This window comes from Triturus cristatus, chromosome 12, assembly GCF_964204655.1.
Source record: "Triturus cristatus chromosome 12, aTriCri1.1, whole genome shotgun sequence".
Taxonomy (NCBI): domain Eukaryota; kingdom Metazoa; phylum Chordata; class Amphibia; order Caudata; family Salamandridae; genus Triturus; species Triturus cristatus.
In genome coordinates, this window is record NC_140595.1 from 497,321,576 (window position 1) to 497,898,291 (window position 576,716).

Genomic DNA, 576,716 nt, shown 5'->3' on the forward strand with positions numbered 1-576,716 from the left:
CAGAGAATGGACATGACTCGATAACTGCGGATAGCGGACCCTCTGGACATCGGGATTTCGAAAAACCTGGTGGGCTTCTGTATACCTCGGATCTTGCTCTCTCAGCTAGGCTCTGGTCGGGATACTTCGCACTTCTCACCGCCTCGTCTGGGTTGATCGCAGCCTCAGTCGCCCCCGCTTGACCGGAGGGAGCTTACAGGAAATCCTGCTGGTACGCGTTTATGGTCCGTCCAGCTGTGGCAGGAGACCGGGCCTGCAACGCACCGCCGGCGCGTGAGATGAGAAAGTGTCCCTGTTCGGGCGCCATTATGTGGTAAATATTCTTTTTACCGAAACTGAATTTCATACGGAATCTTTAAAAATAAAGTAAAATAGCTCAGAATAACAAGAGGCAGAATCCGTGGTATAAGAGGTTTCTAAATGGGCTTTATTCCATCCAAAATGGCCGACTCGAGTCGCGGCCTTCAGGTTCCGTCACCACGAGGGTTCAGGAAGTGAAGTACAATACTTTATTGACAAGAAGTAACTTTTATAGGTCATACATTTACAATGAAACAAGTGCAAAAAGGCGTAACAATTGATAAGATAAATTAACATAGTGATACGTAATTGAAACTAGGCGTAATAAGGAGCAAAAAGAAACATGATTGGCTCTCATTATCTTACATAGGTGGATCTATACGATAATACTTAACATGGATGCGTGCGCAGCAGCATGACGTGTGATTGACGTGCAACTAGGGGGTGAAGGGGACTTGACATTTAGCTCTACATGTGGAGACGAGAAGTCTAGGGGGTCATGTCAACCTAATCCCAAATCATATCTAACATCCTATGTTTAGAGAACTATGTTATCCACAAGGAAGGACTCTCGGACAGAATCTATTCTATACTAACTGTATGTGCGTGTACAAGCGTCTAAGTGTCTATATGAGAAGCGAGGGGCAGAAAACTTTCCATGGCAACAGGGCTATGAATCACTTGCAGGAGGACGGAAAGGCTGAGTCCTTTGCTTGTGAGCTAAAGGAAATGTTTACCTAAATCACTAGACAGGAATGCATCGGCTGAAGAGCAAAATAGATAATTCGAAGGTGAAATACAGCTTCTTGGCAGGCAGGCGAAAACTGGCCGAGGCAGGCACCGTTAGCTGCACAGGGAGTAGGACAAAGTTCATGGATACAGATGCGAGCTCAAGCTGAAAACTGTCAGAGACAGAGAGCAGGGAAAGGCTTTGAGGAAAGAATCGGGCCTACTTGCCTGAACTGTAAAAATGGAGTACCTTAGCCATATAAAGTCGGTGGCTTTTCATACTTAGGAATTGAATATCCAGCCCATTGATGGCGGATCTGACAGAGAACATGTCGACGGTAGACACACATATGTTTGCGTCTTGGAAACTGGAACTGGAGGGAACACACATGTACTTGTGACATGCACATAGAATCGTTGGGGTCCAAGATAGGGGACATAACTGATCAGGAAAATCCACATTTCCACAGAACCATTGAGTCGGGGAGAAACCATATAGATTTTCCCTTCGTCATCCATCCTTGATCCGTTTGGATCCCTCCTAATTCAGTCCATCTCTTTATTTCTTCTGGTGTAGCATGTGTCTGTATATCAATTACATCAAGGGCGGGATCCTTAACTGTCATGCAGTGTGTTGGTGTCGGAACTATTGTCTTTGTCGTGTCAGTTGGATGAATCTGATTCTGAGCAGTCTGTTTAGCTGTTCTGTCAGCTAGGTCGTTACCTTGAGAAATAACGTCAGTCACTTTTGTATGGGCTTTACACTTCATAATCGATATTGCAGTCGGCAGATGTATTGCATCTAACAGAGCTTGAATAAGGGGGCCGTGCTGGATGTGGGCACCGTGAGAAGTTAAATAACCTCTCTCTCGCCAAAGCACGCCGAAGTCATGGACGACTCCGAATGCATAACGTAAATCTGTGTATATGTTGACTTTCTTATTTTTGGCTTGAATACAGGCGTGTGTCAGAGCGATGAGCTCTGCTGCTTGAGCTGACAAGGTATCGATACAATTTGTTTCAATAACTTCAGTGTCTGTTGTGACTGCATAAGCGGCCACTAACTCTCCTGTACTTGTTCTCATGCATGAACCATCTACATATAATGTCAGGTCTGGATCTGATAATGGAATATCTGTCAAGTCTTGTCTGGGTTTCGTCGTAATAGTGATAACTTCAATACAATCATGTGCCAATGGGTCTGTTCCACTTAATGGCAAAAGTGTGGCAGGATTTAATGTACTACAACGTCTGATTTCTATGTGTGGCTGGAACAATGTCAATTCATAACCCGTCAGTCTTGCTATAGTCAAGTGTTGTGTTTGAGTCCGGTTCAAGAGAACCTCTACTGCATGTGGCACTTGTACTGTCAATTGATGTCCTAACACTATGGCATCGCTTTGTCTGATTGCTAAAGCTGTTGCTGCGACTGATTTCAGGCACGCAGGAAGAGCCTGAGCTACGGGATCTAATGTACTAGAAAAATAAGCACATGGCTTGTGTGATCCTGCTTGTTCCTGCGTGAGTACTGACAAAGCAGTACCTTCACGTTCTGTAACAAAAAGTGTAAAACGTTTGCTGTAACATGGTGTTGCTAAAACAGGTGCTTGGCATAAAGCTTTCTTTAAGCTTTCAAAAGCTTGCATATGTTCCTGAGTCCAAGGGAGGACAGTCGATGTCGCTGCCTCCTGTGTTGTCAACTGAATGAGTGGTTTCGCTAGAAATGCATATTGAGGGATCCACTGCCTGCAGTACGAAGTGAGGCCTATGAATGCCCGTACCTCCTTTTGTGTCTTGGGTGGCGGCATGTTAACAATTAACTGGATACGGTCGGGTGTAAGCTGTCTTCCCCCCTTGGACAGCAAGTGCCCAAGGTACACAACTTGCTGGACACAGAATTGCAGCTTTGAAGGGGACACTTTGTGCCCCTTGTCGGCTAAGAAATGTAAAACCGTCAGTGATGCTTTTTCACATTCAGGTTCGCTTCGGGCGGTGATCAGCAGATCATCGACATATTGAAGCAGGGCAGTGTTAGCTGGCATGTGGATACTGTCAAGTTCTCTTTTCAGTGCTTGGCTATAGATACTGGGGCTTTCTGTGAATCCTTGAGGTGCGCGTGTGAATTTAAAACTTCGTCCATTTAAACTGAATCCGAACAAATATTGGCTTTCCGGATCGATTGGGACGCTAAAGAAAGCGTTCTTGAGATCAATTACAATAAAGAACGTTGCTTCTGAATCTATGGCTGTTAGCAATGAAGAGATATCTGGGACCACGGGGTATTGTGGTACAATGCATTTATTTAATTCTCGCAGATCAATAACTAATCTATATACTGGGGGTGCTTTTGGATCAGTTCGTTTAAGAATCGGAATTATCGGGGAATTACATACATTGGAGTCGGTTTCCACAACCACTCCTTTTGTTCGTGAGTAATTCTATCAGTATATCAGGTAGAGGACCAGGATCGGAGTATTGGCTTCTATATAATATAAGGAGGTGTTGTATCATGTATATACCAGCTAAACGTTGTTCGTCTGGGGTAAGGTTCAAAAACGTGTGTGCTAGCGCATCATCACTGTATTTTTCAGAACTGTCAGCCCATTGTACTGCTGACCTGGCTAATTCTTGTTCATCCATGGAATCGAGCATATGATACCCCCTTCGGTCTCGGAGTAATTTATCAGCAGCCTGGAATAAGTGTTCAGGGGACTTCGTATTTAGCATAGGGGCTTGAAAATGTCTGTTGTCTGGACGTATCGGACGTATCGGATCATTAAAGTATCTGGTATTATTACAAGGTCTTCCCCTACCTACATAAGCTATCGTTTCTAATGGTCCTGTGGGCATTTCTGATTCTTCCTCCTCCTCTCCCTCTGATTCAGTTTTGTCTGCCTCCAATCTGGCTTTATGTATTCGTTCTACTTCTTTGCGTATTTTTCGGCACATAACTACTATACATGTCTGTTTATCATGTTTTCCCTCTGATATATTCTGACCCCATCTGGTAAGTACTTGTATTTCATCCTGATCTACCTCGGACCTATCTCTGTCTCTGATCAAGCAGTTTATGAAGAAACGTAACAGTTGTCTCTGTATATCCGCTTTCTGGTATTCCATGGCTTCGTCAATACTTTCAGGGCCTTGCCCTGTTTGGACAAAGCGATATATATTGTCTAAATGTTTAATCATTCCTGGTAGCGTCGTTAAATATAGTGAAGCTCGTCGTATACGTAGTGATGATAGCAGCATTCTATCATTTTTACCGGGCACTGGATCTGTCAAGAATTCCTGTCATACGAGGGGAGGAAAACGGTAACCAGCGAAAACGGACTACATCTCCCAGGATGCTTAGCGGTTGAGAGGTTATGTAAACAGGAGAGCTGTTACATAACTCAAGGAAAACACGCCCTATAAAGGGAGGAACCGGGAGGTACAAGGCTGTCGGATATTGTGTTTACACCGACGTACCTGCTTCGTGAAGAGCAGTGTTCCGGAGTGGTGCTCCAGTAAGGCAAGAACGGAGGTAGGTCGAGTCGTTACTCCCTGGGCCGTGTCTTGCCCCATCGTCACCTGTGAAGGACCCGGAAGCTCTACCGGTCAACCATTGAGCTTCGCTTTTTGACTCGGCTGAGTCCAAGCGCAGTAGCGCTTTTGCTGGTTGGAGTCGTAACTCCCAGCCCGACCAGAGACACAGGGACTGCCAGCTGTAACGCACACCAGGAGGTGTTTGCCGCGTTACAGACTCGGAAGTCCACAGGATCGATCGAGCGGCTGCTCTCGGTTCAGTCTTCTTGCTTGTGATTGGGGTATCGGTGACGCATCACCAGGAGGTGACTCCGCGTCCCGGTGCAGTCTGAGGAAGAGGTTGAGCGGCTGCTCCCTTCAGGTAGAGACCCCGGCTGGGTGTTTCCCTGACTCCTCGATTCTCCCCAACACTCTTCGTGCCCCTCACAGCCTACCGATTGGCATTGTCGGCCATTTCATTTCTGCCCTCTGTTGGCATACGCCGGGATCGGCGTATATGCAGAGGACGGTTAGGACCATCCGTGCTGTGGGCTGGTAACGTACTTAGCCTGGAGGATTCCAGTGACTATAACTTTTGTTTGTTCTTTGTATTTTATTTGCCTTCATTAAAAGAACTAACCCTTCACAAGTGGTTGCGTCCTCATTGTCGTGTCTGTTAAACGATCCTGAGACGTTCAGGGCGTTACAAAATATCCGACCTTAATAACACTAACTGTCTCCCGGTCGATAACAGACATGGCAACACTTGATGATGTGCTGGCTGCTTTAGCGGCCATGCAAGTTGAAGTGGCTGCCTCTAGGCAAGAAACAGCCGATGTAAAAGCCAGACTGGATGCTATCCAATTGGACCCGCTCACGCCCAGCACCTCCCTCACGAACCAGACCCCTGCGGTAGTAGTGGAAATGCCGGTAGCCATCCCCTTGGCAACACCAGAGAGGTACAGTGGGGATCCTAACACAGTGCAGGTATTCCTCACACAAGTGGCGCTACATTTATCGTGCAAACCAAAGGCGTTCCCCACGAGTCAGGCTCGTGTGGCTTTCCTTATATCCTATTTGGCTGGAAACGCGGCACAATGGGCCGTACCTCTGGTGAGCAGGGACGACCCCCTCTTATGTGATTGGGGTGCTTTTCGCGAGGAATTCCTGAAGGTATTCGACAGAAGGGCTGACTCGTACACGGCGGACCGTGAAATGCTTGAGTTGAGACAGGGATCCAACGACCTGGTGCAGTATCTCAACGCGTTCCGAAGGCTGGTTGCGGAAACCAAGTGGCCTGTTGCTAAACAGACGGCGCTCTTCCATCAAGGGCTGTGCGATGAGCTCAAGGACGCCGTGGCTCATATTGACCCTCAACCCAAGACATGTGAGGGCCTTATCAACCTGGTATTACGGCTGGAACATAGGCTAAGTGAAAGAAAGGGGGATCATGGGAGAAAAGGAAAATCCCTTCCATCCTATGTGACGGTGGGAAGTCCTGAAACTTCCACCGCATCCAAGGGAGAATCCATGGACATCAGCGCGATACGAGCGAGCCTCACAGCCACGGAGAAAGAGGCACGCCGTAAACAAGGATTGTGCCTATATTGTGGCAAAAAAGGCCACTACGTACGTGAATGCCCTGCCAAACCGAAGACGTCACGTTATCGGGCCAACCGGTCGGTAACAGCCGTGGTGGACATACCGGCGGAAAACTAGAGGACTCCAAGACCAGAGAAGGGGCGTCTCGGAGTCACTCATCCATCCCTTCACTTTCCAACTCGGTCACTAAGGGACAACGACACCTGTTTATCACGGTGCACGTGGGAGTGCATGACCAGTGGATACCCGTTGTGGCCATGGTGGATTCAGGGGCCACTGGCATGTTTATGGACCACAACGAGGCATGCAGGCTAGGGCTAGTGCTTCTTCCCAAAGCAGTACCCGAAGACGTCTATGCGGTAGACGGAAGGCGATTGGTGACGGGGCCCATCGGACAGCACACGGGGGTCCTTCCGATGAGATATGGGAGGAACCATTTGGAACAAATCGATTTTAACATCATCCGAGCGCCCCAATATGGCGTCATATTGGGATTGCCGTGGCTACAGAAACACAACCCCTTTGTGGATTGGCCAACACATCGCATCGAAATGACGTCACCGTATTGCATCCTGCATTGTGGAATAAGAACGGAATCCCTTGACGCAGATGAGAGCGGGAGTCAGACGGTGGCTACAGTGGCAGAAAAAGATGTGGCTCTCCCCCAGGCTTATCACAGTTTTGAGGATGTATTTGATGAGGTGAAGGCGGAAGTGCTACCACCACATAGACAGTTTGACTGCCAGATCGACCTGGTGCCAGGGGCCAGCGTTCCCAGCGGCAGGCTGTATGCCCTGACGGAGCCTGAAAACGTGCATCTCCGGGGGTACCTGGATAAACTCCTCAAGCTAGGATTCATCCGCCCGTCCAAGTCTCCGGCCGCCTCGCCACTCTTCTTCATCCCGAAGGCTAATGGGGAGCTGAGAGCCTGTGTGGACTTTAGGGCATTGAATGCGATAACCATAAAAAATCGGTACCCCTTGCCTCTCATCAGTGTACTTCTGGAACAGGTCAAGAAAGCTCGTATCTACACCAAGTTAGATTTGAGAGGGGCATACCATCTGGTGCGCATGAGGGACGGAGACGAGTGGAAGACCGCCTTTAAGACCAGGTTCGGCCTTTTTGAGTACCTCGTCATGCCGTTCGGTCTGTGCAACGCCCCGGCAGCCTTTCAGTACTTTTTGAATGAGGTATTCAGAGAGGAGTTGGATATCTACGTGGTCGTATATATCGACGACATCCTCATCTATTCGTCCAGTGTGGAGGAGCACGTACACCACGTCAAAGCTGTGCTCCAAAAGCTGAGGGAAAACATGCTGTTTTGTAAACTCAGCAAGTGTGACTTCCACGTCACATCCGTGGAATTCCTCGGAGTGATGCTGAGTCCAGAGGGACAGGAGATGGCAGAACGAAAGATCAAGGTGGTGAAAGAATGGCCGGTGCCCCAAAGCGTGAAGGACGTCCAAAGTTTCATTGGCTTCGCCAACTTTTACAGGCGGTTTATAGATGGATTTTCAGGAGTGGTGGCCCCAATCACACAGCTGCTGAGGAAGTCCAAGGAGTTTGTCTGGTCCCCTGAAGCGAACAAAGCCTTTGAGGCCCTGAAAAGCGCCTTTGGTAAGGCGCCGGTGTTGGCTCACCCCGATCCGGATCTCCCCTACGTGGTGGAAGCGGACGCGTCGGATGTGGCGCTGGGGGCTATCTTGTCCCAACGCAACCACGACACAGGGGTGCTTCATCCCGTTGCGTACATGTCCCGCAAACTCAACGACGCCGAACGCAACTACCATATTGCGGAGAAGGAGCTTCTCGCAATCAAGGACGCCTTCACCGAATGGAGGCATTGGTTGATGGGGGCAAGACATGTGGTATCGGTGTACACGGACCATCGGAACCTACAGTTCATGACGGCCACTAGACACCTTTCTCCCAGGCAGCTGCGGTGGATGATCTTCTTTGCGGGGTTCAACTTCCGCATCACATATCGGCCGGGGACGGAAAACCGGAAGGCGGACGCCCTGTCCCGTCAATCTGCAGTTAAGGAACCATTGCCTGCAACCGAGCGTTCCATCATTTCCCCGAGGATGGTATTGGGGGTTATCCAACCGGATACTTTCCTGAGGGGAATAAAGAGAGGTATCAGGTCATTCGCATGGCGGAGGTGGCTCCTCAGTCACAGAGAATGGCAGCTGAAGGACGGGATACCCCTGAAGGGCAGGTGCCTATTGATACCCACGCCTAGGCTAAGGAAACAAGCATTCATCTGGTGCCATGACTCTCCATGCGCAGGTCATTTGGGCTTTGAAAAAACGGTGGCTAGCATGGGACGGCATTTCTGGTGGCCAACCATGAGAGTGGATGTCAGGAGGTGGGGACAGGAGTGTCCTACGTGTGCTACCATGAAGGCCGACCATGGCCGAACCCAAGGGCTCTTACATCCACTTCCGACCCCGGATAGACCATGGGATAGCATATCACTGGACTTCGTGGTGGGCCTACCGGTAGACCAGGGGATGACGGCAATACTGGTGGTGGTGGATTACTTGACGAAAATGGGGCACTTCATCCCCTGCAAGAGAGTCCCTACGGCCGGGGAATTGGCGTCACTACTCCTAAAGAATGTGGTACGACTGCATGGATTACCTGGGGTGATCGTGTCGGACCGGGGGTCGCAGTTTACTGCGCAATTCTGGAAGACTTGGTGCACTGCGCTGCATGTTAAGACCGCCCTGTCCACCAGCTACCACCCTCAAACGGACGGCCAAACCGAGCGCCTGAACCAAACGCTCAAACAGTATCTGCGATGTTTTGTGGACCAGGGCAGGGAAGAATGGGTCGACTTGCTATGGGTTGCAGAGATAGCCTATAACAACGCCACTCACAGCTCCACACAGTCATCTCCGTTCTATAGCAACTATGGCCAACATCCCAGGTTCTTGCCATTTCTACATCCGTTCAGAGAGGACAGGATTCCCGCCACAGCGGACAGGGTGGCACACATAAAAGACACGTTGATGCGCTCAAGGGCTGTCCTAATAGAGGCCAAGAGAAGATACAAGGCTGCGGCAGATAGGAAGAGAAGGCCCGGGCCACTGTACCGCACTGGAGACTACGTCTGGATATCCACAAGAAACATGAGGTTTCGAAAGAACAGTGTGTTCCATCCCAAGTACATGGGCCCCTATCGCATTACCAAGTGTATGGGTCCCGTGAACGTGAAGGTGTGCTTGCCCCAGTCATTGCGGATACACCCTGTCTTTCATGTATCATTGCTCAAACCAGCACCCTCCAAGCCGTCTGGGACACCTAGGCCGGTATGCGTGGAGTCGGAGGTGGAGTATGAAGTGTCGGGCATACGGGCGTCCAAATGGCGCAGGGGGAAGCTGTGGTACCTGGTTGCGTGGAAAGGCTATGGCCCGGAGGAGCATTCATGGGAACCGGCTGAAGGGGTTCATGCTCCGCGCTTGGTCTCCTTGTTCCATCGGCGTTTTCCTGCCAGCGCTGGACCCGTGGGGAGCCGCTGAGAGGGAGGATGTACTGTCAAGAATTCCTGTCATACGAGGGGAGGAAAACGGTAACCAGCGAAAACGGACTACATCTCCCAGGATGCTTAGCGGTTGAGAGGTTATGTAAACAGGAGAGCTGTTACATAACTCAAGGAAAACACGCCCTATAAAGGGAGGAACCGGGAGGTACAAGGCTGTCGGATATTGTGTTTACACCGACGTACCTGCTTTGTGAAGAGCAGTGTTCCGGAGTGGTGCTCCAGTAAGGCAAGAACGGAGGTAGGTCGAGTCGTTACTCCCTGGGCCGTGTCTTGCCCCATCGTCACCTGTGAAGGACCCGGAAGCTCTACCGGTCAACCATTGAGCTTCGCTTTTTGACTCGGCTGAGTCCAAGCGCAGTAGCGCTTTTGCTGGTTGGAGTCGTAACTCCCAGCCCGACCAGAGACACAGGGACTGCCAGCTGTAACGCACACCAGGAGGTGTTTGCCGCGTTACAGACTCGGAAGTCCACAGGATCGATCGAGCGGCTGCTCTCGGTTCAGTCTTCTTGCTTGTGATTGGGGTATCGGTGACGCATCACCAGGAGGTGACTCCGCGTCCCGGTGCAGTCTGAGGAAGAGGTTGAGCGGCTGCTCCCTTCAGGTAGAGACCCCGGCTGGGTGTTTCCCTGACTCCTCGATTCTCCCCAACACTCTTCGTGCCCCTCACAGCCTACCGATTGGCATTGTCGGCCATTTCATTTCTGCCCTCTGTTGGAATACGCCGGGATCGGCGTATATGCAGAGGACGGTTAGGACCATCCGTGCTGTGGGCTGGTAACGTACTTAGCCTGGAGGATTCCAGTGACTATAACTTTTGTTTGTTCTTTGTATTTTATTTGCCTTCATTAAAAGAACTAACCCTTCACAAGTGGTTGCGTCCTCATTGTCGTGTCTGTTAAACGATCCTGAGACGTTCAGGGCGTTACAGGATCATATCTACAATCTATAAGATGTTCTTTAAACGTGTCGGACGTTGCTATTTGGGGTGTACGTTGGTTTGCTAAATCTCTAAGAGACGATTTACTTCGTGACGGTGGCGTAGCAAAAACTGCTGTCGCACCTTCTGAGGTGCTAGGCACGAAAGGATTTGTGGGATGTAAGGTAGAAACTGTGGATGCAGGAAAAGCGGTGGAAACAGATGAACCTGTTGGATTATGCGGAGGAGTTTGTTGTTGCGGATGTGGGGGCAGATGATCTCGGTGTTGAGCACCATCGACAGGTGTTGTGTGTGGTGGATCATTAACATATTCGGGAGCTACATCGTCTAAATAGGAGGAAAGGAAAATATCTTTTGCGGTCTTGGGATGTGCTTTAGTCGGGAGTAATGGGGGTGGCAAATCTTTCGGTACTTCCGGGGTGGCCTTGGGTAAACCCTCGGCCAGAAGAGGATACATACCATTCATAAAAGTGTTTCGTTGTCTGTCTACTTGTTCTGATTTTACTCGAATACCTTCCTCAATTAATACGTTTTCTCGGGCTTTATTTGAGTTCTCCCTACTTTTCTCTTCCTGTCTGAGCGCTTTCTCTGTGCGCCTATGCGATTCTTTACGCCATAGTTCAATGGCATCTTTCTGTGACTGTCTGGCTTTCTTTTTCCATAATTCTTCTTCTACTCTCATGATGCAATCTGCATCCCATGTCCCAGCTGCGGGCCACCTCTGACTTTCTGCTAGATCCTTGGTGTAGTCCACCCATAAGTCAAGATATAATACGGCATCTAGGCCATGTTTATGATACATAAAGTACCCTGGAGTGTCCCTAGGTGGAATGGGAACAGCTTCTTCGAGTACTCCTTTTCTAGTTTTGATCTGTCTTAATTTTGAAAAGAACGGCATCTTTAAACCTTGCTACTTGGTTCTTACTCGAACTGGACTTGAACACAATTAATACGATAAACACAATAATGAACACTCATTCATACCACAATTTTTAAACCTATTAAAACATTTAACATTTAACATTTAACGAACAATGATAATTAGAAGAAAACTAGTTACTGACATAATACTAATACTAGATAATACTGAATTATATACATGAACATACTGGATATACTGCTAAACAGTACAGATACACTGCTAAAACAGTGCAGACCGGATCTGTGTACCCAAACCCGTCAGGACCGGCACAAATTAATGTGCACGTCTAAATGCCTCCCCGGCAACGGTACTCACCGGGTAGCGCGGAACGGAAGGCCTCGGAACTGAACTGAACTGGACCGGACTGGACTCGACTCGACTCGGAACTTCGGAACCTGGTGGGCCTCTGTATACCTCGGATCTTACTCTCTCAGCTAGGCTCTGGTCGGGATACTTCGCACTTCTCACCGCCTCGTCTGGGTGTTGATCGCAGCCTCAGTCACCCCCGCTTGGCCGGAGGGAGATACAGGAAATCCTGCGGGTACGCGTTTTTGTCCGTTCAGCTGTGGCAGGGGACCGGGCCTGCAACGCACCTCCGGCGCGTGAGATGAGAAAGTGTCCCTGTTCGGGCGCCAATTTATGTGGTAAATATTTAAATTACCTGTACTATTTTTTATGCGGTAAAGTCTAGTAAGAATAACTCAGTCAAAATAAGAGGCAGAATCCGTGGTATTAGAGGTTCTGAAAAGGACTTTATTCCTTACAAAGGAATTATGGTTCGAACCAGGCAGTCATATTCCATCACCACGAAGGTTCAGGAAGGGATCAGCAATACATTATTGACAAGTAACAATATATATATGAGAAGCATTGCATTAAGACAGATGCAGGAGGCGTAACAGCTGATAATGCAGATAAGAATACACATACGTAATGAAAATAGGCGTAAATACAGGCGTATACAAGAAACGTCATTTAAAAGGATGTCACAAGTGGGTGGATCCATAAGAGAATCCTGCAGTGTCAGCAGAAATATTTGGCAAAGATGCGCGCGCAGCCGCATGACGTGTGATTGACGTGCAACTAGAGGGTGAAGGGGAATTGACATTTAGCTCTACATGTGGAGACAGAAATCTGGGGTGTCAGGACAACCTAGTCCTAAATCGTATCTAGTATCTTGTGTTTAAGGAACTATATTATCTGGAAGGAAAGGTCTTCTCGGACAGATCCTATTCTATACTGACTGTTAGTGCGTGTACAGGCGTCTATGTGTCTACATGAGATGCGAGGGGGCAGGAATCTTCCCTGGTAACAAGGGCTATGAATTACTTGCATAAAGACAGCGAGGCCGGCCCCTTTGCTTGGTAGCTAGAAGGATGTTTACCTGAACTACTAGACAGGAATGCATCGGATGAGGAGCGGAGCAGATGACTTGAAGGCTGAATACAGTTTTTGGCAGGCAACAGGCCGCGTCAGGCACCGTTAGCCGCGCAGGGAGTAGGACAGAGTTCATGGATACAGATGCAGGTCCAGGCTGGAGCATTCAGAGGCAGAAGCAGGAAAAGGCTCGATGGCAGAATTCAGGGCCTACCTTGCCAGAGCTGTAAAACGTAAAAAGTGTACCATATAAAGTCGGTGGCCAATCATACTTAGGAACGGAATATCTGGCCCATTCATGGCGGATATGAAAGAGTACATATTAACGTTGGACACGATTGTATTTGCGTCTTCATAGCTTGAAGTGGAGGGAACATACATGTACTTGTAGCATGTACATGGAGCCGTTGGGGTCTAAGATAGGGGACACAATTGACCATAAAAATTCATATTTCCTCATTCCCTCCTTGTCCCCTACGGACCCTCATGAAATATCCATCTTCATCAATCCATCAATCTGTTCATATAGCATCATTTGTTCTTCTTTCTTCTTCCGGGATCTTGAATGAAAATTTGAAGGCGGGATACACGATGTGGCACACAGACCACAAATCGCTGGCCCACATTGTAGACACAAGCAGCAACTGAATAGTATGAGAAAACCAATACCTAGGAAGGATAGGATCCTCCATCCCCAGGCTGACAACATGCTCCAGAGCCAACCGGACCAAGTCCAGGTGCCTGGGTTCTGATGTATCTGGCTTACGATTTTATGAAGTCGAGTTATGGCTTTATATACTGACGGCGCGTTTTCTGGTATGAAAACACAGCAACTTGATCCGATGATCCTACAAGCTCCGCCCCTATCGGCCAGAATGACGTCAAGGACAAGACGATTTTGAAGAACAACAATCCGCATCGCAGACTGCTCCTCTGTTAAGTTGCCTAAGGCGGAAGTAGTTTCATTCACTACTGCTTCAAGGGTTCTAGTTAATCTACGTATTAACTTACTATTAGTGACTGTACCTATGTAGGGAAAGAAACCTTTATTGAAATCTGTGTATTGCTCCCATGCTGTTTCGGTGTAGTCGACAATCGGGAGATCTCTCTGTTGTCTATTGTGTACTAAATGGGTGTTCCTATGATAATCAGGCGGGGCTAGGAAAACAGGTGGCAGAAGGAATGCAATGTAACAGGTACCATCCCAATCTAGGGGTAGAAGTATGTATGCGGTGTGACCACAGATGAAGTAGGAGTGACGAGAAGCTCTAAATGTAGACTTGCCTTTATCCCTGAATTCTATTACAGTGATACATTTACTATGGCCCATGTGTATTGAACCATTCTTTCTTACACATAATTCGCCTCTAACTGGAAATACTGACATAGCGGGCAAGATTGGTGTAGCTTCGGATTCAACATTCAGGATCATGAGGTTAAGTGTAAAGTTACCTAATCCATATACTTCATTTTCTAGATCAGTCCCTGTTCTTTTGGGAAGTCCCTCCTTGTTAGGGTAGCAGACTTTAAGTAAAACTAGGTTCAGGTTTCCCCATACCCAGTTGTCTTGATAAACTACTGAATTTGAATCTAGGGAATTAATCAAACTAAACCATGCTCCACAGGAGCCATTGTGTGTGAATGGATACGGAAAGAGAGGCAGAACTCCTTTGTATTTCTGATAGGGAGGGAGTCGGCCACATATCCAACAATTTGTAGCATTGCTGGTCTGATGGGAATGATGTAACATACTAATGAATGTGTTGTTGCGCAGCGCAAGTCTATAGGACAACTCATGCGGGGGTAATACGCTAAAAGAATGTTCGGCAGTAGCATTGAAAGCACGCTTGGAAATTGGGTAATACATGTGTAATAATATACTGGCAATGATAATCAGAAGACTTAGAAAAAACATAATTAACAATGTCACTATGCAGTGACCACGAAGTGATTTACAATACGCCTGTTTCTTAAGCTGTTTCTGTCTCTTTCTCTCTCTATTTCGGTCTAGAGGATACATGTCAGAGACAAATTCAACCGATTCACCTTGGAGAGGACTTAAACAATCGAATTGTCTGACTTGCTAGACCTTAGTTTCAGTTTATAGTTCTCCTTTCCAGTCTTTTCAACCAGGGGGAGTTTTGAGTCAGTCTGTGAGGGAATGTAGGGCTGAAAATTCAAGTCGGATGATAGTCCATGAAACTTTTTGATATGGCTCGAGTGCAACCACCCTTTACGTCCCTCAATCTTCACAGCTGTCCTTGTGGTCAATAAGACGAGTTTAGGTGACTGCCAGCGTGGCTCCAGCGGGTTCCTTCTGTCGAAGTTCCTCACCAGTACCAGGTCACCTGGAACCACTTCATGGGGCTTCACCTCAGTGTTATCGGGAAAAGCTGCAGCTACCTGTGAACGACAAGATTGTAGTGCAGACATCAAGGAAGCCAGGTAATCTGTCAGCATATTACAATCAACATCAGTTATTTTACGGGGTATAGGCGTCCCCCACATATTTGGTGGTCTACCGAAGATCACCTCATACGGGGATAGCCCTGTTCGAGAGTGTGCTACCATTCTCATGTAAAAGAGCGCAACTGGTAGAGCTACTATCCAGTCGACACCTTTTTCTCTACATACTTTGGACAGTCTAATTTTCAAAGTTTGATTATGCCGCTCCACGAGACCTGCTGCCTCGGGATGTCGAACACAGTGGAATTTCCATTGATAGCCTAACAAAAGTGAAACATGTTTCATTAGCTCGGATGAAAACGGTTGGCCATTATCTGAGTACACGATACGGGGCAAACCATACCGTGGGAAGAATTCTCGAACTAACTGTTTGGCAGTAGTCGGGGCAGTGTAATCTGAGACGGGATACGCCTCTGTCCACCGGGAAAGAGCGCATACAACTACGAGGACATATTTGAATCCTCGACATCGTTCCATCTGGATATAATCCATCTGGAGGACTTCAAAAGGGTGATCGGGGGGTTGAAATCCACCCTGCTCTACAGGTACGCCTTTTCCTGGATTGAACTGACAACAAATCATACAGGTACGTACTTTCTGTTTAGCTGCTGCTCGCAAGTGTTTATTGAACCAAATGTGTTGAATACTGTCTAGCATAGCTTTCTCTCCTAGGTGCGCTGGACTATGTATTGTGTTAATGATGACTTGAACCATTGAGTCGGGGAGAAACCATATAGATTTTCCCTTCGTCATCCATCCTTGATCCGTTTGGATCCCTCCTAATTCAGTCCATCTCTTTATTTCTTCTGGTGTAGCATGTGTCTGTATATCAATTACATCAAGGGCGGGATCCTTAACTGTCATGCAGTGTGTTGGTGTCGGAACTATTGTCTTTGTCGTGTCAGTTGGATGAATCTGATTCTGAGCAGTCTGTTTAGCTGTTCTGTCAGCTAGGTCGTTACCTTGAGAAATAACGTCAGTCACTTTTGTATGGGCTTTACACTTCATAATCGATATTGCAGTCGGCAGATGTATTGCATCTAACAGAGCTTGAATAAGGGGGCCGTGTTGGATGTGGGCACCGTGAGAAGTTAAATAACCTCTCTCTCGCCAAAGCATGCCGAAGTCATGGACGACTCCGAATGCATAACGTAAATCTGTGTATATGTTGACTTTCTTATTTTTGGCTTGAATACAGGCGTGTGTCAGAGCGATGAGCTCTGCTGCTTGAGCTGACAAGGTATCGATACAATTTGTTTCAATAACTTCAGTGTCTGTTGTGACTGCATAAGCGGCCACTAACTCTCCTGTACTTGTTCTCATGCATGAACCATCTACATATAATGTCAGGTCTGGATCTGATAATGGAATATCTGTCAAGTCTTGTCTGGGTTTCGTCGTAATAGTGATAACTTCAATACAATCATGTGCCAATGGGTCTGTTCCACTTAATGGCAAAAGTGTGGCAGGATTTAATGTACTACAACGTCTGATTTCTATGTGTGGCTGGAACAATGTCAATTCATAACCCGTCAGTCTTGCTATAGTCAAGTGTTGTGTTTGAGTCCGGTTCAAGAGAACCTCTACTGCATGTGGCACTTGTACTGTCAATTGATGTCCTAACACTATGGCATCGCTTTGTCTGATTGCTAAAGCTGTTGCTGCGACTGATTTCAGGCACGCAGGAAGAGCCTGAGCTACGGGATCTAATGTACTAGAAAAATAAGCACATGGCTTGTGTGATCCTGCTTGTTCCTGCGTGAGTACTGACAAAGCAGTACCTTCACGTTCTGTAACAAAAAGTGTAAAACGTTTGCTGTAACATGGTGTTGCTAAAACAGGTGCTTGGCATAAAGCTTTCTTTAAGCTTTCAAAAGCTTGCATATGTTCCTGAGTCCAAGGGAGGACAGTCGATGTCGCTGCCTCCTGTGTTGTCAACTGAATGAGTGGTTTCGCTAGAAATGCATATTGAGGGATCCACTGCCTGCAGTACGAAGTGAGGCCTATGAATGCCCGTACCTCCTTTTGTGTCTTGGGTGGCGGCATGTTAACAATTAACTGGATACGGTCGGGTGTAAGCTGTCTTCCCCCCTTGGACAGCAAGTGCCCAAGGTACACAACTTGCTGGACACAGAATTGCAGCTTTGAAGGGGACACTTTGTGCCCCTTGTCGGCTAAGAAATGTAAAACCGTCAGTGATGCTTTTTCACATTCAGGTTCGCTTCGGGCGGTGATCAGCAGATCATCGACATATTGAAGCAGGGCAGTGTTAGCTGGCATGTGGATACTGTCAAGTTCTCTTTTCAGTGCTTGGCTATAGATACTGGGGCTTTCTGTGAATCCTTGAGGTGCGCGTGTGAATTTAAAACTTCGTCCATTTAAACTGAATCCGAACAAATATTGGCTTTCCGGATCGATTGGGACGCTAAAGAAAGCGTTCTTGAGATCAATTACAATAAAGAACGTTGCTTCTGAATCTATGGCTGTTAGCAATGAAGAGATATCTGGGACCACGGGGTATTGTGGTACAATGCATTTATTTAATTCTCGCAGATCAATAACTAATCTATATACTGGGGGTGCTTTTGGATCAGTTCGTTTAAGAATCGGAATTATCGGGGAATTACATACATTGGAGTCGGTTTCCACAACCACTCCTTTTGTTCGTGAGTAATTCTATCAGTATATCAGGTAGAGGACCAGGATCGGAGTATTGGCTTCTATATAATATAAGGAGGTGTTGTATCATGTATATACCAGCTAAACGTTGTTCGTCTGGGGTAAGGTTCAAAAACGTGTGTGCTAGCGCATCATCACTGTATTTTTCAGAACTGTCAGCCCATTGTACTGCTGACCTGGCTAATTCTTGTTCATCCATGGAATCGAGCATATGATACCCCCTTCGGTCTCGGAGTAATTTATCAGCAGCCTGGAATAAGTGTTCAGGGGACTTCGTATTTAGCATAGGGGCTTGAAAATGTCTGTTGTCTGGACGTATCGGACGTATCGGATCATTAAAGTATCTGGTATTATTACAAGGTCTTCCCCTACCTACATAAGCTATCGTTTCTAATGGTCCTGTGGGCATTTCTGATTCTTCCTCCTCCTCTCCCTCTGATTCAGTTTTGTCTGCCTCCAATCTGGCTTTATGTATTCGTTCTACTTCTTTGCGTATTTTTCGGCACATAACTACTATACATGTCTGTTTATCATGTTTTCCCTCTGATATATTCTGACCCCATCTGGTAAGTACTTGTATTTCATCCTGATCTACCTCGGACCTATCTCTGTCTCTGATCAAGCAGTTTATGAAGAAACGTAACAGTTGTCTCTGTATATCCGCTTTCTGGTATTCCATGGCTTCGTCAATACTTTCAGGGCCTTGCCCTGTTTGGACAAAGCGATATATATTGTCTAAATGTTTAATCATTCCTGGTAGCGTCGTTAAATATAGTGAAGCTCGTCGTATACGTAGTGATGATAGCAGCATTCTATCATTTTTACCGGGCACTGGATCATATCTACAATCTATAAGATGTTCTTTAAACGTGTCGGACGTTGCTATTTGGGGTGTACGTTGGTTTGCTAAATCTCTAAGAGACGATTTACTTCGTGACGGTGGCGTAGCAAAAACTGCTGTCGCACCTTCTGAGGTGCTAGGCACGAAAGGATTTGTGGGATGTAAGGTAGAAACTGTGGATGCAGGAAAAGCGGTGGAAACAGATGAACCTGTTGGATTATGCGGAGGAGTTTGTTGTTGCGGATGTGGGGGCAGATGATCTCGGTGTTGAGCACCATCGACAGGTGTCGTGTGTGGTGGATCATTAACATATTCGGGAGCTACATCGTCTAAATAGGAGGAAAGGAAAATATCTTTTGCGGTCTTGGGATGTGCTTTAGTCGGGAGTAATGGGGGTGGCAAATCTTTCGGTACTTCCGGGGTGGCCTTGGGTAAACCCTCGGCCAGAAGAGGATACATACCATTCATAAAAGTGTTTCGTTGTCTGTCTACTTGTTCTGATTTTACTCGAATACCTTCCTCAATTAATACGTTTTCTCGGGCTTTATTTGAGTTCTCCCTACTTTTCTCTTCCTGTCTGAGCGCTTTCTCTGTGCGCCTATGCGATTCTTTACGCCATAGTTCAATGGCATCTTTCTGTGACTGTCTGGCTTTCTTTTTCCATAATTCTTCTTCTACTCTCATGATGCAATCTGCATCCCATGTCCCAGCTGCGGGCCACCTCTGACTTTCTGCTAGATCCTTGGTGTAGTCCACCCATAAGTCAAGATATAATACGGCATCTAGGCCATGTTTATGATACATAAAGTACCCTGGAGTGTCCCTAGGTGGAATGGGAACAGCTTCTTCGAGTACTCCTTTTCTAGTTTTGATCTGTCTTAATTTTGAAAAGAACGGCATCTTTAAACCTTGCTACTTGGTTCTTACTCGAACTGGACTTGAACACAATTAATACGATAAACACAATAATGAACACTCATTCATACCACAATTTTTAAACCTATTAAAACATTTAACATTTAACATTTAACGAACAATGATAATTAGAAGAAAACTAGTTACTGACATAATACTAATACTAGATAATACTGAATTATATACATGAACATACTGGATATACTGCTAAACAGTACAGATACACTGCTAAAACAGTGCAGACCGGATCTGTGTACCCAAACCCGTCAGGACCGGCACAAATTAATGTGCACGTCTAAATGCCTCCCCAGCAACGGTACTCACCGGGTAGCGCGGAACGGAAGGCCTCGGAACTGAACTGAACTGGACCGGACTGGACTCGACTCGACTCAGAACTTCGGAACCTGGTGGGCCTCTGTATACCTCGGATCTTACTCTCTCAGCTAGGCTCTGGTCGGGATACTTCGCACTTCTCACCGCCTCGTCTGGGTGTTGATCGCAGCCTCAGTCACCCCCGCTTGGCCGGAGGGAGATACAGGAAATCCTGCGGGTACGCGTTTTTGTCCGTTCAGCTGTGGCAGGGGACCGGGCCTGCAACGCACCTCCGGCGCGTGAGATGAGAAAGTGTCCCTGTTCGGGCGCCAATTTATGTGGTAAATATTTAAATTACCTGTACTATTTTTTATGCGGTAAAGTCTAGTAAGAATAACTCAGTCAAAATAAGAGGCAGAATCCGTGGTATTAGAGGTTCTGAAAAGGACTTTATTCCTTACAAAGGAATTATGGTTCGAACCAGGCAGTCATATTCCATCACCACGAAGGTTCAGGAAGGGATCAGCAATACATTATTGACAAGTAACAATATATATATGAGAAGCATTGCATTAAGACAGATGCAGGAGGCGTAACAGCTGATAATACAGATAAGAATACACATACGTAATGAAAATAGGCGTAAATACAGGCGTATACTAGAAACGTCATTTAAAATGATGTCACAAGTGGGTGGATCCATAAGAGAATCCTGCAGTGTCAGCAGAAATATTTGGCAAAGATGCGCGCGCAGCCGCATGACGTGTGATTGACGTGCAACTAGAGGGTGAAGGGGAATTGACATTTAGCTCTACATGTGGAGACAGAAGTCTGGGGTGTCAGGACAACCTAGTCCTAAATCGTATCTAGTATCTTGTGTTTAAGGAACTATATTATCTGGAAGGAAAGGTCTTCTCGGACAGATCCTATTCTATACTGACTGTTAGTGCGTGTACAGGCGTCTATGTGTCTACATGAGATGCGAGGGGGCAGGAATCTTCCCTGGTAACAAGGGCTATGAATTACTTGCATAAAGACAGCGAGGCCGGCCCCTTTGCTTGGTAGCTAGAAGGATGTTTACCTGAACTACTAGACAGGAATGCATCGGATGAGGAGCGGAGCAGATGACTTGAAGGCTGAATACAGTTTTTGTCAGGCAACAGGCCGCGTCAGGCACCGTTAGCCGCGCAGGGAGTAGGACAGAGTTCATGGATACAGATGCAGGTCCAGGCTGGAGCATTCAGAGGCAGAAGCAGGAAAAGGCTCGATGGCCGAATTCAGGGCCTACCTTGCCAGAGCTGTAAAACGTAAAAAGTGTACCATATAAAGTCGGTGGCCAATCATACTTAGGAACGGAATATCTGGCCCATTCATGGCGGATATGAAAGAGTACATATTAACGTTGGACACGATTGTATTTGCGTCTTCATAGCTTGAAGTGGAGGGAACATACATGTACTTGTAGCATGTACATGGAGCCGTTGGGGTCTAAGATAGGGGACACAATTGACCATAAAAATTCATATTTCCTCACTCCCATAGGTTAACATTGAGGATTCCTTGTTACAACTATTAAGCCATAATTCCCAATTGGAAGGTGGTAGGGCTGTCATGTTTAGTACCTATGGAATTGTAATGCTAAATCCTCTTTATTGGTAAAGTCGAATTCATCATCACAATTTTGAAAATGCGACTTTTAGAAAGACTGAATATTTCTGCTCTTACCCCTGTGTGCCTGCAGCCTGTCTCCAACGCATGTCTGGGGTGGGTGACAGCTGGGCTATGTGCATTCCTTCTAGACAACCACACACAAAGTGAGCTTAGGTGTGACTTGATGGGCATGCCACATCCTGATAGTCCATCCTGGGCAGCGTGGGAGGGAGGAGCTAGCTACAACCTCACACTTACAACTGAATAGGCTGTGTCCTGTCCCCACACAAATGACTGCTTACCCCCCTGTAGTGAGGGCAGGAAGGGAGGACCTATGTGCACTTCAAAGCCCTTCTTTGAAGTCTCCTCCATTTCAAAGGCACCACTGGAAATAAGAACTAGATTTCTGACCCTACCACTTCAGTACACTTTTGGACCTGTGGAAACTCTGCCAGGAGGAAGGGCTGCTGTGCTGCTGAAGGACTTCTACTCTTCTGTACTGCTGCTCTGGAAGATCTGCTTTCTTGCTGTGCTGACCTGCTGCCCTCCTTGCCTGGGTGAGAAGGACTGGACCCCATCACTTGAACCCAGAACCAGTATGACTCCAAGGGTTTGCTGGCTTGCCTCCTGATTGAAGTCTCAGGGACATACAAAACTTCCAACTAACCTGCCACAGAACCTGAACACTGCCCTGCCAAGTGGTGCCAACCCGGTCCTAGAGTCTTGGAAGTGGGTTTGAAGTGCTGCTCCAGCAGAAGCCATGCACTGCAGTTGACGCATAGGAGTCTGAACCTCCACATCTCCTCCACGGAGGACTCATTGCTGCCGTTGTGAGGATCACCTCTGATGCATTGCCGACTGCATGGTGCATTAACTCCATTCTCAATGCATCATCACCACTGCGTGGCTCGGAACCGATGCCTTGCCTCACTTGGTGGATCGACAGTGACACATTACCTCGCCTACACCCCGCATCTCGTGTTCAATAACAAAACATCGCTTCGTCTGCACTCCAGATCTAATCTTGGATGACGACGACATGGTCCCAATATCGCTTCTGTGGCCCCCATCTTGGAAATGGTGTGGGTGCTCCTGTTGAGCTCGGGACACTCACCCACAAAACATAACATGCCCAGCTCCCTCTGGCAGCAGGGATGGGTGCTGTCTGGGGAGCTGGCAGGGCTGAGGAGGCCATGAGCTTCCCCCTCAGTCCCCAACATTTGCTAATGAGGTGGGTGCCCTGAGAGGGACTGGTGCACCCATCCACAAAAACAACATAGCTGGCTCCCACCGGCACTCAAGTTGGGTGCTGGCTGGGGAGACAGCACAGATGTGGTGGCCTTTGGCCTTCCCACATGGCCCCAAATATTTGCTAATGTTGTGGGTGCCCCAGGTGGGACTGGGGAACCCATATTAAACAAATAACAACATTTTCTTGTGACCTTGCTGCTTCAGTATAGAATCTGCGAGGCCCCTCATTTAAAAGTCATGGCTCCCTCTCAGCAGCACCACATAATGCCCTGCAAAGGCTTTGATTAAAATTCTCTAGTTCTTGTGGTATCCCTTGGAGGGGGTGGGGAACCACTAATGATTACTAAAAGTGCTGTAAGGGACTGCAAGGATCACAGCAGCACCCAGAAATATTTGGAAAAAACACCATAAGTCTCCTAGATCATTGAATGCAGGACCACAGGAGACCTACCATCATTTTTAAAGCACTCTTAGCTGAAGTTGTGTGCTCGTCAGCTGGAGTGTGGGGTAGGGTGACCAGATGTCCCGGATTTCCCCGGACAGTCCCGGTTTTCAAAGGACTATCTCAGTGACCAAACGCTTTCCTTAATTTTAAACACATCTCCCGGTTTTCGGAACAAAGGTCAGTTCATCCTGAAATGAGAACTGAAAAGTATGTTCTTAAGTAAATTGTTTCTTTCTTCCAGGCAGCACAAGAGAAGTTCAGCTGCAAGCATGATGCAGCAGGTAGGGAGATAGTGGGGATGGAGGGCCGAGATGCTCAGGGTAGAGGTCGCACCATAGCTAATCTTATATATGTTTAGCTTGTAAATGTGTGGCATGTATACATACACAAAAATTCACTATTGATCGATCTATTTGTGTGCACGTGTGCGTGCGTCAAAATGTGTGTTTTTACAAGGTTACTCAATATCAGGACAGGCCAGACATAAAAGTAAGGTTAAAGCCTTTAGTCTGGTCTGGTCTGTCCCAGTTTTTCCTTCTCAAAATCTGGTCACCCTAGTGTGGGAATCCGTTGTGGTCCCTGAGCTCTGTAATGGCAGCCGCAGCATGAAGAAAATTATTGTGGGTGCCAATACAGGACACATGGATTCAGATTGTTCTGACCCGTGGGAGTCTCATGGACCCAACCAATTAGCATGTGTGTTTTGACGTTTCTTTGCTCGGGCCTCCAGCGGGAGTGAATCAGCAACAGATATTTATACATTTTGAACATTATTGTATCTATAACGGCTGCCATTAATTTCACGAACTCACAAAAAAGCATGCTTCCTGAGTAAAGCTCTAGCATTCTGCCAAATTTGGTTTAAGTCTGCTCAGTCATTTTTCCTGTATTGCTGTCACATATCATATGAAAATGCATGGGAAAAAGGGTTTTCGGACCCCCCCTTCTTCTCAGCCCCCGCTCAGCTGAGATTAATTCAAGCATTCCATTCATCACTTTTTTGTATACTTTAGTATGTCACGATGAGTATGCACATACATGGGTACTGTGCACACTATGACACTGGAATCAAGCTATACCTGGCTGATGAGCTCTGATAAAAGTGGTCATGGTTTACTTGTGTTCCGAATCAGGGAGGACCTGACCTGGCAGTTCAGGCTGGACTGTTCATGTTGGTGCAGGGTCAAGACTGATTTGTGTATGGCTCGGTCCAAACAGAGCTGTCATGGTATGCAAAATAATGATGGACTGGGATGCTGCCACGAGTTACCAGTGAGCTCATATTAATTCAAGAATTCCATCCATTACTTTCTTGTATACTTTTGTATATTGCATGTATACACACATTCAAACACACTCACATATTATACACACACACATGCATAAAGCAGAGTTTTAATATTTTGTACATACTATTGTATTGTGAGTATAGTGATCATGCAGGTAAGAGCCAACTCTTGGCTAATATTCTGATTCTGAGAAGACTGTTAGTGGATCTTATGTTTGCGGGAGGCAAATTCTGTAATTTGGCTGCTTGAGGAGAGAATCACCCATGTTTTTTTCATGAAGGCTGGAATTTTTAGTTGGGGTGCTATTCTAGAGTGTAGGCTCCTTTGTTGTATGGATTTGGTGTTTTTCTTCCAGATGAAAAGTTGTTCTTTGCCATGCATTGCTTTGTGGATAATGCAAAGCATCTTGAAAATGGATCTTCTGGCAATTGTTAACCAGTGTAGGGCCCTCAAGAGAGTAGAGATGTGTGCTTGTGGCTTTACATGTAGGAGTAGTGTAGCAGCAGTAATTTTGTACATATTAATAATTTTATGACTGCACGCCTGATGGTTGCCATGTGGAAAAGCTTATTTTCACAGTAGGACTAAGAGTTTGATTTAACTCTTGGCTGATGGGTTACTCCATCAGAATGGTGACAGATATCCTGTCCGCCGAAATAGAATATAACTGGATTTATATTTCGGTGGACGGGATATATGTCATTGTTGTAATGGAGTAACCCCTCTGCCAAGATCTACATCAGGCACTAAGTTGTTTATGGTGACAATCAATTGGTAAAGGCTATAGACAAGATTTTTTGTGTTGGTTTTCACTATTCACAAATACTAGGAGTATAAGATTTGCAATATTAGGAGGGGTTGTAAACTATTTTACCAACTGTAATTTTTTATATATGTGCAATTTTTTGACTATGGGGCAGATTTATAATCTGGTGGGCAGAGGTAAGTCCGTCGGGGCGACTAAGCAAATTACTCTGTCACCCTTCAAATTTAGAAATGACCGCCAATTCGGCTGTCATTTCTGAAGCATTGGCAGGAGCTGCCATCACAGCGGTTCCTGTAACTGCTTTGTTAAGTTGACACACTGCTCTCTCAGCTTGACTGATCCGTTCATCAAACGTATAATTTTTTTAAAATAAAAAAACAATTTACCACTTGCTATGGGAGTTACCTTCCATGTCGAGGGGGACATTAGACATTTTTTATTGGCCCTTACTGCCAGGGTTTTCTTGGTGGTAATGGGCAGTGAAAACTGCCCTGTATGTTTGCCCTTCTAAATTAGGTGAGTGGACATAGAGGTCAACCACTGACATTCCTTACTCAGTTCAGCCATCGGTGGGGTGTCACCATAGTGCAGACGGAGCAGTCTCCTGCATTGGTGACACCAAAGGTTCACCTGCATACAAATCAGGGGGGTGGACCCTTATGTTGGTGGTAAGGATACTCTGTCACTATTGCGATGGAGTATTCTTACCGTCAACATATGTATCAGATCCTATATGCCTATGGCTGCCTTGGAGGAAAGCTTATGCTGAATAGAGTAGGCCTGAAATGCTTATGGTGAGAAGCCAAAGATAAAATATATAGGCCACATTGGTTTACTGTGAAAGGTTATGGGAGATGCCAAAGATTTGATATCTTTATTACAAAAGCTCATTATAAAGGCCGTAAAAAGCAATAGACCTTAAGGGGTGCACTGCTATTTCACTATATTAAAGCCTCTAAAGTTGTTTACTTTCAAGACGTCAAACACAATGCTTTCAAATGTGTCGAACATGTTGGAACTTTAAAACAATACACAATGAAAAGTAAATTCCTAGGCAAAATAATAAACAACATTCCTCATAATGACTATACTAAAAATAGAGACAATGTAATGACCAAACTATATAAAATGCAAAGTTTAATGATAAATATTCAAAGTTGTGATAATCTTTTCTCTCTGAAAACCCTTATCAAACTGCTTTCTAAAAACAAGGAGGGTGGACAGGGTGGGGATAGTGGCACCCGGATGCTTGCTGCACCCACACAGGACATATCTACCGGCCCTAACACAGCAAACACTGTAAATTTGTCGGCTGTGGTTAATGAACCTCCTACTCAGGTTACGGATATTTTAGGTGATAATAGTCAATTGGGCCTAGCACAATCGAGTGTGCCGAAGCCTCTTATTGTGCCGGTAGAGAAGCCTATCCGGGCTGAGCTACCGGGTAGGAAGGGACCTTCTAAATATAAGGAAACCTCGAATGGGATTGCTAAGGGCACTGGACCTGACCAAGCTTACTCGTCCAGAATTTGCACTAACCCCCCCAGAGAAACCCATTCAGAGGAATCTCTCCCAAAAGCATCTCCTACTTTTCCACCGGTAAATTTGCCCCCCGAGTGCCACCCGTATGTTGCCATACTCACCAACGTACCCATTTTGAGAGAAGATCAATATGAATCCTATCAGGCTTTAAAAAATAAAACCATGCACTGGTTAACGTCTAATAGACCTCTTCCTAGAGGTTTAGATGGGTTGATCCTAGGAGTGAGAAGGGTAGGGTGGGTAAGTTATGGTCGTAAGCACCTAGAAGGAGATTGTGTGGTGGTTAACTTTAAAGATACTAGGGTTGCCCAAACTATTTGCAATCCAGAGTACGCAATTGGGGGGGCAAACATTAGTGTAGTAGACTTCACCTATTTTTACCCTAGGACCGCAGTAAATCACAATGGTGTACGTTTTGGTGGGGGTTGGAGCAATGATCCTATTCATCCCGTGAATCCTGCTATCCCTCATTTATTTCAACCGGCATTTTGGCCCGGGTATTATGGGGGGTCATCGGGACATTGAACCAACACGTGCCATGGGGTGGTCTGTAAGGATCATTGCCCAGGTGCTGCTCCTGCGCCCAATGTGCCGAATAAAAGAATTGTCTCTTCTCCCTCTCAGTTGGATGAAGCCACCAATTTACCACAGGATTTTATCTGTAGAGAGTCGGTTGTGGCGGATCCAGATATCAAGATTCTTTGCTGGAACGTCGCGGGTCTTTCAAGGAAGCTGGGACTCCCGGACTGGAATGGGCTTGTGGAGGGCTACTCCATTTGCATTTTCCAGGAAACATGGTGTAGGGAGCCCTGTCACAAGGTAGGTTATTCGACTTACTTTGTCCCTGCTGTCCCGTCAGTTTCAGGGAAGGGACGCCCTTCGGGAGGTCTCCTCATATGGGTTGATATTGCTCTTGACTGTCAGGTGGTTCAGCATCCTACCAATTCTCCCGACCTCCTCAACATTACTATAGAGCAGAGGTCTTCAAACTTTTGGATGCCGAGACCCCCCTGTCAACATTTTGAGGCGTAAGGACCCCCTCCTGACAAAAATGTCTAAACCTGTTGACTAAATTGCGTGGGATGAAAATGTAAATGAGGTTATGTGATGCCGCGTATTTTGGGATAGCATTGCTTCATTATTTTGATATTTGTTACACACAGTAACGCTGAGGAAAGATTTCACCCAATCAGTACCCATTTATAACCAAAATACAGCAATTATCATCAGAAAGATTTCAAGTCATCCTTTGTGAAGGGCCTTCCACTCTGCAGCAATACGTGCTGCCACATTAGAAGCTCACCTGGCCCTGACCGGAAGAAGCAGGGGTCCCTTAAAACCCTGGCGGTTTTGTGTAGAGTTAAGCCGTTTACCCATGCAGCTTTCCTCTCACCCCCTCCCTTCCATCCCTCTCTTCTCTCCTAACCCCGGATCCCTCTCTCACTTTGCAGGTCATTTTCTTTCACCCCTTTTTACAACTTCTGAACTCTCCCCATTCAACCTCTCACTTCACCTTTAATCACCTCTTGCCATTCTGTCCTTTCACTGCCCTCATCTCTAACAGTCTCTCACATTTATCTCATGGCCTCTCTGGCCCGGTCACCTCCCGTGCCCCTCAGCACTTCTCATTCACCTCGTCTCTTCATTCAAATTTTTGTCTATTTGTATCTTACACCTCTCCAGTCCCCCATTCCTCTTTCACATCTCCCCTTTGTTCTAACAGAAGCCCTCACCTTTGGATCACACTCACTTCTTGCGTGTCCACACTTCTCTTCGGCAATTCACATTTCTCCTCATCCCTGACCTCTTCAATCAAATTCTCTCACTCCCTTGCTGTCCTCTCTCATTTTGGGTGCGGATGCAAGTTCAGAATGGGATGAATGAATGTATGATTACTGATGGGCTTGTTTGAGTGAGTTGCATATTGAGTAGTGAGGGGGACAGGTGAGTGAAGTGTCACATGAGTGCAGGATGAGTAGTGTACTCGTGTGACTGCAGGTTGAGGTATAGTGTGAGCAGGACAAGTGCATTTTGAGTGCAGAGTGATCACTGTGAGTGCAAGGTGAGCGGGTGAATGGTGCAAGTGCATGGTGATCAGTGTGAGTGCATTGTGATCACTGTGAGTGCAAGGTGAGCGTGACAATAAAGGGCGAGAATGAGGAATGAGTTGTCTGAATGCAGGGTGCATTCCCAGACCCATGAAGTAACTCAGCATGTTATTGACGGGGCGTAGACTTTAAGATCTAAGTTAAACTATTGCGGCATTAATCGGGGATCGAGGGTGAAGGAAATGAATAATGTGCTGATCCTGCAACAAACTTCCAGTCCTATGGTTAGGGTTACCAGCAGATTATTTTGATGGCCCAGTCGGTACAAAAAAAAGCAGTCACCTAAAGCGGTATTTTCAGCGCTTATCTGTGCATACTTCCCAGGGCCGGCTTTAGTGCTGGTGGTGCCCTGTGCGACAATGTTTGTTGGTGCCTCCCCAATGACCACCCCCACCACGGATTCTCTCACTAGCACCCTTCAACAGTGACCAAGTCTCCATAACCCCACACTCTCAGATGCATTGAATTAGTTATATAGTGCCACTCATACCAGTGTAGGGTGTCCGAGCATTTTGCATCACACACACATTACACAGAGACAATCAATCATAAGTGTGTAAATCAGTGTATAGGAAATGTTACATAAGCCAAAGGACTAAAAGTATAGGAGTCACATGTCATCCATACTGGTAGGCAGTATAGTTCAAGAGTGCTTGGTGTGAAGAAGCACAAACTCAGAGTCGAAAAAGAAACAGCATAGTTGGGAGTTTCCTTTAATAATAAGAATTGATTTCTAGCCAAATTAACCCTTTTTGCAACATTAATCAATGGTCTAATAAGGTATTCTTTGTAGTGTGCATGCTGTTCTAGGATGAAAGTTAATAGCTCACTATTCTATATTAGTACTTTAAGTTATAAATTGCAAGTAACAAAAGGATGTCTCTTTTGAAAGCAGTAACCTGCTGATCTCTTCACATCATACGCACTCTGTAATCTACTTGGTACACGTTCTTTGCAGCAGGCATATTAACCCTCTGCACTAACTTCACCTAAGTCAAAACCTCAACTAAACAAAATGCTGATCTCGCTCCAGGAAGATAATTAATCACAGGAGTTATCTTGACATTTATGTGAGGCCTGGTAATTGTGGCAGGTGCTTCAAAAGCACAATAAACTTTCACACACGGCGCCCCCAGGAAGCCAACTTTGTATTCCTTTCCATGAAATGCATTCTCACACTACAGCAGTGAATGTAAAATCCAAATGTAAGGAATAGGCACAGTGGGGACCCAGGGGGTACTGGAACCAGCAAAAAAACCTAAGCCTCTGTAACCAGTTTACAAAGGCATGTTAAAATGCAAATGGTCTTTAAAGACCTGTGAAAAAACACGGGGTGCCGGAGATAGGAATCCAGACACTGCCCAGCTGAGCCCCCAGCAGCTCAAGTTTCACTGCAGCAGCCCGGGCTGAGACACAGGACGGGGGGAAGTGTGGGGGGGGGGCTGAAGCCCTTGGGCCTGGGCAGAAGTGTGACTGGGAAGGCGCGACCCCCTTTGCATCACTCCACGGCCCCCCTGGGGGTCGCGCCCCACAGTTTGAAGACCCCTGCTATAGAGGGTGCACGGGGTGGCCTCTTCTTGGACATTTTTAACGTCTATGCCAGAGGCACGAAGGGTGGTATACTATCGGCCACAATATCCTTACTAGAAGGTCTGCTTAGGCAGCGCCCCAATAAATCTCGCATCTTGGTGGCAGGAGATCTGAATTGCACGTTTGAGCCCCTGGGACTGGACGATATATTGGGAAGTGGTGAGGAGGACTCCAGGAGGGGTATTCCTGCCCTTGCGCTGCCTCCCATCAAGAGGTGGACCCAAGTGGCGGTACAGATCAACTCACTTAACATGGAATTTGATCTTAGGGCTGTCAATGGGAGGTCCAAGTCTGACCTAGTGGGTGCCCATACTTATAATAGGCCAAATCATACGTCCAGAATTGATTACATTCTTCTTGACGCTAGTCTATGGAGCACTCTGAAGGATATGGAGATCATACCTACCATTGAGAGTGACCATAATCTCCTCTCACTCACCCTTTTTTCCCAGTGGTTAACTGCTAAGGGGGGATTATCATCCTATACAGCACCTATTTCCCACGAAGTTCTCCCATCTAATTGTGGTAGACGGCTGAAGTGGGCAAAGCTTATTATGTCCGAAGAGAAAGTGGCGGATATAGGGGCACTCCTGGCTGCAGCACTGTGCAAGTCGGAGTCGCTGACCCGATCGCCCGAGGAGACTACGCAGATTTTCTGCGACTTAACTAGGGCATTGAGTAACCTATTTATTCTCCCTAGCATGGCCTCCCGTGTTAACAACAGGAAGTTGCTGCCGAAATCGCAGGGTTGGTTTACAAAAAAATGCAGAGTCAAGAAAAAAGCGCTGGTAGGGGCTGTTAAATCTAAATCCCAGGTAGTTATCAGGCTTGCAAGGAAAGATTACTCCCAGACTTTAAAGGCAGCAAAAAGAGAGGGGGAGGAGAAGTTCTGGGCGGACCTCCTGGCTGCAAGCCTGGAAAGGAATGCAAGGGGAATTTGGAGTTTGGTAAGATCTAGGGATAGGCCTATTGACAATTTGCTGACATGTAATATCCCAGCCCAGAATTGGTTTAGCCACTTCCTGTCCCTTTATACCCCTGTCGAGGGGGTTCTTAATGACTCCTTTACCCTGATGGTTGAGGCAGTGGACACTGAGGCGTATCCCTTTGCCGACAGAGAAGTGGAGCTCGTAATCAAGTCCCTGGTCCCCCTAAAAGCTGCTGGGCCTGATGGGTTACCCGGTGATTTGTTACGTGCTAATCCTAAGCAATGGGGGAAGTTGGTTTCCACCCTATTGAATGCAATTATGGCGGGAGCATCTGTACCGGAATCTTGGAAAGGGGCGGAGGTTGTCCCGATATTCAAGAAGGGATGCCGGGACAATCCCGCCAACTACAGGCCCATAAGCCTTATTGATTCATCCCAAAAGGTGGTAGGGAAGGTGATTCTGGGGAGAATCCTCCAATGGGTAGATGACAATAAGATTTTATCTGATTTCCAGGCTGGTTTTCGCTCTGGAACCGGGACTATCGAGCAAGTCTTCAGACTGGCCCTCTTGTATTGGAAGGTGGTGGTGCTGGGCAAGGGCAGTCTCTATTTGGCCTTTATTGACCTCAAGACTGCCTTTGACCTGGTACCTAGGGAGGAACTGTGGAGGGTCTTGCAGGGTTTGGGGGTGCCGTCCTATATCCTATCCCTTCTGATAAAACTACATACAGACAATTATGCACAGGTGCGGTGGGGTAAGAATGGGGAGAAAACAGATAGAATTCCAGTAAGTAGGGGTGTCCGCCAGGGATGTGTGTTAGCTCCCACCCTATTCTCTCTTTATGTGAATGGGGTGGTTGAGTATTTGCTACAAGAACCTGCTGATGCACCGTCCCTGGCGGGCACTCGGATCCCTACACTGCTTTTTGCAGATGATACCGTCCTTATTGCAAAGTCCCCCCAGGGCCTCCAAAAACTTCTCAAACGCTTCCAGGAGTTTTGTTCCCTTAGGGGATTGGTGATCAATGTCGATAAGACCAAATATTTGACCATGAATCCACCTGGGAAACTGGGGCGCCCTCCCGTGTTGAACTCTGCTTACCTGGAGAGGGTATCAGAGTTTGATTACCTGGGAATCCGCCTTAGTGACTCTATGTGTTGGACTCTGCACATCAACAAGATGCTCCTTAACCACAAAAGAGTGGGTGGTGCTTTGCTCAGGGAACATCGTACTTCCACAAAACAATTTATTGCCCCAATTGTGGAGATTTATAAAGCTAGAGGGGTTAGTGCTGCATTATATGGGGCAGAGTTGTGGGGCATAGGCAATCTTGACATGCTTGCAAAATCAGAGAGCAAATTTTTGAAAGATCTGATGGCTCTCCCTTCGAGTACACACACAGTTCCAGTTTTGTTGGACTTAGGATGTAGATCAATTGCGGACCAAGCTCGACTACGTCCCTTGCTCTTGTGGGCCCGCTTGTGGAGGGTCCCTGAACTAGCCTCCTATGCGGAGGGACTGTCCGAGGTGATGTCTATGGGGGGCTGGTGTAAGATTAAATGGTTGAGGGACGTTAAACATCCTTTGGGGGAGTTGGGCCTAGGTGAAGCTTGGGTTACTCGATCTGCCCTTCCCAAAGCCACTCTAAAGAAATTGTATTGGGATTGGGTTTCGTTTAAACTTACTGTTGATCCACGCCAATGTAAGTCAACTGTAGCCTTTTTGAGGATTAAAGACGTGGTAGCTTACGAACCATATCTCAATATGATTTCTGTTCCTTTTGATAGGGCCTTATATTTTAAATTCAGAGTAGGGATCCTACCTGTAGGTGATTTGATATCTCGGTGGAAATTGTCCCCCCGGCCCTCCCCCTTTTGAGCCCTCTGCTCCACGCGGGTCGAGACTGTGGCACATATTCTTTTTGAATGCCCTGACTATTGCTCTCCCAGGAGGTATTGGCTCAGACCACTTTGTAGACAGTTGGGAACTCGCAATCACACAGTCGCCCTGCGTATTTTACTGTCCGACACATCCACTTTGGTGGTTTGTGCTGTGTCTAAATTTTTAAAGTGGTCCTGGTTGATTCGTGCAAAAAGGCTTTCTGTATCAATTTAATTCTGATCTTAACTGTACTAATTGTATTTGTTAAGTATTGTTTTTATTGTCTTGTTGGAAAAGTGTTTTTTTTCTGCTGTTTTTCTTAACTGTTGAATTGCTTTTAAGATATTTTATGTATCGAAATAAAGCCTATCAATCAATCAAAGTTGTGATCATATCATTACACTCACTAAGTTAAAAATACAATATAAAAACACAATACTGTGGCAAATGAACAATGAGTCTTCGACGATGCATTGTTTATTTGCCACAGTATTGTGTTTTCATATTGTATTTTTAACTTAGTAAGATTATGTGTATAGCATAGGTTTAAACCAATTATGATTGTGTTAATAAATTTGTGTTTTTAGTTGATTAATGTAATGATATGACCACAACTTTGAATATTTATCATTACATTTTGCATTTTTTATAGTTTGGTCGTTACATTGTCTCTATTTTTAGTATAGTCAATATGAGGAATGTTGTTTATTATATTGCCTAGGAATGTACTTTTAATTGTGTATTACCCTGTCCTAGGAAGTATATTCTTAATCTAACAGGGGGTCCTTGTTTCTCACAGGAACTTTAAAACAATGACACACTATGCACAAACATTTCAAGACAGAGCGTCACTGCTATGTTTAATTTTTTTACTTTCTCTCCATTGCAAGCTCATAGTTGATGTTTATGCTGTGCCGTTTTTCACAATTCTACTTTTATTCTTTTAATATATCTAGCATATGCTTGTTGTGTTTGTGTGTGTTTTATTGTGGAAGGGTGAGTGGGAGATTGGAAGAATGAGTCAGTGGGTGAATGAATGGGTGCATGATTTCAAGGATAAGTGAGAGGGCATGCCTGATGAGTTAATGAGTTCCTAAACTCACCAGTGACTGAAGAGGCACTTTCACTTGTATTTCAGACCTATTAGCATTGACAATGATTGTTCTTTTTTGGTAGACAAAGGAGAAAGTGTAAAGGAAGTCTCCTTTACATTTTTTTTCTCTGCAAATTTTTTGTAAGGACTGCCCACTGTGACCACTTGCATGTTTGATAAATGCCAGTGAAATGAGCCTTACCTGCCTCCTCAGGCTCTAAAAAGAAATAAAAAAATGTGTCTTTGGCTCTGACTGCCCTCGTAAAACTGAATGTGTCACTGCAGCTATGCATGAGGAACCTTGATTCCTGCCTGTGACCCAGTCCCATTAGTCAAGGAAGCAGAAACATGACAAGAGAACTGACCATTACTCAAAGACACTTCCCTTCCCAACATGGAGGCTTGTACAGCCAATACAGAGCTGCAGAGTACCTCAGTTAGACATGAAAGTCATAAACTAGAAACAAAAAGAGGAGAAGGCTCAACCTCCTTACGCTTAGCTCAATCACATACATGTCTGGGATAGGCCATCCTTCTGCATCTTGCCTGAATACCAGGTCCCATGGCACAGTGCTGAACGTGATCTTGGGCTCTGTGCTAAATATCTGAGCTACTCTGCAGTGGTGGAGTGGTTCCATATTCCTGCTCTCTGTTGGGTCATCTGTGTCAGCACAGAAAGTGGGACATTAAGGGTAGGCATAGATTTACCTGCCTTACAGAAACCGGTGACCAAATAGCCTTCCTCCTAATGAAGACAGAAAAAACAGGAGGAGCCTGGGTTTGCAATTGCAGTATACTGTATTTTAGCCCAAAGTTCTTGTCTCAGAGATTTGATTCACCTCATAAGCAAGGACTAGGATGACGAAGAAGGTCACTTAGGTAATAGGTTTCTTCATTTACAGAAAATTGACTCCTCGAATTGATCACATCTTGATGCAAGAGAAAGACAGCACCCTCTTGGTCTCAATTACCATGTACATGATGCATCGTGTGCAGCTTTTAAATTCATTAGATAACTTTCTTCGTTGTTAACCCTCTTACGAATCAGTCTGCACAGATGTTAGCTTGGCATTATTAGCTGACAGCAGTGAAAATATCTTTTCTGTTTATAGCCATATTTTAAAATTTAAAACAGACAGGGAGGCAGATGGCTTTCTGTCAGCAAAAATCAGTAAAAACAGAAAACTTGGAGCCTTATCCATAATCCGCAAAGTTGGTCAGACTGCCCACTGGCCCAACTAAGCAGAGTGAAACCAAGCAGAGTTTGGGAAGGGCCCTCTGAATATTAAACAACACTCTAATGTGAGCTGTTAAAATCGAGCGGAAACATGAATTATGGAGGGCCATCTGATAGCAGCTGATTATTTACAATGGGTAAATATTTCATGCGTCCATTTTCTAAAATAGATGTTGTTCTTCTGCTAATTGAAGATGCCTCCAGGACCTCCTTTGTCTGGGCTCAATGCGCCTCACTTCAAACAGATCCCCTCACCAGCCAAGAGGCTTCTGGGAAAGAACCGCGCGAGGCAAAGGCCTCAAGTCTGCAGCGAACAATGGCCGCCACAGTCTTGTCATAACAGCTACAGTAGATTAATGCGGAAGATTTGAGGCTTTTCAGCAAAGCCCGAAGAGATCCATGTTTCGCCCCGGAAGGGGCAGAAGGGAGGGGGCGCCTTTTGTAATGAGAATTTGTTCTCCGTTACAGCTCCATTCTGAAGTTAAATATTAGCTATGCCCATGACACCACACAAAAGAGCGCCTCGCGCAGCAGCGTTATGGCTCCCCAGGCTTGCATTTCTTATTGTTTCACAAACCCTCTGGGTGCCAGCTGTCAGGGGTATTTTGGCTGTATTATGATCCCTAGGCCAGCATATGAATCGCTGATTAGATTTGCCTTTTGAATGAGTTGATTACCGTGAATAACAGGGCGAAGAGGCTGTCAGCGTTTTGACTTTAACTATAACTGTTACAATTAATTACGAGTTTAATTAACATGCATGTCTGGCAGCTCTGAATGTAATACTTTGCGGCGAACAGATGACCCCGCAGCTGTAACGTAAAGTGTGATACATACCGCGGATATACTGGTGCTTATTAATAAATTTCCTCTTTTGTTTCAAGTCGTTAATTATCCAAATTAGCAAGCACTACATAATCAACTTAAACTGTATAATTTATAATAATTGATTTCACTTTGACTGACCACCGGTCAGCTCACCAAATGCCCCGAGAAGAAAAATAGCCCTATTAGGAAAAGTTTAACCCTAAACATAGCTAATGAATCCTATTACGCTAAGGTCATATTTGAAGCTTTTGTTAATTGTCAGAACAATTTCAATTGATTGGAGTTAAATTAAATCAATGCTATGTTTAGAAAAAAACAATATTTCTAATGGATGAGGCCAGGCTGACCCCAAATAAACATATTTGTCAACCGATTTCGGTGAATGAGAAGGCTAACAGCTGAACTCATAATTCACAATTGTCTATAATATGGGAAATGTCACTATCCAGGCAATTAATTATGTCATTGTAAAGACCGGCTGCGTGCCACTTGCAATGGCATGCAGTTTCGAAATACAGAAAAAAAAAAGAAAATGCAGCGCAGAATGCACATTTTAGGTATATATCTTTACAACCCAGACAATGATGTAAAAGTGTGTCCTTTTCTTAGAAGATACATTTAGGGGCTCATTATGATGTCGGGTGGACCTACTCAGTCCTGGAACCGACTGACATCCGTTTGGAGGTCCCGACCGTCTCATTAGGATGCGACCGAACACTGTTCGGTCTCATTCCTATATTTCACTATGGGAGCATGCATTAATACTGTAAACCGGCCGTAATGCATACTCCCATAGTGAAATGGAAGGTGTGGTTCATCCCTGCACCCCGTGGCAGGCACCAAAAGGTGCAGGTATCAACAGGGCCTCCAACTGTAGGCTGTGCCCAACCAGAGGCCGTGCACCAAAGGGGGCCCTGCTAGGGGCCTCCAAACATGCTTTCTGACATGGTTTCCATGTTGGAGGCCCAGCATGGAAACCACGTCAGAAACCATGATCGTAATCTCAAGGGCGGAAAGACCTACCCTTGAGATTACTTGCCAGTTTATGACTGGCGGACAGGCTCTCCGAGCCTGTCAGAAGCCAGTCAGAATGACCGGCCAATTTCCTTTCCTACCGCCTCCAACATAATGAGGCGGTGGGAAAGAACAGGGAGTGGCCCATTACTATGCGGCCCTAAAGGCTCTGACCTCCTTTACAGGCCGTATTGTAATCAGCCCCTTAGTGTCATGTCTTTCTTGGGATTTGCTTTGAATTTGCTTCACACTTAGGAACCGCAGGTGGGTGAAGCAATGATGTAGCACAAAATGTTGCCCACCCCTGCAAAATGTGATGAAGGGCCCCTGAGTCTCCCCGTATGTCACAGATAGTCATTAGCCTTGTGGTAATTGGGGGCCCCAGATGTATGTATGTATGTGGTATTTCTCTGTGTAAACCCAGTCAGAAGGCAGCAGTTCACTGCACAGGGTCAAAGACGAGCTTAATGTCAATGAGTAAGAGTAGAGGAAGCTGAGTTGTGGATGGTTATTGCATTGTGAAGTAGTGCTCTTTAAAGGGGAAAGTATTCCACTCTTTCCTAAATTGTAGCACAGTTGACATGATCCTGATGGATATGGGGTTGTTGTTCCAGATCCTGGGTGCATAGGTGGAAAAGGCCTGTTGTCATGTTTTTCCTTTTTTACACTTCTTAGTCTACAGTATTGATGGAGCAGGGATTTCACGAGAATAAAACCTGCTCAGATTGAACCTCTCAATGTGTTAAATACTAATCAAAAGACGTGTTAAACTAATAAAACAAGACTAAAGGGGAAAGATGAAAACTGCACAAGCGCGTGCTGGGAGTGTTAGAGTAGGCCGCAAATGTACTCGACTATTGTAGAAAATAAGCCAAAACTCGAGAGTTTATTTTCACTAACAGAAAATACACGTTGAGCGTTAAGCATTCAAAGTGCGTTTGATAGTAGAGTTTTATAAAGTGATAATTAATGCATGTATTTGTCTTTCCTAGAAGCATAGTCTGCTGCCCTGCAGAAAAAGGTCGAGAAACATTTTAGAGTCAACACGAGATATTAGAAATGTAGAAGGGGAGAAAGTGAACACCGTGATGTGTCCTTTGCGGAAAACGACCTTTACAATGTGGTCAAAACACCGCAATACATTTACTTCGCTGTCATTACAACGCAAGTCGTTACAATGACTTGGCTGGATGGCGCTCTAGACTAAGGAATAGTGTGATTTACTATTCCAACACCTTCCCTACTGTTATGTAGGCTGGAGTTGGAATAGTAAATCATACTATTCCTAAGTCCAGCGCCCTCCAGCGCAAGTCGTTGTAATGACTTGCGTTGTAAAAACAGTGATGTAATGTACCGCGATCTAAATGATAGGGTTGTATCATCATACATCTGTCCTTCGCAAGTTCCTGATGATGGCCAAGGCTGTGCAGAGAAGGAAGCAATAAGAAAAAAGAAGTGAAACGTCCTTGCCAAGCGGAGCATGAGGGCATTTGTTATACTAAAAAGTTGCATGAGTGAGATGGAGAAACGTACAAACACGGAAGCCTGATACTAGAGTTTCCTATGCTGGAAGTGATTACAGTGTGTGAAGATTGAACAATAGGACATTATAAAGATAGGCACATTGAGAGTGGTGTGATTGAACACCCCTTGTTTTTGACTAATCACAAAGTGCGAATTTATGTGAGATGACACAGTGAGGGTTGGACTTTTAGTGAATTTGGGGTATAACTAATACTACTAAGGGGTGGGGTTAGGAAATCGCGTTTCTTACTTTGCGAAAGAGGAGAGCTATTTTGCTGTTTCCTAAATTCTATGGGCTGGCTGATGTTCTGCTGATCCTGACTCTTTGACTTTGCTCCTTAACTCTTCTTGAGAAGCCTAACTTACTTTCATGGCCAGAGGGTAGCTTTTCAGATTTCTTAAACATTGTGTATAATATTCTGAATTTGTCAAACTTATTTGCAAATGTCTTATTCTTCTTTCTTTTGTCTTTGCGCCTATCCACTCACTCATTGCACTGACATTTTTGATGTACATTTTTTCTTCATTTCCTAATGTTTCTCTTGTGTGGTGATCTATGATTCAACCTGTGTTGTACTTGATGAGCAGTCAAATTATTTGGATAAAGCATTTTAATTCACAAATGAGTTTGTCATTATTAGTGATATTGATTCAGTGATACAAAAAGTATATTCTATGGTGATTTAGTGATTCTAATATTATTTTGCCAAACCCTGATTAACTTATAAAGATCTCATCGCCATTTGAAAAGGATAATCAATGATGAATCAATTAGTAAGCTTGGTTTAAACTCACCCAGCATGAAAGGGACTGTAGGGTATTGAATTTGGGTCCAGATGATAACATCTGTTAGTTCCTGAAACGCTGGATCAGTATCATGGTGTCCTGGTTCCGGGTTTGCTAGAACCACTGGAGATGGTCAGCTTGACTACAAGATAAGCGGGTGTGCTGGCTGTGATGGTTTTGTACATGATGCAGCTTATTTTGAAAATGGTACTCAACAGCAAGGGGAGCCAATGGAGTTCCAAAGAAAAACAGAAGAGGGTCCCTGAAGAAATGGTATAAGAAGAGGAGAGCAGGGAATACTAGAACAATAACAACAGAGAACCTCTTATTAACATTCAATTATAATTTGGGTAATACCTCCACAGTCAAAAACAACAACATTATCCCACAAGATTGGATTAATAGTTCATCACTTTATTTGTCAAAAAACTTTTTTGTTTTCTTTTCTTTAAAAAAAATATATATATGTACTTATGGTTTTACAAAATATGGTACAGAGTCTAGACAATATATAAAACGAGCCCAAAAAAGGAAAACGACAGACATGGAAAGAATGTCTCGAATGTACATTCTGACAAAACCAAACATTCAGCCTATCATTCATACCTCACCTACAATCATACTACACAACCTGGTTCCATAAAGCTTTTAATGGACGCACACTGACCCTACCAAAGGAATGATTTATGCTCTCAGCAGGGACTCAATGTCCCATCAGGCATCATAAGAACATTGCACTTAGTAAACACCCACTGTGGGTAAATAGAAATAAATAATGCCGGAAATATCATGAGCCTTTGATGTGTTGTCTTGTGTTAGCAGCCCTGAAGAAAAGGAATCATCCTTGAAACGCGTCTGCATTTGAAATGTAAAGCGGAGCGTTGTCACAAGCTGCATCTTAATGCTGGATGGCTGCAGCGATGCTGAGTGCCTGCTCGAAAGCTTTTGGGCCCTTTGTTTTCAAAATTACTATAACGGCTGCCCTGCCGTGGAGCAGGGCACCATCTTGGAACTAAAGAAGCTGATGTGTTGCACCAATCGACGCTGAATCAGCACATCGCTTCATATGCAAAAATTAGCTTGTGCAAAACTCCGTAACCTACCAAGGTATTGATAAAGCTTTTAATGGACACACATTGACCTTACCAAAGAAATAATTTATGGTCTCAGCAGGGACTCAATGTCCCATCAGGCATCATAAGAACATTGCACTAAGTAAACGCCCACTGTGGGTAAATAGAAATAAATAATTCCGGAAATATCATGAGGCTTTGATGTGTTATCTTGTGTTAGCAGCCCTAACGAAAAGGAATCATCCTTGAAACGCGTCGGCATTTGAAATGTAAAGCAGAGCGTTGTCACAAGCTGCATCTTAATGCTGGATGGCCGGAGCGATGCTGAGTGCCTGCTCGAAAGCTTTCGGGCCCTTTGTTTTCATATATATATATACATATATATATATACAGAGTGGAAGAAAGAATCCCGACACTGTCAGCTCCACTCCTCTCGGGGTCGGTGCGAGTTCCCGGGTTCGGGTCCCGGTAAATATTGATGAAGATCCCACCGCTATTAGTCCAAAGGAACACTCGCACTCCAAGGTCCGTTGTTTCAAAGAAAGTTTTATTGGCTACGCGTTTCGAGCAGACGCTCTTCTTCACTGGCCACAAAAAGTAAAACAGGAAGATAGACCTATCCCTAAAGAAATGTTTACATGCATGTATGCCATCACGGTGTCTGATGCAGGTATACAAAGAAACCATGATGATGTTACTTCACACTCTTTTGTTTACGCACTTGCGTTTGTAAACTTCAAGGTTTTCCTTTTCACTCTGAGTGTCTTGAAGTCCTTTGTCTATTACATTGCTCGAATACCGAGCAACGCTTGGTCCACTTTCTATGTTTATTCATTTTAAATGGAGGACGAGTGTTTTACTTTTTGTGGCCAGTGAAGAAGAGCGTCTGCTCGAAACGCGTAGCCAATAAAACTTTCTTTGAAACAACGGACCTTGGAGTGCGAGTGTTCCTTTGGACTAATAGCGGTGGGATCTTCATCAATATATATATATACATATATATATATATATATATATATATATATTACCTACTGGCGGTCGCCAGTAGGTAGTTATAGTTAGGACCACGTTTCCATAGGAAATCCGCAACATTCTATTTTGAATAACTTTGGCGCCGGTCGACGAATCCTCGCGAATTTTTCAAAATAGGTGGGGCGCTACGCTCCGCTCCTACCCTGAAAGTCTCGGGGGGATTCGTCAAGCGGGGGCTGAAATAAAAGGGGGGTCCCAAAACGCGTTTTTCCCATGCATTTTTCCATAGGACCTTTAGACAGGGCTACAGCCCGAACGGCTGAACAGAATTACTAGAAATTTGGCAGAGAGGTAGTCCTCAGGTCAAGGAAGTGCCTTTTGTAGGTGTGGTGTAAATCTGTTCAGTAGATTCTGAGAAAATAGCCTTTAAATCAATATATATATCTGAGCCAGCTTACGGTGCGCTTACGGTACGCTTACCGTACGCGTACGGTGGCGTGCGCGAGCGCAATTATGATTGGCTCTTAGATCTTAGTAAACATTCGAATCGGCCGAAACCAGGAAGCGGCGGCCGCCATTTTCTCTCTCGCACTGAGAGTGATGATTAACAAACAAAGCACAAAAACATGTAAAGGGGCTGTTTTGACAGCTCCCACACACATAGCCATGTAGAGGGAGTGTCCCCAAAGATCCCCCAAGGCCAAAAACGGAATTTTTATTTTTTCGCTAATTTCGCCGATTACGCTTACCGTACGCGTACGGTAAAAACAATATATAAAAAAAACAATTATCCACAATAACCCCACCCCGTGTGCAATTGGTGACAATAGGTCACCAATTGTGCATGGCTTATAACATGTGTGAAAAACGAAAATAATAAAAAAAAAAATATTAAAAAAAAAAATTATCCACACTCTCTCCACCCCGTGTGCAAATGGTGCCCGAAGGGCACCATTTGTGCATGGCTTATAACTACTGCGAAAAATTAAAATATTACCTTTCAAAACGAAGTGCATCATATGTCCTCCATGTGCGCACGGTGCGCGAAGCGCATCGTGCGTACATGGCCCATCTAGCGTAACGTGGGCACGCGGTGCGCGTAGCGCACCGCGTGCCCACCGTGCGTGCATGGCACTAACTGTGTAAAGTGGGCGCGCGGTGCGCGAAGCGCACCGTGCGCGCACGGAACGAACTGCGTTAAGTGGACGCGCACGCCACGAATGGCGTAAAGTAACTTAGCATTTAAAAAAACGTACAAATTCACTGAAAAAACCATAGGTTTCACACACGTTATAGTTAGGAATTAGCATTTAAAAAACCTTGCAAATTCACTGAAAAAACCATAGGTTTCACACATGTTATAGTTAGCGGAAATTTTAGTGATAAAAAACCAATGAAATTCCCCCGTTATAGTTAGTGCAGGCAAATATAACTCACGCGACCGCAATCTTCTGCTGATGACATATGTGTCTTTATGAAAAAAAAATATTTGTAATATATGTATAGCTAAAAATGTATGGAAGAAGACATGGGTAAATAAGTGTCTAAATACAGTATTAGCATCAGCGGTCGCGTGAGTTATAGTTGCCTGCACTAACTATAACGGGGGAATTTCATTGGTTTTTTATCACTAAAATTTCCGCTAACTATAACATGTGTGAAACCTATGGTTTTTTCAGTGAATATATATATATATATATATATATATATATATATATATATATATATATTCCCAATATGCACTTAGCATTGCAGAATTTATTGCTGATAAAACATATCTACATTTGTCCAGTATTTATTTGTGTAAACAATTACCCTGAAGGGAAACGTTTCTTTTATACTGGAATTGTATGTAGAGTGTGTGTTTACCACCAACTAAAAATCATTCAGTCTGTTGTTTAGCCCCATGAATCAATTGGGCGGACCTTACTCTTGTGTACACAGTATTTATTGCACTATTGGTCTCGACATGTCATGTGATCAAGACCGGGGAAACCCGGTCGAAACGCGTCATGGTGCTGAGGGAAGGATAAACAACACTGAAGAAACTTTTCCTGTGTGGTCCGTTCCTGCTCGTTTGTTGTATCAAACATGAAGTAGCCAGGATTGTGTTTTTGTTCTGAAATATATATATCTATCTATATCTATATTCACTGAAAAAACCAAAGGTTTCAGGGGCGTTATAGTTAGCTGGACATTTCCTTCGTACAAAACGCTAGAAATTCCCCCATTATAGTTAGTTCAGCTAACTATAACTCGTGCCCCCGCAATGCACTGCTGATGACGTCACATATTACATCACTCATGACATGGTCAGTGACATCACTGATGACATCTGAAATGACATCACTGATGACATCACTGATGACGTCATCCAGTGAGTGTGTGTTTCTGTAAATTTTAAATATGTTTAATATATATATAGGGAAAAACCTATGGAAGAATGAGTGGGTGTATAAGTGTGTGAATGGATAATTTAGTAGGTGTGTGACTACTCTATAAGTGAGTCATTAAACGTATCTTACTGCAGACTAGTGACTAAACTGTGTGAATGTCTGTATCTGTCTGTCTGTTGGTGTATAAGCGGCTGCATTGTTTTGTGAATAGATATATGAGTGTCTCTATGGTTATTGATTGGTTGTCTGAGTATCTGTATGGGTGCCTGAGTGTTTGTGTGGGTGGGGTGTGTGTGTCTCTGTGAATACATGTGTGAGTGGGTGATTCTATGGGTGCATGGTTTTAAGAGTGCATCTGTGATGGACTGTATGGTTGGGTGAGTGTATGTATGGGTGTGTTAGTGATTGAATGTATATCTCAGTGGTACATGTGTGAGTAACTACATAAGTGAAAGGCAGTATATATGTGTGTAAGAGTATATAAGTGGGTATATGTGAGTGTGTGTGATTGTGAGAGTGGCTGTATGGATGAGTGTGTGCTTTTTTCAATGATTGTATAAGAGCGTAAGAATGTGGTACTATTTTTATGAGTAAGTGAACTTGTGTGTTTAAAACTGCATAGGTGAGTAAATGGGAGTGTTATTAAATATTTGCATTACTGACTAGGTGTGAGAGTACCTCTATGGATGATTGGTGGTGTGTAAGTGTCTATGTAGGTGTATAAATGCATATGATAGTCCTGTACTGAGTGACTGTAAGTATGAGTGGACGTCTGAAATTTTGATTGAGTATATCAAAGGGTGTGAGAAGATGCACTAATTTATCACATGGATGACGTCATCAGTGATGTCATCAGTGATGTCATTTCAGATGTCATCAGTGATGTCACTGACCATGTCAGGAGTGATGTAATATGTGACATCATCAGCAGTGCATTGCGGGGGCGCGAGTTATAGTTAGCTGAACTAACTATAACGGGGGAATTTCTAGTATTTTGTACGAGGGAAATGTCCAGCTAACTATAACGCCCCTGAAACCTATGGTTTTTTCAGTGAATATATATATATATATATATATATATTATCTACTGGCGGTCGCCAGTAGATAGTTATAGTTAGGACCCTGTTTCCATAGGAAATCCGCAACATTCTATTTGGAATAACTTTGGCGCCGGTCGATAAATCCTCGCGAAATTTTCAAAATAGGTGGGGCGCTACGCTCCGCTCCTACCCTGAAAGTCTCGGGGGGATTCGTCAAGCGGGGGCTGAGAAAAAAGGGGGGTCCCAAAACGCGTTTTTCCCATGCATTTTTCCATAGGACCTTTAGACACAGCTACAGCCCGAACGGCTGAACAGAGTTACTTGAAATTTGGCAGAGAGGTAGTCCTCAGGTCAAGGAAGTGCCTTTTGTAGGTCTGGTGTAAATCTGTTCAGTAGTTCCTGAGAAAATAGCATTTAAATCAATATATATATGTGGGCGGAGCCTAACCACACATCTCATCCTGAGATCTGATTGGCTGTCAGCACTTCATCCAAGAAGTGTTGGCAGCCATCTTGGGACCAATATACATGATAGCACCTCATTAAAAAGCATTGCAGTTAATAGAAGATTTGAAGACTTTAGTTACATTATAAATCATTTGTTGATGGTACCATACTCATTTTAGGAATTGTGGTATGTTCTAAGGTGATTTCACCATGTGAAAAAGCCTTCTGCTGGGATATCATGATTGAGAGAAAAATATTTTCTCATGCTTTTACCACAGAGGTTTGGAAGGTGATCTATAAGCTAAACTGAGAGCTTATTTTCTGTAAATTCACATTATCTTTCTCAGTCATGTGAGAATGAAGTCTGACATTCTCAGTAAAACATGTACATCCAACAAGGGCAGAGACTGTCAGTTGATTCCTTTGTGTTCTACTGCAGCTTTCCAGAGTGTTCCAAAGAACTACTAGAGCGCTAACCGTCCTACTTATGATAAATGTATGGCACACCTGAAGCCATCTTGCTTGGATTAAAGTGGTAACTCTTAAAACATTTAATTTAAAAAGGAACAAAATGAGGTGGTTCATTTTTCCATAAAAAGTATGATTAGTGCTGCATAAAGAAAAATTAGGGCACATTTTGAGTGACTTCTCAAATCCTGGCATGCAGACTGAAACATGCACTTTCAATACCAGCAGCAGTTTTCCCTGGTGAGCAGTAGCTTTACTACAGTGATCTAATGAGCAAAAAGAGTGCTAACATTCTGATTTTATGGCAAATGTGTGACACATTTGAATGCCTTCTTGATGGAATCAAAGTAAAAAACTGAAAGTATTTCCTACTGAGGAGACTGCAGTAAATGAGGAAATTAGGAAACTTCATAACAAATAAGTCTCCCAAGATGGCCACCAGAGACAAAAGAGCCCAAATGTAGCCCAAATATCACCCAGATGTAGCCCAAGTATAGCCCAATGACAGAATGTCCAAGAATGTTCTTAAAAACAACTAGAGCACTTACTGTCTTCATTATGACAAAAGTATGGCACACCTGAAGCCATCTTGATTGGAATAAACTGGTAACACTTAAAACATTTAATTTAAAAAGGAACACAATGAGGGGGTTCATTTTGCCATAGAAATTATGATTAATGCTGAAGAAAGAAAATGAGGGCACATTTTGAGTAACTTCTCAAATCCTCTTCTATTTCATTAAAAAATTCTGACATGCAGACTGAAACATGCACTTTTAATACCAGGAGCAGACTTCCATGGTGAGCAGTAGTTTTACTACAGTGATCTAATGAGCAACTAGAGTGCTAACATTCAGAATTCATGGCAAATGTGTGACATATCTGAATACCTTCATGATGGAATCAAAGTAAAAAACTGAAAGCATTTCCGACTGAGGAGACTGCAGTACATGAGGAAATTAGGAAACTTCATAACAAATAAATCTCCCAAGATGGCCACCGGAGACAAAAGAGCCCAAATGTAGCCCAAAATCACCCAGATATAGCCCAAATATAGCCCAATGACAGAAGTGTGCAAAACACTTATTATTTTGTGTTTTTGCAGTGTTATATAGTGCAGACTTGTCAGGTATTGGAGTGCTTTACATGAGCATTGGTTACATCACACAAGAACAAATTCATTTTGGTTGTAGACATGGGGAGACTAAGTGATTTGACCAGAATCACAGAATGTCGAGCTGAAGCAGAAACTTCAACCTGGTTCCCCAGTTGCAAAGTCTGCAGTTCTGGAAGTAACACCACATCCTCTACCCTAAGTGCAACATTTAATCAAGTTGTCAACTAGATAAAAAAACATAAAGATAACAAATAATTTAAAAGTGCTTTGTCGCTATTTGAAAACTCAGAAAATATGTCCTTATTTTAGTCTTTTAGAGCACTAACCATAATTTTGATGCCAATAAGACCCTCTCATATATGTAATTTCTAAAGGAATGCTCTAGGTATTACAGTTTTGATTACATCAAGATGATGTCAGGCGCTCCACACTTTTGTAATAAATATAGAATGTTAGCAATCTAGTTGTTCATTAGGATACTGTTGAGAGGCAGAGGCCAGGGGCACGGACTCTGAAAATTGAAGGCAGGTAGGAGGGTGCAAAGGCAACAATTTAACCACACTGAGCAGGCAGGAAGGGCCGTGGAAGCACAACAGACTATGGAGGGCAGTGGAAAGGGGGGCAGGGGCAACAAACCAACAATACAGGACTTGCAAGAGAGGCTGTTGGAGGGAAGATCTATTACGGGTCAAGGAAGCTAGGGGCGGTCCCCAGAGCCCCGGGAGCCACCACAGAACTGAGCAGGAGAGTGAGTCAGGGACAAAAGGGGCACCTTAATTTGAGCCGGGGTGCCTAGGAACGCTTGCTCCAAAAATGAAGAAAACAGACATATGAGACATGGAATTGGAGGCAGAATACAATGGCAGTTTAATGAGAAGATGCAACTTCAAAGAAACCGCAGAATAGAGACCTAAAGTACAAAATACAGAATCCAGATAATCATACAGCTGTCATGATATTCTCTGTATCTCAATTAATGGACTGACAGAGAGAGAGAGAAAACACATCTATAAATGCATCATGAGAAACAAGTTACACCAAGGAAAATGTTACCTAGGGACACTCACATTTACTCTTAGAGCAAGCATTCCTGCAATTACAATACAACATCTTTTAAATGCAAAAGTAAAGAGAACAATGGTTAAACATAACATGACATTTCATATAGGTAAAATAGAATAAGATACTTCAAGCAAAGCCGAGCAAGACATTTTAAGCAAAGGAAGACAAGAGCTCCCAGTTCTTGGGGAAAACCTGCACAGCCTGTTAACCTATATACAGACGGCGAGGTTGTCCGTCGATATCTGTGGGTGCTCCCTTTTTATATCATTTTGTGGGCTCCTTTGCACGCTACATCTACCTACGTATGCTACCCAAAAGCTTCGTCTGCAGATTTTACCAGACATTTCGTCATTTACCCACTTAATGCTGACAATGGACTGGGTGAAAAGGTCAGTCTCTCAGGCCAATCGCTTATCGTAAGTTCCATAGAGCAAGCAGAAAATAATGGGTATTGTACAGGAATTCAATATATTCATGTATAAAATCTCCTCAGTTCTCCTAACTTGACGCTCTGCGGTTGCCACTTCCTTAAAAGTGGGAAACCTGCCCAGGAAGCAAGTACCAGTCCAGGATGCAGCCTACTGTATGTCGACAGCTTCAGGGGGATGTTGAACTTTGATACCGAGCACGGAGCACTCGGGTAGGGTGGGGGCTACTAGTTTGGAGCAGAAGGCCTCGCAGACCTGCCTTCAGACTGCTATACACTAAAATTGCAGAGCTATGGTCAATTTAACAAAGAGGCCTACATATTGAACAGAAGGGCCTACACAGGGGTTTTATGCTGGCTGAGTGGTAAGGATGTCTCAGGATAATTATATAGCAACACAGGACCCGCTGGTCAATTTAATACGGCCTACAAATGCGGCTGGCAGGGCAAGGACAAGGGTCTCATACTTCAGGTGTGGACAGAACAGGCCAGGGGCCCCCTGTGATACAAAATCTACCCTCCTTCAAGGCTGTGGCAATGTAATAGACCATTGTGGGCAGAAGGAAGAGGCAATGGTAGTACAACCATACATGCCAACAGACCCGATTCAGCCAGGAAACGTCCAATGTTTTTAAGCTCAAATGGGCTTTATTTGATCTGTCTCCTGTCTACAATATCCTCTTTTTCAATGTAACTCAAAGGGGAAAATCAATACCCCAGTTTTTTTTCAAAATCTCCCTCTTACCAAGTTCAAAATGTTCGCAAGTATGGTACATTGGATCATGGAAGGAAATGGGATAGGGACATGGACTTGGATAACAGAGGACAGGAGAGACATGGAGAGGTGCACCAAACTGACCCTGCAGGGCAGGCATCAGGGTTTGCAGCAGCACAATACACCACACAGGGCATGCAGGACGGGAGTGCAGCACAACAATCCATAGAAAGCAAGAGGGAGGGGACAGGACCATGAACATGGACAACAGAGAACAGAGGGGCAAGAGGCAATGGTAGCTAGCTGACCATAATGGACAGACAGGAGAGAAGGCTGCAGCACAACAGACCATAAAGGGCAGGAGGGACGGATCAGAGGCATTACAATGGAACAGACAAGCCAGGAGGGAGGGAGTAGGGGTCTGCACATGTAAACAGAGGGCTGGGGGCAAGGGGGCAGGGCAGGAGCAGCAAGATGGCCATGGAGGTCAGGCAGGATGGGCACTAGAAGCAAGACACAACATGAAGAGCAACAGTGAGACTGTGATGGCATACACACAGACCATGGAGGGAAGGTGGGAGGGGGTCAGTGGCAGCTAACTGACCACACAGGGAAGGTGGGAGAGGCCATGGCAGCACAGAAGACCATGCATGGCAAGTGGGAGGGTTAGTGGCAGCACAATGGCTATGATGGGCAAGAAGGAGGGTGCAGGGGCATGCACAAAGGACGATGGAGGATAGAAGGGAGGGTCAGGACCTGTGCACAGACAAGAAAGTTCAGGGGAAGGGGCCTCACAACAGACCACACGGGGCAGGCAGGAGGAGCAGTTGCAGCACAACAGACCAGGGAGGGCAGAAGGGTGTGGCAGTACAATGGACCATGTAGGACAGGAGGAAGAGGATAGAGGCATGGCATGTGGACAGGCAGGGTGGAGGTGGCAGGGACAGGTTACAGTCATCTGACAATGCTAGGCAGGTGGGAGGGGAGTGGCAGCTCAACAGAACACTCAGAGTAGATAGGAGTGGCAGGTCCATGGGACATGGTGGGCAAAAAGGATGGAGCAGGGGCATGCACAAAGACATTGGAGGGCAGGGGGAAGGAGAATAGGGGCAGCAAGCTAAGCACAGAGTTTAAGCAGGAGGTCAATGATGGGGCATAGAATTGGGCAATGGAGGGCAGGAGGAGTGGACTGGTACATCATACTAAATTGAGGGCAGTGGCAGCACATCAGACCATGCATGGCAGGAGGGAGGAGGCTAGTCCATGGATTCACACAACAGAGGATAGGGAGGAGGGGGATGGGGCAGCAAGCTAACTGTTCAGAGAAGGCGGGTATTAGAAACTTTATTGTATTTAAAACATTTTGTCTGTGCAAACTACTTAAAATATGAACAAGTATGCAGCATAATCTCACTTTTATTCAGGAAGAAGAAGACGTTAGTGACTGTGACTCCGGGCTCACTTGGCAAAAACACCCCCTGACCCTCCACCCCCTATCGCAAAATGTAATGCCCGTGAAAAGGGTAGGTGAACACAGTGTTATATAGAACATAGTCCTGAGAGCACGATTAAAAAAGAAAACTAGATATAGTGTATGGTATAAACTATGCACCAAAAAGTGTGATATAAGATGAACCAGGCGTGAAATATAATATGCAATACATTGTGCGCAATGACAGATTCATTGGAGAGCGCGAGATAGCACAGGCACTAGCGTGTGCTATGCGATATGCGCCTTGGAGTGTAATATGCACAGGGCAGTGTTGTGTAACCTAACTAGTCTCTAAAGTTGTAATATAAAATATGTGCTGGGGAGTGTAACGTTGCATATGCACTGTGACAAAGATATGGATCCCAAATTGTAATATGTATGGCATAGCACTGTGCGTTATAACATAGGCATCGAGGAAGGCACGTTAGATGGGGCAATATAACCCGTGCGAAGACAAGTGTGGCATGACATTTTCAGGGGGTGGTGTTACAGTGCACATGGGCTAGAGAGTGTCATAGCATATGCACTAGCTAGTGGAATACAATACAGAGGTGTGTGGCACTCGGCAGGCAATGGTGGGTGTAACACAACATTGGGCTCTGTCAGGAGCGCGCTGTGACTCTCAAGTGATGTTCGTCCCCTTTCCAGAGAGTAAAATAAAAAGTATTACACATCCGGCAGTGGATGTGTGTTTTATTAACTGTGAGGGGGGTTTCTTGCATAGTTTTGGTCGAATTTTTGTCGAATCCCCTTTGAATGGCTTGGTGTGCATGTGTATTAAATGTGCCCGTCAATAGCTACCCATGTTTGTATAAATAAACGACAAGGGTGTCTACCGGGATTAGGCACGGTAGAGCATCAGACATGTCAGAGCTTCACTAGTGGTGTAAATACATTCCACGTGGATTAATTGCATGCATAGTCGCCTTTTAATGAATATCACGCAAATCGTCATGGTGATAGGTACGTACGGTTTGTCCAGCATGTCCTAGGTGTGTCTATAAATATATATTTTTTAAAAATAATAAAAAACAGTGGCCGGCCCTGGGGATTGGGGGCAAAAAAATATAATTAGGAGACAGGCCCTGGGGGATGGGGTCATCAGGGCCAATAAATTAGAATAAGAAGGGGAACCACACAGCCCCCCTTCTTAAAAAAATAAAATAAATAAAAGACTGGCATCGTGCCGGAGGCCATGCCCCCTCCATGCAGCACTCTGCAAACGCGCCCCCAACAGGCATCTCCAGTATGCGCCAGGGAGCTGCGCTGCAGACAGGTGTTCTGAGGCCAAGCCCCTTTTTACACCTCTCTGCAACGCAGCTCTGTGGCGCTTACTGGAGGTACCTAGTGGTCTAGTGTGACCCTAGGGACCCTTAGGATTCAAGGGGACTTAATCTCTCAACTTAGAACAGCCACAGGGCGCGTTTACACAGTGGTGAAGGGAGGGGACGGGGCCTGAGGTGACGTGTGCAAACACGCACCATGGCACGTTTTAAATTGGGGATATAATTTCCCTTCAATACTGAGGGCCCCTGGGGGCTAACTAGCCCACCAAGTGCTTCCAGTAAGCGCCACTGAGCTGCATTGCAGAGAGGTGGTCCAGGCCGTGCCACTTTTTACACCTCTCTGCAACGCAGCTCTGTGGCACTTACTGGAGGTACCTAGTGGGCTAGTTGGACCCTAGGGACCCTCAGGACTCAAATGAACTTAATCTCCCAACTAAAAACGGACACAGGGCGTGTTTACACAATGGTGAAAGGAGGGGACGGGGCCTGAGTTAACGTGTGCAAAAACGCCCTGTGGCCTGTTTTAAGAGGTAGTTTTAATCCCCATGCCCTATTATATACTAGGGGCTTATAGAGGAGGTAAGGCTAATCACAGGGGGACCCCAAAGCATAATGTTCCCTAGTGTATGTAGGTGTTTTCACTGTATTCTAAGTGTCTTTTAACATAGCACTGGCTCTAGGACTGGTTAGTCAGACTCAGTTACCACCAGTATCCGTCTGAAAAAGTTGAGGGTACAGGATGATTTTGCAACAAGGCTTCTTTCTGCTCTTCTTTTTGTTCTTTCTGCACGTTATCCTTCTTCCTGCACTTATCTTCGTATTTGAGGACTTCTGTTGCTTCTTTCTGCACTTCTTTTGTTTCTTTCTGTGCATTTTTTCTTCTTTCTTCACATGTCCTATCTCTGTAGGCATAGTTAGAAATTAGCATTTAAAAAACCTTTGAAATTAACAGAAAAAACCATAGGTTTCAGGCACGTTATAGTTAGGCATTAGCATTTAAAAAACCTCAGAAATTCACTGAAAAAACCATAGGTTTCAGGGGTGTTATAGTTAGCTGGACTTTTCACTTGTACAAAACCATTGAAATTCCCCCGTTATAGTTAGTTCAGCTAACTATAACTCGCGCGCCCGCAATGCACTGCTGATGACGTCACATATTACATCACTCATGACATGGTCAGTGACATCACTCATGACATCACTGATGACATCTCAAATGACATCACTGATGACATCATCCTTGTGATAGAGTGGCAGACCTCCTCTCACCCTAATATAACCTTTGATACACACATTCAAAAATAGAGACTAAAATTTTCAAAACAATGGACATACCAATACCAGTTACAACAACCTCTTCAGTAATTCTAAGATCCACATACACATCCACTCATTCACCAACAGTCCAATACAGTCACTCATACATGTACTCACTCATCATATGTACTCATACACCTATACATCCTGTTACACAATGCCACTCATCCATAGTTACTCACACACATAGTCACTCATGCTAATAAAGAATCAAACATACATTTACTTGCATATACAGTTATACACACACCACCACACTTTCTTCTACGGAAACTTACACATACTTAGTCTTTTAAACAATCACTTATAGAAACACATACTTATTCATACAGGAACTCTTTCAATCTCTCACATATACTCACATATATACACCAATAGTCACATATACTAGTTTAAAACATATGTAGTTACTCATAAAGACACTATTGAGACAGTCATTCACTCACTAACACACCCATACACACACTCATCCACCCATACAGTCCTGCACACATACTGTGTTCAACACATACAAACAGTGAGTCACTCATTCATGCACCTATGCACTACGTAATACCCCCACCGAACCATGCAGACACTCAGACTGATACTCAAAAAACCAACTAATAACCTATATAGACACCCATGTAGCTACTCACCAACCCATGCAGCCACTTATACACAAAGTGAGAGACTGATACAGATATTTACATATTTAAACATTACTCACTAAGCCATGTATTCACTATGATACACTTAATCAGTCAGTTACACAATCAATTTTTCAAAAACAAATCATCCATTTAGACACTTATATACCCATTTATTCTTCCATCGACCTTGAGATATACATATATAAAACATATTTAATTTTCAGAATAACACACATTCACTGGATGATGTCATCAGTGATGTCATCAGTGATGTCATTTGAGATGTCATCAGTGATGTCATGAGTGATGTCACTGACCATGTCATGAGTGATGTAATATGTGACGTCATCAGCAGTGCATTGCGGGCGCGCGAGTTATAGTTAGCTGAACTAACTATAACGGGGGAATTTCAATGGTTTTGTACAAGTGAAAAGTCCAGCTAACTATAACACCCCTGAAACCTATGGTTTTTTCAGTGAATATATATATATATATATATATATATATCAAAATACACCGTCCCTCTGCAGCTTCGCTCCAATATATATATAGATATAGATATAGATATAGATATAGATAGATATATATATATCAGAACAAAAACACAATCCTGGCTACTTCATGTTTGACAACAAACGAGCAGGAACGGACCACACAGGAAAAGTTTCTTCAGTGTTGTTTATCCTTCCCTCAGCACCATGACGCGTTTCGACCGGGTTTCCCCGGTCTTGATCACATGACATGTCGAGACCAATAGTGCAATAAATACTGTGTACACAAGAGTAAGGTCCGCCCAATTGATTCATGGGGCTAAACAACAGACTGAATGATTTTTAGTTGGTGGTAAACACACACTCTACATACAATTCCAGTATAAAAGAAACGTTTCCCTTCAGGGTAATTGTTTACACAAATAAATACTGGACAAATGTAGATATGTTTTATCAGCAATAAATCCTGCAATGCTAAGTGCATATTGGGAATATATATACATATATATATATATATATATATATATATATATATATATATATATATATATATTCACTGAAAAAACCATAGGTTTCACACATGTTATAGTTAGCGGAAATTTTAGTGATAAAAAACCAATGAAATTCCCCGTTATAGTTAGTGCAGGCAACTATAACTCACGCGACCGCAATCCTCTGCTGATGCTAATACTGTATTTAGACACTTATTTACCCATGTCTTCTTCCATACATTTTTAGCTATACATATATTACAAATATTTTTTTTTCATAAAGACACATATGTCATCAGCAGAAGATTGCGGTCGCGTGAGTTATAGTTGCCTGCACTAACTATAACGGGGGAATTTCATTGGTTTTTTATCACTAAAATTTCCGCTAACTATAACATGTGTGAAACCTATGGTTTTTTCAGTGAATTTGCAAGGTTTTTTAAATGCTAATTCCTAACTATAACGTGTGTGAAACCTATGGTTTTTTCAGTGAATTTGTACGGTTTTTTAAATGCTAAGTTACTTTACGCCATTCGTGGCGTGCGCGCCCACTTAACGCAGTTCGTTCCGTGCGCGCACGGTGCGCTTCGCGCACCGTGCGCGCACAGTGAGCACGCGGTGCGCTTCGCGCACCGCGCGCCCACTTTACACAGTTAGTGCCATGCACGCACGGTGGGCACGCGGTGCGCTACGCGCACCGCGTGCCCACGTTACGCTAGATGGGCCATGTACGCACGATGCGCTTCGCGCACCGTGCGCACATGGAGGACATATGATGCACTTCGTTTTGAAAGGTAATATTTTAATTTTTCGCAGTAGTTATAAGCCATTCACAAATGGTGCCCTTCGGGCACCATTTGCACACGGGGTGGAGAGAGTGTGGATAATTTTTTTTTTTAATATTTTTTTTTTTATTATTTTAGTTTTTCACACATGTTATAAGCCATGCACAATTGGTGACCTATTGTCACCAATTGCACACGGGGTGGGGTTATTGTGGATCATTTTTTTTTTTATATATTTTTTTACCGTACGGTAAAAAAATAGTGCATAGTGCAAGGATATCTGTGTCATGTGCTGTTTGTTTGTCTGCAGGAAGACACATCTCACTGCACAAAAACAATGAGAAAATGCATTTTTCTCCTTCAATGTATGCTGAACATTTTAGCATGCATTGAAGATATAAAAATGTTGAGAAATGAAAACAATTCTCCTTTTTGTGCTTTCCTACACCAATTTTAGAATGGTGCAGCATTCACACACATATCGAGATTTATGATTTCGGATAAATCTAGAGATGTGTCTTGTTCTATGAGTATTCAGTGCAATCATACACAACAACACTTATAGAACACCCTTTCAATGCAAAGTGGGGTGTATGATGAGGTTGTATTTATATGGAGTAGAAAAAGTACAGAGAGTGCCTTTTCCTCTCTTTGTAAATATGAAAGAATGTCTTGCGCAATAACGATGTTACAAAAAGTGACATATTTCCGGTTTTAAAATTCCTTGCGAATGATAGAAGGTAAGCATAGAGTTTTGTCTGCAAAGATGTTCAAAGAAGAATGATTGAAATGATTGCGGTCCTTCAATAGGTACAATGGGAAATATTATGAACCCCTCAAATCTCTTTTTTTGCAGGTCACATGATATCTGATTATGGTCAGATTTCAAAACTACATAGGTATCAACAGAGTGTTTTTAGAAACGTGTTTCAACTTTGTAGCTTCTTGCAGACCTCCTCAGTCTGCATATTGAGACTTAGTTAAACTTACCTTCACAGTAATAGGAATAAAAAATGGTATACATTTCTTTCAGATTTTCATTGCAATCTAAATTGATATAAATTGCTTATTTTAAAATTTGGATCTGTGAAAGAAAAGACAAAAAATAATTATAACATGTAATAATACATTTTTTACAACACAGCATAATTTCCACAAAGTAATTTGTTTGCCTTTTTGCTGTTCTCAGAATATATTGAATTTCACTAGAAATAGTGATTTCAATCGTACTCATCACTTAACAGCGGGCAAAAAAAAACAATCAGAAAGATTGTTTAAAAAAAAACAACATGCTATTCTCAGTAAAATACCAGAAAATACAAATCACACATATATGAAATGCTTACGGCTTACAACATTTTATAACTTTAACTTATAAAAACTGTAAATATTGCCGCTTTAAAATATTCAACGAATCAATGACCACCAAAAAGTCCATAATTCAAAAATATACCTTCCCTTGAGGCCAAATGGTATTTTTGCACTCCTTCTTTATGTAAATTGTCCAATGGTAGTCCTATTAAATAATAATAATAAATTCCTCAGAGAATGAATTATCTTCCTAAAACTTTGACTTTAAAAATATTAGGTAGGAATTTTGTAATTCCCTAGGCAAACGTTGTTTAAAAAACAACTGAGAATCATTACAAAGTGTCCAGCCTTTGTCACATTTTAGATAGGCAGTGTAATGTCCAGATGTGGTGGAAGGACCATCATGGAAAATTATAGCAATTGCTACAAAAGTCCTTTCTGATATTGATAGTTGTGCTGCTACAAATTGCTTTATTAAAGTATCCAATTTTCTTCCGTCAGCTGTACAACGTTGCATCATTAAAATTATGTATTTTCCATATTATGTTAAGAATAATGTGGATAACATTTCTGATTTACATTGGCTACAATCCATGTTTTGATTTGCACGTTTAACTAATTTATTGAAAGACACTGATTTACATTCTGGGAATGTTAAATACATAAATCTCTCAGTGTCTACATTGGTGCTACATGTATACATGCAATTTTCACAATGATGTTCCCATTTGTAAGAAAGGCCAAACATATTTTCTATTTCTACACCTTCATTTTCAAAACTAGTAAGCATATACATAAAAAATTCCTGAGCATCTTGTTGGATATTTTGTGAAAATTGTGTAGAACCAGAACACACATCCAAAAGACTACGAACATCTGAAACAGATTGTATTTTACTTGCATCTGTTGTCAACTTTTCATAAACAGAATGCAACAGAGAACAAAATCTTTTTTGCCGATTCTGCATAATTTGTTCTCGCAAACCTTCCAGATAAAAAACAACATTGACCACTACATTAGCATAGCAGTTGACACCTGAACTATTTTCAAACTGATAACCAACAATCTCTTCAACAGTGTCCAATTTCTTTTTACCTGCAATCACAACATTATCTTGTTCTTTTCACTTCTTGACACATTCAGAACAGATAATCTCTAACCTTCTTTTTCAACCAACCACACGCTTTTCAACTACAGGATATAGACCTAAATTTGGAGCATAAACCCTTCTTAACCTATTATACTCTTTTACACAGTTTACATCTGCAGTAGCCTTCGTCTCATCAAAATCAATCAAAAACAAAACAGATAATGTTCTGACTCGCGACAAAGAAACATATGCCATATCCTCTTTAAATACAGTAGATCCAATGTTCACCAATGCACTGTCTACACTTAATCCTTCAGATTTATGAATAGTGCTTGCATATGCCAGAGAAAATGGAAATTGTTTCCTACGGACATATAAATCTTTCACAAGCAAAAAACGAACTGAACAACGACCAATTTCTTTAACTTCATCAATCTGATCAAATGTAATTTTTAAAAATTCAATTCCTTCTTTTTTCTGATAATTCACAACATCCACCACTTTACCCATTGCACCATTAACTAAACCTTTCTCTACATCCAAATTACGCCTTAAAATTACCTGACAGTTTACACACGCATATAGTGTCTTTTCTAAACCAGCAGTTTTAGATATTTTTTTTTCTAAACAATCCAGTTTTGATCTCAACTTTCCCGTCAAAATAATAGTGATTCCTTCATGCTGTATTTTATCGATGGCTTCCATTTTTACAATTTCTTCATTTTCCAGTTTCAATAGTTCTTCGTTGAATATGGAACACTCACGTACACTGCAAATACTACTGCAATCCCAAGTGTACACAGGCGTTTTACCACTTCTCCCTAAAACTTCATCAGCTATCACTTCTTCTGCATTTCTTTCAACCATTTTCTCTTTCTCAATTGGACAACCGTCTCTAACCTCATAACCTCTACCACTGGTGTCAACTGCATACAATAATTTTTCGCTCTGTGAATAACTCTCTTCGTTAAAAAAAGGCTCTGAACTGGAACTGTGTTTCCATTCTCCAAAAAATCATCACACATTTTTTTTTATTAATAACTCTTTTCCTCCTACTTTTGGCCTTCATTACATGGATTGGTTTATCTAGTGATCAAATTCTGTTTAATACTAAAATAAACAGTTTCCTTTTTATTTCAAAAGCCTTTTCCACAATGTTTTCAATATGCTTCTTCTTTTTATAAAATAAAGCTCTCTTTTTATATTTCTTCACATCTTTCAGCAAATTATGCACTACTCTCTTGTAAAATAATATTTGGCTTAATTCCTTATACTGATTTTGCCTTCTTTTACCATACTTTATCTCCTTTGACTGACCAATTGCTTTTTTGCTTTTCCTCTTATTTTGAATTTTTTTCTTAGTTAAAGCATTCTCAGTAATTCCAACATTATGTACATTCTGTTTGGTCCTACAAACATTTTTAGTAAATTGCTTTGTGATCTTACCAGAAGATTTTTTTCCTTTTAGCCACATTATCTTGTACATTCAATACTTGTGGTTGATGTTTCTTCAAGTAATCCTCCTGTCTCTGTTCTTTTCGTCTAGCAGGTCGCGGAGGTGCCGCCAGAGCGTTGCAAGGATAGCTTCGATTCCATGTCCTAGATAGCCAGAACAGACAAGCAGAGTTTACAGCGGAGACCCGACTACCCTCTCTTTAGACTCCAGTCCTCAGGCTCACTTTAAAGTCACTTTAAAGTCACTTTAAAGTTTAAAGTTTTTTTCTCGTTTTTTTTCCTTACTCCCAACACTCACATACCGAGGACGTGCCGCTTGGTAGTTCCGTTCCTGTAGTGAGGCAGTGGAGCAGTTGAGCACTCTCCTTAGGTGGGGGGCCTCTTGAGTCTTTGAGATCGGTGCTTCGGCATCAGGGTGGAGGAGACGGTGGAAGCGGTGGAGCGGCCGTGGAGGAGGGCGGCCCTGGAGCTCCGAAAGGGAAGAGGCGCAGCTGCTAGAATCTCCTTCCGGGGGAAGGGGGTCACGGAGCCAGTGGGCTGGAGGGTCTGCCAGGGAGAAGAGCCGCGAAGGGTGCAAAGGAGACTCTGGACACAGTCATTTACGATTCCGGTGAGTTGGCAGACTTGAGTAAAGGTCAGTTGCAAGAGACACTATTAGGAAGTGAGAGCTCCTGTAGCATTAGCCCTGTGTTAAACGATTTCCAAGGGAAGGCTCCTTCGCTTCTGCCCACAGGCTCACATCCACACCCACGATATCTCTTAAGGAAGATTAAGAGAGAAAGAGGGGGTAAGGGAGGTGAAATAAAATTAATATCAGGAGGTGGAAAAGTGGAGGGAGAGGAGGACAAAAATAAAACGGTGGATACAGGGCATAAGGGTTACTCCCTCCTTAAGGACTTTTTTAAGGCTATACCTCAAACAGTTTTCCTAGCAGAGAGCAGGATGGAGGGAGAGAAGAGAGATAAAGGTGAAAAGGCAACAGAAAAAAAGAAGAAGATCATAGAAAGTGAGATTTCTAATAGCTTGCCTATAGAGGTCAGTGAGTGGAGTGAAAACATCTCCCCTAACAGATACCAAATTCTGGCTGAGGTTCCTGCTGAGGAGGATATTACTATGAACACCCAGAACCCCCTGGTGCCCCAAAATAAATCACAGCAATGATTCATTTCCAAAGTTCAGGTTCAAGACCTAGACGACCTAGGAGCATCAGGAGGGGCTGTGAGAGAGGAGTTGACGCTGAGTGGGATGTTGAAGGCTCTTACAGAGGAGATGAAGTCTAGGTTTGAGACATCAGAGGAAAATCAGAAAGAGATAAGACAAGCTTGTGATAACTTGGAAAAAAAGATTGACGATCTCAGTAGTAGAACGGCCCAGTTGGAGGGGGAAGTAAAGGAGATGAGGGAGCAAGTAGGCTTAAATACAACTGAAATTACGAAGTTGAAGTCCTCTGAGGGAGAGTACTTGGAGAGGGTTGAGAGGTTGGAAAACTTCCAGAGAAGGAATAACATAAAACTTCTAAAGGTCCCGGAAGGCAGAGAGGGGGAGGATATAAAAACCTTTGTAGTGTGAATAATTAAGAAAGAACTACAGCTGGAAGAGTCTGAAGATGAAATAAGTAAAGATATCCAGCGCGTGCATAGAGACCCGTTCAGGTTAAACTCAAATAGGATAAAACCTAGGAAAATTTTGATTAATTTTTTAACATTCTCCCTAAAGGAGAAAATACTTTCTAAAGCATTGAGTTTGAAATCAGTAGAAGTAGAAGGAGAAAAGTATGAATTTCGTTCGGATGTTTCAGCTGCTAACTCAAACAGGCAATGGGAGTTAGGAAAAAAGGATGGATCAGCTGAGAGGCCTGGGAGCGGTGGTTCAGTTAAGATTCCCTGCTTATTTAAAAGTGATGATTAATAATAAAATGCTTATTTTCCATTCTGCCGAAAAAGTAGATGAGTTCTTAAAGGACTCTCAGGCGACTAGAAAATAAAAAAAAATTCTCTTGGTCATGTCAGTAAATAAACATATAAGTCGTAAGGGAAGAATGGGGATGGAAGAGTGATGATATAGCTTTTTTCTCTTTTTCAAGGGTGGAGGTGTTAAACAATGAGAGGGGGAAAAAAAAACTTTTTAGAAAGTCTGCGGTTTAAAAGGGAAGGAGAAAAAAAAAATAGAAAATAGAAAACATAAACATTGTAAACATAGTTGTTCCTCTTTTTTTCTATTTTTTCTTTTCTTTCCCTAAGGGTCTTCCTCTTTTCATTCCCTAAGGGTCTTCTTAGGGCACGGAAAAACACTTTTTTAAATTTGGGTGGTATACGCTCTGGGGGAAAATCCAGATGACCTATTGGTCATTGAGGATGTGGGGTGGGGGTTCTCTATGGGAGGGGAGCACACAGGGTGGGGAGCAGAGGAAAAAAATAAAAAAAATAAGTCCTCTATAACCTCTTTTAATTTCTTCATAGAATTTGGACACTTAATAGCATTAGAAGATGGGTAGTAAGAAAGTTGGCAACATAAAAATATTATCCTGGAATGTAAATGGCCTACGGGTAAGGAGTAGGAGGATGAAAATACTTCAGTACTTGAAAGATTCTCCAGCCCATATTATCATACTTCAGGAAACTCACCTGACCGAGAAAGAGGCAGTGGAATTATTTAAGTCTGTGAAATGGGTGGCACAGTTTGCATGTACAGCACAGACAGCAGTGACTAAAGGGGTGGTGATTCTATTGAAGCATGGGGCTCAAGTTAGTTTAAATTCCTTTACATCAGATAAGGCAGGCAGATGGATAGTTGCTAAAGTTAAGATCTCAGTTAGATTATTCATAATAGCAGGATATTATGGGCCAAACCATAATGATGTGAGACCCTTGCAAGATCTTTGGGAGAGGCTTTTAGACTCATCTGATCCAATTATCCTGGCTGGTGACTTTAATGTAGTGTTGAACAAAACATTAGATAGCTCCATATGCAGCAAAGCACAAACAAACCCTAATATGTTTAGATTAATTAAACAAATTATCGAACATTTAGGGTTGCTTGATATTTGGAGATGGAAAGCGGGTGAGAAAAAGGACTTTACTTTCTTCAACAAAAAATATAGACACCAGTCCAGAATAGATTATTTCTTGGTTGACTATAAGATCAGAGATGAGGTACAGCAGGTTGAGCATATAGGAGCCCATCTGTCAGACCACTCGGCAGTAATGCTTATATTAAAGGTCAAGGAGGTTGTGGTTCAGTCTAGATGGACTCTAGACCGCACAATTTTACTGGAGGAGGAGGTGATACAAACTCTTAAAAAAGAAACAGAAGAGTTTTTTTAGATCGATTTGGGATCAGTGGCCCCTGGTATTGCTTGCGATACTTATAAGGCGTTCCTGAGGGGGAGGCTAGGAGCTCTGGGAGCTGAGAAAAGGAGAAACTACTATAAAGAAGTAACAGCACAGGAAGAAAAGATCCGTTCTTTAGAAAAAGAATTAAGAAACTCTAGCATAGATGAGCAGACGAGGATTAGTATGCTTCAAGAACTACTACAACAGAAGGCTAATATGTCAGTGGTAATACAAGAAAGGGTAAGAAAGAGATGGGAAGCTAGTCAGATGGCACATTTCGAGTATAGTGAAGGGTGTGGGAAACTCCTAGCTTGGAAAGCAAAGAAAGAACTACTGAGAAATAGGGTTGAGGGAATTATTAGTGAACAAACAGGCAAGCTAGTTGAGGACAGCGAAGGGATTGAGCAAGCTTTCCATAATCATTTTAATAGAGTATATCAGGAAGATCTTAAGCCATCTAAAGATACCCTCAGTAAATGGGTAGGATCAGCTATGGGAAATTCCTTGTCAAGGGAAAAAGCGGATCTTCTTAATGGTAAAATAAAAGTCCAGGAAGTGGGAAATAATGGCGCATCTAAAGAAGGGGACGGCCCCAGGGCCAGATGGCATTCCACAAGAGGTTTATAAAATCTTGGCGGAGACCTTAGCTCCCATCCTAACTAAAATGTTTAATTACCTGTACATTGAACATGAGGTCATGCCAGCCTCCTGGAAGGAAGCCACGATAGCCTTGATACTGAAACCTGGAAAATGCTAAAAAAAATGCGACTCATATCGCCCCATCTCCCTACTTAACAGCGACTATAAGATCTACACGAAGATTCTGGCGGATAGATTAAACGGGCTGATGGTGAATTTAACTCATGATGACCAAAAAGGTTTTACCCGGGGGAGGTTTTTGAAAGACCTGACCTTCCCACTGATCGCCACGATTGATCTAGCATCTACTTACAATTTGCCCTTAGCCTTGGTGGCCTTGGATGCTACCAAGGCTTTTGATAGGGTAAATTGGATATATATGAAGGAAGTGACTACATCCCTGAACTTAGGTATACATTTTAGTAACGCTTTGGCTGGTCTCTATCAAGCTCCTCAAGCTCGAATTCTAATTAATGGTTCCTTGTCTCAACCAGTAAAGATCTCAAGAGGTACGAGGCAGGGGTGTCCCCTATCGCCCTTGCTTTTCAACTTACATATAGAGCCTCTGGCTAGGAAGATCAGAGAAGATCCAGAACTTCAGCCTTTTAGATTTGCTGGTTGGGAAAAAAAATTGGGGCTTTATGCTGATGATGTAGTGATCCTCTCTACAAATATAAGGGAAACCTGGCCGCGTTTAATGGCCTTAACAACTGACTTTGGGATGGCCTCAGGTTACGAGGTTAATGAAGAAAAGTCCGAAGTCATGACTTGGAATATAGAGGAGTCACCTGGGAAGGATGGGATTAGATATTTGGGAGTAATGATACCACATGACATTGACAAGATAGCAAAACTTAATTTCGATAAGGTTCAGAAGGAAATTGTTAAACTTTTAAAATCCTGGTCTCACCTCCACTTAACAATTTTCGGAAGAAGCAACTTAATTAAAATGGTAATTCTTCCAAAGCTTACTTTCCTCTTTGACGCAATACCTCTACCTTTTAAAACGCTATGGCTTAAGAAGCTACAAGGTGACTTGGGTTCTTTTATTTGGGCAAGCAAAGGACCAAGAATAGCGTGGAAGAAGTTACGAAGAAGGACTGAGAAAGGAGGAATTGCTTTACCAGATCTCCTCTTCTACTCATGGGCTTTTCTTTTGAAGAATGGCAAGTATCTCTTTAACTCACCTAACCCCTCAACCGCAGGAGGCTTGTGGTATACTATAGCGAACCTAGAATTAGGTGGGAAGGAAGGTTTCATTTTTAAATATGCCGACCCCAAATTCTTTAAAAAGGTCAGGTTGAAAATCTTGAAAGGGTTTGCAGAGACCTGGTACAACGTGAGAAGAACTTTGAAAATTCCCTACTATAGTCTTCTAGTGCCTATCTGGGATAGCCCCGGCTCTCCAGAGTGGACAAAAGATAGCTTGGCTAAACCCCTATTACAGGGAGGTCTTAGACAATGGGACCAGCTAATAAAGGATGGGAGACTTATTTCCTGGGAGAGCTGTAGTCAGATCACAAATTTCAGTCTCTCCAGATTCAAATACATACAAATTCAGAGCTGGTTCTCTGATCCACGAACAAAAATAGGGGAACAGAATGAGTTAGAGTTGCAACTTATGCTGCAACTTCGTCGAAAAAAGGAGGTGGCGATGATCTACTGGTTATTGGTGGATGCTGAAGATGGAGATTTTACGCTTCCAATGGAGCTGTGGGGGAAATACTTGCCGGAATCATCGCTGGAAAAGTACTGGCAAGTATCTATGGCTATGCTATTTAAATCAGTTAAGCCCGCGCACCTGAGAAGAAATCATCTCTTTTCCATCCATAGAGCATACTGGTCACATTTGAAGCTATCAAAGTTTGGGAGAAGAGGAGAAGTTCCTTGTCCAAAATGTGGTAAAACGAAGGCAGATGATGTCCACATGTTTTTAGAATGTGTAAAGTTGCAAACCTATTGGAATGAAGTGACTGTGATGTTATCCCAAATGCTTAAGCTGCAAGTTAAGGTAAGCGTCTTATTTGTTATATTTGGGCAATTGGAGCCCGAAGTAAAATTTACTAAAGATCAGGCGAGACTTACCTTTTACATTGTATTGCTTGCACGAAGAGAAATTTGTAAACTGTGGGTGTCACCTCTCTCCCCAAATATAGATAACCTGCTACATTCTGTTAATTACATAGTCACCTTAGATGAAAAGAGCACTAGAGATGTACATTTTTTGCTCCCTTTTACTGAATGTTGTAATGATTTGAATAATAATAGGTAATTCCTTAATGGTCCTATGATTATGCCTACCAGCCTCGCTAGACATTCGGGTTTATGGTGTATGTGCCTTGGTTCTGCTGGGCGGAAAAAAGAGAAAGAAAAAAGCGGACAAATTGGCACGTTTCCCCTTTCTTTCCTCTTGCACTCTTACATATACCTACCCGTATTGCCAAAGCATAAAGGGGCAGAGGCGTCAGGTGCCCATCGAAATGTGCAAAAGAGGAAGAACGCCGTCTTGTCTTCCTAATAAAGAGGCTTATGAGGACTAAAAAAAAAAAAAAAAAGAAACTATAGCCCTGAAGCACAAGTGTGACAATGGTTAAAACACTACATGCATAGTGCATACTACTCTGAAGCAGTTCATGCCCTAAAGCCCACCTCACTAAAATACTACATGCTAACTGACTGAATGATTACAGTACTATAAGGAGACACACTGGGTGAGTGACAGGGTGTTTGCTAGAAATGTATGAATGCTGACTGGGGAATTGAAGGTGTGAAAGACAAGTGTGTAGAGGACTGCATGCATAGTGGATAGGCATTTGAAGCAGTCCATGTGCTAAGGCCTGGCTCACTGCATAAGTACTTGGGTACTGACTGAATGATTAGAGTACTGCAAGGAGAGTGCCTGGTGAATTTATAAGTGGTTGGCTTTTGGCGCAGTGAATGGATTAGTACTTGGTACTGAATGGGTCACTAGAGGAGTGCAAAGGGAGTGACAGGGTGTTTGCTGGAGTGTATGGATACTGACTAGGGAATTGAAGTTATGAAAGAGAAGTGTATAGGTGGTTACAGGACTGCATGTATAGTGGATAGGGGTTTGAAGCAGTCCATGTGCTAAGGCCTGTGTCGCTGCATGAGTACTTGGATACTGACTGAATGATTAGAGTACAGCAAGGAGAGTGCCTGGGTGAATTTGTAAGTGGTTGGCTTTTGGCGCAGTGAATGGATTAGTACTTGGTACTGAATGGGTCACTAGAGGAGTGAAAAGGGAGTGACAGGATGTTTGCTGGACTGTATGGATACTGACTAGGGAATTGAAGGTGTGAAAGACAAGTGTGTAGGTGGTTAGAGGACTGCATGCATAGTGGATAGGGGTTTGAAGCAGTCCATGTGCTAAGGCCTGGGTCGCTGAATGAGTACTTGGGTATTGACTGAATGATTACAGTACTGCAAGGAGAGTGCATGGGTGAATTTATAAGTGTTTGGGTTTTGGCGCAGTGAATGGATTAGTACATGGTACTGAATGGGTCACCAGAGAAGTGCAAGGGGAGTGGTAGGGTGTTTGCTGGAGTGTGTATATACTGACTGGGGAATTGAAGGTGTGAAAGACAAGTATGTAGGTGGTTAGAGGACTGCATGCATAGTGGATAGGCGTTTGAAGCAGTCCATGTGCTAAGGCCTGGCTCAGTGCATGAATACTTGGGCAGAATAGTACATGGTACTGAATCAGTCACTGGATAAGTGCAAGATGACTGACAAGATGTTTATTGAAATATATAGATACTGACTAGTTAATTAAAGAAGTGAAAGGCAAGTGTGTAGGTGACTAGAAGCCTGTATGCATACTGTATAGGATTTAAAGCAGTCCATGTTGAAAGGCCTGACTCACACCATGAGTTTTTAGACACTGACTGAATGATTAAAGTACTGCAAAGAGAGTGCCTGGGAGAATTTATAAGTGTTTGGGTTTTTGTGCAGTGAATGGATTAGTACATGGTGCTGAATGGGTCACTAGAGGAGTACATGGGGAGTGACAGGGTGTTTGCTTGAAGTGTATGGATACTGACTGTGGAATTAAAGGTATGAAAGAGAACTATGTAGATGGTTAGAGAACTGCATGCATAGTAGATAAGCATTTGAATCAATGCATGTACAAAGGCCTGCTTCACTCCATTACTACTTGAATATTAACTGAATGTTTACAGTATTGCAAGGACAGTTCCTCGGTGAATACATAAGGAATGACTACCTTTTAATTCTACCTAAACTTGAGAACAGGCATTTTTTTTAAGCAGTTATGCATATTTAAAGAAATGAAGTACTCAAATACTTCTCTCACAGTGGTTACAGAAATGCACACAGACTCACAGTGTGATTTTAGACAGCAACCACTATCCCTAGGAGTTTACCAAAACTCATTCACTACTGTGGAAGTGATAAGGGAACTGCACACAATCTACATATTTCAGGACTGCACTTTTGTATCAAAGCCTGACTCATTTAATCAAAGCATAAGCAAAAACTGCCTTCTATAGCTACTAAAACTTGACAACAAGACAGGTTTTAAAACAGTTATCTGTCAGCAAATACACAATATTACCAAATGCTTCTCTCACAGTGGTTTCCAAATGCACACAGACTCACAGTGTGATTCTAGACAAGCAACACTATCCCTAACAGCAGAACAAAACTAATTCACTACTGTGGAAGGGGTAAGGGGACTGCACACAATCTACATATTAAAGTACAGCACATTAGTGTCAAAACATGACTCATTTTATCAATGCAAAAGCAAAGACTGGTTTCTAATGCTACTAAGACTTCACAACATGAAAGGTTTTAAAACAGTTATCTGTCAGCAAATACATGATGCTACCAAATGCTTCTCTCACAGTGACTCCCAAATGCACACAGACTCACTGTGTGATTCTAGACAAACAACACTATCCCTTGCACTATACCAAAACACATTTCTTCATCTAGAAGGAGTACTACATTTTAGTGTAGAAACATAACTCATTTCACAAATTCATAAACAGTCACTGATTTCTAATTGTACCAAAATATAAAAACAGCACAGTTATCTCCTTGCAAACACAAATGCTTATCACAAACAACCGCCTCTCAATTAAATAACTCACCTTTCAAGTAGTTTTGTAGATTAAGAAGTATATCAGTCACACACCAAATTTCCTTATACAGAATCTCTGCACTGTGCACCTGTCAGCAAAACCAAAGAATGGCAAAGTTTCCCTCTCATTTTCCCCACATATACATGTAAACATCAAATCACATTCCTTCCCACATAAATTCAAAACCAAACACACATTTCTATTGGTTAAACATTTGAACCCTTTCCAAATGACATACATTTGAACCCTTCCCCCAATCTGGTCATGGAACACTGTACTGAGCACACAGGTCACAAATTCAGCACACAATGTTGCTAATCAAGATAGCAAGTGTGCTTGACTTTTCAACATATCAGCTTATCATATATAATGTTCCTTACAATCAGTTTTTGTTAACCAATTAGAATCATGCGTTTAAGAAACTGAAATATGCACCCTACCTTTCAGTGTAGAAGGTTGTCAAACAACCAATGATTTCTTGTCTTTTTTCAAAACTGCATCTTAGCCACCATTTTAGAAAAATCTTACTTTCCAAACCGCCATTTCATTCACAGAGACCATCTGAGTGCATCCAGACCTCCTTTCAAGATGCTTAGAGTGTGGATTGTGGGACACAGCTATATTTTCTGGAGCCAAAGGTATGCAGAAAACAAAGGCATTCACAAAGACCTAGGTTTGCCAAATGTAGACATTAAATGGATTGGACAGAGAGGGTTAAAGTGGCACCAATTGATGCCATTGGTGAAATCCTTCATGCATATCCAACACCCTGACCTCATAATAGTGCACTGTGGTGGCAATGACTTAGGCACTTTGACTGGGGTAGGTCTGGAAATGCTTATGAAGGACACTTTGCAGAACTGATTTCACTTTTCCCCAAAACTTCCTTTGTGTATTCTAACATATGCCAAATGCAGAAATGGAACTGGTCCGATCATTTTTGTCCACAATTTGAGAAAGCTAGGAAACATGTGAATAAATCTCTTTCTGCCTTTCTCCGAGACTATAGAATGGGGTCCATTTACAATAACAATCTGCACTTTCATATGCAAGAGATGTATAGGAGAGATGGAGTACACTTTACTGATGAAGGAAACAGAGTCTTCCTCAACAACTTTAGACTCTGTATAGGTACTTACTTATAAGTACCAAAAACTCTCAATGAACACAGCTCTTTTTAGAGCCACTCAAGAGCAAAACACTTAAGCTTGATGTTTATCTCCCAAAAATGTCAATTTTTTTTTCCTTGGATCCGCGCACCCAACGCGTTAGGAACCGCTCACCCAACACGTTAGGAACCGCTCACCCAACGCGAGAGAATCCGTGCACCCAACGCGATAGGATGCGCGCACCCTGCGCGCATTTCGCCGTTTAAAAAAAAAAAGGGGGCCCCAGGGGGTCCTTCTGGGACCCCCTAAGCAGATCTAGAGTATTTCCACTCTGCCCCCTTTATATGTTTTACACACTTATTCCCCTTGCTTCTTCAGCCTCGCTTCTATCGAGGCAAAAAATGGCCACCAACTGTTCCTGGTTTCGAATGTAGACAGACACTCGACAGCCAATTAGCATTCAGCGCATGATCGTCAGGGTGCGCTGTCGGTTCGGGGAGATAGGGTGTGCGGATCCTCCCCGGCCATAGATATCACTAACTTTTTTACCCTAATTATCTCAGGACCTACTGACCAGATTCACACCATTTATGCAAAAGGCACGAGTCTGAATTGAGGACTACCTCTTTGCCAAATTTGGTGTAATTCCGTTCAGCAGTTCGGGCTGTAGCTGCGACAACAGATCCTATGGGAAATTGCATGGGGAAAACACGTTTTGGGACCCCCCTTTTTTCTCGGCACCCGCTTGACGAATCACCACGAAACTTTCTGGGTAGGAGCGGAGATGGCCAAAAGCTTGGAAAATTTTGCGAAGATTCGTCAATCGGTGCCAGACTTATTGGGAATAGAATGTTGCGGATTTCCTATGGAAAATAGCTCCTAATTATAACTATCTACTGGCGACCGCCAGTAGATTATATATATATATATATATATATATATATATATATATATATATATATATATATATATATATATATATATATATATATATATATATATATCTCCAAAAACCAAGTTCCACCTTGCATGGAGACGCCATCACAGTTGGACATATCACCTCATTTATTGTGGGCAGCGAGGAAAACAGGTAGCACCCCACCACAGAAAATCACCAAACATGTTTCGGGCTCCATGCCCTTGCTCACTGGCTGCAACAACAAAGTCCCAGCAGCTGTGTGGACTATAAATCACTAACCCCGCCCAAGTGGGACGTCACTCTGCCAAATTGCATTATGGGGTAAGTAGTCCTTCATTTGCCATAGTGGATGCTGTCAGGGCTTCATGTTAAAATCATTCCCAATCATTTGAAATAAGCAGGCAAGGAGTTGTTTTCTCCGTCTCAGCACCCACTTGGGAAATGTACTTTCATGATTGAAATTCCCTAAGCGTCCACAATGGCTAAAGTAGGACTACCGGTCCCATAAGGCAAACCTTCAGTGAAATCCCAACTGGGCGGGGCCTAAACGAGTATAGTCCACTCAGCTGTCGGGACTTTCTTTCATTGCCAGTGATCAAGTGCAGGGAGCACGAAACGCGTATGGCAGATGCTGGATTGTTTTACTGCTCCTTGCCTGCTGCCTGCAAAATAAAGAAGGTGAACTTTGCATTTGTGTGGCGTCTCTATGCAGGGCAAAATTTGTTGTTGGATTAAAGAGCGGCGCGCCTCGCCGCAGAGATGCCCCACCGCAGATACAGCTGGCCTGCAGCGCTTGAAAATATGGGCGCTTCGAAGAGATGCAAAAATGACTTTTGTGGGAGTTTTGAAATAAGCAGGCAAGAAGTTGTTTTCTCCGTCTCAGCACCCACCTGGGAAATGTACTTTCATGATTGAAATTCCCTAAGCGTCCACAATGGCTAAAGTAGGACTACCGGTCCCATAAGGCAAACCTTCAGTGAAATCCCAACTGGGCGGGGCCTAAACGAGTATAGTCCACTCAGCTGTCGGGACTTTCTTTCATTGCCAGTGATCAAGTGCAGGGAGCACGAAACGCGTATGGCAGATGCTGGATTGTTTTACTGCTCCTTGCCTGCTGCCTGCAAAATAAAGAAGGTGAACTTTGCATTTGTGTGGCGTCTCTATGCAGGGCAAAATTTGTTGTTGGATTAAAGAGCGGCGCGCCTCGCCGCAGAGATGCCCCGCCGCAGATACAGCGGGCCTGCAGCGCTTGAAAATATGGGCGCTTCAAGGAGATGCAAAAATGACTTTTGTGGGAGTTTTGAAATAAGCAGGCAAGGAGTTGTTTTCTCCGTCTCAGCACCCACTTGGGAAATGTACTTTCATGATTGAAATTCCCTAAGCGTCCACAATGGCTAAAGTAGGACTACCGGTCCCATAAGGCAAACCTTCAGTGAAATCCCAACTGGGCGGGGTCTAAACGAGTATAGTCCACTCAGCTGTCGGGACTTTCTTTCATTGCCAGTTATCAAGTGCAGGGAGCACGAAACGCGTATGGCAGATGCTGGATTGTTTTACTGCTCCTTGCCTGCTGCCTGCAAAATAAAGAAGGTGAACTTTGCATTTGTGTGGCGTCTCTATGTAGGGCAAAATTTGTTGTTGGATATATATATAAATCTAAGTCTTTGGGTAGACATGATTTGCTGAAACAGAAGGATATTTCAGCAAGCCAAAAAAGAGAGGAAGAACCCATCCGGTTGATTTTAGGATTCTCACGTCAAGAAAAGCAAATAAGGAATATAGTGAGAAAAAGTTGGCCCATTGTGAAAGATGACCCTATAATTGGAGAGCTATTACCTAATAGTCCCTCAGTCACTTTCAGGAAAACTAATAGTATGGCATGGCTCTAGTCAGAAGCAATCTGGAGATGGGAAGCAAAGGCTCATGGCTGACAATGAGAAAGGGATTCTTTAAGTGTGCATCTTGTAAGGCATGCAAATATGCAATTAATACCAAGACCTATATTACAGCGTTTGGGTCCAAATCATGTGAAATTGGGCATTTCCTTACTTGCAAGACAGAATACGCTGTTTATGTGCTTACATGTAGTTGTAATTTAAGATATGTAGGAAGCACAAAACTGCCAGTACATAAAAGAATCCTGCAGCATATACGAGCTATATGCAACAATGATGAGAACTATCCAGTTGCAAGACACTTTAAGAGTAACCACAATAGTGACGCTAAACATCTGAAATATTATGTCATTGACACTGTTATCCCACAAAAAAGAGGAGGGGATAGGGAATCTAAACTGAGAAGGCTGGAAACAACATATATCCTGCAGTTTGATTCCAAACACCCCATGGGATTGAACAACAGTGAAGATCTTTATACATTTATATAACAGTTGAGCGATACGCAACAATAAATATCTATGTGTTGGAGAGTCTAAATATAATATAATATATAGGATATATAAGGATTTTACTTTTCTTTATTGTTGGATCTTCTGAACAGGGTGTGCAATATTGATCTTCATCGCTGAAAAAGTTTTAGGAAAAGATATTTTAAGGCAAATTTTAGGATGATATTTATATATTTATATATTTATAGTGTTTTAGGATTGATTTTAGAAATTGGTATGGAAAGTATATCTTATACTTCCATCTATTTTTGCACAATTTCTGAATGGGTCTACCTAATATATTTAAATATTTATTTATTGTCATTCTGAGCCTATTTGCACCTTATAAATACTCTTGCGGTTTGCACCTTATTCCAACCCACAATGAGAGCTGATATTATGCTATATTGGGTTTGGAAAGCCTTTGAGATCTGAATTGGTCACCTTCTAACAACCTGTAATTTTATATGTTTATCACATTGGTATAGGGCTATTTGCACTTTAATTATATTTTATCTGGATAAGCACTTTTGTCAAATATCAACTCTGGACATAATGAAATACGAAACTTTTCTTTTTTTGCATTTATGCAAATATTAGGACCTTAGGACATATAGGAAAATATGATTCTTGTATGTCATTGATTTTGTGAGATATGTAAAGAAGGGCAAATTGTAATGTTTACATTTATGTGAATATTGCACTGATTACAGTACCTCTTCGCTACATTGCAAATGTTTCTTTTATTTCCATTAATTGTTGCCACCTGCACTTGCACTTTAAATAGTGCGGTTACCAGCCAATGAGTTGTCATGTGATCAAGGGCGGGATCGCCTGAAACGCATAATGGCGGATATTGGCTAAATAAATAAGCACAAGAATCACTGGGTCTGCGCTCGTTTGTTTCTACCAAAAGAAAGTCAAGGTGAGTTGTTGCGGATATATATATATATATATATATATATTTAATATAAAATCTGCAGACAAAGGCGGAAATATTGTAATCCAAAACCCAACAGATTACAAGAAAGAAGCATACCGCCAGCTTCGAGATCCAGAGAAATATCAGAAACTCAATAATGAACAACATTAAAAAGGATTTGGATAATTGGCATCAACACAAACTGATAAACGATGAGGAATACTCTTTTCTACTAAAAGAAAATCCTACAATTCCGACAATATGTTTCTTACCTAAAATCCATAAAGTACTAATTAATCCACCGGGAAGACCAATAGTGTCGTCATGCGACTCATTGTATGAAAATATTTCATCCTATGTAGATCACTATCTTGCTCCAATCGTTCAAAATCTGACCTCTTACATTCTGGACACAGGGGATTTTCTACGTATACTATCAGATACAGCATGGAATCCATCATACATAATGGCTACAATTGATGTAGTATCTCTCTATACTTCTATAAACCACACAATAGGATTACAGGCTTGTGCATATTTTCTAAAAAAAAAGAAACATCAGTGAACTAGAACATTCAGCAATGTTACTATCTATGATCGAAACCTGTCTGTCAAACAACATTTTCTTTTTCGATCACGAACTATACCATCAACTATGTGGCTGTGCCATGGGGGTTTCCTTCTCCCAAACTATGCTAACATCACTATGGGTTGGTGGGAGAAGGAAATTGCCTGGGGCTTAGAAAACCATCAAACCCTGGACAAAGTTATACTATGGACACGCTACATAGATGATCTCTTTCTCATTTGGAACGGCAAAAAAAAGGAATTTATGGAATACTTCAATAGACTTAATAACAACAACATTGGTCTATCATTCACATGTTCAGTAAGCAAGTACAAAATAGACTTTTTAGATATCCCAGTCTATATTAAGAACTCACAAATACAAACCACACTCCACAGGAAAAATACAGCAACAAATAGCATTTTACATGCGGAAAGTTTCCACCCAAAGCCTCTTTTGAAAAGCATTCCTTTTGGAGAATTTATTAGAATGCGCCGCAATTGTTCCAAAGATAATGAAGCTGAAAAAGAAATAGCAAACTGTACGGAAAGACTCAAAAGAAGGGGATACAGGGAAAGAGATCTGAATGTAAACTTAAGGAAAACTGAAAAATTGACTCGAACAGAAATTCAAGTAAAAAAAACAACAACGTATAAGTCCAAAGAAGAGAAATTATCCCAATTGGAACAAGCAGCTCCAGGACTTATACTAACCTACAGCAAGGAGGCACACAAAATTCGACAGATTACCCAAAAATACTGGCCACTGCTTTTACAAGACAAGGACATTGCAAAAACGATTGGGAATCATCCATCAATTACTTTCAGAAAGGCTCCATCACTTAAGATTCAATAGTAAGAAGCCATTTCCAAACAAGTACCGCCAAAAAGCCAAATTGGCTTGAAAAACAACTAACTGGTTTAAAAAAATGTCAAAGTTGCAAAGCTTGTAAAATAGGAATAAATAAAAATGAAATAAGAGGTCCAGAAGGACGAATCATCATAATTCAACAAAGAATAACAAGCACTACCCAACATGTGGTATGTGTCATCCAGTGCAACTGTGGCCACATGTACATAGGGAGCACAGTGCGCATGCTTAAAAAACGGATATTGGAGCACATTTGTGCGGTTAAAAACCAAGATCTATCATATGCAACAGCCAAACATCTACATGTCAAAATGGGGAATGACGAAACATGAACTTATTGGGCATAGAGACTGTCGAAACAAACGAAAGACTAGGTGATCGAAGAAAGAAATTGAGACAATTAGAATCAAAATATATCATCAGGCTTCGAACCAAGATTCCAAAAGGAGTGAACTTTGATGAGGAATATTATGTGCATCTATAAGAACTGAGTTGAACAACAAGGAAAATACATTGTTTGGATACTGTGAGTTGTTTTTGGAACAATTAGAACAAACTGTAACAGAAAGTTAGTAAAATCAAATGAAATGATGGTGATAATAAGGGTAATAAACCCAATACAATTGGAAAACACTTTCTGGAAAAAGGATGTCAAATGACAATAATGGCTACTGAGCTAAAAATATTATTTTGTTACTCGAAATATCTCAAAAATAAACCCCCCCCCACTTCCCACCTTCTTTTCTCCCTCCCCCTCCTTCCCCCCCTTTTTTTTCCTACCCTCTCCTTCTTCACTTGATTCAGTCAAAAAATGATGATATATAAAAATGTAAAGCATGGGTTACTTCTAAAATCAAATATTTACATGTATTAAGTCTGTCAACAGGGATTTAGCATTGTGTTTTAATTTCACTACAATTCCCAGAAGTCTATGGGAGTTGGGTTCTCAGGAAATGACATAAATACAGAGATGAGAGTAGTGCCCCCTACCGTGAGAAAGGCCGGGTTGGCCGAAACGCGTCGGTGAGACAGACTGGCTTTGTATTCACAATAAAAGATACAGCACAATATTCCAGAGTGCGGCGTCCTTTGTGTTTAAAATTGAATTTGGCCATTGGTTCAGCCCAACGCCTGCACCCGCTGCTGCGTGCTCCGACTGGAACCACATTGATGAAAATAATACAAATCAGAGGATTACTCTGGATGTGCACCTCCCACACCACAAAGAAAACGCCTAAAATGATCAAAGCCACTGGCTAAACATCACAATGGCAATAACCACAAAACTCAATACATCACCGGGCATCTTAGCCCACATCCAGCCGGGGGAGCCTTCACAGCCGGGGACCAGAGCTCCGCCACCATGGTTCACTCCGAGATAGACACATCTGCCCTCACTCTGATTCCAAACTCCCAGCTTCTCAGTCTGCAACCCTCAGCTTTAAACACATTAGAAGATTTGTGAAAGACCTTCTCCCAGCACCAGAGGAATTTTACCAGAACTGGCCAGGTTCCAAGAAAGCATCCCCATGGCTGAAAGGAGCTCTCACTTCCCTTCCTCCATTCTCACATCTTACAGCCTCTATCTTGACGAAGCTCTCACAAGGCCTTCCATAATACATTAAACAAAAACAATCACTAGAAAAACAGAAATACCTTGAATGTGAATAACCCAAACAACTTGCAAGCACCTCTGTGCAAGCAGCAGCAAGGCAGAGTCAGACAGCAAAAAGACATGAGGCCATGTCAAAGCCAATAGTAAGCACCTATAATTCTCATCCACACAACTTACAAGCACCACTGTGCACACAGAAAAGTTTGAAGCAAGGTAAAGTCAGAAAGCAGGATGACATAAGGCCATGTCAAAGCCAATAGTGAGAACTCATAATTCTCATCAATCCACAATACAATACACATTTCTGCACAACTGCTTATAGCATCACATACTTCATCCCTCAATGTACAACACCGCACACATGTGTGCACCACCGCCCAGATCACTGCACTTCGAGACCAAAACGCACATTCCACACCTCTCTCTCCCTCTTACGCCTTCAAATGCACATCCCACATGCTCTGTGAGAAAAAGAGGAGGTACACTAAAATCCAATCTGGGACAGAGTCAGTATCAGTTAAAAACACAATGGGTCCCTATTCATCAAACACAATAGTAAACTTTCAGACATAGTTTATTGAGGGGAATAGTAATTCACACAAATACAATACACAACAATATTAATGAGTCAGAACAACTTAAGGTATCTTTGTATAAAAAACAAGTACAATTTAATCAAAGATCAGTAATGATTTAAGTACATTTTGTATGAAAACATTCATATAAAAAACCATGTAAAATACATCAATACAAAATTACAGCAAAATTCATATTAAAATACATCCATGCAAGAAAACAAAAAAGTCGACGCTGCGTTTCGGTGGATGAATGATCGTACACCTTCTTCAGGACCATTTTCTAAACAACAAAAGTGTTACATTACTGTGCTTGTTTTCATATGTTGCTGACTCAATACATTTAAACATTTTTTTATTTAAAAAAAGTATATTTACATTACTATTTAAACATCCCCTCTCACCTCTAATCGTTACTAATCAGTATCCAATAATAGTTTTTCTTTTAATACTGAGTATACATACCTAAAACAAATTTTAATGCAGCTAGTGTCTTGCTTTACTAGTCTTGCCAAAGGAACCTAATTGCTTTCAATTTTCAGGGATTTATCAATGTCCCACTCTTCACGACCTTGGGGTCAAAAGAAACAGCTAAAATAAGAAATATTCAATGGTGCTTCCAAAAATAACATGTATTTAAAAAAAGGATGAAATTGAATCCTCATCCATTTAACACATACCTTTAATTTAGGTATCAGTTAGTGAGTTGTTCATACATGCCACCGTTGTGTGCTGAATAAAATCTGTATAGGGAATTGAGACATCATTCTTATTGTTTCCTAAAAGACCGTATAATTAATGCGACTTAGGTAGAACCAATTAGTAAGCTCACCACGAAAAAATACCTTTAAGGTTAAAATTTCTGACGGTCACCGTAAGTGGGTCAACACTGTTAATGAGTCAACCTCAGTTTCAATTATGTTGTTTGCCACTATCGAGGCCTAGAACAATCCTAGTTCCATTTATGACTAGTAGAAATGGAAAAAAGGGTAGAAAATGGGAGAGTAAATAAATAATCTTGCTCCACTGTATAATATCTTAAGTGACTGTTTATCATAGAATACTAGTCTTAATTACCTTTTAGATTTGCAGTTATTGACGTGCATCTAAAGTTCTAAGTGTCTTGCCCAATTGTTGGGATGAGCTTGAATGCGGGGATTTTTAAAACCTAATAGGGGGAAAAAGACTTAATATTATTCCCTAATTATATCAGGTTTGCTCAGATTTATTTATATAATTCCATCACTTCTTCACGTCTTAGCCTAAAGGTTTGAGCAAAACGCCCGACTTTTTAATAATGTTGTCAACATATGTCGACATCATCAGAATTACATGTTACATGTAGATTCTGTAATCAATCATTCGATATCGTTCTTTTCTGTCGGTCAGAATGTGTATTGAAGCTATCAGTACCCAGACCTCTTTTATATTACTCGATATGACTCAATGTGAGGTAATTTAAAATAGAGTATATCCATATCGTTGACTTTCTTGTTGTGCGATTCATACCCATTACTTCGCTGGTTGACTCTCAAAAAGATGTTTTACACATCTCTTATTTTTAGTATTAGGTCATTATCAACGCTTCAACCGATAACGTGCGCTGGTCGTATAAACCAGCCAAATGTGTTATAAAACTCGTATCGGGGTTTCTCTGTTACAACAGAACTTTAAATATATTGTCTCGCTATCTTAAAAATTACTGGAGCCTAAGATAACCTCCCGCTTACCTCTTAGTAGAGTGACGGCCTCCTTGCACGTAGGTGAACAACTTCCGGTTCAGGATACTCGAAAATGTGTTGCTGGATCTGTTTGTTTTATACCAATCGCGGCCAGGGATTAGAAGTCACATGACATGCAATTCTTCGGAACCGAAGAAGCGGAGAGATTGTAATAATAATAGAGGCTATTTATGCAAGGTTAATATTGTTATTGCTCTAAATTATCCTCTCTTCCTGATATTTTTGTACAGGACTTAGCACGATTTTCTTCCATGTGAGTTTATCCAATGGCCAGATACAGAGCGGCCATATTAGAGTGGTAATATATAGATACTTTTATCATGTATTAGTTCTAAGTTTAGCTCATTATTCTAATTAAACATTACCTCCTTCATTGTAAATTTATACTTTTCATTAAGTTATGTGAGGACCAAGTATATTTAGTTCTTCATCCAAATACGAACAGACTAAATTATTCGACATCAACTAACGATAATGTACTATCATATACTTCATAGGTGAAACTCTTCATTAGTTTGAATGTGCCATACACTGGTATAACTATAAAGCAGCCATCTTAAAGTAGTAATACATTTCCTGTTGGTCCCGATACATTGACAACGTGTTTTTCATTTGGACAGAGCTCAGGTTGCACTTGGAGATGTTTGGGTTGCCTGATTGGGCCTACATGACCACACAGTGCATGGCAGTCCAGAGTAAATCAATACCTGGACCCTAAAACAGTACCCCAGGTGTCTGGCGGGAAGAGGTTGGGCATGGGGTATGGGAAACCCGTTCTGGAAATTTTCATGGACCGGGAGGAGGCTGAACATGAGGTAGATCCCCCCAGTACCTACAGGGGAAGAGGTAGCTGAACGGGAGCCTTGCCTGAGTTGAACCATTGGCAGCAAGTAGGGGATCGAACCAGGCAAGAGTTCTGCATGGAGCAGAAAGCATGCCATACTCTTGTGGGTCTTAGGCAGCAGGCTGAGGACCAGGCAGCTGGCAAAGAGGCCAGGTCACATTTGATTTACTGGGAGAACGGTCTCCTTTATAGCGAGCCTAAGGTTGCTGAGCCTGGGGTAGCCCATGTGCTGGTGGTACTCCTGCACTTCAGAACCTTCCTACTGGGGTTTTCTCATGATGTGCCTTTGGCACTGTATTTGGGGCAGGGCAAGACTTTTGAAAGCATATTCAGCTCCATAATAATTTTAGGTCTTGGCCTCAGACAGCCCAAGCTGTATGTTGGCAACATCTACTATTTGCAACAGAACATGTATACGTAGAGTGGGCTTTAGGTGATCCTCATGCTCTGTCTGCTTTGTTCTCTATATCAATACCCAGTTCCTGAATTGATGAGTTTCTTCTCTATTCTTGGGTTTGTCCCACCCAGGATCATATCAGTCTCACTGTGCTCTGACTGAATGATGTTAACTTAAACTGCTGATGTCATACTTTGCTCTTTAATGGCTGAGAGGGAATATTTTCTCTCCTTGCTCCACCGTCCCTCTCTGTCTCCCCATCTCACCCACCAGCCAATGAAGGCAGGATCCCCAACCATGTTGTTCTTTTTAACTATTTTCTATTCGCTTTTCGCCTCCCACCACATTATTAGCAGGCAGCCATCCTAAAATAGTTTTTTTGAACATTTCACGATGGGAACCCATACATGTGCACAGATGGATTGCAGGCACATATGAATGAGTTTGTTTTTAGTAAATAAATCCCATTCAAAGGTGGCTGCCATGGATGTGCACATTTCTACAGTGGCCTTCTGTGAATAGCATTTATTAAAACATTACAAATGCATCAGAAAATGACTTCCCTGGATGTTCGTGTTTCTATGGCAGCCATCTTAGAGAGGCATTTGTTAAAACATTACAAATGCATTAAAAAATGGGCGCTATGGATAGGCGCGCATCTGCGGTGGCTACCTTTTACACATTTGGATGTTTTGTGACCCATTGCAAGATAGCGACAGTGGATGTATGCCAATTCTTGTGCCTGTCTAAGCCAAATAAAACATTGCCGAAAGAACTTCAAACGCATCAAACCAATAGGAAATTAGACCAGACGGCAGTACACATACAGGTCTATTCAATTTTACAAAGTGCAAAAGGTAGGAGCGATACTGCCCAGACCCCAGACAGATCAAACAAAGATCCTCACGGGAAGATTGACTCAAACTTAGACCAATGGAACTGGCTTCCCAGCTTATTTAGCAATAAGAGGAGTGATTGACAAAATAAAGATAGGGTGGGTAGCTCCGAATTTGGTGTTGTACATATGTTATCCTGGAATATAGCTGGGGCAAGGCAACTACTTGAGGAGGGCTTCCCACTTAAGGAGTGGGCAAATTGTGACATAATAGCTCTGCAAGAGACATGGTCTCAAGAAGAACTCCCAATAGCAGGCTTTATTCAGTATACAGTAGTAGCAGAGAAATGTAAGCAATATGGCCGTGCAATAGGTGGACTGCCAGTCTATGTATCTACAGCTTTAAAAATTAAAACTGAACAGTTGAAATCTCCTGATCCAAGCATACAACTTTTTAAGATTCTCAGATCAATATCTAGATAATAAAAGAACAATAATATTGATTAACTACTACACACAACCAAAGTTCCGAACTAAAAAGGAAAAAAATGCTCTCCTGAGTAAAGCTATATCAGGTCTACGTTGTGCCGAGCCTACATGGAATTTAATAGTGACATGTGATTTTAATCCTAACTTGATATTCACGCCCGATGAAGACGAATTCTGACAGCAGATAACACGCATTGGTGTGTTCAACAGCAATCTCAAGCTGGGATGTTGACTCGTACGGACCGACTTGGTCAGCAATTAGCATCGGACCTCGAATATCATGGCATGCAAGTGCTCAATGAAAGAACGGATGTAGACCGCCCGCCCCCAAAAAATATTACTGCCCTAGGGCACAAACGATACTTCACTTTACAATTATAACTCTCTCTCTAATGCTATTGTTGGTTAGTTTTTACATAGAGTACACCACATTGAGCCATCATGCGTTTCAACACATCATATTTAACTTTAACGTGGAAAGATTTCAGTCCACTAATATACCAGATGGCCAAATCAATGCAATCAATTTAAAACGCATTAATTAGACAAACAAAACTAACACAGATTGGTTCTCAATAATAAAAGATACCCTGGCTGAATTGGCAAACAAATCTATGAACAAGATTCAAGCCTGGTCTCTTTTCCTAGGCAAATTAAAGACGAAAATGAAAGCACCCCAGGTGAAGGTAAAAAGATATGGCCCAATTAAAGATTTACCAAAGGAGGTGCAAGATCTAAAAAGGGACCTAAAAAGAACACAAAGGAAGTTACAATAAAAAAACACAGAAGGGACAACGTGGGAGATATTTTGACAATTAAGAAAACAATACAAAAGGAGGATATGGGAATTCAAAAAAGGGAAAATGGAGAGCTTTTGGACCAAATAAATTTACCGCATAAGGCATCCAAATTTGAATAATTTCTGGCAGACGATAAATCAACTGACCAGGCACCAAAAACTTTTAATGTCAAGCGTTCAGGAGCAGGAAAGGGCCAATTTTCTTTCACAGAAATTCAAACAGATGTCACCTAGCGCTCAACTGAAACAATCGAAAGCAGACATTTCAAATAAATTACAACCACTGGATATAGGCGAAGGTCAATTACCATCAACGGGTATGATTCAGTCACTAGTGCAAGAATTAGTCCCTGCAATAAACCACTCTTATTATACATCAGAGGATATAACAAATATAATAAATAAATGGAAAAGCAACGGGGCTCCGGGCCAAAATGGCATTCCGCAAGCCATCTATAAATATGCCTCTGAATACTGGAGTACACACTTAAAGTAGCTGTACGCTGACGTAGAGATCAACAATCAAATTCCCGACAGCTGGCAAGGATCGATTATAACCCCCATTTATAAAGGATCTAACCCTTCTAATTATAGACTAATTGCTCTACAGGATGTAGAAGCTAAATATTTTGCCTCATTAATTCTTGAAGATCTGGTCAACTGGTCTGGGGAATGCAATCTGATTCCAAATAATCAAACAGGTTTTAGAAAGGGGATTGGAACTATCTCAAATATTCTATCAATCACTCTGATAGCAGAAAAATGTAAAAGCAAGAAACAGGACCTGCACCTCTGTTTCATAGACCTAAAAGCTGCTTTCGGCAGTGTGGACCGGAAACTGCTGTGGGCAAAATTAAGAGCCTGGGATATACCGGAAAGAATATTGAGGGATTTATTATTATTCTATACAGATACTTGGATTCAAGTGAAACTTGGAGGCGGTGCTAGAATCTCAAGGAAAGTGCATACTACCATCGGCCTGAAACAGGGATGTGTGTTGGCCCAGCATTTGTTCAACTTATACATATCAGACCGATCTGGAAAGCTCGATAGAAACAATTCTCATTCTCCGTCATTAGGCAATTTACAACTTTCGCACCTTGCCTATGCAGACGACATCGTTCTCTTGAGTTTAACGAAGGTTGGCCTGACTAGGCTACTAATTGATCTCTCTGAATTTCTGTCCACAAGCAAGATGGAACTTAATTAATATGAAACAATAACAATGCTCATTACCAACCGACTAGCCCAGCAACATAACATCTGGCTAGAAGGTAAATTGCTGGAGAATGCATCCAGCTACAAGTATTTGGGATACTACATGGATGATAAGTTAACCCTTCGTGACCAGAAACATTACATGACACAGAGAGCGGGGGCCTTAATATTTGCCTTTAGGTCATTGGCAAAGAAGTTGGGGGGGGCCCATCATTAAGGCCGCTCCTGTCGACTATATCTGCCAAAGGACTGCCAACTTTATCGTATGCTAGCGCTGCTATGTATGGAAAGGACTCGGAGATTCTTAATAAATTAATTACAAGTATCTGTGAAAAGGTTTTTCAACTCCCCATGTCAACTCCCCATGTCTGCCTTGCCTGCACAAATGCACCTAGAATTTGGACTAATAAACGAATCACTGGGCAGACTTTATACATATATAAAGGCGTGGTATCAGATTAAACAAAACATAGAGGAAAACAGCCTCAACGAATCACTATGGCTAGAATTGGAAAAGGATAAAAAATCACAGGCCGACCAATTCTTAGCCAATGCTCTGAAGGTAACTTATACTACTAATTCTGGAATAAAAACATGCGTTTTCCAACATTCAAGCTGGCACTAAATAAAGCAGCAAATGTCATTCAGTGGTAAGGGATAAAGGCATTTTTTCCCAACGATCTCATTCGTGGTCAGTGATTAACAACTACAAAACCCTTAAACCGGCGGCCTACCTAGATTCTACGTTCTCTATCCACATCAAAAGACAACTGATGGCATTGCGGTTTGGGAAATTCCCTACGTTGGCTGATGAACTGCACTGGAAGCACGTTGAATCAAAAGAGTGCTGTCTTTGCGGCAGTCAAAATGAAGATTGTATTCACATTATATGTCATTGTAAGAATCTGCAACCAGCGCGTGTCACTTTTTTAAGGAGAGCTTTCTTGGCCAGAGGAATAAGCTTGTGTAGAACTGCTATCATTAGAGGACTGGATCCAACTGACTCCCAAATGAATTGTAAATTGATAAAGTTTTTATGAGCTCATGATCAAGCACTGAAAGCAGTAGCACTTTAACAAAATAATCTTACCAGGCGACGAAAGCTATTTCCATTCGCTAACGTATTAAGGAGGAGACACATCAGGCGGGGATCTCCGATTACTTGAAGTAAACACATTCCCCATCGAATAATATCGCCAGTACAATTTGTTAGACCCGGGACTAGGTGACTGGCGGATGTATCTCTTCAGCCAGAAAGGAAGCAAAAGATAGACAGAAGCCGATAATGTTTACATTTATGCACTGTATAGGTTTTCTTACATGCTTTTGATATGTGTACATACAGATTTATAAGATGTCTTTTATACGCTTTATGATGAGTTTTATTATGCAAAACGGTAACTGTTTTAAATTTGTGATTGAAGGATGTTGTTTCATGTAAATTGTCACGGTTTTTATGAACTATACAATAAACTATTTTACCGCAAAATAGGTTTCACTACCGCGATCTAGGAGCTTTGCAAAAACTTGTTCAGATCTGATCTAGAAACAGCTTTAGCTGTCCTGCCTTCCTCGCGATTTGGTCAGCCCTCTTCCATTGGTCTTTTGAACCGTTATTGATATGTTGCTTCTGACATCCAGAGCATACACCATAAGGCAAAGGGTCAGGCGACTTTAGCTGGGAGGAACAGGATGTTTCTTGAAAACACATCAGCCTGAGAAGAAGTTACCTTAAGTTCCGAGGCTAGTGGAGCAATACCTTAATTTGTCAATGTTTTATTCTTTCCATTCTTTATCTTCTTTTAATTTTTTTAGTCACCCAATATTTTCCTGTCATGGGCATTAAAACTGAAGAAGGTTTGTATACTTGTTATAAAGACATCTGATCAACCAGGAAATACCCGTAATTTTCTATTAAAATGTTATGCCATGGTTAATTCATATTTAAATGTAGTTGTTTTATTCCAAGCATACGCCTGCTACTTTGGGCAGCAGCAAAGTTTTCTTCTATTTCATTTTGTGACATATGTTGCAATACAAAATAATAAGATTAATCATCTTTCAAGTTTGGCAAGGCCTGAGCTATTGGCTTTGACAATGCTTGCTTTACTTTATTTTTAAGCATGTCGGTGCTTTTATTCCCTAAACCTATGTTCCAAATTATTTCAACTATTCACATAACTATAACAAAATAGGACAAGTTTGGCAAGGCGTGAGCTATTGGCTTTGACAATGCTTGCTTTACTTTATTTTTAAGAATGTCGGTGCTTTTATTCCCTAAACCTAAGTTCCAAATTATTTCAACTATTCACATAACTATAACAAAATAGGAAAAAGGACACAAAATGCAGGTATAGAAAAAACTAATCCCTCGCCTCCCAAAAAATGATGCCGAAATTCAGGAAATGATTTCCTGGCAATATCTTTGGAATTTTTTTTCAAAAACATTCGAAGCAAATTCACATTTTGCTACAGATCATTGAACATATTAAATTATATATTAATACATGTTTTATACTATATATTGGAACAATTCAACCGCATCGATAATTTGTTTTCCCTTTCTGATTGGTTGCTATCCACCAAACCTAAACACAAGGAGCAAGATCAGAAAAGGCGTCTTTGCAGTGAGTACAGTAACATCTTAAAACATCATTATCCTGCCTAAGAAATGTATCTCATGCTTTCCTTTTACAAGTGTATTCTCCCCCACTGGGGAAAAATTGCTCTTTTAACCTCTTTTCAAAAAGTAATAACTTTACTCTCAGCCAACCAGTGTGGAACCTGGCTGTGTTCTGAATTATTGTTCTCATATGAAGCATTTCTTAACAAAAAGGAGTCCTTTAATATCCCCATCTCTGTTATTAGATAGACAAATGCATTTGACTTGGAACATAACAGTGCATTGCCTGAATATTGCCAGCGTGAACAGGAGCTGTCAGGTGTTTCCTTGCTCTCCTTGTCGGCGATTGTCATTTATTGTATGTTACACCTTTATCTGTCAAACGCTGCAGAGCTGTATATTGATTTGTGTCTGCCGCAAAGCAAAGGTCACTTTGATCAACATACTACAAAACCCGAAAAAGTAGGCCTGTGACATTTCATTACCTGGAAAAAAGGGCCAGAATAAATAAGAATATGTTTCAGAGCTGGGCACTTCAATATCGCAGCGTGAAGTAACGGTAATTAATAAAAGAGCTGCTCAATAGAGGTTTAACATAAAAAAAACAGAGAGAACTTCCCTCATTGGAGACTCCTTTTGACGTGAATGCTGCCATAGCATTACATCTGTGATCTAAATGGGGAAAACCGCTCATTACAGATTAAATACGTTTGTTGTTTCAAAGGTAGGCTTTAAATATCCCAAAGTCCTGTGAATGATTTTAAGCAAATCAGGATTAAACACTCTGAAAGGACTTAAAACGTCATTCTAGAGTTAATACCCAAACACACTCGCCTTTGTTAGAGCTGCTGCCCCACAAACTGAGACTAGCTGAAAGTGGACCCTTCAATCAGCGTTCTTATAGAGCGCGGCTAATCACCCGTTAGGGTCTCAAGGCGCAGGGTGGGGGGCGGGAGTTCTGCAGTTTAGTCGTAGAGCCATTTCAGTCAAAGAGCCAGGTATTGAGGTCCTGCCTGAATTGAGGCAGTGAGGGTGATTGCCTGAGATGTAGAGGAAGGGAGTTCCAGGTCTTTGCGGCGTGGTAGGAGAAGGGATCTTCCTCTGGCTATGGTCTTGCGGATCCGTGGAATAGTGTCCAGGGCCAGGTAACCAGAGCGGTGGTGTCTGGTCGGAGTGTAGAAGGAGAAGCGGTGGTCGAGGTATGTAGGTTCGATGTTGTGGAGGGCCTATGTTATGGAGGGTATTATGACATGGTGCCCAGAGGTGCCACCTGACCTCATTGTCATAGGTAAGCCCAGGCGGGTAACTATGATCCGCCAGCGTAGTTGGTGTAGTTTTGCCTACCCCATGTTCTGTTGCGAACACGGACCTTGGCCAAACTACGACTCCGGCAAAGCTACGACTGGCGACTTGCGCATGCGCACGCGCAAGACGTACAACGTAGGGGTTATCTAAGAACCAGCGAGGCCCAGGAAGGAGAGCAGCCATGGCGAGGATGAGGCAGCCACGGCAGGTAAGTGCCTTTTTTTATTACTTTATAATTACTTTGGGAGGGCGCGTAGCGGAGCGAAGTTCCACAGAGTTGTTTTTCAACTCCGTGGAACTTTGCGTAGAGGCACTATGCCTGCTCCGCCCACCCTTAGTCATAAGGGTGACTTCCAGTCAGTCCTGTCTTCTGAGCAATACTCTCTGAATTTGGGGACCTATGGTTATTCACTTTTTATATTTATAGATGCAAGTGCCACTGTGGAATAAATTGCAAGATTGGGACAATTCTTCTGGGATCCTGTCTATTTTGAAAACTTTGTATTCCAAATACTGGGTCCAGTTGCGAGTGGATATATGGTAAAGTAAAGATGCATTCTTTTTCCGGATTATTTTTGGCTTGTACTTGCCCAGCCTACCCCCATTCCTCATTGCAATCTGTTCTTTTTCTTCATGAAACAGGAACGGTACATAGAAGTTGTCTGCTATATACTGATCTCCTCCTAAAGTTCTCAGATAAAGAGAATTGACCATTTTTGTGTATGTAAAATGTAATTTAAACCGTTTCTTGCTAGATGCTAGTGTTTTTGTAAGGTCGTTTTATTAATAAAATGTGAAGGGATAGATCTCAAGACTTACTTACTTACTCAAGATTTACTTACGAAGACATATTTTTGATGTTGCTCTTGGTCTGTATCTAATGCTAACTAAAATTGGGAATGCATTTTAGTTGTATGTTGTGGATTCTGATATGTATGGTGAAACTGACAAAGGTGTTAAATTCTAAAGTTTAAGAGCAATTGCTTGAATATAAACTGTTTTAATTGTTCATTGGTATTAAGGTGCCGTACTCCGCACTGCCGTGATGTTTGTGTTGCTTTCTGTTCCATGGGTAGCATGCAATGAGTTCTAGGTTAATGTGTCTTATGTGCTGGACCCACACTTTTTTGTGCAGTAACTCCAGTCACTGGGGCCATTGGACTTACCGGACCACTCATAATGAGGGACGGACACAATGCCTACTGATACTCTAGATATCCATGAGTTATGCCAATGTGTCTTTGCAGTGTATTTCTGAATGTGAAAGCTGTTACTAAGGAAAAGGTCACTTGTGTGCAGGAGAACTTGTTGAGCACACAAGAAGTGTCTGTGAGGTGATTTCGAGAGACTCTTGTGGTTGCTTGTGTTCTACTTTGTTCGAGCAGTCTTGCACAGTGAATTTGTTGTTACATCAGCAACTGATAATGAATTTTATTTCTGTCACCCCTGAAGGATGTATCCACTCTGTCAGCATTTTTGTGATTTCCTACTCAGTTTCTCATCAACTAATGCATTGGGCGTGAAGCTTTCTAGATGGGTAAATGTGATTGTGTTTCAATGCTTGACGAAGTCAAGACCGTGATAAAGGAATAACTAGTCAGGATCAATGAGATCTGTGGAATTTTTGGATAACTTCAAGATAGCTACAATTATATTCTTCCTTGGGTAAATGAGTTTGGGTAGGTGGGTGTGGTACTGTTGCTTTAAAAAAAAGAAAACTTTTTAAAATAAATTAATTTTGCTGAGACTCTTTTATGTTCTTATAAAAACTAGAATTATAGCGCATCAGGGCGCATTGAGCAAGAATAGTAACAGGTTTCAAAGCATTTTTGCAAGGATTTACCCCAGGTTAGTAAGTGAGGCCAACGACTGCAGCACAGTACGTTCTTGTTATAAACCCAGACTAGGAGGTGGACCCCGAAATTAAACTCAATTGAACATCTAGATGGAACCAACTATTGCCTGCCAATGGCCAAAGATCATTTTATGCTTGTGTACACAACACCTTGACTTGTAAATGTGGGTTTCCAGGCGCGCTTAAGGCAAGCCCGTCTGCGCCCGTCTGCGCCCGTCCGCGCCAGGACGACGCCAGATGCTAGAAACTCTGCTGGTGTGTTAGCTGCTAATTTTCCTAGGCTCTACTTTACGTCTTCTGAGACAAGCCCTAACACCCTGTCCTCTTGTTCATGAAGTTGCGAATCTGGAAGGTCTTTTTTCCTGGCCATACTGTCTTTTCTCTTGTACTATTTCTCTGTCGGATAGGGGTCTAACTGTCAATAGTTGTGCAAGGTCCCTTCCTTTCAAACAGGCTTGTTTCTGGAAAGGGTTTCTGGCAAATGTGCGGTCTTTACCTAAACACACAACCGATTTGTTGAGTTCGGCTTCTTTTGATTTTGGCTTTGTTACTGAAACATGGCTTAAATCTAGTTCTATGCCGGATATTGCCCTTGCTCTGCCACACTACTACCGTATCCTTAGATTGGATAGAGTAGGAAAAATGGGGGGAGGGGTTGCAATTATATATAAAGAGGCGACAAAAGTTACAATGATTGATTCCTCCCAAGAAAATACAATGGAAATGTGTATATTTAAAATTGAGGTCACGTCCCAAGAAACCATTAAAGGCGCTCTTGTTTATCGCCCTCCGGGGCCATTAAAAGATTTTAATTTAAAAATAATGGGAAAAATTAGTCCTTATATAATTGCATCAATGCAATTTTTGCTACTTGGAGATTTTAATGTTCATTGTGAGGAAAAGGAAAATCTAGAGGCGTCGAGTTTCTTAGGCCTAAATAAAATTAATTCTGGGCCTACACATTCAGCGGGTCATACAATTGATATTATACTTTCTACATCTCCACATACTGTTGCTGATCCCGCTTATCCATTAATATGGTCAGGTCACTTCATGATTCCATTCAAAATTTTGAGTAAGTCTAGACCTTTATTGATGGAACGTTCTGTGAAAGGTCCGCAAAGACAATGGCATAAGGTCACATTTGAATCCTTCGATAAAATCTATACTCCCCCTATGTTTAGTGAGTGCATGGATAGCTCCACAAAACTTAAGATTTTCAATACATCCTTAAGTGAGGTGATTGACACATTGGCACCCATGTAAAACCACCTTGGTAATACCAGTAAAAAAACGAAAAGTGAAGAATGGTACATGGATGTATTGCGCTGTGAAAAAATCCAGGTGTAAAATCATGGAAAAGTCTTTGCGCAAATCCCAGCTGGAGACTGACAAACTAAGATTTAAATTGTCCCTTGCTAACTATCATAAAAATCTAAAAAAAGCACGTAAAGTCCACTTTATAACCAAACTGGATCAGGCAGGCAATACATCAAAAGACCTTTACAAAATTCTTAAAACCCTTACTCCTCCGACGGCATGTGTACAGGTGAACATCCATTCGCAGGGGCTGTGTGACAATCTAGCTACATATTTTGATGACAAAATCACCTTGATCTATAAACAATTCCCTCAAGAAATGGATCAGGGGCTTTTGGTCAATTCCGATTTAGTACTGAGATTGGACTCAGGAGATGGTCTGAAACGATTCAGATAAATTGACGTTTCACAAGTGGAAGCCATGTTAAAAAAGGCTAAATCTGGTTCGCCTCTGGATATTATGACTGCACATAAGTTTGCTCTTTTAGCCTCTTCTTTGGCTGCTCCTATTGCTGAGATTTTAAACTCATCATTATATGAAGGCAGTGTGCCTTTAGACTGGAAGGCCGCCCAAATAATTCCCATTAAGAAGAAAGATCAGGTGTCCACGGAAGTGCTCTCCAACTACCGTCTCATTTCGCTTCTTCCTTTAATGGGTAAAATGGCAGAGAGCCATGATAACACGCAGTTAACGGAATATTTGTAAATTAATGGCATTCTTGACCCGTCACAGTCCGGATTTAGATCTAACCATTCTACAGAGACAACCCTCATTGGGGTTACGGATTATATTAAAATGGCCTTAGATGAGAATAAAGGAGTGATGCTGGTCCTATTGGACTTAACCGCAGCCTTTGACACGGTCTGTCATCAGAAATTGATACTCCGATTAAGAGAGACCGGTCTACAGGTGCTGGCGCTTAAATGGCTTGCTAGTTTTTTGGACCAGCGTTCGCAAACTGTTAATCTGTGCCCACTCCGCTCACGTACTGTGAAGCTTAGTAAGGGGGTACCCCAGGGCTCGTGTTTGAGCCCGGCTTTATTTAATATCTATGTGGCACCCCTTGCTAAAGTCATTCGAAAGTTTGGCTTTATGCCATTTTCTTATGCAGACGATACCCAATTACTCCTATCCTTTGATAAAGATAGGGAGTCAGTTGATCAGAGTTTTGCGGAAGGCATCACTGCCATAGCAGAATGGATGACGGATCACTTCCTGCAGTTAAATGCGGCCAAAACTGAAATCTTGTTATTTGGTCCTGCACTTACCTCCTGGTTGCCTGCATGGTGGCCGGCGGTGTTAGGCCCCACCCCCTCTCCTACTTTAGTGGCAAAAAATGTAGGAGTCCAGTTGGATGCACGGTTATCAATGAAAGATCAAGTTATGACCACTGTTGGGACCTGTTATCGCACTTTGAGCCTTTTGCGCAGGGTATTCATTTGGCTGTCTCTAACAATACGTAAAACCCTAGTTTAGGCTCTGATAATTGGTCGCCTTGACTATTGTAATGCCTTATTGGCATCTGCAAATGAGGCTCTTCTTAGCAGATTACAGGTTGTTCAAAATGTGGTTGCATGCTTAGTCCTTAATAAACCACCTCGCACCACCTCCAGGCCTCTTCTGAAGTTGCTTCATTGGATTCCTATTCGCCAGAGAATAAAGTTTAAGCTCTGTTGCTTTGATCATAGAGCCGTCTTTGGCAAATGTCCTAGTTATATGGCAGATACGTTTAAGTTGTATCGCCCGAACCGGTATCTTAGGTCAGAAAACAAAGGATTGCTGGTGGTTCCACGTTTTAAGAAAAGTCGAACTGGAGGTAAAAAAGTTGCCTTCCTGGCTTCTAAACACTGGAACTCCCTGCCAGAGGAGCTTCGGAAATGCTCTAGCTTTATGGGCTTCAGAAAACTTCTGAAGACGGAATTATTCAAGATCTGAGCTACGGAAAGCTATGTCAGTCTGCTCTGTTCTTTATGTCACCGCGGAGATACCCCTACGGGGGTGATTCCTGCGCTTTATAAATTTTATACATACATACATACATACATACATCTATACATTCCTTCAAAACTGAGAACCTGCTGTCCAACTATTTTGTGCACTATCTCCTGGACAAGAACAAGGCCCAAGTTAGGAAGCCATGTTTTGTATGAATTTGCATCTATTCATCAAGTATGCGCCAGGGTACTAGTATGGGGGTAAGTAAGGTAGGCAACCCTAGTGCATCAGTGGAGGACTTAGCAACACTTCTTTGGAATGCTTGGACAAATGGACAACTCTAGACTATGAAGTAAATCATGTTGGGCTGATGCAGCATGACATTAAAAATCATAATACACAACATGTTTACACACAGAAGACACAAAAGCTTCCAAGTACACGTTGCACATTTTAGACACAGTGACACATGATACAGAGACAAGTATAGAAGAAGCATCATAAAATTGTGTTTTACAATGTGAGATAAAGAAAACACATTTATAATACAACATTAATACACATACACGAGTTGCGATAATGATTTTCTAATGCATAAATTCTTTATTAACATATATTGATGAAAATTGTGATGCTAAGTGAAGTTGCCTAGTGTTTTTCATGATCTTTGCTGAGAATGCACCAGGTAGAAAAGTCAGTGCAAAAATGTGTAGCAATGAAGCGCAAGCTTGAGGTTTTGTAATATGATATTAGAGACTATGGTTTATCAAAATATTGAAAACAAATTTTGTAGGATGAAAATGAAAAACGTGCATTATATGAATATTGTAAAAATGTTGGTAGTATGGCAGTCCTTAATGTTAGTAATTTCGATGGAATAATATTTTGTGAAATGTTATACATTCTTCATTTTAATTGATTTAATTTAACTATATTTGAAGTAAAGTTAGAGCTCATTTCATTTAAACATGCAATGCTAACTTAAATGCCTTCACAAAATCTTTTTTCTCTAGTGCAAACATATCCCCTGATTTAATACAATGGACCATTATTTACAAGTGAAATGTTACTTATTTGTCCAGTACATGTTTCCCCTGACATTTTTTAATGTTTCTTCATCCTTCACAGTGAAATATTCCAGTGGGAATAGAATCTCAGCTATGCCTATGGACAGACTTCTTTGTATCTTTATTTGATACTAGGCTTGTGAGGACTCACAGTTTCTTCTTTCTCATGACTAGCATGGGAAACCAGCTTGATGTTTCAACCATCTCAGGTGACTTGATGTGAAAATGAACATATGATAAACGTTCGATGGTGGTGTGATGCTACTCCACTGGACATTGCTAAAAACTCTATAAAAGCAGAAACCCTAAAGCGGGGGCAATAGACGCTATTAATGTTTCCTACTTGAGACCCGGATGTTATGCTGATCAATCTTTTACTTTGAACTGTTTGCAAATGCTACAATCAGTAGATGATCGACAGAGACCTTCTTTGCCGAACCATTTCTATTTTTTCAATTCCTATTCTATCTTTAGCTTTAAGCTAATGGACTCACCCCTAATGAACTTTAGGTCTGAATTAGTCCCCTTTTTATGTAGACCCAGAGGAATATGAACTATCTTTCTGCTCCAAAGGGTTGTGGTACTATCTAATTTTGCAAACTGAATCTTATAAATAACCATTCTATAAAGATTAGCCTAAATATTTGATGCTTTAATGCAAGAGTTGATATTGTTGACCGAAGTCCTTAAGAAATTGCTAATTTTAATGAAGTGTGATCCTTTAATACAATAACCAAATTAATCTAAATCTTGTCTGTTTATTATTGAGTCCTGTTGGGTCTTCCATTTAAATCTGCTTTTGTACTGATGTTTTAAATGTATTGTAGGGAGAATCAGCAAGCTCTATCCGAGCATCAGGTTTCACTACTTTTAGTCTGTGTTGCTATTGCAGAGCTTTTGGTTTGCATAATCTTCACTCGACTTAACTTCTTCAGGAGGTTGGGTCCTACAGTTGCTTTTTGTATTTCTACAGTATGGTCTTAAGGGTGGTGTACCTACATTTGATATGTAACTTGTGAGTTGGCTGTCAATTAATGGTCCTCATTTGACAGCTAACATAGAGTTTGATCACCCTAATTTTCCCCCTACCTATCGGCGGATAAAGATTAATCAGAGGGTCATTGCCTCTGAGGTAAAGGATAGGCTTCAGACTGCCTAATCATAAAGGGCTCAGTACGGTAAGAGTAGTAACTAGAGTAAGCATATGAATAAAATTTTATTTACTCACGCTTCATGCTGCAACAAATCTAGTAACAGAGGATGGTTCTGCCTAGTGAAGGGAGATTTTAAGGTACCTAAAAATGTCCTTAGCTAAAGTCCAAAAAGACCTACATTTTTGGTTTGGCAAAGAAAAGGTTTGATGGAGTGCTGATGGAGTATTGCTCTGGATTGAGTCAATGTGTAGCAGCAGCAAAGGAGTGTGAGTATCAATAGGGATGCACATTGATATTGCTTTGCTTAAGATTGTGTTTTTTTTTTAATTGATCTGTTTTTTTTAGTGGAGCTAAGTGCTTAAAGTTCACATTGCTCAGTCAAAAAACATCTCAAAAGAAATTTTCTCTATCGTCCAGAGATTCCTGAAGCCTTGCGTGGGACGTATGGCCTTTCCTGCCTCTAACTCTTGGTGCGAGAAGCTGTTTGGTTTCTTTATAGACAAGATCCAAAAGATCAAGGACAGCTTTGGCCTAGTATCCAAGTGCAGGTGGAACACCCTCTCCAGACTGCCCCGGACCCAGACCTAGCCCGCACTTTCTTGACAGCTTTTACACCCATTCCTCTGTTGAACACATTGGCCATCCTCCAATCCCTTAAATCAGATTCCCCAGATGATCCTTGCTTAGCTAGGCAGTTAGCAGCTGCGGCGGAGGTGGTTAACCCTGAAGTGAATAATATCAATTTATTGCTTCAAACCGCTACGGTCCCACCGGAGTGGAAACAGGCGAAACCACTCTCCCTGCTAGAAAGGCCTTCCTTAAACCCTGCTACACTAGCCAGCTACCGACCTATCTCACTTCTCCCGGCTGTGGCGAAGGTGTGCGAGAAGGCAGTTCACAAACAACTCTACAAGTTTGTTGAGACTTCTGGTGCCCTCCACCTAGTCCAGTCGTGATTCAGGGCCTCATATAGTACCAAGACAGCCCTGGTTGAGATGTCGGAGGCTATTAGAGAATGGCTCGATTCAGGCGGCAGAGCGGCCCTTATTTTACTGGACCTCTCTGCCACCTTCGACACAGTACCACATCGCCAACTCTTGGCCCGTCTCTCCAATATCGGAATATCTGGCTAGGTGTGGGACTGGATTGAATCCTTTCTAGAGAACAGAACACAGCAGGTATGGCTGCCTCCGTTCTCTTCAACATCAAGAAAGGTGACCATGGGAGTGCCCCAAGGTTCAACTTTGAGCCCCTTTCTCTTCAACATATATGTCACGCCGTTAATCTATCTGGGGGAGGAGCTGGGTGCAAAGATCATAGCCTACGGTGATGATACCCAGCTCCTCTTTACGTGGAAGGAAAATGATCTGTCCCCTGATTTAGCCAAAAACTGTCTTGCAGCTGTTTTTAAATGGCTAGCGCGGGCCCAACTCAAATGCAAGGAGGACAAGTCTGAGGTCCTCCTCTATGGGTCCTTCCCTCCGCACTTCAGGGATGACCTTTGGCCAGAGGATTACCCCATGCCTAAGTCAACAGGGAGTCCTGTGAAGAATCTGGGGGTCTGGTTCAGTGAGGGCCTCAGATTCTCACAGCAGATAAAAAAACTGGCCGGAGTGTGCTTCGGCACACTCAAATTACTTAGGAAATTCCTGCCATTGCTGCCTAGATCAGCAAAGTAGATGGTGACCCGCGCTCTCATCTTATCGCGCATAGACTACATCAATGCTTTATACATTGGCCTTCCTGGCTACCAGCTGAAAAAGTTACAGACCATCCAGAATGCGGCAGCAAGAGCGCTGCTGGGCATTTCTGGTAGGTCTAGTACAAAGCAACATCTCCGGGATTTGCATCGGCTCCCGGTGGGACAGTGTGTCCTGTTTAAGTCTCTTACCCTTGCCCATGGTGCCTTATACAAATCCGTGCCCCTCTATCTCAGGAGACGCTTTGCTTTCTATGTACCTCATAGACATCTACGCTCTGCAGGGCAATGCCTCGCCGCTATTCTTCGCTACCGCCTTGTTAGAACAGGGGGCAGCTCCCTTTCATTCAAGACTTCCAAAGCCTGGAATGCCCTACCCTATGAGCTGCGAAACACCGAAGACCTTAGGCTGTTTAAAAAGAAGTTAAAAACCTTGCTCTTTAATTAACATCCAGTCTCGGTACACGCTCTTCTGTCTCCTTCAAGCTGGCTTCCGCTCCGGGACACTCTTGAGTATCCGTGCGCGCTATAAATGTCGTACAACATAACATGGTTAAAGTCAATGTATGAATGTGGCGCTTTTGTGCAAAGTTGAAGTGTATATGGGTCCTTCGTGGCCTAAGATCTCGAGATATTTGCCTATGGGTTGTCTCAGTGTAAAAGACACTGAGTAAGTTGGCTCTTGGTTTGTGCTGTCGTCAACAACACCTTGGTAAGTGTTCTCTTCATGTGTTAATCGTAAACGATTGGTATGGTTGATCTCAGGTGCACAGGGACTAACTATATCAATTAAGGGTGAAATCCTGTTGGTCAAGGTTTCATTGCAGTGAATGAGTGTTACCTTGTGTGTAGGGATATCCTTTAGTGCAGCAGACAGTTTTATTTGTTGCTTGCATTGTATTGTCAGATTTTGTAATGAGAAAAACACGCAGAAGAAATTGTAAAGGAGGGTGAGCTGCTGCAAAGAGCGAGATTGACGTCACAATGTGACGCGCTGTGATAGGTTGGTTGGTGTAAAGCCGCGCTGGGATTGGTTGACTTCATCATAAGAGTTGTGCTATTATTTCTTGAAGTTGCAGAACATGTGGATTGTGGGAGAATAACATGTCATGAATTCATGGAAGTCAATTGTGAATAAAGAATTGATTACAAATGATTTTTTTCCTGTCATTGCAAAAACTAGTAAAGAAAGATGAGATTGCGTTCACCAAAATGAAGGTAGAGGTACCCCCTAAGGGTACACCGGGAAAAAATGTCATGACAGACAAAGGGTTACATCCATGTCTGTGGCTTGAGTTTTGGCACACACCCACTGAGAAGGATGAGGACTTACAATTCCATTGTTATGGGACACTTAATTTGAGGATTTTGGAGAATTTAAGGAAAAAAATGTACAAAATGAAAGAGCCTTTGAGACCAACTGTTCCAGAGGCTTTAAATACCTGGGAGCCTATTGCTCAACAGAAAGATAGAGAATAATACCAATAAAGGTAGCGGAGAACAATGGATCATTACGCAGAAGCTAGATGGGATGCTCAACAGAAAATGTGGAGAGCAGATATAATATACATAACACAATTGTATCTGGTGTTAGAGGCTGAGGAAGGAGTTGGGGACAAGAGAAAGGAGAAAAAGAAGTATTCAGAGATAGACAAATCTGAAACAGATAAAGAGGGAGAAGAGGGTGAGATACATGGTGAACTTTTGAATGATTTCTTACTAAATCACCCACCAGCTTACAACGAGTTACTGAATAGATACCTGATGCAAATGAGTACACCTGAGGGACCTAATGCATCCTTGATGCCTGAAATACCAAAGGAACCAATGTGTATTTCTCCTATGAGTGGGAGGACAGAAATTTCAGCTCCAATAAACCTGATTGATTCAAATACTCCAGATACTTTGACTGTTCCCAGTACTATTGGACCTGATGTGCCCCTTTATAGGTCTGGGCTACAGGTAAATACGATTCATAATTTGGCTGTACCTACTCAAGAAATTGCAGTACATTGAAGTTCTTCAGGTTTGAGAGTGAAATCACTGATTCACATGCCCATTGTTTCAATGTAGGCTATTAATGCTGCTGCTGTAAATATTGTCCCTAATCAGATGCAAGCTGATGTGACACAAATAATGGTTCAGAGGTTTCCATCTTTTCACTGTCCAAGACCAAGTGGACCTCCTGAAATGAGAAACCATGCTTCTGACATGACTGTGCCAATGGGTGTTTCATTTCCAGATTCATCTGTACTAAATGTACAACCTGGAACGAATGTACATTTTGCTAGTGGAAGTTTAAATTTATAGAAAAGTACAAGAGAGCACTCAGGGATTATTTCTCAGGAATGTGATGAATGGTTTAATAGGGATATAATACCTCAAATAAACAGAGTTTTACAATGGTTCCAGTTTCATTTCCAGCTCCAACTATGAATTCAGTTTAATCGCAACCTTCAGTTTCTAATTCAGCCCATATTTCAGATGTGGTTGCAGGTCCAAGTTCAGCTCAAAATTCAGTTCAGGAAAAAAAAGGCTCAAGGATGTGAGCCGATTAAAAGTTGAACTAGAAGAAATGATTCAATGGACACTTAGCCCTGTGAGATTAGAGACTTATGAAGAGGTGGAACTATTCTTTCCCTGTAAAAATGTTACACGATGGGCAAATGTGACTTGTGAGAGATTGTTTGAATTAGCTCAGACATATGGTGTAGATATTTGAAATTCAAAGGGTTTGCAGAGATCTTATAGGTTGAATTTTTACTAACAAAGACATTGAGAACATGAGAGAACCAGGAAGAAAATTGCAGATAAAAGAGGTAATGACATTAAGTGAAAAATGGCATGACAGAGAATAATGGGAAGGCAAATGGTCGAAAAAGAAGGAAACAAAGCTAGGTCAAGTGCAGTCACCACCGGATTGTTATGGTGGAAATAAAGGGGATGTGCAAATGCTCCCTATGAGGGAAGTACCTGGTGGAGGGTATGTTCATGTATCATGGAATAGACAAGATATTCATGATATTTTGTCAATTACAAATGATGTCGCTATATTGAGAGAGAAGCCAGTGGAATGGTACAGACAGGTCGAACGATTTGTGAAAATCTTGAAAGTTTTGTGGATTGATTTAAATACTTTGTTTGAAATTATGGGTTCAGCAGATTTGTGGGCTGAATGTAAGATTGCTATGATTTGGTCAGAGCGAGAACCTCCTAGGTCTCTAGAACAGGTGCACCATCTCCAGAGGTAATGAGGAAATACTGTCAGGTGAGAACTCACCTGAAGACTAAGGTTTCCCCTAAAGAAATTGATTGGATGCAGATTGACAGGATGACCGAAGAGCTGAAAGAGTCAGTGCATGCTTTTTATGAGAGGTTAGTACAGATTTTCAAGCAGTACCGCGGATCACATACTATTGCTGAAAGAGATGTGGGACAATTTGTTTATAAGTTTATCGTAGGTTTGAGACCTGAGATTTCTACAAGGATTCAACAGCAGATACTTTGTTGCCAGAGTAAATAATGTGTTTTGCAAAATATTGCGCAGACGATATTGACCTGAGGCAAAGGAAACTCAAGGAGAAATTAATGATTACACAGACAAAGGCAGTGCAGAAAGGCCAAAATCAGATGTGTTTTGAGAACACAGGACAGGTACAGAGAGGTTAGAATCAGGTTCCAATGATGCGGGGTGTTAATGGTTTTCAACAGCAGAATTTCCCGCTGCAAGGTAGAGGTCGTGGTAATCCTGTGGGACCTACAATGGATATTGAGGCGTCGCTTATGAAAAAAAAGACAAATCCTTGGTAAATGGACAGAAAGCTTGGACATTGGAGATTGTGAGTGTGTCTGTGTTTAAAATGATCAGAAATCAGATGCAGAAAGTGGATTATGCACAGTCTCAAGGGAATAACCTGGGACAGACTCAGCAGATGCAAGGACAGAGAATGCAGAATTGTAACGTAACACAGCAAATGCAGATGCCACAAGCTCCTATGCCACAACAGAATGTTCAGGTGCAACGATACAATGAGAATCAAAATGTTTACCCAAATCAAAATGCAGCACAGCAATATTTGATTGAATTTGATGCAGTGACCAACATTCGATTGCATCATGGTGCCTGAGGGGGGAGTAGTACTGCATGCTTGGCGCCGCCCTAGAGGTAGTCCAGAGTGGATGGGATGGGATGGGAATCCTATCTCATTCCTTGTCGATACTGGTGCTACCCGTTCTACTGTAAGAACAGCAGGAGTCCCAAACCTACCCCTTCGAGAGAAAGTATCCAAGTTATTGGAGTTACGAACAGAAAGATGTCTACCCCAATTTCAGAACCAGTGATTGTAAAAATAGGATCCTTTGAGGGTCGACACCAATTTGTGGTGTGTGACCTTCTTGGATGGGATTTGCTTTGTAAACTGAACTGTTCAATCTTTTGCACACTCAGCGGAATTTAATTCCATATGAATGATGAGGATGTTGTTTTCAAGCTTGCCCAACAAAAATCAAATGTGGGGATGTATCTTCTCCAGACATGTGAGGAATTGCCAGAAGAACTGAGAGACACTGTTCTACCTGAAGTCTGGGACTTTACAGGTAAAGATATCGGACTAATCAAAGGTGTTGCTCCAGTCCGAATCACAATCAAACCAAATGCAGAGCTCCCAAGAATCCCACAATACAATTTGCCTCCATAAACCATTGCTGGAGTTACTCCTGTAATTGACTCAATGATCAAGCATGGGATTCTGAAGGAGATAACGGGAAGTTCATGTAACTCTCCCATTATGGACTTGAGGAAGCTGAAAGGCAAGTATTGCATTGTGCAGGATATGTGCCAGGTGAATTCCAATTTTGTTCCGTGGTACCAAATCCTGCTGGGATTTTATTTCCGACTCCATGTGAGGCCGAATGGTTTTCATTCATTGACTTGGGCAGACTTTCTTCTCGATTCCATTGCATAAAGATAGCCAATTTGTATTCGCTTTGCATTTCAGCAGTCATGTCTTGGCATGGTGCCGAGTCCCACAGGTGTATACGGAAAGCCCTTCAATTTGTTATCAGATACTCAAAAAGAATCTCAAATCTCTGAAAATGCTGAATCATTCAGTGTAAGTGCAGTACATTTATGACCTACTGGTGGCATCAACTATGAGAGAAGCTTGCAGAGTTGATACTACTGCATTGTTAAGTCATTTGGCAAAAAACCAACATCAAGTTTTCCCGACAAATCTACAATTTGCATAACTGAAGTCCTGTACTTAGGACATCACATTGAGAATGAAGCGAGGAAAGTGTTGCAAGAAAGAATCTCTACAATTCTTAAAATGAATCCTCCAGTTACCCAAAAGGAAATCTGCACGTTCTTAGGAATGATGGGCTATTGCAGACAGTGGATTCCAAATTTCTCTTTGACAGCAAGACCTCTTCAGAGGTTGACACACAAAGACATGTTGGATCGTGTACCATGGGATGACGAATGCATGACTGCCTTCACAGAGCTGCGAGTATGCCTTTTCAGGGCACCAGCTTTGGGAATGCCTGATTACAATAAGTACTTTGTGTTATTCTGAAGTGAGACAGAAGGTTGCGCTCTTTCAGTGTTGACACAAATGCAAGGAAGCAACTGTAGGCCTATTGCCTACTTCTCAGCAGCACTTGAACTTGTTGCGACTGCCTTGCTTGGATGTCTGAAAGTGGTTGTGTCTATGAGTGTGAGTCTTGAGCAGTGTGAAAGTATTGTCATGGGTCATCCACTGACAGTGTTTGTGCCCCATTCAGTGGAGATACTGTTCACTTGAATGCAAACAAAGTATCTGACCAATAGTCGTCTGACAAAGTATGAGCAAGTATTGTTGGGTGCAGAGAATGTGACTCTAAAGAGGTGTCAATGATGAATCCAGCTACATTGTTGCCCTTGCCGGCAAATGAGAGAGTAGTGGAAGAAGCCGAACATGATTGCTTGGATGTGATTGAGTTGTGTACCAAGCCCTGACCTGATATCTTTGATGAACCACTGCCTGAATCTGGTCATGTGTTTTTTGTTATGGTTCCTGTTTGAGAGACAGTGTTGTGCTAGCACTATGGTATCAAGGAGTATCTTCTTCCCAAGTTCCAGAGCCATTTCAGAATAACTTTGAGTTACAATTTACACTAATAGTCAGTTTGGCTGTGGAGTCGTACATGACTTTGGGCAATTTTGGTCACAGGATGGGTTCATGACATCCTCTGGTTCGTCCATTAGAAATGGGGAATGTATGAGGAACCTTTTGCAATCCCTACAATTGCCTGCCCAAATTGCTGTTGTGAAATGTGTGGCACATCAACAAGGTGCTGACTATGTCATAGTCAGCAACCATTATGCAGATGAGATGGCAAGATATTGTGTCTTGAATGTGCACACATTTAGTGACGAGATCTTGAAAAACTCATCCAACGGCACAGATTGTACTATGGTGTTGTCAGACTTAGAAACATGGGGAGGTTAGGAAATTACAGAATGAGGTGACAGAAGCAGAATGGCAGGGTTGGGTGCGAGCAGGCTGTACCAAGAGGGATGATGATGTCTGTATTTATGCTGATGGCAGACCGGTATTGCCTGACAGCTTATTGTTACCAATGGCAAGGTGCTGCCATGGTCCTGCGCATGTTGTGAGAGATGCAATAATGCACCCTTTCCAACAGGTGTGGCACAATCCCAGATTTAGAGCAACTGCAGAGACACTATGCCATTGTTGCGTAATATGTCAGCAACAAAACCCACCAAGAACAACACAGGTTGTCATGAGTCACATTGGTAAATCTGCAGGTCCTTTCAACCAGATGCAAATGGACTTCATAGAGATGCCCCTTTGCAATGGTCTAAGATATGTTGTGGTTATTGAGTGCATTTTCTCAAAATGGGTTGAAGCTTATCCTACTCGCAGAAAACTTAGTCTCACGGTGGCAAAATTGCTGTTAAGGGAACTAATTTTTAGATTTGGTTTTGCGGCTTCTCTTGAATCAGACAGCGGAACTCATTTTAAGAATGAGGTCCTAAAAATGCTGAGTGCTGCACTACAGGTTGAGCAGAAGCTTCATTGCAGTTACCGACCGGAGGCTTCTGGTTGGTGGAACAAGATGGCACATTGAAATCTAGATTGGCGACAGTGTGTGCTTCTACATCTCTGAAGTGGCCAAATGCACTGCTGCTTGTGTTGATGAGATTGAGAAGTACTCCAGATAGGAAGACAGGATTGTCGACCCATGAAGTGATCATGGGACTTGTGATGAGGCTGCCAGCTGTTACCGCTAATGCATTAGTCAATATTACAGATGAGCTTATATTGGACTACGGCAAGGGCCTCGCTGACGTGGTATGTTCTGCTTCTCACCAGGTTGGAAAAGCTGCCCTTGTGGTCCAACAGGAGAGTGCCTTGACCTCTGTCTGGGTGATAGGATAATGTTGAAAAAGCATGCACGAAGAACAGCGCTGGAAGGGTCCTTTCCATGTAATCCTAGTCACCAACACTGCTGTTAAATGTGAGTGTCTCCCAAACTGTGTGCATGCAGCACACACTCGCAGAGTCCCAAGTCCCCTGAATGATGCAAAGGACCTGTTGCTGATGTGCCGGTAGTAACAGTGACCGAGGGATCAGGTTAGCCAAGCTGTTGGGAACCAACAGGCTACTGGGACAGCACTCGTTTAGCCTGAGGGGTGTTCTAGAGAGTCAACTGTAGGTACCGAAGGGTCACAGTCGAGAGAGTTGAGTAAAAGAGGTACAAACCCCAATGAAGGGCATAGTGCAGTAAGAATGTGATTCATGCCCAGAGACCATTGCCCTAAAAGAGGTGACATTCTGAAAAGCTGCCTGACCTCAGGACAAATGCCACCAACTATTCCTTGAAGCTGTGAGTCATCAGATCAAAGTGACATATATGAAGAGGAAATAGCTGTGAGCAGATCAAAAAGAGCAAAAGTACCAAGTCAAAGGTACAGCTCTCCTGAATGGACTTATTTGCCTGCTAATGAGTGGGAACGTGAGTTGTACAAGTTTTGTGCTAACAGTACGTGTCCACCTGAACCTCCCTAATGAAAACTGTGTTATTGATTTGAATTTGAACCTGGATGTACCAACTAATGGACTGACAGTTTTTCCTGAATGTATTCATTAACGAAGCTGATATGAGAGTTTCTCCTTATATGAGAAGATTTCTACCTTTGCCATAAAACCTTTTAAGTGCCACGACCTTGCGGAATTGCTCAAACCCCTGCTGCTATTTTTGATTTTTCTTTAGTTAAAAGGTCTGAATCTTGAGTAACCATGTTGTGCGACTCTGGAATTTCTTCCAAATGCAAATATGTATATATTGTGATTCTGTCAAGAACTGTTTTGATATTGATTGGAATGCTTATTTTCTTAAATCTGCCACAATATGTTTCTGTGAAAGGCTTAAAATGTACTATTCCTTCTGGAGCCACTAAAAGAAATGTTTCAGATTCTGATGACAAGAATGACAATTATTTAAACAATAATGCCTTGAAAATAGGTTTTAGTTCAAATGTTTATGCTGTTTTACTCAATGAGTATGTAGATACTATCAGTTACTGAGTGCATAACCTACCATAGCTTACCTTTAACATATGGAATTTCTTGCAGTGTGTTTGCAAGCTTGGTTTACGGTGCTGATCAATTGCTATATTATTACTCCAATCAAAATCAGATCTTTTCTGAAATGTCTGTGCTTAGACATATAAATCTGCATCCTGAAGTTTCAACAATTTAAACTATGGGTTACATATTCAGACTGACTCAATCTTTGGGTATGGCCTATGAACTTAGAAATAACCTGACACGAAAATTAGTGAGAACTGAAAATAATTTTATAGATTTACTAGAAAGTAGACGAAGCCATTGAATGAACAATATTGGTATATTGTCCAAATTGACTCCTTGGAGTTTACTATATTTAACAAAGGAGGGAGTGGAGAGGTAGTGTCCTAACCGAACACCGGGGGTGGATACGTCCTCCCCTTGTAATGTATCATAAACACTAGGATCCACCCTTCAGGGACTCAATAGATGGTTTTTGATTCAAGGGTCAAGTGCATTACCTACAATGGTTGGCAGCACACAGTGTTTCTTAAATACCCCTCACACACCAAATGGGCCCTTGGTGTCATGCTTCATCTTTGGGGTCTTCGTGCCCATCTACGTGACGGTGCGCGCTGCAATCGACGGATATGCGTGAGCACTGATATTGTTCACTATGTGTGGTGTAGGAATGAGTGAGTGGAAGTGTCAGGGGTGAGTGAAAGTGAGTTTAAAAAATACCTAGCTCCTGTGGAGTAGAAAACGTTAATATTCCATGGGGACGGTATTGGTAAAAAAGTGTGGGTCGGAGTTGCATTGTTTCAATGTACAAAGCCTCCTGTGTGTGTTAACATGTTTCGAAGCGTGCTGCTTCGTCTTCAGGACAGGTTAACAGATCCCTTCTGTTCTCACATAGCTCTATTGACAATGTCAAATTTTCTTAAGTGCTATATAAACAGGTAGTGAAAGCTACGTGTTAGAGACACACTTCTCTTAATTTAAAATACGATACCAAAAAGGAATATCCTAAAGGGTAATCTGAAAGAGAAACACAGCATTTTAAAAAGCATCAGGTATGCGATGCATTCCGTGTAAAAAAAAGTGGTGACCTGTAAAGAAGTGATATTTACAGTGCTTATTCATCATCACATGATTAGATGTGATCTATTTACACTGGTGCAGTGCCCTGTAAAAAAAAGGATAACAATTACAAAATGTTACTTGCGGAGTCATTTACGTAAACAATTCAATATTTATATTGTCACATATGTGAACAAATTATTCAGAAATCCGGGAAATTTCCAAAACAAATATTATAATTGTTATATATTTTATAGTTTGAATTTAATCAAAATGTCAATACAAAATCTTAAAACCATGAGAAAGATATAAATACATTCATTTTTTCATGCAGGGCAACAGTTGCACTACTACTACCACCAACAATCACAATTTACAACAAAAAAGGGTGTTTTTGCATCTATAACACCCTTTTTTGTTGTAAATTGTGATTATTGGTGAACAATGAAATCAATGCAAATGATTAATTGGGTGTTATAGATGCAATAACACCCTTTTTTGTTGTAAATTGTGATTGTTGGTGAACAATGAAATCAATGCAAATGATTATTTGATCGCAATGTATGGTTCATTCAAGGTACTATACATACCGAGGATATAACAAAAGGGTGTCTTAACACTACTATTAGCTTTACAACTGAGGTAGTAGCGCAACTGTTGCCGCACATGAAAAAATTAATGTTTTTATTTATTTTTCAGGGTTTTAAGATTTTGTATTGACATTTTGGTTAAATTCAAACTATAAAATATAAAAATGATAACATTTGTTTTGGAAATTTCCCTGATTTATGAATAATTTGTTCCCATGTGTGACAATATAAATATTGAATTGTTTATGTGAATGACTCCTCAAGGAACATTTTGTAATTGTTATTAATGATACCCAGTCCCTTGGGGAAAATTGGGTTGCCCTGTTCTTGAATTAGACTGTAAAAAAAGGAGACATCACAGGACGCACAAACTTCAACAGAAAACACACACTCTACATAGAACTTTCCATGGGTGACTCTGTAGGACTTGAAGAGTCGTTGTAACCAGATTTGGGATGCAAACAAAGGGGAAACAAAGGAATACATACTTGTTGTATGAAAGGTAATGAGCCTTTGAAACGAGGGGGACAAGGTGCCTTTTGCACTCTGTAAATGAGAAAAAGGGTGATTAAATCTATATGATCACAAGTCAATTATAGATGTAAAAAGGGGTGATTGGATCTACCTAGACCGCGAGGGGGCTTCTATTTATACTAGCCCTAATTGGATCGTTTAGCCGCCAAACTGGCAGTCTGATTGCAGCGTCATTACCGGTGTTGACCCAGAAATGGAATGTCAGTACAGGCTGCCGGCTGCGTTGTCTGGTCACTAGCCCGCTAACCTATCTGTAGTGTCTACACTGCCCGATTTGACCCAGATATGGATTACTCGAAGTTCACTTCCGGTCCACCTGCCTCTAGACCGCTAACTATTATGGCTGGCACTTTGCATCACGTGAGGTCCCATGGGTGCCATGCTATACCAAACGAAAAGAGTTGTTGAAAAATTAGAACTTGATGTAGTCTGAGCATAATAACGGAGTATAATAACGCCACCTTGTGTGTGGCAGGCCACCACATGTTGGTGCGGCGTAAGTAATTAACAGACTGCCTGTAGGTGTGGCTCAAAAATCATGGCTTGTTCAGCAGTAGATCGGTTGAAACTCCACCTAAATGTGGCCAAAATAAAATAAAAGAGTGTCATCTCCCTGTGGAGTATAAAACATCTTTTATAGATAGAGCCTATGCCCTAGACTATTGGATAGCCTGGTGGTTGTTGCAGGTTTTTATGGATCTTTGGGATGGTATAGAAGTAGGGTGTCCTAGGTGATTTTTGAATCAATAAGTCTGCCTCCTTTTTAGACACCCAATAGCAGAATACCTACCAGGACAAACTCAGTTACCTTCTTGCATTTAACTACGACTGAAAGTTAGTATTCGACTTGATGTATGGTTGTCTGCTAAAAGACTAAGCCTCCTACCCATTAATACAGCTGTCAATAAGATGTTTTATCCCCCACAGGGAGATGACACTATTTTATTTTATTTTGGCCATATTTAGTTGGAGTTTCAACCGATCTACTGCTGAACAAGCCACTATTTTTGAGCCACACCTACAGGCAGTCTGTTAATCACTCATGCCCCACTAACCTGTGGTGGCCTGCCACAAACAAGGTGGCGTTATTATACTCCTTTATTATGCTCGGATTACATCAAGTTCTAATGTTTCAACAATTCTTTTTTTTGGTATGGCATGGCCCCAACAGGACCTCACGTGACGCAAAGCACCAGCCATAATAGTTAACTATCTAGAGGCACGTGGACCTGAAGTGAACTTCTAGTAATCCATATTCGGGTCAAATCGGGCAGTGTAGATCCTACAGATAGGTTAGTGGGCTAGTGACCAGACACCGCAGCCGGCAGCCCATACGGACATTCAATTTCCGGATCAACACCGGTACCTACGCTGCAATCAGACCGCCAGTTTAGTGGCTAAACGAACCAATTAGGGCTAGTATAAATAGAAGCCCCCTCATGGTCTCAATGTATCTACGGAGCCGCGAGGAGGAGACGTTTGTGCAAGGCAATACCCTGGTGCATGTGAGTATGGCACAGCCGGTGTAGGGAGGTCAGACAATGGACCTACGACTACGTAAATCCAATCACCCCTTTTGACATCTATAATGGACTCATGATCATATAGATTTAATCACCCCTTTTTTCATTTACAGAGTGTAAAAGGCACCTTGTCCCTCTCGTTTCAAAGGCTCATGAATCATTGTCTTTCATACAACAAGTATGTATTCCTTTGTTTCCCCTTTGTTTGCATCCCGAATCTGGTTACAACGACTCTTCAAATCCTACAGAGTCACCCACGGAAAGTTCCATATAGAGTGTGTGTTTTCTGTTAAATGTTTGTGCGTCCTGTATTGGCTCCTGTTTTTTTACAGGGCACTGCACCAGTGTAAATAGATCACATCTAATCCTGTGATGATGAATAAGCACTGTAAATATCACTTCTTTACAGGTCACCACTTTTTTTACACGGAATGCATCGCATACCTGACGCTTTTTAAAATTCTGTGTTTCTCTTTCAGATTACCCTTTAGGATATTCCTTTTTGGTATCATATTTTAAATTAAGACAAGTCTGTCTCTAACACGTAGCATTCACTACCTGTTTATATAGCACTTAAGAAAATGTGACATTGTCAATAGAGCTATGTGAGAACGTAAGGGATCTGTTAACCTGTCTTGAAGAAGAAGCAGCACGCTTCGAAACATGTTGACATAAACAGGAGGCTTTGTAAATTGAAACAATACACCTCCGACCCACACTTTTTTAACAATACCGGCCCCATGGAATATTAAAGTTTTCTACTCCACAGGAGCTAGGTATTTTTTAAACTCACTTTCACTCACCCCTGACCCTTCCACTCACACATTCCTACACCACACATAGGGAACAATATCAGTGCTCCCGAGCATCCGTAGGTCGTAGCACACTGCGTCCCGAAGAGGGGCACGAAGACCCCTATGATGAAGCATGACACCAAGGGCCCTTTTGGTGTGTGAGGGGTATTTAAGAAACACTATGTGCTTCCAACTATTGTAGGTAATGCACATGACCCTTCAATCAAAAACCTTCTATTGAGTCCCTTAAAGGTGGATCCCAGTGTTTATGATACATTACAAGGGGAGGACGTATCCATCCCCGGTGTTCGGTTAGGACACTACCTCTCCACTCCCTCCTTTGTTAAATATAGTGTTGATAGCACCTGGGTGATTAGAGGAGAGCAAGGGTAGTGTCTGGGTTATTGGATGAGTGCCTACGTAGTGCCAGGGTGATTGCATGAGTGCAGGGGTAGTGCCTGGGTGATTGGAGGAGTGCACGGGTAGTGCCTGTGTTATTGCATGAGTGTATAGGTAGTGCCTGGGCAATTGCAGGAGTGCAGAGGTAGTGCCTGGGTGATTTCATGAGTGCAGGGATAGTGCCTTAATGATTTGATGACTGCATGGGTAGTGCTTGGGTGATTGCATTATTGCAGGGTTAGTGGCTGAATGCATGTATGACTGTATGGGCTCTTCTTGAGCGTTGGCATCAGTGCACGGGTACGGCCCGGGTAATTTGAGGAGTGCATGGGTAGTACCTGGGTGATTGGAGGGTGCAAGTGTAGTACCTGGGTTATTGCATGAGTGCATAGGTAGTACGTGGGTGATTGCATGAGTGCAGGGGTAGTGCCTGTGTGATTGGAGCAGTGCATAGGTAGTGCCTGGATAATTGGAATACTGCATGGGTAGTGCTTGGGTAACTGCATGAGTGCAGCAGAAGTGCCTGAGTGCATCTATGAGTGCATGGGTAGTGCCTGAGCGATTGCATGAGTGCATGGGTAGTGCCTGGGTAATTGAAGGAGTGCATAGGTAGTGCCTGTGTGATTTTGTAAGTATATGGGTACTGGCTGGGTGATTGGAGGAGTGCATGCATAGTGCCTCAGTGATTGGAGGAGTGCAAAGGTAGTGCGTGGGTTGTTGGAGGAGTGCATGGGTAATGCCTGGGTGATTGCATGAGTGTAGGGGTAATGTCTGGGTGATTGGAAGAGTGCAAGGGTACTGCCTGAGTGAGTGGAGGAGTGCATGGGTAGTGTCTGGGTTATTGCGTGAGTGCATAGAAAATGCCTTGGCGATTGGTGGAGTGCATGGGTAGTGCCTGGGTGATTGCAGGAGTACATGTGTACTGCTCAAGTGATTGCATGAGTGCAGAGGTAATGCCTGAGTGCATGGATGAGTGCATGGGTAGTGCCTGGGTGATTTCATGAGTGCATGGGTAGTGGCTGGGTGATTGGATGAGTGCAAGCATAGTGCCTGAGTGATTGCATGAGTGCATGGGTTGTGCCTGGGTGATTGGAAGAGTAGAAGGGTAATGCCTGGGTGATTGCATGAGTGCAGGGGTAGTGTCTGGGTGATTGGAGGAGTGCATGGGTAGGGCCTGTGTGCATGGAGGCATGCATGGGTAGTGCCTGGGTGATTAGAGGAACGCACGGGTAGTGCTTGGGTGATTGCATGAGTGCAGGTGTAGTACTTGGATGATTGGAGGACTGCATAGGTACTGCCTGGGTGATTGTATGAGTACAGTGGTAGTGCCTGAGTGATTGAAGGAGTGCATGGGTAATGCCTGGGTGATTACATGAGTGCACGGGTACTGCCTGGGTGATTGCATGAGTGCAGGGGTAGTGCCTGGGTGATTGGAGAAGTGCATAGGTAGTGCCTGTGTGAGTTTATGACTGCATGGATAGTGGCTGGGTGATTGGAGACAGGTGAGACATGTTATGGGTTGCTGCTTTATATTTGACTACACCCAACATCCTAAGTAGTCGCAGATATGTACCGCCTCGTACATTAAGATCTGGCAGTCTAGGTCTGGTCTGCCTACCTAAGATCAAGAGGGCCCGATGGGGTGGCAAGACTTTTTCATTTCAAGCAGCAAAACTGTGGAATTCTCTACCTACAGAGCTACGACTAGGAACAAATAAGACTCTGTTTAGAAAGGCCTTAAAACCTGGCTATTCACTAAATCCTAGACTGGATGTAGCTAATCTCTACCCTTATACAGCGCCAAGACACCGCGGCAAAAGTAAGCTTAATAAATAATTCAGTCAGTCAGTCATAGTGAAATTGCAGTACAATAGTGAGAATTATGACATGATGTACACTGTTGTACTACAGCTTCACCATTCTGTAACTACTCAGGGTGTTGGACCTACCCAAATATAAACCATCAAACCTACACATGAGTCTGTTATAAATCTCACCATATTCCTGAAAGCATGTATGCATGTGCCTGTACCTTTTACTAGTACTACCATATATAAAAGAAACTTACAAATAGAGACATATCTGTGTTTTAAACGTCTAGCATCTTCAAATGCATAACACATATGAGAATATATATTCAAGTAGAGATATACACCAATCACAAGAACATGCAGACCTTAAAACTTGAGAGACTGCACTTCACATTTCAAACAGACACCTACATTTATATGTCGTACTTTAAATGTACCATTTCACACACTTATACAAACTAGCCTTATCACTATTCCGTTTCCTAACATGTCTTAAAACTCACGTTTGTGCTGCAGCTTCACCATTCTGCAACTACTTATGGTAGCAGTGACTCAAGTGTAAGTTTCACCACATTCTTGAAAGCATGCATGTACATGTCTCTACCTTTTCAAATCATCATGATATCTAAAAGAAATATACAAATAGATGTATACCTGTATGTTATATGTCTAGCATCTTCAGATGCATAGCAGACATGAGAATACATGTGCACGTACAGACATACAGCAATCACAAGACTATGCAGACCTTAAACGTAAAACTTGACAGACTGCACTTTACATTTCAAAGAGAGACCTACATTTCTGCTGTGTACTTTAAGTTTACATTTCCCCAGACTCATAGAAAGTAGCCTAATCACTAATCCCTCTGCCAACATATCCTAAAACTCACTTCTGTCCTGCAGCTTCACCATTCTACGAATACTCAGAATGTTGGGCCTAGCCAAATATAAAGCAGCAACGTATCACATATCTCTGCCATAAGTCTCACCATATTCCTAAAGCCATGCATGCTTGAATCTGTACCTATTGCCAAAGGCATAACACATATCAGAATATATGTGCAAGTAGACACATACCTCACTCACAAGACCATAACGGCTTTCAAACTTGATAGACTACACTTAACATTTCAAACACACACCTAAAATTATGCGTCATACTTCAAGTGAAGTTTTACACAGACTCTTATAAAGTACCCTAATCACAAATTCCTCACCAAATATATCTTAAACATCACTTTTCTACCGCTGCTGCTTTACTATTCTACTACTAATCAGGTATTGAGCATAGCTAAGAGCAAAGCTGCAACCCTTCACATATCTCAGTTGTAAGTCTCCCCATATTTCTAAAAGCATGGATGCCTGTCTCTGTACTTTTTCAAAGTGCCATCATATATAAACAAGCATTTGCAATGCAATCGGTCTCGCCTTTGGGACCTTATATGTATTTAGCTTTGCAGCACATTAGCGTGGGTGCTGAAACATCTACTGTTTTTTAACATGGAGGGGAAAGTAAGAACCAAACTGCGTGACACACCAGGTATGGGAACACATGGCGAGAAATATTGCCTTTCAGCGGGAAATGGTATTGTTCAAAGCTCTGTTTTTATTATAAAATAAGGGCCTTCGGTGGTCATATCACAGAAAATACAAGATTTGAAAAAAATATTATTGTCTACAGGTGCTCGTGGAAGACAATTTCCATGGACTGGAATATAGAGAATGCCAAAGTGATTCTGGTATTTTTCTATCAAGAAAGTTAAATAGAGGCAGTTGCTAGAACATTTTTAAAAAAGAAAGATCCACAGAAGAAAGCAGTTCTGGTATTTTACTGACCTCTACTGGTTGTTTTCTACCAAGACAGTTGAATAGAGGCAGTTGAACAAGCAGAAAGCGATTCTGGTATTTTACTGACCTCTACTGGTTGTTTTCTATCAAGACAGTTGAATAGAGGCCGTTGAACAGAAAAAATGTCCCTATGCGGAAGCAGACAAGTCCTAGGGCTGATCTCCAGAGCCCACAAAGTACATACACCTATAAGTATATACTAAAGAGTATACAAGAGGTCTCAAATGCTCGACCTAAAGAAACATACAAATAGATGTATACCTGTATTTTAAAAATCTAGCATCTTCAGATGCATAACACGTACCATAATACATGTGCAAGTAGAGACATACCTCACTCACAACACCATCCACATCTTAAAACTACACAGACTGCACTTCAAATTCCAAACAGACACTGAAAATTATGTGGTATATTTCAAGTGTAGCTTTCCACAGACTCACATAAATTAACCTAATAACTAATCTCTCTGCAAACATGTCTTAAACCTCACTTTTGTGCTGCAGCTTTACCATTCTACAACTACTTAGAGTGTTACACCTAGCCAAATATAAAGCAGAAACCCTTCACATCTCTCAACTGTAAGTCTCACCAAATTCCTGAAAGCATGCATGCATTCATCTGTACCTTTTGTTAGCAGCCTCATATATAAAAAAAATATATAAATAGATGCATACGTGTTTCATACATCTAGCATCTTCAGATACATGACACACATCAGAATATATCTCCCAGTAGAGACTTTCTTCAATCACAATTCAATGCACACCTGAAAAATTCACAGAACACACTTTCCATTTCAGGCAAACACCAAAACTCATGTGGCATTTTTCAACTGTACCTCTCTAGAGACTTATAAAAAGTAGCCTGATCACTAATACCTTATGTAAACATGTTTTAAAACACACTTTTGTGCTAAAACTTCACCATTCTACTAGTACTCACGGTCTTGAGCCTAGCCACATACAAATCAACAACACCTCTTTGTTATATATTATGCAGCTTCAAATGTATAAGACATATGAGAATACATATACAAGTAGAGACATACTTCAATCACAAGTCCATGCACACCTTAAAACTTGACAGAGTGCACATCCAATTTGAAAGGGACACCTAAAATTAAACGGTATACTTCACGTGTACATTTCCACACACTAATACAAACTACCATAATCGCCAATCCTTCTTCCAATATACACATATTACTATACACAATCTATTTCAAACAACATCTAAGTACAATGAAACAAACTACAATACACATCTCTACATTTATTAATATTTTTAAAACATCACAGTTCTTGAATCATTTTGAAAGTTTGAAAATAAAGGTAATACCAAATACACCTCCCAAATATTAAACTCACCTTCCAAATAGTTTTGTAGAATATGAAATATCAGAAACTCATAAAAGATTTTCTGATGCACACAATCAATGTAATGCACCGCTCTCAACAAGGTAAAACCAGTAATGGCAAACATTCCCTCTCTTTCTCCATAGAAATAAATGTAAGTAACAAATCATATTGTTTCCTACATTATTTCAAATTGTAAAACACATTTCTATTGGTTAGACATATTTACCCTTACCAACTAACTTCTAAAAGTGTCCAAACTGGATCTGGAATTTTCTGGTGTTGCGACTCCACCGTGTACCATCGCAATGGAGCCGTGAATCCATACGGGAGTTGAAAAACGCATTACTAATAATCCTAGCATTTATTTTAAGAACACACCACTTCTATATATAGTACTGATTCGTGAAATTTTACTTTAATAACATATCACCTATATATAAATTACAATTCCATATTTTAAAACCACAGTTAGGATTCAACCCTTCCCCCATTCTGCTTAATCCCAGTTTGCATAGTAACAGTTTCTGCAACATTCAACTGAACTGGCAGGTCATACGTTCACCATATTTTCAAGTTCTTCACACAAGGTTACAAATGTAAACATCAGGTGTGGTTGAGTTTTGCAAAATATTACCTTATCCTATCTACTGTACCTTTCAAACATTTTGTAATAACCGATAAGAAACATGATTTTTAAAGGAAGTCACCTGCACCCTATTTTTGAGTGTACAATGTTCATACACAGCCAATCACTTATCTGCTTTTTCAAAAACAGAATATTGTCCACCATTTTAAATACCTCTCATTCTACCAAGTGACTACCTCAGCTACAAACATCTTTTCATTACTTCTAGACATCCCTTCAAGATGCTTCCAGTATGGATTGTTGGGCACAGCTATGTTTTCTGGTGCAAAAGGTATTCTGAACGCAGAGGTGTTGACAAAGACCTAGTTTTGCAAAATGTGGATATTAAATGGATTGCACAGAGAGTTTTAAAGTGGCACCAATTGATGCCTTTGGTTAAAACATTTTTGCATCTACAACCCCCTGACCTCATGATTGTGCATTGTGGTGGCAATGACATAGTCGCATTGATTGTGGTAAGTCTGGAAATGCTAATGAAGGACACCTTTGCACAATTGATGTTGCTTTTGCCTCAAACTGTCTTTGTATACTCTAATATATGCCAAAGACAGGAATGGAAGTGGTCAAATTAATTCTGTCCACAGATTGAGAAAGCTAGAAAGAATGTCAATAAAGCTGTTTCTGCTTACCTCAGAGACCATTGGATGGGCTCCATCTATAACAACAATCTACGTTTTGATATGGATGACGTCCACAGAAGTGATAGAGTACACTTCACAGATCAAGGAAACAGAGTCTTTGTCAACAACCTGAAGCTGTGCATCCGCACTTACATGTAGCTACAAAAAACTCATAATGAAAACAATGGCTCTTTTTAGAGCCACCCTATAACACAATAGTGAATCTATTTTTTTTTACACATACATTTTTAAATTTTTGGTGGATTTGCGCACCCGTCGTGAATCTGCAAAAGCATGAATTCAATGTACTACAACACAATACACTTTTCAGGTTTAACTATTAATTTTAAATTTTATATATTTTTACTAACTCTATCAATTTTAATCTTATCATTAACTTCAATCACACTTCCTCTATAAAACAACTTCACCAAAGCAACACTACCTCCTAAATTATATACTACAAAATTATTTATTTGAGGTGGATCCGCGAATCCAATGCACGTTACATTGGGAGGCCAGGCTGAGAACCGCGTTGGGGTCGTACCTCCAAAATAGAAAGAAAAAAAATGCCCCACTTCCATTATTCTATATTTGCCCCGGGGACCCCATCCCCTGGGGCATTACCTCTTTAAAGAAAAAATTATAATATTATGGAAGGAGGGATGCATGGCCCTCCTTCCCTTGGCCCCTTTTGGCCCCAGGGACCCCATCCTCCAGGACATGGCCATCTATTTTTTAATTATTACTTTTTTTAAATTAAAAGGAGGTGGACCACACGGCCCCCTCCTGTGGCCATTTTTGGCCCCGAAGACCCAATCCCCCCTTGGGCATGGCCTTATGTTGGGGACCAGAGGGGGAGTCCCAATGCCCCTGCGGTCCCTGCTGGCTCCCAGCATCCTGCGGGAGCCGGCATTGCTTTTGGACAAGGGGAGCTGCTAACATGCAGCTTCCCTTGTCGAAAATCAATTTGCTTCGCTTGATGGAAGCGAGAGCATGGTTTCTCCTCTCACTTTCATGAAGCAAAGCACAAGTTAACAATGACAGGGCGGGAGCTGTGCTCCCGCCCTGTCATTGCAAACTGCAAAGTCCCGGGGGTGGGCACCCCGGGACATTGCTGGAGCATGTTCCTTATCCGGCCCAGGGTGGCCACCATCATTGATGGCAAGACTCTATCCCTGCAATCAAATCTCAATGAAGTGCAAATACATCTCCAGCTATGCACATAATTTACATTGGATAGGACTGGCTTGGATGGGACTGGCCAGTTGGGAAGGAGAGTTTAAGCAGTCAAGGTGGTAAAAGAAATAATGCAAAGTAACATGAGAGATCAAGTACAAGGAAATGATGGAAGGGAAGGACGGGTAAGCAGGAAAGAAGGAAGAAATTAATGAGTAAAGGAATTAAATAAAGGAACATTCAGTAAAATCACAGAAAAAATACTATCCACGATTATAGTTACAAAAATGTAAACACTGATTACTACTGATTTTTACCAATTTTGTAAATAGTGGAAAACTCTGAAAACCACCCACCAGAATTCTCATGAACTTTAAACTGAAAGCAGGAAGGCCTAATCATATATTAAAATCTAATTTTAAGAATGACCAACACATCAGCAAACAATCTGCACAGGAATTTATTATATGTCAATTATGCACATGTAAGTTGGACTTGTACTTGATATTGGCTTGACCTAGCCACATGTTTTTGCATATAACTTTGCCTTTCTGGTCAAGCGGCTTTCCTCAGGACGGTGCTGTTCAAGAGCCCTAAGCTTTTCCCTATTTTAGGGTCACTATATTCTATATTGCTGCATACTTTGTGGTTGCTTCACTTCCCTTGTTCACACTCTTTGCAGCATGCCATTCATACACACCATCTGAGAACTATTCTCAGTCACATATCTGTAGGTCACAAAATAGACAGTTAGTTAAGGCTGTAACTTTCTTGTGTCCCAACAAGTAATCCAATAATTTTCAGACGATCTCTTTAATCCAACGGATATTGTGAGGCCTTGTGACACGGCAATTGTTCTTTATCTGTGTTGTTATCAACAGGCACAGATTCTGAACAAATTATTAAGTGTGCTTCTTTTAAGTGCTTCCCAATCCTATTTTCCATGGACAGATGGGTTATAAGAGACTTTTTTAGTATAATCGTTACATCTATATATGTTCAAATGTACACTCATATCAAAAACCTCTTCTTGCAAGTTGTTACTACAATTTATTAGGTAGTTCATTCTCATTGATACATTTTTTAATGGTCCCATGGAGCATTAGGGGTGACCGGACCTTGAAGCCATACACTGAAAATAAAAATTGAGTTACACAAGAACACGTGATAATATATATATATTCTATACCTGCGTAATGTACGAAACGTATGCCTTCAGATTTACACAAAACTCAGTCCCATTACACATATATAAGATCTCAACTTCCAAATACCTTGAAAGTTAAAACCCAGATTAAATTGGTTAATACCTTGAGTGGCTATACTCTATATTTTGGCCCCTCTACTTCCACCTTGTGGTCACCCAGTCTTCTATGTATCACTCATTAAACTTGTTATTAAGTCACAGATGTACCCTCGGACACCAATTCCTCCTCCACCCAGTATATTTTTACAGGGAGAAGAATACAAGCTGGCTGACATCCTGAAGGTTGGTCTGTTGGTCAGATCATGCCAGTTATGGTAGATTTGAAGGGTTACTGCCAGGAGAATAGTAGCAGGTTTCCCTGTAGCATAATTATGTACAGCATTCAATTAATGCTGATAACAATAATAAGCGGGACCACCAGGATCACCTGCATTTGAGGAAAGATGGGTCTTTGACGGAAAGTCTGTTGGTTTTACAGCTCTTACAGGCTGCATATGGCTTTCTCTATCAAACAGAGCTAGATCTTGGCCTGTCTCATGTGAGGCCCAGTCCTTAATGTGTTTACCAAGATATTGAGCCCTTCATGGGCATCTAGTAGCAGATTTGTATCTGGGCCCTGGGGAACTCTGTCCTCATCAGCCATTGCTGTGAGATCAATGGAGGAAGGTACAAGAACATCGTAATGTAAATGTAAATGTAAATGTCAAGGTACTTATAGAGCGCACTGTCACCAGACGGCCACCTTGCGGTGTCGCCTTTGCGGTTTCCTGGCGCTGATACTCATACCGCTGTGGAACCCCTCCTGGCTTTCCTTGTGATGTGTCCACTCCTGGGCACAGCAAGCTATTGCCCAGAGTTGCAGCGTGGGGCCCGTGATTAGAATAGGCACCGAGGCGAGAATAGACAGGTCTGAGGAAATTGAGCCCGAGCCCCACCGAGGCGGGAATCGAACCCTGGTCCTTGGCCAGAACTCTGCTTCAGGGTCTGCCGCTCTAACCATTGAGCCACACTCCTCCATGTGTTGTGGATAGTGACAGTAATAGTGTAGAATGTATAGAAGTGCCTGTGTTAGCTGAAGTGCCGGCAACATCATCCAAAGTACATTTGTTCAGTTACACCACTACTGAATATTGAACATAGAAATATCATGATATAAGAAGAATATCATGGACAATATATCTAGAACCAAAACATCGAAAGGTAAGTGCATAGAGAGAAGTATAGATACACTATTCATATCTTCACATCTACATACCTTGAAGGTATATATATATATATCATCAAGGCAAATATATGAGGAGTTGGGTATAGAAAATCTGTACTTACTTACTTCGATAGTTTGGTTTCTGTCTTTGATATTCAGTGGGCATAGAACACATGGGAGTTGTATGTAAATGTAAATGTATAGGTATTTATATAGCGCCGATCACCACTACGGGTATCTCAGCGCTGTACTCATACCGCTGAAGGAACCCTTCCTGGCTTTCCATGTGAGGTGTCCACTCCTGGGCACCCCCATGGTGAGGCCAGGCATCCCAGCGCTGTTGGGGCCGTTGTGGAGATTAAGCAAGCTATTGCCCAGAGTTGCAGCGTGGGACCCATGATTAGAATAGGCACTGAGGCGAGAATATTTTGTTGTTGTTGTTGTAGTAACTTTATTCGATATATAGAATATCATAAAAGTATAAAACATTATTAAAACAGTATTGAATAAAAAAGCCCATTACAACAACAGTACCCCATATATACAGGTAAAATATTGACATGATTAAAACAACATAATTCATTGCCTGAAAGACGACATGAAGAATAATTTAATAGTAAGAAGTACCAAGAGAGGTAGAATCAGACAGCATCTTTACTTGAAGAAATTAGAAACTAGGGCAGAGGTGTTAAAGATGGAGTTTTACTCGGGAGTTGGTGCTTCTCAAGAAGCCTCTGTCTAATCCTCCAAGCCCTGCCCAAAAATTTGGCAGTTCCGCAGATGATACTGGGCACGGATGTCTCATACGTTAAAATGCGCAAGGCCACCAAGTGCGACCTGCAACCCAGGTTGGCACAGATAGGTTTCAGCCAACTAGACCTAGGATGTTTATAGGCCTGACAAGCAAACAGAAAATGACCAATGGATTCCTTGGTGGAGGCACAGCCTGGGCAGCCTTTTCCAACCTCCGATCCATCTCTCCATCCACCTTGAAACTCGGATAGTGGGAGTGTTCCGTATCTTAATTTAAGATACAATGCCCTATCATATGGGGATTCAATAAAATCCAGAAGAATCTCCAATCTAGGAACAGGTTTTATGGCTAGAAATTTTTCAGTAAGGGGACCTTGCTGCGACCTTAAGGTTGCAGCAGTAATCCAGTCCCAGTAGACTTTTTTCATAATGGGTTTAGGAGGTGGCTGCTGGCTCTCCCAATACTCTCCCAAACCCAACGCATACACCAGATGTTTTAATTTGAATAGCCAAGGGATCTTATAACTGGCTCTGAGGTGTAATATATCATCCAGGGCCGCAGCATACTGACTTAAATCCGGAGATCTTCTGAGCCTGACCCAGTATAGCAAGGGGCGCAGCCTAGCAATATCATTTATGGGATGTATACCAAGGTCACTGGGAAGAGGAACTAATGGGGTGGATTGAGGGAGTGAGAGGATAGCTCTAAAGAAACAGTTCTCCGATTTTGTTAACTCTGCTAAATTTTCAAAACCCCATAGTTCCGCCCATCATTTGTTTGTTGTAATGCTTTTTGCCCTAAGTGGGATGGGTATTCCCAGACGTGGGACCCGTGCTCACTACGCCACTGGAGTCAAGCTATCCTGGCTGATGACGGCTGATAGCCAGAAACCGGTCCTAGGATGCTTGATTCCGGTCCAGGGAAGACATGGCTTGGCAGTTCAGGCTGGACTGTTCCCATGAGGCACAGGGTCAAGACTGATTTGCATATGGCCATGTCTGAACTGGGGTGGTGTAGTGGGCAAAAGAACGATGGATTTAACCCAGATCTCTTGACTGGGGGAGAATGCATGCATTGTCAGCATTCCGTCCATCATTTGTTTGTTGTAATGCCGTATAGGGAGGCAGAAAGTGCCTTCCCCTGGTAGACCATAACCGCTGCAGCTATTGGTCGGCTAAAAGATAATTTCTGGTGTCTAACAATAGCACCTGCGGCCCGTTTATGGAGCAGGAGCATTTTGGAAAGGTGGGGAGCCCAATTCAATTTACTGTTGACCCTCACCCCAAGATAATCAAAAGCAGTTACAAGCTCCAAATGGCAATTGTCCACACTGATGTTATTCCTAAACCTTTTGGAGGGGGACATGGCCATGAGCTTGGTCTTTGATGTGTTAATCTTGAGGCCCCTAGAGATACAAAACTCGGTAAAACGAGAGAGGAGTTTTTGAAGGCCCATAGGGCTCTTGGAGATGAGTAGTGTATCATCAGCAAAAAGCAGAGAGGGTGTTCTTTCCCCGCTCAGGGTTGGGGCATCGACCCCGTCAACCCTCAAAAAGTCTGCCACCCCATTTATAAAGAGGGAGAACAGGGTCGGTGCCAGAACACAACCCTGGCGGACACCTCTCCTTACTGCTCTTCTCCCTGTCAGCTGGCCCTGTTGTCCTCACCTGACCTTTGCAAAATTGCCATCATGAAGACGTCTAAGGAGATCCAGAATAAATGGGGGAATACCTAGATCAGCCAGAACTTGCCACAGCCTGGACCGGGGTACCAAGTCAAAGGCTGTTTTGAGGTCGATAAATGCCAGATAAAGGCTACCCCCATCAATAATAACAGACTTCCAGTATAGTATAGAAAATCTGAAAACCTGGTTGATGGTACCGACACCCTGCCTAAAGCCCGCCTGGAAGTGAGACAGGATGCCGCCCTCATCAATCCAGGCTTTGATCCTGGTTAGGAGGACCCTGCCTACCGCTTTTTGGATCACATCAATTAAGCTAATTGGTCTGTAGTTGGCAGGGTCCTCTCTATCTCCTTTTTTAAAGATGGCCACCACCTCGGCCCCCTTCCAGGAGTCTGGCACTGAATGACCCCTTGCTATGTTATTCAGGGTACGGTGAATAAACACAGCCCATAGTTCTCTGTCGTAAAGCAAGAGGTTGCCAGGAAGACCATCTGGTCCGGCTGCCTTGCCGGGTGCTATCATATTTATGGCTGATTGAATTTCAGTGAGACCGAACTGGTCCCCCTCCCCGGAGGGGAGTACAACCTCAGGCACAAAATCCATAGTCTCTAGAGGGCACTCTTCACCAGGGGAGTATAGGCCAGAAAAATGGTCAAACCACTGCTGCTCGGTTATATGGTTTGGGATTGGGTCTGCCCCTCCTCTTGAGCTGATGTTAATAAGGTCCCAGAACCGAGTGGAGTCTTTTAATCACGCGGCGTGCTTCAAATCCTGCCAATGGGCTTCATCCCATGCACGCTTGGCCTTTTTAATTGAACTATAGTATGATTTCCGGGCATGGGTAATAAAAAGCTGATCCCTTTCTTTAAGAGCCCTAACCAGGTCCTGTCTCTTTTCTCTGCAGTCATTCGTAAACCATACATTTCCTGTAAGCGGTCTAGATGACTTGCGGTCCCCTTTAGTATTAACTTCAAAAAATTTCCCCACCTTAGTAATGGTCTCCATGTAGATCTCGTTTGGAGTCTTCATAGACAAGGAGACTTTGGTGGCTCCGTCCGGATCTAACTCCATTGATTTTATACTGTTTCTCAGAATATTTTGGATCTTACCTAGGTCCAGCTCTCGTTTGGCAACTATGGGCCATTTTAGACGTCTATTACAGTTGGACGGAACAACCTCTCTAGACCAAAGTGGCTTGATACTGGTAGACTCAGTAGATGTAGTGAACAGCTCGCGCTTAAGTTGCATGGTAAGCGGGTTGTGGTCGCTCTCATACCTAGAGATGACTTCCATATCAATGAGACCCGGCCACAACTCGACATCCAGCAGAATGTAATCAATGCGTGATGGGGCTTTAGTTCTAATAAATGTGGGCGCTCCCCTTGTATCTGAACATGTTCTGCCGTTAGTGGCCCTAAGGTTGAATTCCATAGCCAGGGCATTAAGCTGCACAGCTCTTTTAGACCACTTTTTAAGAGGTGCAAGGCTAAGCAGGGGAATACCTCGCCTTGAGTCATCCTCGTCCGTGCCCAGGATGTTGTCGTCGCTGAGAGGTTCAAAGGTGCAATTGAAGTCACCAGCGACCACAACACCCGAATCTGTACGAATGGTTGAAAGTTCAGACTCGAGATTTAATAACGTGAGGCGAGAATATCCGGTCCGCGGAATTTTTATAGCCCGAGACCCTGCCGCGACGGGAATCGAACCCTGGTCCCGGACCAGTGCTCTGCATCGAGGTCTGCCACTCTAACCATTGAGCCACACTTCTCCACTGTTCTCCGGAGTTCTGTGCCACAAGGTAGTCCTGGCAGTGGTGTACAGATTATTTCCAAGGTGACCAGTCAGGGTAAAAGAACTCTCTATTCAAGATATGGGGCTTCCTATTGGAAATTCTATTTAGTCTCACTAGCAAAGAAGATGATTGATACAAGTTCTTCTGTTCAGTTTCTGTGTAATGAAGTCTCAGGTCAGCCCTCTGATTTTATGCCATCTATATCTCTTCAAGAGACCTGGTATCAGCAGTGTGCTGCATATTCCTGTTTCTCAGTCCATGTTTTTATCATCCTCTTTGTTTTTCGGTACGAGCGGTACAGTCTTGGTGCAAACTGGCCCATTCGTGGTCGCCAAGAGACCAAAAGCTTGATTTATGCTTGCTGTGCCACACTAAGGGTCCAGGACCTGAGGGAGACCACTTGGGAGTCGAAGGGCTGGTTGTGAGCCTATTATGTCTCTGAGACTCACATCAAGAATCTAGAAGACTAGCCCTTTGAGTCACTCTAGGGCCCTGGGATCAAGATGAAGTTGCAGGTCCAGTTCTTCTACACCAGGCAAGAGGGCAGCAGGTCAGCACAGCAGGGCAGCAGTCCCTTTAGAGCAGCAGTCCAGCAGAGTGGCATTTCTTGTAGCAGTCTAACAGTCCTTCTTCCTGGCAGAGTATCCACAGGCCCAGAAGTGTACTGAAGAGTTGGTCTCTGAGGTCCAGTATTTATATCCAGCTGTGCCTTTGAAGTGGGGGAGAAGCTTCTAGATGGTTCCCTCCGAAGTCTACAGGAGTAGGAAGGTGGAGCATTATATGGTGATGCTAGTTAGGCTTCACCATGTAGTACTCTCACAATACCCCAAAGATGGTCCTTGGATTTATAATAATAAATAATAATCCTTAGCTCAGTCCTTGTAGAGTGGCAATGAGCAATCAGGCATTACTAGAGTAACATGTGTTAAGCATTTCATAGTACCAACGTGGATGCTTAGTAATTGACACAACTCAAAATAAATTTTATAACAATTTATAAACAGAAAGCAGTGTTTATATATAGTAAGACATCAAAATAAAGTCAATTGGATAAGTATAACTGGAGTTATGGATTTTAGATGCAATATTAAATCTGTGCAAAACAGTACTGCAAAGCTTTATCATTTTGGTCAGTGGTAAAAAGCACTAGTGACAGTTGATCACTTGCAGGTTGAGTTGTGTGGAACCCAAGGAGGGTAAAAGTTATGCTGGTCCCAGAACCAAGCCATGACAGTCAGTTTGATTTAGCCTGGCTTGAGAAGCCCTGGAGCTGAGTTGTCCTGGTTCTCCTTGGTGCTGAAGCGAGAGAGAAACAGGTGCAAAAAGTCTACAATGAAGCAACTGCTGACGTTGGATGAAAGTTTTGCAGAGTTACCTTGAGGCGCTGCATCCAATAAAGGGATGGTTGGCGTACTGGAAACCAACAAGCCTTGGCAACAGTAAGCTCAGCAGAAAGTTATTTCTACATCCTGAGGTCTGGGGTGAAATGGAAGCCACTTGAAACTTGGCGGAGGCCAGTACTACATTTCCCACAATGTACTGGACCATCTACTTTTGGGCGATCCCTCAGAGGGCCCAATGACAAGCGATTCTTTGGTACTGGTACGTTGTGTTTACCTGCAGTGTGCAGGGGACTAGTGTAACAATTCCAGGGAGTCAGGAGTTGTCTTTTTCTCTCAAAAGGTTTCCCCTGTCTGGGGGAACGGAGCTTTGGTCCAGGATGAATCACAGTCATGCAGTTGCAGGAAGGTTACCACAGGTGTAGAGTATCACAACTTTGCTTTGTCACAGACACAGGTCTCCCTTTGTTGCAAGTCAGAACAGAACTTCGGTTCTGGTGTCAGAGGTACTCCTTAAATCCTAGATTTAGGGTGTTAGGGATGTGAGTACAAGTGGCCAATGTGCTACTAGCCCCAGCAGCTACTCCACCCCTGAGGTGACCATGTCCAGGGGTGAATGTCACATTTTCTAACCAAAACCCTTTATTCTACCACTTTAAAAAATGGAAGAAGTTTTCCTCTGCTGTACAGATCAGGTTGCCCACCCTAGAGGTTGCGGCTAGCATTTTGGGTGGGGGGGTACACCTCCTGAATAACTAATGTTCTGACTTGCCCGGGTGCAAATGTTCTTGGGGGCCGGGATAAGGATGTTTCTTCCTATGGTTGCATATCACAGGCAGTAAAGTCTTTGAGTTCACTGCCTTGATGTGACACTTCACTAGCCATCCTGTCAGGAAGGGAGGAGTGACCTCCTTCCCATGCAGGTAATTGTTTCTGACTCATGGGAGAGTTCACACCTTCTGGCGGGAGGTCAGATTCCTGTCTTGGCTGCAACAGTTGCAGGCTGCCAACCTGAGGACAGGAAAGGCTGGGGCAACTTGGTGAGCAACCTCTTTGTAGCCACTTGGGTGCATGCCACATTGTCATCGACATGAGATTTGTGTCAGGGGGGATGAGGCACATTGCTTGATACCAAACATAACATATTTCGGTTGTACCATAATGGAGCTGGTGACCTCGAGTTTGCCCGTATGCCAGCCCATGTTATCCTATGTGCCGCCTATCACTTATAGTAGCCTTTAATAGTAAAGGCCACTATATGGACATACAAGCTTGTACTTACATGTTCACACCATTAATATAATGCTTCCTGCCTCCTGGGCTCGGGAGGCCTTCTTTTGGGGTGACTAGCATATGTTAAAAATAGTGCATTGACTTTGCCACACATGGTGAGGGAAAAGTTGAGTTTGATCAGTTTGCTGTGATCCTGCTGTCCGCAATGGTATACCTGCTGTCAATAGTTTACTTGGGTCACTCAGTGCGGCAGAAACAGTGCTTCAGACCCTGGTGACCCCATTTACACCTGTTCCCTGAGTACCACTGGTACCATATGTTAGAGACTTATGAGGGGGTTAAAGTCCTTGCTAATTAAGGGTGGGCGGAATTTGCGAAATTGTCTTTCTCAAATTATCGCGAAATTGCGCAAAATCTCCGCAAGCATGCGAAACTTTCGCGAAGACGCAGAGATTGCTTTTCCAGCCCGTTTGCGATGTGTTTTTGCGTGCTCGCGGTAAGATATATCTCCAACTTGCCCATGCGGTAGCTAATGGGCGTGGCCATCTTGCTCATGATGCTTATTTCCTGTTCGCGATCGCAATGCGTGTTCGCGATCGCAAACTCTTGCGGGATAGCGCGACCGGCTACCAACAATCAAACATCTTGTGGCGCACTCGAACGGATAGGAAAACTCGTCGGCGCGAGAATGCATTTTTAAAGTGCGAACAAGAAAAAACGTCTGTTTCGCGGCAGGTTGCGAAAGTTTTGACATTTTTGCGCTCTCCGCGGAACACGAAAATGTCAAAATATCGCAAATTCCGCGAGCGAAACGAAATTTACCGCCCAGGCCTATTGCTAATCTGGGTTACAAACTCACATAGATCAGTTTAAGAGAGAGAGAACTGGCACTGGAGTTGGGCAGCAGGCTCTAGTGTACTTTCAGAGTCATAACCATCAGGATTGGAACAAAAAGTGGAGGGAGGGGCGAACATACAAAAAGGGCCCTTTCCTAAACCAGGCACCCTGTCTTCCCTGCCATGGATTTAGACTCACTACAGGGGGATGCAGCCCTTTGTGTGGAGACAGGATACAGCCTGCTCAAGTGTAAGTGGGGTGTATCCAGTTTCTCCCTCCCATCCTGCCAGTGATGGCCCATCCAGGCAAACCGAAGCTCCCTATGGCTATCTAGGAGGAAAACACAAAGCTCAGCTGTCGGTTATACCCAGTCATGTGACCCAGGTAGAGGCTACAGGCTCTAAATGGCTAAGGCAAAAAAATGCCAACTTTCTAAAAGTGACATTTTCAGAAATACAATTGAAAATACGACTTCGCAATAAATCGGTATTTTATACTGTGATTTTAGAGACACCAAAGAAGAACTGACTACCTATACCCATTTGGAAATTACACCTATAAAATGTAATGAGATAATTCTAATGTTAGTCTATGCAAGAAGTAGGCGTTGCAGTAGTAAAAAACAAATTTAAAAGTTTTTCTCTACTAGGACATGTAAAACTTAAAAGTACATGTGCAACTTTTTAAACACACAGCACCCTGCCCTCAAGGCTGTCCAGGGCCTGCACTAGGAGTGCCTTATATGTATTAAAAAGGAAGACTTGCGTTTGGCTCAATGTTTTTCTTGCCAGGTCGACACAGGAGTTTCAATGGCAGCACTGAGACATGTTTAAGGGGCTACTTAAGTGGGAGGCACAATCAGTGCTGTAGTCCCACTGTTAAATTTAAACAAAATAGGGCAACCCTATATTCCCCCAGGAAACTGGGTAATAATTTAAACAGCAAAATGTTCCTCGAGAAATTACTTCTAGTTTGATTCCTGTCTTGTTGGTATACTAATGCAACTTTCTATTTAATATACAAAAATCTATATTTACACAAAAACAATGAATGAGGTAATACTTAGGTATGCCAATCAAAATCTTTTATTTACTTTGCTATTATAATTTCTCTCTTTTTTTTGTTGTTTTTTTTATTGGTGCATGTTTCCAATATAGCAAAATGATAATCTTAAAGTTTACAGGTTTCACAAGAACATGAATATATTATATAATCACAGATTCCCTATTCAAAATGTTGCATGCCTTTAAAACCAATAAACTTTATAGCAGAAATATAGAAAAAGAAAAAAGAAAAAATCTGTATCAATTCAATAATATAATCTCATGTATTTTTTTCTGATTTTTTTATTTCCCTCCCCCCTCCCGCCTCTTGCCACCCCGAAGTTGACCTTCTATCTAAAAGTGATATTGTGTTCATAAATCTTAAATGTTCTGAAGTGTATCTGTGTAAAACAGAGTAAGAGAGGAGAAATTAGAGAAGAAAAAGAAAAGAATATCATGTTCCCCGGTTTCTATCTCAGAAGCCATTTGGTCAGTGGTTCCCAAATTTTTAACCCTTTTGAGTGAGATCGAATCCCCCTTTTCCCATATAATACTTTTTGGAAGTTGTAGTTAGCAACTAGGCGTGTCAGCCATTGACAGTAGACTGGTGGGGTTGAGTCTAACCAGGCTGATGTTAGGGTAAGGCGATATATTGCCATACTTATAAAAATTAGTTGTTCTCCATGCTTCCCTTGGGTCTCTTGATCAACCCCTAGACAGATCAGGGCTGATGAGAGGTTTATATATCTTCTTATAACCTCTTTAAAAAATTTCCTGATATCAGATTTTAGGATATTTAAAGTGGGACAGGATGCCAGCATATGATCCAAATCCGCCTGGGGCAATGCACATCGAGGACATAAAGTCCCCTTTCCAGCTCCCCATTTGGCAAACCTTTTTGGCGTGTAAAAAAGCGAGAAACAGGTTTTATAATACTGCGCCTGGAGTCGTGCTGGTATTAAAATCTTCTGTGCAAGTTCGATGGAATAATGAAATAGCTCTTCTGAAACATCAATTTCTATTTTCCATTTACTAGCCCGATATCCCATATCATCTGTCATCAAGGAGTTAAGTGAGTTATATACCATTCCAATTGACTGATTATTCTGTCTTAGTTTATCAATGATGGAGTTGTTTAAGAATCCTATTGGGCCTCCGCCCCTCTTGTTTAAAAAGTCCCGTATTTGCAAGTACTTAAAAAAATCTTTCCAATCTAGTCCATATTGTGATTTGAGATTTTCAAAGGTAATTATATCAGTGAGATAATAAAAATCTCCAAGCTTGAATAGACCTTTGTCAATCCATCTCCTGATTGTGGGATCTTTAAAAATTCCGGGCAGGTTAGTATTATTGCTAATCGGCGTATAGTAATTCAACCGACCCAACCCCAACATCTTCCGGATTACCTTCAAGGTTTTATATCCAGCAGCCAGTGTCTTATACCGTATTTTTTTGTAGTAAGAATCATTCAGGAATCTCCAGGCCCACCCCCATGCCTGATTACCCATTATTAATTCTATGGGTGTGGGGATATGGCTTGGTAAGTCATCTAATGGTTTATCTGAAAAGAGGGTGTAATTATATAAAAGAGTAGTTGCCCAATAATAAAGTTTGATGTTTGGGAGTGCCAAGCCACCCCTTTCCCTGGGGAGAGAGAGAAACTTGTATGCTCTTCTGGGTTTTCCATAGGACCAAATAAACCGGGAAAACATATCTTCAATCTTTTTAATACATTTGGGATTAAATTCTAATGAAATTGCTCTTATAAGATATAAGATTGTAGGAAAAAAAAGCATTTTGATTATGTTAAATCTTCTGATTATTGAGAGGTGTAAACTGTGTAGTCACCTCAATTCTGATTTTATTTTGTCAGTCATGGGGTCGATATTTGCCTCGACTAGCTTTTCGATATTAGCGGTTATGTCTACCCCCAAGTAAGTGGCATTTCCTACCTGTCTCACATCGTCACCCATATTAACATTTTTACAAATAATCTGCGTTTTGGTTCGATTTAAAGAATGTCCAGCCAGTAGACCGAATCTCATCGCCTCTCGCTCTACCTCTGCCATAGCTTCAATCGGGTTGGATGTTACAAGCGCGATATCATCAGCGTAGGCCAATTCCTTTATTTCACCACCCAGACTGATTATCGGTTTAATCCTCTGATTATGCTCCATCATGCGTAAGAAGGGGTCGATGTATATGGCGATTAAGAGAGGTGAGCTAGGGCATCCCTGACGTGTGCCTTGATTTATCCTAAAGGAATTGGTAAGTATACCATTTATAAATAGTTTCGAAGTTGGCTGAAAATACAGCATCTTAAATGCCTGTATGAAATGTTGCCCCAAGCCTGCCCTCGACAGAGCCTCCCAGAGAAAGGGCCAGGAAACTCTGTCGAAGGCTTTCTCTGCATCAAGTAAGATAAGTGCCATAGGATTTCCAGATATTTCTGCATTATCAAAAAGTGAGATGGTTCTTCTTATATGATCTGTAGTCCCACGTCCAGGAATGAACCCATGTTGTCTTGGGGATACTACCTTGTGAATCACCCCTGCTAATCTGGTCGCTAATATTTTAGAGTAGATTTTACTATCTGCATTTATTAATGTAATTGGCCGGTAAGATGCGGGGTCTAGTGAGGATTTGTTTTTTTTTTTAAGAAGACAATGATTTTTGCTTCAGACCATGATTCTTAAAAACATGTACAAACAGAGGAAAAATTACTTCTCTGATTTCTGTAGCAAATTTTTTATAAAATTCTGGCGGTATGCAGTCTAACCCTGTTGCTTTACCATTGGGAAGGCTATTAATGCATAGCAAAGCGTCTACCCATACTGGGGGTTCTTCAAGTCGTGCCTGATCTTCAGAAGGTAATTGTTCTATTGGAGATTGGTTAAGGTAGATCATAATATTCTCTAAGTGAAAATTAGTGGTCTCTTGATATAAGCTTTGATAGTATTTCAAAAACTCATTACGTATACCTTCTGGATCTGTAATTATGATCTGAGAGGTATCCTTAATTGCCGTAATGGAATTTTTTGTAGCTTTTTGTCTGGCCCTAATTGCAAGGTGGTGTCCTACTTGCTCACTGCACTCATACGCTTCTTTTCTCCAAGCATCTAATCTGTCTGCTACTCTTTTGGCAATAACTTCCATAACTAATGATTTGGCTGAGAGTATTTTCGCCAATGCTTCTGTGGGAACCTCACTGTCTCTATATACGTTAATCAAATTTCCTTCTGCGGCTGCCAATTGTAATTGTAAGGAATCCAATAATTGACGATTCCTCTTATTGAGGGCTAATGAGAAGCTCATTGTTTCTCCCCTTATTGCGGCTTTGAGCGCATCCCAGACCACTTCGATCCTAGCACTGTCCAGGTTCTCCTTAATAAATTTGGGGATCCAATGTTTCATGTATCTACAGTATTCCTCATTATAGAGTAGGGAACGATCAAACGACCAGCTTATCCTGTCTTGACTAACCCTTATTTCCCCTTGTATTTCTAAGGGTTATAATTTCTCTTTTGAATGTACAAAAATGATTGGTCACATCAATAATATACACTCAGAGTTCAAATTATAAACTTAGCACTGCCGATCCACGCTTGATCAAACCAAACTGTTACACAATAAATAAAAAAATTAACTTTGGGGAGAGGACGTTCGAGAGAAAGAAGCATTGACTTTTCGGTCTCTCAAGGCCAAGTAGTCCACAAGACCATCATCAGGACACAGTAATGAACAGCCAAAAAGGACATTACCCTGAATAGTCCAACCATGACCTCATGTTTAGATCAATTATTCCTTCAAATGTAAGGTGACTTATTACAAGTCTCGTCCCCAATAATCGGATTGCATGAAACCACATACAAGGTTTTCATTGTGTCCTGATGATGGTCTTGTGGACTTCTTGGCCTAGCGAGACCGAAACATTGACTCTTCTTCCTCTCTAACAGCATTAAAAGATAAAATCCGTTTATCTGTCCATGTGAATGTTGGATCAATCAGGGAAAGCTATAATTGGACTGTTAATGTATATATTTTGTTAGGAGGACATACAATTCCCCATTGATAATTTTTAGGTCGAGCCTAAACAGCGCTTGCGCTGTCAGGCGATCTGTTGTATGTGCTTTGTGGGGTCTGACTTCTCCTTTGCTTAGGAGTGGCTTTTGTCTGTATCATAAACAAAATGGTAGTTTGCAAATAGCTAACAGTAGCTGCATGTCCTACCTTTTCTCTCAAGTTAACGCCCATGGAGTATTGGCTCGGGAACGAGCAGTAACATGCACGGTGTGGCAGCGCACGTGAAGCCAGCCTTCATGCCCCTTGCCCTGGAAAGGAACGCCGGGCTAGCAGCTTCTGTTTGCTTCAGACCACAACCAGCAGACAACCCTTTCCCGAAATGAGGTCTCTTGTGGGCTCTAAATTGCTTTATGAGCCCTTTATCTTGAATTCCTCTGCAGCCCCCGCTCCCAAGGCATTCTGTGTGAAGCATGTCCCGCCCCCGCCGCACTCGGTTGACGTATTGTCCTCTGGCCTCTCTCAGCAACCCCAGAGGAACGAGGCAGTGCAGCAGCACCGGTTCCTCTCCTTCCAACAGCAGCTGCCTGCTTCTGCACCCAATTCGGGCCACAGTTTAATTCAATTCAATTCAAAGATAGCTTTCTTCGATAACAGGTATCTTAAAAGCAACAACAATCATCAATAAAAGTATGAGTTATCAGATGAGCCATGATTAAAGAAAAATATACAATCCATAAAAGCAACAAGTTCGAATTTCCAGAAGATAATAAGGGCAAACTATTTCAGATAAAAACTATGTACAACAATAAAATTAATTCAATTCTAGCTTGTGTGCATAATAATGTATAAAGTGACAGTGCAAAAAAAGTAAGCAGACCAGTTAGCCACAGAATAATAAAAATATAAAAACATGATAATTCATTTCGAGTGTCACACGTAGGGATTTAAACCTTACTATCCAAGCGCGGCCAAGGTACTTTGCCATGCCACAGGCGAAGAGGGTCCTTGCGTCCGATTTCAGAATGTGCAGAGCAATGCTATGTTCGTGAGTGGCCAATTGGCTACAGATTGGTTTGAGCCATCTTGATCTAGCCTTCTTCTAGCCAGGGCGGGCAAACATGAGATGGCCAAGCTTTCAGTTGGCGCCTTACAGCAGGGGCAGTCCGCTGTTGTCTGATGTGGGGCGCTCCACTTTGCAGTTAGCTCTCGCACTGGGAGTCTGCCTATCCTGAACTGAATATAAAGTGCCCTGTCTCGCGGCATCTGGATAAAATCTAAGTAAGGTTCTAGAAGTATGCACTGCTTGTGGAGATAGAATTCTTCTGTGAGCCTTCCTAACCTCAAATTGCTGAGCTCTTGGGCATCTACCCATGTCCAATATCTATTTTTGAGCTCAGTCTTACTAGGTGGGGTTTGGCTATCCCACAAATCCTTGAGGCCAATCTCAAATAGTGATTTTTTAAGGTTAAGCAGCCAACTGATTCTTTGGTTGCCATCTAAGGCCATTAATTCTGTGAGCACGGAGGTGTAGCTAGCAAGCTCAGGGGTTTGATGCAGGCGGGCCCAAAATAGCAGGGACCTTAGCCTGGCTCTGTCTTTAAAAGAGCGCCTACCCATATCGCTCATCAGGGGTTTTAGTGGTACCTTACTAGGAAGCATCACTAGATCTCTTAAAAAATTTTGTTCGGATCCACTAATCCCATCCACGTTTTCGAAACCCCCATAATTCAGCACCATAAAGGGCTGAACTAACTGCTTTGGCTGCATAGATCGTAAGAGCGGGAGCCACATGTCTGCTCTGCAAGGAGCGATGTTCTCTAGCTAACACTCCTGCCACACGTTTGTGGTTCAAAAGCATTTTGTCGATATGATGCCGCCAGTGCATTTTCTCAGCGAGCCGAATGCCTAGATAATCAAACGTTGTGACTCGCTCTAAACCGGTTCCGTCTAGTGTAAAATTACCTCTATATGGCCTACAGGGGTTAAACACCATAAGCTTAGTTTGGGAGGTGTTAACAATCACCCCCCTAGTCTCACAGAAAATATGAAATCTATCTAAAAGCGTTTGGAGCCCAGCCGGAGTCTTAGACATAAGGAGGGTGTCGTCCGCGAAGAGCAGAGTGGGGACCCTGTGTCCTGCCAGGGGGGGGGGCATCAGATGGAAATTCTTGGAGAAAACTAACCACTCCATTCATATATAAAGAGAACAGGGTGGGTGCCATTACACAACCCTGGCGCACTCCTCTGTTTACAGGGATCCTGTCTGTCTTCTGGTCTTGAGCCCCCCACCTAACTTGGGCATAATTGCCCTCGTGAAGGTGTATCAGCAGATTCAGAACCAGCGGGGTAATCCCCATATCACCTAATAGGTGCCACATTCACTCTCGGAGTACTAGGTCAAAGGCAGTCTTTAGGTCGATAAAGGCCAAATAAAGACTGCCCTTGCCAATTAGAACAACCTTCCAATAAATTAAAAGCAATCTTGGTCCACCGTCCCTGTACAGGCCCTGAAGCCCGCTTGGTACTGGGAGAGAATATTCTTATCGTCCACCCAGTAGTGGATTCTTTCAAGCAACACCCTGCCAACTACTTTCTGCATAGCATCAATCAAACTAATTGGGCGGTAGTTGGCATGGTCATCCCTTGCCCCTTTTTTAAAAATAGGTACCACCTCTGCACATTTCCATGAGTCAGGTACTGCACTGCACTGCGCTTTGCGATAGAATTGATTAAAAGCGTGATATAGTTTGCCCAATTGGAGGGGTCTGCAAGAAAAAGATCTCCCGGACCAGGAGTTTTTGCTGGGACTATTTTCTTTATGGCCGCCTCTACTTCTTCTATATTAAAAGGATCAATGACATCAAAAATGGGACAAGTGCTTAGGCGGTCGACTAGCCCAACTTGGGAAGTTGGATTAGGCCCAGAATAAAGTTTCCCAAAATGATTAAACCAATCCTGATTTGTAATGTGATTAGGAATTAAATCAGGATCTTTATTACCTGACCGCCTAACAACATTCCAAAAAATATTTGGATCCCTGGCCACACTTGCATCCTTTAGATTTTGCCAGTGTGTCTGGACCCACTCACGCTTTGCATGGATGACAGCGGTTTTATAGTCCTTTCTAGTTTTTCTTATTAAGGGGCAATTCCTGCTTTTTATTGCTAAAATCAAAGCCTTTTTCTTCTGTCTACAGTCCCCATTGAACCAAGTTCGGTGATTTTTACACTATACAGCTGGTTTACCAACATGGTTCGTTATAATAAAAAAAGGCCCCAGCTGAGCTATCATACTTTCATATAATTTTGGGACCTTAGACAAACCATCATTTTCACTAAAGGCCTTCCGCAGTTTAAGTGTATTTTCACTGAGTGTGTGTCTGATCTTAACCATTTAGGATTCTTGTGCAGCGACACTTGGCCATTTAAGGTACCTTCTACAATTCGAAGGGACCAATTCTTATGCCTTCATGAGGAATCCTGTGCCCTGAATTGGGGGGAATGTAAGAGCCCAGGAAGTTTCCATAATCATACTTAACGTGTTATGGTCACTCTCAGTAGAAGGAACCACTTCCATATGTATTATGGTTCTCCAAAGTCTGATGTCAACTAGTATATAGTTAATTTGAGAGGGGCAAGACACTCTATTAAATGTGTTGGCCCCTGCAACATCAGAGGGGGTTCTGCCATTCACAGCCCTTAATCCAGCTTCCAAAGTAAGTGCACTGATCTGAATTGCTACCCGTGACCACTTCTTAATAGGGGGTATATTTAACAATGGGACACCCCACTTGGCATCATCTTCATCAACCCCCAACAAATCTTCAGTGACATGACGATATTTGATGCTTTGCCCCCTGGGGTCCCCCGTATATAAACATTAAACAGCTCGAGAGTTTCACCTCCTTTACTACCCTTAATCGAGAGCCACATAATATCCGGGCACACACAATGGTTTTCAGTGATTATACAACCGATATCGATCTTGGCCCAGACAATAAGACCTCCTGAGGGCCGCCCCCTCCTCGTGTGAATGGCAGAGATAAAAAAGCAAATATAACCAGACTTATATAGTGGAACTAGGCTCCATGTTTCTTGGAATATACAAATGTGATGTTCCTCAATTAAATCATTCCATTCGGGTAGAGACATTTTGTTTTGAAGGCCTGCCACGTTCCATGAAAGAATTTTAAGCTCGGAAGGTGGAATGCCATTACACGAAGGGGTTTGGTGGGCCGAGGGGGGGCAGAACAGAAGTTAGAACAGAGGTGTTAATAGATGCTGCAGTCCCATAATCCCACACATTGCAATCTGGATGGCTACTGTGACTACTCGATGTTACCCAAGTTTGAGATGGTTCAATGATGGAACACGATTGAGTAATAATGGGGGCGCTTTGGGTGTTAGTAGTTAGGGTGGATTCTAATCCCTGCCGGGACTGTGAGTCATGATATAGTCAATCAACCGCCTCAAGTGGGGACCCTCTGGGTATGGACGATGGTTTCACATTATCATAAGCCCTTGCTGCAGCAATTCTTGAAAAGTGCCTAATCTGGATGGTGGAGGAATCCAGGGGACAGGACCTATACTCTAAAGCCAGCAGATAATCCACCAAACCAGGGCTGGTCAGGGTAAGTTCAATGCAGTCCATGGATTTACTACTGGACGTGCATCTCCGTGCTCTAATTATATCTTCCCTGATCAGCGAACGGCAGCCCCTAACGTGACGTAACCAATGTATGGTTTTGTTTTTCAAGAATTCGTCATACTCATATCTACTCCTAGGGGCAACTTTAGGGACATTAACCAGAAACACCATCTGTGCCTGCATGGGGGAACAAGTAGGTTGCATAATCAAATGGGCTTGAGCATCAGAACCCCTAAGTGGGTCTGTTAAAATGTTAGGAGGCATATTGTGATTTGCAGTGACTTGAGTATAAAGTTGCTTCTGTTGAATATTACCGGGATAAACTTCAAGGGGGCCTTTCTGCTTGAGATTGGAGACCATAATGGCTTGTTGAGGTGGAGCTGCAGGGGCGTGTAACTGGCCATCCCTTGTAGAATTTCCCGTTTTGGGTAGCTGTTGTGAGCTATGTGGTGGGGGAACTGTTGATAAATACAGTGTGCTGTTAGAAACTAGCATTTTGACAGTACCCACTAGCTCCTCAATCATTATCTTTAGTGACCCAACCTCCTCCTTTAATGAGATAACAGTCTGGAAAAGAGTCTGAGATGGAACAGAACAAGTGGAAGCTATCTCAGTTCGGCTCTTCTGGGAAGTTGCAATGGGTTTTAAAGGTTGCACTTCCACACAAGAGTCAGACTCCCCAGCCAGTACTGCAAATCGATTCGTACTGATAATTAGCGGCTCAAGGGGGCCTGTAATGTCATGTGCGGGAAATAAGGGCAATTGAGGGGGAGTGACAGTCAACGAGTGTGGCTCAAAGTCCAATAATGTAGGCTCTTGACTGCTCCCTACCCCTTTACGTGAAGATTTTTGGATCATTGGGGGGACAATAATTGGGCTCAGAGGGGTAGGGTCCTTTTCATGTGTGGAGTTTGCATCATCAGAGGGGGCTGGTAATTCGACCCCAAGGAGCCACTCGCATTCTGTGATAAGATTATCAATTCTGTTCATAACACAAATGTTAGTGACAGTCATGTTCTTCGCAGTTTTCCTTGCCTTTTTCCCCTTGCCAGCCCCGGTAGCAAGGCCAATTGCCCCCCCTGTACCCTCCATAGTTTTCCTTTTGCCCATTTCAGCCTCAATGGTAACTACTTAGATCAACAGCAAATTCATAGATGGAATTGTTATGCCAGCAATGAGGAATACAAGGGGGTTTAGAGTAACAATTCCCCTATGCTGGGTATAAACAGCTTTTGGACACCCAAAGAAGGCTGATTAACAAACAGATAAAATGGATTATGGAGCCTTGGCTGAACACAGTGCCTTACAAATGTCTGCAGAGGTTCTTCATGAAAGATATGTCCAAAGGGTGAAACGTAGGGGGGTTGGCCCTGCCCTGCCTCTTCCTGGCGATGACGGGCTAGGGCAAGCCCGCCCTTGGCCGGACTTTGCCCGGGTGCCGCCCGCGCACGTCCCGCGCCGCGGTGGGGGAGGTAGCGCTATAAGCGCGATGGCCACACCTCCCTCTCACTGGCGGCACCTGATGTGAAGCAAGGAATGGTGGGACATATAGTCCACAGTGGTTCGGTGCTACGCTACGTGTGGCAAGAAACAATGTGCGAGCGGCGAGGTCCGCTGATGCTCTTGTCCCCCTGCTAGGCTCTGCAGATGTATGGATTGGCCCCAAGCCCCTGGTGACAAGGGCAGCAGCAACAGATGGTCCCGCACCGCAGTGGGGGAGGCAGCGCTATAAGTGCGATGGCCACGCCTCCCTCTCACCGGTGGCACCTGGTGTGAAGCAAAGAACGGTGGGACATGTAGTCCACAGTGGTTCGGTGCAGCGCTATGTGTGGCAAGAAGCGATATGCGAGCGGCGCTGATGCTCTGGTTCCCCTGCTAGGCTCTGCAGATGTATGGATTGGCCCCAAGCCCCGGGTGACAAGGGTAACAGCAACAGATGGTCCCAGTTCACTTCCAGCTCCGTAGAGGGGGCAGGTACCCTCACCTGCTGAGCCCTAGGCGCTCTGCCTTGGTGGGCAGCAATATGGAGCCGGGTGGCAAAATCAGTACCGGCAACAGCCCTCTGATCCTGGTGCAGAAGAGACAGCCCCACCGGCTTGCAGCAAGTAGGTGGCAGTAGGACCCCTGGTGGGGCGCAGATGTCTCCACCAGACAGTGGCAGGGGAGACCTGGTGCTTGTGTGGTTTCTCTGTCACAAGCACATATGATTTCCGTCCTTTGTCTCAGATACAGTGCAGTCTACACTCCCTCAGCTCCCTCCATGCGCTCTCACGTTGTGCTGCAGTTCAAACCAATTGCTGCGGCAGAGGTTAAAATTCGGCAGCCTATGGCTGGTGTGTCTCACAAACCACACATTCAAATCAAACTCACAGCCAGGTGAGAAAAGCACTGTTCAATCACGTTGGCTCAACTCCCCCGTCCGCTGCTGCCTTTCCGAACACCACCCTCCAGGAGGGTCTAAATTTGGCAAAATCTGCTCCAGGTTTGGTCTCGTGAGATACAGAAGACTTCACAGAAAGACATAAGCAGCCGTGTTTTTGAATATTAATGGATATTGTCTTGGCGGGTTTTAATCACATCCATTCTTACGTATTGGAAAAACGCTTTGTATTGTGGCATTGCGCAGCCATACAATAGGCAGTTAACCCACCCTGCTACAGGCAACGTTTGTGGAGGAGTCAATCAATCATAAAGCGTTATTCAATCTTGAATAAAAATGAAGATCATAAAAGAGCAAAGTATTAATAACAGAGCATAAAATTCATCAAATATTACATTAAAATGTCATAAGATTATAAATTCATCTCAATGTTCTAAAATTAATTAAAAAGCTTCCTTTTCTTTGTGCAGGCCCAGACGAAGTTAGCTACTATGGGCCAGATGTATCAAAGGGTTTTGCCCATTCTATGTCTATGAGGAAATGTGTTGATACATATGGCCCTATGTAACTGATAAAAGGATTGCCGAGTTTTTTAAGAAATCTAAGGGCCACTCTACATTGTCTAAAGTTATACTGTCTCAGAAACGGTAATATATATCTCACTTTTTCCTCTTTATAAAGTTCACAGAATAAGATAATATGGAGATCTGATTGTTCTGAGATTCTGTCACATGGACAAACAGACAGGTCATAAAACTTGTATTTTCCCACTGGGTACACCGCCAACAACGGAAACAAATTCATGCGGAATCTCTCTAGTATGAATCTTTGCTTTAGATTCGGTATTTCCGCTAAGTAGTGAAAATCGCTATCTAATCGAGTAGGAAGACTCCGATATATCCTGACTGATGACTTAACTTTATTTATCTCTATGTGCTCATGCCCCAGGTTAGCCCAAAAAAAATCTTTTAGAGCCTTCTTGGATATTTGGAGGCATTTGCTAGCATTTTTGTACAGATCCTCAAGGCCCAGGGTGCTCAGGGTCAACCTTACGTAGTATAACCATCGTACTTTATGCACGTTGTCCAGCCCAAGGTAATCCTTTATGATTCGATGTGTTATGGGAAGTGTATTCTTCCTCCAAATTGAGTGCCATAACGCCAAAGGGGCTAATCTTATGCGATCCCTAATATAAGGGAAATCTAGTTCCGCATGACAGTTAAAATTAAAGCATGATACCGGTAGGGCAATTAGCAGTTTCAGGAATTTATCCTCAGTTATTTGTGACTGCTCGGGGGTTAGAGAGGCCTACATCCCTGCTCCGTAGGTAGTTATGGATACCGTATATGCCTTGTAAATGCTCTTTCTAACTCTTATGGGCTTAGTTCCCAATTTTTTAGCAAATCTGGTAATGGCTGCCATACTCTATCCATTACTAGCATCCTATTTTTATCATAGGAGCCCAATTATGGCCCTTGTCAAACATGACTTCCAAGTAGGGAACATAATCTACTATCTCTAGTTTGCAGGACCCTAAATGAAAGGATGGTGTTTTCCCTGCCCCATTGGAGTTGTTATTAGGATAAATGATTTCGATTCATTAACCCTTAAATCAAGGGAAGTCATGAAAGAAGTATAAGCCATTAACATATGTTGCAACGCCCTACTAGTTCTGGCCACTAGGACAGTATCATCTTTATGTGTAAGCAGAGGCAGAGATAGTGACCCAAATTTTGAGATATCCAAAGACGTACCCGCCAGTGCTGCCTCTACCCCATTTGTATATAATGAAAATAGGAAAGGTACGAGTACACATCCTTGCCTAACCCCTCGTAGGATTTGGAACGAGCAGGTACAAGCCCCGTCCTTGCCGTACCGCACCGAGGCGGTGGTCTGTGAGTAGAGCTGTCTGATGAACGTAAGAATTGGGGGGTCCACCCCCATGACCTCCATTATCTCCCATATCATGCTGTGGTTTCCGCAATCAAATGCGGCTGAGAGATCCATGAAGGCCATGTAGATTGTTTTCCCTTTAGCCCTAGTATACTTTTCAATTATGAGGCTTAAATTCAGAAACTGGTCTGTCGTGCCCTGTGATCGTGTGGGTGATTTCTAGGGGTGTGAGGGAACACAAAACAGAAGGAGTGGGTTAAACGTCTTTATTATACACACAGAGTAGTACTCTCCAGAATTCTCATATGGAAGGTGGCAGGTGAGAGTTCGGCCAGGTCATTTGAAAGATAACAGGAAGGGGTGAAATGTCCTCTCCTTGGGTCTACAGCCGGACTATTGGGGTCTTCTGGTTCTCTTCTTTGCTTCCGCTTTTACTACCGTCGGGTAGGGAAGGGAGAACAAAAGAATTTTAAAAAATGGGGTCAGTGTCTTGGCCTTCTCTCCCTATTAAGGGGCTCATGCTACCGTCACCAAAGGAAGGGTTGTGAAGCAGGGGTAAGTTCGGTGTTGGGATTGTGCAGGCACAACACACCCGTGTACCCTATCCCCCAAAACCTCCCCACCAGAACAATCCCTGCAGAGGTACTCGCCTCAGGCCACGACCCCTTCCCAGGGCCGTGGCTTCAGGACCCGGGGCGTCTTCTCCCTTCTCTGGCCCACCGGGTATGCGCGCTGTACACAATATCCATGTGATGTCCCGCAGTGCTGGTCCCTTCGTGCCTCCTTCGTCTCTCTCCTCGATCTGCTCCGCAAGTGTCTCCCGCTCCTCTCCTCCGCCGATGTTCTCCGCCGCCTCTCTCCGCTCTGCTCTTGACTCCCGCTCCTCTCCTCCCACGTTACTAACAATCGCCGCCTCGTCTCGCTCCGTATTCTCCTCTTGCTCCTCCTCTCTCCCGCTGCCGTCGTGAGCTGTTCCTCCTCTCCCCTTAACCTTTGGGCATTTTCCTTCCGGATATGTCACTGGCTCCGCTCCCCCCGGGCTCGTTCCACCACTAGACCGCCGCTCAGTTCCGGTGCCGTTGGTTTTTGTTCGTCGTGTCTCCACTTCCGGTCCGCCGCGTTCAGGCCCTCACTACATGCCCCTTCCCCATTGGAATCCGTATTGAGCTGGAATCAGTATATTTTTATCGTTAGCCCATTCTTCCAACTGATGTAGTAATAGCCATCCCATTAGTTTTGCAGAGCAATCATTTTTCATAGTTCATGCACTTGTATCTCATCCACTGCAGGGCATCTTGGTACACAGAGTCCTGAATTTATAAAGGGATAAACAGTGCTAAGTGCATTCAAAGGAACTGGGGCTGGCTCACTTAACCACGCATAGAACTATACAACATGAGAGCTCTTCTTTTACATGTTGTAACCGGTGTGGCGTTGGATTGTGAACTTATATAGAGCTTACAACCTCTGACAAAGTGTTGAAGCGCTTTGCAGATGACTAGCACTTTAGTCTGTTTAGCCAGTTCATTTGCAGTGTTAATTGTATAATAGACAACATTATTAGAGTTGGGTTAATGATTAGTTGCAAGCAGTATTACATTTTATGTTATTGTATTTTGAGCTCAGTGGCTGACCCTGGAAAGTAATATTGGCAAAATTTTGTTTTCTGGAAGATGGAATAAAGCTCATTTTTGAAGTGCCTAAAAAGCAGTATAAGAACTGATCGGGATTGCCGGGGGGGCGAGGTCAAACTGTAATTAGCTAGTGGCTTTTCCATCTCCAGGATACTGCATATAAAGTAATGGAAACACCTTTTATAAAAAAATGCAGCTTTGAGACATTGGTTAAGGGCACTTAAAGGGTGCAAAAACATACATCTTCAAGTAACAAACATGTCTATTACAATGCCAATAGCTCTAACTCGGAAAAAATTTGAGCCCTACTGCATTGCAAATGCTTGTTTTATTTATTGTGTAACTGTTTGGTTTCGTCAAGCGGGGATTGGCAGTGATATTGTAAAAAATCATATATCATACTGGATGGAATTCCTCCAGGAAAAGTTTTCTGTTTGCAGTTGCAAAAGTAGCATTAAATGTAGAGGCTCAGGGCACCTGTAGTGCCACTTTACGCGGAACTACCAAGTAAAATATATATGCCAATTAGGCATAAGAAATTGTATCATGCTTTAAGGAGAGAGCACAAGCACTTAGCACTGGTTGTAGTGCTAAAGTGCACAAGGTCCTAAGACCAGCAAAAACGAGATCAGCCCAAAAATGGAGGAGGAAGGCAAAAAGTTGGGGGGGGGGGGGAACCACCATAAGGCTGACAGGTCTGACATGGGTCATATCACTCGCTGCAAATTTGAGCAGCGCAATAATTTTTTTTCATAATCAGTAAATCAGCGTCCACCAGATGCCAGTGATTCTGAGCAGCACTTTTGTGAGCCAGAATCATATTAGACATCCCACGCAACGAACACATCTCTGGTCACCTGAAAGACCTCCACTGGCTACCCGTCAATAAGAGAATCACTTTCCGACTGCTAACCCACGCACACAAATCACTCTACGACATCGGACCAGAATGCCTCAACTCAAGACTGTCCTTCTACACCCCCTCCCGCCAATTACGTTCCTCCAGCCAAGCCCTCGCCACCGTACCTCGCATCAACAAGACCACCATGGGAGGCAGATCCTTCTCTTACCTGGCTGCTAAAACATGGAACTCACTCCCCACTCACCTTCGCCTTACCCAGAACCACCTAGCTTTCAGAAAGCAACTTAAAACGTGGATTTTTGACAAGTAATCCTCCCCCCCCCCCCCCTCCTTAGCGCCTTGAGACCCTCTGGGTATGTAGTGCGCTTTATAAATTCTCTGACTTGACTTGACTTGACTTGAGGTTGGTTGAAAACTGTTGCATAGAGGTGAAAACCAGGCCTCAGCGAATATTTTTATGAATGAATGAAACATCATTTGTAAAATGCACGGCTGCTCCAAGCAGTGTCTCGGTGCTACATAACAGTTTCTCTACACAGTAGACCAATGGGTCGGAGAATATCCTCAGATGCTGAACAAACACCCTTTTAAGTACTTTCTGAAAATAGAGAGATCTGAATTGGCCCGTAGTGCCAGTGGAAGTGATTCCAGGCTTTGGGCCCAAGATACGAAAAGGATCTACCCTCGATTCTAGAGCGGTGGATCTTGGGGATGGTGGCCAAATGGCCAAAAGTTGAACGAAGTGTCCTGGAAGGCAAATAGCTGGAAAACGTCACTATAAGATAGACTGCACCCTTATCATGTAGCGCTTTATGGTCCAGAAACAGTGTCTTCAACTGAATCCTCTTTCTCAAGGGGAGCCAGTGAAGTGATCTCAGATGTGGAGACATGCCGGTCCTAGGGGTAAGACTGAGAATCAATCTGGCGGCTGCATTCTACACCATCTGCAACTTGTGTAAAAGATATTCTGAGAGCCCCAAATACAGGATGTTTCCATAATCCAGTCTGGAGGTGATCAACGAACGACTGAAGCACTGTTTTCCTGGATTCAACCGAGAGCAGAGGCAGACATCTTCTCAATGTGCGCTGGAGACCAAAGTAGGTGCCCACCAGGGTTTGAATTTGTGGTTGCAGGGATACAGCACTATCAATCTTGATCCCCAAGTTCTTTACTGTATTCATTCAAGTAACTGGGGGAGGAACATCTTATGGCCACCATGACCTCCAAATATCTGACGGCTGTGTGCCAAAGAAGACAATCTCATGACTTGTCTGGGTTGCATTTTAGTTCGTTAATTGCTAACCAGTTGAACACATTAGCTAAACAAGTTTTAATGATCTCTCCATCACATTCCGTCCCCTTATTGCAAGAGAAAAGAAGCTGTGTGTCGTCCGCATACGATATCACTTTGGCACCAAGTGATTCAGCCCAAGTGGCCAGAGTTGGAAAACATGTCTGGCCTAAATCCCCGTGATTGGGTTATTTTTTGTAGGATTAGTTTTCTCCTGCTGCTGCTTTTTTCGCTTAATTTTCACACGCAGAAGACTGTTTCGCATAGAAAATGTGAAAATGAATGTGTACCACTTCAGGATAAGCAACATCCTCCTTGTTACTTTAGAATCTGTAATGAAAATACATCAGACTTTCGTAAGCAAGGGCAAACCTCTCACACAATATACACAAAGGCGACCCCCAAGCATACTTACATAATCCACATTTATCTTTCCACGGAATTTACAAGTTATTTTGCAAAATGTTGCAATCTGGTGCAGGCCTAAAACCTCAGACTGCAAACAGCCCACTCCTCCTGGTCGACGCTGTAGCCGATGCATCCATAATGCACTTATAAACACGTTGCGTAGCTGAATCACTTTGCTGTGAAAGAAAAAAAAAACTGGACATTCACCAAGAAGAAGTTTTGCCAGCCCATACAATTCGCCTTTGTTGCTTTGACAATAGATTGACTGGCACATTTGAAATGCAGGCGCATCTTGTATGCCTCTGTTCACCCTTTGAGCTGATGCACATGCACAATGGGAAGCAGCTGGGACAGGCAAACGTTCGAGTTTGTATTTTGAAAGCAGCAAAGAAACTGATCATTGAAGCCAGATCCATTTCCTGCCTCGGGGTAGTCAGCATTTGAAAAATACTATCCATATTTTTAATCAAAGATTCCAGATTTATTAATGTGCAGCTGGTCTTTTGTCCAACTCTCTCCCCTACCCCCTTTGATCACGTGCTGTGGCAGTCACGTTAGCGTTATTGCATGCTGCATATTGCTTGGTGGTAGAATCCAGTGACACCCAAATTTAATATATATCATGCAGACAAACGCACTCTTTATTATAAGAACGTGTGAAGTGTGGGGGAGGGGAGCACGAGAGATTGAATTTCCAGGACACAAGAAGGTACTTTGGTGACAAGTTAATTTCATGCACCTGTGATGTTTCGGCCATCACGAAAAAAACTCGCAATCTATTCCCCGCGGTGGACAGTGCCTGAAACATGTCATTCTTTTGTTGAAAAAAAAAAATGTTTGAGCAAATGTATTTTGATCTTCAGTGAGATTAAACTTTCCCCGCATTCGCACGGTAGCGGAGGCAGGGCTGTTCATTAGTGGGGGATTGGCCATGTCAATTTCCATTGACTGTTGGCTAAAGGGATCACTTTATCATCATTTGTCTGCAGCGGAGACAGATTTTATTCGGCCTTGATTCCTCCTGGGTCATAGCTGTCATAACTTCATTGGTTTTAGAGCATAGGCTCAGGTTTCAGAGTTCCCTTAGGTAATTGTCTAATTGATCTAGTTTGCCTTAATATCTGTAACAAGCAAAATCCAAAGAAAGGCAGGGGCTGAAAAGAGAAAATATTTTTTGTGCAGCTTGAAGCCTTTCTGAATGCGGTACTTTTTTATTAATCAATAGAAAATGATTTTGAATCCTTTTTTAAATTATTACTGTATCATAGCTCAGCTCTTTGTGGTGTAAATCTAAGAAAAATGATTTTGTTTTTCCGATAAAGTCACAACGATACAAATTACAGATGTTTGCAGACAAACCCCTTAAAAATTAGAAAACAAATATCAACTTTCTGTTCTTGACTTTTTTTAAAGTTCAAGTGGTAGATCTGACAGCCTTAGGGTGCTCTTCCCCAAAACTTTGAGCCTGCTTGCCTCCAATTCTGCTGAATTCCTTTTGATAGCCTTTGGACTAGGACTCTGAGCACTTTACCACTACCAACCAGTGCTAAAGTGAATGTGCTTCTGCCCTTAAACATAGTTTTATTGACTTATCCACAATTCGCATACTTGACTTACCTTTCAGTCCCTAGTAGAGTGCACTAAATTTGCTTAGGGCCGGTAAATTAAATGTAATTAGTGGGCCTGCAGCACTGATTATGCCACCCACACAAGCAGCACTTCAAACATGTCTTGGGCCTGCCACTGCAGAGCCTATGTATGCAGTTTACACTGCCATGTCGACTTGGCATTTAAAACCTTTTGCCAAGCCTCAAACTCCTAATTTATTACATATACATCACCCCTAAGGTAGGCCCTAGGAAGCCCATAGGGCAGGGCACTGTGTAATCAAATGGTAGAACATGTAATTTTAAGTTTTGCACATCCTGGTAGTGAAGAACATTCAAATTAGTTTTTCACTACTGTCAGGCCTATCCCTCTCATAGGTTACAATTCCTTATTACACTTATAAGCTGTAATTCCTGATTGAGAAGGAATAGTTCTATCATGTTTCATATCATTGGAATGGTAATGATAAATCTTCTTTACTGGTAAAAATGAATTGATCAATACCCTCCTAAAAATGCAAGTTTTAGAAAGATAGCATTTTTTACTGCTCTTAGCCATATGTGCCTGCAGTCTATCTCCATTACACGTCTGGGGTGGGTGACACCTGGACTTTGTGCATTCCTTCTAGACAGCCACACACAAATGGAGCTTAGGTGTGACTGAGTGGCCATTCACACCCTGATTGGCCACCCTGTCCAGGATGGGAGAGAGGAACTGACATGTACACCTGAATAGGAAGTGTCCTGTACCCACACAAAGGGTTGCATACCCCCCTGTCGTAAGTCTGGAGCCAGAGATGGGAGGGATGACCTCTGTGCACTTCAAAGGCCCTATTTGAAGTCAACTCCACTACAAAGTCACAACTGGGTATAAGTTCTAGGTCTCTGACACCACCAAAGTAGACACTACTGGGCCTGTTAAGGACACTGCCAGGAAGAAGGACTGATGTGCTTCTACAAGGACTGTCACTGCTGATCTGGAAGAACTGCTTTTCTGCTGTACTGCCTACTGTCTGCTACCCTCTGCTCTGATGAGGAAGAACTGGACTAACTTACTTGAACCCAGAATGATCTCCATGGGCATGTTGGCTGGCCTACTGTTTTAAGACTCAGGAATATCAAAGCCTTACCGTCTGGTGTATTGGAAGTTGATCCAGGTATTTGCTCCAATGGAACCAACACATCCTCTGTTGCGTGAATGGACTAGAGGCATTGCTGCTGTTGCAGGAACAGAACCAGCGCATCACACATGGAACCAGTGCAATGCCATTGGAACGGACGCATTGGAACCTCCGCATTGCCGTTGCTGCAGGAGAGACGATAGATACATCCCCTCGACTGTGTGGAGAAGACTGGTGCATCGACTTCAGATGCAACGCATCTTGGAACTGGCGCTTCGTCTTCAGAACCAGTGCATCGCCAATCGTTGAATGGAACAAATAAATGCATTACCTTGACTGGGGGATCAACACAGATGCTTCGATTTGCAGCACCCAGCATCTCGCAGTTACGACCAGGATCAAGGTACTTTTGTTCAGCAGGCCTTGTGTGGCTCCTATATCTAGCCTGCACTCCATCGTGGCCAGCCTGAACTCTTGAATTTGCCCCGTCCAGCAAGACCTGATAACCCTATAGGTGTTTATTGGTTCCAAGCGCTATTTTCACTTTTATTCTTTAAAATTCATATCTCAACTTCTACTCATTTAATTTTTGTTATTTTGGTCTTGATTTGTTTATAAGACCATAATCTATTTTTCAAAATGTGTGTGGAGGCTTTTGTGGTGTTTTCACTGTGTTTCTGTTTTAAGTGTCACGCAAATACTTTACACATTGCCTCCTAAGTTAAGCCTGCTTGCTCTGTACCAACCTACCAGAGGATAAGCAAAGGTTAATTTATAGTGTGTATCTGACTTTCCCTGACTAGGATTGTGGTTTCTGTTTGTATAGGGTGCATACCTCTGCCAACCAAAAATCCAATTTCTAACATTCAAGCAACAGTAGATCTTCAGGAAAGAAGGAAATCTATTGCATCAGTAGATTCACCCAATGAAATAGGGCTAAGTGATACGCATCATTTAGCAGAAATTAAAGTTAGGTGAGAAATGTGTGAAAAGGGGATGAAATGAAAGAGCAGGTACAGAGGGAGATACTGATAAAGAAGCAATACCATGCATGTAGCAACAAAAACACTCAACATAACTGGCAGTCTAAATTACTCCTAAGTCCCCGTCATCATTCTCTAGCCTAAGTTGGATATGGAAACAGAGAGAACTACACATCACCAATGTACAACTCCTGAGACAGAGAAACACTGAAGTGGCACTGCCTTTACTGACTCGCTCTCCTTCTTCGACCTCAAGTAGGCACATCCTGCTGCCGGGTCAGAAAAGATAAATGTTTTTACAATCAATGGGCACCCAAATCCTGGCCGGGTGCTACAGGAAGTTATCACAGCACAAGGAAATCAAATATTTTTAACAACTTGCAAGCCTTGACTCCCATACGGTTAGCATGGCTCTGGTCAGAAAGATGTAGATCTTCACCCAGTTAAACTTTAAATCTCTTGTCATTCACACTTTCAGGTTGAGTCAAGCTCAGCAGTCAGTATGTACCCCATTGTTCTTGTTGGAGAGGTTTTTTGTCAGAATTTGGGACAGTTGTATTCTTTGAACTGGTTTGACTGGGGCCTCCTCAAACAATTCATTTACCAAAAAACGTTGGACCTTTGCTTATAGCGCTTCATTGTTACTGGAGCCTGACATCCCCAAGATGCAATTGACTCTCTGAGGTGTGGCAGGAGCACTGCAGATTTAGGCAAAACTCATGGTCTTTAGAGGATGATCCAGTACCATGGGGTAATGTTTCTGACAAGAGCAGGGGTAAAGCAGCTCAGATAAACAAGAGTATGTTACTGAAGAGGTGTCAGTGGCTTAATCATGGACTGGACCCTCCACAGAGTAGTAACCAAGTGCACCCATTTATACCTTGGCAGTACCTCTGGCTAGGATGCAGATTGGACAAATGACATGAAGGTTCAGCAGTATAAACTACACTTTACCAATGCAATGTTCACAGTTCAGTACTGATGATTCACAGATAACTAAATGAAATTATGTCTGTCCAGCAAGGTACCATCCATTTAACGCCATAGAACACTGTTGATTGACAATCACTTACTGGCACAAAGCAGCAAAATTCAACAATCACTCAATGACATTATGTGCATGCCAAGTAAGATTATATTCAAATGGAAATATCACACCTCACCGTCCATCACTGAATGGCTCATATGGCTATAATGCATTCAAAGGAATAAGGCATGATGCTGTACCCGTCTTGGTTGCATCAGCAGAGAAAGCTTACTGTAGGTAGTGGAAGGGAGACACTCACATTATCTTATGAAGGTAGAGGACTTAACAATCCAACAGTGACAACCTTATGTGCCCTAACACAGTGCTTCATAGAATGCTTGCCTATTTAGCCTAGAGGCCATGTGTAAGAGTTGTCCATTGAAGGGCTACAGACTTCGAAAACATTCTTCTCAATCTGTAATGGCCACTGCAGCTGTGGCATACCCTACATCCTCCCCCAAGGTGACAACTTTGGTTACAGTCTTGTAATCATTCTCACTGAGTGCTCTTAAGGACATTTTCAAATTAAATCCTTTACCACTTTGCAGGGTGTGGTACCATAATATTGACTTACAATATTGACCTGCAACAATATCCACTCTAAGATAATGGCTTGATCAATATTGTCAAAGTAATTGGATGAGGAATTAGAATAGTAATCCTTGACAATATTGCGCAAGTCAATGTTTTGGAGTCTCTATTGTTGCAGGTCAATATTTCTCTGGTTAATAATTTGACATACAATTCCTTGCAGTTTTTACAACCTTTTCAGAAATGTTTAGACTAAAGTAGGTCATAGTGTAGGAGTGTTTAATACTTGCAAGCAAGGAATATGCACCTTGGAATCCACAGCCCACACTAAAGTTGCATATTGCAGGCGCATTTACAATAGTCAGCCCATAAGACATAAAGCTAAGCTTCTACATGCTCTAGAATTTAAACTAAAATCGTAACAGTCAACCAGAAATTGCTGTCCTGTTTGATGCAGGGACTCTATTTTATATCAAGATTCAAAAAATATTTATGGACCGTGTCTTAAATCGTCATGATTGTCTGTTATTGAAAAATATATACAAAAAATCATCTTCTATTACACCTAAACCCTATCATTCATAACATTCTTTTACATCCATATATACACTACCTAACATCACAGAACTACCCTATTTTAGATAGTGTAGTTCAAGTTTGAATTCAGGTGAAACCAGAGCCATTGCATTCAATGCAGCTTCAGTCAACACGTTTCATGGCAAAAAAAACACTTCTTCAGGGCTGACATTCTGGCATAAATTGTTCCCTTATTTGATACTTCCACTGTTTTAACAGACCGCGTCTTGTTCCATATTACAGCTTCCTGAATTCCTTATGAATGACCTTTCTTATCAGGGTTTATATATCCCCTTATTCAATTCAATATCCTCACCTCATGTGATTTTACCCAACTTATTCCTCCAAAATACTGTTTGATGATAGATATAAAAATGGCTACCCACAAGCTCAAATTGGTTGATTTATAACTTATCAGTCAGATGGGTTACTGACTAATAAGGCAGTCGGCAGCACAGAACCACTGGCATCAACTGACCCTAGTGAGATGATATGTTTTTAAAATGTACTGTTATTGTCATAGCAAATAAACACAGCAATCATATTTTAACATTGTCATTTTCATCGCTCCACTTTGCCTTCCTGAATCTTTTACAGATAGTCATTTGCATTTTCGTACATTTTGGAATAGTAATGACCCAGCCAGTCTATACTTTGATTTCCCTCATTAAATTTGTGTAACCAACAAATATGTAGTAATATTGGTACCTTTAACAAACTGGTCTGAACCAAATCAGACCAAAGCCAGGGTTCAAGTCGTTCAACATCAACATGGGATGATCCGGAGAAGATATCGCATCCCAGCCATTTAAAGAATCACAGGAGGCTGAGAGTGCCCAGCCCTCTGTGCTGTCGCCGGCTAGCAGAATACCCCAGCACCCTGGGGCTGGTAGCATCAACGCCCAACATATATGTCCTTTTAAAAGTACATGGGGTCACCCAGGCCAGTTTCGCATCTGTTCTGGGAGTATCCGGTCTGCATTGCTGTTAAAGTTCTCATTGCTGTGAGCAGGGAGCATTAGCCAAGTCAGTAGCTAAACATGTAATTGGTGGTTTACACCCTATGCAGTGTGGCATGTCTGTAATGATACCTAGCTGCTCTCGGCCTGCTTCAGAGGGGTCTATCACCATTGCTCCTTTCATTCTTTCCATCCACTATTGAATCCCAAGTCCTCATCATGTCTTTCCCTCCGCCATTTTTCATGCAGTCGATGTGTAATGTGGTGCTCTCAATCCCTGTCCAGTAAATCAATTCTCTCTCCCAGTTACCTTTTGTCATCATGATTGGCCAATGCACTGTTTTCCAAGTATCAGACCCAAATCGACGAATTTGGTACATATGTTCTCCTTTTTCTAGCCCAAGGCCAACAAACATGTCTTCGTGGCTTAATAATCCAGCCCTCCCGGTCACTTCCTTCAAAACTTTCATACTTCTTCCATAGTAATCTTTCAAGAGCTGACATGAGCATAACGTAAAAAAACTCCTCACATTCTTCACACCATGAGCTGGTGTAGTGGCACTTGTTTAATTGTTTTCAACAACAAAAGGAAAGAAAGTGCTGTAGACATCACAAACACATTGCAGCCATTAATGTTAAGACGCATAAGACACCATATAATATTTACACAGAAGCAATACCTTGTCAGTGTTTCCGGAATCAAAATCACCCCCCCCCCAGCTGAGTGAAAGTGGCCCCACCATGCATCTCACGTTTCATGATATTTGCATGGGAAGACACCTGCCTGTAGGTTGTTTGCTAGGCTGCAGCACACATGTCCATTCAACATGTCCATTCCTTGAGTCCAGGGGGATCGGGTGTGATCCAGTGTCCAGCCACCAGAAGGGCCATTGACACAAAGCGGTGAATGCCTGCACTGTACACCCCCTCCTGCTCCACCCCCAGTACAGCATATTTAGGGTCAGGGATCCGTGGGTATCTCACTATGCCGCCTAGAGTGGTGTATACCATGTTCCAGTAGCAAGCAATCCTCTGCATGTCCATAACATATCAAATAAAGTTGTCAGTGTTTGTAACGCAGGCAGGAAGGGTCTTTCCTCCTACCCATGCACCAGAGTTTGCTGGGGACGTAATATAGGTGGTGGAAATTGTTCAATTGGATCAGTAGTTGTTTGGCTGATAACACTAGGAATCTGGCTGTCACCTTGGCCTCTGCCCCTACATCATTGTCCATGGGCCCAATGTCTATTTGCCAACTCTCTCTCAGATACAACAAGGTATCTGACATGCTTATCACCAGGGATTTATATATACGTGAATTCCTTTCTTTTCAAGTGGTTCCAAACTATTTTGGGCTCAAATGGACAGAATCTGAGAACATCTTGCAATTAATGCTGGTACGGATGAAGTGTGTGTGTAAGTTGCAAACAGTGCAAAAATGGAGAGAGGTGTCATTGATATTCTTCCATCAGGTGGACAAATGATGTAATCCATCCCACACATCCCCCACGCACTCCGCACAGCTCGTGAAGTTCTGAATAACTCTGCTCCGCCTAGCAGAGTTTTTTACTCACTCGCGCTTACCAACGGTAAGTTGCCGAGCACGAGCGAAGAAAATCCAACACTAGACCACTTCCCTGCGAAATTTCTCAACGCGGGCGGTCAAAGATGGCTGCTACTGCTTGCATTGAGAAACATTCAGTTCGCGTTCAGGAAGATGTCACTTGAGTAGAACTTCTACTCGAGTGGCAGAAAGAAGCAGCGCCCTCTTGTACTGTGTGAGATACTGTTTGCGCTGATTTTACAGTGTGGACAAACACACAGCACTAAAAATCAGTGCAAACAGTGCTAGGTAACCCACTCCTCCTCTCGTAGAATTCCGTGTAGCTTGGCGGAGTTTTTTTTTCTTCACGGAGTTCACGTAGCGGGACCTCCGTGGACACTGCCCAGGCTTACTAAAAAGGGATCCACCTCCAATAATCGAAGGGAGAAGCTTATCCCTGGCCATCATGTCCCCATTTAGTTAACATCAAAAGTGGAGCGGTTTTAAGCACCCACAGTCACTTGGATACCCCAGTATGTAAATTGAGTGTCAGAGTTCCCCAGTTATGCACTTGCCGGGAATTAGGGGCATTGGCACATGATCAGGACATATTGTAATTTAGTATGATTAATGCAACGACCAGAGGCATCTCCGTACACCAGGAGCATCTCCATCAGTCGTGTCTCTCTGTCTATCAGGAACAATAGACCAATACCCCATTAGATCGCACTTGCACCCAGGGAGCACGATATATGGTCTTAACATAGTGGAGATACCACGCTCCATATCCAATTTGCATCATGATCTGGAGCATGAAAAGTAGGTGGGCCGAGCCAAAAGCCTTCTCTAAGTCTAGGAGGAGCTGAGTGGCAGCCCTGTTCAGTTCATCTGCACTGGCCATGACCAGCTGGAGTTGCCATATGCAATTTTGGCCGCTGCGGTGTGGCATAAATACATTTTGGTCATAATGAGCAAGGGACCTAATAATACGTGTCAGCACAATGGGCAGTATCTTTGCCAGTATCTTCACTTTTGAGTTAAGCAACGAGATGGGTCTATAAGCAAAGTATTTGTTCATGTCTTTCCCCTGTTTCAAGATAATCACAATCGTGGCATTCCGAGATTTACCAGAAATGGTAAACCTGGGGATGCGCCATAAAGATACCCCTTCCCAGGAGAGACGTAACAAGGAGAAATGTCCTTGCTTTCTAGGATTTTTTGTGTGTTCAGGAAGGTATCCCTTCCTGCACAAAAACAATCCTGCATACAACGCAGGCACCCTTGAACCATGGTGTAACGGTGTATGCATTGGTGCTAGGCTGCTACAAGGACCATGGGGTAAAGGCAAGAATGCACCATATTGCCTTAAATACCATGCATTCTTGCCCGTTCCCTGTCACGCAGCGCAGCAAGGTGACTTGCTGCGCTGCACTGAATGACACGTGTAGACAGGCTCCATAGTGTCTATAAAGTAAATAATATCTTGGATCTAGAGTTTAGCATGTCGTACTTGTGAACATATTAACTGCCACAAGCGCTCTGACTAGTAGCAGGCAGCAGAACATCTTCAATAATGGTTTCTTATGCAGATTATTTGACATTGGCAGTGAGGTTCTTCTTCAGATTCACATTCATTGTAAAGAACATATCATCCCACAGCCCTGATTCTTGGATGCTGTATCAACAAGTATTGATAGATTCTCATTTCACCACAGGCCTGCCAACACTGGTCCTTGTCTAGCAACCCCAAGCTAACTGTAAAAGGGTTCAATACATTCTCAAAACATAACTACGTGTCTTGACTAACCACCATACCTCACCCACCAGCCTAAACCAGCGCTTATCCTGTAGCATAACAAACATGCAATGGAACCAATTCTATATTGAATAATCTTGGATGCAAATATTGTTTTTTAAGTCTCATTGTATAACCACAGTTTTTGATGATGTTTTACGGCACGTGAATGATGAATTTGTCTTGCTTGACAGAAACACCTACTAAACCTTCTTTTGTGACCAAAACAAGTCCACTAACTTGTACAATAGAACAATTTTCTTATTTTATCTTAGTATTCTGCACACCTCTATGCACCCACAAATATCAGAGCAGACAACAACTCCAATGTCAATGTCCCGGATTGTTCAACAAATATTCCCAAATTAGCCCCACTCAGAACTGGCTGCTGGCTTTACATTTTTCTCTGGCAGCAACATGACTTTCAATGTAGGCCCCTTAAATGCCAAGTTAGTATCAACCTAAAAGGAAAAGAGGTAAGGGAACTGCAATAATGATCTCTCCATTTTGCCCGTTCAGGGGTTTCATTTGACTGTGGGAGAAGCACTCCCCTCATTTCATCGTTTAGAGATTCCCTGTAACACTATCTAAATTTAGGAATATCACTTGAACATTTTATTTCGGTTCATCGTAACCATTAAAGTTCATATAAAAACATTGTAAAAGTTATTAAATATACAGCAATTCATTAAAAAAGGCAAAATATGATATTGCATTTCCTAAATCAAAAGGATATCTAAATGCAAGCAGAGAAACCGGATGGAACTCGTACCAGCCAACAAAAACCTCATAAAGGGGTCAGCTATGCTCACTGGGAGTAGCTGGAAAATCTTCAGTACAACTGCTGCTTAGTGCTGTGCGATAAAGCATCAGGGATATTAAACCAGGGGTGCAACTAGACCCGAACTTCGGGGGGTGTGGGAAGCTAACGCTCCCAGCCAAGGCTGGCCCCAGCATTGGTCGCACACGGTACAACAGTTTTTTTTGGCGCCCCCGCCCCTATTTCCTCCTTTTCCATGAATACTCTAATAGCGCTTACTCACACTCAGTTCTGTGATCTGCATGGTACACATTCTTTGTAGCAGGCACATTAACCCTCTGCGCTGTGTGGGTGGCAGGAGTGCCCATGTGAGTGCACGGTGAGCGATGCGACAGTGTGAGAGTAGGGTAGAAGGAGTGACTGTAGGGTGAGTGAGGTGACCATATGAATTTGGGTGCAGATGTGAGTGCAGAGTGGGACGAATGAATGCATGGTTAGTGATGGGCTTGTTTGAGTGAGATTGCAGATTAAAAAGTGAGGGGGAACAGGTAAGTGAAGTGTCACATGAGTGCAGGGTGAATAGTGTAGTCGTGTGACTGCTGGGTGAGGTACAGGGGTGAACAGCGCAAGTGCATTGTGAGTGCAGGATGATCACTGTGAGTACAGGGTGAGCGGGTGAATGGTGTAAGTGCATGGTGATCAGTATGAGTGCATTGTGATTGTTGTGAGTGCAGGGTGAACGTGAAAGTGAAGGGCGAGAATGAGGAGTGAGTAGTCAGAATGCAGGGTGACTTCCCAGACACTTGAAGTAACTCAGCATGTTTATTGACGGTGGCGTTGGGTTTCAGATATAAGTTAAAATATTGCTATTATGCAGGGCTTTAGGTGGAATGGAAAAACTGGGGGGGTCTCTCAAAGGGATGTGGCCGATATATTTAAGGGTGTGGCTTAAAACATTTATGCAACAAATTTGTGCTCAGCATAATGTGCCACCCGACTGGTATTTTGCTGCTTCTGTTATTGCCTCCACATAAGTAACATTACACCTACAACAAGCCAGGACTATTGGCTTTGTCAAAGGTTGTTAGTTTCAAGATAAACTTTGTTGCATATAATATTGAAAATTATTTAGTTCTTGCGCAAGAGGTTGTGGCGTAATGGCTAGAACTGCCAACTTTGGAGCTGAGGAAGCAGATTTGAGTCTCAGAGTCAGCTCAAAATCCTGTGTTTCTGGGCAAATCACTTAATCGTCCGTGCCTCCCAAAAAATAATGAAGATGTCCTTGTTTGTGCTCATGTAAAGCACTTTGAGTTTAGCAATACAGAACTGCAAAAAAATAAAAGTTACATCAAAACAATGACCTGCAGCAGAGTTAAGATTTGATTTCCATTCTGATTGTGAGGGTGAAAATGGAGAGCCCGATAGGGACCCGTCTCAGCGCCTGATTTTGAGAACTGCCGGTGCTGAGCACCAGCAGGACTCGGCCCACTTAAAGCCCTGCTATTATGGCATTAATGAGGGATCAAGGGTGGAGGAAATAAAAAATGTGCTGATCCTGCAAAAAACTTCCAGTCTTATGATTAGGGTTGCCAGCTCATTATTTTGATGTCCCAAACGGTACAAAAATAAACAATCGCCTAAAGCCGTAATTTCAGCACTTATCTGTGCATACTACCAACAGCAAATATAAATAAAAAGCACTTTTAGTTGTGTTCTTGGAATGCCTGAATGATCCATGACTGATATTTAAAGGGAACACAGACAGAAAAGTCACATTACAAATGAATACATCGTTTTTTTTATTTAGAACCCTATTTAGTGTCAATACAAGGTATTTACAGGCTCTTTAAACAACACATGGCTGGAATTTTTCTTTTGGCAACCCTACTTTATATTCCTTTTCATGAAATGGATTCTCACACTGCAGGAGTAAATGTAAAATACATCTGTAAGGAATAGGCAGAGTGGGGGCCCAGGGGGTAATGGAACCAGAAAAAAACTAAGCCTCAGTAACTAGTTTACAAAGGTATGTAAATATGCAAATGGTCTTTAAAGACCTGTGAAAAACTTGTGCGTGCCGTAGATAAGACTCCAGACACTGCCCAGCCGAGCCCACAGCACCTCAAGCTGCAGCAGCCCAGGCTGAGACACACGACGGGGGGGCTGAAGCCCTTTCAGCCCTATGGGCATTGCACGCCTGTATCAAACCGACCTATAATATGTAAGGATAAAGTATAATATCAAGTTAAATAATTATGAAGCATTAAAAATCGCGTATACAGTCATCCTTTTTCTGATGTGTCCTAAACAACATACTAATCAGTGTTAAAACCATAAAAACTACCCGCAGCCCGTTCAGGTAAGAGCGGTAGGGCGATGGGACCGGGTTGGGGTGGGATTCGACAGATGACCATGAGGGAAAACTAAATAAATAATTAATTTTCCCTCGTGGTCATCTGCCGAAATCCCCTCCACCCGGCCCTACAGCTTTTACCTACACGGGCCGCGGATGATAAAAACTATACTAGTTTAAAAAGGCACATCTTTGAAAGTACTGGTTTACCATAGATGAATCGAAGTAGGCAAGCCCTAGATCAACAGCAATGAATTATAGTAAATTCTAGCCTCCAGCTTTAATTGTTCAAGCATTTAGTTCTTATATACCAGGATACTTTCAGAAAGCTTAACACAGGTAGTGCTATTTTACGGCTGGTATCGGTTTGGCAAATTCTGAAAGCCTCCTGGCAGTGCCTGGTTCTTAGATTTAAACATGTTGGCTATATCCATTTTGTATGTGGGATTTTGTATGCAGGGCAGAAGTACAGGACGTGCTGGGCATGTGTCAGTCCTGGACAATGGATTAGACCAAGTGCTCGTAAAACAAGCTAAGGGAGATTGTCCAGCCTTAACTGAATATAGAGCTTTCTTGATCGTGGAGTTTGTAAAAAGCCAAGAAACGCTTAAAAAATGCAGTCTATTTTAGTGTTCAGAAATGAATTGGTAGAGTGACGATGCACCACAGTGGGATGCCTGAACAGTTTGCCAAAAGGACTTTTTTACAAGCAGAATTCCGCTAGCAGTGATTCTGCTGGGGTCAGACCAGAACCTGCACAGACCTAGATTGGATATTGAGCCTTGCATATCTTTTAGCCAGGGAATATTTAAAACCTGGGGCCTACTGGCTAAATCACTTAGGACTGCTCTGAAGTCTGCCGTTTATTTTGTTGACCAAAGTCATAGCCAGTACAGAATGGACTTCAGCCTTGCACAGTCACTTATCTTGAGTAGGTTTAGGTCCAGGCGCAAAGAATAAATGAGAGCGCTGTGGAACTTTAAGTAGCGCTCTTGTGAAAGAATTCCCAGAGGGAAGTAAACCTTCAACTTGGCTGTGGCCCTACTGCTAACCACAAGCACAGACAGCCTCTGCTCTATAGACCTGCAAGGCGGGGGAACTAGAAACATTTTAAAACCCCTGAAAAACGTAATGATAGCACTAGATCTGAATTTCAAGCAGACCTTGCTCTTGGCTAGTTGTTCTCCCCAGCTATCATTCTCTGACAATCTAATGCCAAGATAATCAAACTCTATCAAGGGGTTTGGAATCCACAATAATTCAGAGTGTTTGGCCTCTACGCATTGAAGCTCATGAATTTGGTCTTTGAGGCATTGATTTCAAGGCCGCTTCACTTACAAAACTGGTAGAATTTATCGACCATGTTCTGAAGGCCTCTGGGAGTTTTGGAAATCAGGAAGGTGTCATCAACAAAATGTAACGCTGGAATCTTCTCTCTTGCCAGGGTGGGCGAATTGCTATCTGATTTCAAGGACATCTTTGCACCTATTGATGAAAAGTAGAAACAGGGTGGGTGCCAGCACACACTTTTAGCATACCCCTCTGCTGATGCCTATCTTGCCCGTGATTTCCCATTCCAGGCCGCAACAAACTCTAGCATAGTTATCAGTGTGCAAGCATATGATGATAGATAACAAATCAAACGGTATTTCCAAGGCTGATCAAAATTGCCACAGCATAGATCTGGGGACCAGATCAAATGCGGCACATAGATCCATGAATGCGATGTAGAGGCTGCCCTTGCCCAGCAGGACTACTTTAAACATAAGAAGCTCAAATAGAAAAACGTGGTCGATGGTTCTTACTTTTGGTTGAAAACCACTTGAATTTCAGTTAAGATGGAATTTTCTGAAATCCAGGCCATGAGTTTGTCAAGGACTTGATCGCAAAAGACGTTTTGCAAGTTGTCAATTAAACTATTTGGGTGGTAGTTAAATGCATTATTACGAGATCCACTCTTAAAGATAGGGACTATCTCGGTGCCCCTCCAGGTTTCTGGGATCGGGCGTCCCTGGACAATTGAATTACTTAGAATATTGATATAAGGATTCCAGAGATCAGGGTTATAATGATAAAGCTCTCATGGTATTTTAATCGGGGCCAGTAGCTTTTCCAGCTTTTTATATAATGATTTCTATCATTATCCCTCAATATCATGGACATTTTGGGCACCGATAATGATATGTTTCATTGCAGGGGTCACATTCCTTTGGCTAAGAACACCAAGCAACAGGCTGTTCTTACAGTAACCAGGTGAGTTGATTTCTCGCTCCCCTGTGATATCACTCCCAGTAGACGCAACGCAAAGTCTGCTACCAAACATATCTTTTATTATGCAGACTGTTTAGACAGTCCTGAGGAAGACCCGTTGTGATGGTTAAATAGGAAGACGTACCATTAGGGTCAAAACGTCAACAATATTTATGCCAAAGGTTCCGTATCCTCGACCAACAAGCCGAAAGTACCAACAAATAATACAATAGGCAGTGTCTTTTGAACTGAAGTGGAAAAAGAAAACAAACACCTCATCAAATCATTTGTCGACACATTATGTTTATGTCATTTGTTGTTTTTGTTGTCAGATCTACATTATCACACTATGTCTCTATGTCACTGAGTCACTTGTATGTCACTTTTGTATAACAGCCTTGCTTGAGGCTTTAATTCTCATACTATTGCATATTTTCGGTATACGAATACAAATATACTGAATGACTACAGACCCTTGTGTGTTGTGCCATCATGTATTGCTTGGTAAGATATTTGACAAAAACAGTATTTAAAAAGAAATTTTCTTCCCAACAGAACCCACTGTAGTTTTATAACATTGTATACCCCGGTTCTGAGGGACACAGGGCAACCCCATTATTGTTAATGGTATTGTGGGTGTTCAAAACAGCTTTAGTATCAGCTGGGGAAACATGTAGCGGTGGGTCAGAGTGGTTCGAGTGAGGGGAGGACTGAGGCATAGACAGACACTCTAGATTGCAAAAATACAGTGTTTTAAAGTGGGACTCCCACTCAGTAGGTAGCACATGGGATTCAGGTTTTTGTGTCCCATTTTTCCCCCATGCGTAAGCAGGTGCCATAAAAGTTTAGAGTAGTTGCCCTGGGCTGCCTCACGTAGTTTGCCCATAGAAACTTTGTTCTAGCTGCTTGGCAGCCTGGGTTGCTGCTCTGTACTGGATTCTAGATGTCCTGATAACTCCTGTAAACCAACCTTACAGGACTTGTGAGTTCTAATTTCCTAAGTCGGCAGTTTGCATTGAACGACTTGTTTGATTTTATTTCCGTTTGCCTTGCAGCACCTCTCTGTGGTAAAAAAAAGCCTTGGATTTTTTCAAAGAGTACATTGTGTGTTTCCAAAATGCTGCTAGGCCTGAGTGAGTAGGCTAAAACAAAAATCAAGTACTGTTGAGGTATTAGTCCTGATGGTGTATAGTGCTGCAACGTTGGATTCAAGGGGGGATCACCTAACGTTCCTCCTGTTATTGGTTAGGATTAGATTTTTGCTCCCCTTATCCCATGCTGGTTGTAAGCAATTCATTGTTGGTCTTTTCAGAAGTAAGGTAAATGGGTCATGGTCACTTTCTGATCTGGAGGTTAAAAAGAAATCAGTCAATACAGACCATAAGTGAAGATTAATAAAAAAGAAATCTAGGTGGCTACTGTAGTGTCCCCTCTTGAATGTGGGGTCAAGTCTACCATCAGATGTTGAATGCTCATTGTATCTCCAAATGCCATGGGAGAACGTTACATCGATCACCTGGTAGGCTGTCTTTGTCAGATATCTAACTGGAGGAGGGTCGATCTGCCAGTAAGCATCCTCTTCCCTGCTAATATCATCGGTAAGTGGGGAGGGTTCTAAGCAAACATTGAAGTCACCTCCGATTATGATAGATGTATTTTTCTTAATTGACTTCAAAAGTTGGTATAGAAAGCGCAGAGTGGGGAAATCTCTGTTACTGTTACCAGGTCTGTTGTATATCTTGATCAACCTTACCATTACATTAGGCTAAATTCAAGATCAAGATATCCTGGCATGGGCATGAGATTACCTTGACTGAATCCTGGATAGAGGTTTTGACCTAAGTACACAGCTCTCCCGCAGCCCGCCCCATCAAAGCTGATAACGCCATAACTTGGAAGCATCTAAATTTACAGCGTGAATGCATTAGTGGTCATGCAGGTTTCCTGGAGGAAGCATATGTCATATTTATCAATAAAAGATCTCCAGTCACTGTCAGAAAGTTTACTTTTGAGACCGGCCGCATTCCAGCAGACGATCGTCAGGTTGTCTGAGGTTAGGGGTTCAAAATCAGTGGATTGGCCAGGTTTACTGTGCTGTCCTTGATAAATGCCCATGCTATCTATGAGGGTTTGTGAAAAAGAAAGACTCTCCATGTAAGCTGGCTGAGCATTGCAAGGGATGTTGGTTAGGGTTGCAAGGTCTCTTTGATGGATTGGGGGGTGGATTTCAATATTGGAATGCTTGCTCGAAGGAAGGAGAGGCTCCTGGTTATGCTCCTTCAAACCACAGGGATTGGGAAAATAATTCAAGCACTTCTGCGGGACAGTAGGAGTACCAGGTTTAAGAGTCATTGGTAAGTGCACGGGTAGTCCACTGTGTTAGAACGAGGGGTTTACAAATAGGGAATTGGCCCTTCTCGAGCTCTGAGGATCCGCCAAAGTAGGGGTTACTGCAAGAACAGACTTACATTGAAAGGAGCCTGTTTGCTATCGTAGCTCTAGTCAGTGTGATTTTAATGTAGTCCTGGTTAGAACCTGGGAGAGGATGGCATTCTGTGCGTCTGATGTCATCCCGGATAACCAAGTAACAGTGTCTTACACTCCTGATCCAGTGTGTTACTTTGTTAAAGAGTGTTTCTGTGTTTCAGTTAGTTGTTGAGCTTGAGATAGCTTTGGGACATTCACCATGAAGATCTCACTTTTAGTCATAGCAGCAAAGCGAGTGGTTTGCTTTCAATCAATCAGGGAATTTTAAAGCACGCTACTCACCCGTGGGGGTCTCAAGTCGCTGGGGGGGTGCAGCTCCGGGTTATCGGAAAAGCCAGGTCTTGAGGCTCTTTCTGAAGGTGTGCAGAGTATGGGAGCGTCTGATGTTGACTGGGAGCTCGTTCCAGGACTTGGCAGTGATGTAGGAGAATGCTCTTCCACCTGCTCTGATTCTGCAGATGTGCAGGGTTTCTGCTAGGGCAAGGTCAGCTGAGTGGAGGTTTCTTTAGGGTATGTGGAACAAAAATTCTTTCATTGAGGTATTTGGGTCTGAGGTTGTGGAGTGATTTGTAGGTGTGGGTGAGTAGCTTGAAGGTTACTCTCTTCTCGACAGGGAGCCAGTGGAGGTCTCGCTGGTGTTGGGTCATGTGCTTGTGTCGTGGGGTGCAGAGGACGAGTCTGTCCTTGATGTTCTGAATGGTCTGGAGTCTGTGTAGCAGGGATTTGTTTATTCCAGCATAGAGGGCGCTTCTGTAGTCGAGTCTGCTGGTTATGAGTGCGTGGGTGACTGTCTTTTTGGCTTCGGGTGGAATCCACTTGAAGGTCTTGCAGAGGATGTGGAGGGAGTTGAAGCAGGTAGAGGTAACGGCATTGATTTGGCGAGTCATGGTGAGGGAGGAGTCAAGGATGATGCTGAGGTTCTGGGCATGGTCAGTAGGTGTGAGAGGGTTTCCGAGGGCGGGGGGGGGGGCCCCAGGTGTTGTCCCATGCGGTGGTGGAGGGTCCAAGGATGAGGACCTCAGTCTTCTCCGAGTTGGGCTTTAGGCAGCTGCTGCTCATCCAGGCTGCGACGTCTTTCATTCCCTCCTGGAAGCTGAGTCTGGTGTCTTCTGGGTTCTTCGTGAGGGAGAGGATGAGCTGGGTGTTGTCGGCATAGGATACTATGCTGAGTCCATGCTGCCTGACGATGGAGGCGAGGGGGGCTATGTAGATGTTGAAGAGCGTGGGGCTGAGCGATGATCCTTGGGGTACTCCGCAGGTGATATCTGTGTGTTCGGAGAGGAAGGGTGGAAGTCTTATCTTTTGGGTTTTGCCACAGAGAAAGGAGCGGATCCAGTCAAGGGCAGTTTCCCATATGCCGGCATAGTGGAGTCTGGCTGCGAGAGTACGGTGGGAGATGGTGTCGAAGGCTGCGGAGATGTCTAGCAGGATGAGGGCCGCTGTATGGCCCTGGTCGAGGAGCGTGTGGATGTCATCGGTGGCAGGAAGGAGGGCGGTCTCAGTGCTGTGGTTGCTGCGGAATCTGTACTGCTTTAAGTAAGGTGGAGCTTGGTGAGGATCTGGTTGGTTCACAGTAGGGAATCCTCAAGAGAAAAAATGGTTCAGGGGCACAGTTGTTGACTCAGGGGTTTAGGCACATCACACTGTTTCTAGCTTCTAGCTCTCCTAGGGCTCTTCAGGTGAAGCTTCTAGACATATTGGGTTGGGGATCAGGAATGAAGGCAGACTGAATGAGGGAAGACGGGAGTATATCATGATTTATGTGAGCTCTGGCAGTATGTTCAGAGACATCACTAGTTTGGGTTGTACTTTTCTTGAATAGCGGAGGGTGCAGGAAGAAGGGCTCCATCTTGATCGTGTCTCGGGTGAGGCAAACACCCATTGCATGAGATGTTCATTGCATCACAGAGCATAATAACCATGTGCTTTAGGTCAGTTACTTCCAATTGCAGCTGCTTGATTAGTGGGTCGATAGGGTGGGGAGTTACAGAGCGGCAGAGGGAGCAGGCTTTGCCATATGATCAGTTTGAGTTTGCATGTCTCTGGATGGAAACTTATCGGAAGAGCAAGACAGGCAGGCTATTGCTCCAAGTGGTGCAAATCTAGTACTACATGGAATCTATGGAACTCCTAACAGTGCTGAGTCAGCAGTACTTGGTGGATTGGGAACAGATTGAAAATCAGAATTACAGTTGCCACAGTTAGAGGAGGCTTTGTCCAAGGGAGTAGCTTGCGTGCTCCTTTTCAATTTGAAGAAGTTAGCTAGATTCTGTTGAATGCATGTCTCCTTTGGAACAGGTTTTAATTTATCTCCCATTTGTGGTTCAACTTTTTCTATCAGGTTATCTAAAACGGAGATCATTTAGTTCTTTGCCAGATGTTTAGCTGACCTCTTGTGGCCTCTCCCCTTTTCAGGCTAAGGGCCTGATTTAGATCTTGGCGCACAGGTTACTCCATCGCAACGGTGACAGATATCCCTTCTGCCCAAATATAAATCCCATTATATCCTATGTCGCTTTTCTCTTGCCCATCTCTGAGGGACTCCCCAATCAGAGCAGCACTTAACAAATGTGGGTATTTTTACAAGAAGTCCTCAGTAGAACAAAAACAGACAAAACAGGCGCAGCTGCAAGATCATAGGAAAATAGATGGCATTAAAGTCAAAACTCTTACCGAAACTGATGGAAGAAGGCTGGGGAAGATGTAGAGTTTGGTGATCAGTGGGCCAAGAATGTTGGACCGGACCGGCCTCTTCCGGTTGATGATGGGTGAACACGGGTCCCACTTTTGTCCCGGTCTTTGACTAGGCACATGCCCTGGTGAGTCCCATATTCGCTCTGTGCTGCAAGAGCCATGGCAGGATTTTAAGCGCCTTCCGGTCGTGAATGAAAGCCTGGGTGCCTCCTTGTCGCGATGATGCTGGGCCCTGGAGTCCTGCGGCCCCCTGGTTCTGATATCTGCCAGAATATCACAGCAGCCCCTCGTCCTCTTGAGCCCAGTATCTGAAATAAAAACAGCATGAGTTTTTCTTTTCTCTCCCTTGGCACTGGCTTAATAAGAAATAAATATGACAGTAAAATGTAGAAGTAGTTATCACTATCAAATTATTGAGAATTAGTACGTTATGTTTTCCCCCCAATTGCACATCTATCACCCCCATATTTCCAAATCCAAATCAATTTTGGTTAGTTGTGAATCTAGCACAACAGGATTGAGTACATTTGAATTGGTTAGTTATCCCCCTACTGATGTTCATAGAAACTGGGGAATTACTAGACTCTGCAATGATATCTTGTCGCTAAGGAGAAGTAAGGCGTTAGAGAAATGACCTCTTTATAGAAACAATCACGGGGCTTTGTCAGCGGGTCACTGGGGAGACAACTGAGGAGGTAAGACATCCAAATGCCCTGTGGGGAAAAGTAGAAGGCGCAAATTTAAAATGCCCTCAATCTGGGTCTACAGAAACGTGGGTGTGGGATTGGTGTTTCCTGGAAGGTTATGCCAGCCTGGAGATGATTTCGTTTTTGGGGTTGCTCACACCTGAAGTATTTCCTTAGCCGCGTGGGGTGTGGATGGGCTTGGCTACAGGACCCATCCCTCTGTGCAACTGCATTCCTTCACTCTATATAATGAAGTTTACCCGTTCAATGACTTGGACTGAAGCACTAGCCACATTTGTCTGTAACTCTGTTAACTGCTCTAAAGCTGTTCTAGCTTTAGGAAATGATTAGGTTGAATTCACACAATCTTTATAAGAAGTTTCTTTCTTTCGAGAGAGGTACATTGCATCACACAGTGTTAAACTGTGTAAATGCTAATATCCTTACACAAAGTATTTTGCATTATTAAAAACGTAAAAATAAAAAATAATAAGCTGCGACCTCTTGAAGCCCCAAGTGGTGATGTATTTCTCAATTCTGGTACATCTGGTGCTAGTGTGCACATAAGTCAACCCACCTGAAAGGCAAAGAAAGTCCCACACTAAGTGCTTGGTTTTATTGCGTGGTCTGTCTGGATTTTTTAACTTTCTAAATACAATCTGAGATTGCTCCTTGCTAAATTAAATCTTGGGTGTTATCATCAGGAACTGGGTGTTGTCGCATGAAGGAAACGCAGGATTAGCTCAAGTTCAAAATGCAATTCCATCCCTCCTACATTTTGTCTTCTTCCTTTTCCCTGCTAGGAAGAGCTCCTCGTGACCTCATATTGCTTGGTGTCCTCTTTTGATGTCTTTCTTTTAGTGTCTGGCCAAATGTATTAAATGCCTCGAACGTATCCACCACCTACTCCCTCTCAGGTGAGGACCTACGAGAGAAGCAATAAACAAAGGAAACACAGGGCGACCAGACCCCAAACGTAGTTGCCCATCAATGATTTTTTTTATGACGAATTGCTGCAAACAGGCAACAACCATGGATGGAAAGCGTTGTATAAAGCGGAATTGTCTTTAGAGCAGTTAAATATGGCGGGCTTATTTACAAGCCCCCTGCGCCGCCTGTGCGTCACTTTTCCCCATGTTATAAGTGACGCACCGGTGGCGCAGGGGCATGTAAATAAGCCCCGCCAAGTTTATTCTTAATGCTGCAGAAAATAAAACTTTCGGGAAACAAGAAGACTAGAGCTGCCATTTTATTTTGAAAATAGATTCGAATTTCTCTCATATATTTAACTCGATAAATATGATTACAACTCAAAAGGCAAATCTAGGGGTGGATTGTGGCTACTGAAGTGCACTGTTAGCCTTAGATAAGCAGAATGGAAAAAAGAACTCACCCAGCACAGAGGGCGATGTCAGACCTGGAATTATTATATTCCTATTTTGGAGTCAGAAAAAAACTTATGAGTGCACTTCAGGTGTCTCTGCCTTTCAAGGTTATACTGATAGGAGGGAGACGTATATTCCTCATCTGCATACCAATACACTGCGAATGCAAAAGAGGTGCTCGCCATTGGACGGGGCGGCGATAAGGTCTCCAGGCTGTTGAATTTCTTGTGTTGCACTTGTTTTATCGTATGATTTCTTAAGCTAAGAATGAATATGTAAATTTTCTCGCCACTGACTTGTTTCAAAATAATGGACATTACACTCACACTGCGGCAATCCAGTGTAAAATTGATTAATATTTGTTTTCAAAATGACATGCGATGATGTATGGATCTCTTTACAACTTAAATTAATACCTTAAAGAGATGAATAGCCTCTACAAAGGATGTTAAAGTTCAAACAGGCGCATTTGCATATTTATATTACAAGCAACTGATAATAATTGTCAAAACAGATTGTAATGTGGTTCGTTTTTCATTTTAATCTGGCTGTACGGGAGTGGGCGACCTCATTAACTTACGGCAACCAGTATGGTGCTATCATTCCCAGTTAAAGAGCCCCGCATTGAATTTATGAATTACAGGGACAGCTCAGTGGCAGCCAGTGGCATGTGTTTCTTAAACGATTGGCCATTCATTGCCACAGATGCTTTATGCCAAAAGTAAGATGCGTTTTTGGTTTTGTGAGATTCCCGCCAGCTTCAATATAAATACACCCTAGAATTCGGGTAGCGTTAATAAATAGTAATAATGTAAATTCTAAAAAGGCATGTGTAGTTTTGCCTTTTTATTTTTTACTTACAATGCTATGACTTGTCCAATTGAAGAATCGCTTTATTGTTTATATTCTTGAAGAAATCATTCATAGTGACTGTCAGTTAAGTACTCCACCTTCATGACCCCAGAGGAAGGTCGCTGTGTTAATATGGCTCCTGGGCAGAGCTGTGTGTGCCATGGGTTCCACAGATGTACAATATGCCCAAAAGTTGGAACTAATATTTCCAATATGCAACACCATAGTGTACGTGTTTTTATACTAACATGTTTACATTGAATATCGTTTAATGACGTTTTTAAAGTGTATTTTTTTGTTCATTATTCCTCACTGGGTGGTGGGGTTGATGAAGTTTGTTTTTGCTGTGTTGCTGTGCTGTAGTAGCTGATTTTCTGCGTTGTGCTGTATTGTGTTTTAGTGCTGTATTTAGTGTTGCTAAGTTGCTCTGCAATAGCATGCATTTTCGGGTTGTTTGTTCTCTGTTGCTGTGCTTTGCTCTATTTTGGTGTTGCTATGCTGCATTATAGTGATGCATTTGTGTTGTTGTTTTGTTGTAACTGCTATTATCCACGTTGTGTTGTTGAACCATAATACGTTGTTTATGTAGTTGTGATATGGTATTGTGTTGTGTTATTGGGTTGTGTTATATTTGTTGTTGTGTTGTGACATGTCATAGTAGTGTTGTGTTGTTATTGTTCTGTATTCTATAGTTGTGACTATAGAATACAAACACATATATGTCTGTGTGTGTGTGTGTGTATGCATATACCGCCAATATGTGAAAACAAAAGTGTGTCTTCAAGTGGGACAACAAATATAGTCAACAGTACTGTGATTAATCTATCTGACAGATACATAACTGCAACAGAATTGATTGTATTATGTTATGGCCTTTCATTTTGACCCCGGAGAAATTTGACTTTGTGAAAACTAGTATAGATGTGTTTAAGCTGGTAAAACACTTGAAGCTTAAGAAAGCCTTCCAATTGGGGATGAAACCTAAACAAGAAAAGACCTGGGACTACTAATAAACATATAATGATAAATGATCTAAATGTGGCAGATGTTGACTTGACCACTTTGCATGAGCTCCAACAGGGTGATGTGAGGATGTGGAACTCTAAAGGCGTGGAACAAATGTTGGATGAATTGGACATTGTGCATAATCTGAACATTGGAAGTCGTTTATACCTAAGTCCAAATTCGCTCCTATACTCACGATTGATGTGAAATGGTTAAAATTGAACAGTGTGTGGGACACAATGGCTATGTGAGGTGTCAAGAACAGGCAAATATGTATGAGAGTGATCACATTTTGGTGATTTGGTGTCAGCACCATTTATATTTGTTAGTGCCACAACACACTGCTTTGTTATGTTATGTTATATTATGTTATGCAGTCTTATAGAGCGCACTATCACCCCACGGGTATCTTGGCGCTAGGTTACATTAATTCCATTGTTCACACATGTTACCGTACCAGGTCAGATGTTTCATGAAAGGTGGCTAGGCTCTGTTACACCCTTGGAAAGAGCCAGGTTTTAAGCTTCTTCCTAAAACGTAGTGAGTCTTCTGTTGGTCTGAGATTGGATGGAAGTTCATTCCATAGCCGAGCAGCTAGAGAACTGAATGCTCTTCCTCCGAGTATGGTCTTTCTGATTCTGGGCGTGCTCACCAACTTGGCTGCTGAAGATCGAAGGCTTCTGGTCAGCACATACCAGGTGAATTTACTCTGCAATGGCCAGGACCTAAGTCCATACAAGGCCTTAAAAACAACGCAGAGAGATCTGAACTGTATTCTCTGCATAATTGGCAGCCAATGAAGGTCTTTAAGGGACAGTGAGGCAGATGTGCTTCGCTGTCTCTTTAGCGCTAGCTTCGCAGCTATTATCTGAATTCTTTGAAGCTTCTTTATCAGGGAGTTTGGAGCACCCAGTAACAGAGCGTTGCAATAATCTAACTGGCTCAAGATGACACTTCTCACCACCAGTGCTCTGGCTGAAGTCGGTACCATTGGAATCATTTTCTGCAGTGCTCTGATGAGAGAAAAACAGGTTCCAACTGTTTTATTCACATGGGTATCTAGACTCAGTTTGTCATTAAATATCACCCCTAGATTGCGCACTGTCTTAGAGGGTATTAGTGGCTTATCTGTGGGGATAGGCCAAAACTTGACCGAAAGCAGGGGGAGGGACTTTCTTTGCCATACAGTACAGAATTTCTCTTTGTTCCCCATTAAACTGCGAGCAGTTATCTCTAAGCCAACTTGCAGTTTTTTACATACACTCGTGGAAACTATCGAGCGATACTGATTGATTCCCCTCGAGTGAAAAAATGAGTTGCGTATCATCCGTATAGTTCACCAAGTTAATTTTGTAAGATTTGATCATTGGAATCAATGGACTCATATATATGTTAAATAGGATCGGACTAATAGCAGATCCTTGGGGGACACCGTGCTGGATAGAGCCATATTTAGATAAAAAAGGAGGTAGAGCCACTGCCTGTTGTCTATCCGACAGTTATGACTGAAACCATTTCAGTGCCATGTCCTCTATCCCAATATCCATAAGTCTATTCAGAAGTATTTTGTTATTGAACTTATCGAATGCAGCAGACATATCCAGTTGGACCAGTATAACTGAGTGTCCTTTGTCTGCTCACATTCTGAGTTCATCCAGAACTGTTACTAAGGCAGTCTCTGTTCCATGAACTGGACGAAAGCCAAATTGTGTATCTTCTAGCCTGTGATTAACTTCTAGAAATTGCGAGAGAGTTCTACTAACCAAACGCTCTAAAGCTGTCACCGGGTAGGGCAGAAGAGAGATGGGTCTGTAACTAGTTGGACATAGGGGATCAAGCGTGGTTTTCCTCAACAAGGGTGTCACCATTGCTTTTTTCCAGCATGCCGGTACTACCCCACTACTCAGTGATTGGCAACGGATCTGACGGAGCTGTGGAAATAGCTCTTCCTTAAATTCTCTCAACACCCTGTGTGGGAGAGGATCCATTGGTGACCCAGATGAAATACTCAACGCAAGTCTATTTAAATCTACCTCTGTAGGAATCTCGAAATGATCCAGAGTTGCTGACTTGCCCTTATCTACTCCCTCCTCCTTCTTAATCAGTAGCATCATCTCGGGTGCTCTAATTCCATCATCTGTTTTATCCTCCTTGTTCATTTCCAGACCACTGTTAGTTTTTGCAATCTTCTCCTCAAAGAAGACCGCCAAGCCATCTCATAGGTCTTGGGTCGCAGTGATCTTATTTTTTATGAAGTTTGGTTCAGAGAGGTCACTCACTATTTTAAATATGCTTCTAGAACTATTAGTTGCCTTTAGAAGAGTATTAGCGTAATACTCGGCTTTTGCCTTGGCGATTATATCTTTATAGTTGCTCAGTGCTACCCTCAAGGCTATTTTATCCTCTTCCTCACAAACTTTCCTCCATTTTCTTTCCGCTTGTTTACAGCCTTTCTTTAGCTTTTTTAGCTCCTCATTATACAAGGGGGCCGATGACTTATACGTATTTTTTGTTCTTTCATTGGGATCATATGATCAAGAGTATTGCTTATCTGGTCACAGAATTTCAGATAGTTTTCGTCCACCGACTTATTAGCATCGAAGGAGTCTTTCTGAGTAAATACAGGGGAATTTTTTTTATTCTTAACAATTTATTCCATTCTCTTCCTCGTTGGTAATTTCCCATTGTAGCAGTATTTTTATTCTTTCTGGGGTTTGTTACCAAAAATGTGATGAGAAAATGATCAGTCCAACATAGAGGTAGTATATTTTCCACTTCTGCAACTTTTTTTGGGGAAAAAAATAAATCTAGTATATGGCCTCCCTGGTGATGTTGGTTCGTTGCAGATTTAGGCTCTCACATGATTAAAGAAGATCTTTCAAAGCTGGGCCTAGGTTCCTGTTTGTCCATAGATTACAATCTCCCAGAATAATCATTCTGGAGTGAGTGAGTGACCTTATTATAAAAAATATTGATTAGTGTTTGTTGATGAAGGCTAACTGGGCCAGGGGGTCTATAACATACTATGCCAGTAAGCAAATGCCCTTTAACATCCTTAAGGGAAAACCCCAAAAGTTCAATACCCTCACCTTCATCGACATCTATTGGAGCAAAATTCCATTTATCCTTAAAGATAACTCCTAACCCCCCTCCTCTTCCATTGAGCCGTGGCTTATAAAAAGCTTTGTAGCCTGGTGGACATGCCAGCCCCAGCTCGACATCTGAATCAGGGCGTGTCCATGTTTCTGTCAAAAATACTACATCCAAGTCATACAGCTCTAACAGGAGATATCTCCTGGTGATGTTTCACCAGGGATCTAACATTAATTAGACCACATTTAAGGCTATCTACTTCTCTTTTCTCAGGGACTATTTTCACTTCTCTCAGTGTTATATACTTAGGAGCCGCACGCCCTTGCTCACCTATCGACAGGAGCTGTTCCCTTGTATATCGGTAGTTGGTATTCCCTGTAGTATAGAGTTCCAAACCAGCAGTATGGCTGGCACTGTGCGTGGCCGGTGCGCGGACGGGCGCGGACAGGCGCAGACGGGCTTGCCTTTGGCGCACTCGCGTTTGCATCAATTTAAGTAGGGAGGGTAACCTCCTCTCTTAGAGCAACTAGAGCGCTAACCAAGATGGCGAGTGCTCGGTGACCCGCTCTTACATGCGGCGTACACCTGCTTATCCTGGGCTCAGAATCAAGTGCAAGTACAAGTGGTAATTTTTAAAACAAATTTACGAGTTCTCAAACAGTTTTTTAAAAGTAATTGTACAGTTTCCAAGTGCGATAAAAGCAGGGCTATGTGACTTTTACAGATTCAGAAACAGTTTTAAAACAATTGTGCAGTTTCCAGGACTCAATAAAAACAAAGTCTATACAATAGTAGCGGTGTGTGCGACAGGGTAATACACGGTATCTTTATGTATCTTCATTGTGGAAGGACCTAACACTGAGAGAAATTAAGGAACTGATAACTTTAGTACTATGTGTATAGCTAGTAATGACTGTTTATTTATACATAGGTATTTGTTTGAAGATTCTAAAAGGAGAGGCACGTTATATTTGTCTTGATAAAGGTGGCCATTACTCTGCGAACACCACCAAAATGTATCGACGCTTGGGATAAACTAAATCCCGTGCAACGGCCAGTCATTGTGATAAAAACACTTGGACTGCATACATGCTGGCATTTGAAAGTTTTTTTTCCCGGATTAGTCCACGAACCACTAATAAGTGTACTGTCGTAATTGCTGTCCGTCTCTGTCTCTTCTTTTGTTTTATCTTTCTTTTAGACTATACACTTTTAATTGTTTTTAATACATGGATATAGTGTATGTACTATTTGTAGGATTTATATATGTGATATAATATTTGTTTTTGATACTTGATGATTTTTTGCATCTCCCTCTTGATTAATTGATATGCTGTCTATGTAATACATACAATTGTATAATGATATATGTGTTTTATATAATATGAAGATTTATGAATTCTGCATAATGAACACATTTTTAATGGTTCCAACATTTGTTTCAATAAACTATAGGTGAAATTCCATTATTGGTCAGTGGTTGTCTTGTGGCATTGTAAATATAGATATAAGGGTTTTTTGTAAGATTGACATGAATGGTTTGTGGTATATTTGAGATGATTGGTTGAAGAATTATTTTATTTGGTTACCGAAGGGAATTTATCTTCTTCTTTGACTAAGGAATGCCCTGTCCCTTTGGTACATTGGGCTTCTTTCTCTTTATTGGATTATTGGGAAAAAGACTTCCTTTTTATGGCATTGGATGTGAGATCACTTTACACTAGCATGAAGCATGAAGTTAGGGTTTGTGAACACTTCTTAAGAGCCAGGCCAATCAGTTACTATGCCCATACTCAGATGCCTTTGAAGATGATGAACATATTGTTTGAATAGCAACCTTTTCCTTTCCAATTTTCCAATGAGATACTATACAGGCAAGTTCAAGGTACGTTAATGGGCACCTGCTTCACCCCCAGCTATGCAAATTTGTTGCTGGGCCGGTTGGAGGAGCAGGTGTCCTGTGCTCCTGAGTTTTAGGAAGACATGGAAAAGGTTATGCTATGGGTCAGATCTATTGATGACCTGTTTATAATCTGGCAAAGTAGTGAGGAGGAGTCTGGGCAGTTTGTTGAGTGTCTTAATGTCAACAATGACAATCTATACCTGACATGTAACTTGAGCATAGATAGTATAATCTTTTTGGATGTGAATGTAGAAGTTATTGGCTCCAGTCTAGTGTCCAAATTGCACAGGAAACACATATCTGGCAATAGCTTACTCCATGCCTCTAGCAGTCATCCCAGTCAACTAAAGTAGAGTATCCCCTATGGTGATTTGATTTGAGCCTAACGTAACTGTAGTGATGAGGAGGATTTTCTGAGGGAACAATGCCCTACGATTGAGAGGGTCCAACAACGTGGTTGTCCTGATTGGGTACTCGCAAAAGCTGTACAGTGGGTTAGTACCAAATCCAGAGTTGAAATTCTGTTTGGCCCTAGCAGACATGTTGAATCTGAAGAGGAGGGCTCTCAAAGGTTGATTACCATCTTCAACAGTGAGCCAGCTACTGTTAGCACAGTCTAGACTAAAAATTGGAATTTGCTATAGTGTGACAGATTATAGGTGATTCATTTACTGATAGACCTGCCATTGCTTATCATAGGAGCAGATCACTCAGGGAAACCCTGGTATGGAGTGACATCACCACTATAATGAAGGGGTTTGACAACATGGATTTGGTGGGATTTCACATATGTAGTAGTTGCAAGGTGTGTGCCAATTCTGTTAGCTGTAAATACTATGATGTTCCTTACACTAGAAAGATATAACAGTTTATTACATGTGGCACTAACTATGTAATGTATGTTCTACAATGGCCATGTGGTTTAAAGTGTGTGGGTAGCACTATTCATCCTGTGTACAAGAGAGTGTTGGAGCATATGTGTGCTTTAGCCAATTGTGATAAACATTTTCCAGTGGCAAGGGAATTTGTTGAGATTCTATGGCATTGAGAAAGTGTATATGGGCCCACGTTGTGGGGATAGAAAGCGCAGATAAAGGAAAAAAGAACCTTGTCATATAATTGTTCTGAATACAAAATCCCCCATGACTTGAACTTTGATGAAGAACTATTTGTTCATTTAGACTGAGCATTGAAATTATGGTAATTTGATTATCAGTTGGCTGTACCATTTATCCCCTTTCGGTTCTAGTGTTAGATGGTTTTAAAGATGAGTAACTGTGGTCCTAATATTTATATTGTTCTGTCTCTTCTTTTTATCTTACAGGGAGGATAGGAAGGGACTCTCTGCATCTACCATTGCTGGACGAGGAGAGGCTGCCCGGATGTGGCACCCTACCCTACTCTTCCGTGATTGAGATTTCATGAATGACATTATTATATTTGTTTTTAGGTTGGGCCTAGCGCAGTGCGCATGCACTGCTCTAGGAAAACGGCTTCTTGGAATTGCTCTGGATTTTTCACATACTCATGGGTGTGTTTTCTTTTAAGTTTTTTTCTATTGGTCTTTGCATGCGTCTTTCTAAAAAAGACAGCACGCAATTGGGCAAAGGCGGGTGCATGTCTCACCATTCCCAGAAAATGTTTTCGCCCACCGCCTATGGTTTGCGGTTACGAGCAGGGGCGCCATCTGTTTTTCATTAGCACGTTCGATAACCACTGGTGTGCTTGTTTCCTTTTGAACTGCACCACTGTAGGGCGTCATCTGTTTTTCATTAGCGTGTTTGCGCACCACTCACGTGCTTGTTTCCTTTTGAACTGCACCGCTGTAGTTTTAAAAAACAGAGCAACCCTACGCTGCTTTACATTAACACAAGTACATTTCCACAGCCTTCGGGCGCCATCTGTTTTTCATTAGCACGTTCGCGCACCACTCACATGCTTGTTTCCTTTTGAACTGCACCGCTGTAGTTTTAAAAAACAGAGCAACCCTACACTGTTTTACATTAACACATGTATATTTCCACAGCCTACCTTGAGTCAACATGTATTAACAAATATCACATGTACATGACAGTTTTGGAATTGCACATTCACGATTGTATCAGTTGGCATACTCTAATAGACATGGATCATGGTACCCATTAATTACAATAGATTTTAAATAATCATAGTAAAATCCTTATATATATATATATATATATATATATATATATATATATATATCTATATATATATATATATATCTATATTAATAAACAATTGCCCGAAAGCTTGGAAGGGAACTCGACAGGAAGCCAGCTATCCGACTTTCACTTACTCGCTCCTTTTACCCTTCCGATTAAAGTTCCATTGCCTGATGCGTTTCGATGTTTGGCACATCGTCATCAGAGGCTTCATACCAACAGCACAACAGGCGAGGCTCTCTTTTATTTCTGCATGCAAATTTTAATTGGTTTACATCCCTGAGTGGGCTTCGCACAATGCAAAGTTCGACATGCTGCATGCTGGATAACGTGGTCCCTCTTTGAGCAAAAATCTTCCCTAAGTGGGTGTCTGTTGGCTGTCCTTTTATAAAAAGCATTTTCTTTCCTTAGTAGGATTCGTATGGATAAAAAGAGTCACTTTTCTCCAAGGCTTCCTGCGCCGTATAATGTTGGAATCTGTTCCGACCACAGCCTCTCTTGCACAATAAAGAGATGGTTCACCTTCCCACGGCAGGGCAGCCGTGTAGAAAACATTAATAAACAATTGCCCGAAAGCTTGGAAGGGAACTCGACAGGAAGCCAGCCATCCCTCTTTCACTTACTCGCTCCTTTTACCCTTCCGATTAAAGTTCCATTGCCTGACGCGTTTCGATGTTTGGCACATCGTCATCAGAGGCTTCGTACCAACAGCACAACAGGCAAGGCTCTCCTTTATTTCTGCATGCAAATTTTAATTGGTTAACATCCCTGAGTGAGCTTCGCACAATGCAAAGTTCGACATGCTGCATGCTGGGAAACGGGGTCCCTCTTTGAGCAAAAATCTTCCCTAAGTGGGTGTCTGTTGGTTGTCCTTTTATAAACAGCATTTTCTTTCCTTAGTAGGATTCGTATGGATAAAAAGAGTCACTTTTCTCCAAGGCTTCCTGCGCCGTATAATGTTGGAATCTGTTCCGACCACAGCCTCTCTTGCACAATAAAGAGATGGTTCACCTTCCTACGGCAGGGCAGCCGTGTAGAAAACATTAATAAACAATTGCCCGAAAACTTGGAAGGGAACTCGACAGGAAGCCAGCTCAGATCAGAATGCGTTATCATGTTGAGCAAAAATCTTCTTCATTTAAATGCTCCAATGCATGCCCTGGATGGGACGCTCTGCTGCGACTAGCAGAGCATTATGGGCCTTGTAGTGTCCTTTGTCTCCAGATGGAGCGCCCAATGTTGCTGCTGTGACATTTATAGCCCCCAGCGGGGCCTCGGTGTGCCGGTGGATATGCTAAATCCGTTGCTGCCCCACGAAGGGCCGTGTCCTATGCGCCTTCAATTGCCAAAGCCTCTGAAGAGGAGTGGGGACACTTCGAAACGCGTCAGGCATCCATGGTAAATTGAACTGCTTAAAGTTATCGTTCTGCCGGCGGATTGTATACCATAAATGCTCTTCATGAACATGTTGCCGTTCGAGTGCTCCTTGTACGTTGGGTACTTTGGAGATTGTATATATATATATATATATATATATATATATATATATATATATATATATATATATATATATATATATATATTCTACTGGCGGTCGCCAGTAGATAGTTATAGGTAGGACCGTGTTTCCATAGGAAATCTGAAAATTCTATTTTGAATAACTTTGGCGCCGGTTGACGAATCCTCGCGAATTTATCAAAATAGGTGGGGCGCTCCGCTCCTACCCTGAAAGTCTCGGGGTGATTAGTCAAGCGGGGGCCGAGAAAAAATGGGGGTCCCAAAACGCGTTTTCCCCATGCATTTTTCCATAGGGACCTTTAGTCCAAGGTACAGCCCGAACGGCTGAACAGAATTATTTGAAATTTGGCAAAGAGAAAGTCCTCAGGTCAGGGATGTGCCTTTTGAATATCTGGAGTCAATCTGTTCAGTAGTTCCTGAGAAAATTTCAGTTAAAAGTACATATATATCTAAAGGCGCGCACCGTGCGCGTACGGTAAGCATACCGTACGCGCACGCTGACGTGCGCGAGCGTAATTCTGATTGGTGGTTACATGACAGTAAACATTCCAGTCGGTCGAAATCAGGAAGTGTCGGCCGCCATTTTGTCTCTCGCAGTCTGAGGCAGTGAAAAACAAAGGTGGAGAATGTGAAAAGGGGGCAGGGTGGACAGTTCCTGACCCCCTAGCCTTTGTCTGGGGGTCACTGAAGGACCTCCAAGGATGAATTTTTTTTTTTTTTTTATCGAAAAAGCGCGGGGTGCGCGCACTGTGCGCGCACGGCACGCACACCGCATCGTGGGTGCTCGGTGCGCGAAGTGCACCGAGTGCCCACAGCGCGTGCACGGTACGCGCACGGTGAAGAACCTGAAAAAAAAATATTAATAAATACATAACTTAGCATTTAAAAAACCGTACAAATTCACTTAAAAAACCATAGTTTTCACACACGTTATAGTTAGGAATTAGCATTTAAAAAACCTTGCAAATTCACTTAAAAAACCATAGGTTTCACACATGTTATAGTTAGCTGGACATTTCCCTCGTAAAAAACCAATGAAATTCCCCCGTTATAGTTAGTGCAGGCAACTATAACTCACGCGACCGCAATCCTCTGCTGATGACGTCAGATATTACATCACTGTATTTAGACACCTATTTACCCATGTCTTCTTCCATTAATCTTCAGCTATACATATATTACAAATATTTATTTTTCAGAAAGGCACATATTTAATCAGCAGAGGATTGCGGTCGCGTGAGTTATAGTTGCCTGCACTAACTATAACGGGGGAATTTCATTGGTTTTTTACGAGGGAAATGTCCAGCTAACTATAACATGTGTGAAACCTATGTTTTTTTAAGTGAATATATATATATATAAATACACAACAAATCTTGGTTAAACCCTCACCATCCGCCGCCGAAGAAGAAACAGGTACGAACCACTCTCTGGAATGAATTTCAATGCAGTGCTTCATTGAATTGCATATTCACGGCGACTAGTCAGTCCTGGCAGGTGCCTCACCATGATGCGTTTCGACCGAATAAGTCGGTCTTGATCACATGACGCGCTACTTCGTAAGGTGGATTTAAATAGTGACAAAAAAGAAATCACACCTGTAAATAATTAAGATCATGTTGCGTGGTCACAACAGACATGGACAACAGACTATAACATGCAAATTTACACTATTACAAAGTGCTATTGCAAAAAAATATCTAAAACCCATTATAAATAAAGGAATTTGAATTAAATATTTAAGAACATCATATTATAAAATCTTAAGTCAAGGTATGAGTACATAGTGTACTAGAAAACTATCATGGTTGTATTTCATAAACCTAGACTGATACCTTATATATTAAAGAGAAAAAATGTGCAAATAGCCAATGTAAACAAATACTCTTGTGCAAAAATAGTTTTAGTCCATTCACAGTTCTCACAAACCACATGAACTACTTCATTGTCAGGCATGAAAAAGTGCAAAAAATGTGCTAGTGCAAGTTAAAACTAAAAATGCAGCTAAACATCATCCCGGAGCCCCGGGAGAAATCCTATAATTCTGTAATTAATCCTCATAGCAGCATAAACTCTAGGTAAGTGTCATATATATCCTTATAAAACCATAATCAGAACATGTATAAAAACACATCCATTGATCCATAGTACAATGAGAAAAGAAGACTCTTTGAAAAATATATCTGTTTCAGTAAAATATAACCCTTCTCATGTTAACCCAGTTTAGAATAGATAGAGATACAATAGCTGGTATGTTACTGAAAGCTGTCATGTACTCAGTCTCGTTGACCCCAAATTTACAAGCCCTGCATGAGCTGCATTTAAAAGAACACACCTAGGTGACAACCAAGTGTTGGAAGTAGTGACTTCTGGGCTATTCCTAACTAAAACATCCCTAATGGATGGTGCTCTTTTAAAAGTCAATGCAGGTTGAGATTGTCAAATCTGGGATGGAGTTAGATCAGTTAAAACAATAGGCCAATTTGTATATGTAATCAGTCTAATTTCCTCAGGGGATTTGTGTGTACTTTCATCGATTGCCAGGCTGATGGTATTGCCTAGACAATGATCCAGTGACAGACTATTCGCTTTTATGCGGGCTGAACTCAAATCTTTGTCTTTGTAACCTTGTGCTAGAAATCTGAGTGTAGCTTCATTTTGACAGATTTCTAATTCTTTGTCTGTACTACATATACAGCGAATCCGTAGATATTCCCCATATGGAAAACTACGGATACGATGATGTGGATGGGAACTTTTCGCATGGAGAACTGAGTTCCCTGCCGTATCTTTTCTATGTAGCTTAGTCTGGAGGGATCCCTGCTCAATGTAAATTAAAACATCTACAAATTCTACACTGGTGGTACTTATGGATGCAGTGAAGTTAAGGTTTAGAGTGTTGGTATTGATGGTGTCTATATAATCTATAGCTGCTGATTTTGAACCTTTCCAAATTAAACACACATCATCAATAAACCCCCACCAATACTGGACATGTTGCTCATAAATAGCCTTATGTTGACCTCCCACTAGCCCACATGTAAACATGCATACCTGGGGGAGAAACATGCCCCCATAGCTACTCCCTGCAGTTAATGGTAAACTTGTTTATTGAACAGAAAGAAATTATTGTTAAGGCAGATTTCAATCATCTCAATTATCATTTTGTTGTGTAGTCCCAAGAAATATGAAACTGCGTTGATACCATCACTGTGGCGGATGCTTGTGTATAAAGATGTTATGTCCATAACTATCAATAAATATTCACTGTTCCAAGTAAAATTTTTGAGTTTGTTTAAAAAGTCACCAGTGTCTTTAATAAATAAAGGAAAACTGAGAACAAATTCCTGTAAATAGTAGTCAACAAATTTAGAAATTGGTTCTAAAAGACTCTTTTGCGCTGAAATAATGGGTCTACCTGGAGTCGGAGTAATGTTCTTATGCATCTTTGGAATAAAATATAAAATGGGTGTGGTTGGATGGTCATTCTTTAAAAATAAAAATTCATTTTTACTGATAAGACCTATTCTCTTCCCCTGAAATAATTCCTTATGGACCTTGTCTGTTACCTTTTTGAGGTCCAAAAAAGAAGCCAATTTATAACATTCTGTATTGTTTAGGTGCAACATAGCTTCATCCATGTATACATTTCTAGGCCACAAGACAATGTAACCTCCTTTGTCCGCTTTATTGATAATACAATTTATGTTGTCCTTTAACTTCCGCATGGGATTATGATACTGTGGTTCAAAATTTCTCAAGTATCGATGTCTAGATTTAGTGGACTTATTCAGATTTTTCAAACCTTCCATGACCATGTCATTAAACACATCAATAGCGTCTTTTGGCATGGTTGGCACAAACATTGAAACAGGACAAAATGGACTACTTGCAAGATTGTTTGTTGTAAAACCAGTCTCTTGGAGGATTTCCTGAATAGGCCTGGGATCACTGTCTGTGTTGGTGGCCAAAGAATGCAAAAGATTCAAAGTGTCAGTATCAGATACTGACAAATTAGGACCCGTTGTTTCTAAAGTAGACTCCTCAATTTTACTTTTTGATGAATTTTTCAAATGAAAGAATTTGATTAATTTGAGTTTTCTGATAAATTTGTAAATGTCGACACGAGATTGTGTATAGCTGAAGTTGCTCTCGGGACAGAATGACAAACCGAGAGAAAGTAGTTGATTTTCAGCTGTTGTTAAGATAGTATCTGAAAGATTTATCACTGTATTGTCGCTTTGAACTGTCAGATTTACCATTTCTTTGCTCTTGTTGCTCTGCCTCTGGTGTTTCCTCTGTACCCTGCACCTCTCCCTCCTCTGTTGGGTTTTCCTTCTCCCTGCTTGTGTTGTAGATTACGGGGCCGCAGGGTCTGGCGCCAGTCCTGCCTTAAAAAATTAAATTCTTTCGCCGGAGTGTGTTTAACCAAAGAGGCAGTTGAGTCTCTGCTGTCATCAGACTAACAACTGCTCAATAATGAGCTCACATCAGAAATTGATGCTACAGGGTTTACATCCTTGGCAGTTTGCATGTGTGAAGTCGAAGTATTGTCTACCAATGCTTGTGTGTATATATATATATATATATTCACAGAAAAAAACATAGGTTTCAGGGGTGTTATAGTTAGCTGGCCATTTGACTCGTACAAAACCATAGAAATTCCTCTGTCATCAGTGATGTCATTTGAGATGTCATCAGTGATGTCATCAGTGATGTCACTGACCATGTCATGAATGATGCAATATCATTAGCAGTGCATTGCGGGCGCGCGAGTTATAGTTAGCAGAACTAACTATAACGGAGGAATTTCTATGGTTTTGTACGAGTCAAATGGCCAGCTAACTATAACACCCCTGAAATCTATGTTTTTTTCTGTGAATTTCTAAGGTTTTTTAAATGCTAATTTCTAACTATAACGTCTCTGAAACCTATGGTTTTTTTCAGTGAATTTCAAAGGTTTTTTAAATGCTAATTTTTAAGTGTGATAGTAGTTATACCTATATTTGTACTGATTTTCTATAGTTTTTTAACTGTTTATTTGTAAATATTTTATTCATTCAATAACATTATATATTTTTTGGAAAATTGCAAAACATTTTTTTTTAAAACATTCAAACTGAAATATTGATTAATTTTTTTGTTTTGATTTTTTATTTTAATATATTTATATTATTTTCTTTTTCCAAAAATGTTTTACCAATTTTTTTTCTGAGTCGTGCACTCAAAGCGTACACATCACGGTTGGTGCACGGATTCTAGCCGCCATTTTAGAAAAGTTGTGAAGGATCCGCATACGGTGTGCGACGGCTGCGTGTTTTTCAGTTACATCATATACATTTAATATTACGTGATCTGCGCGATTGGTATGCGACCAATCCGCAACTCACAAGCGCATTACGGTACAAGATGTTTGCGCGGTGGCGGGTCCCGCGTCACGTCATATACATGCTGGGCTCTAGAGCCAGAGAACCATGTCAGCAGAGCTGCTCTAGAGAGAGAGAATCAGGTAAGCAGAGCTGCTCTAGAGCCAGAGAACCATGTCAGCAGAACTGCTTTAGAGCCATAGAACCGGGTCAGCAGAGCTGCTTTAGAGCCAGAGAATCAGGTCAGCAGAGCTGTTGTAGAGCCAGAGAACCAGATCAGCAGAGCTGCTCTGTAGCCTAAGAACTAGGTCAGCAGAGCAGATCTAAAGCCAGAGAACCAGGTCAGCAGACCTGCTGTAGAGCCAGAGAAACCAGGTCAGCAGAGCTGCTTTAGAGGGAGAGAACCAGGTCAGCAGAGCTGCTTTAGAGTCAGAGAACCAGGGCAGCAGAGCTGCTCAAGCTGACACTGACTGACTGTCACTGACTGACTGACACTGACTGATTGACACTGACTGACACTGATTGACTGACACTGACACTGACTGACACTGACAATGACTGACACTGATTGACTGACACTGACTGACTGACTGACTGACTGACTGACACTGATGGACTGACACTGACTGACTGACACTGACTGACACTGACTGACTGACTGACACTGACTGACACTGACTGACTGACACTGACTGACTGACACTGACTGACTGACACTGACTGACACTGATTGACTGACACTGACTGACTGACACTGACTGACTGACTGACTGACACTGACTGACACTGACTGACTGGCTGACACTGACTGACACAGACTGACTACTCTCTACTACTCTACTACTCACTCTCTACTACTCTCTACTACTCACTCTCTACTACTCTCGACTACTCACTCTGTAGTGCTCTCTACTACTCACTCTCTACTACTCTCTCTCTACTACTCACTCTCTACCACTCACTCGCTACTACTCTCTACTACTCACTCTCTACTACTCTCTACCACTCAGTCTCTACTACTCACTCTACTACTCTCTACTACTCTCTACCACTTACTCTCTACTACTCTACTACTCACTCTCTACTACTCCCTACTACTCTCTCTCTACTACTCACTCTCTTCTACTCTACTACTCCCTACTACTCACTCTCTACTACTCACTCTCTACTACTCTCTCTATTCTACTCACTCTCTATTACTCACTCTACTATTCACTCTCTACTACACGCTCTCTACTACTCACTCCCTACTACTCGCTCTCTACTACTCTCCACTACTCACTCTCCACTACTCACTCTACTCTCTACTACTCACTCTCTACTTCTCACTCTCTACTACTCTACTACTCTCTACTACTCTCTCTACCACTCACTCTCTACTACTCTACTACTCTCTCTACTACTCACTCTCTACTACTCTCTACTACTCACTCTACTACTCTCTACTTCTCTCTACCACTCACTCTCTACTACTCTACTACTCACACTATACTACTCTCTCTACTACTCACTCTCTACTACTCACTCTCTACTACTCTCTACTGCTCATTCTCTACTACTCTCTACTACTCACTCTCCACTACTCAATCTCTACTACTCGCTCTCAACTACTCTCTACTACTCACTCTACTACTCACTCTCTACTACTCTACTACTCTCTACTACTCTCTCTAATACACACTCTCTACTACTTGCTCTCTACTATTCGCTCTCTACTAGTCTCTACTACTCACTCTACTACTCACTCTCTACTACTTTCTGCTACTCACTCTACTACTCCACTACTCTCTACTACTCACTCTCTACTACTCACTCTCTACTACTCTCTACTACTCACTCTCTACTACTCACTCTCTACTACTCACTCTCTACTACTCACTCCTTATAACTCTCTACTACTCACTCTCTACTACTCTCTACTACTCACTCTCTACTACTCACTCTCTACTACTCTCTACTACTCTCTCTACTACTCTCTACTACTCACTCTCTACTACTCTCTCTCTCTGCTACTCACTCTCTACTACTCACGCTCTACTACTCAATCTCTACTACTCAATCTCTACTACTCACTCTCTACTACTCTCTACCTACTACTCACTCTACTACTCACTCTCTACTACTCTCTACTACTCACTCTCTACTACTCACTTTCTACTACTCACTCTCTACTACTCTCTACTACTCACTCTCTACTACTCACTCTCTACTACTCACTCTACTACTCTCTACTATTCACTCTCTGCTACTCTCTCTTCTACTCTCTACTACTCACTCTCTACCTCTCTCTACCTCTCTCTCTACTACTCTCTATCTCTCTACACCTCTACCTCTCTACACCTCTACCTCTCTACCGCTCTACCTCTAACTCTACCTCTCTACCTCTACACCTCTACCTCTACACCTCTCTACACGCACACATATGGACATACATATATGCATATATATGCATTTATATATATGTATGTGTATATCTGTATATACATACATATATAAACATATATATTATCTGCATATCTATATAAATACAAATATCAATGCATGCAAACATATACATATACATATATGCATACATATGCATGTTATGTACACGAAAGTTTGAAAAACACTAATGCAAGCAAAGCTAAAAAGCCACCTGATTACAAATAGAATTGCTTTAACTTAAACAAGGGCGAGACCTATTGCATTTTCAATTCTTGTTTACTTTGGATCCATCAAGAAGGCATTCAGATGTGTCACACATTTGCCATACATTCTGAATGTTAGCACTCTAGTTGCTCATTAGATCACTGTAGTAAAGCTACTGCTCACCTGGGAAGTCTGCTGCTGGTACTCAAAGTGCATGTTTCAGTCTGCATGTCAGAATTTTTTAATGAAATAGAAGAGGATTTGAGAAGTCAAAATGTGCCCTAATTTTTATTTCTGCAGCACTAATCATAATTTCTATGGCAAAATGAACCCCCTCATTTTGTTACTTTGCAAATTAAATGTTACCACTTTATTCCAATCAAGATGGCTTCAGGTGTGCCATACTTTTGTCATAAGTAAGACTGTTAGCGCTCTAGTTGTTCTTTAGAACACTCTGGGACATTCTGTCATTGGGCTATACTTGGGCTACATCTGGGTGATAGTTGTGCAACATTTGGGCTTTTTTGTCTCTGGTGGCCATCTTGGGAGACTTATTTGTTATGAAGTTACCTAATTTCCTCATTTACTACAGTCTCCTCAGTAGGAAATACTTTCAGTTTGTTACTTTGATTCCATCAAGAAGGCATTCAGATATGTCACACATTTGCCATACATTTAGAATGTTAGCACTCTAGTTGCTTATCAGATCACTGTAGTAAAGCTACTGCGCACCAGGGAAGTCTGCTGCTGGTATTGAAAGTGCATGTTTCAGTCTGCATGTCAGATTTTTTTATTGAAATAGAAGAGGATTTGAGAAGTCACTCAAAATGTGCCCTTATTTTTCTTTTTTCAGCACTAATCATAATTTCTATGGCAAAATGAACCCCCTCATTGTGTTCCTTTTAAATTAAACTACTCACTCTCTACTACTCAATCGCTACTACTCTCTACTACTCACTCTCTACTACTCACTCTCTACTACTCTCTACTACTCACTCTCTACTACTCTCAGCTACTCACTACCACTCACTCTCTACTACTCTACTACTCTCTCTCTCTACTACTCACTCTCTACTATTCACTCTCTACTACTCACTCTCTACTACTCATTTTCTACTGCTCTCTACTACTCACTCTCCACTACTCACTCTCTACTCACTCTCTACTACTTGCTCTCTACTACTCTCTACTACTCACTCTCTACTACTCTACTACTTTCTACTACTCACTCTCCACTACTCACTCTCTACTACTCTACTACTCTCTACTACTCTCTCTACTACTCACTCTCTACTACTCACTCTACTACTCTCTACCACTCACTCTCTACTACTCTACTACTCACTCTCTACTATGCTCTACTACTCTCTCTCTACTATGCTCTACTACTCTCTCTTCTACTCACTCCCTACTACTTACTCTACTACTCACTCTCTACTACTCACTCTCCACTCTCTACTATTCACTCTCTACTACTCAATCTCTACTACTCGCTCTCTACTACTCACTCGCCACAACTCAATCTCTACTACTCACTCTCTACTACACACTCTCTACTACTTGCTCTCTACTACTCTCAACTACTCACTCTACTACTCACTCTCTACTAATCCCTACTACTCACTCTACTACTCACTCTCTACTACTCTCTACTACTCACTGCCACTCACTCTCTACTACTCTACTACTCACTCTCTACTACTCTCTCTCTACTACTCTCTCTCTACTACTCACTCTCTACTACTCTCTCTCTACTACTCATTTTCTACTGCTCTCTACTACTCACTCTACTACTCACTCTCTACCACTCTCTACTACTCACTGCCACTCACTCTCTACTACTCTACTACTCACTCTCTACTACTCTCTCTACTACTCTCTCTCTACTACTCACTCTCTACTACTCTCTCTCTACTACTCATTTTCTACTACTCTCTACTACTCACTCTCCACTACTCACTCTCTACTACTCACTCTCTACTACTCTCTACTACTCACTCTCTACTACTCACTCTCTACTACTCTACTACTTTCTACTACTCACTCTCTACTACTCACTCTCTACTACTCACTCTCTACTACTCTACTACTCTCTACTACTCTCTCTACTACTCACTCTCTACTACTCACTCTACAACTCTCTCTTACTCTCTATCACTCACTCTCTACTACTCTACTACTCACTCTCTACTACCCTCTACTACTCTCTCTTTTACTCACTCCCTACTACTCACTCTACTACTCACTATCTACAACTCACTCTCCACTCTCTACTATTTACTCTCTACTACTCAATCTCTACTACTCATTCTCTACTACTCACTCGTCACAACTCACTCTCTACTACTCGCTCTGTACTACTCGCTCTCTCCAACTCACTCTCTACTACTCTACTACTCTCTTCTCTGCTACTCACTGTCTACTACTCTACTACTCACTCTCTACTATGCTCTACTACTCTCTGTTCTACTCACTCCCTACTACTTACTCTACTACTCACTCGCTACTACTCACTCTCCACTCTCTACTATTCACTCTCTACTACTCAATCTCTACTACTCGCTCTCTACTACTCACTCGCCACAACTCAATCTCTACTACTCACTCTCTACTACACACTCTCTACTACTTGCTCTCTACTACTCGCTCTCTACTACTCTCAACTACTCACTGTACTACTCACTCTCTACTAATCCCTACTACTCACTCTACTACTCACTCTCTACTACTCTCTACTACTCACTCTCTACCACTCTCTACTACTCACAGCCACTCACTCTCTACTACTCTACTACTCACTCTCTACTACTCTCTCTCTACTACTCTCTCTCTACTACTCACTCTCTACTACTCTCTCTCTACTACTCATTTTCTACTGCTCTCTACTACTCACTCTCCACTACTCACTCTCTACTACTCACTCTCTACTACTCTCTACTACTCACTCTCTACTACTCACTCTCTACTACTCTACTACTTTCTACTACTCACTCTCTACTACTCACTCTCTACTACTCACTCTCTACTACTCTACTACTCTCTACTACTCTCTCTACCACACACTCTCTACTACTCACTCTACAACTCTCTATTACTCTCTATCACTCACTCTCTACTACTCTACTACTCTCTACTACTCACTCTCTACTACTTACTCTACAACTCTCTATTACTCTCTATCACTCACTCTCTACTACTCTACTACTCACTCTCTACTACCCTCTACTACTCTCTCTTTTACTCACTCCCTACTACTCACTCTACTACTCACTATCTACTACTCACTCTCCACTCTCTACTATTCACTTTCTACTACTCAATCTCTACTACTCACTCTCTACTACTCACTCGTCACAACTCACTCTCTACTGCTCGCTCTATACTACTCGCTCTCTACAACTCACTCTCTACTACTCTACTACTCTCTACTACTTTCTCTGCTACTCACTGTCTACTACTCTCTCTACTACTCACTCTCTACTACTCTCTACTACTCACTCTCTAATACACACTCTCTACTACTTGCTCTCTACTACTCTCTACTACTCACTCTACTACTCACTCTCTACTAATCCCTACTACTCACTCTACTACTCACTCTCTACTACTCGCTACTACTCGCTCTCTACTACTCACTCTCTACTACTCCCTAATACTCTCTCTCTCTACTACTCACTCTCTGCTACTCTCTAATACTCACTCTCTACTGCTCTCTACTACTCACTCTCTACTACTCACTCTCTACTACTCTCTACTACTCTCTACTATTCACTTTACTACTCACTCTACTACTCACTCTCTACTAGTCACTCTGTACTACTCTCTACTACTCACTCTCTACTACTCTACTGCTCACTCTACTACTCACTTCTAGTACTCTCTACTACTCACTCTCTACTACTCACTCTCTACTACTCTCTAGTACTCACTCTACTACTCACTCTCTACTACTCTCTACTACTCACACTCTACTACCCACTCTCTACTACTCTCTACTACTCAGTCTCTACTACTCACTCTACTCACTCTACTACTCTCTACAACTCACTCTGCTGATCTCTCTACTACTCTCTACTACTCACTCTCTACTCTCTATTACTCATCCTCTACTCTCTACCTCTCTACCTCTCTCTCTACAACTCTCTACTACTCTCTACCTCTCTACCTCTACACATGTATAAACAAATATATAATCTGCATATCTATATAAATACAAATATAAATGCATGCATACATATACATATACATATATGCATACATATGCATGTTATGTACATGAAAGTTTGAAAAACACTAATAAAAGCAAAAGCTAAAAAGCCACCTAATTACAAACAGAATTGCTTTAGCTTAAACGAGGGCGAGACCTATTGCATTTTCAATGCGTGTTTACTTTGGTTCCATCAAGAAGGCATTCAGATGTGTCACACATTTGCCATAAATTCTGAGTGTTAGCACTCTAGTTGCTCATTAGATCACTGTAGTAAAGCTACTGCTCACCTGGGAAGTCTGCTGCTGGTATTCAAAGTGCATGTTTCAGTCTGCATGTCAGAATTTTTTAATGAAATAGAAGAGGATTTGAGAAGTCAAAATGTGCCCTCATTTTTATTTCTGCAGCACTAATCATAATTTCTATGGCAAAATGAACCCCCTCATTTTGTTCCTTTGCAAATTAAATGTTTTACGTGTTACCACTTTATTCCAATCAAGATGGCTTCAGGTGTGCCATACTTTTGTCATAAGTAAGACTGTTAGCGCTCTAGTTGTTCTTTAGAACACTCTGGGACATTCTGTCATTGGGCTATACTTGGGCTACGTCTGGGTGATATTTGTGCTGCATTTGAGCTCTTTCGTCTCTGGTGGCCATCTTGGGAGACTTATTTGTTATATGAAGTTTCCTAATTTCCTCATTTACTACAGCCTCCTCAGTAGGAAATACTTTCAGTTTTTTACTTTGATTCCATCAAGAAGGCATTCAGATGTGTCACATATTTGCAATAAATTCAGAAAGTTAGCACTCTAGTTGCTTACTAGATCACTGTAGTAAAGCTACTGCTCACCAGGGAAGTCTGCTGCTGGTATTGAAAGTGCATGTTTCAGTCTGCATTTCAGAATTTCTTAATGAAATAAAAGAGAATTTGAGAAGTCACTCAAAATGTGCCCTAATTTTTTATTTCTGTAGCACTAATCATACTTTCTATGGCAAAATGAACCCCCTCATTTTGTTCCTTTTTAAATTAAATGTTTTAAGAGTTACCACTTTATTCCAATCAAGATGGCTTCAGGTGTGCCATACGTTTGTCATAAGTAGGACTGTTAGCTCTCTAGTTGTTCTTTAGAATACTCTGGGAAGCTGCAGTAGAACACAAAGGAATCAACTGACAGTCTCTGCCCTTGTTGGATGTACATGTTTTACTGAGAATGTCAGGCTTCATTCTCACATGACTGAGAAAGATAATGTGAATTTACAGAAAATATGCTCTCAGTTTAGCTTATAGATCACCTTCCAAACTTCTGTGGGAAAAGCATGAGAAAATAGTTTTCTCTCAAACATGATTCATGATATCCCAGCAGAAGGCTTTTTCACATGGTATAATCACCTTAGAACACACCACAATTCCTAAAATTAGTATGATACCATCAACAAATGATTTATAATGTAACTAAAGTCTTAAAACCTTCTATTAACTGCAATGCTTTTTAATGAGGTGCTATCATGTATATTGGTCCCAAGATGGCTGCCAACACTTCTTGGATGAAGTGCTGACAGCCAATCAGATCTCACGATAAGATGTGTGGTTAGGCTCTGCCCAGATATATATGTGATTTTACTTTTGATTTTCTCAGGAACTACTGAACGGATTTACACCATTTAATCAAAAGGCACGAGTCTGAACTGAGGACTACCTCTTTGCCAAATTTTGTTTAATTCCGTTTAGCAGTTCGGGCTGTAGCTGCGGCTAAAGGTCCTATGGGAAATTGCATGGGGAAAACATGTTTTGGGACTCCCCTTTTTTCTCAGCCCCGCTACACGAATCATCCCGAGACTTTCAGGATAGGAGCGGACCAGAGCTGGCCAAAAGTTTTGAAAATTTCGCGAAGATTCGTCAATCGGCACAAAAGTTATTGGGAATAGAATGTTGCGGATTTCCTATGGATAATAGGTCCTAACTATAGCTACCTACTGGCGACCGCCAGTAGGTTATATATATATATATATATATATATATTCCAATTGTACTTTGCCATGCAAATGAGGACACCCACACAACGTATGATTTATCCTTGTTTATTCGGGAGGCAGCAGCGGACTCAGAGAGCATCCCACAGCGTAGTAAAGCGCCTCTTGCCTACGCGTTTCGAGAGCTTGTCCCTTCTTCATGGCATGGCGTTGGTGGGAAGGCAAAGACGTGCACATGATTGAACAGGTGATATAATTGTTCTTAGTCCCGCCTTAGTGGGCGTGTTGGTGCAAGGCACCCTGGTTCGTGTAGTCCTGGGCAATAGTAACAGTCCTTAGTGGGTGCTGCTTTGCTTGATCCCTTTGTAGTTTTTACCCAGTGGGTCGCTGGCGATCCTCTTTTGCTTCCGCTGCTTCAGTGATGCCCCGGTCGAAAAGGCACGTTGTTCCGCAAAATGTGTCGACTTGCAACACTCGGACCTGCGAAGAGCAGCGGGGTTGTCCTCGTGACCCTGGCTGGCCACAACATATTCCAATTGTACTTTGCCATGCAAATGAGGACACCCACACAACGTATGATTTATCCTTGTTTATTCGGGAGGCAGCAGCGGACTCAGAGAGCATCCCACAGCGTAGTAAAGCGCCTCTTGCCTACGCGTTTCGAGAGCTTGTCCCTTCTTCATGGCATGGCGTTGGTGGGAAGGCAAAGACGTGCACATGATTGAACAGGTGATATAATTGTTCTTAGTCCCGCCTTAGTGGGCGTGTTGGTGCAAGGCACCCTGGTTCGTGTAGTCCTGGGCAATAGTAACAGTCCTTAGTGGGTGCTGCTTTGCTTGATCCCTTTGTAGTTTTTACCCAGTGGGTCGCTGGCGATCCTCTTTTGCTTCCGCTGCTTCAGTGATGCCCCGGTCGAAAAGGCACGTTGTTCCGCAAAATGTGTCGACTTGCAACACTCGGACCTGCGAAGAGCAGCGGGGTTGTCCTCGTGACCCTGGCTGGCCACAACATATTCCAATTGTACTTTGCCATGCAAATGAGGACACCCACACAACGTATGATTTATCCTTGTTTATTCGGGAGGCAGCAGCGGACTCAGAGAGCATCCCACAGCGTAGTAAAGCGCCTCTTGCCTACGCGTTTCGAGAGCTTGTCCCTTCTTCATGGCATGGCGTTGGTGGGAAGGCAAAGACGTGCACATGATTGAACAGGTGATATAATTGTTCTTAGTCCCGCCTTAGTGGGCGTGTTGGTGCAAGGCACCCTGGTTCGTGTAGTCCTGGGCAATAGTAACAGTCCTTAGTGGGTGCTGCTTTGCTTGATCCCTTTGTAGTTTTTACCCAGTGGGTCGCTGGCGATCCTCTTTTGCTTCCGCTGCTTCAGTGATGCCCCGGTCGAAAAGGCACGTTGTTCCGCAAAATGTGTCGACTTGCAACACTCGGACCTGCGAAGAGCAGCGGGGTTGTCCTCGTGACCCTGGCTGGCCACAACATATTCCAATTGTACTTTGCCATGCAAATGAGGACACCCACACAACGTATGATTTATCCTTGTTTATTCGGGAGGCAGCAGCGGACTCAGAGAGCATCCCACAGCGTAGTAAAGCGCCTCTTGCCTACGCGTTTCGAGAGCTTGTCCCTTCTTCATGGCATGGCGTTGGTGGGAAGGCAAAGACGTGCACATGATTGAACAGGTGATATAATTGTTCTTAGTCCCGCCTTAGTGGGCGTGTTGGTGCAAGGCACCCTGGTTCGTGTAGTCCTGGGCAATAGTAACAGTCCTTAGTGGGTGCTGCTTTGCTTGATCCCTTTGTAGTTTTTACCCAGTGGGTCGCTGGCGATCCTCTTTTGCTTCCGCTGCTTCAGTGATGCCCCGGTCGAAAAGGCACGTTGTTCCGCAAAATGTGTCGACTTGCAACACTCGGACCTGCGAAGAGCAGCGGGGTTGTCCTCGTGACCCTGGCTGGCCACAACATATTCCAATTGTACTTTGCCATGCAAATGAGGACACCCACACAACGTATGATTTATCCTTGTTTATTCGGGAGGCAGCAGCGGACTCAGAGAGCATCCCACAGCGTAGTAAAGCGCCTCTTGCCTACGCGTTTCGAGAGCTTGTCCCTTCTTCATGGCATGGCGTTGGTGGGAAGGCAAAGACGTGCACATGATTGAACAGGTGATATAATTGTTCTTAGTCCCGCCTTAGTGGGCGTGTTGGTGCAAGGCACCCTGGTTCGTGTAGTCCTGGGCAATAGTAACAGTCCTTAGTGGGTGCTGCTTTGCTTGATCCCTTTGTAGTTTTTACCCAGTGGGTCGCTGGCGATCCTCTTTTGCTTCCGCTGCTTCAGTGATGCCCCGGTCGAAAAGGCACGTTGTTCCGCAAAATGTGTCGACTTGCAACACTCGGACCTGCGAAGAGCAGCGGGGTTGTCCTCGTGACCCTGGCTGGCCACAACATATTCCAATTGTACTTTGCCATGCAAATGAGGACACCCACACAACGTATGATTTATCCTTGTTTATTCGGGAGGCAGCAGCGGACTCAGAGAGCATCCCACAGCGTAGTAAAGCGCCTCTTGCCTACGCGTTTCGAGAGCTTGTCCCTTCTTCATGGCATGGCGTTGGTGGGAAGGCAAAGACGTGCACATGATTGAACAGGTGATATAATTGTTCTTAGTCCCGCCTTAGTGGGTGTGTTGGTGCAAGGCACCCTGGTTCGTGTAGTCCTGGGCAATAGTAACAGTCCTTAGTGGGTGCTGCTTTGCTTGATCCCTTTGTAGTTTTTACCCAGTGGGTCGCTGGCGATCCTCTTTTGCTTCCGCTGCTTCAGTGATGCCCCGGTCGAAAAGGCACGTTGTTCCGCAAAATGTGTCGACTTGCAACACTCGGACCTGCGAAGAGCAGCGGGGTTGTCCTCGTGACCCTGGCTGGCCACAACATATTCCAATTGTACTTTGCCATGCAAATGAGGACACCCACACAACGTATGATTTATCCTTGTTTATTCGGGAGGCAGCAGCGGACTCAGAGAGCATCCCACAGCGTAGTAAAGCGCCTCTTGCCTACGCGTTTCGAGAGCTTGTCCCTTCTTCATGGCATGGCGTTGGTGGGAAGGCAAAGACGTGCACATGATTGAACAGGTGATATAATTGTTCTTAGTCCCGCCTTAGTGGGCGTGTTGGTGCAAGGCACCCTGGTTCGTGTAGTCCTGGGCAATAGTAACAGTCCTTAGTGGGTGCTACTTTGCTTGATCCCTTTGTAGTTTTTACCCAGTGGGTCGCTGGCGATCCTCTTTTGCTTCCGCTGCTTCAGTGATGCCCCGGTCGAAAAGGCACGTTGTTCCGCAAAATGTGTCGACTTGCAACACTCGGACCTGCGAAGAGCAGCGGGGTTGTCCTCGTGACCCTGGCTGGCCACAACATATTCCAATTGTACTTTGCCATGCAAATGAGGACACCCACACAACGTATGATTTGTCCTTGTTTATTCGGGAGGCAGCAGCGGACTCAGAGAGCATCCCACAGCGTAGTAAAGCGCCTCTTGCCTACGCGTTTCGAGAGCTTGTCCCTTCTTCATGGCATGGCGTTGGTGGGAAGGCAAAGACGTGCACATGATTGAACAGGTGATATAATTGTTCTTAGTCCCGCCTTAGTGGGCGTGTTGGTGCAAGGCACCCTGGTTCGTGTAGTCCTGGGCAATAGTAACAGTCCTTAGTGGGTGCTGCTTTGCTTGATCCCTTTGTAGTTTTTACCCAGTGGGTCGCTGGCGATCCTCTTTTGCTTCCGCTGCTTCAGTGATGCCCCGGTCGAAAAGGCACGTTGTTCCGCAAAATGTGTCGACTTGCAACACTCGGACCTGCGAAGAGCAGCGGGGTTGTCCTCGTGACCCTGGCTGGCCACAACATATTCCAATTGTACTTTGCCATGCAAATGAGGACACCCACACAACGTATGATTTATCCTTGTTTATTCGGGAGGCAGCAGCGGACTCAGAGAGCATCCCACAGCGTAGTAAAGCGCCTCTTGCCTACGCGTTTCGAGAGCTTGTCCCTTCTTCATGGCATGGCGTTGGTGGGAAGGCAAAGACGTGCACATGATTGAACAGGTGATATAATTGTTCTTAGTCCCGCCTTAGTGGGCGTGTTGGTGCAAGGCACCCTGGTTCGTGTAGTCCTGGGCAATAGTAACAGTCCTTAGTGGGTGCTGCTTTGCTTGATCCCTTTGTAGTTTTTACCCAGTGGGTCGCTGGCGATCCTCTTTTGCTTCCGCTGCTTCAGTGATGCCCCGGTCGAAAAGGCACATTGTTCCGCAAAATGTGTCGACTTGCAACACTCGGACCTGCGAAGAGCAGCGGGGTTGTCCTCGTGACCCTGGCTGGCCACAACATATTCCAATTGTACTTTGCCATGCAAATGAGGACACCCACACAACGTAAATAATTTAATTACCGGGACTTAATTTGATACAGAACATAATAAGAAATAGCTCAATAAATAAGAGGCAGAATCCGTGGTATTAGAGGTTAAGAAGGGCTTTATTCCAATAAACGATTTCGAAATCGTGGACTCCAGGTTCCATCACCACGGAGGCTCAGGAAGTGAAGGGCATACATTATTGATAATTAATTACTTTTATACAATAGGCATTACAGTGGAGCAAATGCGAGAGGCGTAACAATTGATAGCAAAGATAACATTTCACATGCGTAGCTGAAGGAGGCGTAATTGAGAGTAACAAGGAAACGTCATTGGTTGTGATGTTACATATGGGTGGACCTATGAAATAATTTCGCAATGTCAGCAGAAATACTTTGCAGAGATGCGCGCGCAGCAGCATGACGTGTGATTGACGTGCAGCTAGGGGGTGAAGGGGACTTGACATTTAGCTCTACATGTGGCGACAAATGTCTGGAGGGTCAAGTCAACCTAATCCCAAATCATATCTAACATCCTATGTTTAAAGAACTATGTTATCCAAAAGAGAGGCCTTCTTGGAGTAGAATCTTATTCTATACTGACTATGCTGACTGTTAGTGCGTGTACAAGCGTCTAAGTGTCTACACTAGATGCGAGGGCAGGAATCTTCCATAGTAACAGGGCTATGAATTACTTGCAGAAAGACAGAGAAGCCGGGCCTTTGCTCGGTAGCTGGCAGAATGTTTACTTAAGCTACTAGACAGGAATGCATTGGGCAGGGAGCGGAGCAGATAATTTCCGAAGGTGAAATACAGTTCTTGGCAGGCAGCAAGCTGATGTCAGGCATCGTGAGCCGCGCAGAGGATGAGACAAAGTTCATGGTCACAGATGCAAGCTCGGACTGGAGTTTCAGAGGTAGAGAGCAAGAAAAGCTTGATGACAGAATCAGGGCCTACTCGTCTGAACTGTAAAATGGCATAAGTGAACCATATAAAGGCGGTGGCCTTTCGTACTTAGGAATGGAATATCCGGCCCATTCATGGCGGATCTGAAAGAGGACATGTTAACGGTGGACGCACATGTATTTGCGTCTTCATAACTGGAACTGGAGGGAACATACATGTACTTGTAACATGCACATAGAACCGTTGGGGTCCAAGATAGGGGACATAACTGACCAGAAAAATCCATATTTCCACATTCCCTCCTTGTCCCCTACTTGCCCGTCAAGAGATATCAATCTTCATTAATCCATTGATCTGTTCATATAGCATCATTTGTTCTTCTTTCTTCTTCCGGGATTTTGAACGAAAATTTTGATGTGGAATACACGATGTGGCACACAGACCACAAATCGCTGGTCCACATTGCAGGCATAAGCAGCAACTGAATAGTATGAGAAGGCCAATACCTAGGAAGGATAGAACTCTCCATCCCCAGGCTGATAACGCGCTCCAAAACCAACCGGACCAAGTCCAAGTGCCTGGATTCTGGTGTATCTGGCTCACAATCTTATGAAGGCGCGTTATAGCTTTATATACAGATGGCGAATTTTCTGGTATGAAAATGCAACAGCTTGATCCGATGACCCTACAAGCTCCGCCCCTATCGGCCAGGATGACGTCAAGGACAAGACGATTTTGAAGCACAACAATCCGCATAGCAGACTGCTCTTCTGTTAAATTGCCTAAGGCGGAAATAGTTTCGTTCACTACTGCTTCAAGGGTTCTAGTCAATCTACGTATCAGCTTACTATTAGTAACGGTACCTATATAGGGAAAGAGACCTTTATTGAAATCTGTGTATTTTTCCCATGCTGTTTCAGTATAATCGACTATTGGGAGATCTCTCTGCTGTCTATTGTGTACTAAATGAGGATTTCTATGATAATCAGGAGGAGCTAGAAAAACAGGTGGCAAAAGGAATCCAATGTAGCAGGTACCATCCCAGTCTAGAGGCAAACGTACATATGCCGTCTGACCACATATAAAATAGGAATGGCGGGAAGCTCTAAATGTCGACTTGCCTTGATCACTGAATTCTATTACAGTGGTGCATCTACTATGGCCCATATGTATGGAACCATTCTTTCTCACACATAATTCACCTTTTACTGGAAATACTGACATGGCGGGCAAACTTGGATTAGCTTCGGATTCGACATTCAAGATCAGGAGATTAAGCGTAAAATTACCTAATCCATATACTTCATTTTCTAGATCAGTTCCTGTTCTTTTGGGAAGTCCCTCCTTGTTGGGGTGGCAGACTTTAAGTAAAACTAAGTTCAGATTTCCCCATACCCAGTTGTCTTGATAAACTGCGGAATTTGAATCTAAGGAATTAATTAAGCTAAACCATGCTCCACAGGAGCCGTTGTGTGTGAACGGGTATGGAAAAAGAGGTAGAATTCCTTTATAGTTCTGATAGGGAGGGAGTCGGCCACATATCCAACAATTTGTAGCATTGCTAACCTGATGGGAATGATGTAACATACTAATAAAAGTGTTATTGCGCAGCGCAAATCTGTATGACAATTCATGCGGAGGTAATTCGCTAAAAGAATGTTCAGCAGTAATATTATAAACATGTCTAGAAATAGGATAACATATGTGCAACAATATACTTGCAGTAATTATTAAAAGACTTAGGAAAAACAAAATCAATAACGTCACTGTGCAATGACTACGCAGTGATTTACAGTATGTATGTCGTTTCAACATTTTTCGGGTTCTTTCTCTATTCAGATCTAAGGGATACATGTCAGAGACAAATTCGACCGCTTCACCTTGGAGAGGACTTAAACAATCAAATTTCCTGACTGATTAGATCGGAGTTTTAGTTTATAATGTTCGTGACTACCTGAGTCAACCAAAGGAAGTTTTGAGTCAATGGGTGAAGACACACGAGGTGTAGTTTTTATATCTGATGGTAGTCCATAAAATTTCTTGATATGACTTGAATGTACCCAGCCTTTTCTGCCTTCGATCTTCACGGCTGTCCTTGTGGTGAGTAAGACCAGTTGAGGCGGCTTCCACCTAGGATCCAGCTGAGTCTTTCGATCAAAGTTCCTCACTAAAACGAGATCCCCTGGAATTACGTCATGGGGTTTCACCTCAGTGTTGTCAGGAAAAGCTGCAGCTACCTGTGAACGACAAGATTGTAGTGCAGACATCATTAAGGATAAATCATACGTTGTGTGGGTGTCCTCATTTGCATGGCAAAGTACAATTGGAATATATATATATATATATATATATATATATATATATATATATATATACATATACATATATACACTTAGCCAGCACTCAGGACATGTTTCAGCTTCTCAATAAGCTTTCTCAACTGAAAGGAGCGCCGTGAATTGAGCTTTATATACTGCCACGTGTGCACAATTATAATCTGTGGTAATGTTCGCGCTCTGTTCCCAATTTCAATATTGCGATTCCTTGATAAGTGTCATTATTTATATTTCACAAAATGGGAACAGGCAAAAATTTCAGCACACTATTCCACAGTTATTTAGTTAAAAAAAAACGGCAATCCTTTATATTACTGGCAGTTCTTATCTGCAGTCCGTGCAATTTTAAAAATAAAACCAATGTCCGCTTTCTCCACATTTCACCACTGTAAGTGGGGCCCAGCTCCAAAGCACCCCTTTTCCCTTGGGAGAGTGCAGAGCTCAGGTAAGGATTTCTGCCACGAGAGAAAATTTCATCCGACCCTCTCCGTTGTTGCTGTCTCTTCCTTAGCTGCAGCCACTAACACCTTAATATTGCCAACCTGGCAATATAAAGGTAGCGGTGACACCCTTGTCTGCAACATCTTCGGTTTGGAGTAAACTGGCAAAACCGCAATTGCAGTTTGGTCATGATATATATATATAAATATATATGTAGTTATAGTTAGGACCTAGTTACTATAGGAAAATGGCAACATTCTATTCGTAATAACTTTGGTGCCGATTGATGAATCTTCGTGAAAGTTTCATAACAAATTATTTGTTGAGATCAGCTCCTATGTTGAAAGTTTGGGGGTGATTCGTCAAGGGGGAGCCGAGAAAAAAGGGGGGTCCCAAAACATGTTTTTTATATGTTAATTTCCATAGGAAACTTTAGACAAAGCAACAGGTTGAACGGGTGAACGGAATTACCCCAAATTTGGCAGGGAGAATGGTCTTGGTCTAGAAAGCACACTTTTGTTTATTTGGTGTAAATCCGTTCAGGAGATTTTGAGAAATATCGAAATTTACAGATATATATATTTGGGAATTCTGCCATCTGATTGGCTGAGGCGTTACGAGCACAAGCTTGCTGCTGATTGGCTGCGAGCGCTGCGAGCGTTTGCAACTAGGAAGTGTTGGCCACCATTTTGTGAATCCGTTGAAGCGAGTAAGGGGGAAAAAGGGCAAAAAATTTGGGAAAGAGGAGTGTAGGAGCACTGTAACCTTTCTGGGGTGTTTAGGGTGTGCTATAGAGGGGGTGCAAAGTGAACTAATCATACCTACCGGTGTAAAAGTGCTAGGCTACGAAAATTAAGTGAGGTATTGCCTACAGTGTGATGCTGCTAAGGTGAGGTGGTGCGGGAGTCTGGGATTAGAGTGTGAGTCTATATTGTGTGTCTTATGCTGTGAAGTCATGTGCCGTGGCCGCTGCAGTACAGTTGTGGAAGTAGTGTCAGCATGTGTTTATAACTACTAGGACGAACTACTCACCGGTACTGGTCTGAAAGTTCTGGGGTACGGAAAATATATGAGATAGTGTGTAGAGTCTCATGCTGCTAAGCTGAGCTGCTGCCGGACTCGGGGATGAAAGTGTGAGCCCAAACTGTGTGTCATATGCTGTGAAGTCATGTGCTCTGGCAGCTGTGCCACATCTGTGCAAGTAGTGTCAGCATGTAGTTATAGCTACTTGGAGGAACTTTTGTTTCGAACATTGTAACGTGTGTATGGTGCTTAGGGTTGTTATATAAGGAGTGCGAAGGTAAATTTGTGTGTATGAAATGAATTTGGTATTTGGAAAGTGGAAAGCAGTGACTCCTTCGGGTCTGATGGCACTGGGGGCGTAAGGTGAGGTGCTGCTGGAGTTGGGAATAAAGCTGATGAACTACTGACCCCTATTGTGAATTTTTAACGTGCACGTGTCGTTGAATGCTAGATAAAATGTTGCAAAAGTATATTGTTAGTTTAAAAAAAATGATGAGCTTTTAACCTACAGGTGTCGTAGAAGGTTCCAGAAAGTGTGGTGATAAAATAGATTGAACTTGTGACCTGTATGTGGCGCGGAATAATAAGTAGCTTTTCGTAAGGAAAATTCAAAATTAACCAATGGCGGTAAGTTTTGGAATGTCGTTGAAGGAATGAGGTATTCTGATTTGTTCTTTACATGTATTTATGTGTGGAGCATCAGAGAAATTGTGCCCTTCCTGGTTTAATTCTTGATGAAGTCGGAGCTTTACATGTACTATGTGAGAAAGAGAGAATTGTATGCGTGTGTCATTTGAAATCTGGATAACAACTACAATGGTGAGTTAGAAATGAACAAGGTGTGTTATGTGTTTTATAGTATTGATTAAGTTTTTGAGGTGATGTTTTTAATTTTGAAAGTATTTTTTATTTCAAAGTAATATAGTGTTAATAAAGTGTGGTGTTTCATATTGGTTATGAAATATGCAGAAAATTTGAGCTGTTATTATATAAGTTTTTTATATATGTTTAGGAATTTTTCACAGAGAAGAAGTGTAGTTTGTCATCTTTATGGGACTGTATTGTTTTGAAAATGAGGTACAGCATTAATTTGAGTTTGTAATGTATTTGGGAAGATAAAGAAAATGTTGCATGTTTGCAACTGATACTTTTTGTGGAAATAGTGGGGTGGGGGGTGGTGGTAGGAGACGTATGTGTTAATAACTTAAAAGCGATAAAACGAAATACAGAAATGTTATGTGGGCAGGTTGTGGTCTTATTTTTGACACTGAGAGGTAGGTTTGAATGAAAGTCAGGGTAGGTTGTTGTACAGTGGGGCCGTGTACAGTGTTTTGAGATAACATGGAGAGGAGATGGAGATAGGAAAAGTGATACATTCCTTTTATATGTACGCATAATTTGAATCATGTGGTCCTAAGTTGAGATAAATATGAATATGGTTTCTGGTTTCCATTTGGGTATAGTGAATAGTTTTTGTAGTTTCTGACTAGTGAAAAATAAAATGGTAGATATACTAAAATATATGGTAGTAAACGTATTAATTATTGTCTGTTCATATGGAATAGAAGTAGTTGGGGAGTGCTTCTTTAGAAGAGATGTTTTATAAATGTTTGAGAGATAAAAAAAATGTAAATGTGCAGTATATTTTCTGTATGAGTTTGTTGACATTAGAGAACTACATGTGATTATAAGTGATATTATTTTTCAGGCTGTGTCGCTGTGGTGGAAATATGTAGGTGTTGAAGTGGTTCGTGTTTTACTGATGGTGAGCTTCACTATCCCTTTTGAGACACTCGTCAATTTATTCATTCCATTTAATATCTTTAATATAGATACAGTAAAGGGACTGTATATCAAAAGTTTGGGAATTAGAACTTTGTTTACTCTCCCCATGCCCTGCTATACACTCTACAGAGTGTTTAAACAACTTTCAAAACATATAGATGTCTAGCTAGTAAAGGTGGTGTAGTTCGACTGGGCCCATTTATAAACCGTGCTATGGGATGGTTTATGTTTTACCCACCAATTTGCATGTTTGAATACTTTTAGCTGATAAGTGTTCCGGCAGACTCCTGTTAAAATTAAAGTCGTATATGGGTATAGTGGCGCTACTGGGAATGGTGGGGATTTCTGTTTGATTTCGTACGGTTAAGCAATGGCGGGGGTGGGTGTGGGGGAGGTGGTTATGTTGCTGATTGAAACACAGAATATAGTAACGTGCAGATGTCGAGCTACTAAAGATGATGTAGTACCACTGAGAGCACTTATAAAGTGCCCTATATTTTAGTGGCAAATTTGCATGTTTTAATACGTTTTGCTGATGAGCGTTTCGGGAGACATCTGTTGAAATTAAGCCTCTGTTTGGCTATAGTGGCGCTTCTACGTTTGCTGCGGCTCTTTCTTTTATTGCGTAAAGTTAAGCAAGGGCGGGTGTTGAGGTGGTGTAGTGGTACTGTGACTATTTATAAACCGTCTTATGGTATGGTGTATGTTTGAGTTGCAAAATTGCAGGTTTTAATAGGTTTTGCTGATGAGCGTTCCTGCAGAAACCTTTTGACATTAAGTCTATGTATGGCTATAGTGGCGGTAACAGGAGTGTTGGGGCTTGTTGTTTGATTTCGTAAGGTTAAGCAAGGGATGGGTGGGGGTGGGGGAGGTACGTATGTTGCTGATTATAAGACGGATATTTGTAACGTGGGCATGTGTAGTTACTAAAGGTAATGTAGTTTCACTGGGCCCATTTATAAACAGTGCTATGGGATGGTTTATGTTTTACCCGCCAATTCGCATGTTTGAATAGTTTTGCCTGATAAGTGTTCCGGTAGACACATGTTAAAATTAAGCCTGTGTATGGGTATAGTGGCGCTACTAGGAATGGGGGGTTTCTGTTTGATTTCGTACTGTTAACCAAGGGCTGGGGTGGGTGTGGGGGAGGTAGTTATGTTGCTGTTTGAAATACAGAATACAGTAACGTGGAGATGTGGAGCTACTAAAGGTGATGTAGTACCACTGGGAGCACTTATAAAGCGCCCTATGGCCTGGTATATGTTTTACCCGCAAATTTGCATGTTTTAATACGGTTTGCTGATGAGCTTTTCAGGAGACATCTGTTGAAGTTAAGGCTGTGTATGGCTATAGTGGCGCTTCTACGTTTGCTTGGGCTCTTTCTTTTATTGCGTAAAGTTAAGCAAGGGCGGGTGTTGAGGTGGTGTAGTGGTACTGTGACTGTTTATAAACCGTCTTAAGGTATGGTGTATGTTTGAGTTGCAAAATTGTAAGTTTTAATAGCTTTTGCTGATGAGCGTTCCGCCAGACACCTGTTGACATTAAGTCTATCTATGGCTATAGTGGCGGTAACGGGAGTGCAGGGGCTCGTTGTTTGATTTCGTAAGGTTAAGCATGGGTATGGGTGGTGGTGGGGATGTGTGTATGTTGCTGATTATAAGACGGACATTTGTAACGTGGGTATGTGTAGTTAGTAAAGGTAATGTAGTTTGAGTGGGCCTGTTTATTAACTGTGCTATGGCATTTTTTATGGTTTTCCCGCAAATTTGCATGTTTGAATACTTTTTGTTGATAAGTGTTCCGGCACACACCTGTTAAAATTAAGGATGTGTATGGGTATAGTGGCGCTACTAGGAATGGTGGGGGTTTCTGTTTGATTTCGTACGGTTAAGGAAGGGCGGGGATGGGTGTGAGGAGGTGGGTATGTTTCTGATTAAAACACAGAATTTAGTAACTTGCAGATGTCGAGCTACTAAAGGGGATGTAGTACCACTGGGAGCACTTATAAAGTGCCCTATGCATGGTATATGTTTTACCCACAAATTTGTATTTTTAATACGCTTAGCTCATGAGCATTCCGGTAGACGGTTGTTGAAATTAAGTTCTTCTATTGGTATAGTGTGTTTACTAGGTTTGGTGTGGCTCTTTCTTTAATTTTGTAAAGTTAAGGAAGGATGGGGAAGAGGGTGGTGCAGTGGCAGTGTGCCCATTTATGAATCGCTTTATGGTATGGTATATGTTTTTCTGGCAAATTCCCATGTTTTAATACGTTTTGGTGATGAGTGTTCCAGCAGACAGGTACAGAAATACACAACATTTCTGTGGATAAGACATCTTCGTGCTAATAGACACTCTTGTACTGTGGCAGAAGGCTGATAGCGTTGATGGAAAATTATGAAACTTGGTGCCACTGTAGATTTTAATGGAAGGTTACACTGTTTGTTTGTTACTATGGTGTAGTCAGGGTTCTAAGTGGAAGAAAAAAAAGTGGGGGTGCTCTAAAAAGGGGAGCAAAGCTCTTAAAGGGGTGTGGGCTATGCAAGTTGGGGCGTGGTCTAAATCAAGATAAGTATCATTGTGTGCTTTAGAAAATCCTCTCCAATTATCGTAGGTTTGGAAAAAAACATTGTTTAAAGGATTTCCCTTTCTTCTACAACGTGGGTAACCTAGCGTGATGTCTCCAGTTCTCAGTAGTGAGCAAAATATAATAAGCATGCGTACATCGATGTGCATGCTGTCACAGCAGTGTAATAAAAAATTTAAAAATTGACTATCTTTGAGAGGGCCGAAAATAGAGCCTGGTAGAGAGTCATTTTGAGGCTGCCTGAAAATAAGTGCCGATACCCAGACCCGGCCCAATTAAAGCGCAGTATCCATGCATCCTAAGCACTGCGCCATTCAACCATCTTTTAATTGATGGATATATTCCTACTTATATATATATATATATACATAAATCTGTTCATCCGCTTATCTTAAGCATCTATGAGCGCACTCGCCTAAAGTAAGCACTGTGCCATTCATGCAGTGATACGCCTATATATGCATTGATATATCTGTCCCAGAATCAATCCTAAGCATTTATCAGCCCACTCGTCTATTGTAAGTACTGGTCTTTGCATTCATTCATCCTTCCATCCATCCATACATTGATACATTGATCTATGTATCTATCCATTGATGCATCTGGCCATGCATCCACTCACCCTTTATTCAACTATACGTTCTTATTTCCGTGCATCGTCCTTCCCCGATCTTAAATACGACATATTATACTCATCCAGCTATCCTCTTAAGGCATTGAAAAGGCTTGCAAAAAGCATTGACAGGCAGATTTTTTAATAAAGAATAACAAAGCTTTGAGTTACTCTTTGTGGAGCATACTTCAACACGCTTCTCTGGTGGTGTTTTAAACAAAAGTACATCTAGCGAAAGAAATGTAAAGGAGCTTTTAAGTGTAATACGTTAATTTAGAAACATAAAGTTTTGTCGAGTTGTTTATAGGTACACTGTTTTAAAGTGGCTGTGACTGACAGATACTGAACACCTGTACTTCTTATATTTGAGAATGTATACCAGAGAGATAATTTGAGGTGGTGAGAACCTCCAGTTCTATATTTCCATGTGAAGTACAGTATAGGAATATAAAAGTAATTGGAAAGCTTTTATGTTCATATTAAAGAGGGGGTGTGAGAACTTATTGAGGCAGGCAAAGTGTGTGCTTTCGTAGCACTAAAACAAGACCGTGTGTAAGGCGAGAGCAGGTTCGTGCTGGAGTTGCCTTTTTGTGGTCGTTTGCAGAGGCGCAACCAGAGGGAAATTTCGGGGGAGCCTAATTCTTTCAGCAATAGGCAGAGTGGGCATGTAGGGGTTGTTAAAAGGGGTGAAAAAGAACAGAGTCTCCTTTACAAAAAAATGATGTTTTGAAGACCGGTGAATTACTCAGGTGCGGCTCTGTGTGTGCGCCCGGGAAGCTGTGTCAGAGAGTCCGGGGCAATGGGCGTTGCGCGCATGGTGATCTGTCTGCTAATCACCCCAATATGATGTTGCTGGTGCGTTGCAAAAAGAGAAGGGAAATACTGAGAGAAAATGGCTCTCTTTAAAGGAATTCCGTTCTCCTACAATGCGAGTCACTTGGCATGATGTCTGCACTTCTAAGTAGTGAGCAATGTGCATGCTCTCAAAGTGTCACTGCAGTGCAATAAAGAAAAAAAAACGGATTACGTATTTGAGGTTGGAAAATAGAGCCCTATAAAGACCCGTTTCGAGGCTCCCAAAAATAAAGTGCTGGTGGTCACATCCCCACAGACACCCCCTTCAGTTAAAGCCCTTGGTGCAGTGGTATATTTGCAAAGTTGTTGATAAAATTGTTAGGTAATAATGGAAATGTTTATGTGTACTGTTTGGTTGATAATATCATTCTAAGTACATAGATTGAAATTTTATTTATAAAGTTGTGTGCGGTGGGTTGCAGAGAAAGTGGTGTGGCGGAGAGGTGAAAAGTATGAGGTAGTGCAGTTATATATAAATTGTAAAGGAGTATATAAATAATTAAATAAATACTTGCTGTATGTTCTATGGCACTATTTGTCATCCTAGTGCTCATCTGTCATGCTCCATCACGTTGCAGCACTGGGTCTGGAAGTTGTTAGTGGAAGTTTTGAAATTGTATGGTATTATTTTAACATAGTGAAGAAATGTGAAAAATAATTGAATCTATTTTTTGTTTTTCAGAAAATTATTTTGTTTGGATTGAAATTTGGAAATGCCTCAAAGAAGTGAAAAAAACCGAAAAGATAAGAAAAAAATATATTTGACGAAAAGGAAAGATCTTGAAGTAGAAAAAAATGTGAGTAGTAGAGAAACTGTTTGTTCGAGTAAAACCAAAGACAATTTTTGAAAAAATATTATGAACATTTAATGAGAAAAACATCGCACAAAGCAAAAAGAAGAATTTTTCAAGTAAGGTGAAGCAGAGTTCAATTTCAAATACGAGCAAAAGGAAAGATGATAAAGAAATAGTATCTGGTACTCGGAGACAAAAACAATTTCAAGAAATTCGTCAGAGACTTTTTTGATCTAGAGTGATTCAGAATTTATTGAAAACATGCTGCAAATATAAAAGAAGAATGTTCCAATTCAAAGAGAAGCAGCGTATTGAAAGTATAGTGGATACTGCTTTCAATTTGAAACAGAAGTTGTTCATTTTTATTTTAAAGAGATTGAAAGTATTGAATAAAAAAGTCAAGGTATTGAAAGGCAAAAGCAGAAAAAAAAGACTTGTGAACAGAACCGACTTTTGTAAAATCTTTAGTGGACATTGGAGACACACTTCTAGTACTGAGCCTTTTTTTAATGAGGAAAGTTACTTCCAGGAAAATAGTTTATCATTTGCAGTAGATACTGGAGGTCGTTGCTACGAAGTTCAGGATGGTGTTCCTCTTCCAAAGGAGGAAATGGTTGGTAAAAGTGCAGAAGAGTTAATAGCTGAAGAAGTGCAAGGGAAATGTCCACGAGCTCCTGAGTATAAGTGGAGTTGTAGTAGCATTTTTAGTATTCAACAGGAATCCATTGATAAAATGCGGAATTTGCTACGAGAATATACTCAGAAAAGTATAAAACAGAAGGTTAAGTTGTTACAAGGACTAGATCCATGTAATGTAAGAAAATATACTGAGAAGTATGGGCATTCTCTGGCTTGTCTTTCGAGAAATGTTTGTAAAAGTGTTTTTCATCATTTGAGGATGTTAGCAGTACACCATTCAGAAATGCGGAACTTTGTAAAGAAACTGTATGATGTAAAAAGTCCTGCATTAAGTTTAAGTGAACTGAATGGAAGTCTTTTATATGGTTCTTTATCAGATGTTCAAAAAAAGTGTGATGATATTGAAATGCGATATTTCTGTTCATTAGAGTAGTTCATAGAAAGTGAAAGTTTGACAATTACAGATGTTGGAGGAGATGAGAAAGTGATTAGCACTGATCATTTTGAAGAAGAAATTGGAAAGTTTAATTTACTGTGCTCTGAAATACCAAACTATGTTTGTGTTTTTTGTCGACGTACTCATTATAAAAGTCAAAGTAGGAATGTTGATTTGTATTTGAAAAGTGAAAAGGAGAACAATGGTAAGTGGTAAGAATTTGCAACTTACTTGTTTGTTGAAGGTCAATTTGAGTTAGGTAGTGATCAACGTATATGTAAATATTGTTACAACAAATTAGAAGAGAACAAAATGCATGCTAGAGCAGTGCATAATAAGTCAGGAGCTGGCCAATTTGAATACATATGAGTCGGTTCTAATTCAATCTGCTCATCCTTTTCAAACTATAATTCGGATGGAGCCTAAAACAGGTAAACTGCCACCAACAGACTTGCAAAGAGGGCTGAAAGGAAGAGTGGTATACTTACCTTTGGATTTTAAGAAAAACATTGAAACTATTGCTGGAGAGTAAGAGGAAGATGAGGCAGTAGGTATTTTAGTAAATGGTGTACCCACAAGGAGTCGGAAAATATGGCAAGAATTTGTGGATGTTAATAAAGTTGAAAAGGCTACCTTATATCTTACAGAGAACAATATTTATTACAAAAATGTAAACGTGGATGAACAGGTAATGCGTTTAGAAGATGATTTTGAAATTTCAAGTGATCAAATAGAGAAAGTGGACAAGTCAAGGACTGAAGAGATTTATGAACATTATACAATATGTCCTTTGCATTCAAAAGAAGTGATAGGAAGTAGCATTGAGTTATTTCAAATGAAAAAAGCACAGGGAACTCCAATGAGTGTATTGGAGAAAAGCTTGGAAGCTCGTTGTTTTCCACAGTTGTTTCCTACTGGAGAAGGCGGACGATATGATGACCGACCTGTACGGATTCCAGCTTCAGAATATCGGTCAACAAGATTATATTCTGAAGATCCTAGATTTCGACAGTGCATTCCATACATATTTCACCTTTTGTTTGAAAGTGATCTGTCTTCTCTCTTGTATGCAGTGAATCATATACTTAAAACTGGAGTTCATGAATCACTGCAAAAGTTCAAGAAACAGATGAAAATTTAGAAGCACAGTTAATCAATTTGATGGCATGTCAACGTGGAACAAATGAGTATTGATATCGTCATCATGGAGAACTCCAGTGTATGTTACGGAACTTAGGTACACCAACATGGTTTGTCACACTTAGCTGTGCAGATTATGCATGGGAAGATTTGCTTAAGTTTTTAAGAGAAGCGAATTCTAATATAAAAAATGTTGAAATAAAGACTCCTGGTGAACTGTGTTCATTGGATCCTGTAAATGTGTGCAGATATTTTAATCATAAGTTTCAAGGTATGATGTCTTTTATCTGTAATAAAAAGAATCCACCTCTTGGAGAAGTTACCGATTTCTTTTGGAGAAAGAAGTACCAAGCAAGAGGTGCACCTCATATACATATGCTACTATGGGTCAAGGATGCACCTACATTTGGAACTGATTCTGATGAAACAGTATTGTCTTTCATCGAACAGTATGTGACATGTGAGATTCCAAGAGAAGGAGGAGATAGAAGCTTGAGACAGCAAGTTTTACATTTCCAAAGTCACCGTTGTGGAAAGTACTGCAGGAGAAAATACAAGTCTAAAGGAAGATTTTACACCAAATGTCGGTTTGGTTTTCCCCATCCAGTCATTTGTAAAGGAAGAGTAAATTCTTTTTTTTCTTCTGTGAGGCACACAATAACTCGGAAATCTCAGAAGAATACCTACAACTTAAAAAGAACAGAAGTGTCAAAGTATATCAATGACTACAATCCAGTCATTTTAAAAGTATGGAATGCGAACATGGACATCCAGTATATTGCGGATTACTCAATTGCTGTTGCACGTTATATTACATCGTACATAACAAAATTTGAAAAAACAGAGATGAAACAAATGTGGGAAGAAATTGCACAAGAGAATAGTCTTAGCAAAAATTTTTACAGCTTTAGTTTGAAAATGCTTTCCCACCGAGAAATTGGATCGTATGAATGTTCAGACCACTTGTGTTCTTCAATTTTATATTCAAAGTCACGAGGAATCATTTGGGTAAGTTTAGGTCTTGCCTGCAAATGAAATTGAGTGTTGAAATCATTGGAAGAAATTGAACAATTAGCAGTAAATGAGACAGATAGTACAGACATTCTTATAAAGAATATGTTCGACACATACTATCCGAAAAGGAGTTAACATCTGGAACAGCTATGTCTGTATGAAGAACTTCAATATTATAGCTTCAAAAGAAATGTCAAAGAGAATTTAAAAGAAGGAAAGTTTGCAGTAGTTGGATGTCATGGTTGTTTAGTAAAACATGCAAAGGGTAATCTTATAAACCACAAGAAACTTAGTTGTGAAACTCCAGATAAGCGATAATTTTACTATTTAGCACTTCTGCAGCTGTTTAAACCATGGCGTAGCGAAAGTGAATTACTTGGAGAGGTTGACTGCTGCGAAGATTCTTTTAATGCTTGTAAAGATAGCTGTCAATGTCCAATTTTCCCTACATACTTAAAAATGTTCAATGATGAAGTTGAACAAGAAAAGACTATTATAGCTGAAATAGCTTATGAAATTCTCAAGATAGTCAAAGTAGTGGTCCATGTAGTCAAGATCCTCTTGGACAACCAATGCTGGAAAATGAAGCAGCGATTACTATGCATGAAGTCGAAATTGCAATGCAACAAGCACACAAGGAGAATATAACATTGGAAAAGTTAGAAGAACAAGTAAATGTTGAACAGAAAGAAACATATGTGCAAGTGAGAGAACGGAGACCATGGTTTGTTGCATGAAAAAAAAGAATGTCTGTGTTCATCTTTTAAATCTCTTCTGATGTACATCAGTGGTCAAGCTGGGACAGGTAAAACATTTTAATTAAAGTTTTGACCAGTTATCTTCAAAAAACTACTGGTTCACATTTATGTTGTGTGGTAACAGCTCCAACTGGATTAGCTGCACACAATGTTAAAGGAGTTACTCTGCATAGATTATTGATGTTACCAGTGGAGCATGATAATACATTAGAATATCAGAAGTTGTCTGGAGAAGCTTCTTATGAAGTGTCAAGAGTGCTGAAGAAAATGAAACTTTTGATTATTGATGAGGTGAGCATGGTCTCAAACTTAATGCTTGCTTTTGTACAGTTAAGAATGCAACAGGTATTAAAAACAAATTATGACGTTCTCTTTGCAGGAAAACATTTATTTGTATTTGGAGATCTGCTACAACTGACCCCTGTAAAAGGAGAACCAGTTTTTAAAACTCTTCTACATGAAGAGACAAAGAAATCTCTGGGAAGTATTGGAAATGTGAATCTGTGGTTAAATTTTGAATATAAAGAACTCACTCAGAATATGCGACAAGCAAGAGATAAAGATTATGCAAATATTCTAAAAGATGTAAGAATTGGTGTTCTAAGCAAACATGGTAAAGAAGCTTTTCAAAGTCGTCTACTAAAGAACTTGTTTACAAATGAAAATACACCAGCAGAAGTAATGTACAAGAAAATGAAAGAAAAAAAGTCTATAGTTTGCTTAATGCCTAAGGTGGAAGAGTGTTATACATTTAATAGAGAGTTTATGAAATTGGAAAATCAAGAAATAGTTCACATTGAAGCTATTGATAAAATAGAGCATCAAGGAATAACAATTGTTCTTTCAAAAAAACTAGACTAAATTGGATTCTTTGGAAAAGTCAGTATCAAAAACTGCTGGCTTAGAATTTTTTTTAGATGTATGTTTAAACTGTCGGGTAATTTTGAAGCGTAATCTGAATGTAGAAGAAGGTTTAGTGAATGGAGCAATGGGGAAAGTTGTTGATTTTGTGAAATATCAAAATAGAAATGGAATTGAATTTTTGAAAGTTAAATTTGATCAGATTGCAGAGGTAATACAGATTGCACGTTCTGCCGCATGTTTTTTGCTTGTAAAAGACTTGTATGTTTGTAGAAAACAGTTTCCTTTCTGTTTAGCATATGCAATAACTATTCACAAATCACAAGGTTTAAGTGTAGATAATGCTTTGGTAAATGTTGGGAAAACTGTGTTTAAAGAGGGAATGGTATATGTTGCATTATCTCGAGGTAGAACGTTGTCTGGTTTGTATTTAATTGATTTTGATGAGAACAAGGTTAGTGCTGATATTAATTGTGTAAGAGAATATAAGCGTTTAAGAAGGCTTTATGCTCCCCATTTAGGTGAATATCCTATTTATGAGAAACGTGTTGTGTGTTCAAAACGCAAATATGTTGAAGAGTTAACTATGGTTGAAAAGCAGAAAGAAAATCAACAGAAAAGAAAAGATGTAAAGAAGCAGAAAATAAGTGATGATGTTGTTGGATACCAATTAGAAAATGCTTCTGTTGTCAACTGCTATGGTAATGTCATTCTAAATGTTATATTTTATCTTGAAGATGTTTGTGGGGAAATTATGGAAAGTCAGGAAAAAACTTTATGTTCTGCACCCTCACTTTATTTCAAGAATTGAGAACTGATAGAAGTAAGATTCATTCTGCTTCTGGTATTCGCCAACTGTTGGATACATGTACTGGATCTTTAACGTTCAGTGCTAATATACAGCAAGATGCACAAGAATTTCTGATGGTTATGCTTGGAGTACTAGTAGATGAAGGAATTCAGATTGAGAGTTTATTTGGACTCAGTTACAAATGGGAACACAAATGTGAAGGGTGTTCGTTAACTTCAAGCACTATAGTTGACAGAGAACGATTTTTATATTTAACAATACCTGACTGCAAATCTGTACCATTTTCCAAATTAGTAAAAGAAGCTGATCATGAGATGATGTGTTCTCGTAAATGAAGAATGCTATCTGCATTATGCCTACACAGATATGGAAAATATTTGATTATAACGCTGTCGACCAAATGGAGGAAAAGTGGAAACCAAAATTAAAAATGTTGTTGCTAATCAAGTATCTATTTCTGGAAGAACTTTTGCAACAGTTGCTATTGTTTTCCATGCTGGAAGTACTACTACAAGTGGACATTAAACAGTTTTTTAAAGTGTAATAATGGTTGGAGTCACTGTAATGAGACACACTTGGAAATGAAACCGAGATTGCCTTATGAATTACCCAACTCATACTTAATTTTTCTGAAACAAAGATTTTAGATACACTATTCGGCTTTAATGGGAAGGTGTATAGATCTTTAAGGAATTCATACTGGATGCTTTCAAAGTGAAATCTTTGATACATTATCTGGTGTATTGGGAAAATGTGCAGAGAAACTACATAAGATCTTTAAGGAATTCATTCTGGATGCTTTCAAAGCGAAATTTTTGATACATTATCTGGTGTATTGGAAGAATTGTGCAGAGAAACTACGTAAGATCTTGAAGGAATTCATACTGGATGCTTTCAAAGCAAAAGTTTTGATACATTATCTGCGCGTATTGGGTAAATTTGCAGACAATCTACGAAGTAAAGGTAAGCTTTGAACATTTTAAGCACTATTGGATGTGCTATTTGTGTTGATTTTGTATTATATTTGAGAGAATTAGGGTTTTTTTTTTTTTACAATCTAGTTGATTGTTTTTTTCCCCTGCTGTTTATGATGAAACTACACTGGCATCACTGTGAATTGTGAAGTTATGTAGTAGCTGATGACAGCAAAAAAAGAGAGAAAAATTGTTATCTGAATGGTAAATTGTTTTGTATTATTTAAAAACTCATTGTAATTTGTGAAATGTATTACGTTACATAGTACTTTTGCAGTTTATTTTATATAGTTGAAAAGTTAGAAAAAATAGTATTAATGACAAATACACAATGGTAGTTCGATATTTAAAAAACCTTTGAAATTCATTGAAAAAAACATAGGTTTCAGAGACGTTATACTTGGAAATTAGCATTTAAAAAACCTTCAAAATTCACTGAAAAAACCATAGGTTTTACAGATGTTATAGTTAGGAATTAGCATTTAAAAAACCTTAGAAATTCACTGAAAAAAACATAGGTTTCAGGGACGTTATAGTTAGTTGGACATTTGACTCATATAAAACCAGAGAAATTCACCTGTTATAGTTAGTTGAGCTAACTATAACTCGTGCGCCCGCAATGCACTGCTGATGATGTCACATATTACATCACTCATGACATGGTCACTGACATCACTGATGACATCACTGATGACATCTCAAATGACATCACTGATGACATCCTTAATGACATCATCCAGTGAATGTGTGTTTCTATAAAATGTAAATATGTTTTATATATATATGCCAAGGTGTATTGAAGAATGGATGCATTTACAAGTGCCTAAAGGAATTATTTCGTATGTGTGTGACTGACTTTATAAGTGAGTGATTGAACGTGTCTTACTGAATGCATGGGTTAGAGACACTGTGTAAAAGTCTGTATTAGTGTCGCCATTGGTGTGTAAGCAACTGCATGGGTTGCTGAATACCTACATGAGTGTCATTTTTTATCTTTTTAATGTCTATGTTGTATATAAACGGATTTTTAGGATGCTCCACAATGTACATACTTTTATGATATTTTTATATCGAATAAAGTTATACAACAACAACAACAGTGTGAGAAATTGGGTTTTTAGTTGACTATGGTTTGAGCCCTGGTCAGGCAACAGCCCCAATCCCTTGCTGGGTGAGCCACAAAAAGTCATACATTTAACCTGTGCTTAAGCCTGGGTAGTTTGGCAGAAAAAGCAGTCAGGTCTAAGCCTGAGGCAATGTGTAAAGAATTTATGCAGCACACAAACAGTAATAAAGTGAAGACATAGCACAACAAAAATTCCAAATGAAATTTGAAAAATATAGTGCATTTTAATAAACTTTTTGACACCAAAATGACAAAAGTCCAATCAGTAGAACCGGACTTATTCATTTTTAAAGTTTTTATTAAAAACTAGCATCTAAAAGTTCAAAGCGCTGACCGAAGACATCTAGTCGTGCAAGACCGGGTCAACGTAAAAAAATATGACCGACCATCATGGAGCGTAGTTTGAATACAAGAAGTAAATTGGGCCTTGTCAGCGCTTAACTTCGGACTCAGAAAAAGTTCTTAGAAAAAGTGTCTGGTAAGGTAAAGTTCAGTGGGATAAGGCTGCAGGTGGTGTCTGAGGGGGGAGCGAGATCGTCGGATAGCCTTGGATCTAATCTGTGGTTAAAGATTGCCACGTTCCCACTTAGTCTCTGAAATGAAAGTCAAAAACATCCAGTGAGACGAGGCAGAGGGCCAGAGCCCAAGGCGATTCCACAAGGCTGGATACCCCTTTGGCGAAAGACAGCTGAAAAGGATTTGCTGCTGTTCAGAAGAACGTAGCAGGAGAAGCTGTGAAGTCAATCCGGCCGGCGCGGCACCTCGGGCTGATAGGCAAGCAAGTTGGTCATTCTCCAAATATATGAGGTGATCTCCAGAGGTGTCACCAGATGCCAGGGCTTCAGTTTGCCACCTCAAGCCCTCAAGAGTATGGCACTCTTTCTGTGCCTTACAGAAATCCTCCCTAGTGGGTCCCCCTTCCTCTTGCCATCCATCAGGCTCAGGCAGGTCACCACAGAAGGCAATATCCTCCTCAGTAGGCTCTGGGGCTTCCTCCTACGGGGACCCATCCATCTGTATTGTGGGACATTCAGGGGCTGGTTTCCAATGCCCCTTGCCCTTCCCTTTCTTGGCAGCTATCTAGGCTATTTTTCCAGGCTCCAGACCTTCTTGACTCCCACTTCTGGGCAGCTGTACCTGGTGATCACAGAGTGCCACTCAGACAACCCTAAGATTTCCAGGTGTGACCTAAGCGCCACCTCCTTCTAGGCAGTGTTCTCCAGGTCATTCCCTAACAGACAGTCCATAGGCATAGCAGGCCTAACAGCAACTTCCAGAAGACCTGACATCCCCTCCACTTGAATGGAACTAGAGCCACAGGATCAAGGTTCTCTTGGTTGTCTGCCACCATAACCTGGTGGAATGTATTGACTGCCACCTGCTCTGAAGACACCAGAAGGACTCACAGGGGTCCATCTGGTTCCTGTGTCCCTCGGAGTCTCAACCTTCTGCTAGTTGATGGTGACCCACTGCCTATACTTTCAAGTTTTTGAGGGCACACAGGCTTTCGGCACCATCTCCTTGTCACTTAGAGACACTAGGGTAACCTCACTAGTCTACCTCACATTAACAGGGGCCATCTCCCCCCCAAGTGTTATGCTCTGGCTATTCCCTGTGACTGCCCACCACTGGGGGTGGTGCCCTCTTGGAGGACTTGGCATCTCCCTTGACATGCCTCTACTGGTACCATTCATAGTACTTAGGGACAAACTTTGTAGTTTTCTGACCTATGAAGCCTTTCTTCTGGTGGCTAGATTTGGACTGTGACCCTTGCCATGTGAACTGTTTTGGGGGCCTTGAAAGAACTCTTTGGTTGTATTCTTATCTCCCCCTCTTTCTTCTTTTGGGAACTCTGGCCACCCTTTTCGGAGTCCTCTCCAGACATCTTATTAGACACTCTGGTGCTAACCCAGAGGTCTGCCTCTTCAGCAAGCTTCCTGGGATCAGTAAGCCTGCTATCCACTAGATGTTGGTGCAGCTATGTATAACAACTTTTAAGCATGTGCTCCCTCAGAATTAGGTTGTACAGGCCAGTAAAATCATCCACATTGCTGCAATTTACTCAGTCTTTCAGTGACTTGTTACCATATTCTAGGAAATCCACCCAGGACTGGTGTGGGAGCTTGTGACTGTCCCTGAACCTCTGATGGTACTTTTCAGGGGTCAGCCCAAGCTTAGCAGCTAGTAGTGCTTTCATGGGGCATACCTTGTCTGTGTGTGAGAAGAGTATCCCTCCCCACTATGGTCATGTGTTTCCATAGCCTACCCCCCAGTCAGGGTAAGCTAGAGACACACTAAAAGATAACCTGTTCTCACATCTGGTAGCTTGGCAGACAACAGTCAGGCCTATCTAAAGAGGCAATGTGTAAAGTATTTGTGCAACATACAAACACACAGTAAGACAATGAAAACACCCCAAAAATACTCCACACAGGGTTAAAATATTAATTATATGAATCAAACTGGACCAAAATCCATAAGTAGAACCAGAGTAATGCGCTTTTAAAGATTAAATCAAAATATAGTGGTTAGATTCATAAAGCGCCAACAGGGGTAATTTGGTTGTGCTAGAAGTTCAAGCCGACTGCGATGGAGGGCAGCGTCGACGTCGAGGACCCAAGGCAATGTGTTATTGTCAATCCCGTGGATGCAGGCAATGCGTCAATTCTGGTTCACGCAGTCAGTGAAGCCTCGTTGTTGAACTCCTTTGTGATATAGGCGATGTGTCATTGCAAGCCACCTCAGCCATCGTCATCTAGCCGCACAGTCTGTTGAAGTGATGTCATCGGACAGCAGCTGCATCAGTGTCGAAGGGCACAAACTCGTCGATGCATGGATTCTGCTGGGTCAGTAAAGAAACACGCACTTCCAAGGGCCTGGGACTGGATAGGCACCACTTGGCAAGGCAGGACTCACAGGTGGCAGATCCCAGTTACTGTTGCAGGGTTGGAGGAGGTCTTTGATGGCCCTGAGACTTCAGAACAGGGGGAAAGCCCTTGGAGTCACTCTGGGTTCAAGTGAGATGGGTCCAGTCCATTTTCTCAGCAGGGCAGAGGGTGGCAAGCAGCTGGCAACAGGCAGCACATCAGAGCAGAAAAGCAGTTCTTCCAGAGCAGCAGTCCGGGAGTGTGGTCATGCTTGTAGCAGCACATCAGTTCTTCTTCCTGGCAGAGTTCTTCACAGGTCCAGTAATGTACTGTCTGGGTAGGGTCAGAGACCCAGTACCTATACCCAATTGTGTCTTTGAAGTGGGATGACTTCAAAGAAGGGTCTTTGAAGTGCGCACAGGCCCTTTCTTCCCAGCCCTGGCTCCAGACTATCAGTAGGGGGTAATCAGCCCTTTGTATGGGAAACATGACACTGCATATTCAGGTGTAAGTGTCAGTTTCCCCCTCGCTGCCTGCTCAGGAAGAGCCATCAGAATCCCAATGAATATGTAGATATATCTAACCTTCCTGTATTTGTTGCTGTCTAGAGGAAATGCACAAAGTGTAGCTGTCACCCACCCCAGATGTATACTGGAAACAAGCTTCAGGCACACAGAGCAGTAAGAGCAGAGAAATGCCCACTTTCTGAAAGTAACATTTCGAAAATAGTGATGTTAAATCCAACATTACCAGCACAGAGGATTCAAAAATACCATTCCAAAGATGTAAAGAATGATTCAGTTACTACTTTCTAATCAGATATTACAGCTTAGAAGTTTATTAAGGAATTCCCTATGTTAACCTATGAGAGAAGTAGTCCTCACAGTAGTGAAAAATAAATTTGGGTGTTCGTCATTATCCAAACATGCAATCAACAGTACATGTCCTACCTTTTTCTTAGACAGCACCTTGTCCTATGTGCTGTGTATGGCCTACCTTAGGGGTGACTTATGTGTAATAAGAGGGAGGTTTGAGGCTTGGCAAGTAGTTTTTTAAATGCCAATTCGAACTGTCAGTGAACTGCTAGCACAGGCCCTGCAATGGTAGGCCTGAGACAGGTTTGAACGGCTACCTGTGTGGGTGGCACAATCAGTGCTGCATGTCCACTAGTAGCATTTAGGTTACTTACAAGGAAACTAAATATCTCAATTGTGTATACACCAATGTTACACTGTTGAGGGAGAAGCACATGTACTTTAGCACTGGTCAGCATTGGTAAAGTACTTTGAGTCCTAAGACCAACAAAAAGATTTAGTAAAAAGAGGCGGTTAGCAGGCAATAGGTTTGGGGGAAGGCCACCCTAAAGATGAAAGGTCTAACACCACCACATAGTTAGGCACCAGCTGCTTAGGTATGCAGACTCTCACCTCTCCACCAGACACTGTTGGTATGGTGCCACCATCACTGCTGGGTCCTGAAGGTTGCTTTGTATTTAGCTTCAGGTCGCTCATGTTTTTCTTGTGCTCCAACAGTAGTCTCTTTTCAGCGAAAGCCCTCTCAGCCTTTTCCGTCTCCAGCTTTAACATAGCCAGTTCCAGTCCAGCTTGAGCTTCCTCTCCTCCCTCCTGTATTTCAACTACACTTGTGACAGACCCCTGGAAGATACACTGCTCCCAGCCCCATCTAGTGTATTGTGCTGTCGCTCTGGTGGGCAGTTGAGCTTCCCCTGCAGGCCAGGGTCCCTCTCCTGCTCCTCATCCTCACTTAGGTCCAAGTCCTCCTCATCATCTTCACCATTATCCTCTCCTGGGGTGATTGACACAGCTGCATCTCTTCGAAGGCTCTGAGGGCTATTTTGAGATCCAGTTTGGTAACCCACCTGCCTTCTTTCAGACCCCACTGTTTGCAGAGTTTCAGCAGCACACCTCTGCTGAGGTTATCAAAGTTGCACAGCTCCATAGTCAAGAAAGGTAGGGATAAGAACATTTAGAAAAGGGGAAAAAAGTCAATGGAAAAATTAGGAAGAATTTAATAAGGGGCCACTATGGTGTTTAATTATTTACATGGGATTTTTAGTGTAACACAAATCACTGTATGGTATTGCACAAACACAAATCCTAATCTACACCACTGAACACCTATGTGGGAAACTGGGTTGTTGGGTGACTGAGGTTTGGTCCTGCTGAAGCAACAGACACAATCCCTTGCAGGGTGAACCACAAAAAGACACCAAATTAAGCTATGCTTAACCCTTGGTAGTTTGGCACAAAAAGCACTCAGGCTTAACTTAACTTAAAGGCCGTGTGTACATTTTTTTTGCAGCACCCAAGCAGTAATAAAGTCGAAACACAATAGAAGAAAAATTCCAACCGATTAAAAAAAATTGAGTACATGTTAATAAATTATTTGACACGAAACATCAAAATGACAAAAATGCAATCCGTAGAACCGCTGTAACAAATTTTGAAAGTTTTTTGTAAGAACTAGAGCCTTAAAGAACAAAGGGCCAACCACGGACATCTAGTCACGAAAGAACGGGTCAAAGTCTAAAAATATGGCGAACCGCGAAGGAGTGAAAAAGTTGATAGAGCCTGGTCAGTGTTTATCTTCGGACGTAAAAAGAAATTGTAGAAAAAGTGTCTGAGAAAGTAAAGTTCAGCAGTCTGAGACTGCAGGGGTGTACGAGGAGGAAGCATCATTGTCAGATAGCCTTAGGTTGAAACTGCGGTGATTTCTACATTAGGACTACATTCTGAAGTGGAAGTCAAAACCTCTCACAGGATAAGGCAGAGGGCTGCAGCTGAAAGCTGATGACAGTTCAGTGAGGCCGGATACCGCTTTGGCGAAGAACCGCTGAAAAGGATTTGCTGCAGCGGAGAAGAATGTAGCGGGAGAAGTTAAACCGACCAGCGATGCACCTCAGGCTGATAGGTGAGCAGGTTGGTCCCGGTCTCCTCCTGGTTCTCTGAGCAATTTTGAGCCAGCAACAAATTAAGTCCTCAGTTTTTGATTTTGGCTATTTGGGCACCTTTAGCACCTCTTCCAAGTGTCCAAGACAGGAGAGGCACCACTTAAAGGGTCAAGACAAACTCAGGCTGGGGTACGGTATAAGTTCAAGATGGAGGAAGCCTTTTGTGTCCTTGTTGCTCTGAACAGGAGCTCAACAAACTAGCCCTTGTTAGTCACTCTGGAGGCCCTGCGACAGATGAAGATCCAGTCCTTGTAACCAGGCAGAAGGCAACAGAACAGCAGGACAACAGGGCAACAATCCAGCAGGGCAGAAGTTCTTAAGAGCATCGGTCAAGAAGACTGGCATTCATCACACCAGTCCTTCTTCCTGACAGAGTATCCACAGGACCAGAAGTGTACCTGAGAGTTGGTGTTTGAGGTCCTATTTTATACCCGTGTGCCCTCCTTCTGGAAGGTAAGAGAACCTTCTAAACAGTAGCTTTCAAGCGCATGGAATTTCCTTTCGCTGCTTCCTTTCCTACCAGCTGGCTAAAGTGACAATGTACGGTTGTTAGTCCCTTTGTGTGAAGGCAGAGCACATGTCATTCAGTTGTATGTGGGGCTGTGCTCAGCTCCGCATCCTGCCAGCAGATGGCCCACTCAGGCACACCCCATCACCCTCTATTATGTAACTGACTGGGAGGAATTCACAAAGTCCAACTCTCAGTTACACCTAGTCATGTGACCCAGGCTAGGCTGTAGGCACAAAAGAGCTAAGGACAGAAAAATACCAACTTTATAAAATTGGCATTTTTTAAAGTGTGATCAAAAACCCGACTTTACTTAAGTAGGTATTTTCAGCACAATTCCAAAGACACCAAACACTCCAATTTGGAAATTATAGCTTATAAAATGTAAACGGGAATCCCCAATGTTATCTTATTGGAGGGGTAGGCCTCACGGTAGTGAAAAACAAATTAAGGAGTTTTTCACCACCAGGACATGTGAAACTTAAAAGCACATGTCCAAGCTTTTCATTACACAGCACCCTGTCCTATGGGCTACCTAGGTCCTACCTTAGGGGTGACAAATGTATAAAAGGGGAGTTTAAGGCTTGGAAAATTGGGTTTGAATGCCAAGTTAACATGACAGTTTAAAACTGAATTCAGGATGCAATGACAGATATGGGACATGTTTTAGGTGCTACTTAAGTGAATGACGCAATTAGTGCTGCAGGCCCACTGGTAGCATTTAATTTACAGATTCTAGGTATATGTTATATGGTATACCACTCTACAAGGGATTTATAAGTAAATTAAATATGCCAATTGGGTATTAGCCAATGTAAGTGTGTTTTAGCGGAGGGAGCACAAGCACTTTAGCACTGATAAGCAGTAGTAAAGGGCACAGAGTCCCAAAGCCAACAAAAAAGTGCAGCAAGAAGGAGGAGAAGAGGCTAAAAGTTTTGGTGAAGATCATACAGTTTTGTTGGCTTGTTAACACGGCATTCAGTCAAATGTTTTGAGCATTCTCCCTCCCTAAATAATGACGTGGCTCTTGGGCAATGAATTTTGCATTCTGTCTTATCAATAACTCTTCATGGCCATTTTTAAATGGATAGTGTAACATTTGGGGCATCCATAACATCCTCCTCACTTGACAAATCTGTGGCTATGTGCCATGACCAAACTTAAGTTGACAAGTTTTGGTTTTGAAACTTTTTTTTGCTTATTTATCATATATGCTTAAGTTAGGATAAATTCAATAAAAAAATTTTCGCAATATGCACCAGTTAGTACTGGGGACAATATATTGCCCCGTGTGCAGCTCATACATGTGGCATCAAAGAGTTTGAGTTAGGCTTAGTGTTAGGGACCGGGGGAGGATTTGTAAACCCCACCGGCATTGCCCTTGATGCATTTTTTCCAGAATGTTCTCTTTGACATGAATTAGCATCATAATATGCGAACAGAGCAAAATGTTCAGCTCCAAACATCACTCAGATACCACATACATTCAAGTGCTTTCTTATCTTCAAACGGTTTGTGACTTCTGACCTGTTATTAAAATTGGATCATTATCTCATACACAACTTAATGGAAGTACAAAGAATTTGGAAAATGGATTCCGTGTGAACGCTATATTTGGTTTTATTCCATCCAGCCATTTTATCCCATAGTTCATCCCAAAACTCCATCTGGGAATTAACGTGAAGAAGCGACTTTCTGGAACTGCCCTTCCCATATCGCCCAACCCATGAACAGTCTGCTCAAAACATTTAAGCATTAACTAAAAGGAAAATGTATTAGCGAAAATGCCGCTAATTGAAACATTGCAATATTCCATAAATGGGTTAACATGTTTCTGCCTTTTATGCTAACAAAGTACTGGAATTTTCCAGTACTAGCTCTGTTTATATCTGATCTCATTGTATGGCCTGACAATAACCACAATTTGGATTTAGTGATGCAGCTAAATGACAATTATGCATAGGGAAGAAAAGAAAGATATTGATAAATTGTCCCACCTCACAACGTAGTCACAGTAAATATGTGTACTTTTGAAAATGCTCCTTATCATTGGGTCCTGCAAAGGTTACTGTGCTATTTTGTGTATTTCTATATTACATTAGGAACATGAAATAGAATATAATACACTCCTGGTGTCTATCCTAAAGGCACACAGCATATTTTTTTCTGTAAGAAAGCACAAAATAGGGGAATGCATTTCAATTGTTATTCCAACTCACCCCAGCGACAGGCTCTGGTACCCCTATTATGGTTATCAACAAAAAGAGGGGGGGACCGGGAGCGTAATTAGAAAATAGGTCCAGTACCCATGCTCCCTCAAAGTCACGTATTTAATTTGAGAGGGTATCTGTTCCTAACAAAAACAGGGGGTAGAGAGAGCTGCTATGTGTGCTTGAGGCTTGGTTGGGCCGGGATAAGTGTGGGGAATTTCTCCTTTGGAATTTTGTGCCCTCACACACCCTTTCAGGTGTCCTGCTTCATCATAGGGCGTTGCTCCTCGTGGGGGTGGCGCTGCAGTCCCCCACGGGCCCCGCGAGAGGGCTCTTTATCGGAGTTCTTTTTAGGAGACGCCGCAGTTGTGCATGTGGGTGTGTGGGTCTGTCTATAAGGGATGTGAGTGGTGCGTTAAAATAGCTAGGTAGAAGCCAAGACCTTTATTCGCGGCTCTATCCAGCATAAATTAAAAATGATCCTGGAGGTCCTCAAGAACAAAATATAGTGAGGGCAGATATAAAATTTACTGCGACTCTCAGGATAAGTGAGTGATTGGGGAGTGTAAGTACTAGAAAAATAGGGTCAACATGTTTCGCGCATAGAAGTTGGTCCTTAAGGGATCCGATTGCGCTTCGTCGGGACCAGATAAGACAAGTGAAAAAAGTATATGAAAAGGAAAAAGGTTCCAGTGAAAGTGAGGTACTGTGAACCAATTATACCTTAATAGTAAGGAGAATTGCGTCGTTGCGCTGGTAGGTGCTCCTTCTTATTAGGAAACCTATACCCAACCTATAAAAGTAAAAACAAGGACAAACACACATATAAACAGAAAAGGAAATTGCAACAACTGTCATATTCAGGTGCCAAGAGATGTCGTGATTTCATTGTACAGTTGCACGAAAAGTGTACATAATCTACATGTGCCAGAACGGGGTCCCCCTCGAATAGACTATGAGATTAACTATGTGTATGAAAAGAGGGATTTTGGTTATTCCGGGAGCAGCTTCTCTGAAGACATTGATAGGAAGCAAGGTACTATCAGCCCGGATATCGCAAATGAGCTATTTAAAAGCCACCAAAACCAGATGGCAGAAGGGGGTATTCAGCCTAACCTTCTTGGACATTACATCCAGGCAGGGGGATTAACAGCTGTAAGTCAGGAGATCATACGGACCTGTCTGGCCACAAAGGGCGCAGACGATAATAATCTTAGAGCTGATGGTTTTAGGACATGCAAAACCTCGGGCATCTCCTGTGAGGCGGGGTTTAAGTTTTACTCCCTCACAGAGGGGTAAGAGTCCACTTGTCTTAGTCCCAGCACAGCTGAAACCAGTGCCTCTTTGTCTGAGTCCCGTGAAAATAGTTCTTCCATGGAGCCGGAGACTACGGTTAAACGGCGGAAGCATCAGAAGAAATCAAGGGGAAGGACAGCTGCTTCTGTAAGAGAGATAAAGAGCTCAAAGTAACAGCAGCTCTAAAATGGCACTACTCAGCTACTCGACTGATGTATAATGAAGGGATGGAATGAGAGCCTCTCACCAACTAAAGATACCAACCATACAAACATCAGCAATGATGCCGGGGAACCCTCGCTGAAACTTATCTAGGGCTCGATAAAGGAACATCAAGCGCAGACCCGGGATGGGAGCAGAAGGGCATTGCTGGCGACAAAACAACTACAAGGAGTTTTAAAGAAGTTGCAAACTCCTGCGCTGAGATCTAGGAAAAGCTTAATGCCATCAAGTTGAGAACCACAACAGTCAAAGTTGATGTAGGTATCCTAAAGGAGACACAGTTAACAGACATCATGTTGAAAATAGAGGACTTTGAGAATCATCAAAGAGAAAAAACCTATGATTCTTAGGGATAACAGAAGGGGTCGAAGGCAATGAAATTAGAGCATATATGCTGGATCTCCACAAAAGCGCCTTCCTGAGCTTTCATCCTGGAACTGGGAGACCAGAGTCCAGAGAGTCCATAGATTCCAATTATTAATAAGAACGCAGGGGCGCCTGGATGGAGCAATAGAAATTTGACACAGAACAGTCCTGCTTTATTTTGGGAGCTTTTTACTCAGACAGGTGGTTTTGAGAAGCCCCGCCCTGATTCCTAGAGGTACTATAATGACATGTCGTTTTTTCTGCACCCAGATTTTTTCTACACCACTGTGAAACAAAGGTGGCAATTGTGACAGCTGATCAAGCCATTACAAGAGGCTGAAGCAGAAGCTTTTTTGTTAGCCCCTGCCAGCTTAAAAAACATCATTAAGTGCAAGATCAGAACTTTTACATTGGAGATTCAGGCTCAGGAGTACCTGAATGGGCTTGCTCCAATACAATGAGGAAGCCTCAATAGGGACATGGACTGTGCTTCATGGTCAAATTGGGGTTGGAAGAGGGCACATTTAGCAGAGGAGGGTGATTTGTTCCTCCTTACTGATTAGGTATATGATGATGCTGAGTTTTAGAGGGTGTATGTTCTAGAGCTCTCTAATCTAGGGGGACGGCTAAATTGGATTGCAATGGGGGGCTTATTGCTGATGGTTTTTGTAATGTTTATAAACTGGTTTTTTTTCTCCCTTCTTTTTTTCTTTCTTTTTTGGGGGCAAAGTCACTTTTCTTTTATACCTTCTTTGCTTATGGCCTTCTAGATATATGAGGGGTTTGGACAGGAGTCTGGGGGGAGCCTGCAGTGGTACACACATGGGCCATTACCCAGGCCATGCCTGGCCTTATTGCTTCATGCAGTTGGTGGGGAGTGGGAGGTCGGGGTGTGAGAAAGTGCCTCATTTGACATGATTAGTCCCCACTTTTTGCCTGGACATTGATGTGGTTTTGATTGCAGTGCACATGGTCCCTGCCAACCAGGTTCGCTGTGCCAGTGCTTCTCTCCTAAAAACGATTCCCAAATTGGCCCTTCAGGAGCCCTGTAAGTCCCTAGTAAATGGCACCTGGGTAATAAGGCATTGAGACTTAAGATGGTCCCCTGGTGAACCCTCACCTAGGCCAGGCAGACTACAACTGCGGCATGGTTGGCCCGGTGCAGACAAAACAACAACGTCGACATGGCACACTGCCTGTGTACCATGCCAACTAGCACTGACTAAGGTATAGGTAAGTCACCCCTCTAGCAGGCCTCAGAGCCCTAAGCAGGGTGCACTATACCACAGATGAGGGCATATCTGTATGAGTAGATGTACCCCTAGAATATCTAAGTCCATTCTTAGATATTGTAAGTGCCAGGGAAGCCATAGAGAGTACATGGGCTGGAAACTCAATAAACTCGAGTTCCCAGCACCATAATGGGTTTTCTGAACCCAGGAGTGTTTAGTACCAAACTACTTCTCTCAATAAACACACACTGATACCAGTGTGGGATTTATTGCATCCTGTGTCCAGAAGGCACCTCAGAGGTGCCCCCTGAAAACTTACCAACCCTGGTGTTGTCACAGACTAGCTGTAGGCAGCCGGCCACCACCAGACATGTTTCTGGACCCCTGGGTCGAGCGCCTCTAGTCTCTGAGACCAGAAACAATACAAAGATGCAAACTGTCTTTACCTGGGAATGCCTGCCTATCTGATCAATAGATAACAGATGATACACAAAGCAGCAGCAAGATTATTTCGTATTGTCCCGTTCTGTCACCACTTCTCTCCACACATCAGACAACTTCACTGGCTACCTGCAGCTAAAGGGAGTGAGTTCAAGTCCCTGACTCTAGCCTTTCATGCTTTGCAAGATGGTGCCCCGGGATATCTTAAGCGTAGGTTTGCCTGTATCAACAAACAAACACACTGAGATCTAATTCCCAACACCTGCTCTGTGTACCTTGTTGTGCTAAGTCCTGTATGGGAGGCAGGTCTTTCACAGTGGGAACTGCCAGACTGTGGAACTCCCTGCCTTCCCACATGCGCCTGATCTAGTCCGAACGTGAGTTCAGAAAGAACTTGAAGACTTGGCTCTTCTGCCAGTGCTAGCACCTTGGTTGAACCCCCCTCATCTGCTGTTGACCGCTAAGCACCGGGACACCTCTGCTTAAGGAAGCTGTTTGTGATCTACAAATGCTAATATTATTATTATTATTCCAGGATGGGCACACTGCGCAAGAGGCTTCAAAGACCTGCCACCTTTGTAATGTGACTCCCACCCTCTGCTGCTAGCAGCAGATGGCAGCTCCCTGTTTATACCACCCCTTTGGGGGGGAAAACCATTGGGAAAACTTAGAAGAGTAGGAGGTGTGCCCACCTCTGCTAACTCCACCCCTAAGTTGGGGGAGGTGACCTGAAGCACATCTTTCAGTCCTGCCATCTAAAAGATGGGGAGACCCCTCCAATCAGGGCTAGGTTTATGCCGCCTCCCACAGGAGGGTGGCATAATTGAGGATGTAGTTACCCCAGGTAAGGTGCCCATCGGCCCTACCTGCTACTCTCCTAAAAGTCACCCTAAATTTAGTATTTTGGTGGCTTTCCCAGACCTGGAAACTAGCTCCTGCTGACTAAAGAAGAAAAAGGATGAAGAAGATGCAGTACAGAAGAAGACTGAAGACGCCTACTGACTTGGCACCAGCCCTACCGGCCAGTCTGCAGCCCTCAAAAGTTCTGCAAAGAAACGATGCCTGTCCAGCAGTTGTAAACCTCCACAAACCCTGGGAGGACTGTCTACCTCTGAAGAAGACCAGAACTCCAAAGGACAGTGGCTCTGTCCACAAAGAAAACCACACCAAGGACTGTGGTGCCCTCTGGATCTGCGAGTCCTGCCCACTCAGCACCTGACGCCTCCGGCCCGCATCCAGGTGGACACTGACCCAGAACAGGGTTCCCAGCAATTCTGAGCTCCAGTCCAGCGTTGGCTGGCACCTCATGGACTCCACAAAATTGTGTTGTTCCTTCTCCTTAATTGAGGACTCCACAACTATGCCTGCAGCTTGAATCCAGAGTCTACCCCTGACTGCAAACGGCTCTGGTAAGAAGAATCCAACATCTAAGGACACCCCTGCACCCTATACCCCTGGGCCTTGGTGAGCTGAACCTATGGTGCCCCTATGACCCTCTACATCCCAACTTACCTCTGCTGTTGCTGGTCTCCCTCCTGCAGCCTCCGATGCAACTCCTGCAGCCTGTTTGTCTGAAGAAAGTCTTCCATTGAAAAGCTTTGAGCACCCAACGCTGTATTTGCACCCTGCACACGGCCGCCCCTGCGCCGCTGGTGGTATATGTTTGGTGCTGCTTTGTGGCCCCCACTGTGCTTGCTCTAACCCCCAAAGCTTGGCCCCTGCAACCAATTTACCTACCTGCAAGCAGTGTGGCTTTGAGCACCACAGTCTCTGTTGAAATGCCTTGGGCCAAACTCTGATTTTGACCTCTGCATCCAGCCACCCATGTGCCGCTGCTGGTGCAGTTTTGATACTCACCTAACCCTTGCCGAACTTTGGTCCCGGAGACTTGAACTGTAAGTCGTGAACTTACCAGTATAACCGTATTATTGTTTTCCTCTATAGGATAACATTGAACTGTTTGAAAATTGTACTGCATTGACTTTTGAAAGTCTTAAGTATTCTTCCTACAAAACTTACTTACCCTCTTGCGCAGATCTTGGTCTTAAAATAAAACTTAAACAAAGCTTATGGATCTCCTTTTTGAGTTGTCTGCCAGTTATTGGTCAATGTGATGCGATAAATGTCTTACACTCCTCTGTGTTAGCCCTAAGGCTGCTCATCGACACTACCACTAATAGAGCACTTCGGGTTTACATTGAGGTCTTTACACTTCTGTGAAATCTTTGGTGTAACTACCTAATGGTATACCATATACAGAGCAAAAACCAAAGGAAATGATGGACGGAGTGTTGAACATCGCAAGCACTCACCCCCAGTCAACTGATCTGGGTTTAATCCATCACCGTTCTTTAGCCCACTCTGCCACCCCAGTTCAGACATGGCCATATGCAAATCAGTCTGACCCTGTGCCTCATGGGAACAGTCCAGCCCGAACTGCCAAGCCATGTCTTCCCTGGACCGGAAACAAGCTTCCTAGGACCGGTTTCTGGCATTTTAGCCGTCTTCAGCCAGGCTTGCTTGAATCCAGTTGCAAAGTGAGCAAGGGACTCACGTCTGAGCATACCCTGCCAACTTATGGCAGACATTTGGGGAAGGAGATGGGGGTTTAGATTCAAAGAATGAATGGAGGAAATTGGGGCACACCAGGTGGGAATCTTTAGGGAGATACAATAAATGTGAGATGGTTGGTTTGAATACTTGTCCAATTAAACTAGGCCCACCAGGAATCACTAAAATATGACAGGGGCGGTTCTCAGCAGAGCAGCTTATCGGACTCACTGTCATCATGTTTAACTTACGCATAGCCACAATTAACATTTGTGCCTGAATGATGGGGCTAAAAGAAGGAGCGTAGCAGAGAATTTGAAAACCCTGAAGGCTGATATTTATTGCCTACAGACACACATATTGACAGGGCTTGCGGGAATCTGTTGGGAACTCTACGGCTACATTTAATTATGTGTACTACACAGGATATGAGGACCAGGGGGGTTGCAGTACTTGTTGGAAGCAAGTAATGCATTTTTAGCTATAGCTCCACAGACAAACATAGTAGGTGGGCAATAACAGAATGGCAGTATAAAAACTGGTAGAGCTTGTGCTTTGGCTTACATCTTATGTGCTCTGCGGGGATCTTAATTTCAATATATCTGGTAACACTCCTGGGTGTACAACGGGCATCTGTTCCAGGATTTAACCTCAGGTATTTAGAGCCCTCAAGAGGCTGGAGAGAGAGGTAGGTCTGGTCAATGTCTGGACCAAGCTAAAAGCTTATTACTCGGATCCCCATGGCTCTCTTGCTCTGCTTGATTATTTTTATGTTTTACCAGATTTATTGAAGGGGTACCAAATAGAGCCATTTCCTTGAATTATGCCTGATCATAATACTCTGGCAATTGAAGTCATTCTGGATGGGTTTACAAGCAGTGCTCAGAGCTAGTCCTATGAAAGTGGTCTCCTGTCCAATCCAGCTTACATCAATCATATGAATTAATGGATTCTGGAATTTCTAAGCTTAAATAAAGGAAGCGCCCCTGCTGGGGTGGTCTGAAATTCTTTTAAGGAGTTATGGGAGAAACTCTCAGGTTTAGCCTGAATTGGAGTCAATTACTCTTTAAAGATTTATAGCAACAACTTAGTAAAGCCGAAGCCCATCTTGTTGCGGTGGTTACAGCTGGGACTGACCGCTCACATGCTCAACTTCAGACAGCTATAGCCAAGGCTAGACTCAATGAATATCACAGCCAAAAAGTCAGCAGAAACATTTCTTGCTAGGTGAGAGGAATATTAATAATATAACAAGTGCATGGGCATATCGTTGCAGTACGGACTCTGCAAAAATGTGCCAGCAGGCTATATTAGTGAAATAAAAATTCACCAGAGGGACTTAGTTTTGGGTCCCGATGATATACAGGAAGTCTTTTGGGGGTATTATGGTAAGTTATATCAAGGCCAGACCCCCGCAGGGGAAGAAAACGTAGAGCAATTCTTAAATCTGGTGCTTTCGGGTAATGTCACACAGGAAGACTGAGACTTTCTGGGAGTAGATTTTATACCAGATGAAATACAGACAGCTCTCCAAGGACTCCCCTCTAGGAAAGCGGTGGGGACTGACCAAATGTTTGCAAATCCATTACGTTTATGCACAGGAAAGCTGGGGGCATTGCTGGATTTTCCAGGGCACCAACGTTAGATTTGCTATTAGGAAATGAAGCCTGCACGATAAGTCAGCTGTACCCAAGCCTGGCCCCCAAAATTATAGCTGGTCTGGAGAATCATACCATTACATGGCAGCAGAGACCTGACTCCAGCGATCTCAGTTTCTATGATTCCCTGGAGCTAAACTGTACTTTGCTCTGTTCTTCGGGTATGCTGGCACAACACTAAGAAACAATCTTTGATTTATATTTCACTCCAGCAAAGATTGCCAAAAGTGTCAGGCTTTGAAAACAGATTTGATTAACTTGTTTTGTATATGCCCTCTTGAGATGTATTGAGATCTGATATTTCTAAATTTCTGGGGGAATTTGTCAATATCAATCTTGTTCTGACCCCACAAACTAGTCTTCTGAGGAAACTGAAGGTCATCAAGGAATAGGGTTGGGGACTTTGTGACCATGGCAGTATGCCTCATGCATATCTCTTTAGCTGGGCATGCTCCACATTTCCCCTCCTTTCAGCAATGGGAAGGGCGGTTTCTGACATGTTTTTTACCTGGAGTCTGCACTCTATGAGTGTAAAGAAAGGAAGGTAGGCCAGGCAGAAGGGGAAGAAAATATGGGGGGGCCTTTTAGATTTGGTTCATGCTCGCCGGCTAGCACCAGTTCACTCTATAGGATGATATTTAATAGAGACTAATGTATGCACAATTTGTGAACTTTATTGGTTTTGCACATGCCCGGGTTTAGCACTTTTGGATACGATGAACTGCATACTGGTTTTACTGCATGGGGGTCTGCTTCAACCCTTTGTAGATTTATACATCTGTTTTTCTTTTGGACCGTAGCGATGCATTTGCATGGGGTGTTATGTAGCTCCAGACTATCAAACTATGTATTCGTTATGTGTGTCCTTTTAGTTTTTACATGTATTATGATATGAATTCTGCTTATATGTTTTATGTAATTCTGCTTTGTATTGATGAGACATCAGTCAAAATATGTATTTAGGATTAATTACTGAGTATGATTCAAACCCTGCTGGGTGCACCTTTTTTCACTCCCAGTGCTTCTTCTTTAGTACGGATAAAGCAAAATATTTAAAACCTTAACAAAAAAATTAAAAAATTAAAAAATTTAAAAAGTTATTCCAACTATTCAACTCCTAAATTAAACATTACATTTTATAAGCTTTAAATAGTAACTGTAAGAAATTGATCAATTACTTGTAGAGGATGTGCACCCACCTCAAATAATAATTACAATCCTGGTCAGGGTGAGCCACTAAAATTACTAAATAAACCTGTGTTTAATCTTCTGGTAGTTTGACACAAAGTAGTCAGGCTTAACTTAGAGGTAATGTGTAAAGAATTTATGAAGCACTAACACAGTAATAAAGTGAAAATACAAGAAAAATCCCAAACCAATTTAGAAAAATAGAGTACATTTTAATATATAAAATGACACCACTACAACAAAAAAAGTAAAAATTTTAAAGTTTAAATTAAAAATATGGCCAAAAACCACAAAGCACCAACCACGGTTATCTGTTTGGTCTAGACTGGGGCAAAGTTAAAAATTAAGGCTAACCGCAATGGAATGCAAGTCTGATTCAGGTAGTGGTGGAAAGTTCTGACAATGGTGGGTTGCTGAAGAGGTGGGTCCGGGTGCATTCGTCGTTGAAGGTGGGAAAGCTCCGAGTGGGCGTAATCCGAAGTCTGTGCCCTGAAGTCGTCAACAGGTTGCTGCTCAGCATCGGCCTCATTGAAGCGCTCTTCTTTTGGACTTAGAAACTTACCTTGAGGGCAGTTCTCCTTCATTGGGGCATCTAACAAGCTGACGCCAACCAGCAGTTTGACGTTGACAGCTGCAGCCTAGATTCTGATCCAGGTCTCTGTTGGTTCTCCAACAGAGTTTTGAAAAACAGATACGAAGTCCCACTTCTTGCAGTTTGAGAACAGGCGGGGTACACTCCAATCCCAGCCTAGAGTCCAGGACAAGGGGACACCACTTGGGGGTTAGCACTCACTCCAACAAATGCCAGCAGCGGGGTCTAGGGCAGGTCTAGTTGGTGGTGGTCAGCTGGGCAGGTGCAGGAAAATGCCTCTGGAAACTTGTTTTGTCCCTGAAGCTCACACAACAGGTCAGCCAGTTGACCCTTAGAGTCACGTCTTGGGTCCTGGGTTCAAAGCGGGAGAGAGGATGTGGTCTAACAGCTAGAGCGGTCCACCTCGAAGCTGGGAAACCGGGTTTGAGTCTCGGCAGGGACGCTCAACATCCTGGGATTCTGGGCAAATTACTTAATCTCCCTGTGCCTAAAAAAAATGAATGTGTCTGTAGTGCAACAGGTGCTCATGTAAAGCACTCTGATACCTTCAGGTTGAGTTTGCCCTATATAAAACTCTGATTCTTCACAGCTTCAAGAGTATTCTGGGAAGAGATCTGTAAAGTGCACGTTTATACCCAGTGCCTGCCTGTGGGCTCCTAACCAATGAGGTAAATGTTCCCGGGGTGACCCTACCCATTTTGGGACCCTTTCTGTGTGTTTTACTGTAAACTATCCCACAGTACGTCTCTCTACCAAAACACAATACAGCAGAACCCTTCAACTCTTGATCAGAGCTCCTGGTGCACTTCTCGAAGAGTGGTATGATAATGGCCAAACCCTTCCTTGTGGTCACTTCAAACCAGTTCTGGGGAAGCTCCCTCTCCCACTGGGTTTGATGTCAAGCTGTCTAGAAAGACAAAAGGAGGCAGGCCTAGATATGCGCTACATCTGCCAGTGACAGGGTAGACATCCTTTGAAGCTCAGAAATGGGCTGGACACAGACCTCCAGGCCATCCTGCTCAGGGAGGGAACACACCTCTGCACACCCAAGACTTTTGTCCACTGTCTGGGAGCACCACAGGGGAGCTATTCAACAGTCAGATGACACCAAACACTGGTCGATCGCATTTCTAGCTGTTTGCAACCTGAAATTAAGTTGTTATTGTAAAACCTAGTGTTTTCCTATGAGGGAGTCCTCCTTGCCACAGGGAAAAATAACTTTGAAGGTGTTTTTTATCACCAGGACATGTAAAACATTCAATATACAAGCCCTACTTTTTACATACCATGTACCTTGTCCTATGGGCATTTAGGGCCTACCTTATGTGTGACTTACAAGTATTAGAAAGGAAGGTTTAGGCCTGGAAAAAGGTTTATTTTGCCAGCTGGAAATGGCAGTTTAAACTGCCCATCTAGGCTGCAGGAACAGGCCTGGAGACATGTTTTATAGTGCTACTTTAGTGAGTGGTAAAATGATTGCTACAACACTCGAACAGTATTTAATTTACAGGCCCTGGGCACATGTAGTACCTTATACTAGAGACTTACAACTAAATTAAAAGTGTGACTCAGGTGTATACCACTTTTAACATGTTTAGAGAGGAGAGCACAAGCACTTTTATCCCTGGTTAGCAAGGGTAAAGTGTGAACAGTCCTATGGCAGAACAAAAACTGGTTCAGCAATAGAAGGCAAAGGCCTGGGTGACCCTGTGGAAAGAGAAAATTACCAATAGCAATTATGGTGGTTGTTTACAGGACGTCAGAAATGCTCTTGTCTCTATTCCCCTGCCTCCTTTCATGATGGCGCAATGCGGTTTCTCTAGTGCTGAAGCTGCTGCAGGTCTACTATCGTGAAACTCCTACTGCGGACTCAATGCTGATGAGAATAGTGTTGGAGGGGCCACCTTATTAAGCATCTTTGTTACCATTCCCACTGGCACCCATCCTGTCCAGGACTGCTGTGCAACCATAGCCACTGTGGACAGAAAAATCACAGCACATATCCTCCAGAGGCTGGGGGGAAACGTTCAGTGCCTGGGCACACTAGCTATGGTTTTCAAAGATATTGCCACATGTTGGTGGTCTGTCTTTGGGAAACAATCTTTAGTGAGGGAGGGTATAGTATGCAGTAATGGATGGCTTGCCTGACAGTAGAGATTTTAGACACCAAAGCTGCTCTCACTATAAGCAGAGTATCCTCTTTAGGGAAACATGTATTCCAGGTAGGTGGAATATTTTACAATTGATAGGTCAGCCATGACTGGGTGTAGGAGTCAGTGCCTCTCCAGCCCTTGTCGTACAGTGGAAGGCCTGACAAATCCAAAATAGTCTTTGCACTTGTATAGGAACCGAGTGGGGTGAGGTTTTCCTAAATATCAAACCAAATGATGAATGTTTAACAATATTGCATTCTTTCACTTTGCTCTCTCTTTTTAACACATCTATTAGTTCCTGGACCCGGCAGATACTTAAAATATTTTTTCACTCTTTGTCCCAAGGTTTTTGTGATTGGTTTTTCAGCTGCTAGCATGCTTCAAACATGAGAGACTATTACACGAAGAGGTCAGTGTCCAGCAGAACTTACATCTGTGTTCCATAATAAAGTACGAATTTTGAAAAACTGTCAGTGTATGTATGTTAGGTTTTACATGTGATTTTTCCCCTGCATAGTTGTACAGGATGCACTATACAAAATGTGAATGATTTTCCAAAACCAAGCTAATTCAAGAGCACAAATTCATGTCCATTATTACCTTTGGTCGTAATTAAAAGATGGAACTCTTCAATGTTCCTCAATCAGGAAACATGTGAAAAGGGGGGGGCCCTTGGCCCCCCCGCCCGCATGGCGGTGCGGCGACCCCTCCCCTTGCCCTCTGGACCTCTCGGTGGTGGGGCGTGTCCACTGGGGCGCGCCCTGTCACCGATTGGTTGCCACTTCACCCTTGACCCGGATGGCGTTAATCGACATCCGGGTCGGGGGGGGGAGGGGGGAGGGGGTGATTCGCTGGGAGATAAAGAGGCGGGGAGCGCCCAGGTGACCCCCTTGTTGCCTGGACGCTCCCCCACACCGGACGTGCCCCGCGCTCGGGGCCTCATGAATTCGCTTTTCTTTTCCCTTTTCTTTCCCTTACAGGTTTTTCTACACGGACCCGGGAGCCTTCGTCGACGCAGCGGGTGGAGCGGAGGATCTGTAGTGGGGACGCGGACATCGGAAGTCGCCGGTTACGATCCGAACGTGGTCCAGGGCGTGGAGCTGGGACCGTAGCTGTGCGGGACGGAGGTATCGTCGTGGCAGCGCGAGGGGGCGGCAACAAGTGCCACTGACGGGGTATAGCGCTACCGGCAGAGCGGATTGTCTGCTCGTTCTACTCGGGCCCTGCTAATTCAGGTAGTGAGCTGCCTGGGGGGCGATCCGGTTGGTTTATTACACACAGAGTAGCGCGGGCAATCAGGGGGGTGTTGGGTACGCCGGGAGCAGGTGGGTTTTTTGGAGATAAGATCGCACGCATATATAGGGATGGTGTGAAGCGCCCTGATACCCTAGGATTGAGTGTGTGCTATACTAAAAAGGTTTTAAGAGATTGCTGAGGTAGGGGCAACAGCCAAGGACAGTGGAGGGGAAGTTGAAAGAAAGTTCAAGCTACATACCTTGTCTAACGTGGTGCAGTCCGCTTTCACCAGCTGCTTGTATTTAACACTAGCATGTATTAATGCATTCTCTATTTTAGGCACGTTAACACTGCATTCCTGTATTTCACGTAGCGAGCGGAGTGGTGGACATCAGTGTGGTCGCGGGTGAAACTCCGGCTGAGAGTGCGCCGGATCTTGAACGGTAAGAGGAGAGCGGGGGGCTCGCATTGCATTGCTTCTGGTAGCCGCCGGGTGGGTCTACGTTAGAGTTTACTCACCCCTGACAAACCGGATAAGCCGGGGCGTTGCGGTTACGGTTGCATGGTGCTTACAGCCCCCTGTATATCCTCCATCTGGTGAAGGTAATAAGCGTACTTACGCCTGTGTTGGGGTATTAGTGTAGGGCGGTGCACCCAAGTCATGCCGGGGTCGATGGGTGGTGAAGGGGGGTCCAGGATGGAGGCTATGATGCAGGCCATGATGCAGGAGATGAACAGCATTCATAGGAGATTGAGTAAAGTGGATGAATTGGAGGCCCGCATGAATGAAAGGTTTACTGATCCCCCAGTCCCTTCAGGCAGGCCCGCGTGGCAGCGGAAGGCACCCTTGCCAAGAGGGGATTTTGCTAGCCCGCCAAAGACGTCTAAGGCCAAGAAGCGCAGGTGCAGTGCCCCAGCCCCAGTAGTACCGGTTTCGATTCCACCCGCACCCGCGGTTCCGGTACCCCTTATACCTGAGTCGGTGTTTCCGGCGCCCACGGTACCGGCTCCTGCCATGCCACCGGCGCCACCTCCTGTGGGGCCTGCCTCCCCGCCCGTGGTACCGGTGCCGGGCCTGCCGCCGCTGGTCACTCCGATGCCTAACATCTCAGTGCCACCAGCCATGCCCCCGGGGGCGCCCGTAGTCCCAGCGGATAACCCGGACTCGGTCCCGCCTGAATTGGTATCCCAAATAGCGGCTTTATTGCCTTGGCTACAAAAGGGGGGCGTGTTACCAGCGTCATCAGATCATGCTGCGGAAGCAGCACAGTTGGTAGAAAAGATTAAATCAGCAGCGGCGGCTGATAGAGCTGCGGTTCCCTCCTCTTCTTCACTTACAGGTTCCAGCCCCGCCCAACCGAAGGCAGATGGTGGTCAACCGGCCCGGGCGCAAGAAAATGGTAAGGAGGTGGCCCTGCCTCTCTTGGGTGATCGGTCATTGCCCTCTAGGAGTGAGAATTTGGCACAACATGTGTCCCAGGCAACGAAAGAATTGATCTGGGCGGGAAAATATATTTACATTTTTTCATTGCTACTGGATCACAGGGAAATGGAGTAGGCAAAGACACTAAAGGAGTGGATGTATCCAAGTGAATGGAGGGCACAGTGTGCTAGATTTAGGGTAGAGGAAACTTTGCTCAATTGGGTTAGGGCTTTCGCAGTATTCACGGCCATCATGGCCGAACGGCCTCCTAACGTGCAGGCGCCATTGGCTTGCTACCAGAGTAGGATTGTGGGGTGGAGCGAGCAGTACCCGGGGGATGCCTGGAAGGAGTATGATGTCAATTTCAGGAAAGCTAAGGAATTTGACACATCATTGACATGGGACAAGGTTGACTCTGTGTCATGGCATAGGCAGTTCTCAGGGAGCCCTGCCCCACTGCAGTCCACCAGTGCGGCCAGGGGGTACTCCACCAGACCTCAACACCCCTTTCAGGCGGCCCAGGGGAGCGAGATCCCGGGTAGGAGTGGGGGGGGGGGTTTGAGAGAAAAGGGGTGTGTTGGGATTTTAATAAGCGCACCTGCACGAGGGCCCCTGGCACCTGTAAATTCAGACATGCATGTTCAGTCTGCGGTCACCCCTCCCACCCCGAGTCATCTTGCAGGTCTAAGCAGGGCAACCACAGTCAGAGGGGGAGGGGGAAGCCAGTGTAGTTCAGATATTCTGGATATCCCAACCCCTATAGATGTTCTGGCAATGATCCCTTGGTTGAATAGGTACCCGAATCACACAGCGGCCACTCTACTTCAGGAAGGTTTTTCTCAAGGTTTTAGGATCCCGGCAGGGGGGTACACAGGTAGCGCACATTGCAGGAATCAACTGTCAGTGCAACATAACCCCGCAGTGGTGGCTGCTAAGATTAGCAAGGAACTGTCCCTGGGTAGGATAGCTGGCCCTTTCCAGAAGGTGCCTGTCCCCGATTTTGTGTGTTCTCCACTAGGGGTAGTACCCAAAAAAGAGAAAGGGGAGTTCAGATTGATCCACAACCTGTCGGCACCTAGAGGAGTGTCACTGAATGATGCGATTGATGAGGGGATTTGTAGTGTAAAGTACGCCTCATTTGACCAGGCAGTTGACTTATTGCGGGCGCTGGGGCCAGGGGCATTGATGGCAAAATCAGACATAGAATCTGCCTTCCGCCTCCTCCCAGTCCATCCTCTGGACCACCATCTCTTAGGTTTCACTTTCGATGGCAAGTTCTATATGAATAAATGTATGCCCATGGGCTGTTCCATCTCATGTGCTTACTTTGAGGCGTTTAGCTCATTTTTGGAATGGGTCATGAGAGAGGCGACGGGCCACCGGCAGGTTATGCATTATCTGGACGATTTCCTTTTCTTAGGTGCGGCGGGATCTCAGGAGTGTGCTTGGGCGTTGCAGGAATTTTGTGTGCTCATGCGGGCTTTTGGGGTCCCGCTAGCGCCAGGGAAGACGGTTGGCCCGTCCACCTGTTTGGAATTCCTTGGTATCGAAATTGATTCAGTGGAAGGATGCTTCAGGTTACCCATGGCCAAGGTATCTAGCTTTAGAGCAGCCCTACGTCAATGCCTGCGCAAAGACAAGGTTACATTGCAACAGCTACAGGAGGTGGTGGGGCAATTGAATTTTGCGCTTCGGGTCATCCCAATGGCACGCCCTTTCTCACGCTCTATTGCCCAAGCTATGAAAGGGCTACGGGAGAAACATCACCGCACGAGGTTGTCATCTGAGGTTCGCCAGGATATGCTTATTTGGATGGCATTCCTGGAGGATTTTAATGGCAGGGTAGTGTGGTCAGGTCCTCCCTCCACATCAGCGGAATTGGGCTTATGGACGGACGCTGCTGGGAGTACGGGCTTTGGCGCCATCCTGGGTACCAGGTGGGTCGCCCAGCGGTGGCCAGCAGAGTGGAGGACACGGGGACTGACCACCAATATTGGCTTTCTGGAACTCTTCCCGATATGGGTAGCATTGATGGTCTGGCCGGAACACTTATGCAATCAATCCGTGGTGTTCTGGTCGGATAACATGACGGTTGTGGAATGTATAAACCAGCAGGGGGCACGCTGTCCATTCATACTGCGCTTACTAAAGGAGATTGTGTTGCAATGCTTAAAATGGAATGTGGTTTTCAGAGCCAAGCATGTCCCTGGCATCCTCAACAATGCAGCTGACTCCCTTTCTCGCTTTAAAATGCAGGTTTTCGGGGAACATCTTCCTGCAGCAGATCCCCAGCCGGCGCAATTCCCGGCAGTACTTTGGCAGATTGGTGCCCCAGATTACAGGACCTCGTGGTTGCTAGCTTAGCCCCCAGGACCAAGACAGCTTACGAAGGGGCGTTTTTGTCTTACCGGGCTTTTTTGGGGCAGGAATGGGAGGTTAGGTGGGCCCAGGAGGACAGCTTTGCAGCTTACCTAGAATCGATGCACAGGGAAGGGCGCTCAGTGGCGGCTGCGAGCAGACATAGGGCGGCGGTCTCCTTCTTCGCGCAGGGTAAGGGCATGCGAGATCCCACTAACACCTTTCTGGTGCGCAAGGCCTTGAGGGGTTGGCACCGTTTACAGGGTTACCGGGGCGATAAGAGAAGGCCCATTGGACTGGCACGGCTGACAGCCTTATTGGGGGCGCTGCACAGTGTCTGTAGCTCGCAGTGGGAGGTAATTTTGTTCAAGGCTGCATTTTCCCTGGCCTTCTATGGGGCTTTGAGGGTTGGGGAGTTAGTTGCTGGGTCAAAAGCTGATAGGGTGGGCGGAATACGGTGGGCCAGTGTGGAGATCAGGGAGGACGTTATGAGAATAACAATTCAGAGTTCAAAAACTGATCAGGACTCTCGGGGTCACACCATAGTGCTCCACCGGGCGCGGGCCAACCCTTGCTGCCCGGTTTCTCACGTGGAGGCTTTCTGCAGGCAGCGGGAGGGCACGGCAGGGGACACACTGCTGTGTCACGCCGATGGTACACCATTGACCAGGTACCAGTTTAGGCGAGTCTTGGAGCTAACGGTCAGCCTGGCAGGTTTCGATCCAAGGGAATTCGGCACCCACTCATTTAGGATTGGGGCAGCAACTGAGGCAGTGGCGAGGGGTCTCTCAGTGGAGAATGTGAAGAAACTGGGGAGATGGTCGTCCGAACGTTACAAGAGTTATGTACGAATTGACATGTTGTGACAGGATGGTGCTCACGCCCAGTATGTTTCTGGTTTTTTGCAGTTTCTCAAACCTGTCACGCAGGGGAGGAACTCGCCACCGGGCGCCAATGACCGACATCGGCACAGCACGGAGGACACAAGAAATTGGTGGTTTGGATTGTGGGCCACTCTTATGTTAGGCGTGCTGAACATGTTTTTCTTTCAGGAGATCGTAGGATGAAGGCGGCGCAAAAGGGGTTTGTTATCTCATTCTTCGGGAGAGGGGGTTTATGCCTCAGTCAGTTTAGGAATTTTTTCCAGGGACTCTTAGCTCAGCAGCCCGCCCCCCCGTCAGTGGTGGTACTTCACCTGGGGGAGAATGATTTGGCCAAATTGGGGAGGCGCATGCTTATTGAAGAGATCATTTCCACTGCGGGGTGGGTGGCCAGGACTTGTCCGGGTTCCACAGTAGTTTGGTCGCAACTTATTCCTCGGTGGCAGTGGCGAGGGGGGGACTCGGTCAGGGCGTTGAATCACTCGGTACGGAGGATCAACACACAGTTGGACAAGTTATTTCGAGCCCCCCGGTTGCAGACGATTCCACATGGGTGTATCTGGGGTGAGCAGTTCTACCTGAGGGACGGGGTGCACTTGACTGAGGCAGCGAACGTCTTGTGGTCTAATAATGTCTGGGCTTGGTTGGAGGGTTTTTGCAAGGTAAGCGCGCTCCTGGCTTAGGTTTAGGGAAGGGGGAGGCCAGATCGTCGGTCAACAATGCTGGCCTGTGGCGGTAAGGTCATGACCGGTGAGCAACTATTTTAAGGTCTGAGGGGGCGGGCATCATCCTATGGAGGTTCCCGCCCAGGGGGAGGGGCCATTGGCCCCTCCTAGAACTTCAGGGGCAAGGTAACTGGTGCTTCAAAGGGGCGCGGGTTGGGGAGTCACGCTTTCCTTACGCTGGTAGCCACCCCGCGCGCGCATACTCATGACGTCACCGGATGGCGCAGAGTAAGGGCCCTCCTTTAGTGGGTAAATGAAGTTCACGGCGTGGACCGGGTAATTACCGGGCCCGGCTGCGCATGCGCACATCTGAGGCGCAGCTAGTAGGACCTGACACCGGTTAGCGACCTTGCCATTTGGCCCAGAAATGTTAGTATACAAAAAATGCAGAGGAGGATGTTAGACTCGGTTAGGAAACAATCTGTATTAGAGTCTTTGTTAAGGATAGTCATTCACACTTGTTGACAATAATGTATCTAATGTCCTGCTGATTTTTTGTATAACGGTTTATCATGCAATTATAAAAAGTTTATTGTTTTATAACTTAATAAATACGGCCGGGGGGTCTTGCGACCTCCCGCCTTCCAAAGATACCATGCTTATGTTCTTGTCTCCGGGGTGGTGAGGTCAGAAAAGGGGGGGGGGCGGTAGCCAGTCACTGACCATGTGAAAAGGGGGGGGCCCTTGGCCCCCCCGCCCGCATGGCGGTGCGGCGACCCCTCCCCTTGCCCTCTGGACCTCTCGGTGGTGGGGCGTGTCCACTGGGGCGCACCCTGCCACCGATTGGTTGCCACTTCACCCTTGACCCGGATGGCGTTAATCGACATCCGGGTTGGGGGGGGGGGGTGGGCCGCTGGGAGATAAAGAGGCGGGGAGCGCCCAGGTGACCCCCTTGTTGCCTGGACGCTCCCCCACACCGGACGTGCCCCGCGCTCGGGGCCTCGTGAATTCCCCACCCACCATCCCTGTAGGACGCGGTTGATGCGTTACTGGTCCGATCAGGGTGTAAATTGCTAGGTTGTGGTTAATTTACTTTCTCAGGCACGGTAGACTGGGTATGAAATGTTGGTTTTTTCTGATGAGGTTTTCTTTTAGGACTTTCTCTCCCATTGTAGTGATCAATATTGTATTGCGAAGATATGTTGCTGACTATGCTTTCTCGTAGGCCTTTTTTCTCCCAATGTAGTGAATGGTACTGTATTATGTGTCACTGGTACAATTGTGTCTAGGCCCTTTTTTCCCTTGTAGCCCTACGGTGTTATACATGATGTATGTTTTTGTTTTAGTCAGTGTAGTTGTACTTTAGAATTTTTTCCCATAGGTCGTCGTATTTATTAGGTATGGGGCATGCGGTAAGGTCATGACCGGTGAGCAACTATTTTAAGGTCTGAGGGGGCGGGCGTCATCCTATGGAGGTTCCCGCCCAGGGGGAGGGGCCAACTTCAGGGGCAAGGTAACTGGTGCTTCAAAGGGGCGCGGGTTGGGGAGTCACGCTTTCCTTAGGCTGGTAGCCACCCCGCGCGCGCATACTCATGACGTCACCGGATGGCGCAGAGTAAGGGCCCTCCTTTAGTGGGTAAATGAAGTTCACGGCGTGGACCGGGTAATTACCGGGCCCGGCTGCGAATGCGCACATCTGAGGCGCAGCTAGTAGGACCTGACACCGGTTAGCGACCTGGCCATTTGGCCCAGAAATGTTAGTATACAAAAAATGCAGAGGAGGATGTTAGACTCGGTTAGGAAACAATCTGTATTAGAGTCTTTGTTAAGGATAGTCATTCACACTTGTTGACAATAATGTATCTAATGTCCTGCTGATTTTTTGTATAACGGTTTATCATGCAATTATAAAAAGTTTATTGTTTTATAACTTAATAAATACGGCCGGGGGGTCTTGCGACCTCCCGCCTTCCAAAGATACCATGCTTATGTTCTTGTCTCCGGGGTGGTGAGGTCAGAAAAGGGGGGGGGCGGTAGCCAGTCACTGACCATGTTGCTATTGCCGAATAAATGTTAAAAACGTATTTCCTTGTTCTGAAGAGTGATAGAAAAGTAATCCCACATTCTCAAAGACATGTAGATCTTTTTTAAAAAGCTTCTTCATTGGTTTCAACCATGCAACGTAGAGAAGAAATCCCCAATCTGGGGGTGTTCCCTAAGTGACATACCACCCCATCATAACTGTGTCACTTACCACATTAATCTGTAGTATATACCATGACCAATTTGAGAGACAAATAAGTACAACATTATGTCACTATTAGCGTGTGCCTTATCTGCAATATATCATAGACCTAACATCAGTCACCCTATAAGGTGTATCTAACAAGTGATGAAAACTACTACTTCGCCGTGCATGGTAGACCTTCCATTTCACTCATAGTTACTCGCTTTCTCTGGAGCTGCAATCATTAAATCAATCAAGTCAAGCCAAGTCAAAAATACTTTATTCGATTTAACACAGTAAATCATGAAAGTTCATAAAAGTCATATAATCATCAAATCAATGAAATTAATACAATCATCTTAAAACACTACATCAACTTTCAAAAAGCAGAGTGGAACACCCCTCCTAAAAAAAAACACAGGATACATAAAGGCAAACTTTAGCACTAGATAAAAATGGAAGATATATTAAATTAAACTTGAATTGAATTGAAATGAAACTTGTGCAAAATTAATGGGCAAGAGAAGAAGGCGTATGCACTTATGATGTAAATATGCACATTTATGGGAAATACAAACTATATGTAAAGTGTCCAGTGCTGCAGCCATTTCACAAGTGGAAGTTGGTGACTCCGATGGTCTATGACATCCTACTAGAAGCTGGGGGAGCATGTTCAAATGAAAGGAAGACAGAAGTCATCTGCAGGCATACCTAGTGTCAAATGCAAGTCTATTTTGCGCATTCTTTTTACCATGGCATAATGGGTACAAGAGTTTTCGGACAACATACGTTCGGCCCTTTTTCCATTCACATTAGCAGGAAATGTACACTTGGCCCACAGAACATCTGATTTGGTGATGTGCTCTGGCTCAGAAAATATTTATGATCTACCAAGATCCCACAGAATACTTTTGACATAATGCAACCATGGAAAAAGGTGACTAAAATCCTTTATCATCATCAGTTTTTGTAAAGCATGTGGCTACCCAACAACGGGCTTCCCAGCGTTATTATTCTAGTTGGAGTGAGGGAGTTTAAAAAATAAAAAGATTAAAATAGCTAAAATTAGGGGAATAGATAAGTCTTCAGCTTCTTTCTAAAACTCATGAAGTTGTCATCAATTCTTAGGCAAATGGGCAAGGAGTTTCAAAGCTTAGGTGCAAGATATGTAAAGGATCGGTCTCTAGTTACACAAGAAGCTCAAGATTATTTGACCTAAAGTTCCTATTGGTACATTAAGGGATGGCCAGTTGATGGAGAACATGTGGGCCTGTGTTGTGCTTTGCCTGATGTATGATGCATATTGCCTTAAACTGTACTCTGCAACTTATGGACAGCCTGTGAAGAGTTTTGAGTACCGCACCTGCTGACTGAGTTTTCAGAATACGTAGCAATGTTCGAGTGGCGGAGTTCTGAATGATTTGGAATTTTTTATCACTGACATTGGACTGCCCAGGTAAAGTGAGTTGCCATAATCATGGCAGGAAAGAATCAATCCTTGAACCATGATTCTACGTGACTCCATCAGGAGCCATTTCAGAATCTTTCTCAGGGCTCTCAGGAGGCTAAAACAGCCACCTTCTTAACTTGGGAGGCCCTGGTCAGCTGTTTGTCCAGGATAATCCCTAGGCTCTTTATTTCCGATTTAGGGAATGGACACTCACCTAGGAAAGGGAGCCAGATAATCTGATCCCAAAGATTTAGATCGTTACCTAAAACCAATACCTCTGTTTTCTCTCCATTTAACTTCAGGCAGCTGGCTGTAATCCATCCAGACACCTTTGTTAAGCACCTATTGAGTCTCATGAAGTGCTGTTGATGTCTGATCACAACGTGACATTGTGACTAGATCTTTCTTTTAAATTCCCGGTCATTTTTCAGCCAAACAGAAAACCACAGTAGGATGGGGCAAATATGTATATATTCAGAAATAAATCCTATACCCAGTTTTTCATGCACAATTTCTGCTGGTACACTGTGCGGTATCCTCAGAATCTTCCTGAAGAATGTATTTTCTGCAACTTGAATAGGGTGATAATGATTCTTCCCCCAAATTTCCAAACCAAATGACACTATCGGGCACACTTTGTTTCATAAATATCCAATATGGATATGATACGAGTATGGCCTAGACGCTTGGATAAAGTAGCTATGCTATGGGAAACCCTTTTAAATGACTGGACATGGGCGCTCATCAAATGATCCCAATTCGGTTTATTGTCCAGCCAGATGCCAAGATAACAAAACTTGTTGGTGTAAACATTACAATGTCCATCATTCGTAAAAGTTTTAGTTTTAGCATTTTTTGGGGTTACCACCATAGCATATGACTTTGAATTTTGTTTTTTTTCGGCCCAGATGGTCCATAAATTCACAAAAACCATCTAACATAAGCTGCATTCCATTAGCTGTGCACGCAAGAAGTACTGTATCTGCTGCGTATAATAACACAGGAACTGGCCTATTGCCAACCAATGGGACATCCTTGCATTTAGCCACTAAAAATCTCTCTAGCTGGTTAATATATAGTATAAAAAGCAGAGGGGACTAAAATTTGGCCTTGGCATACTCCTCACCCCAAGTGAAAGTGAATTGCGCATTCTCCATTGGGGCCATATCTTACTGAGGCCTCGAATCCAGCATGCAAATCACGCATAAAAGCTACAAGGGCACCATCCACCCCCATGGCACCCAGTACAGCCCATAATTTCGATCTATCCACTGTATCAAAAGCTCTACTGAGGTCCATAAATGCCAAAAGGATGGACTCTTTCCTGGCTATATTGTACTTGGTGATCAGTAAATAAAGATTCAAATTCTGTGTGATTGTTCCCGACCCGCTCTAAAACCACACTGAATATCTGCCAAGATCTTCCCATTCTGTTATCCGATTCAGCACTACCTGACCCATAATCTTCACTTGAACTTCTGCAAGAGAAGTGGGCCCATAGCAGGTCGGGTCTCCTCGATTGCCTTTTTTAAAGATCGGGACAATTACCAACTTTTGCCAGCACAGGGGTTTTTGACCTCTCACTGCTACATTTAGATGCTGAGTTATTAAATCAATCATTCTATACCAGGTTTCCAAGTCATCCATTAAGCGCTCATCAGCGCTCATTCGCCGAGATTCTGCCCATGCCCACTCCACCATATCTTGTATCCAGGATGCGACCAAAGGAGCATGGTGGTACAGCCAGTGTGTCGCATACCTGAACTCACCGAACACAAGAGCTAATGCCTTAATTTATAGTGAACCTTACAATTTTTAGGTTGAGCATTCGAAACCTCTTGTATATACTTTAGTATATACTTCTATGTGTATGTACTTTGTAGGCTCTGGAGATCAGCCCTAGACTTATCTGCTTCCGCGAGGGACTTTTTTTTCTGTTCAACTGCCTCTATTTAACTGTCTTGATAGAAAATGACCAGCAAAGGTCAGTAAAATACCAGAATTGCTTTCTGCTGAAGGACTTTCTTTGTTTTATTTTTCTGGTAACTGCCTCTATTTAACTTTCTTAATAGAAAACGACCAGCAGAGGTCAGTAAAATACCAGAATCACTTGAGCATTCTCTACATTCCAGTCCATAGAAATAGTCTTCCATGAGCTCCCGTAGACAATAATATTTTTTTCAAATCTTGTATTTTCAGTGTTATGACCACCGAAGGCCCTGATTTTATATTAAAGACAGAGCTTTGGACTATACCATTTCCAGCTGAAAGGCAATATTTCACTCCATGTGTTCCCATACCTGGCGTGTCACGCAGTTTGGTGCTTACTTTCCCTCCATGTTAAAGAACAGTAGATGTTTCAGCACCCAGGCCAATGTGCTGCACAGATAAATACATATAAGGTCCCAAAGACGAGACCTATTGCATTGCAAATGATTGTTTAGACTAGGAAAAACTCCCAACAAACATTGCAGGAAAGATTCCCATAAATCAATGGTTGGCGCCCTTCTGATCCTCTGCACCACCTTCCTAAAATACTCCATGAGCGTCCCCTTGATCATGTCATGTGCAGAGGTCCCTGGTTCCTCCTCGCCACACCCAGGAGTGCAATGTGCAAAACACACTGATGGTCTATGGATGACAGAAGAGATCACGGTGTTGCATGTCAGAACAAACTATGGCTGCAAAATTTCAGAACCTCTCCTGAATGCCCACAGAGGCTGAGAGAAGGGCGTTCTGAGGCGATATACATGTCCCTAGTCGCGATGGTTCCATAATCTGCTGACGACGCGAGAGGCATGTCATGCACTGTTACCTGTCAGTTATTCCTCATACAGGGCATCTGTCATCATTGTTACGGGGAATACAGGAAGCGTTCCCATGACAGCCGGAGAGACATTGACAAAGCCGCAATCAATAGGCGCGCTTGGAGGCCGTGTATTCTGCGTCGTGCATCATAGGATTTGATAATATCAATCATGATTGAGTTAGTTGTAATCCATCTGACTTTCCGCGCGCCGGGGTCAGGAGGGGACGCCACGCTTCACTTCACATCAATTACCACGCGAAGGAGTGGGCTGCCCGGCGATCCCTCGGATGGTTGGCCTCTATAAATGATTATAGAGCTGCAGTGTTGAAGATGGCTCTTGGGCACTGTAGAAATGCATGATTTTCATTGACTGACACTACTAGAAATATTTCATTGAAGGCTGGGGCGCTTACACTCCTATTCAGAGCACTGCAAATAGTGATCATTACATGCAGTAATATACATTTAAAACACAATTTTAGTTTCTCATATTATAAACGATGAATCATGGGAGAGGAGGTGGCCTAACGGCTAGGGCGGTCCACCTCGAGTCTGGGGAACTGGGTTCGACTCTCGGCAACGACGCTGAACATCCTGTGATTCTGGGCAAATCACTAAATCTCCCCCTGCCTAACAAAAATGGATGTGTCCTTGTGTAACGCAACTGGTGCTGTGTAAAGCGCTGTGATACCCGAAAACTTCGGGTCAAGTTCGCTCTATATAAAACTCCATAAAATAAATAAAAAAATAATGATGCACAGGTGTAAAAATGAGTGCATCCCACTTGTTTAAGGAAGAAAATGTGTGTTCTCTTCTGTACTATTCTTGAATATAATGAACCATCTCATAAAGAAAGATGTAATAGCGAATCAGTAGGTACCATAGCAGTGATCTCGGTCCCTGCACATTACTATCACCAGTACTCCTGCCGTGCACACATAGAATTAGCAAAGAGATGAGGATAGAAGGTTTCCAAGGGGAAACATTAAAGGAATCAGATGCATAAACTAAACAAGCACTGGCAGCGACAATAGTTTGCTCTTGAATAGGGAAAAGTTCTTCACATAGATAACATGATGGATGACCTTGCAACTTTGTACATTTTTTTTAAATTACGGAAGCTTCAAACCACAAAGTTGACAAAGATAAACAGAACATTGGAGCTAAAAAGAGAACCTCTGCTGCAATGGGAACCTCTCACGGCAGGGCCGTCCAGACACTTACCTTTTTCCATTTTAATGCTATGCTCCACCTCATGTCCTTACTGCTGTAAGTACCAAGCAGACCTTCCAGAAGTGAAGTAGAGAAGTGACACAGTCGACTGGTAGCTATTGTCTTTTACCTGCCGCCTCTCAGCTGACAGCAGGGGAAGACGCTTGCAGTCCAATGTTCTGCCTATGGTTGGGAGGAAACCCTGTTGCATGGAATGCTGAGTTGGGCCAATGAAACCTTTTTTGACCATGACAAAGGGGCTTCTTTGCCTCTGTGCCCGTGTCTGTAATACGGGGTGGGAGCAGAGGCAAAGGGATTCCGTCATTTGCATGGGGAACGCCTCCATGCAAATGAGGGAACGCCCCCTGCAGATAGCGTGCTTTCGGTATTCCAGAAGGTGCCGCACAAGTGTCTGTGGCCCCTTCTGTAATACTGAAGTTCCCCGAGGGTGCGCAAAGCGGGCGCAAACGCTCGTTGCGCCCACGGGACACTCACTGTGATACTGCCGCATAAGTGCAAAATTCTGCTGGACACAGAAAAGGTACCATATGGGCATTGGAAGTGCAGGATTCCCTTATACATACAGAACAGCTGCTACAGAGGCATCAGGGCTGTAGGCTTCTGTCGTGGACAAAGAGATGGAACCAGTTACCCATAAGCCATGCAAGCCTTCATTCTCACAGAACAATGCACAATAGCAGGGGTGAAAACTTTCTTCCCCGCATAATATGTTTAGCAAAAAAGAAAAAAACCATTTAGCACCACTTTGCAACTCAAAGCAAATGGAGTTTAAACACGCAGCCTTCCTTTGCTAGATGTTTGCCATATGTTTGAACAGAGATTTAGCACTCTTGATGTTTAGGTTGTTTTAACCCCGCTCAGTCCACAGACACGCCATCGAACTCTGGAACCTCATCGACACCACTGCTCCTGACGTTGCCTTCCTCACGGAGACCTGGATGAACGCCTCTTCAGCGCCCGACATCGCCATCGCCATCCCAGAGGGCTACAAGATCACCCGGAGGGACTGCACCGCCAACCAGATTGGAGGAGGCATCGCCATCATCCACAGGGACACCATCCGCATCACGACCTACACCGACGACATCCTGACTACCGCCGAACACCTACATTTCCAGATCCACACCGACCCGAAGACCACCCTCAGAGGCACCCTGATCTACCGACCCCCGGGACCACGCACCCAATTCAGCGAGGACATCGCCGACTTCGTCAGCCCGCATGCCCTCCCCTCCGCTGACTACATCCTCCTGGGGGACCTCAACTTCCACCTGGAGAACAACAATGACCACAACACCACCACCCTGCTCGACAACCTCGCCAACCTCGGACTCAAGCAACTGGTGACCGCCACGACCCACCTCGCCGGACACACACTCGACGCCGTCTTCTCCTCCAGCAAAGACATCGCCTTCAGCCACGCCACAGGACTCCACTGGACAGACCACAGCTGCGTCCACTTCACCTTCAAAAGAACGACGACCCACCACCACCAGCAACAGGTCACCCGCAGAAGCTGGAGCAAGATCACAGCCAACCAGCTCGCCGCTTCCCTGAGCCAGCACCCTCCCGCCAGCTCAGCGACCCCCAGCCAGGCCGCCGACAACCTCACGAAGTGGATCAGCAACTGCGCGGACGAACTCGCCCCACTGAGGACCCCGCCCAGCAGACCCGGCAGCAAGAAGGCCCCATGGTTCACCGACGAACTCCAGAGCTCCAAGAAGAACTGCCGAGCCCTCGAGAAAGCCTGGAGAAGGGAGCCAACACCGGACAACAAGACCACCCTCAAGCTTGCCACCCGGAAGCACCACCAACTGATCCGCGACACCAAGAAAACTGCATTCAAGAACCGGTTGGATAACAACGCACACAACAGCAAGGAACTCTTCAACATCGTGAAAGAGCTCTCCAACCCCAACGCCGGAAACAACGACATCACCCCATCGCAAGAACTCTGCAACTCCCTCGCCTCCTACTTCCACAACAAGATCGCGGACATACACAACAGCTTCAACACCCAACCGACGAACGCCACGTCCAACTCGACCGAACCACCGCCCCCCACCACCACCCTCCGCGCCTGGACCCCGATCTCCACCGAAGAAACCGTCCGCATGATGAACTCCATCCACTCCGGATCTCCGACCGACCCCTGCCCTCACCACGTCTTCAACAAAGCCGACGCCGTCATCGCACCCCACCTGCGGGACATCATCAACACCTCCTTCACCACCGCCACCTTCCCTGAGAGCTGGAAGCATGCCGAACTCAGCGCTCTACTCAAGAAACCAACAGCGGACCCCACCGAACTCAAGAATTACCGCCCCATCTCGCTGCTCCCGTTCCCAGCCAAAGTCATCGAGAAGACCGTCAACAAGCAACTGGCCGCCTTCCTCGAGACGAACGGATCCCTCGACCCCTCACAGTCTGGCTTCCGAGCCAACCACAGCACCGAGACCGCCCTCATCGCTGCCACCGATGACATCCGAACCCTGATGGACAATGGAGAAACAGCGGCCTTCATCCTACTAGACCTCTCCGCGGCCTTCGACACCGTCTGCCACCGCACCCTAGTGCAGCGCCTCAGCAACGTCGGAATCCAGGAGAAGGCACTGGAATGGATCATCTCCTTCCTCGACGGAAGAACACAGAGAGTCCGTCTACCACCGTACAAGTCAGAGGCCACCAAAGTCATCTGCGGCATCCCTCAAGGATCCTCGCTGAGCCCAACCCTCTTCAACATCTACATGAGCCCCCTCGCGGCCATCGCACGCCAACACAACCTCAACATCATCTCCTACGCCGACGATACCCAGCTGATCCTCTCCCTGACCAACGACCCCGCCGCCGCCAGAGCCAACCTTCACGAAGGAATGAAAGAGGTAGCCGAGTGGATGTCGACCAGCCGCCTGAAGCTGAACTCGGACAAGACGGAAGTCCTCATCCTGGGATCCTCGCCCTCCGCCTGGGACGACTCCTGGTGGCCCCCCGCCCTGGGCACCGCACCCAAACCGACAGACCACGCACGCAACCTGGGCTTCATCCTGGACTCCTCCCTCTCCATGACCAAGCAAGTCAACGCCGTCTCCTCGTCATGCTTCAACACCCTGCGCATGCTACGGAAGATCTTCCGGTGGATCCCCACCGAGACCAGGAAGACTGTCACCCAGGCACTCGTCACCAGCCGACTGGACTACGGCAACGCCCTCTACGCCGGAACCACCGCCAAGCTCCAGAAGAGACTCCAACGGATCCAGAACGCCTCAGCCAGACTCATCCTCGACATCCCACGACACAGCCACATCTCCGGACACCTAAGAGACCTGCACTGGCTCCCGGTCAACAAGAGAATCACCTTCCGTCTCCTCACCCACGCACACAAAGCTCTTCACGACCAAGGCCCGAGCTACCTCAACAACCGCATCAACTTCTACGCTCCCAAACGACACCTCCGATCAGCCAGTCACGCCCTCGCCGCCGTCCCCCGCATCCGAAGAACGACAACAGGAGGAAGGTCCTTCTCCTACCAGGCCGCCAAGACCTGGAACTCCCTCCCGACCGACCTGCGCCTGACCCAAGACCACCTCGCCTTCAGGAAGAAGCTCAAGACCTGGCTGTTCGGGTAGTGGCAGCACCCCCCCACCCCCAGCGCCTTGAGACCCTCCGGGTAAGTAGAGCGCTCTATAAATGCCTATGATTGATTGATTGATTGATACATTCCTGTTTGGTAGACCTGACATCCTTGGTGTGCATTCCGCCAAACATTTTGCCTTCACTCCTCCTGTGTTGCTGAATTTGGTTTTTTGGGCTCTAAGACTCTGCGCACTTTGTCATTGCTCACCAGAGCTAAATTGCTTGTGCTCACTCCTGTAAACATGACAACATTGGCTTACACACAATTAGCATATTTAATTTAAAGTAAAGTGGTAAACATATAGCCAGGCTGGTAAATTAAATGCTACTAGCGGCAGCAGTATTTATTGTGCCACCCACTTAATTAGTCCTTGAAAACCTGTCTCAGGCTTGCCTTTGCAGACTTTGTGTGCAGATATAAATTGCCACTTCGACCTGGCAAAATAAATCTTTGCCAGGCCTCAACCTTCCTTTTAATACATATAAGTGACCACTAGGGTAGGCCCTAAACAGCCCATAGGGTAGAGTGTGTTGTATATAAAAAGGTGGGCACATACGTTTATGTTTTACATGTCCTGGTAGTGAAAAACTCTCAAATTAGTTTTTTCAGTATTGCCCGAGGAGCCAGCAGGAATGAAGAGAGGGGGAATTTAAAAAATCAACTGGAAAAGCAGGTGGCAAAGAGGAATTAAATACTGAGGGTGCACTGTGCTTGACTTGAATAAATTACAATGGCAAACACAAAGCCAGGCTTGGTAAATAAGTAAGCCAGAATACCTGGAAGCATTGAACAATTGATTGCAATCACCAAAAAGGAGAGAAAAAAAACAGTTGAGGTCCTGAGGAGAACCCGAAAGAAAGGGGAGGTTTGAAACGCGTTGACCTGATCTAGGGAGTTTGTGCTAAAAAGACAACCAGGATCAGGCAAACCTACAAGGGACACTGGAGGCCTACATAAAGGCTCTGCTGAAACAACCCCCAGTAGTTGCTTTAAATAGGAGTTTCAGCTTTTTATCAAGAGAAAGAGACTAATAATAGAAACTCCAGCAGTTTACAATTAAAAGACTGGTTTATCACTAATTAATCTTATTAATTTTTGTTACATGTATGTTTAGTTTTAAGTATTCACTCTGTAATAATGTTTTTTTCTTCAATTGAGTTAGAAAAGGTCTGTGTATCTTTTTCAGGACTGAAAATACTGTGAATTTCATACAAATGTTGGATGAAGGACATGTTAAGTGTGTTTGTTTAATGTTTCAAAATATCATAATACTTTAAATACTTTAAATAAAAAAACAAGGTCAAGATAATTAAATTACTTGAACTTTCTGAAAACTTGAGTTGATGAAATGATTATCAGCTTGGGTATTTTGTTGACGGTCAATATGTAAGTGACCAAACCCAGCTGATCAAAAGGCCCAACCCCTTTGTGCGTATACTTTTAGAAAGTTGGCATTTTCTTGTCCTAACACTTTGGTGCCTGCAGCCTCTTTTCTGGGTCACATGACTAGGTGTGGTAGGCGTTTGGCCTTTGTGTATTCCTCACAGACAGACACACAATAGAAGGTCTGGTTGTTGGCTGGAACCTGACTTGATGAGAGTGGCGGTGCTGCCACCTGTCACAGTTACATTCCAGTGAGACTGCCTCAACTCACACACAAAAGTCTTCACACTAGCCTTTTGGTCCTGCAGATAGACTGGGACCAGGGCAGAGAGACAGGAAATTCCACACACTTCTGTATGAGGAAGAAGTTTCTTCCACTTCAAAGTGGGCACCAGGCATAAAAAAAAGGACTCTCAGACTCACACTTCGGCACACTCCTGGACCTGTGGATACTACAGAAGAACTTTCCTGTTGCCAGAAGAGTGCCTTGCGGCCTGAGACCTTCCCTGTTGTCTGAGAAGAAAGACTGGACCTCCACCCTGTATACCAGGCTGAAGTGGCTCCAAGAGTCAGCTGATTCACCTCCTATTCTGAGTTACAGAAACACAACAAGCTCCAAAGGCCTTTCTGCAACTGCCCAGCCAAGCTGCTACACTGGACCTGCAACTGGACCTGCCTGAGCCCTGTTGGCCTCTTCTGGAGTGAGTTTTTGATCCCCAAGAGGTACCTTCCAGGTCCTGGACCCTTGGTGTGGCCATCAGTTGTGCTCTTCCCAGATGAAAAGGAGAAACCCTGAGGTTTTGGGGTCCTGGCAACTGCAAATGGGTCATTTCGTGGCAAGATATTGCCAACCATGCCTACTGACGAAGCAAAGCTCTTTGTGCTACTGTGACTGTCAGGGACGAATGGCAACGAGTGATCTGCACTTCGTGCTACAGCATCGACAGCCTGCAGTTACTGCCAACGCAAAACTCCAGCAATGACCGTCCGCAACACCTGACAGGATCTTAGCACTGCTGTTGCAACCGTCCATGACACCGGGCCTTCTCCTCATGCTACAGCAATGACCATACACAACTCACTTCCTGCTCCTCGAGATCTCCTCCATAGCAAACTGGACGCTTCGCTCTGCACTCTAGAAGGTAACTTTTTCAGGAGGACTAACCTGGTCCCTGTTCCTGGCCCATGCTCTATCACAGTCATATTGAACTTTTAACTTTCACCTGGTTGGGCACGAAAAGATAGCCACAAGTGGCTTCTTGTGTTTTTGGTGCTTTTAGGTGCTATACTTATCTTCAAACTCTGAAATTGCATATTTCTGGTTTTACTGATTGGATTTTGTCATTTTGGTGTCAAATGATTTATTACATTTGACTCTATTTTTCTGAATTGGTGTGTAATTTTTCACATGTTTTGTTTTCACTTTATTACTGTTTGAGTGCTGCATACATACTTTATACATTCCTCTAAATTAAGCCTGACTGCTTTTGTCTCAAGCTACCAGAGGGTTAATAACAGATTAATTTAGTGACTGATTGTGGTTCACCATGACAAGGATTGTGGATGTTACTTGCTCACATCCCCCCTCTACTAACAACCCAATTTATCATTCCATTGTAATACTTTTATATGAATTTATGAAAATATGGATTGATTCCAAGAATTAGGATACTTTATTGACTTCCCATAGAATTTATTTGCCTTGTCTTTCATAAAAAATCATTAATAGTTCTCTGGAAGCACCTGCTCCCAGACTCTGACATTTGTATCTCATTAAAGCAACCTATAGAAGTCCATCTGTCACAGTTGTGCAGTGGAGCGATGCTTTTTTGTCCTGGATGTATGAGCAGACACAGATTCCCAGTGGACTTGCTCTAGAGCACCTGAAAAATTCTGGACATTGCAGAAGAGAGACAACTAGAGTCCTTGAGGGTGTGCAGAACGATGTGGAGTAGAAGCTAAACAGTATGATCAAAGAGGAGGTGTTTTGGACATGGTCCTCTCTGCAGGGTCACCACCAAACATTTTGCCGTCACTCCTCCTGTTATCTGAACCACTTTTCTATTGATTTTTAGGACTCAGTGAACTTTACCCCTGCTAAACAGTGCTAAATTGCTTGAGCTCTCTCCATTAAACCTGGCAAAATTGCCTAAAACCCAAATAGCACATTTCATTCTCTTGTACGTCCCTAGTAAATTGGTACTACATGTGCCCAGGGCCTGTAAATTACATGCTACTAGTTGACCAGCAGCACTCATTGTGCTATCCATTATAGTAGCCCCTTCAAACATGTCTCAGGCTTGCCATTGAAGTTAGTGTGGAGTTTTTTAACTGCCATGTCAGCCTGGCAAAATAAACCTTTTGCCAGGCCTAAACATTCTTTTTTAAGACATATAAGCAGCCCCTAGGGTAAGCCCTAAACAGCCCATATGGCATGTGTAGTGCCTTGGAAATAAAATAATGCTGGAACTCTTTTGGTTCTCACTGTACACCGTAGGACTGTGACATAAGCGTTGGAGGGATGAGTTGAAGGCAGGCTTAGAATGTTGAGTTCTGACTTACACACAGTGGAATACAGACGTGTATAACTACTTTCTGTGTGTGGTGTGTTTATTGGCGAGTACCTGGGCTGGTAGGATGCTACAGCAGGATGCATTGTATATAAAATGTTGGACACATGCTTTTACACGGGTCGACATCGATTCCACATACCCGGTCGTTCTTGCCTGACCTTCGATTCCATATTCAAGTGTTCCTTTAATCTGTACCGGACTCTAGTAATTTTATTACAAGGCACCCCATCGTACTGAACCTCTCAGTCCATTCTTCGGATTATTGATGTTTTATTGACGCTTTATTTTCTACTCAAGTCGCCACGTACCAATTAAAGGACCGCTGTGACGAGCGCCGTGACAATTCTGTATATTTAGATTTCTGCAATCATGGAGATCTCATTTATGGCATCATTATAATTGCCCCTATGCATGGACCTACGCCCTTTGGCACACATTGACTAAAGTGTCTTTGCAAGTTTCCATTTATTGTTACCTAGAGCCCATGTATGTTTTTATGTGAAACATAACGCACTGGAAGACTCTGGATTCAATCTGACCCTTCCTTGAAGTACTATAGGATTGTTGCACCCTGACGAAGGAAGCGTGGATCCTTGATCCCACTCCGAAACGCGCGTCGGCGCTTTAGTCTCTTTTTCACTTTTATTTGTATATTTCTTTGAAATGTATTACCATTTGTCTTTATATGTTTAACTATGTTGTGTAGTATGAATGGAGTGAATGGTTGGATTGCTAATATACACAACAGAGACAGTCTTTTTGCTATGTCATTTTGTTTGTTTGTTTCTTACTTGGGCTCGCCTTCTTTGTTTTTTCTCTGATATGTATTTCATTTTGTAAAATTATAAATATATTGAAATGCATTCTAGAATTGATGTTGAAACAGTTAAAAACTAAAAAAATATATTTTTGATAAATAAAATTGAAATATAAATCTACCTCTGTGGGACATTGTTGCTGTTCGTAATGGTGAAAATATTTCCCAAATTATAATTGGTTTTTGAGAAGAGGTTTTCGTAGTTTTTGTGTGATTATTCCCTGCCGTCCTCTTCCCATATTTAATTGACAGGGACCCTCTTTTGTTGTATTTATATAAAATGTTGGACACATGCTTTTAACGTTTACATATTTCCAGACAGGGCACGTGAATTGACTGTGGAGGTATCAGAACTGATTTGGAGTGATCCTCTTTCAAATGTCATTTTATGACTGCAGATCAGACACAGCCTTTGTGCGAAGGGATGGCTCTCACAGTAGTAGCAATAGTGCTGACTCAGGGAGAACTAATCAGCTGACCTTTCCTAAAAAAAGCACCTCATAAAATTTCTGTGGATAGCCTTTGCTCCATACTCCCTCACTTCAGTCCTGGGTCTCCACCCTCCAGTCACAGAGATGCAGTCAATATACTTCCACTCTCTACAGAAGCTATATCTACTCTCCATCACATACCATGCTAAACCAGAGCACTCCAAAATGCATCCTTATGGCCCCACAACTTACACTTTCACCATACACAGATTCTTACTGCCACATATTTGCTACATATCCACCATAGATACATGTACATGGAAAACAGTGCAAAGGTCTTGGACTCACACAGACTACTCTACTGGACACTCAGTGCCTCTTTGCTGGACTTCCAAACACTTATTCTACATATATATTCCCACCACACTTCATCTAGCCCTCTGAGTCCTGCATATCATTCCTCTGATGCTAACACTGCTGGCTTTGGTTCCAAATGCTACCACAACTGGCAATCAGAGCCCGTTGTTACTCAGAATCCCTAGGTGGGCTTCCTGAGCTGATCTGTCTGGAACCTCTCTTATCCCCTCTTCTGAGCATCAGAGCTTCCTTATGACCCCAAACTCCCATTTGCCAATTACTACAAACCTTTAACCCTCTTTGTTAGCCATTAACCATTTTTTCTTTCTTTGGCCAACTGAGTTTCTCAAACTCTTTCTGCCATCCTACACAGACCACACTCATTTTACCCATCCACCTTTAGACTCTTCTGCCAAGTTGCAGTTCCTCTGCCCTAGGGTTCACCCGTAGACTTCTTTACCTGCAAGAGACAGTGTCTGCAATCACTCAGATTGTAACAGTCCTCGCTTTTCATTCACTTTTCGGTCTCTTAAGTTTTAGCAAATACTTACAAATTCTATAGGTGGGCTTCTAGGGGTTGACAACATAAGCATTAAAAAAATCAATTTACAAAATAGATATCCTAATACATGTGGCCTAGACTCACATAGGTGTCCTTCTGCTCCCAGTCTGCGTCTTTCTTTTTCAGGTCCATCTATGCCTTCTGGTGTTGGCCCTCCTCCTGGTCCTGTTTCACATCCTCCACTTCTTGGTTATTTGGTGCTTCTGGTTCCAGTCCTTCCTGACCCTGGTCTTCCTGACCTTTCCCTGTAGTTGCCCTTTGGGAGCCTCCTGGTAGTATTGATTTCACCTCCCTGATCCTGTTGTTCTGGTGGGTTCTTCACCACCTACCTGACTATCCAGATGTTCTTGTTCTTTTAAGTCTAACACTCCTATTCTTCTTGGTTTGGATCATCCTGATTTTTCTTCCAAGGAACCTATCCTTGTGATTCACCTGGTATTGCGTCCACTGGACCTGGCCTTCCTTATTAGGCTTTCTTGGTAACTGGACCTGGTAATTTTGATCCCAGAAGACCGGAGAATGAAGAGAAACATGAGATGTAATCCATACACCTCAGCCACAGCATACCAACTGCCAGTTTAGGAGTGTGCATGTTCCTCGCTCTACATTCTAGAACTTCATGACCACAAGGCTCCACTGTTCTAGTCCCTTCTACAATGTACTGGTATCTTCTGCAGTTCAAGTGACATAGGTGACGGACAGATACCACACTTATCTTTGTGCATACTATTGTACATTTGTATATGCACTTATCCAGATGCTTCAAACATGCTGCATCCTCATCACAAGATGACACCCACCCTACCATTGCCTGTAGTCCCTTTTGCTTCATGTCCAGCTAAATAAAGACATCCTTCACACTGTTTTTCAGGCCGTTGGTAAAATAGCCATATTAGCCACACAATCTCTGGTATTTAGCCTGCAGCTGGATAAACAGTGAAATGCTATCTTCCCTATAGCTCATGGTAGAAGAATCCTATCCTTTCCTTGGACTTAGCAGAGAGGCAGTGCAGAACATTGGGTTTTAACAGTGACATTGAGAGCCATGTTGCTTCATAATATCTGTGACTGAGAGGCAGCTTCCAGGAGCCCCAGCCCTATCTCCTACTAGAACTGCATTCACCTGTGGAACAGACCTATCTCTCCCTTTTGTGCAGGGCAGTCACCCCCATAACCTGCGTGTCATGGCAGTTTCAGGCACATTCACTTTCATCATCATGCTTGCCTTGTGACCTTAGATCCCTGGTCATGGCAAGGAATTGGAGTCAGGCAGGTAGTTCGCAGCCTCTAGTCCGGCCCCTTAACCCCACCTCGACCTGAGAAAAGTATTCTAGGAAACACTACTCCATCATAAGGACTTGGATAGGAAGGAACAGTTCACCACTAGCTCAGATCAGGGTATGAATTATTTTTTTTTTACAACCAAAACTATTTGCTAGAATATTCTCCCACGAAAATGTGTTGTTGTTTTTTTACAGGGAAGTGGTTTTACCACAAAAGCTACATTTGAGGCAGAATGTTTAGAACTTACCTAATATTTATTTTTTCATTTTCATGAAATCTTTTAACAAAAACTAACTATAAGAAAACAAAGGAAAAACCCACACGCCCCAGATGAAGAAAACATTTAGTTTGAAAATGTGTTCTGTAAAATATATTTTGCACTTTTATTTGCCTGCAAATGTTTGTTCCAAAACTTTAACAAACTTCGCTAAAAATGTGCAAAGTTTTGGGAAAAAACCTTCACATTATGTACAGTGCAAAAGAATTGCAGCTTCACACACACCACATGTTCTGCATTCTTTTGCGATGAAGTAATGTGAACCGAGAGGTAATGGTGAGTTCTGTTATGTGGCACTCTCTTTTTTATTAGCGCCCTTCTATCAGAATGGCCTCATCACACCAGTGCTCTACGTATGTCTGTAGCAGAGCCTGCTAGTATGCCATTTACTGAATGATGAGAAAAAATCTGGGTGTAATTAATCTCAATAAGTAGAATTTGACAACTAGAAGGAGTGTGTAAGATGGTTCAAAAGTGGCTCCTTGAATTTACTTTCAATTTGCTGCCAAGACAAGAACCATAGAAAGACAGCATGATAATAGATTTTACAAGTAAGGTTTGTGAAACTTAAATAAAATAGTGACTGTACCATAATGGTGTGGGAAGAGAGGTGTTGGGGGCATCCAGTGGTTAGTGGAATGGAGTGATAACGTCAGCATGCTGGGATATGAGAATCCAGTTTGCATCTGAAATTAAAAGTATGGCACATGAATGTCAGGTTACTGTGAACACACCAAGAGTCTGATCCTTTTTGCAAAGAGGTACAATAATAACTACTTTATGACATAGTGATTAAAACAAGAGTTATTTCTGTAGTTGAATGGTACTCGTCTAACAGGATGTAGAAGGGCTAAGTGGATTCTAGGGCTTTTGAATGTATGGTTGACAGTTTGGGTCTAGAATTCTGATTAGGGGTGGGCATTACTGGTGTAATTCAGTGTAGCGTAATCTCTCGCAATTACCAACAAATACTGCGAGATTATGCATAGTTAGTTGTGAAGAGTAATTCTGCATTTAGCGCTATTTCTTAACACCAAAATGCCCCCTCATGTCCAAAATAGGAACAGGAATGCATTTTGCACGAGGAAATAGTGCTAAATGCAACAGAACATGAATAGAAAGCGCGCTCACTAAATGTGCTCTTAGGGGAGGATTATTCACCCAATTTACCTCCAACATTTTGCGATATTTTCATATTGCAAAATGCCCCCCTTGCATCCAAAATGGGTGAAAGTAGGCATTTTGTAATAAGAAAGAGCTCTAAATGTGCTATTGGTTCAGAATTTTCACCCCAACTTACTCTTGGCATTTAGTGCTATTTTCTTAGCACAAAATGCCACCTTGTGTCCAAAATGGACACTAGGATGCATTTCATGTTAAAAAATAGTACTAAATGTGGCAGAACACAAATAGCGAGCACCAGCGGCTGCTCGCGGTCGCTAAATGTGCTCTTGCAGTAGGACTGTTTTCCCCCAAATTACACTTAATTACACAGGCCGGTGTAATCGCGTTGTTATCGGTAATTCTGTGTCAAAGAATAGCGCTGAAAAAACAAAATTACTCCAATTACACCAGCATAATTGAAATTTCCACCGGGCATAATTCAGATTTTTGTCTGGTGACCAGCAGGTAGCTAAATTTAGATGGCATCTGCTTTACCTTGGAAATGCTATCTGTTTTCCTGATGCCTTCTTGTGATGAAACAGGAGGAACAATTTGGGTAGGAGAAGCATTAGTAGTGGACAGCATGGGAATGGATATGTATTTATGTGAAACCAAAGAAAGTCAGAAAATATTGGTGTACAATAAAATGGCAGGTGGCAGTTTCACTGTCAAGCCAGACCTAAAATCCATGTAGATTAATGACGGTTCCCCTCCCCTCCCATCTGTGATGCTTCCATCCAAAAAAAATCATAAGCTATCTATTATCCAAGACACTTTAATACCATTATATTATCAAATGTGTGCCCCTGAAAGTTAAAGCTCAAGCAGGGAGATAAATAAACAAAATGATCCCAGCCAAGTGGGGGGCAAGCACTCTTTTTTGTGGAATTACACAACATCTTCCCAATCAAAACATGTATTCCTGGCTCCCAACATGTGAGCAGAGTCAAAGCTCCTCTCTAGTGAAGTGATGCTCACATAATTGCGTGGCGACAGCTGTTCTGTCAAGCAGTGGTGTAACAAAAGTTGAAGCCCCCCCTGCAAGGTACACAGAGGGGCTCCCTCTCCGAATTTAATCCGGAGCTATCAGGCCTGAGCACTGTGCTGAGGGGCCCCCTCGCACCATGGGGGTTGGGGGGCCTGTGTTACGCCCCTGCTGTCAAGCCAGACCATAAAAAGGACTCAGTGGTTTTGCCAGAGGATGAATAAATCATTACATGCGAGAATCGTGACTTGTAACTCAGCTTTCCCACCACCTTTACCATTATGCATTCACTTTCGATGGTATCTACAAAAGATATGTCACTGTCTAGCACTCCTTTGCTGCTATGCTTCAAAGATTAAGCATAACAGTGAAGATTCACAAGTCTTTGAAACTCACACTATTGTGTGCAGACACTTAGGGCCTAATTCACAAAGGTAAACTTACACTTATGTGTAAGTTTAATTTTGTCTTGGTATTCACAAACACAGAGTTAATCGTAAGTTTAAATATGCAGAGACTCCGCAGTCGGGCGGAGAACTCCACAAATAATGGCTATATTTATATGCCTCTATTTTTTTATGTATGGAGTTCTGCACCCAACTACAGAGTCTCCGCAGTCAGAAACTTACAGCCTGGGCGGTGAGCTTCGCTCCGTTCATGGAGTTTGCGGAGTTTTCTGCGCAGAGCTCGTGGAGTGCAAAAAACTCCATTTTGCGATGTGCAGCGGAGTTTTTTACCCGCTCGTGAATGGTAAGTTTGCAACTGCGAACGGTAACTTCGCGAATGTGAGCTGCTGCTCGGGTAGAATTTTTACCCGAGCGGCAGGAATACCAGCACAAACTGCAGTTCGCACTGCACTCCGCCACTTGCGGAACTTCGCAGAGTTTTATTGTAACTTCGTGAAGTTCCGCGTAGCAAAACTCAGCGAACTACGCCCAGGCCTGAAACTTACTATTAACTCCGTATTTGTGAATACCAAGACAAACATAAACTTATACAAAAGTGTAAGTTTTCCTTTGCTCTCATGCACAGTAGGTTTGCCCAGTGTGGCACACAGTATATGCAGAGAATAGAATAGAATATCTTACCACACACTGCTCTTACTGGTGAACACAGGTTCGGTGTAGGGTGTGAAGGTGAGCAGAAGGACACTGGCCCTGATGCATCTAAAACATTATCATGGTGGTTTACCACAGTAACTTGGCACCAGCAGCAAACATGTAAATAAAGCCGACTTTAAGCAGACCTACTGGCGTAGTAGTGCTTTAGTACTTGGGTACACTCATTGGAATGGCATAAAAATTGACTACATTGCAAGAAGTAGCTGGGTGCATCACAAAAGGCAGGCAGTTGCACAGAACTTTGTACAAAGCTCCAAGTCAAGGTGTGCAGCTCTCACAGTGACACCTCCTTCAGTTTCATCAGGACCCCCAGCCATATTCCAGGTGGTCCTCCTCTCCTCAGTGCCTGTCTTCCTGTATGGGGTGAGAAATGCTGCTGTTGGCTGGTGATGCCAAGCTCATTCATAGCTGCCAAGTTTCCAGTTTGCTTATGTGTTACATTTCCATGCTTTCAGGGTACGTTCGTGTGACATTTTAGTCCCTTAAGTGTGACACGCTGAGTGACACTGTACCATGGGTAGAACAAAGCGTTTAACTCTTTGTGATGAGAAAACGTATAGAAATTAACTCTTTCATGCAATATAATGGAGTAGAGAATGCCTCAAAACAGATCACATTGTAAAGAATAAAGCTATGACGCCAGGATGGGTTGAGAGTGCCACCCAAGGCACAAGGCTACTTCACAAATATGTCATGGAGTTGTCAAATTCTCTTGTCTCCTCTGTTCCCCAGACGACAAGCCCCTCTCTTTCTCTCATAGAATGAATTATAAACATAGATATAACACTGGTGTAACTTCCGATGGATTAAACACAGTGTAGGCCCTACCCGGATTCGAAGCTGTGGCCATCAGTTTATGACCAACTCTTCACAGCAATGGCCAAATTATGCCCCTTGGTTTACTTGTAATATAACAATGGGCACATGTGGGATCCTCATTTGCTGGGACATCTATGTTCACTTCATTTTTAACAGGAAGAATGTAACCTGTTAGATTAAAATGCACTTATTATGCACGCAAACATGTATGGCGACCATAAAGGTGATTTTCAACAGATAGAGGCATTCCATTAATCTCTACCAGTAATCCATGCGTTTATGCAAAATTCCTTTAACCATAAAACAGAGAATGATGTGTATGGGCCTTTTTTTTACCTAAATGTGGATGCTCAACATACAGTAATAAGAAACAGCCCAGCATGTCATAAAGCCACCAAATGACGATTTGCATTAGTTCGCCTGCCATAATACTAGTCAGGGGCTCTGGTACTGTGCGATTGCAGTTTTTTTTGCATACATTTGGATTTCCTTCATTTGCCACATAATCACTAATATTATTGCAAATACTCTTTGTGACCCCTTCCATTTCTCAAATCCGAGGTCCTGTTGTGATCTAAAGCAAACTTTGTTTATCGATATCGCATGGTCATATCACAAAAAACACACAAACCAGCAAAACTAGGCATTTCACATATCTTTGTGGGTGGCTACAACACAGATTGTGAGCACTCCTCGGTGTTTTGTGTGTTAGCTTTTGTGTAAAGATCATTTTGTCTCGCTAATGACAGAGAAAAAGGATATTTACACAGTATATGAAATGCTTAAATAAGGAAGACCATTTTCATCGCTAAAAGAATGAAGATCTTTTTCTATAGGCCATTAGTCTGTCTGGACCTTTGTAAAGAAAGGTAATTAAAAAATTACTTAGCCGGCACCAACTCATAATAACTGTTGCCTGGGGCAGTATGACACATCAAGCGCTCTAACTGCTGTGAATATCCTACAGAGCCACAGCGCTTCCGGGAGCATACTGAGGATCTAGTAATGCATGACACCAGCACTAAAATACGTTAGCCTCACCCATGATGTATGGGACTTGGAAGGACTGGTCAATGAATTACTGCATAATCTCCTTGTGAGAAATTGAATTTTTGATTGAGGGCGATGAAAAGCCTTCTCAAGCATCCTTGTCGTGGTGAACCACCAAAGTCACTAGATGAACCTGTGCTTAACCCTCTCGTAGCTTGGCACAAAAGCTATCAGGCAATTTGTAACGTATATTTAAGCAGCACCAGCATGCAAACAGTAGTAAAGTGAAAACACAAGAAAAATTCCACACCAATTTAGAAAAAAAAGAGTAAAATGTAATAAATTATTTGACACCACAATGGCAAAAATCCAATTGGTAGAACCGGAGATATGCAATTTCAAAGATTTAAGGGAAGTATAGGACCTAAAAGCAGAAAGCACCACTCGCGGTTATCTTGACCGGGAGAAAGTAATAAGATCAGGCTACCTACAATGGAACATGGGTCAGATACAGGGACCACATTAGTCCATCTGAAAAAGTTGAAAAAGCTACCAAAGTCTGGCTCAAAGTGTGCAGTTCACAGTAGAGGAGGACGCAAGGAGTTGAGGGAGCATCTCGCATGGCCGTCGCAGTAGCACGTAGAGTAAGTCAGACATCGCGGATGGTCGTTGCTGTCGAGGGAAGATACTGTTGGACATCGCAAACGGTTGTTGCTGGAGTTTCGCAGTGGCGGTGAACGTGGGCTTTCGATGCTGTAGTGCGAATTACAGATCTCACTTTTCCGGTTGTGAACGGGCATGTTTGTGGTCGCCAAGAGCCCAAAACCTCAGAATGTATCCTTTGTGTTAAGAGGAGTGCACATTGAGGCCAACCAATCAATCAATCAATCAGGGGTTTATAAAGCACACTACTCACCCGTGAGGGTCTCAAGGTGCTGGGGGGGAAGGGGGGTGCAGCTTTGGATCAGAATCAATCAATCAGGGGTTTATAAAGCACGCTGCTCACCCGTAAGGGTCTCAAGGCGCGGAGGGTGTTCAGTACCTGGAGAGGTGCCACTTGGGGATCACGGGCTTACTTTTGCAGAGGCCAGCAGATCTCAGGCAGGTCCAGTTGCAGGTCCAGGTAGGTACAGTTGCAGCAGGTCAGCTGAGCAGTTGTAGGGAGGCCTCTGGAGTTTATGTTCCTGTAGCTCTGAAAAGGAGGTCAGTCAGCTGACTTTTGGAGTCAATTTCAATAACTTTATTTGTTTGCTTTTTGAACCATAAAAGTGTACAAAAGACAGCACATAGTAATAAGATCCCAGTACTTAACTCAGTTCAGATAGAATACACATACAAATACTAAAATCCGGTTAAACTTTCCAATAGTTACACCTGGTGCCAGCACTAAAATGGGAGAAACTTCTAGACTTCCCCCACATCTGGTTCTATAATTTTCTTCCTCCCTGCCCTGGTCCCAGGATGTTCGGAGTTACAAAAGACTAGTGTGAAGTTCTTTGTGTGTGAGCTGAGGCACCTCCTTTGAAGCGCAAGTGTGGTAAGGGACAGCTTAGCCCCTCACATCAGGTCAGGATTGCCCACCCTGCCAACACCCAGTCCCCCTTTTGTGATAATGTCTGGGAGGAGTACACACAGGCCAACTGTCAATTACACCTAGTCATATGACCCATGATACAGGCTGAAAGCACCAAATAATGAAGTCAAGAAAATGTAAACTTTCTACAAGTGATATTTTAAGAACTGTGACTTAAAATTAGACTTTAACATTAAAGGTATTTTTAGTTATATGGAGTTGTCTTCTAAGGGGCTGATAGCTCAAAATCCTTTGGAATCCGTTTCTTAATTTGTTTTTCATGGGTGTTGCAGATGTTCCCTCCTGTCATCTCATCTTTCCTCCTCCCTTCTAGTACACTTTCCTCTTTCTTTCAATTCCTCTTTTCCCATCTTTCACTTCTTTTCCCTTGCTGATGTATACTATTTACCGAGCAATACAAGCTTATATATGGGCTGAATATATGTAGATGTCCCATCTGTCACATCGTCCTGGGATTTATACTTAATATTAGATACATTTGTAATACCTATTTTGATATTTATCTGATCATTCCTATGTGATCATTTTGACAACTTTTTATCCCAATTCAGATGTTCTCTAATATGTAGTCTCCTTTTTAAAATTCTTAATTATTATATATTTGTTTCTGATTTTTGTGTATTGCTATTGTAATTCAAATGTATTCCCTTTTTTAATTATAATAATATATTTGAACAAAAAAATATTTTTAATTTACAATTCATTAGAGTGTGAACATGGCATTCCTACCTGCTCCCAATCAAAAGTTATCACTTATTAAATGTAATAAAGTAACCCAACGTTATTTTATGGGAGAGGTGGGCCTTGCAGGAGTGAAAAACTAATTAAAGAGTTTTTCACTATCAGGACAATGAGTATAAAAGTTGAAATGATAGATCAGCAGGTCACAAGAATGGAGGTAACAAAATGTCACTGTTTATTCAGTGTCCTATTTCCTACAAAACGTGTAATAAGGTTGAATAAAATATCTACCAGTTTATTTTGTTCTGTGTCTTTGATGCCTATTTGTCTTTCTCTAATTTACTGATAATATGTTGTCATATTCCAGTGATATTTAGATAATTTAATTATAGTCCTATTCCATTGCTCGTTGGCTCCGTCGATGGAATACTTCCTCTGATGACTCTGCACAGTAGGGGCCACCGGAGGAAGGACTTTACACCATCCCCCATATTTATTGTAGAACCAGTCTGTAAAGGACAGTAAAAAATGTAAGAAAGCTACACCCTGGGAGGAAATCTCCCAGCATGAGGGGTCATTAGTTTTTAGTTTTTCAAAAACAAAATTCTGCTTTTCTAACAAGAAGTGTAATCATAGGGGTTAACCTGATACCCTTAATCATGAGACTCTAAACCCTTACCTATGAAATGTATACCCATACCCTTAACTCTATGCCCATAAACCTATTCATTATACCTTAATCTATCATCCTTATCCCCTTTACTCAAGTCCCTTAATTCTACACTCTAAAGCATTAACCCTTCACCCTTAAAACCTTAGCCTCTACACCCCAAATCATCAACACATAATAGTACACCAGATATCCTTATACTGTAAACACTTAAACCCAAACCTTTAACCTTCTATAGCCTTCCTCTCTAACCTAAATTGTTTATCCCTTTAAACCTTTATCCCCATAACCACTAATCCCTTATTTCTTAATCCAATCCCTAAATTCTTAACCCATACCCAAACTGTTACCAGTATACCAATATAGCAGGTATGTCTCACATTTTCCTGACATATATTTTGGGAACAAACATTTTTTTCAAAGCAATTATATTTTAAACTAATAAATGAAATGTGTTATTTTTCAAAGTGTTATCTTCAATATGTTATAGCATGGGTGATAAAATGGCTGGTCACTTCCTATTTCCAATAGCGTACATGCAGCTCAACTTTGGGCAAAGTAAAGTCAGATGGCTTGAAAGGCAGACGGTCAGTAGCTCAAGAGATTCCAGAAGTCAAAGACAAATATTCCAGTGCCATGACCACCGCTTTGACATTATACAGATTTTTTTAAATCTTCTGAAGGTACAACATTGCAATGTAAATTAAAAATTAAGCATTAAAACAGTACTTTCCTATCCTTAGCAGGAAAATAATCTGGTATTAACCCATGCCATCTTTATGAGCCTGAGCAGGAGGACAAGGATGATCACAACGATAAAGAACACTAAATATCATAACCGTGCAAAACGTTTGATATCTGATTTAGTGTCCTGATACATGTGCATCACCAGCATCAGGCCCATGTAGTCCCTGCTTTACACTCCTGTCTCACATGTTAATGTCATGAATTTCCTTCTGTCAAACCTGCACTGCACTTTCTCTCCCTCCTATCTCCCAATGGTGCAAAATGGTCATCTGTTGTCCCTCATCCACAGCAACTGCTGCTATAGTCCTAGGCAAAGCCTTAGATAAGGAGGAAAGGGACCTGCAGAGGGAGATGCGGGAGCTCTCCTAGACTTACTGCACAACCTTGAGGGTGATTGGTTACTAATGGTTAAATAATGGAGTTACATCTTGAAACCTATCAACAAGCTGTGTTTGGAAAAATGGTGAGAATATCTCTGTCTCTGCTGGGCTTTAATAAGTCAGGGAATTCATGTTTTGCACGTGCAATGGGTGGGTACTGGAAATGTAGGATGTATGGGATATGACTTCCAAGTATAAAGTATTGATGTTTTCTTGTCTGAGTTTGGGCATTGCTTTAGTGAAGAGCTGGTGTCTTCCATGACAATCCTGCTTTTCAATTTGAATCTTAAGAAGCACTTAAAAATATCTGATTGTGTAAGTCTCAGATGTCGATCAGGATGGGCTTTAGTTGGAAATGTCAATTTTTGCAGCTTCTGGTTCCTTTTTTTCTTGGTCCCAGTGTCATCTCCTCATGGGGTGTGGAGGTTTGTTGTTATGGTAAGGGAGGTGATGCCGGAGCGCTTTGTAAGCAATATCCATCTTCAGGAGGCTGGGCCAAAATCATTTGTTGTTGTTGTTGACGTGTAGTTCTGAGGAAGCTGTTTACTTTTCATATGCACTGGTGGTGTGATAATTGGTAGGCAGGTGACTGCTCCTACCTATATGTATTGTGGTTGTATCCAAGTGATTGTATGCATAGGTGGTTGCCAGTGGTGGTTTGCCTCTTGTGCCCTAGTTCATATGTGCAGATGCCCTCAGTTTGAAACTTTTTGCATTTTCCCATCATTTGTTTTTTTAATGTTTTTCAACTTTATTTTCTTTTTCTTTTATAAATTCTCCTAAATCAGTGTTATGATCATCAGTTCTTGAGCATGAGTGTACTGTGCATTGTTGCCCTATGTGCAATTCTTGTGAATGAGGTATACCATGTTTCTGTTCTAGTTTGTATTGGGAGTTTGCAAAGAAATAGAAATCTGTCATTCCAAATCAGTGCAGAAGGAATTATCAAATGCAAAAACAACTGTTGATGGACAGAATGCAGAACAATGTCATACATTCACCCCAGTACAGAGATCTGGGCCTAAATCCATCGTTTTTTTGTTCACCATGCCATTCCAGTTTGAACCCAGCCATATGCAAATCAGTCTTGACCCTGTGCCTCATGGGAACAGTCCAGCCCGAACTGCCAAGCCAGGTCCTCCCTGGACTGGAAACAAGCATCCTAGGACCGGTTCTGGGGTTTCACCCTTCTTCAGCCAGGATAGCTTGATTCCAGTGGCATGGAGAGCACGGGACCCACGTCTGGGCATACCCGTCCCGCTCAGGGTGACAAATGCAAAAACAACAGTTGATTGACAGAATGCAGAACAATGTCATACATTCACCCCAGTACAGAGATCTGGGCCTAAATCCATCGTATTTTTTGCTCACCATGCCATTCCAGTTTGAACCCAGCCATATGCAAATCAGTCTTGACCCTGTGCCTCATGGGAACAGTCCAGCCCGAACTGCCAAGCCAGGTCCTCCCTGGACTGGAAACAAGCATCCTAGGACCGGTTTTGGGGTTTCACCCCTCTTCAGCCAGGCAGCTTGATTCCACTGTCATGGGGCGCAAACTGGGGTGGCATGGTGAGCAAAAGAAAGAGGGATTTAACCCAGATCTCTTGACTGGGGGTGAATGTTTTGATTTGTTCTGCATTCCGTCCATCAATTGTGTGTCTTTCGCTTTCTCGCCCTACATGCGCCAGGTATGCCCAAACGTGGGTCCTGGGCTCACTGTGCCACTGGAATCAAGCTATCCTGGCTGAAGAGGGGTGAAACCCCGAAACCGGTCCTAGGATGCTTGTTGTCGGTCCAGGGAGGACCTGGCTTGGCAGTTCGGGCTGGACTGTTCCCATGAGGCACAGGGTCAAGACTGATTTGCATATGGCCAGGTCTAAACTGGGGTGCCATGGTGAGCAAAAGAATGATGGATTTAACCCAGATCTCTTGACTGGGGGTGAATGTTTTGATTTGTGCTGCATTCCGTCCATCAATTGTGTGTCTTTTGCTTTCTCGCCCTACGTGTGCCAGGTATGCCCTGACGTGGGTCCTGGACTCACTGTGCCACTGGAATCAAGCTATCCTGGCTGAAGAGGGGTGAAACCCCGAAACCGGTCCTAGGATGCTTGTTTCCGGTCCAGGGAGGACCTGGCTTGGCAGTTCGGGCTGGACTGTTCCCATGAGGCACAGGGTCAAGACTGATTTGCATATGGCCAGGTCTAAACTGGGGTGGTAGGGTGAGCAAAAGAATGATGGATTTAACCCAGATCTCTTGACTGGGGTGAATGTTTTGATTTGTTCTGCATTCCGTCCATCAATTGTGTGTCTTTTGCGTGAAGGAATTATCAAGGCATGCACAAGTCTAAGAGTAGATATGGTGAATCGAGCAGCAGTAAATATCACTACACCTATTCCTAAACACCAAAACCTCTGAGCCAGGAATCTTTCAAATTAATGTTACACAAACCAATGACTCATAATTAGCTTGGCAGAGTCCAAACTCACAAATTGTCATTAGAAGGGGCCTCATAAGAAAATCCTTCAGGATTGACGCTTGCATCCGCGGCCTGCAGGAACACCAAACACGCTTCCACAAAAACCTGAATCAAAACTAGTTCACTAATCTGTAGCAAACACATCTTGAAGACAAGTAATGGCAAGCAAGAGTCAACAAGATTTAGGATGCAGGTTTACGTATAGGCTAACTCGCAGTCGCACTCGCACAGGCCGACAGATCTTAGCCATTGTGGCAAGGAGAGAGATCCTAATCTTCAAATCAATACAAACATTTCTCAACAATAATCGATGTTAGGTGTGAGTCAGTGATAAGAGTTTGGAATAGTTTAAAGTGTTTTATTAAACCTTGTATGCGCGGTGAATTTTCGTGCTGTGCGGGGATTTAAATAAGTGGGCGAGATTCGGACGGCCGGGAGCAGTCCTCCGCACACGCCCACCATGACGCGTGACGGCTCCCGGCTGTCACACGAATGCAAGGGGTTAAATCTCTTTTCTGAGTTTCTTTATTAGGTAGCTTCATTAAACCATTGACATCAATAGGCTAGTATCAATTTTATAAGCAGAAATCAAAATGCAAGCATGTTCCATAAAGGTAAGAAGTCCCTATTCTAAGAAAATGAGCAAAGGGTCAGAATCAAACTCATAAAGAGCTCTGGGGTGGAAAGGTGAGAGAAAACATTAAGGGCCTCATTTATGAGAAGTGACGCATCGCTGCGTGAAAGCAGTGATGCGTCACTTCTCAGTGCGTCCTCCTTGCAACATGATAGATGCATCATATTTACTGTATGACGTATCATGTCGCAAGGAGTTACAGATACGTCAGTATTTCTGACGTATATGTAGGCGCAAAAGTGACGCATTGCTGGAGTGTGTCACAAAAGTGATGCAACTCCAGCAATATGTCCTTTCACATGGGGCAAGCCCCATGTGGAGGGGCCTGTGTCAGTCTTACGCCTGCTGTGAGGCAGGCGTAAGATATTGACGCATTTGCACCCTAGAAGTGGCGCAGTGAAATTTCGTAGATTTCACTGCGTCACTTCTACGAGGCTTACTTACGTGGGAACGCTCACCCTGCATACATTATACCTCACGCAGGTATAATGTAGCGCAGGTGTTTACAAAGTGACCAATCTGCTTAGATGCATCACTTTGTAAATAGGGCTCAACAGGAAGCATATTTTACGCCGCTGATGCGTCACAAAAAGTGACGCAACGGAAGCGCAAAACTGTCGCAAGGCCTCCTAAATAATGCCCTAAGCTTCTAGTAAGTCTATTCAAAGCAAATAAGAGAAATAAAGGCAACTTCTCATAAAGAGAAATGCATGGAAATCAGAAGCACAGGGTCTGGGGTATTGGGGAATCTCAATCAGCTCTGCGGACCAAAGTCTTTAATAGGTGAGCCAACAGACAAGTCAGATAGGGAAAGGGTCAGTCAGTAGTTTCAGCAGCATCTATTCAGCAGCATCTGATCTACAGCATCTGGTCTAGTCTAGGAACACGCACTCATATAATAGCACAATTTGTACGTTGCAACAGTTCAGTCTTTGCTGTTTTTTCTCTCCTTCAATCAGCTTCCAGGCCCCGCTTGGGAATCAGATCGCATCTCCCAATATCTTCCAGAGGACAATAACTTTGCTTACTTTGTTAACTAACAAGGGGCAGATTAGGATGACTTCCGCCCGTCACTGTATCGGAAAGGGGACCACCTGACATACTGTCGGCGGTCCTGACAGAGGCATTACGATGTGACCACCATTATGGTGGTCGCAATGTCTATCCTTTCCATTACAGCAGGTGCTACTGGCTACAGCAAATACAGCAATGCAAAAAGGGGACACCTGACATATCCATGCAATTCTTGGCAGGCACCATGTGGTGCCTGCCACATGGTGCAGGGACATGTTGTGCATCCCAAAACCCACTGCTTAGGGCCAGGGAGAAAGAGGGGCCTGCTGCAGGACCCAAAGTCCCTTTCCACCTGCCTTTTCATGGTGGGCCCACCATGAAAAGGCAGGCAGAAAGGGACATCATAATTCCTATGGCAGTGCCTGGTAGGCACTGCCACCATTGTAGGGATATGATTTCCCTATGGCGCACCGGCGGCCTCAAGGAGCCCGTCGGATGCGTGGCGGTCGTTCTTTCCGACCGACAACTATCGGCCCGCCATGGTAATTGACAGGCTGATAACATGGTCCCGATGGTGATGGGATCGCCACCGATGGGCTGTCAGTGGCGGTCCCACCATCATCATAATCAGCCCCGAAATGGGTTAAAAAGTATCAAACACTGTTCAGCTCTGCTTCTATGTGGAGCTTTCCCATGTATTGTATAATGGGATATCCTTCAGCTCAAGTAAACTATGCAGAAAAAGGCAACATTGATAAGAAAAACTAAACATTTTGCGTTGACATCACCTGGAAAGGAATTGCATGTTTGTTCAAGAAGTCAATATCGAAAAGAAACTGCTGACTCCCCATGAGAAGTTGTACAGCTTCCAAATAACTAAACTTTATGCAATAGCACACTTCTTCTAATGAAATACATTTGTAGAAAATATGTGAAGGTTATAAAATTGTATATTAAAAGGCGTCTCTAATGATGGTCAAGGGTACATGTTCTGGTTAAATTGTTCTTCGTGATCTTATCTTTAACTAAAGTGCTACGTTAACATTTCCAAGCAGGCAGGCTTCAATATCACGTTTTCAAGCAATTCAGCCTAGGGGGTGTAAGTGTGGCAGCGGTGTATATTTTTCCTTTTCTATGCATTTGGTTTTCTTACATTTTATACGTTTCAGCTTCTGCACATTTTAATAAAGCCTGCGTTAATCAATTTTCCTCTATTATAAGCGTCTCCCAAACCTGCTAGTATGGTGACTCCCCCGAAAGAATTATAACCCTTCTTTGCAGAAAACAAAAGCCAGAAGTAAAGGTTCCCATTAGTAACACTCATCCTTCAAGAGGTCAATCACATAAACACAAAGAAAGATAAGAAAAAACGACCGCAAGGCAACGATTACAAACCGAGGCATGTTCAGTGATGTTTCCCGGCAACACGCGTGTGAAACAAGCAAACGTAATCCTACACCAAATGCAATGGCATGGGGACAAATTTTAGTGATTCCATTCAAAATTCCATTACAGTGGAAGCCTCCCCAATCCCCAGCCTAAAGCTAAACTATACAGAATATAGACAAGCATTGGCATAGCCAATAGGTCTCGCCTTTGGGACCTTATAAGTATTTAGCCATGCAACAGTTGCATAACTAAACACTTATAAGGTTCCAAAAGCGAGACTATTGGCTATGCCAATGCTTGTTTTAACTGTTGCAATCTATTGAAGCCTCACGGAGAACATCAAAGCGGCCGCGAAAGTGATCGCGATCAAACATGAAAGCGGAAATGAAAGTAATAGCGGTAAAGCGAGATGCGCGCGCCCGCGCACATGCACTGTAGGTCTCGGCTGGCCTGGTAGCACTTTTTGGAGCCCTCACAAAATGTCTCGCCAGACCAGCGCATGCGATGGGTCAGGCGAGACCTAAAAAGAGACTTGGCCAACGGACTCAAAGAGCATCCACCTCCCAAGGCAGAAGATATGAAAGTGCATGCTACAAAGAGGCATCAAAGCACCCAGAGCAAGTCATACCGAGGAGGCCTGCAGCACATGTAAACATCAAAGGAACACAAGCACTTGAAACCATAAACTCTTTAATAACTGGGAATGGGGAGTACGATTGCAAGGACATTGCCAACTGTGGGAGTACCACAGCCACAATGCAGGAGATGGACCGCTCACCAGTCAGCAACCCTTCATTGCATGGTGCGACAAGGCTGAAGGTCTGCAAGATAGAAAACATAAGCCAGTGCCCATGAAGCAAATGACCCAACAAGACAATCTAACAATGAAGCAAACCCATAATGGCCACACCAAAATCCAGGAGTGGATCCATTCCTTTTTTTAATTTATTTTCATCCTCATCGTAGCGTCTGCAAATCTCGAACCGCTCTATCTGTGCGCCTCGTGATCCGATGCATTCGCTCTTGTCTCCTCCACTCTAAACCGGCCAAGCGGGTTCTTCACCTCTGTGTAATCATAGGACTCATAATTCTGTCTAGACATTTTCCCTAAGTCCCAATCCATCTGGAGAAGACATCCCATATCCCAGATGCACTTCCTGTTTTACATTCCAGGTCCAATCGCCAAACCCAGGTGGCCACTTTGAGCCATTCTTCAACCTTCGGGGTGATGGATCAATCTACTGCTTACAAATTTCCCTCCATGCGATGATTATCAGATAGAACAAAAGACCGCTCTGCTCCCAACGCAGAAAACTGTGTGATACCGTATCCACTCTCAGCAGAACTAACTGTGAGTCTATGGCTATTGTTGCTCTAAAAATGTCTTTTATGGTAGACTCTATACCACACTAGAATGCTTTTATCCTGGGGCACCGAAAGAAAATGTGATCATCATTGGCTTTTAAAAAACCACACCTTCTGCAGCTGGAGTTGGGTCATGGGGCAAACGTAGCTATTTTTAGTGGCATCCAATACAATCAATTAATAATAAAAAATGGTTTAGCTTTAAATTTACCTGCTTGACAACTGAATATAATAGTTTCAGGGAGTCACACCAGATTTATTGAAAGTTCACTCCTTGAAAGGTGTCTCCCCAAACTGTATGTGATGATTTTAAATTCTTATCGTCTGCTGTGAGAAATTTCCAATACCATACAGCGACCTCCTTTCTTTTAGAACTTATATCCTGGAGAACTCAAACTCCCAGTTCCCTGCCCATCTCATTTCGAGGCCACAGACCAGGAAGACAGTTGCATGTATTTGAACATGGATAGACTGTCTCCAACTTTCACTCTAAGGACATCTCAGGGCAACATCCCTTGTCATCGAGTCTCTCCAGGTGGCAATCCCAACTCGTCTTAGTGGAAGACTCAGCCCATCCTTCATACATTCTGGGGAGTCCCATATTGGTGCAAAGTCAGAATAATATCCTATACTAAGCAATTTTCTCAACCTACACCAGAGACTGAATTCGGTCCTTAAAACCTTCAGTTGCACCTTTTTAAAAAATATAGGTGCACCAAACTTGTACAAAAACTCATCTGCGCTTACCTCCATAAGCATTTCTCCCAATAACATTCCCCGAGTAGTTTTCCCATTAACATCCGAATATTCTTAATAGGAATGCTATATGTTAAGATCTGGGAGAGCCAAACCACCCTTATTAAGCCTACGCCTCAGCTTTTTCCATGCCAATCTGGCCCTCCTAGAGGCCCAAATAAAACTAGCTATTTTCCCCTGGATTTTGTCTATACTTGATCTTGGAAATGTAAGGGGGATACAATTAAAAAGATATGCCAATTTAGGGAGGAGTGACATCTTAATTAAATTAACGTGCCTGTAAATTGTTAAGGGCAAGTTCTTCCACTTGGAAAGCAATTCATCGACCTCCCTGGCAACTCTTTTTAAATTACATAGGGGAATTTCGTCCACCATATTAACAATCTTAATCCGTAAATACTTTATCTCCAAGCTAACCCTCTCACTTCACCCTTCTACAATCCAACATATTATTTCCGTTTTAGAATTATTCACAGAGTACCCTAAAAAGGCTCCAAATTCTGTGACCACCTGCTCCACTCTAGGCACAGTTATATCAGGGTCTGACATGTAGATTAACAAATAGTTGGTTTACAGCGCGATCCTAATACTATAAGTTGATGAGTAGAAAGGGGCAACTTGTCTGTCTGTCTGTTCTTAGCTGTTGTACCAAGGGTTCAATATAGATATCGAACAACAAAGGTGACAAGGGGCAGCACTGCCATGTACCCCTTTGTATGCTAAAGCGCCTTGTTAAAGAACCATTAAAAAAGATCTTGGCCGATGAATTTTCATATAACTTCTGGATGGTGAATGTAAAACCGGGGCCAAATTCCATAGCGCCCAGGACCTCCCACAAATGTGTCCAACATACCCGATCAAAGGCCTTAGCTGAATCTATCCAGACCATGGCCAGGGGAATCGAGCGAGTTGTAGCAAGGTCAATTGTGCCTATCAATTGTTGCGTAAGCTCCTGGATTTGCCACTTTGGGATAAACCCTTTCTGATCAATATGGATCAGCTGGGGGAGCAAGCTTGACCAATCACCCTGGTAAAATACTCATAAAGATTTTATAATCTGCATTCAGCAGGGAAATTGATCAATAAGAATCTGCTTTTCTAGGATCCTTAGTAGGTTTTAAAACCAGGACAATTGTGGCCTCTTTCTATGTTCTGGGATCTGCCCTCTCTGTCAGTATATTGAATTAAAGAAGACCTCCCAAACTTGAATCAATACTTCTATTAAAAGCTTTACACCTCTACCGGCAAAGCATTCAGGATCACGGCCTTACCATTTCCATTCGGGAGTAGACATGCCCTAATCTCTTCCTTAGTGATAGTGACATCCATATATTCTCTACCCTCCGTTGTGAGTCTTGGAATTTGCACTTTTTCCAGCCAGGCTCTAAGCAACTCCTGTTCAGGATAGACCTCCTCTGTGAACAGCTCAGCAAATAGGGATACGAGACAGGCTTGTATTTCCCCTGCCTTATCTGAGACATCGCCCATAAGGTTAATAACGAGTTCCCTGATGTAGTTTCTTGACCTATCTGTGTTGGAGATCTGCCTCTAAACCCCCCAGTCTACCTTCCATTCTTTTGGGATCCAGTCTCTCAGTCTTGTTCTTAAAGTGGGCCAGGTTTTGCAACACCACTCTGATGAGTGCCTTAAAAGCGCCCAAGACTACTTCAGAGGAGGCTGATCCTAAATTATCGAGAAAGAAACCCACACTAGCTTGTTTCAGAGCCTCAGGATCTATGAGAATGGCCCTTTTCAGCACCCACCTTTGGCTTGGCTGGCCGCTACAGCACTTTAAGGATATACTAACCCCAGCATGGTCCAAAATGTGGCCTGGTAAAATACGGACCACTTTTACATTACAACGTAAAGCTTGACAAGTCAGACTGACTTTTGCCACCATGTTGCGAATCAAGCTGGAACAAAAGCACAGGTCATGCATAAATCATCAACTACCAGATCCTTAACATTCAGTCAATAATTAGAGGTTGAAGAAGTTTCAAAGCCTTTATGTATCCTTTAGGAGTTAGTAGCTCAGATATAGAATGTAAAGACATTTTAAACAAAGCCCTACTATTACTGTTGCAATAATATTGCTTTCAGTATGCCATTCTCAGCTGATGAAAACCAAGTTCTAATTGCGCTCAGTCTTTTCCCAAAATTCTCATATAAACGTTGTGTTTCCAATTCACATAATTCCGGTTTTAAACCTGAAATGTTCTTGGCATAATTTTCTATTTCTTTACTCTGGTCCGGTCTGAATGCACAGCAGTGGGTCAATTTTAAGATATGGCAGACTTCTTACTTCTCAGTGAGTAATATGCCTAAAGCAAGGCAGTCCTGCAAAACCATGGCCCTTATAGCAATTAGTTTGGTGTAAATCAAGAGTAAAGCTCCAGAAGTGCTGGTTGCCATTTTGTCAACTACAGTAGCTGATTTCCTGATCGTTTCATCATTTAGGATGACTCCTACTGATGGAATCACTGCTCCAAATATGTCTTCTCCTAAACTGGCTAATTTGCTTGTGCTACATTTCTGTCTGTGTGCTGGTAGTAAGGCTAATGCATTCAAACTTGTAACATGGTATATCTTTGGAATTAGTATGCCTTATAGCAAGTTCCCTCCCAATCGCCAGGTAATAAGAGATAGGCAGTTTGTCCACAAATGTAGTATACCCTTGGAATTGTGTTTTCGTCTCCCTGCAATATTTGCCATGTTCACCTGTCAGTTCAAACGTATGTTCACAACTGCTGGTGTTCTTCTTTTGTAAAAGCAAACCTTCCTCTTGTGGCGGCTGTCTAGTCTGAGTTTAGGATAAACCATTTTCTTTCTAATTGTATTTTCTTCTTTTTTCCATAATTCTCTAAAACATCACCCTTCTGTCTGTAGCTTTTGTCATGTTCATACAACTTTCCTCTAATGCCATAATATAAGCTTTCTCTACAGGTCGCATTAAGCAGGTTAATTTGTTTTTTTTAAGTCTTTACACTATCTACAGGGTTATGCGGGAAGAAATAATACCAATTTGTGTCCATCATTTTTGCTTGCAGGTTTAAATTCCTGCTTTCTGTTAAAGGCACTCTAGATAGTACTAAATCATAATTAGAATAAAAGTATTTGAAACATCCTCGCCTATAAATTGGTGAAAGTGAAATGCTTCAAGAGACTGCATAAGAGAAAGGTAAGTGATAATATGTGACCTCCTCAGAAACAGAAGTCGGTAAGTGTGCTCAAAGATAGCAATCCTTAAAATCCATGGCATTAGCATATTCTTGTACTAATCTAGAAAATACATCAGTAGAGTAATCGTTCTAGTAACTCACAAAGGTTTTAATGAATATACTATTCGTAATAATGTGTACATGTGTATTAGTGACATTTGTGCATGGTGGCTCTGAATCAGGTGTTAGGTAAAACCCTGTTAGTACTATTGGGATTATTATAACTGCTATTACGAAAACCACACCCATGATACATTTACACTTATTTCTAATGCAACACATCATTCTGAGTCAATATTTGAATAGCTCGCTGTAGAGGACTAGTAGATGACCTTCTTGAAAGCTGTTATGTTTTCTTTTTTCTCTTAGTTGCTCAGATCCCTAATAGAGACAAGCATTAACACTATTCCATGTTCTTCTAAAATGCTATCCCTATTCTTCTGTAACTTTCTTCTCGGACCTAGGTTAGTCTTCTGTAAAACAAGTAACTAAAATAACAAACATCTAATAGGCATGATTCATAGTTTTTCTTCGATTTGTGTTAAGTTTGGTTTTATCTTTCAAACTGAGTTTTCTAAATTTTAATGTCTCTGCAATTCAAGGGGATTCTAACCGTTCAGGATTCACTTTGCGCAGATCTTTCAAAGTGGCATTCAATGCTGCATTTACATAGTAAGACATTTCAGGTGTGACCATAAACATTTGCAGCTACATATTGGCCACTCTGATCTACCTCTAAGACTGTGCCAAGTATACAATCTTTCTCTTCTCTCAGGCACCTTCATTGGGAGTTATCAGAAACAAATTCATCAGTCTCGAACAAAATGAATTGTGCTTGGGTATTCTGACTCTCGTTTTGGAATTGTGGCATAGCATTGTGAAACTGGTTTGCATTAAGCTTTGGCATTTCATTTAAACCGAACCTGGGATTCCCCATTTGTGCAAGAGCAGAAAGCAGCATATGGCTTGATTTTTCTTGGGAGTTTGCATCTGTTGCATAGGCATATTTGAAACAGGGGTACCTTTGCGAATTCTGCAATAATTCTCCAGCATTTTCAGTATTAAATCAACGTTCTCATTTCCATTACCCCACCCTATGAGAGGTGTGACAAGCAGTAACCTTTTTTATTGCAGCAATGTCCATTTCAGATCCCATCCTCATGGGAGCACTGCTACCTCTGCCATGTGACATATTCATTCTACCTTGATTTCCTGAAACTCCAGCCTGTGGAACAACAACTCCTTGCATCGTTCCCTGATTTCCTACAAAAGGTGGATTCTGCAAGCCTTTCGGTGCTAACTTAGCCTGAGCCAACATGAATATCTCCTATGTTTTTCTCTGCTTCATATCCAATTCATCACTGCAGTATTTTGCATAACACAGTATTTCATCTAATGACTTAGTTTGCCAACAGATCACACTTTGTGTAATGTGGATACTTTTTTCAGGCTTCAGTCACAATACAAACTGAGAAAGAAAAATCCCCATATCCTTTTTCTCAGGATACTCACATCCACTATTCTGTTGAAACACCTGCAAAAACCTCACATAGTACTCATGGACGGCCTCTTGTGTGGTTCTTTTAATTTTCAACAAATCAGTGCCTTTTGGAGGTATTCTCCCTTTCTAAAAGTATTAATAACTGCTTCATATTTCTCCATTATCACTGGTGATGGTACATTTGTCCCTTTCTCACTAGGTTGCTTTCCTTTTGGCCAATGTACTGCAGTCTTACATTCTGTCAACAAATCAGCTGGTGCCACAATGTCAAAGAACGTATTCAAATCAATTCACAACACCTTTGAAATCTTTATGAACCTCTCCACTTGTGCATGCCACTGCACCTGTTTGTCTCTCAATTTTGGAAAATTGTTTGTAAATGCTGTCAGGTCACCTCTATTCCATGGCACACATGTCTAAGTTTCCCCAGCTATTTCCCTCAAAGGATAGGCTGCTGCCTTGTCCTCATTTAGCTCATCCTGTTTTTCCTCATTTCCTTTTCATGCTTCTTTGCCCACCTAAGTTCTAACTTATCTAAATCCTTGCATATGCATTTGGTCAGTTCTATAAGGTACAATCGTATTTCTGTAATCTTCATGTTTTATATTGCCTGGCCATCCAATTCAAACCTATAGCCACGATGCAGTTTCAGTTTTGGAATATCTAGGGGTAGGTCCTTTTTTGTCTCTAATTCCTTTAGGGGCCCTGTTCCCTCTGTCCTCTTCTCTCTAGCAATCTCTTTAAGCCATGCTGGTAAATATCCATCTTCATTGACATTTAAGTCATTGGAAGCTAATGGAGTAGAAAATACTTGGGTCCCTTCTCCATGTACTAGAGCCTGCACATTTTGTTGGGGTCTCCACAGAACCAACTGTGAATTCTGGGTTGTCTATATATTTGTCACCACTGATGTTAAGACTTCTGGCTTTCTCGCAATCTGGAGTGGTGCACTTGCAGCCACTCGAGGTGCAACAAGACCATTCTCATTTGGAGCTGGTGGCTGTCTTACACCTGGTGGAGCAATTTGTAAAACCTGTAAAGGATGTTCGATTGGAAGTGAACCTGGATCCACTGGAGCAGAAGCTATGGTATGGCTGGCACTAGCACTGAATTCTCCAAGGTCAGAAAAACTAGTAAGTGGTGGTGGTGAAGAGGACAAATCTTTTCTAATATTTAATCTCCCTAATCTGTATCTGACTCATCTCCCTCTTGTCTAGCTGTACCCTTCTTCTTTTTCACACCTCCTGATGTAAGAACTGGAAATAATCTGGTTCCTTCAATAATGCCCTTTCTCAATCTCTGCCTTTCCTCATTCCATCGAGTATTAGAATAACTCTGTATTGCTCTTCCAGTCCTTCTCTGATATTGCTCCTTTTGCTTTTCGCTTTCCCAAGCACTCAAAGCCTTACACTGCATTGGTCGAGGTGGTTGCTTCATCTCATACAATTTTCCCTTCAAATGATCTAGGCTTCTGGTATTAAATGTCCTAGGAAAACTCAAAGCACCCTCATTTTCCGTAATCCTACTCCACAGTAGTGTGAGATGGACTAAGCCACGCCCTATTTACAACACTAAGTTAGCATAACCGAGATCATAGTTAACAAGCAAGCTTGTTGTTTCTGCTGCGCTGCACACGACACTGTTGTTATGTGTTATTCATTTTGTAAAATGCTGACTCGTCTTTGCCTTACAGAATAACAAACGGTTGTTATACATTCTTAACCGTGAAATGTGCCCTTGGTCTGTACATCATGCAAAGAACGCGTCTGGGTCACTAGAAGGTACAGAGTGTTGTGTTTAGATTGATCGTAGACACTTGTTAGACATATCATGCATACAGCTGCCAATGTTTGAAGGACAAACGTCTTTAATATTGCAGAACAGTTTGGTTTTACATTCATTCGAACAAGAAGAGCTGATGCATGCTGTGAGAGCTGATCCTTTGATGTGATTCTACTAAGCTGATCTATACGGTATGGGGTCCCCCCTGTTAGCCTAAGAGACCTTCTAATAGTCTAATAATAATAATGTATTAGATTATAGTGAAAGGAGTGTGGCCGTATACCACTGTCATTAATAGTATGATTGCTCCTTTCATTCTATATGGTATTGTAATAATGCTCATGATTCTGATCTGTATTGTTAGTCTGCTAGTGTTAGCCAAAGTACTGCATCTTAGGACGCGAGGTTTATAAAATAAACTCTTTAAACTTTACCGTGTCTGTATTATTCCGTTGTGGACTAATAAATAAGTACGAACAGGTATTTCAGATTCCCACCACTCCTGAGAAATATCTAAGTCGCTTGTTCTGGTTTGTCTATACATTGGAACCACCTAGCTAGATCTAGGTTAACGAATGAGATACTAAGCTAGTCTGATAAGGGGTTCTGGGTTCTGAGGTCAGTTTTCTGGTACACCACAATTCTCTGAGGTCCTGGTCTCCTGCGCATAGTTCTGTGCAAAAGCAGAATCCCTGCAACAGTAGAAGCCACAAACATGAACTTCAAACATGTTCAGTAGTCATAAGGTATGCAGGAGTACCCTCAGGAAGTGCCTCCTCACCTCTACATACAGGAATAGTGACATCTCCTCTTACCAATTTCTTAAAATCCTTAAACATTTCATGATGGCAAATTAATTTTTTCAAAATTTCGCCTAAACTCAAATGGTTTGATCCTGTTCTGTACACAACAAATTTAGTTCTCCAGTCAAATGACAGCTATTAATTTAATGCAAATTCTCATCAAATCCAAAGGCAGCACTCAAATTGACAATGTAGATTTTCCACAGCCTAGGTGGGCTGCAAATCTGGATTTTATTAAAGACACTGAGGCTAATATTATGCATAAAATCATTTATTGTTACCACTCAGCAGCATGTTAAAAGTTTCTAGAACAGAGAATATAGAACTTTAATCAACATTCCAAACCAACAAAACCCCCCAGCAACCAGCTCTCTCCCTTCTTTAAGGTCTGCGAAATTAAGAATAACTTAACTTTATGAAAAATTAAAGTCTTTGATAAAACAAAAAAGAAGAAAATCTACTTCTTGCTTCGAAAACCTTGATGAAGAAAAGCTGAAAATTCCAAGATGCTCCATTCAGCTTAAGCTTGACCTGTACAAACAAGAAACAGATAACATCAGGGTAGGGAACACAAAGGGTAGGATAATCTTAGACTCTGTGTCGTTAATAAAATACAGATTTTCAGCCCACCTAGGCTGTGGAAAATCGACATTTTATGTCAAGACCCGGAGCCAATATGATGCAAATTTAAAGCATATTGACCAAGCATCTTGTTGCACTATCATTGGGTTTGAAATAAAAACGTCTAAACAAAGAATCAGAAGACCAATCAGCACAACGAAGAATGTCTTGCAGGCTTCCACCCATGACACATGCTTTAGAAGCAGCCGTACCACGAACTGAATGCGCTCCAAACATACTAATATCAATACCAGCTTTCTTCATCAACTCTTCTACCCATATCGCCAAAGTAGGAGAAGACACAGCCTTATAAGGGTGCCTAAAAGAAATTAGTAATTGTTCCAAATCAGGGGGTCTTAAAGACACCATTCTACGTTCATACTCCTTGACACAACGCACAACACAAAGCTTCTCCTTTTCATCCAAGTAGAGATAAAAAATAGTAGTCAAATTTGTTTTTGTTCTTTGTTTAATATGGAAACAAATACCCTCAGGAGCAAAACACCTACTAGAGATTTCTAAAGCATGAACATCGGAGACTCTGCGGAAAGAAAGGAGGCAAAGCAGCATAGTTAACTAAATCCTTCAAACTCAACCCTATATTATCCAGATTCCAGATAAAAAAGAATATGAGAAACATCCCAGAGAGTGGAATACCTAGAACCTGCGGGTTTAGCCAACCTAATGCTCCTCAACAATCTTCGCACCATAATATCTTGACCCACAGTAATTCCGTTCAAAGAGCATGACCAGCTGAAATGGCTGATCTGTATAAATTTATTGATCTGCAAGCTAAATCCTTAGAATACAGATCTGTTACGAAATTCAACACCTGAACTATATCTGCTGATACAGGATCCAGGTCCCTTTCCATACACCAACCATTCCATTTGTTCCAAGCTGATTTGTAGCCCTTCCCAATACCAGGTGCCCAGGATTCTTCAATGAGGTTTGAAGCCTCTGATGAAAGTCCTGGCTTTCTCCATACACCCCTGAAAGTTTCCAAGCCACAAGTTCAAGCTGACCTGATTCAATCAGACAATGTGTCTGCCCTAGAGGTCCTTGTAAGATCCCTTGAAACATAGGAAGAAGAACTGGGTAATCCAGACTCATCTCCAATAACATAGGGTACCAAGCTTGCGAACTCCAAAAGGGGGTGATCACTGTCTCCCTCCATTTGCGAATCATCCCTGTAACTCTGCTGATCATTGCAAAACGAAGGAAAGCATATGGATGGAGACCCCTCCAATCCTGCAGAAAAGCACCTATCCCGGCCGCCTCTGGGTCAGGGTGCCAACTGAAAAACCTCTTCAACTGAGCATTGACTCTGTTCACAAAAAGGTCTACTTGAGAAGGGCCCCACAGAAGATTCAATTTCGAGAAAAACATCCTGTCTAAGGTCCAATCGCTGGAATCGTAAGAATTCCTAGAGTACCAATCTACCACAGAATTTGACTTGCCTAGTATGTGTTCCGCTTGCACACAAATGTTCCTCTCCATGCAGTACTCCCAAAACACTTTCGCTACGTCTGCCAGACCCTTTGAACGAGGTCCACCCAATCTGTTTACATACCTCACAGCAGAAACATTGTCCATACTCAAGACAACAGAGCATCTTGTAGTCTGATGCCCAAAGCACTTGATCGCATAAGAGCCGGCTAACAACTCTAAACAATTTATTTGAAGCTTCTTTTCCTGCTCTGTCCATCTTCTGCCAGTTCTCTGCAATCCGCAGCTTGCTCCCCAGCCTTCTAAACTTGCATCTGCTTCTACAATCAATTGTGCATTAATTCCTGTTTTGCTTCTAGAGAAAGACAAACATTCTCTAAATGTTTTAAACCATTCCTCAAATGAAAAGCCTTTAGTCTCTGCAAGGCCCTGTAGTGCAAAGGCCCCAGAAAAATAGTCTGAATTGTGGATGACAAGAGACCAACAATTCGAGCTAACGATCTTAAAGGAACACAATTCAACTTGAGGATATTCTTTATTTCCTTTCGGATTCTTTTCAATTTCTCTTCTGGCAACTTCAACACTCCTTACTTTGAGTCCACTACAAAACCTAAGAATTGTGTCTGCTGACTGGGAAAAAATTGAGATTTTTTCCCGCTCACCACAAAACCCAGAGACTCGAGTAAGTCTACTGCTAGTTTCGTATGAGAAAGAAGAGTCCTCCTGTCTTGATCCATGATCAGAATGTCGTCCAAATATAGTATCAGACGTACACATCTCTCTCTCAGATACGCAACTACGTGTCTCAGAACCTTCGTGAAGAACCATGGTGCTGACGATAGGCCGAAAGGCAAGCAAACAAACTTCCACATCTGATGTTTCCACACAAACTTCAGAAACCTCTGATGATCATTGCAAATTGGAATTGTCAGATAGGCATCCTTCAAGTGCAAACGTGTCATCCAATCGCCATTCTGCAACACATCCTTAAGCAAATGAATCCCCTCCATTTTGAAATGGTGGTACACCACCCAATCATTCAACTCTTGCAGATTTATCATCAGACGCATACCTTTTTCCTTCTTTTCTACCAAGAAGATGTTGCTCACAAAACCACTGAGATGGTCTCTCTCCTTTACTACTGCACCTTTGTTTATTAATTCTTGCATCTCTACATCTATCAAGCTCATTTGATCCTTTGGGAATACTAGATGATTTGGTAATATCTTTTGAACAGGATAAGCTATAAACTCTAACCGAAACCCCTGTACAATTTCTAATACCCAAGGGTCCCTTGTGATCTGAAACCATACATGATAAAATTGGGTAAGTCTGCCGCCCAACTTGAAGGAGATAACAGAAAGGCCTAGACTTACCAGACTGTCCTCTGAACTGCCTGTCTCCGTGACTATTTCTTCCTCTTGATCTTTGTCTCTGGGGGTAAAATCCACCACTGCAGAACGATTGCTGGCCCTGGAATCCTCTGAAGTCACGTGTAAAGGAACCTCTGCGATGCCTTGTCCTCTGCCGGGAAACCGGTTCCACGTTCTTCCGGCCTACCCAAATACACGATCATTGAAAACTTTCTTTATTTCTCTCTGAGACTTATGAAGTGAGCTAAAAGCCCCAACAAATCTCGAAAGGTACTTTACAAATGCTTCTCCAAAACGGAGACCATTTGCCATTGGCCCTTCTTCCTTAAAGGCTAAATCAACTAGTTTGGGGTCTATCTTTAATAAAATTCCTTTACATCTTTCAATAGAAAGTGCAGTATTAGCGTTACCCAACAAGCAAAATGCTCTTTGTATCTACTGTCGCATTTCCTCCACATCAACATTGCTCTTGCCAACATACGCTCCCTCAGTCATTTCAAAAATCTTAGCCAAAGGACCAACTGTATCCAACAACCTGTCCTGACAGGTCTTTAGGCCTTTATCAATCCCCTCTCTTGGATCGCGCCACCCTTTTGCAATAAAAGCAATGATCTTTGAATCACCAGTACTTTATTCTCAATTGTTGGCCTAGGGCACTACGACCTGAGTCTTACACGTACTTCTTTAGGAATCTCCTTCCTGTTCTAATGTTGGATATAATCAGCCATATGTTCTGAAGGGGTCCATTCAGGTGACAGGGGATGCTTAATCATAGATGGGTTGAACATACTTTGGCCCAGGGGGTCTACCAACAAACCACTTTCTTTATTCACAATGTCTTTCTTATACATTTTCATATTGTATGAGGAGTCATCCTCAGATTCAAAATCAGATGAACAGCTAATCTCCACCTCCGCACTTCTGGAGGATTCATCACAAATACCTTTTATGTTTTTGACCCTTCTTTAACAATTCTTTATGTGGGCCTTTTGTTTGCCCATCCTTGATGCCCAAGGAATCTTCCTCTTGCCTGTCAATACAGCATACGTGTTCTACCAAAGTAGACCTCTTTTTCTTTGACATAGGGCTACTAGTTGCTACATGCTTCCTCTACCGAGAAGCCTTTTTAGATCCATGAGCATGTTCCGTTTCCAGTGCCGACCAGAAACGTTTTTCTTCCAACCGGGAAGACTTAGCCAAAAGTGCCAAGTTCTTTTCCATTCTAAGAGACTTCTCTGTTGTAATTTTCTCAATATATTCCTATAAAGCTCCTTTGTAAAAGAGCCACAAAAAATAAAGCTCAAAAATATCAACAGAAATGTTTCTAAAATATTTATAAACCACTCAATAAACAAGCAAAGTAAATTTACACCTAATCTCTACAAAACCTAAGAAATACTCTTCAAAAGACAAACAAAATTCTTTTAACCAGCTCAAAACTTGCTTAAAAAAAACTGTACCGTCTCCCGATCGGTAAACTGACTACACTCTGACTGAAAACTCCTGTCAGAGCACAAAGGCTCCAATCAGCCACTACGGAAACAGCGTGCTGCCCAGAATAATCAGCCTTTGTCAAAATCCTTTCTGCTGCACATGCGCTACAATCGACGTCATACGCAAGAAGCACAGAATCATGCCAGACTAGAACAAGCACGCTCTTGACAACAATCAGACTCCAAAAATTCCGGTCAACAGCTCCCTGCATGACGTAACAGGTGAGCGCAAAAGAGCTCGCGGAGAGGTTTTCATGGGGACCGATCCGTGAGCCTTCCCATCAAAACTACGAACTAAAAGACGGTTGAAAAAACGGGCCTACAAATGAAAAATCGCTCGATCCCAAATACCAGCTTAAACTCCAAAAACACGAAAATAAGGACCAATCGAGACTACAAAAAAACCATGAGCATAACTTCAATAGCTTTACATGTTACCATTTTAAGACATGTAAAGCGAATGTTTAAATATTGGGCCCACAAATGAAAAGACCCCAATCCTAAAACACACTAAAACCAAGAAGAAAACACAAAGTGGTGCTATAAATAACTTTATGCTTATCTTTAAAAGCTAAAATAATCACATAAAAACGATTTTAAAATGTTTAACAGAACCGCATAGCATGCTTCTATGCTACTCACTCAAATCCATTTGCTTAAATATAACACATCAAAACTCATTTACAAATCAATCTCAATTCTAAAATAAAGTCGTAAGAGTGTACTTATCTTCATTGAGCAGCAGCAATAAAAGAAGGAAGCGAGCTGGTTGCTGGGGGGGGGGGTTATTGGTTTGGAATGTTGTTTAAAGTTCTATATTCTCTGTTTTAGAAGCTTTTACCATGCTGCTGAGTGGTAGCAATAAAGGATTTTATGCAAAATATTTGCCTCTGGGTCTTGACATAAAATCTCCAACCACAGCACAGCACTGAGAATCCACCAGCAGCATGAAAGCACACCAGCCATCCAATCCCAGCGAGAAACACAATGACATAAAATGTCCCTCCTCGTAGCAGCCACCCTCCTTTACCATTTTCTACACATCCAAAGATAACTTTAAAAACAACACCTTTAAACAACTTCTTGTTTACTCTTACTAAGGAAATTAAGTATCACAACCACTCAAGAGTTTACTACACTGGCAAGTGAATCCTCGACCATTGAAAAATCACACAGATCAATGTGGTGTTCCCCATTTGCGCAATAAGGTTCCACTAACATCAATCAAGATTAATCAAACACAACAGCTTGTCCCTATTGTTACCAATGGAAGTGATGGTACCTCGCACTCCACATCTAAATCTGAAAACAAGTTTAAACCCTTTGTGATTATCCTGAGATCTTTCAACATCAAGGAGCCTGAGGCTGAACTTATTCTTCTTCAACAACTCAATGCCTCTATCACCCACTCATACACCCTTAAAAAAAAGAAAACACTCACAATGATGACACAACCACAACGTTTTCACCTTCAAAACCGCAACCACCAATACCACAACCACCTTCAAATTCTGCTTTTCCATGCCGTCAGGATCCGGTCACTGGAAACTAGAGTCGAGGATTATTTTAATATAGATTGGGTATTATGTTTATCCTCTGCTACTGAAAACTGTTGGTAACACTCAAAACTCACTGGAGTAGATATTTTCACATATATAGGCGAACCATATGGCATAAAAACAATAACAAGTAAACATTCCATATTATAAATGGTCTAGAACTGTGTACATACATGTCATGAGCAAGAAAAGGAAAGGTTAATTGTGACCAAGGGGTGGGCAGGTGGAAGAGAGGGGAGAGGACCATCTGCAGCAGCCCCGGCAGGGAGTCACACACTACCCCGCCCAGGTCTCCCTCTGCCCCCAAACATGTCCCATCCATAATTCCAGGTTGTGTATGCATCTTTCTCCCGCAGCCGCAGGTTTTCTGCAGTGGCCGGCTCATTACTGGTCAGTCAACCCCCTCTTTATCATCTCCCACCGGTTCGTCCGATTACATCAACTTCCAGATCCTTAATATTCAGTCAATGATGAGAGGTTGAAGAAGTTTCAAAACCTTTATCCATCCTTTAGGAGTTTGTAGGTTTTTTTCATCTTTATTCAGATTAGTCCAGTTTACAGAAATAACAAGTCAACTGTTGATTAGTGACAGCATAAATCAATACAGAGTGTGCTTTTAGGGAAATTGTCACTAAAGTGACTAAAGGACCTAATCTACCCTAAGGTAGGACCCACAAAGAGTCCCTTCTAGAAAAGAGCAAGATTTTCGGTGCATTGATAAAGACTAGAGCTCCGCATAAAGAGTCATTCTGCAAACTCAGTCAAGTTTCCCAGAGCTGCAGTAGCAACCGTTAGAATATCAGGGACAGAGGAATGATCATTGCAGTAGGATTGATCAAAGAAAGACAGAATAAGGAAAATGTTAAAGTCAACGTTAGCAGTAGCTTTTAGTAACAAGTCTCAGAAGGTAAAAGTGTGAGAGTGATGATGTCTGAGTGATGTCTGAGTGATGTCTGAGTGAGCAACGTCTACTCTAACTAGGAACATGCAATAAAATATTATAAAAACATACAACAATGTAACAAAAATTAGTAAGTGTCTAAGCCTTTTGTTCAATGGAAACCGCTCATCCGATGTTGCCTTCAAAATCAGTTTTGCCTTCTCCTGATTCCCACAGTAAACATTCATGCCCGTACATCGTAAAACAGTGTTGCAAATATTAGAAACATAGAGGAAAGTCCTCAATAGAACCTTCTTACCTGGGCTATTAGCTGTGTTCAATGCCCATTTGTGAATACAAAAGGCTAGTCAGATGTAACAAAACAAATCTATTAACAGTGTTGTGGTTAATCATACATAAAATATATCTAAATTATTATTCATTCAAGCAGTCTATTCATTATGCAGTTACAGCATGATCTAATATGGTGTGATGAAGTATAAGAACATAATCTTGATGTCAGCACATTCTTTAGCAAGATGCTGGCACTAGGCAAAGTGTTCTAAATAAAATGTACTAAATAAACGTCCATTTAGCAATAATCAGGAGTCGAAAGATAAGGTTTTGGGCCCACTTACAGGAGCACATTTAAGAATGACAACCTACCACATTTTGTTTCATATTAATTTTTCTTAAACGTTTCAAGCAATCACATTTTTCCTACATGTGATTTACTTCAAAATCCTTTAAGCAGAGTTAAAATGCATTCCGAAGAGATTCCTACACATTGTAAAGCAAGCACATTTTTAATAGGTGTCATTTTTCTGTGTGAAAACATTTCTGCAGTGGTTTAAACGCACTATAAGGTGCAATTCTAATATGATCTACAAGTCAAAACTTGTTTTGAAATTGTTTTTAAAAATTCATTCCTGATACTGTTTTCTCCTTTTATGATGGATTTGTTGTTTTTCTCTTTCTGCATATTTTGCCGTCTTTATGATCTGTGTAATTTCCCTCTTTTGTGCTTTTTAAACAAATTATGCGTAAAAATAAGCTTTGATCCCAGAAATAAGTGCTGGTGCCACCCACCGGCAGCCAATGACTCAAATTAGGCACTGTTTAAGACATGTGTAATAGCATCAGTAGGGAAAAAACAACACTGCTGCATAGTACTCAGATACACCCACTTTAGTAAACAATCTTTATGTGAGATTATATCAAAACTTTTCAACCCCGTGGGTTAGGCCCATCAGAATAGGCCATTCAGTCTCCCCACACCTCATTGTGTTGATCTGGGCAGCCATGGGATTTGTATCCAAAATTGTTCTGCTGTGGTGCAGTAATCTATCCCATGTGTCTATTCAATAATTTGCAATGCCTGCTTGTATCGCCAATATAGTTCTATGCCCCTACTAGCAATAAGGAACTCCATTGTGACAAGGAGGTTTGTGTATCAGCTCCCTGCCCACTCATCGATCAGCCCCAGTAAAATCAGTTTTGGTTAGGGTACCAATGTTCTTCCCACCATCTGTGTTAGTGTGCTACATATGTTCCGCCAATATCGGTGTATAACAGGGCATTCCAATATCATATGGAACAAAGTACTTAGGGGTTGTTTACACCTTATGCACCGTGGGCCTAGGCCTCTCTTTATCTTATTTAGCCTGGTTGGGCTGTAGTATATCTCTGTAGATATTTTAGTTGGATAATTTACAGTCTCATAGATATCATCAGTGTTCTTGGGGACATTTTGGCCTCTATCCAGTCCTTTTCTTTTAAGGGTCCCACATCAAGTTCCCACCATTTCCTCAGTGTCACCATTGGTTCCGGCATGCTATTTATCAAGGTGCATTATAGAGTGGTTATACCTTTCTGTCCCATATGTGAATCTGAGACATGCATCTCTCAGGGTTCTATTATGGGAGGCATTGTGTGGAATTGCAGCAGGCCTCTAGTGCATGACGCAATTGCAGATAGCAGTAGAATTGTGTCCTGTGTCTCTCCAGATATCTCCTGTGGGGACGGTATTGGTCCCTAGAGAACTACTCAACTAATATTGAGAATAGTTAATGAATGGGCACCTATTCCAATTTGAAAAGATCTATCTTTCAAAAAACTGCTGAACCACTCTCAAGCATGGCCTTTGATACCGAGTTGTCTCAGTCGATCAAGAAGCATCAGATGGTTCACAGTATTAAAGGATTCTGAAAAGTCTAATAAAATCATCTCAGCTGGAGGTTTGCTTCCACACATCCGAGGAAGTCTTCTAGAGCTGAAGGCACCACCACTTCTGCGCTACCTCTTGTGTGCTACCAAAAATGGTCAGTGCCCTTGCTTCATTCTACCACAAACTTTGATGGGCTATTGGTTCCCCTTTTATGCTTTTTATCGACTGAATAAGTCTTGGAACCACTTCATAATTCCCTGAGAAAAAGACCAAAATGTAATGGTCTCTCCACTTCAGTGCATGTTTGTCACCCAAAAAGATTTTTCACAATCACTCGAGTCCCTGCGTCCCTCCTTAGTAACCCTTTTAAAGCAAGACCGGACTGGCCGGACTGGCCGGACTGGACATTGGGTGTTTCCCCGAGAGGCTGAAAGGGTGGGGGGGCTGGTTTTGTTTCTGGGAGCTGTTTTTGAAAGCACCCCTTTCAAGTTTCAAGTTTAAGTTTCAAGTTTATTTTATTATGATAAGGAACTCTTTATGAGGTCCACATAAAACAACATATACATACAAAACAAAACAAAAATACATAAAATATTATTCCATCACAATTCCACGAAACATCTTAATACAGGTCCAAAAAACATTTTAAAAAGTTGTACAGTTTAAAAGCAAACATTTCATTGGGTGGGTTAATCAAGGCTGCCTTAAATGAAGAAGCAGATAATATGTTGAGATGTAAGCAAATTGGTCTTAACCATCTGCGCCTGCAAGACATCAGTGCAGGACAAACAAACATGACATGATCTAAGTCCTGATCATACAATTGACAAAGATCACAGCATGCCGAATGACCATACCAGCTGGCATGTAGAACTTTCAGGGGAAGCAAATTATGTCTTAATAAGAACACAAGGCGTCTAACGCCATGGGAGATGTTCCAATACATATACGATTGAGCTTTCCGCAGGGTATAAGATTCGATAACAGGCGTACCACCTTTTTTCGCTAAACAGAAGTCTCTATCCTGACAAAACCCCAATTCCCAGGAGGCTGACTTCAGAACAGTTTTTAATTGATGAGAGGATAATAAAAATAAAGTCTCCTCATCCAATTTCAATTGCAGCACGGCAAATCTGAAGTTTTTTACAATCAGGGAGAAATCATTAAAAGATCCTAATAATTCATTTTTTATAAGATCTCTTAAGGTATTAGGTTCACCTTTAGATAAAGCTACTACCCAACGTATGATACTTGCCAGACCTTGAACCCAACTGCTACGTAAACCCAATTCCTGTCTCAAGGAAGCAGTCGAATTTGCTGTACCTACAGACATTAAACTGCGTAAAATTTTCCCTTCCGCAGAGTTTAAAAAACTCCACTTTTTTACATCAATTAACTCAATTCCGTACAACAGGGAGGCCGGAACTTTCGCTCTGAAAACATCTAAAAGAATAGAAAAATGCCTTCTACCTGTGGCTTTATACAGGGAAACTAAACTCTTTCCCTGAGAAATAGCCTTCCGAGAGTTATTGTCAATGTGTAATTTGTCACTTAAATTATAAGTGACAATTTTACCTAGGAAGGTATAAGATTTCACACATTCCAGTTTTTTCCCCCCCCACAACCCATGGATAATTAAGGCATTTAGGCTTCTTTCTACCAGAAAAGCAAATCACTTTGCTTTTTGCCGTATTTATTGATAAGAAATGACTTTCCGCAAATTCAGAGAGTGCTTGCAACCGATTGTTCAGGCCCTTTGGGGTGAGATCCAAAATCAGGATGTCGTCTGCATACATAAGGCATGCAATTGGAACTCCACCCAAGGACGGGGCAATACCGGCGCAAGCAGAAAGTGTGACGGGTAAATCAACAGTATATAAGGAAAATAGCAATGGAGCCAAAAGGCAACCTTGCTTCAACCCATTGGAAGTGGGAATTAATTTAGATACACCACATTCACCTCCAAGTAGAACTCTGCACCAGGTGTCAGAGTAAAGGGCGCGAATTAACTTGATCAGGAATGGGGGCATACCTAAGTTAAATAACTTTCTCCACAGCAAAATTCTATCTACTTTATCAAAGGCGGTGGAGAAGTCAATAAAGGCGCCATATACCTGACCACCACGGATTTTCACATATTTTTCATTAATAACTTGCAATGCAGTCAGGTTGTCTAAAGTTCCATGATTTTGTCTGAAACCTGTTTGCTCCATGGGAAGGATTTTATGTTCAGATACCCATTGATTCATTAAAGTAAGCACACATTTTGCGAAAACCTTACCAATGGCATCAAGCAAAGCGATTTGACGGTAATTTTGCGGTAGATCTCTTGCCCCTTTTTTATATAAAGGGACAATAATACTTCCTTTCCAGGAGGGGGGGACTGTTCCACTAGAAAAACAAAATTTAAACACTGGAAAGAGTATTTTACTCCAAAGTTCACTCTGGTGTTTTAATACCGAAATTGGGATTTTATCAGGACCCATCGCACCAGAGGAACGCATATTCTTAATGGCACATTCAATTTCCTTTTCCGTTGGACAGTCAAATATACGTGAGACATTATCAGATTCAACATTAAAAACTTGAGAATTATTGTTACTGTACAACTTCTCGATATAATGAACCCACACCTGTTCCTCAATGGCAATAGGCGTAGGACTGGCTCTGGTACCACAACCTTTGCCAATTAAGGACCAGAATGTCTTGGCTTGGCCATTATAAGAAGCTTCCCTCAGTTGAATCCAGAGGGCATCTTCCTTAGAACGTTTTAAACAGGCCTTAAGTCTAACTCTCCTTCTTTTTAAAATAAACAACTTAGACTTAGCTTCTTGGGTAAAGAATAAAAATTGTCCCCTTACCACTTTGTTTATTTCTCTATTTATAGCCCGTAAAGGATGAGGGACTACGAGGGATTGTTTCACACCTGGTTTCTTTTTTGCACTAGCAGTTACAGCATCTAAAAAATTAATAAAACTCAACAGCTCTCTCCCTTCCCAGAAGGGTAAATTCTCAACAGTAAAATACAAAAGAGGCACCACATTTTCAACAGTACAAGGGTTCCAAAAACATTTCCCTGATCTGGAATCAAAATTCACAAAATCTGTATCCAGACTCCACGGATCCACTTTCTGAAGATTAACGGAGACAGAAAGCATCAGTGCATTATGGTCACTAAGAATAGACTCAATGACCTTCATATCCTTTAGTAGGTGAAAACCGGCATAATCTACCATGATAAAATCAATAATAGATTTTCCCTTATTAGATTTACGAGTATAAGCTGCCGGGATGTCAGACGGAAGCCTCCCATTTACTATTAAGCATTCAACTTTAAGTAAACCATCTAAGATAAGTTTACCTCTTTTGTTAGTTTTAATTTTGGAGGGAAACTGGGCAGGAGGTATATTCAAAGACTCTTCCAATTGAATATTTCTAAACAACTCCAACCCACAGTTAGATATATTACAATTTAAGTCCCCAAACATTAACACATGCGGAGTTGGGGAGACATCCAACGCTTTAGTTAAAAAAGTGAACAAAGTTATTAAACCAGCATTAAAACTACAATTGGGGGGAATATAAATATTAACCACAATCAACAATCTATTAGGGCAATCCTCAAATACATCTTTTAGGGTTATTGCTTGAAACAGTTTCCCTGGATCTAGATAGTGTGAATAGTTCCATTGCAGTCTGTTAGATAACAAACATGCTAACCCTCCCTTAGCATGGCCTCTTCTAGTGCTGGTTGCGCTGTATTCCAAAACAAAATAGTCTTTTTCCAAAGCTATTCTTCCTTCAACCCAGGTTTCTTGCAAACAGATTATATCTGCCTTTTGAGAATGCAAGAAACCCAATTTCTCCTTATAATCCTTGAATCCGGCAGTGTTCCATGAGATAAACTTCAGCTCTCTGTTAAAAATTGGAATGTTGTTTAGAACAGGGAGCAGATTTACTCGCTAGAACTCCAGGTAACCAACTCCATTTAGATTGGTCATCCTTCACTGTCTGCTTAAGGGGAGGGTTTTTGTATGAAACTAGCCTTTCATTCCTAGCCACACAAATTTTTAGGTCCTCTGATCTGAGATTAGACCAATCCGACAACAGCACGCCCGTATTAGAGGGAAGTGACAGTGAAGAATTGGCGAGAATACTTTGAGTACATTTTTCCCCAAAGTGTGGCATGACATCTATCCCTCTAACTTGTAATTCCTCTGCCCACTGTAGAACAAGATTTAACACAACTTTCGAATGGAATTTCACCCTTGTTGATCTTATTGGTTTCCCCACAAAGGAGTTAAGGAGAAATACAATATCTAAATCGGACGTTTGAATTAATTTCAAACTTTCGATCTCTTTAAAACAGATCAGTAGGGCTGATCTATTTAAAATTAAATCTGGTTCAAATAAGGGAGAGAAATCAAGATATAAAGTATCCACACTTATTTTTTCTTTTGGGAGAATAACTGACATTGAGGATGGAACCTGAAAGGGTCTTGCTGAAGGATTTAGGGAAGTAGGGGACGGGATGACAGAAGAAGTGGTAACCTTAGAAATAACTTGGCAAGATCCTGCTTTAACATTACAATAAGCTGAAAAAGGATTGGCGGTAGGGTGGGAAACCTTGGGGAGGAAAGGATTGGTAAAGCTTATAGGACCTAGACCAGAGGAAGGGGCGTCTTCTTTAGGCGAGACAACCCTAGCTTCTACATGAGAGGTGGGAGACTGCTCCACCTGCGGAGAATCTTCTAGACTTAATTCAGCATTCTTATCAAAAAGAAGTTTCCTCTGTCTTTTTTTAGCAAATCTTCGGATGGGTTTCCTCTTCTTCATTCTAATCTTTTTGTGTTTCAGGGGACTCACTTTTCCCATCAATCCCGTATTTACTTTGGGAATCTCCTCTTCTTTGCTTGATGGCAAGGAGAATATCGGAAAGAGAGATGGAATTTCGGATTTGGGAATGAGAGGAGATGTTACTATTACCTCTATCTTGTCACTGATTGGGGCTATACAATTAGCGCCAGCCGAAACCACTTTGGAAGGATTGGGGACAGCAGGAAGAACTACAGGCTTCTTTTCCTTTTGACCTTCTGTCAAAGGAGAAGATTGAGCTGAATCCAAAACTGCCGAAGCGGGAGGAGCGCTTATTTTTTAGGGCACCAACAGAGAAGCCGATGGTATGGGAAGATCTGACACTAACTCATTTTTACTTAGCAAGAGAACTTGCAAAATTTGCGTTACAGTGTCAAAAATACATTCCGAACCTCCCACAAACTTTTCAAGTAAACTCAAAATCGAAGAAAGAATTGATTCCAAAGAGGACAAAGAATTAGAAATTAGCCTCCCATTAATATTTGGAGAGCCCTCAGCTAAATTGTTCAATACTGGACCTGAACAAGATGAAAGGTTTAATTGTGAAAGGGAAAAATCTAGTTTATTAGAAGGTGTGCTTCTCAGAGGACCGGTACTTGAAATAGTTATTGCTTCCTCTAAAGGCACACCTTTAGGGTTCCCATGTAACGATCCCACCCGCGCCCTATGAGCTGTTAAATCAATGTCAGGCAGTGTAAAATCATTCCCTACTACAGGGGATTTAACTAACGCGGCTGACAAAAGATCAGTATTCACTGAAACTTTAGGAACATCCATTAGTGCAACTTGCGAGGGGACAATTTTATCAGATTTTGAGGACATATTACCCAAAGATTCAAGGGGAGCAATCTGTTTCAGATGTACATTGTTTGACGCCGAAGGTGAGCCCCTTAGTACTTCGGGACTAACTGAAATAGGCAAAGATTGACTAGCAACCAAGCTTAAACTAGAGGAAACATCAATGACCCCATTAACAGGCACCGAATCGTTAAACCCTGGGATTTCGTTCGGGGGCTGCAGATCAGTGGGTTTATCTTTCCCTTTGTCCCAAAAATTGAAAAGCTGACATTGACCTTTCAATTGCATGGAAGTTGCAATTTTGTTCCGAAGAGGGTTAGATTTGGTTTTAGACCCAGATCTCCCTACAATCACTCGCCCAGAGCGTAGTTTTTTTAGCCGTCATGAGACTGTATTAGAAGGGGAGTAAGAATCAATTAATAACAATTGTAGAATACGAAACCTAAGAATCCTAAAATACAATAAAATCTATAAAAGCAGTGTCACACAGATTTAATACCGGAGAACCAAGGGAGGGGGCCCAGCCCAGCCTTCTTCAGCCTCTGACGGCCTCAGACGGTCCCGCCCTTGTCCCGGGCTTCTCCCGGCGCGCTCCCGCGCGCTCCCGCGTTGCGGTGTCACAAGGGAGGGTTATAGCCGCGCTGAGGCGGGGGAGGAGCCAGCAGGGAGAGCGGGTCAGCTGCTGGTGATGCCGAGGGTCAGGCGCTCCTGGGACTTGAAGTCCTCGCCTGACCACGCTCGCAGCCCTGCCCACACCACCGCCACAGAGGCTCTATCTGAAGTAATACCTCGCAGTCACAGCGCACTTCCAGCAGCGCTAAGCAGAGAACCAGAGGCGAAGCGGGACCCGCGGAGCGGGTTCCGCGAGGAGTTGATTAAAGGAAGAGCAGCTCCAGCGTGCTCGCAGTCCAAAGCTCCCTCTTCAGACCACACAGGTAACAGGTAAAGTTGATGCTGAAATTTAGAAATAGATGACTATCATCCAGTGAAGACAAGAGTGCCTTCTCTCTTTGCATCCGAGTTGGGATTCCTCTCAGGTAGTCCTGGCATCGGGGCCGAATGGTCAGAGTTACTTGTATATCCGGTAGTTTTCAAGCAACAATAAAAGTGTCAAGATAACTTTGGTGGTTAATGGACCTGCTGGAGAGAGATCAGAGTTTTGTCTAGTGGCAGTTTTGACTCATCTAAGGTAGTGCAGAGGGTAAATATGCCTCCTGCAAAGGACATGTACCATACAGATCACAGAACAGTATTTTATGTGCAAAGCTTAGTGGGTTACTACTTTTGTCACAGAGACCTTTTTGTTACTGTGCAGTTCCTAAGTTACAATCGTAATCTAGCACAGTCAGCTATAATGTTTCATCAAAGAGCTGCATGCAAACCACATGGTACAAGTTAGAAAGTTATATATTTTTTTCAAGTCTTTCATTATCCTAATGTTGCTAAAAACAGGTTGTTTGGGTATAAATTAAATTTTATTAGCAAAGCCAACCCTAACCACTGCGTTACGTTCTGAATCCTGGGTTTGTGCTTTTCCACACCAAGCACTTTAAAAAAATACCTACCAGTATGGATGACATGTGAAACGTACACCTTATATTTCCCTTTGTCTAAGTAACATTTGCTATACACTGATTTACACATTTATGATTCATTATTTCTGCATCTGTGTGTGAAGTAGAGTGCTCTGACACTCTACACTGGTATGAGAGGTGCTATAAAACAAAGGAAATACATGTGAGAGAGGACTATGAGAAATGGGAGGCCCTGTTGGAGGTTGATAGTGAGGGAATCATTGAAGAGCCCCAACAAAGATTGTTGTATACTGGTGCGCTGTACGGTCATCATTTGCTATGCTTTAAAAGCTAATACAATATAGATCTCTGGCGCTACTTACATCTCCAGGGCCGCGAATACCCTTTTTACTCGAGTGCGCACAAGACCTATGCTAGGCTTGACTACTTCCTTGGCTCTGAGTCCATGTGCACCCACACCACTGACGTGGAAATACTAGCTGCCTCCCTATCAGACCACGCTCCGGTCATAATCACACTGACTCTCCCCCCTTTGCATCGACCCTCCCGTCAATGGCACTTGCGGGACACTCTCTTACACCGACCTGACGTAGTCACACAAATACAGCATGCCATAGAGGGCTATTTCACACATAACGATAACCAGGACACCCCCCACATCGACGTAATGGGTGGCGCTCAAGGCGGTAATTAGGGAGGAATTCATCGCGATCTCGACGGCAGATAATGCTGAGCGCAGACGGTAGCGGGACGACCTCACGTGAAGGACTAATGAGTTAGAGCAAATGCACCAGCGGAACGGGGTGCCCAGGATTTGGCATCAACTGCGCACAGTAAGGACGCAGTTGGCTGCCATCGACCAAGATTGGACAGAATACGCAGCATGGTGCCTACGTCAGGCATTCTATATAGGGGAGACAGATGTGGCCGCCTCTTGGCACACAAACTGCTGGAGGGCAGACAAATTCAGGGGGTTCACGACTTGCGCGATGCTGCTGGAGGGAAGGTGACGGAGGATTCGGACATAGCCGAGACTTTCCACGATTTTTATGCACAACTCTATATGGGACAACCGTTGGATGGTTCACTTGGAGACGCTTACGTAGCGGAAGCCCGGCTCCCCTCCCTAACTCGGGACCAAGCTGATCACTTGGAGAGAGAGATCCGGGTTGAAGAAGTCATAACTGCCATCTCGCGCCTCAAACTCACTAAGTCGCCTGGGCCAGACGGCTATTCAGAGGTCTTTTATAAACAGTTCGGCTCGACGGTGGCACCTTTTCTAACCCTCTTCTTTAATTCCTTTGCGCTCAATGGAGCAATCAAGGAGGACATGCTTGAGGCGGCCATAGTCATCATCCCAAAGCCCGGTAAGGCCAAGACTAGTTGCGGGGCATACTGCCCCATATCTCTCCTTAACATCGATCTTAAGCTTTACACAGGAATTTTCGCCTCCCGCCTGGCGCTGGGTTAATTGACCCCGATCAGGCGGGTTTTATCCCTCAACGCCAGACAAGTGACAATACCGAACGGGTCCTTCACCATTAGAAAAGGCCTCTCGGATGCATGGAGAATACATGCTCCTCACCATCGACGTGGAGAAGGCCTTTGACAGAGTCCACTGGTCATACTTAGAATGCGTACTGACGCACGTTGGGATGGGAGAAAAGCTGCGGACCCACATTTTCAATTGTTATCGATTCCCTACAGCTTCTGTACAAGTCAATGGACACACGTCAACTCATTTTAGCATAGGTAGAGGCACGAGACAGGGGTGCCCACTCTCACCCTTGATCTTTGCACTCTATATGGAGCCTTTGGCTCAAAGAGTCCGGGAACCTCTTATCACTGGGATTAAGTTCGGTAGTAACACCCATACTATTAGCCTCTATGCGGACGACGTCCAGGTCACACTCTCGGACCCTGTCCCCGCACTGAGGGCCTTTCTGGCTGAATTGGAAGGCTTCGCACAGCTCTCGGGATAAAAGGTCAATGTGGAGAAGTCTGTTGCGCTCAATCTGTCCCTGTTGCCCTCCACACTGGCTCGCCTCAGAATTCAACACCCTATCCAGTGGGCAGATGAAACTGTTACATATTTAGGCGTTCAGCTGGTACCTACATTGCCGGAGATAGTCTCTGCCAACTATGCCAAACTGCGGAGTTGGATATGGGCTTAACTGCGGCGGTGGAAACACTTCACGATATCCTGGTTGGGTAGAGTGGCCACCACCAAAATGGCGGTTCTGCCCCAAATAATATACGTGTTCCAGACTCTCCCCCTGTGACCACCCCGGGGTGGATCAAACAGGTCCAATCCGAGCTTTCACAGTTCATCTGGTGAGGCCGCAGACCACGGCTGAAGAGATCCATCACTATGTTGCCTCCTAAGGAGGGCGGGCTGGGAGTCCCCGACCTACAACTTTATTACCAGGCGGCGCAATTGCACCACTTGATCGAATGGAGCCGTGCCAAGTCCGAGAGACACTGGCTGTTTCAGGATTGGGCAGTGGCAGCCACGCCACTGCAGAAGGTTCCTTTCCTCTGAAAGATACATAGACCCCCCCCCCCAACCTCTATGCATCCTATATCACTCGTACGACCCTGGAAACTTGGGATCAAGCTAACCGTAGGCACAACCTGACTACCTTCCCTTCGCCACTCACCCCACTCTTCGACAACCCAGATTTCCAGCCAGGTATGGGTGAGACTGCTTTCAAACGTTGGTGCCCCACAGAATGCCGCTCACTGGGAAACTTATTTGATGTGGATGGCATCATTCCTTTCCCTCAGACCAGAGCATTTTACGGGATTCCTGAGTCCGAGAGGTTACAGTACCTGCAGCTCCGCCACTGGGCGTAACACACGCACATTAAACCACATGCCCAACGTCACCTTACTCCCTACAAAAAATGGCTCATAACACACACAACGGACAAGAAATTAATTTCAGAACTTTTTAAGATGCTGCTCTCCAGGCACACACACACATACAATGTGGGTCGCATGCGCTGGGAGCGGGACCTTGGCTGGTCCCTCAGCCGTAAAGAGTGGGAGAGAGTGTACTACAGGGCATGCAACTCGGCACGCAACATGGGGCTGACAGAAACACTGACGAAAGTGACCACATATTGGTACTGCACACCTGAGTGCATCCATAAGACTGACCCCTGCCAAAGTTCGGACTGCTAGCGGAGCTGTGGGAAACGGGGTACACTAGTGCACCTCCTCTGGGACTGCACCCAAATACAACCCCATTGGTCCCAAATTCTCGACGAGATAGATAAGCACCTCGATACCCAAATACCGCAATTCCCTGCTTACGTTCTGCTAGGCCTACCAAACCCCCTAACATACCCACTTAAATCTAGGCGTGGCCATGAGATCGCGATTGCTCTGGGCTCTGCCACACAGATCATCCTTATCCATTGGAAGACCCCCCATGTACCTACCTTCACAGATTGGTTGCAGCGCTTATGTTCGGTTCTAGGGATGGAAAATATGACATTCACCTTGGCAGGGAAGGGTTCGACCTTTGTAGACCTCTGGCAACCTTTTCTTTCCCTTCTGACATCAACATTTTGTGAACTAACGTGTCCGAGGTACCTCTGCCTCTTGCGCCTCTCTGCCCCATACACTGCGGAGAGCCAGGATGCACATTTGCAAAATGCGGCTTAGTGGGGCCCTTCATTGACAATCGATTTGGTGGACGAGGGTCGGGGAGGGAGGAGGCAGGCCTGGGAAAGATAAGTTTCCTTTTTTCTGTATTATTTGTAAAGTTTCCTTTGCTGTTCAGCACTACACCAGACACCCAGGGCCCATTTCGCCCACAAAGCAATGTATGTACGGCTCTGTTGGATTTTTCGTATTTGTTTAACGAATATCAATAAAAAGATTTAAACCTAAAAACGAATACAATTGGAGCACACGCTGACCTCCGGACAAGATGGCCGCCTAGTTTCAGCAGTTCTCATGTCGGAGGACGAACGGAGACGATGGGAGCCATCCGTGTAATCATTTCACTGCAGGAGGACCCGTTTTGAGCATTGGAAGTCAAGGTGAGCCTTCCAAAATGCTGGACAAGTTCTTTAGAGCCATTTTAAGGCAAAATTAGGCCTCTTTCTTTTATTTGTTTTCACCATATGTCTGAGGAAAATATCCTTTATTCCTGATTTTTTATTATGCTTTTCCAGGAGGGTTACTGACTTATCCCACAAAACGCATGGCTTTCTCCTGGCACTGTGTATGCTTTTGACTTCCCTGTTATATTTTACGTTGCTTATTTTTGGTTCGTCACACTGAGGCAACTTTTTCCACTGAAAATTCCTACAACGCTCTTCTTTATTCCAATGCTTGAAAGTGGGGTGCTATTTTTCTAGCAGTCTCACATTTCAACGATATTTAGGAATGTTTCTCTGAACACTTTATGGGCAGACTGAAGAAACTCAAGACTTCTCTTCACACAGCTTCCTCTTCACAGAAACTATTGATATTCTTAAAGTCTGCCAGCTGTCCACCAAGGAGTACCTCATCTACAATTAACATGTCGATCTCATCCTTATCTTCTACTAAAATTGGTCCAGCTATGACCTTGTCTACTCACAAATGAGTCAAACAGGACCAACCCTCTCCTGGGAAATCTCCTTCTCCTATTTTTCTTGACTTGGTGCTTGAGGAAATCCGTGTGCTATGTCCATGTGTGAAAAAAACACAATATGCGCATTCAGAACTTCGATGATAAATGGTCTTAAATGGAAAATAGAGTCTCAGGTCTCGAACAACATGTCAGTGAAGGATTGAAAGGAATGGATCCTATTTCCTTTTTTACTTCTTTTTTTACCTTAGCTTGTGGGCTTACCTTCCTTCACATGCTCAAATATTCAAAGAGCTCATCTTCTAGGACCACACTCTCTTTCGTCATCCTCATCACTCAAACCCAGAGGAGTCATTATCTTTTTGGGGAAATTTACTGACTTACTGAAAGTCTAAAAAGCAACTTTTATGGTAAAGAAGTAAGATTTTTAGCCCACAGGATGTCTCAAGAGCTACAGTTGCCAGTCAGAAAGAGTTCCTGGATCTTCGGCCTCAATTACATTATTTGGGTGCCCGCTTTGGTTTATTCCACTGTTGTCTCTTTCAGAATAAAACCTCATCCTTCACTACTCCTGTGGATCTACGTGACTTTCTTAGTCTTCATTCTTCCAGCTCCATGTAGACTTCTGCTTCCTCGTTGAGATGACTGTTAGTGTATTTTATGGTTACTCATACATAATTGTATCTTATCTCTTGGTGTTATTTTTCAATTGCAGTCTCATGCTAATTTTTGAATGCATGTATTATTTTTTGCAGTGACAGACTAACCTTCGTTTTTTTTCAGGTTCCTTGGTGTTGTATCCAGTCCTTTACCTTGTTTGTGTTCCGTCCGTTTGTTGATGCGTTCTCTCTTGCTGTGCTGCTTTACCCTGTGCTGTAATCGACTTTTCCCGCGTGTTCATCCTCATCAGGTCTGTTTTTACAGTCATCATTGCTTGACATGCACTGTCTCTCCTTTTTGATCTTTTCTTTTCTCTCCTTTTCTTCCCTCTGACCTCTCTTTTCTCTTGTTTCTCTCGGTCTTCTTTTTCGATTTCCTATTGATTGTTGTATTTACTATCGTAACAGACCTACAATTAGTAAATACTTATATTTGTTGTCCCATTCAGAGTTATCTCTTGGAACGTGAAAGGAGTAATTAATCCTATAAAGAGGCAGAGAATTTTATCTCATTTGGCTAAATGTTCTCCTGACCTAATTCTTGTCCAAGAACTTGAGGCTTTGAAACTTAAACATGGTTGAGTGGGTTCTGTTTTTGTTTCTCATTCCTTAAATAAGAAAAGTGGCGTTATTCTTCTTTGTCATAATAATTTTAAATTGGTAACTGTTTCGCAGATTTTTCTTTTTTCTCGCCACCTCATGGCTCCCTCTCTAGACTGGATCATATTTTTTTTCTAAATTGCTTTCCCAAAATCTTATTGGTTCCTCTATTGAACGAAATTGTGATTTCTGATCATGCGCCTGTCATTACTGATTTCCATTTGCTCCCGGTGCATTGCACATCTAATAGATGGACTTTAAATAAATCTCTTTTACTCAACCATACTTTCTATTCTTCTTTTTCGGCTTTTTCAGAGGAATTTTTCTGTATTCATGCAGACCCTACTATCTATTATTAAACAGCATCAATTCCTATTATTGGATATTAAATGTTAAAAACATCAATATTACTCTTCATCTACTGTACCTAATATGCAAGAGCTTATTCATGCAAAACTACAGTTTAATAAGATCTCCACAGATAAGGTCTCCTCGATTTTGTTTGCAGTAGTGCCCATTACTATGGTGGCCATAATAGAATGGTTAAGCTTTAAGCTTATAGCTTTTAGCTAGCTATTTGAAGATTCGTAAGCAAGGTCACATGTTAGATTCAATAAAAAAATCACATAGGACTTCCTGTCTTCAAATATACTGAGATCCTTGTGGAATTGGTTAAATATTATCATTCTCTCTACACGCCTGAATTTCCACCCTTCTCTTCTCAGATAGAGGCTTATTTACAGTATTCCAGAAATTCCCTTATTGAACATAGAGACTTCTCATCCTTAGAGGCTGACGTTTCCTTATCAGGGCTTCTTCGAGCACTTCAGAAGAACACATTTCCTGGCCCAGATGGCTTCACAGTCTAATTTTTTCTTCAATTCTCTAATCTTCTTCTTCCCAGGCTATTACGACTTGTTCAATTTTTCTCTGACTCTGGTTCCACTGGTGACTCCTTCCAGGAGGCTACTATTTGTCTTATCCGTAAGGAAGGTAAGGACCCAACTTTTTGTAAAAACTACAGGCCTATTTCGTTTGTCAACGTTGATTATAAACTCCTCGCTAAATTACTAGCTTTATGCCTTGAATCCTTCCTATCTTCTATGAATGGTAAGGAACAATCAGGATTTGTTAAAGGTATATTTACTTCTGATAATTCTAGATTTTTTTTCAATGTTTTAAATAAGGACTTTTCTATTTCCTATCCCCTAGCAGCCTTTCTATTGACGCTGAGAAAGCATTTGATCTCTTAGACTGGTCCTTCTGTTTATTTTTTAAACTGTGTTTATTGGCATTTTTTGTGCAGCAACATAACAGGTACAATACATAGCAGGCATTACATTAGAGTGAATGGATACTTCGGTACAGTGCATAGGCAAACAGAAAAAAGCAAGGCAATGGAGTTTGGATACAGTACATTTCTTCTTACTTGGGCAAGGGAAACATACATGCTGTCACAGTCATCGTTGTTATGCGGTGTCCCCCAGGCTCGGAGCCCCGCAGTCCCAAGTCGTTGACTAGTCTAGGGCCATTCAGCACCCTCGTCTGTGTTACTTGGGGGAACTCGAAACAAGTAGTTAGTAAGAGGCTCCAAGATATCCCGGGGCCGTGAGCGTGGTGGAAGCAGCTCAGGATAGATGGCATTTTGCTCCTGACAGTAAGTGAGGTCTGACCAGCCAGTCCTTAAATTTGGGGGCCGTCCCCCTCCCCCACCTACATACAATTTTTTGCTTGGCCAGGAGGAGGCCCATCGCCAGGAAGCGTTTGGTACTGCCTTTGTACCCGGGCAGGTAGCCCAATAGTCCCATCTCAGTAGTGAGGTCAAGCTGCCCTCTGACCATGTCCCCCAAGGCAGCTCCCACCTCCGTCCAGTAGTGAACTATGGGCTTGCATTCCCATGCAATGTGCAGAAAGCCCGCTTCCTCCCTCCCACAGCGATCACATTTGTCGCTATCCCGTAATTGGAGTCTATGCAGTCTCACAGGAATATAGTACATCCTATGGGGGAATTTAAAATGAATGATCCGAAACCTGCTGGTGGCAGTGATGCACTCAGTTTGTTGATAACAACACGCCCAGGCTTCATCTGTGATCGGGTGGCCTAGCTCCGCTTCCCACACCTGCTTTGCTTTTTGAGCGCTGTGCGTCCCTGCCCCAATGGTAGCCCTGTATATACGAGATAATGCATGTGATGCCCCGGCATGTATCGTTTGGTGTAGTGTGAGCAGCGTGGGCGGTCCCTTCGGGAATGCCGGTGTGGCAGCCCTGACGTCCTATCGGATGCGAATGTATAGGATGCGGTCCATAGTGGTGGGAGGGATAGCACCAAAGAATTCTTCTGTGCTTTTGAATTTCTCCTGTTGGTACATATCCCCCCAGGTGCTAATTCCTAGTTTTTGAAGCATTCGCTTACAGATGCCTTCCTTTGTAACTGGCAAGTTGTGCTGGTCCCTGAGAGGAAGTAATGGGTAGTATAGCATGGGTGCTTGAGTCCGCTTAGCTATAGCATGCCATGCGTTATTAGTGCAGGCTATTGTAGTCAGTTTTCCCCCAGCTGTTGTGTTATCTACACCAAGGAACCCGGTGAGGGGTACAGGTGTCATGAGTCCCTGCTCTACTGCGAGATGTGTCATGAAGTAAGAGGGAGTCAGCCAATACACTGCATACTGCGCCTGAGCGCTGAGATAGTAGAGCTCAGGATCGGCCGCTTCAAAACCGCCCTGGGTGGACGGCAACATGAGGGTGCGCCACTTAATCTGAAGTTGCTTCCCACCCCACGCCAGTAGGATGAGCTGGCTCTTCAGCCTAAGGAAGAAGTGGTGGCCGGGGAGAAGGGGATATTCACGAACAGGTAGAGGAATTTGGGCATTATAATCATTTTCATTAAGGCCACCCGGCCAGCAAGGGAGAGCAGTAGTGCTATCCATCTGGTATTCAAGTCTTCCACCCTATCAAGGACTGCACTGTAGTTGGCTCTCAAACGTTCACCTTTATTTTTGGTTATGTTGATGCCTAGGTATCCGACCTTATCCTCGCACCACTGCAGTGGATAGTCCATTGGGAATGGGGAGGTACCACCAGAGAGCGGCAGGAATTGAGATTTGCCCCAGTTGATTCCCAAGAATGCCCCAAATGTTAATATTTCGCACATCACCGCATTCAGCCCATCTGCTGGGTCGCGCACATACAGCGTGACGTCATCCACATATAGCTAAATCAAGACGGGCCGAGTGGCGTAATCAAACGCATACTGTTTGTGGTGTTGCCGCAACATGGCTGCCAGCAGCTCCATTGCTATCGTGAACAGTATGGGTGAAAGAGGACACCCCTGTCAAGTGCCCCTGGAAATCTTGAAGGCATGGGAGCGCTCCCCATTCAGGAGCAGCGAAGCACTAGAGAGATGGTACAGCAATTTAATCCATTGCAGAAATCCGGGCGGGAACCCCATATGCATTAAGACTGCGAGTAAGTATCCCCATTTCAGGGAGTCGAATGCTTTGGTGGCCTCCAGGAAGACCGCCACCGTTCATCATGGTCGATACCTTGCATTACGGTGAAGAGCGTCCGCAAATTGTGAGAGGTTGATTGGCCAGGTATGAAGCCTGCTTGGCCTGGCCTAATTGGATTGTCCATCAACAACGCAAGCCTATTAGCCAGCACTTTAGCCAATATCTTAACATCACAATTAATTAGAGACAGGGGGTGATACGAGTCTGAGGAGTCTGGGAGTTTCCCGGGTTTCAAAAGTGAGACCAGTAGTGCCTTCCGCATGGTGGGCGGGAGCGCCCCGGCTTGGACCGCTTCTTCATATAGCGCTTTCAAAAAAGGGGGCCAGTGTGTAAATGTAGGTTTTATAAAATTCAATGCTGAGGCCGTCAGAGCCTGGCGCCTTCCCGTTACTTATTTGCATGATGGCCTTCCGAATTTTGTCAACCCCAAGATCGCCCGCTATGAATTCTTACTGCCTGTTACTGAGCCAGGCTAGTTCTATCTGTTGCAAATATGTTAGGGTCTCAGCTCGCCGTGTCGCACAGGACGTATATAGTGTTTGGTAATGAGTGATGAAGACCCCCCCATAATGTCCTGGGTATCTCTGTATACCGTACCCTCCCCATCGCGGACCGCCATCACATGATTTGCCATCCTTGGTGGCTGAATAGTCTCTGCCAGTGCTTTGCCGGGGCGATCACCCTCACCATATGTACGCGCCATGTGGTATTTGCCACGGAATCCGCATTCCCTTTCAGCTTCAGCCTGGTACTCTGTGAGGAGTTTGCAAATTGTTGCGAGGGCAGGGCCGTCGTGGTCCTCCTGTGTGCTTAATTACTGCAGTTTGATCTGACGCTCTAGGCTGGCAATGGTTGTGTGTATGTCTTTGAGTATACCCCCCCGCCTTAGCCATGCAGTGGCCCCTAATAGTGACCTTCAGCGCCTCCCAAACAGTAGCCAAAGAAGGGACTGAGTCTATGTTGAGCCTCAGGAATTCCTCTAATGTTTCCCCAATTCTGTACTAAATACCAAGTCGAGAAGCGCTGTGTGTTGTAAGCACCATAGCCGGGGTTGAGGCATCAATCCCGGTGGGTTCAGCATCATAAGTACGGGGGAATGATCCGAGTAGGTGCGTGCAAGGTGACAAGAAGAAAGGGTGTGTAATGCTATGTCCTGCGACACAATCCAGCCTAGACAAGCTATTATGCAATGCCGAGTGAAAGGTTCCCTCCCGCCTGGTGGGGTGATGGTGGCGCCAGACGTCCACCAGCAGATTATCCGTCAATATTTGTTGCAATTGTCAGTGCGCTTTGGAATAATGCGGCATTGGGTGGGAACAGTCGTGCACAGGGTGCAATGTCAGGTTGAAAGCTAGAGCGGTTGACGTCAAAACTGGGGAACCAGGTTCGAGTCTCAGCTACGACACTCAACATCCTGCGATTCTGGGCAAATCACTTAATCTCCCCATGCCTAAGAAAAAAAATGAATTTGTCCTTTTGTAACGAAACTGGTGCTATGTGAAGCGCTCTGATACCCGATTTATCGGTTCTAGTTCGCGCTATATAAAACTTCTTTTTGTGGTAAGCAGTGTCTTCATGTCCACCACTTCTTTGCCTTGGTTCGCCTGGCTTGCGACTTCCTGCTCCGCCTCGGGTGGCTGCCCTCTGGGCGTTCTGTGGGCGTCAAACGTGAGCTTGGGCTGTTTTGCTATCTGGCTTCCCCATTGTCTCGTCTGTCCTGGCGGGTGGTAGATGTGCCAGCGAACTACGGTCCAGTGTCCGATATAACAATGTGTGTGGGTGCTCTCTGGTTCCTCCAGCAGTTGTATCAGGCGCTCAGTGAGCTATGGTACACCTTCAGAGTGCCAGGTGCCAGAGCAGCAATCCAGGGCAGGCATGAGGGACTTACCGGTCTCCAGGCACACCGCCTGCACCCCTCCGTGCATAGGCCCAGCGTTATATCTCAGCAGGGTGGTAGCCAGTCCGCTCAGGACAGGCAGCGCAGCTCCAGTCCCAGTTGCCCCAGGGCCTGCTCACTCCCAAGCGCTTGCCACTCTAGCTTGCAAGACGGTCCACCATGCCACTACTCCGCCTCCACGGCTGCCAAAGCGTTTGTCTACAGTGAATATCTTCCGCCTGCACACAGGCTAAGGCTACAGCTCCCACCTAGCAGCCTCGGATACAGCAGAGGCCCTCAATCCAAGCCCGGATAGCGCGCCCATCCGCACCTTGCTAGGTTCGGGCAGCCGGGTGAATTACTCCAAGGTGCCCAGGGCGTACGCGCCAAGCGTCATCAGTCAATCGGTGGACGTCCGGCGGGCAGCATGATGTGTCCGGAAGCCAGCAGCACATCCATGCCCCCAGGTCCGCACCGAGCTCCCACACAGAAGGGTAGGTGCTTACCGCAGCCCTCCACTGCGCTCTCGCCACAGGTACCTACAGCTGATCTGGCGTGCAGGGCCCGGGTACCAGTTTGGAATGCCAATGTTTGAGAGCGCCCCTTCCCAATCCCTCGTCGCCCACAGCTCTCAGCAGGCACCCCTCGCTTCATGTATAATGAAGGGGGCGGGCCCACAACACAGTCCAAGAGCGGAGGAGGAGCACTGTATATCTTAGAGCCAGGTCCCCAGCCTTGCGTGCCAATAGCGTGGGTGGATGGCGCCTCCTACGCAATCCACAGCGTCTTCTCCCGGCACCCTCCTCTAAGTGCAACTAGTCCCCAGATCCACCGCCTCACCTGCAGGAACTTCGGGGGGCGCTCAGGTGATCCGCAGCCAGGGGGGGAGCGAGGTCAAAGCGGGTGGGTGAGCTCAGGCCAGCCGTCCAGTAACAGGACCTCTCTCTCCGCAGCCCGGCCAAACGTGGTCTGATGCACAGGCCGCTGGCGCTCCGCCACAGACTCTTTAAGAGCTGCAAAGCTCGCACCTGGCTGGACGCCCAGGATCTTCTGGTCCTCAGTGGCAGGGGGACGGGCCTACGTGGCAGAGTCCGCCCGGCTCGCAAGGCCGACCGCCGGCCCCTCCTCACTTGACCAGCCGGTCTCCCCTCGTGGAACAGGCCGCAGCACTCACGCGACCCTCAAGCGATTTTCTCCATCAGGTAGTTTGTAACCAAATAGTTTCTCAGCTGCAGCTGACCTTCCGTTGTGCCATGGGGTAGTTTCTCAGTGAGATGGACCCGTGGATTAAGGATATTTGCTGGATCTAGGCTCTGGGGCTGACAGAGCTCCACTATCATGCGGCCATCTTGTCTGCACGCCCCCTAGCATCTCTAGACTGGTCCATCTTGCTTAAATCCCTGGCCTGGCATGGGTTAGATCCCTATTTTATTTCATTCATGTCTTTACTTTATAAATCCCCCATGGCGCCAGTTGTAGTTAATGGGAAGATCTCTAGTTATTTTCTGTTAGGTTGTGGTGTCTGTCAGGGTTGTCCTTTATCCCCTCTTCTATTTATACTTGCTTTGGAACCTTTCATTTCCTGTATCAGAGATAATGCTGAAATCAATGGATTTCAATATGGAGATGATCATTTAAAAATTTCAGCTTATGCTGATGACATACTTCTTTTCATTCCTACTTCTGAGCAGTCCATTCCAGTCCCTTTTCAAGAATTTTCTACTTTTTCTTCGGTTTCAGGAGACAAGATTAATTCTGATAAAACTGAAATTCTGCCTTTTACTAAGTTTACTTTTAGTCATTCTTTCATTGCCACTGGGTTCCATTGAATACTTCCAAAATAAAATATTTGGGCATCTAGAATTTCCAATGCATCAAAGATTCGGTCACAGCAAATGTCAATGATTGTCTAGATAAATTTGACACACTTCTTTCCTCCTGGAACCCCCTCTTTTTCTTCTGGTGGGTTCGTATTTATTCCATCAAAATGATGATTTTGCCCATAATACGATATACCTTTTCAATGATCCCTGTTTATATTTCTGCTATATTTTTAAAAAAATGTGACTCCAAAGTTTTAACATTTCTTTGGATGAATAAAAAATCCAGAGTTTCCCTAGATTATTTTAGGGTAGCTAAACAAGAAGGTGAGTTAATTTCCCAGACCTATGTTATATCATAAGGCTTTTTGCTTACGACAAGCCTCTAGGTGACTTTCTTTGTCACAAACCTTGTTTACCCCTTTGTGGCTGGATATTGAATGCCCTTTTCTAGCTCCATTTCTACCCAGTGAAGTTACAGATTGTAACGCGCAATTCCTTCTGACAGGACGGACGAATTTTGGTCTCAGTTATCTTTAATTTTTCACTTAAATTGCCCACTATATCTCCTGATACTTTTTTGGGGTAGTCTTTCTGAAGATATCCACTCACCGTATAGTAATCTACGGTTCTTAGATCCCTTTGCTAGCTCTTGCTTTTCAGCAAATTTCTATATATTGGAAAGTTCATCAAATTTTTCTTATACAGCTTGGTGGAATAATGTATGTTATTACCATAGATTAGACCCTGCTTTTACCTCTCTCTATTGTCCGCCTGTTAATAGAAATTTATATTCGTTACTTCTGGCTTCTTATTTAGATGTTGTAGCTCATAAATCTCCTTTTTGTATTTCATTCAAAAAATGTAACCCGCCATGATTACTCCACTTCTCTGCCATATGCACTACTATGCTCGTCCTTGTTCAGTTTTTTCTATTATATTGTATCACTATTTTATTTTTAGGTAATGTTTTACACTGCTGTGGACTTTGTCTTCCTTTATGCATTCCCCCCCCTTCCCTCCCTTTTCTCTCCATTATATTTCAATATTGTTAAACAGCTTCAACTCTTTATGACATTTTGTTGACTTCATTCCTATTTATTATTTGAATATTCTCAATAAAGCTGTTTTACCTTAAAAAAACGAATACAATTGAATATATAATGGAAAATGTGTTGTAGAATGTGCCATTTTGGCCCAAAGTTTCTTTGGAGAGAACCCCCCTCCAAACCTCCCTTGTAGTGGTCAGGCTTACTTGCACTCGCTATACACCGTATGGGGGCTGTTCTGAAAATCTGCCAGGGTTGCTTTGGGTTCCCAGTCTGGCCCTGATTGAAAGTGCTGGTGATTGAGTGGATAGCAACTAGTCTTCGAACCAAACAAGCTGCTACGTATCCCCACTTCTTTTCACCCTATATATTTTATGGGGCCCTAACTGACCCATAAAGATTTTGCAATTGAAAACCCCTTATGCATTCTCCCTGTGACCATAGATCCTTTACCTCTAAGGTAGACACCCCATACTTAGTGCAAATGTAAAATATAAACGGTTACAAAAAATGCTGATTCCAGTCTCCATTCCCTAGAAGCACATTGAATGGTGATAAAATATCATGCCAAGCACCCTGAGTAACCCATTAGACTGAAGAAAATTAAAGGTCCAATGTTAAAATCTAGTCTGTTTTCATCAGCGACCTTTCAGCCTTCTGATTCTCACCTTGTAAAGCTCTTGGCAGCGCTCTTTGGGCCTTGTCAGACGCCTCCTTGTCTCATTTGCAGCTTTGTTTGGGATTCTTTCAGTCCCTCCTTATTTGCATGCTCTATCAGGTATCTCCTTTCATGTTGGACTGGTCCTCCTTGCTGCTCACTGCTCTGATCACCAATACAATATCTTTGATGAGGGCTTTGTATAAGGTCTCATCACATGCTATACCATCATTGTGCCAATGCCTTGCATCAGTATATTGATATCCTGGTGGTGAAACATCATTTTGGGGCAGCGAGCCACTCAACAATGTTCCCCCTTCATCCTCCACTTCCACACATTTCACTCCGTTCCTGGGGATTAAATGAGTGCACTCAAGAAGTGTTACAAAAGGAATCTTGATTCATCTTTCTTCCTAGGTCCTCTGGTTCTTGTAGATTGATGATATTTCCATTCAGGGCCCAACTGACCAAGGTGAATATTTGTACCCATAGCCATCTTGCAAGTTGCATGCATTACAGACAAATTGGCTAAGAATTGAATACAATAAACTTTGAACTACAAAGGACGAAATGCAATGCAGCCACACAAATACTGTTGTCATGAATAGGCGTGGGCGACATTTTAATTACGCCTACATAATTGGCATAATTTGTTAATTTCTCAAAACAAAATGTATGCAAAATTATAGAGATTACACCATTATACTAAATCGCGCAATGAGACTCCTGTGCAGAGAGAAATTGAAACAGGTATGTATAGTTCAAATAATATTTTGAGCGCAAGTGACAGTGTTTAAAAGTGGCAGTACCTTTAACGATGGGAGTCAACATACATTTCAGGTAGGTTTTTTACGCAAGCAGACCGTTTGTGTAATTGTTAAGCATGAAGCTCAAATCCAAACATGAGCAGCAGCTAGTGGTGCGCTGTTGGTGCTGAACTAAATCCTGCCTAATACTGATTCTAACTTCCGAAGACTGGTCTTGTAAGTCGATGTTATCCCTATGTATGCAGAATATTTTCCATAGGTGTCCATATTTTAAACTGAAAAGTATTTCTTTCTGAAAACGTATTTGCAGATGACAAAGTTTTGAAAAATAAATATTTCTAAATTGGTCTTGGATTTATTGATTGAGTTTGTGTCTCATTTCTTGCCACTGTGTGTACAACAAATGCTTAACACTACCCTCTGATAAGCCTAACTGCTTGCCTACACTACCACAAAAGAGAGCATTACTATTACCTACTTTAGCCTCTGTAAAGCCTCTGGGGATTCACTGGACTCTCCACACACTATACCTCTTTTTGGGTATAGTATATAGAGAGCCAGCTTCCTATACAGGCTTAGGTAATTAGACGTTGGGATAGGGGCCAAGTAGCCCTGCTCAACAGCCAAGTGCGGCATGATAAGGGCATAGTGTGCCTGGGCGCCTAAAAATTAGAGCTGCATTTCAGGCGCCACAAAACCCCTTTTAGAAAAAGCTTGTGTGAATATATATTGAGGAACAAATAGAGCAGTTTTGGTAGTATAATCATTTGCATAAGGGATATTCAGCCTGTGTTGAAAACTGGCTCTCTATACAGTGGGCTAAAATGAAGTACACTATGTCGAGAGTACGGGAAATCCCCAATGGGTATGCAGAGGTATAAGTAGATAACACTTACTATTTTTTTGTGGTAGTGTGGGCGAGCAGTAAGGCATATCACAGAAAAGTGCAAAGCATTGGTTGTACTCACAGAGGCAACACACACTCAAGAATAAATCTGAGACCAATTTGTAAAAATATTATCGGCTTTTATATAATTTTTAAGACCAAGAACATAGTTCTAAGGAGTAATTTTGATATGATTTTGGAAATTTCAATAACTATATCACTTCTATGCGCAATTGTGCACCATAGTGAATAAAAGAGAAAAAGCAGAAAAATGCATTGAAATTCAAGCAATGCTTTCATGAAGTGCACCTTCTCGATTAAGATCAATGATGGGACCAGGTCCAAAGTTCCCGCAAGAGAAGTTTGGGAGCATCACAGATCGGCCGAGAGAAGAGTGCTGAGGTCTTGTAAGCTGGTGCGCAAAGACAAAGAGGGCCACTTGGAAATGCACTGCACAGAGGGACTTAAAGGTAAGCCCGGTGGGTCTCCTTAGAGGGAGGAGGTCGCAAGGGCCTAGGGACCATGGGAACAGAGCTGGTTGGTCAGTGCTGGAACCAGTGGGACCGGGTGCATAGTGCACATGTCAGCGGGCGTCAGGCCTCTTGAGGTCCTCTTGAGGTCCTCTTGAGGTCCTCGCAGTCAGGAGCAGGCAACTTGGAGGTGCAATCTCGGGACAGCTGGGCCACTCAGGAAGTGGGTCTTGGAAGCTTGCTTCTGGTGCTTTGGGAGTCTGAAGGGGGCTCTTCTTCTTGCTGCTTGCCACTGGGGTTCCTGCACACAGCATAGTGGTAAGCCCCGGTTTCGGAAGGTCCTGGTTTCTCCATACCTTCCAGAGCTGTTGTACCTTCTCTTGCTTTGGTGCTGCATTGAGGTACTCGGGTAGAAGCAAGTTGACAAACCGGACTTCACGGGATTGGTGCCTGCAGTGTGCAGGGCAATGATACCTTAAATCCAAGGGAGCTTCTTGATGATTTCTTGAAGGCTGGAGGTGCTCCAAGGTTCTTGGAGTCCTCTCAGCTTTCAGGGTGACACAGCAGCAGCGATTGTTGAGTCCTGGGAGCAGCCAGAAGGGCTTGGCACCTTTTTTCTTCTGCAGCAGGGCTTCATTTCTCGTGCACCGGGTCTTCTTTGTCCTGGTTGTCTCATGTCCTTTGAATCTGATGTTCAGGTCTCAGGGGCCACCTAAATACTGAATTTAGGGGTGTTACAAAGGGGAGACAGGTAGTGGCAAATGGGCTACCTACCTTTAGGGTGTCTACACCTTCTAGTGACCACTTCCTGTGGGAAAGGCACTACCCTAGCTCTGATAGGATGTTTTCCCACGATCGAAAGATTGTGGAATTTCAGGAGAGGGGTTCACATCGCCTGCCCTTCCCTAGGGGTGGTATAGGCTAAGTGGGGGCTTTCCTCCTAGTCTAACAAATGTTCCCACCTTTGCTCCCACCAAAAGTGGAGAAGGAAATGGGGCTTGGCTCCCCCAACTAGTTAGAGGTCCCTGGGTTGGATTTCAAAGGTGGCATCGCCTTTGAAGCTTCCCGGCAAGGAAGGCCATCCGGTCCTGAGGTGTGAAGCACCTCTACCCAGAGCAGGCTTTGTCTTTGTCCTCTAAGAGCACTGGCTCTCACCCCATGAAGTCAGAAAAATGCCTGGTGGTGACAGGCTGCTGAAAACAAGTGAGGAACCACAGCGGTGCCTGGTAGGTTTTCTGGGAACCCTCTAAGAAGGTCTCCTGTGTGACTTTATTAATAAATCCACCACTGGCATCAGTGAGGATTTATTGAGACAAGATTTTTGGTACCAAACACCTTAGAAATCCGTGAAGCCATCATGGGGATATGACACTCATGCTGACAAGTATTGAACCTATGTACTCATCATGGCTACCTTGTGCAGTTGCAATATCTCAGAATATACTGGACAGTGTAGGGGCATATCTGCTCATGCTGATATGCCGACACATAGGATATAGTGCACCCTGCTTTAGGGCTAAAGGCCTGCAGTAGGGGTTGACTTACCTATAACCTATGCAGTGTATGCGTAGCATGGCACACAGGGCCGGCCATGCACATTGTCGCCTCTTCAGATTTCTTTGCACCATGGCTCCCAGGCCGCAATGGCTGAGTGCATAGCCTTACTGAGGGGTCTCAGGGGTGGCAAAACCAGTGCTGCAGCCCCAGATGACATTCTTCAGTACCCATGACCTAGATACCAGGGGTACCCTTTACTAGGGACTTACAGGGGTACCTGAAGTTGTGCCAATCGTGGTGCAGGTTTTGGGAAGGAGATCTGGCACTGGGGACCTGATTAGCAGGTACCCAGTGCACTTACAGTTAAAAATTGCACCAGACATCAGGCATAAAGTGGGAGGGACTTTCCTACAGCCTGCCAGGGAAATAGGTGGTGATATCCATAATGTGATTTTATCTGTTATCACATTTAGGGTAGTACCCTAATTTGCATGGATTTGTTTTCTTCTGTCTCTGGAGATAAATATTCCTAAATACCCGAGTTCCGATTCACACCACGGAAGCAGAAAATACGATTGGGAGTGCTCCATGGCAGGGGTGAGGGAAAGAGGTGAGACTTTTCCCAACTTAACTCGATGCCTGAAATGCCACCAAAGTGAACAAACTTGCAAAGTACCCCATTCAGGCTCACCTGAGGTTCTCTGATGTATAACGCGATATTATTGGCATATAATGATACCAGTATATGCCTATTGGAATATCTGATGGCATAATTGTGATGGTGTTGTTGCAGCATGGCTGCCAGGTTCTCCAGTGCCAGAGCAAAAAGCAGTGGCTACAGTGGACACCCCTCCCTAGTGCTACGTTCGATGGTAAATGGGGCAGAGCAGGTCCTGTTTATTTGTATTTTAGCTGTTGGTTGGGAGTACAGCAGGGCGATGCAGGCCAAGAAGGGGGGTGGGAATCCCATGCATCGTAGAACCACCATCAGGTAATCCAACTCCACAGAATTGAAAGCCTTGGTGGCATCAAGGAACACAGCAACTGCAGCAAGATCTGGGTCAATATCTTGTATGAGCCCAAACAGGGTGTGCAAATCATGTTAGATAGCCAGCCCTGGTTTCAAATTTAAATGGTCAGGTCGCACAAAAAAAGTAATCAAGAGGCTAAGGCGGTTTGCAAGAATCTTTGCAAGAGTTTTGGCTTCGCAGTTTATAAGGGATACAGGCCTGTAAGTGTTGCAACACTCTGCTGGTTTGCCAGGTATGAGAAAGGTAATGATCATCCCCTCTCTCATGGAAGGTGGCAACAGGCCGACATCTTTTGCCTCTTGATAGCCTAATTTTAGAATCGGAGCTATTGTGTCAGTGTATGCCTTATAGAAATCGGCTGGTAGCGCTTTAGGGCAGGGGCTTTAACTGAACGCAGCTTCATTATAGCCTCCCTTATTTCATCTTCTCTTATGTCATCTAAAAGGAATTCCCTCTGCGCATCGCTCAATCATCCCAGGGTCACATCCTCAAAATATGCATCTATGTCAACTGTTTGCAGTCTGCGTGAAGTGTAAAGGTGCTGGTAAAACTTGGAAAATACTTTCAATATTTCCAGAGTGTCTTGAACCATGATGTCATTCTCATCTCCTATTTTGAGACCGGCATTAGCACCTCGGGTTGCGTGTCATAATCACTAGTGCAAGACCCAGCCTCTCCTTCTCGCCATACACCTTTGCCTTAAAATATTTGACTCTAAATAGACAATCCTACTCAGCTGTTTCCTGGTAGTCCATAATGGCCTCCCCAATCATACCAGTTACCTCAGGGTTAGACGGATCCCCTAAATTTGCCTCCAGAGTTTTGATGTCTTTCTCTATTTTCCTATGGTAGTCTCTGATAGAGCGCAGGATCCCTCCATTCGTTGTGATGAATACAGGCCCCAGCTAGGCCCGCAGGACACAAGGGTTCGCTCTCCTGCAATGGAATCTATAAGGAAGTTGGCACGGAAACTGCAAAGTACAAAGACAAAGTTTATTAACCCTTAAGGGTGGTCCTACAATCCATACAACACCCTTCAGTATTGCATAGAGTAGCACAAAGAACTTGCGTACACAGTCCCCTTTTATACACAACAGAGGGGCTCATAAGTGGGTGGATACAACATAGAGCGAAATTCATTACCTTTTAAGGACATTTTCGATACAGGATCAATATGTGGGCGGAGTCAACAATTTCCTGGGCCCGCGAAAACATGGTCAAGCAAGGACTAACTGATAGCAGATGTGGTCAAGTCTGGGCATGCGCCAAACGGACAAAGGAGCTATTTATAGACTGTTACTAGGCAGATTGCAAGAGCAACTAACACGAAGATAGGACTCTTCTCGTGTTGAGCACGTGGAGACATGACAATACAAAATGGAGTCCAGACTTTAGTCAACATAACAAAAGAGACATGTTCTAAGGAAGGAGAATTCATATCTTTAGTAAATGCTTAATCACATCGTCGTTTCAATTTACAACAGACGACCCTTTCAGCATTTACTGAAGACATCCGGTTTGTTAGGATAATCATCGTATATGTCAATTGTCATCATTTCTTCTACTTCTTTAGCTAAATGTTTCTGATAAGTGACATCGGCAATAGCTTTCTTATCGGGAATACAGAATGATACACATAAGGAACAGAGCAAGGGACCACATTGGACACAAATGCAACAAGAGAACAGAACCGCTACAATAATACAGAGACCAGTTAAAACCTTCCACCCCCAAGCAGTGATCAATGCCCAAAACCATCCAGAAAAGGACCAAGTGCCGTTTTCTGTATGGATTTCAGCTGCAATTTTATGCAACCTGTTGATAGCATTATAAACTGACGGCGTGTGGTCAGGGATAAACACACAACAACTACTTCCGATAATTTTACAAGCTCCACCTCGGTCGGCTAACATAACATCTAGCACCATACGATTCTGCAATGCAACAATTCTAGTAATCTGTAATTCTTCCGTAAGATTCCCAAGAGCAGCAGCGGTTTGGTTTGTCACAGCCTCTACCACTCTTGTTAACCTTCGAACTTTCCTACTATTTAGGGCGGCTCCAACGAAGAAAAACAATCCTAAATTAAAATCAATATACTGCTGCAGACTAGTGTCAGTCTGATCCACATCATCAATTGATAGAGTGCGTTTGTACCTATTTACAGTCACATTATTTAACAACTTCAAATCCTTATGATAAGATGCAGGTGCCAAGAATACAGGGGGCAATAGAAATGCCACATAACATACTCCAGACCAACCGGCTGGCAAACGGTAATAACCTTTATTTCCACATACGAAGTATGTATTATGGGATGCTGAGAAGGTACTGCTATTCAACCCGTCGATATTTAATATGGTAATGCAATCACTAACACCAACAGGAATATAACCCACACTCTGGACACACAGGTCCGCTTGAGCTTGTGCCACTTGAATCACAAATCTGTCTTTTCCCACAGTGTCTCTGGTGTTCGTGAAAATATAGGGAATCGATTCATTGTCTGGTCGATACTCTTCCCATTCCCAAATTGTCCCGTTCGCTTGCGGATATCCATCTTTATCCTGATGACATTCTTTATTAAGTCTGAAGAGTAATCGTCCCACTGTGGGTTTCCGGGTGGCAAAAAGCAAAGTGTACCATGCTCTACAAGAGCCATTATGAGAGAAAGGAAGAGGTATGAATGGCGTTCCTCCTTTCTTCTGGTGAGCTGGCATCATACCACATATCCAACAGTTAGTAGCATTCGTGGCAACGTGGGTGTGATGCAACATCTGGATGAAATTGTTATTCAAATAAGACTGACGATGCTTCAACTCCTGGTACGGTAGTGTATAAAAATAGTGCTCCTCAGGCACTGGAGTAGTCAACACAAGTAGCTTTCGAGCGGGAGTCACATCCTCCACAAACCATGTGGTTATCCCCACAATAGCTACAGTAAGCATAAAACCTGTTGCACAAAGGATTTTCTTTTTCTCCATGTCAGAAAAAAGGATCAATATCTTCCTGAAACTAAAAGGTTTGTCAGAACTCTTCCCCTTAGGCAGCGGTCGATTTCTTCACCAGCGGGCCAAGACGGGTGTCGCTACACTAATGCAGGGCTGATCCCCCCCCCCTTGCCTCATTGGCTCTCCGTTTCACTAACCCAAGGGTCGTTCTGACAACATGTCCCGGTACTGAAGAATTCACTTCCTTGGCCTGAGATGATATCGCTTTCCTCCAGGAATCGCGTGGTCCGGGAAGAGCTCCTCAGTGTCGTTCGGTTCCCCAGCACGGCCTTTCTCTGCAGCCAGAATTTCTCGTTGATCGGTCAATACAGCAGGCTCCACCAATCCGGGCGGTACTTTGCGACAGTGCAGGGAATGGATCCAATTCTTTCTGTTGGAAACTCGCACAGCCGTCCTCGTTGCAAGTAGGACCTGCTCAGGACCAACCCATCTCGGCTCCAAGCTGTTCGTCCTGTCAAAAATCTTCACCATGACATAGTCGCCAGGCCGGAGACTATGTCCTTCACCGGTGGACCGATCAGGGAGCGCCTCCCGGACCTGTTGACGAATAGAAACCAAGTTATCCGTTAACTGCGCCAGATAATCATTCATCATTACACAAGGCACATCATACACAGTCTTAGGTCTTGGTGGACCCCAAATATTCATTGGGCGTCCAAAGACAATCTCGTACGGTGTAAGACCGGTTCGAGAGTGCGGTACCGATCTAATTGACAATAACGCCAGCGGTAAAGCATCTGGCCAAGTCAAAGACGTCGAATCTTGGATTTTAGCGATCTTGAGCTTCAGTGTACCATTATACTTCTCGACTAGTCCCGCAGAGTGAGGGTGAAACACTGCGTGAAACTTCTGGGTGATGCCCAGACCCTTCAAAACATACTTTATAACATCCGCTATAAAGTGGGGTCCGTTATCACTCCACAGAAGTCTACAAACGCCATATCGAGGGAAGAACTCCTTCAATAGCATCTTGGCGGTAGTCATTGCAGTATTGTCTTTCGTAGGGTATGCTTCAACCCATTTACTGAAGGCACAAACCACTACTAGAACATACTTCAAATTGTTACAGCGCTCAAGCTGGATGTAATCCATCTGCAGAACCTCAAAGGGTGTAGTAGGTGTCACAAATCCTCCTGCTGGAGTTCGAGTACCCTTTCCTGGGTTGTACCTCAGGCAAATCATACAGGTCTGCACCACCCTCTTTGCCGTGCTAGCAATCTCTGGATGCTCCCAGACTTGGGTAAGCAATTTTACAATTGCGGAAGCTCCAACATGTGCTAGCCCATGTGCCATCTGAACCATAGGTTGTACAAAAGCCGTGGGTAATTTCCATCTATCCATCTGCTTATTTCTCCAGCAACCCTCATCATCCAATTCTCCCTCACTGGACCATTGCTCCCGTTCTTTATCAGAAGCGGTCCTCTGTATTTCTCGCACTTCTTCCTTCGCATCGTGCCATCTTTCTACCTGTGACTTCACTACATACATGGCAGTAGCACCGGGCTGCATCGCAGTCTCCCGTGCCACCCGGTCTGCTAACGCATTCCCTTCTCCAACTTTATCGACTACTTTCCTATGGGCGCTACATTTAACGATGGCAATTTTCTTCGGATATGTCAATGCAGTTAAAAGATTGTGAACTAACTCCCCATGCATTATTTGTACTCCATGTGACGTTAAAAACCCTCTCTCCTTCCAGAGCAGGCCGAAATCGTGCGCTACTCCGAAGGCATACCGGCTATCTGTATAAACATTCACACACAATCCTGTACTGAGCTCACATGCTCGTGTAAATGCTATCAGTTCCGCTGCTTGAGCTGATTTCTGTGGTATGCGTGCTGTCTCCACTATTGTTTGCAATGTGGTAATTGCATACGCTGCTGAAGTCGTACCATCTGGTAGCTTCAGGCATGATCCATCCACCCACAGTTCTCCATCTACATCTGGAAAGGGCGTATCCTGGAGATCAATACGACCCTTTGTTTGTTCCTCAGTCACAAGAATACAATCATGTGCTTTCTGTGCTTCAGACTGATTCTCGGGGTATGGCAACAATGTGGCCGGATTTAACGTTACGCACCTCTTTAACGTAATATGAGGAGCCAAAAGCGTCAGCTCATATCCCGTCAAACGGGCACTGGTCAAATGCTGCGTCTTTGTCTGATTAAGCAGGGCATCAACAGCATGGGGGACTAATACCAACAGCTTATGAGATAACACAATTCCCTCGCTTTGGCGTATTGACACAGCTGTCGCCGCAACCGAACGAAAACAACCAGGCAATGCTCGGGCAACAGGGTCAAGTACAGCCGAAAAATATGCACACGGGCGCTGCTTGTCGCCGTGCATCTGTACCAAAACTGATAATGCACATCCATATTTTTCATGCACATACAGCGAAAAAGGTTTTGTATAATCAGGAGTCCCTAACACTGGTGCTGAACAAAGGGCCTGTCGTAATTGCTGGAAAGCAGCGTCACACTCATTTGACCAAGGAATCGGAATAGGTGTGTCTTTCGTCAAAAGGGCTAATAATGGCTTAGCTATGTGTGAAAACCCTAATATCCATTGCCTACAAAAAGAAACAAGCCCCAAAAATGCACGCACGTCCTTCTGCGTGGACGGCGTCGGCGTGTCCAGAATTACTTGGATACGATCTGGTGTGAGTGCACGCCCCTCCTTAGACAAAAGGTGACCCAGATAAGTCACCTTTGGTCTACAGAACTGCAATTTCTTCCGAGATACTTTGTGATTGTGGGATGCCAAAAAGGAAAGCAAGGACAACGTACTCTTTTCACACAACTCCGGAGTGTCGGCCGCCAGCAAAATGTCGTCAACATATTGAATGAGGGCGACACCCTCGGGCAGAACAAAGGAATCCAATTGTCTTTTCAAAGCTTGACTGTAAATGCTAGGGCTTTCTGTGTAGCCCTGAGGGATTCTACAAAATCGATAAGACCTATTATTTAGCGTGAAACCAAAAAGGTATCGGCTATCGGGATGAATAGGAATCGAAAAGAAGGCATTTTTCAAATCAATAACTGAAAACGTGGTCGCCGTAGGCGGGACCAAAGTAAGCAACGTCGTGATATCAGAAACCACTGGGTACTGAGGTATCACAATCTTGTTTACTTCTCTCAAATCAATTATAAACCGATAGACTTTGGCATCCGTATCCTTTTTCAAAATGGGTAGAATCGGGCTATTACAGACATTGTAGGGAACTTCCTCCACTACTCCCACCTTAATCAAATCCTGCACAATCTGTATAAGAGCCTCCTCCCCCTCCTGGGAAATACGATACTGTGGGAGGCGTGGTAACACCGCCCCCTCCTGGACACTAATGTGAACAGGCGGAATCACCATCTGTCCCACATCAGTATCCGAAGTGGCCCACAAAGCACGAGGGAGGGTAGCTAACACAGCATCCTCTGCGACCACACACATCCGTTCAGACCGAGGGTAATTGTCATTTAATATCACCCGCACTCCAGCAGGGGAGCAGCGGATCGTAGCTCTGAAGTGCTTTAACATATCAAGGCCCATAATGTTGTCCAGCGTGTTCGGGGCAAGCAAAAACGGACAGGGTGCAGAAAAAGAATCAACCTGAAATGTGAGGGGCCGCGAAAGAGGGCTTCGGGAGAGTGTACCGTCAAACCCTACCGATGTAACCATTAAGCCAGATGGGGGAGCCCTCGGAACCAATTGTTTAGACAGCGCACTACGAGTCGCTCCTTTATCCACTAGGAACTGATCAGTAGAACCCAAAACCTCAGCTGATACATAAGGACCCTTCTGATCAACCGGCACCTCAACTGATTCTAACCCCCATCCAACGCATTCCTATGCATGCTGAGAATCATGGTACCCAGAGCGGTCAATCCCCGACACTTGATACTGGTTTTGTCGATCGAAAACATTAGGCCTATCTCGTTGCTGCCTAGCAGGGTCAAAACGAGCGTGATCGTTAGAATTCCCTCTAAAATTCGAGAAACCCCCTCTACCTCTCGGGCCACCCTGATTGTGTCCCTGACGCGAAGCATGCAACGCCGGGCAATCTCTGGCCCAGTGTCCCGATTGCTTACAATACGCACATTGATTCCTGTTCAAATCAGATCGGCCCGAGGGAGGACCATAAAATCCTCCCCTACCTCTATTGACACCCCGACGGGGCGGACCATATCCTTGCGCTAACATCACCTTCGTTTTTAAATCTTTCGATTTCTTCTCCTCCTGTCCCTTCGCTTCTTGCTCCTGACGCTCATAATACTGAGCTATAGTCAGGAGGGCCGTCGGGGTCGCAGAGGACCAAGAACTTTCACTCGCTTTTAGGCGGGCCGCGATCGCCGGTAGTAAATTCGCCACATATTTATCAGCAAAGAGGTGTCGACCCGTATCATCCGTAAGCGACTGACCACTAAAATCATGAAACGTCTCCTCAAAGCGCGTAAAGAAATCTGCAACTGATTCGTCAACTTTCTGCTTACACGAGGCTAGCATATTCCAGTCAATCTTTTTAGGGGGGATGATTGTCTTCAACTTAGTCAGAAAAGCAGCAGGGAGATCTAAGATAATCTGAGGTGGTTTCTGCGCGGGCTTCCTCTCCCTATCCTCATCCTCAAGCTCAGACCACCGAGCCTTAAAAGCGGCAACATCATCCACCTTCCGCACAGATCGCCACATATCTGGTGGTAAAATAAGCCCAAAGAACAGATCTATATCTGCCAAGGTCATAGTACAAGAATTCAGGGCCCCTTCAACTTCTTCGTAGAAGGCCGCTGGATTCTTGCGAGGATCAGGCAATGCATTTTTTAATGCCATGACATCAGCCCTATGCCAAGGAGTATAAACCCAATTGTACACAAAATATCCCTTAGCATCGGCGGAGGAAATATCCGAACTAGTCCCCGCTCCTTTAGGAGGAACATACAAAGGTGCCGCCTCTCGCATTGGTTTAGCATGCACTAGGTCGCTCTTATCTGACTGGGGGGAAGACGGCTGCTGGTCGTCCGCCTGCAAGGTCAAGCTCTCCTCTTCCTTGTTCCGGCGCGCTTTTTCCCGCAGTCGAAGCATTTCATCCCGTAGCGCAAACAGACGTCGGACCGCATCAGGCACCTGGGAGGGAGAGAAAGTACCATTACGCAGTGCTCTAGAATCCGACACTATCTCCTGCGGCTCAAAAACATCAGAATATTTCCGAAAGGCAGCAACCACTTCATCAGAGAAAACGGCAGCAAAATACACTTTCTCCCTATCCTGCCATCCTTCCAGATCCGGTAACAGCTCTGAAAACGACAGCTTATTTGAAACTGCACGATAAGAAAGTTTCCGAAGCTCACCCGAGCGCTCAAGAGATAACATGGATCGTGTGTCTTTCTTATCTTTACCCGATCCAGAATCCTGAACTGTCGGAGCAGACGCACCTACATAGGGTGGCGGGGAACGATCTAATAGGAAAAAATCATCATCAAGATTAGTAAGGACAGGATAAAGAGGCTGCCGAACAGCATATTGACCCGACACTTGTAGCCTACGCTCCTTCTCTTGTCTCTCCGCCTGTTCTCTTTCCTCCCGACGCTTCGCTTCCTGTGCTCGCACATGATCATTCTTCCGTTGCTCTTTATCAAACAGCGCTTTCTCACGTTTCTCTCGCTCACGCACTTCCTTCACCCACAACCGCACACACTCAAACATATCCTGACGAGCACGCCGTTTACACATACACTGTTCCACGTACTCAATCTTACGCATATCGAACGATCCATACAAAGGCCAACGCAACTCAGGATCCTTCTTGGTGTATTTCCTCCATATTGTGCTGTACATTATAGAGGAAAGACCATGCTTCACATACATATCCCTATTAGGAGTCCCCTCTGGAGGAGCTGGAGCAGATTCCTCGAGGTTTAACCGGTTTCCAAAGCAGCAGCACCACTTACGGAGTGCACTAAAAGCAGGCATGTTCAAAAATAATGCAAAATATGCAGTATTATCAAAAATGGCACTTAAACGTTGTGCCGTTCAAAGTTACACAGTTCCGGAGAAATATCTCCACATTACCTGCCTATATGTGTTGCAACGCATATATTCTCACAATAGCCAATACAAGATATGACCGGTCATCACAAATCAAACTCAAATAGCCAAACCAGGCTTCAAAAACTCGGAGCAAGTACCGTACTACGGTTCTTACCAATCAAGAGTCCAGATTCCAACTGCCAAGCTCCAAAATTCGCCCAAACGGCTGTCACGGCAGGACCGACAGAAGAGGTCTCAGTCGAGGACCGGCGCCACCCAGATGGTCAGCTCGGAAGGGAAGGAAGAAAACCTCGGGATGCCAGGACTAAAGTGCCTCTGGCAGTGATCACATCCCTGGCCAAATTCCTCACCTTCGTCGCGACCAGTCCTTCGAGCATCCGAGTCGCCGATGAGCCCCACGTGACGGGCGCCAATTGATGAATACAGGCCCCAGCTAGGCCCGCAGGACACAAGGGTTCGCTCTCCTGCAATGGAATCTATAAGGAAGTTGGCACGGAAACTGCAAAGTACAAAGACAAAGTTTATTAACCCTTATGGGTGGTCCTACAATCCATACAACACCCTTCAGTATTGCATAGAGTAGCACAAAGAACTTGCGTACACGGTCCCCTTTTATACACAACAGAGGGGCTCATAAGTGGGTGGATACAACATAGAGCGAAATTCATTACCTTTTAAGGACATTTTCGATACAGGATCAATATGTGGGCGGAGTCAACAATTTCCTGGGCCCGCGGAAACATGGTCAAGCAAGAACTAACTGATAGCAGATGTGGTCAAGTCTGGGCATGCGCCAAACGGACAAAGGAGCTATTTATAGACTGTTACTAGGCAGATTGCAAGAGCAACTAACACGAAGATAGGACTCTTCTCGTGTTGAGCACGTGGAGACATGACAATACAAAATGGAGTCCAGACTTTAGTCAACATAACGAAAGAGACATGTTCTAAGGAAGGAGAATTCATGTCTTTAGTAAATGCTTAATCACATCGTCGTTTCAATTTACAACAGTTGCCAGACAAAACCCCCAAGTGGTAACTTTAAAGGCTTTCCATATTGTGTTAATCTATGGGACTGAATCTTAGTTCAACTCTAAAAATTCCAACACCTCCTGCCTCAACTCCTTGTGGAATGCCTCATTCAGGAGTAATGTTGGAGAAAGTCTCCAGGATGCGAGCGGGAAGGGGACTGCCGGGTCCACAGCACCACCAGCATCGGGGAGTGGTCTGAGTAGGAATGCACTAAGGGGGTCACCTCATGAAGACAGGTTCCCAGCCCTCTAGATATGAGGCAATAATCTATTCTGGACCAGATATTATGGATCCCCAAGTGGAAGGTTCCCTCTTTTGCCAGTGTGTGGTGCGTCCTCCACGTGTCCAGTAAGTTATATTCATCCACAGTGGCTTGGATGTGCCTGCCCATGAAAGCATTGTAATGGGATGTTGTATGAGATCTGTCCCATTGCACATTCAGCACAACTTTAAAATCACAGTGTGTCGAAGATCAGTCCCCGGAACCTGTTGAAAAACCCCGGTCATCCATGTTGAGACCATAACAATTAACAATGAAGATGGACATAGAGACCAGTCTTTCCCACACCAAAGTGTAACAGCTGTGGGGGTTATTGAGCGCATCCTTTGGAGCATATGGTGTGTCCTTACATATAAGTGTTGTGGTGCCCTGTGCATAAGTGGACTAGGTCGCGAAATATTAATGGGACGCCCAGTGTGTGGCAAATGCAGTGTACGCAGAGTCCTCTATATGAGTCTCTTGCAATAGGGCAATGTTAATATTGTGCCTATCAAGGTATGCCTGTGTATGACACTGCTTGCTCGTATCACCCAACCCTCGGATATTTCAAGCTAAGCAATTATATCTAACCCATGTGTTGTTTTGTGGTATCTGGTTGGGGTCAGCCATTCCTAGTGAAGTGTTGATGTGCTTTTCAATAGCTCTGAGTCCAATAGGAGAATGTTCTTAGAGCAGCAAGCATAGTGTTGTCAGCATGAGTGGATGTGCAAATGTAACAATCCCATCCCTCCCTCCTCCCACTCTGGTGTCCCCATCCCATCATGAAGTTGTCTCCCTCCCAAAAACCAAAGAGTAGTGAAACAGTCTCAATATCAATCAATGGATTCTTCAAAGGATTTAAATTTCAAAGAAGTCCAGAATTAAGCGTGGCCTATGGTTAGTAAGTTTGGTAGCAGCATCCAAGAAAAGAAAGTTAGACAGTGAGTAGCAGAAAAGAGGCTATAGCAGAGCTAGAGCAGAAAGTGAAGGTGCTCGAGAGTGGAAAAGAAGAGAGAGGAGGAAGTGTATATACTCAGTTGAGATTGAGGTGAAGAGTTATATAGGAAGATAACCTACAAACAGTAAAGAAAAGTAGGGGTATCCTTTGATGTGGTAAGCCAGAGAGCCAGACAGATCCTCCTCACATGAATGAGGGTGGTCCGGGGAGCACTCATGTGTGCCTCAAATGGCTCTCACAAAGTGTTGGACAAAACTCTGCCTGCATAGTTTTTAAGGGTCCTCTTGTCTCCCAGAGGTCTACCAAGTATACCGCTGATCCTTCCCCCACAGTGGCGCTAACCCACCTTCGAGAGCAGCAAGGAGGGTCTGGATGATTGTGACATGCGGCCGACAGGGAAAGTATGATCCACATTGTGTTTCATGAACTTTCCAGCATGCTGAGGGTTGTTGAAAATACGGACTTTACTCTGGTGGGTGATGTGGAGTCTTGCAGGGTAGAGCACTGCATACAGAATACTGACCTGCGCCAGCTTCTGCTTTATAGGCATGTATTTCCTTCGAGCTTCCTGAAATTCCAGAGTGAATTTCAGGTATATGCCCTCAAATTGAAACAAACATTTCTCCCTAGCTAGTCTTAAAGCAGTGTCCCTGTCATGATAATTCAGCAAGTGGGCGATGATCGGTTGTGCAGGGGTGCCCGGCGGGGGCTAGTCATCAGTGCCTGGTGAATCTTGGAGAAGAAATCAACCCAAACACTGCGGTGAGTAGTCGTTCCACAAATTCCTCCATCCTGCCAGTGTTAGCAGTTTCTGGGATCACCATTATGCGCAGCTTGTTTCTTTGGGATCTTGCCTTCAGGTCTTCATTCTTGCCAGAATTTATTTTGAGTACTTTCTCCATGTTTAAGAGTTGTTCGTATCCTCCACTGCAATATCCTCTGTTCTCTTTGGGTGAGACGGCCATCATGTTTTTCCAGTTTTTACATAATGGAATCCAATCCATCCTGGAGCACATAGAATTCATTTTAGATTCAATGGAGGTAAGGCTCTGCTGTACAGCGAGTAGGAGGGATTTCATATCAGTATCATTGGTTGCCTCCTCAATTTTGAAGTCCTCAGAGCTATTCTGATCAGCGTTGCCACCTTGAGTGCAATTGGATCTACGGGCATCAAATTGTAGTTTAGTTTGTTTAGCGTGCGTTTTCCCCATGGCAGCGGCTGGTGGCTTATGGGGGTTGCTTGCTCCGCAGCAAATCACAACACAATGGAAGAATCCCAAGTATTAATGACGTTTGTGCCCTCTAATGAGATGCTAGCAGTGCCCAGTATAGTCTCCAGTGCATGACCAAGGCAGAAAGTAGTGTTAGTGCCCCCGCAGCCCCACCTCACTTCTAAGCAATAGGAGGATCACGTCCAGGCCCAGGCAACCCAAGTAAACTGGAGAACTGGTCTTGCATGCCCCACTCCACTGGAAGTCTCAGGTAGAAATCAGGCACCATCGTAAAGGCGAGGCACAGCACCCTAACAAAGTTCTGTAAGGCTATAACAGTGGAGCCAGAAGCTAATAAGCTTTTGCACAAATTTGATCCCATAGATGTGCTTCAGTTCAGGCAATCTCAGTTGGGAGATATGTGGCGGTTACTAGGCTTATTAATATTACCATTTGTTTTTTCAATTTTGTTGTTTTTAGCACCAATGTGACTCTGAATCTAGGGGAAGGCACCACAACAAACCAAACGTCCAGCATTTCTGGGCCCGCAAGCACCATTGAGTGAGAAGCTGCTCCCCATACCCCACTGCACCACACTGCAGATGTCGACCAGGCTCTCCAGTGGAGGGCCTGAATCTGATGGGGCACATGCCTTGGGGGGGAAGTCAAGGGGGAAAGTCAAGGCACTTGCACTCTCCACTCAGTCGCAGGCCGTCAGTGCGGCATCATTCTCCGATGCACCTTCCAGCGCCCATGGTGTTCTCCCAGCCGTTTCATGCAGGCCACCCCTCACCTCACTTTGGCGAAGGCTTCAGGTCACAGTCCGCAATCCAGAATGGTACCTGATGCGGGAAGAAGCAGGCAGCAGCCACATGCCCTATCCCAAGCAGAGCCTCAGGGCAATGACCGCACTGCTGGCAGCAACCTCCCTCTGCCCTCACCACAACAGATTGCAAGTAATGTTAGAAGGTCTTCCCCTCAGCACCGTCCTCACACTTTGCCCCACAAGGGCAGCAAATGGAAAGGTGTCATCCCTCTGCATTGCTTATTAACCCAGCAGAGTCACTCTGATCTGCCACTCAGCGCTGATGATGTTCAGGGGCAGCAGCATTCATTACAGGTCACAGGTGCCCTAGCAGGCACAGTGCCCCGGAATCCACTGACAGGGCCACTGGCTCAGAATCTGCAGGCTTGCCCCCTATTTTCACTCAATAATGTCAGCAAATGATGACTCTCCACATTATATAGGTGTCTTCAATCGTCTAATTCAGCTGTGATGTCAAAACTTGAGGCAGGATTATTACAGATTTGAGTCCCGGATGGCAGGAGCCTCACTTAAGTGCAGCCATCTTGCTCGCCGGCTCTCTTGCGCACCCTTCACTTTTAACAAACTTCAACACTATCAGTGCCCGCTACCTCCAGCAGTTTGTGAGCACTGTACAAACACAGCATCAAAATGTGTGGATTTGGTGCCTTTTAGGGACTATTTACAGTTAACAAGATTTATGGACCATTCTTCCTACTGTACCATAAAAAACAAATGTATGTGTACATATCTTCATAAATCATAAAATACAGCAACCCCACTACTACCCAGAAGAGTATATCGTCGGAACGATAATAAATGGTTGTTGCTCATGTGCCCCTGGTAGAATTTATATTTTGTGTGGGTTTTTCCTTTGTTTTACTCTCTATTAATTGAGTGTGGTTTTGCTGCATCAGGTATTATAACCAGGAAAGACAATCCCTCTTGAAAAAACATCCTGTCCCCTCTCTCTCTAATATGCAGTAAAGGGGCAGTGCACACTCACCAAGTTAGAAGAGCTATGAGTTGGAATTTCTACTAACAAAACTCTCCTTGCGGTACCTTTATTCCAGACTGGAATCCAGGATATCTACCAAAATGTATGCAGGGGAAGTCTGTGTCTCCTTCAACTTGTTAAGACACAGAACTGCACCAAACACTTGATGCACATTGATTGGCTTTAAAGCGTTGACGGTGAAATATGGGCTAGCAAACAACTAAGGGTGGAAAGTTAATAGTTGGTGCGGAATCTTGTGAACCTGTCTCCTGAGTTAATAGGATGTATATCTGAATTGAATATCTATTTTCGTAAATATAAAGCAGATATAGCTGTTCCCTAAAATTGTGCTCTCAGCAGAGTTCGCAGTGCAAAAGTATTGCTGATACAATTTTCAGCAACTTTGAGCTTCATTTGGTCTTTTTTTGAAGGGAATGGAGACAATTGTTGAAAGCATTTAGCCTGCATTCCTACTCCTGGTTGGTTCATCCCTGCCCATCTCCACTGCACCCCACCTTTCAAGTTTACCAGCTGCCCACTTGGATACGCACAGTGGGATGCAGCTAGATCGGGAACAACAGAGAATAGACAAATGCGTAATGAGAATTCCACCACAACAAGAACTACACAATAGCATGGTGCCAAAATATTAAGTGCCCGATTTATGTAGGGGTTGTGTCACTTTTGCACCACCCAACGTTGTGCTTGTGCGACCCAACCCCAAAATGCGATTTATCAAGCCATTCGGTGCTTAATTTGTGCCAGTAGGTTCCGGTGCTCAGCACCGGCACTTAATTGTCAACACAGGCACTTATGGCTGTCTACCACATGGTGGCGCTGTGTGCCTGATTTAGAGATGAGAATAACAACTGTTGTTTATTAATTCAAAATACATTACAAGTGACTAATACCTGCCATCCAAGCTGTTCTCATAAATTTGGGGCCTGAAAGAGTGTGAATTTTCACACTTGTAGTGGTGTGATTGTTAGAAGTTGTGTTGATACTGTCATTGGTGACACTGACAGGGGCAACGGGTAATGCAAGCTGCGGTAGCCTCCTGAAGTGGACCCTGGCACTTATTGTTTTACAAATTAAGCACTGAAGCCATGCAAGGTCACTTTGTGTAGCCCTGAGTGGCTTGATGATGATGATGAAGAAATGAGTAGAGGGCAAGAATGCCCATAGGTGTCTTGGTGCTGTAAGTGAAAAAGGATTTATGAGCCCATTCATTTCTGAATAATCACGATTTTAAGGATTTCCTAAAAGCTAGTAAGAAAGTAGCAGATTTCAATTGCAAAGGAAGACTATTCCGTATCATGGCAGTACAGATGACAAAGCTCCTGCCTCCTCATGAGGGGAGTTTAAAGGAGGGAACGACCAGATTAAATGCAGAGCTAGAAAGTAATGTTTTGCTGGGCAAGTACCATTCGAAGCTATTCTTCAAATACTCAGGGCCCTGTCCATGGAGCGCTTTAAAAGCAATACAGAGGGCCTTAAAAATAATTTTCTGTTTTATGGGGAGCCAATGAAACCTGCTTATGGCCTGAGAACCAGATTAAAATGTGCGAACATTCAAGAGCATCCGTGCTGCAGAATTTTGCAAAATCTGAAGCTTGTTTAGGTATCTCATTTGCAGGTTTTGGTAAAGGCCATTGCAATAGTCTAACCTAGATAGAACTAGTGCACTGAAAACTGTTTTTAATGTGTGTGGAGGAATGAATGTGGCAATTTTCTTTACAATTCTAAGATTGTAAAATGAAGCAGAAATGACCGAACTAACTTGACTTTTAAAAGTAAGTTTCTTGTCAACTACAACACCTACGTTGTTTACCTTCTTAACAGGCTTAGGGAGAGTCCCTAAATCCTAAGGCCACCAGGAAGGGAAGCAGAAGGAGACATTGTTGCCGAATAACATGACCTCGGTCTTAGAAGAGTTCAATTTAAGGCAGTTGCCATCCATTCAGTTACTGACTGCACTTGTGCAGTGTTGAAATGACTCCCTCATATTCTGCTTGATGTTGGAATGCGAGACCACAATCTGGGTGTTGTCAGCATAGGGTACCCCTGATAAATCAGGAGTAACAAAACACAGCATAAATCACTGTATTGCATTACTCTGCCCCAGGGAGGCATTCCATGAGTGTTCCTTGGGTGTTCCCATGCAACAGCCATGGATTTTGACGCATTCCCAGATTTACCATTACTGGTAGACCAGGGAATGCGCCAAAATACTAAGCCTTCCCAGGGAAGGCAAACAAGGAGAAATATCTTTATTTCTCCTCATTACTCCCGCTTTCGATGAGTGCTGCATTCTGCCAAACACATAGATAGAGGAAAATGCCTCGGGGGATTGTTTATGTGCAGGAAGGAGCCCCGTCTTGTTCAACAACAATCCTGCATGTAACACAGGCACCCTTGCACCATGGTGAAAGGGTACCTGCATTGGCGTTAGGCAGAACATTGTGCACCAGCGCTGGGAAAAGGCTGGAAAGCACCTTTTTGTGATAAATATGGCACATTCTTCCCCCTTACATGTAACACATCAAAGCACAGATAAATATAGCCCATAGGCCTAAATATCAAGGACCAATATCTTGTCAAGGTACGTATATATAGGTGAGTACAGGTTTACTATACTTAACTTCATATATATGTAACTTATCACATGGAAACATCTCTTCTAATAGGCACAATACCTTTTCAGTTTGATTTGAACGTGCTGCTTACATGTCACCCCTTGCATCCTGGTTTGGGTTAAATACCTTTTGTTAGAAACAAATATACATGAAAAATGCTGTGGCGCAAACCAAATATGCAGATGCACAGAGTGTACTATGCTAACTACTACCACTGTAGAGGGAGGGGAGGGACTTTATTCACTACAGATGTGAGAGGAGTAAAAAATAGAACATCTATACTTACCTACATGCACTTACCTTCACAATATTTTGGTGCTCTATGTTTCGGCCTTGCATGTTTGCCCACATACAACTCATGATGAGGAAGCATCACAGTTAGCAAGGTGGGGGGTATCAAGGCGGTGCAGGCACAGTCACGCCGAATAAATCACACCATGCATAATTCACACTAGGTAAAACCCTTGGACATTGAGTGTCAGTGACAGGAGGCAAGGCTACTGGGCAGCTTATATTAAAATAAAACAGGGGGCTGTGATTGGTCCAGCCGCACAGCGACAAAGCAATATTTCATCTACAGAAGACAAATGTAACATATGGGTGAGGGCAGTAGTGTGATGTCAATGGTACATGATGATCGAGTGCACAAAGGTAATGTGCTACAATATAGACCTCTGCTGACTGCTAAAGTGTAAAGGCCTCAGAATCATAGGCCAGAGCCACAGACAAGGGCCTATAATGAGGGTCAGGGCCTATGACAACTTGTATAGCCCACGACAGAAGGGCTATAGAACATTCCACCCACTGAAGGTAGAATTTTCTAAATTAAAAAAAAAGATACAGAAATACAAATAGTAGCATGTTGGAGCAGATACCTGTAGCAGCCATAATTGGCCCTGAGCCCCTCTACTGTTTTTGGTGGAGGTCTCAACATTCCTATGTTCTAACATATAGCCTTACAGCTTGCTGCTATACCCCTTTCTAATGGCCCTGGACCCACTCTATAGGCCTGAGCCACATGCGAAGGGTCTATAGCCAGGGTGAGGACCTTTAACAACCGGTAAATCCCAAGGAAGACATTCCAGCCACTGAGGGGAGAAACAGAAAGGCAAACATTAGAATGTTGGAGCAGAAGGTCTCTACCAGCCATTATTGGCCCTGAGATTAGAACTTTCAACATTCCAAAGGTGTAATCTTCATGAAAGCTCACAAATCAATGAGCATTGAAAGAAAACTATTCCCAAATCCTATAGTACTACATTTTGCTCCTATTCTGTTGATTTAAACCTTCATGCACAAGTTTTACCCCTTACGGAACATCCGGCCGCATATTATGTGGCATTCATGCATAGCACAGCGTTTTTGCTGTAATTAGTTCCTAGTTTTATGCAGGATGTGAAAAAACATTCTCACCAAGGAAGTACATCCCTTACAATTCTATATGCAAGTTTTACTGCGCTTTACCTGTTCTAAAATTACACTGCTCGCGACTGCGTAATTCCTCTGCAGCTGCTAAAGGAATTTGCAAGTGTATGCATAATATTACAGCTTAAATAGCAGAAAATATGGCTACAAAACAAATATGTCAGTAACACTGTGTTTAATTTGTACAAATATAATTCACGTGTGATTTGAAGCATTAATAACGTTATCTGCTTGTCGGGAAAATACTGTCAAGAAGGAAGTTATTAAAAATACCACTTTCTTTTCTGATTCTAGCTTAAAGCAGTTTAGATCAATCTTCTCACAAGTATTGAAAAATGTAATGATTAAGTAACGCAGGACAGAACGCAAGATATGTGATCTTATATCATCACAGAGGAAATAAATCTTCCGCTAAGCACGTCTTTTTCGTATTCAGATGTGCAGATGATATTGTTTTGTCGACCCAGCAGCTGGAGGCACTGTGGCTAACATGACAATCGCAGCTGAGATGATTGGGGTCATGCGTGAGGTCGCCGGGATCAGAGCCAATGTCACGTCCAGACTCTGGAGCTACAAATTTGTGGCGTATTGGAAAATGAGTCCGGGAACAACTGGGGTCAGCGGCCGCAGCGTGTTTCAAATAGCCCTGGGACCTCAGAGCTCGGATAACTTCTTAACCTCTGGCAGGTTTATTGAATAGGGCCTGAATACACGCCGCATCCCAGGGGGGCAGGCCGACAGCCCTCGCAGTACTTATTTATCACGTAAAATATGAAATTCACGAATTTCTAGACTTTTTGTGCGATGTACAGATGTCTGCCCATTTGAGAAGCTGCCCCTTCAGAGTCAAAGTTTTAATTTCTAAAGATTTTTCGCGCACACAAATTTACCAGCGCCTGGAGAATTGAAACAAATTGTGCATTCGCAAAATAAGTGTGATGCTGAAAAGCGAAACCACCCTCCCAATCCATGCAGAGCCCTCAACAGCAACGACTGCGTCACAGAAGGACATGTACTGGCCTTTCTTCGCACTGAATAACTGCTGAACTTGCACCCAAGGGCCTCCTGTAGGCTCGGACAGCCTTCCAGCGTGTAGTAAAATGGTAGTCAGTCTGGCGTTTGAGCATTGACGTTGTGTGGGCAGGAGTAGGGGCTCCAACGAGGCCTTTTCACAGAGGAACCCCCCCCCCCCACCCCCAGTAAGACTCCTCTCCTCACTTCTCTATGAGATTCAACTGTTGTAGGTATGCCATTGCTTGGTGTCTAACTTTCCCATCACCATTTTCTGAGACTACTACCCCATTTGGCTGAGTACCCTCCATTTCCGGCTGATGGCTCCTCAAATCCCTCGGGACGCTTCACATAACATCAGCTCTCTATTCCCACTATCAGCATTTTAATGTTTCCGGGTGGCACGTGGGTACTCATTCTTCAGCCTACCACACTGAATCTCTGCAGTGGCCGGGAAGCTCCATATGGCTCTGTGCTAGCAGCCGCTAATCAACCACTCATGCCGACATGGTGGAATACTTACAACCGTTTTACATACTCTTTGGCACCCACAGTCAGTCAATCCATGTCTTTCCCCACCTAACCCATCTATCCCTTCTGCTCCGATTATAGCCCAGTAGAAAGGGGAGCCCTGGCAGCAACTTCACACCTCCTACTCCTGTGCTCAGCCTAACAGATCAAACACTCCCATAATGCAATGGTAGCCACTGTCTTACATGGTTAGTATTTGTCTAGTCAGCACATTTTCCTTCCGTAAACATAAAGCAGTTGTCAGAAAGACCAATATAGTTAAGGATGTTCAACACTTCACGTGTATTATAAATCTAGCTTGGTCATCTTCTTGCATGGCCGTAGTCATAACACACACATATGAGGGGGTCTTACCCCAGACCTCAGAATGAGGGAGACTGAAAGAGCCCTTGTGTATTCATTAGCTCACCACTTTCCATAATTTGAGTGTTAAAAGTGGGTGCTAGAGTGAAATCAAAAGGAGCCCAAGTGGTGGGCTGCTGTAAATTCCTTCATATGGGGAGTACACATGAAAAAAAACTGGCCACCGATGTGGAAAAAAATCAGTTATGCAGTGTTGCATAAACTAAATGTAAACATATACTCCATCTTTCAAAGTGATTTTGGTTGAAATAAGTATCATTTAGGTGGAGGCATAAATCTTTTGCTGGAATCACTCCCCGAGGTATGGGGGGAGGGTTAAGTTCTATGGCATGGGCACTCGCAAACATTTTTCCGGGGGCCGAAAAGTTTGATCTTTGGTGTGACTGAGGGCCACACTTAAGCCAGCAGGGTCGTGGTGGCCTGTGGCTTAAAGTGGGTGGAGCAGAAGTGAAGCATGTACATCTAGTGGCTGAATTGAATTGCACAACGTGGAACCAGAAAACCTGGGATGAATCCCAGCTTCCTAGGCAATTGTTTTATTTCAATTTATTTATTTTTTCTTTATTATCACATATAATAGGACCTAACAATACATGACTTCATGAAGCGTGCCATACAAAACCTTCTCCTGTGTTTGGGTTTAATCACTAATTACATTGTTGTCAGGATAAGAGTGGGGAGCATGAACTGGTCTAAATTCATATTTGAAAACGATCACTTTTTAAATTCTGAATGCACTGCTAAAATGTGATTTACTAAGGTGAAGCGGTTCTTCAGGTTACTGAAATAAACTTTATGAATTTTAAACAGGCTATCATATTTTTACAAGTTCGCTGTCTTTAAAAACTAAGGTGTTCCTAAAGTTAAGGGGTGCACTACATCCTAGTTACTTCCTTTCTTTAACTACAATTAGCCTTCAAATAAATGCATGCTGTTTATTTAACATTTATTCAAATGTTAGTGCTGGGTTGAGTAAACAGCAGCCCAGTGCTGCTGCTGCCCAGGGGGCCACAGGTAAAGGTCAAGAGGGCTGCATGTGGCCCCCAGACAGTACTTTGAGTATCACTGTTGTATGGGAAGTGGTAGCACCCACATTCACTTTCCAGATACACATACCTCGATTATAACCTTTGGATGTGCAGCAGTGATATCAGGGCTGCCAGCCTTTTCCTCCATTAATTGGAAATATTGCAGCTAGAATTTCATGTGCACTCAATGCCACACCTGTACTGTGAGTGTGCCTGTGGAGTGTAGCCTTTCCAAAATGATCATTCTGGGCCCTCAAGTGCGGACATTTTCTTGAGATATACCCAAAAGCCAGTGAGTGACAAACCAGAAACTACAATCTGCTCACCTAAAACCAATTACAACCTAGTGGCACTTTCTGGCTCATAGCAGAACTCCCTTCATCCAGCCTATGAATGCTCAGCCCATCCATCCCCACCTTTTCACTTTCTTTGGCACCAGTTATTCAACTTCAGTGGCATCAGTAAAAATAAAACACATTAAGGTCAGGTCCCTTCTTACTTGACCCTGATACACAAATCATGGACAAACACTACTTCCCAAGGAATCACCCAGGACCTGCCCGTAAGACATGCTTCTCTGATTTCTTCAAGGACAGGGGTCCTGTAGTGCTGTAAGTTAACTGTATGTCAACAGCAATATACAAACCCACCCTTCATTTAAAAAAACCTTTATTATAGTGGGAAGAGAATGATCCAGGCTAACTATGGTAACCTTACTGCATTCAACTACACATTCCCTGTAATTCATTATTGGTCGACAACGCTAAGTAAATGTCCGTGTGACAACATGTCAGTGCAGTCAACAATACATGAAATCCTCTTCTGTAAATTTTACAAAGTACAAAGGAAGAAGTGGATCCTGCCAATTTTAAAGTTATTTGGTCTTAGACAATGCCGTCCCGCATTTTTATTTTTACAATTTTTAGACAATGATGATTTTACTAGGTCAATAGCATGCTTCCTAAAGAACGTAATCAGATACAGAAAAACATATTATGACATTTTAATCATGATTGTTCTTAGCTGTAGGAAAATATTGGTACCTTTTATGGATATCTGAATAACAACAATGTCATTATATGAGTTTTATGGTCTTTTTAAATATTAATTATTAATATGAATGTTTCTATTGTATTTGCTTTTATGATTCTTTGTAAGAAATCAAATAAAGCTTATTAAATTGAATTGAACTACACATTCTCAAAGATGAAAAAGCAATCTAAATTTGAGTTCTTTAAGCTAAATCGACAAATGGCAATGGAGAGCTTACTTTCTTCACAATCACCATGAGCTGGCCGCTCACAAGAAAAAATTGGCCCCTCCATAAGAGAACCTTAAATGCCACTTCCACAAATCCCCTCTTCTAACTCGCATACCATGATCATCTAGGCATATCTGGCCCTCCATGGACATTACCACTTAATGATCCTGAGAGAGTGGCATGCACAGCCAATGCCTCCTCCCAGGAATTATTTTGTGGGTGCCAGGAATTGCGGTAACCACAAGCAACCATATGGACAAGCAAATATTCAAAGGATGTCAATAAACTCAAGTGACAAATACAAGGTTGGCAGGGTAATGCACAAGAGTGTAGATTAAAAAATATGTTACTGGTAGGTCAGGAATATGTCAGGAATATGTCACAAGGTGTTTGGTGTATCCACTTGCACTTTCAAAAGCCACTTCACGTGCAGGAAGTGTTTTGATTTTGTAATTGATATAGAAACGATCAGCACCCAATGAATCAAAATGTAAGCTGTCCAAAGAAACAACTATTTGAAAGGTGCCAGACTACAGAAGAACAGAAAAGAAGTACGTCCAAAGCTAGCAGGTGGACCACAGCTTTCCTCTGAGGACCTCAAAGGCTATTTTGTCCATCCTCATTTAAACCCCTTTAATGCTGAGACTCTTCCCTTTCCCCTCAGTACTGTTCCCTTTTTTGATCTTTGATTTAAATTTGTGCTTAAGCCTTCATAACACTGTTTCCACAAATGAAATCCAAGCAAATTTGTGTCCTCTCCCCCCCCCCCAAATACTGGGGATTCTAAAGGTACACACGGTTTCCATGGGGAAAACTGAGAAAATAGCCAAAATGTAGCAATTTCTTGAAGGGGAGGAACAATGGGGAAAAGTGCTTTGCAAGAAAGTGTGTTGTTTTAAAAAGATAATATCGACAAAGTTTTGTAGTGCTAAGAACGGTATATTCTCAGCTTTCAGGAACAGGTACAGTTATAAAAACTTTTTTCCCTCCGGTTTTTGTCATTTCTAAGTGGTAGTCAATATTTCCTATTTTTTGTCTTTTTACCTACTTGTTGTTTATGGAAGAAAGAAGTGTGAAACCCTTGAGTGAACCTGGAAAGCTGTACAATTCTGAAAGTTCCACAAAACTGAAAATTAAGCAATGGTTCAATAGTGTTGATCGGTATATTTTTCCCAAAGAAAATAATGATTGAACTTAAAAACTAAAGTTACATACGTAGGAAAAAGTAGAAAAGAATGAAAATATTTTCATCACAATTTTTTGCCCCAATGGCCAATTTACAAAAGTGATTTATTTTTACATTCATCTAACTCTTCCAAACACAGGGATTTATGGTGTGTGTTGGTTGTCCAAAAGCGCAATACTCAGAGCTAGCAACAGAGCTGTAGTTTATAATGATTTTTTGATTGTGTATCGACCAGGCACCCGCTCGTAAGTTAATACCTTATGAATGGAAAAAGGATATGAAGTAAAGTCATGCATTGTTTAAATGTGCCCAAACATCTGAGTTTAGAATAATTCTTGGGACAATGGTCCCAAGGAATTCGGTACACTCCGCGACCACAGCTGGTGCCTACTCAGTGGAGGAGATAATCACCATTATTAGAAAGGTTAAAAGCAATGGGGCACCGGGACCAAATGGTATCCCGCAAATTGCCTTTAAACAAGCAACAGAATTTTGGGCCCCATCGCTAGAAAAACTTTTTGCAGATGTTCAAAACCGTAATCGCATTCCTGAAAGTTGGAAAGGCTCTATCATCACGCCTATATATAAAGGAGGAGACAGAGCTAATCCTCTAAACTATCGCCTAATAACACTCCAGGATATAGAAGCTAAATACTTCGCATCACTCCTTCTAAAAGACCTGGTAATTTGGGCAGAAGACAAAGTAATGATCCCAATTAACCAGACTGGATTCAGGGCTGGAATCGGAACAATGTCAAACATACTGTCAATAACCATGATAGCTGAAAAATGCCTGCACGCTAAACAGGATCTTAACCTCTCTTTTATTGACCTGCAGGCGGCATTTGACAGTGTTGACCGCAAGCTACTATGGGCGAAGTTAAGAAGATGGGCCATACCGGAAGGGATACTTAGGGGCCTACTCCTGTTTTACTCTGAGACCTGGACACAAATCAAGCTGGGTGACGGTTCACATCTATGAAGAAAAGTCTATACATCGATCGGATTAAAATGCGTCTTAGCACCACAACTATTAAATTTATTCATTTCTGACCTTTCGGGCAAATTAAACAACTGTAATGCTCATGCACCGAAACTTGGCAACTTCCAACTCACTCATATGGCTTATGCTGATGACATTGTGCTTTTGAGCCTAACCAAAGTGGGCCTGTCTAGACTATTAGCAGTAACATCGGAGTTCCTGGAGGCAAATAACCTAGCTGTTAATCTGTCCAAGACAAAGATAATGTTAATAACCAACCGCAGATCTGCGCATCTTAATATCATGCTTGAAGGAAAACTCCTGGAAAGAGTATCAAATTACAAATATTTAGGATATTATATCGACGACAAACTGAACTTAAACGCTCAAAAAAAATACATGACGCAAAGAGCAGGAGCCTTAATATTTGCTTTAAGCATACTTTCAAAAAAATTAAAAGGTCCCTCGTTTACTCCCCTATTGACAGTGATGGCCACCAAAGTTCTTCCTACCCTAGCGTATGCCAGTGTAGCAATGCATGGCAAGGACGCAGTTATTTTAAATAACCTCATCACAAAAAATTTATAAGAAGGTCTTAAAACTACCAAGCTCAGCTTCACCTGCTCAGGTGCGTCTAGAATTTGGCGTAATGAATGAGTCACTGGGACGACTTTACACAAGCATCAGAGTATGGTATCGAATTAAAATGAACTCTACAAATAATACTATGAACCGATTCTTGTGGCAGGAACTAGAAAGCCAACAAAACCCAGCCGCTAATAAATATCTGACTTGTGCTTTGGAGCAAACATGCACCGCCAAACTTTGGGACAAAGATCTGCCATATATTTCCTTTAAACAGGCACTAAATAAGGGGGCTAAATTTCATTCATTAATTACAGACAAAGCCATCTTCTCAGACCGCTCCCATTCTTGGTCTGTGATTAACAGTTATAAAAAACTTACCCCGGCTGCCTACTTAGAAACAACATATTCGGTTTTCATCAAAAAGAGGCTAATGGCCGTGAGATTTGGTAAATTACCAACTCTGGCAGACGAACCGGTCTGGAAACGACCAGACTCAGATGTCTGTCGTCTATGTGGCACTACAAAAGAAAATGTAATCCACATTGTATGCCACTGTAAGTCTCTGAACCAGGAGCGTACGTACTTTTTAAAGTACATTTTTAGGGCCAAGAGACTACGTACCTGCAGGTCTGCCATTATTGGTGCTTTGGACTCAACATCCCCCATAATTAATTGCAAGCTGATAAAGTTCCTGATAGCTTTTGAAAAGCGTTTGAAAGCAATATGAAATCTCAAAACAAAAAGGTTTTTTATATTAACGATTGATTTACTGATGTACAATTGTTAACGTGCTTTTTTATCTGTTTTATTGTAAAGGACAATTTCTCTTTTAATCATTTGTTACGGTTTTAATTAACTAAACAATAAACGTTTACTTACTACTACTCTGCGTTCGTGGTTACCTATAATGTCATGTGACTCCGAGGACATTTTGCAAAATGTATTCTTTCTTGCTCAATGACTTACATCTTGAATGGAAAAAGAGAGATGAATTCAATATATAATAACAAATATTATACTGTTCTGTCTTGCTACGCTTCTCTAGATGAAAAACGTTGCCCACTTATATAGATGGGCCTACCACCTTTGCCAGAAAAATGCTCCAAAATGCAATGAGGAGACAACAAGATTTTTCCTTTGAATTTCAGTCTTTCTTGAGATGTGGGTAGTTACGATATCTGTGCACAGAGTATACAGGAACACAATGAAATCTATCAACCTGACACATTTCTGAAAACTAGACAAATGGTGGAGTTCAGGGAGGCATTGCTTGCATGAATGCCAATACTTTTTCTTACCCTGAATAGCCTGTAAACATAAGAGTGTGGCCAAATCTCAGGATTTCCTCAAATGTCTTTGAGGGAAAGTTCCAGAGTCTGTGGAGAGTGACGAAAAACCAACCATCCTGCATTCCCACACTTCTTCAGAGAAAAAGAGTACCCTACTTGTGTGGGTGAGCATATTTCCTGTGGCAGGTGAGGTGTCAAAATGACATGTGGGATCATTAAGACTGTCCTTGGAATTTTAATCTTTCAAGCAATGTTGTTATCTGTAGTATATGAGCTCAGGGTTGGTTGGCACCCAGGGGAACCTAGCAACCCCAAACATTTCTGAAAACTAAACACCCAAGGGAGCTTAAATTGATGTGCGTGTGTGGATCCCATTACTTTTTCCTACCCAGAATTCCCTGTGAACTTAAATCTTTGCTAAAACCACAGATGTTTCTCATATTTCTGTGAGGGAAAGATCTGGAATCTGTGGAGATTGACAAAGGTCCTACCAGCTAGTGTTTCTGCACGTCTCCTGATAAAAACAGAACCTTACTTGTGTGATTAGGCCTATCATCCGTGATAAGAAAGGCCTCAGAATGCAAAATCCATTGAATTTAATCTTTCTGGAGATATGGGAAACTGCAGCATGTTGGCCTCAGGTCGAGCGTCACCCAGGGAAACCTGCCAACTCTAGAAATTATTGAATAGTACATATATGGGGCAGACAAGTATGGCCTGGCATGCATGGATGCCACTACTTCTCTTACTCAGAATGCCCTACAAGCATAAAACTTTGTCTAAAATCATAGGCTTTCTCACATTTGTGTGAGGGACAGTTTTGGAATCTGTAGGAATCAATAAAAGTCCTATCATCCAGCATGCTAACTCTTCTCACTGAAAATATCTGCACCCCATTTGTGTGTGTAGGACTGTCATCCATGAATGAAACTGGTCAAAACTTAGATTTGTAAATGTAGTGTCAATGTGGTCTTCACATGGTTACAGTTTTTGTCCATTCCTATGATGTGCATTCGATTTGCACACACATAGGATGCATGTTTTTCAAGGAGAAGAATGCAGGGTGCCAAGACTTTGGTCAATGGTGGAACATTCCTGAGATATCTGTCACATAAATATGAGAAAAGACTGTTTTTTAAACATTCTTTGACGTTCACAGAGCATTCTTAGCAAAAACAAATATACTGGGATATACACAAGCCACACCACCCTGGCCTTCTGGGATGCTGTAAGTAATCGTCTGTCAGTGGTGCTAAAGCGGAGTATTAAGGTAAGCCCTGAAGCGATTATAACAGGAAGACTGGACTTACAAGGTAAGGGCCTGGATGATGCTACGAAGTTGGTGTTTTATGCTATTTTGCTGGCCCGAAGGGAAATTCGTAAATTCTGGGTTTCTCCTGATTCTCCGACTGATCTGTCTTGGATTAGAACTATGAGAGCTATAGGTAAACTGGATATGGCAGGTCATTATAAAAAGAAGCATGGATTCTGGACTCTATTTTTGAAGCACTATGGGTGATGGCAGGGATATAAGTTATTTAAAAAAGGGGGATAAGTTCTTCTGTTAGGTTGTAAAATTAGGGTCCTATGATTAAGCTGCTTTGAATCTCTTGGAGAAAATTTGCTTTGGAAGGATCGGCTTGGGCGCCATCACTTTTATTCCTTTGCCTTCTAGTAAGCAATAATCTTTCTTCATAAATGAGATGAACACACCCTAGGGTGCTACAAAGAATGAAAGGGTGAAGAAGTGGCAGATGAGGACAGAAAAAAAAAAAAAAAAAAGCCACACCACCCTGTATTCCACTGGTAGTATAGGATTCAGAAATCCCCAGGATTGGTAGAGTTCCCTGGGTCCCAGTAGATTAAAGGCTTAAATATTGCAGCCATTCTATGTGGAAAAAGATAGGAAATAGTGTTTCAGGCATAATTGTGACATTTGCAGGGAATTCGGAACAAGCTGCGATCGATACAAACAACATCACCCTGGATGTCATGGGCTCTCTAGGTTTCTGAAATGCCCTGGATTGGAAGGGTTCCCCTAGAAAATGGCCAACCCTGGGCAGAAATGTTGCAGCCAAACCTTGCGGAAAGAGAGAGGATAATGGGTGTTTCTATACATATTTTTCACATTTGCTTAATGTGTGCGTAAGAAATCATACTGTGATCCAGGCAAGCCACACCCCTCTGGATTCCCCTGGATCTCTAGGTCCCAGGAATTCTCAGGGTTAGGGTTCTCTAGATGCAGGCTAACCGTTAGCCTGAATACTGCAGCCATTATTCCTGGCAATTGAGAATAAACTGGGATTTCTCTGGGTGTTATTTTGAAATATGGGCTGCCATAGAAGGGGTAAACCTCCCCATTCTGCCCTCTATGGTCAGAAATACTGCCTATTGTTCCGTGGGAGGGGCCGATTGCCATGGTGGTCCAGTACTTGACCCCGTTCCTTTTATCATTTTGTTCCCTTGGTAGTCTGGTGACCATTAAGACCTCCTGGGTAGGCAAATTGGGTGTTTCACCACCTACCTGTTCAATCTAAGGGGCGGCATGATAAAGCTCACAAGACGATCAGGAAAACAAATGGCAAACAGAATGGAGTGTGAGGTTTACTAAACCTGGCAGTGCATTGCAGCTTCACTCCCGGGCACCAACCAGTCTTTTTACCCATTTAGGGGGGAAGATTGTTGGGTTCACCTACTATCTTCCTGTCCCAGGGGGCAGATAATCCACCAGACATGATGGATCAGCATCCATAAAAGGAATATTGTGGAATTGTTGGGACGGAAAAGAAATGTGCATGGTAATGGTCGTGGACCCCAGTCCTGAGTGCCCAACTATATTGATATCTGGATCTCTAATGCTGATTTTTGTTGTCATAGGCAAACACGGATCATGCATGTGTGCCATGACTTAGGTCTGCCTCATGGATTGCGTTCTTGTTGTACGGGGAATGGCGCCAAAAGAGCTACCCTCATAGTGGTGGGTGGATTCTGCCTTCCGCAAGAGTTAAGCAACACGAGAACTGTGTTGACAGCATTCCATGTGGTGATCAGTAGGCATGTACAGACCCTTTTTTACTTATGTCACTGGAGTGAGGACTACAGGCCCTCTCATTTTTAAAGTTCTGCTGCTGTGTGCTTAACTCACCCTTGGCTTACATAGGTTAGCATGATTTAGTGCTGTGAAGTGTGCACATGGTAAGTGCTTGTGCTGGATGTATGTGTGCCTATGAGTGGTGCAGCAAATTAAGGATGCAGTGCTATGCAGTGCATGCATGTTAAATATATGTGCAGGATGTATGTGTGCCTATGAGCGGTACAGTACATGAAGGATGCAGTGCTGAGACATGTGCATAAGTTGTATACATTAACTCTGTGTACATGTACTGGTAAATTACATGGAGGGCCCTGGGTTCCATTTTGGGAGACCCAGGCCTGCATGGTGAAATATGGAGAGGAGGTAAAAATAAATTCCCCCAGACAGATTTGTGTACACACACTGGAGAGGAGAGTGACAGGCTTCCCTTGCACACTTCAAAGGGTGCTCTTTGGTTCAGTTTGAGGTCACAAGGAAGGGGCCTGGGCACATCTCAGGAATGAGATGGAGCTGATAACATAATTATAAAGAATAGTGTTGGGGTCCTGGGCTAACCTTTTCATACACATATCACTATGGCTGACCTGCCAGTGCAAACTGTAGTCACTCCGGCTTTGAATTCACTCCTGTTGTGACAGACTACTATCAAGAGGAAAAGGAGGGCAGAAGATTGGGCACTTCAAAAGAAGCAGATCCTCAACATAAACGTCAAAGACTTAGACCCTAAATCACATTTGGTGTCTGGAAATAGACTATAAGAAGGGGAGTTTGAGAACCAAATAAATGGTCATCTGTGAAGCAGCCAGATAGCTTGTGTGAGGAGGGGAAGCTCTGCAAGACTACTGTCTGTGATCAGGACTGGGGACCAAGGCCTGCTAGATTCCCTGCTCGCTGAGAGGACATCACCCAGGGAATCCAAGACAACCTGGCCTGGAACCTGAAGCACCAGTGCCTGCTTGCTTGCCAAGGCCAGTGTGCCCTGTGAGGAAGAGGAGAGAGTTAGAGGAAGCGAGGTCCAGTGGGGAGCAATGTCGAGTGGAGCCCCTCTGCAAGTTGAGATGACTGCTCCACCAATCGGGACATTGCCCGTGTGAAGAACGAAGTCAGTGACCCTTGTATGCCAGAGGAGAGCAGTTGAGAATTGAGCAGTGTACATTGCTGCCTGTGCATAGTGGGAAAGTGGCACTCGTGTGTCAGGAGGGGATGTCTTGTGAAGATTGCCATGCGGTAAGGGCTGTTGCGTTGTGCGGTAATGGGCCATGACTCAAATGCCAGGAGGGGCCACGACCAAGAACTTCACTGCACTGATTGGGCCGGGCCTGTGTACTGTGTGGATACGGAGACTCTGTATGCCAGCGAGGGGTCACTGCAACCAGCAAGTTGTGTGACCTGGTCGGACTCAGCACTGAAAGGAGTGGGGCCACTGTGGACCCTGCACACCTGTCTTGGAGAAACAATTTGCACCTGGAGCTACGTATCATGGCAGGAGTCTTAACCGGTGAAGAGGAGCCGTTGAGACCATCCTCGCCACTGCAGAGGAGCAACGACATGTGAAGATTCGCCGACCACTGAGTGCAACCCTCTTGGGGCCGCATGCAGCTAACTCTCCTCTATCGACGGATGCCACTCCAGTGTCCATCGAAGAGGTGCACTCAGGAACTCCAGTCACTCCGATCTTGCAGGGTGTGGGGTTTTGAACCAGTCTGCCCCAGGGGAAGTTGCTTCTAATTAGAACTTCACCAATAGAACACTGCTGACTTTAAGAATAGAGTCATAGTGGACTCCTAAGACTCGGACTGCTAGCGAGAGAAACCCTTCATGCTGCTATTAGTAAATGGGGATTAACTTTTAGCGTAAACATGAGGCAAAAGTGGGAAAGGGAAATGCCAATGCCCTGACCTCAGGAGGATTGTGTAGTTGTTTGTGAATGTCGTATTTTTATTTTTTTTAAATAATATTTATTCATTTTGTTTTGCATGTGTAAACACCCCCACCCCTTCCCCTCCCACCCCCCCTTAGACAGGTAAAACATCAACTCATAATTCATCAGGTGCAATACATAACATCATTAATCATTAAGATACATATAGGCTTCTAAAGAGAATCAATCATCCAGGTAGAATCCTGTTGGATCTCTATTCAAGTAACGCCCATAAAGGTGCATGAGAATTTCTAAAGTGACATGCGCATATTCCCTTTTTACTAAAAAAATCTATACAAAATATGATAAAACATACATAGACTCTAGCATGTCCCGTCATGTCCTTGCATCCATTTGATCAGGGGATCCCAGATTTTCATACCTTTTTTGCATGAATGGCACATTTTCCGTTTATATATAGCTATCTCTAGGCTAGGCCTGTGTCAGCTCGGATTGTCCTCAGGATCGGGTTGATGCTCAGGAGGGTCCACCTCTTGATATACCCTAGCCTTGAGGGCCGTAATGGCCAAGGTCAAAGGGAGGATCAAGCGAGGGAAGGAAAGGATGGGTACAGCAGGGAGGGAGATCTGTAATGACAACAACAATAATAAATACCGTATGGTGTTCTCTGACTAACTTGAGCAGTCTAGAGCACCCCAAACCCATACACAGACCATATACCTGTAACAAATAAAAAGGACACTTTTGATTTCAGAACCTCCCATCTAATATGCGTTGAGCGGTATTAGCACCACTTGTTCCGTTAGGTCTGTAATGAGGGAAACATAGAAAAACCCAATCATTGTACACATGATACAGATTCACAAAAGCAATCACCTATACTCGTGTACCATAAAAACATATATGAGTAGTTCCTGAACCTACCCTCCATAAGACTCCACTACACTTCACAGGGATAGAGCGTAGTCCCATACCAATCCGTGTACCCCTGTTAAATAGAGCCAGAAAAGACAAGTAGGATATGAAGGTTTATCGCTGCACACACATTGATAGTCATGCATATGAGTAAGGATTATCAATCAGTTCTGAGATTCAGCCAAGAACAGGTTATGTCACCAACATTTCGGATGGAGATAATCGTATGAAAGTATACAGGTTCTGTAGTGCTTGGATCACACCAAAGATACACACAATACCACAGAGAGCGTCTCTGATCCAAGCGTGCAATAATCCAGGAATCACAATGTGACCGTATGAAAGCCACAGCTAGGAGGCAAGAACGCAGGAACCTGCCTGCTGTAAAGCCGGTTCACGTCAGTTAACACCACTGACGAGCCCACACTCTGTATGAGCCGGGAGAGGCTCTCCCACCGAGTAATGCCCAAACAATATCCAGATAACAGGGCTGAAATCCTGTATCAAGAGTTTGGTGGCGCACAGCGCCCTTACCCTACTGCTACAACGGCTGGACACTCTGCAGGATGAAGAATTTCCGATGCTCTCGCGGGTGCCGCCACTTCCTATATGGGCGGTTCCGCGCGGCGTCATACGTAACGCGTTAGGCTTCATGGGACTTGTAGTTTGCAGCAGCGCTTCCGTTGTCAAGCGCCGCGGACCGAACTACCGAATGGCCTCCGTGTCGCCGGCAGTAGCGCGCTCGAGACTGCGCTCATAACAGCCTGGGCTAAAATTCCGTTCCGCTCGCGGAAATTGCGATAATTTGACTTTTTCGCGTTCCGCGGACAGCGTGAAAATGTCAAAATTTCCGCGATCCGCATTTTACCGGAAATTTTTTGCTTGCTCGCGCTGTAAAATAATACATTCTCGCGTGCGCGCGATCGCCTTAACTGAATCCCCGCGTTTGCCAACAAGTTTTCCCGATCCGGTCGCGTTCCCCACGAGATGTTGGATTGTTGGTAGCCATTTGTGCTGTCTCGCGACAGTTCATGCCCGCAGTAACATCATTCGTCGCGCGATCATGTCTTTCTTCTCGCGATCATGCACCGCGAGACAAGTTAAAACAAGATGGCCGCGCCTGCGAGCAACCGCATGGGTAAGTTGGCGAGCCGCGACCACGCAGAAAATACCGCGAACGGGCGGGAAAAAAACTTCAGAATCTTCGCGATATTTCCGTGTGTTTGCGGAGATTTTTAAAATTTTCGTGAAAATTTGCAAAAGTGTATTTCGCAAATCCCGCCCACCCCTACTCTAGGCTACAAGTTACTAACAATCTGGCAAGCCATTGTTGAAAAGCTGGTGGCCTAGGGTCCAGCCAGACAGAGGCAATGCATATCCTTAAGACAGCCATAGATAAAAAATAAAAACAATCCATGTCCATTCCCTACTCGGTTTGTTTCTGACGTACCTAACACTATTTCATCTTCTGATAATACTATTTTGGATTTTAAGACTTCTCATAAAAAAATCCAATATGTCCTTATTTAACTTTTGCAATGCATTACAGGATGTGAACATATGGATGATGTCAGCTTTAGAAAGTGCACAGCATGGACGTACTGTTCCTTTTCTGGCCCCCCATTTGGCTATCTTATTGGGCGTATAATGCAACGAAAAACATGTATTGTAAAATTGTGTTTGTAACCTAGAGGACATTAAAAGAGATTGTCACATTTCATAAGCATACAAAAAAGTTTGGACTGAAACCCCCAGTTTGACCTGCTATTTTAAAGACCATTTGTCATATTTCTCTGTTGTGTTGGTAAGCTTTAGAAATAAAACGATTATTTGGCTGCACAATTATTTATTGCTGCTTCTTGCATTTTGAGTTTTGAGCCTGTGTTCAATCCCCTGTATCTCCCATTTCTCCCTGAGAGAGCATTGGACTGCGTGGACCACGCCTATCCTACCAGTCAAGTGCAGAAGGGGTACTTTGTTCACTTGCTCAGAATCCATAGCATGTAAGGCCTGGGACATCAGGAGTAAAAAGCCTCATACCCATGACTGGACCCAGTAACCCATGCTTGCCCAGTGCATCTCTGAAAAGTGTTCTGACAGGGGTGTCACCCCAGCTTGACAGCTGGTCCTATCCCCAGGTACTAGATAGTTTTTCTGCCACCCAGGGGAGGCAGAATGGGGGGTTTTGCACCCTCTCTACCAGTTCATATTTCAAAAGTATGCATAAAAGAATGTCCTTTCTCTTTGAGGATGATTGTGGCATTTGAGATCTAGGCCTGGGGATTAGAGGGGATGGGTGAAAAGCTGTTTGGGCTCCTTAACGGAGTGTGGCCTGATGCCAGAATGGACCCGGCTCAAGTGTGCATTGTCTCTGTTCTTTGTTCTGTAATAAGTGGTCTAAGGACCCAAACCACAAATTGGGTAAAGGCTCCACCAGGGAACCAATGCCTGAAACAATAGGATGGCCTGTGGAGGGATTCTCTGGTTGTGAATCTTAGGTAATGTAAAGAAGTAGGTAATTCTTGGTTTAGTGGTGGTGAAAAAATGTGCCACCTTCCTAGTCATCCATCTTTCTTCCTTTGCTTGGTCCACCAAAATTGTAACTTATTTTTGTAATTCCTCTGTAGGATCCTTCTGTAGTATCTTGTAACTCCTAGAATCTCTGTGTGGGGACAGACATGCTGTCTGCTGTCCTGATACCAGTTTGTTCTACTTCTTATTTTTGCTGGTTTTACTCACCTTTCTCTAATATGCTGATATTTTATTTCCAACCTGCATTGTTTTTACACTACGACTACCCATCCACAGTGTGTGACTATAGGGGCATGTATCCCTCCTCCCCCCATGCTGTCATAAGGGATTCCATAATTGCATAAGAAAGAATGTCTTCAGTATATCTGTGTGTGTGTCACATATCAGTGTTTATTACATGTTTCTATGTCACAGTTGCCTCGACTTTGATCTTGACACACATTTATGTGCTTCTTCACAGCATGGAACCACGATCTACACTTATGAGTTGCCAATCCACCAATTACATCCCATTGTGTACCCCCATCTACTACAACCAGAAAATAAAAAGGATCTCCTGGACCCCAGTTGCAATTCATATCATAAGTGCCTCTTGGAATGGAGTATGTCCTGGTTTTTAGGGCCCAGGATGAGGACTAATGAGGAAGCATACCACTACTAGAGTTGGCAAAATACATGGTTCGTCGATTGCATAGTGTGACACTCTTAGAAATCTAAATTTATGTGACTATATAGTTGACCTGGATATCTTCAAGTGATTGTGGATTTAGTGATAGGGAGAATACAATCGTGTTCCTTTGTAAATTTCTTTCTCCCCTTCCCCGTGGGACAGCCTGCATCCCACTGGGCTCAGTTGTTTCAAGAATTAAATATATCCTGCTTCCCTCCTCATCACTAACTAAAGTCCTACCACTTTGTCCTCACTTCTGAAACAAACACTCTGGTTTCACCTCCTTAACCACATCACAATCACATTTTAGACTTGATTTATACATGTGTTCACTGACACAATCCTTGCTACCTTGTAGTCCAATGGCACTGCAGCTCCTCCCTTGTGAGTACTGAGATCCAGAAGGTATGTAAAGATATAAACTCTCAAGCAAACCTTCTCTCCCTTTGCACCAATACTTTTGAATGAAATACTTTTGAGCCGTAGGTTGTCTCAAGCTCTGCAACGGCCTACAATGCTTAAAGAAAATTGACATTACCCCCAGGTCCCTCCTGTCCTCGTCCCATTCATTTACAAAGTGGGATAACCTATCTCACGGACAGAAAAAAAGAACGAAGGAATGCTGCCCCTACCCCACCCCCTCCCTCTAAGATTACATAAGCGTACCTATCCCAGCATTCCTCCTGTTCTTTTTTCCATCTACTGACAGAAGGGGACGATGCAGGAGCTTGGGCGCTCCTGGGGGTTTCACTTATGTTTTAGCTGCTGGGCAGTGAGATTGTGCTAGACACGGCTTCCTCTCTCTCTGCTGGGCTTGGGGGGAGTTTAAGTTATTCCTCCCGCTGTATCGCCGCATGTGTCCTGGTCTGCGCCTCCCTGGTTGCCGCGCTCATCGGGAGGCATGGCATTCCTTTCACGTGGGATGGTGGCTGATTGCGGGATCTCTTCCGGGTCGCGAGGCCTGACTTACGGATGACAGGCGAGACCAAAAGTCATGCGCTGCTGTGCCGGTCTCCTATATGGAGTGTATTTAGGAGACGGCTTCTGTGTGGATTCCTTTTGTGGTGTTTCCTGTGATCGTTTGCCTTCAAATTTCCTGTTGCTGACAGGTGGTGATGCTTTGAAGCCTCTGTGTGTATTATCAATGGATTCCCTCTGTGGTTTACGGGACACTGAATCTTCCCAAGTGTCTCTGGACATTTGCACTCCTGCAGGGTTTTGACAGGGTTTTTACCCTCCCGGTGGTGCTTCACTGGGACTTTGCCACCTGTGGTTTCTGGTCCTGTTTGCAACTGGTAACAATGAGTTTCTATGAATAAAACAAAGTTTTCTCAGTGCACTCTTGATTTCTCTTGATTAACCAATATTTTTGATTCTTTCCTTTCGATGTGCTGCAACATCTGTTGCACCATGTCTGTCGGTGCCTAATTTATAAATTCAGAACTGTATGGGTAAGGAAATCCTTTCCCTATAGATGTGAGCACCTTTCTGTTGAAACGCTATTTTTCTTCTTCATGAACACTCAAACAATATCCACATGAGTCTTTTATCATTTACTCATCAAAATTTTTATTCTTGATTACTTCCTTGTGTTAACTTCATTTAGGCATTTTTTATTTCTTTGATGCCAAACCAAACATTTATTTACAGAGTTTTGTAAACCCAATGCATTTCGGGCACCACTCGACCCTTCATCAGGGGTCTGAAAAATAAATACATGGATAAACCAAATCATTACAAGTCCTACATTCAATGATGTTTGCAGTGTTTAACAAAAATTGTCTAGCGAAAATATTCAAATTCGAGTAACTTTTCTTGTGTTGTGGAAGCGTTATGGTATTTTCAAAATGAGCTCTTCACTAATTGTGTATCATGAAATGTTCGTAACAACAATCCCAAACATAACTAGAGTGACCTCGGGTGTATACTAAACAATGTTCCCCAGAAGCGAGTGATGTGCACGGTAAGAGTTGACTTGTATCCAAATGTCAGATACAATGTTTTCCGAATGCCCAACGCTTACACTATACGATGTTTTGCCAACCGCGAGAAAAACCCACGGTACATGCTGGCTTGTATCATAATATCCGATACACTGTTACACAGAAGTTAAACGCTTACACGGCATGCAATTCTTTCATTCTCAACTCGCTGCTATCATCGGAAAAAAGACTCTATCTTCCATCTAACTAATCTGGCAGGATAATTCAAAAGAACACCACTTACATTACAAACACTGCAATACTCGTCGACGAACTCTGTTTGGCGGCCGTTAGGATCACAGCTTTTTCAAATTACGTGCCTAACGTCATTCTAAATGCTGGGCTCTTAAAGCGACCGGAATCTAAATGCGCGGCTAAATGCTTAAAAGACTACGTAGTCCATAATGCCCATCTTTAACAATGATGGTTATGTCTAGCATCTCCGACGTTGTTAGCGAAAGCAATACTAAAGCCCGCCGTAAACGTTATTAAATGATGAAGTATAAATAAAGAAGGTCAACTTGTTGCCACCCGTGGCTGAACAGAAAAAAGGGGGGAACGGGACAAGTCGTTAATTGCATGAACTTCTATATTGTGTGTCTTATGAATACATTATGTGTGGTGTTGAAAGTGATCGAACCTATGTACATGAAAATCAAATGAGCTCCTGGCCTGTGTATGTGTGATACCAAAGGGTGTATGTGCCACTCCAATCAGTTTTATAGATGGAAAAAAAAAAACGATCTTCTTATGCAATGCTGTTTGTTATCATCTGCAGGACGTAATTGACCATGTTGTTAACATTGCATCAGAATCTTTTCGCAATTCTTGACATTACATCCCAAAATTCAAACAATGTGATACCTAAAAGAATCGAAATGAAAACATGAACGCATCTTTCACTGATTCATATGAACATATTCCCATGACCAGAGTTTAAGAGCACATCTACTAACATGACAATTCAATCCGGTCATTCATTCCGGTTGGTTGCATTGATTGTAATTTCCTAATCCAAAAGTATTCAGTTTGTAATAATTGTTTTTGTGGAACCATATCAAGACGTGGTTGCAAGGCTTCCAAAATAGTGAATCTCAATTGGGAGATTTGATGATTAGCTTCTGCCCAGTGTGCTGCCACTGTGGATTTCAGATTTTTTTGTCTAATGTTGCTTTTGTGTTCGGTAATGTGAACTTTCACTTTCCTTTCTGTAAGTCCAACATATATTTTGCCACAGGGGCATTTGATCGCGTAGATGACGTTCTTAGTATCACACGTACTCGTGTATCTTATTAATGTAATTTTTGTGCCTTTGGTGGGATGAGAAAATTCAGTACCCACCATCACGTTATTGCAATGTGTACAGATCTCAAATCTTTGCATACCCTTAAACTTGTCTTGTTGATTCTGATTTTCCTTTTTTGATAATAATTCCTTGATGCTTTTTCCCCGCCTGAAGGCGAATGTGATTTTCTCATCATATAAGTTATGTAGGTCGGGTGCATTGAGAATTAAACTCCAATGTTTGATCAGAATGTTTTTAATTTTCTTAGCTTGTGTTGAGTATTTCAGTGTGCACATTGTCGATTTCTTTCTCTCATCACCTGATCCACCAAATAAAGATTCTCTATTCAAAGAATTTACACCTTTAATTGCAGCTTCAACAACCTCTTTTGGATAACCTCTTTGGATATATTTTTCCCAAACTTTCTTATGGTTTCATTCGTTTCTTCTGGATCGAAGTTCAGAATGAAAGAATTGCATGCCGCGTAAGCGTTTAACTTCTGTGTCACAGTGTATCAGATATTGTGATACAAGCCAGCATGTACCGCGGGTTTGTCTCGCGGTTGGCAAAGCATCGTACAGCGTAAGCGTTGGGCATTCAGAATACATTGTATCTGATATTTGGATACAAGTCAACTCTTACCGCGCACATCACTCGCATCTGGGGAACACTCGTAAAACATTGTTTAGTATACACTCGAGGTCCCTCTAGTTATGTTTGGGATTGTTGTCACGAACATTTCATGATACATAATTAGTGAAGAGCTCATTTTGAAAATACCATAATGCTTCCCACAACACAAGAAATGTTACTTGAATTTGAATATTTTCGCTAGACATTTTTTGTTAAACACTGTAAACATCATTGGATGTAGGACTTGTAATGATTTGGTTTATCCATGTATTTGTTTTTCAGACCCCTGATGAAGGGTCGAGTGGGACCCGAAATGGATTGGGTTTACAAAACTCTGTAAATAAATGTTTCGTTTGGCATCAGAGAAATAAAAAATGCCTAAATGAAGTTAACACAAGGAAGTAATCAAGAATAAAAATGTTGATGAGTAAATGATAAAAGACTCATGTGTATATTGTTTGAATGTTCATGAAGAAGAAACATAGCGTTTTTACAGTAAGGTGCTCACATCTATAGGGAAAGGATTTCCTGACCCATACAGTTCTGAACATTGAGTTTTTGTCATGGGCAAGCATGCACGAAAGAGCCGCCGTAGGGAGTGCTCCTCCTCCTCCTCTTCGTCTCCTTCTCTGGCCAGGTCTAAGCACCGCAGGGAGAGTGATGATGCTCGGATCAGACTTTAAATCAAGGAGACTCTATGAGAGATGGGGGGCTCATCCCAAGGGCTCTCTACCGGTTCATTCCTCAAATTCTTCTGATTCAGAGGAAGAATGGATGGGGGGTGTGGAGCATAAGGGAAAGTACATTGACAAAGATATGTTGCCCAAATTACTTAAACATGTTAAGTCTAACATGGGCTTTCCTGATGAGGAGGCTCCTAGCGCTTCTGGTGGTTCCTTGCTACGACAATTTCAAAGTTCTGCCACTGTCGATGTTCCTGTCCATCCTTACATCGGGGGGGTCTTGAAGTGGAAATGGAAGGATCCAGACCGTATCACGCTTCCACGGTTTATGGCAAAACTTTACCCTCTTCAGAATATGTCTAAGGAATTGCCTAACTCTATTCCTATTGAGTCATTTGTGGCCAGTCTTGTGGGTCGGACTTCCATGGCCGAGGATGCGGTGCTTAAAGATCCTGTTGATAAAAAGGTAGAAGCTTCCCTGAAAAAGGTGTACTCTGGTTCTCATCTGGCTCTGAGGGCTGGCATTTATAGTACTTAAGTGGCTCAATTCCTGATTTCAGATATCAAAGCTCTGTACCAGTCGATGGATGATGCTTCCGACTGTTCTGGGCTTTAGGAGCATATCGAAAGATAGGTGGAGTTCCCCTCTGATGTCTCCTTCGATGTAGTGAGAGCCTCTACCCTTTCCAGTGCTGCGGGTGTGACTGCCCACCGCAATCTGGTGTTGAAGGACTGGAAAACAGACTCCCCTCAAAAGGATTGTGCATTATGCCTGCCTTTTCTAGGGACAATGATGTTTGGGGAGGAGTTGGAAGGAAAATTGCATAAATTATTTAAGGAGAAAAAACACTCTTCTTCCTTTAAGCAGTCCTCTGCTGCAAACGTTTCCTCTAGGCCTAAATCTTTTTTCCATCCTCTCTCTCGTAGGCAGTTTTCCAGGGACCACGGGAAGTTCTCTTCTGGTCGGGGTCAGGACAGGTAGGCTAAGTACCCCCCTCCCAAGCTACGTTCCTGACTGTATGGCTGCAGATCCCGGATTGTTGGTCGAGGGTTGGCTGCAGTTCTTCCTGCCGGCTTGGATATAGTCCTGTTCAGACGTGTGGGTGCTGGACATTATTCGTCAGGGTCATGTCATCGTATTCTCGGAGCCTCCTCCGGAATCAGGGATTCGTCCGACTCCTTTGCCATGCTGCCTGTCCAAGAGGTCCAATCTGTCTCTGGAGGTTGGGTCTCACATGCAAAAAGGGGCAATTCAGGTTATTCCTCCTCAGGAGGTGGGGAGGGGCTTTTACTCTCTGATTTTCCTGGTTCCCATAGTGATAGGGGGTGCAGGCTGGTCCTGGATTTGAAGGCTCTGAACAAATGGTTGGTTCATCTGCCTTTTCGGATGGAGACTCTTCAGTGGGTGATTCTGTTGGTTTTTCCAGGCCATTTCCTGTGCACCCTCGATCACCAGGACGCTTATTATAACGTCCCGATTCACCCCAGCTCTGGTCAGTTCCTGAGGTTTTGCATTCAGGGCTGTCATTTTCAGTTTCAGGTCCTGTCTTTCAGCCTGAGTTCTGCACGAGTGTTCACCAAGGTGCTGGCTCCATTGGTGGCTTCCTTGCATCTTCAGGGTATCCTGGTTTTTACCCTTACCTGGACGATTGGTTGATTCCTGCTCCCTCTTGGGACCAGTTGTTGATGGATCTGGAAGTAGTATGCTCTGCGTTGCTGACTCATGGTTTTCTTCTGAATCTTCCCAAGTGTCAGCTGGAGCCCTCTCAGGAATTGACTTTCATTGGAGCTTTTTTTTTTAACCGATCTCAACAGGGTGTTACTGCCGATACTTCGGGTGGTGACCATGGGGCCCTTGCTCTGAGATTCTGGGAGGAGGGATCCTTTCCCGTTCGCCTCTGGTTATATCTTCTGGGTCTCATGTTGGCAACTGTGTTTATGATGGCTTGGGCTCATTTTCACCTCCGTCCTCTGTGATTGTATCTGTTGGCTCATTGGACTCTGTTGTCTCGCAATCTGTCCCTTCGGATTCCGATGTCGCCTTCCATCTTCCCTGCCCTGCTCTGGTAGATGGTGTCGAACCATCTTTCTCAGGGTCTGCTGCTTCAGCCCTCTCCTCCAGCGGTCCTGACTAAGGATGCCAGTTCTTTTGGGGTGGGCAGCGTCCTTGGATTCTCTGTCTCTTCAGGGTCGTTGGCCCCTTCTGGAGGGTCGGCCTTCTTCCAGTTGGCAGGAGTTGACAGCAGTGTCCCGTGCTGTGGTGGGGTTTCACATCCAGTTGTCGGGTGCAATGTGGTGGTGCGTTCTGACAACATGGTGTTGGTGGACTGCCTGAATCATCAGGGAGTTCCAGGTCCACGTCTCTGAATGCGGTGGTGGTTCCCTTGTTTTGTTGGACAGAGGGGCATCTGTTGTCTCTATCGGCTATTCATATTCGGGGTGTGGACAGTGGGTGGCAGATGCTCTCAGACGTTTTTTCCCCGCCTCTCAGGAGTTGTCTCTGATTCCAGTGGCTTTTCAGCTTGTGTGCAGGATGTTTGGGCTTTCCTACCTCGACCTCTTTGCTTCCTTGCACAATGCCCAGCTGCCCCGGTTCTGCTAACGGGTTCGTCAGGAGGGCTCCTGGGGGGTGGATGCTCCAACCATTCCTTGGCCGTCTCGCCTTCTCTATGCATTCTCTCCGCTGGCTCTGATTTCCAGTTTTTTGGCTCGCCTGGGCCGGGAGTCCCGGGAGGTGGTTGTGGTGTTTCCGTTTTGGCCTTGTCAGTCGTGGTTCCCCTCTCTGCGGCTGTTAGTGGTGCAGGGTCCCTGGTTTCTCCCTTGCTCTTTGTCTCCCCTACGGTCTGCTCTGATGTTGTCTCTCCCACGGCTGCGGCTGTTGGTATGGAAGATGAGAGGCAGGGGTGGTGACGTCGGGGATTTCCGGAACATTTAGCGGTGGCTCTTCAGCAGTCTTGTAAGCCTTCTACCTTAAAATCCTATGGGCGTCATTGGGGTAATTTTCAGCGCTGGTGTCTGGCTCTGGGTTTGTCCCTTTTGGCATGCTCTTTGCGGGAGGTTCTGCAGTTCCTTTGGGAGGGCTTTGAGAAATGTTTGACAGTTTCCACTTTGAGAGCTCAGTGGGCCATTATACAGGCCTTCCTTTCCCCTTGGGGGAATTGTCAGAAGTGGAGGATTTGGTCTCTCGTCTGTTACGGAGTTTTTCCTTGTCTTGTTCTGTGGTGCAAACTTCCTTTCCATTGTGGGATCTGCCTTTGGTTCTGAGAGCTTTGGTGGCTCCTCCGTTTGAGCCTTTATCTGAGGTGGACATCAAGTTTGTTACTTGTAAGTGGTCTTTCTTGTGGCCATTACCTCAGCTCGTCGCCTGGGGGAGTTGGGGGGCTCTGTTTGCACGAGAGCCGTTTTCATCATTTTTGGAAGATGGTGTGGTCCTTCGACTGGATTCTGCTTTTGTCCCCAAAGTATCTTCTCAGTTTTATCGCTCCCAGGAGTTGGTGTTGCCTGCTTTGGGTGCTGATCTTGACTCTCCAGATGACCTTCCTTGGTCTCTGTTGGATGTGTGTAGGGCTTTGCGTGCCTATATGGATCGCATACGTTCCTTTCGGAAGTCTGATTCCCTTTTCGTTTTCTTTGGGGGTGCCTCTCGTGGTGGGAAAGCTTCTTCTGCTTCCATTGGTCATTGGCTGAAACAGTTAATTGGGTTGGCTTACTCTCTTTCAGGGTCTCCTCCTCCAGCTGGGGTGCAGGGAAGGTCAACTCGGGGGTGGTGGCTTCCTGGGCTGAGGTTCGGGCCGAGATCTGTAGGGCGGCCACTTGGGCGTCCTCTAATACCTTTGTGAGGTATTATCGGCTCCAGAAGTTGCTGGGGGATGATGCTAATTTTGGTTTGGGGTTACTGCATGCTGTGTGCTCCTGAATTTCTTGTTCTGCTGTTCAATAAATCACTGTGATTTGCTGTATTTTGCGTCCTGGTGGTTTGTTGTGGATGAATGCAGATGGTTGCTTGGGTATTCTCATTTTGTAAATGAATGGGACGAGGACAGGAGGGACCTGGAGGTTCTGCCCTATTACGTACTGGTAATCTTCTTTACTCCTGGTCCCGTTGTCCTCGTCCCATTCATTACTTCCCTCCCTGTCTTGCTGGCCTTCATCTAGGCTTGGTATTTTCAGGAGCAATGCTGGGATAGGTACGCTTATGTACTCCCAGAGAGAGGGGGTGGGGTAGGGTCAGCATTCCTTCGTTCTTTTTTTCTGTCGGTGAGATAGGTTATCTCACTTTTTAAATGAATGGGACGAGGACATCAGGGCCAGGAGTAATGAAGATTACCGGTAAGTAATAGGGCATTTCTCCATATTTCTACAATCAATGGGCTTGCCTTCTCTCATTCTCCCCAGCAATGGTAGGCAGCCCCATACCTCTCTTCAGTACCCATTGTATTCAGAAGATAATGGAACTATGTAAAGAACCTTGCATGCCCCTGGTAACAATGAAATCCTGGCAGGCATCCCTGTCATTCTGCACATTGCTCTACTGCCCTGTGCGCCCTGCATAACCCCCCCAAAAAAATAATTCAAGTAAATATGGTGAATTATCCATGTGCATCTCTGTGCTTCCTTGGTGTACCCTTGCAGTACCTTTGCATCCAAACACAGGAACGTCACGTACATAAAATTTAATGAAAGCATCATACAATTCACAGGTGCACATTACCTTAGATACACTCCGGCCCATTAAATTAGGGCGTAAAATTACAATTCCAGCAAAAACTCCTGTTTGCACGGGGATCGAAATTATAAATTGAACGATAAACACTGCATCCGCCACCCCAATTTGCTCCAAGTAAATTTTAGCAGGCCCAGCCTGCTGAAATTTACTTGGGAAATAATGCCGGTAAATAGTGTGATTTGTAGAATTTGGTGTGGAAAAGACCACCTTCTGAGGAAATTTCTAATTTTGCTGAGGAAAACTCATAACGAGAGGCATTTGCTTCACCCTGTAAATAATGCACCCGAGGGTTTCAGTGTTGAACAGCTGTAGCAAATACCTATCTCCATTCTGGCTCACTTTCCATTGGGATTTAGTAAAATGTCTCCTCCCCTCTGAGATGAAGAAGTTCACGTTTAGTACACTGAATATTAAAGGTATTTCAATATGTTGAAAATATATTATATTTCTTTTAATCGAGCTTTTTGTCCCTAGCCAATTGTGTCATCCGTTAATAATGCATTTATTTATTTAGAAAATATGTTAATTGGGCTGTTTTTAGTAAATACATGCACAATAACTATGACAGAGCACAGTAGTGTGAGGTCCGTTTTTCTATCCTTTAAGCCTCTTCTGCTGCCCCCATAATGTTAAAGATACAGTCCACCTTCTCTCTTATCTTTAAAACCAAGAGGGAGGGCCTAAAATGCCAGCTCTTGTAAAGCGAACCTCGGCACAGAGGGCTGGGCTAGTATGGATGATGACACAAGTCCCAGCACTTAAATGAATAGCCTAGAATTAGGAAGGAATAAACAATTGGCTGCTGGAACTAATCCTCTCTTTTCATTTTTCTCCTTCACTTGTCCCAGCTGGCGAAGTATTCCCTTCTATTGACACTTATTGTGTTCTCAGCTGTGCTGTGATATGCAGCTGTTTCCCGATGCCCATCAACCCCCACTGCCTTATGGTAATTCAAAGATGACTCGTCAATGTAAATGTTGTTTGAGACCTCATCAGCCAGGAGCCCCAACTTGAAATCAATAACACGGCATTTCCGTATTACACGCAGTGGCGCGAGCGTCGAGATTGTGTAGGTGCCGTTTATATGTATAGGATGGGTAGGTCTCGTTAAAGATGGGGTCCATATTTACACTATGAGCATCTTCTGGTGAGCTGGAAGGACACAGTCGATGGGATAACTCAGGGTCTGTGTTGCCACAGAATGGAGGCATCCTGTCAGTGTTTAATTTGTTCCGGAGGTTGCAGGTGTTGGGCATCAGCACTGGCCTTTTGGGGATCAGGACTTGTTTTTCTTCGTTAGACTTTGACCCAGCGCAGGAGAGAGTAAGTTAGAAAAAGAAGAAAAGAGGAGAAAGAAAAACGTAGGAAACAGTGGCAAAGGGAGAAAGCAGGGTGAAAAAGAGGCCGCAAGAATGTCATAAAGATGCAGTAAGTGCAGTGTGTTGGAGGCATACGGTGTCATCAAAACTAGGCAGAATAGCGCTCAGCAACCCCTCCCCCCCTCACTTAGAAGCACGCGTGAGAGATTCCTACGAAAGTATTTAAACCCCTGCATTGTTATGTTTGTTAACAAATAACCCACTGCAAAGGATGCCCACGGCAGTCTGCGAACGGTAGCAGGTGGAAAGCATTACTTTTTACCAAGGAATTCCCTGCATTTGTGGCCCTGGAAGGCACTGCTGTGTAGTGCTTTTCAAGTCACCTGCATCAGTTGTAGTAGGAGTAGGGTATTTATGTGTGATTGACAGGTTGGAAAGCATAGGGTGTTGCTTGGCCTATGAATGGCTTTGGGTCTATAGGAATACATTGGGTGGGCTCTCAGCATTAACTGCTGATGGTCAAAAACCTTGGGGTTCTATTTATTCCATAAGCTGCAGCTGATGTCTCGAGGGATGTGGGGTGCTGATCCCCGTGCACAGTATCTCGTGGGGAACAAGGAAACAGGAATGTCCTCGGCTGGCACACCTATGCTTAGATGCTGTAGGAGGCCCCTGGTCTACAGTGCCTTGAAATATTGCTCCTTGGCGCTCAGCTGTTACCTTTCCCATCTCTAAGGAGCCTTTAGGATCAGTACTAAGGAGGTAGATCCCGAGTTGCTTTTTCTTTCTCTTGTATTTCATTAGAAAAGGTTGCTTAGATCAGTGCTTCTGCTCAGTAAAGTCAGTTATAGTACGATCGTGAACCTTGTTTTAGGCTTGGACAATCCGGCTCTTCGGCCACGATCACACAAAGCATCAGAACTGAGCTTGGACTTAGCCAGAGAGCTCATTTCTCCAAAGTGATCTCCTTTTTACCTGCCAACGATCACCCATTTCCTGTGGCTGATTCGAGGGACAAGACACTTACACGCACTTACCCTGTGATAACATTCAAACGCGTGTGACGTGGGAAGGAAGAGTCTCACGCGACGCGAATATTATTTATTTCCTTTACCGCCTTAAAGCATCTCTTCTTTTCCAAAGGTGCCTCTTGTCTTCTCTGGTGATGCCGCTCTGAAACAGGACCAAAGGGGCTTTGTGTGCGGCTGCTCCGCCGAGTCATGCTCCACTGCAGAGTGCCACGACTTTATGTGAAGCACCTGGGTGACAGCCATGGAAACCCAACCCAGGGTGGCGTGCCCTGCCTTGACACCACCCAAACTGCTTCTATACGGGAACAGCGCGGGCTCTGAGTAACCCACGTGCTCACACCGGAAAGCGAGGTCTCCAGTTCTCAGGTATCCCCTTCCACCCTTTGACCTCTGAAGCATTTCACCTGCTATTGATTTTAACTCTTATCGTGCCACGCTGTTGAAAGAGGCGGCTTATAAAACAAAGGGGTCCGAGTGTCAGAATACAAGTCATTGAAAAAAATGGCGTTTTATCAGAAAAGGTGCCGCGCAGTTGTAAGAATCTCATTCAGAGTGCCCTAAAAGATGACAGAGGGGCGGTCATCACATTGCTGCATATGTTATTATGGCAATACTTAATTTTGCACTGAAAAAAAACAGGCAGGTTAACACAGTCGAAAGGCTGGTTAAGTCCTCTGCACGTTATAAAGGAGTAAACGAAAAGTGAATTGATTCCTGTTAGTTCTTCTTTCTTCACGTGCCAGAGATGTTAAATGACTGTGATACCAGACATCCTTGTTGTGGTGACAGCATTGCCGCAGTGTGGGTATTACCAGGGACACAACTCTGGGGCCCTCATTACCATTTGGCCATAAATCCCATTTCTGCGGACAAAAAATCCTATTTTTAGTCAAAAAGAGAATTACAAATTTGTGTTAATTTCGGCTACATATCCATTTGCTAAAAGTTAGTGGAAATGTGTCCGGCAAACAGGCCGGGATTTCTAAAAACAAAACAACATTCAGTAGCCGTGCCAATAATACCTATTTCCACTTGTAATTCTGCGTTTGGTATGGGCCCATAGAAGGTAGGTAACCCATCGGTAAATCCATGTCTGGTATTACTACCCGAAATTAAGATCCGACTAGGAACTGGGTCTAAAATAAGCAGCACAGAATCCGTAAAAATGAGTATTTTCTTGAGTGGCCCAATCTCTCCACTTTTTATGCCCCTCCCCCCGTTTACTATTGCAAACTCCCCATTTTCTGTGCTCTGTGGAAGCGGCCAGCACAGACAGTTGAGCTCCGTTTTAAGCGAGACTGCTCCAGTTTCCAGCTGACTGGCTTGGCAGAGCCTGTGATAAACGCCGAGCAGCGCTCAGGCTGTCAGTTGTTGGCCGGTGCAGGATTACACAAACCCTGTTGGGAATTCGGTTTAAGATGTAAATGGAGCCGCGCTGAGTTAGGAAACAAATATGAGGAAAACGAGGCTGATAATCATTATTCAACATGTCCCCCTCGTCGCACGTGGAAACAGCTGCTGCTGCTTTTATTTTACTACAATCCTGTGTTTTTTTAATTTTTTTTTTGCATATTTATATAGCGCGAACTCGACCCGAAGGTATTGGAGCGCTTTACACGAGCACCGTATTTACATTACACATTCAGGCACGGGGAGATTAAGTGATTTGCCCAGAATCACAGGATGTGGACGCGACCCCGAGTCTCGAACCCTGGTTTCCGGCCCAAAGTCGGCACGACGGACCACATCCCTGTGTTATTCCAAGAGTTCTTGTGGATGCTTTGAGACTATGACACCACTTGAGTAGATTGAACAAATTATCAATACATCCATCAATGGATATTATATTTTCATTGTTATGGCAAGTGCAAGATGGTAAAATGTCACACCCCTTGCAGCAGAATGGAAACATCCACCTTATGCCCTTCTATGCATACTGCACACAAAGTGAATCCCTCCAGAACTGAGGCACTGTCAAGTGTAAAAGTGATATATCCTTTGAGAAATCAGTGATGCTAAACCTTGTGTGTTTCACAATAAATATTCTTATACTTTTAGATTTGGTGTAATTAGTTTGAAGATTGCTCTGCAGACAACCACGTGGAGAAACTAGAGAAAGTACATATCTGGCAAGGAGCGTCAAGATTGAAATGTGGAATACAAGCATTAAGGTGCAAAAAAACACGTTATTTCATGTTTTCTAAATAAACAAAGAACAGGCACACTTCCAGTGACAGTTTCTATTCAGCTCAGTCAGTCATATTTTGGGACTATTTTGGAAAGAGAGTAAAGGTTTATACATCACTATAAAGGCTATGCCACAGAGCACAAATGTTAAATACATCTGGGTGTCCGTAGTTTCAAATTTCATCAAAGTAACTGATTTCACAATTAGCATTTTAGAAATTTAAGTTTTATCACCCAAATCAAAAGCACTCATTTTATTTACTTCTGAAAGATAAAAGGTTGAGTCATCTCCAGCCAGATAAACGGTGATATTTAAATGAAACAGAAATATCCGCAGTAGGTGTCAAACCACCAAGCTTTCATGGCAAAGAAAATGCCTTATTTAGAGTTGAGTGGTAAATAAAAATCGGGCTGACTTCTGGAGAATGTTTTTAATGCAGACAAGGTACCACGAGCTGAATTTCTAGGTAAATTAACCCCAGCAAAATCCCAAAGACTATGCAACAGGAAAATAATGTGAATAATATTATACATTCATATAGTGCACACAAACTGCAGTATCTTTTGAGTTTAAAAAAAAAATATGTGCTATCATCACCTAATGCAATTTTCATTGTGTCAGCTTAGAAGTACAAAAAGAGTGACTCGCATCCGGCCAGGATCAAATCTGTGACCTGGATATTACACATGTAACCCTACAGTCAATATAATAAGACAGGGATCTTTAATCCAACATAGCACAAGCCAACCTTGGGCTAAAATACATTGATTGGGCTACCCCTACCCTAATTCACCTAACCAGCCAAAATAATATCTTAAACCAAGTATTTTTTAATATTGCCAGTTGTAGGAAAGTGCCTCTTGTTGCATGGTTAGCCCCCACTTTTTGCCTGATGGCTGATGTGATTTCGAACTGTAAGTGCACTGGGTCCCTGCTAACCAGGCTCCCAGTGCCAGCTCTCTTTCCTAAAACTGTACCACAATTGGCACAACTTCATTCATCCCTGTAAGTCCCTAGTAAGTGGTATGCCCCTGGTACCTAGGGCATGGGCACTGAAGAGGGTCCTCTGGGGCCGCAGTCCTGGTTGTACCACCCCAAGGTCCTCTCACCAAGGCTATGCTCTCTGACAATGCAGGCTGGGTGTCTTGGTTCAGAGAAATACGAAGAATCAACATGGCACACAGCCCTGTGTGCCATGCCTTCTACACACTGCATAAGCTATAGGTAAGTTTCACCTGCTGCAGGCCTTTAGCCCCTAAGGCAGGGTGCACTATATCCTATGTGAGGGTTTACCAGCATGAGCAGATATGCACCTACAATGTCCAGTCTGTTCTGAGATGTTGTAAATTCACAGGGAAGCCATTAAGAGTGCATGGGCTGGAAACTTATCAACACAAGTTGAAGCCTTGCTACAGAAGAAAAAATCGTCAAACCCTGCCTGCTGCTCCCAGGACTTGACAATCGCTGCTTCTGCGTTGTCCAGAAACTCGAAAGGACTCCAAGGACCACAGAGCACCTCCAGTCTTTAAGAAATCACAGTGGCAGTCCCTTGGAGTGAAGGTATCACTCCTCTGTACACGCAGGCTTTAATCCTGTGAAGTCTGGTTTGTCGACTTGCTGCTCCTCGACGACCTCGACCCAGCACCAAATCAAGAGAAGGTACAACAGCTCTGGAGGGTCAGATCTGTCTCCTCACTAGGGGCCATATGTAGGTAGCTAAATACCGGTCGGTAACGGCCGAAATTCGGTAAATATCCCGTTACCGACCGGTATTTAGTCAATTGAGATGTAGGAGGCCAAAAAGAAGGTTTCGGTAAATAAGAATCGGTAAACACCGATTCATATTTACCGAATTCTAAATTACCGATTCATATTTACCGAATACATATTTTCCGATTCGGTAAATATGAAGTGGTAAAACGAGAAAAGAGATGTAGGTAAACTCGGTATTTAAGAAATCCATGAAATTCGGTATTTAAGAGTCGGTAATTAACACAGATTGAAAGCAGGTGGTAATCAGCAACAGTGCATATCAGCAATCCCAAAATGCAACAGCGTGGACACCATGGCCGCTCTGTATGTGATTGCAAGGCGCCTACGTCTACAGGCAGCAGGTCTGAGGATTTGGAGACAGGAGGAACGCATTTACAGACAGCGCATCACACTCTTTCAACAGACTGAGGCTGAGATACATGAAAGGTACAGGCTACACCCACAAACCATCATGGACCTGATAAGGGACCTGCACCCACTCCTGGACCAGCCAGCAACAAGGGCGCATGCCATACCACCACATGTGCAGGTTCTCTGTAGCCTACATCTACTTGCATCTGGCAGTTACCAGGGGGTGATAGCTGCGGTAGGCGGTGTATCCCAGAGTTGCCTGTCCCGTTTCTTCAGGAAGTTCCTGGATGCCATGATGCAGAAAATGCAACACTACATCAGCTTCCCAAACACACAGGCTGAACTGCAGAAAACCAAGACAGACTTTTACCAGATGGCACAGTTCCCACATGTCATAGGCTGTATTGATGGCACACACATTCCAATCTGCCCACCAGCAGCCACTGAGCACATCTACAGGAACAGAAAGTCCACCCACTCCATAAATGTGCAGGTAATCTACGATGCAGGGAACATTATCACTGATATCGTAGCAAAGTTTCCTGGGAGCACCCACGACTCCTTCATCTTCCAGAACAGTGGGATCTACACACGACTGCTTGCCGGAGAATTTGGAGAAGGATACCTGCTAGGTAAATCACTGTGACGCTCCCTAATACTTAGTGCAAATTATTGTGTATTGAGGCATGTGACTGATGGTTCTCTCTTACTCACCTAGGCGACAGTGCATATGCCGTGCGGTCATTCATCCTCACTCCCTACCTACACCCATCAACCCTGAGTGAGAGATGATATAATGTGGCACACAAATCAACACGCAATGTGGTGGAGCGCACGTTTGGACTATTGAAAAGCAGGTTCCGCTGCCTCCACAAAAGCGGAGGCGCACGCCAGTACTTACCCATCATCTGCTGCAAAATCATTGCCACTTGTGCAATGCTGCATAACCTTGCCACGAAGAGAGGTACAGAGGTGGAGCTGATTATGAGGACAATGATGATGAGTCTGCACAGCCAGAGGCCAACGCAGCTGGAGTGGCAACAGCAACAGATGGGAGAGAGAGACGGGCAGAGATCACATGCAACTATTTCTGAGTAAATAAGGGGACACAGCCAGTAGTTGGATGGCATGACGTAGTTTAATTATGCGGCACTACGCCACAACACAAAGATAAACCTGTCCTCTCAATATTGTGCAATCACTAGTTGCAAATCAAGGGTTACTTCACCCAATTGTTTCATGCTATACTGTGCAGCATTAGTGTCTGCGCCCACGCACTACAGTGCGGGATGCCATTGATTGTGCATCCTCGCTAGTGGCAGCCCCATGCCGCCTGCTGATCCTCCGTGTATCTGGGACAGGGGGGGGTATTGCTGCTCCTGCTGGTGGTTTCTACGCTGTCCACAGCATCCCCAGCACCAGTTGTGGCCGACTGGCTTGTCAGTAGCACTTCCAGTGCACTGGTGACCCTCACCATCCCCCTTGAGACGTCATTGCTGCAGTGCGTCAGGCCCTCCTGCATTGCCACAGAGCGCCTGCAGAGCAGCGAAGTGGCAGTTGCCAGCCGGTTGACTGCCCTTGTATGATTGTCTCTTCTCTGCCGTTCCCGGCGCCGTGCAGCTCTGTCCGCATCAAACTTACTGCACAGCAGCATGACGGACTGGGACATGTCCCGCATGCCCGCAGCCATCTCACTCATTCCCTCAGCCATAGCGCTGATGCCCCTGTCCATATTTACAAATGTATCTTGGAGTCCCCGCATTTGCCGCTGCACTGACATCATTGCCCTTGCCTGTATGCGCTGTATCTTTACCATGGTGGCCTCCAGCCCCGAGAACACTCCATGGCTCTCACCCTGTGGTGGTGGACTTTGCACCCGAGCCCTGCGGCGACGTCTGGCACCTGTGTGTGCTCCCTCAGAGGCGGAGGGCACACTGGCATGGCTACCATCCAGGGGCACAGTGGATGGTTCCGGCCCCCTGCAGTCTTCAGATGAGGACTCCGACACTTGCAACCTGGAAGCAGCACGCCTCCTCGACCTGAGCAATGCAGGCGGTGATGATGCCGGTGACTCCAGCATGAGTGGCGATGCTGGCTGTGGTGGTGATGCTGGCTGTGGTGGTGAGGCTGCATGTGGTGCTGATCTCTGGCCAGAATTTGTGGTGGCCTTCCCTGAGCTGTCTTTCCGGTGTGCCCTCTCTCTCGTCTAATGTGCAGTCCTGCGCAATGTATCGTCTGTGGACAGAAATGCAACATCAGCTCAGTGTACCTGAAGCCCTGCATTGCTAGCATCACAATACAATTCTGAAACACTCTCACATTGTCCTCTGCCTGCTTTTCGCTAATGTGTGTAACATGCCTTGTTGTTCTGTGCTATTTAGTTCATGGTTGGGGTTTCCCGGACTACATCTCCCATAATGCATTGCTAGTATGCACTAACACATGGACTGGAGTGGGATACTCATTGCCCAATTGGGGAGTTGGGATAGGGGTAGGGGGGGCCACATTGCTGTGCATGCGTCTTACCTTGTTTGGTGGCAGCTCTGGCAGAGCTGTCGGCATCCCCAATCCCCACGACACTCTCGGGCTCTATTGTGGACTCCACCAGCTCCTCCAGTTCTGTAAGGGCAGGTGCCCTGTTCCTTCCCCCTCCTGTCCGGCTGGCCTCCTTCTGCAGTTCCCCCATCTTCCTCTTCGTCACGATACGTAGGTCGTGCCACCGCTTTTTCAGCACGTCTATGTCCCTGGGGGTCTCTCCGATTGCATTCACCTGCGCCTGGATTCCCAGCCAGATTTTCCTCGTCTCCGACTCAGGCACTTGCAGGGACTGCTTTTCAAACAGCTTCTGGTTCTGCTTGACCACCTCCTCCACTAGTACCTGCAGTTCCTTTGGGCTAAATTTTTGTTTCCTCCTCCTTTCCCCCATCTCTCTCTGTCTCCTGGCTGGACATTGTCAGTTTGAGGTTCACAATCAGGCACTGGCTCCCTTGCTCTGCTCTGCACTCCCAGCCTCTCCAGAGTCTGTTGATTGTGTGCACCTGCCTGGGTGTGGCCACTTCCTGGTTGGGTGGGGTTGGCCTTGCACTGGATTGGCTGATTCATCAAGTGATGTATATTTGAATTACCGATTCGGTAAACTCCGATTCGGTATTTACCGATTCGGTAAATACCACCTCGGTATTTACCGATTCGGTAAATACCGAATCATGATTCCGGCCGGTATTTTGGATTCGGTATTCATTTACCGAATTTTTCGGTAATTTTTACTGAATGTTTACCTACATACTATTTACCGATTCATAATTACCGATTCGGTAAAATTCGGTATTTATGAATCGGTAAATTGTATGTTACCTACATATGGCCCTAAGTGTGGAGACGCCAGGACCTACTGGAGCTGCGGCATATTAATACCCTGGGTACCGGACTCCCAACGGCAAACAAGAAGAAGAGTGACCTCTGGAATCCCAAAGCATCAGAAGCAAACACCCATCGAGGGACATGGAGAGACACGAGATCCACTTCCTGAGTGGCCAGCTGTCCGAAGATTGCCTCTCCAAGTTGCCTGCTCCTGACCGCGAGGACCTCAAGATGCACAATGCCCAGCTGACCTGTTCACTCTGAAGCCGGCTCCAATGGCCTCAGCACTGCGCAACCAGCTCTGCTCCCATGGTCCCCAGTCCCTTGCGACCTCCTACCTCTAAGGAGACTCTGTGTAGTGCATTTTCAAGTGCCCCACTTTGTCTTTGTGCACCAGCTTCCAAGACCTCAGCACTCGGCTCCCGGCAGATCCAGGTTGCTCCCGAGTTTCTCCTGCTGGAACTTTGATCCTGGTCCCAACATCCACCTAAAATGAGAAGGTGAATTTCATGAAAGCATTGCCTGAATTTCTATGCATTTTCCTGATTTTTCCCCATTGTTTCCTATCGTGTGTAATTGCGCATAGAAGTGACATATTTATCAAACTTTACAAAATCATCCCTCCAAAAGTACTTACCTTAGAACTGTGTTTTTGGTATTCAAAATTATATAAAAATTGATGTTAGTTTTACAAATTGGTATCAGATTTATTTTGGAGTGTGTGTCTCATTTATTGCCTCTGTGGAGTACAACAAATGCTTAACACTACCCTCTGATAAGCCTAACTGCTTGCCCACAGTACCCCAAAAAGAGCGTTAGAATTATCTACATTTCCCTCTGTGTACCATTTGGGGATCCTCTGGAGTCTCTGTACAGTGTACTTCTTTTAATACACTATACAGAAAGCCAGCTTCCTACACCAGCACAGCTATTAGAACCTCCCATTATTAATTTGAAACTGTGCCGTTAAGTGTAAACAGCACACATGAGGCAGCAGTACAAGGCTCTAATTACACACATACACAGCACTCAGTAAGCAGCAGTGCACACCTCCCTAACACAGACAGTACAGGTACAGTGGGGAATGCAAACATACATCCTACACAGAACAGGTATAGCAGGTCAAGAACAAAGACAAGTATGGGGTGGTAGTGTACTGGGGGGCTCTTCTGTCCCCAACAGTGTACATAAGCTGATGTAAGGGACACAGGACTTCTCTAGGGCCTTCGGTTTCAGACAGCTTACTCTAGAGAGAAGGTGGATGCAGGGACCCGCTCTGGTGTTTTCTTCTCCTCAAGTAAAGTAGTCAGGAAGGAGGAGTACCATGACACCTTCAGAGAGTTAGGCAGAGGCCTGAGGCTAGTGGTCAATTTCTTTCCCAGAGCTCCTCCATCACACCCCAGAACCCCTTTGTAGTTCACCCAAGCTCCCATTAAACCTATATTCTTGCTATTCAGAGCCATTTATTTCAAACTGTTTTTATTGAAAAATTTTCCTTAGAGAGTGAATCAAAAGCATTACAAATGCGACAAATTGCAGAAGTATCATCTGCCCAGGTATACAAATCATTCAGTAGAGCTACCTTTTACCCCCTACGTCACAAAGGATGAAGTTTAATATATGACACAGTTTCATCAAGACTAGTCGCAAACCCGGTAATGTAAGCTTAAAATCATCTACCCTCCCATGAGAGTAACATGAAAAGGAAACTTACTGATGCCTAAGAGAACAAGCATTATAAGTGTTTAGCCATGCAACAGTTGCATAACTAAATACTTATAAGGTCCTAAAAGCGAGACCTATTGGCTATGCCAAGCGGCCGTGTGGTCGCGAAAGTGATCGCGATCAAACATCAAAGCGGCCGTGCGGCTGTGAAAGTGAAAGTAATCGCGGAAAAGCGCGGCGCGCGTGCCTGCGCACATGCACTGTAGCTCTAGGCTGGCCTGGTAGCACTTTTTGGAGCCCTCTCAAAAAGTCTCGCCAGACCAGCGCATGCTCTGGGTCAGGCGAGACCTAAAAAAGGACAAGAGAAAGGAAAAAAAAAATTTGAACTAAGATGTCATGGTACAAATGAAAAGAGAAGAGAAATGGGTGCGAGGATTGGGGAGACGAGGTCTACACCACGATGTTCAGCGCAGCAGACCTAGCGCTCTGCAGTGGTGGGTATTTAGATTAGGAATAGATGGAGAGCCCTAAGTCTTGGATTGCAAGCTGTCAATGGGAGCCCCTCTGACAGGTATCTGGCCAGTGGAGACCAGATGTAATCCAAACCTTTCCTGGTGTCCTCAACAATATCAGTCATATGCTCCAGGGCCAAAGCCCGCCACAGTCGTGCATGCCACTGGGTCAGGGATGGGTCCTCCGGCTTTTTCCAAGCCGCAGCTACCGCCATTTTCGCGGCTCCCAAGCATAGCCATAGAACGGATTTGTCACTCTGTGTCTGTCTTTTCAGTAGTGGGTCTCGAACCCCCAGCAAGACATGTTCTATAGAGTCGGTAATGGGGTAGCCCAAGATATTTATTTGAGACAGGATCTCCTTCCAAAAAGGCTTAATGACAGGACAGTCCCATCATATGTGTCTGAAATCGCCTAAGAACCCACATCCCCTCCAACACCTATCAGAGGTTCCCGGATAAATTGTATGGAGCTTCTGAGGGTACAGGTACCAGTTGTCCATGATTTTGTAGTGCGCCTCCCTGAGATACATGGAACGATTGAATTTTGCTATATACCTATCCAAGTGTTCCCACTGCTTGTCGAGCATAGGGGCATCTAACAAATTATTCCAAAAATGTTTGAAAAGCGGCATTGCGCTGTGGCTCAGTGCTTGGAGAAGAGCGTACAACAAGGATATACACTCCCTGGAAGAGGACCCCGATTGCGCAAACTTCTCAATGGGGAGCAACTCCCTGGTAGCGGCCAGCCGCACCAGGGGCTGCTGCACCCAGTGTTTCAGTTGCAAGTAGTGGTACTCTTCCTTATTTGTTAGCGCAAATTGCGCTTTGCAATCCTGAAACATGAGGAGTTCCCCCCTATCAAACAGGTGGGAGATCATGAGGCAACCTCCCTCTCACCACGCGTCAAAGGGGCCGTCCTGTAAAGCAGGGGTAAACGCAGCGTTAAAGTGTATAGGCGTGTGCGGTGATGGAAATGTCGTAAGCTGTAGTTTGGAGGTGAGGGTGTCCCATACCTTGAGTGTGGTAGAGGTAGGAGTGCTAATATAAGCGTTGAGTGGCCTATCTTGTTTAGGTTTCCAGAGGAGATCCCAAATAGTGCGCCCAGTTATCTGTCTATCTATATGAAGCCAATGCTTCTCCGATTCCCTCAATGACCACTCCGTGATCACTCGCAATTGCACTGCTCTGTAGTAGGACTGAAAGTCTGGTATCGCTAGGCCGCCCTCCTTGCATGGTCTAAAGAGCAATTTATATGGGAGTCTAGCCCTTTTCCCCTGCCAAATAAATCTGGTCAGCATAATGCGCAAATCCCGAAAAAGTCCTCTTTCAACTGAAATAGGAAGCCCCTGGAAGAGATAAAGTAGACGGGGGAGGACAGTCATCTTAATGGCATGAATCCTGCCTAGCCAGGTGATGTAAGCCACGCTCCATTTGCCCAGATCGCTCTTTAATTGACGCATGAGGGGAGGAAAATTAGCCCCAAACAGGTCCTGCACCCGCGGGATAAATTTGACTCCTAGATAGGTAACATCCCGCGATGTGCAACGAAAAGGTGACATCCCTTCAATCCGCCGCCTTTCATCATTGGGTATTGTCAGATTCAGAAGGAAGGAGTTTGTTAGGTTAACCTTAAAGCCTGCCACCCCTTCAAACACCTTCAGCTCAGCTTGAATAGCCGGGAGAGAAATCTGGGGATCCATCACCGGAAGGAGCACGTCATCGGCGAATAGCGATATCTTATGGTCATCCATGCCAAACTTTACCCCCAAATCTCCTCATTACCCCTGATCCTATGCGCCAGAGGTTCAATGCTCAAGGCAAAGAGAAGGGGAGATAGGGGACACCCCTGCCTCGTCCCACGCATCAGGTGAAAGGGGGAGAACAGTACTCTGTTGACCAGGACCCGAGAACTCGGAGAGTGGTAATTAGCGCGAATCATCCCAATGAAGGTTTCGCTGAAGCCAAAGCTTTGAAGCACTTTAAATAATAAGGACCATTCCACCCGATCAAAAGCTTTCTCCGCATCCAGCGAGAGAAGCGCCGCGGGAATATTCTTCTTGTTGGCCTTTTCAATGATGTGAATTACCCACCTTCAGTTGTCATGTGTATTCCTCCCCTTAATAAACCCAGATTGGTCCGGATCCACGAGAGCAGGTAGGATAGTTTCTAGATGCGTAGCCAGGATTTTGGAATACATTTTGGCATCAAGGTTCAGCAGAGCGATCGGACGATAGGAGGAGCAGTGTGCTGAATCCTTTCCCGGTTTAGGAAGTACAACCACTATTGCCTCTCCCATGGAAGGAGTAACCTTGTGTGTAGAAGCGATGGAATTAAACAGTGTAGTTAAAAGGGGGACAAGCTCCGGTGCGAAAGTACGATAGAAGTGGGCAGAGAAACCTTCTGGACCGGGAGCTTTCTGGAGTTTAAGGGAATCGATCACCTTTTGTACTTCTTCGCCAGCGATAGGCTGCGACAGCTCTTCATTAGTACGCGCCCCTACCTGAGGGAGGTCCAGTGCGTCTAAGTAGCCCGATGGATCGTTCGAACCCAAGGACTCCGAGGTATAAAAGGCTCTGTAAAAATCTTCAAAAGCTTCAGCCTTACACTCCTCTGATCTGTGAGATGTGCCATTGCCATCTATTATGTGTTTGAGGTACTCACGTTCCTGTTTGGCCCATAATTGGCACGCCAATAAGGTTCCCACCTTATTCCCACTTTCATAGCCTCTGGCCTGCAACTGCAAGATAGATTTTTCGGCTCTATTAGTGTAGATGGCCTGTAGTTTCCCCTTTAGGGACGTAACCTTCCGAATGGTCAGATTCGAAGGTTGGGTCTTATGTGCTTGTTCAGCGGACTTAAGCTCGCTTTCGAGCCTGAGACGCTCCGCACAATGTTGGGAGCGCAAGGTAGTGGCCATTTCAATGCACTTGCCCCGAATTACTGCCTTAAGTGCATCCCAAGTATTAGAGTGAGAAGTGTCCTCAGGGTTGTTCATCTCGAATAATAGTCTTCTTAAGTTCATCTCTGAGGAGTCTGTCTCTGCATAGGAAGTTGGGAAAGAACCATTGTGCATGTTTAGGGTGCAGGTTTGGCCACGTGATCATCATCTCTAAGGGGGCATGGTCCAAAATGCAGATAGGGTGAAACTGTGATTGTAAAACAGATGATAGTCGGGACTAGCTCACGAAGATGTAATCAATACAGGAGTATGTTCTATGGGAGTGTGAAAAGAACGAGAAGTTTCTCGTCGTGGGGTTGTCATCCCTCCAAACATCCACCAACCCCAAGTGTTGAAGTTGTGAGCGCAGCGCCGATCCAAATAACCCCCCTGGAGCCCTGTGGGAGTGTGATGTGTCTCTGTCCAAATCCCAGACCAAATTGAAGTCCCCCAAGAGCAGTATATCCCCTGGGCAAAGTTTTCTAAAGTCATAAGGAAAGAAAGAATGAAGTCTTGTTGGCCCGTGTTAGGTGCATAGAGTGCTGCACATGTACATGGGCGACCTCGAAGATCCCCCCTAACCATGATGTATCTCCCGCTTTTGTCTGTTTTAGTGTCCTGAGCCTGAAAAGGAACCCCAGCATGGAACACCAGTGCCACCCCATTTTGTTTTGAAGAATGCGAGGACCGAAATATGTTGGGGTAAGCCTTACGGCGCAATCTCTGATCTTCGGATTTTTTGAGGTGTGTTTCCTGAAGAGGGATGATCTGGACATTATGCTCAAGCATGTATTTCCAGAATCGCTGTCGCTTATTTGGGGAATTCAGCCCCCTAGCGTTCCATGAAACTACTTTAACCGCCATGAGGACAAGAGGAAGATAGTTTCCCTAGAAACGGTAGCCCCCTCCACTTCGACCCCTTGGCGACCCCCCCACCCCCATCGAAAACCAATAAAAAGAATGGCACCATGATATCGAGACAAATTAAAGAAACGCAACAAACGTATAAAATGAGTGTGTGGTGTCCCCCTCCTAGAGGGGAATCCCAAAACTAAACTACACTCTAGGGACATTACCATTTTCCGTCTCCCAGCCCTTGTCAAATCAAAAATCAAGGCAATCCTTGCATAGTGAAACAATACCCCACCCCCGAACTGATTATTCAGGAACTAAGACAGTATGAACTGAGCAGTGAATCAGCACGGCATTCTCCCTGGAGGACAGCTCCAACTCCCGATAATGGGCAGGTCCCAGCGTTCATGAATCTTCCTCCCGGGACCCCCCCTCAGTGTATATATGAGTCACCCTCAAACCTGACTGCAGCAAGGCAGTGAGCTCACGTGTTGTTCATGTCAGGCTTCAGATGTAAAGTCTCAGGTGGCCTCCAGGCACCCAAAACCTGGCCAAGTGCAGAAGATGCAAGACCTCCGCTCCATCCGAATCCCCCAGGACTCCCAGCCCGGCCCATCCGTGGGCACGGGGGAGAGGAGAGTGAGAGCAGCCCTCTCAAGACGGCTGCAGTTTCCTTCAAAGGGGTGACCAGACAGACATCAATCCAACCCTACCAGAAGCTGGGGATCTCTCTGCCCTCTCTATCAGAGGACTCATTCTGGAGCTTTTGCGTTTCTTCTTCTCACTCTGCACCATTGCCCTCCGCTGCGGCGATCCAGTCAGCCTTCTCCTTCTTGATCCGAAGAGGTTTTGGAAAGTTCCAAGCCCAGCAAGGTCGCCGCCTCCGAAAGGTCCACACAATGTTGCTGCTTATTTGCCACAGGAAGGCACTCCCAAGAGGGTAAGTCCATCGGTACCTGACATTCTTCTTTCTTAGGTGCTCCATTATCGGTCAGAACTGCTGTCGACGCTGGAGAGTGGCCTGGGCCACATCCTAATATAGGGTACACGTGGTGTTCTGGAAGGAGCTGGATTCGAGGCCTTAGCCTTTGTAGGACTAATTCTTTTATCTTAAAAGAGCTGAACTTGGCCAGAACATCCCTTGGGCGGCGGTTCTTCCCCGGTAGGCGTGGGCCCACTCTATGAACTCTCTCCAGCCGAACCTCTGGGCCATCCTCTCCAAGGGCAGAGGAAAAGAGCCCCACCATGAACGCCTCCAGGTCTGGCCCCTTGCAGTCTTCCTCCAGGCCCCGGACTCTTATGTTATCGTGACAAGAGCGATTTTCCAAATCTTCGCACTTGAAAAGGGAATCGCGAAGTTGCTTGCATAGGTCTGCTGTGCTTTCTTCCAGTATTGAAATCTTACCCACCACCTCCTGGTGTTGCGCTTCCAAATCAAGTGTGCGTGTGCCCACGGAATCTATATCTGCTTGGACAGTCACAAATTTCTCGCGTACCTCCGCGTGGAAGGTTTCAAAGGAGGCTTCCGTGTCCGCCTTAATGTCTGCCCGTAGCTCAGTGCGTAGTTCTTGTTTGAAGTCACGTAGGGAGGCCAAGAGATCTTCTCGTGTCAACGCCATGGTTGCTCCCTCCTCCGTTGTCCCCCGTCCCGCCGACATGAAATAGTTGGATACCCTATTATTGAGGTTCTTCTTGGGTGGCATAAGGGGCCCTCCACTCGGACAGCTCACAGCCGCCCCACAGGTATAAGGAATCTGTGCCGTCTCAGTAGCCGCTAGCAGGGAATCCCTCACTCGCTCCACTGCTCTCGGAGCCCCACTGCACCGCCTCTTCAGGGGCCAAGCCAAGTCCGCCCTCAGCGCCCCTCTCGGCAACCCACGAAAAACAGCAGGAGTAAGATTTGCTAACACCTAGCCATCACCTCTGAACGCTCTGTCAGCTCTCCCATCTGGGCAAGTGTTCTTTCCCCGCCCTGTGGAAATCATGCACCAGCCAGGAAGGACCTCTTGTCCGCCATATTGGAGTCAGGCAATCCTTCCATGTGCAGCCCCCGTGTGGAGCATATGTCCCATTCAAATGTCTCCCTGGCCTCTCTCCAGCCTCAAGTGGATTCAGCCTCTGTTACATATAGGCTTGCAACTCTTTTAAGCAGTGTCAAACACCCCCTGGGCATAATAAACTCACTCAAGCCGTGGTGGGTCTGTTGTTTCAGGCCTCAACTCTGCTGTGCATTCTAATGCTGCTGATATTGGATGGGCATTTCTATCGAGCACAGAGCAGACAGGATTACCTGAGCTGCCAGAAGCTGCCAAGTGCTCTCTTCGCCTCGCCGCCGTCTGACATTTTGTGAGGCTCCGTAGCAGGTTCGGGGCAGGCCCGCCTTCCTCCGCAGTGTAACCCCGAGGGCTCCCAGGAATCCAAGACCCACGGGAGTGTTCCCCTACGAAGACCAGTGGCAATTCTCTCCGGGGCTCAGTGACAGCAGGACGCTGCAGGAGACCGTCAACCTCGCGCTCCCGTCTTAAGCGCTGAGGCGGCCGCCATTTCCTTCAGTGCCCGTGTGAAGTTCACCTCTCCTCGGGCCGTGATCGGGGGCCCGCCGGGTCTCCAAGCAGTGCAGGCGAAATCCTCAGGTGCAGCACTATCTCCACATCTCGGAGCGGCATCTGCCCAGCTGGTAAGGTGCCTCGTTCTTTCCACAACAACAGGACCTAGGAGGGAGCCGATCAGATTCACGTCCGATCGGCCATGTTGGTTAGTCACGCCCCCATTCAGAGCCATTTAGACTGCTCTCAGTTCTCCTTATCTGGTTGACAAGTGAGCCCTTAGCTTGCACTTTGAGACTGTTAACTAGCCCTCAGGGGACCATAGCTGGCCAATACATTACCACATGGAACCCTCACAGACACTCAGCTGGCCCTCATAGACCCTTCAGCCAGTCAGTAGAGATTTCTACATGACCCTAAGAAGGCAAACACTGTTGCTTAAACAACCCTGAGCTTAAGCTCAGTGAACTTCTGCAAACCTTGGAGAACATCCTCCAGAATTTAGGTGATGTATGTCATCCCTTAGGGCCTATAAATAATTTATCCAGCCCTCAAGCACTCTCAGTCTTCATGAACCAACTGTTGACCACCAGAGTTTCTCAACTGTCCCCCAGATAGTCGATTGGCCTTAAGAATCCATTTACAGTTGCTTAGACCTTTGTTACTATCAGGATCTTTCACTTTACTGGCTCTCAGATAAACACAAAAACTTTTGGGCACCATTAGCTCACCTCTAGACTTCTTCATCTCTGCACATTAGATCAGGACCGATATCCCAGTTTCCTCCAGGACTGCTCCAACCCTGCTCCAATTTAGGAAAGAGCCAATCATTCTTCTCTTTAATGAACAGTATGTTATGATGCGGTATGATGCGGTAAAAGTCTTCAAACTACCTATCCCTCCTGTCACAAGTTGACTGTGTTTTAGCCTTTGACCCTGCTAGAAATGGGGTATCTAGCTGGCAGAGGTTTAAACCCTGTTCAAGTAGGTACCACCACTCTAGTCAGGGGAAGCTAGAGACACACTTTAAGTTAACCTGTGCTCGCCCTCTAATAGCTTGGCGCAGAGCAGACAAGTTTAATTTAAGGGGCAATATGTAAAGTATTTTTGCAACACACACCCACAGTAACCCAATGAAAACACCACAAAAAGACCACACAAGGTTAGAAAAATAGAAAATATTTATCTGATTAAAACAAGATAAAAATGAAAAACAGTCAATCAGTAGATGTCGAGATATGAATTTTTAAAGATTAAATGCAAAAACAGTGCTTAGAATTCACCAGCGGTCGAAATGTTACTTAAGGTCGCGAGTGACCAGTGCAATTTCAAAGTTCAGGCTCAGTGTGATTGGGGGCAGGCTGGCTACATGACCCAGAAAGGTACTGCTGAAAAAATATCTTGGAAGGAGCAAGTTCGACGTCGAGAGTCTACTCAGCAGTGGTAAGGTGCCCAGAGTGCTATGGCCAACAAAAAGATACAGCAAAAAGTGGTGGTAAGTAGGCAAAAAGTAGGGGGAAGACAGCACTAAGGATGACAGGTCTAACACATGTCTCCACCAGCTGAAAGTGGGAAGATCTACCCCACCTCCATAGGGTTCCATCACTAAGGCGAAAAAATCTGGACAGAACGTCAGCATTGGCGTGATCTAATCCTGGTCTGTGTTCCACCCTGATGTCCATATCCTTTAGGGAAATGGACCACCTCAACAATTTTGTATTTTCACCCCTCATTTTCATGAGCCACCTGAGGGGCCTGTGGTCAGTCTAAATCAGGAAGTGAGTGCCAAACAGGCATGACATCAACTTCTTCAGTGGCCATACCACAAGAAAAGCTTCTCTCTCTATTGCACTCCACCTCTGTTCCCTGGAGAGTAACCTCTTGGAGGTGAAGGCTACATGTTGGTTTAGGTCCTCTTCATTGAACTGTGATAGTAGTGCCTCTATGCCATGTTTTCAAAGTCAGGTCAGTCGAGGAGGCAAAAATGATGACATATCCCTTGACAAACCTCCTATAGTGAGGCACAAGGAGGCTCCGACCTCAGTCTGGGTTTTTGGAGGCTCCCACGCCATGATAGGCTCTATCTTGGCCTGGAGGGGCTGCACCTTCACCCTGCCCATCAAGTGTCCAAAGCACACCACCAACCCCTGCCCTATCTGGCACTTACTGGCCTTGCTAGTCAGGCCTGCCTTTTGCATGGGCTGAAGCACTTCCCGGAGGTGAAAAATGTGGTCGTCCCAACTGCTACTGAAGACAGCTATATTCATGTAGGCAGATGAGAAGGCCTTCAATACAGACAGGACCTGGTTCACCAGCCTCCAGAAGGTGGCAGGGATGTTCTTTAATCCAAAGGGCATCACCTTAAACTGATAGCGGCCCTCTGGAGTGCAGAAGGTTGACCTCTCCATGGTGCCTTCTGTTATGGTAGTCTGACAGTACCCTGATGTAAGATCAAAGGTACTTAAGTACTGGGCAGCCCCTAACCTCTCAATCAGCTCATCCACCCTAGGGATGGGATAAGCATCAGTCTTGGTCACAGAATTTAGCCCTCTATAATCCACACGGAAGCTCAATTCAGGGGTGGGATCTGCCGGGACAGCTTTTGATATCAGAACCACAGAACTGGACCAGGAGCTACTGGAGAGTTCTATCACTTCCAACTCCAGCACCTTAGAGGCTTCGCTCTTGATGCTGGTCGTGAAGTTATCTGACAACCTGCAAGATTTATTTTTGATAGGGAGGTTGTCCCCTGTCTTCACATCATGGGTACACAGGTGAGTAATCCCAGGAGTAATGGAGAAAAGAGAGGGGTTCTGCTCCAACACTTGGCGATAGTCCCTTGGCTGTTCAGGAGTCACATTGGGGGAAAGGATTACTCCCTCCACAGACCCATCCTTCTTCTTTGAGGCTAAGAGGTCAGGGAGAGGTTAACTCTCCTCCTCCTCTACTTCATTTGTTGCCAACAGCATTGTGAGCTCAGACCTCTCAAAGTGTGGTTTGAGGTGAATGATGTGAAGCACCCTGTGGGGTTGCCAGGGGGTCTTAAGTTCCACCATGTAGGTGCCTTATCCTTCTCAATTACCTCATGAGGCCAGGTCCAACGGTCCTGAAGGGCACTGGGCTCCACCAGTTCCATGACCCACACTTTCTGCCCAGGCTGTAATTCCACAGTGGTAGAATTTTAGTTATACCACTCTTTCATCGCAGCCTGACTGGCTTCTAAGTTGTCAGAAGCTGTTTCCACAACTTATGCAAAAGAAACAATTGATGGACGTAATGCTGGACAATGCAAACATTCACCCCCAGTCACAAGGATCTGTGTTTAATCCATCATTCTTTTGCTCACCACACCACCCCAGTTTGGACCCAGCCATATGCAAATCAGTCTTGACCCTGTTCCTTGTGGGAACAGTCCAGCCCGAACTGCCAAGCCAGGTCCTCCCTGGACCAAAAACAAGCATCCTGGGACTGGTTTCAGGGCATCACCTTTCATCAGCCAGGCTAGCTTGAATCCAGTGGTGTAGTGAGCACGGGACCCACGTCTGGGTATACCCTTCCCACTTAGGGCAACATATGCAAAAGAAACAATTGATGAATGGAATGCTGGACAATGCAAACATTCACCCCCAGTCACAAGGATCTGGGTTTAATCCATCATTCTTTTGCTCACCACACCACCCCAGTTTGGACCCAGCCATATTCAAATCAGTCTTGACCCTGTTCCTTGTGGGAACAGTCGAGCCCGAACTGCCAAGCCAGGTCCTCCCTGGACCAACTTAGCCATTTAGCGTCCTAAGGCCTGCATGCAAGTAACTACACCCTGGGGAACATTCCTGGGAGCTTGCTCCCTCCCCTCCTTCACCAAACTGAGAGGAACCCCGACAAAGTGCCTGTACAGAAGCTCAAAGGGGTTGAAGTCCACTCCCTTCTATGTTACATACCTGTAGGAAAACAAAAGGCAGTGCAAGAGGATATACCGCTTTTTCCTCAGGACTTCAGGCAGACTTCTGATCATGTCTTTCAGGGTCTTGTTGAATCTCTCAACAAGCCCATTGGTTTGGGGGTGCAAGGTGTGGAGAACTTGTGGGTTACCCAAAAATTCTTTAAACATTGACTGCATATATGCAGACATGACGTTTGAATCCCTGTCAGACGCATCTTTCTTGGGGAACCCTACTCAGGTAAAAATCCCCATTAGGGCCTTTGCCACCGCAGATGTAGTCGTGGTTTTCAGAGGGATGGCCTCTGGATACCTGGTGGCATGATTCACCAGAACCAGGATGAACCTGTTGCCGGAAGCTGTCTGGGGATCCACTTGCCCAACAATGTTGATGCTCACCATCTCAAAGGGGTTGCTAATGACATGTGAGGGAGTAAGTGGGTCTTTTGGCCTCTGTCCTTTCTTCCTACTGACCTGGCAGGTCACACAGATCCTACAGAATGCATCTGAGGAAGTCCTGATCTTAGGTCAATAAACGTAGGGGGCAAGTCTTGAAAAGGTCTTGTCTTGACCCAAGTGTCCTGCAAGGGGAATATTGTAAACCAGCTCCAGTAGGGTTCTTGTTGTCTCATGCACTAGGCACATGAACCTTAGGCTCACTGTAAAGGAGGGTGATCTCCCAGTAAATAGGATAGCTCCCAGAGATAACACCTGCAGCTTGGGCTTCGGCCTGGTTCCTCATGCCCTCAAGGGTTGGTCACTCCCTCTGTGCCCCAAGAACTCCTCATTGGTGGGCCCTCCTTCTATATGCCAATCAGCAGGTCCAAGGAGGTCACCAAGGGAAGCAATGTCCTATTCAGTGGGCCCTGGGGCGCCACCGCAGGTGTTCCATCCATCTCACTGGTGGTACATTCAGGGGCTGGTTTACCACGTCCCCTGGCTTTCCCCTTTTTAGCAGCTGATTGGGACATTGTCCCAGGCTCCAGCCCTTTTTGACTCCCTTACCGGACAGTCATAGACCTTGTCCTTGCACAGATCCAATCAGGTGACCCCAACATCTCCACATGAGCCTTTCAGGATAGTGTGCTCAAGGTCATTACCCAACAAACAGTCCACAGGCATGACAGGGCTCACAGCAACCTTCAGAAGACCTGTAATCCCTCCATGCAATATGGCACAAGGGCCACTAGATAGTGACCCTCCCTGTTGTCAGCCACCACATCGAAATGGCTCAGTCGAAGGGAATCCGAACAGCAGATTATGTTGTGGGCAGGAGGGCTCCGACCGACATCATATCGGGCCCTTGGTAGTAAATGTGCAAGGGAGTGGTGAGAAAATGGCGAATATTTACTGCAAAATGGGAGGGGTTTAAGGAGGGTGTAAGAAGGGTTTGAGAAGGGGTAAGGATGAGTTTAGGGACGGGCATACTAAAATAAACATCCACCCACAAAAGAGTAAAACTATTGCTATTCACAAATTACACTTCTAAAGTTACTACTGGCTTAAATCTGACAAAACAATAGTATAGCCGGTGTAGCTGCTGCACACCCTCTGGTTGCATGAACGATCGCGGAGGATTGACTGCTCAATAGAAGTCAAGGCACACTTTTTGCCCATGTCCTTATGAGGCCTAATTGAGTTGGCTGAAACGCGTCAACTTTATTTGGAGGAGTCCGATCAACTACAAGTGCTGTACAAGACAACTGGACACACACTTTATTGGGCTGCTTGGAGGTTGAAAGTTACCCTCCCAAGTGTGTATGGGACTATCTCCCATGGATTGGATTTAGTTTCAAACACAGTACAGTCCGTGTTTTCACAGCGGCAGTAGCAGAAGCAGCCGAGAATGACGACGACGAGGAAGACGCCGGTCGCCCTCCTGCTCCCGCTACGCTCCTTCTCCCGCTACGCCTAATGGCTAACGGCCCCCGGTTACCTGTTTCACTCCTGCTTCCTTCCCGCTGCATTAACAAGACCCTTGCCCTCATTAGCGGTCGGTGGGGGGCCGTGGACAGCCGTGGGCTGCTGTGAACCGGTGGCTGTGAACCGGTGGCAGTAGAGGCGATAGAGGCGGTAGCGGCGCCTGCAGTGTACCGCTTAGAGTGACCCGTGACCCGTGCTCCATGCGTTTGAGTGGTGACAAGCGGAGGGGAGCGGCAAGAATATCGTTGGAGGCTGGCAGGCAAGGCGTGAGGACAGTGCGGACAATGCTCAACGGTCAGTGGATCTCAAACCCAAACCCATTCCCAACGTGAATCCGAGCCAGGTTAAGATGAGCGGACTTCTGAGAGCCCTCACGGACTGACACTGACACCGGCACCAGCACAGCACAGCGCAGAGGAAGCAGAGCTGTGCGTCTGTGCAGAGGAAAACAGAGGTGAGCGGTGAAAGCCTAGACTAAGGCCCGACACCCAGCATACAGCATACAGAAACCAGTAACACAAGAAATGTGCGGTGAGAAGGAGGGATAAAGAGGGGGTGAACGGTGAGAGCCTGAGTTAAAAAGGGAAGCTGAGCTGAGCAGAGGAGAGCGGCGATTCCCCTTAATCGTGCTTTGTACCCTGCTTCCCGCGTCCTGCTTTCCTCAGCACCTAGCATCTAGCACCGAGCACCCAATTCCCAATTCCCAACACCATGTAGCCAGTGACACCCAGTGACACCCAGCAAAGGATTTTAATACTAAAAACCTAGCGACAAAAGAAAAGAAGCGAGAAGCAAAGAAACACTGCCAGTGGCTGTATATGACTGTACAAGACGTAAGTTTTTTCTTACGTCACACAATGAGGTCCGGTCGTCAGCGTGGGACATTGCCATGACCCCAATTACAATGGCGGCAAAAGAATGAGGAGAGTTTAGAATTTGGGGATGATCTTCTGCTCGGTCAGAGCAGCCCCAAAGGAGACACACCTCGAGACCTAGCCAACTTAGCAGTATTTTCTTCAAATACAAATTCTCCTGCAGACGTTCGATACTCTGGAGTCCGTAACAGGCTCAGCAGTAGCCAACCATCTATCACAGGTTTCTTTAAGCAGCAAAAATCTGCAAACAAGGCTAATGATAATGGAACATCGTCAGCGTCCATTTGTGCTAAGGGGGATCAAACATCTGAGACTAACACAGTGTTCTCGCACGGCTTAGGCTTCGACTCATGGCACATGTTGGTTAATGCCCTACTTTTCCCAGAGTCAGAGTCAGAGACAAAGAAAGTCAGTAGTGATTTTCAATCAGTAAGCAACAACACTGGGATCTGTCTGTCTACAGCTACTGTGAAAATCTCAACAATAACCCCACAAACTATTCGCCCGATTCAGGTAAAAGCTCAAGTTCATGCTTCCATGGCTTCTACGTCTTCCACTGTAATATCCGATGGGCGTAAAGACACAATTATGCTAATACCACAAGGTCTTAGTCAAAGCGAGACTAACTCCATGATCAATATATCCTCTGGTCCGGAACAAAACTCAAGTGACGAGGTCTTTATGTCCTCCCTCACTATACCTAAGTCAGAAACTACCAGGGGCTGCCAAACCGTGATCCCAGAGGCATCTTCCAGCCCAAATGGCAGTAAAAAGTTATTTAATATGGACTTATCAAGTTTAATTCTGGAAACTAGTATCATTAATAAAGACAACAAGTCAACTCTGGTTCCAGGCAAAGTCACAGTTGAGAATGTGCCTACTTTAAACGATGAAAGCAAACACGTACAAGCTGATTCTTTGATGAATCCGCTTAGTTCAGCCGACCTATCATTGCTAGCCAAATATGACGAAAACTTTCGGGATAGAACCTGTGCCTCAGAAAATAAACAAAAAAGCCTTGATTGTGGAATATGGGGTAGTTTACTTAAAAAAATGGATAACATCACCAACGCTCTTAATTTTTACTCGGATAAACTGAACATTCAAGAGGACTTATTAAACACATTGGCTCTCTACGTAGCTGGAATAGATGCTAAACTGCTTCACCTATCAAACCTGGTAGCCAAAGTACAATCAGACAAAGAAGATCAATTGTTAACATGTACCTGTGCGCAACTAATTGATAAAATCTCAGAGCTACCAACCATTGTGAGATCCATGGTGCAAGAGGTAAAGGCGATGCCAGACAGAATTGTACAAAACAAAACAGTCTTGACCGAACAGAACCATGGTTCCCTTTCGGTTACAAAAAGCCTCAAGTACGGGACCCTCAAATGAAACTGGAAACTCACAGGCAAAAATTATGATAAGAAGAAATTCAACAACAAAAAATAAATGTAGCTCTAATAAAAGTAAATCTCAGCAACAAAATATAGCTCCATCAAAAAGAAATGTTGCAGCAAGGGAAAACCAATCCCTAAATGATGAGACCAAATCAAATATGCCACGGAAATCCCAGGACTTGATTGAAGTAAACGAATCCATGGATCAAACATCAGTAGACGAAGTTAATGCCCTACAAATTACCTCAAACCAGACACCAATTCTTAATATAAACACAGATGGTCTAACCAAAAGGGCAAGAAAAAGACTAAGGAAAGCTGACAATAAACCAAAAAACTTTTAAAAATCCACAATCAACGTCTTGCCAACTGAGCTCATTATGAAATAAATGTATCCAATCTTTAGACCCTTGGTATCCTGCCGGAGCAAAACTATAGCTGACCTAACTGGTCAGGCCCCAATACGATCACCTTCCGAAGTGTTCCACGACAGCATATGGTCTCAAATTACTGCAACATCCAATTCACAAGTGAGTGGACAAGACGAGGCTCATAGAGGAATTGATCAACATTGCGAAGAACAAAATGCTGTTATACGGAAAACTGCTAATAATGTTGCCATTCCAGAAAATAGCGCAACTAACATCAAGCATACAATACCCTCTGAACAAATCATAGTGGATAATACTGTGCCTGGTAAAGGGGTCATTCCAGACATGCAGCTGACATCGGAGGAAAATGGTAATATAAAAAAAGAAAAATTAAAGACTAATGAATTCTCAGATACAGTTATGAAACTAGCATTCTGTCCACGGTATACCACAAGAGGTCCATGTGATATCCTGAATCGCGGTAATATTTTGAAACTGCTGAATGCAATTCCTGAGTTCAAAGATTTAACATCAGATTACTTAGATTTAGTTGAGTTCAAGCAAGATCATAACAATCTCAACAAAGAGATAACTCTTACAACTTGGCATTGAGAAGACATAATTAGTAACATCTTAGCAAATAAAACTCAATTTGAGAAATGGGGTATTAAAATATGGAAAATCAGCGAAAATCAATATCCTACTCTGCTGATCCCGACGCTAACATCTAATAGTCCAGTTTTAAGGGATCCTGCTACTAATTCAAGATTAAGAGGACATTCAAGGGTTTTGAAAGGAGCCTCAGGGCCATTGACAAAACTAGATCTGTCTTCCGGGATCAAGATTACGAGCTGTAAATCAGGCACTTGTGTATGTGAAGAGCTAAAGAAAGATACAGCTCTCATTGATGACTGGAGTTGGTTCCCTAAAATAGTAACAAAAGGGAGTGTTGACATGCACGAATGATGCCCAAAGAGCTCTGAGTCTTAAAACCCTTGAATATTTGTTCATGGAACACAAATGGTCTGAAAACGTTAATAGAGGATCCCAACACAATAAGCTTCCTCAGGAATTTGGATGTTTTAATGTTCCAGGAAACATGGAACATGGAAAAGGAACCCCTTATTGGCTATTATGAATATTTGAACGTTGCTCTCCGTAAGTCTGCCTTTGGTCGCGCAAGTGGAGGTCTATCCATCTACGTTTCCTTAAGTCTGGATGTCAAACATTTTGAGATTGACTTTCAATTGGCATGGCTTTTATGTATTAAATTAGCTCTTAAACAACCCATAATACTCCTAAACGTTAACTTAAGTCCAAAAAACTCTGATAAAGCTTCTCAATTCACTACCTTATGGGAAATAGTCAAAGTGCTGTATCACGACCACCTAGACGCAACGATAATCATCTCATGAGATTTTAATATGCATTTCCTTAATTGAAACTGTGTCAACAAACCCACGAAAGCACTGTCACAGATGTGTGGTTCTCAGCTCAAAAAATGTAACCTCGTGTTATTACAAGATGATGGTCAAATACCCACATTTGAAAAAACAGGCAATTTCTCTGTCATTGATTACTCCATCATCTCAGCGGGGCTGACATACTCCCTTCACAAATATCAAGTAATACCCAGGATAGAAAGTGACCACAATCCACAATTCATTTCCTTAGCACTATCACTGGATCATCTACCGGAAGCAAGATCAATGAAAATTGCACCAACAGCCTTTAGCTTCAAAAGGCTAGCATAGAATCCGAGAGACCAAAAGGAAATATTTGATTTTCTAGATCTTTTAATCCCCAAAGTTCTGGAGGAGAAAAAAGAAGGGAAGTCCATGGTTGATATTTGGCCTTGTCTATGTGCTTCACTTTTGGATTTTTTTACCCCATCTATAACATCAAAAGGCTCCATCATGACAACTAAAAAATCAGGATGGTATACTAATCGGCTGCTTCGCCTAAAAAGAGAGCTTAATAGAGCTATTAGGGCAACTTTCAGAAAACCGAATGGAGCACTAAAAACTTTGGAAATTCATAAATTAAAAAAGTGCAGAAAACAATACAAAAGCGAAATATGGAAAGCCAAACAATCCTATTATGAGGGATTATGGACCAAACTACATTTCTCATCTAAAATTAAAAATCCAAAACTATTCTAGGGCATAATTAACGATCTTGAAAATGGTAGCAAAAGGGGGAACAGCGCTAATATCAATGAATCTTGCTGGGCAACTTTCATTTATAATCTTTACGTTGCACCCTCGGACCCACAGTCTGACACCAATATTGTTTGCAAGAAGACAAACATTTCAAGCAGAGAAGAAGGCAGAAAATATGGTACTGTCCAGCATATTGTCCAAAAAGAACTACAAGTTGAGGAGTTAGTGCCCAGGGAGCAAGTCCCGCACATTGCCCAAGCTGAACCACAAGTAAAGGAGTCATGGCCTGTAAAGCAAGTTAAAAAGGCAATGAGCAGGATCAGATCGAATGGAACGCTCGGCCCTAACGGGAATCCAAATTCAATTTTTAAAGCAAATCTTAAGCATTGGCCAGAGGTTTTAATGATTTTATTTAATGAAGTTATTAAATTTGGATCAGTCCCTGAGTCATGGCAAGGAAGCATAATTCAGCCGATATATTAATGTGGTCCAAAAGACAATTCTGCAAATTATCGACTAATCGCCATAACTGATGTGGAGGCAAAAATCTTTCCGAGCTGCCTCCTTGAAGACTTGGAAGATTGGGCCACAAGAAAAAATCTAATTCCAGCTTTCCAAACCGGTTTCAGAAGAGGCGAATCAACCAGCACGAACTTGATCTTACTGACTTTATTAGGCGAAAGGGTAAAATATAGAAAGCAAAAGTTATATATCTGTTTTGTCTATCTTAATGCCGCCGTTGATTCTGTTCCTCGAAAACTACTTTGGCCTAAACTTTTGGATTGGGGCATCCCAAACCAATTGCTTGATATGATTAAATTGTTATATACCAACACATGGGTGCAGATCAAAGTCGGAGATGGCAGAAGTACAACCCGCCGACTTGAAACTAAGATTGGTCTGAAAAAAGTGTGTTCTGACTCCATGCCTTTTTTATCTTTTTATGGCCGACCTTCCTATACATTTTAAAGAAGTTAATGCTCACTCACCTTCCCTCTTAGGCAAAGACATCAAATATTTACAATACGCTGATGACACCATATTATTAAGTCATTCTGTCATAGGTCTAAGAAGATTAGTTGGTTCTTTTAATCATTATATCACCCTTAACGGTTTGAAAATCAATACCAAAAAGACAAAAATAATGGACTATAGGTGGAACAAAAACAGATAAGAAAGAATGGAACATTAAATGGTTACATATCGAAACTGTAAAATGTTATAAATACTTAGGAATAACATTTGACGATAATATGTCTTTTAGACAGCATTTTATTAACCTCAAAGCAAAGGCAACAGCTTTGTCATTTGCTTTTGGAAAATTGAGGGACAAGTTGTCATGTCCAAATCACGAACATCTATTGAAGGTCATGAAAGTAAAGCTGATTCCATCTCTGGCTTACGGCTCGATGAGTTTTTCGCGGTAAAGACGCGAAATTTCTTGATGACCTGCAAATAAAAGTCTACAAATCAGGTTTTAGGATCCCTAGTTATATAGGACATGCTAATGTCAGATTAGAATTTGGTCTGAAAAGGCAAGCTCTGGTATAGCAATCTGCCTTTTTAAAAATTCTATATTCGTTCTATCGCTCAGAACAAGGTACCCTTGCAAACCAGTGCTGGCAGGAGATTACGAGGTATGAGCATGCTAGTAGCTGGAGATTCTTTTTAAGTGAGAGTTTACATAATTTTGAGTGCCCAACCTTTGAAGAAGAAGTTAGGAGCAAAGCTCTTTTTAAACAAACAATAAATCGATCAGTCACTCTTCTTTCGAGTCATCTAGATAAAGATGAGCTCAGAAAAAAGTATCATTCCTGGTCAGTTACCAACTCATTTATTAAATTAGAACCTCAATCATACTTGATGACCCATTTAAAATCATTCTTAAGGAACAAAGTCATGTTATTGCAGTTTGGGAGATATCCTACTAAGGACGGAATACCTAAATGGGAAAAAAATGGTCCACTAAACTTTGTAGGTTATGTGGCTCCTATGACGAAACTTTAATACATATTGTAACTACATGCCTCCAACTGCTAGAAGAGCGGAAGACCCTGTTAAGACCTATTTTTAATGAATTAGGGGTGAGAACATGTTGACACGCCATTATTACCTGTCTCACTGGGACTATGCCCTGCTTGATCTCTCAATTTGTAAAGTTTATTTTTATTGCCGAAAAAAAACTAATAACCAAAACTGATACTGATTGTTAATACAGTAACATGTTGTTAATGACGTTATTGCAAAAATGAAATTAAAATGAAAAATCTGCTTTTAAAATCTGCTCTTAAAAGTTCTGCATATAACTTTACATCATAGTTACTAAAGGTTTTAAACTGTTACAGGATTGGTTAATCAAATTTAAGACTAAAGACAAATCGTTTTAAAATGTTAATGATAGTGTTTGGATATTGTCCTCTAGCCATTAGCACAAATGCACTTTATTCATTGCTGCTCTCTATTATTGCTGCTAAAGTTTTCAGTGTAAAGCTGTATATATATTTTATGGGCAAAAATAATGTTTCTAACCTATTGTGTTTTATTTCTGATTGCAACGATTTTTATTAATCAACAAATAAAGTAATTACTACTAATAGCAAATGCACCACAGCCCAGCCTTGGAGTATGTCTAGGACCACACAATGCCAGTCACCGGATACTGCAACACACAGCACCATTGAAATCAATGAAGGCAGAGACCTAATAACACCCTAAAGGAAATGATGTTAATAATAATTAAATCATTTCTTCTTTTAAATTATATATGCATATGTGTATTTAAAAAAATATGCAATACTAGTAATTTAATATTTTATACGTTTAACGATTAATAGTTAACCATTTTAAGGAAATGATATTTTTAATACTGGTATTAAAAATTGTAATGTCATTTATATTAATTAAATACTACTTTTAGTTGACAATACTAAATAACAATGAAAAATAACATTGCTAGGTAGGATGTTTTTATTTTATTAGGGTAAAGGGCCACAGCACATGCCGCAATAAAAAGGACAGTTTCCGACCTATCATATTTTGGTGGTCGGAACAACTGCCTGCATGTCGGGCAGTCTTCTGACTACAGTGATGTCGGGTGGCGGTCCAATAAACCAGCACACCTCTGGACAAGAAATTTAGGGCTATATGGCATAACAAGAGCCCTGAAAGTACTAATTTTAGCCACACTTTTTGTGCTGACTGGTGTCATGAATAGCTGAACAGCCAGAGCAGTGGTATTTTTCAAAATACTCTTCATTATGGATATTACCATCTTGATCATTTTCTCATAAAGACAGCGAGTTTATCTTACACGTCACGCAAAATTGCACGTTTTCGCAGCAGAGCCTGCAGCCACCGTCCTCCGTGGCATTTTACCATGCTAGACAGTGTTCAATGGCTAGTAGTCACTCAGGGGCGTAGCCTCCTTTGGTGCAGCAGGCTCAGTGGCACCGGGGCCCAGAGGCCTGTGGGGCCTACTGAACCGTGATTATTGCTGTATTTCACTGTTCAAGCTGCGGGTGGAGGCTCACTTCCTTCCTTGCACAAGGGTCCATGATACACTGGCTATCACACTGTAGTCACCAGAACTTTAAAGGAAGGTACTGGTTTGGGCTGGAAATACAGCAGCATTTGTTGACATCTCTAAAGAAAGTACAAATCATAACAGAATACAATATAATATCGTTACGCCAAGCAAAATAACAGCACAGCAAAACCATAACAGCCCACAGCTCAACAATACAGTACACACAGAGTATAAAACAACACTACAGTGATAAAAAAAATGAAATCATTGGAGCACAAAAGCACAACAGTACGAAAAACAGCACAACACACCACCAACATAACAAAATTCAACACAACAAATATGCACAAATATGTTTGTCACACATTACCACCTCCACAAATCTGCTGTCATAACACAGTGTTACCAAATGCATGCACCAATCATTACCTGACCACCAAGAACAATGTAACTGCACCAGTCAAAAATGTTTTCTGATCCAACCCTAATGGCGGCTTACTTCATGTGGAGGAGGCCATCCTTTGATTGCACACTAAAGACGGGGGTGTGTGCCTTTCTGTTAGATTAACAAGGCCCAGCATTAATGAGAGTGCTTTATAATTGAACCTTCTCATAGGTCCCTGGGTAATGAAATTATGCTAATCTGAATTTGCAAACGCAGGGCATCCATCACACTTCATCAGACAGTAAACATCAACAGTGATATGCCAAGGGTGTGAATGTTCGGGTAATTATTACACGGATGATATGAAGCGACTCACTTTGACGTGCTCTAATCACCGATGAATTTCAGGGCTGCTATGTTAATATTGGCCACTACGTGGCAGTATGGCCCAGCTATCAGACTCATACCAGAGAGCCTGTAGTATAACCGCACGCCTCCTTATGTGCTCATATGCTCTAAAAAATTGTAGCAGCGAGCTGCTGGTATACATTTCACTCCCGTATGACTCAATGCTCTGGTAAAGGTGGGCAGCCATCGATCAGTTGCATACATTAATAAAAGAAAAAACAGCTCCAGCAGGCATCCATTACCATGCTTAAGTGAGAAGAAGAAGGGAGGGAGCTCGGAGAAAGGCGCGCATTTCTCAGCAAAACTGCAGATTCCTCAGAAATTACCTGCTTCTTGCGGGAGAAGGGCTCACCTCACAAACCGCAGCAGAAAGGTCACCGGCTGCACTGCATTGGGTTACACCGGGTCCAATTACGCAATATAATGCAGAGCGTTCCCCCCGGACCCTCAAAAGGACTCGGGATGCAACTTAAAGTGAAAGCGAAGAAATAGCAAAACAATGAAGAGAGGAGTGTCGTCACGGCCGACAGAATATGCACCACGCCGAGACGCTTTAGTTAACAAAAAAAGAGGGTGTTGCCATAGGTTGTTGTAAAATTGTATTTCTTTTTTGTTAAGACAATTTTTCCCACTAGGAATTGCATTTCTTTGATAATTTGCTCACCTATGAACAAATTAACTTGTGTTCCGATCTCAGCTCTTCCTCTAGGCCGACAGTCTGTATTCTTGGGCAATTTACCTTAATTCCCTCTGCCTTACTTTGAGACTGCGAGGTCTAGTAGTTGATAATGGTTGAACATCGGCATTATTCAGTATCTATGGCCCCCATTAGCTGGACACCATTACGTCGTTTAACCTCTTTATCGACCTAACCAATACATTCACTGTCATAGAAGCATTAAGGCTATAACATACACCCCCACCCCTCTCTCGCCTTCTTTATAACTGGGGCTACCGGTTTTCTGGTATTTTTTTTTTGCCATTTCCGTCTGTATTTATCCATATTTACTTTTTGCAATTTTATTTTTGTATTTATCCATATTTATTTTGGGTTTTGTGGAAAAAGTAAGCTGAAATTTGTATATTTCCACATTTATTTAACCATGCAATCATGCTTGAATGTCTGCCAGATTTCAGTGCTGTGAAGATAAATCAGTGCACATATATGAAAATATGCAAATTTCAGTATCGACCTTGTGCATATCTACCGCTGTTAAAGCCTCTTTACTAAAAACTCTTTCTGTTTTTAACTTCTTATTTATCAATCCACATATCTATTGGCCTGGCAGTCCTGGCAGACAGTATTTAGGATTACTCAAAAATCAACCCAATTTCCGTTTTTCTCCACATTTAAAAATGAATACAGACAAGAAAATGAATGTCTGTAAAAATCAGTAAAAATGGAAAACAGGGAGCCTTATTTATAACATATTGTGTGTATTTATACCATGCCAATTTCATTGTTTGGGACACGTGTAGCTGCAAGTGTTAGTTCAGTTCAAAGTTCAGAATCAATGCTATCACCAGGGTGCAGCTTGGCTAACTTGAGAAAGCCTGCATTAGTGCAGTATTCCATGTTGCAATCACTTTACAAGGAGAGTATCTTGGCCAGTGACGTAGCGCATAATGATGCGTCCCCCCTAATACCACCCCATCCCCCACGGATTGTAATGAGGCCCCCCTGAGTCTCCCATATCTTACAGATGTCCATTGCCTTTGGTTGAATGCCCGCCTCCCCCCCGAAGGTTTGCCCCCTGGTCTCGTCCCCCTCGTAGGAGGCCTCAATGAAATCGAGCTCTTTGTCTGGTGAATACCTTGTTTATTGCCCACAGATAAACAAAGAGTATGATATGAAAATACACGCAGATCTGCCTGGATCAATATGATCTTTATTGGCTGGGTTATAACATGTAAAACACAGACCAAACCTTGCCGTGGCAGCATTTATAGACGGACCATTCGGACAAAATAAAAGGGGGGTGCCAAAGTGTGAATTTCTTAGTTTGTTCACAAGACTGTTAAATAGTTAGGTACCCATTAGTGCACACTATGTCCCCCCTTGAAAATTACACTTTGTTCTGGGGCCGAGTGAAAATGCTCTTTTTTGTCACAGTTGAAGTTTAGAGGGGACATCAGGGCTCTAGTAATCTCTTGTGAGCTATGGCTTCTCCCTAAACCCCCTTCTCTCTCCTCACATGTGCGTGTTGGGTGTGGAAGCACCGAGTGAGCGACAATTACGTTTTCATAGTTACCTCATATTGTTATGCTAAAAAGGTTTCTTCACTTACCAAACACAGTGCCCTTCTGACTTCTGCGTTTCGCTTTTCACCACGATTTTATTTATTTTCTTTTTGTAATATAATTAATATTCCCTCAATGGAGAGTTCGGTAGCAGGAACCCGGCCCATTCTGTGCCTATCCAATTTCTCATATCAAAGGAGCAGCCATGGCCGTTTGTTAGCAGTCCTCGTCAGCCCCAGGTGTGCTCTGATACGCCATCATTATTTCAGAATCGTTTCCTTTGACCAGGCTGCGGGCGGCCACCCACCAAGCACAGGGAAATCTGGCCACAGTGGGCATGTTTATCGCGTGCAAATAAGAGGAGACATTTTAGGAAGCCTTGAATTAGCTTAATAGGTAGCACGTTAAGCCAATTAGTTAATGCATCCCATGATTATGCCCAGGTTCCCGGGTTCCAGTAGATTTAGTAAACCCAAGGCCATTTGGTGAAGTTAATTGCGTGCAAAAGTGACCCATGTTTTTGCAGTAAATATTTGTATTTAACACAAACAAATTAAAACCTAAATCTTTGCCCCGTGTGCATGCTTTTTCTATCATCTGCTTTCAAGTTTTACACTGTCCTATTTTTTTTTTATTCTAATCATTTGAATTGCTGGTATTTTTTCTTTAGTGGTTTTCCGGGCAACAGAAGTAACTGTCTGCATTATCCCATCTAGTCAAGCAACAAGCAAAGGTACAAAATGTATCAATTTGTCATCCAAAGCACACCGCCATCGTTGGTTTTATTTCCTGATTAGTGTCTAATGTCCTCTATGGAGGGACAAGATATGCACGCTTTGGGACATTTTCAAGAATTTGCTATTATTGGTATTTATATAGCACAAACCAACAGAGAACTGTACACTACATGCGGGTCTGGAGATGATCTATCAGGTCATGGGTACTCACAAACATTTTCCATGGGGCTGCAAAGATTGGTCTTTGATGTGACCGAGTGCCACACTGATTCCAGCCGGAGGGGGGGTGGGGGTTGTTTGGGAAGTGAAGCATGTATATCTACTAGCTGAACTCAATTGCACAATGTGAAACCAGGAAACCTTGGATGAATCCCAGCTTCTCCACTTGACCAAATTGTGTGACCCTGGGAAATTGTTTTATTTCAATTTTCCTCCTTTTCTGCATTGTCACATATACGAGGACCTCGAAATACATGACTTCAGGATGCGTGCTGTTCAAGACCATCTCCTGTGCTTGGATCTAATCGCTAATGGCTTTGTTGTCAGGGTGGGGCGGGGGTGGGATTGAAAGCATGAACGTTTCTAAATTCATGTATGAAAACCATCACTTAAAAAACATACTTCTGAATGCACTGCTTTAATTTGATTTACCAAGGTGAAATGGTTCTACAGATCAATGAAATGCACTTTTTGAATTTTGAAAAGACTATCATATTTTTACATGTTTCCTGTCTTTACAAATGAAGGTGTTCCTAAACTTAAGGGCCTAGTAACTTATTTTTGTTTAACTGAAATTAACTGTTAAATACGTGCTTGCTGTATATTACACATTTTTTTAAATGTTGGTGCTCAGTCAAGTAAACCGCAGCTCAGTGCTGCTGCTGCTCAGGGGGACGCATGTAAAGGTCAGGAGGGTCGCATGCGGCCCCCGGGCCTACTTTGAGTATCACTGTATCAGATCATGTATATCAGGTGGGGAGTACACAAATACACATTACACATAGGGAGATTAAGTGATTTGCCCAGAATCATACTACCTTGAGTCTAGTGCTTAAGCTGGGATTCAAACCTGTGTGCCCTGGTTTCAGAGGGGGCATCTCCAGCCGCAAGCCCCCTCCACCTTCTGATCATTTCAGCGTGGTTGGCCAAGCTGACTTTTCACTTTTCTATGTTCAATAAGTGGATTACCTATTAAGATTTTGCATGTGGTACAAAGCAACACAAAGTGGCACAAAGCATTGCATTAATTTACTTACATTATAAAAGTCTACGGGTTCAGAGCAAAATTTGTGCCACCTTCAGTAAATAACCTCTTATGTGTGCTGTGGGTGAACCCAGCTCATTAGGTTGTAAAGGAGGCTCAATTCATTTTAACACTTCACTAACACATAGTTGCTTAAGTGACGGTGAAAAGGCAAGATGGTGCCCACTGTGTCAGATGCGTAAGCTGCGGCTCCCTGACACCTCAACTGCCCTACACCCCGCCCTCTTTGTTTTGGACTGATTTGATGGCTCTAATCCTGCTTTAGCCCTACGCTGCAGGCTCTAGCGGCCGGTAAGGCTGGAATGATTTGGATCATTTGTGGCATCCTTTAGCTACGTTCCCCCTGGTACAACGCCACCCGGTACTTACCTTCGGATCTGAGTCACTTCCGTATCGCTACTGCGGTGTTGTTTCTGTGATGCCTCCAAAGACTGGTAGAGGCGCAAAACCTCATGCTTCTGCCGACATCTCTGGGATGGCAAAGGGTGGCCTTCGAACACAGAGTGGTGTCAGCACTTTGGAAGGAACGGTGGAGAAATTGGCTAAATTTCATGGAGGTGAACCTGTGGGTAAAAAGAATATACCTGCCTTATTTTTCTCAGGGAAGAGTCAGAAATCTCAGCCATCTCTAAGTGAAAGCATTGACCCAGGTAATGTTGCAATAGGTCATGTAGGCGAACCAGGCGGACAGCAACATCTGTCTATAGTGGTCAGTCAGCCCAACTCCAAGGCTGATGCTGCCCACTGGTTCAACGAGTTGCCAGGCAAACATGATATAATGGTTAAAGTTGGGGGTGGCTCTACTACTAATGGAGCGGCTGGGGGGAACGATGGCCATGCCTCAGTACCTCTCTTGACCCCAACGGGGGACGGTACCCCCAATGGCCATACTGAGCCTAGCAGGGCAAATAGTACACTACGACATAAATCGGTCACGAGGAAACTATACTGGCCAATACTCTGGTGCCTGATGGAGAAGGGGTGGACGGCACTTGCGGTAATCAAGACTTTGTAAAAGCAACTGACTCCGAGGACAATGTTTTCCATGTCAGATCCCTCTTACTCATCAGGAGATGAGACCTCGTCTATCCTCAGGCCACGGTCTGGAGGAGAGTCTCCTAGTAGCTGCTGGAGTGAGCCAAACAGTATGCATCCTGAGGAAGAAGCTACCGGCAATTCAGAATCTGGTTTGATGACAGTATGTAAGGTAACCATTATAGACTAATGGGGTAGCCCAATCACTGTCTGCGGACCTTGGTATCATATATTCCAGGACCATTCGTTTTCTATACAACAGTATGTAAGAGGCATGAGCTGCTGGAGGGTACCTCACACTCTGTTGATCCAGGCACACTTCTCTGGGATTACTCATTTTCTGCGGGACTTGGGGCCGACGGGGGGTCTGCATCGAATCATGTGGGGGAGGCACTGTTGGAAAAACCAGAGGAGAAATCTTTGGCTGTGATCTATCAAAGTGTACCAGCGCACAGAGAGGAGGCGAGAGTCAAAGGATGCATGGAGCAGGTCGAAAACTGCTGAACTCCGTAGGCGTATTTCCAAATCTTGCTCAGAGTTTGCAGAAAGGGTCAATGAAGCAGAGGCCCGGATTTCAACTTTGGAGGATGAACTTGCGGCTCAAAAATCTATAACTGAGGCAATACGTTCACAAAAAGATGACACACAATGGAAATTAACTGATTTAGAGAATCGCCAGTGACGGAACAACCTCCGAGTCTTGGGTACTCCAGAGGGCACTGAAGGACAGGTCATACAAAAGTTAATTGTTGATCTCTTTTCTGAAGCATTCCCTGAACTCTCACAGTGGAGTTGAAATCAAGAAATACAGAGGGCGCATCGATTCCCCTTTACCCAACAGCAACGGAGAGTGGGACAAACCACCCCTAGACCCAGGGCAATCCTGATATGTTTAAATAATTTCCTGGCTCGCCAGGCGGTGTATGAATTGGCACGACCAGACAGAAAAAGAGTAGGCAAGGGGGGTGAGCTTTTTGTTAGGCTAGATCTTTGCCACCAGACAGTGAAAACATGCTGGCAGCTTTGGCAGCTGATACCTCTATTTCAGGGAAACGTGCACAGGCATTTCTTCTGAATCCGGCAAAGCTGAACATAATCTATAATGAACGAACCTGTTTTTTCTTTTCTGAGGTGCAAGCTAAAGAATGTTTATAGTCAATTTAGTTGGGGCACCAGGGTCTATGCCTAGTTATCATTTCCTTTTTTTTGTTCTGCTCTAGAGTTTAGCGCTGGGTTGAGCTGGATTAGATAGGTGCTATGGCAGAGGGGGGGGGGGGTGATTCGGGTAGGCTGGAGTTTTTTCAACTTACGGGACAATGGCTCCTGTTGCCTCGTTTTTGGGTGGAGGTGGGCTACCAGAGGATGCTCCAGTGGGGGGTCCTTTGGTGGGTGTGGAGGAGGGGGTACGAGTGTGTGGGGGGGTGCACTGGGGGTTGAATAAAAAATCAACCCATAACATGTGGAAGTTTGTGCGCATACAAGTTGTAATATCTAGGAGAAATACTTCAGGGAATGGTGTTGCTTGGATTAATGGGGGATAGGTTGGCACATTTAGGGGTACGTATTTGCTCCTTTAATGTATGTGGTCTTAATAATAAGGGGAAAAGGCAGCGAGAAGTGGACGAATTACAGGTGATGAAACCTGATTTGGTTTGTATACAGGAAACCCACATTCCGTGGGGTAAACGCAAGGGGCCGATCTTGGCTATACATTAATTGCATGTACACAACAGAGTACGACCAACCTGGGGTGAAAATCCTGGCTAAACAGTGTGTACAGGGCACTGGTAAGACACTAGCTGATAATCAAGACCGCTGGGTTATTACAGAGTGCATAGAAGGGGCTGCCAAGTTTGTTTATGCTCAGTCTACGGGGTCGAATCATGACGAGGCGCAGTTACTCGAAGGTCTTAATATAGAAATAGCATCATGGCCTACACCTTTGATACTGTGTGGTGATTTCAATATTCACATGGGCTGTCAGAGAACACAGCTAGATGTTGCTTACTATCGGGGTAGGAAGCCCAAAGTCTTTAAGGCGTAATGCTGTTGAATCATTGGCAGCAGCTGCTGCTGTCGAATCATGGACTTGTTGATTTGTGGCCTACACTAAGGTATCCTGACACAGGCTTTAATTTTTTTTCACATCCACATAATAAGTTGGTGAGGCTGTGTTGGAAACCGGGCAACCGGGTTAGCAGTCACCAGGTTCCCAGCACAATGGTAGCTTGGCTCGAGCGGCTGGGGGTCAGGCACCGTGTTAAGCGTACGTCACACCCTCACAATAACCATGCGTTCATCCGTTCCAAAAACGACACTACACCGTAAAAATTATGCAAGTCAAGTTGAAAATATATATGTCTTTATCTTATTTTCTCTTAGTTGCAGGTTTCATAACATAAATACAATACAATAAGATTTTCCTTAAAAGAGCAGGTCAAATAAATAATACTACATTGGAATTTCAATAAATAGGTTCAGGTCATAAATAAGCAAGGAATAAATAGGTTGCAATAAATATAGATAGCAAATAAATACAGTCAGACAATAAATATAGTGCAGGATAAATTAGTGGATGACAATAAATAAAGCACCTTCAATAAATAAGGTAAAACAATCAATGACAATGACAATTCAAACCATTTACATGAGGTCACTTGGTCTTACTTTGCCCATACACAACTTAAGGACACTTGGATGGCATGGGGGTGCCCCACCTAGATTGGTCAAGGCTGGGGCCTAAGCTGAGGCAGAACAAGAGTAATCTAAAGATCTGGCCCTCCAAACTACACAGCTCTTTATGTAGGTCACTGTACCAGTCTCAGTTCACCCCTGGCACTCCCAGGCTGGTTCTAACACCCCTCTAGCCCCTAGAATGGTCTTTTAGGGCTCCACAGGGCCTTAGACGCCCCCTCTACCACTTACTGCCCTTTTTCACGATGATCGGCTCCGCTCGGCACCGTGTCGACGCCGTGAGGCGGCTCCGGATCGATGTCGCTGGGCGGTCTCGACTCGATGTCGCTGGGCGGCCTCGGCTCGATGTCGCTGGGCGGTCTCGACTCGATGTCGCTGGGCGGCCTCGGCTCGATGTCGCTGGGCGGTCTCGGCTCGATGTCGCTGGGCGGCCTCGGCTCGATGTCGCTGGGCGGTCTCGGCTCGATGTCGCTGGGTGGCCTCGGCTCGATGTCGCTGGGCGGCCTCGTCTCGATGTCGCCTTCCGGCGTCGCAGGGACTCGGACTCCCCACTTCCTGGTGTCTCCGGAGTGCGATCTCCACTCCCGACCTCCGGCGCGCTTCACCTCAGTTTCCGGCGACTCCGGTGGGCGGACTTCACTCCCCCGTCGATGCCTCACCTCGACCTCAGGTGACTCCCGACTCGACCTCCGGCGCCTCTCCTCGACCTCCGTCGGCGCCCTCACTCGACCTCTGGCGGCTCCGGGTACGACGTCTGTTTTCTGTCAGCGCCGCTTCTCGACCTCAGGCCCCAGGTCTCCAGGCTTCTCGACGTCAGGACTCCAGGAGGACACTGCTGAACAGGTCAGGAACTTGCTGTTCTTCTTCTTTAAGGCCTGTTTCAAATATTCAGTCCTTTAAGATGGTTCTTCTGTTCTTGATCCCACACAGCGCTTTAGGCTGGGCTTGGTCAGTAGAGACTAGCATCAAGGGTGGGTTTCTGGACCCCACTCCAAGCACTGGTTTCCACCTCTGCTGCCTTACTCCGACCTCCTTCTAACTCTGTCTTCTCTCTTCTCCAGTCAGTTGCCAACTGCCCCTCTGAGATGGCCTCCCAACATTCTAAACTGCCTCCCTCTGTCACAGGGTTCCAGAATGTTACGGAAGGTTCTAGAAATCTCCAGTGGGTTCTGATGATGTCACAGGTGACAATGGGTGGCCACCATTTTGTGTCTCAGGCCCTCAGACAGAAGTTCCAGGGGTAGGGAAAATGGCTCCCTGACCCTGCATCAACACTAAAAAGTCTGGTGGTTCCCAAAAAGGAAAAATTATAACAGGGTTTGAGGCAAAAGTGGGACAAAATAAATAATGATGAGGAGGGACCACCCAAAGAGCTGACAGGTCTAACACGCGTCCCCCCCAGCTGAAAGTGGGGAGAGCTACCCAACCCCTTGGGAGTTCTCATCACTAAGGCGGAAATACCTTGAGAGACCGTCTGCATTGGCGTGGTCCACTCCAGGCCGATGTTCCACCTGAAAGTCCATTCCCTGTAGGGAGATAGACCACCTTAGCAACTTGGGATTCTCCCCCTTCATCTGCATCAGCCAACGAAGGGGTCTGTGGTCGGTCTGAACTAGGAAGTGCGAGCCAAACAGGTATGGCCGCAACTTCTTCAGAGCCCATACCACGGCAAAGGCTTCACGCTCTATTGCACTCCACTTCTGTTCCCTGGGTAGTAGTCTCCGGGATAGGAAGACCACGGGTTGATCCAGACCCTCTTCATTGAGTTGCGATAACACTGCCCCAATGCCATGTTCCGATGCATCCGTCTGGACAATGAACTCCTTGGAAAAGTCTGGGGCCCTTAAGACCGGGGCCTCGCACATGGCTTGCTTCAGTTTCACAAAGGCCTGCTGACAAGCCTCCGTCCAGACTACCCGTCGAGGTTGCTTCTTGGACGTAAGCTCCGTGAGGGGGGCCACAATGGTACCATACCCCTTCACGAAGCGGCGGTAGTATCCTGTGAGGCCCAGAAAAGCTCGGACCTCAGTCTGAGTCTTGGGGGGTTCCCAGGCCATAATAGCCTCGATTTTCGCCTGGAGGGGTTGCACCGCTCCCCTACCCACCAAGTGTCCAAGGTACACTACTGACCCCTGCCCGATCTGGCATTTACTGGCCTTGATCGTTAAACCAGCTTGTTTCAGGGCCTGGAGAACAGTTTGCAGGTGACGCAAGTGATCCTCCCAGCTGTTACTGAAGACGGCAATGTCATCCAGATAAGCAGCAGAGAAACTCTCCATTCCGGCGAGGATCTGGTTCACCAGACGCTGAAACGTGGCAGGGGCGTTCTTGAGCCCAAAGGGCATCACGCAGAACTGGTAGTGGCCCTTGGGCGTGGAGAAGGCTGACCTTTCCTTAGCTCCATCAGTCAGAGAGATCTGCCAGTACCCGGATGTAAGATCAAAGGTACTCAAATATTGGGCAGCTCCCAGCCGGTCAATCAGTTCATCCGCCCTCGGGATCGGATGAGCATCAGTCTTGGTTACTGAATTCAGTCCCCGGTAGTCCACACAGAACCTCAGTTCCGGTTGGGCACCCGGTGGTGCAGCTTTTGGTACTAGTACCACCGGACTGGACCAGGGGCTGCTGGAAGGTTCAATCACTCCTAGCTCCAGCATCTTAGTGACTTCACTGTGAATGCTGGCCTTCACCTTGTCTGTCATCCGGTAGATCTTTGACTTCACAGGTGGGCTGTCTCCTGTGTCCACGTCATGGACGCACAGGTGAGTCCTACCCGGAACAAGGGAGAACAACGAAGAGTACTGCCCCAGGACCTGGCGGCAGTCCTCCTGCTGTTCAGGAGTTAGGGACGGGGAGAGAATCACTCCCTCCACCAACCCATCCTTCTCTTGAGACGCAAATAAGTCGGGGAGAGGCTCGCTTTCCACGTCCTCTGCTCCGTCAGTCACCATTAACAATATGACCTCGGGCCTCTCGTGGTGGGGTTTGAGGCGGTTGGCGTGCAGCACTCGTAGGGGCTGGCGAGGGGTCTTCAGATCCACCAAGTAGGTATCCTTACCCTTCTTCTCCAACACCTCAAAGGGTCCTGACCAGTGATCCTGGAGGGCGCTAAGCTCTCCTGGTTCGATCACCCACACCTTCTGGCCAGGCTCCAACTCCACCGGGTGAGCATTGTGGTCATACCACGCCTTCATCACTGCTTGGCTGGCTTCCAAGTTGTCAGAAGCTTGCTTCCACAACTTAGCCATTTGGCTCCGGAAGGCCAGCATGTAGCTCACCACGTCCTGGGGAAGCTTTCTGGGAGTTCTTTCCCATCCGTCTCTCACCAGGCTAAGAGGTCCACGTACAGGGTGCCCATACAAAAGCTCGAAGGGGCTGAAGCCCACTCCCTTCTGTGGCACTTCCCTGTAAGAAAACAATAGACAGGGTAGGAGGACGTCCCATTTCCTCCGCAGGCTTTCAGGCAGACTTCTGATCATGCCTTTCAAGGTCTTATTGAACCTCTTCACCAGACCATTGGTCTGGGGGTGGTAAGGAGTGGTGAACCGGTAGGTCACTCCACACTCCTTCCACATCGCCCGCATGTATGCTGACATGAAGTTGGTCCCCCTGTCGGACACAACTTCCTTGGGAAAACCCACTCGGGTAAAGATTCCCATCAGGGCCCTAGCCACAACAGGTGCAGTAATGGTCCTCAGAGGTATGGCCTCTGGGTACCGTGTGGCATGATCCACCAGAACCAGGATAAACCTGTGACCAGCTGTAGTAGGCGGATCTAACGGACCCACAATGTCGATGCCCACCCTTTCAAAGGGGGTGCTAACGACAGGAAGTGGTTCCAGGGGAGCTTTCAGCTTCACCCCTGTTTTCCCACTAGCTTGACAAGACACACACGTCCGGCAGTAGGTGTCGGATGACACTTTCATCTGAGGCCAATAAAAGTGTGGGACAAGCCGGGCAAAGGTTTTGTCTTGCCCCAGGTGTCCTGCCAAGGGGATTTCATGAGCCAACTCCAGAAGGAAGGCTCGGTAACGTTGAGGGACAACCAAGGCCCGTGACGATCCGTGCATGGGTGCCTTGGGTTCACTGTAGAGGAGGCCATCCTCCCAGTAAATGTGGTAGTTCCCCTCAACGTTCCCGGCTGCCTGGGCTTCGGCCTGTTGCCTCAGTCCCTCAAGGGTAGGACACTCCCTCTGGCCCTTGCAGAATTCCTCCCTGGTCGGCCCTCCCTCCACGTGCCACTCGGCCGGGATGGGTAGGTTCTCCAGTTCGGTAACATCCCCCTCCGCGGACTCCTGGTCCACCACCTCCGGTGGCCTATCCGTCACACGGGGCGCGAATGCCGAGGCAGGCTCCTCCTGCCCTCGGTTCTTCCCTTGGTCGGCAGCCGGCGGTGCCTTTGTTCCAGGCTCCCGCCTAAACGAACTCCCTCTCCGGGTAGTCGCAGACCTTGTGCTGACACAGGCCCAGTCAGGTGTACCCAGCATCTCAGCATGAGTCCGGTATTCCACCTTCTTCCAAGCATTATGTTCCATGTCATTCCCCAGCAGACAATCGACTGGCACGGCAGGGCTTACGGCAACTCGAAGTGACCCTGCAACCCCTTCCCATTCAAATGGAACCTCGGCCACTGGATAGTGGCCCATTCTGCCGTCAGCCATCGCGACAGGGTGGAGTACATGGGGAATCACCTGCTCTGGAGACACCCGTTGGCTACGTACCATAGTCATACTGGCTCCTGTGTCTCTCAGAGCCTCCCCTCTTTGGCCGTTGATGGTGACCCATTGCCCATACTTTGTGGTATTTGCGGGCACCTGGATCTTAGGAACCATCTCCCGTTCTCCCAGGGACACTAAAGTGACACCCACCCACTCCCTTCCCTTATCTAAAGGCATCTCCTCCCCGAGCACTACACTAGCTACTCCGGGGGCCTTTCCTCCGATGGGAGGGGGTGGTCTTTTCGGGCACTTTACATCTCCCTTATAGTGTCCGACACCACCGCACTCGTAGCAATGGACAACCCTTGGCTGCTGACTCTGGCCAGGATTAGGGTTTCTGGGTGGGTTAGCCCTAGGGGTGAATCCTGTTCCCTTCCCTTGGAAACTATTTTGGGGGCCTTTAGAGAACTCCGTTTTCTTTTCCCCTCCCTCTTTCTTCTGGGGGGCGCCCTGTCCGGTCTTTTGAGAGTCCCCTCCAGTCCCCCTTGTGGACACCCGGGTACTAGCCCAAATGTCCGCCTCCTCAGCAAGCTTCCGGGGGTTGGTCAGCTTGCTATCCACCAGGTGTTGACGCAGTTCAGGGAAACATTTTTCGAGCAGGTGTTCCTTCAACATCAAATCAAACAACCCCTCGTAGTCCCTCACCTCGCTGCCTTGTATCCAACCCTCCAATGCCTTCTTTGCATAGTCCAGGAAATCCACCCAATTCTGTGTGCCCAGTTTGTGGCTACCCCGGAACTTCTGTCTGTACTTCTCGGGTGTTAGTCCAAACTTCCTCACGAGCGCCACTTTCATGGTGGGGTAGTGGGTCTGCTCATCCTGCTCCAGGGCCAATAACGTATCCCTACCAGCTGGAGGCATGTATCTATACAATCCCCCTCCCCAATATTTCACTGGAACCCCATGGACTCTTAAAGAGACCTCATAGGCTGCTAGCCACCTGGCGATATCATCACCCGCACTATAGCTAGCTACTATGTCTTTTGGCAAATAGGGTTTGGATTCCCTGGTGATTTCTCTTTCTTCGCTGCCACCACTAGGAACAGGGTGTGCCCCGACCTGTAGGATCTGGAGATCTATCTCCCTGAGCCTCAACTCGTGAGCCATCCTCCGTTCCTCTTTTTCTTTCTCCAGCTTCGCCAAATCCCATGTGAGCTGTCTTTTCTCCCTCCGGTCAATTAATACTGCTTCTGATAAGCCGCCACTAGAGACACTGCTGCCCTTCCTTGAAAGTGTTCTGGGCCCCTCTACTAGGTTCCCCACCTCAGGTTGGTACAAACCAGCCCCCTCGCTGTCAGGCTCTCCATCCCTATCCTCGTTCTCAACCTTACTTTCTCGTCGTGCCTCCCACCAAGCCCTTAAGCTGGTCTGGAGCTCACCCTTCTTTGCACCTTGGGGACAAAACACCCCCTCTCTCTGACAAAACTCCCTGAGTTGGGCCACAGTATAAGTTTCCACATCCTCCAACACAAACTCCATTTTGCCCACTCAGGATAGAAGACAGTTGCTTACAGAAGCTATGCAGGGGGGTACCTTTTGTAATACCTCCTCCCACCACCAGAAGTAAATTTAGAAAAAACAAAACTCAAAATTAGGAAGTCCGCTTGGAGAAAACTCCTGGTGTAGGCCTATGGACTACCCACAGTTATTGTCGAGTAGACGCAAGCACAGCTCTATCCCACCACTGAACCCCAATTTTATGTTGGAAACCGGGCAACCGGGTTAGCAGTCATCAGGTTCCCAGCACAATGGTAGCTTGGCTCGAGCGGCTGGGGGTCAGGCACCGTGTTAAGCGTACGTCACACCCTCACAATAACCATGCGTTCATCCGTTCCAAAAACGACACTACACCGTAAAAAAACATGCAAGTCAAGTTGAAAATATATATGTCTTTATCTTATTTTCTCTTAGTTGCAGGTTTCATAACATAAATACAATACAATAAGATTTTCCTTAAAAGAGCAGGTCAAATAAATAATACTACATTGGAATTTCAATAAATAGGTTCAGGTCATAAATAAGCAAGGAATAAATAGGTTGCAATAAATATAGATAGCAAATAAATACAGTCAGACAATAAATATAGTGCAGGATAAATTAGTGGATGACAATAAATAAAGCACCTTCAATAAATAAGGTAAAACAATCAATGACAATGACAATTCAAACCATTTACATGAGGTCACTTGGTCTTACTTTGCCCATACACAACTTAAGGACACTTGGATGGCATGGGGGTGCCCCACCTAGATTGGTCAAGGCTGGGGCCTAAGCTGAGGCAGAACAAGAGTAATCTAAAGATCTGGCCCTCCAAACTACACAGCTCTTTATGTAGGTCACTGTACCAGTCTCAGTTCAGCCTTGGCACTCCCAGGCTGGTTCTAACACCCCTCTAGCCCCTAGAATGGTCTTTTAGGGCTCCACAGGGCCTTAGACGCCCCCTCTACCACTTACTGCCCTTTTTCACGATGATCGGCTCCGCTCGGCACCGTGTCGACGCCGTGAGGCGGCTCCGGATCGATGTCGCTGGCCGGTCTCGACTCGATGTCGCTGGGCGGCCTCGGCTCGATGTCGCTGGGCGGTCTCGACTCGATGTCGCTGGGCGGCCTCGGCTCGATGTCGCTGGGCGGTCTCGGCTCGATGTCGCTGGGCGGCCTCGGCTCGATGTCGCTGGGCGGTCTCGGCTCGATGTCGCTGGGTGGCCTCGGCTCGATGTCGCTGGGCGGCCTCGTATCGATGTCGCCTTCCGGCGTCGCAGGGACTCGGACTCCCCACTTCCTGGTGTCTCCGGAGTGCGATCTCCACTCCCGACCTCCGGCGCGCTTCACCTCAGTTTCCGGCGACTCCGGTGGGCGGACTTCACTCCCCCGTCGACGCCTCACCTCGACCTCAGGTGACTCCAGACTCGACCTCCGGCGCCTCTCCTCGACCTCCGTCGGCGCCCTCACTCGACCTCTGGCGGCTCTGGGTACGACGTCTGTTTTCTGTCAGCGCCGCTTCTCGACCTCAGGCCCCAGGTCTCCAGGCTTCTCGACGTCAGGACTCCAGGAGGACACTGCTGAACAGGTCAGGAACTTGCTGTTCTTCTTCTTTAAGGCCTGTTTCAAATATTCAGTCCTTTAAGATGGTTCTTCTGTTCTTGATCCCACACAGGGCTTTAGGCTGGGCTTGGTGAGTAGAGACTAGCATCAAGGGTGGGTTTCTGGACCCCACTCCAAGCACTGGTTTCCACCTCTGCTGCCTTACTCCGACCTCCTTCTAACTCTGTCTTCTCTCTTCTCCAGTCAGTTGCCAACTGCCCCTCTGAGATGGCCTCCCAACATTCTAAACTGCCTCCCTCTGTCACAGGGTTCCAGAATGTTACGGAAGGTTCTAGAAATCTCCAGTGGGTTCTGATGATGTCACAGGTGACAATGGGTGGCCACCATTTTGTGTCTCAGGCCCTCAGACAGAAGTTCCAGGGGTAGGGAAAATGGCTCCCTGACCCTGCATCAACACTAAAAAGTCTGGTGGTTCCCAAAAAGGAAAAATTATAACAGGGTTTGAGGCAAAAGTGGGACAAAATAAATAATGATGAGGAGGGACCACCCAAAGGGCTGACAGGTCTAACAGGCTGGATTATTTTTTTATCTCTAGGATTCTCATTTCAGGGACCCAAATTCAGTTTTGCCTCAGGATTACTGCGGATCACGATCCACTTCTAATAGCTATTCCCACAATAGGCATCTGTTGACCTCCGAGATCCTTCTCGTTTGATAGGAAAATTCTGCAGGACATCTTATCTATTAGCAATATCAGACACTGGATTGTGCAATTTCTTGACACCAATCGTAATTCAACCTTATGTTCATTGGTATGGGATGCTTTAAAGGCAGGACTTAGGGGGAGGTTATCAGCTTTGGGCTTTATAAGCAGAAACAATAAAAAATCCTGATGAGCCTTTATGAGGATCTTAGGACAGCCAAAGCGTATCATATACAAGGGTTGCATGCCGGCATTGCACCTCACTTCAAACGGAGGTGGCCCGTTGCAAGGCTAAGATTAATCTACTTTGCAGCAAAGAAATGGCTTGCAAATATAAAACATACAGAGAAGAGAGCTGTGAATATGGGGATGCTACATGATGGTGTCTTGCGCAACAACTTCGTTCGAAGGAAGCAGCGCAAAGGATTGCAGCTATGACAGACTCAACAGGGAAGATAGTTGAGACACCGGCCGAGATCCTAAGTGTCTTTAACATATTTTTTGAAGCACTCTATACAGAGAGCAAACCCAGGGGGCAGACCGGGGTGACTCTGTTGCAGAATGTTAGTAGTGTAAGGTTGGGCCATGTGGAATCGTCGATGCTGGATGTACCCATTACAACGGAGGAGCTAGAGGAAGCGATAAAGCTATTGGCCGTTGGTGAGGCAGCAGGCCCTGATAAACTCCCACTGGAAGTTTATAAAGCTTTTTTCCAGGAGTTAAAAACTGACATTTGGGCCACATTCCAAGTGGCATAGCATGGGGATGCCCCGTCCTCTTGGGATAATGCAAACATTATCGTTTGAAAAAAAAGGTTAAGCCTCCCACCCTACCAGTCTCCTATAGGCCAATTTCTCTGTCGAACTGTGACGGGAAAATCTATGCCAAGATTCTGGCAATGCTTCTGGCCATGATCATTACCCCACTGGTCTACAGTCGACAGCATGGGTTTATACCTGGATGGGGTACAGTCAATCACATCAACAGGGTCGTCACCTTGCTGGATGTTGCAAATGTGCAGAGTGCTACTGTAGGCCTGGTGTTATTGGATGCAGAGAAAGCATTTGACCGTGTTTTCTGGGTGATTTTATTGGCGGTTTTGTGGCACCTTGGGTTTGGGTCGGGCTTTATTAATGCTATTCATGTCATGTATAGAAACCCTACAGCTAAGATCTGTATGATGGGCTTAGAGTCAAACCTGGTTCTTATTTCCAGAGGCACAAGGCAGGGATGTCCCTGCTCCACCCTTCTATTTGCCCTATATATCAACCCATTTTTAACTATGTTGGAGGGAAGCACGAAGATCCAATCCACGCTACGTGGACAGGAATACTTTTGCGTGCATGATTTTGCAGATGACATAGCGGTAGTATCATTTGACTTGGCTGCATCTATCCCTGAGATGGCGTACTTGTTCAGAATGGTATCGGGCTATAAACTTAACTCATCTAAAACACCGGTCATCTGTACAAGGCATGTTTGTAATGATGATCTTAGGGTTACTGATGAAGTCACCTATCTCGGAATCACAATCAGGGCATTCTTGAAAGAACTAGGAATGGCTAATTGGGGTTCTATGTTAACAGGAACTAAAAACAACTAGATAGGGTTGAATGTCTCCACCTTTCACTGGTGGGCAGGTGTAACATGCTCAAAATTAACATTTTAGCTAAAGTGCTCTATAACTTTAGATCAGTACCACTTGAACTTACCCGTGGACAGCTTCAGAACCTACAATCAGTATGTGGTAGATTTCTACGGGGTCAGGGGAAACCATGCAGAGCTATGAAATTAATGTTGCTACCCCGTAAGCGAGGCGAGTGGGCAGCGCCTAATTTTACACTCTATTATTATGCCTGTATGTTGTTTTTACTTGATGCGTTTTATTTAAAGGAATCTTCATTTTGCAACTTTCATCCTGTTACTCTTGTCTGTTTCTGTTTTTGAAAGAGTGTATTTTTATTGCTTTGAGCTATCTGAAAAACAAGAGCAGCACATGAGACCAAAAATCAAATTCCCGAGAAAGCAAGTGAATATTGTTTTATTGACTATTTTGGGGTATTCCTATCTTTTGTCAGTAGAGATTTTCTGAGAAAAGAAATATTTCTGGTTGAATTTTAGATATAGATGAAGTTAAATATTAAACCAAAAAACAAAATGAAAAGCCAACAAAGCTTGGGGCAAACTGCTATGCCACCTCCTCTATCTCCTACTTTCAGTGCAAGACTAATCTTCCTTGCTTTGCTCCTCCATGTAGTGCCTATGTTCTATGGTTTATAGTGCACACCCTAGTGTTTGTGGGCTGCATTCCACAAGAGAAGGAAGTTGCAAGGTCGTTTCCTTCTGTATCTAAACAATCACTGCATAAGTACCTCACCCAGTCCAAGTTTTTCTGTGCATTCTGGGACTTCTGGGGAAATCCAATAGGGCATCCCTACTTCCCATCAAAAAATAAAAAAATGGAATGGATGAGGACATAGGAAACTTAAGAGCTCTCTCCTTGCTTAGCTGCTTTATAAAATCCATACTACATGGCAGACCCTTTCTTTGGCCCCTCTTCCATCGCTCTCATCGACTTTGCAGACACATTATTTGTATACTGGATTCATACAGCACTTTAATGAAAGCAATTCCTACCTTGCTCAGCCTGAAGTGCATTCAAAATTGGGCCAAGAAGTACAGTTAAAGGCAGGCTAGGTCTGAGAAAAAAGAAAATATTTGGGATACATCTTGAATATTTTCTATGTGCGTGAAAAGGGAAAAGAGTTTCGTACATTAGCAATAAGCTGAAAGAGGATAAACTCAAAGAGGCATAAGAAGGAAGAGTGTAAACCATGACGATTTTTGAGAACTAGAGAAGAATCCTGGGTGGAGAGGAAACAAAGACCATAAAGATAAAGTGGATCAAAGACAAGGCGAGGATGCATTTGAAAATGGTGTACATGAATACTATGCTGATGCAAAGGTAGTCAAGTGAGAAATTTGCAGATGGGGGGTGAGAAACATAAGAGAATTGAAAAAGAAGGCAAACAGAGCAATTCGCTATATAGTCCAGCTATGTTATTTTTCCCAGAGTGAATTAAGTATGCTTGGCAACAAATTGCCGTGCACCGAATTGGGAAACACGCTCATTTAACAAAATACGCTCTTGGAAAATAACAAATATGAATCACTTTTTTACAAAAATAAATTATTTTTTCACAAGTCAATATTGTTGAAAATTAAATATATTCTCAAAAAAGGCAATTCTAAATCCATTCTTGGAAAAAAAGATCTTAAAATTGAAAAATAAATTAATTCCCCCCAAAAAGTGATTCAGGATGCGCACATTTAAATCAAGAAGGAAACCCACTAAATTTCCGGTATGGTAAAGCAGAAGATTTTTTGATCGCCAACTAGCGTCACAATTCACAATTTGCTAACAAATTCATAACCTCTGTTTTAATGGAGAGACTGAGGAAAGGGGCAAATTGAGAACATGATGAATACCCAGGGCATGCAATAGTTTCAATTTGACTGCAAAATATGTCCCTTGTGCTCGAAGGTTGGATAATATAGCCAAGTACCTCAGATTTCTAAATCTAAAGATTATTACTCAGTGTAATTTGCTTTACCAAAATCAAATTTAGCATTGTGTTGGAAGAAGTTACAAGAAAATTGCACCACCAGTTCATATAGGCGGCCAGAGCCTCCAGTACATATCTGATGGTCAGTTCCAGTCTGACAGCATCCATTGATACAGGATTGCACAGGCCAAGCACGTTTCCAGACAGGTGCCACCAATATATCAAACTCGAGATTGCAGAAAGCAACACATATTTTAGGGTCAGCAAAATCTTGGCCACATACGCATTACTCTACTCCAAGATTGAATTACTCCAGTGGTAAGCCTTAAGTTAAAACTGACTGCTCTGTGCCAAGCTACTAGAGGTTGAGCATAGGCAAATTTAGGGTGTGTATGTGACTTTCCCTGACTAGGATTTGGGTTCCTGCTTGAACAGGGTGCATACCTCTGCCAACCAGGAATTCAATTTCTAACATTGGTGATCAGATGTGAGGATAGGACTTATGTTTGTGCAGTGCAGTACTGTAATTTGGTATACACTACCATCCACATCTAAAGACCATTACGAGTTGTTTTCTCCTTTTTTCTCAATTGGTCATTTTTTCAAATTATTACTCCTGCTTCATCTTCATCAACTTTGGTCTCTTTTGTTTGTTGTTCCATCTGTGAGACCTTGTCAGATGGAATTGGAACTCAACTGCCTGGCATCCTATACCGGGAAAGAGTTGATGAGGTTCTGCAAGGAGAAAGGCTGCCTGTGAAGAGAGGATCCACTTATCTGGACCTAAGGCCAGGCTTACATGCATTTGAGTTCAAAAGCTGGGGTGGAGCAATAACAGAGGATTCTGGGGGGTGGGACTCTGAGAAGGACCCCTTTGGAATTCTAAAGAATGCAAAGCCCTGGTATCTCCTGAATTATCCCAAACCAGAGACCCAAGATGGCAGTGGCCCTGAGAAAGGGGCAGAGGAGAGGTAAAATGACTTGGTAGAGGCCGGAGAAGAGCGAGAGGAGCCCACAGGGAGGGAGTCAGGAAGCAATGCCTCCTCACAAACCCTGTCTCCTGAGGGTTAAATGACAGACAGACTGGGAGGGACATGAGGCTGCAGCTGGCCCAACTGGATGCAGATGAGAGAAGAGCTGAGGCTGACAAAGGTCTTACAAAAGATCTTGCTGGCACGTGAACTGATTCTATAGTAGCTGGACTTGATAGTCAAACAGCTAGCAGAGTCTCGCAGGAATAGTGACGACGAAAGTGCCATGTAGAGTGCTGAAGGAAGGGTCCACACACCCAGATACTTGGTGCCTGACGTCAAAGTGGTTGATGACATAGACAGGTGGTTTAAGGCATATGGAGTCACTCTAGAAATGTAGAGGATCTCTATAGAGGTTTGGGGAACTGTCCTATGGAGGCATATACCCGGTGATGGTAGGGATGCTCTATTGGTGCGAGAGAAGGGGGACACGCTGAGGTATCCCACCATGAAGAAGGCCCTTGTCAAGAGATATGGATTTACCCCACAAGAGTACAGGTTGAGATTCAGGGGCGAACAGAAACTATCTCACCAGTCCTGGGGGGATTTTGTGGGTTACTTTTGCAAGGCACTGGATGGGTGGGTGAAGGGTAGTATGGTAAATACTTTTGAGGGGCTGTACAATTTGATTGCCAGAGAGCACTTGTTTAGTCACTGTTGTTGAGTAGCAGAGTGTCTGAGAAGGCATTGGGGAGTGATCCTAAAGGTAGTGGCTCTAGTTTTCCCCATCAGAGTGAGGAGGAGGTCTACAGTGACCCAAACAGATCCAAGTGTAGTGGGGGAAAGGGGTTCCATGCCCATTCTAAGAGTAGGAGGAGATGTGGGGATGGGCAGAAGTCCAGGGTGCCCTATTTCCAGCCCCAGAGTTTAGCTTGTTACCAGAGGGAGCACAAATAGGGCGACCTGGTCTGTATCAGGAGACCATCCACTGGTGGGAGCTCCACAGTGTCAGAAGAGCTATGGGGTGGCTGCCACAAGCACCACTCCACAGCGGAGGGTACAAAAGCCCAGATGGAGGGGCAGGAGGTGGAAACAGTTCACAGTGAGCGGACCAGCAGGTCAGGGATTGCCAGCTCTGAGATCAGAGCACCCCAAGACTGACCCTGGTGAGGCACGTCTGGCCTGTTGGGCTCCATGTATGTCTCATGGACAGAGGACTGGGGACCTGCTCCAGGCAGACTCTTGCACAACACATGGAGAATGTGTTTCCCTTGGGGGTGACTTGTACTCTCGAAGTCCTGGCTTGCTAGGCACAGGTTCAGCCTAAGGGGTACTGACCTTAGGTTGCATTACCAGTTTCATGATACCACCCTTGAACTGGTGGGAGGTGAAGTGGAAAAAGGGTGCAAGGCACCTAGAGCTACTGCCCTCCACTTTGAGAAACCACAGAGGCGGAGACCCCTGAATGGCCTAGAGCCAGGCTCTGGACACTGACAACTGTCAGTGCCTTCTGTTGGTTGTCCTTGTGGGCAGAGGTTTCCCCAGGTTGGGGACAGAAGTCAGACTCTGTTCGCGCTCATAGCTAACTGGGGTGTGAAGGCAATATCATACGCCGATGACACCCAGCTGGTGTTTTCTTTTAAGGACCAGTCTGTGGACTCCTTCACTAGGTTTAAGGGAACCCTGCGAGACATCGCCCAGTGGATGAATAATAATAAGCGTAAACTTAATGCAGAGAAGACAGAAGTGTTGTTCTTTGGCAAGGCTTGTCCGCCGGCAGCCGGCATTTGGTGGCAGGCAGAAATGGGCTTGCCACCTACCCCAGCAACCACGGCAAAAAAACTTAGGCGTGAAATGGGAAGTAGATCTCTCTTTCACAGCTAAAATTTTTCAGGTGACAGCCTCATGCTTCAGTAAATTAAGATGCCTGAGGAAATCTTTACATCTACTGGCAGAGGACTGTCGCAGAGTCATTGTCCGTGCTACAGTGACATCTAGGCAGCACCATGCTAACTACCTGTACCTGGATCTGCCCGCCTATCTTGTCAGGAGACTGCAGATGGTACAGAATGCGGCTGTGAGATTGAGTGAACGAGTGCCGTTTCAACATCACATCTCTCCGCATCTAAGACAACTCCACTGGCTGCTGGTGGCGAAGAGGATCGAGTTCAAGGCCTTAACACTGGCCTTTCGGGCGATACATGGCAAATGTCCTAGTAACCTTAAACACCGGCTTTGCCGATAGCAAAAAAGATGCTCCCTGAGGTCCAACTCTCAGAACCTGCTTTGCACATCTTGCTTCGCTAAAGCTCGCGTAGGGGGCAGATCCTTTACAGTAGTGGCGGCTAAGCTTTGGAATTCTCTGCCAAATAATATCCGCCTAATCCAATCGGAGCTAATGTTCAGAAAGTCCCTTAAGACCTGGCTCTTTAGTCCAGGTTAGATCTCTTTGGCCTCTCATGTTGCATGCCTCCTACTGCTATAGCGCTGGGACACCTCTTTTTGAGGTAGCTGTCGCACTTTATAAATGTCTGTATTAATATTATTATTATTATTATTAAGGGGTGGAATGGGCCACATACCTTTGTGACCATGGTGGTATTGTCTACCCACTGGGATGCATCTGTGAGCAAATTAAGGTTAAGTGCTAAACAGATGGGGTCTACAGGTCAGAGGTGTTGGCCATGGGTTGGTTCAGTGGCTCAGGAGAGCATAGACAGAGGGATCCAACAAAATGTTCTCTCCAGTTCCGAAGTGGCAGTTGAAGCCACAAGGGCACATCTCCTCCCACTGGCATGATAGCTCTTCACTTCAAATAATGACCTCAAATACAGCACAAAAGAATGCATCCAAAACTACTTCCACAAATCTATCTGCACCTGTATGAGGGAGGAAAACCAGTCGTGCATTCCACACGCGTTGAAGTTCTTCAGCCTTATGATCTCTCTTGTAGCGTTAGGATCAATAGCAAGGGCTGGATAACCACATGATACGCATTCCAGCTCTGGCCCTAGAGCATTGCAGTACTACAACAATTTTCTATACCTCTCCCAATTTAGGGGCCGATTCCGATGTCGGACGGACCCAGGTTCGTCCGACATCGGCCAGGAGCCGTAACCGACCGACCTTCTGTCGTCAGTTACGGCCCTGCAAGGACGATGCGACTGAACAGGGTTCGGTCGCACTCGTATACTTCACAATGCAAGCATGCATTCCGAGCGGAATACATGCTTGCATTGTGAAAAGCAGGGGTGCAGTTCATCCCTGCACCCTGTGACCCGCACCCCAAGGTGCCTGCCACCGGGTGCAGGTATCCACAGAGGGGCACCATAGGTGCCCCCGGGCTGCCATTCGGCAGCCTCGCATCCATGGGGGCTCTACTGGGGGCCCCCAAAGACAGTTTCCGACTGCCTTTTCGTGCCGGAAAGACCGGCATGAAAAGGCAGTGAAAAACTGCCATCGTACTCCCTCGGTCACAAAGAGGTGGCCGGGGGCGTACTGAGGGATTTCCGGATGGTGGACAGGCTCTCTGAGCCTGTCGTCTGCCATCTGGAAATCCGAGTCGGATTCCTTTCCGACCAAGCCCATCAGAATGGCTCGGTCGGAAAGGAATCCAGCCGACACGTTCCGGTTCGGTCGGAAGGGCTCCGACCATTGTTCGGAGCCCTTCCGACCGAAATCGGAATCGGCCCCTGAATGTTAAACCTCTCAGGATCCATCAAATTCATTAGCAACGTATTTCAAATCAACTTACCCTGCACCTGTGCATGATAATGGATAGCATCCTTAACCAATTTTGTGTTTATGTCTAACATTTCTTGAATTTATTTAAGGTTTCAAACCTTTGGCTAAGCCTTTTTTTCTGACCCCTATTCCTGCACCCTGCCAAGGAGGCATCCTTCTGTACCTACATATTTAATACAGAAATACTTTCTGCATCTTCCTAATATTACTATAGAATACGTTCAGGCTCATGCAATGGGAGTTGCCCCTTGAGATACAGACACTGACCTGAGTACTACCAGGCCAAATTAACATTCCAACAGTGTCAGCCAGAGACAGTCTGATTCCATAGTGTATTATTAGGCTGACACCAAATGAAGTCACATACTTTTTTCCTTCTTACAACAATATCAAAATACTGAGTAATTTATCTGCTGATGAGGGATCTAATCTAATAATTTTTGCACAATGATCACTCTCTGATTCATTTATACTTGACTCCAAATGCTATGTTTTTTTGCCAGTTGTTCGCTCATGTGAAGTTAACAAGTCCACATGGGCAGACAATGGTTGTGCACCAGATTTGAAGAAAGCCACATCTTTTGTCAAAGATGCGGTTTTGTGGTGGGATTATGTCCAGCATGTAGGTGCTCTGAGATGACAGATATGCTCTACAACCAGTGCCCTGTGTAGTATGAATAGAAGTGCCCATGCATGAGTGATGCTTTTGTGTGTATATGCATGTGCAGTACTGTGAGGGTGCTTGTTTTGCATGTTTGTGTATGTGCGCATCTGTGTTTATGTATATGTGTGTGTCAGTGTGTGTTTAGTTGCATATATGTAAGGCCCATCTTAATGGAGAGTCTGTATCTGGGCACCTTGGTTCACCAGGCTAATATATGACCGAGTGTGTGCAGAACGGCAAAATTATTCTGGCTTCTTTCTACCTCTCGTGGTCCAATATTGATGCATAGCAAGAACATCCCACTTACGTATTATTGCATTGTATTGTAATGTAGCATTCATATAGTGCTATGTACCCAGTTGATGGCCACTAAAGCACATTTTCAGGCAGGTAGCATTGATACAACATGGGGAGTGCATAAATGGGAGATTGTTCCATATATTGTGATGCAGTGGGAAGTGCTTTAGTGTTCTGTGCTGGTGTACAGAGAGATGATCTTATCATGTCTTGGGATGCCGCTCCTAGCAGTGTGATGGAGGAGGAGGTGTGAGAGATAGGTGCAAAAAATATAATTGTAATTAGGTAGTGGTCGTAATGTACTTTGCATGTCATGTGTTACGTTTCAAGCAGTACTTAATTAGTGCCAGTGGTTTTCGGTGCTCAGCACCGGCACTTAATTGTCAGCACTGGCTCTAGTGACAGTCCACCACATGGTGGAGCTGTCTTTTTAATATTTAGATGAGCACAACAACCGTGTTTATTAAGTCAATATACATTGATAATGAATAATACTATCCTCTTATGCCATCATTATAGCTGTGCGTGGCCCGAACTGTCACAATTGTAGGAGTGGGATGGTTAGATATTTTGCTGGTAATACCATTGGCAGCGCTGGCAGGGTATGGGTGGTGCAGGCTGCTGGGGCCTCCCAAGAAGGGCCCTGGCACTTTTTTTTTTTTTTTTTTTTTACAAATTAAGCACTGGTTTCAAGGTTTCTATTATGCTATAGCAAGGGGAAGAGGCAAGGATTTACCTGGATGGTTTGCCTTATAGGTCATCCAGCTAGGGGGCACTGGGACTAAAACATATTAGGATGCTACACTGTGACAGCACAAATCTAGTCAGAGAGGCACCCAGGGACTGTGTGCATTTTCATCAAAAACAGGTGGATAAGAGAAAGCCCCATAATCCATATAGCACAGATATGCTGTCAAATGAAATAATGGCAAATGGGCATGAATGGAGGTTGCTGGTATCAGCCTTAGTTTTGCACATTTTTTAGAGGCAATGCATTTTTCCTACTGCTGAACAAACACACCCCAAGAACAAAGAAAGTGGCAGAGTAGTCAAGGTTGGCAATGTGAGCAGAAGTTACATCATCTTTAAAAGGCCCTTATTTCATCTGCTCCTGTTAGACCAATGAAAGTCAAACGTTTGAGTACAGGTTTGCACCGCAGGTTCTTTTCACGCTACCAAAGGCTCCCAAGATAGGCAAGCATTGGTGGGGCGAGCCCTCATTACGTTGTGCCTCAGACCCTAGTTCGACCGACACCCTGCACATCCGAGTGTATGAAATATAGTGTTTTTAGATTGCTGCCCCAAGAGCACAAGAACCAACTGGCCTGCCGCATGTTAACCTGCTGTCCTCATCCTTCAATGTTAGCCCAATACTCTTCTTAGTTCCCAGAGACCCTTGCTTTTTCTAGTTTACATGAAGTGGCATCCTCCTCCCCACCTAGAATTTCCTCCCTGACAGCTTCCACTTTAATCATCAAGAGTGAAATTATATTTCAGGGTAAAAAAGAGACATTGCGCTGAAAGTTGTGCTGTTTCCATCGGTTCAACTAGGACAACATAAAGACACAAATTTGATAGCTTTCGTTTTTTCATTCATAGCCCAGAAAGATTTGTGAAAATCATCTTTTACATGTCTCCAGAACTTAACTATCTTTCTATTCTCCTCTGGCTGCTCCACCCCACTCCCCCCATCATCCATTATCTCTGCTCTCACCTCTAGTCAGAGGCCTTCAATCCAAAACAATAGCAGCCAACATGTGCTATTTCCTCTTAGAGACAAATCCTAATTAAGCCTCTCTGAAATCTGCCTCCAGCCAGCAAAGTGTATTTATTTATTCTTCTGGATACTGCAGCTAATGTTTACCTTGTTCATTTGAGAACTCAGGCATTGGGCCCTGTAGATGCATTTTATGGACTAATCAAACTGCAACCTACTACTTTAACGGTAAATCTGCATGTCTCAGGCTAACCTTTTCTGATTCCTGGGCACTTGGTCCCATCCTGCTAACCCTTACCATTTGTAAATAACATTTATAACATGCTTTTATGAGCATGAGAAGGAGAAGTAGGCCAAGCCCTACCAACTCTGAAAATTAAAACTTCCCCTTTTACTACCAGCCTGGTTGAATGTCTTGGTCTAGCCATCCTGATTCCTGAGCACTTAATTCCAACCTGCTAACACTTACCATTGCCAAGTTTTCATATACAATATGCATACACCATCATTTGAAGAAGTTGAAGTATGTCGAGCCCTAACCACTAGTCACTTACACACCCCTGACTTTCATCAGAAATGATACTTTGGAAATGTGGCTGTTCATTCCAGGGTGAATTTCTTACAATTAAGAACCTTGCTTGTTATAGTTTGAAGATAGAATTATAAGAGAATGTTACAAAACTTCACCTAAGAAAATGGCGACCACCTGATTGGTCCTGGCATGTCAAGAGGATTTGATTCAGAAAATAAACCTTAACTATTTTCAAGTGTAAACAAGAGAGGTTTCTAGACAGAGGAAGTTCCAATAGGTTCAGATGACGCCTCTTCTCCACAGGGCACATCCAACCATTCAAACTAGGCCTATTAGACACACCAAGATACTTTGTGAATTCTGATGCACAAGCTAGCTGCTCCTTTTCTGTAAACAAAGAACGTTTGCATGACTCTAGCTATGTGTTAAGAATGCACCAACCCTATTACTATTCGCTATTCCATTTTCAATACATCCAGACTGGCCTATCCCATGGGTAGTTCGTTGGATGCACTCATGCCTCATCTTCACATGCTTGTCAACTACATACTATGTCATATTACAGGCATTTCTTACATGGAGAAAAACAAAGCATTTAAGGTTGTCAAGACATTTCCTCACACCTTACTTCTTTTACACTCATTGTTTTGCTGAGCCTACAGTTAAACAGGATTGAAGATAACGCCTACATGAAGGAACTTATCTAGAGGCATATTTGTTTTTAAAATAATTAATAATAGTGGCCTATCTTTGGCAGCGACTAGTGAGAGGCTTGTGTTTTCTTCTCAAGGGGCAAATTTAACATAATCAGGAAGCAACAAGTTTGGTGTTACTCTGTTAAGGTGAATATAAAATATATTTTTTATTAAAATAGTGGGACCTGTTATTTATTTTCGAAATGATAAACAATGAGTCCAGTTAAATCTCCACACTAGTAAAATCATATATCGGGGGTGAATGCTGACTCCTTATTGAAGGGCTTCAGAACCTGTCAGTGCCAGAGCTTACTGGGACCTTATGGCAGAACTGGAGGCTCGACCGAAGCAACCACAAGGACTCTTTATGGAGAACGGGACTTCCAAAGAGACTTACCTGCCACCTCAGGCCTCCGTTTTACATGGTGAGCACCTGAGGAGTTGCAGTGTGTGCTGGTGCAGGTTAGGGCCTAAGCCCACAAGCGTGTCCCTCCTTAAAGATCGCAGACAAAATCTTTAGCGACTGAGTATTGTGATTTTCCTTCCCCTTGTAGAGGTGTGCAGTGCTGTTTCACGCTGAGTAACTGTGATCTATGTAAAGAGAGAGCCTCTTCTTGAATCATGCCTCCTAAACATCCCAAATTATTTCTTTGTCCCTCTGCAATCGTGATTGAGGGGAGAGGAGCTGGAGTTCCCCACTTGCTGAGTTTATTACACGGATATTTACTTCTTGACCCTTTAAATGACCTGAGGTCCACAACACAGGGTGTTGACAACAAATGTACCCACTGGAAGTGGCTAGAAACCATAAACAGAACATGCTAGCGTAAAAAGGTTATTGCCCTTCCGTGGCACTCTGTCACCTTTGCACACCCCCAGTGGTAAAATTAAAGGCCTGGCAAAATTTACCACCTTCTGTAAGTAGGTGGTAAATGTTAAGATAGTAGGACCTGTTGTTTCCTATAGAGTAGGGAAAATCATGAGGGATTGGACTCTGTATTCCAGATTGGTCAAGTTATTCCCCAATATGGGGCAAAAATCTTGTAAACCGAGTTTTCTCATGGGGAGATACCACCCGTTTTTGTTAATTCCAGCTCCAGTATCTCGGGGAACTTGCCATGGAGCCCAAAGTCTCTTTCATGGAGGATAATGTTGTGGAAATGAAGTCACGGGCTGAAAATAATGAAATTGGTGGGGTTTGAAGCGAAGGTGTTTGATGGTAGAGTGGCAGATGGGAATTCCTGTTGAAGAGCTGCAACAGCACAATCACCTTCAACACTGTTTAGTTACTAGTTTTGCTCACCTGAAACAGGAGGTTCAACTATAGGCTAATAATGCAAGTGATAATAAAATGAGGATCCTTGGGATCCTGTCAATCCCTCAAATGGAAGGCATTGGGTCCCTGATGCTCCATTTTTTAAAGTAAAAGGCGCTGGATCTGGCAGCTTTGTTGTGCTGAACTTCTTAAAGGTGCACTGCTTGACTATGAGAGGTTCTGGTGCAAGAAGCCCTGGAACAGGAACTGTGTGAGTGGTGTTGCGAAGCCCCGCACAAGTAGAACCTATCACTTGTGTGTCATCTAAAGCCCGAAATGTAAAATTCAAAGACAGCAAAGGGTTTGTATACCTTGATCTCAGCTCCTCCACTCAGTACAGTACACAGAAGCTCTAGGGCGTCAAAAAAGAGTTGTTGGTAGGGGAGTGCGAGGCATCACTCTGTAAAACTGAAGGTAACACAATGACAAGGTGCATGCATTCACAAACCCACAAGCTTCATGAGGCTTTCTGTGGGCAAAAGGTGACAAACCAAGATTTAAGAACATGCATTGTCTGATTGGTGTCTGTGACGAAGTGGTAGTGTGATTTCCTGACTATTTTTCTCAAGTAATCTGGAAAATATGGCAGAGATGGTACAAGGGACATTTCTTATAAGTGAAAGTTGTTTCTCTGCTGCTATTTGTGGTTCCTCTTCCTTTTTCCTCTTTAAATGGAGGTTTGGTGTTACAGGAACAGGCTGTTATGCCATATTTCCTAATTTCAGATTATTAGTTAGAAGATTATCTTCCCCCAACCAGCGGGGTCAACGCGTTTCGAACTCTTCGTAATTTCTTGGGTTCTCCTCAGGACCGGGACTGAGTCAATGCTGTAAAAATGTGACATAAAACATGATTTTAGAATTTTAGTCTAATCCCTGTTATCTCCCTTAAAAAGTCATGTATATTGGGGGCTGTATCTTTTTCCAAGATGATGGTAGTACGTAGAGTCTGCAATGATTATGTTCAATAAATTTCAAATTACGACTATTCAGTCTGTGTTTGGGACAATATCTGGAAGAAAATCACAGATATAGCTATTTAAAGGTTGCACATTAAGCATACTGCTTTTCTAGAAAAATTCTCTCAGTAAAAACGGTGGTGTTATCTAATATTACCCAGTACAGGAAAGGCTTGCTTGTGCTTTATTGTTCGTCCATGTATTTCGATTGTTGTTGTACTTTCTGAGACCGGCGTGTCTGTAATGTTAAAACAAAGAATGTTTCCTAATTGCCTTTGTAAATGTTACAACTCTCAGCTGCACCCGTTCAAACCAAAACTTCACTTGCCTTTCAATACGAATGGCTTGTTTCCTTTCAGCACTTTGACTCGCGGTGTTTTGATGACCAGCACGTCTGCAAAGTAAAAACAATTTATCATTCCTGGTCGTGTTCGTAAATATCATTAAGACGGGCCGTGCGCATTCATGTTGCGACAAATTGTGTACCTGTCTTCGTCGGATTAGTCATGTCCATGTCATTTTCCTTATCCTTCTCAGTTGATCAATGGCATTCTCGGAACGCGGAAGTAGGAGTGAGTAATATGGGTCTTTCGGGCATTTCTAAACCACTGCATATGGCTTGGCTTGATCAGTTGCATGCTGGGATCAGTAGTCAGTGACTGAAGCAGATGTAGCTCAGTGTCTTATTCGGATCTACCAGACGATTTTTAAACTGCGGATTGTAGATTGCAATGTTCCATGATCAGTGGTATGTTTCTTTAGCACAATTAGGCTTGCGATCAATGTTGGATTGGTCCGTTATCTGGTCTCTTAATGTGACTCTTTGGTTGACTGTCACAATCTATTGATCTCTGTCATTTCATTCAAACCGCGGGCCACAGTACTGAATTTCATTATTAGATACGCTTCTCTTCTAGTTAATGTAATTTCAGGGTCGTCACCTCTAGGGTTTTGCTTGATGACACCAAGGACTGTCCAGTTTGACTCCTTCTCATTATGATTAATTTCTTGGAAGTGGCTCACTAAGGGTGCACTCATGACTTTGTTCTTTATTCTGGAGCGATAGTGGGCTATTCTTTTTCTGACTTCCTGGGTGGTTTTGCCTATGTACATTTTGGAACATGGGCAGATGATTGCATAAACTACTTTCCTGGTTTTGCAGTTTGAAAACTCGTTGTGCTTCCATTGTTCAGGGCCATTTGTGTAAACAGATCCCTCAATGGTCGAACTGTAAGCTGAGCAGTTACCACACTTATGGTGTCCTTGGATGGGGTTTAAATTCAGAAATGAACACAAGTTATCTGGTCTTTTCTGTTGTTCGTCGGAAGCTCTTATTATGCATTGTCCGATTCTGGTGTTCTTTTTTAATGCAAACACAGGTATATCCATACCATCATCCATTCCTTTAATGAGATGCCAGATGATCTTTTTAAACACATTTGTGTGTGGGCCGAATGTTGTCACGCATACCAATCTGTCCATTGGAGTTTTGGATTTTTTCTGTTACAACTCTTCTCTTGGTGTGAACCAAGCCCTTTTCCGTGAGTGCTTCAGTAGTTTGTGAGGGTAACCTTTCTCGTTCAGTTTGTCCAATAAAGCATTAGAATGTAAATCGTAGTCCTCTCTTCGTGTACAGTTGCGTCTTACTCCTAAAAATTGGCCATACGGTAAGTTGTTTTTCAAACTTGTAGGGTGGAAACTTTTAAAATGCAAGGCAGTGTTCTTGTCGGTGGGTTTGGTATATAGCATGGTTATTAATCCTGAGTCTGATGGTCTAACCTCTACATCGAGGAACGTAAGGCTTGTTTGACTGCGAGTCAAGCTGAATTTGATGTCTTGGTTTCTGCCATTCAGCCAAATGTGGAACTCCAAGAGATCTCCTTAATTTCCTTTGTAGATGCACCAAATTTCGTTGATGTAACGATCCCGTTGTAATATGTGATTGACGAAGGGGTTGTTATTGTATATATATTTGTCCTCGAACTTCGCCATATACAACACTGCCATTTCTGGGGTGAAGGGACATCCCATCATGGTGCCCTTAACCTGGACAAAAAAGTTGTTCTCAAATTTAAAGTAATTCCTTTTTAATGCCAAAGATGCCAGACTGAGAATGAAGTATGTTGGTACTTGATGCGGACGATCTCTGGTCTCCAAATAGAATTGAAGGGTTTCAAGTGTGTCTTCCTGAGGAATTTGTGTATACAATGAGACAACTTCCAATGTGACTAGTCTCTGTTCTGTGGGATCGAAGTCAAAGCCTTCAACTCTATTGATAAAATCCATTGCGTCTTTTAAGTACGAGGGGAAATCTTTTAGGAAAGTTTGAGGAATATATCCACTTATTGGGACATCGGTTCTAAAACTGAGTCACACCTGGACACAATCGGGCGGCCTGGAGTGTTAGTTGCATCCTTTTGGACTTTAGGTAATAAATAAATCACCGGTGTTCTTGGATGTTTCTTTGTCAAGTATTCAAATTCTTTAGGACCTAAAATGCCTGCTTGTAATCCTTCTTCTGCTACCTTTTGGATCTCATTCTGAATTTCCTTTACTGGATCATAGGAGATGCGTTGGTACCAAGTTTGATTGAAAACATGGTTTCTTCCTTCTGTCAGGTAAGAGTCTCTGGTCCAGATCACTGTTGCTCCACCTTCGTCGGCTGGCTTAATAATGATCTCTTTGTCTTCTTTCAAAGCTTGAATCGCCAGTCTTTGTTCTCGGAGTAAGTTGTTCTTTGTGTATATCTTCTGTATGTCCATTTGGTTCGAAGCTGAGAGCACAACTTGTTCAAATATTGCAATTTCTTTGGGGACACTGTAGGTGGGGGGACAAAACTTAGACTTGTTGCGTAGGCCTGATAATTCAGCTTTATTAGTCACATCCTTGTTCTTAAAGAACGCCATTAATCGTATCTTACGGAATAGTTTGATGGCTTCCATCTTTACTTGTACTAATTCTGGTTTTCTGCTTGGAATGAATTTAAGTCCAAGTTCTTATACTGATTTCTGTTCTTTTGTGAGAACTTTACTGGATAGATTGATTATGGCAGATTTTTTTACGACTTGTAATATTGGCGCCTTGTTCTCATCTCCTAGGGTTGTGGTTTGTAGCGCTCCCTGTTTTTCTGTTGTGCCACTCCTAAAAAATGATTGTTATTCTTTCTTTGTTGGTTAGGGTTGGAAGGTCCTTCTTCAGCGTCCGATTCACCTGTTGACTCTGAAGATGATGTTTCTGAGAATGTCAGAAACTTTCTTCTGGAACGTCCTTGGTACTCTGGTAAGATTCTCCTTGAGTCTTCTCTGGTGTAGAAATCTTCTCTCAGATATGGATAGACGGTTTCAATATTATATGTCTTCTTATCCTTTTCAAATTTGGTCATTTTGAAATTGATGGTATTATCTTTAAAGGTGGCAATCTCTTTTTCAATCTTCTCAAACAGTGTCTTGGCCTCAGATACTGTATGGGTGTCTTTGATCAATTGTACCTGTTGTTCAATTTCATCCACCTGTTTTCTGCAAATTCTCTGTGCCGTTTCTATTGAATGTACCATTAGATCATGACTTCATTTAGTGCTAATATAACTAAATCCTTTTTTGTATTCAGGATCTTCTGTAAAGATGACAGGAACATTTTTGACCTGTAGGCCCCAAGGGATAGTGCCTGCCTTCAGGTGCTCCAATAGAAAATAGCCATGAAGTTCAGTTCTTATCTGCTTTTATGGTAATCTTAGCAGTTTCTCCGATTCATTCTGTTGCTTGGCTGTGGTACTTAGCGTTATTGTGGGGAAGAGGGAAGGTGCAGAGATTAGCTTTTGTATGTGATCTTCGGTGAATGATAACGTGTTCTTCTCTGACATGGCTCAGTTATGGATGTGCCTTGTGTGGCAAAGCCTATCTGTATGAATCAAATCCCCTTCAAGGTTAGTATTCTTTTTTTTTTTTTTTTTTAAACTTTATTTTTCAATTTTCTACACATGAACATACAGCACCTCACATATAGTATACATTGGTTTCAGTGCACACTCAAGAGCGATACAGAGTAATTAGAGCGTAGGAAAAGGCAGGTAACGGTGGTACAGATCTCAGCAAGGAAAGCAGCTCCACATGGACACATCACGACATTGTCAAGGCCATTCCCCCCCCCAGCATTGACCCGTACAGCAGGTAATTAGTCAGGCGACACAGGCACATCAGCATTTCCCGCCCTCAATAAGTAACATTGCAGAGGAGCCCATATATCAGCAGGTCTCGATGTAGGCGGTAGGAGTTCAGAGTATGTGGCAAGTTGTTCCTGACAGTAAGTGAGGTCCTGCAGCCATTCCTTAAACTTGGGGGCCCTTCCCCTGCCCCATCTACATGCAACTCTCCGCTTTGCAAGCAGGCAGGCGAGCGCCACAAATTTACGGTATGCAGCTTGTATTGGCATTACATATCCCAGGAGCGCAAGAACAGGCGAGGGTACGATCTCTGAATTAATCATTATGGAAAGAGCCTCAAAGACCTCCCTCCAGTATTGATTCACTGCATGACATTCCCACGCCAAATGAAGAAAGTCCGCCATAGGGGCGCGACATCTATCGCATCTGTCATCATCACGAAGGCGATATCTATAAAGCCGAGCCGGGGTATAGTACACTCTGTGGATATATTTATAATGAATCATTCTGAGGCGACTACTCGCAGAGATGCGATCTGTCTGCTGCAGGCAGAACTCCCACTGCTTGTCCGTTAAGGGAGCCTGCAACTCCCGGTCCCACTTCTCCCGAACCTCTAGCTGCGGGGCAGTGACCAGGGTATGTACCGAGTTATAGATCCTAGAGACCAACCTGGTGGGGGCCTCGTCAAAAAGGATGCGCTGTAAGGGAGCTACAGCATGGGGCTCATTCGGGAAATCAGACGTTAGTGCCTTAATCCCCTGCCGAAGTCTGATGTAGAAAAACACCTCTAGAGGAGAAGGGCGGGTGTCACCACATAAATGCTCCAGCGTGCGGAAAGTACCATTATAGTATAGGTCTCCCCATGTCCTAACATTGAGAGAGCCAGCCCACCTACGGAACCCCCCTTCCTGCAACAGTGGCATGCTAGGGTGATAAATAAGGGGCAAAAGCGGCGCATATAGCATAGGGGCCTTCAGTTTAGCAGCTATTTTATTCCAGGCCAGCACAGTGCTCGCCACCGTCGCTGCCAGCGCTTCCTCCCCCCGCAGCGAGCTATATAACGCACCCTCTATGGGTATCGGGTGCGAAAGCCAATGCTCCGCAGCAAGTTGGGGCATATATCTCGGCTGGTGAATCCAAAAGTAGGCGTAGTGGGCCTGCGCTGCCTGGAAATAGAGCTCGAAATCAGGTATCCCAAACCCGCCCTGGATATATGGCCGAGTAAGGACCTCCCACTTGATTCTAGGCGACTTCCCTCACCAAACCAGTCTGAGGAGCTCAGTACGAAGGCACCGAAAAAAATAACTGCCCGGATAGAAGGGTATATTTAAAAAGAGATAAAGCAGCTGTGGGAGTATCACCATTTTTACCAAGGACGCTCGTCCTGCCATCGAGAGGGGCAGCGTTATCCATCTAGTAACGTAGTCAGAGATACGAGTCATCGTCGTCCCATAGTTGGCTCTCATCAACTCATCTCTGCCCTTCTCAATATGAATACCCAGGTATTTAAAGTCTCCCTCACTCCAGGCGAGGGGGTAATCCAGCTCGAAACGCTCAGTAGCTGCAGTAAGAGGGAAGATCCGCGACTTGTTCCAATTAATAAGAATCCCTGATAACTTGCCAAATCGGATGAATTCCCTAAGAATCGGGTTGAGATTAGTGCTGGGGTCTCGTATATACAGCGTAATATCATCCGCGTACATAGAAATCAGGATCTGTCTTTGAAAGCATCTCAAAGCCTTGTCCTTGTGGTGTTGCCTAAGTTTCGCTGCAAGGGGCTCCATAGCTATGGCGAATAGAAGGGGCGATAAGGGGCAACCCTGACGAGTTCCCCTTGATATGGGGAATGCCTCAGAAAGAGTACCATTGATCAAGACCGTGGCCCTGGGCGACGTATACAAGAGTCGTATCCACGAGATGAAGATGAGTGGGAACCCCATACGTTCCAGTATGCTAAAGACATAATCCCACTCCAGGGAGTCAAAAGCCTTTGAGGCATCCAAGAATACAGCTGCCATGGGGAGGTCCTCGTGTACGGAATTAAGGATTGAGAAAAAAGGTGCGCAGGTTATGGGAAGTCGCCCTGCAGGGCACGAAACCTGCCTGGTCGGGCAGAACCAGGTTAGGAAGGAGCAGATTAATACGAGTAGCGATTAATTTTGCCAATATTTTCACGTCACAATTAAGCAACGAGAGGGGTCTATAGGAGTCACAATCATTCGCGGGTTTCCCAGGTTTAAGCAAGGACGTAATGAGGGCCATGCGCATCGATGGGGGGAGGCGGCCTGCCTCCAGGGCGTCCTCGTATACCTCACGCAAGACGGGAGCCATAAACTCAATGTAGGTCTTATAGAATTCTATTGGTATGCCGTCTAGACCAGTCGCCTTGCCCGACCGCATGCGCATGATGGCCTCACGCACCTCTTCCAACGTAAAGGGGGTGCTCAGGAACTCCCTCTGGGCATCACTAAGCCACCCCAGGGAGACGTCCTCCAGGTACTCCTGTAGCTGCAGCTCCCCCGTACGCGTTGACCTGTAGAGCTGATGATAATGCCCCACAAACGCATTAAGTATATTCTTAGTGTCGTTATAGACTCTCCCCTCAGCCTCCCTGATTTCGAAAACGGTGGTGGGAGGCCGCATCAATCGGATCGTCGCCGCAAGAGCTTTCCCAGGCCGCTCACCCTCTCCATAACGCCTGGCGACCCAATGCTTCCCCCTAAACTTCACTTCCCTTTGGGCCTCAGTCGAGTAGTCCGTCAGTTTTCCGCGTAGGAGCGCAAGTGTAGAGTCATCTGGCATGTCGGCCAGCGACCTTTCCAGTGTCTTAAGCTCCGTTTCCAGCGTATTCAAGCGTGATAGTATGCTTTTTAGTACACCAGAACCTTTCGCGATGCATATGCCCCGAAGGGTCACTTTAAACGCATCCCATATAGTTTCCACTGCCTGTACCGAGTCTTTATTACGTTTAAAAAAATCGAGACATTCTTCTCGCAGTTCTTCTTGAAACACCGCATCAAGCAGCATCCGTGGTTGCATACGCCAAGCTGTCACCGGGGGGGCTAGGTCAGCCGCTCTCAGTGTGACGCGGACTGGCGAATGATCCGATAAGGTTCTAGGGAGATGCTCCGCGTTAGTGAGAGCCGTGTAAAAGGGGGGCGAGATGAAAACGTAGTCCAGTCTGGCCCAGGATCCGGCATGTGCCGTGAAATGTGTGCCCTCTCGAACATCAGGATGAAGGCTTCTCCACGTGTCTATCAGTGCATGCTCAGCTAATATGTCAGAGAACAGTGTGCGTGCCTTGGTGAAGTGGTGCGGGGCCGGATGCGACCTGTCCGTATTCGGATCCAGCGTGAGATTGCAGTCCCCTCCCCAGACAAGGCTCCTAGGGCCCAATCCCACAATGATCGCATTTAGGTCTACAAAGTACTGTGGATCATCCACATTGGGTCCATAACAGCAGATCAGGGCAACCGCCACCCCCCCAGTCTCCCCCACAGAATGCAGTGTCTCCCATGATCATCGCTATACATGCCCTCCATGATCCAGGGCACCCCTCGCTTTACCAGAATTGCTGTACCCCTAGAGTAGGAGGAATAGGACGAAAACAAAGTGCAAGCCGCCCAGCGACAAGCAAAGGTGTGTGAAGTCTGCGGTCGTGTATGTGTCTCTTGCAGGAAGGCTATGTGGACATTATGTCGATCTAAGTAGGATAATATCTGCCTCTTTTTTCTGGGGTCCCCCAAACCTCGCACATTCCAGGTTAATACGTTTAAGTCAGTGTCTGGTTTAACCATGCCTGTAGCAAAAGGAATCCCTTTCCACCATTATATCACCCCGCATGCAAATAACATGCGTGCTCATGCGGAAGCTCAATCCTGCCTTCCGTCTACTGCGACGTCGTGCTCCATAATCTACGGCCTTTCTGCCGGTCCCACCCAATAGCTTGCGGGCGTGCGCCTGCATCTCAAGTATTAGGAGGAGCCTTCCACGCATGACCTCAGTATGCAAACCTGTACGCTCCCAGTGTAAGAGGACTATAAGATACATGGTGCTAAACATAACAAGAACATTGCTAAACAATACCCCCCCCCATTCTCCAACCCTCGAGTCCTTCCCAGAACAGCCCTCCACTGCCAGCACACCCCATCTACCAGATCGGGAGGGCAACCCCCGTAGGAGAGGCATAGTACTAAAGGGGGTGCAGAATCGTCCCAATACAATGCCCCAACGTGACCTAAGTCTTGCCAGTAAACAAAACTCAAGTTGACCCATTCCCCGTCCAGAGGACCTCATGGTTGCAACAACAGACACTATCCGTAACACTTGTATATGCCCCTGTACGGTCAGCAAGCAATATGCTGCTATCGCAAAGAAACCCCAGCGCTCGCAAGGGGCAGAAAACCCCAGGAAGGCCTCGCCCCCACCCCCCACCCACTGAAGCGTCCCCAACTTGCCAGCATCCCGACCCCACCCCCCACCCAAAACTCCCCACAACACGCTCAACGTGAGCAACAGAGTCAATACAGTCATCGGGGTACTCCCTATGGGGTACAGCAAGAGGGCACCCGTATCCACTCCCCAAGCCCCGTCCCATCCCATCAGCAGGGGAGAGAAACGAGGGGGGGGAGAGGTGCCTGGAATACATTACCGCCACCATCCCAAAGCCGGCCATAGCAGTTCCTTGTATAGAGGCACTAGCTGGTGCCATGGTACCATCCGAAGCGCCACGGTGCCGCCACCACCGCCTCCAGCTGCCGGCACTGCCAGGAATAACAAATGTCAGGGGCACCCACTAGGCGTCAGGCACACTGTCCTCTGCGTCCCGGTCAGGTTCCCTATTCCGCACATTCTTAAGAGTCTTCAAAAAATCGTCCACTTGTTGCGGGTTGGTGAAGAAATGCTGTTTGGCCTGGTGCGTGATTCTCAATTTTGCCGGGTACAAAAGTGCATAATCAATTTGCTGAGCACGCAGCTTCCGTTTGACCTCAAGGAATTTACGCCTCTGCTCCTGCACGACAGGGGTGAAGTCCGGGTATATCGTGAAGCTGACCCCATCACATGACAGCGTTTTGTTCGTGCGTGCAACCCGCAGAGCTGCATCCCGGTCGCGGTAATTCAACAGTCGGGCAATTATGGGCCGAGGCGGGGCGCCAGGCTTAGGCCGCGGTCCCAGGGAGCGATGCGCCCTCTCAACAATAAACTGCCGCGACAGCGTCTCACCTCCTACCGTGGCCAGTAGTATCTTTTCAACGTAGTCCTCCATGCGTCCGGTATTGGTGGACTCCGGCACACCAACCACTCGAATGTTGTTACGGCGACTACGAGCTTCTAACTCCTCGTTCTTTGCAGCTATGACCCTCAGCACGTTATCCATTCTCGTGAGCTGCGCAGCCTGGGATGCAGCAGAGTCCTCGCGGTCAGATATCCTCCGTTCTGCCTCTGCGATACGCTCCTCATGTGAATCTAGTTTCTGCGCAAACGCGTCCACTCTAGATGACAGTCGATCCACCTTGTCCACGACAGTAGCAAAACCCTGTCTCATTTCTTGCATCAGCTGTCGTAAATCTGCTGTCGGAGGGTCAGCGCTTGCCCCATCAACGGGCGGGACGTCAGCTCGTCCCGTATCCTGGGTACTACGAGCATCTTTCTTCGCTGCAGGGGCCTCGAACGACAGCTTGGACTGGCGGCTGTCGTGTTTACCCATTAGGAGCCGGTATCGTGGGCCTCCGGCAGCGTGCAATGGGGCGAGCCACAGGCGCCGTCCAAATCGGGGTCAAGGAGGCCAGGCGGCGCAAAGCACCCCCACAGTGTCCACAGTACGAAAAAACTCCAAGGGGGGAGGGCGGTCCGCCACCACCGCAGGCCCCTCCGATGCCGCTTACGTGTCAATTGAGCCCCTCAGCAGCCATTAAGACCCACCAGCTAATGGGTAGCAGGATCAGCGGGGAATGTACAGTATGTCCCAGGGGGGCAACGGACCAGCAATCAGGGGCTTCGATAACATTCAATCACGTCGCAGAGAGGCCAGCACTGTTCCACCAGTATGGCAGGCGCCCCAGCGTCACCTCCGTATGTCTCCTCACCTCTTCACTAGCAGCGGTGCGCCATTCCTCCTCTGCACAGCGCAGTGCACCGTGGCGTCCCGGCCTCGGCTCTCTCTGCTCGCCACCACATCAGGTCAATCGCTGGGGCCCCCAAGGCCGAACGAGCCTCCCGACAGATCCGCCCCAGAAGCCTCGCGCCGTATCTTGACCCCACCGTGGGGGGGGGGGGAGTCCGACACGACCACCAGGAAGATACCTCCGCGGGCACCGCCGCGGCCAGCGAGCCACCAGAGGCCCGCGCCTTCCCCTCCTGTCTCTCCGGTCGCAGCAGCACAGTGGTGGGGGGGGGGAGGGGGGAGCGGTGCCGTCTCTCGTCTCCCAAGCCTCCGCCGGTAGAAACAGCTCGAACTGCAGGGCGACCCGGGCCGTCAGTGAGGCCTACCAGCCTCGTGGGGTGCCCCGGGCTGCCGTGAACTGCATACCCGGGACCACGCTTCACCGCTACACAGCTCCGCCCCCGCTCCAACTCCGGCCGGCGATATCTCCTGCAGCGCTTATGTCATATGTGCCAAACTCTCACCAAGCAATCTCCACGGCAGCAGCAACAAACATCCGCGATTTTTGCCGGGGAATCGGTGGATTGAAGAGGATAAATGAAGGATTATTCGTCCAGGCAGCAGGAGCCTCACAGCAGTGCGGCCATTCTGCTCGCGCGCCCTCTAGCGCCCCCCCTTCAAGGTTAGTATTCTATAACCTATCACCCACACGGGCAGTTGCTCGCTCTTAAACTATGTATAAGATAACATCACCGTTTTGACTGAGAGAATTGTTCTAGAAAAGCAGTATGCTTAATGTGCAACATTTAAATAGCTACATCTGTGATTTTCTTCCAGATTTTGGCCCAAACACTGACTGAAAAGTCGTAATTTGAAACTTATTGAACATAATCGTTGCAGACTCCACTTACTACCATCATCTAGGAATAAGGTACAGCCCCATATACATGACGTTTTAGGCAAGATAATAGGGATTAGACTAAAATTATAAAACCATGTTTTATGTCACATTTTTACAGCATTGACTCAGTTCCGGTCCTGAGGAGAACCCAACAAATTACGAAGGGTTCGAAACGCGTTGATCTTGCTGGTTGGGGGGAAGATAATCTTCTAACTAATAATCTGAAATTAGGAAATATGGCATAACAGCCTGATCCTGTAACACCAAACCCCCACTAGCATACACCGGCAAGATGTATAGTGTGATTGATTGAAAAATGTGTAAACTGCCAGGTGTTTTATATTTATAGTGAAGGACTGGCCTTTTTCACAAATGTGTTGTTTTTTCTTTTTAATTTAAATGTTATTGTTTGAATATGTTTAAATCACTGTTGTTAAATGGTTATAGAAAAAAGACAAAAAAAGTTGCCCTTCAAAAAAAGACGTGATAAATGTTTGTAATTGACTTTCAAACAGAGAATTGATTATGAAATAAATAACGAGGGCCATCGTATTGTAAATGTGGTTCTTACAGAAAAACTGAATTAGTTGATTCCAGGACCTAGACACCGTTACTTTTGATAATTTCATTTAAGGATAACAGCATTGAATTACGTTCTACTTTTTCAAAATTATAATTAAAATAAGTCATTTTTCTTCTCTTATTATTATTTTTTATTATTAGTAGTAGTATTAATATTATCATGGCTATTATTATCAAGCTGGCCCCAAGAAATGTACTAGTCTAGATTAAGAGGATGATGCTCTGAACATACTAGTGAACAAATGATCGGTTAAACATGGTCGTTTCCAGATGTTTTTTTAAATTATTTAATGCTATTGTTGAAACAAATCATCTGATGAATAACAACTGTATATATAGGAAACCCATGTATTTCTGAAATGTACAAAATCAGTGAATTGTGGCAAACATTCCTGTGTATTTCTCAGGGAGGTCAGAAAGACTGGATTGCTCCGTTTGTGGTGGAGGCATAGCCCAATGCAAAGAGGGGAGGCGCTCCACCCCTTGTTTTTCCCACCATGTCAAAATCAGTGGTGTCTAGTGGGCTTTCTATCCCCCTGGGAGGGCAGATTAGGGCAAACCCCTCAATCTGCCCTAAGGTGGACAGAAAGATTATCTTGGCATGAGGTATGGGGTTTACCTTGCAAAGAAACCGCCATGGTGCCTAGGAGGTGGATCCCTGCTTGGAGATCACCCTGAGAGAGCGATCCCCAAACAGGGATCAGCTAGGGTGAGACTATGCTGGAAAGGAGACGCTGTTCCCTTTCTATTGCTGCATTTCCTGTAGAGATTGGTGGCTGGGGCAGAGCTATACCCCAGGCACTGATCAAAAGTTAAAGTAGACCACACCATTAGCATGTTCTACTTTCACTTTGTTTTGCTGTGACGTCACTGCACTGTGGCATTCACATTCCAGAAAAACAAACAAAAAAGAGCAAACTTGAGAAGCAAGGGAGTCTTTTGCCTTGTGTTCCAGCTTTGATTTTAGAAAATGTAATGCTCCTGGTATTAAATCCAACGACCTGACACAGTGTTCCAGAAGAAAGTGATTATTTTCTCCTGCCCAGAACTGCTTTGCAGTTCTTGGTAGCCTACGGCAGATGGTGGCTATGGCATGAGAATCACTGCCTTAAATAGGGCAGGTCTTCTTATGTCATGTCTGTCACCTAGTTATGCATCTTCAAGGGTTCTCCTGATGGCATAACTAGAAGTTGCTCTATCATTGAAAGAAACCTATCCTTCACACTGTGATTCAGGCAATGGATAAAAGATTTTGGCTGATGGGACAGTCGTCAGTTTTTGAAACGTTGCTTATTACCACCAGTTTCTAAATGAACCCCCAGTCAGTTCTATCTAGTAACTCTATGCCAGGATACTGCCATTTTCACACACTGGAAAGCATGTAAACACTGCTAAATCTTGAATTGGATTTATTAGTTTTGGACTTGGCGCTCTTGGTGCAGATCAGAGCTTCTGAATCCCCTCTACTTCCACGGACGGAGTGATCTCACAGTCACACACGCACACAAACATCACACGCTGGTGGGGCCCATTACACCAACATTCATCCTACCACCCTATCCGTGCCATGTACAAGGGGAAACACTTTCAATACCTAACCAATCTGCATATATCCTGAGGTCAATGGCATCAACTAGTTGCTATAGATCTGGTGAAACATTTTACAATAAGCAAATAAATTCAGTAAACATGACAAAAATAACCACCCGACACAGTGAGTCAAACAGAATATTTGTTTATCTAAAATTGTAAGAAAAGCCAATTGAATGCAAAATCATTTCTGTCATATTTACCTATTCTGGCTAAAAGTCGTTTTCTAAGTCAGAACCGGTCCTCAGTAAAAGAATCAAAGTTTCTAGCCGTCATGTAGAGTCACAGTCCTCTCCGTCAGCATCGGGACCTCGGATCATCAGTTCGGGAAGAAGTGGCGCTAGACCTCTCTAGTCTACTAATATTTATACTAAAATTACATTCCAAAATGTTGCAATCATATCGTACAAAACGGATGAATGGCGGAAATTATGTCGTCTTGGTACATTGGGATACATCTGAACATTTTCACACCCATTGATCGTCTCAAATAATGAATAGAAAATAAGGGGTCAATAACTAATTCGTTACTTCTACGGATGTCTCTTTTGGATAAATTGTATCTCAGTCGTGGGATCATTACAAGTTCATAAATTAAATATTTTGGTTTTGCCACAAATTCCATGTTCAGGGGCACTTGGCAGACTTCCTGGGCTTGTCGTCATGATCATGGCTTTTCAGTTCGTCAAGAGGGCAAGGTCACAGGCAGCGCGAAGCCTCCTTGCAAAATTTCCATCAACTCGAATGCAGGCTGCATCTTTTGGTAGGCCACATTGGTCAACTTAAGTAAAATGAAACACAAAACAAAATTACTGCACGGAAATGATTATACAGTGTTATTCCCCTACTAATACCCTTATGTGTATGTATTTATCTAGCCATTTGCGACATCAAAAGCCATTAATGCATATTAATTATAAGCGCAAAATACAATAACATTACATAAGCAACATCTATTTCTGTCAGTTTGCTCACCAACTTAGTTCACTTATTATTTTAGCCATGCAATAGCATTCCCTCGTGTAATTCTTTTGTTTAATAAGGTTGGTTAGACAAGACTCGACAAACTTTTAATGATTAATAATTAATCAGTAGTACTTTTAATTATAACATGAGAAAATGAAACAGGTATTCGGTTTTAAAGTAAAAACCCTGCTCCATCAATCCCCCCTTTGGTGATATCTTATCACCACAAAAATAAAAAACCCAAAAATCAATTTAATTCCCCTTTTGAAGAAATTCAAAATATCTTCTTGTTCATTTTTTTTTCAAACCCTGGTTTCCATCTCATCTTCTTTCTTAGTTTCTATATACATGCTTTCTCTTAGCTCTTCTAATTCTATTTCTTGCAGATCTCTTTCTGGTTTCTTTTGTCTCTTTTTAACATTTTATTGTGTTATTTTCTTTTTATTTCTTCTGTATCTACAACACATACACCCTAATCTAAGAATCAATAAAGCAACAATCACACATGTGAGTGGAAATAATCTTACCAAAAATGGTAATACCTAATTTAGCTACAAAATTCTTAATAACAATCATCTTATTAGCCATTTTAGTCCAGATACTTTCAGCTTCCAGTGGTACTAATTCTTCGTGTAAATGAGTAATATTTTTGATATAGACCTTTAGATCTTTGCTTTCGTCAGGAATGTAAGTGCAACAATGTTGAACTTTCAGCATTCCACAGACTCCACCCTCTTTTGCCAAAAGAATGTCAAGGGCAAGCCGATTTTGCATCGCCATAGCGCGCAAAGCAACCATTTCAGTATTTACCGAAAGAAAGCCTCCAGCGGTGCTTGTTGATAAACGATCCACCACTGTTGACAGCTTCCGAATGCCAAATGCATTCAAAGAAATTCCCACTGCTGGAATTAAAGCTCCAAAAATATCTCCTACAATTTCTGTCCATGTCTCTCTTCTATAGCGTGTTAATGGATTAGTATGTTCAGCATCGTCTACTCTATCCATGTGAAAAATCTTTGGAAAGACCAGGCCAACATAACATGTGCCAAACCAATGGTCAGGCAACCTGTAATAAGCCTTATTCCCACAAATATAATACACTCCCAGGAAAACTGGATCTTCTCCTCCTCTAAATCCCCATCCGGTTGCAATAAAGTATGTATCATGGCACTCACTAGTCCCTATGAAATAATAATCATACTGGGATCTCTTCCTGGTAATGCATAGTTTGCCTTTCTGTGGTGCATCTATAGCCATAGTTGGACTGGCTCCATTTTTCAATTTTTTTTCTTTCTCAATATCCCACATTGTTTCACTCATTTTATGCCCTTCTGCTTTCTTGTGCATGTTCAACCTTCTTCTCTCAACCATGTCTAGAAAATTCTTCTCTTCTCCTTTCAAACTGCAAGTTAAATTGTTTCTAAAAACCTATTCTAAGGTTAATTCTCTAGTTTCTAAAAAAATCTCACCTAAAGTGTTAGCTTCTTTTGCAGGATTCAGTTCTTTATTCATAGGCAATTGCCCAAGAATATTATCTACATTTGACATATTATAATCTAATTTCCCTAACTGATAAAATATACTAATCAACACACTACATGAAATTCCATACGTAGCCGGAAGATGATGATAAGTCACTCCTTCCGAAACAGAAGCAGGTAATTGCATGCAAACGTAGCAATCCCTTACATCCATTGTCTTTACGTATTCATACAACAATTTTGAAAACACATTGCTAGAAAAATCATTAATTGACCTATCCTTATGTATATGTACATTGCTAGTTCCAGTTGGGACTATCTTCTGCAAACTCTTCCCTATATTAGTTCTGTTCTCAGTATGTCCTTCTAAAGTATCTATAGTTACTCTAAAAGAAATCAGTAGAGCAAGCACGCTCCAAAGCAGCATTAATAATCCTGTACAGTAGCAGCACATCTTGCACCATCTTTTCAGAAAAATACATCTACTTTGATTATTGTTAGTGTTAGCCATCTTCCTAATTTGACCGTGTCTTTTGACTTAGCCTCTTCTACTCCACTACCGAACTTTAGGGTAGCAAGTACCCAACAGATTATTACAATCTACAAGTTTAATTTGACTATTTTCTTTCTTCTCCAAACTTCTTTTGGATCTATTCAATTTGGATTTTCATCACTTTTCACTGTTTCTTCATCATCATCAAACTGTATTAAGTCCTGAACATCCGTTTCTTCTCCAATGTCGGACAAGATAACTCTCAGGATTCCCACAGCTTCTTCTTCATAAACCAATTTCAGCAAAGCCTCCTCTGGACTTCCTTGACAGTCTGCCTCTTCTCCTTGTTCAGGCAGTGCCACATACGTCCATTCTGGTGACTTATACCTCTGGTTTGGTTTTCTGATTCTTTTAGTTCTCTCAGATATCTTTGTTTCTTCTTCGTTCGTTGGATTCTGACTTGACACTTCGTTCACTTGTTCAGCTTTCGAAGAGTTAACTCGTGTCAGTCGGTATCTCAGTCTCTTTATCTTGTTAGGCCAAAGATCTCCTTTAGCATTTCTCTTTTGCCTTCCTTCTTTATTGCTTCTTTCTCCAATCCAAGTTCTCTTTCTCAGAACTCGTCCTCCATGTATCTCATTGTCACTTTCATCAGATTCTGTCTCAGTTGCCTCTTGTTCATTGACAGTTTTCTTTTCTCCAACCACTTCCTTTTCTCCAACAGTCTCTTTTTCCACCAATTGAGATTTCCCTACTTCTGTCCCTCCTCGGGTCTCCGACACGCAATCTTCTTGCTGTCTACTTGTCCCTTCACCTAGCTTTTTGTCGATGTTCCCTACACCTCCTTGGGGTTTTTCCGCAATCTGTCCCTCTCTGTCTTTTTCTGTCCCTTCTTCTTCAAGAATTATCTCAGGTGGAACTTGTCCAAGTTCCTCATTTGATTCTGGTGTCACTTCTGTTGGAATGTTCTTCTCTTTTCTTTCTTTCTTCTTGTGGTCACTGTTAGTTGAAACCTCAGGCACTTCTTCAGAATCTGAACTCGTCTCTGCGGTTTGCACTGTTTCTTTCAGAACCTCTTCTGGTGGGATGAAAATTTCTCTTGACTCACTTTCCCCCCTTTCAGGATTCTTTTTCCTTCTTACTGTCTCACTGTCTGCGTCATCACTGGAATCTGATTCTTCAAAGTATTCTTTTCCAGTGCCATCTCTTGGATTTGGAACTCTCAGTGTGTGACTTGCATGTATCCAGTTTTTCACTCCAGCACACTTCACAGCAGTTGTTGTGGTCAGAATGACTTGTCTTGGCCTTCCCCACCTTGGAACCAGGCAATTCCTTCTTCTGTGGACTTTTATCCTTACCCAGTCCCCTGGGCTTAGATCATGGGCTGGTTTCTTTTCAAGTGTGGTGGCGTCTTCTCCAACCTGGTGAAACACAGAATGAACTGCGTCAGCCAGGCCTTTACAGTAATCCAAAATCATGTCATCAGTTATAGTCATCAGCTTGTTGACTGGTACAAATGCATGTCTCATAGCTCGTCCCATGATAATTTCATGTGGACTCAAACCTGTTGTTCTGTCTGGAGTAGACCTAATTGTCATCAAGACTAGAGGTAAGACATCAGGCCATTTCATTCCTGTAGCCAAGCACATTTTTCCAATTCTGTTTTTGATAGTACCATCCATTTGTTCAACCACACCAGAAGCCTCTGGTCGGTAAGTACAATGTAGCTTCTGCTGTACACTCAATGCTTCACAGATCAAACCCATGATTTCATTATAAAAATGTCCTCCTCTGTCTGATTCAATGGTCACTGGGAACCCGTACCTTGGGATGAACTCTCTTAACAGTAGCTTGGCCACTGTTATCCCATCATTTCTTCTTGTTGGATAGGCCTCCACCCACCTGGAGAACAAACAGACCACCACCAGGACATACCGTAATCTATTGACTTGGGGCATTTCAATGAAGTCTATCTGCATTCTTGTGAAGGGTCCTCCCTCCCTGCCTATGGTTCCTAGGCTCACCACTGTTTTCTTTCCAGGATTGAATTGCTGACATATCAGACATCTCTGACAGAGACTCTCTGCTATCAGTCTGAATTTTGGACTATACCAGGTCTGCTTAAAGGCTCTTATCATAGCATCCCTTCCCAGGTGTCCTTGGCCATGATACATCCTTGCCATTGTTGACAGCATGCTATTTGGCATGACTGGTCTTCCATCTCTATACACCCACACATGGTCCTTGTCCCTTGGTGCACAACCTGCTTTCACCCACTCTTTCATTTCCTCATCTCCTGCCTCATCCTGCAACTGTTTCACCTCCTCCCATGTTCCCACTTCATTAGTAAACATTAAGGAACAAGAAGACATTTCTCTTTCTTTACTCCGATTGATGGAATGATTGTTTCTTGCACAGTATTGTGCTATGTCATTTGCAAATTTGTTTCCAATGGTGACAAAATCATCACCTTGACCATGAGCAGCACATTTTACAACTGCTAGTTCTTTAGGTGCTGTATCGCCTCTAGCAATTTTCCAACCACTTCAGCATTCTTTATGGGAGTTCCACTTGAGGTCAGGAAACCTCTTTGTAGCCATAGCTGGCCAAAATCATGGACAAATCCGAAGCCATACTGGCTGTCAGTCATTACACTCACTCTCACATTTCTTCCAATTTTGCAGGCTTTCGTCAGTGCCACTAATTCTGCCACCTGAGCAGATTTAACACCTTTTAAAGGTGATGCTTCCACAACTCCTGAAACCATACACACAGCATATGCAGCACTCAATGTTCCTTCATCCGTTCTCAAGCATGATCCATCCACAAACAACACATGATCACTCTCAGGCAGTGGCGGATCTCTTATATCAGGTCTTGGTTTTGTACAGTAATCAAGCACATCCAGACAGTCATGATCAACTTCATTTCTCACTCCCACACATTCAGCATCAGGCAACAGTGTCGCTGGATTCACATTCACACATCTCTCCAGGCTCACATTGGTTGCACCAAGAATGACTTTCTCATATTTAGTCAGCCGACTATGAGACATGAATTGTGTCCGGCTCCTTGTCAAAAGGATTGCCACATCATGAGGTACAAATACCCGTACAGGATATCCCATTATAATTCCCTCACTTTGTTCCAGACTTCTACATGTAGCAGCTACTGCTTTCAGACAACCTGGTAAACCCACAGCTACTGGGTCAAGTGTTGATGAGAAGTAGGCAATTGGCCTTCTCAGACGTCCATGTTTCTGGATTAACACTGAAAGTGCACATCCATTTCTCTCACTACAGTACAGCTCAAATTATTTTCCATAATCTGGCATTCCCAGGGCAGGAGCTTCACACAGCCTGTTCTTTAACTCTTTAAATGCTGCCATTTCTTCTGGGTTTAGTTCCAATGGGTCTTTCACCTCACTTTTGGTCAATTTAATCAATGGCTTGGCAATCAAGGAAAAGTTACTTATCCATTGACGACAGTAGCCAACCATTCCCAGAAACATTCTTACTTCCCTTTGTGTAATTGGGGCCCTCATTCCCCTGATGATTTTAATCCTGTCAATGGTCACTTTCCTCAGGCCTTTCTCAATATTATGTCCCAGATACTGGACTTCTTTCTTGCAGAATTGCAATTTGGCTGGAGATACTTTTAATCCTCCGTCTGCCAAATGATTCAGTAGAGCAATGGTGTCTACTTCACAGGCTTCACATGTTTTTGATGCCACAAGCAGGTCATCAATGTATTGGACCAAGACTGAATTTTCAGGCATTGTTAAACTCTCCAGAGATTTCTTCAGCAATTGATTAAATATAGAGGGGCTCTCTGTGTACCCCTGTGGAATCCGGCACCATGCCAAAATTCGTTCTCCAAATCTAAATGAAAATATCGGCTGGCTGTCATGATGCAACGGGATTGAAAAGAAAGCATGGCACAAATCAATTACTGTATACCATTCTGCATCATGAGGAATCTGGTACAAAATCACTGATGGGTTTGGCACAATGGGACAGCATGACACGACAATCTTGTTAATTTTTCTCAAATCCTGTACTATTCTGAACTTTCCATTAGGTTTCTTCAGTCCCATTATTGGCGAATTACATGGACTGCTCAATATTTCCCTTAACACCCCCTGCTGGATCATTTTCTCGATTATGGGTGTTATACCTTCAATTATTTCAGGTGTCAGTCTGTATTGTGGAATGTTTGGGTAAGCTACTCCTTCTTTAACAGTAATTTTCACTGGATCTACATTTCTCATCAGGCCCACATCTTCTCCAGTAAAATCCCAAACTGCTGCTTTCACTGTCTGCTTCAATTCTGGGGGTAATGCATCTGGATTAAATACAGCATATGTTCCCAAAGCCTCACATTCCCTGTTATCCATGGTCATTCTGTATAGGACATCCTCATCTGGTGTTTCAAAGGTCATTCCATCTGGTGTACAGAAAATAGTGCAATTCATCTTGCACAGCAGATCCCTGCCTAGCAAGTTCACAGGACTAGTGTCACATACAACAAACCTGTGCATGTCTGAGAATTTCCCTATTCTGACCCTTACTGGTTCAGTAAGATGAGTCTTTATCTGTGTGTTCGACACACCAACTAGCTTCATCCGAGAGAGGAAGATTCTTTATATCAGCTGACCTGACAGTTGATCTCGTAGCTCCTGTGTCAACTAGAAAAGTAACACTTTCACCATTAATTTTCCCATCTACAAAAGGTCCTGCCTGGTCTATTTCTAGAGTTGCGCCAAGTACGCACTCTTCCTCCTTTCTTCGGCACCGTCAGAAGTCTCCCTCAGAATCACTTCCCTAATTTTTCAGCCAATATTGAGCTACAGCGCTTGCACGTTTTGGCCTGTTTACCTGCTCTTCATCGTAGAACCCCGACTCTTGGCTGTACTTCTGGGATCCTCTCCTCTGTGGCAAGGGTGGTTTTGGCACCTGATTCTGCTGCTTAACAGCGTTCTGCTGTTGCTGATGCTGACAACACCCCTCACTCTGCACCTGATGATGATGATGATGATGATGAAACAGATTTGTATAGCGCAACTAAGCCCAATGGGCGTCAAGGCGCCTAACCAAAAAAATACTGACTTGAAAATAAGCGGAACTTACTGGTAAGCCTTCATAAAATACCAGGTTTTAAGTGCTTTCCTGAAAAGGACCAAGGAGGGTTGGGACTTAATCTCTGAGGGGAGAGAATTCCAGAGTTGCGGAGCAACGATGGAAAACGCTCTACTACCCCATCTCACCTTCTTGGTTCGGGGGACTACCAGTTGATTAGCCTCTGAGGAGCGGAGACATCTACTGGGAATATAACGTGTCAAAAGAGACCCCAGAGCATCCGAGGGGCCAGCAGAGAGGGCTCTGTATGTAAGACAAAGAAGTTTAAAAGAAATCCTGAAATGGAAGGGGAGCCAATGCAAGTGTTTCCTAGCTGCTGTTGCAGAGGAGTCTTTTGGGAGAGCCAAAACGAATCTAGCATCAGCATTCTGCACCACTTGAAGGCGCTGGATGAGGTGTTTATTGGTCTCTGCATAAAGTGCATTACAGTAATCCAACCTCGAGCCAACAAGAGCAATCACAGTTTGCTTGCGAGCCAATGGTGAGAGATAATGAAGAATTTTTTTTAGGGTCATAATGACTCCCCAACATGTGGATATCGTCCTGCTGACCTGGAGATTCATAGTCAACGAAGTGTCAAAAATGACTCCAAGATTCCTAGCAGACTTGACAGGGGAAGGGCAAGTTCCTAAGGATGTAGGCCACCAATCACTAGACCAAATATCCTGGTCTTTACCAAAGACCAGGACCTCAGTCTTATCGGCATTTAGTTTTAAGGAGTTTAAAACCATCCAATCCGCCACCAACTGCATACAAGACCTAAAACTGGACGCCGAGACACTAACAGGGTGGGCTAGGGACACCATGATTTGTGTGTCGTCGGCATATGAGACTACCTCCATCCCCTGAGATCTTACTAGCCTAGCAAGGGGGGGCAACATAGATGTTGAATAAAGTTGGGCTTAAAGCAGACCCTTGAGGCACCCCACATTGCAGGGATTTAACAGGGGAGAGGAAGTCTCCAAGCATGACTCTTTGCTCTCTCAGATGTAAAAAAGAGTCAAGGAGACCTAGAGCCGACCCAGCCACCCCTGCCTCCCTTAACCGAGCAGTTAAGATAGAGGGAGACAGGGTATCAAACGCTGCGGTAAGGTCCAAAAGGACTAGAATGGTTGTCTGACCCCCATCAACCCTGCAACGAATGTTATTTACCACCATCGTCAGAGCAGATTCAGTGCTGTGGAATTTTCTGAATCCATGCTGAGAACTATCAAGAAACTCAGAGGAGTCAAGAAAGGTGGATAGATGGAAATTGAGATGGGCTTCAAGCATCTTAGCAGGAGCAGGTAACAAAGAAATTGGTCTAAAATTCTTCAATACTCCAGGATCAAGAGAAGGCTTTTTAAGAAGAGGTTTAACTATAGCCTTTTTCCAAGCCGAGGGAAAAATACCCTGGGCTAGGGCCTCATTCATAACTTCCAACAGTGGAGGCAGAAAGATCTCCCTGCACTCCTTTAAAACTCTTAAAGGACAGGGATCAGCAGGAGAGGCAGACTTAGTCCTGTCGAGTAGGGCATTGAGACCCTCAAGGGAGAGCGGCGGAAAGAGGGTAAGGAACTTGTTGGGGTCCTTCCTCCAGGACTCTGCGGCCTTAACAACCAGAAGGGAACCATCATCTGATAGATTCCTCTGAATTTCTAAGTCCTGATGAATATCCGAAATTTTCTTGTAAAAGAAATCGGAAATATTGTTGCATAACTCCTGCGAATCGACGACTGGATCCGGTGACTGAAGAGAACACAGAGAGTCAACTATTTTAAACAATTCTTTGGACGAGGAAAGGGAAACCGTCAAATTAGAAAAATAGTCTTGTTTTTCCTTGATCACATTAAATTTATAAGTTCGTAGAAACAGTTTGTGATCATCTCTATTAGAAGGATCCCAAGACTTACGCCATTTCCTCTCCTTGGCTCTACAAGTTTGTCTAAGGAGTCTTAGAGACTCTGTGAACCAGGGCGCTGAGGGTTTACGACGAGCCACATACCGCAAAGAAGCGGGAGCAAGCACATCAACCGCTCTGCTAATGGAATCGGCAAACTCCTGAGCCGCCAAGTTAACATCTCGTGAGAGCAAAGCCTCAGAGCCTCTTATAAGAGGAGCGAGGGCTTGAGTGGTAATATTTTTATAGCTTCTTTTCCAAACTTTATTATTGGTGGCACAACTACGAGGCTCTTCAATAGAGATTGTGAGTTCAAGGGGTACTGCCAGATGGTCCGACCAGGCCAAGGGGATGGGAGAGCCAGCTGAGAGTCTAGGGTCGTTGGTAAAAACCCCGTCTAGTGTATGGCCCGCTCGATGAGTAGGGCCTTTCACCAGCTGGCTAAGCTCACAGGCTTCTAGCGAATTAATCAACTGAGATGTATCTCTTGCTCCAAGATCGTCCAGATGGAAGTTTAAATCCCCAAGAATAGTGAGCTGCGATTTACCGAAGTAAGGCTCTAAAATTCGGAGTAAATCGGAGCAGAAACTCGTTCTGGGACCAGGCGGTCTGTAAACGAGAATACCCGTGAAGGAAGCTGTAGGAGAAGAGGAGATACAAAAGTACATAGCCTCGAAAGAGTCCGAGGGCTCAGAAAGAGTCTTTATCACACAGGAAAGTGGGGCTCTACACAAAATTGCCAACTCTCCCCCTCTAGGTCCCACTCTATCCTGTCTATGAATCGTAAAGCCCTCAGGAATCGCCAGTAATAAATCATGTCCGGAAGAGTCGGAGGCCCATGTTTCCGAGACAAAGACCCAGTCCGGTTGCCTATCAGTGACGAACTCATGGAACGCAATATTATTCTTGATAAGCGACCTGTGAATTCAATGATGGATTGTCATCATTAGTAGACGGTGGATTCTTACACTCGGATTTCCAGTGCCCTAATTTTCCACAGTTGTGGCATGGGAATTTCTTCTTAGCTTCCTCAATATTTCCTTTCCCTTTCCCTTTTCCTGAACCAAACCTGGGTTTATTTCCTGGGTTATTTGCTTGTTCAACCAGCTGAGCCTCCTGTATTTCTGCAACTTTCATCTGTGCCCACATTGCCTTTTCTTTCAGTTTCCTTTGCTTCGCCTCAATCTCATCACTGAAGTATTTTGCATGTCTCAGGATCTCATCAATCTTTTTGCTCTGCCAGTCTACGGTATGCTGCCTGATCATTTCACTGATTTCAGGTCGCAAACCATACACAAATCTATATACAAAATGGCTCAGATCCTTGTCACCCAAATGTTCATCTCCACTGAACTGTTTGAAAGCCAGTATTAGTTTTTCATAATATGCATGGACTGATTCTTTCAATTCTTGATGTGTTCGATCTATTTTAACCCAATCTGTTTCCTTGGGGGGTACCTTATTTTTCAAGAAGGCCATAACCTGTTCATACTTTTTCATGACCTCCGGATCTGGAGCTCCTGTCTTTGGATCTCTTGGGTATTCCTTAGTGGGCCAGTCTACGACTATCTTACATTCTGCCCACAGGTCTGCTGGTACAATTATATCAAACAGACTATTCAGGTCAATCCACAGCATCTTTGACAACTTCACAAATCTGTCGACCTGTCTATACCACTCGACGGGCTTCTCCCTTAGTCGAGGGAAATCATTTGTAAAGGACAAAATATCCTGTCTGGTCCATGGGACATGTACGTACCCTCCTCCTGGAATCTCCCTCATGGGGTAAGCTGTCACTGCTTTCTCCTTTTCTTTCATAGGGAATGCTGAGTAAGTTCTGTCTGCTGCATCGTCTCGCTTTCTATACCATCTGTCTTTCCATCTCTCCACATCTCCCCATTTTCTCAGCAAAGCAATCATCTCCTTAATCTGCCCTGTTCGGCCTGCATTGTTCAAATTCTCAATGTCCTTATCTGTAAAATCCCCTCGGTAAGACTTTTGTAAAGCTTTTACCTTGTCCATGTCAATCCCCATTTCACTGGCTATTCCTTTCAACCTGTCATGTATGTTCTTTGCTCTCCATGTGATGCTTTTACATAAAAACAGAATCTCTCCTTCCTGATAATTTTTCAGCGTTTCTGTAGGGATCGTTCCTACAATCAGCTCCTCCATTTTCATACGCAGTCTAGCTACATCAATTCCCTGGGATTCTTTTTCTTTCCTCTGCAAAGCCTTCAGCCAATCATTCAAATCTTCAGCAGTTATTCCCATGGATTTCTCTGCACCCCCTGGTTCTGTCACTCTTTGTGGTTCTAAGATCGATCCTCTGTTCCTTTCCACACATCCAGAGTTCAAACTTGAGTTAGTCTGCACACTCAACTCTCCTCCACATATGGTATGTCTCCACTGATTTTCTTCTGTTCTCCACTGATTTTCTCCCGCTCTCATTTCTGCCTGCTCTGGAGGAACAACCAATCTATTGCCCACATATGGCACTGTCAAACCACTTTCACCAGTCCTCTGCTTGTCGAAAATCGGCATAACCGGACCTATTGTCACGGGCACTGTAACTGCTTCAAGATTTTTAGTCAGTTCTCTGATTTTCTCTGTCAATTCGAAAGTAGTTCTTGCTAGTTCTCTGGTCTTTTCATCCTCAACTTCATCCTCCCTTTCTCTCTCTCTTTCTCTTTCTCTCTCTCTTTCTCTTTCTCTCTCCCTTTCTCTCTCTCTTTCTCTTTCTCTCTCCCTTTCTCTCTCTCTTTCTCTTTCTCTCTCTCTTTCTGCCAGAGAACTACAGCTTTTTAATTCAGGGGTCATAACCTCTGTCTTTATGATCCGCCGGGTGTCTCTCATTGGGGTAACTGCTGTTCCTACCTCGGGTTCTCGTCTATACAGGGGTGGTCTTTTTTTTTTTTATTCCCCATTTACTGCCATGGTTCCAGACTGCTGAGAGCCAACTGCATGGGTAACAAGAGTTGCGGGTGCACCGTTGCGCTGACACCGCCGATGCTGGAAGGGAAGTAGATGAGAGATCAAATACAAGAGCCCTACAGCTGCCACGGCCACCCTAGCAGCTCAACCCTTGCTAGTCAGCTGACAGAAGTTAACCAACTTTATGGTTATACATGCCGTTGCCGATGATGAGTGCGACTTGGGCGAGAGGAAAAGAGGCCATCGAAAAAGTTAAAAAAAACAGCAAGACAGTACTATGGCAGAATAATCATCGGAGCTGGGGAAAAAAAAAAAAAAACCCCAGCAAGTTCAAAAGTTCAAAAAAGCCCGTCCAACAACTTCCAAAAGTTTCTCCTGTTACGGTTACCGGCCCTAGCTATGTCTAATACAGAGAACTGGAGCAGGGATCTGCGCCACTCATAAAAAGATGGTACAGTGGGTTCTTTCCAGCATTTGCAGATTTCTCTACGAGCCACCAGCATTGCGTAGAATAATAGATTACCAGCCATAGATCGTGTAGAGTCTACCGTTCCAAAGATTACTAGCTTCAGGTCTATTAATATCGGACGACCCAGCCTGGCCGAGCGTTTGCTACTGATTGCGTCCCAAAATGGAGTTAAGTGAGGACACTCGAGAAACATGTGTGAATCAGCAGCCTCCATAAGTCCACATCTCGGTCAAGCCACCGGACCTCCAGCCGCGAATTTCGAGAGTCTTTGTGGGGAATAGTAAGCCCTATGTAGTGTAAACAAGTGATTCCTGCGTAGCCGAGCTGGTTTCACTAATTCCCACAACAGTTTACAGGACATCAACCAGAGATCTACGACGTTGGAGGTCGGTATCAAGGAACTCCACAGCTGTTCTGGGAGAACAAAATCACCATCCATTTCATCCATTATTAGGGAGTACCATAGCGAGACCTCTTTTTTTACAGAAGGCTGATCAACTAAGAGGGTTTCCAAGTGACTTCCTCCCCCTAGAATGAACTTATTAAGTCGTGTAGGTCGTGTTGTTACTGCTTGGGCCCAACTTACTATTTGTACATATTTAAATCTTGAAAGATTGGGCCCAACTTTACGAACTAAGTCCTCCCAGGGGAGCAAAGTCCCTTCCACAAAGAGATCCCCCCAGACAGCCATCCCAGATTCCCTGAGTGGTATAGCGAGTGCATCATTTAGCCAGGTTGGCGCCTCTGGAAGGTCCCATAGGGGAGTTCTACTGGAGTAATAGCCTAATTTAGTACAGGATTTTATTTTTGCCCAAGTTCTTGCCAGGCCCTGTAAGATCTTCAACTTGACCTTTTTCAAAAATTTGGGGCCTCCGAATTTAAACAAAAAACCAGACTGCCCAGCTCCTTCGCACTTCAACAAGGTAGCAAACAAATTGCCAGTCCCGACGCCAGAAGGTGTTTTTAACAGCATATGTGAGTGGGAAAGCTGAAATGCCCAGGCATAAACCTGTAAGTCGGGCCCTGCCAAGCCCCCCTTCTCTCTTCGACGCCTTATCGAGGGTGGTCTTTTATAGAGCATGTCCTCTAGGACATCATCATCAGACTCATTCGCCCCATACTTCCTTGTTTCTACATTATGTTCTTTCTCTGTACACTTCCTCCCTTCTGTCTCTTCTGCTGTTCTTACAGGATATAATCCCTCAGTCATGCTGGCATCACGCCATCGTCTCATTCGGTCATGATGGGTTTTGCGATCATACTTTCGCCCAAACATATAGCAATAACTCCCATCACCCCTCTGCTTTTCTCGCTCATGCATTTCATCTTCCCATTCAGTTAATGCCTCATATTGTGTCGGCCTAGACCGAGGCTCTAGACCCATCATTCGCTCCCGTAAGTTCCTCAGTATTTCCAGATTAAATGAGCCATGTTCCGGGAAAGCTAAAACTCCATCCTCTTTGGTATACTTTACCCAGTTGTCTAACCAAATACAGGTATGATACCCATACTTCGCAACCATGAAGGATGCGGGGGTTCTTATCGGAGGAAGTAACTGTCCTTCCCTAGTTACAATATCCTTATCCTTGTCAAACCAGTTCTTAACCTTACTAAACAAGGATTTCTTTTCTTCAGCATGGTAATACATTTTCTTATTTTCTGCAACCTTTTTGCCCTTTCTACAACTGTACGATCTCCTGTCCAATTGCAGCGCGACTCACACTAACGCACCAATCCTGGAGCGTCTACGTCACTGACTCAGTCCACGAATCCCAGCGCGACTCACACCAACGCACCAATCCTGGAGCGTCTACGTCACCCTGTCTGTCACCCAATCCTAGCGCGGCGTACACTAGCACACCAATCACCGTGCTTCCACTGTTCTAACCCACTGTCCAATCACAGCGCGGTCTTTCTGACGTCAGCAGTCGCTGCAGCAGCTTCTGCTCCTGTCTCCTGTCTCTCTCGTCTACCCCTCCTTTACAAGACTACTCGGTAGACTTTGTTTCAACTTCTACGAGTCTGTTAGTTACAACATACAAACATCTCCATTGTCTGCTTCGCTAGCCACAGAACAGCAAAAGACCTTTCCCACGAGAATTCCGCCTTTCCCGAGAGCAGCGCTTACCTCTGCCCTACTACGGAATCGTTACTTTCGTTGATAAAGTAGCACATCCCTCTACTCTACCCTTCTAGCAAGCACCAATTAACTGTTTCTCCGGAATGCTCCTAAGAGTTTCACAATTAACCAGAATGCTGTCTCATTCACCACTTTCACACCAGAAAATGTAGTACATTCACACAGAATTCTGTCTTTCCCGAGAACAGCGAACAGTCTGTCCTACTACAGAATTATATCACATGTTAACAAAGCAGCGCTTACCTCTGCTCTGTCCCTCTAACAAGCTCAGAGAATACCTACTACCTTTCTAGTGATAAGTGATAACGGAATGCCATAAGGATCCCTGATACCTAAGACCAGAACTTCATAGATAACCTTCGCTATCATATACACTTCTCTCACACAGAAAATACGTTTCTAATGGCAACACACGGCGATGCTACCTCATCGAATCCAGGCAATGCGACGCGCAACTTCAATTGTCACACGTTTTCTCCTGCCTACATACAGGACCAACAATCCCGCCTTTTCCGAGAGCAGCGCTTCCCTCTGCCCTACCACGGAACTGTCACCGACTCCCTACGTCCCAGAAGCCGTTCACAATACATAAAACTCAATACAACTTCGACATATAGTGTTGGTACAAATATCAATCAATAATCAATCAAGCCTATATACACGCAAATTCACCAGGTCAAGACAATAGTTAACCATCATTCTGCTACCAAGAAACTGGTGCAGATCAGAGCTTCCGAATCCCCTCTACTTCCACGGACGGAGTGATCTCACAGTCACACACGCACACACACATCACACGCTGGTGGGGCCCATTACACCAACATTCATCCTACCACCCTATCCGTGCCATGTACAAGGGGAAACACTTTCAATACCTAACCAATCTGCATATATCCTGAGGTCAATGGCATCAACTAGTTGCTATAGATCTGGTGAAACATTTTACAATAAGCAAATAAATTCAATAAACATGACAAAACTAACCACCCGACACAGTGATTCAAACAGAATATTTGTTTATCTAAAATTGTAAGAAAAGCCAATTGAATGCAAAATCATTTCTGTCATATTTACCTATTCTGGCTAAAAGTCGTTTTCTAAACCAGAACCGGTCCTCAGTAAAAGAATCAAAGTTTCTAGCCGTCATGTAGAGTCACCGTCCTCTCCGTCAGCATCGGGACCTCGGATCATCAGTTCGGGAAGAAGTGGCGCTAGACCTCTCTAGTCTACTAATATTTATACTAAAATTACATTCCAAAATGTTGCAATCATATCGGACAAAACGGATGAATGGCGGAAATTATGTCGTCTTGGTACATTGGGATACATCTGAACATTTTCACACCCATTGATCGTCTCAAATAATGAATAGGAAATAAGGGGTCCATAACTAATTCGTTACTTCTACGGATGTCTCTTTTGGATAAATTGTATCTCAGTCGTGGGATCATTACAAGTTCATAAATTAAATATTTTGGTTTTGCAACAAATTACATGTTCAGGGGCACTTGGCAGACTTCCTGGGCTTGTCGTCATGATCATGGCTTTTCAGTTCGTCAAGAGGGCAAGGTCACAGGCAGCGCGAAGCCTCCTTGCAAAATTTCCATCAACTCGAATGCAGGCTGCGGGTGGTAGCCATCTTTTGGTAGGCCACATTGGTCAACTTAAGTAAAATGAAACACAAAACAAAATTACTGCACGGAAATGATTATACAGTGTTATTCCCCTACTAATACCCTTATGTGTATGTATTTATCTAGCCATTTGCGACATCAAAAGCCATTAATGCATATTAATTATAAGCGCAAAATACAATAACATTACATAAGCAACATCTATTTCTGTCAGTTTGCTCACCAACTTAGTTCACTTATTATTTTAGCCATGCAATAGCATTCCCTCGTGTAATTCTTTTGTTAATAAGGTTGGTTAGACAAGACTCGACAAACTTTTAATGATTAATAATTAATCAGTAGTACTTTTAATTATAACATGCGAAAATGAAACAGGTATTCGGTTTTAAAGTAAAAACCCTGCTCCATCACTCTCAGCAGTCACCCCAAACATTTTGCCTTCACCTCCCCTGTTTTCCGAGCCTGTTTGTGTTGGTTTTTATGACTCTGTGCACTTTACCACTGCTAACCAGCTCTGAGGTGCTCGTGCTCTCTTTTTTAGAACACAGTGCAATTGACTTACACCCAATTGGCAAATTTTAGTTACACACAAGTCTGTAGTAAAGGGGCACTTCATGTACCCAGGGCCTGCAAATTAACTGCTACTAGTGGGCTTGCAGCACCTATTCTGTCACCCACCTAAGTAGCTCTTTTGAACATGTCTTAGTCTTGCCATTGCAGCCTGAGCTCAGTTTCAAATATAAGTCACCCCTGGGAAGGTCCTAAACAGCCTATAGGGCAGGGTGTTTTAAGTTTAAAATGTTTTACATGTACTTTTATGTTGAACATGTCCTGGTAGTGAAAAACTCTCAAATTCGTTTTTCAGCACTGTGAAGCTTACCTTTCCCATAGGATAACATTGGATTACCTAATTACATTTAATATGTGATAACTTTTGTTTGGGAACAGGTAGAAATGTCATGTTTTGTGTCTAAGTAATTGTAATTTGAAATTCTCTTTACTGGTAAAGTCAGATTTTAAGTCACAATTGAAAAATGCCACTTTTAGTTGGCATTTTCTTGTCCTAACCATTTGGTGCCTGCAGCCTGTGTCCAGGCTCACATGACTAGGTGTAGTTGACAGTTGGCAATTGTCTATACTTCTCAGACAATGTCAGAAAGAGGGACTAGGTGTTGGCAGATCGGGCCATCTTAATGGGTGGGGGTGGAGCTATCACCCACCACACTGGCACTTCAATAAGGGCCACCTCCTGCACTCACAAAATACTTCACACTAGTCCTTTGCCACCCTGACAGCCTGGGTTCCAGGGGAAGGAGGAAGGAAATTCCAGAACCGTCTTGAGTGGGGGGAAATCCAGAAGTTTCTTACATTTCAAAGCTGGTCCCAGGTATAAAAGTAGGACTCTCAAACCCACTCTTCAGTACACTTCTCAACCTGTGGATCCCCAGAAGAAGGACTGTCCTATTACCAGAGGCCTACCTTCCTGCTTGAAGTCTGCACTTCTATCTGGGAAGGAAAACTTGACCTATTCCCTTCATCTCAGGCAGAGTGACTCCAGGGGTCAGGTGGCTGACCTCCTGTCTAAGCTACAGGGACACAACAAGCTCCAGAGGTCTCCCTGCTAATGCTCAGTAGACCTGTTGCACTGGTGCCTCCCCAGGTCCAGGACCCTTGGCTGGCATCAGTTGAAGTCCGCCTGTGAAGAAAGAGAGGAATACTGAAGTTTAGGACACTCACAAACACAAATGCACCGAGATCTCACTACCTGTGATGACCACCAATGTAAAGCTCCAGTAGACCTGACTCTTTGAGCTAGAGCGACCACCAGTAATGACCAGCACCAGGGGATCTGCATTGTGCACTATATCATCTACAGCCTCCTGTGACTGCCAATATGAAGCTCCACTAAAGACTGTCTGCTATGCCTTACAGGATCTTCGTACTACAGCAATGATCTACTGTGATGCCCACCCTGTTCTTTGCACTACAGCAACAACCACTTGCGACTCTCTCCCCTCTCCTCATGACCAACTCCACCATAAACTGGACTCTTTGCACCAGACTTTGATAAAGTAACTTTTTCAGCAGGAATAACCTGGTCCCTGAGGCCGGCCTACACTCCATCGTGGTCCCAGTTTATCAGGATTAGATGACCGCGAGTGGTGCTTGTTTGTACTTTTAGGCACTATACATACCTAAGAAGTTTAAAATTGCATATCTCTGCTTATATGTATTGAATTTGTTTTGTTTTGTTTTCATTTTATTTATTAAATGTTACCTAATCTTTCTAAATTGGTGTGGGAGTTTTATTGTGTTGTGTTTTCACTTTATTACTGCCTGCATAAATACTTTACAGATTGCCTCCAAGTTGCACCTGACTGCTTGTGTGACAAGCTACCAGAGGTTTAAGCACTGGTTCATTTAGTGACTTTTTGTTGTACACCCTGACAGGGATTGAAGTTGTTGCTTGAGTAGGGTTTCACCCCCCTCAGCCTATAATCCAATTTCTCACAAATAGTAAAATAGGAGTGAATGTTCCAATGCTAGAAACCTGAGATGGTTTTCTGGAGTGTATGATTATGCATCAGAGTCAGAGTCCATAAAGTATCCAGATGCACAGACATTTACATATGCTTTGAATTAGGACTTTTGTATGTAAAGCCACATAAAAGACTCTCTAAGGCCAGCTTTTTAAAGGTACAATATACCAGCTTCTGAAATTGCTGCTAATGTACAGGAGGCATTGTCATAGACACGGTTATGTTACATGCAATAACTTTGTACAACACATCATATGTGTTGTATACCAAAGAGGAATAATCAATTAAAGAAGCCAGAGACTAACAATGAGTTGCCAAAGTTCATTGACCCATAGGGCATTTTCAATGGTTGGCGGAGACATATTGATAATCTAGAAAGATGGCCTGATGATAGCAACCACTGTCCATTAACAATTCTACAGTTTTTAATCCAGTCAGGGCATCGTGTAATAAAACACTTTAGAAGACACCCTAGGCTGTTTTAGTATTCTCCCTCTGGCCTCAAAACAATGAATAAACAAAATAAATCCTGGATCCCACACTAGATGGTTTAGCTTCCTGCATGGAGCATGGAGTTCCAAGTGTGGGAAGCCCGGTGATGAAGCATTCCACTATATGCGGTTGTGGGCCTTGCATTTCCAGAGAAGAGTCTCTACCGCAAAGTACCATGACAAATAGTTTTGTAGACGTATCCTTTCTATTTTTGGAATGAAAGCAGTCTACATAACCACAATTCATTGCTGCCTACTTGCTTAATGGATCAGGCATGCAAGAGCAATTGCATTGCACATAGTTGAAAACTTGCATAAAATGTTGCCACTCTCTGGGAAATAATAGTACTCTACAAATTTCATGAGATTCCATCTCATAATTTCAATGAACGATTTCACACAAGGACACAGCATGACTGTAATAAGACCATTCAATGCATTGGAACTAATATTGCACACTTTGATGAAAGAGGGGTTGAAAACAAAGAGAATGAAAATGGGAAATAATAAGCACTGGGTGAATCTCATAATTTTGAATAAGATTGAATTTGCTCAATTGTGTGGTCTCAGAATTTACAGTTGTTTCGAGCTCATCACAAGCTGAATCATTTGAATGGAAGTTGTACCCGTGCCCACACCCTGGTAAAATGCTACCCTTGGCATAAAGGTGATAATATTGGATGGAATGATACCCACCTTTTCCACAATGCTAGGCTAGGAATAGTACGGTTTGAGATTCATCCATTGCAAATGCTATCTCTGGCATACTGCTGGTCATTCATGGCAACTTGTGGGCAACCATTGCATGATACCTTCCCTCAGAACAGTTAGTCGCCCAGGCATAATAATATAATTTCTTGGTACCTTTTGAGCATGCATTGCACTGTGCGCACATCTGTACTCTAGCGTTTGTAAGAAGCTCTACACTATGTGGTATATTTATTACGGACTTGCATTGCCCTTGAATGATGCAAGTCATCGCAAGGCAACATAAGACTTAAATGGGATTTACAAAGCCACACAAGGGGCGATTTGCACCACCTTGCGCTACTTTGTAAAGAAATGTACTGCAACACAGGGGATTGCTCTGCTTTGCCTTGCACTTAATTGTGGTAGGCATCCCAAGGGTGCAGCATGGGCGTTCTTGTGCATTCATCCATGGAATATGACACAATCTCAAATTTACTAAAGACAGTAAAATCGGAATTGTGCCAAAATGCTGTACCAACCACAGAGAGGCTTCAGAAGGATACATATCATTATGCTGCAGCACACATAAAACAGGAATAAGCCTCTTAAGATTGTTTTTGCTGAGGAAGGTATCCCTTCTTGCACAAACACAATCCTGCCACTAATGCACACACCCTTGCCACGGTGCTAGGCATAACACTGTGTACCAGTGATAGGAGGGAGCACAAATGCGACATATCTTGATAGATATGGCACATTTCTGCTCTGTTTCACACAATGTAGCACAGAATGTTTCCTTGTTGTGTTGCTTTGCCTTAATAATGAGGAAACCTGGCCCTAAATCTTTCCAGTTGCAGCACATGATGGCTAGTGTAAATATCTGATACATGATGCTCAGCCCTGGTAAAATGCTGGCCCTGGTTTGATGTTAGTATTGGCAGCTGGTGGGCATCCTAGCATGGTTCCCAATTCCCAATTCAAGCCATGGAAAAATGTTGGCCCTGACTTATTGGTGGCAATTCTTAAAGATGTAATTGTTATCCTTCAGTGATGGTCACTCCTTGTCGAAAACTTGCCTGCCGTGCCATAATCGTGGAAATAACCCTGGTGGAGCATCTCACATTAGCACTTGGCTATTTGTCTTTATTTCATAGATATTTACACCAAATCAGTTCTTTACATCCCTGCAGCAGCTGTGGGGCGGTCATTATGCACTTGAACGATATTTTGTGAATTATTGTTTTACATGAGAAAAATGCTCCAAGAAGTCCCACAAGATTCAGCATTATCCCTAACATTATTGAACCTATGTGTCGAACAACTAAAGCGACAGCTTGGAGAAATAGGTGTCTAAATCACTGCTATCCACGACATTGTTTCGTTCTGATATTGTCTAAAGAAACCACAAAAATGAATGAATAAGGAATGAAAACCGTATAATGCTAAACCCACAGAAAACTTAATTCGTGTTAGTCTTAAATAATTCCCAAAACATAGTGAGTAAAGAACTACTCCGGTGACTCAAATTGGATGGTTTCACATTAAAGCAGTCACCGACTTCACAATCGACTCCATTCTACCACTTAATCACCACATGAGTAAACCTGTACAATAAGCAAACTACCGTTTACAAGTGCTCAAGAAACTATTAAACGTTTTAGGCCAACCATCTAAAAACGCTGGACATGCTCTGATAATTTCCAGAATCGGTCGTGGCAAGGCAATACTAGCAGGAACTTCAACCAGCCACCTCTCCCCCTTCAAATCAGCATTCCACACAACAGAGAGATTAGTAATCGACAAAGAGATATGCAATCCCATTAGCCTATTTTATGTGATCTCAATTGCCTCCCACGGGAGGCCAAAATAATATTCAAACTAGTTTGCATCCCTCACAAGGCCAACCATGGCAGAAGATTCAAATACCTGACTAACTTCCTGACATGTCCTGGTGGCTTCACGCACTCCAGAAGGAAAACTATACCTATACTAGAGACACAGAAGGTCAAAACAAGACAAGTACCAAACAATCTAAGGCAACAACCGGAAGTACTCTTCTTCAGAAGTGGCTTAAAAGCTTTCAATGACACTTAAACTAAGTGCTCCCCATAAATTCCTATTTTTCTTCACTGCTTATTTCATTCAGCCCTTCTCTTTTCGTTTCTTTTTGTAACCCTCCCTATTTTACTCACCACTTCTTGTGCTTCCTGATTGACCAATCAAAACTATCTTGGCCCTGTCCCCAGCCTCAACATCACAATGTAGTTAAAGTTACATGTTAGAAACACATTTTCCTTCTACTTTGTTAAAATTGTAAAGTGGAGTAATGCTTCAAGATGCAGTGACGCTATATAAAAATGTCAAATAAATTAATAAATTAGCATTTGAACAAGGCAATCTTTGCAACTGGAGCTTATGATGGCTAATATAAATATGAGATGCTTTGTACATCGCTTAATGTGCTCCAGAAAATACATTTGTGAATTGGTCCTATTTATTTTCACTAAATGGCACAGCTTGATATTATTTTGAGACATGAGGACTGTTAGACCTGGCATCCTTGATGTGGTTTCCCCCTAACATTTTGCTTTCTGACCTCCTGTTTTTGCTCACTTAGTTTTTTTATGGCCTTAGGACTCTGCACACTTTACAACTGCTAACCAGTGCTAAAGTGCTTGTGCTCTCTGTTTAAAACATGGTAACATGAATTATAGCCAATTAGCATATTTAATTTTCTTATATGTCCCTAGTAAAGTGCATTGCATGTGTACAGGGCCTGTAAATTAAATGCTACTAGTGGGTCTGCAGCACTGATTGTGCCACCCACTTAAGAAGCATGTTACACCTGTCTCAGGCTTACCATTGAAGAGCCTGAGTGTGCAGTTTTAAAATGTTATTTTCACCTGGAAAAATAAAGCTTTTGCCATGCCCAACATTGGAGTTTCCTTATTTTATTTTATAAGCGTAATTTCCAAATGGGAATGGCTATCCAGTTCATGTGTGGTGTCTCTGGTATCACAATTTAAAATCCTAATTTATGATGAAGTCAGATTTTAAAGTGCAATACTGAAAATGCCACTTTTAGAAAGTTTGCAATTTCTTGCCTTAGCCATTTGGTGATGGCAACCTGTCTCTGGTCACATGGCTGGGTGTATTTGGCAGTTGGGCTTTGTGTATTCCTCCTAGACAGTCACACACAATGGGGAGCTTAAGTGTGACTGAATGGACCATCACTGGCGGGATGGGAGGGAGGAGCTGGCCCCATTCTCACTTAAACTGTATAGGCTGTATCCTGTCTCCACACAAATGGCTGCATACCCCCCTGCAGTGAGACTTGAGCCAGGGCCAGGAAGGCAGGGCATCTTTCCACTTCAAAGTCATGCCTCTAGAAGCTTCTCTCCCCTTCAAAGGCAGAAGAAGGATCTCAGACACCACCACTTCAGTATACTTCTGTTAGGAAGAAGGACTGCTGTGCTACCACAAGGACTGTAACTCTGCTGGATTGCTGCTCTGAATGAACTGCTGCCCTGCTGTGCTGACCTGCTGCCTTCTGCTCTCTTGTCTGGGGAAGAAGAATTGGAACAGTAACTTCATCATGATCCCAGGACCACAGATTGAATCAAAGTGCTAGTCTGGTTGCCTCCTGATCTGAGCCTCAGGGACATAAAAGGCTCCTCCTGGATTTGTGTTCAGCTGGTTTATGTCCCCCAAGTGGTGCCTCTCAGGTCCGGGTCCTATTTTGTGGCTCACAAACTCTTGAAATCAAGCTTCTGGGATATTTGCGACCGCAAATGGGTCAGTTTGGACCAGACCGTTATGCTCACACTTAAATCCAGTGCGAGCCGCCTCCAGCCCGTCACTTTGTAGAGCAGCATCGAAAGCTTGCGGGGACTGCCAAAGCGAAGCTCCAGCCCACCAGTCTGCGTTGCCCGGCCTGCTTTTCACACCATGGTAACTTCCATCCAGGGTACTCTCCTTGCTCCTCGCAAACCACTCCAACACAAATGGGACTCTTGGCATAAAACTTGAGAAGGTAAATCTTCAGCAGGACTGATCTGGGACTGTATCCGACCTGCACTCCATCGTGGTTGACCTGATCCTTTGACTTTGACTCACTCCAGAGTGACCAGATATCCGTGCTTGGCGATTTGTGCTTTTAGGTACTATTTTACAGTTTGTTCTTTAAAAATTCACAACGCCGGTTCTACTAATTGAATTTTGGTAGTCTTGTTTTATTTAAGAAATTGAGTTCTATTTTTCCAAACCGAGTGTGGGATTGTTTTGTACTATTTGAAGTGTTGCACAAATACTTTACACATTGCCTGTAAGTTAAGCCTGACGGCTCTGTGCCAAGCTACCAGGGGATTTTCACAGTTTAATTTGGGGTTTGCTTGTGCCTAACCCTGACTAGGATTGTGGTTGCTGCTTGACCAGGGCTCACACCCCAGTCAACCAGTAACTCAAGTTATTACAAGGACGATAGGATATATTAACATTTCAATTTCGCTTTATGATTTTGCACCATTGTCTCTGGACACACATTAAACATTCAAATGTAAACAAACTTGTATTGTATGTTTTTCCGTTATTGCTTTTCTAAGCATTATTGATGGCAATTTGTGCTTGTCTGAAACAGTATGCTTTTGCTGCTGATTGACATCGTTTCTCTTTGCTGCTTTTACTTTTCTTTGCCCTTTCTTTCTTCCCAATCTCTGGGGTAAAGTCTGGACAGTGATAAACTAATTTTTGTTCTGACTCAGCTGGTTGTGGACTGCTACCATGAATGGCAGATATGTTAATTTATTGAGGTAGTTTATGAGAGGGAAGAGTCATATTCAACATAGAATTAGGTCACACAGGTTGTTACTAATGTGAAAGGTATACTAGTTCAAGGGCACGGGGACTTACATCTAAGTATATTGGCATATTTCTTTATACTGTTTTACGCACAATCAAAATATGTCCTGATCCTTTCATTTGCTATCATAAATGTCAAGAACATGAGTACTGCTAAGTAATTTACAAATGTTTCTTGAAGAAGCAGTTTGAGAAGAAATTAGAGTTTTTTTAAAATAAGTAAATCCCTGGCATTCATTCAATTTCAGTGTTTACACTGATGTTGGTCATTAAGGTTGTGGGGTGATGGAAGTAATAGACTGGAGTGAGACTGATTGTCTTGTTTTGACAAAAAAAGTCAAAGGTTGTGTAGATGGGCAAGAGATACAGGGCCCCTAGGTGAATGTAGGAGATCTGACACACATGGTGCGGGTTGGTAAACAGCTGATAGACACACAGTTGTCAGAGAGTTTGGCAAACAAAGTTGTTGATGAAAGATGTACTACAATTTGGTAACAAGATCACACACAATTGTGGTACAGGGAAGATACACAGCAAGCGTTCAGGGATTCTGGCACAATGGTGGTTTCTGTGGGGGTTATTTGTCACATGTTGGAGCAGGAAATGGATTCACCCATGATAATGGATAAAGGGAGACTGAAATAAACTGGGTTCAGATACTAGAGACGTGTGGTAATTTAGACATTGACGGTAGCCTGCTAGCCTGCCAAAGCAATGCTGGCCCTCCCCTCTACCTGTCCTTCAGAGGACTGTCTATATTAATTAGAGACGCTTGCTTTGTTGATGTGGATTGTTTTGGTAAATTGCTCACTGCAATTTGACAAAAGGACCACGTTTTTGCAGATAGCCAGCATTTTTCTTTCTGTAGACACATGCCACAAAGTACATTTTGCTAGGGATATAGCAGTGTCTGTTACATTCAGGGATTTACTCTCTATGTGAGGGGACCTTTGATCATTTTTCTCACCTGAGTCCACTGTGCCTCCCATGTCAGTCTTGGGTTGGAAACATCTGCATTTGATGGCCCATCTTAACTAAGACAGGCTTTCTAATTGGTTGATTCAGCGGATCTGTGGTGGATGAAGTCTTTAATGGCAGAGTCATGTGAGCCACTGTGATTGCTAACCTACCTGTACACCCCCTCCTAATGAGGCAGAGGGACCACTAGTTTGGCAGGGTGAGATCCATGTGATTGCTACCAATAGTCCCACTCCATCTAATCTTAAATGACCCACATGATCACTAGATTTTCCCTGGCTTTTCCTCAATTATTGACCCAATGAGTGTCACTTGTGTGTGTGTTTTTTTTTTTAAATGCCAGACTTGCTTTCAAAGGCTCCGCATCATGACACGTATCCTGATCCTGCACCATGGACCGCTGCACCCGTGCACTTTGAAAATACAACCTCTATTGTTAGGAATATATTAATATGGAACATACTTGTTTTTTCCTGGAGAGCACTGCGTTTTCACTGTAGGAAGTTATATCATTTTAAGGCAACAAAATGTATTATTTATAATTAACTTTATACTAGCATTACCAGGTGACCCTAAATAATTGGGAAATATCCCTTCTAGTCCCAGGGATGCCATTTCGTAATCATTATTTTTGGCTGTGCTAATTCCGTTTGTATATTTGAACTAAAACCAAAACTACAACTCCCAAAAAAACACAGATTTTGTCTATTGAAACTGAGGACTGGAAACTTGGGCCCCCAATTCACAAAGATGCTTCTGAGAGTAAATGTGACTTTCTCTTAACTTACTCCAGACTGGCTCCTCTATTCCAAGTCATCTTATCATGGAAGAGACTTTGTGAATTGGGATTGGATTGTCCTGAGGGCATTGAGTTATTTGCTAATCCTATGGTGTCCTTTCATCCCTCTACATTCTGTATCCCTTTCAGAGCCTCTCTTCTTTGGAATTTGGGCCTTCAGACAGTAACACTTCATTGGCCCTTCTCTAGGCTGTTCCTAATCTTTTTGTTCAGTAGAATTCCAAAATCCATTCTGAGTTATGTTTTCTCACCATTACTTGCAAAGTACCTGAAGCCTTATGGACAGATAAAGGAAGATTAATAAAATTATTCCAAGGCATGAATCACGTTTATGCCTGGACAAAGATGGATGTGTACATCACATGTTTAAAAAAAAAAAGAGGTACATGTAGGTTATGTGCATAAGAAGCGTCATTTAAAGATGTAGAGCTCGATGTGCCAAGGTGGACTCACAAACCAATCAGTGTTTTTCGCACACCAACTGGTGTGGGGCACACCTTCGCTTTAGGACGCTGTTGACCTACTAATAAGTCACATCGTAAAATGCCCATTCACAGGGAGTCCTGAGTCCTAAATGTTGGAGTTGATAAGCCAGGACTAACACTACAGAGCACACTGCATTACCACATGACTCTGCATCGCAATTCTCTGTTCCATGGCGCAATATCATTATTAAGGGGCTTAATATGATAATGGCCACACAATTGTAATGAAACACTTTACTTTGGTTTATTCAGTCATGTCACAATCCTTCCGTTCTTCTAAATCATCATAATACTACAGTAGCATACAGCCAATATGTGATCTGAAAGTATAGCTTTTTTGAGGGTGAAATATTGTATTTAGATATGTTCACTAGCCATTACTTTTTCAGAAGAATCATGAAATACTGCATTATGTCCACTAGGATACATTTTGTTACTCAATACTGTAACTAAAACACAACCTGTCTGAAGCTTGTCAGATTAGATACAAAGTGTTTTTCTTTGAAGTTGAGTGAACATTATTAAACACCTCAAAAGTCACATTGTATCATAAAAACCCATGGCTCATCAATATTTGTAAGGCATGAACCCTTTTGCGCCTCCTTGTAAATGGCTGCACATGCAGGGATGGAGGCCTGCAAGAGACAGCAAACCGCCCTGCTTGTGCATTCACTGCAGGCTGACATAAAAGCAGAAGGGATGTTTTCAAAACAAGCATTTGCAATGCAATCGGTCTCGCATTTGGGACCTTATATGTATTTAGCTATGCAGCACATTAGCCTGGGTGCTGAAACAGCTACTGTTCTTTAACATGGAGGGAAAATAGGCACCAAACCGCGTGACACGCCATGTATGGGAACACATGGAGAGAAATATTGCCTTTCAGCAGAAAATGGTATAGTCTAAAGCTCTGTTTTTAATATAAAATCAGGGCCTTCGGTGGTCATATCACTGAAAATACAAGATTTGAAAAAAATATTATTGCCTACGGGTGCTCATGGAAGACAATTTCTATGGACTGGAATCTAGAGAATGCTAAAGTGATTCTGGAATTTTACTGACCTCTGCTGATCGTTTTCTATTAAGACATTTAAATAGAGGCAGTTTAACAGAAAAGAAAAGTCCCTAAGCGGAAGCAGACAAGTCCTAGGGCTGATCTCCAGAGCCCACAAAGTACATACACATATAAGTATATAAAGTATATGCTAAAGTATATACAAGAGGCCTTGAATGCTCGACCTAATCAAAGGCCGGCATTCAGTGAATGAAAGTGAGGGAAATTTGCAGTGGTCCCATCGAGCTATGTCTGCTTTCCTCGATGCCGGCAGCTAACATTCAGAAGGTGGAAGCTGTCCCTCGGAGACAACCTCCATTCTGTGAATGTGTTACCACACCACTTTAGGTCTCATAACACAATAATGCCATTATTGTGTTATGAGACCTAAAATTATTATAATGGTTTGTAACCACAAGTGCAGTCTGAAACAATTGAAGCATTACATACCGGCTCAGAAAGGAGTGTCATTACAGGCCTCCTTTTCTTTATGAGCAGGTATGGGTCGCAAAAGGCATTTAGTGAGTCAGAAAGTCTTTTCTACCCCAAATGGCGCTCATTTACAAGCCCCTTGCGCTGCCCGTGCGTCACTTTTTCCTGTATAAAAAGTGACGTACTAGCGGCGCAAGGGGCTTTAAGGCTTATTTATAAACCCCTTGCGCCACCCGTACGTCACTTTTCCCATGTTAAAAATGACGCAAAAGTGGCGCACGAGGCTTGTAAATAAGCGCCAATGGGGCAGATTTACAAGCCCCTTGCGTCAATTTTGCGTCACTTTTAACATGGGAAAAGTGACGCAAAAGCGGCCCAAGTGGCTTGTAAATCTGCCCCAATGTATTTTCAATTCATCGGAACATTGTTTTGCTGTCACAACGCTTGGGATTTTGTGAATTGCAGTAGTTGCGACCACAAAGCAGTTTCATTCATTAGGTGACTATTTATTTACCCCTGTGAATCTGCCCCAATGGGATTCTCCTTTTAATGCTGACATTAGTCCTATATATCATGTGGTGTACAGTCCTATCTATTTTTATGCCGACTTTTGGTCACAATTTTGAAAACGAAATGGTTTCTCATTCTCAGTCTTCACGTTCTTCCCAGGGAAGATTGCTGTCATTTTACCAGTATTGACACGTTTGTTAAGTTGTTCACTTTCTCTCTTTTTCTTCAAAAATATTCATAGCCTGGCACTGTTTCCCACCACAGATGCCTCAGCAAAACTTGCACGTCTGTGCGTCTTACTGTAAGCAGAACAAAAATCTGTTTCCTGTTCTCATATTCTCCGAATAGAAACCATTTGTCGAAAAACTTGGGCATTTTCGTTTATTGTTTGTGTTCATTTTTTTCTCATTCCTACTTTATCAGAGGCATTCGTTACTCAAATCCATGTTTTAATTGTAATTCATTAGTGTTTCCCCTAGTTTGTAACAGTTACATTTGGAATGAGCATTGTCTCCTCACAATGTTCAAGATTAAATGGAATTTTAAAAATATTATTTATGTCATCTTTTTGTTTCCTTTTCATTTCATTAACAAAATCTTACATGTTTGTTATTTGAAGGAATGTTAATTTCCTTCCTTTAATACATGCACGTTGCCTAGTCTCCCCTAACTTTTTCAGTCTTTCTTCAAATGTGGAAACTCACCCATTTTAATTCTTTGCAGGACTTCGTTTGTAAAGGGTTTTTGCATTGTCAGTTGAAAGTGATACATTTCGCTGCGTTTTTCAAGGTACCTTCATTGAATGATTATTATGTGCAGCTGCACAGAACATTGTAGTGATTGAGTAAACTCAGAAGGCAGAGGAATAGCAACATGATTGTGTTTAACCCCTTTGCTGCGGCGCGAATTCCGCCGCAGCGCTGGGGGGGTTTGGGGGGTTTGCGGCGCCGCTATGCTCATGACGGAACCACGCCGTCATGAGTCACGGGCGAGCTGTGCTAATGACGGCGGGTTCCGTCATGACTCCACCCACTTGCGCTAATCGCCCGCACAGGCGGGGAATCAGCGCCGCGTGGGCGGAGCGGCCGTCAACGGCCGCAGCATGACGGAACCACTCCGTCATGAGCACACGGCGCCCGTGGCTCATGACGGAGTGGTTCCATCAGAAGCATGCAAGGGGTTGAGGTCTCTATTTTGGGGACCATGGGGATCTTGTGCTATTTATCACACCCACCCAGTGGCATCCAATCTCCGGGGTTCAGATTACACAATTTGCACTATGTAACAGCGAAAATGAGTTTGTCCCGAAAAAAGGGCCATAACATGAAAATTTTGGGGCATATGTATCAAGCCCTTTTCCCGTTCGCAAACTCAGAATCGGCCTGTTTGTGAACGGTAAAATGCCTTTTGGGATGTATCATCGCAAACTAGAGAATCGCAAAATTTGTGATTCTCTATTTTGCGATTGCATTTAAGAAATCTTAAATTCAGATTCCTAAAATGCAATATATGAAGCACGGAAAAAAGTGTGATTTGGCCGTAAGGAATCGCAAATTACCACCAACTTCAAGTTGGTGGTAATTTGCGATTTCTTTGAAAAATACACTTTTTTGCATTTTTCAAAATGCCATGTGGCGCACATACATGCCCTTAGAGCATGTATGTGCGCCACATGTGCACACATACACATTTCAGGGGTGCAACAGGGTGTCCTTTTGACACCCTGGCACCCTCGAAATGGCATTCTCATTTTGCGATTCTCAAATTGTAAATTGAGAATGTCTTCCCATTCATTCCTATTGGCCTCCTAGCCCATAGGAATGAATGGGAAGGTATTCCTTAATTGTGATTCGCAATTTGCTAATCGCAATTAAGGAATGCCAAGGAATTGCAGAACATTTGCGAATTTGTTGTTACATCCCATTTTGCGATTCTCAAATAGCGATTCCCTAAAAATCGCTATTTGAGAATCGCAAGAACGGTATTTGATACATATGCCCCTTTGTCTTTTTCTGCACCAAAGTTTGCATGTGGTGCTATTTATCAGAGGGCGCTTCTATTTAACTTTGGCATGTCTGACATACTAAAATTTAAAAGGAGGAAAATGTAAAAGTTTATCACACCACTTGTACATGGCTGTCGATTCACCAAAACACCAGGGAGAGCGGAAGTGACATCACATGCCCTTTGCCCCTCACAGAGTGTCGCAGGAAGTGACTTTACAAGGTCTTTGACCTGATGCCATCACAGGAAGTGACATCATGTGATCTTTGGGTCCCCATAATTACACAAGGAGTAACACTTTCCTTTTTGGCACAGGGAATCTAAAACTGGGCAAATACTCTAAACAATCCCACTCTGCAGCATGCTCATCTCAATGTTGTATACTGTCACTGACTTTTTCAGGCAGTCTTCCTTTTATACGGGCATAAAGATCAATGCATGCTGGGACTTGTAGTCCTGATAACGTTCTATTCATCTAATTGAACAGTCACACCTGAAAATAATGATCTGTAAATGATAAGTCTAATACTATCAAAGTTGTGTCTACATGATGTGCAGTCATAAACCTGCAGGTGAAAAAGTGTATTTGGGGCCTGGGCTAAGGAGAAGAAGTAATACCAACTATACATGATAATGTACTCTGCACTATTTATGTTTGCCTGTATTTTTGATCTGGCGTCTCTGTATTTTACCCATAGCTGGATAGGAAAGGAAAATTAGTCATAACAAAGGGCATTTTGTGATTGTAAAAATGTAAAGCGGGGGCCTGGAGGAGCTAAAACATGCTGGTGACTTGTTAATATATATACCATTCCTACAAAACCTGTACTAACTGTTTATAATGACGCCAAGTCAAATCTGTTAAATATAATATCATTAAATGTAGGCACCTTTGCCTTGAGAAAAATAGCTTCAGAATCAGATTGGATGGAAATGTCTGTTGTACAGTATCTCTCAAATTGTCATACATTAGGCAAAATGTCACACATGCGTTATATGAAATCTTGGCAGCTATGTATTCTATCAAATGTTTATTACAAAAACTCCTACGTGTCTCAAGTTCAGCAAAACACAATGATTAGCAATTCCACCCTTCACAAACACAAAAGTTACTTCTGTTAAAATACTACAGCGGGCACGTGCCATCTTGCGTTTTGGTAAGAGCTATCAAAGCATTGAGCACCTGCTGCCTAACCACTGTTTCAGCACTAGGGCCTCCCTTCATGCATATTAGAACTGCGATGCGGACCTGGGGCTGGGTGGAGAGGCACTGCAGAGCCAGACTGCAGCACAGGACATGCTACGTCCATGCTCAGTGCCTCGGTGCTACTAACAATTGCACTGCAGGCCCAGGAGGGACCAACGGTGAACCTCAGTGTAGTGATTCCACACTGGGCTGAAGCTGCCGCAACCAGAGCAACCTGCATCATGGCATGCTGCTACTAGTGAAAGCCTATGCAGTGGTGTTACAAAAAATGATGGTGCCCCCCTGCAGCCTGTGAAGAGGGACCTCTGCATCTCTAATATTTCCCAGCTATTCAGTGGCCTGGGCAGAATGGGGCCTTTTTGAAGGCTATGGGGGGGGGGGGTTGCTGAAGGGTTGGAGGCCCCATCCACCACAGAGGCTGCAGGGGCCTGTGTTACACCCCTGTGCCCCTGTGTAATTTCAGCAGCAATCCTGCCACCCTCCAGCGCCACCTCACAATTATATTAAACCTAGAAGCATGGCGCCATCACAATGCTTTCTTTTTTTTAAATCTGCGACCAAAAAACCTGACCTGTGCACTGATAATTGTCTATGAGAACCAGAGGTTGCAAGCAAAGTGCCAAGGTCACAACAGGTTGCTTGGGGGGGGGGGTCGCAGCTGAGATTTCTGGTGGCCTTCAATTGATGTCTATGTACTTGAAATGTTACCCCTATGCCCAGAATAAAAGAAGGCACCCCTAATCAGGGTCAAAGAACCTTAGCATGGGTTTGGAGGGCGTGGACTTGATGGACACTTTGACCAGGAAGCATGAAGGATGAAGATGAGACTGGAAACAGAACGCCACCTTTTAACAGGAATTCCCTTTTATGAAGAATGGTGTAATAAGAAGAGGATTTTACTACCCTGAAGCAGTCCCATTGGGTACGAAACGCGTTGGCTCGACTGTATGGATTACTTCTGTCAAATTGCATTATTTGAATAAAATTGGATGCAAAGATATATACAACACTCCTGAATTTCTACTTTGAACTGGATCATGACTATGGGATGAAGTGTTGTACTTTGAACTGGATCATGACTATTGGATGAAGTGGTGGAGAAAAATATAATCTTTAGGATTATTGAAAGGACAATCATTTATTGAATTTAATGCTCCTTTTCCTTTTTTTGTTTTTGTCTGGACCTTGGGTTTTGGTGGCTTCAGGGCAGCGGGGCCAGAAAAAGTAGAATGTTGGAATTAGCAAAAATTGTAACCAATAACACACCAGTGCACCTTTTCTAGCCCACACTGCCAGTGTGTTTTTCTCGTATCCTGAAAAAGAAGTGTCCTGGTGCTGTCAAAATCAATCAATTTGACTGAAGTGATATTGACTAGTGTGTTGCGTTAAACACAGTGGCAGCTCCTCTGTTAAGGTGGAGGAGCATCGTCCCACTGCTCTGCGAGCAGTAGAAAGGAAAACTAAAATGATAATAACCAGCATTATTATCATTCAATTTTTCCATTTCCTGGAGCAAACTTGTGGGGCATGGCTGGACTGCCAGAGCAGGGACCAGGAGAAGGAGTGGTTTCTCCACTCTAAAGTGCACATAACTGTTTGGCTGTCCCTTTAATTAACATTGTTACATTTGTAAATTAATAATAAGTGCCTGTGCCCGAAGATTTTCTCAAAAGCCCGCAGACGGTGCTGATGAATGTTGAGATTGCACAATAACAAGGCTATCTAGTCTTGATTCCATATCATACATCTTTCATCCACTATCAGGGCCTCGTTTGCTATTTATCTTTCTCATGTAGGTTCCTTTTCATAACTGCTTTCTCCCTTTGTTATTGTTTTCCTTTTTTAACTTCCTCCTCTTTTCCTCCTTTTGTGCTTTTCTCTCTCTTGTACTGGATGCAAGTCTGATGAGGAAAAATAAGTACCAGTCCCCAACAATTAGTGCTTCTTATTGACATAACAGCATCAGATCCTGTTGGAGTGTCAAGACATGACTGGCGTGTGCCGGGGATTCTTATATGACAGTGGGGTCACACTTCAAAGGAGGAAAACAGAATGCCAAGACAATTTGTATGTATCCACTGAGTCTGGTTGCTGCAAGCTCAGCATTGTCCTACCTGATGTCTGTCTGTGAGACTGTTGGGAGTGCAGGATCTGCCTAAAACTAGATTTTAGTGTTTGGTGTGGGCAGTCACTAGGATTACCATAGTTCATTCCCAACACATACTGCCAGCCTTTACAGCCCAGGTTTAGTGTGGCCAAAGATGTTCAGCATCTTGAAAATGCCCAACGTGGTTAAGGTTAGCCCTGGTAACGTGTACTCTACTGGTTAGGGTGTCCCCAGGGGTCATTCTCACCCACTAGCTCATGCCAGGCATAAATATGGAAACTCCAGGGACCCTCTTCTGATCACTTCTGGATCTGAGGAAGATCAGAAGAGGACTGAACCTGCTGTTTATAAACTGAGAAGACCCCTGGAGGACTGGACCTGCTCTCTAGTGTAACCAGGACAAAGAAGTGGACTACAAGGGTCATAAGGCTAACCTCATGTTAAAGTTACAGGTTCACAACAAGCTACTAGAGGCCTTTTCCTGCAACTACCCAGCTGATCAGTAGCAACAGGACATGGACCCTCCCGTTGGCCTCTGCCTGGTATTTTGTGATTCCCTAAGTGCCTCAACTCAGGTCCTAGGGGGCTTTAGATGTGTTCTCCTGTGGTGGATTAGCACTTACAGGACTAACTTTGATCAGGACAAACCTGTACTGGGTATTTGACCTGCGCTTCATCACAGTCAGTGTCAAATTGAGCCGCAGATCTGTTTGGCAGATCTGTTCGACAGTGACCGTTGACTATCGTTGGCACTTCATTCTCTATTTCTTCATAAAACGTATAAAATTCTTCTTCATTTGGATTTTTGTAATTTTGGTGTTATTTTGTTTATTACATTTTACTCTAATTTTCTAATTTGTTTTGGGATTTGTATTTTTTGCATTTTAAATTTATTCAGTGATTACAGTGGTCACCCTGACAAGGATTATAAGTATTACTTGAGGTGGGTACTTACTCCCATCAACTAATAACCTATTTGCTTACCGTTATTTTGCAGCGTTATCTATTTGTATAAAAGTTGCATCCCAAATGTCACCCCTCCTCGCAATCTACCCAGAGTGCACTTTGCACATCAAGGTTTCTGAAGGTGGATTAGTACAACAGGCCCTAGATTCTGTGCCTTGCATTTATGAAGAAAGAAATATCATTGTTCAAATTCGTTTCTTCCCTAATCAACAGATGCTTCAAGTCAATTTGTGTTTGGCATACGCTCCCACAGAAGTCTTTTTCTAAGGACATTGCACTAGTTAATTTGAATAGCCTTTATTTTATTACAAATCAAAACAGCTTTTAAGAAAAGCCAATTGATGTGACAGAGCCCGACAAAACTGACAATTCAATATAAGACTAACTAACACACATAGCTTTGGGATGCACGGTGCGTTTTCTTCTTATTACTAAATCATGACCTGCAGCTCAGTTAGTTAATTCCAAGTTCGAGTGAGAATATTAGCTTGAAAAAAGATGAGTGCAATTTAAATATAACAAAAATAGGCTAATGCTGAAAAAAAATATTTTCAGCGAATCGAATACACAGGATACAAAGGTCTCATAGTGGTATATAAAATTCACTGAAAGTGAAAACGGACTGTTCGTTCCCAATGCATAATGAAGCAGAGGCTTGGATCCTGAATACCAACACAAAATCGTGTTTTTGCAGCTGACAAGATAGCGGGCAGGTTCAATGCTCCAATTAGACCATTTACGGATAATTTAAGCATCCCTATCTCTGCTGATTTTTCCCCATGAGGATCACCCTGGTACTTGCCTGATATACAGAATTGACTCCCATCAGGAAGCTTCTAAAGAACCTTGCTTCTAAGATATGGCTACAGCCATAAGGGGAATGTATGTGGCCTGCCACATCTTTTGGCCTCAAGTGCGCTGATCACATTATTGCTGCACAACTTTCTCCCACTCAACCAAACAAAGGGTTAAGTTCAAGACTCTGTATCTTGTGCAGAAAGTCATTCATGGCCAAGTCCCTACCTACCTGCTTACCTACCCACCTACCTACCTCACTTTTGCTGTTGTCACACCAACTGATCAGATGCCTAAAGTTGGTGTCCCAAAAATGACTCCTTATATGTCCTTTAGTGATATAAAAGCCTTAGGGGCATACTATTTCACGTTTAAGCTCTATCTACAGAAATTCACTTCGGTAGCCCCTCCACGCTGAAGACACAGTTCTAAAATTAAAGAAGACCCTAAAGACATATCTCCTTTAACAAACTGAAGGTTCGAATACAGCTGAAAATGCCAGCTTCAGAGACCACCTATTCTTAGTAGGCTTATGACTGATTGCACCCTGCAGACCCCTTCATTTTCTTTGTTTTTACGTCCATATTTTTGTTTTTGATATAGTGTAACTTTTTCTACAGTTGGGTGCTTGAGTGCTCTACAAATAACAAACACAACGTAAATCTATTTCTCAAGTAAAACATCACAGATGGAAGTAAACTGTAGCACAGTGAAGGGTGCGTTTTATGTATTTGAAAGATCTGTGTTAAATATTTAAGACAATATACATTTTATGAACTAAACAGTCAGTACACCTAAAAATATAACCAGTTCAGTTCAGCTGAATTATTTCAGAATATCCTTAAATCAATAAAGAACAGTAATTTAGTAATGCAAACATATATAAAATGACCATATTAAAAATAATAAAGTAACGAAATTGCTGTATCTGCAACTTATTAGATCTAACAGTAAAGTGCATAGTTGAATAAAACACTCATGACTGCATGAAGTAAAGTTCTGTCTCTCAATCACGAAGCCTTCCAGATCTAATTCACATTCCTAAAGTGGACAGGCATAATTGAAAACATTTTACATAAATGAAATGCCTCTGTCCTGTCCCTTACAACATTCTGCTGTATGGAAGTTTCTGTCTGTAAATTCTTTGGCTCTTGTGAAACACCAAGAAAATATACAGAGCATTTCATCATCTCACTTTTTATGCCATCTAGCAGTTAGACTTCCTAGTTGAAGAATTCTGAGTGTGAATTTAGTATATAGAGAATGCAACTACAACAGATTCATCCAATCCAGGTAGGAGTACGTCCGCCTACCATTCTTATGCAGTAAATCAGTGGGACTCAGAGAGGAACTTAAAAGCTTTTATCATAATCAAAGGTATGATGCGTGGAAATCCGGGACACGCTGGAGGTCAATGCGGCGGTTGCAAACAGGTGCTGCGTCGATTTCTTCAGCCGCAGTCCTACAATGCATCGTTTCCTGTAGCTGCACAGCAGGGCCTGCGTCAGAGTTGGTGCGGGGGTCTCGAGATGTCAGAGACTCGGCGTGCTGCAGTTCTTCAGGCCGCTGATATGCACTGCATCAGTTTCTCGGCCGCACAGGGCTGTGCGTCGGGATTTTCTCTCGCATGGCAGTGCTGCGTAGGAAATTCCAGCTACAAGAAATGCGAAGCATGGATTTCAAAGGTTTCTTCAGTTCTTGGTAGTTCCTTGCAGCAGGAACAACCACCAAGGGCCCAGAACTTGATATGGCACCCAAGGCAGGTCAGAACTCCAAGCGGTGAAGTTCAGGGATGCTGCAGGTAAAGTCTTTGTGTCCCTGAGACTTCAGAACAGGAGGCAAGGTCCACTACAAGCCCTTGGAGACTATCATATGCAGGATACCACAGCAGGGCAAACGTCCAGTCCTTTCCACTGCCCACAGACAGAAGAAAGCAACTGCAGGCCAACCCAACACAGCAACAGACAGAAAAGGTGCAGTACTCCTTCTGGCAGCTTTTCAACTCTTCTTCTTGGTAGGGTCCTCTTAGTCCAGAAGCAGTGTAAAGTTTTGGATTGCAGGTCTAATACTTATACCCCTTTTTTCCCCTTGAAGTCCTTGCTCAGAAAATCTCTCTTGCTCAGTAAAACCCAGTAGAACCAATTCTGTCCTCCCTGGTCAAGCCACTCTACAGGGGGGGGGGGAGCCAGCATTGTGCAGGGCAGCCACAGCTTATTCAGCTGCTAGTGACAACTACTCCTACCACTCTAGCCTAGAATAACTTATTAGCATATGCAGGGCACACCTCAGCTCTCTTTGTGTGAGTGTCTGGAGTGAAGAAACAACCCCTGTCAGTCTAATACCAGATGGTTAATCCACAAGCAGACAGAGGCACACAGGATGGTTAAACAAGAAAATGCCCATTTTCTTAAAGTGGCAATTTCAACCACACAATTTAAAAACCACATTTACTAAAAGGTGTGTTATTAAATTCTAAGTTCAGAGAGCCCAAACTCCAAATCTCTAGCTGTTTCCAATTGAAATTTACACTTGTAATATGTTATAAGGCAGCTCCAATGATAACCTATGGGATAGCTAGTCTTGCAATAGTAAAAACCTTTAACATACACTGCACCCTGCCCATGGGGGAACCTTGGGCCTACCTTAGGGGTGACTTACATGTTAGAAAACTGAATGTTAGGGCCTGGGGTGCACTTGCCAGGTCAACATGGCAGTTAAAAACTTCACACGCAGACACTGCAGTGGCCGGTCTGAAACACATTTAAAAGGCTACTGGTGTGGGTGGCCAAATCAGTGTTGCAGGCCCACTAGGAGCATGTACAGGCCCTGGGCACACATAGTGCACTTTACTAGGGACATACCAGTAAATCAAATAAGCCAATCATGGAGAACCAATCAGAATTACAATTTACACAGGGGAGCACTTGCACTTTGTCACTGATCAGCAGTGGCAAAGTACCCAGAGTACCTAAACCAGCAAAAACGAAATCCAACACACAGTCAAAAATACAGGAGGTAGAGGCAAAAGACAGGGAAGATCACACCAAGAATGCCAGGTCTAACAGATATTTTGTAAAGTAATTTTAAAGCACAATCAGACAATCAAAGCGCTGAAGACACACATAGGACTAAACAATCAGAACTAGTCCAGTCCAGTCTAGTAGGGTTATTATGCCCAATTCAGAATCAGATTTGTGTTTCTCATTGGAAAAGGAGCAAGCTTCTTATCCATCATGTGAACATCATCTAACACCATGGTAATATCACAACCTTTGCTGCAATTCATGTGTTGTAATCGGCTTGCTAAATAGCTTTGCATTTTTAAACTTTGTGACCAACACATAGGTAACTTCTGTGATCTAAGGGCATGATTCACAAAGGTATAATTACACAGAATCAGCAGCTGTGAACAGGATAAAAACCCAGCAAACCTCATATTAGTCCATTATGCAGAGACTGTCATTGCACACTGTAGATCGTAATTTGTAATGAAACCAGCAAACGTCGCAGTTGCAGATTGATGTTTTTATTTATATAAAGCTATGCCTCTCTGATGAGCTTTAATCAGAGTGAAACACGTGTCATGGGTTACTTTCATTCATGCCAGGTTGGCATGATTTGTACTTTAGCAGTGCAAAGCCATAATAATTTGCCTAGAGTGGCAAAAGGCTTTTGGCATTTTTTTAGCTCGGTGTGGCTAGCACTTATTCATCTTATGCTTATAGCTTTGCTGTAAAATTGGCAAATAGCTATGTCACTCTCTAGCTCAGCATGAGCAGAACAGTGCTAATCCTATGCTTAAAAACTCTGCTAGAAAAACAGACATTTTAGGTGAGTAGATTTAGAGTGTTGGTGGTATTGTAGGGTGCCCCATATAAAGGTGCTATTCTCCACTTAAATTTGGAAACTACCCAGAGTTCCCTGATTCCTTTCTTGCATAATATATGCAGCGCTCTAAGCCTGGAAGGGTTTTGTTTGACTTATACTGTGTGCTCTCTCGTGTCTGGACAAACCTATACCTCTCCGATGAGCTCTAATTGGAGCAAAACATGTTTCAGGGGTTGCTTTAATTAATTCCAGGTTGGCTTGGATGGTATTTTACCAATCCAAATCTGTAATACTGTGCCTAGAGTGGTGAAAAGCTTTTGTCATTTTTCAGCTCCACGTGGATGGCACTTGCTAATTTTAGGATTAAAGACTTTGGTGAAAAAATGAGAAAAGTCTTTGTCGCTCTAGCTCGACATGGATAGCATTCTGCTTAGCCTATGCCTAAAAACTGATAGAGAAACAGACATTTGAAGAGAGCAGATTTAGAGTGCTGGTGGTGTTGTATAGGTTGCCTTCACTCAAACGTGGAAACAACCCAGAATAACTTGTGCTTTTTTTGCATAAATTATGCAGTAGGCCTGAAATGGGTTTGTTTTGACTTGTAATTAGTGCTTCCTTGTGTCTGGACAAAGCTATAACTCTCTCAGAGTGAAACATGTGTCAGGGGTTGCATTTCTTCATTTAAGGTTGGCTTGGACGGTATTTTACCAATCCAAAGCCGTAATAGTGTGCCTGGAGTTGTAGAAGGCTTTTGCTATTTTCCAGCTCGGCATGGATAGCACTTGCTAATCCTATTCTTAAAAACTCTGTTAGAGGAACACACCTTTTGGGTGAGTAGATTCATAGTGTTAGTGGTGTTGTAGGGTGCTCCATATAAAGGAGCTGCACTCCACCTAAATGTAGGAACTCCCCAAAGTTCCCTGCTTCCTTTTTTTTGCATAATGAATGCAGCACTTTAAGCCTGACATGGTATTGTCTTGATTATTATATAGATAGATATGTATGGGCGTGTGTGTATATATGTATAAATACACACACACATATATACATATCCTGTTCAAATATATATTCACTGAAAAAAACAAAGGTTACAGGGATGTTATAGTTAGGGTCAGGTTTCACTCATAAAAAAACAGTGAAATTCACCCGTTATAGTTAGTGAGCTAACTATAGCTCCTGCCCCTGCAATGCACTGCTTATCACCTCACATATTACATCACTCATACAATGGTCAGTGACATCACAGTTGACATCTCAAATGACATCACTGATGACATCATCCAGTGACTGTGAGTGTTTTAAAAAAGTTTATGAGTGTTAAATTTATATACCAAAGTGTATTGATGAATCAATGGATCTACAGAGCCTGTTTGGATGATTCAGTGGGTGCGTGACTGTCTGTATAAGTGAGTGATTAGGTGTCTCAGTGAATGTATTGGTGAGTGACTGGTTGTGTGAATGTATCAGTCAGTCAGTTGTAGTCTAAGTGGCTGTATGGTTGTACGAGAGGGTATGTGAGTTTCTGTATGGCTATGTGATTGGTTGTCTGAGTACCTTCTCGGGCTGTCTGAGTGTCTGTGTGGGTGGTTGAGAAGTGTGTGTCTGCCTGTATGGAAGATGTATGTGGATGAGTCAGTGGCTGTACAGGTTAGTGAGTGCATGTGTGAGGGGCTGTATGAGTGAGTGAGTGTGCTTAACTGTGTTGGTGAGTGAGTGCATGTGTTGGTAGTATATGGGTGAGTAACTGGGTATGTGAAAGGCAATATAGGTGAGGGATGGGGTATGTGAGTGACTGTATGGGTGAGTGAGTGAATGTGAGAGTGGCTGTATGGGTGAGTGTGTGCTTGTGTTAGTGACTGTATATGTGAGTGAGTACATGTTAGTATTTGTATTAGTGAGTGAGTGTGTGTATAACTGTATGGGTAAGTAAGTGGCTGTGTAATTGACTCATGGTGAGCAAGTAGCTGTGTTAGTAGCTCTATGGGTGACTGATTCAGTGTGTGAGTGGCTGTATGGGTGTATGAGTGAAAATGGCAGTGGCTGTATTAGTGAGTGAGTGTATTTATGAGTGGCTGTATGGGTGAGTGGATGTGTGTGATGATCTATGAATCAGTGATTGGATGTGCAAGTACTGGTATAGGTGTGTGAATGGGTTTGAGAATGGTAGTGAGGAAGTTTGAGTAGGTGTATAAAAAGGATATATGGGGGTGGCATGGTGAGCAAAAAAAGATGGATTTAGGCCCAGATCTCTGTACTGGGGTGAATGTATGACATTGTTCTGCATTCTGTCCATCAACTGCTGTTTTTGCATTTGTCACCCCGAGTGGGACGGGTATGCTCAGACGTGAGTCCCGTGCTCTCCATGCCACTGGAGTCACGCTATCCTGGCTGAAGAGGGGTGAAACCCCGAAACCGGTCCTAGGATGCTTGTTTCTGGTCCAGGGAGGACCTGGCTTGGCAAATCGGGCAGGACTGTTCCCATGAGGCACAGGGTCAAGACTGATTTGCATATGGCCAGGTCTAAACTGGGGTGGCATGGTGAGCAAAAAAACAATGGATTTAGGCCCAGATCTCTGTACTGGGGTGAATGTATGACATTGTTATGGATTCTGTCCATCAACTGTTGTTTTTGCATTTGTCACCCCGAATGTATGACATTGCTCTGCATTCTGTCCATCAACTGTTGTTTTTGCAGGTGTGAGTGGGTGCGTCAGAGGATCTGTGGATGATATCATCAGTGATGCCATGAGTGATGTCATTTGAGATGTCATGAGTGATGTCACTGACCATGATGTAATATATGAGGTCATAAGCAGTGCATTGCGGGGGCGAGAGTTATAGTTAGATCACTAACTATGACAGCTGAATTGCACTGGTTTTGTATGAGTGGAACCAGGGCCTAACTATAACGTCCTGCTATCTTTTGGGTTTGTCAGTTAATTTAAAAAAAAAAATTCAGTTCCATTTCCTAACTATAACATCCCTGTAACCTTTGTTTGTTCCCAGGGAATTTCTATGTTTTTTAAAATTCCATTCCCTAACTATAATGTCCTTGTAACCTTTTTTTTTTTCAGTAAATTTTTATGGATTTTTAAGTAGTATTCACATTTGCAGGGTGGTGGCGAAAGGGGGCAGGGCTTCCGACCAGCTCTCAGGAATCCCACTATGTAGCCACACCATGCAGGAAGGTGCAGGAGATGCTCTGAGAGCAGCGGTCTGCCTGTTAGGCTATTAAATGAGCCTGACAGACCTTCGCTCTCAGACCATTGGTGGACCGCCTGCCAGACCGGGAGAAAACTCCTGGTCTAGTAGGTGGTTCAACCACTGGTTCAGTGGTCCCACAGCCGTTCGCTGTGGGACCGCCAAACTCATAATTAGGCCCTAAGGGCTTAATTATAAGTTCAGCAGTCCATGGGACTGCCTAACTCATTGTGGCTTTCCCTGGACCACCAGACTGATGGTTCACCCTCTGTATTACAACTGCAGTGGTGTGACCACCACAGGACCAAGCAAAGCAGAGCGACAGCAGAGCATCCCCTCTCTGAGACTGCCAAAGTCATAATGAGGCCCAAACACAATATTGACTTCAAAATTATCATCAACATTAAATTCAATAAAAAAAACACCAAAAAGCCAATTTTTTACATAAACCAATCACTTCAAATAAACCGAAACTTAGAATAAATGTCTATAATTAAATAAAAATACATTACACCAACTAAAAATTGAACGTTCACCCCGTAAAAATAGTACACCTATAAAATATACAATAAATGCATCTAAAACTTATTTACTATAAACATTTAGGGGCCGATTCCGATCCGGGTCGGAAGGGCACCGAACGCGATCTGGCCGGAAAAACTACGAGCCGTACGCGTTTTCCGCCCAACTCGTACAGCTGTATGCGCGAGCAAGTACGATGCGAGCTACATGAAATTCACCGACCGAGTCGTTTCCCAGTCTGTACCGCTCCGTACGTCTCAGTCGTAAGCTAACCGTGGCGTGCAATGGATGCGATTCATGACCGAGCCAGTACAATGCACGCATCGGACAGCCTGTGCGAGCCGGAGTGTCCGGCTCACAAATTATGCGGGTGGTTGCCTTTGGGGGTCCGCGTCGGACCCCCTGTCACCCACAGCCTTACGACTTGGAGACAGGGGGAGACCCAAGGGTCTCCCCAACACAGGCATGTATGGTGCAGATGGCACCGAGGCATACCCACTGTAGGGGGCGCACTTGTGCGAGACGTACCCATTCAGTCAATGGGAGCCCATGTACGCGTCATACGACCGGCTCCCATTGACTACTATGGGAGTCTGACCGAACCGAGTCCGACAGCATACGGCCACATCGTACTCGCTCGGTCGGACTGCAGGACTCCGGCTCGGTCGGAAAACACTCCGGATCCGGCTTGGTCGGAGTACTTTCCGACCCAGATCGGAATCGGCACCTTAAATGTGAATAGCAATGTGTACAGCAGCGGCACACCCACAACAGCAGCAGCGACCGCCGCCTTCGTGTAGACACTCCGTCCATAGGTTACCGCCGCTCCGTCCACGGACTTGACTGCCACACATACAGACCAGCCGGCGTTTCCTAAGTGTCCCCGGCATTGACTCTGCACTTTCCGGAGCTGGGACTTCATTTTGTCCGTGTCACCAGACCTGAGGGGACGCAGTGCTGCACTTGAAAGGGACGCTGTGGGGGTCTTGATTCCCGGGACTGCGAGGATCAGGGTGCTCACTGCTGAATTCATCCAGCACACCTGTTTCCTTTTCCCGACCCAGCCTCCCTCATCTACTCTACGCCTCGCGGCCCCCGCTTCGCGGGAGCTGCTCGCAGGCATTGACTCTGCACTTTCCGGAGCTGGGACTTCATTTTGTCCGTGTCACCTGACCTGAGGGGACGCTGTGCTGCACTTGAAAGGGACGCTGTGGGGGTCTTGATTCTCGGGACTGCGAGGACCAGGGTGCTCACTGCTGAATTCATCCAGCACACCTGTTTCCTCTTCCCGACTCCGCCTCCATCCTGATTTCCCACTACTATAAGGCCCCCGTCCACACGCGCTAGCGGGACGCAGCCCGGGGCGAAGACCGGGCAAAGAGCGGGCCGTTTGAGGCCGTTCGAGAACGGGCGGGAACGGCCTTGGCCCATCGCTTTTGGTCTCCATTCTCTTCTGCCACTCAACGCTTGCACTTGGAAAATGACCACAAGAGAAACAAGAAGCAAGACCATGACGGGTACAGGGAAGCCACAAGGTACTTTGGATACTTATTTTGCAAAGGCTGGATCACTCCTTATTGACGAAATTACCACTTTAGAACGACGTATTTCTCAAGAAATAGAGTGGGTAAGGAGATCGTCCCTGGGCCCATTTGCTCATGCAACAACCCCCGTACTAAGACCTGAACACATACTACCAGATAGCGGGGGAAGGGGTAAAGACGATATGTTGGACATAGCTGGATTGTCAGGTTCTATTGTCACGGACATTGAGTGCGATATCTCGGCCCCGGTGGACTTCGCCTTACTACCCGTACCATCCTTAATGGCCCCCTCGTTACCAACTACACCCAACACTGTCCTGCCCTTGTTGGAGGGAACTCCCAAAATAGGGGCTAACCAACATAAGGTGACAGGGCAGAGAGAGAGGGAGGGAGCAATTCCAAAAAGCAAAGTGAGGACACAGAGCTCCCGAGGGAGAAAGCTAAAACCCGCTAAGAATCCCACTCCGCACGATGGAAAGAGAAAGGGTGAATCCAAGAAAGGGCAGAAAACGCCAGTATTAAAAAAACTACCAATTCCCAAAACACCAAGGCAGACTTCCCCTAATACCACTATTAACATCAACTCAGAGGAGGAGGACATCACCCTCTCTGATATTCGAGCATTGATGAGGGCAGTGCTCCAACCTTTGGAAGTGCGGTTAACAAAGATGGAAACTTGCCTCCACAAGATTGAAAAAGTTCTGGCACAGTTACCGGTTGTCTGGTCTAAAGATACCCAATCACTAGAAATAGGCCGGAGCCATACTACTGAGAAGGATAAATCAGCCCCGCTAGCCAAAGATATGGCCCCTGCGGCTAACCACACTAAAACTCAATCCCCTTCCCCAAATATTAACTCGCAACCCCCGGATTCGATAGCAAACACATGCGAAACTGAAACTCAGGCTAACGCTAATGATAATAACCAGAGGATAATACATTTACCACCAGAGGCAAGCCCATACATAATCATTCTGGCAGGTATCCCCGAACTAAAGCAATCCGTGCGAGAATCCGCGGAATCTCTCAAAAATAAGGTTATTAACTGGCTTGCCACAAATAGACCCCTTCCCGAAGGTGTAAGGAGTGAGGTCCTTATGGTAAGAAGAGCACCTTGGCTTGGCCCCACTAGGAAATCTATCCCTGGAGACTGTGTCTTGGTGAACTTCAGGGATCCTTGGACTGTCTCTCACATTTGTAGTTGGCAATATCGTGACATAGGGACCCAAATTCAAGTCTTGCCGCTATCCTTTTTTTACCCACCTCCAAGATTAGAGCAGGCCGAGGAGGGTTGGGAATTAGCAAATAGAAGTAAGACCAAATGGGGTAATAGAGAAATTGGGATTTCACACCCACCCCCAAGATTAGAGCAGGCAGAAGAAGGTTGGGAATTTGTAAATAGAAGAAGGGCCAAATGGGGCAACAGAGAAATTGGGATTCCTCATCACGTGAGAGCACACTTTGATGACTATTTCCCAACCCACAATAGATACAGCAACCTAGACTTGGTAGATTGACTGAGCAAAATGGATAGTGGAGAGGATAGTGGAGACCTGGTCCCAATGCCCTCCCAAACTTGCATGACGCCTCCCACAGTGGAGCTCATTATTGAAGAGAGCTCTACTATTGGTGAGAGAGAAATTCTGTGTGCTCCCCCCCAAACCTGTACTAGGGAGATAGAGAAGGCCTACGCTGGTAAAACATCCATTAAAACTCCACAAGTTAGTTGTGGTTCACTCTCAAATCTATTATTAAACAATGTTCGCCCCCCCTCACTGAAGCTACTCTCCTGGAATGTGGCGGGATTGTCTAACAAATTGTACTGCCCAGACTGGAAGTCATATATCGAGTCTAAAGACATATGTTTGTTCCAGGAGACTTGGGCACGGGAGGAGGTGACATATAATGGCTTCGCCACATTCTCCATTAATGCTAAATGGGGAGGCAAAGGACGCCCCTCGGGAGGACTTGCAACCTGGGTGGCTACTGATTTGGGATGCACGGCCACTCTACTCCCCCTTAGTAAGGAGGATATCTTAGTCGTCTTGTTGGTATGGCCAAACTCAAAGCTCTTGCTGGTAAATGTCTATTCCAGGCCAGTTATCGGTATGCAAGAATCACGCACTATCACAGAGCTCGCGGACGTTCTAAGTGCAATTCCTGATGCCACTCCCTTCCTAATCGGTGGTGATTTAAATTGTCACTATGAGCCACTCCTTGGCCCATTGGACGAACTAGCCCAAGAGGAGGATGCGCTATGGTTTATACCCCCATTGAATGCACCGGGCCCAAGAGTTTGGACACCTTTAGTTGTCCAAATTACTTCTTTAACACTAAAATATGGTATAAGGGCCTGCAATGGTCGGATAAAATCGGATATTCCACCGAAACACACATATAATAGAGTGGGCAGGGAATCCAGGCTTGATTATATTCTCGTCCCTATGGCCTCGTGGTCACATATCAGCGACTTTTGTGTATTCCCTAGGGGGGATAGTGACCACGATGCTTTGGAACTGGAATATAATCTTCCTGGTCTTGAGGCTAGGAGTGCACATTTGCCATTACTGGAGACGGGATTATGCCTCACTAGCAACCGACGACGCGTCAAGTGGGAGAGACTAGTATCTGATCCAGAGAACTTATCCAGGCTTTATGCCCGGGTAGTCCCCTCTCTTGCCAAAGCATGCGAATTACTGGAACAAGACAATACCCATGATACCTTTAAACTGTGGGGTTTGCTTCATGAGGATCTCATCCAGGCAGTATCAGGAAGTCTCTTCATTACCCCAAAAGGGACAAATCGATGCTCCTTGCGCCCCTCTTGGTATAATACTACTTGTCATCAGGCGAAAAGAGATCTATTGGCCTCACTAAAGGAGGGGAAGGCGTGTGAAGAGATTAGGGCCAGGAGATCGGCCTATAAGCGCCTGATTAGTCATGCAAAAAACGAATGGGAGCATGATAAATGGGAGAACCTTAAGAACGCCCTGGCACGTCGTGACTCCCGTGCATTTTGGCGCTTTGTGAATACAGGTTCAGATGCATTGCCAACTGCAATTGAGCCCAATATTTCACCAATGGTGTGGAAAAATCACTTCCAGTCTCTCTATAGTGCACCTTCTGGTGTGCGATCACACTTTGTCTATTCTGGAAGTGACGAATCGAAGGCGGCTCCATTTACACTAGCAGAGGTTCACGAGGCTATTGGACGTCTGGCACCTTATTCAAACATAAACCCGACGTGTGGGCGCCCTATTTATTGATATTATTCAATTGTATCCTAGGTGGCATGGAAGTGCCTAATACCTGGTTGGGTGCGGAGATCGTACCAATATTTAAAAAGGGTTCGCCCCTGCTTCCATCCAATTATAGACCTATCAGTCTTATCGACGTTCCGCAAAAGCTCTTCGGAAGACTGATACTAAACCGCCTTCAAAATTGGATCGAGGAACGGGACATAATGAGCCCTTATCAAGCTGGGTTCAGAGAGGGTGTCTCAACCATAGATCAGATCTTTCGCCTCAATCTTTTATATTGGAAGACCGTGGTAATTGAGGGTGGCACCCTATACACGGTCTTTGTTGATTTACGTGCAGCGTTTGACTTGGTATGCAGAGATAAACTATGGGCTGTTTTATACGATTTAGGACTTCCGGATGACATCTTATTAATGCTGATTAGACTACATCACGGCAACTTTGCTAGGGTGAGGTGTGGTAGAGGGGGAGCTTTATCGGAGGGCTTCCCGGTACACACGGGGCTTAGACAGGGTTGCGTGCTTGCACCGACCCTGTTCTGCCTCTTTGTGGACGGGATTATTAAACATCTATCTGGGATAAAAAACATCGATGCCCCCAAGCTCAATGGCAGCAGGGTGCCTGCAATTATGTTTGCAGACGACACCCTGCTGCTTTCTAAATCACCCATGGGCCTACAACGGGTGTTGGACGGGTTTTCGAATTTTTGCAGTGAGCGCGGTTTGGAAATCAATGCGTCCAAAACAAAGTACATGATTTTCAACCCGCACCCACTTACACGTCCAAACCCCATGATAGGGTCTGTCAGACTAGAGAGGGTCTTTACGTTTGACTATTTGGGGATAACGCTCAATCAAACCATGACCTGGGATTCGCACAGAACTAAGGTTCAGTTAAAACTGGTACAGTCAACGGGCAGTATATCTAGGACACTAGCCAGGTCAACTTATAAACCATTAGGCCCACCCCTCCAAATTTATAAAACACAGGCTAGAGGGGCAGTTTTATATGGGGGCGAGATATGGGGGCACACAGCTGACCAGAAATTACTGATAATTGAGAACAACTTCATAAGACAACTGGTAGCACTACCATCCAGCAACCCACTTATCCCGTTAAGACTCGACTTGGGCCTAAGACCAATCACGGAGGAGCTGGGTCTTAAACCCTTGACTTTTTGGCGTAGGCTATGGAGCTCTCCGGAACTATCAGTATATAGGGCCGAACTTACCGAGGTTCTGCGCCTTCCAAAAGCGACAGAAATACCGTGGTTAAAATATATCAAGAATACTTTTGAAATCTTGGGAAGATCGGAGCTGTGGATTAATCCGGAGAATGTTGCAGGACTCCACGTAAACTTTTAGTAAACGCCTATTTTGAGTATAAGCTACGTGCTCTAGTGAAGACAACACGCGAGGGATCCCTATCTAACCACTTTTTTGCCATAAAAGACCTGTATAGTCTAGAGCCCGTTTTAGGCTATGTTGGCCCCCCTTTAACAAGGAAACTATACATGCAGTGGCGATATGGTACCCTTCCTCTGAGGGCACATACCGAACACTGGGCTAAAACTAACACCATGGCTCACTGCCCAGCATGTGCAAATTTGCGGGAGAATGACCTGCACATTATATTCTTCTGCCCAGCATATAATAGATCTCGGAAGCACTGGCTTATCCCACTCCTGAGAAATCTAGGCATCAGGAGTTATCTTCCCGCATACAGAATTTTAAAGACAGACCTATTGGCCCCCACCGTATTTGCAGTTGCCAAATTTTTAACAGCAATGTGGTTTGTCAGAAATCGTTATATTAAGTCCAACATGAGCACGTGAGCAATGGAAAGATTTTTAATTCATGATCGCTCTTATGCATTTTATTTCTTACAATGTTTTTAACGTGTAAAAATGTTTTTATGTAATTTTCTTGTATTCTTTTATGGTCCATTGTGATCGAAATAAAGATTATGATGATGATGATGAATAGCAATATAAAATATTATATCAAAACAAATAAATTCATAGTTAAATAAATACAATTGTATAAAATGCTATAAAAAAATATAAATCAGCATTTACCAAATAAAGATCTAATTGATTAAAAATATCTAATTGTACTAAATCAACAAATAAAATCACTATATAAACAACTTTAACCAATAAAATTACTCAAACAATTAAACAAACAATCTAAAAGGCACACAAATTAAAGCAAGTACTTACTTCAACTCAGAAAAGGTGTTGGACACTAACGTGTTTACATTTACTATTCCCACTTCAATATAAGGGCCTTATTATGACTACGGCGGTCCATTGGACCACTGTAGTTGTAGTGGCGGTCTGTGGACCACTAGACTGTTGGTCCACCTGCCATATGTCGGCTTTTGCAGTCAGACTTCCACAGAACCACTGCTATCACCAGGGATCTGTGATTCCTGGTGGTCTTGCAACGGTGTGAGGCTGGTGATATGCTTGTGGTGCCGCTGCAGCACCACCAAACATATTACTAGGTTCCTCATGCCACAGTTTTCATGGCAGTGCGACTCTCATGAAAAGTGTGGTGGTGAGGAAACAAAGGGGGCCCTACAGGACCCCCTGGTGCCTCTCTGCCATGGGATGCATGCAGGAGGACACATGTTGTGCCTCTCTTTCTGCATGCACCCCCAGTTCCTGCAGGGCATGGACTTGACAGTGCATGCCCTGCAGGAACATGCAACGTCATTGCCATTGAGGTGCCTTGCTAAGGCTCACATATGAGCCTTAGCACAGCACCACCGTCAGCCAGTTGCTGCAGGACCGCCTGAGCTGGATCCTGGTTGGGATCCAGTGAGCCGTCACAGTATGGGATTGGCCATTTTGGAGTGGTGCGCAGGCATAATGGCCCACTCCAAGTCCGCCAAACTCATAATAAGCCCCTAAACCACCTCCGGGGAGATGCTGTGCACTAAAGGGGTTACATTCACTGGTCCCACTCAAACCTAAACCAACTCAGACTGTTGAACAGTTAAGGGATGACATTTTCTAGTCCCACTCCAATCGAAGCAAACTTGTGAAAAGTTTAAAAAATAAAAATACATATTAAATCATTCCAATTCAAAATAATCCATTTTACCTAAAATATTAAATTTAAAAAATACAAAATACCCAATTAATACTTCACATTATCACACCAGTATACATTTTACTATTATTATTTATATTAAAAAAAATAATAATAATAAAAAATGAATTTAATAAATTTTTAAAAAATATAACTAAATTTTCAGCAAATAAAGACATTTTATGAATGCATTTATAATATTTTTGGTAAAACAATCAACATTATAACAATTTTTCCTTTGCATATAATTTTTTTCCAAACATTTATAGCAATTTCATACAAAAGATAATATTCTTAATTTAAAGTTAGAAATAAATACAAATATATTATTTAATAAAAATCTCATAAAATATTTTAAATACTTTTAAATATTTTATATTTTATTTTTCAAAAACATTTAAAAATATCTTATTTTACATTATTAAAAAAATTATATAACTTAGAATTAAAAATTATAACACACATTTTTTATAAATCTCCCCACCCTTATCCTCTACTAACCCAACATCCTGCTACTTAAAAAAAAATCCAATAATTAAAAAAATATTAAAACAATTAAAAATGACAAATTAGAACAATACAATAAAGTCTTGTCATATTATGAATATTTAATATTTCATTAACAAAATATTACAAATATCTTCTTTCGCATTGAATATTTGGAGAAAAATATAATGTAAAAAAATGAATTTAAAAATTAATAAAACAGTTTGCATTTAAAATAACTGTCCACTTAAAATGAAAAATTATAGTACAATGTTTTTTTAAATCTCCCACCCTTATCCCCTATTAAGCCAACATCCCACTACTAAAAAATAAATTCTATAATAAAGAAAACATTAAAACAATTAAAAATTACAATAAAAAAATCTAATAAACTTTTTTTTTTGTAAATTAAGATATATTAAGCAAATATAAAAACATAGTATAAAAGAAATTACATATTATTTTACAGTAAAAACAATATTATACCCAATGATAAAACAACACTTAAAAAAACAAAACATGAAATTCGGATATTCTTGACACAATATTTCTGCAACAAAATATTTTGTAGCCAATATTTTGTCCAAATACTCATGCAACAGAATATCACTGCCAAGGTTTAATCCCAGCTGTGCTTTTCTGGGCCCAGTAAGTGTGGGGATACTGGGCAATTATGCCCTATCTATCAATTCAGGGTGTTCCCAGGTGAAAAACTGTGTGCAGTGCATTTTGCATATTTGGAAAGCAATTGAAAGAAAAGTACTGGTTTTGCGTAGGAGTGTGCAAAGTTAGTTCTAATTGCTTTCAAATAATTACTGAAAAATTCAGGAAAAATTATGTGAAATTACTCTCAAATAGGTGAAATGCAAATCCCTAATTTAGCACTCTATTTTAGCACAAAAGGCATCTTTGAATCACTGTTTGACACAAGGAGGCATTTCGCACAAAGAAATTGCAAAAAAACACAATTACTCTAACAGCACCCACTCATGTTCTGGTTGTTTGTTTTGTTCGTGTTGTTCCTGCTCTCCTTAAATTTAGCAGTGAAGAATGGTATAATTACCAATGTCGGGTGAGAAGCATAGTCCAGAATTCTTGTTTTGTGGCCCTCTCTTTTGGTCGCTAGTGCCATCCATGGCTACAGGAAAAGTTACAAATACCATGTATTTTCACCTCTATACATCCTAAGGTTTCCATGGCTCGGTTCTGGACATGTGTGTCTGTTCCCTTGAAATAATTTTTTTTCACAGGCAAAGAAATGCTGTAACAACATCTATCTCCTTTCTGGAGCACAGAGCTGTATTTCTGTGCCCCCGCAAAGAGTTAGACACTGTTTAAAATTTTTGTTAGACTTAAGGCCTTACTATGACTTTGGCAGTCCTCAAGCAGTGCTGACACCGTGCCGCTGGCTGGAAGACTGCCAAAGTAGTGTTGTACCTGCCCGCCTGATTAGGAGTTTAATCCTGGTCGGGCAGGCAGTGCTGACATGGTCTCACAGCGGTGGGCTGTTAGGCTCATAGGAGATGTGGTATGCATGTCACAGCGTGCAGAAACTGGTGGTGCTAATCCGCATGCACCCCCAGGCCCATGAGCGACAGGGGGCCCTGTTAGGACTTCCTTTATTGCCTCCCTGCCACCCTTTTCATGGCCGGCTCACCGCCATGAAAGCAGCGGCAGATAGGTAACTTGTTATATGGTTGACGGTGCCGCAGCAGCAGCATATTGCTGCTGCCTGACTGCTTAGCAAAAAATCCAAACAGCATCTTGCTACCGGTGACCAGCAGGAAGGAGGGCCCAAATTATTATATTTTTATATATCTGTGACTTGGCGCCATTTGACAAATCTTCACAAAAAAAAGTAAATTCACTCCACCTGCTTCCTGGAAAGTTTCGGGGTGATCCATCAAGCTGGGGCCAAGAAAAAATGGAGGTCCCTAAAGCAAATCTCCTCATGCATTTTCCATAGACTTATTTAAGCAGTGCTACTGCAAAAACTGCTGAACGGCATTGCACCAAATTTGGCATAGAGCTAGATTGTGGTTCACAGATTGTGTTTTTTGTGATTTGGTCTAAATCTGTTCAGTAGTATTTGAGATTTCAATGTTAAAAATCTATTTGTATATCCAGACAGTTGGGTCTGCGAGGGTCTCGCGAGAGTCTCATTAGAACACAAATACCAAAATGGACCCCTGTGATTGATTGAAAGGCCTGTTTTTCACTTAAGCCTTCTCACGGGAGTGAGAGACTCCAGTGAGCTCTGCTTTAGCAAGCACTCAGATTGGCTAGCTGTTGGAGGTTTGGGGCCTCATTATGAGTCTGGTGGTCCAAGGACCACCATACTTGCGGGGTGCAGCGGTGGCAGTCTTCTGACCGCTCTATTACAACCAGGGAGGTCGGGTCACTCTGGGACCACTGCAACTGCCAGGGATCAGAGATCCCTGGTGGTGGCACGGTGGTCTTGAGGCCACAGTATTCTTGGTGAGACTGCTGCGGCCCCACCAACCATATTACGAGTTTCCTCACTGCCACACTTTTCATGGCAGTGCGACTGCCATGAAAAGTGTGTCAGTGAGGAAACAGAGGGGGCCCTACAGGGTCCCCTTGTGCCTTTGCACCATGGGGTGCATGCAGGAGAGCACATGTTGTGCCCCCCTGTGTGCATGCACCCCAGTACCTGCACGGTATGGAATGTAGCAGTCCATGCCGTGTAGGTGCTGATTTTGACGTTCTCATTGCGGTGCCTATTTCCTAGGCACCGCCATGCGAAAGCCAAAGAACCACCCGCCAGACAGGAGAAAACTCCTAATCTGGCAGGCCGTTCAACTACAGGTTTGGCAGTGCGGGAGTGGGGTGGTCCCACTCCAGCACCGCCAAACTCCTAATGAGGTCCTTAGAAATTAAATGACCACCATTACTGTGAACAATTTCAGGTGTTGTGAGAATAAACTAAAAAAGTTACATAAGTGGGCAGGAGAAAGACATCCGGTCACCTGAGTTAGTGAGAGGAGATCTGTAAGGCATAAGTGCTGTAAGGAAAAAAATATAAATAAAAAAATGTGCAATCTTGTAGGATCAATACAGTCTACTAGGACAACAGCATATTGACTTCCTAGTTAGTGAGAGGAGATCTGTAAGGCATAAGTACTGTAATGAAAGAAATGCAAAAAAATGTTTTTTAAATGTTGTGAGCTCACGTGACTTGGGGTATTGTGAGAAGTAGAAAGGAGGAGGCCAAATCTGAATACACTCTATTATCCACACCTATCACTGTAGGAAGCATTCTTACTGGAGATGATGTTTGTTTATCAGAGCCTGCTATTCATGCCCATCACCTTGGGAAGACATCTGAGTGGAGAGAGCACTCTCTCACCACACCCTACTATGTACACCAATGCCCTTGTCAAGAGGTCTCAGCAGCGAGGTCAGTCCCTCACTACATCCTACTGTACACACCAGTTACTTTGGGGGAGAGTGTCAACAGTAGGGGAAGTAGCTCCCCACGCTCTACTATGCATGCCACCTTTGGGATGGGTCTCAGTAGGGAGGTCAGTGTCTCTCCACACCCTACTGCATACGCTTGTGACCCTGGGGGAAGGTCTCAGTGGAGGGGCTTATCCCTCCCCACACCCTACAAAGCACATCTGTCACCATGGATAGAGGTGTCAGTGGAGAGGGTAGTGTCTCTTCATACCCTTCTATGACCACCTGTTATCCTAGGGGAGATGTCAGGAAGAAGTCACTCCTTCCTCACACCCTACTATGCATACTTGTTGCCCTGGAGAGAGGTGGCAGTGTAAAGTCTAGGCTCTCCCCACATGTTACTATGCACACCCAGTACAATGGGGAGAAGTCTCAGTGGAGGGGCCACTTCCTCCCCACACCCTACTACATATGCTTGTCACCCTCGGGAGAGGTGTGAGTGGAGAGGCCAGTTTCTCCTTACAGCATTCTATGCATGCTTGTCATCCTGAGGAGAGGTGTCACTGGAGAGGCCACTCCTTCCCCACTCCCTTTTATGCATAACTGTGATCCAAGAGAGTGAAGTCTAAGCAGACAGACAGTCTCTTCCCACACCCTATTATGAATACCTGCAACCCTGGGGAAAGGTCTCAGTGGAAAGGCCAGTATGTGTTCACAGACATTGAAGAGAGTGGTGTCATTTAGAAGCCACTCCCCCCCACACCCTTCTATGCATGCCTGGCTCCATGGGGAGAGGTGTTAGTTAGAGATTAGTCTAACACTAACATTTTGACGCAAAATCCACCAGTTATAGCTAGCAGAGCTAACTATAACTTCTCTAACAATATACGGTTCAAAGCCGGAGGGTCCTAGGGAACGTTTTAGGACCACACAGGATTTATTCCCCAATATTAGAACAATCAACAATACAAAATCCTGAGGTCTACAATAGTACTTGAAAAGTGTGGAAAAACCACTTCTGGCTGGTTTATCAAAATGAAAGGTAAAATGTGAAACAGAACCAGTGATTAAGCCCAACAGAACAGACTTTGGGCATTTCCCTTTTCACTCCCCTCAGGTGACATGCTTCATCATTTGGGATTCTCCTCCTAGTTATAGCCTTAAGGACACATGTAAATCCGGTAAATCTGAACTGCGATATTTAGGATTTGGCCGCGGCAGGTCCAGAGGCAAGAGACAACAACAACAAACCCAGGTCCACTGGACAGACAATCCACCGGCTCTCTCAATTCGGAGTTTGACAGAGAGCCTGGCAGGACAAAGTTACGACATGACCTCATTATAATTCCTTTGTTCATTATAAATCTGAGCAACAAGACCTTGAATCCAGATGAACTGTCTCTCCTTAACAAGGGTCTAGGTAGTGTACCTTCATATCGGGGTGATACGTTTGAGGTCAAACAGGAACAAGCTCAGTTCTTTCACAAGATTCGTTTGAACTTTTTCTTTCGAAAGAACTCGTTCGACGCTACCGAAGACTTGAACAAAAATACCGGCCTGAGAAATAAATCTACATTTAACCATCTCACAAGTCAGGTTCCTCCTCTGGTTCTCACTTTTGAGAAAGCTGTTACCTCCCAGGTCACGAACATTTGTGCCAATGAGAGCAGACAATATCAGAACCTAAACAAAAGAGAACGACAAGCTCTGACATCCCTTACGGCGGACAACACCATAACAATTAAACCCGAAGATAAAGGGGGAGCAATCGTGGTAATGGATACCTCCGCCTATCGAACAGACTGTCTGAGACAACTACAAGACGTTCGATCCTACAGATTATTGAAAGAGGATCCTAAAAAGAGGTTACAACAAGAGATTAAGATCCTTGTCGAAGAAGCACGTGCGAACAACTGGATTACCACCAATGAAGCAACATTCTTGGTCAAAGCCTATCCTATCGTGCCTTACTTTTACACACTACCAAAAGTGCATAAAAGCCAGCGACCTCCCCCTGGTCGCCCAATATTTTCTGGTCTAGGATCGCTACTTGAACCTTTGTCCTCTTTCGCTGACCATTTTCTACGGCCTATTGTTGCTAAGATGCCCACCTAGTTGAAGGATACAAAAGATGTTCTCACACTGGTGGATGATCTTAGTTTTGATATTGAGAAGGACTATCTTGTCTCTTTCGACGTGGAGTCACTTTACACGTGCATTCCACAGGATGAAACTCTCTGCCATCGAGACTCTCCTGTTGGATAATCCTCCAGACTCCATCACGCCGGTATCCTTCATCATCGATTTTGCCAGATTGGCTATGAAGGAGAACTTTTTCCAGTTTAAGGAACAGTTATTCCGTCAAGTGTCGGATACTTCGATGGGGAGCATTTTTGCTCCCAGCCTGGCCAATTTGAATGTTCATGTGTTCGAGCAGGAACACATTTTCAGTATCAACAATCCATACAAAGACCATATACGTTTGTGGAAAAGATACATTGACGATGTCTTTGTAGTCTGGCGTGGCACATCGTCATCTCTCATTGAGTTCAAGACATGGCTAAATAACTGCAATGCATTTCTGAACTTCACCTGCGAATACTGCAAGACTCACTTACCCTTTTTGGATATTTTGAATTCCCTCATGCTGTATGGTAGTTTCCATCTTAAAGCGTTACGTGATAACCTGCCATTTGGACAGTTTTTACGTTTAAAAATAAACTGTTCATCCCCTGCGAAGTATCAAGAACATGCTCGTAACCTATCTAATCAACTATAGGAGAGGCAGTACCTGAAAAGATTAGTGAAGAAGTCCTCCAAACGGGCTTTTAATAATAATCGGAAAGTTTTACTTGAACCAAGCACTCCAAAAGAAGCAACCAATAGGGTGACATGTGTCCACACTTTTTGTAAATTTTCCAATAAAATCAAGAAGAGTATTATGTCCAACTGGAGAATTCTCAATATAGGCTGTGAAACATTACCACCACCTTTGTTTGCTTTTAAGCGCAGTAGTAACATCAAAGACTGTTTGGTACATACCCGTTCCCGCATTCACAGCAAAGGGTCACAGAACACACTGTGGGATTTACCTCCGATACAGGGTCATTTCCCTTGCGGCTCATGTGCAGCTTGTTCCCACACATCTATAACAACAGAAATTGACATAGGATCATTAAGACAATGGGTCCTTAACTGCCACACTAATTGCAATAGTGACAAGCTGATATACATCATCACTTGCCCATGCTCTCCGACTACGCGATGGGTGAAAACCTGTATTCTTGAACTTAAGAGCACCATTAGATGTGGAAAGTCCTCGACAAAGTTGACTAATCATTTTCTTACAGTAAAACACAGTACAAGTGATCTGAAGCGGACAGTGCTGTAAAGACTGTTTATTCCGCCCCACATAACTGATCTAACTATGTTTTTGTTTAGGACAATGGTGGGTTCATAAATTACGGACTGACACCTCAGGCCTGAATAACGATTTTCCCTGGCTGTTACTGTAGTAATTTGGTCAAGCTCATCTTTAACCAAGCTGTTTCCTTCAACCGTTCCTAAGTTGTTTTCTGATTCTCAGTTGTATCATTGACATGAATGACTTTATCGGGCCCTGATACTTCTTTGACAAACATTCATGATTTTATATACGCTTGGTACATGTGGCCATGATCATATATCACTACAGACAAATTGACTGTTCGTCTCATCATATCTACATATCTATTCACATCTGTTTGTGAAATAACATATGAAGTAACATACATATGACTAGGTGAATTTGTGAGCGCTCGACTTGTTGTTTATGGCCAGCAGTTTATGTACAGTTTGTTGTCTGTATCGTGCTCTCTGTGGGCGTACTGTTCATTATTCAGGTCGAGTTCCCTTTATGCAGGGTCTGTGCAGTCGATATTGGGACGGGTGCAGTTCATTACAGCGTTAGTAGACATCACGCGCACGCACTATACATCATCCTGGTACTAAATGACATGCGAGGGGTTGAATACACAGTGTCCTTGTAGTACACATGCGAATTAAACCTTTTTTGGCTTGGTTCGAAATAAATGAGTGCAAATCTGTGCTCTTATTGGCCGCACGTAGAGAGAGGAGTGTCTTAAAAGGAGGTGTTTTCCGTGTCCAAATACCTCCGGTCACAGGCTCAATTTCACGCCGGCGTACCGACGTACAGGTAAGCCCTCCAACGCCCTCTCACGTTAATTCGTCAATTTGTTTGTGTCTTGGCCCGTTATAAGTTGTGTCTCTTTCTCGTTTTTAACAAAGCTGGCTGGGTTTGGATGCTTCTAATACCTTCTGGGTAGTCGTCCGAGTACCATGTTGTATATCGCAGTTCAGATTTACCGGATTTACATGTGTCCTTAAGGTTATTATTTTTGCTAGATCGAACAAGTCGATGTTTAAATCTGTCACCATTCAAGCTGAGCTAACTACCAATAAGGATGTGACTGGTTGTTATTTGAGCATTTGACTGACCATAATATCTTTGGAGTATGTTATGCTGGTATTCTGATTAAGCAGTGCATGATTTCAGTCTAGATTACATTATTCAGCTAGCATTACGGCTTAACCAGTCCTCTTCTTTATCCCTTGATTTAGCCTCCCTCTTTTTTAGTCTGGCTCCTCATATACATGCTTATCAGGGGTATTGACGCATTTGGCACACTCCTCTCTGACTTTGATAAGACATGTCTTCGTTTACAAGTATTTGACACCTTTTTTTTCAGAGCGGTGCCCATTTCCTGAGCGGTCGCCAGGTAGAGGTCTGGTGACTTACCTAGTAGTAATGGGGGAGTGGACCTTTTTGTTTTTTCCTGTGAAACACAACTAGCTTCTTAATATGCCCACGATCATTATACTGATGATGGTTTTTTTGTTTTGATTGTAGGTAATGTCCTTCATGAAACAGGCACATTAAGAAAATTCTTTTTTTTTTTTTTTTATATCCTCATTTTACTCTTGAAAAAAACCAGATTCCATTTGCACACCTAACTGAGAGTAACCGTGCCCCTCTGTGCTTATGTGCTGGAAAAACCGGAAGAGGGAGGGGAGGAAAGGGTGATCTGCTCCGAGACTTTATGGCCCAGATTTTCCTAGAGCGTCACAACCCACCTCCACCTTCCCGCTATCACTCCACTGCATTCCCCCAAGCGCCTGAGCACCGATCGGGAAGCATAAATGGAGAAAGACCAGGATAGCTGGACGAGGCTTAGCAGGCGTAATCATTGGATATTAATATTCGTTTTGTTGCTCACACCACTCCAAAGCAGGAGACCAAAAATTATGATTCTTAAAAGCTCTCATATCTAACCCAGCCACATATTTAATAGAGAGCACCCAGTCAGAGAACTTGGGAGGAGATGTAGCTATCCATTGCTTACAGAACTCTCTGCGTGCCAGTAGCATGGTATAAAAAAAAAAAATAAACATGGTATAAAAAAAAGAAAATTCTTGTCCCTGTATCCTTTTGTGTTATATCACTTATACACTCTTTCGCAGCAGCATCATAGGTCCTTATGAAAGCCTAGCCTACTTATAGGCCTCATGGTTGAAACATGTTGACCGAGTAGTCTTATTTTACCACCGCGGTTTGTAATTTAGATCGCTGGTGCACTGCTTTTTTAATCCTGGCGAAGAACGTCTCACAATAAAGATTTTTGGGCGTCCTTGAGCTAGTTTTAACGTCACTCTCCTCACAGTTAGATTTCTTTTGCGCTTGCACCCACACTCATACTGTTAGCTCTTCGTTTGTGGATTTAGAATATGCGATTCAACATACAAAACATCCCTGAGTTCGTCCCTCTCATAGAGGGGGTTGTAGCCCCCAGAGGAACTAGGTTTTTCCTTTGGGAGGAGAATCCCAAATGATGAAGCATGTCACCTGTGGTGAGTGAGGGATTTCGTCCTGAAAAAGGAAATGCCCAAAGTCTGTTCTGTTGGGCTTAGTCACGGATTCTGTTTCACATTTTACCTTTCATTTTAATAAACCAGCCACTAGTTGTTTTTCCACACTTTCCAAGTACTATTGTAGACCTCAGGATTTTATTATTGTTTATTGTTCTAACTATAACTTCCCCCTATGCCATTCTCTGGTTATGATCTCACATATTACATCACTCATGCAATGTTCTATCACATCATTCATTTATGACATTGCTGATGCAGCCTTGTGGAAACTTCTTCAGCTGCAGCCATCTGCCTTGTCCCGCAGGAGATTTTTGACTTCCATTTCAGAAACTATGGTCCTGATTGCGATCTTGCCAGATGTGATACTCTGTCATAAACGTTACTGATATCCCGTCCTCCATATTACAATTCCATTATATCCTATGGAGCTTATAATACGGCAGATGGGAGATCCGTCACGTTTGCAACAGAGTATCCCATCCGCCAAGATCATAATCAGGCCCTAAGTCTGAATGTAGAAATCTTCACGGCAGCTTTGACCCAATACTATGTGTTGATGACACTCCATCCTCGTACACCTCATGCAGCCTTACCCTGTTTAACTTTACCTTCTAAGAACAATTAGTCGGAAATTTTTCTAAGTCCTAAGGTAAGCACTAATTGGGCTCAATTTGAATTTTACCCAGTCTCGCGTGACTAGATGTCTGTGGTTGCCGTTTTGATGTTTTAGGTGCTAGATTTTACTAAAAACTTTAAAAATTCATAACTCCTGATTATTGATCTGATTTTTAAAATGTTGGTGTAATAATTTTTTTAATCTACTCTGTTTATCTTAATTTGGTTGGGATTTTTCTTGTGCTGCGTTTTTACTTTATTACTGTCTGCATATATACTTTACACATTGCCTCTAAGTTAGGCCAGAGTGTTTTTAAAGTAAATCTATCCAGGATTAATCACAGGTTAATATATTGACTTTTTGTGGTCCACCCTGCAAGGGATTGTGGCTGTTGCTTGATCAGGGCTCACACCCCAGTCAACCAACAACCCAATTTCTAACAGAGGGGTATTGGCAGATCTTTCTTCCAGCCACCGTTAAAATCTTCTCTGGGCAGAAATACAGCAGTGATTTAGATATTTCTTTATTGAAGTTTGAGAGGGACAAACTTGTTGAGAGTGGTGAAGGCAACCTCATTGTACTGAATATTGAGCAAATTTACATCAGATGAGAACAGGGATTTTAAAGGTCTACTGAGGTAAGGTATCAAAACTCTTCACAATCCTTGTTTTTAGTGATGTGCAGCCATTTTTCTTTATTTGCCAAACATTAAGAGATTCTTGAGGGCTAGTGAGAAGGGAATGTGAAGATGGCCAGACCCCTACATTGGAACGGTGTATTCACACATGAGTCTGTCTTCTTCATTTGAAATATTCAAAGTAAAGTCCTTGGCAGGGATTTGGAAAAGACAGTGTTAAAAGTGGTTATTGGCAACCAAAATACAGAACAGGAGTCTCCTGGGCTTCCAGTACAGGTTAAAATCACCCAAGAAGAAACTGTTGAATGAGAGAATCAGTGCATTGTTTGGCAAACAAGTTTGTGCCATAAATAAGAGAAAACCTAGTTGAAAGTGAAGGTGTGTGTTTGACTTTACTAACCAGCAATTCAAAGAATGAGCACAGTGGAAAGGCCGATGGTCACACAATACCAAGACTATGTGGGTCTAAGTCATCTTCTCCATGGCCATCAGTTAGAATTCATTCAATCCAGGGGCACTGAATTGGTGTCACCTGCCTGTGCTATTTGTTCTCCATTGATATCACTGTTTTCTAGTTGAGCAGGTGCTGCATACCGTGCTACACACTTATATCTGGTTTGTAGTTGGACAAGTGCTATGTACTCTGGTATACATTTTTACTGATCCCCAGCTTGGCAGGTGCCATGTACTCTGTTATGCTCTTTTCACTTTTTTCTAGTTGGACAGTTGCTATGTGTTCTGTAATGCACTTTTCACTATTTTCTAGTTGGCCAGGCACCATGTACTCTGCTGTGCACTTTATTTAGGCATGCTATGTACTTTAGTTTGAGTGCACGGTTTCAAGATGTGTTTACCTATGTGCTAATACAAACAGGTGGTGCTGATCAGTTAAAAGTGTCTGTTTCCTACTGACTTCAACTTTGACTGAGGCCTGCCTATTGTTTATTTGTTCAACTGCTTTAACAGGTGGTGCCTATTTGTTAAAAGCCTTTATTTCCTGCTGACCTCAAGGTTGTCTGCTATTTGTTCAGCTGCCTTGCCATCTGATAATAGGTCTCAAATCCATGTCTCAGTTTTCTGCCAGAGGCAGCCTTCTAACTAACAATAATTTTGTGGAAGGCTTCAGTGCTTAATGTCTTTGTTTATTCAACCTTCAATGTCTTGCCTCAGTCTCCTACCACAGACAGCCTTCTAACTGACAGAACACACTCAGTGATCTTTTAGAACACTCCAGCTAAACACGTATGACTGGCTATAAATACAACTTTCAAACACAGCCCCCTGCTTTGCTTCACTGATCCTTCCTGAGAGGAACTGAGCCTCCCTTCAGTGCCATTCTTGGGTTCCAAGCCGAAACGGCTGCGACAAAAATTATCTGGACATCTGTGCCTGTAAGCTGGGACCAGCGACCCCTCTTGAAACTCTGTCCTTTTGAGATAGCTTGTAAAATTCTTGAACACTAGAACCTTGATGATCTGATGGTGCCACCATACCCCCATCACCTTGAATACAACCATCTTTTCACTGTTTATTGGCCCAAGTATTCCAGTCCATTACTTACACAGACATCATGTTAGTGCACTAACCAGGCACTTCTAGTTTTGGTATTACCTTTTTCTTCAAGGGTATACTAGCAATTCTGAAAAAGAACTAGCTGTGTCATGTAACACAATGGTAAAGACAGATAAAGATTCCAGAACCATTTATGCAGAGGCTAAAGGATGCACACTCAGGATTCAGCACAGGGGTCTGTGCTCAAGGGCTTTTCACCTGGACTCGATTTCCTTACGCTTAAGGCTGATTGTAAAGCATTGATGTATGGTTGTCTGAAATGATTATGTTCTTGTTGCAGAGTACTTATCCTGACTGAAGGAGTGTACCTTGCCATTAAAACATGAGGGGTCCTGCTCAGAAAAATTGGCAACCACTGCCATCCTTTTCACTAGTGCTCCAATGTACACTTGAACCATTGCTCTCTCTCTCATTATCCAACCCCCCTTCCCACCAAGGTTTGTCACTGGTATCAGTCATCTCTTCTGATGCTAAGAAGGGAAAGCTGGAAGATCATTGCTTCTACAGAGGTCCTGAGAATTCAGGTGAGTGGTCCTTGGTCTGACAACCAGACATATAAAACAGAAGGATGCTGCTTTCCTCAAACAAGGGCAAGATCCTTTATAGTGCTTGACCTTTCTCTCTGTGATCTGACACTGTTGGAAAAATGGACAGACGTATCAGGAGCTACTACATCATAAAACCAATCTCTTTTTAACTATTAGTAAAAGAATCAGGATTGGGTTAGCTGAGTCTTTCACACTATACAGAACCAGGAGTCAGAATGTGCTTAAAACTCTCGATCTGTGACCACATCAACCCCACCTTGCAAGCCCTCCACTTGCCTCCAGTTTATGTGAGGATAAAACGTAAAGTTCTCCCTACCAACATACAGCCTGTGGGGGCAGAGGTCCAGAACACCTGCTAAAACTGGCAATACATACCCCAACCAAAAACGTTTATTCAGTGTCAGCTGCTCTCATTAAGGTGGAGAAGTGTGGCTCAATGGTTAGCGTGGCAGACCCTGATGCAGAGGTCTGGCCCGGGACAAGGGTTCAATTCCCCGCCTCGGCGGGTCTTGGGCTCAAAATTCCACGGACCTGCCAATTCTCGCCTCGGTGCCTATTCCAATCATGGAGTCCCACTCTGCAACTCTGGGCAATAGCTTGCTTAATCTCCACAACAGCCCCCACAACGCTAAGGATGCCTGGCCTCCACCTTGGGGGTGCCCAGGAGTGGACACCTCACAGGGAAAGCCAGGATGGGTTCCACAGCGGTATTCGTACAAGCGCCTTGAGACCCTTGCGGGTGAGTAGTGCGCTATACAAGTATCAATTTACAATTTACATTAACAAATATTCTTTCAAGATGATGAACACAAGTTAGTCTTTTGGATTGTCTTGCCGTCCCCTGGCCACTGCTTTGGGACTCTATACACTGGCCGAAACCACTTGCTCCTGCTCTGGTCCTTGGTTATGGCTGGCTTTAATTGATCATGGCAGCTATTTCTAAGCCGCTAAGTTGCTTTAGTACATCAGCTCAATCATTGGCAGCAGCCATGTTGATTTCTTCTGAATAAAAGTTACACTGTGGATCTACTGGGCCACCTTGTAGCTCTTCTGTCGTACACATATTTCAACGATTCATGGGTTGCCATGTTTTGTTGGGAAGCTTGTACGAATTGAAAGACAGAATTGCAGCTCATCGAAGGGGCAGTTCGACATATATATTTGGGGTAGCAAATATATATATAAAATTTCAAAGGTTTTACCCATATGGCTTGTAACATGCGTATAGTTTATTTTCTTCTACCTCATTTAACTTCTCACGTGTTTTTAGTGTGTTTTATTTAATTTTACTCCAATTGTTTACGTGTTTTATGCAGTTCAGCAGCTGTATCATGTAAATGACAACTTGTTTTTATGTAACTACCAAGTGCTCTTTTTCCCTTTGAGTCTAGTCTGCGTTGCCACCTGCCCCATACTTGGCAGTAAAAATCAATTTTGCCCGATTGGCCTCAATGATTTTGCCTTGTGCTGTTTCCCAAAATTGTTTGCACAGATTTTGCTGAAAGCTTAATGCCCTTGCAGTGCACCTTTGTGCTCTTGTACAAAATGATTGTTTTTCAGATGGGCTCCCCCGACTTTAAAAAGGTTTGCCTCACGCCTAAATCAGTGGAGTAGCAAGGGATGCCATAGAGTCAAATTCAGGCAAGTAAGATGGGACATTTACTCCGGGTTGGGTAGTAAAATACAGCAACAATTTGGGGTGCAATGTGCCGTTCACACCGCTGGCCCCGGTGCCACTGCACTTTCCGCACAACTAGTTGCCACGACCCTGCAAACAATAACATTTAGTGATCTGCTCTGTAATTGAGTTGCAACAGATGACCTCAGGTCTGGCCTTCGGAGCTTGACAAAGAAAAATGATTTTGTTCTGTGCAATTAATTCTAAATCTTTTCCCTTTACAATACTAAAACAGAAACCTGCTGGAATTATTATTTATAGACAGTTCAGTGTTTGTAATCGCGACTGCATCACCAGCAAATACAGAGGCAAAGGTGGGTTCGTCCAAAATAATAACCTCGACAGCAATTTCATGTTGGTTAAGGTGGTTTGCAAATCGTTAATAATTAGAATTCATTTTGCCCTAGATATTGAACTGAATAATGCGCTTGGAAGTACCTGTTATTAAGGAACATCATTTGGCACCTCATTTGGAAAAGTCACATTCACTCTTTTTTGGTTTCAGAAAAATTGACATTATTGGTTTTTAATCTCCTCACAGATGTCCATTTTGAATCACAATTTTAAGTTAGGGCTAAAATATATATTTCGAAGGTAGGGCTAAATCTATATCCCCAAACTAAAAACGGAAGTACAGTGCCAGACGCAGAAGAGTACCTTTTGTCTCTCCTATGGTGGACAGCCTTTAGAAGCAACACTAGGTAACTGCAAGCCCTGGAAATGGATACTTTGCTGGCTATCAAGGGGATGAATTCTGTGGGCTGGTGATGGGCGGGGGAAGGAAGTGACATCTAATTAGATTTTGTTTTAAGTCTAGATGCAGCAATTATGAGTTCTGAATAAAAGCGTCTGTTATTTAGGAGGGTAGCCTAAGCAATGCACATAATTATAATAATTATTGTGTACCTAATGATATCTAATAGGAAACAACATCACAGATAAATGCAGCAAACATTCAGCAGGGTGGCCTGCTCACTGCAGAACACCAAACAGGAAAGTTAATTTATTTGCAGATGAACATTTTAAACAGACCCTATGGAGCACTACATTGTGAGGATGAACTGTGCAATGGGTCAACCGACTTAGAAATAATACAAAATCGCCACCCCTTCTGGTGCTACCAAGTTTTAACATCGTTAACATTTTGATACAGAAGCGGTTACAACCTACTACCTATTTTTCTGGTGCCTATTTACTGTAAAATGTATCTTACAGTGTTTTTGTAGGGTAATCTTCGATTGTCTTCTATTCAACTGTGCATTTTTATACCACAAATCACAAACATACTACATATATGTGTGTGTATATACATATATGTATCTCTACATGTGTGTATATATATATATATTCACTGAAAAAACCATAGGTTTCACACATGTTATAGTTAGCTGTACATTTCACTCGTAAAAAACCAATGAAATTCCCGCGTTATAGTTAGTGCAGGCAACTATAACTCACGCGACCGCAATCCTCTGCTGATGCTAATACTGTATTTCGACACTTATTTGCCCATGTCTTCTTCCATTAAATTTTAGCTATACATATATTACAAATATTTTTTTTTCATAAAGACACATATGTCATCAGCAGAAGATTGCGGTCGCGTGAGTTATAGTTGCCTGCACTAACTATAACGCGGGAATTTCATTGGTTTTTTACGAGTGAAATGTACAGCTAACTATAACATGTGTGAAACCTATGGTTTTTTCAGTGAATTTGCAAGGTTTTTTAAATGCTAATTCCTAACTATAACGTGTGTGAAACCTATGGTTTTTTCAGTGAATTTGTACGTTTTTTTAAATGCTAAGTTACTTTACGCCATTCATGGCGTGCGCGCCCAGTTAACGCAGTTCGTTCCGTGCGCGCACGGTGCGCTTCGCGCACCGCGCGCCCACTTTACGCAGTTAGTGCCGTGCACGCACGGTGGTCACGCGGTGCGCTGCGCGCACCGCGTGCCGACGTTAAGCGGGATGGGCCATGTACGCACGATGCGCTTCGCGCACCGTGCGCACATGGGGGACATATTATGCGCATCTTTTTGAAATGTATTCTTTGTTAAATTCGTACCTGTAATATGCCATGCACAAATGGTGCCCTTCAGGCATCATTTGCACACGGGGTGGGGAGAATGTGGATAATTTTTTTTTTTTTTAATTTTTACCGTACGCGTACGGTAAGCGTAATCGGCGATTTTCCGAAAAAAATAAAAAAAAATTTTTTGGGCTTGGGGGTTGTTTGGGGACCCCTGTATCAATGCTGGGTGGTTAGGATCTCATGAAACTGCCTCTTTACACATTTTTGGGGTTAGTTTTTGCTGCCCAACTCAGGGAGCGAGAGAGAAAATGGCGGCCGCCGCTTCCTGGTTTCGACCGATTCGAATGTTTACTAAGAGCTAAGAGCCAATCAAAATCGCGCTCGCGCACGCCACCGTACGCGTACGGTAAGCGCACCGTAAGCGCACCGTAAGCTGGCTCAGATATATATATTGATTTAAAGGCTATTTTCTCAGAATCTACTGAACAGATTTACACCAAACCTACAAAAGGCACTTCCTTGACCTGAGGACTACCTCTCTGCCAAATTTCAAGTAATTCTGTTCAGCCGTTCGGGCTGTAGCTGTGTCTAAAGGTCCTATGGAAAAATGCATGGGAAAAACGCGTTTTGGGACCCCCCTTTATCTCAGCCCCCGCTTCACGAATCCCCCCGAGACTTTCAGGGTAGGAGCGGAGCTCAACGCCCCACCTATTTTGAAAAATTCGCGAGGATTCGTCGACCGGCGCCAAAGTTATTCAAAATAGAATGTTGCGGATTTCCTATGGAAACGTGGTCCTAACTATAACTACCTACTGGCGACCGCCAGTAGGTAATATATATGTATATATGTGCATGTATATATATATATATATATATATATATATATATATATATATTGGTTGTTTTTTTATTCATTTTCTCCTATGAAAAAAACACAAAAGCTAGAGATTAGTTAGGAAAATGTTATTTCTTTTTTCCATACAAACATTTTAAACTACACAAATATTAGAAATTCAATAGTTACAGTCACAACTTAAATTTAGAATTTGCACAACTCCTTCTAATAACTATAAGTCGCGCACATACAAACATAGTGTTACTTATAACTTTCATTTCACTTCACACACCATGAGGCTGGGATGTTACGGGGACTCGAGGGAGAGTTTGTTTTATGATCAAAGACATTTTCAAAACCGGACTCGCTGCGCCCTATTCCTACTCTGCAAGTATTCAACTGGACTGACACATTCCCTCACAGCATCGGTTCCAGCAAGGTGTCACCTGGGAGATGTAGTATTCACAGCACTCCCGTAGTTTGCTGGTCAGGTGATGAGGGACGGTCAGTAACTCCCGCCAATGGGAGGGAGCAGGACTGATAAAGGACGCAGGTGGGGCATTTCTTTGACTTGCAGCGGCATCCGAAGAAGGCTGAAGGCAGCCGAAATGCATCATGCCATAATTGCTGTTTAAATAAACGTCTCCGAAGAAATCCCCTGCGTGGCCTCTACCTTTCTTGATTGGAGGGGTTTGGTGTATATTTTCACGTCGGCCAGAGGCGTGTATAGAGGTCCCATCCTATAAGTTGGCTGAGGTATCACTGGTTCCTGCGGCAGCAGCATTTTTGTTTCCAAGTGATTGGATATACCACAGTCCGCCTCTACAAGTGAGCTATGCAAGGGCTTCTGTTCATACAGCTCGGGATTCTACGAGGAGCAGGTCGCATTGGTTTCCTGTTCGTGGCCTGTTGGAAACTTATTTTTGAGGCTGGGATGTTACGGGGACTCGAGGGAGAGTTTGTTTTATGATCAAAGACATTTTCAAAACCGGACTCGCTGCGCCCTATTCCTACTCTGCAAGTATTCAACTGGACTGACACATTCCCTCACAGCATCGGTTCCAGCAAGGTGTCACCTGGGAGATGTAGTATTCACAGCACTCCCGTAGTTTGCTGGTCAGGTGATGAGGGACGGTCAGTAACTCCCGCCAATGGGAGGGAGCAGGACTGATAAAGGACGCAGGTGGGGCATTTCTTTGACTTGCAGCGGCATCCGAAGAAGGCTGAAGGCAGCCGAAATGCATCATGCCATAATTGCTGTTTAAATAAACGTCTCCGAAGAAATCCCCTGCGTGGCCTCTACCTTTCTTGATTGGAGGGGTTTGGTGTATATATATATATATATATATATATATTGGTTGTTTTTTTATTCATTTTCTCCTATGAAAAAAACACAAAAGCTAGAGATTAGTTAGGAAAATGTTATTTCTTTTTTCCATACAAACATTTTAAACTACACAAATATTAGAAATTCAATAGTTACAGTCACAACTTAAATTTAGAATTTGCACAACTCCTTCTAATAACTATAAGTCGCGCACATACAAACATAGTGTTACTTATAACTTTCATTTCACTTCACACACCACCTTCAAATTAGTAAAAGAGAGCACAGTGTTCTCACCTCACTCGTCATACTACATTAACTATAGCTCACAACTTTACCATGCACTGTGTTCTGAAAAATCACCTCAATTGAGGTGCCATAAGAATTGGTACAAAAGCTATGATTTGACATGGTTTAAGTGATGTTATATGCAAGGGTATAAGCAAGTCATTTAGAAGGAGAGAGTTATGGTTAATAAAAAATTATTTTAAATCGTAGTATTGAGTGTTATTTTTTAAGGTCTTGTTAATTGGAGTGTTATACAGTAAAATGAAGGTGAGTGTTGCACAGTCAAGTGTCGTAGAGTGGAGTATTGTATAGTGGAATTGAGTCTAATGTAGGAGAATGTAGTGGGGTAGAGTGGGAAAACGTGTAGTAGAGTATTGTTAAGTGGAGCTGTATAGAGTGCAGTGGGGCTGCACAGACTGGATGATTGGACAGGGGCGTAGAGTGAAGCAAAGCATTATTCAGTGCAGTACACAGGAGTAGAGTTCAGTGGAGTTGCTTAAAGTAGTGTGGAGTAAATTATAATACAGTGTATACTGTGTCGTAGAGTACAGTGGTGTACAGTGAATTATTGTCTAGTTACATAGCGTCCAGTGTAGTGCGTATAGTGGAGTTTCATACAGTGGAGTCACGATTACTGCAGTGGCATAGAGTGGAGTGGGGTAAAGTGGAATAGCATATAGTGGAGGGTCACAGAGTGACGTGTCATCAGAAGGACTAGCATAAAATGGAATGGCATACAGTGGAGTGGCGTAGAATAGAGCGTCGTACAGTGGAGTTATGTACATTGGAGTGCAATACAGAGAAACAGCCTAGAGTTGAGTGTTGTAGAGTGCATTGGCATATAGTGGAATAGCATAGAGTGGAGTGGCGTAGAGTGGACTAGCATGTAGTGGAGTCACATATAGTGGAGCTGCATACAGTGTAGCGGTGTTCATTGCAGTGGCATACAGTGGAAGAGCATAGACTTGAGTGGTGACTAGTGTAGTGCCGTACAGAGTAGAGGGGTACAAACATGCTAGAAATTTTGGAGGACTGTTGAATATGGTGTATAGAGTAACGCAAGTCAGTTACTTGCGCTGCATTACATTTATATACATGCACCAAAAAAGGAGGGCAACACATGGTGGCTTTGCATAGTTTGGTAAATGTAATGTAAGTATTATGTTGTCTTTGCAACACTATGCGTACGGCGAGGGTAAAGCAATTGAATCCCAAATGTGTCCCATAGTGATACATTGTGCCACGGTGTACCACGGTAAGCTAACGGTATACCGTGGTACATAGCAGTAACAAGGCAGTGTATAATTGGTTAAAGTCTCCCTTTACAAAAGTAAAAGGCAGCCATAAATCTTTTAGTAGATTTTTCGATTGTAGTGGTTTAGGGCCTTGAACATAGATAAGTAGTAGGTTTTATTGGTGTCCTCAATCTTTTTCCATTGTTTTAAAGTAGAAATAGGTATGCTAATTGTTTTATAATTTTCTATATATTTATGCAACCAGTTTACACAGTACAGCGATAGTACCTAGTACCTAGTTTATGTAATTTTATTAAGTAACGCAGTTATCTGTAGGTGGTACTGCAGTAATGCAGAGACTTTTTTCGACATAATTAAATGTGTAAACAATTGTAAAGACACTGCATTACACTAGAAATGTAGAATTTGTGTATTACAGTGGTTATTTCCAATTCTTTCTACTTTTTTTTGTTATTTTTGTATTGTGCTGTTATACTACATATGTAGTAACCAGGCTTCACTTCGGTACTCCGTAATATACTTTAAAATATATTGAAACTTATCATTATATTTCCCTACCCATTACCACTTACACTTCGGGGCCGATTCCTATTTTGGTCGGAAGGGCTCCGAACGATGGTCAGAGCCCTGCCGACCGAATCGGAACGTGTCGGCCAGATTCCTTTCCGACCGAGCCTTTCTGATGGGCTCGGTCGGAAATGAATCCGACTCGGATTTCTGGATTGTGGACAACAGGCTCGGAGAGTCCATCCGCCGTCCGGAAATCCCTCAGTACTCCCCTGGCTGCCTCTTTGCGACCGAGGGAGTACAATGGCAGTTTTCACTGCCATTTCATGCCAGTGTTTCCGGCATGAAAAGGCAGTCGGAAACTGTCTTCGGGGCCCCCAGTAGGGCCCCCATGAGTGCGAGGCTGCCGAATGGTGGCCTGGGAGCCCCCATGGTGCCCCTCTGTGGATCCCTGCACCCGGTGGCAGGCACCTTGGGGTGCCGGCCACAGGGTGCAGGGATGAACTGCACCCCTGCTTTTTTCACAATGCAAGCATGCATTCCGCTCGGAATGCATGCTTGCATTGTGAAGTACACGAGTGCGACCGAACCCTGTTCGGTCGCATCGTACTTGCAGGGCCGTAACCGACGACAGCAGGTCGTCGGTTACGGCTCCTGACCGATCCGTCCGACATCGGAATCAGCCCCCAGTGGTAATAAGTAGGGGAACTATAGAAACCTAGCGGCACTTTCTTTTTTTTTTAAATCACGCAGTGCAGTGCTGCAAGTCCCCTTGCTGCACTGCATGATATGGAAAGGGCAGGAATGTGCCATAACTAACATTATACGGCATATTACTGTTGTTTCCCTGCACTGGCACACAATGGTGCTGTTTGACAAGTCTCCGCAAAACTTTCCAAAAATGTTCTACTTTTGAATACCTTGCACCTGGAAAGTTTTGGGGTTATCCATCAAGCAGGGGCTGAGAAAAAGGGGGTCCCAAAATGTGCTTTCCCCATTCATTATCCCATAGGAAATTTAGACACAACTGCAGTCCAAATCACTGAACGAATTTACATGAAAGTTGGCAGAAAACAATGTATTTGTCCAGAAAGAGTAATTTTTGTGATTTGGTGTAAATCCATTCAGTAGTTTTTGACCAATTTCGCTCAAAATAATTGTGTATCAAGGGACGTGGCGCATCTGTGGATCTGACAAATCTCAACCTGAAATCTGATTGGCTGCTACCACATCAACCAGGAATAGTTGGCAGTCATCCTAAGGCTCCAGGATACCCTGACCCCCTAGGCCTGCTGGTGGGGGTCCCAAAGGGAAGCCGCCTGGTGCCAAAAATGTATTTTCCCAACATTTTGCAGTGAATTTGTGGAGAATCCATGAATCCACAGCAACATTTTAATAAAAACCAAGCTCGGGTTCCACGCTTGTTTCTTTGAAAAACAACACCAGGGCAGGCCAGGGGGGCCCAGGATGGTTACCCGTGACCTAGTCATAGCTATATCAAAGCATCTTAAAATTCTTAATTCTGAGAGATGTAAACCCTCCACCCGTTGGTTCTCAGAGAGTCTTAAGCTGCAGAAACAAGATACAGAGGACAAGAGGGACTCTAGAGAAAGGATTACAGTACTGCTGAAAAAGAGAAATGTAAAGCTTGTCTGAGCAACTAAAAAGACCTTCTGCTTAAGGAAAAATCCTCCTTTTTACGCAAAAATTAACTGCAGCTAAAAAGTCCTCAAAATAACTTTTCTGGGTTGTGTCCAACCTGGTCTCACCCCCTAAGAATATTTTGAGTAATAATACCCAGGACTTTTGCAATACCTTGGCCTGTTTTGATCATGGGCAAAGTTATCCAAATATACAACAAATCTGGCCAGAATAAGACCTTCAGTTCAGAAGGCCTAAGCCAAATCCCACCCACGGAAGACAGTTCCAAATTTGCTGACTTTGCTCCACTCACTACTCAGCAAGTCACCTCCCTAATAAGAGCAACCAAATCAGACTCTCTCATGGACCCCTGGCCACCGACAGTCATTAACATGGCAGCTGCAATGGTGGCTGCCTGTCTGACCAGGACTTTTCCCCTCTGTTTGGAAGGAGGCTTCCATACTTGCCCTTTTAAAAAAGCCAAATCTGAATCCTTGGGACACGAACAATTACAGGCCTATTTCCCGTCTACTGCTACCAGCCAAAATAATAAGTGTATAAACCAGAAATTAGCCCAATTTCTATCTGACCATCAATTGCTGGATTCCACTCAATTTGGGTTTAGAAGCGGTCATAGCACCGAAACTGCCCTAATTAAAACTACTGAAACAATACGATCAATAGCTGATGGTGGTGGCATTAAGGCACTGGTACTCCTCAGAAGCCTTTGACACTGTCGACCACATGATCTTGGTTGAGCGTCTCCAGGTTGTCGGTATCAAGGGGTCAGCTCTTAAACTACTTGGATCCTTTCTATAAGAAAGGAAACAAGTGGTGGCTCTTGTCTAAACCACTCTGCTTGCCCTGTGGGGTTCTGCAGGGTTCCATCCTCAGCCCTATTAAGTTTAACGTATACATTAAACCCCTGGCCACCCTGATTAGATCCCTTGGGATTGACGTGATCTCATATGCCAATGATAGCCAAATTGTGGTAGTGATGTTCCTCAGATATGTCCTCAGAAAATGGGCACCCTCCCCACCCCAGGAAAAAAGGTTAGGTACATGGATGTTGTTATAGATAACAATCTTATTCTTGCACAGCAGGTTAAAGCAGTCATTGTGTACGCCTTCCTTCTCCTGTGAATTCTCAGAAAGGTCTTTACATTCATCCCGGTTAGCTCCCAAAAACTGTGATTTCTGCACTGGTGCTGGCCAAAATAGACTGCAGGAACGACACCTTAACAAACTACAGGTGTTACAAACGGCAGCTTCCAGAGCATTAATCAGGATACCCAAATACAAATCAGTCTCCTCCGCCATCAAATATCTCCATTGGCTTCCTGTTAGGAAATGTTTACATTTAAAGCCCTCTGTCTTGCCCATAATGCTCTTCATGGAGAGGGCCCAGAGTTCCTTAAATGATCCTTTAGTTGTTACACTCCAGGTAGAAACCTAAAGTCCTTGGGCACTGAGCAAATAGAAGTCAAGAGGTTCAAACAGACCAACTGGGAAGTCAGAGTCTTTGTTAACTTGACAACTAAGGAATGGCATGTGCTTTCCCCTTACATCAGACCAATTCCAAATCTTCTCTCCTTCAGGAAACCATTAAAAAGCTGGCTTTTACTCAGATAGCTTCTCATCAGGGTGTCTGCTTTTCTCCCACATTGCTAGTGCCTTGACACCTTCAGGTAATTGCTGAGCTCAATAAATCTTTATAACATAACATAACATCCCACCTACCTGTCCAAAATACATTAAAAAGGTGAGGCTGTCCACCCAGGTACCCCATCCTGAGCCTAAAATGGCCAAAGGTACCCCATACATGGAGGGAGGGGGGCACACAGCCACCCTCCCACAGCCTAATTAGGCTAAAAATTGGGGAGAGCACAATACCCACATCCCGAACATTAAAAATGCGCTAGGGACCCCATTCCCCTGGGCCATCGCATTAATTAAAAGGGAAGTGGCCATTTGGCCCCCCTCCCTAAGCCTAAAGGCCTGGGGACCACCTTCCCTGCGGTGGACTCTTTGACTGTGTCCCCAGGAGTCCATCACCGGGACACAGTATTTTCCCTGCCCTTACTACCATGGGCTGGGAAACATATGTTTACTCCCGTCTGATGGGAGCATTTTTAAATCTCCCTCCAATGAAATTTACAAGCCTGCTCACAGCCGATTGGAGGTTTAAAAATTCTACCACAGGCTGGAAGCAGACTTGTGTTCTGTTACTTAACACATATTGGTCCCGTCCGGAGGGAGTAAGCACCGATAGCTGCTCCTTCTGTGCAGGAACAATGATGTCTCCTGCACCATGCGGAGATCTGGGGCTCCCCCTGCAGCCACCAATAAATGTATCACGTTACAACGCATACATTTACAACGAATGCCTTTACAATGCAGTTTTTACATGGCAGCATCCTTTACAACGCATTCTTTTACATCGTATGCCGTTACATCGCATTTTCAGAAACTACTTTTACAACGCATTCCATTACATCACATTATACCTTTACAACGCATACCATTACAATACATACCATTACATCGCATTTAAGGTAGGTGTTGGATAGGATAGGGGTAATAATTTCTATTCTATCTCCAGTGGGTGCAACAGTTGGGTAAGTGTTGGATAGTATAGGGGTAAAAAATACTATTCTAACTCCAGTGAGTGCAACAGTAGGGTAAGTGTTGGATAGTGTAGGGGTAAAAATTACTATTCTAACTCCAGTGAGTGCAACAGTAGGGTAAGTGTTGGATAGTGTAAGGGTACTATGCGTGGTAATGGTATGCATTGTAATGACTTGGGATGTAATGCCTGCGTTGTAGTGACATGCGTTGTAATGAAATGCGTTGTAGTGACATGAAATGTAATGGCTGCGTTCTAATGACATGCGATGTAAAGGATGTTGCGATGTAATGACTGCTATGTAAAGGTAGTGCGATGTAATGACTGCGTTGTAAAGGTTGTTTCCCGCCACCAACATGTTGTTTGCCGGGTGTCCCAGGTGGGCACTGAGGCACCCACCTATTATAAAAAGAGGCTCCGGGGGATGGGGCACCTGGTGGCCTATGAAAGATTGGGCAGGGGGCCACAAATCCCCCTCCCCTTAGAATTTGGCCCCATGAGAATGGGTCCTCGGGGCCGAAGAAGGCTCCTGAAAGAAGTTGTGTACCCCCTCCCTCCACTCTTTTATTGGCTTTGGCCCCAGGAGCTGATAAGGCTCGGAGCTACATTTCTCTCCCCCATTTCTTCTGCAATTCAGCCTCAGAGGATGCAGTCTCTGGCTTAGAGAGGGGGCCTCACACCACCCTCCCCATAGAAGTCCGCCTCGGGAGATGGGTGTTCGGAGTGGGCAGTGCAGCCCCACTCAGTTTTGGTTGAATTTGACCTGGGGGATAGGGTCTCCAGGGCCTCTTAAGGTTGGAAAGGTAAGCTGAATGCCCCTTACCCTTAACATATTTGGTTTGGCCCAGGAGGATGTGGTCCTCAAGGCCTGAAGGCCAACTCTATGCCACTTCGCCAAAGGCTGTGTGGGGTTTGCAGCCTGCAGCGGGTTGGCTGCCTTTAGTGGGTTGGTTGACTTTGGGTGGATTGGCCACAGGGCCTGGTCACAGGCCAGGACCTTTGGCAAACCCTCTGCTGCGCAGAGCGAAGGCCGTACGCAGCATGTGGTTGGATACCTGTGGGGGGTGACCACAGGGTCTGGCCGCAGTTCAAATCCTGTGGCCAAACTGGCAGGTGCGGCCAAACCCTGTGATCATCAGCTCAGCGTGGGGTTAGCCGCCTGCGGGCTTTTTGAAGCAGGGTCTGGCCATAGTCCCGGCAGGTGTTGGTGTTGTGTATGATAACAAAATATATTTTACGTTAAAAAAAACTAGAAATTCACTGAAAATAAAAAAGTTAAAGTAATGTTACAGTTAGGTGAAATGTTCAGTAACAATGTAATGTTTTTAATGAAAAAAAAAAAACAGAAATTTACCAGCTTTAGTTATCTCAATTACCTATAACTCATGACCAGGCCCTACATCAAACTTGATGTGGATGCCCAACACTTTCTGTGCACAGCATTCAGCTATGCAAAGCCTGCATTTGATGCAGCACTGGGCCTTTGACCTGTCCCTGTACCCAACCCACCATGGAAGGCCAACTCCTTGCGCAGCCAACCTAGGCAGCCCACAGCCTTCAAATTTGAACCAAACCAAGAAAAGACACTTTGTTGAGCAAAGTTCTATTTTCATGACAAGTAATTTTGTCCAGACGTTTTTCCTATATTGTGGAGCGAAGAATCCTATAGGAGTTAAAAGTGGAAATGTCAATCCCTTTTTGGGACTCCTTTGATTGACCCTGCTTGATAGATCTGCACAAAATGTGCCATGAAGAACCCATGTGCGATGGGTTTTTAAGGTAAGGTTTTATACAGATTTGTCAAATGGCGCCAAGGTTATTAGCAACCCAATAATTGCCTTTTGAATGGAAAGTCTGACCTAACCATAACTACAAAGGCCCTGCCACTTCCTGCATTCCTTTATAATAGATGTATACAGTGTTTAAGTAGGATAACTAAGATGGAGGGGTCTCTAAAATGTTTGTGGTCAATGAATCCTTAGTAGAAATTTTTTCCACAAGGAGGCCCTGTAGAATTTAGAACAAAACATCTAAACTAAAATCCTGTGCTTCACAAAGCTTGCCACCTGACCAGTACTCAGGTGCCTCTCTGTCAGTTTTTCATTATTTCATTCAGACTTGTCACACAATAACCAACATATACACCTAAAACAAGCCAGACCTATTCACATTGTCAATGCTTGTTAGCTCTATGAAATAAATAAAAGTTAACAATTATTTTCTCATTGATAATTCAAATTGAACATGTTTGAATTTGGAAAATATGAGACTTTGGAATAAACATTAATAAGGTCCATAGCAGCGGTAGTGGCCTTCAGAGTAGGCCTGGGTGAAGTTTTCATTACATACTTTGATAATTACACATCCTCATGTAATGCACAAATATTGAAATTACGTAATTATGAGTAATTAATAGGCCTGGGCAAAAATTTCGTTCCGTTCGCGGAAATTGCGATAATTTGACATTTTCGCGTTCCGCGGAGAGCGCAAAAATGTCAAAATTTCCGCAGCTTGGCGATAATTTGTTTCTTGCTCGCGCTGTAAAATAATACATTCTCGCGCGCGCGCGATCGCCTTACCTGAATCCCTGCGTTCGCCGACAAGTTTTCTTGATCCGGTCGCGTTCTCCATGAGATGTTGGATTGTTTTTAGCCATTTGCGCTGTCTCGCGACAGTTCGCGCCCGCAGTGACGTCATGCGTCACGCGATCACGTCTTTCTTCTCGCGATCATGCACCGCGAGACAACTCAAAACAAGATGGGCGCGCCCGCAAGCAACCACATGGGTAAGTTGGCGATCCGCAACCATGCAGAAAATCTCGCGAACATGCGGAAAAAAAAATTCCGCATCTTCGCGATATTTCCGCTTGTTTGCGATAATTTTAAACATTTTCGCGATAATTTGCAAAAGTGGATTTCGCAAATTCCGCCCACCCCTAGTAATTAAGAGTATTTTGGGGCAAAAATCCTACCACAAGAGCACAGGAACAATGAACTAAGTGCCACATATATGAATCTATTTTCTGCTTGCAAATGGTACGTTTAGCAGAATCGGCCTATGTGCAACTGGAAAAATGATTTTGGGAATGTACAAAGTTCAATTTGCGATTCGGGAACTTGTTACCGAATCACAATTTGGGTTTTCCAATTCGGTATGTCGAAGGGACGTGTTTAGGGCGTCCCTTCAAAATACAAAATCAAATTGGCATGTGCCAATGTTGTGTGATCAAAATGTGGTGGCAAAACATTCAACTTTACTATCAACTTAAAGTTGGTGGTAATACATTTGCAAATTTGAAGGGGTCTCCATGGCTCCCCTTCCCCTTTGTGAATGTTAAGAAAACACACAGTGGTCCCACAGATCACTGCCTGCTTTTCAAAAAATGAGACAAAGAGGCCCATTAGGATCGCAGGTGGACTTTAGTCCGCCTGCCACCCTAGCAGTGCTGAGACCGGCCGCCAGTGGTGCGACGGTCCCGTACCTGCCATTAGGTTGCCGCCGCCACCGTGGCGGTGGCATCCTCCATTCCCAGCATTGTGGTGGGCGGGGCTCACAGCACTGCCCGCCACAATGCTGGGAATGCACTGTGTGCATTGTCATGCAAAAGGTGACAGGCACCGCGAGGTGCCTGGCACCATGTCCATGACAATGGTACCCCCCGGTGCACCCCTTACCCCCAAACACCCTGGGGCCCGCAACGGGCCCCCAAAGCCAAAACCGCCTTCCTTTCCATGGCGGAGTCTCCACCATGGAAAGGCAATTCCCTGCAATCATAGCACTGCCACCATATTCCTGGGCTTTTCCGCCCGGTAGGCATTGCCTACCAGCGGAAAACCGGCGGACGGTCTTCCGGTCTGCGTAATGTGGCGGGGGGAAAAGTCATGTGGGTGGTCTGCTGACCTCAGCAGGCCACAATCCCTGTGATGGCTGCGATTCATAATGGGTCGCAAACTGTGACTTACTTCATAATATTCATGAGGTAGGTCAATTTGCGACCCACTAGGAATCACAAATTTGAAACAAAGCATTTAATACATAAAGAATAGACATTTCCAAATAGTGATTTGGATGAAATCGCTATTTGGAAATCGCTTTTCCTAAACTGTGTACATCCGGCCCTAAAAGAGAGCAAGCGACAGCTGGATACTGCACTGGTTGTACTGAACCCTGCTTCAGAATCTCTCAAACAATCCTTTTCACCCCTCCAATGCCACCTTCTTCAGCAGTCTTGCACTTTGTTAGACTCTTGTGCTCTTTCTCTCCCTGCACCTTTCTGAAATCTTCCATCTGCATATCTCACACTTTCCACAATTACAGTTGACACATATAAGATAATTGCTCTGTGTGTTCTGCAGAGAGGCCAATATTTGGATGCAAATGCATTCTGTCCACATTTATGACTCACTGCATTCCAACTCAACTTCAGAGCTCTCAGTCATCGGCCATCACAAACACTCAGCCACAATCTGAAGTAATTTGATACTGGAGGTGACTCATTTCAAAGTATGCGCTATATAAATTGTTCCGTCAAGCAGGAAAAAGAGTGGGGATCAAAAAAGTGTATTTTCTTGTTAATTCCAACATGGATTTTAAACATGCCTACAGCCCGAACTGCTGAATGGAATTACACCAAATTTAGCAGAAAGCTATCTCTTGGTCCAGAAGGAGTGCTTTTTGTCATTTGGTGTAAATCCGCTCAGAAATCCAAATTTGTATATCTATGGACCCGAAGGCTCCTCGAACCCTCTTAATCGCATGCTGAGATCTCATGGCTTCCAACACTTCAACCAGGAAGTGTTGGCAGCCACCTTGGGACTCAGCTTCAACCAAGTCCCTGAAAAAACATTAAAAAATGAAGAAAAGGGGGCAGGGTAGGAACACCCTGACCCCTTTGCGCTGGTGTTGGGGTCCCAGAGAGACCCCCAACATCGCAGCGGATCCGCTACTCGATCGAAAAGTATTTTGAAAAAACAAGGGCAGACTCCCGTGCATGTTTACATTATAGGCCCCAGGAGGGCAAGATCCCAGGGGCATGCGGGCATTAAACAAATAAAAGGAAGGGGTGTACAGGTCACTCTTCCAAGGGTTGATGGTAACCCAGGGGACCACCACCTCCCCAGGGCTTTAGTTATGGTAATTGAGGGGGGCTGTGTGGACGCCCTTCCTGGGCTTCTAGAAGACCTAGGGACCACCACCTCCCCAGGGCAATGAAAAACAATTGCTGGGTGCCACACAAACCCCCCAGGCCCCAGGGGACCACTACCTCCCCAGACCCTAAAATCTAAATAATACTGAGATGGTTGGGGGCCATGCAACACCCCTCCCAGGCCATATACAGCACGTGTACCATGACCACTCAGCCCTTTTTGTCAACACAGAAGGAGAGGGGCACGTGGCCCCCTCCTGGAGCCATTAATGGCCCTGGGGATCTTCACCCCGAGGGCTGGCTCCTGCTATGTCCCAGGGTGCCCAACCCTGGGACATAACTGTTTACTTTTGCTTGATGTGAGCGGGAGGCTCCCGCCAAGCAAAAGCAAAACTTATGCTTCCAGAAGGTGGGAGCTGTCAAAGTGCTTCCGCTGTCTGGAAGCCGAGGTTTCATCTCTTTTCCTGCAATGCCGGCTTCCACAGGAGGCAGGGAGCTGGCTGGGACAGCGGGAGGATTGGGCTTCCCTTGTGGACCCCATCCTGCACACTGAGTGCCCTGTGTGAGCTCCAGGCTCCCAGGAGACATGGTCAGGCCCTGGGGGATGGGGTCCCTTGGCCTAAATCAGCCCTGGGAGGGGGACACGCTGCGAGTGGTTTCCTGGGTCTCTGAGTGGGTGTGTGAGTGGCTGTATGGGTGTGTGAGTGTTTGTGTGGGTGTGTGAGTGGATGTATAGGTTCTTGTGTGACTGGCTCTGTGGGTCTGTGAGTGGCTTTCTGGGTCTCTGAGTGGGTATTTGAGTGGCTGTATGGGTGAGTGGACATGTGAATGTTTGTGTCGGTATTTAAGTGGGTGTGTGAGTGCAGAAGTGAGTGACTGTGTGGGTCAGTGAGTGGGTGTGTGAATCATTTTGTGGGTCTATGAGTGAGTGTGTGAGTGGCTATACAAGTTGATGTGTCAGTGGTTGTATGGGTGTGTATGTGAGTGTATAGGTGGGCATGTGAGTACCTGTGTGGTTTTGTGAGTGGGTGTGTGAGTGGTTCTCTGAATGTATATGTGAGTGGTTATATCAGTTTTTGAGTGGAAGTCTGAGCAGTGTTCTGGGTCTCTGAGTTGATGAGTGAGTAGCTGTATGGGTGTGTGTGTGGTGGTGTGGGTGTGTAACTGAGTGTGTGAGTGAATGTGTAAGTGGGTCTGTGAGAGGGTATATTTTTAAAAAATGGGATATATATCCTTCGCGGATTCACACGGGGACTGTGCTGAACCCCCTTATATCCTATTTGCTCTTTATTCCCCCCCCCCAGAAACCATGTCCTGATTCACAAAATGGTGACTACAACTTCTCTCAGGTTGAGGCCAGCCAATGAAGGCATCGTTGTTCGCGTGTGGATTCGTGGACCCTCTGCGGTGGATTCGCAGTTGATCTGCATCTCTAGATATACATAATACTTTTAATTATTCATGCAGATTCATTTTTCAAGTCCAAGCTAGTGTAATACAATGAAGGATGGGTGTGAAATATTAAATAAAATTCACTACCATCATCCAATGGGATCCTACATATAAGGCTTTGATTTGACAAGAATGGGTACCATTCAAAACTCATATCCAAACACATGAACTGAAGGGCAGGGCAAAATCCACAGCTGTTGCAGAAACACAAATCTTTTAATGTAATCATCACTAAAAAGACAATAAGTTCTCTTTAGAAAATATGGTGTTTCTTGCACTTTAATGGAGAAAAAAGGGATGCATTTATACAACCATTTATAAAATTCATGTGAAATCAAGATGGAAACCGTTTGGTGTGTAAGGAACCTTTTGCGCCATTGAGCCAGAAGCACTTCTGTATAACAAACCAGTAGGCATATCCAAGATAATTGAGTGCTCCCTATTAGTTTGGATCTACTCCTCAAAGTACATCTACATATATTTTATTTTACTGAGTTTTATATAGCTCAAACTTGACCCGAAGGTATTGGGTATCAGAGCGCTTAACATAGCACCAGTTGCGTTACATGAGGACACATTCATTTGTGTTAGGCACGGGGAGATTAAGTGATTTGCCCAGAATCACAGAATGTTCACCGTCATTGCCGGAACTCGAACCCAGTTCCCCAGATTCGAGGTCGACGACCCTAGCCGTTAGGCCAACTCCTCTTCCATTTGAGAGATTACATTAACAAATACCACTGTGCAGATGCCACAACAACTGCATTCTATTACACTGGCAATATTATGTTGATATTGATATGGTTAGCATTTATGATAAGTCTTAGGTCCATGGGGGGGATGTGGCTTGCCTGGCTCGAAAATGGCCACATCCTGAGCGAGCTCCGGCGGCCGCCTGAAACATCCTTAAATATTCAGCTCCATCGGGTTGTCTGATGGGTTAATAATTGTAGGTAGCAGCTATTGTGACTGCGGAGAACGCCCGGACAAAGTTTGGGGCCGCTGGCTGCCCTGCCGACAGAACAGCGTTGTGCTGCGTAGCGGAACTCTGGCGGAGGCTTGTGTCAGCCATTTTGGGTGTGCCGCGGAGCGGGGAGACGGCCACGCTGAGCAGCGCTTCTGTGCCTGCTCGACTCCGATCTCCATTCGGACCTCTGCGGAGCGGGGCGCCCTAGTACCTGGAGCCGGCAGTTGCCTCTGCTCGGTGGTGTACCAGTAAAATCTGGACTTTGCTCCCTTTGCGGATCCTTGGCTCCCGGCCTGATAGTAGCAGGCCGTGGTGCTCACGTGTTTTGAACGCACCGCGGCCTGTGGGTGAACTCGCCTTGGCGGAGTGCCTACCTGCTGAGAATTGAGTACCATTACAAAAATGGGGTAACCCAGTAGTCAAGGACCTGGGTATAATCTTGGTACAAAAAACAGTGGTCCTGAACCAATTATTAATACAACACAGCAAAAGGTGCTCACTCAGTTAAATCATTTACTTAGTCGCGAGCTCAAATAAAGAAATTTTGAAGTGGCTCACCATATTAATTATAAAATTCAGTATCAAAAGAAAAGGAGGGGGCAACATCCAACATATAAAACACCATACATTTATTTTCTTTTTGGGCAATTCAAATTTTAATTTTTGTAATATACAACAGAAGGTTGCTCCAGAGGGAACGTGGATGAAGCAAGAGTGCTAAAGGGTGAGTGAGTAATGTAGAGAGTAATAGAACATAGTGATAAAAGGATTTTTGGATTCACAAAAGGATCGGTCGTGATTCACCGTCCAAAACAGAACCTGGCCACATTCATAAATTACAAAGGTACATTTATGTAATTAGAGAAAACCAATTAATGGTCTGGCACGAAAGAAGGTTGTGTGTCCCAGGCGGTTGAGGGGGTGAGCGTCGACGTTTTGACCCGTCTTGATGGCCTTAAGGGATTTTGTAAACCTTGGCCGTGCGGGTCTTCATCAGGACCAGAGAGGCAACCTGAGTGACTTCTAGATTAAATCGTGTGTCTGATATAATTCAGGATCCAATATCATTGGAAAGCGTATACCAAACGTCCTGTTATGGTGCGAAGCTTAATGTCTGGGGTCGTCAAAGCAGCAGTGTATGCGCTCAGCCGCGAGGACGTTCTCGCGGCTGAGCGCATACACTGCTGCTAACTCGGCGAGACGACTCTGCGACTGATTATTTCGGTCCAAAGCTTCGATTGAATCTTTCACCGACAAGACGCCACTATGTATTTTGACGACCCCAGACATTAAGCTTCGCACCATACCAGGACGTTTGGTATACGCTTTCCAATAATATTGGATCCTGAATTATATCAGACACACAATTTAATTTAGAAGTCACTCAGGTTGCCCCTCTGGTCCTGATGAAGACCCGCACGGCCAAGGTTTACAAAATCCCTTAAGGCCATCAAGACGGGTCGAAACGTCGACGCCCACCCCCTCAACCGCCTGGGACACACAACCTTCTTTCGTGCCAGACCATTAATTGGTTTTCTCTAATTACATAAATGTACCTTTGTAATTTATGAATGTGGCCAGGTTCTGTTTTGGACGGTGAATCACGAAGGATCCTTTTGTGAATCCAAAAATCCTTTTATCACTATGTTCTATTACTATCTACCTCACTCACTCCCCGTTTAGCACTCCCTCTGGAGCAACCTTGTGTTGTATATTACAAAAATTAAAATTTGAATTGCCCAAAAAGAAAATAAATGTATGGTGATTTATATGTTGGATGTTGCCCCCTCCTTTTCTTTTGATACTGAATTTTATAATTAATATTGTGAGCCACTTCAAAATTTCTATATTTGAGCTCGCGACTAAGTAAATGATTTAACTGAGTGAGCACTTTTTGCTGTGTTGTATTGAGAATTGAGTAAAACTGCAGTTCGTCTGCCACTATAGGAGTGCTCTGCATCGGTGGTTTGCTTTGAGGAGTGGGTGAGACTCTCTGTTCTGGTGCCCGGTGTGCCCTGGTGGCCTGGCGGTGTGTATGATCCTTCACCAACCTACTGCCCCTCTGAGTTGTTTCAGTCTGCCTATAATAGGTTAAGATCTCGGGCAGTGTGTGGTGCTCTGGCTACAATATCGAGTGCAGTGAGGAGCGCAATGGGCCATTATATATACTGAATGATAAGAGCATTTACCCGTTAGACATAACAGCTTGACATTCTGTGGGGCGGCTCTGCTCCGACTGGTTACGTTGCCGTTCTCTATCAGGGTTTGCTCTGCCCTAGATATCTCTTACTACCTCTACCTGCCCGGCAGTCATCCTGAATCAGGTTCACTACTGTCACTGGCCACTCTAATGGGCTCTGCTGGATTCTGGCGCCGTGGGTAAAGGCGACAAGACTCAATCAAAGCTCCATTTTGATCAGCGAAAGTCAGCTCGGCACAGGGATGATGACCTTGAATCCAGGCCGGCCATGCTTCCGGTGAAATCTACAGATCCCGATGGGGACATACGTCAAATACTGGGGGCCATGCAATGCAGCCTTTGTTCTATTGATGCTAAGATGGGTTTCCCTGTCATATCGTATGGACAGAATGTCCGAAAGAGTGGATAAGCATGCGGAAAGGATCGATATGGCAGAGCATAGGATTTATGATGTGGAGGACGCTCAGACTGAAATGGGGGCAGCGCAAAAGCAGGTGGAGAAACTAGTGGCAGCGATGAAAGAAAAGGCCGAAGATCTTGAAGCGAGCTCCTGGAGCAATAATGTGCACATTCTTAGTTTAGCGGAGTCCACATCTAGTGGTAACATGGAACTGTTAGTTGAGAAGCTACTAGTACAATTATTGGGCCGGGAAACATCCTCAGATGTTTTTGTTGTCGAACGGACCCACCAGTCGTTGGTCTCGCGTCCGCCTCCGGGTGCTGACCCCCCGACCGGTGATTGCCCAGATTCTAAATTACTGGGACAGGGACGCTGCGTTGCGGCGTGCAAGAGAACTGAAAACATTCCAATACAAGTGAGCTGAACTGCACCTTTTCCAGGATTTCATTCCCCTTGTGCAAGAAGCACGGAAGAAGTTTGGCCTTGTGAAGCGCAAATTAAGGGTACCTCAACTGGATTATGCGATGGTATACCTAGCCCGGCTTCGGGTCAACTTTGATGGCAATTCAAGGTTCTACGTGGACCCTAACCACTTGAAAAAGGACCTGAAAAAGTTTAGCACAGAAAGGGCAAACAGGCCGGCTCCAACTGCATCGCAGGGCGAGGTCTCACCAGGGGGTGCATCCCTAGGGAGTGCGCAAGCCTTGTCATTTTCTTAAATGCATTGTACTCTGCTAAAGAGATATTGAGTGCACACCAATATTTGTTAAGCTTTAAATGTGAAATGTATGTTTTCATTTCACTGAGATCTGCTGTTACTGTTATACCACCATGTCTGGATTCAGCATTCTTCGCTAGATGCCCTGTTGGCGTTGTTATGGGCGGGCGGATCTGGCCTACTTTATAACACCATGAGTCTGGCCGCCATTGCCTCTGTATTCGACCTGGTATTTTCTATTGGGAAACTGTTTTATATGGGAATGTTAATTTTTGGGGAGTGGGGGTTTTTCAGGGGGGAATTCAATTGGCCGTATCTACCTCTTTTGATATAGTGTGGGTGGGTTTTTTGGGGGGGAGTTCCAGATTGCATTTCAGTCACTGTACTTTTTTTCGTCAGAGTATTACACAATGTCTGGCAATGCCATGTATGGTTTAAGTGCTATGTTTCCCCAGGTACGTAGATCAGCACATGTCTAAGGTTAATATGCAGCCGGCTACTATTAGTTTCTTGTCCTGGAACGTTAGGGGTCTTAATGACCAGAGGAAAATACGCAAAGTAGTAGCTTATATGTGTAGACACAATGTCGACCTTGCCATTCTGCAGGAAATGCACCTATCCCCTGTGACTGGGTTGTTAACACACAGAAGGATGAAGGGTTCATGTGTGGCAGCTGGGTTTACATCGCATGCTAGGGGGGTGCTTGTCTGGGTCTGCCGAAACTCAGGTATACAGCTACAGGCCGTCAATGTGGACGTGGGAGGCAGGTTTGTGCTTGCAAAGTGCCATACAGAACATTTCAGCGTTCTTTTGGTTGGGGTTTATGGGCCTAATTATGATTATCCGTTATTTTATCATTCCTTGCATCAGAAGATTATGAAATACTCGCATATGCCTATACTGTGGGGGGACTTCAATTGTGTTCAAAACCCTGACTTAGATAGGTCGAGGGGAGCCATTAGACCTCCATCGCACGCAGCTTGCACTGTAGCCAGTGCTGCACAAGCCGAAGGGTTGCGGGATGTTTGGCGTCATCTCGCTTCCCTCAGCAGGGAGTATACACACTATTCGGCGATTCACTACATTCATACTAGGATCGATTATTGGTTCGCCTCTAACACACTGCTCTCCTCAATACAAGACTTTGAGCACATGGCCCGCACATTCTCAGACCACTCCCCGATTTTCTTTAGGTTAGCGCTCCCCGATGCCGGCCTTAATAGACAATCCTGGAGATTTCTAAAATACTCCTTCCTTGACTCTGTTTTCCGGGCAGAATTGGGTACAGCGATTGATGAATTTTTCCTTACAAATCTGGGTAGTGCCCCGACAATGTACTCCATAAGGGAAGCCTTTAAGCTTTACATTAGGGGGAATACAATCTCTAAACATGCGGGCGTGCTCAAGTCCATCTGTGCTCGCATGCAAAGTGTTGAGACTACTCTTAAGACGCTGGAGGGCAGACTACAGGATACAGATGTCTCTCACTTACTGGCGCAGATCAGGACCCTAATTAGCGAATATAATGAGTTAGCTGATGATGAGGTTAAACATCTCGGGTACTATGCAGTGGCAAGGGTATATGGGGAAGGGGACAGGCCCAGTTCTACATTGGCGGTGACAGTTAGACCTCCCAGAGGTGACAGTCTCATTGCGTGTGTGTATAATGGGAACAAGGATCTGGTAGACACCACACAGGCCACACTGGAGGCCTTTGCTGACTACTATACAGGTTTATACACATCGAGGGGGCTGCAGACCCTGAATCGGATGATGATTACTTAGCTGATATAGCCATGACCTGGTTAGGCAACAGTGATAGGGAGCTACTTATTGGCCCACTTAGACCCACCGAAATTATAGCTGCATTGAAAGAAATGCCTACTGGGAAAGGCCCAGGTGCTGATGGTCTGACAGTGGCCTTTTATAAAGCGTTTCAGGATAAATTGATCCCCCACCTAGTTAATTTATTTGAGGAAATGACTAAAGTAGGAAAAATGCGTCCTTCCATGAGGAAAGCCACCATAGTGACCTTCCTTAACCCGTTAACCGCGGCGTAAAATCTACCGTGGTGCGGGCATTTCCATACGTGGGCGGGGCTGCGTCGGCCAAACGCAGCGAACGGTTTAAACCCGGAAAATCTCCTGAAAATTGTTCTTCATATTGGCCATTATCATTGCTGAATACTGATACAAAACTCTTCTTGAAGTTGTTGGCAAACAGATTGTTCCCCTTGCTCCCTAAGTTAGTGGGGTTGGAACAGTCAGGGTTTGTCCCCGGTAGGTCATTTTCCAGCAATCTCCGTACAATGTTTGGAAACATAGCGCGTATCCAACCACAAGTTAGGGCGGCGGCACTGTTCATAAACTTCGATAAAGCTTTCGATTCTGTTGAATGGAGGTTTTTATAAGTGGTCCTGCGTAGAGTGGCGGTTGGGGACATTTTTATTCAGTTAGTTGAAGTGCTTTATGAGCAACCCCAGGCTCAGGTACGGATCAATGTCACTGTTAGAAATGGGATTTCTGGTTGGCTAGGGCTTGCGCCACAGCCAGGCAGAAACCACCACTCTAGTCAGGGCAAGGAAGTTACACGCCAAAGATAACGCCTGCTCACCCCCTTGGTAGCTTGGCACGAGCAGTCAGGCTTATCCCGGAGGCAATGTGTAAAGCGTTTGCGCGTGCACCCTACAACAACACCCAAGGCCCACCACAAAAGAAACTCCACACAAGGTTATATATAAAAATAGCCTTTGTATAATACCAAACATATTAGATAATAATTACACACTTTACAATGTGCCACTGGCACGGGCAGAATTTACAGGGGAATTATCTACATGGGACAGGGCCTCATGGACCACTGTCAGGAATAAGCACTTTTAGAACTAGCACGTTGTAGAATTAGCACTTTGTAGGAATAACACTTTAGAACATAGCACATATAATCACTGTAGCACCAATTAGAAAATGTAGCGCACAACCAGTAACCACTGGTAACAGGTAAGTACCACCTACGCAACCCTAACCACCTTAGGAAAATATTACGCAGGGAACCATGAACTCACTAATATCGCTATACTAGGTAACACAACCTCCTAGGTATAAAAAAACATCTAGAGGGATACACAAAGCATTGCATAAATCACATTAGGCAATAATTACAAATAGCGCACAGATCACTTAGACCTGTCCCCTAGGCCAACCTGGCCTCTCAGGGGCTCAAACGCCCTTTGTCCAGCAGAGTCAGGGCTAACTGCGAATGCAGCAACGCACAGGGTGCAGGGCACCACCTAAACGTTGCAGCTGCCCACTAAGTGCTGGGAAGCTGTGAAAATGAGCTTGGGCACCACTGTGCCTTTTAAATCAAATGTGCCACACTGGAGCCACCTAGGCTGTCTCTGGGAGTGAACTATGCCACACGTTGGAGCGCATGGGCTCTCTTGATTAATAATGCCCCCTTTGTTGGAGCCCGCAAGCTCTAAAACAAATATGGCCCCAAAAGTGCTGCCGCTGCCCACTGTCATGCGGGGCAGCGGGAGGGGGAAATACACACGGCGCCTCGTTGCAGCTGCCCACTGCGAGGCGGGGCAGCTGTAAAATTCTGTGAGTCCCGATCCGGGGACGCGACTGCCCTTTCGTTGGAGCGGCCCACTGTCATCCGGGGCCGCTCTACCTCAAGGAATGCCCCCGACGTTGGAGCGACCACCCTAACAGGGGGGGCCGCCCTGGAAATGGGCCGGGCTTGGAACGGCACCAACCGTAACCCCTACGGAGCTCCCCTAGCCCTTCCAGACTTACCGGGCTTGCTTTGGGGGACTCCGCTCCGTCATCTCCTCGTCAGCCGGCCCGGTTGGTATGAGGCGGTGCTCCCCACGAGCACGGGAGCGCGGGGTAGGCTCCCGCCTGCTTCTCGACGACGCCGGTCTCCCTTCACCCGGGCCCCCTCCTGGGACCCGGGACTTGGATGCGGCGCTTCTCCTCTCCGGCGGGGTAGGCTCCCGCCCACCGTCCCGACTACTCGCTTCCTCTTCTCTTAGTCACAGGAGCACGGGGTAGGCTCCCGTCCGCTTCCTGTTTTAGGTCCCACCCATGTCCTCACACAGGTTGCCTGGCTTCCTGTTTCGGACCGGGCTGCAGCGGTGATTTTTCCTCTTCTCTTCACCAAAGCGCGGGGTGGGCTCCCGCCTTCGGTTTGAGGATTAAGATACGATGAAATAAGCGGGGTGGGCACCCGCCAACGAGCACCACAATGCGGGATGGGCACCCGCTAATAAACACGGCAAAAGCGGGGTAATCCCTATGTCGGGGTTCCCTCGTAAATCATCGTAGCGCAGCGCTGCTGCCCACAACGGAGGTGCTCCTCAGTCCAAACCGCGGCGCTCCTCCAGACAAGGCAAGGTTCCTAGGAATAAAGGCGTCCAGGAGGCAGGGGGGCAAGGGCTGGGCCCAGGGGCCAGCTCACAGGGCCCTCCAGGCAGGGAGGCAGTCCCCAGTGGCGGTCTCTCCTGGCGCCCAGCAGCAGCAACAGGCCCCCCCCAGTTAGGATCAGCAGAGAACATTTTGTAAGGGGTCACAGCCCCTTTTTATACACATGTTACCTTTGTCTCAAGGTGCAGGGGAGGGGCGAACCAGATGAAACTGGTTCTTGAGCACTTTGTTTTGCTCAGCCCCTCTCCCTATTCACAGAACAGGCCAGGGTCATCAGTCGCACCACAGGGGGCGGAGCCAGCATTGTGTGGGGAAAGCCCAGCCCTATTCAGGTCCCAGGTGTACTCCTCCCACCCATCTGGATGTAGATCTCTCCACCCACCACTGGCGCAGACCCATCCTGACTCTGGGGATTCCCTAGCCCTTCACATGATCTCAGCCAGCCAATCACCAGACAAGGCACTCATCTCACACTGCACACAGAAATGCCAACTTCTAGAAGTGGCACTTCCACACTAGGTACCTTGACGCCGCACACATCATCGCGCAGCATTTCATCACACGAGTCTGCACATACCAAACTCACACCTGCACTCCCCACGCATCAGGAACTACCAGGGACACATACATTCCCCCATGCATTCCTATGGGAGGGCAGGCCAACCTCACTACACGCACACACTTTACCCTGGGACACAGTGGTAAAGTGCGCAGATGCCAAAAATCACTAACACCAGGTCACAATAAAAAGCAAAAAGTTTTAGGGTTGAACCTGCCTGAAGGGCCAAGTCCAACAGTCACGTACTATAAAAATAACGAGGGGTACAAGACAAGGTTGTCCCATCTTTTGTATACCACGCCTATCGAGGTATTCGGTTCATGAATTATAATCTCACTATAGCAGTGTACACGAATGACACCTTGTTGTATATTCGTAACCCGGAATATAACTTGGTTCCTATGTTGCAGAAAGTGGAAAGCATTAGTAAACATTCAGGGCTCCATATAAATTGGCATAAATCAATTATTTTTCCGTTAACTGCTGTTACCACACCAGTGCAGACTGTTTACCCCTTTAAGTGGCCTACTGAGCCTGTACAGTATCTGGGTATAAAAATTCACACGGATGCCGAGCTAGTTTTATGTGCGAATTATGGGTGCACAATACAGAAACTAACAGAGGTTATAGAATAATGGATCTAGTTGCCGCCCTCAATAATCGGGCGTATTGCCCTGACAAAAATGGTGGTGCTCCCTCGCTTTGTATTCCTGTTTGTGAACATACCTATTAGTCTGCCACAGTCCTTTTTCTGCACTCTGCTCACATTTCTGTCGCGGGTGGTCTGACAGGGAAACAGCCAAGGGTTAAATGGGATACTCCAACCAAACCATTGTCTGAGGGTGGGTTGAATGCGCATGATATGGAGCGGCATTACAGAGCTGCCCAGACTCTACATGGCCACTGCTGGATACATGGTCCTCCTAATTCACTGCATCATTTAATAGAGAAAAATATGCTTGCTCCTGCCCCACTCCCAACTTTTTTGACTGGCACTGCGCGGAATAATCCGCGTTCGATTGAACTGTGCATTGTACTTGGCACCAGATTTTGAGAATTGCCAACAAACACCAGCTTAAAGTGATATACTTTCACAAATTGCCTCTGGGTTGATGTGATTGGCTTCCACTCAGGGAGGACAGGGCTGTAATGCATACTCTGGCTAAACTGGATATACAGTGTCTTGGGGACTTATTTCATGAAGGGATAGCTAAGACTTGGGACCAGGTTTCAACACAGGTGGTGGGGGTTACTGCATTGGATGCTTTCTGATACTTCAGGTTCCGGAAGGCCCTACAGGAGTTACTTGGCTCCACAATGCATGAACCAGAGGGGCTGCCATCCCTGACATATTTGTTGCACACCCAATTCCCGCAACGCGGTATAACTCTACTGTGTACACTTTTAAAAACTCAGGGTGAACAGACCAGGTTAAAGTTCCAGCGGGCCTAGGAAGAGGAACTCGGAGTAGAAATTACAATAGCACAGTGGACTTGGTGCTTCAATAAAATTAAAATGATTTCATTGAATGGACGACATAGGCTGCTACACTTTAAATATATTCACAGAACCTACTGCACTCCGGCAAGGTTATTCAAATATAGTTTGAGGGAGAATGATAACTGTATGAGATGTTCTGCCCAGGACGCATACTTCACACACCTGGTTTGGGAGTGCCCTGGAATACGCATATTCTGGAGGGAAGTGTTTGAGGTACTGTCTAAGCTGGATTATGCACTGCTGGAGGAACCATTGGTTGCTCTGCTGGGGTTTGATAAATTAATACCAAAAGGTGTGCGTAAGCTGGCAGCGATTGGCCTGCTTTTGGCCAAACGGAGAGGGGTAATGAGTTGGATGAGGGGCCCTTTGCCTACCATTGCTGAGTGGAGAACAGATCTGGCATATTGTTCCACCCAATCAGAAAGTTATAACGAATTGATGCCTATTAGATGTGCACCTAAAGATATCTGGGGTCCATATAGACAATACTTGCTAGATCTGACGTCTGCAGACAAATCTTCTGCGGAACACAAACGTACTGGAGTAGGTTGAACAGTGCAATGTGGTTGGAGGGGTGCGGTAGTTCCACTAGGAGTACTACTGGATGTTTTTTCACAATACTTTGATTATTCTTTGGAATTTCCAGGAAGAAAACTGCTGTTTCAAATATCTGTACCTATAGTTTTGCGGTAACACTGTACATATTGATATGATTAAGCTGCTCCGCTAGTGCAACGCTTGGGGATCATGTGGTATTAGTCTTTTGGTGTGTACTCTGTAATTACTGCTAAAATGCTTTTTCTTTTTATGTTTGCTTTTTTCTGTAATGTAGAAAACGATAAATACATTTTGAAAAAAATAAAAGTCTTAGGTCCATGGTTTGATCCATTCTTGTTGCAGGTACTCGTCCTAAAAACACAAGCTCTTATCGGGCAAGTGGGGGAACTTTGGGTGGAAGGAATTTTGTGGATTCTTGCTGATTCCGCAAGGTTACATCAAAAAAATGCAAGTTAAATGCATGATTTTAGGCAGAGTTTGAGATATGCAGGGCATTGCAGGTAAGAACGCAACATGGAATCCACTGGAGACGCACCACCCTAAACTCCACCAGGTGTCTAGTTTTCAGAAATGCTGGAGATGGATAGGTTTCCCCGGGTTGCTGTCGAGACCGTGCCCAAATACTGCAGAGACGTCCATTGCCAGATCAAGTCATTTTTTTGATGTCTACACATTGTATTTTGGGACCTTTCGTGTTGCGGCACTAGACCCACCCACACAAATTTTAGGGGTTAACAATTTTATCAGGAGACGTATGTTGGGTGGTAGGAAATTTGGTGATCTTCACAGATTTCTGAACTTTCCTGAACAGAAATGTAAGGAAAATGTGCGTTGTAGCCAACGTTTGAAGTTTGCAATGGCTTCTGGGTGAAACACCCCTGTGAAATTCAATTAAGTTATACTACTCTGGACTTCCCTGGCTATCTATTTTTCAAAAATGTTCAGGTTTGGTAGGCTTCCGTTGGTGCCAGCTGAGCCCAGGTAAAAAAAATTCCACAGCTACCTGCATTGCAAAAAAAAACGGTTGGATTTTCAGTGGAAATTTTTGATATGTCTGTGTTGCGATTGTGCTAGGCCAACCCATACAAGTGGGGTGACATTTTTATTTTGAGACATATGGAAACAGTTGTTGGGAGGAACCCTGTGACTCCCCACAGATTCTAGAACTTTCCCTCACAGAAATGTAATGAAAAGGTGTTTTAGTAAAGATTTGAGGTTTGCAAGGTCTTCTGGGTAAAAACTATTTGTGAGATCCATGCAAGTAAAACCATTAGACTCATGCAGTGTTTAGTTTTCAGAAATGTCTGTATTTGGCAGGTTTCCCTGGGTGGCGGCTGAGCCCAGGCCCAAAATCCTTAGCTACCCACTTTGCAAAACCAGGGTCAGTTTTGAGAGTAAACATTTGATCTGCCCATGTTGCATTTTGAGCCCTTTCCTATCTGGACCACCCACAAAACTGGGGTACTAATTTTAATGGAATTCTGGGTTACAGGGAAATTGTGGATCCCTGCAGATTCTGGAATGTCTCTTCACACAATTGCTGGAATTTTTTTTATTTTGTTATCCAAAGGATTTGGGTTTTCAAGTGCTTCTGGGTAAAAAAAACTTGTGAGACCCAAACACGTTATACCACCCTGAACTACCCTGTTTCTTTTATTTTAAGAAATGTCTAGGTTTGGTAGGTTTACATAGGTGCAAGCTAAGCCCAGTCCTAAAATCCACAACTACCCACATTGCAAAAAAGGGTTGGTTTGAAGGTAAAAATCTGATCTGTCTTCGTTGCCTTTTATGCCCTGCCCTGGCATAGGTGCAAGGCTTAGCCACACAATTGGGGTGGAAATGCTGAATGGTCGGAAATTTGTGGATCTCTGCAGATCCAAAACTTTCCCTCACAAAAATATGAGCAAATGTGTGATTTTAGCCAAAGTTTGAGGTCTGCAAGTGCTTACATGCAAAACAAAAACTTCTTGTGTAATGCGTGCAAGTCACAGCCCCTTGGTCTGTAGTTTTTAGAAATCTCTGCATTTGGTGGGTTTACCTGGGTGCGGCTGAGCTAGGGCTCATATTCCGCAGCCAGCCATGTTGCTAAAGAAGAGTCAGTTTTGAGTATAAAAATGTGATCTGTTCATGATCCGTTTTGCGCAGTTTCCTGTTGGGTGCTAGGACCACATACAGTTTTTATTGGGAGATATCATGATACACTGGGTGGTAAGAAATTTGTAGATTCCCACAGATTCTTGAACTTTCCCTCACAGAACAGTGAGGATAATGTTTTAGCCAAAGTTTGATGTTGTCAAAGGCTTCTTGGCAAGCAAACCTTGTGAGAACCACACCAGTAACACAGCCGTGGACTTCGTTTTCCTAAATGTCTTGGTGTGGTAGGTTAACCTGGGCGGTGGCTAAGCTAGAGACCAAGTTTCACAGCTACCCACATTGTTTTTGCTCAGTAAAATATGATGTCTCCAGGTGACGTTTATTGGTGTTTTGCTTCACATGTGCTATGCCCAGCCACACAAGTCAGATACCGTTTTTAATGGACACATGTGGGAACACAGACTATTAGAAAATTGTTTGTTACCAATCGGATATCTATGCATATGTGGCTTCCAAATTTATGCCAGTTTACACGAAAGAAGACATTATATAATTGCCCTCTGAATCACATGATAGTATGGGTAACCACAAATTCAGCTGTGTACAAAAAACATTGTTCCTAAATTCAGAATCTTGCGTACACATCAGAAATACAAAGATTTCCTTCAAACTTGTTTTTCATTATTCATATTTTACCATATTAATTGCTATGTAGTCTGTACACAATGAAAAATCATTGCAAGGTGGAGCTCAGTTGTTGGCTCTGGGTAGTGCATGTTTTTGGAGTACCTACAAGTCCTTGCCATCTTGATAACGGGTCTATCAGACATAAGCATAAATTGCATAAGCCAGTCATAATGACAAATAGCTACAGATGAAAACGGCCATTTTTCGAACTAATTTTGTTATTATTTTTTTATTTCAACTTTTTGTGGGGAGAGATCTACACAAATGACCCATTACCGAATTCAGAATGATGTCTAATGTATAGCTTTCTAGGGTCAACTGTGGGTTTCACACCTGTTTCCAACACAAACTGCAAAAAGATTAAAACCAGTAAAAGGAGGAAAATGGGCTACCTTTTAGAAAAAATGCACAAAGAGTGGTAAACAATAGTTTTTTGATACAGCTTTTGGAAATGCAGATTTGGCATGGATAATTTTTGTGGATGAAAAGTGATGAAAGTTAAAGTGCAAGATATCCTAAACATCCAAAACACAGGGGTTAGCTCCAGGGGGGAGAGCTCTAGCAGTTAATAGATTAAAACTGTCCCAACTGGAGCTCGAAAACTACGTCTTTCTTCATGCAATTCTTGCACTCTATTTCAAATTTAGACTTCAGCTATGTTAGGTGGAAGATTGTCATCTTTCATTTTCTCAACAGTATCATTTATGGTATTTGCCCAACCATAAGAACCTTGATAACAATAATATTCAATGTACTTCCAGTGGGTTCTTTTGTTGGTTGTGCTCTCTTCAGTGTAGGTATAACACATATAGGTTAGGAGGTGTTTCTTTTTCTGTAATGTCATGTAGGTAGCCATATTAAACATTTGGGAATCTGTGAATGATATACAATTAAGGTATTTAATTAAAAATTCATGGTAGCGTAATAGGGTTAAGATTTAATAGTTTTAAAAAATGTATTTCATACTTACATGTTTCTTCTTACTTTCAGCTGTGATCTTGGTTTGTGCAGTGCTTTACAGTTGCTTTTGCTTGTGGGGGGGGGTTCAGTCTTCTTGTGGCTTGGTCTGTATTGGGAAGATAATAAAAATGCATTTAGTTATTTTTGTAATCTTTGGTTTATTTTTTGTAACGAAAAGTTGCATAGAGAGTTTGTTTTTCATTATAAAGAGTTAATCTACACTGTTCTTTCAGTATATAGTTCTTTTCCCCATGTAGACTGAGTTTCCAAGGTTTTGGAGGGGTTGCACTTGAGTGATTATCCGATTTGCTGTAGGCTAGTTGTGCTGCAGTGTGTGTTTATGGTGTGTTTTGCGTTTATACTGTTTTAAAATAAGTTCTGTTTTCCTATTTGTTAATGGTTTGGTTTTGAATTTTATTGATTGAAGTTTGAGTTAGGTATTAACTTATTTTTGCGTTAGCATATGTAGACGTTACTAATTAAATTGTGACATATGTGATGCTGTTCTTATTATATATATTTTATATATTTAGTTTTTAGTTTTAAGAGTAGTATGTCATTTTTTATGTCTCTTTGCTTGCTTGGATATGCTGGTCATCAATATTTTGAATACAATATATTTTTAGTTTATATTTTTGTTATTTTTATACATGTTTAGGAAAATTATGGTTATCAGTAATTTTGTACCAATATTTTTGTACCACAATATTTTTGTGGTCAATATTGTGTAATGAACCCCATGAAGCTATGACATTCAATATTCATGAATCACAGATTGCCTAAAGAAAAAAGCCACACTAAAACTGATTCATTTTTAGTTTTAAACCTCAAAATAGCTACATCTATCACAACATTTTTGTATGTATCGTTTTCACAACAAATAATTTACTTATTATATATCTAGCTGACAATGTGTAGAAATGTGGCTGGTGTTACGTTGGTTAAGGTTCACTATATAAATCTTTGATTTTAAGTGTGCTGCAATATTAAAAGTGCTATTTTGCACAGATGCCTACGGAGATCAAATTTGCTAGCTAGATTACACTGTCTTGGTGCTCAATGTGCATCTGTGCACTTTTTTGAAGATTCATTGAAATTGTTTGTGGGATGCCTAGAAGGCAGGTGCCTGTGCCTTCTTTTCTATAGTCATGTTGAGTATTTCTTGAGTTGTTTTGTCATCCTTGTTTTCTGTCATTAAGATACTGTCTGTTTGCAATACTTTTTTATAGCGTAGAGATTCACTGAGTGAAGTGTCTGAACTGTGCTCCAGTGTGATTGATAGGTGATGTTCAAATATGTGAGGTTTGTTTGTGTGTATTTGCATGGAATAAGCACTTGAATTTGTGCGCTGCCATGTGGAAGCATGCAGTGAGCTTGCTTGTCTGTATAGTCAAAGTGCAAATGTCATGGTATGTGTGTCTGTATTTAAAATGTTAAGTCTTTTGGGCATATGGATATGCTCTGTATGTTCCTATGCATTGTAATGGACGAGTGGACCTGATTGTCCAGTTGTTAGATATTTGTTGTGTTGTTATATGGTTCCTGAAGCTAGACCAGTGGATCCCTGGGGGACATGGTCCAGATATCTTTTTGTATGCTCCAAGGATGTGTTTCTCCCATGATAGTTTTGCACCACGTTTCATGATTGAACACTGTGCACTACATTGATCAGCTATCATTCTAAATGCTACCTTGCAGAGATTGTGTGTAATGCAATGGTCATTGTTTCTAAAGATTTCTTGTTGCTGTTCAAGTTTAACAGCCTAGGTCCTGATTCACAAAGGTAAACGTACACTTTTGCGTAAGAAAAACTCCCCAATATTCACAAACTATAGGGCAATAGTGCGTCTATGACTGCGGAGACTTTGTAGTCATGGTGGAGATCTCCACACATAAAAAGATAGGACAGGCCTATCTTTTTATCTGTGGAGTCATCCAATACTCCGCAGTCGTAAACTTACTATTAACTCATAGTTTGTGAATACCAAAAGAAGCGTAATTTACACAAAAGTGCAAATTTACTTTTGTGAATCAGGCCCCTAGTGATCAACTGGAACGGAGTGAGGCTTTTCCCATAGGACATTGGCTCACCTAACCATTTGCTTAACACACGTACATCTGTTTGTACCACATTTTAACTTTGATCTTTGGCCCTACAACTGTAGCCTTCTATTGGTCAAATATGTGTATTGTATTTGTGGGCTTTTAGTAACAGTGCCCCAGTCAAAGGCAAACTCTGGTTGCATGTTGTCTTCAATAAAATCTCCAGGAAGGGCTAGACTTGTGAATTCCAGTCAATGTGTATGGCTGTGCAGAGATATACAATGTTATGTTATTATTCACATTTTAAAGTACACATTTACTCTTTAAGGTTACTATTGGACCAAAGGAACAGAATATAATCGGCCCTTTCAACTTTGCACTATAAATAGGTAAATTCACAGTTTTTTGTAGAACTCCAGATGGTTTGAGATCAGTCAAAGGTGCAGTGGCAGCTGAGTCCTGTTCTGTGTTGTCTGTACTACAAAGGATCTGACTCCTGCCAAAGCTTTCCAAAATTTTGGAACAATTAAAACGTCTTCTGAAGTAGACCTTACCAACCTTGATTTGATTAATGCACTAGTTTTTTTTCAAGAGCTCTGATTTGCCTTTACATACTGGTTTGCAGAAAATACACAGGACTTTGAACTGAATTGGTTTCATCATAGAGAACCAGTGAAGGTATAGCCAATTGGTGGAACAGATCCCATTGATTTGAATACGGCACTTATCTAGTGGATGCATTCTGAAGGTGTTGAAGACAATGGATCAAGTACTCAGTTGTACCAATGTAGGTCCAAAAGGCATAGTCAATTCTGGACAATCCAAGGGTGAGTACTGCATAATTCCTTATGTCAAAATCATATTGGTTATTTTAAGATTGAAAACATTGGTAAGATATATTTCCACTGAAAGGGTGTCATACTTTAGAAAGACAAGATCTTTTTAGATTGGTAATGAGCAATGCATGTTACGTCAGCTACTCTGTTATTCAGATGTGTTAGTGGTGCTCAGGCAGTGTTTTAGTTTTTTAATGTTGTGTTTAGTGCATGGTTGCATCTTTGATTTTGTTCCTATTTAAGATCGTCTCCACTGTCCAGGCACTAGTCATCACTTTTAGTAGGATGGACTAGGCTGGCAATCTGTCATAAAACATATGACTGTGGGGATCCTTGTATGGTCAGGTATCAAAGGAAACAGCATACAAAAATTTAGTCTAAGGAGGAAGTCTATAATCTTTCCTCCTGATGTATCTGTTAGACCTGGCATCTTTGGCGCATACCACCAAGGCCCTCAGTGCCTTTTGAAGCTCCCCCTGTGTTGCTTTGCTGGGTTGGCCTGCAGTTGATGCTTCTGTCATGGAGAGAAGAAGGACTGGACTTTGTTTTTGTATCTTGCTTGAGAAGATTCTCCAACGGCTTGTAGTGCTTGTCTCCTATTAAGAAGCCTAAGGACCATCAAAGACTTCATCTTCAGCTTTGCTGACCTCCTCTGCTATGATTTCTGACCTTCCAAGGTGTGCGAATTCCAGTTCTGGGCCATTGGAAGTAGTTTTGCTGCAATAAGAGCTGACATTCAATGTATCGCCCCTTCAGCGCTGTTTTTCCCGCTGCAAGTTTGCTGTGTGGTTGAAAAACCAACACATCACAGCGGTGCATCAGAAAAGATCTACGCAGTGATTATTTGTGGCTGGAAGAACAGCCACAGCCCGAGTCCAGAGCACCGTGTCTCCGGTGTTCAAGACCACCGCTTTGACTCCGAAGCAGGCTCTGCTGTGCGGCTGAAGGAATCCGCACATTACCTGCTCGTGGCTGGGAGAATCTGCACAGGGCCTGTTTGCAGCTGCCCCATCAACCCCAGCACATCCAGATTTTCCAGGCAACATTTGTGGCAAGTCTACATTGATGCTGGGCTTCAGTAAGGAACTGAGGCCGCGTGTCCAGAGAAATTACGCATCTTCTCCCTGCGCAGTAACAAACCGACTCATTACCTCCTCTCACAGTAAGGAATTGATGCATCACCTCCCCTGCGTAGCAGGAAGGAACCGACGTATCCCCTCCCCTGGAAGCAGGGAACCGACCCATCACCTTACCTGCATGTAAGGAACCAACACGTCACTTTGGGATACCTCACCTCCTCTGCACCTGTTTTCATCTTGTGAGTTTGATGCATAGCAGGTACTTTGTGCTGAAATTGAAGCATCCGTAGTTCTATTTGGACTGAAATGTTTTAAACCTTTTTTAAAGTGATATCTTTATCTGTGTATGTTGGATTTTTATTGTTTTGGTCTTGTTTGGTTTAGATAAAGATTGGTTATTTTTCTAAACTGTGTGGTGTCCATTTGTAGTGTTTTAACTGTGTTACTGTGTGTTTAAGTACAAATGTTTTACATATTGCCTCTGAGATAAGCCTGACTGCTCATTCCAAGTCCTTACTGTGATTAGAAGGAAGGGTCCTTACTTGGACAAGGTGCAATCCACTACCAACTAGAGACCACCATTTCTAACAGTAGCCAACAACAGTAGGCAGGTGAAAGTGTCAACGTACATTTTGGTGGACCATACACAATTCTTCTTCCACCTACATCAGAACTAACAGTTATAAAGCTGATATATGGAAATTTTCAATCAAACAACCTAATCAAAATTATACACATGAAAAAAGTACTTCATAAGATACAACATATCTATTGTTCTCTTATAATTTATGTTTCATACTATCACATTAGTTGAATAAGTTCACATTGAATTAGGGAAAATGTTTATCGTTTAAGAAATATCTTTTATAATAAAATCCATTCAAAATACTTAATCTTATCAGTCATAATTGAATTTTAACCAAAGAACTCAATTTTCTTATTCCAATGTATGATATATACACCTTATCCCCATAAATCTGATTTAATTCTGAATGATTACTCAGATGTGAAACAATTGAAACAATTGGCCTAAACAGGTTTGCCTTCCAAATGTTTCATATTGTCATATTTCTAGTGACTCTTTCTAGTCAACTAGACATTCAAAACTATCACTTAATCATGCATGTAGCCAACACATATACCCTAATGCATACACAAACTAAAGTAACACATGTACATGCCCTTTTTATATATTTTTTAATATATATATTTTTACATATTGGCCAAGATACACTCTACTGGCTAATGATGGGTGTCTCATGTTCCTTTTGGAGTAAATCAATTAAGGCAGCAAATCTGAGTGCATTCTACACAGTCCCATCTGTAATAACACAACTTCTCAAATATCTAAGTCATATAAGCAATGAATACGGCTTACGTAGGATTCAAGAAAGAAGATAATTGTTTCAAATCAATCTCTCAATCAGGTCCTAGCAACCAGCGACATAATGAGGAACAGGCTCGAAAAATCACACAGGGTCTTACTCTGCAATATCTGACAGAGCCAGGTGGGACATGGGACACTATATTGCGGCACTGGTCACAAAACCAAAAACTCTCATGCTTGAAAGAGCAACCCAAAAAAACTTGAACACCCGTGTTCTATAAATGGGCATAAACCCTTATCAGTTCAGTTCATAATCTCTATTCGAAAATTATAAAAGAGAAATCAGTTAAAAAGTACAAAAATTGACATCGACAATCATACACACTTTGAAACCCCCGAGAGATAACGCACAAGAGAAAAGCAAACTGTAGGTGAATTTAAAAACTGTAGATACAGTAAAGCAGGCCTGACTTGAGTGAAATTCATTGGTTTTAAAATTGGTCGCAGAAACTTGTGTCATAGGTTATGGTATTTTGGACAAATCATAACAACATGTAATGTATCATTGACCGAGGTGTTGTCACAATCACATAGGGGCAATTTTGAATCCTTAAAACAGCCATGACTAAAAGGAACTTGTCGAGAAATAATTTCAGCCTAAAATAAGTGCACTGGTGACGTGTCATGCTCCAAGTTAGATAGGGTTCTAATTTACTGACAGTTTTCACTAGGATCGCATGACGCACAGAGTGTTTCAATATTGCAGAATCTTCACTGTCTGCTGCCATCTTATCCATAAAGGCCGCTTCAACCCATTTGCCATCTGATCGAACTAAGCTGCTGGGTTTAGCATATAAATCAGGCCTCCCTAAGGTCGTCAAGTTGTGGGAGATATAAGCCAACCTCGGAATCAGAGAAGGCTTATCTACGTTTAAACTATCCTGCAGTATTAATCTATTAAAACCAAGTTTCTCTTTTGTTCAAATTGAATGCCGAAGTTTTAAATGACAAAGTTGGAGCTGGTCAACTATGTAACCTAAACCTAGTTCATCATGGACGATTTCATAGGGTACACTTCATGGGACTCCCAGGTGGTGCCTTACAATTTATTTTCTGGTTCTTGGATTGTAGAAACCCGGACATAACCCCATATTTCACTGCCATAGCTCACTAGTGGGACACACTTGACCCTGTAAATTTCCAAGACCAATTGTATGTGAGTGCACCCAAGCTGGTGAGAAAAGTCCCTAATGCTAAACGCTGCTATACTAAAAGACATAAACATTCTGAGTTATGAGTGAGTGCCAATTTAGACCAGAATCTAATTGAATCCTTAGGTATCTAAACTTGTCTACCTGACTGACGTGATGTCCAGCTACTACGTATTTCATAGTTTTCATGTTGGGCGGACCAAACTTCATTACATGTGACTTTGAGAAGTTTGTCGTCAGGTAAAGGCTATTCATAAAACCAATAACAAGGTTAAGAAGTTTCTGTAGTCCCTTGGCTGTTCGGGCAATTAAGACTGTATCATCTGCATAAAGCAGAGCCGATATAGAACGGCCTCCTACTTTAGGGACATCCACACCCGGATCTATCAGAGCTTGTTCTATTTGATTAATATAAAAGATAAATAACAATGGTGCTAAAATACTGTCTTTCATGTTGGCACTGGAGCCGCTGCCAGCCTGGATAAGAGAAGACCCATTTGTAACTGGAATAATGGGTGACGGTAACTGGGAGGAATGCATAACTTTAAATGCAGATGATGTCCTACTGTACGCAACAAGACCTCGCTTTACAGTTAACAGGCTATTGCAAATCTTCCAATTATGTACCAAATTTATTGGGACAAGTCCCTACTATTTGTGTTTACAGATGGACCAATGCCCACGCTGACTGGGAAGATAAAACTCTAACCTAAGAACAAATTCAAGTATCTAGGCATCAATATAGCGAAAACAGAAGCAGAATTCCTGAAGGATAACTTGATGCCCCTACTGGAACATTTGAAAAGAGTTGTAGTGTATTGGAGGATCCTACCAATCTCCTTGATGGGGAGAGCAGTGCTCTTCATAATGATGACTTTGCTGCGTATGCTATATGTTCTCCAAAATACCCCATATAAGGTACCAGACAGGTTCTTTAGCGAAGTAATAGTAAATTGAGGAAGCTCCTGTGGAATGGGGGTGGCGCAAGAATAGCGCTAACTAAACTCCAGAGAGGCATCTACGATGGAGGCCTCGCCATTCCAATTCTACTGGGAGTCGCAGTTGATAAAAATCTATGAGGGTATCTTTGTGGATAGAGATGACCTGGCATACAGGTGGATCACTTCGTGATGAGGCAGAGGGGATACCCAGGTGCACTGCACCGGAAAACTGGGCAAACACACACCCACACATACGCAAGCAGTGCTGAGTACATGGAAGAGGGCCACTTAGTTCCTAGGGTGGGAAAACAGATTGACAGAAAGAACCCCGCTATGGCACAGTGATATGTTGCGGGAAGTGGGTAAACTACAGGGTTTTAACTAATGGAAACTGTTAGATATAGTTCACCTGGGAGATGTATGGAGAGGCCTGGCAATAATCTCATTTGAAGAGCAGAAGGAATATCAGCTAGTGGACACAGAAAGATGTACATATATGCAGCTAGGGCACGCACTCCGATGGCACATCAGAAAAGGGAGCAGCTTCCAGAGTATAGCTCACGGGTCCTACTGGACCCGATCCCAGAAAAGGCCACATTCTTAACATATAGGAAGATTATTAATATCTCGCCCGATCCACTGAGGACCCTGTGCTAAGAGGGTAACACATTTCATCCTTGTGTATCAAGCTCACCAGGGTTACTCGTGATCAAAGTTTTTAACTCCTCTTTCGTGCCTCCCCTTGACTGATCTTACTATAACAGCTCTGGGTCGACTTGGTAACTGAATAATGTCCTACGGATTTGTAAAAACAAAAAAACAAAAAAAGAACCAAAGTTATTGAAAAATAAACAAGTTTTTAACACCATTCTTTCACTTTGCCAGACGTGCATGAAACGTTCTACACTGGGACCTAAACCTGCAGAGTGTTTCCCACCTTTGGTGCAGATTCATCTCACAGCACTAAAGCTATTGGCACTTCTATAAATGCCAACTTTCAAGATAGATATGAGTTTAACACGCTGAAAGTCTGCCTAATTCCATATTCCAATGCAAAGATCTTAGAAAAAATACTGAATCGATATACACCAAAACCACAAAACGTCTATTGTAAGTAAACTTTTAATTTCATGCCACGTTTGCTTAAAATTCACTTAAAGCAGTTTTTACTGTGTCTGCTAGCAACACATCATATGAAACTTAAAATGGAAGGCGTTTATTTATTCTTCTTCCAGAATTCCAACCTAACGTTTTGCCCGTGGAACAGCAGATGTATGGGATACCGAAATGTGTCGAAGTTAACCCTTTCCCTGTGGGGGTAATTCCCCCACGGTGCAGGGGGTGTGGGGCCGTGGCGCCACTGTGCTCGTGACAAGCTCAGCTCATCATGACTCACAGTGGAGTTGTGCTCATGACGAGCTGAGCTCGTTACGACCCCGCCCAGGCAGGGAATTAATTGCGCGTGGGCGGGCCGCGTCCATTATGACGAGCGCAGCTCATCATGAGCACAGCTCCACTGTGACTCATGACGAGCTGAGCTCGTCATGAGCACGGAAGGGGTTAACACCAAATAAAAAATGCTTTTATAATGGTTTAACAAGGCTTAACCATAACTACAGAGTCACTATCACACTCAATGTAACATGTAAAGAGTAATTGGAATGAACCATATCTGGCCATCCCTTTCAGCAGATAATTCTCAATAGAACACATCTCTTTGATAATAGCAATCTTTATTCGGCAGTGGATACAGCCATAAAAAAGAACAGTTTGAAAACAACATCAAATTCATTGGATACCTACATATCAATCAAATGTGCAAAATCGCAGAGTGAACAAATTCTCAGTGATCCAACCATATTTCTTGGCCTTTGTGGGATATTTAATTCAATAACCTTAAAAGTACATAATGTTCAATGGATATTACACAGGCTAAATCAGCACATGCATAATACGGTTAATACCATATAAGAGCCTGTAAAAACTTCTGGTGCATGTTTCTAATGTCAAATAACTCTTTGAGATTAGAAACATGTACAGGAAGTTTTTCAAAATCCTTTGGCACTTTGACATCTTCATTCTAGGTGCATTCACTAAAGGGCTTTGTATGTAGGTTATGTGTTTCAGAGGTATGCGTTCTGCAGACCCAAACCATGCATAGACAATGCTGTCTTCTGTCCCATGCCATTGTCGCAGGCATTGAGGAAATGTAATGGGGCTGAAAAGAAACAAGCTCATTCTCAGATAGCATTTTGAGAGGTCAACTGCTTCATTCTTCTGATGCCTTCTTCAGTATTGGTTCAACCTACCCTGCTGCAAACAACCCATGCTGCATTCCTATAGTTCTGTTTATTCGGTCAGAATAGGAACCACCAAACACAGACCTGTGTGTGCTGTTTACTCTTCATATACCTGAATATAGTTTTTCAATGACTTGTTTTAAAAAACATGTTATCAATTAAAGCAATCAGGCAGCTCGAAAATTTTAGATCATTTTTAAGTTTTAAAAAGCTTTTATTTGATGAAAATACGTATAACATGATACAGTAAATGCGAGAGCATATCTTAAAATATAAAAGATAATGATAAGGCATATATGAAGAAAGAAAAAAGGGGAGGAATAAGGGGAGGGGAAGGAAAGAAAGAAAGAAAATCAATTTAGATTACTAAACGAGCAAATGCGTCATTCTGGTTTGTATGCATCTAATCTGGGCAACCCATTATTTTAATCAAATTGTATATTTTATTAAGCGTAAAATGCAGTTAACTGTATGCCCTTATTGGTTTGACAAGAAAGCTTGTGTTTTAGCCGCAACATGTGTTACATAAAAGCAGCAGCACACCTATGGCTTTGACTATGAGGCCCTCAGTGTCTGTGGTGGAGGAAAGAAAACCAGTAGGTAATATCACACCTGAAATTACCTACACTGCAGGGTAGGTGGTTACTGTATGCGGTATTACAGGTGGAATGGGGAATCCTGCATCTACATCTATTTCCATGCTTACTCCATATTTTTTCCCACTATATTGCACCATGTTGCTAATTAAAAAAATGCATTCGGGGGTATCATGTTTCCCCTTAAAATTCGCAATCGCTATTTGGGTGACAACTCTTGTTTCTGCACAGATAGAAATTAGTCCTGAATTGAAAGGAGGGCCTGAGATATGATTGTCCTTAGGGTAAACAGGTTTCAGAAGGAAAAAACATTCACAAAGCGGATTGGGCTCACCTTTCAAAAGCAATGCAAAGTTTGCTGATGCTGTTCCGCATCGGCAAAAAGAAAAAAAGAAGCGCACTTTTTTGACGATGCTGAATGGCATCATAAAAAAAAAAGAAAAAAGTTTCATGATGTGGATGCTTGCATGCGTGTTGATACATGCACGCAGACATGTTATGATGCCATGGAGGTTCAATGTGTTGATGTATACCCAGGCATGCACGACCACATATAAGCATGCACACAGCAAGATGCAGTGTTGATTTGTTATTTACGTTCCAAGATGGCAGGTGCCAATCTTTGATCAGAAAATTCAAAAATAATAAAAGTTGCACAAAAGCTCCTGTTAAGAAAGGAGAGGTGATCAGGGAGAAGTATGGGTAAGCGGGAGCAGGGGCCATTAAGGGATAGGGGCCAGAGTTAAAAAATTAAAAGCAATGGGATTGCTATTGGGGAGCAACACAGTATATGTGAGAAGAGTTGAGAAAGAAAGCAGCAGGAGAAGAGAGACAGATAACACAGGGACTCCCATGGAGTCCAAGGTATAAAAGGAGAACATAATTTCCTGAATGCAAGAAGTGGAAGAGACCGAGTCATCCAATCAGAACACAGCAAAGAAGAAATGCTCCAAAGGCAGGACACATAATTATTAGGGAGGAAAACCATCAAATACGAATAAGGAAAATGAGAGAGACAAGAAAGACATCCAATCAAGAGCAAGGGCTGACCCAATTCCCTGAATATTCTCATATTGTATTGCATAAGGAAATGTATGACGTTACAACGCAAACATTTACAACGCATGCCTTTACAACACAGTTTTTACATCGCAACATCCATTACAATGCATGATTTTACATCGCATGCCATTACGACGCATTTTTAGAAACTACATTTACAACGCATACCATTACAACGCATACCATTACACCGCATACCATTACAACACATATTACTTTTAGGGCAACAGTAGGGTAAGTGTTGGATAATGTAGGGGTAAAAATTACTATTCCCACTCCAGTGAGTGCAACAGTAGGGTAAGTGTTGAATAGTGTAGGGGTAAAAATTACTATTCCCACTCCAGTGAGTGCAACAGTAGGGTAAGTGTTGGATAGTGTAGGGGTAAAAATTACTATTCCCACTCTAGTTAGTGCAACAGTAGGATAAGTGTTTGATAGTGTAGGGGTAAAAAATTCTATTCCCCATTACTTACCTTATATTGCGTTGTAATGGCATGCGTTGTAGTGACATGCGTTGTAATGGATGCTGCATTGTAATGACTGCATTGTAAAGGTAGTGTGATGTAATGACTGCGTTGTAAAGGTAGTATGATGTAATGACTGCGTTGTAAAGGTTGTTTCCCTGTATAAGGTGTTCGACAGCAGATAGCTAAAGATGTAAGAAGAATAGACATAAAAATGAAGCAGGCAGCGTGGCCTATTCCAATGTAAGAAAATAGTGAAGACATTTTGCAAAGTTTGAGGATCTGCTTCCGCCTACTAAGTTTGAAAAGCAGGCAGAAGATCGAGAAATATCTGCCTACGACCTGCTAATTGTCAAGTACATGGGCATTTCGGGTGAGTCATGTTTGTGTTGTGTGTATGCTTCGGCTCATTCCATTTTGTGACCTTCTGTTATGACAGGTATTGACTGTGGCTGAAAATGTCTGTAGATGGTTGGTGCTAAGGAAAAAAGACCCCTGACAATGATGTTGACCATGATACTGAATGACCCATCAACAGCCTATTTTGCATTATATTACTTGTGATAAAATGTGACTTTCTGATTCCCAGATAAAAGTACTACTTATTCAAGGGAGCTGCATGTGTTCTGTTCTAACACCAAACACCTCCCTCCACAGGTCGACCATCCCTCCCATCAAGGCTCTGGGAAGCTTAAGAGCTAATCAATAGATTACAAGTGAGCCTGTCTTTTTGACAGTGCTCTCTCGAGACGAAGGTATTAATGAAATAAAACAAAATAAAATGGCTAAATTATGGCAAGATATGAACACCTCCACAGTGCCACGCCTCACTGGCTTCCAATACTGCCTCATGGTCGAGACAATAAGAGCAAAAAAAAAGATGCAATTTCATCCCCTGAAGTGGACTCCACGCTGTAAGCAGGGGACAATAGAGACGAGATATTGCTTTCCAAGGTCAGTGGCCTGGTCCCTTGTATAATTATAGTATTACATTTATGTCTATTGAAGCTGTCGGCAGCGGGCGTCAGGAACGCCGCCTCTTCGAGTAAGGCAATTCTTCCTCCCCATAACTAGAATATGTTCAGTGACATTGTGTATTGGATGAAAGAAAAGGGACACGGAACTAATACAGTAATTTATTTAGAATCTAAAAAGAAAAAAATTGTACAATCTAGGCAGGAAGAACTTCTGTTCGCAGACAGGAATACGAAAATAGCAAGGCCACCCATCTTTGTAAGTAGACGTAGCGCACTTTGAGTTTCAGATTCATACTTTTTACAATTTATTGGTTAAATATATTCACATTGAAATAATTTACAAAGCCCATGCTTGGAAGAGGGGTTGATTTTAAAGCATACTCTGCTTGTAAGTTATCATTCTTTTACCTGAGGCTTTTGAACACAACATTACAATATTCACCTCAATGTACTTTTAACACGTGTTTACTTTTTGTGAAATATTTTTTATTTTATCTTTTAGTCACATGCCAATGTCTATTTTCTCCCAGACTCCCTGATGCTTCCATTGTGACAGGTTCTAGCACCTCCAGCCTTACGGGTCTTCGGTTTCACTAAGAGTCTTGTGGTTTTGCTGCAAGGGATCATGGGACACTGACATGGAGCGTGTCAGCTGTCTATGGAGAGTGAGCTGGGACGAAATTGTTGTTTGCGTGTGAATGGATTCACCTGAGGGACAGACACATATATGCTATGTCTATCAACTGTGGTTAGCCAGAGTTTCAAACTGCATAGCAAACATGACGTAGTCTCAATTTCCAGCTGAATTAATGAATTATAAATTAATAGCACTTGACATCTCAGATGATGCTTTTTAGGAGAGGCACAGCAGTAAGAATCAGAACCTGTTCTCTAGGCAGGCACTGAGCAAATGCAGCAAACATTAGTGTCTAGGGGAGTATAGTCTACCTTAGCTGCTCGATATTCAGCAGTAAATCTGCGGATTATTATTGTTAAAAAACACAGGCTTTTCAAAAGCAATTGCAGTGCATTTAGTGGGATGTTTTAGCTATTGTTTACATGAAACTATTTACATATATACATATACTGCTTGAGCTTTCTAAAATGTGTCTATTTATTCAGTAAACATTATAACAATATTCCTTCCTGCTCAGTGAGTGTAATGTTTGAGTTTGAGGAAGTCAATTTAGCAATTCAGAAGAGTCCTAGTGGTAAAGCACCGGGCCCGGATGACGCAATGGATGCATTAAGAAATAATACAGATCAATTGGTTCCAGTTGTAACTAATGTTCTCAGGGTGAAGCTAAGAATCTTTGACTCTAGTTTTGCTCCAAATCAATTGTTAAAGGTGGAAAAGTGATCCAAGGTGTTATCGCCCTATCTCATTCCTAGATTCAAGTGTAAAGATTTTGGGTAGAATTTTGCTGGCACGCTTGGAAGCTTGGGCTGAGCGTAACTCAATTATTTCATAGGTACAATATTGGTATTGTTAATGTCTGGAAGCAGTCGATCACTGTTTACGTTTATACTTACTAATTAGAACATTTAAGACAGCAAAAAATGGATCCATCTACCTTCCATTTATGGAGCTGAATTGTGCTTTTGACTGAGTTAATCACTCAAAACCCTCGTCCATTATGTCATCAATGGGGGTGGAGGAGCCTATAGTTCATTTATTGCAACAGACACAATTGGCTGTATCGACCAAGGTGCATCATGGACCACATTGAGAGTAACAAAACCATTTGGGATTAACAGGTGAGCCAAGGATGTGTCTTGGCAGCATTTTTAGTTACTTTTTTTATATTAATGAGTTGTAGAGTTGTTTGTTGGAAAGGGACTATGGATGCTTACTTGACAACTGCGATAAGTCTCCACCATAACTTCCCTGGCACAGTGGTGGAGACTATTCAAACTTTATCATATTTAGAAACACTTTAGGATTCACAGTTAAGGGGAAGGCATCGATGTAGCATTTGAAGGAAACAATTCAATAGAGCAATACAGGTTGTTTTGAGGTTTGGAGCCAATCTTGGCGAAACACCCACCAGGTAAATGCCCACAGTATGCAAGAACAAATGTTTATCAGTGGCAACATATGGTGCAGCCCTGTCGGGTTATTAAGATATAAAAAGTTTGAAAAAGTCAGAAAATACTCTTTTACAAAGACTACAGGCCGTCTTGCATTATACTCCTACAGAAATTTGAATACCGAATTGGGAATTTATTATATAGAAGATTTGATGAAATTATATCCACTTCTTTTATGGGTCTCAATTTGGATAAAGCCAGAGGCCAGTTTTACATCTCAATAATTCAGGACTGCCAAGCCCTGGCCAATGTATTGAGAATCCCATGGTTATCTTCTATTAAAAGGTCGTGTTCCCAGTTGGGTGTCACTGTACTATTTAGCAATCCTGAGTAATGCTTCTTCTGTAAAGGCTTTGTTTTTCAATTTTTTTGAAAATATGAGGGCATCACAAGAATGTTGTAAACCCTGGGTGAGTGCCCATGCTATAGTATCGACCCCGGGGATTATGGAGCCCATTATCTCCTTCTTATACATTTCCTAGTGGCTTATCTGAAGTGTGGTTTCCGGTTCCGGGAACTTCTGTTTTGCCCTTGTGATAATCAGTCTACTCAGAGCACATTGTACTTTATGCTTTTTTGCAAATTTCATAATGACCCAAGGAAATGCTATTTGTTGCCAATACTATGTATTTCAAAAGTGAGGCAATGTAGCCTTGCACTTGTTTTTATTCAACAGCCTTTGTATGACACACCTTGTTTGGTTGGAACTCATTTTGTGCAGTCTGGCATTAGACCAAGAAATTGCTATAGCTGAATGTTGTTTGTTTAGTTATGTGCAGATGAGTTCCGGTAAAGTTGATTTATTATGATCTGTTTTCTTTTTATGTGTCTACAATTAATACAATTTTTATTAATTAATTGTATATTTTGAGATTGTAAATATTGTATATCTTTTACGGCTCACTGAAGTCAAATAAAGAATTGATAGATTGATTTGCAACTGAAATAACTAATATATTGGTAAAGTTTACCGGCATAAAGTTAAGCTTATCGTTGAAAATTCTGACAATCTCTCCAAATGCAAAGAGAACATGTGCACTGTCTGCAGACATTTACCCAAACTTGATAAGAGAGTAATGTGAGCTTACTCACCATTCAATCACTAGTAAAGTGGAAATTAGGGTGGCCGAAACACCACGTTAGCTGTCCAGGACCATTAATTGACAGCTTACTTAAAAATTTGAGATCAGATTTAGGTACACCACTCTGAAGACCATGCTGTAAAATTAAAGAAAAGCAACAGGAAGACCCAACTTCCTGAAAAAGTTAAGTCAGCCTAGATTTATGCAGACCAAAAGCTTTGCAACAGCAACACAGAACCAAAGAAGTAATACTAGATGTTCTGACAGAGCTCACTGAATGTCCCTACAAAGCATTTAAGTCATCAGTAAAATAGCACAGTTTACATGGAAGAACCAACAAGACTGAATAATAGACTCAGGCAGGTTTTAGATTAATATGGTTATTGTATCAAAGATTCAAAATCCATAGCATTAAGCAATCTTTTGAGAATCTCAGTTAAAAATATAACAGCTTGCATTAAAGTGGCAAATGTTCAAGCATGGCTGTAGCAGATGGTTATTATAAAAATCAGTTTACAGAGTTACAGTTATACTGCCATTAAAGGCAGAAGGATAGTTTAGATAAGGTGTTAGAAATGGGAGTCTCTAGTTGGCAAGGGCTTGCACCTTTGTCCAAGTAGGGACCCTTCTTCCTAGTCAGGATAAGGGAGTTACACTCCCAAAATAACCCCTGCTCACCCCCTTGGTAGCTTGGCACGAGCAGTCAGGCATATCTTAGAGGCAGTGTGTAAAGCATTTGCAAATAAGCAACAGTAATACAGTGTAAGCACTACAAAAAGACACCACACCAGTTTAGAAAAATATCCAATATTTTTATATACTTAAGACAAGACCAAAACGATAAAAATCCACAATACCTTACTTAAAAATCTTCAGTTACCAAAGTATCCTTGAAAAACAGTTCCTGGATGTCGATAGCTCCGTCCGGGGCTATCACGGCATCGTGAAATAACAAATCCAAACAGTCCTGGCTGACCGTGGTGTCGCGGGTCAGCTATGGTGTCGGGAAGACCCGCAAACAAGACCTTTCAGAAATACAGGTCATCGATGACCTCTTGTTGTCATGAGACAACGCAGGTCGATCTACTCTCTGATGGAGTCAGGAGCACTGGCGTCGGCAGGCGTCGGGTGCTGCGGTGCGAAATGCAGCGGTGTGGCGTATGGTGCCCTCAGGTCGCGGTGCGAGCAGCGGCTCGGTGGCGGCATCAGATGGTATCGTCGGTGAGACCAGGGTCGCGGTGTGAGATGAAGGCGGTGCTCGTCACGGTGCTGGAAGGTCATGGTGCAGCAGCAACGATGTCATTGCTGAAGCGCTGTAGTCGGCTGATGAACTGGAGTCGATGGCACCGGCGTCGGTAGGCCAAGGCTGCGGTGCGGGATGAGGGTGGTGCGTTGTGTAACTGTATGAGCGGTGCCCGCGAACCAAGATGCAAGCAGCGGCGTCGATTCTGGCGTGGTGCGACATCATCGGGGATACCAAGGCGTCGTCGTGAAGCGAGGCGGTGTGGAGTGCGGTGCCCACAGTTCGCGGTGCGAGCAGCAGCTCGGTAGCGGCGTCAGCAGGCGTTGTCGGTGAGACCAGGGTCGCGGTGCGGCATTGCGGCGGTGCCCTCTGCGGTGCCATCAGGACACGGAGTCAGCAGTGGTGCCGTAGACGGCATCGAGCTTGAAGTCTTTGCTGTTCCTGAGACTTCTTGAACAGGGGGCAAGCTCTACCTCAAGCCCTTGGAAAAAACTCACAAAAGTAGATTGCCGAAAGTTCAGTCCAGTCCTTTCACTGCCCAAGACAGAAACAGCCACTGCAGGCCAACACAGCAAAGCACACAGCAAAGTGGTAGTTCCTCCTCACAGCTTCTCCAGCTCTTCTTCTTGGCAGTCTTCTTGATCCCAAAAGAGTTCTAAAGTCTTGGGGTCGGGCCCCAATATTTATACTAGCAAATCCTTTGTCCTCTGCAGGCAGATGGTCCTGTACCTTGTTCAAACCAGTTCTGTGTGCATTCTGCCAGTGTGCACCTTCTTCCTTTGTCAGTGTAGGAAGGGTCATCAGACACACCACAGGAGGTGGAGCCAGCATTGTGGAAGACAGGCACAGCCCTATTCAGACCCAGGTGCTACTCCTCCCACCCATCTATGTGCAGATAGGTCTACTCATCCCTCTGCTGACTCACCCTGTCTCCTGGAGTCTCTCCCAGCCCCTGTCACTCACAAACCAGACAGAAAATACACAAGCTAGCAGAGGCAGGCTGGATGATTAGGTAAGAAAATACCTACTTTCTAAAAGTGGTATTTTCAAACACAGAATGTTAAAACCAACTTCACTAAAAGATGTATTGTATCATTCTGAGTTCAGGCATACTAAACTCAAATTCCTACCATGTTCCCTGGGTCAGTTAGGATTATAGGGTGTTATAATCAAACTGCCCATTCTGGCCTATGGGGAACAGGTAGCCTTGCAATAGTGAAAAACGAAGTAGGCTGTAATTCACTATCAGGACATGCCACACACACCAGGGCATGTCCTACCTTTCACATACAATGCACCCTGCCCACAGGAGTACCTTGGGCCTACATTAGGGGTGACTAACATGTAGAAAAGGGAAGGTTTAGGGACTGGTACGTGTGTGCACTTGCCAAGTCGACATGGCATCCCCAGGCTGCACACAGGATCTGCAATGGCAGGCCAGAGTTACACTTTATGGGCTGTTTGCGTGAGTGGCACAATCCAGTGCTGCAGCCCACCAACAGAATTTGATTGATAGGCCCTGGCACTCGCAGTGCATTTTACTAGGGACTGACACATAAATCAAATAGGCCAATCATGGAAACACCAATCCATTACACATTTTATAACAGGAGCACTTGCACTTTACCACTGGCCAGCAGTGAGAAAAGTGCCCAGAATCATTACACCAGCAAAAACAGAGTCAAAACCAGGAGGTCAGAAAGCAAAAACTCAGGGGAAACACGGCAAAAGATGCCAAGTCTAACAGAAGGGGAAAGGGTTCAGATTTAAATTCCATTAAGAGTGAGTCCATTAGTATAGAACAAAGGAAAATAAAATTGAAATGGTTCGGAAAAATGGTTTCACTCCATCAGCAACTGACAGTAGCATCAGCAAAGCAGTCTACAAGTAAGAGTAGAAGCACACATGCATCAATGTAAAAACCGGTCGCAAACAGGCAGATTCTCAGAATCTGCCCCTTTGCGACTGGTATTTTTGCATTTGGGATGCATCATCCCAAATGCAAAAATCGCAATTTAAGGAATCTCTAAATTGCGATTCCTTAAATTGCGATTGCATTTAAGGAATCCCAAATTGAGATTCCTTAAATGCAATGCATGAAAGTGAAAAAATTAGCGATTTCGCTAATAGGGGGAGCAAATTACCATGAAGTTGGACTTCATGGTAATTTGCAAAAACTTTGAAAAATGCACTTTTGTGCATTTTTCAAAGTTTCATGTTGCGCACACACATGCCCTTAGAGCATGTGTGTGTGCAACATATGTGCACAGATCAATTTCAGGGGTGCAATAGGGTGTCATTTTGACACCCTTGCACCCTTGAAATTGCATGAGCAATTTGCGAGTATCTACTGGTACTCGCAAATTGCTCATGCAATCTTCAATTCATTCCTATGGGCCTGGAGGCCCATAGGAATGAATGGGACGGCATCCCTTAATTGCGACTCGCAATTTGCGAGTCGCAATTAAGGAATTTGTAGGAATCTCTATTTTTATAGCGATTCCTACATGCATAGGCTTTTGCAATTCCTTAATTGCGATTCCTTAAAAATCACAATTAAGGAATCGCAAAAGTCTTGTTGATGCATGTGCCAGATTGTGCTTAGTAATCATTAGAAATCGATAAGCAAGCGTCCTCTCGCAAGGGGAAAAAAAAGAATGGCATTGTCCCTCCTTTGGGTTTCTTCTTTTATAAAGTCTCTAACAAGGTCCCAGTGATGTAGCATCACACCACCATCGAAAGACTGTCATAAGCTCAGATTCACATAATGTCAGCTAGGACATTTTCAACAATAAGATGCTTTCCTATGCTAGTCATGAGAAACAAAATATTCAGAAGTCCACATAGGCCTAACAATGGGGAAAAAGAAATATAACGTATCAGTCTATAGTAACAGCTGAAAACCTGTTCCCACAGGAATAATTCACTGTGAACGTTGAAGAAACATTTAGGAGTGGCAAAAGTTACACATGTACAGAACAAATAAAGCAACATTTCACTAGTTGTAAAAGGACCATTGTATTAGGTCAGGGGACAGGTAGGCATTATAGAAAAAGCATTTTTTTTAAAAAAGCCTTTAAATTGGCATTACACATTTCAAATGAAACAAACTCAAAATCAATATCAAACATATTGTAATAAAATTGATTCAAATATGGAATATGTAGAACTTTCACCAGACATTATTACATGGAAATGGCTAAGTTAGAAATACCCATATTCATATAAATATATAATTTTCTGAATTCACACTACAAAATTCATCTTTCACTTTTTATAAACTATAGATTCTCTAGTATTATTATGCGAAATTTCAAGATTGTGCCTAATTTCTACACACTTTTGCACCAACTTTTCTAAATGGTGCAGTCTAACAGGAAGCATTAGATATACTAGGCCACTTTATTAATAGCAACATTTTCATCATTAAATGCTAATAAACAACATATTCATAAGAAATTCTCATTAGTGCAATTTGTTTATATGTATCGGTATTGCTTTGTATGTATGTTCTCCTCATCCTGCATTTTAAAGCAAGCTTTTATGGTGCTTCTGCTACACTTGTCTCAGTTTCAAGTGTCACTGTGTCTAACTTGCGCAAAGTGTACTTCCAGCCTTTTGTGTCTTTAATTAGTAAATGTGTCGTGCATTATGATTTTTAAAATTTTGCGTCATCAGTTGGAAAAAATATACACATATTTATTGTTTTGTCTTTTAGCTATCACAGCATTTTTCTAAGAAGGAAAATAAATTAATCTGGAGAGTAATTCTAGTAGCTAAGAAGGATTTCATTTAGGGCCTTATTACAACATCCAAAGAAGCTGTTGGACGCATCGATCATGGGTACCTGCCTGATGCTTGTCCAACTGCCATTGTAATGAGGCCATGCGGTTTCGGGCAGGTCTCCGACCGACGACATGTCGGTGGTTACACCTGCACTATTACGATGTGACCACCATGCTGGCATTTGGAAAACTGCTCTTTTCCATTGCAGCTTTTGCTGCAGCCCAAGAAAAGGGCTGCAGTACAAGCCACACTGCAAAAGAGCAGTTTTTAAACATCTATACATCGTGTGCTAGGCACCATTTGGTGCCTGGCACACGGTGCATGGATGTTTAGGGGGGATACCACATGTGCCCCCCTTGGCCCATCGCAGAGGCCCACGGGGGGTGGGGGCCCTGCTAGAGGCTCCCAAAGTCCAGTTCTGTCTGCCTTTATATGGTTGTTTGACCTCCATGTAAAGGTAAAGGTCCATAATAATCCCTACGGCTGTGCCTGAGCAGGCACCACCCCTATTGTAGGCATTACGGTCGGACCGCTGCACCGACGGGCACCTTGAGCCCGTTGGAAAAGCAGTGGCTGGTCCCTACGACCGATGCCTCTGACCGCTGGATCATAATCCAGCAGTAGGAGCGCTTCTTTGGATGTCAGTGGGCCAGCCACCGACAGCCTGTAATAAGGCCCATAGGGCCAGATGTATCAAGATAGAATTTTGCGATTCAATAATAGCGAATTTTACCGATTCGCTAATATAGAATCGCAAAATGCAATGTATGTAGGTTTTGTGATTCCTACATATTCCTTAATAGCAAATTGCAAATTGTGATTTGCTATTAAGGCATGCCTTCCCAGTCATTCCTATGGGCCTAGACGTCCATAGGAATGCATGGGAAGACATTCGCAATTTGTGATTACCAAATAGGTACTCGCAAATTGCGAATGCAATTTCAAGGGTGATACGGGGCCAAAAGGCCACCCTGATGCACCCCCAAAAAAATTAAGTGTGCACATGTGGCGCACATACATGCCCTAAGGGCACCACATGGCACTTAGAAAAATGCCAACATTTGCATTTTTCTAAAGATTTGCAAGTTACCACCAACTTGAAGTTTGTGGTAATTTGCGATTCCTTAAAGCAAGGTCGCAAATTTTAAATGCTTCCTGCATTGCATTTAGGGAATTGCAAATTGCGATTCCCTAAATGCATTTGCAAAAAAGATCGTCGTAAAAATTGTGATTCCCTATTTTGAGAATGCATTTTGGGATGATACATCCCAAAACGCTTTTTACAGTTCGCAAACAGACCAATTCTGTGAATCGGCCCGTTTGCGACCGGTAAAAGCCTTGAGACATCTGACCCATACTGTCTGGAATAATAATCTGTCTTTAAACATAGACAGTTTGATTTCAGACCTGGGTTGATTGTTTGCTCTACAAACATGTTATATAACAATGGTGTGCTATGATTAAATTAGATGCTTCTGTGCAATAAAATACTATTAAAGGTTTCTTGGTCACAGAGCCGTGAAGATGTAGAGTACCCTGTGTGGCGTACCTTTAGATGAATGTGTGACTACAAAGGACATCACCTCCTCTGTGACCGGGATGCCAGTATCTCCTAAAGTCTAGGGAGTGTGTAGAACACTAGATCCAGTTCCAGGTATGATGCACCTAGGTAAAAAGGTAGCTTACATCTTTAATGGTATTCCATTAAGCGACTACTAGATCCACAGAAACTAGTCAAAGTGATCCACAAGCCCTGAAGAATGCCCCTGACCTTTTACACTACCATCATTGGGAAGAAACATGTTGGCAGATGAGAGACAGGTTTGAGCCATTGTTCCCAAAATACCAGCTCCTAATTGTTTTTAGATATACCCGCCCACCTCACTAATAAAGGTGATAACCGTAGAACACCAAGGTATTTTTAGCTCATCTAGATCCCTCTTTGTCCAGTAGATTTTATCTAAGAACTTCCTCCTTCCTTTAAAGTCTTTAAGGAAGTTCAGTCCACCCTGGTGATATTGACCTACTAGGGTGAGGAGAGGATGCTGATGATGAAGCATGACACTATTATATGTTTGAGGTTTCCTCTTCCATAAAGGATGACTTTCCTCAGATGCGCGGTAGAAGTAATGCAACGTCCAAACTCTGGATTTCTGATTGTTCCTAGAATATTAGAAAACAACATATTTTCAATGTTTCTCTTTACTTTTCTGGCACTGCCTTACCTGTTTTTGTGATTTAATTGATTGAGGGACGTATGGTAGCCTGCCCTCCTCCCCTCTCTTTATGTGTTATTGACTGTTGTTTTGGTACCCATGCACAGCATGTCTCTCAAGCAACATATGTTCATCTACATTTGAGATGGAGGTCTTATTTTTTAGTGTATCACATTCATTTAAACAGTTGATGATTGATCACAACCCCACATGTATATGCCAGATGCAAATGAAATCAATCTGTAAATGAAAAGCAATAATTCAATTATATTATACATTTTCTTTTTTGATGCCACCATGAACAATCCCATGGTACACTTTGTTGTATTTGTGTTCCTTCCGAGATTGTGGATGGAACTTTGGGTGGGTTCTAGGGCTCGGAAGTGGGAATTCTGAGGACTACGGTTGGGGAAGCGGTACGACATGTGGGTCGTTACTTGGCTGCTCCTGTAAGAGGGATAATAAACGTGCTTCTTACCTGAACCCATGTACTTGTGTGTGCAAACATAACACACAATTTGGTGACAATTGGGCCGGAGCAGCCTCGAAGAAGTCAAGAGGAGTCTCGCGCTGCAGCAACTAGTCAAGCGGCTGAGACCACATGCAGCGTGCAAAGTGTCTTCCTAGCGGCGAAGTGACTTTCCAGCGAGCAGCGTATCAAATGCTCGGCAGCAGCGTGTCCAGCGGTGAAAACAATGCTTAAGAGCAGCATCTCCTTGCAGTGGTAACGGCGGTTGAAGGTACTGTGAGGGAAGTTGTGTCCTCGGAGGTGCTGGAGGGCTGTCTTCTGCTTTGTGCGCAGAGTGTAGTCACATGTTAACATGACTGCAACCAGTGAGAAGACATTAACTCTTCCTCGAGTGAATTTGGGGAGAGCGTACATCCGAGTTTATCTGTGATACTCTCACCACTTAATTGCAGCATTCACTCCTACTGGAGTTAATTGATGAATATAAATACAGCAGCATTCACTTTTGATACGCTCACCATTTTAAAAGCCAATAAATACAGCAGTGTTCACCTATTGGAATTACACGTGACACGCTCACAATTTAAAAGCAAAAATCTACAACAGCATTCTCCTATTGGAATTACTCGGTGATACGCTCACCATTTTAAAAACTAATACCGAAATTACTCTGTAGTACTTTAAGATGTGGTACTTTCAAACTGTAATTGGCCAACAGTGTACTTCGTAGCACATCGGTGATATGCTCACCTATTACTCCAGGTTTTCTTATATTGATATTTCTATTTGGTAAATGTATTAATTGTGTGCTAATTCTTATCCTTCACTATGTCCAACATAGCTCCACCGCCTGCATTCTTACAGAGTAAAGGTGACCCTCCTATGGAATGGGAGTTAGGGTTTCCTGTATTTTTAGCTTATGTGGATGTTTTAGAAGGGGAGGAGTGTACACCAGAGAGAAATTTAGCTTTAGTAAAACACACGTTAGGTGGTGTAGGGTTAAAGGAATTCTCCACATTGCCTCCTGTGGAGAATCCTGGAGATTTGAACATATTTGAGCATGCAATAAAACAAATATCTACAAGGTATGACAAGAAAATCAACATGGTTATGGAAAGGCTTACATTTTATTCAAGGGCACAAGGGGATGAAGAAAGTGTTGAAGAGTATGTATCAGCTTTGAGGGTGTTAGCTGTTTCATGTGCTTTTGAAACTGTAACCTATGATCAAGTATTGAGAGATATGATGAAAACCAAAAGTCAAAAAGTACAAGAAAGGCTATGGGTAGGATCTCATATGTCATTGAACACCACCATTAGCATTGAACAAAATGAGAAATTTGTGCATGAAATAAGGAGTGATAGTAATGGAGGGGAAGACAGAAAAAACCCAGAAATCAATCATTCTGTTAATGCTATCAAATCTGAGAAAGAGTAAAAAGTGTTACCTGTAAGGAAGTGTGGTAGCAGTTTCCACCTTGGAATTTTCAAAAACTGCCCCGCATTGGACAAAAATTGCACTTGTTGTAGGAGGAAGGGTCATTTTTGAATGGTATGCAGGATTAAACCTGATTCCAATGTAAATTACTTGCCCAATGGGGAAGTTGATGATGAGCTGAACCCAAATGCCATACTGTGAATAAGGGATGGTAGTGTAAAGAATTTTCCGAGCTGTGTGGTACAGATTAATAATATTGAAGTGGAGGTCATGGTACACTCATGTGCATAGCAACTATTGTTGGTTAGACACTGTGGAAATGGAAGTGGAAAAATGGGAAATTGATGGCTCCAGATGTACGGTCTGTTGGGTTTACTGGCCACAAAATAGATCTTCTAGGGTTTTTTGGGCTAATATATGCTTCAAGGAAAGGAAAACAAGAGGGAAAATTTACGTGGCTGTCTAATGGGATTCTATTTTGGGGTGGCTGCATTAGCAAGAACTGAATATGAAATTAGATCCCAATGCTGTGCCTCAGGTGTATTTGGTGGGGAATGCACAAGATAGAAGTGATGAAGATATTAATAATGTGAAAGCAGAGTTAACTCAAGTCTTTTCAAATAATTTAGGAAAGTTCATTGGTTTCAAACACAAAATTGTCTTATTGGAAAATGCTGTTCCAGTCAGGCATAAGTTTCGAAATGTGCCTTTGACTTACAGAGAAAAGTTGAGAGTTATGTTAAAAGATTTATGTGATAAGGAGGTTGTTCAACCTATTGAGTCTTCACCATGGGTATTTCCAGTGGTTTTAGCCCTGAAACCTACAGTTGAACTTCGTCTTTGTGTGGACCTTAGAAACCTCAATAATGAAATTTGGATTGATAGACATCCTTTACCTACTTTACATGAGCTTGTGTCAACTTTAGCGGGTGAAACTGTTTTTTCTTCATTGGACTTAGCGAGTGTGTATCATCAGATTGAATTACATGAGGAATCACGTCATTTAACGGCATTCGTGACACCAGATGGAATGTTCCAATTTTGCAGAATGCCATGTGGGTTGGGTTAGTGCTTCTTCTGTATTTCAGAGACTGAGGAAAGAAACTCTTAAAGATGTCAAAGGAGCAATTGCATTTCAAGATGACATTTTGGTTTATGGAAAGAATGAAGAAGATCATCATTCTAATTTGAGGAGAGTTCGGCAGAGGTTAAGGGAGAAAGGCCTAACTCTGAAGGAAATCAAGTGCAAGTTGCATCGTAGTGAGGTGGTCACTGTATTTCAGGAAATGGGATCAAACCTAAACAAGACCATGTGAGAGCCGTTGAATGTGCACCTGTTCCAACATCTAAGGAACAATTACTACAATTTTAGGGCTTAAGGAGTTTTATTCAAAATGTATTGACAATTATGCTGCCAAGGTTGAGCCTTTACGTTTATTGTTCAGAAAAAACAATTATTTTTTATGGAAAAAAGAACAAGACTAAGCTTTCAAAGATCTTAAGAAGGAGATTGTTAATGCTCCCTTTTTGCAGTGGGAAGAGAATGCATTGTGGCTGTGGCCGCTAGCAAATATGGGTTAGGAGACACTTTCTTACAAAAGATAAAATCAAAAGAATATGTGATATCTTATGCCTCTAGAACACTGAGAGATTCGGAAAGAAATTACTCTTGTATAGAGAAAGAATTATTGGAATGTACTTGGGCTGTAGATCATTTCAGGCAGTTTTTGTTGGGAACTCATTTTGTTCTAAGGACAGATCACAATATCTCCTCGGGGTGGAAGGAATCTGTCTGCTGCATTAGCACGTTTAGCAGCAAAGCTGAAATCTTATCAGTACAGAATTGAGCATGTCCCTTGGAGGTTGAATGTCCATGCAGATTTTTTGTCACGTCTACCAGTCAGTTCTAAGTTGGATGAGAATGAAAATGAATATGAGTGCGAGGTTGCTTATACTCTGGCTGATATCAATGAAAGTGATCACGTTAAAGGTGAGTCAGAGATGATTTCTAAGGAAGTATGTGTTAGTGAATCCAAGAAAGACGTGGAATTGGTGCTTGTTTGTGATTACATGAGTAATGGTTGGCCACAAGAATGGAAATTGAGTGGTGAAGCAGCTGTATTTTTTAAAATACTAAATTAATTGATGTATGATGGTTTTGTTTTGCTTCATGCTGAAAAAATAGTACTGCCCTCTGGATTAAGAAAGAAGTTGTTCCAGATGGGCCATGAGGGACATGTAGGTATGCCTGCGACTAAAAGATATATTACATTGTTCTACTGGTGGCCCGGTATGGATAGCATGGTTGAAGAGATGGTGAAGGGGTGCAGTCTGTGTGCTTATAGCGGCAAATCTGTGAAAACCATGTGTCACTGAGTTGGTTCCCATTGAATTTCCACCGAGACCATGGAGGAAGTTGGGAATTGACATTTTAGCACCCTTTTATACCATCTCTAAGATGTAAGCCTTTGCTATTACTTTAATTGATTATTTTTCTAAATGACCAGAAGTTAAAATGACAGAGAAAGTTACTTCTGACGGGATCATTGAATTTTTGGAGGATGTGTTTTGAACAGAGGGATTGCCAGAAGAATTGGTCTCTGACAATGGTCCCCAATTTGTTAGTAAGTCTTTTGAAGATTACTTGAAGAGGTGTGGCTTTATGGACAAAAGATCAGCATTTTATTATCCCCAGTGTAATGGTCAAACTGAAAGGTTTAATCAGGAGGTAAGAGAGTCCATTCAGTTAGCTTGCAAAGGAGGTTTACATTGGAGGAAGGCTCTACAAGCTACTTTGCTATCATATCGCACTATTCCTCATTCAGTTACAGGTTTTTTTTGGGGAGTTTTATATATTGCGAACTAGACCCGAGATATTGGGTATCAGAGCACTTGACATAGCACCAGTTTCGTTACACAAGGACACCACATTCTTTTATCTTGGGCACGGGGAGATTAAGTGATTTGCCCAAAGTCACAGGATATTGAGTATCTTGGCTGAGACTTGAACCCGGTTCCCCAGCTTCGACGTCAACTGCTCTAGCCGTAAGGCAACATCCTCTCCTTTGTTCTCCTTTTGAAATATTGCGGGGCAGGAAACCGGGATCGAAATTGGCTCCATGGTGGTTGAAGGAGTATTGTGGTGAGTCTGAGGTCGTGATGATTACACCAAGATTAGGGAAAGAGTTAAGGTTAACCAAGGCAAAATGAGGTGTCATGTGAATAGAGGCAGAGGGAAGTCGTCTAAAGTCAAGATTTGCATGGGAGATTTGGTTTGTGTCAGGAAACCAGTTGTAAAGAGTTTCCTAAGTGGTCTGAACCGGTACCAGTTAAGCAAGTTTACGACAAGGCAGCAAAGGTGCAAGAAGGCAAAGTTTGGAACAAAAGTAGGATCTCTATCTTCAGAAATTCTGAGAGTAGTGAGTCGTGGATTGGTAAACAATGTCCAAGTAGGGAGGGTGACGGTAATGTTTTCTTGGACGTGCGAGTGGATGATCAGGTGATTCGTGAGAACGGTGAAGTTGAAAGAGCATGTGGAACTGATGTCGTGGGTTCTGTGGATGTGGAGTGCAATAGGTGTATGGAAGAAGGTCCACAGAGAAGTTTCAGAATCAAACGCTGTCCTGAGAAATTCTTTGATTACATCAGGTGTTAATTCCAAGGAAAAGTTCCAGGTGTTAACAAAAAATTGTTGTATTGTTTTCATTGCTGTGTATACCCTTTTGTAGTTCTTTGTTGTTTTTGGTTTTTATTGTTTCTAAAGGGGAAAGATGTTTTGTATTTGTATTCCTCCCGAGCTCGTGGATGAAACTTTGGGTGGGTTATAGGGCTCGGGAGCAGGGATTCTGAGGGATAGGGTTGGGGAAGCGGTATGACTTGTGGGTCGTTACTTGGCTACTCCTGTAAGAAGGAAAATAAATGCACTTCTTACCTGAACCCTTGTACTTGTGTGTGTAAACATAACACACTTTCTATCCGTCTCGTAAATCTCTCTTAACATAATAGCTTTATGCCAATAAAAAATTTAATATTGTGTCAAACACTTAGTGACAGTATGGATGGGGAAAGTATTCGAGGCACTCAGTGCCCCTAATAGTCTATTAGATAATTATAAAAGTAACAAACATTCTGATCCGTAAATTGACATGGAAATAGATGCTGAATTTATAGCAGTGGGTGAAGATATTCAACGTATTCCTATTTCCTCAGGACCAATAGGGCTGCCCACCATCTTAGTACAAGTCATGTAACAATATATTTTATTTTTATTAGGTGTTTTACTCACCACCTCATGCACTGGTGATTCTTGTTCCCCTCTGAGGCCAGTGCTATGTAGGTGGTTGCAGGAGGTGGTCACCTCACTCATTTTCAAGGACTGGGACTTTTTTCACCATCAGAGTTTTATTCAAAGCAATAGAGAGCAAGACAGAAAAGGGAGACGGGACTGGTGACCCTAATTTTGCTCCTTACCTTCCCTACTAAATTCAAGGCAGAGGGTCTTTTCTTGCCTGCTAAAAAGTGTGGAGGGGAGTAAAACAATTCAAGATTATAACATCAATTAGACATGCTTTGAAGGACCACAGACTCCAAATTCCAGTTTTGTGGATTTATTATAAGGACAAAAATAATTGAATATAAACACACTTCAATATCAAAGTATATAAGTACATAAAAATCAATACAGAGCCGAGTCTCTGTATACAATTCATTCGGCATAAGAGGCATAATATGATGAACTCCAAAATCAAAATGCAACAAAGGATAGAAGCTGAGTCCAATTCTCTTTTCATTTGAGAGAAAACCAAAAATAACTTTCCCTACTCTACTCTACATGAAAGTCCTTCCTGATTCTCCAATATCCTTTCCCAAAGGTGTCAGCACGTGTTGACTTCCTAAGAAACACTCACGTCAAATGGGTCTGATAGCTTAAAGCTATGGAGCTCGCTCTAAGATGCTCCTTCTCCTCCGAAAATAAGCAGAAGTCTCTCGAATCTGTCCCTGCGCATTATACAAAAAGACAATTTTCAACTCACAATACGTCATATTCATTAGCACCATCCTTCAGTAAGTTTCCACAGAAGCCTTTAATTAAATTTCTTCTTTTCCAGTGGCCTTGGTTCCCAGATAGGCCAGACACGAAAGGTGTCCTCCCTTCTCGCCTTCAAGACTTCTTCAAAGACATTCCGAATATCTCCTTAAATCTAAGAATAACGAGGTCGAATTCCAGCACCTGCTGTAGGATGAGAACATACTGCCTTCGAGCACAAAAAGGATTCATTTAATTATAATTCTTGAGCAACTAAGGAGAAACACAACTCAAAAAACCTTTAATTTGGGCCTACAATTTAGTCAACTTAAACTAAATACAAATTATATCACACAAGTATAATTTCATCCTGCACATTACACATACAGGAATTATAAGTTTCTTTAATACATACAAAGCCTACTTAAAT